The following is a 503,801-nucleotide window of genomic DNA, read 5'->3' as shown; positions in this document are numbered from 1 at the left end:
CTGCGGAACGACTATAAATAGCAGAGTCATGGAGGCTAGAGGCGGGGCTGTGAGGAACTGCTGCTGGTCTGAATTTTCACTAATTTCTGGAACGCTTAAGGTGTGGCATCTGCCCTCATTAGGAATGGCCGACTTGAAGATAGTTAGAGAGGTTTATTCACTCCTGTGTAGCGGAGTGGTTAGGAGGACTTAACCCAGGCTTTGAGATGGCCAATCCACGTCTGATTTTGGTGTCCTTCAAAAGTTTTTGGACAAACTTGGATGTATGCTTTGGGTCATTATCTTGCTGAAAGGCCCAGTGACAACCTAAACCCACACTGGCAGCAGATTTTTTTCATATTATCCTTAAAAATTTTAACAAAATTTTCTTTTAATTCTTTTCATTTATCCAAACTAGGTTGCCTCTGCCAGAATCAGCAAAACAACCCTAGAGCATTATGCTCACACCTCCTTTTTTAACTTTAGGAACTGTGTTTTTAGGACTGAAGGCCTCTCCCTTCCTTCGCAAAACAAATACAACATTCCTGTGCCCGAAAACCTCCAGTATCGTCTCATTAGACGAAAGGACAGACTTCCAAAACTCATTCCCATGTTTCAAATGGTCTTGGGCCAACATCAGTCTAGCTTGGAGGTATCCCTGTGTGACTAATCAAGTTTTTCTTGGGTGATGACCTAGGAGTCCATCATGGTGAAGAGACCACACAATGGTCTTCCATGTATCTTTAAGTCCAGAAGAGAGAAGTTCAAGGACAATTGTCTTCACATAGATCTGGGGGTTCTTGTTGTTCTCTCAACAAGAACATTGTGTTTGTTATGATGTCGCCACAATGTGACAATCTGAGTCAAAATAGCCTATCCAAGATTTTTATCATTCAGGTTATCTCTAAAATCTTTGATGAAATTATATGATCATTAATATTAGTAATTTTGATTATTAATTGAAGTTCCAAATTTATAGTTGGATAGTTTAGATAACTAATTTTTGATTTTGCGATTACACCGCTACGCTTACATAAGTGGTGCCCCATGTGAGAATATAGAAGTATATTCCCTACATAAGTGGTGAACCGTGTTAGGCTATGTAGATATTTCCCCGACAAAAGGAAACACTTAAGTAATTGAGGACTACCAAGTATATTGAAAGCAGGTGTTTCCGCACAGTTGCGGTTCCTCATTTAATTAATTAACATGTGATTATGCTCTTGGTTGTATACAAAAATGCTGGACAAGGAAAGTTTTCAGATAAATGGCTACCATGACTTGAAGAAGAGCAGTGGCTTAGGTGATGCTGGTAGTCAGGAGCGCATACTTCTTGACAGTGATGTCCATGCCCGATTAAAGGCAAACAGATCAGCAAAAAAATTGAATACAAATTTCAAGCTAGGTCAAGAGCAGGGAATTGCATTAAGAACAGTATGTTTGGCAGTACCTCTTTGTTCAGTTATGGCTGCTGAATATATACCAGAACCCCCAGATAACGCTTTGACAAGCCTTTGAAGTATCAAATACTCTCTTTGTTGCCACTTACAATCCATAATATCACTTTTGCTGGACTTTTCTACCGAAGAGTGTTTTATGCTGATATTACTGGTGAATACTGTGTTTCTAATAAGGGTCAGAAGTGGACAGATTTATCTGTGTGAACTGCATAGCTCAATCACTCTTGTGAACCTCAGTGAATCTCTGCTGGCTATGGAGGTGGCAGTAGAAAATAGTTGGATTTTATTTGCACTGTTTCTCGTAATTCCCAAATCAAGCGTATGTAGCAAGTGTTAATTTTATTCTCAGGAATCAAAATGAACCCTGTACACCCCTCCTATTGGATGGAGAATGGTTGGTGGATAAGCAATAAACAGCATCTGATTATGCTGTGTTTCTTTGAATCCCAGGGAGAAATCTTTGGGAGTCCCTTGCTAAAGTCATATTCACACGGCTTTTCAATCAAATGATTACTGAAAGAAAAAACCAAAAGCAGCAATGCCCTCCCAGCCCTGAAAAACACACATGATGATGATGTATATTGTTAGGCTGGCAGAGAACTTCAGCCATACCTCCCGCTCCACTCTGCAGTACCCAAAGGTGTATGACTGACTTTGCCTGCCTCCAGCATGTGCCCTCTGCAGGCAGACTTAACAACTGAGCAATGTACACAAAACACAAAAAACATAAGCACTCTGATTCATCAATCTTTTATTGGTGGTATGAAATCCCCAATGGTCTGTGGCTCCAGCTAAGTTAACATTAGGGGTAAAAATATGGTCCTCAGAGATATTTACATGTATATATGTTTTTCACTTTAAGGAATACACATTAGCAGAATAACATAACACATATTCTATGTACAATCATCCATCAATATTACTGAATCTGTGTGTGCTTCAGAGAGTTTGATGGCATTTTCCCCATCATGTACTTTTTGGTATTTTGCTCTGGCCGAAACAATATAATGAAACATTTAGGGACAAAAATGCAAACAATCAAGCTAAAGCTAGAAGCTAAAATTGCAAAGATCTCCACAGCTACAGTGAACTTTCCAGGTGAGCTGACATAAGCTGGTATAAAGGTGGTCCAGACTGCACAGAATATGAGCATGCTGAATGTGATGAATTTAGCTTCATTAAAGTTGTCAGGCAGCTTACGAGCCATAAAAGCTAAAACAAAGCACAATACAGAGAGGAGCCCAATATAACCCAGTACAGCCCAGAACCCCACTGCTGATCCTACATCACATTCTAGAATGATCTTTTCTTTGTAGTGCTTCATGTTCTTGTAGGGGAAAGGAGGGGATATTGTTAACCAAAGTACACAAATAAGGACCTGTATGAGAGTGAAAGCAAGAACACTCAGTCTCTGCTGCAGAGGCCCAAACCACTTCATGACATTACTGCCTGGAAGTGTAGCCCTGAAGGCCATTAACACCACTATTGTTTTTCCCAGAACACAGGAGATGCAGAGAACAAAGGTGATCCCAAACGCAGTGTGGCGCAGCATACAGGACCACACAGAGGGCCTGCCGATGAAGGTAAGAGAGCAAAGGAAACACAGTTTCAATGAAAAGAGCAGCAAGAAACTCATCTCAGAGTTGTTGGCTTTCACAATGGGAGTGTCCCTGTGTCTGTAAAACACGGCAGCCACCATGATGGCCAAACAGGCCCCAGTCACCGAAAAAGCTGCAAGGATGATCCCCAGAACCTCGTGGAAGGACAAGAACTCAATAGGTTTGGGTAAACATTCATCCTTCTCGGCATTCGACCAGTAATCAGCTGGACAAGTGATGCAGTTCAGGGAATCTGCACAAAAGAGAGAGAAAACCCTGTTCAGGAGTGAGCAGAAGAAAAACTGAGCCTGGGGGCTGTGGGATGAAACATGGGTTCCACACAAGTTTTCTGCTTCAAATCATTACACCTAAATTAAACTCATCGGCATTGTCTGGCATGAACACATATGGTGTTTCCCCAAATTTATGAGAGCCTGCAAAGTCCATTGATTAAGATAAACATATTCAGAGTTTACTTCAGCTAAATGCAGTATAATTAATGTGCTACATCGAGATAATTATCCCTGCTTCTGTGTACCTGTAGTATTGCTGATTTCTCCCTCAGCACAGGGCACACAGCTGTAGCAGCAGACAGGCCTTCCTTTCTGCATGGCCTTCCGAGTGCCTGGGAGACAGCTTTCACTGCACACTGACACAGGCACCTTCAAACAAACAAATATCACAGAATAGACATGGAGCTGACCCTGACATGCCACCATATCTGTCTAATAAAATTACATTTTACTGTGAAATTACCTGTGGTTGACTGCCTGCCCAGGTAATGTTCTTCTTAATGATGAAAACCTGTCCATCTGGGGCAGCTGCATCATAGTGGCCCACAGTCACAAACTCCATGCTCCCATCCCTCATCACCTGCCAATTCACCAACTCATAGGCGGCCACCGGATCCCCATGGGCATCAAATGAGACTTTGTACCCGTTCCTAGAGAAGTTCACTTTCCTCAGGTGCTCCATGACCTGATGTGAGGAAGCCAGAGGGCTGATAGTTCACCTGCTAGTAATCAGCTCAATTTTCACTGAACTTTCACGGTAACCATCCACTCTGTATTCCCCAGTAACCACATCCTCATAATCTCGGCAGTGTATATTTCTTTCCCATATTTTTACAGCCAGCATGAAAATTAGCAGGTCTTTCACATTCCAGTCAGGATTCTAGTGACTGAATGTTATATTTTGGTGTGGACTTTTAGCTAGTAGGTTGTGTGTTATATCTTAAACTGTGCTCACTCATTTACTATTTGTAATTTGCACTGCAACATTGAATGCTCTCTAAATCAGATAGGCTTAGGGCATCAACCTAATAATAATAATCATTATTATTATAATTATTATTATTACTATTATTATTAGTAGTAGTATTATTAGTATTATTATAGCAACAACAGAGTTTTTATCCTTATCTATTATAGTTGAAAGATTGTGTAATGGACTGCTTACCTGAGGTGGCTCAACTCGGATACTTGTGTTGCAGTGGAGTGGAGCGATAGGTTCGTCTGTGCAGATGATGCTGTGTATGGCATAGGCTATTGCATACATGGCCTTGTATACCATGTTGGAGATGCGCAGCTGGGATGTATCTGTGTAGGGGTTCTGCAGATCACGCAGATTCTGTTTTCCATCACATGTTTTCTGGTCTGCTGCAGTCTGACTTCCCCCCAGGCTGCAACCGAAAGCGCTCTCCCAGAACTCTGTGAGGAGTGGTGAGTTGGAAATCTGTGCCGGCCCCAGGTCCAACAGGAAGTCTCGCAGCCCTGGAATGACTGAGTGAGGGATGCCGAAGCCGATGGCACCGGTAAACAGAGGGAACCCCAACATCTTGCGGTCAGTGACCCATTCCTCACTCCCAATCCACTGTAGCGGGGCCAGCACCTTGCCTTCCAGCTCTGACAGCAAGACCAGCATATCGCCCGAGGAAATGAATGCCACAACAACGCGGGCCGTGGACCTGCTGATGACCTCTGCCACGTGTTGCACTTTTGCGCGAGGGTTGGTCCTGTAGAACGCTTCTGAGTACTCCACACAGATGCCCTCTGCCTGTGCTGCCTGCAGGAAGGCGACCATCCCGTTGTTCCCATAGTCTGAGTCGCTCCTCACCGCCCCGATCCAAGTCCAGCCAAAATGCTTGACTAGTCTAGCCAGGGCAGCTGCCTGGAAATAGTCACTGGGGATAGTCCTGGAGAAGGTGGGGTACTGCAGCTTGTCACTAAGACAGGCACAGGTGGCATAGTGGCTCACCTATAGCTCCATGAAAGGACAGATGCACATTTTAAACAGTGAATATAACTTCATTCTAACTAAGAATATTAGTGAATCAATATATCTCTCTACATACATAGCTTCTTATGTCTGTCTATTCAGCACTAATACACTAGCACTGTGCACAAATTTATGTAGCCATTCAGCAAATCCAAAGCCTCCTGTAGGATAAATCTAGACTGAAAGAAATATTTTGACTATAGGTGTTTATTCACAGAAACAAAAAGCAGGAGATATATTATTTAAAAAAAACACACTATCCTATATATGAATGGCTCATCTCTATATTTATTTCAAATACATTTTTTAATGCAAGGATGATTATATCATAATTCATATATCATTTTAGGTCATTTATTGGAACATGCAATGGGGGACTGGGCAGGAAGAGCTCACCTGGGGAATGCCGAAGGGTCCAAAAATTCTGGACATGGCGATGGAACGAGTGGAGCTAGACTCACCCACAACAGCATGCACAGTGGCAGAATTTGAGCAGGACTGGTTGGGAAAGAAAACTGGCTCAATGCCATTGGCCAGCTGGAATGCCACCTTCACTACCACTGGCACGGAGGCACAGGAGTCATGGATCTGGTAGCCCAGAGTTACACCTGGCAGGAGCTCTGAGCTGTTGTTGATCTCCTTGATGGCAAAAACCATGGTTCTAGCAAAGCGCATTTGCCGGAAATCCAACCTGTTGTGAACAACAATATGAAGAGTCACAAAAATTGACATGAACATAACTGAACATGAAACAAAGGAGTGAAATGAAAAAATTTAAAATTGACTTTTTTTATTTGATTCACATTTAGTTTGAAATAAGAAAGAAATATTATATGGGCTCACCATGAAAACAGATTATGGTAAAAGAAAATCTTGGTACTGGGGTTATAAATAGTCTCATTTATATATTTTTTATTTATTTGACTTCTAAAATTAAAGAACATTTATATTTCTAAAGTTGATAAATTTTGGAAAAGATGTCTTTCTTTTTTGTAACAGAACAGAACAACGACAGCATGTATGAAACAAAAAATTAACAGGCTTTTTTTCTAAGACGTAGGAGTAAACCTGTTGAAATTTAAATAACAGTATATTTAACCTAAGTAATAAATTTCACAACATATTTAGTTTATACTAATAAATATGCGTTCTCATAATCTGAACATATGACTGTCTCCACAGTGGCCACATTGTACAATGCTCTTCCTCCCTTCACTGACCTCCCCATACATTGCGGCGCTTTGGGTCGGCTGGTGTAGTTGTGCTCAGTGCTGATAAAATTGTAGTGGATGGTAAAAACGCCTCCAATCACAAAGTCCCCAGGCTGGGAGAATGAAGCAGGCCTGGGGGTCCCAAGCAGTGTGCACCCAGACCTTGACCCTCCCTTTGCCAGTGTGAGAGGTCCAGCCATCAATGCCAGAACCAGCGTGGTCCATATCATCTCCATGCTTTCATGACAGGATGTGGTGCTCTCTCATGTTTAAATACCCTCCTGGAGTCCTGCCCCCTGAGCTCATGGAGAGATTCCCTTTTTGGTTTAAAAACATGCAGAGGAGTGGCTATTTATTATTTACAAAATGACCAACTATTATGATCCCATTTTTTAAAATTGTTTTTCTCTTATCCTCATTGGAATCCTCTTCCCACCACGTAGGCGCAGTAAACATCCACATTAGGAAAGCTGAACTGAGGAGTGTGCTGTAATCTCACTGACACATGAACCAAAAACCTCCCTGACACCATGAAGTAGCAATAACTTGAATGTAAACTTTAGTTTTGTAGCTTCAGCAGTTGTTAGAGAGCAAGATAGAAAGTTATAGCATCAGCAAGTTAGAGAGCTGTAACATCTTAAATTCGTTCCAGTGTAATCTTATGACCATTATTGTAAGGGTTAATTTAGTTGGCAAGCATGGGTAAGTATGATAAATCAGGCAAAGGTTTATTATTATTAGGGGTCCAACCAGCAAAGCTGCTGGAATCCTACTGTACCTGTTAGGATTATTATTATTCCTATTTTTCTCTGTTAAAAGTGTCTGAGGCTCAGCAACCATAAGTCCTAGACCAACCAAATTCGGTAGGTGGGTTCCTATCGCCCCCCCACTACTAAGGCACTACAAATCACCTATGTTGGCCAGATGGTGGTGCTATAACAAAGAGTCATGCTTAAAAGGCCATAACTCCCACACCATAAATCAGATCAACACAAGACTTCATCGACCTATGCATCTGAATGTGCTCTACAACCTTGCTATTGGGACCACCTATGTCCGCCATATTGTTTGCCCGCCATTTTGACTTTTTTGTTGCGCCGCGGAAGCGCTGCAGCTCTACATATGCGCCAGACCATCTAAGTGTTACGACATGCCATCTAAGTGTTTTGACATAAGAAAGGCCTTTACGGCAAGCAGCTAGGAGACATTCATGGCGACGCAACTAAGTAATCTGACACCGTCGGGTCTAGTTTTTATCAGTGCCCCTCACTGATAAAAACTAGACCCGACGGTGTCAGATTACTTTTGAACTTTGAGTGGCATTTATCATTAGTCATTCAGGTGAATCTATGGTGCTTTAACAATGTCAATAAAACATGCCAAAATGTTCGCGTTGGGGAAGCAATGGAAGACAGTGCCAGAGTGCATGCTACTAAAAGTTTGTTAGTAAAAGCTTTTTGGGAGGATGAATAATTACTTTACTTTGGCATGGATCCATTTGAAGACAATATCGGGTGAGTTCGTTTAGTCTTTGAATCCGTCATTATGCTGGGAAATAGCTAAACCATTTTTATTGATAGTATTTTAGTTTCTCAGCAAACACGCGACAACATGCTGGTATAATAGAAGAATGATGGTAAATATATATATTAGGGCTGTAAATCGATTAAAATGATGATTGTCCATAGTTAATCGCAATTTATCGCAAATTTATGACACATTTTTTATCTGTTCAAAATGTACCTTAAAGGGATATTTTTCAAGTATTTAATACTCTTATCAACATGGGAGAAAACAAATATGCTTGCTTTATGCAAATGTATGTTTATTTATTATTGGAAATCAATTAACAACCCAAAACAATGACAAATATTGTCCAGAAACCATCAAAGGTACTGCATTTAGCATAAAGAATATGCTCAAATCATAACATGGCTAACTCAAGCCCAACAGGCAACAACAGATGGGCATATTGACCTGCTAAACTTAACATTATTTAGTAATATGAGTACTCACACAATGTAGCGTGTCCAACTTTACGCTTAAAAAAGGTTCACTAGAACATCCTGGGTTTTTTAAGCATTAACACAAAACGATGGACCTCAATGCATCACAACAAACGACACATTATACAACAGGTACATTGGTCAGCTAAATGTTCCATTACTCAAAGATCATTCTCTGGATCCCTTGCACTTCTAAAGAAAATCACACAATGTAATTGTGTCCAGCCTCACATGGGGAAAATAAAGGCTCACAAAAACATCCCCTTCTACTATGTGGGATCAAAACAGGATGATACAAAATAAAACAAACAATAAATAGGCTAAAGTAAGCAGGAAACAGTGGAAAGGGAGTATAATACAGAACTGGGACTCGAACTAGGATATTGCAGTTAGGCTATACTCCCATTTCTTTGGATACAAAAGTTAGGCTATACCATTGCTTTTGAACAGACAAGCCTGTTTACATTGTCGAACGACAGGGCAGCTCGCTTCCTCTGAAAAATATGCCCAGACAATGAAAAACTGCGTTCACGCTGTTTTACTTGGGAAATCATGGATTCCCACAGAAAACGCTGTTGTATTTTATTGTTAAGGAGTATATTAAATGAGTAAATAGAGTGAAACCGCGGAACTAGTTAGGCTATAGTAGTACTGAAATGTAAATATGGTATCACTGTCAGGTGTTTCGTTATATCATTCGTAGCATTTATTTCTGACCATAAAAATGTTTTCTAGCTAAGCTGGCTAGCGAAAAAAGTTGCTGATGGATATCGTAACTTTTAAATTTCACATATTGCTATTATGAATGGGAAACATAAACGATACTAACACATCACATAATCACACACCCAAATGAAAATGCATGAAAAGCCTAAATACACCATTTTCCTTTGTTACCACAAACTACAAATACCGCCATTTATCTTACTGTGACGTCACCAATCCGGAAGTCGGAAAAGTTGGAGCTCAGAAATGATGCTCGAATATCCGACCTATAATTCCGAGTTCGACAACTGTTCGACAACTGTTGCTTTTTTCGCAAGTCGGACCTCGTTTTTTTTACTAGTTCCGAGTTATCTTGAACGCAGCATAAGGGTCGGGAAAACGGTCATCATAACAGAACGTGCGTTAATGGAAGCGCTGCAGCTCTACATACGCGCCGGGCCATCTAAGTGTTACGACATGCCATCCAAGTGTTACGACATAGTAAAGGCCTTACGGCAAGAGGTTAGGAGACATCCATGGGGACACAAATAAGTAATCCGACACCGTCGGTTCTAGTTTGAAAAACAGGTTTTTCTACAGGGCTTTTTCAACTTTGGCCCAATCAGCACCAAATCAGATACAGAGCCTCAGGGGAACAACCTACATAAATGCAATATAAATGGGCCCAGTCGGATAAACGGTATGGCTGCTGTCAACCGACGAACTTCGCAAATGTTGGGTGAAGGTATATGATCATGAGGACAAAACCATTTTAAAATCGCTCCATAGGGGGCGCAATAGTGCCAATGCTTGGACCCCTCCCAATGCCACTTGCGGCTTTAATTATTATTATTATTATTATTAGTAGTAGTAGTAGTAGTAGTAGTAGAAGTAGTAATAGTAGTATTTCTTGTATTATTGGTTTGCTGTTATTATTACATCATTACTGATATATTATTATTCATCATACTTTTCTGTAATAATAATAATAATAACAAGTACTCACTTTGTGGTATATACGTTAGCTGTAAAATGCAGCTAAGACAGTGCATTCCCAAATGTTAGACTGCTATGGATTGAAAGATATTGTAGTGAGGTATGGAGTGGCGGCATTGGACTAAACTACACCCACAGCGTCACTGCCAACACGAACAAGGATTTTCCAAATGAGAAGCAATCAGTTTTGCCTGGCACTCTGTTTGGACTCCACAAGATCTTCAAACCCTACATGCCAGCCAGACCCCTCCGTTCTGCTTCCTCAGGACGCCTGGCACCTCCCCCTCTTCGCACCTGCGACTTCCCGAACACGTCTCCTGTCTGTTCTGGCCCCACGATGGTGGAATGACCTCCTCGTGGAGGTCCGAACAGCTGAGACACTGACCCACTTCAAACGACGACTGAAGACTCACCTCTTCAGGCTGCACCTCTCCCCATCCCTCCCTACCTCCATGTAATCTCTTAATTGACTGTAAGCTTTGTAACTAAGGGTTGTAACTAGGTAGCTGTTTCGTAGGTGACTTAGTTAATGCACTTGTCTTAACTACTGCTTGTATTTTTGCATAGACTGCGTTGTTGCTGTTCTCGTTTGTGTTAGTGTTAATCAGTTTAACCGTCAGGGTCCAAGTTGAACTATGCGGTTGTTCCCTGCACTTGGAACGGTACTTCTCTCTAGGGTTTTCGACATACTTGTTCCTGGTTATGGTTATACACTTTGTTGTACGTCACTCTGGATAAGAGCGTCTGCCAAATTCCTGTAATGAAATGTAATGGACTCTGCAGAAAGATGTTAATTTTATGATCAGAAATCAAAATAAGCCCAGTACACCCCTCCTGTTAGATGGAGAATGGCTGGTGGATAAGCAATCAACAGCATGTGATCATGCTGTGTTTCTTTGAATCTCAGGAAGAAATCTGCTGGACCTCATTGGAAGTCCCTTGCTAAAGTCATATTCACACGGCTTTTCAATTAAATGATTGCTGAAAGAAAGAACCAAAAACAGCTGTGCCCTCCCAGCCCTGAAAAACAAGTATGATGATGATGTATATTGTTAGGCTGGTAGAGAACTTCAGCCATACCTCCCGCTCCACTCTGCAGCACTCAAAGGAGTAGAACTGACTCTGCCTGCCTCCAGCACATGCCCTCTGCAGGCAGACTGAACAATTGAGAAATTTACACAAAACACAGAAAACACAAGTACTCTGATTCATCAATCTTTTATTGGTGGTATGAAATCCCCAATGGTCTATGGCTCCAGCTAAGTTAATATTAGAGGTAAAAATCTGGTCCTCAGAGATATTTACAGATATATGTTATTCACTTCAAGAAATACAGTATACAGTTGCAGAATAACATAACAAATATTCTAAATACAATCATCCATCAATACTACTGAATCTTTGTGTGCTTCAGAGAGATTTTGATGGCATTTTCCCCATCATGTGTTTTTTGTTATTTTGCTCCGGCCGAAACAATATAATGAAACATTTAGGGACAAAAATACAAACAATCAAGCTAAAGCTGGAAGCTAAAATTGCAAAGATCTCCACCGCTACAGTGAACTTCCCAGGTGAGCTGACATAAGCTGGTATAAAAGTGATCCAGACTGCACAGAATATGAGCATGCTAAATGTGATGAATTTGGCTTCATTGAAGTTATCAGGCAGCTTACGTGCTAGAAAAGCAAAACCAAAGCACAATATAGAGAGAAGTCCAATATAACCCAGTACAGCCCAGAACCCCACTGCTGATCCTACATCACATTCTAGAATGATCTTTTCTTTGTAGTGCTTCATGTTCTTGTTGGGGAATGGAGGGGATATTGTTAACCAAAGTACACAAATAAGGACCTGTATGAGAGTGAAAGCAAGAACACTCAGTCTCTGCTGCAGAGGCCCAAACCACTTCATGACATTACTGCCAGGAAGTGTAGCCCTGAAGGCCATTAACACCACTATTGTTTTTCCCAGAACACAGGAGATGCAGAGAACAAAGGTGATCCCAAACGCAGTGTGGCGCAGCATACAGGACCACTCAGACGGCCGACCAATGAAGGTAAGAGAGCAAAGGAAACACAGTTTCAATGAAAAGAGCAGCAGGAAACTCAGCTCTGAGTTGTTGGCTTTCACAATGGGAGTGTCCCTGTGTCTGTAAAACACGGCAGCCACCATGATGGCCAAACAGGCCCCAGTCACCGAACAAGCTGCCAGGATAATCCCCAGAACCTCGTGGAAGGACAAGAACTCAACAGGTTTGGGTACACATTCATCCTTCTTGGCATTCGACCAGTAATCAGCTGGACAGGTGATGCAGTTTAAGGAATCTGCACAAAAGAGAGAAAACCCTGTTCAGGAGTGAGCAGAAGAAAAACTGAGCCTGGGGGCTATGGGATGAAACATGGGTTCCACACAAGTTTTCTGCTTCAAGTCTTTATACCTAAATTAAACTCATCAGCATTGTCTGGCATGAACACATGGTGTTTTCCCCAATTTGTGAGAGCCTGCAAAGTCCATTGATTAACATAAACCTATTCAGAATTTACTTCAGCTAAATGCAGTATAATTAATGTGCTTCATAGAGACAAGTATCTTTGCTTCTCTGTACCTGTAGCATTGCTGATTTCTCCCTCAGCACAGGGCACACAATTATAGCAGCAGATAGGCCTTCCTCTCTGCACAGCCTTCCGAGTGCCTGGGGGACAGCTCTCACTGCACACTGACACAGGCACCTTGAAACCGATATCACAGCAATAGACATGAATCCAACTCTGACATGCCACCATATCTAAGGAAATTATATTTGAATGTGAAATTACCTGTGGTTGGCTGCCTGCCCAGGTAATGTTCTTCTTAATGATGAAAACCTGTCCATCTGGGGCAGAGGCATCATAGTGGCCCACAGTAACAAACTCCATGTGCCCATCCCTCATCACCTGCCAGTTCACCAACTCATAAGTAGCCACTGGATCCCCATGGGCATCAAAGGAGACTTTGTACCCATTCCTGGTGAAGTTAACTTTTCTCAGGTGCTCCATGACCTGATGAGAGGGAGCCAGAGGGTTGATAGTACACCTGTCGTTAACCAGCTCAACTTCCACTCAACCTTCACGTTATCCATCTACTCAGTATTCCCAAGTAACCACATCCACACAGTCTCGGCAGTGTATATTTCTTTCCAATATTTTTATGGCCAGCATGAAAATTAGCAGGTCTTTCACATTCCATTCAGGATCTAATTCACTGAATGCGATATATTGGTGTGGCCTTTTAGGTAGTAAATTGTGTTATATTTCTTAAACTGTACTCACTCAGTTATTATTTGTAATTTGCACTGTAACATTGAATGCTGTCCAGATTACACAGGATTAGGGCATCAGCCTAATAATAATAATAATAATAATAATAATAATAATAATAATAATTGTTTATACCCTTATGCATTATAGTTGAAAGGTAGTGTAATGGACTGTTTACCTGCCATGGCTCAAATTGGATACTTGTGTTGCAGTGCGGTGGAGCGTTAGGTTTGTCTGTGCAGATGATGCTGTGTATGGCATGGGCTATTGCATACACAGCCTTGTACACCATGTTGGAGATGCGCAGCTGGGATGTGTCTGTGTAGGGGTTCTGCAGATCTTGTAGATTCTGGTTTCCATCGCATGTTTTCTGGGCCGCTGAGGTCTGACTTCCCCCCAGGCTGCAGCCGAAAGCGCTCTCCCAGAACTCTGTGAGGAGTGGTGAGTGGGAAACCTGTGCCGGCCCCAGGTCCAACAGGAAGTCTCGCAGCCCTGGAATGACTGAGCGGGGGATGGCAAAGCCGATGGCACCGGCAAACAGACGGAACTGCAACATCTTGCGGTCAGTGACCCAGGCCTCACTCCCAATCCACTGTAGCGGGGCCATCAGCCTGCCTTCCAGCTCCGAAAGTAAGACCAGCATGTCGCCCGAGGTAATGAACGCCACAATGACACGGGCCGTGGACCTGCTGATGACCTCTGCCACACGTCGCACTTTTGCGCGAGGGTTGGTCCTATAGAGCGCCTCTGAGTACTCCACACAGATGCCCTCTGCCTGTGCAGCCTGCAGGAAGGCGGCCATCCCGTTGTTCCCATAGTCTGAGTCGCTCCTCACCGCGCCAATCCAAGTCCAGCCGAAATGCTTGACTAGTCTAGCCAGGGCAGCTGCCTGGTAGTAGTCACTTGGGATGGTCCTGGAGAAGGTGGGGAACTGCAGCTTGTCACTAAGACAGGCACAGGTGGCATAGTGGCTCACCTATAGCTCCGTGAAACGAAAAATGCACATTTTAAACAGTGAATGTAAGTTCATTCTAACTAAGAATATTAGTGAATCAATATATCCGTCTACATACCTAGCTACTTATGTCTGTATATTCAACACTAATACACTAGCACTGTGTACAAATTCATGCAGCCATTCAGCAAATTCAAAGTCTCCTGAAGGATAAATCTAGAGAGCAAGAAATATTTTGACTATAGGTGTCTACTCACAGAAACAAAAACAGCAGATATATTATTAAAAAATAACACAATATTCTATATAGTAAGGGCTAATCTAATAATATTTATTTCAAATACATTTTTGAATGCAAGGATGATTATATCATAATCATTTCAGGTAATTTATTGGAACATGCAATGTGGGACTGGGCAGGAGGAGCTCACCTGGGGGATGCCGAAGGGTCCGAAAATTCTGGACATGGCTATGGAAGGAGTGGAGCTAGTGTCACCCACTACAGCATGCACAGTGGCAGATTTTGAGCAGGACTGGTTGGGAAAGAAAACTGGCTCAATGCCATTGGCCAGCTGGAATGCCACCTTCACTACCACTGGCACAGAGGCACATGAGTCATGGATCTGGTAGCCCAGAGTTACACCTGGCAGGAGCTCTGAGCTGTTGTTGATCTCCTTGATGGCAAAAACCATGGTTCTAGCAAAGCGCATTTGCTGGAAATCCAACCTGTTGTGAACAACAATATGAAGAGTCACAAAAATTGACATAAACATAACAGAACATGCAACAAATGAGTGAAATGAAAGAATTTAAAATTAAGTTTTTTATTTGATTGGCCTTGGTTCATATATAGATTGAAATAAGAAAGAAGTATTGTATGGGCTCACCATGAAAACAAACAGATTATGATAAAAGAAAATATTGGTACTGGGGTTATAAATAGCCCAAGTTAATTTACATATTTTTAATATATTTGACTTCTATAATTACAGAACATGTATATTTCTAAAGTTGCTAAATTTTCTCTTTTAAACTAATTGTGACTACATCACTGTTGCAAGGACATACAATGCCTTATCTTGAGAATTATGGAAAATATATCTTTCTTTTTTGTAACATAATAAAACAACGACAGCATGTATGAAACAAAAAATTAAAAAGACGTATTAAAAATTTAAGACGCATGAATAAACCTGTTGAGATCATAATATTATAAATGTTGAGCAATTTAATTAACAGTATATTTAACCTATATTCTGCATTTAGTCCAAGTTATAAATTTCACAACACATTTTGTTTATACTAATAAATATGCATTCCCAGAATCTGAACATATGACTGTCTCCACAGTGGCCATATTGTACAATGCTCTGCCTCTCTTCACTGACCTCCCCGTACACTGCGGCGCTTTGGGTCGGCTGGTGTAGTTATGCTCAGTGGTGATAAAATTGTAGTGGATGGTAAAAACGCCTCCAATCACAAAGTCCCCAGGTTCTGAGAATGAAGCAGGCCTGGGGGTCCCAAGCAGTGTGCACCCTGACCCTGACCCTCCCTTTGCCAGAGTGAGAGGTCCAACCATTAATGCCAGAACCAGCGTGGTCCATATCATCTCCATGCTTTCATGACAGGATGTGGTGCTCTCTCATGTTTAAATACCCTCCTGGAGTCCTGCCCCCTGAGCTCATGGAGAGATTCCCCTTTTGGTTTAAACACATGCAGAGGAGTGGCTATTTATTATTTACAAAATGACCAGCTGATCCCATTTTTAGGGATTATTCTTATTTATTTTTCTCCCCTAAAAGTGTTTGTGCAGCAAAAACTGTAAGACCTATGAACATGAAACTTCACAAAATGGTCCCAAATGTCCCCCACTACTCAGGCCCCAAAACCTGAGGTACTGTGCCCATAGGTGGCGCTGTAATAATCAAGTTTGCATTTTGGCTCATATCTCAAGAACAGTGTGGCCTAAAGTCAAAATTCTTTCTTCATGTCTATCTCTCAAGTCATGTGCATCTTTGCTCCACTGGTCTTCTGCTCTAAAAATGTCAGATTTTGCGACTCTCAATTTTCTCAAAAACCTATTTTCAACATCTCGTCAGAAACCGTTGGCCCAATCATCCCAAAACACAGTCAGGATCATCTACAGCCTTCTCTGATCTTAAGTTGTTAAATAAATTTTGATACGTCAATCCATTTGCTATATACTTGACTTGACTTGAAACCTTTATTGCAGGGAAGTCCCACTGAGACCAATGTCTCTTTTACAGAGGTGCCCTGATTACAATATAAACATTTACAGTGACAGTTTTCAAAACATAAATTACAGTTTAGTTACAAGGAATTCACATACACCAAGCGCAAACCATACGAACCAATCAATTTTTATCAAAATGCCTAAGTACAGTAGATGTCTTAGATGTAGATGTATCTCGTGAACGCATTGTCTAGTTTTCACGAAACTTCACACGTACGATCTTTATGACAATCTGTGGACGATCCCCAAATTTCGTAAAAACAAACCACTAGGAGGTGTATTAACTAAAAATTGCTTTTTTTGTTCAGTGACAAATTTTCTGAAAAAGTTCAAATTTGGCACAGTGGCTCATGGTAACATTTTCTAACTTTTGTCAAAATATTGCTTTGATAACAATGTGGCTGCGAGCAGCCAATCAAAATTCAGCAGCTTTGAATTTCCATTGTGAACATCCAATCAACATGAAAATTGGTACAGACGTTTATGACATCATGAAGAAGGGGTGTACAAAACCTTGGAGCCAACGGCGAAAAGGTGGCGCTACAGAAAGGACGTTTACCTTTTAGCCTGTATCTCAGGAATTACTTGACCTAAATTCAAAATTCTTTCTTCTGTTTCCTACAATGGACTTTTATCAATTTGCATCATAAATTAGACTTTTTACAAGTTAGTCTTCCTGCCTGTTCACACTGTCTGAAATACCTACTTTTATCATCTCATCCGAGACCGTTTGTCAGATTCTTCTGAAATTCAGTGTGAAACATCTACAGACCATGCTTACCAAAAGTTATCAAAGAAAGTTGGATACGTCAAACCGTTTGATTTATTTTCTCAGATTAAATTTTGTCATGAGGCAATGAATTTTAAGTAGGCTAAATAAACCACTCTAAATGTGTAATCAACATGTTATTTAATATACAGGTGTATGACATCATAATTGTTAGATGTTTGTTAATAGTTATCATCCATTACCTTTATTATTCATATTTTTCTTAAGAAATGTTTACGTTACTTGGAGCCTCGACAATTCAACAGTTTGAGTGCGTGAATTCGGTAGGTCTGATCAAGGATGCTCCGTGGTGCTGGGGGTTAACCCCACATCATGACATGCCGGAGGTCCCCAGTTCGAATCCCGACAGTGGCTTGGCCTTCTGAACGACTGGTGAAAAGTAAACCATGCTGCTGCATCAGTGAGCTTACCGTAGCCAATTCTATTTTTTTTTTTTTTTTTAAAGCATGTGATTTTTTCAAATCTCGTCAATTACCAATGTGGTTGCTCCTTTTCCCATTTGACTCCAAGGACTGGAATGACCAGGGACTTTCAAATCTAAATCATCAATTTCCAGTGCCAAATCTCCAATCTCTAATTTGCATCAAATCGCACAAGAAGTACACCATGTAACCCAAATAACAAACAAGCATCCAAATGCTCCCAATCTGCTTGGACCCCGATCATTGCCGCTTGCGGCTATATTTTAAAATTGTTTCTCTCTTATCCTGATTGGAAGCCTCTTCTCACCACACAGGCACAGTAAAGCATCCACAGTAGTAAAACTGAGCTGAGGAATGTGCTGTAATCTCACTGACGCATGAACTAAAAACCTCTATGATACCCTGATACAGCGATAACTAGAAGGTGGACTTTAGTGTCGTAGCTTCAGCAGTTGTTAGAGAGCAAGTTAGAAAGCTATAGCATCAGTGAGTTAGAGAGCAGTAACATCTTAAAACCTTTCCAGTCTAATCTTATGACCATTATTGTAAGGGTTAATTTAATTGGGAAGCTTTAGCATGGGTAAGTTAAACTAAACTGCACTAAACGCCTGGCACTCTGTTTGGACTCTGCAGAAAGATTTTAATTTTATGCTCAGAAATCAAAATAAGCCCAGAACACCCCTCATGATGGAGAATGGCTGGTGGATAAGCAATAAAGTGCATGTGATCATGCTGTGTTTCTTTGAATCTCAGGGAGAGATCTGCTGGACATCTTTGGGAGCCCCTTTCTAAAGTCATATTCATATGGCTTTTCAATTAAATGACTGCTGAAAGAAAGAACCAAAAACAGTTAGCAATCAATCAAATGTTATTTGTATAGCGTATTTTACAGCAGTTGTCACAATACGCTTTACAGACAACCCTGGCCTAAACCCCCACAGGAACAAGCCTAAGGCAACAGTGGCAAGGAAAAACTCCCTGTGGCAGTTGGGAAAAAACCTTGGAAGGAACCAGGCTCAAGGGGGAAACCCATCCTCCTCTGGTCGGCTCAGGGTGCCGACTAGTGACCAACATGTCAGTCAGTTTTATAAGATTTATGATGTGGCTCAGATGATGGGTGGGGCCGGGTGGCGGTGATGGGGAACAGCAGGTGGCGACAGATGTGGGCAGGGTGGAGGCAATGACAAAAGAGGGGCTGGACCACAGAGGTGGGGGAGACCAGACGACTCTCAAAGCACTCTCGAGGGTTGGGGCAAGAGCACCACCAGCAGCGTGGGGAAGAGGGTAGAAACGGCAATTAGGGAATTTGCAATATAGCAGACAGTGGGTAAAGTGGCAGTAGTATGTATTGGGGGGACCCCGCCAGGAGCAGTATATGGCTGCATAGCTACTAGGACAGGGATGGAGAGCCCATGCAGTCATGAGGGGTAGACAACCATACCCGCCTATCAAGAGGCAGCCCATGTAATGTTGGGTCACAGCTGATTGACAAGTGACAGTAAGGAAAGGATTGCCACCTACAATGCTCTATGACTACAGGCTTCTCGCACCCTGTCTCCAGACTACAAGTGATTATAAGCCTGAGCCTGAGCGTTTTTAATCTAGATTGACCTTGTGGGCTTATAAGGTAGGAGCAGGTTAGATATGTACACAGGTGCACATCCATGCAGAGCTTTAAAAGTCAGGAGCAAAACCTTGAAATCTATCCTATGCTTAATGGGTAGCCAGTGAAGCGACGCTAGTACTGGTGTAATGTGCTCATATTTCTTAGTTCTGGTCAAGATATGAGCAGCTGCATTCTGCACAAGCTGGAGACTCTTTAACAAGTTATTAGGGCAGCTAGAAAGCAGGGCGTTACAGTAATCTAACCTAGACGTAACAAACGCATGGATCAATTTTTCAGCATCCCCAAATGACAGAAAAGGTCTAATTTTAGCTATGTTGCGTAGCTGAAAGAAGGCAATTCTGAATATGTTTTTTATATAGGTGTCAAAAGATAGATCAGGATCAATGGTGACACCAAAGTCTTCAACCCTCTGGGGTCTAAGGGTAAAATGAGGCACACTGGTGATTGTGCCATGCTCTGACATTTGTGTAAATTTCATCAACTTTATATGCAGTGATTCCAAAGTGTTTCATATCTCTGTTTTCAGCACAAACTCAGCTACAATAATATGGCAGCAGTAAGTAGGTCATAATCATATGTGGATTGCAAATTGCTCTAAAAACACACAAACTGTAAACAGTAGTTTTGAACATGCACAGGAATGTTGTACTAAAACACACTAAACAATTGTGACTAAGATTTTTGGTCACTGAAATGTGTTCATCAAGGTCTTGGGTATCAAAAGATGACAACATATTTTAGCAAATCCAATGAGAAATATAAAATAAATTGCTAAAGGTTAGTGTTGTGACTCCTATTTTTTAACACCAGGTGAGAATGGGACGACCTGCCAGCTAAGTAGGCTATTCACACCTGGCCGCATGCCTCCCCACCACTAAGACAAAGACTCAGTGAGCCATTTAGAAGACAGAAACAAAGACATCTTTTGATTTTCAGAACATTTATTGAAGCAAACTATACGCATGGAAGATGAGATGAGACTGGTGTACTCTTGCAACGCTTGCGTGGCCTCTTAGCTAGTGGTGAACTAGGTCATGTTTCCTGATCAGCATCTCTGTAAATATGATAAAAACAAAATTGTTAGGAAATGTGACATCAAATCAAACTTTATTTATATAGCACATTTCCTTCAACAGGTGAAAATGAAATGTGCTTTACAAAAAAGGGACAAACCACTAACTAATGAAAACAAAACTTAGGAAATGTGACATGGTTACATCATATACAAACAAAGAACCAAACAAACACAACCAGACGCAGTGAGGTAGCCTATAATTTTGAAAAGCAATGGTTAGAACCGTTCGTAGTGTGGGAATTTACAAGCCCGCATATTAGTGAATATTCCTACAAACACACAGAGAATGTAATACAGCACACATTTACAAATAATGCAAGCTATCAACGAAACAACATTAGCTAAACTAAATAAACATTGATATTCCAGCTCAACTACACGCAACTCATCAATAACAATGCCTCAATCTGAAGTAGGCTAGGTCTGTTTAGCTAAGTGGTTATTATATTGCTATTTCCCAAATTTACTTACAGTATGCTAATATCGATTGTGCGAGGACATCAGTTTTAGAATCCTAGCCACGCCACGGGCTATTTATTACCAATATGATCTAAAAAAATACAGTCTACCTGCTACTTCTAACACACAACCAGACGCAGAGAGCCTAGCCTATAATTCTGAGATGCAATAGTTTGAATCGTTCGTAGTGTGGGAATTTACAAATGCGCATATTGCTGGATATTCGTACAAACACAGAGATTGCAATCCAGTACACATATTTACCAATATGATCATAAGAAATATACTTACTCGTGAAGTTGATCCTCAGCTGGATCAGTTCGCTGTTCGAAATGACACCGCTCTTCATCAATGCCATTTTCCAAAATTAAACGAAATGTTTACCTCAAAAGAAGTGAATTAGGCTACACTTTGACATTCTATCCTGCTTTCGCAGGCTTGGCATTTCTCACATGGATCTCGCATCACCCCTCCACCTACTCTCCTTCTATGGAGAGTAGTTATAATGTCGTTAACATGTGAATGCGATTTGGGCGGACTTCCTGATGAGCGAAATTCACATAGTAATGAGTAAGGATTAACGAAGCATACATGGTTTAATTAATCAAATTTAGAACTTTTAAAACTATTCATATCATTTGTCAATGAGCACATTGGAAAGTCGCGATTCTAAGGCTTCTGTCAATGTTTTTGTTGCGTCTGTATGATAACAACTCGTGAAGTTAATCATCCAAATAGAAACGAAAGTTCATTTAATCTTGCCGAGCTCCGCCGGCGGAGCTCTCGACCCCAGAGGGTTAACGGCCATATTAGGTTCAGCCAAACAACCATCACAGTTTAAGGTGAGAGTAGACAATTTTTCCCTTAATATTTTGGGACCTAAAACCAACATTTCAGTCTTATCTGAATTTAGGAGCAGAAAATTTGAAAGCATCCAAACCTTGATATCTACAATACAGGCCTCTAACCATGAAAGCGGCAGTGCTTCGCCAGGTTTCATTGAAATATAAATCTGAGTATCGTCCACATAACAGTGGAACTCTACGCCATGTGCCCGAATAATATTGCCAAATGGTAGCATATATAGCGAGAAGAGTACTGGTCCTAGTACTGATCCTTGTGGAATACCGTATTTCATTATTGAGGAGCTGGACTCTTCTTTTTTAAATTTGACAAACTGTTTCCTGTCACATAGGTATGATCCAAACCATGCGAGTGCCTGTCCATGAAGTCCAACACAGGCCTGGAGTCTGTCCAGTAGAATTCCATGATCAATTGTGTCAAAAGCTGCACTCAGGTCGAGGAGTACAAGAACCGACACAGAGTTACGGTCGGCTGACAGTAGTAAATCATTTGTAACCTTGATAAGTGCGGTTTCTGTGCTGTGGTGGGGTCTAAACCCTGATTGGAATACTTAAAGGATACCATTAGAGCTAAGGTATGCACTTAGTTGCTTAGCAACAGTTTTCTCCAATAATTTTGATAGAAATGGAAGGTTTGTAATAGGTGTATAATTTTCAAATTTATCAGGTTCTAGGTTTGGTTTCTTCAATAATGGCTTAATAACTGCCACTTTTAGTGATTCAGGTACGTACCCTGTGACTAGGGATATGTTAATGATTTTTAGTATATACTGGCCTAGTACCGGAAATAGTTCTTTAATCCAATTTGAAGGAATAGGATCGAGTAGACAGGTCATCGGTTTTGAGGACATAACTAATTCGGACAACTCAACCATGCTAATGGGCGTAAAACAGTTTAGTACCGCTGTCTGTAAATTTTCCTGTTTTAACCAGGTGCGGGGCTGTTTATTAACATGAACAGGAATAGTGCATGATGGAGACAGTTTGGAAATCTGGTCTCTAATAGCCTCATTTTTCTGTTCGAAAAAGTTCATGAAGTCAATGCTGTTAAGATTGGAGGGATAAGTTGAAAACTCTGATGATTGTTTTTTAGTTAATTTATCCACAGTACTAAATAGACATTTTGGGTTATGTCTGTTTTGTTCAGTTAGAGAAAAAGGCAGATCTAGCAGAAGCAAGAGCTTGCTTACACTGAAGAAAGTTGTTTTTCCATGCAAGATGAAATACTTCTAGCTTTGTTGACCGCCATTTTCGCTCTAATTTTCTAGTAGACTGCTTCAGGGCCCGGGTTGTATCATTGTACCATGGAGTGTGGTTTTTCCGACTAGGGTTTCTTCTTTTAAGGGGGGCAACAACATCAAGAGTGTTCCTGAGGGTAAGGGTTAGCTGGTTATTCAATTGGTCCAGTGCAGCTTCATCAGCATTTTCATCAGCCTTTTCTTCTGTGGAGAGGAATGACTCCGGAAGCATATTTATAAACTTTGGAATAACCTCAGGGTTTACTGATCGGCTGTAGTAATGTCTAGGCTCTGATACAGGAGGATTGGATGCCTTAATATTCAACGTAATGAGGAAATGATCTGATAGTATAGGGTTATGAGGTGCAACGGTAAGATTTACCACACTAATACCATGGGACAGAACTAAGTCTAAGGTATGGCCACGGTAGTGAGTAGGCTCACAAACATTCTGTACAAAACCAATGGAATCAATAATAGAGGCAAAAGCTGTTCCTAGGGGGTGACCATTTTTATCCACATGTATGTTGAAATCACCAACAATTATGACCTTATCTGCTGAAATTGCAAGGTGTGATAAAAACTCTTTTATTAGCTAGATCGGGCTGTACACAGTTAGTAATAAGAACTTCAAAAGAGGAGAACATATATCCATGCTTAGGTGCTAGACTCAATAAGGACTGATAAATAGCTGCAACGCCTCCCCCTCTGCCTGATGGACGTGACACCTGAGTACCTATGAAACCCATAGGAGACGCTTTATTAATCGCAACATATTCATCAGGTCTTAGCCAAGTTTCAGTCAGACATAATACATTGAGATTATGGTCTATGATCAATTCGTTGACAAGATCTGATTTTGGAGCGAGTGATCTAACATTTAATAGTCCAATTTTTAAGGATGGTTCACTATGATTAGTAGCAACGTGCTGTGTTTTTATGACAATTATGTTATCCACATCAATACCAGGGGAGACATAGCTCAGGAGGTAAGACCGATTGTCTGGCAGTCGGAGGGTTGCCGATTCAAACCCCGCCCTGGGCATGTCGAAGTGTCCTTTAGCAAGACACCTAACCCCTAACCCCTAACTGCTCTGGCGAATGAGAGGCATCAATTGTAAAGCGCTTTGGATAAAAGCGCTATATAAATGCAGTCCATTTACCATTTACCATGGTTAGCTTTACGTTTGGCATAGATGCGTGGAACAGACACAGTCTCAATATAACAGATATTAGATTCTAGTTTAAAAGTATTAGTTAAAGGGCTTTTGAAATACTATTTCTGTTAGCTAGCTCTGAAACGCACCTTGCAGACAGAGGCATAGGGCCATGTGTCTGGGAGACAGGTATAAAGAAACGAGCAGGCAAACACGTAGGGTTAGAAGCCTGCGGCCTGGCCGGCGCCCGGATGGAGTGTCAGGATCTGGCCTTACTAAGACTAGCAGCTATGTTGTTCGATAGGACACGAGAACCTCTCCAGCTCGGGTGGAGTCCATCTCTCTTCAGTAGGCCAGGCCTTCCCCAGAAATCAGGCCAATTATTAATAAAGCCTATGTCACTAGATGAGCACCACTCCGACAGCCAGAGATTTAGCGAAGATAGCCTACTGTAGACCTCATCGCTCCTACGAGCTGGAAGCGGGCCAGAGCAAATTACTTCCTGACACATCTTTTTAGTCACTGCACACACAGATATGAAATTATTTTTGGTGACCTCCGATTGCCTCAATCAGATGTCGTTTGTGCCGATGTGGATAACAATCCTAGAGTATTTACGTTTACTTTAAGCCAGCACTTTTAAATTTGTCTCAATGTCGGTGGCTCTGGCACCAGGAATACACTGTACTATGGTCCCTGGTGTCTCTAATCTCACGTTTCTCAAAATACTATCCTCTATGATCAGGGCTTTCTCAGTAGGTGTGTTACTGAGTGGGGAATATCGGTTGGAAAAGCGAGTTGGGTGGTGCTCGGCGGCCCTGGGCCGGCAACTATGTTTCTTTGGTACCGTGATAAAATCGTCCTGCAGCGAGGACACTGGCGGTGGAGAAACACTCGCATCTAAACTAGCATCCGGCTCGGGTAAAAGGGAGTCTAAGAAAGTCTTACTCTCCTGAATCTGATATAAAGTCCGGATGCGCGTCTCTAACTATAGCTATTTTCTGTGCCAATTCTAAATTAAGCTGACACTTAACACAAGTACCATTAATCGTAAAATTGGCAGCAGAGTGTTACGACCCCATGGGTTTAGGGGTGCATGGGGTATGTAACTTGATGTTAATGGCCGGGAGATGTTAATGCTGTAGATATGGTAACAACAAAAAAAACACAGACAAAGCAGCAACTCAGTGCACGGGTGTTTACTGTGATAACAAACAAAAACGGTGCAACAAACTACCAGACATACAACATCCCAGACACACACTACCAGGGTCAACGGACGCTGGGTGTTGCCAGAAGAACAAAAACAAGCTAGCTAAACCAGAGAGTAAACTAATCTAGTGTATCAAGTACACAAACAAAAGGCCTATCTACTCTAACTAGCAGACTGAAAACACAATTGGTTGGCAATCACCCCTAAGGACTAGTGAATCTATACATAACATAGCCTACGGGCATATGTACAGGAGCCCCCAGTCTTACCTGTCCCAAGCCTTGGAAGTGTACATAAAACAAGACAAGTTCAAATGAGTGGTTAACATAGTCACATAAACAACACAGAGCAAACAGTCAGACATCCATTGTTACAAACAGGTGGGGTTTTTATAGTAGATGTGGCGAGTTCTGATTGGCTGTCCAGAATTGACACGGAGGGTGGGGCTTGGTGAAGGTGGGACTTGGTGGATGGTGACTCACAGGTGAAGGCAGGGAAGTCCACACAAAAGAAAAACATGGCACGTAACACAGAGCTAAGACTAAACATGCGACTAACTGTGCAGGGAATGGAAGCCATGATACCCTCTTACCGTATTTTCTTTAGTTGTTCGCTTCATTCGATTTACAATTAAGTTATGCCCTCCCAGGCCTGAAAATCAAGCATGATGATGATGTATATTGTTAGGCTGGCAGAGAATTTCAGCCATACCTCCCGCTCCAATCCGCAGCACCCAAAGGAGTAAGACTGAGTCTGCCTGCCTCCAGCACATGCCCTCTGCAGGCAGACTGAACAATTGAGCAATTTACAAAAAACACAGAAAACGCAAGCACTCTGATTCATCAATATTTTATTGGTGGTGTGAAATCCCCAATGGTCTGTGGCTTCAGCTAAGCTAATATTAGGGGGAAAATTATGGTCCTCAGAGATATTTACATGTATACATGTTTTTCACTTTAAGAAATATACAGTAGCAGAATAACATGACAAATATTCCAAATACAATCATCCATCAATACTACTGAATCTTTGTATGCTTCAGAGAGATTTTTATGGCATTTTCCCCATCATGTGCTTTTTGGTATTTTGCTCCGGCCGAAACAATATAATGAAACATTTAGGGACAAAAATGCAAACGATCAAGCTAAAGCTGGAAGCTAAAATTGCAAAGATCTCCACAGCTACAGTGAACTTTCCAGGTGAGCTGACATAAGCTGGTATAAAAGTGATCCAGACTGCACAGAATATGAGCATGCTGAATGTGATGAATTTGGCTTCATTGAAGTTGTCAGGGAGCTTACGTGCCAGAAAAGCAAGACCAAAGCACAATATAGAGAGGAGTCCAATATAACCCAGCACAGCCCAGAACCCCACTGCTGATCCTACATCACATTCTAGAATGATCTTTTCTTTGTAGTGCTTCATGTTCTTGTAGGGGAATGGAGGGGATATTGTTAGCCAAAGCACACAAATAAGGACCTGTATGAGAGTGAAAGCAAGAACACTCAGTCTCTGCTGGGAAGGCCCAAACCACTTCATGACATTACTGCCTGGAAGTGTAGCCCTGAAGGCCATTAACACCACTATTGTTTTTCCCAGAACACAGGAGATGCAGAGGACAAAGGTGATCCCAAACGCAGTGTGGCGCAGCATACAGGACCACTCAGAGGGCCGGCCGATGAAGGTAAGAGAGCAAAGGAAACACAGTTTCAATGAAAAGAGCAGCAGGAAACTCAGCTCTGAGTTGTTGGCTTTCACAATGGGAGTGTCCCTGTGTCTGTAAAACACAGCAGCCACCATGATGGCCAAACAGGCCCCAGTCACAGAACAAGCTGCCAGGATGATCCCCAGAACCTCGTGGAAGGACAAGAATTCAACAGGTTTGGGTACACATTCATCCTTCTCAGCATTCGACCAGGACTCAGCTGGACAAGTGATGCAGTTCAGGGAATCTGCACAAAAGAGAGAGAAAACCCTGCTCAGAAGTGAGCAGAAGAAAAACTGAGCCTAGGGGCTGTGGGATGAAACATGGGTTCCACACAAGTTTTCTGCTTCAAGTCTTTACACCTAAATTAAACTCATCAGCATTGTCTGGCATGAACACATAGTGTTTCCCCCAATTTGTGAGAGCTTGCAACATCATTGATTAACATAAACATATTCAGAATTTACTTCAGCTAAATGCAGTATAATTAATGTGCTACACAGAGATAATAATCCCCGCTTCTCTGTACCTGTAGCATTGCTGATTTCTCCCTCAGCACAAGGCACACAGTCGTAGCAGCAGACAGGCCTTCCTCTCTGCACAGCCTTCCGAGTGCCTGGGGGACAGCTCTCACTGCACACTGACACAGGCACCTTCACACAAATATCACAGCAATAGAAATGGAGCCAGCTCTGACATGCCACCATATCTGTCTAATGAAATTACATTTGAATGTGAAATTACCTGTGGTTGGCTGCCTGCCCAGGTAATGTTCTTCTTAATGATGAAAACCTGTCCATCTGGGGCAGATGCATCATACTGGCCCACAGTCACAAACTCCATGTTCCCATCCCTCATCACCTGCCAATTCACCAACTCATAGGCGGCCACTGGATCCCCATTGGCATCAAAGGAGACTTTGTACCCGTTCCTGGTGAAGTTTACATTTCTCAGGTGCTCCGTGACCTGATGGGAGGAAACCAGCGGACTGATAGTACACCTGCTGGTGACCAGCTCAACTTTCACTCAACCTTCACGTTATCCATCTACTCAGTATTCCCCAATAACCGCATCCTCACAGTCTAGGCAGTGTATATTTCTTTCCCATATTTTTATGGCCAGCATGAAAACGAGCAGGTCTTTCACATTCCAGTCAGGATTTAAGTCACTGAATGCTATATTTTGGTGTGGCCTTTTAGGTAGTAGGTTGTGTGTTCTGTCTTAAACTGTGCTAACTCAGTTATTATTTGTAATTTGCACTGTAAAATTGAATGCTCTCTAAATGACATAGGATTAGTTAGGGCATCAGCTTAATAATAATAATAATAATAATAATAATGTGTAATGGACCGTTTACCTGCCATGGCTCAACTTGGATACTTGTGTTGCAGTGTGGTGGAGCGTTAGGTTTGTCTGTGCAGATGATGCTGTGTATGGCATGGGCTATTGCATACACAGCCTTGTATACCATGTTGGAGATGCGCAGCTGGGATGTATCTGTGTAGGGGTTCTGCAGATCTTGCAGATTCTGGTTTCCATCGCATGTTTTCTGGGCCGCTGAAGTCTGACTTCCCCCCAGGCTGCAGCCGAAAGCGCTCTCCCAGAACTCTGTGAGGAGTGGTGAGTGGGAAACCTGTGCCGGCCCCAGGTCCAACAGGAAGTCCCGCAGCCCTGGAATGACTGAGCGAGGGATGCCAAAACCGATGGCACCGGCAAACAGACGGAACTGCAACATCTTACGGTCAGTGACCCAGTCCTCACTCCCAATCCACTGTAATGGGGCCAGCACCTTGCCTTCCAGCTCTGAAAGCAAGACCAGCATGTCACCCGAGGTAATGAACCCCACAACGACACGGGCCGTGGACCTGCTGATGACCTCTGCTACGTGTTGCACTTTTGCACGGGGGTTGGTCTTGTGGAGCGCCTCAGAGTACTCCACACAGATGCCCTCTGCCTGTGCAGTCTGCAGGAAGGCAGCCATCCCACTGTTCCCATAGTCTGAGTCACTCCTCACCGCCCCGATCCACGTCCAGCCAAAATGCTTGACTAGTCTAGCCAGGGCAGCTGCCTGGAAATAGTCACTTGGGATGGTCCTAGAGAAGGTGGGGAACTGCAGCTTGTCACTAAGACAGGCACAGGTGGAATAGTGGCTCACCTATAGCTCCGTGAAAGGAAAGATGCACATTTTAAACAGTGAATATGACTTAATTCTAACCAGGAATATTAGTGAATCAATATATCCGTCTACATGCCTAGCTACTTATGTCTGTATATTCAGCACTAATACACTAGCACTGTGCAAGAATTCATGTTGCCATTCAGCAAATTCAAAGTCTCTTGTAATATAAATCTAGAGAGTAAGAAATATATTGGCTATAGGTGTCTATTCACAGAAACAAAAATCAGCAGATATATTATTTAAAAATAACACAATATTCTTTATATTAATGGCTCATCTCTATATTTATTTCAAATACATTTTTGAATGCAAGGATGATTATATCATAAGAATTTCAAGTAATTTATCGGAACATGCAATGGGGGACTGGGGATGTGGAGCTCACCTGGGGGATGCCGAAGGGTCCAAAAATTCTGGACATGACGATGGAACGAGTGGAGCTAGACTCACCCACAACAGCATGCACAGTGGCAGACTTTGAGCAGGTCTGGTTGGGAAAGAAGGCTGGCTCAATGCCATTGGCCAGCTGGAATGCCACCTTCACTACCATTGGCACAGAGGCACAGGAGTCATGGATCTGGTATCCCAGAATTACACCTGGCAGGAGCTCGGAACTGTTGTTGATTTCCTTGATGGCAAAAACCATGGTTCTAGCAAAGCGCATTTGTCGGAAATCCAACCTGTTGTGAACAATAATATGGAGAGTCACAAATATTGACATAAACATAAGAGAACATGCAACAAAGGAGTGAATTGAAAGAATTTAAAATGTGCTTTTTTATTTGATTGGCCTTGGTTCATATATAGATTGAAATAAGAAAGAAGTATTATATGGCCTCACCATGAAAACAAACAGATTATGGTAAAAGGAAATCTGGGGTTAAAGTAAAAGGTGCTGGGGTTATGAATAGTCCAAGCTCATTTATATATATATTTTTTTTAATTTGACTTATAAAATTACAGAACATGTATATTTCTAAAGTTGCTAAATTTTCTCTTTTAACCTAATTGTGACTACATCACTCTGGCAAGGACATACAATGCCTTATCTTGAGAATTATGGAAAAGATATCTTTCTTTGTTGTAACAACAAAACAACAACAGCATGTATGAAACAAAAAATTTAACAGGCTTGTTTTTAAGACGTAGGAGTAAACATGTTGAGATCATAATATTATAAATGTTGAGCTATTTAAATAACAGTATATTTAACCTACATTCTGCAATTGGTTTAAGTAATAAATTTCACAACATATATTTTTTTTATACTAATAAATATGCATTTCCAGAATCTGACTGTCTCCACAGTGGTCACATTGTACAGTGCTCTTCCTCCCTTCACTGACCTCCCAGTACATTGCAGCGCTTTGGGTTGGCTAGTATAGTTGTGCTCAGTGCTGATAAAATTGTAGTAGATGGTAAAAACGCCTCCGATCACAAAGTCCCCAGGTTGCAATAAGGAAGCAGGCCTGGGAGTCCCAAGCAGTGTGCACCCTGACCTTGACCCTCCATTTGCCAGAGTGAGAGGTCTAGCCATCAATGCCAAAACCAGCGTGGTCCATATCATTTCCATGCTTTCATGACAGGATGTGGTGCTCTCTCATGTATAAATACCCTCCTGGAGTCCTGCCCCCTGAGCTCATGGAGAGATTCCCTTTTTGGTTTAAACACATGCAGAGGAGTGGCTAGTGTGCTGTAATCTCACTGACACATGAACCAAAAACCGCCCTGACACCCTGATGTAGCAATAACTAGAACGTAAACTTTAGTTTTGTTGCTTCAGCAGTTGTTAGAGAGCAAGTTAAAAAGTTATAGCATCAGCAAGTTAGAGAGCTGTAGCATCTTAAAATCGTTCCAGTGTAACCTTATGACCATTATTGTAAGGGTTAATTTAGTTTGCAAGCATGGATAAGTACGACAAATCAGGCAAAGGTTTATTATTATTAGGGGTCCAAGCAGCGAAGCTGCTGGAACCCTATTGTATCTGTATAATATTGTATCTGTATAAATTGGCCCAATCGGATAAACGGTATGGCCGCTGTCAACCGACAAACTTCTTGAACTTCGCCAAAGCGCATCTCTTAGCACAAAATTTGCCATAAGTCATCAATATTTTATACAATCATCATGACATTCGTAGATATGTTGGGCGAAGGTATTTGATCATGAGGACAAAACCATTTTAAAATAGCTCCATATGTGGTGCAATAGTCCCAATGCTTGGACCCCTCCCAATTCCGCTTGCGGCTTTAATTATTATTATTACTATTATTATTACTATTATTATTATTAGTAGTAGTAGTAGAAGTAGGAATAGTAGTATTTATTATATTATTGGTTTGCTGTTATTATTACATCATTACTGATACATTATTGTTCATCATACTTTTCTGTAATAATAATAATAAGCACTCACTTTGTGGTATATACGTTGGCTATAAAATGTAGCCAAGACAGCGCATTCCCAAATGATAGACTGCTATGGATTGAAAGGTATTGTAGTGAGGTATGGGGTGGCGGGATTGGACTAAACTGCACCCACAGCGTCACTGCCAACACCAACAAGGATTTTCCAATAAGAAGCTATCAGTTTTGCGTGGCGCTCTGTTTGGACTCTGCAGAAAGATATTAATTTTATTATCAGAAATCAAAATAAGCCCAGAACACCCCTCCTGTTGGATGGGAATGGCTGGTGGATAAGCAATTAACAGCACATGATCATGCTGTGTTTCTTTGAATCTCAGGGAAAGATCTGCTGGACATCATTGGGAGTCCCTTGCTAAAGTCATATTCACACGGCTTTTCAATTAAATGTTTGCTGAAAGAAAAAACCAAAAACAGCTATGCCCTCCCAGCCCTGAAAAACAAGCATGATGATGATGTATATTGTTAGGCTGGCAGAGATCTTCAGCCATACCTCTCGCTCCACTCTGCAGCACCCAAAGGAGTAGGACTGACTCTGCCTGCCTCCAGCACATGCCCTCTGCAGGCAGACTGAACAATTGAGCAATTTACACAAAACACAGAAAACACAAGCACTCTGATTCATCAATCTTTTATTGGTGGTATGAAATCCCCAATGGTCTGTGGCTCCAGCTAAGTTAATATTAGAGGTAAAAATCTGTTATATATATGCTATATGTTATTCACTTCAAGAAATACAGCATAAAGTAGCAGAATAACATAACAAATATTCTAAATACAATCATCCATCAATATTACTGAATCGTTGTGTGCTTCAGAGAGATTTTGATGGCATTTTCCCCATCATGTGCTTTTTGGTATTTTGCTCCGGCCGAAACAATATAATGAAACATTTAGGGACAAAAATGCAAACGATCAAGCTAAAGCTGGAAGCTAAAATTGCAAAGATCTCCACAGCTACAGTGAACTTTCCTGGTGAGCTGACATAAGCTGGTATAAAAGTGATCCAGACTGCACAGAATATGAGCATGCTGAATGTGATGAATTTGGCTTCATTGAAGTTGTCAGGCAGCTTACGTGCCAGAAAAGCAAAACCAAAGCACAGTATAGAGAGGAGCCCAATATAACCCAGTACAGCCCAGAACCCCACAGCTGATCCTACATCACATTCTAGAATGATCTTTTCTTTGTAGTGCATCATGTTCTTGTTGGGGAATGGAGGGGATATTGTTAACCAAAGTACACAAATAAGGACCTGTATGAGAGTGAAAGCAAGAACACTCAGTCTCTGCTGCAGAGGTCCAAACCACTTCATCACATTACTGCCTGGAAGTGTAGCCCTAAAGGCCATTAACACCACTATTGTTTTTCCCAGAACACAGGAGATGCAGAGGACAAAGGTGATCCCAAAAGCAGTGTGGCGCAGCATACAGGACCACACAGAGGGCCGGCCGATGAAGGTAAGAGAGCAAAGGAAACACAGTTTCAATGAAAAGAGCAGCAGGAAACTCAACTCAGAGTTGTTGGCTTTCACAATGGGAGTGTCCCTGTGTCTGTAAAACACGGCAGCCACCATGATGGCCAAACAGGCCCCAGTCACCGAACAAGCTGCAAGGATGATCCCCAGAACCTCGTGGAAGGACAAGAATTCAACAGGTTTGGGTGAACATTTATCCTTCTCGGCATTCGACCAGTAATCAGCTGGACAGGTGATGCAGTTCAGGGAATCTGCACAAAAGAGAGAAAACCCTGTTCAGGAGTGAGCAGAATGAAAACAGCCTGGGGGCTGTGGGATGAAACATGGGTTCCACACAAGTTTTCTGCTTCAAGTCTTTATACCTAAATTAAACTCATTTAGCATTGTCTGGCACAAAGACATGGTGTTACCCCGATTTGTGACAGCCTTCAAAGTCCATTGATTTTCATAAACATATTCAGAATTTGCTTCAGCTAAATGCAGTAAAGTTAATGTGCTACATAGAGATAGAGTCTTGCCTAAGCTCATTAAGTTGCAGGTGTGTCCCCCAACATGTTGTCATGAACATGCCTTCAAAGTACAATATACATATTCAGAATTTTTTAAGCTAAATGTAATATAGTTAATGTGCTACATAGAGTTAATTATTCCTGCTTCTCTGTACCTGTAGCATTGCTGATTTCACCCTCAGCACAGGGCACACAGTTGTAGCAGCAGACAGGCCTTCCTCTCTGCACAGCCTTCCGAGTGCCTGGGGGACAGCTCTCACTGCACACTGATACAGGCGCCTTCAAACAGATATCACAGCAATAGACATGGCATATAAAAATCCAACTCTGACATGCCACCATATATGTCTAATGACATTACATTTGAATGTGAAATTACCTGTGGTTGGCTGCCTGCCCAGGTAATGTTCTTCTTAATGATGAAAACCTGTCCATCTGGGGCAGATGCATCATAGTGGCCCACAGTCAGAAACTCCATGTGCCCATCCCTCGTCACTTGCCAGTTCACCAACTCATAAGTGGCCACTGGATCCCCATTAGCATCAAAGGAGACTTTGTACCCGTTCCTGGAGAAGTTCACTTTTCTCAGGTGCTCCATTACCTGATGAGAGTCAGACGGCTGATAGTACACCTGCTAGTAACCATTTCAACTTTCACTCAACCTCCATTTTAAGCATCTACTCAGCTTTCCATAATAAGCAGATCCTCATTGTCTCAGCAGTGGTATGTTCCTTACCCAGATTCTCATGACCAGTAGAGAAATGGGTAGGTCTTTCAGATTCTACCTCATTGTATTCACCAGGAAAATGCTATATTTTGTTGTGGCCTTTTAAGTGATAGGTTGTATGTTGTAGGTTTCACTATGCTTGATTTATTTATAATCTGCACTATATTACCAAATGCTCTGTAAATCACACCGAATTAGGGCATCAGCCAAACAACAACAACATCAACAATAAAAATAAAATAATAATAATAATAATAATAATAATATTGTCGATACCCTTATTAATTATAGTTGATAGACTGCATAATGGACTGTTTACCTGCCAGGGCTCAACTTGGATGCTTGTGTTGCAGTGCGGTGGAGCGTTAGGTTTTTCTGTGCAGATTATGCTGTGTATGGCATGGGCTATTGCATACACAGCCTTGTACACCATGTTGGAGATGCGCAGCTGGGATGTATCAGTGTAGGGGTTCTGCAGATCTCGCAGATTCTGGTTTCCATCGCATGCTTTCTGGCCTGCTGCAGTCTGACTTCCCCCCAGGCTGCAGTCGAAAGCGCTCTCCCAGAACTCTGTGAGGAGTGGTGAGTGGGAAACCTGTGCCGGCCCCAGGTCCAACAGGAAGTCCCGCAGCCCTGGAATGACTGAGCGGCGGATTCCAAAGCCGATAGCACCGGCGAACAGATGGAACTGCAACATCTTGCGGTCAGTGACCCAGGCCTCACTCCCAATCCACTGTAGCGGGGTCATCAGCCTGCCTTCCAGCTCTGAAAGCAAGACCAGCATGTCGCCCGAGGAAATGAACGCCACAACGACGCGGGCCGTGGACCTGCTGATGACCTCTGCCACGCGTCGCACTTTTGTACGGGGGTTGGTTTTGTAGAGCGCCTCTGAGTACTCCACGCAGATGCCCTCTGCCTGTGCTGCCTGCAGGAAGGCGGCCATCCCGTTGTTCCCATAGTCTGAGTCGCTCCTCACCGCCCCAATCCATGTCCAGCCGAAATGCTTGACTAGTCTAGCCAGGGCAGCTGCCTGGTAGTAGTCACTTGGGATGGTCCTGGAGAAGGTGGGGAACTGCAGCTTGTTGCTAAGACAGGCACAGGTAGCAAAATGGCTCACCTATAGCTCCGTGAAAGGAAAGATGCACATTTTAAAACAATTAATGTAACTTTATTTTAATCAGGAATATAAGTGAATCACAATATATCTGTCTACATACCTACCGACTTATGTCTGTCTATTCAGCACTAATACACTAGGACTGTGCACAAATTTTTGAAACCATTCAGTAAATTCAAAGTCTCTGTCTATTCACTGAAACAAAAGCCAGACCAAATTGCTGTGAAAGCATCAGGCTTATGATTGTGTTCTATGGATATGGATGTCTGTTGGATTCATAAAGACAGAATATGAACACAATATCCTATATATTAATGGCTCATCTCTATATTTATTTCAAATACATTTTTGAACGCAAGGATGATTATATCATAATTATTTCAGGTCATTTATCGGAACATGCAATGGGGACTGGGCCAGGTGGAGCTCACCAGGGGGATGCCGAAGGGGCCAAAAATTCTGGACATGGCGATGGAAGGAGTGGAGCTAGAGTCGCCCACAACAGCATGCACAGTGGCAGACTTTGAGCAAGACTGGTTGGGAAAAAAGGCTGGTTCAATGCCATTGGCCAGCTGGAACGCCACCTTCACAGCAACCGGCACGGAGGAGCAGGAGTCATGGATCCGGTAGCCCAGAGTTACACCTGGCAGGAGCTCTGAACTGTTGTTGATCTCCTTGATGGCAAACACCATGGTTCTAGCAAAGCGCACTTCTCGGAAATCCAAACTATTGAGAACAACAATATGGAGAGTCACAAATATTTACATAAACATAAGAGAACATGCAACAAATGAGTGAAATGAAAGAATTTAAAAATATGCTTTTTTATTTGATTGGCCATGATTCATATTTAGATTGAAATAAGAGAGACGCATTATATGGGCTCACTATGAAAACAAACAGATTATGGTAAAAGGAAATCTTGGTACTGGGGTTATAAATAGCCCAAGCTCATTTATATATTTTATATTTATTTGACTTCTAAAATTACAGAACATGTATATTTCTAAAGTTGCTAAATCTTCTCTTTTAACCCAATTGTGACTACATCACTGCTGCCAGGACATACAATTCCTTATCTTGAGAATTATGGAACAGATATCTTTTTTTATAACATAATAAAACGACAACAGCATGTAATACAAAAAACTTAACTGGCTTGTTTTTTAAGACATAGGAGTAAACCTGTGGAGATCATCATAAATGTTCTGCAACTTAAATAACAGTATATTTTACCTACATGCTGCAATTGGTCTAAGTAATACATTTCACAACATATTTTGTTTATACTAATAAATATGCATTCCGAAAATCTGAACATATGACTGTCTCCACAGTGGCCATATTGTACAATGCTCTGCCTCTCTTCACTGACCTCCCCGTACACTGCGGCGCTTTGGGTCGGCTGGTGTAGTTGTGCTCAGTGCTGATCAAATTGTAGTGGATGGTAAATACGCCTCCGATCACAAAGTCCCCAGGTTCGGAGAATGAAGCAGGCCTGGGGGTCCCCTGCAGTATGCACCCCGACCCTGACCCTCCCTTTGCCAGGGTGAGATCTTCAGCTACCAGTGCCAGAACCAGTGTGCTCCACATCACCTCCATGCCCTCAGGACAGTATGTGGTGCTCTCTCATGTTTAAATACCCTCCTGAAGCACAGCCCCCTGAGTGCATTTCCTTTCTTGGGGAAAATCATGCAGAGGAGTGGCTATGTATTATTTACAAGATGACCAACTGTCATGATTCCTTTTTTTTCTTATCTTGTTTCTGATCCTCAGATGAATTCTCTTCTCACCACGCACGCACAGTAAACCACACACAACAGCAAAACTGAGGAGTGTGCTGTAAACTCGATTTAAAAAGCTCCCTGAACCAGATGCAGAAATAATTACTGTCAGTGCCAATGCTGTCCTGTTTTAGAATGGCCATATTACATAATTAGACCCCAAATATAATGTCAAATATTATATTAAACATATTTGCAGTCCTACAACTAGTGTTTGTGCAGGGCCTACAGTAACCAAGCGAACTAGTTAAATATAAGAAGTAGGGCTGCAGGTCCTTACGGGTGGCCATGTTGTCCATAAGTTACAGCTTTTGACATCAGCCTCTTTCCATATCTAATGGGATATTACAAATATAAGATGCTGTGGTGTCACCTTGGTTCGAGGTTTGCTGGCGTCATTCATTGATGAAAGAGATAGCCGTTACAGCAATCTTCCCAAAAAAGCAGTTGTCTTGATGCTACACAACACAATCCTGAATCCTGTATACATGCTGTCATTGGTTGGAGTAATGTGAGCATAAGAAAAAGATTGTCTTAAAATCTGATTGGCTGGACTAGACAAAAAAAACTATTAGTGGACATTTTTCCTGATTGTAAGGATTGCAAGGATTGTCCAAAAAATCTACAAATAAATGCAAGTGACAGGCGATGCAGAAATGCGAACCAGCTACAATTATTTGTGGATCAGCTACATTTATTTCTTGAATCAGCTACCTTTATTTGTGGATCAGTTAAATTTACTTGTGGATCAGCTGCATTTAGCTGTGCATCAGCTACATTTATTTTTGGATCAACTGCATTTATTTGTGGATCTGTGTGTGTTACATGTATTTATTCATTTTTGAGATTATAATACTATTATTTATGCCATCAGTTAAACCAAACACTGTAACAAGCCTAGCTAAAGAAGCTGTGGAAAGGGCTGTATAGATTACTTCAGTGAATCAAGGTGGCGGTTGGGTAACCAACAGTGGATTTCAGGGTCTGCAGTACTCACTTTATTACTGGTAAAAATTTAAATTATGCAGTTAATCAATGCTCACAAATTAACTAGGTATAAAAATATAAAGGACATGGAGGCTGCAGCCGTGTGTGTTCTTTAAATGATATGAACGTATGTTAGCTAACTAGCTAGCTTACGTTGATGTTTAGTTATTGACAGTTTGCTATCAAACAGCTAACATTACTCATAGTCGTGTAAGTAAAGCACATTAGAAAGTACCCTCTTTATTAACCTAGTCATAAGTATCTAAATAACTGTATTGGGGAAGCTAATATAGCCAAATAAGCTACTAGTTACTCTTCATAAAAGCAACTTAACACTAAAAGCTACATAAGCCAATAGTACAAAGCTTTAGCTGCGATGAAGCGACTTCGGAACTGTTTTAATTATAAAAGGTCCCGTTTAATCACTAACTTGTCAAATTTAAAGAACCCCTTTATAAACCCACAAAAAGGAGCCATATCGATAGTGAACAGCTGATAACTAAACATCCACAGAAGCCAGCTATTTAGATAAAGTAATAATGTGGAATGTGTACAACGTTAATTGGACTGTTGTACTGAAGAGTGTTTCATGCTGACACAAGTGGTGAATGCTGTGTTTCTAATAAGGGTCAGACGTGGAGATATTTATTTGAACTGCATAGCTCAACCAGTCTCGTGAACCTTTGCTGGCTGAGGACATGAGAGTAGAAATGGTTTGATTTGATTTACACTGTTTCACATAATTCCAAAATCAATCATATGTGGCAGGGGTTACTTTTATGCTCAGAAATAAATAATAAGCCCTGTTAACCCCTTCTGTTATATGAGGAATGGCTGGTGGTTAAACAATAAACAGCATCTGATCATGCTGTGTTTTTTAGAATCCCAGGGAGAAATTTGCTGGATATTTTAGGGAGTCCCTTTATAAAGTCATATTCACACAGGCCATTTCAATCAAATGATTACCAGACAAAATCAAGGCTCCCCTCCTGATAGAATGAGCCAAAAACAGCTATGCCCTCCCAGCATGATGATGATGTATATCGTCAGGCAGGCAGCACATTTCAACCATAACTCCAGAGCAGGGTTCGAATTACGGGGGGATTGGGGGGGTCTGACCCCCCTAATTAAGACTTGGGCCACCCCAAAAAGAAGTAAAAACAACAGTTCGGGGGTGTCAAAATATTTATATATCCTTCTTACCCGTAATCATAAATATTACAATATATTTCCCATCAGTGGCATCACTAGGGTTGGTGTCTAGTGACGCCACTGATGGGAAATATATTGTAATATATTATTCGAACCCCGCTCCAGAGCCCCTCTGCAGCTCCCAAAGAAGTAAGACTGACTCTGCCTGCCCTCCAGTAACAGCATGCAGGCTTTGCTTCTTCTAAATCAAGTTCTAATCTTGTTACTTTGGTGAATTTTCAGTGAGCACTGAACAATTGCACAATGTACACGAAATGCAGAAAACCCAAACATTCTGATTCCTTTATTGGTGGTGTGAAATTCCAATAACATTTAACATACATTCTACATAAAATAATCCATCAATATTACTGATATTTCTTCATGTGCTTCAGAGAGATTTTGATGGCATTTTCCCCATCATGTGCTTTTTTGTATTTTGCTCAGGCCGAAACAATATTATGAAGCATTTAGGGACAAAAATGCAAACGATCAAACCAAAGCTGGAAGCCAAAATTGCAAAGATCTCCACAGCTACAGTGAACTTTCCAGGTGAGCTGACATATGCTGGTATAAAGGTGATCCAGACTGCACAGAATATGAGCATGCTGAATGTGATGAAATTGGCTTCATTGAAATTATCAGGCAGCTTGCGAGCCAAAAAAGCTAAACCAAAACACAATATAGAGAGGAGCCCAATATAACCCAATACAGCCCAGAACCCCACTGCTGATCCTACATCACATTCTAGAATGATCTTTTCTTTGTAGTGTTTCATGTTCTTGTTGGGAAAAGGAGGGGATATTGTTAACCAAAGCAGACAAATAAGGACCTGTATGAGAGTGAAAGCAAGAACACTCAGTCTCTGCTGGGGAGGCCCAAACCACTTCATAATATTCCTACCTGGAAGTGTAGCCCTGAAGGCCATTAACACTACTACTGTTTTTCCCAAAACACAGGAGATGCAGAGGACAAAGGTGATCCCAAATGCAGTGTGGCGCAGCATACAGGACCACTCAGAGGGTCGGCCGATGAAGGTAAGAGAGCAAAGGAAACACAGTTTCAATGAAAAGAGCAGCAGGAAACTCAACTCAGAGTTGTTGGCTTTCACAATGGGAGTGTCCCTGTGTCGGTAAAACACAGCAGCCACTGTGATGGCCATGCACGCCCCAGTCACCGAACAAGCTGCCAGGATGATCCCCAGAACCTCATGGAAGGACAAGAACTCAACAGGCTTGGGTACACATTTATCCTTCTCAGCATTCGTCCAGTAGTCGGTTGGACAGGTGATACAATCCAAGGAATCTGCACAATAGAGAAAACCTCATTGTTCAGGAGTGTGCAGAAGAGGTCAGGGCATGAAAAATAGGTCCTGAAGGCTGTGGGAATTAAACATGTGACTGTAGTTTTTTTGCATTGTCTTGCCTAAGCTCATTAAGTTGCAGGTGTGTCCCCCAACATGTTGTCATGAACATGCCTTCAAAGTACAATATACATATTCAGAATTTTTTAAGCTAAATGTAATATAGTTAATGTGCTACATAGAGTTAATTATTCCTGCTTCTCTGTACCTGTAGTATTGCTGATTTCTCCCTCAGCACAAGGCACACAGTCGTAGCAGCAGACAGGCCTTCCTCTCTGCACAGCCTTCCGAGTGCCTGGGGGACAGCTCTCACTGCACACTGACACAGGCACCTTCACACAAATATGAGAGCAATAGACATGGAGCCAACACTGACATACCACCATATCTGTCTAAAATCTGTCTAATGAAATCACATTTGAATGTGAAATTACCTGTAGCTGGTCACCTGCCCAGGTAATGTTCTTGTTCATGATCAACACCTGTCCATCTGGAGCAGATGCATCATAGTGACCCACAGTAACAAACTCCATGTGCCCATCCCTCATCACCTGCCAGTTCACCAACTCATAAGTAGCCACTGGATCCCCATTGGCATCGAAGGAGACTTTGTACCCATTCCTGGAGAAGTTCACTTTTCTCAGGTGCTCCATGACCTGATGAGAGGTAGTCACAGGGTTGATAGTACACCTGTCAGTAACCAGCTCAACTTCCACTCAACCTCCATGTTAACCATCCACAAAGTTCTCCCCAATAACCACATCCTCACAGTCTCAGCAGTGATATGTCCCTTCTTTAGGTTCTAATGGCTTGCATAAAAATGAGCAGGTCTTTCAGAGTCCACCTCAGTGCATTCACCATGTAAATATAACCAATTCTGCTGATTGATAGCGATTTAAGAAGTGACTGAAAGCTATATTATTATTGAAAGATTGTGTAATGGACTGTTTACCTGGTGTGGCCCAACTCTGAGATTTGTGTTGCAATACAGTGGAGTGTTAGGTTCGTCTGTGCAGATGATTCTGTGTATGGCATGGGCTATTGCATAAACAGCCTTGTATACCATGTTGGAGATGCGTAGCTCAGATGTGTCTGTGTAGGTATTCTCCAGATCTCGCAGATTCTGGTTTCCATCGCATGTTTTCTTGGCCGCTGAGGTCTGACTTCCCCCCAGGCTGCAGCCGAAAACGCTCTCCCAGAACTCTGTGAGGAGTGGTGAGTGGGAAACCTGTGCTGGCCCCAGGTCCAACAGGAAGTCTCGCAGCCCTGGAATGACTGAGCGAGGAATACCGAAGCCAATAGCACCGGCAAACAGACGGAACTGCAGCATCTTGCGGTCAGTGACCCAGGCCTCACTCCCAATCCACTGTAGCGGGACCATCAGCCTGCCTTCCAGCTCCGAAAGTAAGACCAGCATATCGCCCGAGGTAATGAACGCCACAATGATGCGGGCCGTGGACCTGCTGATGACCTCTGCCACACGTCGCACTTTTGCACGGGAGTTGGTCTTGTAGAGCGCCTCTGAGTACTCCACACAGATGCCCTCTGCCTGTGCGGCCTGCAGGAAGGCGGCCATCCCGTTGTTCCCATAGTCTGTGTTGCTTCGCACCGCCCCAATCCAAGTCCAGCCAAAATGCTTGACTAGTCTAGCCAGGGCAGCTGCCTGGAAATAGTCACTGGGGATGGTCCTGGAGAAGGTGGGGTACTGCAGCTTGTCACTAAGACAGGCACAGGTAGCAAAATGGCTCACCTACAGCTCCGTGAAAGGAAAGATGCACATTTTAAACAGTAAATGCAACTTTATTCTAACTAAGAATATTAGTCAATCAATATATCTGTCTACATACCTACTTACATATCTGTCTTGTCCGCACTAATACACTAGCACTGTGCACAAATTCATGTAGCCATTCAGCAAATTCAAAGTCTCTTGTAGGAGAAATCTTGAATGCAAGAAATATTAAGACTAAATTCTGTAAAGATGTCTATTTACAGAAACAGAAGTAAGACTGAATTGCCATGAAAGCAGCCAACTTATTATCCAGAAATATTTTCCATGTCTCTGTTGGATACTTAAAGATGTAATATAAACACAATAACCTCTATATTAATAGTTTATCTATATATTTATTCAAAATACATTTTTGAATGCAGGATTATTATATCATAATAATATCATGTAATTTGTCTGCAAAAAAATACAATGGGGGACTGGACAGGAGGAGCTTACCAGTGGGATGCCAAAGAGTCCGAGAATTCTGGACATGGCGATGGAAACAGTGGAGCTAGAGTCGCCCACAACAGCTTGCACAGTGGCAGACTTTGAGCAGGACTGGTTGGGAAAGAAGATGGGTTCAATGCCATTAGCCAGCTGTAACGCTACCTTCACAGCCACTGGCACAGAAGCACAGGAGTCATGGATCTGGTAGCCCAGAGTTACACCTGGCAGGAGCTCTGAACTGTTGTTGATTTCCGTAATGGCAAAAATCATGGTTCTAGCAAAGCGCAGTTCCCGGAAATCCAAACTGTTGTGAACAACAATATGAAGAGTCACAAAGATTGACATAAACATAACAGAATATGCAACATGGTGTGAAATGAATGACATGAATTTAAATGATAGATTGTTGTTTTATTTAATGAGACGTTTCAATTTTTGATTAAAATAATAGAGGAGAATTATGTGAGCTCATCATGAAGATCAACAGATAATTGTAGAAAGTAATCTTGGTATTGGGGTTATGATAAATATTCCAAGCTCATTTATATATTTTATTATTTATTTCACCTCTAGAATTTGTAGAATGTATTTCTAAAGTAGCATAATTATCTCTTTGTCAGTATATGGCAGCTATAAGACCATACAATACCTTAACTTGATGGTGAAAATGATGGAAAATATATATTTTGATAAAAATGAAACAACCAAAATTAAATGAAATGTGAAGTGTATCTTGTAAATTATTTTTCACATTATAAAACAATGAACATGCATTAAACAAAAAAAAAACAGGCCTGTCTTTTAGGATGTAAGAGTAATCATGATATAATAAATATTTAGCCATTTAAATTACATTACATTACTCTATATTTAGAAATTGATCTAAATAATAAACTTCACAACATTAGACAACATTAGACAACATCACACAGCTTATATTCATTTTTATGCATCTCCAGAATCTGAACATGACTATTGTGGCCTCCACATTGTACAATGCTCTTCCTCTCTTCACTGACCTCCCCGTACACTGCGGCGCTTTGGGTCGGCTGGTGTAGTTGTTCTCATTGGTGATGAATTTGTAGTGGATAATAAAAACGCCTCCGATCACAAAGTCCCCAGGTTCGGAGAATGAAGCAGGCCTGGGGGTCCCCTGCAATATGCACCCTGACTTTCCCTTTGCCAGGATGAGATCTCCAGCCATCAGTGCCAGAACCAGCATGGTCCACATCACCTCCATGCTTTCATGACAGGATGTGGTGCACTCTCTCATGTTTAAATACCCTCATGAAGCACAACCCCCTGAGCTCATGGAGACGAAGAGGCATTCCCTTCTTGGGGAAAAACATGTAGAGGTGTGGCGATGTATTATTTACAAGATGACCAACTGTCATGATTTAATTTTTAAAATCTTGTCTCCGATCCTCTGATGAATTCTCTTCTCACCACATAGGCACAGTATACCATGTACTATAGCAAAACTGTGTGTTGTAAACTCACAGACACATTTAAAAAGCTCCCTGAAATGCAGCAATAATTAGAGTAAACAGAGTCAACTTTGTCTTGTTTCACAAGCATTAAGGTGCCAGGTTCCGCCTCAGATGGTGGTTGCCTCAGCAGGAGTTCATTTGTAAATAAATGATAAAAATCAAACTATTGTAGTGACCTTTTATTTTTGGGGGTTTCAATTATGCAATGTTTAGTTTATACTCCAAAACCAAATGTTTAAATTTAGAATACAAACTAAGCACTTAGGTAACACTTTTTAAACACATGGACACATGGTTGAAGAAGAGAACTAGGGGGGTGCAGAGCGCACCGGGTGACACCAACAGAGGGGGGTGACACCAAAATGACTGGTAATAATTTTTTTGTACAGTGTTTTGTGCAGCGACAGGTTGATACAGCTATGCAGTTTGCAGTTTACTGCCAGTTGAGTTAATTAGCGGTATTAATGTGATGAGAAGCGATTTGTCATTTGAATGTATAACACGCAATTCCTTGTGCCCACTCTCACCAGCATTTTTTTTTTTTTTTGCTTCAGATTTGACATCAACCCATTTTTTTTACTTCATCAGTTGTGCAACCTTCTCCGGATACAGCGTTCACTGAACGAGCATCCCATGCATCTTTTTTGTGTTATTTTATATCCACTACTGACACTACTAAATATGACGGGTCGTTTGCTGTTCACTTTCTGCAGCAGTACCTCCACTTCAGAACTACTGAAGTTATTCTTATGTTTGGAGTCTGGTGCTCCACTGTCTTTAGATTTTCGTTTGGGCAATCTTGGCTTCTCTCTCAACTTTTCTTTTCAATTTCTGTGTGATTTCTGTGTGTGCACATGGCCCTGCAGTCTCATGTCCTTTTATGGGGATTGGTAGGGCGTTTACCTATGCTAATTAGGAGCAACTGGCACGCGCTTTCAGATTTTTATAAGAACACGGTTGTGAACAATTCTGCGGCTTAGAACACGTCATGAATCTGACGTAGACTTTTCTCAGGACCTTTCTCAAAAACAAATTTAAGAAAAAACTTAGGAAGATATTGGTGAATGAGGCCCAATGTTCTTGTTAGCTAAGGGACGATATAACCTAAATGCTGGGTTACAGAGAACAATGGGCATTCCATTAACCCAGATATTACCCACTAAATCTGATCTGAATGGGGCTTTAATTACATATATTAATAAACATTTAATGACACTGCATTGTCTCCTGTAGGCTACTCACAACTTGTGTCTCTATATCGTCCTTTAGCTAACAAGAACATTGTCGTTAGAAGGCATAGGAAGTGTATGGGTTTTGTATTCAAAGTGACCGATCATACCAGTGAAAACATTAGCATAAATCTCCACCTCATCCCCGCCCCCATACTGACAAAAATCAACGCTACTCTGCGTGAGGAGAAAGTGGCTCTTCGCGAGCGAGGAGAAATACTTTGCGAGCGTGTAGAACCAGCTCACGCGCGGCTCATTGTTTTACTCTCGGTGTTGAAATTTGCGTGCGTGAAAATGGTTTTGTGCTCGCGCAGTGAATATCTGCGCACGCGCGGCTGCTTGTTTTACTCTCGGTGTGGGAATTTTCACGCGTGAAAGGGGTTCTGATTATTGGCATTAAATTGACGCCATACCTCTGGGTATCCTAACCTGCAGCGAGCTGCTGAACGCATGTGGATATTGTGAGGGGGTGGCACCTCACACGCATTGGCTCTTTGAGTTAATTGTCCCTGATGAGGGTCAGGTGTGGGAGTCCTATATCTAGCCCCTCAGCTAGATATAGGACTCCAGGGTTCAGCGCAGACTCATTGTTTGTCATGCTCTAGGTGTGTAGGGGTGTAAGAATCCACAGAAGTTACCGCATCAGTCCTATCTGTGAGATTTGACCACCATTTAGTTTCTTCTATGAGCTGATTCACTTTTAGTGCTTTGGAGGACATTTTGCCCTCGTCTCTTTCATTTACCTTCTCCGACCTGCCGGGCTGCGAGTGTCATTTTCATTAGTAGGTTACTCCACTCTGTTTTCCTATTAGGTTTTTCCTATTTGCCGTGAATAATCTCCCCACGGCAGCACCTTCCTATCAGTGGAATTATCATGGAGTAATAGCAAATACAACCTCCCTGCGTTTTTAGATTCAGGTGCGGCTGATTTTTTTACCCTGCGTTTTTAGATTCAGGTGCGGCTGACTGCTTTATTGATTCGACCCTGGCCCGAAATCTGAACATGCCTATATCTCCCCTCCAATATCCACTTGACATCACGGCATTGGATGGTTGACCTTTGGGTTCAGGGAGGTTGAAAAAATCACTGGCCACATTAAAACTCGCACTGACAACCACTTTGAGAAGATGCAGTTTTTCCTTATTGATTCACCTGAGTTACCACTGGGACACCCATGGCTTTCGAAGCACAATCCTCGTATGAATTGGAGTTTGGGGTCGGTGTTGAATTGGGGTCCTAAGTGTGCTTCTCATTGTGTTGACCCCGACTCGGTTCAACTCAGTCCTTTGTCCCTCAAGTTCCCTGTCGCTATGAGCTCTTCATCTCTCGAGTTCCCCAGTCCCATTATGGATACCCCTCTTGTCTCTCCTGCTCCTGGAGTCTCCTTCCCTTCCGAACCCCGCAGGCTCTCGACTCCTGTGTCTCTTGAGTCCCCTGCCCCTTCTGATACTACCTCTCTCGAGTCTATGGGTTCTCCCGCTCTCATCAGGGTCCCTGTTGAGTACGCTGAACTTAGCAAAGTATTTAGTACACAGAAAGCCTCCGTCCTACCTCCCCATAGACCCTACGATTGTGCTATCGACCTCCTCCCGGGCACTACACCATATAGGGGCCGTTTGTTTTCTTTGTCGGGACCTGAAACTACCGCTATGAAAGTTATATTGACGAGGCTCTAGCCGCTGGTTTCATTCGGCCCTCTACATCTCTGGCGGGGGCTGGATTTTTATTTGCGGGGAAGAAAGACGGGGGACTTAGACGCAGCATCGGGCCTCAATAAAATCACGGTGCAGAACCGCTACCCCCTCCCCCTCATGTCCACAGCTTTTGAGTGCCTGCGGGGGGCGTCCATCTTCACCAAGCTGGATCTCAGAAACGCCTACAACTTGGTGAGCATACGTGAGGGGGATGCATGGAAGACTGCATTCAACACCCCTAGGGGGCACTATGAATATCTTGTCATGCCCTTCGGTCTTTCGAACTCTCCTTCAGTCTTCCAGGCGCTAGTAAACGGCATGCTCAGGGACATGCTCAAACTATTTGTTTATGTGTACCTGGATGACATCCTGATTTTTTCCAAAAACCTATCAGGAGCATGTGTCTCACGTCAAACTAGTACTGCAGAGGTTGTTAGAACACAATCTCTATGTCAAGGCAGAGAAATGCGTGTTCCATGCCTCCACGGTCAGCTTTTTGGGGTACATTGTGTCACAGGGCAGTGTGCAGATGGACCCCAGCAAGGTCAAGGCAGTACTGGAGTGGCCTCCGCCTGACTCCGTCAAACAGGTTCAGCGGTTTCTGGGCTTCGCAATTTTTTACCAGTGCTTCATTAGGGGGTTCAGCTCTGTTGGTGCCTCCCCTCGGTTCAGTTGGTCCCCGCAGGCTGAAAAGGCCTTCACAGAGCTGAAAGGGAGGTTTGCCACCACGCCCATCCTCATTCACCCGGACCCTTCTCTGCCCTTCATCGTCGAGGTCGATGCCTCTGACGTAGGGGTTGGGTTGAGGTCACCGTTTTGCAGTTTTGTCAATCACATGGATTCCCACAGATTGCGTCAAATCTGCAAAAGGGAAACCAGAACATGAAAAGAGACAAATCCAAATAATTTTTTTATGGTTATAAGACTTGTAATGGTTGTAACATCTGCGTATAGAATGTAAATATGATTATATGACATACATATAGAAGGGTATAGAAGATGTGAAACCTGGTTTCCACCTCACATATGATTAGTAACGGGCCAACAAATGAAGTTAAGCCTACAGAAAATCAAGATTGGCTGAAAAAGGTTTCTTTACTCTTCTCAATTGACATAACTAATAAACAAAATGACTTAATATTTAAAACATGATGAAACCACGACTCATCCAATCTAACTAATGCAAATTATTTCTACTTTTTTTTTTGAAAAGGCTTTAATCATGCATGCATTGCATGGGAAAGCCCCAAAATTAGCAATATGCTAGGCTACGATTTACACCGTAAACCTGGTCAGAGCAGGCGGGTGGCCAGGGTGCAAATTTCACACCAGACAGACCATAAAATAGCTATGAGCTGCACCAAAATTGCAGTCTGCTTCTCGATCTTGACTTGCACACCCCCAGCAGCAACTCTTCCCACTTCAGCTCACAGAGAGTCAGGAAATCACCAAACGGCTCAGTTGCCTCAAAATCCATGACGAAAATACTATTTCGCCAGTGCAACATCAACATGCTACACGCACAAAAATAGAGCCCTGAATGCAAACTTGCAGCTTGTATCTTAGCTATGTTTTAATACCTTGTGTGTCTTTGTGTTATTTCCATTCTGTGGGTTTTACTGCCCTTACTACTCGAAAGCAAATTGATGTAGGGTTAAGGTAATTCATCAAGGTTATTAGTGTGGTCAAATCATAACCACAAAATTCCCTACCTTTCACCCTTCAGAACATGCAAAAGTGGTCAGCTTATCAGGTCTTTTTAGCATGTTTTTATATCCACTGTAATGTGTGATAGAGAGGAAGTGGCATTTTTGGCACTGTTACGACACTCACCTGCATTACAATAACCAGTTGTATGCTATCAAACATAACACAAAGCCACATCAATAATAACCACAAGCTGAAAGAAGACACAGTTAAGCACAAAGTGATATATAAAAGGCAAGAAGGCATTTATTATACATCAAAGCAAAGATTAAGATCCATTTGTCCTAAAAATGTTCTAAGCATATATACAGGTTCAGCGCCGGTTGAAGGATCTCACTGGGCAGGTAGATGTAAACCATGTCAGAGTTGAAGATGGTCCTCTCTCTTACAATGTGTGCTCTTCTCTAAAATAACTTTCTAAAACTAAAAAGTAACACAAAGTCTACTATTAGTGGCTACTATTAACTCATCATAGAAAAGTTTGTTAGCCAAGATTGTGCTGTCAAGTTGTGCAGATTGCAGACAACAGACAACGTGTACTGTAGAAAGTAAGAAACTCTGAGCTGTAGACCAAGACCAACAAAAAAAAAATGCACATAATCAATATATAGTCTGGCACCTTTCTAATAACACTGAAGTAATTGAGGGATACAAAGTATATTGAAAGCAGGTGTTTTTGCACTCGTGTGATTTCTCAGCTAAGATCCCATTATGCTCATAATTGTATACAAAAATGCTAGACAGGACAAGTTTCCTGATATTCTGGCTACCATCACTTAAAGAAGAGCTTTGAATTAAGGGCAGCTGTTGGGGTATGTTTAGTGGGATCTTTTAAGCAATTTAGATTGCTGAACTTGCAGGTGTTTCACGAGGAACAGTGGCTTACGTGATGTTGGCTTTAAAAGTTTTAGAGACAGACATCATCGTATAGGTGCAACTGTGTTTAAAAGCGCATACTGCTTGACACTGATGTCTGTTCATTAGTTCAAGATGAGCAAATAAATTGAATACAGATATCAATTTGTCATGAGCAGGCAATTTAATTTTGAACAGTATTTTTGGCAGTGCCTCTCACTTCTATTATGGCTGCTGAATACATACCACAGCCCACCAAAAAAAGGGAATATGTACCTAACAACCAATTGAAGTACCACATCCTCTACTTGTTACCACTTACATTCCACGTGATCACTTTAACTGGACTGTTGTACTGAGGAGTGTTTCATGCTGACATAAGTGATTAATGCTGTGTTTCTAGTAAGTGTCAAATTTGTGTGTCAACTGCATAGCACAGCAGAGAATCTGACTACCTTCAAACGCAGATTAAAGACTCATCTCTTCAGGCTGCACCTCTCCCCACCCCTCCCTAGCCTATAGTTTAGCTCAATGTACCTAGTTAGGCTAATACGATCACGTTAGTTTTTATCTGGCAGGATTGTTTTTGTCTGATTCTGATTAGGCAAATGTGATTTCAGTGCTAGTTTGTACTTGGCAGGATTGTTTGTTTGTTTGTTTGCTGAACAGGTTACTCTACAGGGTTGGAGTCCTGATCTATGTGGTCACTTCTGGCACTACGATCTTTACTTAACTCTAGTATGTTTCTTCTGCACCTCTGCACCTTGAACTAATGTACTTGTTGTACGTCGCTCTGGATAAGAGCGTCTGCTAAATGCCTGTAATGTAATGTGATGCATAGCTCAATCAGCCTCATGGATCTCAATGAGCTTCTGCCTGGTGTAAAGGTGACTATAGAAACCGGTTTTATTTAACTTGCACTGTTTCACATAATTCATAAATAAATCATGTGGCAAGTGCTAATTTTATGCTCAGAAAATAAGCCTTGTACACCCCTTCTGTTAGATGGAGAAGGGCTGGTGGATAAACAATAAACAGCATCTGATCATGCTGTGTTTCTTTGAATCCCAGGGAGAAATCTGCTAGCTATCTGTGGGAGTCCCTTTCTGAAGTCAAATTCACACAGGGCTTTTCAATCAAATGAATACAAAACAAAAACAAGTCTCCCCTCCCAACAGAACAAGCCAAAAACAGCTATTCCCTCCCAGCCCTGAAAAACAAACACCCCCAGCATGATGATGATGTGTATCATTAGGCAGGCAGTAAACTTCAGCCATACCTCCTGCGCCCCTCTGCAGCTCCCAAAGGAGTAAGACTGACTCTGCCGCCCCTAGAGCAACAGCACTCTGCAGACAGGCTTTGCATCTTCTAAGTGTTCTAAAACTTCTAAATTAAGTTCCAGTTACTTTGGTGCATTTTCAGTGAGGACTGAACAACTGCATTATTTACACAAAAGCCAGAAAACACAAGCTCTCTGATTCATCAATACATTGGTGGTATTTCATCAATTGGTAGTATTTCAAATATTGGGGGTATGAAATCACCCAATGGTCTGTGGCTTCAGTTAAGTTAATATTAGAGGTAAAAATGTGGACCTCAGAGATATTTACAGACTTATGCTTTTTACTTTAAGAAATAAACAGCGGCAGAATAACATAACAGACATTCTAAATACAATCATCCATCAATATTACTGAAATTTCTTTCTGTTCTTCAGAGATTTTTATGCCATTTTCCCCATCTCATGCTTTTTGGTATTTTTCTCAGGCTGAAGCAATATTATGAAACATTTAGGAACAAATAATCAGACCAAAGCTGGAAGCTAAAATTACAAAGATCTTCACAGCTACAGTGAAGGCCATTAACACCACTATTGTTTTTCCCAGAACACTAGATATTGAGAGGACAAAGTTGATGTCAAACCCAGTGTGATGCAGCATACAGTCACCACTCAGAGGGCTGGTCGAGGAAGATAGGAGAGCTAAGGAAACAGTTTCAGTAAAAAGAGCAGCAGGAAACTCAGCTCTGAGTTGTTGGCTTTCACAATGGGTGTGTCCCTGTGACTGGATGGCCATGAAGGCCTGTGAACAAGCTGCCAGGATAATCCCCAGAACCTTGTGAAAGGACAAGAACTCAACAGGCTTGCATACATATTCGTCCTTCTCAGCATTCATCCAGTAGTCGGCTGGGCAGGTGACACAGACCAAGTAATCACAAAATTAGATGCACAAAAGAGAGAGAACCTCATTGTTTAGGAGTGTGCAGAAGAGGTCAGGGCAAGGAAAAGAGAGCCTGAGGGCGGTTGGATGAAACATGGGTCTGATGCAAGTTTTCTGCTTCAAGTCTTTACACCTAAATTAAACTCATCAGCATTGTCTGGAATTAACACATGGAGTGTCCCCCAATTTGTGAGAGCCTGCAAAGTCCATTGAAATATATTCAGAATTTACTTATGCTAAATGCAATATAGTTAGTAGAGTAAATTATTCCTGCTTCTCTGTACCTGTGACATTGCTGATTTCTCCCTCACCACACAGTCATAGCAGCAGACAGGCCTTCCCCTCTGCACGGCCCTCAGAGTGCATGGGGGACAGCTCTCACTGCACTCTGACACAGGCACCAAATATCACAGTGATTGACAATGGAAATAACATATTGTGCTGACTGAAAGGGATTTAAGTGACTGACTGCTTTGAATATTTTGTTGTTGCATTTTAGATAGCAGGTTGTGTATTGCAGGTTAAACTGTTTGAATTATTATTTGAAATTTACACTGCAGTATTCAATGCTCTGTAAATTAGGGCATTAGCCAAATATTATTATTATTATTATGCAGCTTGAATGCTTCAGTGTAGGGATTCTGCAGATCTTGCAGATTCAGGTGTCCATCGTATGTTTTCTGGCTCACTGTGGTCCTAATGGCTCACAATTTTGAATGAAAGAATTTATTGTTTAATTATTTTTGATAATTTATCGGAACATGCACTGCAGGACTGGGCAGGAGGAGCTCACCTGGGTGGATGCTGAACGGTCCAAAAATTCAGGACATGACAATGGAGAGTGTGTAACCAGTTTTGTCCAGAACAACCCTTATTTCTTAAATTCCACATCATCACTTCAATTGAACTATTGTACTGGAGAGTGTATCATGCTGACATATGTGTCAAATGCTGTATGTCTAATAAGTGCTGTCAGAAGTGGAGAGATTTTTCTGTAAACTGTATTGCTCAATGAGTCTGAACACTGCTGGCTGTGAAGGAGGTGACAATAGTAAACTTGTTGATTTTACTTGCAGAGCTTCACTTAATTCCCAAATGAATTATGTGCGGCAGGTGTTAATTTTATGCTCATAAATCAAAGGCCCTGTACACCCACCTGTTAGATGGAGAAGGGCTGGTGGATAAACAATAAACAGCATCTGATCATGCTGTGTTTCTTTGAATCCCAGGGAGAAATCTGCTGGATATTTGTGAGGGTTCCTTTCTAAACTTACATTCACACAGGGCTTTTCTCCTCCGCAGCTCCCAAAGGAGTAAGACTGCCACTGTCTGCCCTCCAGCAACAGCAGTCTGCAGGCAGGCTTTGATCTCCACGGCATCTGTCTGTAACCAATTACCATGTGCCAGTCAGTGTGCCCAGCTTTGCCATGAGGAATAATCACAGTGTCAGTCCCATCATTATAGTACACTGTTCAAAAACTGTTTTTATTTCATCACCCTTGTGTTCCCCAGGAGCATGTTCATACATGTATTTAATTAGAAACCTGGATGAAAACCAAAACCAATTATCTCACGTGTAAACAAGTGCACTCACAGTTTTAACAATCAAGATACTGTGGGTCTTTTTCAATTTTTTTACATTAAGGCTAAATAAATGTAAAATGTAGGACTAAAGAACTCTCATACATGAACTTCGGTGATTTGTTTCTATACATCTTGCATTTTTATTAGACCGGAAATGATCACTTGTATATCTCATAGGAATCCAACAGTTGGATGAAGGGTGGAAGTTTTAAGTACAGCTGATTTTTTAAGTACAACTGCTTTTATTTCAAATTAAGCAAGATTGGGGCTGCTTATTACACTGTGTATTACTGGTTAGAATACAATAAAAAAATCTAATAATTGGAAGGACCATAAGATTTGTGTTTGTGTTGTTTATTGTTTGAACACCATGCAATACTAAAATAAAAATGAAAAATGTGTACATTCTTGTATATTCCACGTTATATTATTTAATCTCAAGCATACCTTGCAGACATGGTTTTTATTGACAATAAAAAACTACATTTTTAATTATTTTAAATTGGTGACTATCTATCCTTTCCCATCAGATGCTGTTTGGTATTTTTTTGTGGTTTCAGTAAAATTATGTAACATTTTGGAGTAAATAAGCACAGCAGTAGGCCAAAACTAGATGCTAGAATTGCAAATATCTCCACAGCTACAGTGAACTTTCCTGGTGAGCTGACATAAGCTGGTACAAAGGCGAGCCACACTGCACAGAAGATCAGCATGCTGAAGGTGATGTATTTGGCCTCATTAAAATTGCCTGGCAGTTTTCTGGCCAGAAAGGCCAGAATAAAACACAGAGCAGCCAGGAGACCAATGTATCCCAGAACACACCAGAAGGCCTGTTCAGAACCCACACTACACTCCAGGATTATTCTGGACCGGTGGTACTGACTGTTTTTGTTTGGGAAAGGGGGAGCAGTGATTAGCCACACTGCACAGATTATCACTTGTATAAAGGTGCAGGCTGAGATGATGAGTCTCTGTTGTTTGGGTCCCAGCCATTTCATGAGGTTGTTTCCAGGCCTGGTGGCTGTAAAGGCAGCCAGCACCACCAGAGTCTTCCCCAGGATACAGGAGATGCAGAGTGAGAAAGTGATGCTGAAGGCAGTATGGCGCAGCATGCAGGACCATGATGTAGGCTCTCCAATGAACACCAGCGCACACAGGAAACACAGAGTCAGAGAGAGCAGGATGAAGAAGCTCAGCTCTGAGTTGTTGACTTTTACAATCGGAGTGTTCCTGTGGTAGAGGAATACTGCCAAAACAGCAACGGTGAGGCAGGCTCCCACTACAGCTATTACAGTCAGGGTCAGTCCCATTGCATCATGGGAGAGGTACTCCATCGCTTTGGGTATGCATTCAGTTCTGGCTGCATTGGACCAGTAATCTTCAGGACAAGATGTGCAATCTATTGAATCTGAAGACAAAAAGGCAGAGTAACATTTATTATTTAAAAAAGGAGAAAGATTTAGTGTGAAGAGTGGCCTTCTCACCTGTCGTATTACTAATCTTCCCGCTGTCACATGGTACACAGTCAAAGCAGCACAGAGGCTCCCCACGACGGACAGCCTTCCTGCTTCCTGGAGCACAGCTCTCACTGCACACAGACACCAACACCTGCATGAGGGATAACACAACCAGGTGTAGCTGGAGGTACATACATTTTTTTTTAGAATAATTAGAATAAAAGCAGATGCTTCATGGTTAGAAGGAAACTACTGGACACTGTCAAAGCAATTTCATTATTTTACCTATAAACATATTTCTGATGTACATTGCTTCAATTTTTTATATATAAGACACAGAATATAAGCTATTTAATTAGTAACATTGTAGCTTTCAAAGATATTGATCTTGTTGATTACCTGTTGATCAATGTAGAGTTGATGCTTTCACTTCAGATTTACACTTACCTCCACTTTACCCTACAGAACTTCAACAGATGGCATCGCATGAACTGAAATACACACTGTGTGCAGCTTGCCTCTCTCTGGTGGCCTGTCCACACAATCGCCTCCTCCTGGATGAATAGCTCCTTCCCAGGCTCCATTGCACCATCAAACCTTCCCACATTGACAAACTCAATATTTCCAGCTGAACCTCTTTGCCAGTTGATCACATCATATGATGGAATCGCATCCCCATTTGCATCAAAATTCACCTCCTCTCCAGAAATAGTAAAGGAGACCTCCTGAAGATAGTGCTGGAGCTTTGAAATGAGAATGGGAAAACTAATTTTAAAAGTGTGTAAAAGTGGATTGGTGCACAAATAAAAGTTTGTCCTATGAGCTTTTGTGTGGCTCATTCAGTTAAAGCACCACACTAGACTGTCTCTGCCAACTTTGGAAGCTCCTTAGGGTGATGCACAATTTCAGATTGCGTTACACATGGTATAGCAGGGCTCAGTTTAATAGGGATCCAGGATTCATCACTTTTTAGTGACCCCCGCTGGTCAAACGGGTGCCTGTGGACTGCATGTCAAAGGTGCATAAGAAAGGTCTTCCTCCAATTCCACTCTATGCAAGTTTAGTCGCAGTCTCCAAAGTTAAAAGAAGCAGCTGGCAATACCACATGTACCGGAGATCTCAACAGTCTTATTAGTGCATGACATTCCAAATTAGGGTGGGAATTGGACATGGTCAGCACCGCACTGAGCACCAAAAAATTCACATTAAAAGTTAATTTCCTATTGCATAAACACTGCCAATTATATTTTAATGTCATAATTGTTTGTCTCAAGGATATTTTTGCTCGCATTGTAAAATTCATAAATATATCATGTTACCTATAATATCAATCATGGCTATATTTGTCCAATAAACACAGTGAAATAAGCAGAGATACTGCCTTAAAGTGAACAATCTAATAACATGCTTGTGGTCATTTATATATAGTTACCTGCCATGGGTGAATGTTTGTAGCATCAGCACATGAGGAGTTGTGGAAGGGCCCTTTCCCAGGCTTACAGCTGATGAGGTTGTGCAGGGAGTGAGCGATGGCGTACACGGCTTTGTACACATTGTAGGAAATACGAGGGCTGGAGGTGTTCAGGTAGGCAGAGTGCTGCTCCTGCAGGGGCTCCAGCCCTGAACAGGGGGGCAGCTGGGAGGAGGCCTGGGTCCTGCTACTGGAGGGGTAGAGAGAGCAACCGTACAAAGCACCCCACAGCTCGTGCACCAAGGGGTTACTGGGGTACTTCCATGGGTTTACATTCATCAGGTAGTCTCTGAGACCTGGAATCTGCCCCTGCCGGATGGCAAACCCAATGGTACCTCCTAAAAATGGGTAGAACTCATTGCCTGTGAAAACTGATGCAGTTACCCAGGCTTCACTGGCAATCCACTGGATCCCTGTGATGTTTTGTTCCATGTAGTCTTTCAAAAAGGGGGTCATTTCTCCCTCAGCGGAAAAAACAACAACTACCCTTGCCGTGGAGTACTTCATTACATTGATGATTTCAAGTGCTTTGTTCCTATTGTAGAGTAAGGGGATCATTTGGTGGTAGGCTAAGCATACACTCGTATTTTTGATCTCCCTCAGGAGACCCTGCAGAGCAAATCTACCATATTCATGGTCACCGTTGATCACGCCAATCCATGTCCAGCCAAAACGCTGCAGAAGTTGAGCAATGGCTTTCACTTGGTAGTCATCATTAGGGATCACTCGGAAGAAAGTTGGGTACTCTCTCCTATTGCTCAGACAGGCACAGGATGAAAAATAGCTGATCTGGAAAAACAAAACCATTAGCTGAACATGATCATGATCATGATCATATTTTTCATTATTAATGGCAACAGACAAATATGATGAAGAGAGAAGGTGATAGCAAAGCAGCTGTATTTACTCAGTTTGTACAGATATAGAAATATATGTGTATCTGCTTGTATTTTTCATCTTTTTATTTAAAAAAAATGTATTTCTCATGTCAACTGTACTATCATCAAGAGTAAGAAAAGCAGAATAAATAAGATGGTTATATGTAATTGTGTAATGTGGGGTTCTATCATGATTTTAAATTTACTACACCTAGAACTCAAAACATCAAGCTTCATTTTAATATGAAATAATTTGTATATATTGTGAAACATGTTCATTTTAAGTCAAAGCTGCTTAACTAATAGAGTGAACAGCTATACAACCACTATATACCAATACACACACATCACAGATTAATTCACAGATTATAGAAATCTTAATACTCAAACTCAAAAAAGTGAAACAAACAAAGGCTCACAGATGACACACACCATTGGAATTCTGAAAGGCTGCAGAGTTCTGGAGACAACAATAGACTGTGCAGAACCAGATTCCCCAACCAGAGCCAACAGAGGAGATGCGCTGGAACAAACAGCAGCATGAACTTCACCTGGTCCATTGAGAACAGCTAGAGCTGCCCTTTGTCCTGTTAAAGGGTAGGCACAAGAGTCGTAGATCTTGTATCCCAGAGTGAAGTTAGGCAACAGGTCCTGACTCTGGTTGATCTCCTCAACAGCCAACCGCATGGTCTGTGCCCAACGGAAAGATCTAGGGTCAAATCTAGACAAACAACAATAGTCCTTTAAAATAAAAGTACAGTACAATGTCTATATATTTGTATTTGAAATTACTATTGAGCATGCATATATAGTGAGGGAAAATACAAGATAAGGGACAAATTATAAACTTACCCATTACATTGTACTGCACCAGGTTTGTAAGTCAAGTTCCTATCTGGCATCTCCATGTTGTATTGTAGGGGGAAAATCCCTCCAATTATGAAGTCTCCATCAGCCTGAAATCCTGGCTCATAGTAGCCCAACAGGGAACAGACTGGAGCAGCGACCAGGCTGGCAGGAATGACAGCAGAAAGGCAGACTAAGAGGGCCAATATCACGAGAGGAGTCATCTTCTGACAGACTGGCTCTTCACTCACAATGAGGAATGGCTTTTTATTTACATATTTATTTATGTTCTGCATCACATCAGCATCATCAGGAGAGCATGTGACATCAGTTTTCACTCCCAGTTGACAAAGGGCAGAGCACACAAAATACAGCAATGAAGTGAGTTTTCCATAATTTGTGAGTGTTTTGCTTGATTTATTTTAAAACCACATAAGGTAACCTTGGGGTTCCATTTGTAATTTTTTTTTTAACCCAAATCTCCTAGATTTGCATATGATCAAAATAAATATACTGTCTTTCTTTCATTCAATTTTTAATGCCTTAGCTGATTTATGAAGTGTTATATAAATCTTAATTCCTAAATAATGATTTCATAAGAAATGTAATATTTGAATTAAATATAAATGTTTTTAACAAAATAATATATTGTGTCAAAAATAAAATTGATCAAATATGTAATTTCTGATGTAATAATTTAGAGCAAATTAACACTAGAAAGGCCACAGCCAATGCCACTGGGCGTTTGAACTTTAAAATGACAATTACTCCTACACCGCAAATGCAATACCCTCCTTCTTCCACGACTTTTCCTAAATAGCTGGGCTTAAAATAACTGTGTTGTTCGAATAAAAAAGAATTGACTCAAAGAAATGCAGGCATTTTCAGAAAATCCCCCTGCCAGACAATAGGTAATGTGCTGATATCCAGGTGTGAATGGGTTGCTCTATCCTCCCACAAACAATTCAGCAACAGAATGACTGATGCTTTGATAAAAATTGCAGGGTCAAGCACTACCAACACTAATTTCGCACATATAATCATATATGTGCAAAAGCAATTATTCTCAATCACCATTGCCATAAATTGCTTTCCCCAGGTTAGTTTAAATGTCCAGGACAGAGAAATCTGAATTATTTGCTGTTGTGTTGTTTTAATACTTATTCTCATTCGCAAACTGCTCAGAAATATTAGAAAATGATTCTTGGGGGGGAAAACCCTGCATAAAAGCTTCTGCCAAAATTGGCTTGCTTTCCACCTTGACTAAATGGGAGGTTTTCAGTGGGCAGGCTTAACTGCGTGTTAGTTATGTAACAAAAATGCTAAGCCCAGTGAAATTCTTCCTACATGTAATATGTAAATGATGCTCTTGCCATTGGTTTGTGCAAGCAAGGCAGCTAAGCTGAAAATGCCTAAGCACTGCCTGTTCTCTGGATGCAGAGAAAGCTTTTCTTAAAAATGAAGAGACAAGAAATGAGTGTAATTTCTGGAGGCCACAGGCACTACAATATTGCAACAACCCATGCTGTTTTGCTGTATTTGCATTTCCCATTTTCGCCTGGAACAGAACAGACTCGCAGTGGATCGGTAAGTAGCTAGAGATAATTACATTGCTTTCAAGCTTAGACATGGAATCAAAGGCTTTCTTTATACACAGGCCTGGCAGGGATGTGAAGGCTTGTAGTTTCTGTGATATGGTTTTGGTGCTTTGGCCTCTTGCAAAACCTTCTTACCTTACTTATAATATGGGTTTTAAAAACTCAAACTAATAGCAAATACATACTTGAAGGCAAAATACAATCCTGTGGCAAACTCCACCAGACTCCCCCCCCCCTCTATCTCCACCACAAACAGGAAGTGTGCTTCAGACACAAGCAATTGAGCAAGAGCAGAAGAGCCACCAGAACATCTCAGACAAAGGCCAAAACAACTGGATAGACTTCCAGTAATTAATTTAATTGTAATTAATGCCAAAGGAGGCTATTCATAGGAAATTCATGTCTGGGATTATTTTTAAGTAAAACTAATTATTTTGTGTTATTTTAGGATAACATTGAAAAAAAAATGTTTGTACTTTGGTTTACTATTCAACAAATGTGAATATATTAATGGGATTCATCTCACTCGACCTAAAGTTTAAAAAAAATTAAAATAAAATACAAACAGCCTAATACTTTTAGCCTGTACTGTAGCTAACAACTATAACCTATGAATGTTGTTTATATTGCTAATAATGCACGTTTTAAACGTGTGTAAGAAATTAATTGGTACACAAATAAATGTTTGCCCTTTGGGCTGCTGCGTGGGTCATTCAGTTAAGGCCCACATTTTTAGCATGAATGCAGATTGCGCTGGTGCCGACTGCAGTTGGTAGCTCCATAGGGCGATGAGCAATTGCTGATTGCATCACGCAGCATATGGGGGGGGGGGGGGGCTCAGTTGGTTAGGAGACTGCATTTCATCGCTTTCTAGCGACCCCCACTGGTCAATTGGGTGCCCATGGACTTCATGCTGCATATGAAAGGTCTTCCTCCGACTCTACTCTATGCAAGCTTAGCTGCAGTCAGCAGTGTGAAAAGAAGCAGGCTGGTGATGCCATGTGTTTTGGAGGAGAACCACGATTGCCTAACCTATCCCAAATAGTTAATGAGGTTTGTGCATGGGGGTGCGATGGCTGCAGTTGCAGGTAACTGGACATTTCAAATTAGGGTGGGATTTAGACATGGTCAGGCCAGTGTTGATATGGAACCCCAAGAGTGCAATAATCATTTGATAAATTAATGAATGAATGCATACATAAATAAATAAACAAATAAATAAATAATCTAAAAACAAATACATAATCTGGAATTTAATGTAAAAACTAATAAATAAAATGCAATAAATAAGTATATATAAATCAATAAATGAAACTGGAAATTCATATAGAAATTCGTATTTATTTCTATTGTATATATCTATATATTTATTTTCATAAACTTTCCTTCATATTTATTTATTTACAGTACATGCCACCTGTACCAGGCCACCTGTAGATCTAAAAAAAAAAAACTTTAGGTGAAAAAGAATATAGCAAGAATATAGTAAGTTGCAAGGAAAAGTTTGCAAACTCTTTGAAATTATCAATGTTAGAAGTGAATTTCTGCATTAATTACTCATTACTGAAACTGTAATCTAATCTTCATATAAGTCACAATAATAGACTAATAGACTAATAATTGTACTTGTTCCTGTCATGTAGTCTTTCATGAAGGGGGTCATTTTTCCCTCAGCAGAAAAGAGAACTACCACCCTTGCAGTGGAGTACTTCATTACATTGAGGATTTCAAATACTTTCTTACGATTGTAAAGTGCGGGTATCATTTGGCAGTAGGCTAAGCATACACTGGTGTTTTTAATCTCCCTCAGGAGACCCTGCACAGCAGATCTCCCATAATCATTGTCACCGGTGACCACGCCGATCCATGTCCACCCAAAATACTGCAGAAGTTGAGCAATAGCTTTCACTTGGTAGTTATCACTAGGCATCACTCGGGAAAAAGTTGGGTACTCTCTTCTATTGCTGTTATATTAAAACGTCATTCATAAGCCTTTACAAGTGAGACAATTGATTCGCTTGGCATCGATTGATAAACTTTTCAGCACCACAGTGAAGGCCAGCTCCAACTTACAACGTACTTTTGGAAGTATCCCTTAAGGGAACTGTTAAGGTATAGTCTGGGAAACACTCGTAAAAAAGCAGTTTCCCTTTTAAAGGTATACATTAGAAACCTTTGTAAAACGTTAAGGTACATCGAAACTCGGAAACGCAGCCCAAATCTTTATCCTTGGCAATGTAACTATAATATAAAAACAGATTTATAAAAACAGATTTTCAGTTGCAAATCGTCATGCCATTGTATAAAAAAAACTGTATTTTGCGACCGCTGTACTCTGTCCTATATAAATGCTACATCAATACTTCCAAACTTAATAAATACCGCACCCTAACCACAAAAATGTTTTGCTATAAGTAACGTGTTCCAACTAAAATATTCACATATATAAAAAATATAATATATAAAAAAGCTTTTTAGCAACATATTTAAATTTTTAAAGCTATTTCATTGTGCAGGCCTCTAGTGCATGTTCTCTTGGCTCCCTCTTGGAGTAGTATATTTTTAAATTACAGTTAATGTGAGGCAAAATGCCTTCTAAAAAATAATTCAGCTATTTAATACTCATAATTTTCAGCAAATTACCTTATTACAGTTACATGCATGGTGAAACACAACTGGACTACCTAGACATGTAGCAGCCATTAAACAAATACATCTTCCAGTCTATATCTATATGTTTGTGAATGTGCTGTCTAGGCTAGTTATATCTAGTCTATATATCACAAAGTGAGTTATTATTATTATTATTATTACTACAGAAGAGTATGAAAAAGAATACCTAAATAATGATGTAATTATAACAACACATCCATAATACAATGAATACTACTACTACTACTACTACTACAACTAAATAATAATAATATTAAACCTTTGCCTGATTTGTTCTACTTTCCCGTGCTGGATCATAGTAGCTCTGCAGGGAACAGACCGGAGCAGTGGCCAGGCTGGCAGGAATGGCAGCAGAAAGGCAGGCCCGATATCATGAGAGGATGTAAATATGTTATTTACATATTTATTCATGTTCTACATCCCATCAGCATCATCAGGAGAGCATGTGACATCCGATTACACTCCCAGTTGATAAGACTAAGGCACAGGGAACACATATGTACAGCATGAAATTTACCATAATTTGAGTTATATTTGCTTTACTTTTAAAGAGGAGTCAAAAATATAATATGGGGGTTCCATTTGTAAAGTTTAAAAGGATTAAGGCTAAGGAGTGAAAAAGCAACATTAAAATGATCAGAATTTGGGGATCATTACCCAATACAGTAGGTATCTCCCCCAAGTGTCTTCTCAAGATGTTTGGGAATAATTATTCTCAATACTAATGTTCCAGCATTTTTTACAAAGATAAGAAAAGACAAAATTAAGGGAAAAAAATACACTTCTTTCTATAAATGCAGATATTAATTTAACATTTGTGTTGTTTGTTGATCATAATATTTACACAGCCATTGGTAGCATTACAAAGAGAAAGTGCTTAATTTGAATGAAAAGTGGAAAACGACATGTGCACGCTCTCTAGCTAGCTTTTTTAAAAAAAATAATGCATTTGATTTGTTTTCTGTGCGTTTTGTCATTGTCCTGTGGCAAATTAAACTATGGAACATAAAAAAGTTACTGTGCGTGGTAAAAAAAATAATATTACATTTTATTTATATAGCATTTTTCCCAAACCAAAGACACATACACAAAATTAAAACCAGATAACACAACAGAACAGAAAGTACAAATACAGAAATTAGATATACAACAGTAGAATATGATGAAGTAAAAGACAGAAATGCAAGATGGCAGGAAGAGAAAAATGTGTGGGTGTGTGAGAGTGTGCGGAGGGGGTGGCCAGGGAGATATGGGGGATTTTAATGATATACAGTTTTTTAATAGATGGGGTTTGAAATGAGAGGTGATGGGGAAGTAAGTTCCACAGTCTGGGACGCAATATGAAAGAATGCTCTATCACCAAAGCTACGATTAGATTATGGGGCAGTGAGGAGATTTGCAGTAGATGGGCTTTGGAAGCAGAGAGGTAGGTAGGAATGGAGAAGTTCAGAAAGGTAGGATGGAGCGAGATTATGTAGAGCTGCGAAGGTTAGCAAGGGGATTTTATAGTTGATACGTTGTTTAATTTTGAGCAAGTGGAGGTCACAGAGAACGGGGGGTGATGTGATTCCAGGACTAGGTGTTGGTGAGGAGATGGGCAGCAGAGTTTTGGACCATTTGCAGTTTGTGGAGGGATTTGGAACTGATGCCAGACAGGAGTGCATTGAAGTAGTCGAGGCTGTGGATAAATGAATGAATGGATGAAGGTTACGTTGGCGAAGAAATGATGTCTTGAAAATATTACTGATGATAAGGTCAAATGAGAGGGTAGGATCCAAAGTGACTCCAAGGTTTTGGATGAGAGGTGAGAGGGAGACCACTGTATCACTGACCACTTATGATAGGTCCCTTTGCAAGATTTTTTTTTTCATCTTGCCCTCATATTGTGTCCGTTTTAGACAGGAAGATTCATTGGGCTGCCCTTTTTGTTGACCTTTCTAAGGGCTTCAATACAGTGGACAGATAGTCACTTACTGGTTTAGACGCTGCTGCTTGCAATTAGTTCCATAAATACCACTTGTACAGATCTCAGTGTGGGAAAGAAGATGATGTACAGCCAGATTTTTTACAGTTGTCAAAGGGTGTTCTTCAACAGTCCATACTAGTTCCAGTGCTGTTCACCTTTTACATCAATGTCACCCCACTCACACCTCCTTCGTCCTCAACCCCACCCACAAATCCATTGAGGACACACCTTGAGCGCTACAAGCAAAATGTCAAGCTTGTATCACTCAGGGTGTATCCACCTGTCCAGGCAGGTTAGAATAACAAATACAGGTAAAAGAAGCATGAATTTGGCTAAAGTGCGTAAACCAGTGTATCATAGATATGCCTAAACAGTTATTTAATAATATTTTCAAAGAAAAAATCCTGCATAGTATGCCTTTAAGCAGAGTACAAGCTCTAGTGGAGCTACACTGAGGGGTTGCACCTGATTTGACTACAAGGGTTCACTCTGTGCTGCCCTGTTCAAAGAGTCATGTTATACAATGTAAGACAAAATGATGCTAGCCAATGTCTTTTTTTGCATACGGTACATGCTTCTTCAGAACACAATGGGTTGCATTGAAGTGCAGAAAAACAAAGATATTAAAAAAAATATTGACTGAGTAATTAGCCCTGTTGTGTAAACAAAGCCTTAGTCTGCCTGCTCCCACAACTTTTGCCTAATCCCATTGCTAATCCATTGCTAATTAGTGAACAGAACAGGAGGGTTAAAGATAATGGGCCCTATTTTACTAGTCAGTGTGTAGTTGTCAAAGGCTAGTAGTAACTCAGAGTGCTGGCAAATTATAGTGTGTCCAATCACAGCCTTTGTCAGCCTGCTCCCAGAACTTCTGCTGATCCCACAGCCTTCTCAGTTGTGTTTCTAACAGAATAAGTCCACAAGCTATTCTAAATTCATACAATAATTGAAAACATGCATTGTTCTATTTTGTAACAACTCTTCCCATTAGATGCTGCTTAGTATTTTTCTCAGGTTTCAGTAAAATTATGTAACATTTTGGAGCAAATAAGCACAGCAGCAGCCCAAAACTTGAGGCTAGAATAGCAAAGATCTCCACAGCTACAGTGAACTTTCCAGGTGAGCTGACATAAGCTGGTATAAAAGCAAGCCACACTGCACAGAAGATCAGCATGCTGAAGGTGATGTATTTGGCTTCATTAAAATTGCCTGGCAGCTTCCTGGCCAGAAAGGCAAGAATAAAACACAGAGCAGCCAGGAGACCAATGTATCCCAGAACACACCAGAAGGCCTGTTCAGAACCCACACTACACTCCAGGATTATTCTGGACCGGTGGTACTGACTGTTTTTATTTGGGAAAGGAGGAGCAGTGATTAGCCATACTGCACAGATTATCACTTGTATAAAGGTGCAGGCAGAGATGATGAATCTCTGCTGTTTGGGTCCCAGCCATTTCATGAGGTTGTTTCCAGGCCTGGTGGCTGTAAAGGCAGCCAGCACCACCAGAGTCTTCCCCAGGATACAGGAGATGCAGAGTGAGAAAGTGATGCTGAAGGCAGTATGGCGCAGCATGCAGGACCATGATGTAGGCTCTCCAATGAACACCAGCGCACACAGGAAACACAGAGTCAGAGAGAGCAAGATGAAGAAGCTCAGCTCTGAGTTGTTGACTTTGACAATCGGAGTGTTCCTGTAGTAGAGGAATACTGCCAGAACAGCGACGGTGAGGCAGGCTCCGACTACAGCTATCACAGTCAGGGTCAGTCCCATTGCATCATGGGAGAGGTACTCAATCGCTTTGGGTATGCATTCAGTTCTGGCTGCATTAGACCAGTAATCTTCAGTACAAGATGTGCAGTCTATTGAATCTAAAGAGAAAAGGGCACAATAACATACATACACATGGACTCAAATAAACAAAAAAACTTTAAAGAAAGATTTAGGCTTCCTTTATTTAATCCTTCTGAACACGTCACAGGGAAACATGAAAGTGAAGAAAAGGATATGAGGAAATGAGAACAGAGGGAATGTGAACGTCCTCCTTCACTCCAGTGTGTGTTTGTGGCAGCATCATTCAAGAGTAATGCTGAAACCCCCATGCACACATTACATGTAATCCTGTTACATTTTTGCCTGACCTAAATCATGAATAGCAATTAAATTATGTGTATATTTTTAAACGTGACATTCCAAATAAGATCTTAATGACATTTATCTTTTATGTCGCTACTTACTGCATTTGGTAATATCTTTCTGTCACTACAAGCTATTTGTTCATACTATTACACATCTCTTTGTGACCTTACAGTGTGCTTTACATGTATAAAAAAATGTATCCTTCCCATATCTTCTCTACTTAGTTTTACTTTTGTATCAGGTTTTCCTTGCTTGTTTGAAGAAAGTTTTGAAACATGCTGTCACAAATAACCTAAATTGCTTCCATGAAGGAGGCAAACAAGGATGGATCATATTTCCTTCCTTAGTTTTTGAGCAATTTGTTCCCTATCATGGTGGCCAGTTGGCCGCTTCTAGGTCGCAAAGAAATACAAGGACAAGGCAAAAAGGAAGGATGCATTTTTAAGGTAGATGAACATAGCTTCAGTGCGAAGAATGGAGTTTTTACCTGTCTTATTACTAATCTTGCCGTTGTCACATGGTACACAGTCAAAGCAGCACAGAGGCTCCCCACGACGGAAAGCCTTCCTGCTTCCTGGAGCACAGCTCTCACTGCACACAGACACCAACACCTGCATGGGAAAGAACACAGCCAGCTCTAGTTGCTAGCTAATTTAGCCTTCCTGTATAAAGTAAACCTGTACTTTTCCTTGATACTGAAACTGCACCTCTATCTGTCCATTTCCATGAAGCCAGGTGTCACTGCAAACACCTTTGCCTGCCAATGAGAACAATTCTGTACTTTTACCTGCTTGGGGATGATACAGTAAATTGTCACTACACACCTGTCCAATACAGTAAATGAAAGCAGGTTTATGGTATTAAGGCTTTATCCCTCCTCAATTTGCCCATGCATGTTGTAACACATCACATGCAAAATAACCTTTTAAAAAATTCTACAAAGTACAATAAACTTGGCTTATGCCATTATATATTTTTACTACATTGTAATATTAGTGTTCAAGTTGAGGTTATATATCCAGTACTCATAGAGGAGGCCTGTTTACGGCCTGCTGATCAATGTAGTTGATGCCTTCCTTTCAGAGTTGCACTTACCTCCAATTTACCCTACAGAACTTCAACAGATGACATCGCATGAACTGAAATACACACTGTGTGCAGCTTGCCTCTCTCTGGTGGCCTGTCCACACGATTGCCTCCTCCTGGATGAATAGCTCCTTCCCAGCCTCCTTTGCACCATCAAACCTTCCCACATTGACAAACTCAATATTTCCAGCTGCACCTCTTTGCCAGTTGATCACATCATATGATGGAATTGCATCACCTTGTGCATTAAAATTGACCTCCTCTCCTGATATGGTGAACCTGACTTCCTGAAGATAGTGCTGAAGCTTTGAAATGAAAAATATAATGTTGTGCAGAAAGAAGAAATCTTAACCAAATGTGTTTATTAAAATAATGAAATAAGGAACAAAACACTATTTATGAAAGGAGAAAATATTAAAGATGCTGGATCCCTGTTATTTTGTATTCTTTTATTTTTATTTTTTCAACCACTTTTAATAAATATGTGTGCACCATAATGGTTGGGACAAAGACATTTTTTCTTCAATCGGCTCTGTACTCCAATTTTAGATTTCTAATCAAACAATTCCCAGGTGGGTAAAGTGCACATTATCAGCTTTTATTAAAGGATATTTCAATATATATTGGTTTCACTATGTAGAAATTTCAGCACTTTTTATACATAGCCTGCCTCCCATTTCAAGGCACCATAATGTTTGTGACAAATGACTTCACAGGCGTTTCTGATCAGTCAGGTGTGTTCAGTTGCTCCCTTAGTGCAGGCATACGAGCGCTTTCAGTATCTAATCTTGATTCTCGGATTTTGGTTGCCTTTGAAGATTGTTATTGCCATTTTCAACATGAAGACCAGAGTTGTGCCAATGAAAGTCATTTGAGACTGAGAAATAAAAATAAAAAAACAGCCTGAAACATAGGCTAAAGCTTAGGCTTACCAAAATCAACTGCTTGGAACATCATTAAGAAGACAGTGCTAGTGATCTTAGTAGGCCAAGGAAGTCCTCTACAGTTGATGACCAAAGAATTCTTCCCATAATGAAGAAAACCAAACATCTGTCTGACAGATGAGAAACCATCAGGAGGCACATGTGGATGTGTCAGTGACTGCTCCCCGCAAAACACTTCACAAACAGAACTGCAGAGGCTACACTACAAACCATTGTTAGCCGCAAAAACTGAATGGTCAGGTTACAGTTTGCTAAGAAGTACCGAAAAGACCTTTCTGAAAAAAAAGGACAGATGAGAACAAGATTCACTTGTATCAGAGTGATGGCAAGAGCAAAGTTTGGAGGCAAAAAGGAACTGCCCAAGATCCAAAGCACTCTGTGAAACATGGTGGTGGGGGTGTTGTGGTTTGGACATGTGTGAATGCCACAGGTACTGGCTCGTTTGTCTTCACATATAATGTAACTGCTGATTGCAGCAGCAGAATTTATTCTGAAGTGTACAGAAGCAACTTATCTGCCCAAGTTCAAGCAAATGCCTTTCTGGACAGAACTTCATCCTACAGCATGACAATGACTAAGACATCCCCAGGTGCAGCGTATTGTCTCTGGTGATGCTCTGCCAGGCCTGTACTGCAGCCATCTTCAGCTCCTGCTTTTTTGGGGGTTAATTGCCTTGAGTTTTCTCTTCAGCATATGAAATGCATGTTCGGTTGGATTCAGATCGGGTGAATTATTCAGCCAGTCAAGAACTCATTTTTGGTTTTAGTAGTATGTTTGGGGTTATTGTCTTGCTGTAGGATAAGGTGCCGTCCAATGAGTTTGGAGACATTTGAACTTGAGCAATCAGCAGTTATGTCATCAATGAAGACAAGCAATGCCCGAATCATAACACCCCACCACTATGTTTTACAGATGCAGGGGAGTGTTTTGGATCTTGGGCAGTTCCTTTCGGACTTCACGTTATGCTCTTGCCGTCACTCTGTTAAAAGTGGATCTTAGTCTCAATAGCCCACAAGACATTTGAACTCTCAGGCTTTTAGATATTTCTCAGCAGGCTGTAACATGGCCATCCTGTTTTTGTGTTTAACTTGTGGTTTGCATCTTGCAGTGTAGCCTCAATAGTTCTGTTCGAGAAGTCTTCTGCTGACAGTAGTCACTGACACATCCCCGCCTGCCACCTGAAGAGCGTTTCTGATCTGTTTTTGGGGGTTTTTCATTTTCATTATAGTGAGAAATCTTTAGTCATCAACTGTAGAGGTCTTCCTTAGCCTAGCTGACCCTTTGTGATTTATGAGCTCACCAGTGCTCTCTTTTTTCTAAATGATGTCCCAAGCATTTGGTTTGGATAAACGTATGGTTTGGCCTACAAATGAGGCCAAAAGTTTACATACACCTAGGCTAAAGATATTCAAACTCAGTTTTTCACAACTCAACACATGTTACCATAAATTTATTTTGGCAAGTCAATTAGGGCATCTGCCATCGCAGGTCATTTTAAAATGATAGAGACGGATTTATTTCAACTATAATTCACTATATCAGAATTCCAGTGGGTCGAAAGTTTACATACACCAAGTTGACTTTCTCTTTAAACAGTCTGGAAGATTCCAGAAATTTATGTAATGACTTTTTAGAAGCTTCTGATTAGCCAATTGTCATAATTAGGAGTTAATTGGGAATTAATTGGCACCTGTGGCTGTATTTAAGGGCCTACCTTTAGAGCCACTGTCTTGATACCATGGGAAAATCCAAGCAACTCCGCCAAGACCTCAGAAAAAAAATTATGAACCTCCATAAGTCCGGTTCCTCCTTAGGAGCAATTTACAAACAACTGAACTTACCACAAGCATCTGTACAAACAATTGTATGCAATTATAAAAATCTTGAGACCACACAGACACTTCATTGTTCAGGAAGGAGGCACAAATTAACTCCCAGGGCTGAATGAATTTTGGCCGAGAAGTTCAACTGAACCCCAAGACAACAACAAAGGAACTGGTGAAGGAGTTGGAGGCATCAGGTACCAAAGTATCTACATCCACCATTAAGAGAATCCTACATCGCCATAGCCTGAAAGGCTGTCACGCAAGGAAGAATCCCCTACTCCAAGACCGCCATAAAAAAGCCAGAATGAAATATGCAGGTGATCAACAGGACGACGACCTAGCCTTTTGGAGGAGTGTTCTCTGGTCAGATGAAATTGAATGGTTTGGCCATAATTAACGCTATGTATGGAGGATAAAGGGTTAGGCTTTTAATCCAAAGAACACCATCCAAACTGTGAAGCATGGGGCTGGCAGTATCATGTTGTGGGGGTGTTTTGCTGGAAAATGGATTGGTGCACTTCAGAAAATATGCATCATGAGGAAGGAAGATTATCTCAAAATACTGAAGTAAAACCTCAAGACATCAGCTAGAAAGTTAAAACTTGGTCGCAACTGGGTCTTCCAGCAGGACAATGATCCTAAGTATTCCTCCAAAGTTGTTACAAAATGGCTTAAAGACAACAAAGTGAAAGTATTGGAGTGGCCATCACAAAGCCCTGACCTGAATCCCATGGAAAATGTGTGGACTGAACTGAAAAAGTGTGTCTGAGCAAGGAGGCCCACAAACCTGACTGAGTTACACCAGTTCTGTCAGGAGGAAAATTCCGGCAAAGTATTGTGAGAAGCTTGTGTAAGGCTACCCCAAGCATTTGATTCAAGTTAAGCAATTTAAAGGCAATGCCACCAAATACTAACAAAGCGTATGTAAACTTTTGACCTAATGAAAATCTGATACAGTACATAAAAGCTGAAATAAGTTGTCTCTTAGCTATGATTTTGAAATTACTTTGACATAACACATGAAATGCATGGTTACATGAAATTGGAAAAATTGAGTTTGAATGCCTTTAGCCTAGGTGTATGTAAAGATTTGGCCTCAACTGTATGTCTCTGACTGTTTGCTTCTCATTTCTCAACCTCATAACGGGTTCCTTGACTTTCATTGGCACAACTCTGGTCTTCATGATGACAAACCAAATAACAGACTCCAAAGGCAAACAGAAGCCTAAAATCAAGACGAGACACTGAAAGCGCTCTAATACCTGCAATTGAACACACCTGACTAATCATAACAACGTGTGAAGCCATGTGTCCCAAACATTGTGATGACCTGAAATGGGGGAACTATGTATAAAAAGTGCAGAAATTCCTACATTGTGAATCAAAAGTGTATAAAAATATCCTTTCATAAAAGCTGAGAATCTGCACTTTAACCACCTGTGCATTGTTTGAATGTAAAATTATAGAATATATATATATATACACACACACACACACACACATATATATATATATATATATATATATATATATATACACAAAACATTTTTACTAAATATATTTATACATTTTTACAAAAAATAAAAACCTACCTGCCAAGGTTGAATGTTTGTGGCATCAGCACATGAGGAGTTGTGGAAGGGCCCTTTCCCAGGCTCACAGCTGATGAGGTTGTGCAGGGAGTGAGCAATAGCGTACACGGCTTTGTACACATTGTAGGAAATACGAGGGCTGGAGGTATTCAGGTAGGCAGAGTGCTGCTTCAGCAGGGGCTCCAGCCCTGAACAGGGGGGCAGCTGGGAAGAGGCCTGGGTCCTGCTACTGGAGGGGTAGAGAGAGCAACCGTACAAGGCACCCCACAGCTCGTGTACCAGGGGGTTAGTGGGGTACCTCAATGGGTTTACACTCAGTAGATAGTCTCTAAGACCTGCAACCTTTCCCTGCCGAATGGCAAACCCAATGGTGCCACCTAGAAATGGGTAGAACTCACTGCCTGTGAATACTGATGCTGTTACCCAGGCTTCACTGGCAATCCACTGGATGCCAGTGATGTTCTGATCCATGTACTCTTTAAGGAAGGGGTTCAGCTCCCCTTCACCTGAAAAGGCCACCACAACCCTTGCAGAGGAGTGTTTCATTATGTTAAGGATCTCTTGTACTCTCTGTCGATTGTACACTTTTGGGATCATTTCATGGTATGCTAAACACATGCCAGTGTTTTTTATTTCCCTCATCAATCCCTGCAGAGCAAATCGACCGTAGTCATGGTCCTCAAGGATGACACCAACCCACATCCAGCCAAATCTCTGCAGGAGGCGAGCAATGGCTTTCACCTGGTAGTCATCATTTGGAACCACTCTGAAAAATGTTGGGAATTCTTTCCTATTGCTTAAGCAGGAACATGTTGAAAAATAACTGATCTGAAACAGAAAATCCAGAAATTTTTTTGTGAAGTACATAAACACAGCAATCCAAATACACTAGGTAACAGCCATTGTTTGGCACCATCTGATCCTGTTATGAACGTTCAGTGAACATCATTTAAAGGTTGTAAAGGTTGTGGTGTTGACTTAAGTCGAAAATGCAGAGCTAAAACATAACAACAGCTTGTCAGGATGCCATAAATGTGTAATTAAATGGTAATTTGTATTCACAAATGGTATTTAAATATATGAGTAGCTTCTTCAACTGATTTTCCTTGTAGCTTAGTAGTGTACTTATAGAGAATAAAAAGTGTCTTTCAAGATTTAGGCTACATTTGTCTACAAGACTTCAAAGATATATAGATTTTATCATTTCAAGAAGTATAAAATATTACATAGTAATTTGTATGCAATGATCAATGTTATCACTGTCAATCTAAAATACAACATACAGTAATTATTTGAAACACACAAACAAGTCCACTTTTATAATACAGAGCCATAATATTTGCAGATAAACAACTTTTCCATGTAGAAGTGATACATTCTGAAAATCAAAAATGACTGAAATTACTGAAAACATGCAATAGTGTATACAAGTGTTATATTGGGAAATGCATAGTATTTATAGTTTAATAGTTCATAAAATAGAAAGAAGTAAATTACTTTTAATGAAAGGCATTCTAATGAAACAAAACAGAAAAATACATCAGATGAATTTGCTAACAGGAACATGGGAAGTCTGAATCATATTGAAAGATGGATTCATTTAAACATGTAATTCAATAATCCAGTACGTATATTAATGCAAATTATAATAGCTATTACAGGACATACATACCATTGGAATTTGGAATGGCTGCAGAGTTCTGGAGACAACAATAGACTGTGCAGATCCAGATTCTCCAACCACAGCCAGAAGTTTAGATGCTCCAGAACACACTTCACTTTGGGTTTCATCTGGTCCATTCAGAACTGCCAGAGCTGCCTGCTGTGCTGTTATGGGGGTAGCGCAAGAATCATAGATCTTGCATCCCAGAGTGAAGTTAGGCAACAGCTGTTGGCTGTGGTTGATCTCCTCAACAGCCAGCCTCATAGTCTGGGCCCAGCGGAAAGATCTGGGGTCAAATCTGTACAAAGACCATTAGCAGAATGTGACATGATTCTTTGTTGGAAAACAGAACAGTTATCCACCATCACAAAAATTCCCAGAACCCACCCCTGACATTCTGCAGGAGCTGGTTTGAGATTGCTGTTCTCACTTGCTGGCTCAACCCTGTAATGCATGGGGAAAATCCCTCCGATGATAAAGTCTCCATCAGCCTGGAAATCTGGATCAAATTTGCCCTGTAGGGAACAGACTGTAGCAGGGTTCAGGCTGGTAGGAGAAATAGCTGAGAAGGGGTAAAATAGAGACCACATCACCACCAACAGAGGAGTCATCTTCAACCAGACTGATTCGACACACTGGAGTACAGAATGAGGAGCGCCGTTTTATTCACTAACCTCCCCACTGTGCCACATGATGTGACCACATGACATCACTATTTTTTGTTCCCCATAGACAAGATTGAGGCACACAGCTCTGGTGAAATCACACATGCAAATAAATTTCCCATAATGCCCAATTATTATTGTAAGTGCAATCATGTGATAGAGCCCTGTGAGTTTTTTTGCTGGTAAGATGTAGATCACACAAGTGGACACACCTACCATAGAGAAAGCAGTTCCTTTCTACCCTGATTATCTGTGAATGTTATAATACCACACTGGGGACCCTATTTATGGAGTCAAGGTGCAAGCTACATCTACGCTACTACTGACTGTACTGGACGCGAACACGTCAGACCGGTCTTTCGTTCATTTTGTTCAATTTGTTAATCTACAGACAGTTCAAAAGGAACAACGTGTACAAAATGTACTCATTGTACTGAAAAACTCAGTTAATAAAATGTACTGATTGTTCTGAATTTAGTGAAAGACTCAATGAAAGTAATGTACTGAAAGATTCAATTGGTACAAAAAGTGCTGAAAAAGGAACGGCTCGCTGAGTGTAAGTAATGCCTGCTGCAAACAGCAGCGATACAAACAGAAACAGGAAATGGTGTGTTCACTAAAAGAAGTGTTTAAGGTTTTTGAAAAATAATGTCACAGGGATATTTAGAATGATGTTAATTATCTTCAGTGTTGTTATTTGAACTTATTAAAGTGATATGAGGGTATATTCCCCTCTTTTGATAAGAAATAAATCATCATTGGACTATATTTGTATACAAATCACAAACGAGGCAGCATAGCAGGCTATTATTTTGCTTGTCCATAGAAACGGCATTATCCTTAATTATATTATACGAACAGACTATAGCAATTACATTTTGACTTATTTGCAAAATGAATGAACTTGATATCAAATAGGTTTCATTCTCGCTTGTTTTTTTATTTATTTTGGAGGGACATCACTGCATAAATAAAAGTAAGAGTATTGGTTTTTATTAGTCACTGCCATGAATTGTTTGAGGAAGCTTGATTGCAGCAGCAGTGTAGCAATGTGTCATTGTTCATATTGATCAGAACAGGCCAGTCAGCGCTATTGCCATTTTCCTTTCTGTTAACCGTGCAACTCGGGGTGATTGCTGCAGCAGCACAGTTAAAATGTTGCTGTTTGCATTGATCTGAACAGGCTAGCCAGCCTGCTTTAGTGCCTTTTTTCTGTTAAACATGACATTAATAACTAGTCTGTCACTTGCACCTCTGCAACAAACAGTACATGAACACAAACTTATTTGCAAATACCATAGCCTATATATTATGGTTATTACTAGCCTATACACACTGTTGTTGCCATGTCCTCCATCGCAGAACTATTGAATGGGGAACAAAAATTCTAAAATAGATACAATTTACATATCGAAGATCTAATCTGATTGGTTATCACAATGCAAAGTTGTGCTGCCTCGAGCTTTAAGATAAAGCTCTGGCTAGTGCTGTGCTACCTGCAATCATGGCAAAACCAACATGCCTTTGTGGATGCAACCCACCGCCTCTCATTGGAAATTAATTGAGGCGGTGTCACTGACTGATGACGTTGCTCTCAGTGTCTCCACCGAAAATGAACATGGGTAATGTTGGCGCCTCAGGAAAGCAAGGTTATTTTAATATCGGTGCTGTCAGAGTGCAGTGAACTAAAGAGGGCAAAAAAAAGGTGTGCGAACAAAAGAAAGGATGTAAATCTGTAAGGAGTAGATAATCATCTTTACATGCCTACAACAATTTCTATACAGAAAACAAACCTGTTGGGAGATAAAAATGGACAACAGGCCTATACACACAGCCAGCTACACATACACTTTGCTCACACCTGCTAATGATGCTACCAATCTACTGTTGGGCTGCAGTGCATTTGGCTCCTTGAAACAATGGTTGTGAAATTTTAAAGGTGAGACAAACGGTGTTGTAGCATGATGCAATTTGGAAATGTGGAGATGTTATATTAGGATATATGAAAATCAATGTTATCACTTGAACTATGATACCAAGAATCCCGAAAGTTTTCAGGCAAACACAGGGGCTTGGCAGTGACCCACTGCAAGAGTACGACACCATTTGGCCATATGAGGTGCTATATGAAGCTAATGGTTATAACTCTGGAACCATCTCATTAAACCATCTCATTAAACCATCTCATTAAAAGGGGAAACAATGAATACCAAATACGAGTGACAAAATGCATGTATATGAAATTACATAACGTTGACAGTCAAAATTGAAAGCCAATCATATTGTTAAACATGCAGATGCACATAAATTCAACACTGTTGGCCTGGCTGATTTGTACCCATATTTAACATAGACAAATATTATTAATTCATATTGAAGTGATATTACTTAGTATGCTATTACTCGATCATACAATATCTAAATCAACACATTTTCTAAAAACATCAAAGAACAACCCCCAAATATAAAAAAAAAAAAAATTCTTAAGTTTCATGAAGGTAAGCTTGCCTCACATTGAACACTATTGGCTTCTGGTTTAAATACAAATACCCCAACATTCTCATTCTCTGAATTAATCAATTTATTATTTCACTTTCCAGGACGGGACTTTCCACGTCCATTGGATGTGTATCCATGTCCAACTGATCTGACTAGAGTCACACTATTGAATCATATAGATGAGACATTCAAAATGTGTTATGGGAGTGTTTGTCCAACTCAGAATGTTGCATGGGATCAGGGCTATGCAGACTTTCAGATGGGAAGAGCCTCAAGCTGAAAAAGGGCACCCCACTGCACATTGAAGTCTCTTCAAATAGCATTTCACCATAGACCGCCTGCACGTGCACACTTTAATTCACAAAGACGCCTTAGTCTTCAATATATTTTACCATTATTCATGGAATGTACATTAAATATACATCAAACATGTAAAATATAGCATAAGTAAAAGTGATAATATCTCTGACGTCAACTTCCTCTTAAACTGATTATTGGTCTTGTCCTGTTTTCAGTCATTTTCCTCAACTGTCAATACAGCGATTAATTCACAAAATACGAAGTACTACCAGATACAGCCAGTTCTCCACAATTAGGCTATTAGGCATGTCTGTTTACCTGCCAATGAATTATTCAGATTGTTGGCACACGTGCTTATCAAGATAAATTAACCAAGTTAAGCCCAATGATCAGTTCAGAGGGAAGATTTCTGCTTTTTCAGTTTTCTCGGTTTTAGATGGCGAAATGATGCAAAAGTGAGTTTAATAAATCAAAACAGTTGATTTGTAGTGAGATATATGCTTATGGTGTGATTTACAGCAATTCACAATTTAGATATTTTGGATAGATATGGAGACACTAAGGGACACCAGGATACACTGCTTACTTTTTGCTACATAGATCTTTAGTAGTTCCGCATTATCACCCTGATTCATTTAATAATTGTTTTTTCAGTTTGAACACTGAACATTGGGAAATATTAACTCAGATATTATGAAGCAATAGATTCCTTCTGCTAATCTATGGAAACGTTTCTGATGCAATGAAATAATAGAATGTAGGCTCACTAGGCTGCCACAGTATAACTACAGTATATGAGGTAAATTAGTGCTCTATATGTTCAGACATCGGGAAAATCTAAATTCTGGAATTTCATGAAATTGTTATACTTGATAACTTTGATCTAGTGTTGCTGATTGCATGTTAACTAGAGTCTCGACATGAACCACAATGCCAGGTTCATGTTTGTACAGGCTACTGTTCATGCAACTACTTGTACTTGAAACTTACAAACTATTTTGCATCTTTAAACCCTTCACACAGATGCCAAATCTGGACAATCCTCATCCATTTAGGGGGTGTTAGGGTTAGGGTTATTGAAGGCTTTTTAACTCCAGATGTGAGCATCACAGAGACTTAGAAAAGGGTTTAAATGAAGCAAGATACCTGAACAATTTTGATATTAAGATTAGATTATACTCATGATTTCACAGGCTAGAGCACAAGCACTGCCTGGACAGTCAACTCTTCTAGCATTATTTCAGGCTGATTATGACCAGTTCAACCAGCTGCTTGCAGAGTGGGACCCCTCATTGCAAGGATGGACACAACATACCAGGAAGCCATCCCACAAGCCGAATGGTTTGCCATTTGTCTCTGGCGAGTATACATGTTTTTCTTTCAATAAGGCTAAATGGAACCTTGAGTTAACTTGTATGTGCAACCAGTAATGTTTAACACCAGATAAACACATGTACAAGTAAAATTGAGGACTGATAGGATAGTTTATTGGGATCCCCATCAGCTATTGCAAGCACTCTTCTTTCTGGGGTTCACAAAAAGTATCTGTGTGCCTTTATTGCCTTGAGCTGAAATAAAGCCAGGTGGAAAAATTATTCACCAAGTGGCATCATATCAGTAAGAAAACAAGGAAGCACTGAACTAGTTGTTGGCAGACAATACCCATGAAAAGTTCAGCCACCAACTTTTCCCTGGCAACGGAATAGTTCACCATGGCAGCATCAGCCCAGTTCCTAGGGTCACTCAGCTTCATAGAAAATGAATGGACTTTCGGCAACTGGTCCGAGTTGCTCATTGTGTAAACCCTCTATATATTCTCTGCCTTCATTGTATGGTTCCTCAGAGCATTGTGAAGGTTTATCGTTCAATCAAAGTTATTTTACTTCACTGTCATTTTCTAAAATGACTTAAAATGTAAACACACATGCAACAACCAGGGATCAAAGTGCTGTAATTCCCTAGAGGGGGTGAGTATAAGTCCCAGAGGGACAGCATGTGCAAGAACTCCTGTACTATACTGTACAGACAGTTTGTGGGCTATCCTACTGAAGATTAAGCTGTTATATGAGGTACATATAAACTACACATTTGCATGTTAATATCACAGAAACCCACTTCCTATTTATGTCACTGTTATTAAAATGTTTTGACTCTTCTCGCATGAGTTTGAATTTAGGTAATATATTTGAGGTTTTATTTCCTACTTTTGCAATATTTGCTTTGATAAAATGAAAAATTCATACAAGAAATCGAAAACATGCATTGTTTTATTTGGTAACAACTCTTCCCATCAAATGTTGTTTTGTGTTTTTCTCAGGGTTCAGTAAAATTATGTAACATTTTGGAGCAAATAAGCAAAGTAGTAGGCCAAAACTAGATGCTAGAATTGCAAATATCTCCACAGCTACAGTGAACTTTCCAGGTGAGCTGACATAAGCTGGCACAAAGGCGAGCCACACTGCACAGAAGATCAGCATGCTGAAGGTGATGTATTTGGCCTCATTAAAATTGCCTGGCAACTTCCTGGCCAGAAAGGCCAGAATAAAACACAGAGCAGCCAGGAGACCAATGTATCCCAGAACACACCAGAAGGCCTGTTCAGAACCCACACTGCACTCCAGGATTATTCTGGACCGGTGGTACTGGGTGTTTTTATTTGGGAAAGGAGGAGCAGTGATCAGCCACACTGCACAGATTATCACTTGTATAAAGGTGCAGGCAGAGATGATGAATCTCTGCTGTTTGGGTCCCAGCCATTTCATGATGTTGTTTCCAGGCCTGGTGGCTGTAAAAGCAGCCAGCACCACCAGAGTCTTCCCCAGGATACAGGAGATGCAGAGTGAGAAAGTGATGCTGAAGGCAGTATGGCGCAGCATACAGGACCATGATGTAGGCTCTCCAATGAAGACCAGCGCACACAGGAAACACAGAGTCAGAGAGAGCAGGATGAAGAAGCTCAGCTCTGAGTTGTTGACTTTGACAATCGGAGTGTTCCTGTGATAGAGGAATACTGCCAGAACAGCAATGGTGAGGCAGGCTCCGACTACAGCTATGACAGTCAGGGTCAGTCCCATTGCATCATGGGAGAGGTACTCAATCACTTTGGGTATGCATTCAGTTCTGGCTGTATTAGACCAGTAATCCTCAGGACAAGATATGCAATCTATTGAATCTAAAGAGGAAGACAGTAATAAACATTGCAGTTGTTATAAAAAGACTGCAGAGATATTTTGGGGTACATTACAGCTACGTTCACACCACTTGGAAAAAGTGAAACAATTCCCATTTTTTTCTCACATGTGGCAGGGATCAGATATGTATTATGAATGTGTAAACAGGAAAAAAGCACATGGAATTGGTTATTTTCAGATCAGTTTTGGGCCACATTCATATGTGAAAATAAATCCGATAGGAATCGGACATATGCTAATGGACCTGTTACTTAAATGCACAGATGTCATCCCGATTCACTTGTCATTTAAGACCCAATATTCTCATACTATTTTGAATTTTAATGATGTGTAACGTAAATATTAAAAGGAATAGATGGGAGACAAAGACTACGAACAGAGTATGAATACCAAGGTTAAGTGCCTTTTAAACCTGTGGGGCAAAGACCCGGTATAGTCCAAAATAGAAGGTATGTTCGTTGTGGACCTAAGATGCATCAAAAAGCAATAGCTTGAACTATTATTTGTGTCAAGATTTGTATCCATTCCAGATGGTGATATGGCTGTGGCGGCACGATTGTTTACTTTCATATCGGTAATCAAACCTTTGTGTGTGCATGTGGGCTGTATTAGATATAGAGACTTTTAAAAGTAAACATAAACAGGCAGTCAAAACACAAGGATATAGGTAAAAAATCGGAACTGCACATCAAGACAGCCAAAGTCTCACTCTAATGGGCTATATTTTCCAAAATCAATGGCGCACATGGGCGCAGGCAATGATGCAGCACATGGGCAAACTGGGTAAGGAGGCAAGGAGCACACAGAAAATGAGCTGGATTAGGCTGAGTATATTACCAGTGGGTGCGTTGCAGCTGGATTCAATAAAAGCCAATCAAATACCATCAGTGGGTGTGTTGCAGCTGGATTCAATCAAAGCCAATCAAATAACCTATTTTCATTCCCTTTAAGAAGAACTTTCTGGCCTGGCATACTGCCAATGTCTGTGGTCTACTACTGCAATTGAAGATCAGGATATACTCATCAGAAGTGAGATTTTATATCTTGTTACTGCAAGTAATTGTGGCTGTTCAACACAAATGGCATTTTTGTAATGCTGAATCTTATTTACAACTCAAAAAGTTGCTATAAATAAGATCTGGAAAAATGTCATATCAAAACTGATTTCTTTGGAGAGATTTTTCTTGGTTTATACATTGACTGATTTTGGTCAGACTTCAAAAGTTCTTGTTGTAATGACACACTAAAACACAATCAGTTCAGTGTTTAAAAATATATACAGCAGTGCAGCAGGTTAAATATTTGTAGTGAGAAAGCTCACGTATTTTCAGTTAAATGTCTCTGAGCAAGATAAAGCCAACTTCCAATGCGCTTGTTAAATATTATTACTGTAGCCACTAGCAGTCTGTTTGTTCAGTTATGTGAAGAGCACTCACCTGTCTTATTACTAATCTTCCCGCTGTCACATGGTACACAATCAAAGCAGCACAGAGGCTCCCCACGACGGACAGCCTTCCTGCTTCCTGGAGCACAGCTCTCACTGCACACAGACACCAACACCTGCATGAGAATGAACACAGCCAGGTGTAGATACATGAATATGTACCTGAAAATGAGAATTGTAGAACACTGTATCTCATGGCACCACACTTCTGTCTGTCTATTTCTATGGTGCAAGAGGCCAGGTGTTGCTGCAAAGACATTTACCTGTCAAAAAAGTAATTAACTTACAGGATAAAATACAGACATAATCTGTGTACATAAAATGAGCATGCATAGAAAATGCTTTCTATATTTCATACAATAAATGGCAATGCATAATAACATATATTTTTATTTCATTGTATATTTGAATACATTTCAATGACACACTGCAGGTTTGAGGTCCAGCTTTCAAAGATCATTGTTGACTACCCGCTGATCAATGTTGAGTTGATGCTTTCACTTCAGATTTACACTTACCTCCACTTTACCCTACAGAACTTCAACAGATGGCATCGCATGAACTGAAATACACACTGTGTGCAGCTTGCCTCTCTCTGGTGGCCTGTCCACACGATCGCCTCCTCCTGGATGACGAGATCCAGCCCAGCTTCCTTTGCACCATCAAACCTTCCCACATTGACAAACTCAATATTTCTGGCTGCACCTCTTTGCCAGTTGATCACATCATATGATGGAACTATATCCCCATTTGCATCAAAATTCACCTCCTCTCCAGAAATAGTGAAGGAGACCTCCTTAAGATAATGCTGGAGCTTCAAAATGAGAATGAGAGAGAATATTTGTTTTACATTTCTTTCTTTCATTGATAAATAAAAATAGAATGAATGCAAGATCATGCTGAAATAATGTAAATGTAAGTATGATTATTGATTTTAGTTTGTGTAACTGACTTTAAATATAACAAATAAAAATGTATTGGAAAAGGATAAATAGGGATTTTTATGTATATGCATACTACATATTAAGGAAAAAAGTCAATTAAACAGTAAGAAATTAAAATATTTGTGCATATTTGAAAATTATTTTTAAATGATTCCACAGCATTAAGGGCTTACACTGTAATGGTATATTTACCTAATTTCATAAATAATGTAATATAGTGCATTTCTGTGTGGGTGGATTGCCATGTTTTTGATAAATTAGTATGTTTTTGAATTCTGAATAACACTTGCAAATAATATTTGCAAAGAATTTGATGTTTTTTTTGAAGTTATGACATTGCAAATTCAAGCTGTAATTTGCAATTACATTTCTGTTCATACAAACTGAAGGTTTTTTCTAAACTGTCTTTAATGTCAACAACTCTTCCTAATCCTGTGCTGTTATAATACAGCAATCCAATTTACACATTCGGTTTCACTGGTTCTAATTACATGTACATTGAAAAAAAAGAAAATCCAAGGTGTAGCCTTTATGACAATAAAATCTATCTTTAACTGCAGTTTTAGCTAAACAAAGTGATGTTACCCATAGCTTTTATGAATCGATTATGCAGACATGTTATGCAAATAGAGAATGTAACCTTTTTCAAGTAATTCAAATTAATTTTACATAAACCAAGACATAGGAGGCACACTGCAAAATTTTGTCAGTCTTGCATACAGCTTTATTTTTTATTATTTATTTATACTTTTGATGTAATCACCTGCCATGGTTGAATGTTTGTGGCATCAGCACATGAGGAGTTGTGGAAGGGCCCTTTCCCAGGCTTACAGCTGATGAGGTTGTGCAGGGAGTGAGCGATGGCATACACGGCTTTGTACACATTGTAGGAAACACGAGGGCTGGAGGTGTTCAGGTAGGCAGAGTGCTGCTCCTGCAAGGGCTCCAGCCCTGAACAGGGGGGCAGCTGGGAGGATGCCTGGGTCCTGCTACTGGAGGGGTAGAGAGAGCAACTGTACAAGGCACCCCACAGCTCGTGCACCAGGGGGTTACTGGGGTACTTCAATGGGTTTACACTCATCAAGTAGTCTCTGAGACCTGGAATCTGCCCCTGCCGGATGGCAAACCCAATGGTACCTCCTAGAAATGGGTAGAACTCACTGCCTGTGAATACTGATGCTGTTACCCAGGCTTCACTGGCAATCCACTGGATCCCTGTGATGTTCTGATCCATGTACTCTTTCAATAAGGGGTAGAGCTCCCCCTCAACAGCAAAGACCACAACAACCCTTGCTGTGGAGTGTTTAATAATGTTAAGGACTTCCTGTATTCTTTCCCGATTGTACACTTTGGGGATCATTTCATGGTATGCCAAACACACACCAGTGTTTTTTATTTCTCTCATCAATCCCTGTAGAGCAAATCTTCCATAGTCATGGTCCTCAAGGACAACGCCAACCCACGTCCAACTAAATCTCTGCAGGAGGCGAGCAATGGCTTTCACCTGGTAGTCATCATTTGGAACAACTCTGAAAAATGTTGGGAATTCGTTCTTGTTGCTGAGACAGGAACATGTTGAAAAATAACTTATCTAAAAAAACAGAAAGTCCACATTATTTCTTATTATGAAGTAAACACAACAGTTCATTTATTTCATAAATAATTGTCCGGTGTAGCATGTTGCTATGATGCAAAGTCTTTGTTTGGCACCATCTGAACAATAAAGTAATGTCACTCAATGATTTTGTCATTGCAAATAAATGTTATTCTGAATAAGTATGTCTGAAAAATGAATCTGTCATGTCATAAATATTAAAGTGATACTTGATCTGATACTTGATCTGAATTTTAATGAAATTAATCAATACTGGTTTATCACGTGGAAGTATATGCTACAAAAATACTATACTATTTAATATAAATATTAAATTGACACATTTGGATCATTTTAATGGAATTAATTAATACAGGTTTCATGAGATAGTATATGCTTCAAAAATACTATCAACAAGAATTTTTGCACCAGTGAATTTAACTTTTGCTATCAAATGTGGTCGAAACCCACCACACCAAATCCATTTATGGGAAAAATTCTCTTCAACAACTGGGAAAAAAGCGATATTATATTGTACAGCTGCAATGTAAATAATAGCCATCAGCAAAACTTTTGGCTTATACTAATGCTTCCCACAACACATATTAGTTATTTAAAACAGCAGGACAATGTACATGACTGTGTACAAATGACGATGTGAATAGACTACTTTCACTTTCACACTTTCCTGCACTGTAAATGCAAGCAGAAACACATCCATTAATAATTAAAAAATGAAGAAACATAGTTTCACGAACAAATTTTCTGAAGACTGAAGATGAAGCCAGACAAGATCAAAACATTTAATATTTTATAACCATGGATTTAATTCAGCAGTATATTAATACATTTTAGTCTAGCAGGAAATACATACCATTGGAATTCTAAAGGGCTGCAGAGTTCTGGAGAGAACAATAGACTGTGCAGACCCAGATTCTCCAACCACAGCCAAAATATGAGATGTGGCAGAACACACGGCGCTGGAGGATTTCCTCGGTCCATTCAGAGCCGCCAGAACTGCTGCCTGAGCTGTCACAGGGGTTGTGCAGGAGTCATGGATCTTGTATCCCAGAGTGAAATTAGGCAACAGGTTCTGACTCTGGTTGATCTCCTCAACAGCCAGCCTCATGGTCTGGGCCCAGCGGAAAGATCTGGGGTCAAATCTGTGCAGAGACAAACAGCAGAATGTGACATGACTTTTGTTGGAAAAGACAACAGCTTTCCATGCTTATCAGAATAACCGTGACCTCACCCCCAACATTGTGGAGCAGCTGGTTTGTAAGTGAAATTCTTTTCAGGCGGCTGAACCCTGTAGTGCATCGGGAAAATCCCGCCGATGATGAAGTCTCCATCAACCTGAAAATCTGGTTCAAAGTTGCCCTGCAAAGAACAGACTGGAGCAGGGGTTGGGCTGACAGGAGTCATAGCTGAGAAGGGGTAAACTAGGGACCACATCATCACCTGCAAAGGAGTCATCTTCAAACGGGCTGATCCCACACACTGTGGTGATCAGTGAGATGCAGTATTTTATTTACCAACTTCTCCTCTATGCATCTCATTATTATCCTGTATCTCATTGGACTCCACCATTAGCAGGAAAGCATGTGACATCATAACATTGCATTCCCAAAAGACAAGGTTGAGACACAAAGCTCTAGTGAAATTATACACACTAGTGAATTTTCATTTGGTAACGTCTCCATGATTTTTCCTCCAACAATGTGCTTCAAATTTAGGCAAACATAGCTTTTTACCACTTGCAAGAGGTACAGGGTGGTTTTACTGACATGAAGTTCTGCCTAACTATAGCTGCTTTTGATAAATCTATAATGGTGTAATCTTCCATCATAGCCAGTTAATCATGCACTATATGGTCAAAAGTAGGTGGACACCTGTCATACAATATATCATCCAAAATGATCAATATAGCATTGGCCCACCCTTTGCTGCTATAACAACCTCTGCTCTTCTGGGAAGGCTTTATACTAGATGTTGGAGCATTGCTGCAGGGATTTGCTTCCATTCAGCCAGAAGAACATTAGTGAGGTTAAGCAATCATTGGGCAATTAGGCCTGGCTCACAGCTGGCTTTCCAGTTGATCCCAAAGGTGTTGGATGGGGTTGAGGTCATGGCTCTGTGCAGGCCAGTCAATTTTTTCCACACCGTTCTACACAAAACCATTTCTATATGGACCTCGCTGTGTGCCCGGGGGTATTTTCATGCAAATGTCAGGAGGTAGCCTGACGGCTGTGCCTGATTCACTGGGGGATTGGTTATTGGAGTCTGGGTGCACATTCAGATCGGGGCCTAAGCCGATTCGCCGGTCGCGGGAGTTGGGGGCGTGGCGCAGCTGTTTTGTGTTTGGTCCTAACAGCCTTGCAGGGATAAGAAGGCAGGTGAGAGGGAGAACACAAGAGACGCCGGGGAGGGTGTTTGGTTCCTCGGAAGAGGATTTTTCCTTTTTTCTTTTCTTTAAGTTAGTTTAAGTTTGTTGGGTTGGGTTTCCGTTTCTTTGGTTATTATTATTTCTGTTTCTCTTTGTTTGAGCTGTCTCCCGTCCTTGGTGGTGGGCTGGCGGTCCCGAACGCTGCACTAATGCCACGAGGAGCGAGCTGCGCCCAGACCAAGCGGAAAACGTGGTGGGATCCGGGGAGGAGCGGCGCTGTGCAGAGCCGGACTGGTCCTGTGGCAAGGACACTGCGCTACGTCAGCCAGGACCAACGCCGCGAGGGGAAACTCTGGACAAGCCCTGACGAGGGCGGAGGAACAGTGAGTCTCCCACTCCGAGACTGTAAAGCGCGGACCAGGACCGGAGCCGGCGCCGACTCACTCTCCAGCTACAGGGTGCAGCAGGGACTGCGTGGTAACCAGTGGAACTTCAAGAACCTACAGCGGACGGCAGAGTGGGCCGGGGCGCCACCCAGCAGCCTAGAGACTGACGTGGACAGTGGGAGACAGCAGACCTTTGGGGGTTTGATTTATTTTTCTTTTTTTTTTTTTTTTGGATGTAGAGTGGCCCAGCAGTGAGGTGTGGGCCAACTACATCCTTTCTTTGATTTGGATGATTGTTTGTGGTGTGCGTGTGGGAGTGAGAGGTGTGAGTGTGTGTGAGACCCCGCCTGTGTTAGTGGCTCCCCCCGTGAGACGGCAGGGTGAGGTCTCCCCCCTCCGGCAGCGGGGCTGAGGCGCAGGGGGGCCAGAGTGGGTACACTGTTTTTTTGCTGAGTGTGGGCACGTGTGAGGGGAACCCCAGCGGCATAAAAGTGTGTGGTGTGTGAGGGGTGTTGCTCTTACCTGCGTCGGGGGCTCCGTGGAAGGGAAGGGGAGGGCCAGAGTGGAAGTGTTAGAGGAAGCCGGGGGGAAGAAGGAAGGGCGGGGTTGGTGCGAGATTGTGGCGTGCTCTGTTATGAATTAAATGTTAAATAAAAGTTTCCCTTTTACCTGCCTTGTCCTGATCTCCTGGTGGTGGGTGGGTTCCTGAAAAAAAAGCATTGTTAGGTGGCCGGAGGCAGTGCGGGGCTGCTCCTGACTCCCGACACAAACAGTGAAGGTAGGGGGAACAAACTCAATGACTAAGTCATAGATTTGGCTGTGCCCTTCAGAGACTTGAATCAGCTCGATCACATTTTTAAACTATTTACTTTATCCAGATTTGTTTCCTTTTTCTCCCAAATTGCTAACCCCATATGTATTTGAAAGCTGGTAATCTCCTCTGCCAATTAGGCGTTCCTATGGTTCCAAAGCACTGCTTATATTCGTGTCACAGTTCCACCAGTAACTTGCACAGTCATTGCATTGGAGGAGTACACTTCATGTGCAGCACGTGTGAGTGTTTGGCTGCAGACCTCAGTCAAGAGGCTTAGCCTTACAATTAAAATTGTCTATTTGGTTTGGCAGTGTTACGTATTTCTCTTTGAGAAAAGGCATATTAACTTTGAGCTGTTCAAGATAATTAAAAGCTTGCCAGCTAGTCAGATTATCGCCCTTATTGCTAGCTACTTGAAAATATAAATATAAAATGTAAGGTAATATGCCTTTTTGTTTTCTTTAACCATATAAATATTGTGCTTGTGTAGCTGTGAAATAACCACACAGAACAGTACCTGCACATGGAGCTGTGAAGCAAGCAAGCAGTGGAGCATCCGTGCATTTATGTTTTTCACTCATATCGCTAACAATACAGGAGTTAGCCAACATTTGGTAGTAATGAAACACTGACTTGCATTAGCTAACAGTAACATCTAACTAATGTGCCGCCAAGCTAGCTAATGCTAGCTAGTCTTATTATTTTAAATAGCAATGCAGGCAGTTGACAGCACAATAAAACTATACTCCCTCCTTGTGAGCCTTGAGCTGAAGGGAATTGACACATTGCCAGCGTAACTTGCTTTCATTGCCCTCTGTACTCTACTGACTGTAAGCGCAGTAAGCCCACAATATTGTGGCAGTAAGTGATGCTGCTACAAGAAGCAGTTTTGAAGCCATCTACCTTCACCTTTTGTAGAAAAAGTGTTCATGTTTTCTCACTTATAAATCAACTTGAAGTAGTGGTACAACTATTATGGGAATAATATGTCGACAGCAGTGTACATATGGCATATTATAAAGCAGGGCACATCGCAAAGACCTGGAGCTCAGTCAAGAACAAAATGTCAATTTTTTTAAATCGTTAAGTTCACATCCATGTTAAAATTCAGTTATATAACATAGCATTCTAGATGTTATCATCTATTATGACATAAATGACTTGGTTACTTTTTGGTTTGCATTAATGTTTTTCCATCAAGCTTTCTCATTTTCCATTTTATGTATACTTTCCTTGTCCAGAATTCACTTGTGGACAGTCATTTTTCCTGTTTGGACGGTCCATACCTCGGCTTGCATAAATATAAAACTCACAAAATGCCAGTGCTACAACTATTATAAATATTTAATCATCATTAAAATTATTATTTTAATCATCCTCATCAAGCTGCCTCTGGCTAGACGTTTTGTCGCAAGAACAGGGTTTACTTCAGTTAACGTTAGCTAGCTAAGTTAACTCTGTTTCCGGCACAAACCTCGGTGGGCCACATTGTCATAAAATTTCTTCTTACTGTGAAGATTACCTGACTTGTTTACATTCTGAATAGATGTGACAGTGTGGTAAATCTATCGCTATTTCTGCCGCAGCACTTTCAACACAAGCAATATCGGAAGCACTGTTCTTCCGCGAAGAGTGCCTGACCTATCAGCATAGAAATGTGTTACCATGGCACAATTATATCAAGAAAAACCATCTTTGGAAAAAAGGCTATAAGGTTATCTCTTGTTATGTTAAAGTTACCATTTTCATTTTCCAATGTCTCATCCAAATTTTTTAGGGGGGGGGGGGCGGGGCAGAGTAGTTAGCTACGTGTGACACCATCTTGTCATCTTGATGAGCATTAGTTCATGCACAAGGAAGCTAGGTGATTCTAGGTGTTTCATTTGCATTTGGAGTCTGTCGCTGATGTCTCTCAACATGAGGACCAAAGAAGTGTCAATGCCAGTAAAGCAGACCATCGTGGGGTGGAAAAATAAAAATAAATTGGTCAGAGACATAGCTTAAACACTGGAGGCTCTATCTTACACCTGGCGCAAAGGGGCGCCAAGCGCAACGCAAGTGTCTTTGCAAGTTTCAGACCAACGCAGTTGTCATTTTACTGTCCAGCGCCCACGTTGTTTAAATAGAAAATGTACTTGCACTCATCTGACCGCCCATGCACGTGTTGGTCTTAAAATGAGGTGTGGTCAGGTGCATTGCTATCTTGAGGTAGCGGAAAGCAATTGCGCGATTGACCAACAAAAACCTGGTCTTAAGTCAATGGCGCAGTATTTTACAGTAATTTTAAGGGCGCATTATTAAGATAGTAATATGCGTCTACATAGGCGGGTGCACAACGGGCAATATATATATTTTTTTAATGTCATAATGGTTAGTCATTTATCAGAATTGGCTATAGAATAGAAGCGTTCTTTCCTACTACTTGGCAAATCCGCCTTTATAATAGCAATCCGCCAAGGTGCAAGCGCACCTGGCTTTTAAAGGGAATGGGAGATGACACTCTGATTGGTTTATTTCATGTTACGCCCAAAACACACCTATGATTAATTAAGTACAACCCCTTTGAACCATGCGCCTTACTTTGCGCTCAGATTATCCGCCGTTAAACTAGCAAAAGTGGATTTGGACATGCCCTAAATGCACCGTGCGCTTAGATCCTTAAAATATAGCCCTGGGTGTGTCAAAACTAACTGTTTGGTGCATTTTATTTTGGTTTCCTAAGTAAATGTAATAAAAATGATTACAAAAATATGAAACTTCAATATTTTATTTATTAGTTAACCTTCCCATCAAATGTTGCTTTGTGTTTTTCTCAGGTTTCAGTAAAATGATATAACATTTTGGAGCGAACAAGCATAGCAGTAGTCCAAAACTAGATGCTAGAATTGCAAAGATCTCCACAGCTACAGTGAACTTTCCTGGTGAGCTGACATAAGCGGGTACAAAGGCGAGCCACACTGCACAGAAGATCAGCATGCTGAAGGTGATGTATTTGGCCTCATTAAAATTGCCTGGCAGCTTCCTGGCCAGAAAGGCTAGAATAAAACACAGAGCAGCCAGGAGACCAATGTATCCCAGAACACACCAGAAGGCCTGTTCAGAACCCACACTACACTCCAGGATTATTCTGGACCGGTGGTACTGACTGTTTTTATTTGGGAAAGGAGGAGCAGTGATTAGCCACACTGCACAGATTATCACTTGTATAAAGGTGCAGGCAGAGATGATGAATCTCTGCTGTTTGGGTCCCAGCCATTTCATGAGGTTGTTTCCAGGCCTGGTGGCTGTAAAGGCAGCCAGCACCACCAGAGTCTTCCCCAGGATACAGGAGATGCAGAGTGAGAAAGTGATGCTGAAGGCAGTATGGCGCAGCATGCAGGACCATGATGTAGGCTCTCCAATGAACACCAGTGCACACAGGAAACACAGAGTCAGAGAGAGCAGGATGAAGAAGCTCAGCTCTGAGTTGTTGACTTTGACAATCGGAGTGTTCCTGTGGTAGAGGAATACTGCCAAAACAGCAACGGTGAGGCAGGCTCCCACTACAGCTATCGCAGTCAGGGTCAGTCCCATTGCATCATGGGAAAGGTACTCAATTGCTTTGGGTATGCATTCAGTTCTGGCTGAATTAGACCAGTAATCTTCAGGACAAGATGTGCAGTCTATTGAATCTAAAGAGAAAGAGGCATACAAACAAACATAATTTAGACAAAAAATACTAATAATGAATTGAAAAGTGAAGAGTGGATTTTTCACCTGTCTTATTACTAATCTTCCCGCTGTCACATGGTGAACAATCAAAGCAGCACAGAGGCTCCCCACGCCGGACAGCCTTCCTGCTTCCTGGAGCACAGCTCTCACTGCACACAGACACCAACACCTGCATGAGAACGAACACAGCCAGGTGGAGGTGCTGGCACAGATATTTTAATTGGATAATTACAGTAATAAAAGTAGATACCTAATAATTAAAAGGAAATTTCTGGGCACTGTCAAAAACATACCTCTAAACATAATACAGATGTACATGTTGCAGACATTACTTCAATTTTAGAAAATGTATAAAGTGAGAATTGGTCCTTGCTGACTACTTGCTGATCAATGTTGAGATTCTTTCACTTCAGATTTACACTTACCTCCACTTTACTCTACAGAACTTCAAAAGATGGCATCGCATGAACTGAAATACACACTGTGTGCAGCTTGCCTCTCTCTGGTGGCCTGTCCACACGATCGCCTCCTCTTGGATGAATAGCTCCTTCCCAGCCTCCTTTGCACCATCAAACCTTCCCACATTGACAAACTCAGTATTTCCAGATGCACCTCTTTGCCAGTTGATCACATCATATGATGGAACTACATCTCCATTTGCATCAAAATTCACCTCCTCTCCAGAAATACTAAAAGAGACCTCCTGAAGATAGTGCTGGAGCTTTACAATGGAAATAAAGAAATAGGCAAAACAAATTTTATGTCATTCAGGGGTCATACATGAAATAGAACTTACGACAATTGAAAAGATGAAACTATTCTTTATGGCCTCACAGGTAAGAAGGAAATTGAAATGTTATATGTTTATTTACTATTTATTAAATTATTTTAATGGTAAATACCCTAAGAATTAAATGGTTCTTTATCATCATCAAATAATGATGCACTTAAAGATTGAGACTCACAGACTTAATTGTGTATATCCAACATAAACAGAATGGAAGCGATCAACTATAGATTGAATACAATTATTACAAAAACATTTAAGCACATATTATGATAGACAAATGTTACTCATATTACATTACATATCAAGATATACTAAAATAAGAGCAGAATACAAACAAACCGCAAATAAAAACAGATACACACAAAATCTAATGTTTATGATCATATGTGAACTCTAACCTGCCATGGGTGAATGTTTGTGGCATCAGCACATGAGGAGTTGTGGAAGGGCCCTTTCCCAGGCCTACAGCTGATGAGGTTGTGCAGGGAGTAAGCGATGGCGTACACAGCTTTGTACACATTGTAGGAAACACGAGGACTGGAGGTGTTCATGTAGGCAGATTGGTGCTCCTGCAGGGGCTCCAGCCCTGAACAGGGGGGCAGCTGGGAGGAGACCTGGGTCCTGCTACTGGAGGGGTAGAGAGAGCAACCATACAAGGCACCCCACAGCTCGTTTACCAGGGGGTTACTGGGGTATTTCAATGGGTTTACATTCATCAGGTAGTCTCTGAGACCTGGAATCTGCCCCTGCCGGATGGCAAACCCAATGGTACCTCCTAGAAATGGGTAGAACTCACTGCCTGCGAATAATGAGGCTGTTACCCAGGCTTCACTGGCAATCCACTGGATGCCTGTGATGTTCTGATCCATGTACTCTTTCAATAAGGGATAGAGCTCCCCTTCACCAGTAAAAACCACAACAACTCTTGCTGTGGAGCGTTTCATAATGTTAAGGATTTCCTGTATTCTTTCCCGATTGTACACTTTGGGGATCATTTCATGGTATGCTAAACACACACCAGTGTTTTTTATTTCCCGCATCAATCCCTGCAGAGCAAATCGGCCGTAGTCATGGTCCTCAAGGATGACACCAATCCACATCCAGCCAAATCTCTGCAGGAGGCGAGCAATGGCTTTCACCTGATAGTCATCATTTGGAAGAACTCTGAAAAATGTTGGAAATTCTTTCCTGTTGCTCAAGCATGAACATGTTGAAAAATAACTGATCTGAAAAACAAGAAAAAAATGTACAGTATACTGTGTAAAAGAAAAGAACAGTGTACTGTATAATGCATCCCATCTCATGGACCGCACATCAGTAAAGCAATACTGCTTTTAGGTATTATACAAGACAATGTTGCTTTGGGTAATTATTTTGAACCTTATAGCCTAATCTCTGTACTGCAAATCTGAAATGCTTAGGCATGGAGTGACTATCTAAACTGCACTTCCTTTTTAAAAGATCAATTAAACCATATAAACCATGAAACATCTTTGTAGGAACATTATGGGAAAGGATAACTACAGCTTACTGACATTAACTCTGTAATATCTGTTTTTGTATGCTTACTGTATCATACTGTATTATGTCTGTCTACCAGGGTAGTGATGAGGTATTTACTCATCCTCAATTTGAAGACAAAAGATATATTCTCAGCAACTGTCCAGCTACTCTAAATGTTTCATGTCTGACCATACATGTAAATGTGAACGAACAAGAGATACAAATAATCCTTTCACTAAACCTACTTACATCATTAACTACCAAAGATTGGAAAGACAGAACTGCATTTGTGAACACTGCTGTGCACAGGTGCTTCAGTGGGTAAAGAGACACCTCAGAATGACGTTTGTGCATGTCAATGACTCCAAAAATATGCGTATCATAACTGCATTTGGCTTACATTTTACATAGATTTGCTAGTCATGCACATGTTATATCTAAACCTATGTCCCCTAATCAGTTTGCTTTCTAATAATTTTACAAATCGTGGCATCAATCTTTATATTGTATATTGATTACGACTATTGGTTGTGACCCGTACTTAGTAGCAGCATTGTCCATTGACTGTGCACTCATGTAAGTCGCTCTGGGTAAGAGTGCCTGCTAAATGCCTAAATGAAAATGGTTTAATTTAAACAGTCCTTTAAACAATTAGATTTAAATTTCAGTGAATGGTACAAAGTCTTGACAAGAAATTAGTTTACAGTAAGCTACTCTCATTCATATAAACTGTTCACTTGCTAGTTTGCTGTGAACTAGATATTAAGAAATGTTCCATGCATTAAAAATGTCCATGCATTTAAAAAGTCCTTTGACTTGAAGAAATTAGCTGATTTCTCTAACTCAATACATAATGTAGATACCAAACATATTCTGTTGTGTTACAATGTAGATACCTAAAACATTTAAAGAAATTGTTATTCCTAATAAATTAAGACATAATTGGGTAGAATATTGAATATAAATGAATGAAAAAACTTGTATTCATTCTAGAAGTTAAAACACTTCAACTTCTATATTTATTTTTTAAAAATCTGAATTTGTGACACCTATAACCTGTGCTGTGAACACAATGATTCCTGGAATTACAATTTGTTTTTTTAATGTTCACTGGGTAAACAAATGAACTTGTAATAACAAGATAATATTGCAAGCTATATATTTACTGTATCTTTTGTGCAAAGTACATTCGCAGCTATGCTTAAATAATGTGTATTCCCATTTAGCGGCATGCTTCAAGCTTCATATTAATTATTTTCCTAAGAATGTATATTAGAAAAATGTAGCGCATCTACAATTGATGACTCTATCAACAAGTAGGTGGAAAACTAACACTTGAGTATTAATGCAAGCTTAAACTGTAAGATAATGTCCTGACTCATCTTAACACTCATGTTTGTAATTCAGCAATCCTTCTAATCTGTCAATGAAAGATACAGCAGGTGTTACAGGAAATACATACCATTGGAATTCTGAAGGGCTGCAGTGTTCTGGAGAGCACAATAGACTGTGCAGAACCAGATTCTCCAACCACGGCCAAAGGAGGAGAGGTTCCAGAACAGTCTTTGCTGTGGGTTTCAACTGGTCCATTCAGAACTGTCAGAACTGCTGCCTGTGCTGTCACAGGGGTTGTGCAGGAGTCATGGATCTTGTATCCCAGAGTGAAGTTAGGCAACAGGTTCTGACTCTGGTTGATCTCCTCAACAGCCAGCCTCATGGCCTGGGCCCAGCGGAAAGATCTGGGGTCAAATCTGTACAGAGACCAACATCAAAATGTGACAAGGCTAGAGAAGAGAACTGTTTTCATTACACATCAGAATAACCATGAACTCACCCCCAACATTGTGGAGCAGATGGTTTGTTAGTGAAGTCCTGGTCTGGCGGCTGAACTCTGTAGTGCATGGGGAAAATCCCTCCGATGATGAAGTCTCCATCAGCCTGGAAATCCGGATCAATGCTGTTCATCAGAGAACAGGCTCCAGTAGAATTTAGCCTGGAAGGATAGACAGCAGAGAAGGGGTAAAATAGAGACCATATCATGGCCAACAGTGGAGTCATCTTCAACCAGGTTGATCCTACACACTGGGGTGCAGAGTGAGGAGAGTATTTTATTCATCGACCTCCTCTCTGCGTATCCAATTATTTTCTGTCTCTCAGTAGACTTTTATGTCAGCAGAATGCCCCCCCCCCCCCCCCCCCCCCCCCCGCAATCCCAGTAGACACGCCCATGGCTCAGAGGTCACATGAAACAACTTTCCATAATCTGAGTTTTATTCCATATAGTTAGTATGAACTATGCAGTAAGGGTGTCTCTGAACATGACAAAATAGAGAAAAATTATAACTCCACCTTCTGAAGATATATTGTACTTATGCACAGTCACAAATTACAATATGAATCCTCAGGGAACTTGGAAATCATCAACACATGGATACTGCCAATGGCACACAACATTTTTCTTTTCCCCTATTTATCCATTTTTATTGGATGGTATTGTATGTGAAATTATTATCATTGCCATTGAGGAGAGGCAGTAACAATGCTGAGTTAAGTTTAATATAATAAAAAATTAAACAAAATATAGAAACAAGCTGCAGTGAGCAGGTTTCAAACATTAAAGCAAGAGGATTACTTTATGGATTTCAAGGCAGAAGAGGTGTTGATGATAAAGGATGTTTTGATGGTAAATACGCAAACAGACAATTAAAAACGTCTGGCAGTGAATAAAAATCCAAATACCAAACATTAACAACACACTAAATTAATGCGTTCCAGCTCCTCCTCCTCAAAATTAAACATGGTGTGGAACCATTTGTGACAATTGTCAAAATTTCTCCATGACACTGTCTACCCAACAGCAGGGATGAACTGAACTTCTTTTTTTACAAATGGGAGAAATATACCAAATGCTGAAACAACTCATTTGTTTTGCTACATAATTAGAGAATGAATTAGTATTATTTTTGCATTATATTGGATTCTATCAAGAAAAATTTAGTTGGAATTTTCTTATTTGATGCAAATAACAGAATTTGCTCTCTTAACTTCTTCTGTTTGTTCACATCCTCCTTAGTCAGATTGGCCCACCAGCAAGTTATAATACACTACTTATAAGTCACAACACTGTTGTAGAACATTTGAAGCACAGAAATACAAAAATCAAAACATTTTTGCTTCTCTGGGAAATACAGAAACTGAACTTTCTTGAAATTATAGCTAGAATTTCCTTCCATTCAAATTTGTGGCAAATTATGATACCTAGATCTTTCATGTTACTCCTTCAATCAAAACCCATTTAATCACTGCTGGCCTAATAACCCCTGCTTTCCCTTTTTCTTAAAGTGAGTAAGTAAAAAAGTTCCAACTCAAAATTCAGAGCACAAAGGAGTCAATGGAACTGATTTGCCGATTCATTTTCCACTACATGCAGCAACTTAGAAGTTATTCAGCCACCATTCAGCCAATCTTTGATGAATTTGTATGATATATGTATATGATACATACATCGATTTGAATATAATTATATATCTCTATTGGGGGGACCCCCTTTAACATAGACACCAGATTCCATTATAATAGGACAACCCATTACACAGTTGGAACCAATTTTGTTGTAGGCCCCACTATATTTCATTGGTTAAGGTGGCCATGTTGTTGGGCTGACTGGGCTGGTTTAGAGTCCATTGGTCTATTTTGGCCAAAAAAAATAAGCACAGCAGTTTGGGTGCAGATTGGCCCACGAACAAAAAAAAAAAAAAAACATAACTGTTTTTAAAAAGAATTCTAAATGGCAGAAAATGTATCCAGACAAACTTTAGTCGTTTAATCAAGTTCATTCATGAAATTATGCTTCTGTGAATATTGGACATACAGTTACAAGGTTTTTATTGCTATTTAAATGTAAAAAAAAATTGGTTCTTTAATTATAGTACCATCTAGAGACCGATTTGGGTTTATATCACATGGGCATGTACCTTCCACCTGATGAGATTGCCAAAGCTAATGTTTCTGTCATTTACCATCGCACAGGAAACTTTTTAAATGTGGGATAGTAATAATAATAATAATAATAATAATAATTAATAAAAGGACTAGGAACGTGGGTACTACAGTGGGGAGCAATCCATGCCAGAAACTGAAGCGTATAATTTTCTGGCCTTAAATAGTATTGTAGTCTTGCTTTCCTGCAGGTTCCAGAAGACACTTCCTCCCCATTGAGAGTCAGTGAGACCTTCAGCGAAATTACGTGATCGATTCTGTCAGTTATGGCCCAAAAGTCTATCATGCCATATGTGCCTGTGCTTGCTGAGTTAGTTTTGCTGAGATTTGACGAGTTTTCTAAATATCTACTACAGCTCAGCCTGATTCACCCCTCAGCCACTGTACATTTCTTGCAATCCCTGAAAGACTCTATAAATGCAGTTCATTTAATGCAAACGTATCTAGATGCTGTTTTGTAGTGTTTATGTAGACAATTAGGCCATAAATACTTAATCCATTGCCACAAAGAAGACAATGAAAATATTACAACACAAATTTTAAAAAGCTATAGAATTAAAAAAATATTACACAAAATATGGAATGTAATTGTTTTATTTGTTAGTTAACCTTCCCATCAGATGTTGCTTGGTATTTTTCTGTGGTTTCAGCAAAATTATGTAGCATTTCGGAGCAAACAGACACAGCAGTAGCCCAAAACTAGATGCTAGAATTGCAAATATCTCCACGGCTACAGTGAATTTCCCTGGTGAGCTGACATAAGCTGGTACAAAGGTGAGCCACACTGCACAGAAGATCAGCATGCTGAAGGTGATGTATTTCGCCTCATTAAAATTGCCTGGCAACTTCCTGGCCAGAAAGGCCAGAATAAAACACAGTGAAGCCAGGAGACCAATGTATCCCAGAACACACCAGAAGGCCTGTTCAGAACCCACACTACACTCCAGGATTATTCTGGACCGGTGGTACTGGGTGTTTTTGTTTGGGAAAGGGGGAGCAGTGATCAGCCATACTGCACAGATTATCACTTGTATAAAGGTGCAGGCAGAGATGATAAATCTCTGCTGTTTGGGTCCCAGCCATTTCATGAGGTTGTTTCCAGGCCTGGTGGCTGTAAAGGCAGCCAGCACTACCAGAGTCTTCCCCAGGATACAGGAGATGCAGAGTGAGAAAGTGATGCTGAAGGCAGTATGGCGCAGCATGCAGGACCATGATGTAGGCTCTCCAATGAACACCAGCGCACACAGGAAACACAGAGTCAGAGAGAGCAGGATGAAGAAGCTCAGCTCTGAGTTGTTGACTTTGACAATCGGAGTGTTCCTGTGGTAGAGGAATACTGCCAGAACAGCGATGGTGAGGCAGGCTCCGACTACAGCTATCACAGTCAGGGTCAGTCCCATTGAATCATAGGAGAGGTACTCAATCACTTTGGGTATGCATTCAGTTCTGGCTGCATTGGACCAGTAATCTTCAGGACAAGATGTGCAATCTATTGAATCTGAAGAGAAAGAGGCAAAAACAAATATAATTTTGATGAAAAAATATAGATTTGCAATATTTTGAGTAAGAGAAGAGTATCAGCTACAAAAAATGTTGTGGAGATGAAAACTGCAAATAGTTGTACAGATCAAAACTACAGAGGGAGATTTAGTATGATCAGTGCAACTCTCACCTGTCTTATTACTGATCTTGCCATCGTCACATGGTACACAGTCAAAGCAGCACAGAGGCTCCCCACGACGGACAGCCTTCCGGCTTCCTGGAGTACAGCTCTCACTGCACACAGACACCAACACCTGCATGAGATAAAACACAGCCAGATATCACTGAAAATACATTAATCTTTCATGTGAATGTCCCTGCAGACCTGTACCTGTCTATTAGCTGATATATCCAGGTGTATCATACCATATTCTGACAAGGAAATGGACAGAGCAAGATTTACCAATAAAAAGAATGTTAGAAGAAAGCCACAATGTCTATTTGTTTAGTATACAAGAATGGCTCATTAAAGTCACTGCTTATATATGTGTCTGCCTGTGTGTGTGTGTGTGTGTGTGTGTGTGTGTGCCCTGCGAAAATATGGTAATTCTAGAGTGAATTGTGTTATTTTTACACATTTTTGTATGAATCAGATTTAAAACATCAAATAGCCTACACCAGTCAAATGGAAGAATTTGTCACATTAAAAACATGTTATTGAAATAAAGGCAAGAAATAAATCATATTTTGTGACAAAGGAGGAAGTGAGATACTGTCACACCTGAACATAATGACATCAAAAATGTGTCCAAGAAATACCTGTCCTCATAGTAACAGTAGGCAAAGAAACAGACACCACCCTTGTCACTTCTTTTGTCATAGAACATTTGTCAGCTGATCCATTTATTGCATTTAAGAGCTATGCAACCACATTTTAGACTTCATTACTTTGATTTATTTTAAATTTAATTTGTTAACTTAGTTGTGCACAACTGAAAAAGGGGGGACTCATAAACAGCCATTTTGTAAAATGGTGAAAGTGATCTCAAATCCAGATGCTTTAAGTCAATATCAAAAATAACAAATTTCACACTACCATTGCCATACCTTTGGAGGGCACTGTGTATTGCTGCGACCTGGTCTAGGGTCAGACCGTAACAGGATGAATGATGAGGGAAATGAGTGGGGAAAGGGTAAAGGAAACATACTGCAAACCGACCAGTAACTCCGTTCCATATTTGCCAGTACAAATCTAACTAAAATTTGGCTAGTCTTCAAAGGGTCCTGGGCACGGGTCAGCTTTTAATGCTGATATTCTGACAATTAGTCTGTATTCTGAAACCAAAAGTCCAAATAGCATACACCAAACTGAGTGTAAAATCTCCACCCAGAGTACTTAAAAAAATGAAGCAAAATAACAAAGTTGTGTCCTGATGGAGGGATTTGTAGTCCAGCTGGAAACACACAAACTAAGCAAGGCACTACACGGTGAGCAGAGGCAGCACGAGAGCTGAGGTTGAGAACGAATCAGTGGTCGTACACAAGATCTAATCAGCAAACAAACCAGAAGGGCTAGACAGGCATGGGAATCAAACAAAAATAGTCAAATACATGAAGTCAAACAAAGTAATCACTATACACAAAACACCAAGCACAAGTTTGAAGAGCTTGTCTCCCCTGTTGTGTTTTTTTTTTTTTTCAAACCGAGCAACCAGAGACGGACACAGCCAATCCGATGACAAACTTGAAACATGAAACACTTACGCAACAGAGACAAATGTCCACAAACTATAAGCAAGCTACACACATATAATGTTTGGGACTTGACAAGAAATATTTTTTCTTTATTTGTCTCTGTACTTTACAATTTCCTCAGCATACCAGGTCCTTTGCGATTACTGAGCTCACCAGTGCGATCTTTCCTCTTAATGATGTTCCAAACAATTGATTTTGGTAAGCCTTGGTAAGGTTTGGCCCATGCCTTTGTCTGGCTTTTTTCATATTTATCAGCCTCATAATGAAGCCTCCTTTACCTTCATTGGCACAATCCTGGTCCTTATGCTGACAAACACCAATAACAAACTCTCTCGTCATCAATCTGATAAAAGGAAATATTGGCAACCACACTAATGACTCTAAAGTCTGCAGAGTCTCCAGGACTCTGCAGACTCTTTTAGGTGCTTCTTAGAAAGCTGTAACCTTGCAATCCTATTTATGCAGTTCATCCTGTTCTTGCAATGTAGTTGTCATATTTCTGTTTGTGAAGTCTTCTGCGGACAGTAGTCACTGACAGATCCATGCCTTCCTTCTGAAGAGTGTTTCTAATGTGTTGGACAGCTGTTTGGGTTTTCTCTTCATCATGGTGAGAAATATTCAGTCATCATCTGTAGAGCTCTTCCTTGGCTTACCAGGCTCTTTGTGACTTCTGCTCACCAGTGCTCTTTTTCCTCTTAATGATGTTCCAGTTGATATTGGTTAGCCTAAGGTTTAGCCTATGTCTCTTTTTCTAATTTTCTAGTGTCATAATAACTTCCTTGACTATCATTGGCACAACTCTGCTCCCCATGTTGACAGACACCAATAACAGACTCTAAATGCAGTCAAATGCCTAGAATCAAGACTAAATACTGAAAGCTCTCTTGTACTTGCATAATTTACCTGAATTACAGAAGCAATTGAACACACCTGACTAATCAGAAACACCTATGTAGCCATGTGTCCCAAACATTATAGTGCCCTGAAATGGGGAGACTATGAATGAAAGATGCTGTAATTTCTACAAGGTAAAGCGAAGATGTATAAAATACCCTTCAATAAGAATCTGCACTTTAAGCACATGTGAATTGTTTAATTACAAATCTAAAACTGTCAAGTACAGACACAAATAAAATTAATAAAAAAATTAATAAAATTAATAAATTAAATTATGTGTGAGAGTGAAATATGTGTAGTTTTTTCATAGTTGTGATATACTGTACACACTGTTTGTGGCTTGCCTCGGTCTGATGGCCTGTCCATACGATTGCATCCTGGATGAAGAGCTCCTTCCCAGCATTCTGTGCTCCATCATACAGTCCAATGGTCTTAAACTCAATCTTCCCAGCTGTGCCTCTTTGCCAATTGATCAGATCATATGATGGAATTGAATCCCCCTTAACATCAAAGGCAACTTCTTCTCCAGAAATGGTGAAAGAAACCTCTTGAAGATACTGCTGGAGCTTTTACATGATGAAACAGTGATTAAAAATACATTTAATGGATAAAAGTAATAGTGTAATGCTCACTGTCATGTAGGAAGAGAGCCTCATCACCTTAGTGTACATATTAGGGGTGCACTGATCCTTCGGCCATAGATCGGAACACGCGATCGGTGACTAGCAGCTTTATTTTTATTGTGGCCAATCTGTATTCCGGTTTTATGATGTAAGAAATGAGACACATTCCATGTGCAAGCTGCATTGGAATGCTGCTGCTATGTCTTTTCCAAAATGTCAGCTGCCTGGAAACAATACAGTGTGTGAAGCAGACATTAAAAGCCTGTTTTTTCCAACCTGGGACATATTTTCGTAAATTTTTCAGCAATCCTGACGGTTCCGATAACATTTTACATAAGCGCTTCATTGTCAAATTTTGGCTTTTTAGACATTTTTTTCTCTATGCCAGTAGCTTCACCATGCTGTGTATGGGGCAAATCAAGATAGGCTACATGTACTTTCAAGCAAGTTCATTAAGCAAGTTCAGTTCATCTAAACCTGTTATTGGGAAGTGAAAATAAATGTGAATGTTGAAATTTATTTGTTGATATTAAAAATAATTCCATCTGGACAGAATTGACTGTAAGCTACACTAGGCGATGAGCACAAAATAAAATCTTGCTCTGTGTATTCCGTTTCTAATGAATAGTGTCGGCCATCAAAGTGAAAAGGCTCAACAACATCCTTGTTATGGTTTGATGAATAATTAGCTAGTGCAACACGTTCAGGATTTGGATTTTCAGCATTATCTTATAAAGGTAATCCAAGTTAAAGCTAAAACACAGTCACTCTGCTTGCACTTATTGACGAGCTTACTAGAGAATTTGATTCTTCCGCAGCAATTGTGGCAGATGTCATTCCATCCATCGTTGCACTGAAATGTCTCCTAAGATCGTAGTATGAGGCTATGAAAATGCACTCTTCTGGAAGCAGTTGAGAAAAGATTCAGCCACGTTGAATCAGATCTACTCCACTGTGTGGCTATGACAATATAACAATAATGCTGTTAATAATAATAATAATAATAATAATAATAATAATAAAAGTATCTGAATGTATTGGCAACCTATAGAGCAAATAAACAAGCCTGTGTTTTCTTTATTACCTGTTGCTTTGAAAAAATAATAATAATTCATGATCGGTGCACCCCTAGTACATATATCTCACCTCTGAAGCCAGCTTTCAGGCAGTTATACACAAGGAGGCTGGATGATGGATAAACACAAGATTGCACTTACTCTCACAGAAAAAGAAACTAAGGATTTACAACTGGAAATTAAACAGGCACATATCAGGAGTGACAAAATCTATCACAACACAATGAACCCAACAAAGCTTTTAAGAGGCTTTACAGATGTACTCTATTATTTAAATTTAGACAGCATTAAAGATTGCATGCTCAACCATTGAGGACGCCAGATGGAAGGCAACCCTGAACAATGATCTCTGGTCGAGGTTTTGCAACAATAATACATGTCATTTTTTGCAGTGAAGGGCATAAAATTATATTGTATTATTCTCTATAATTTATATGGTCAATAAAGGTCCGGCAAGCAAGGGAACAGTCACAGCCTTGTGGTGTGTTGAGTATGATAAAGTACAACACATCTGGAAGAAATGTCCCCTTATAATTACCCAAAAACTTAGTGTGGTTGCCTTAGGCAATCATTAGTGTGGTTGCCTTAGGCAATCATTAGTGTGGTTGCCTTAGGCAATCACACTACTATTATCTCACATATTATTATTCTTTCTTTCCACCCATTTTTTGGACCGCTACTCCTCCCAGAGTTTTCACACCACATACACGTACAATATGTCAAATTGAGCGGCTTCCTTGGGAATCGTGTGCTATCACTTTGTGGAAAGTTTCCCTGTACGGTTTTTGAGAAATATGACTTTTTATGGCCAATTTTTTCCCATAGAGAATGAATGGGGAATGTGACGTCATACATATGTGAGAGATGAAGTTACAGAATTGGTCGGCTTTGCACACGCGATGCAGTAGGTGTTGACCTGCTTTATCTACTGGGAATTCAGAATCCAGATGCGAATCCCGTTTCGTCGTAATTACAGAAAACACACACTCGTAAACTTCAAATGTTTCATACCACAATGCAGATAAAACCTTGATGAAGACGTACATGCACGGATTGTGTTGTTCAAATGAGGTTTCCTGGCGACTTAGCCACCAGAATGGATATAGCTGAATGCGGAAGTGAACGCGATAAAAACGGTATTCCAAATGAAAAATTACAAATGAAAACGCTGTCAGCTAGGTATATCAACAAACACATGGCTTAGGCATACCCAGATTTTCCTCAATAATAATAGTATTTCACAAGATATTACGCAAAATCGTTGACAACGTTTCGTCAGGTGCAGCGTCTTTGCTAGTGCTAACAAAGAGTGCATGCATTGAATGCGACAATGAAAAAACTTTCGGTTCACCTATAAAACGATATCCCAAAACCAAAATTAGACGTGCTATACATGGTTAGAAAGCTTATGCTCTCACCTACTGAATAAACAAATTCTCAAACAAGCCAGACTGTACTAAAAAGGGCAACAACGCCGTCAACAAAACGTGTGCAGCAGCTTCTGGTCCGGTCTTACTAGAGGAAAAAAACGTCAGATTGTAATACCACACATGTTGCTTTGGGTGTTCTCGAACTTTGTAGTACAAACTGGCTTGATCTACACTTCATCGATCCAACAGGTGATAGAATAAGCTTTCTAACTATGTATAATATGTCAAATTTTACTTTTGTAACACCGTTTAATATCCCAGTGTATTGGAAACTTTGGTCTCATTAGAGCTGCATTACGCATTCAGTCCACTTGCATGTTGTTGATGCACCCCTTGCTGCAACAGAAGCTAGTAGTACTGGCTAGCGGCCGATACTTATTCACAGAAGCTGTATTTAAAATGAGTTAAAATGCAACTATTTTAATACATATTTCTCGCCTCATTTTCGTTCTTGGAAATTTGGCTCGGCTAACACGTAATAGGCTACTCTGTCTATGAGTTGGTCTCAGAGATAACAGATTAGACTCTGAATTACAGCTCAATTAAATGTTTTTAGTTGTGTGGTTAAAATGAGCTGAAATTCGTGCAAAATCATGCATCAATCAAATTAATCTCCCTTGCCCTGTCTTGCTTTTTTAAAATGGTGCGATCGCGCAGTGTAAACGTAGGGTTTTTCCAAGACCGTCTGAACATGCCAGCTAGCTGTATGATTCGCCGTCACTCGTCACCGCATACCGCAAGTAAAACACTGAGATCTCAAGCTTTGATGAAAGGATAATTTAGCGCTGAATATATGTGTCGCAAATAAACTTGTTGCCGTGATGTTATATCATGTACACAATACTCTGTCTCTGCTTATACTACAGAAATTGTTCCCTCTGTTCAGCACAAAGTCGACTTTGCGTTGGCGGCAACCACACTTCACAATTTCTGCAGGAATTGTCTAGTTTATAATTAATATATATAATTAATTTTTTTTAAATTAATATAATTTTTTTTTTTTTAACTAAGCAGTGCTTTGAATTCTGTATCCAGCAGCACTGTAACCGATGATTATAGTAGATAAATGTAACTGTAAATGTCTTGAAAATCACGTCAAAGAAAAATTCATGCACAACTTCTCATGCAAATTAGTATAGGTAAATACATGGAGCATTAACAGTGTTGAAGGGCTACAGTACCTACAGTACCTAAATTTCTACAGAGAGTGGTCTCTCTCAAATAAAAATAAAATGCACAAGACGCTCAAAAAAACATATGACTGATTATCTGAAGCAGAATTCGCATTCTTTTTAATGTGAACTCTTACCTGCCATGGGTGAATGTTTGTGGCATCAGCACATGAGGAGTTATGGAAGAGCCGTTTCCCAGGCTTACAGCTGATGAGGTTGTGCAGGGAGTGAGCAATGGCGTACACAGCTTTGTACACATTGTAGGAAACACGAGGGCTGGAGGTGTTCAGGTAGGCAGAGTGCTGCTCCTGCAGGGGCTCCAGCCCTGAACAGGGGGGCAGCTGGGAGGAGGCCAAGGCCCTGCTGCTGGCAGAGTAGAGAGAGCAACCGTACAAGGCACCCCACAGCTCGTGTACCAGGGGGTTACTGGGGTATCTCAATGGGTCCACACTCATCAGGTAGTCTCTGAGACCTGCAACCTTTCCCTGCCGAATGGCAAACCCAATGGTGCCACCTAGAAATGGGTAGAACTCACTGCCTGTGAATAGTGAGGCTGTTACCCAGGCTTCACTGGCAATCCACTGGATCCCTGTGATATTCTGATCCATGTATTCTTGAAAGAAGGGATAGAGCTCCGCTTCACCAGCAAAGCTGATAACCACTCTTGCAGTGGAGCGATTCATTACATCAAGGATTTCAAGTACTCTTTTTTGATTGTACACTTTAGGTATTATTTCATGGTAGGCTAAGCACACACCTGTGTTTTTAAATTCTTTCAATAGTCCCTGCAAAGCAAATCTTGCATAGTCATCATCTTCAGTGACCAACCCAACCCACATCCAGCCAAATTTTTGCAGAAGATGAGCAATGGCTTTCACCTGATAGTCATCACTAGGAACAACTCTAAAAAATGTTGGGAATTCTCTTCGGTTACTGAAACAGGAACAGGTTGAAAAATAACTTATCTGAAAAATGAAGTAGAGCAAATTCACCATTTAACATACAAATATGACTTTCCGGAAAATAAAGCAATCAAACAAGTGTATTCATATCACCTAATTATAGTGAATGAATTCATAACCTCATCAGATAAACAGTAAGACTCCATTCCCCCTCCAGTTTTTTATAATATCTATTAACAAACATGGTTTAAATATGAGTGGCATGGCCCGGTCAGTTAACTGTTTCATAGTAATATTTGATTCAGCAATCCATTTATTTTAATGATGAAAACTAATTTCTTATTGCAAACATGATACGCACCATTGGGATACTGAAAGGCTGTAGAGTTCTCGAGACAACGATGGACTGAGATGACCCAGAATCTCCAACCACAGCCAGGAGAGGAGATGCACCAAAACAAAGAGCAGCATGAAATTCACTTGGTCCATTTAGAACAGCCAGCACTGCCCGCTGTGCTGCCACGTGGGTTGCACATGAGTCGTATATCTTGTATCCCAGAGTGACATTAGGCAGCAGGTCCTGACTCTGGTTGATCTCCTCAACAGCCAGCCTCATGGTCTGTGCCCAGCGGAAAGATCTGGGGTCAAATCTGTGCGAAGACCAACAGCACAGTGTAACTTGGCTCTGTTGGAAAAGCAACAGTTATGTACTATTGTAAAAAACACTGAACTCACCCCTGACATCGTGGAGCAGCTGGTTTGTAAGTGAAGTTCTGGTCTGGTGGCTCAACTCTGTAATGCATGGGGAAAAGTCCTCCAATGATGAAGTCTCCATCAGCGTGGAAATTGGGCTCAAAGTTGCCCAGCAGGGAACAGGCTGGGTCAGGGCTCGAGTTAACAGGAGTGGCAACAAATAAGGGGTAACATAGAAGCCACATCACCAGAGGAGTCATCTTCGGCCAGGCTAGTCTCACACACTGCAGTGCTGAATGAGGAGCAGCTTTTTATTCTCCCATTACATTATGTTCCGTATCTCCTCAGGATCATCAGGAGACTAGATGACATCATCTTTCTGCTCATCCCATTAAAACAAGGCTGAGGTCCCGTAATTTCAGTAATACAGCTCTGGGAAAAATTAAGAGACCACACCATATTTTCAGAATCATGGGTACTCCACAACATTGATTGCTGAACCCTTCCTAAGTAAAGACATTTTTTTTATTATTTATTAATGGTATAGACTTGTTTACTTTATATTATTCAATGTATAAGAACAATACAATACAACATAATGACAATATTGTTTGGAATTAAAATCAAATGCAGTTAAAATTTCATGAAAGAAAACCAACAGTTTCATTTTACACAGAGACAAAATCGTAAGCTGTGAACCTCTTAAATTGAAGTGATCGCTTAATTTTTCCAGAGCTGAACTGCAGAGGGTGCAATTTGCATCTTTCTGAAATGTTTGTTGAAAACCTTGTTTATATTTTTGCAAAGTAATTGGCTGCACACCACAGGTGTGCTGTGGGGATACACTGCATGCTGCAATGGGCGAGGGAGACATGCACAATGTGCAATAATAATAATGATATTAATAATAATTGCATGTTCCTTCTCCCCATATCCATGTGGGTTTCCTCCAGATAGTTTTCTCCTACAGTCCAAAGACATGCAAGGCGAATTGGAGACTTCAAATTGCCCATAGGTATGAGTGCATGAGTGAATGGGGCGTGTGTCCTGTGAGAGATTGGTGACCTTTTTTTTGTTTTTGTTTTTCTTGCATTTTTAAATTATTATTCAGTAGATAAATTTACAAATAATAAGGCACTCATTACAATTCTAATTTTTTTCCTTCTACAATGAACAGACGTCTCATGAGACAAAAACATACACAGACCAATTCAAAATGATATGTAAAAATAAAAAATAATAATAAATACTTGTTAGAACTCTTTTTATCAAGAAAATGAATTCTATTTATCAAAGGTGTGGGGGAGAGATTGGTGACCTGTCCATGGTGTATGTCTGCCTCTCGCCCACTGCATGCTGGGATAGGCTCCAGCACCGAAGCCCCTCACATGGCTATGACCAGGAATAAGTGGGTACAGATAGTAGATGGATGGAAAAATATAATAATAATAATAAAAAAAATAATAATAATAATGCATACAATGCTGATTGAAACTATCCTCTGTTCTCATTTAAAGTTAAATAATTTTAAAGAGTTCTTTACAGTTCTCTCCTCAACCACCGCAAGAACGTCAGTAGTTTCCTTAGTAGATACTTTTGATGGAGTGGTTTGGCAATAATCTACCTCATTGCATAATGCTCTTTGGAACCAAAGCAAAGTTGATGGGGTAAAATAATATATTAGACACAACTGGCCAAGCTCTGTCTAAGTTACGTGCTTCTTTTATGGCATTGTAAATTCTAACTTAATGACTCTTCAGAGATCTGCACTCAATGCAGATATTTTACAAGGCGGATTTTAAGTTGACCTGGCTATGCAGCCTGAAATGTACAATAACATGAAAATGGTCCAAATGGTTATGACATTTCTCCAAATGATTATTTGTTGGACTATTTTAAAGAGACAAGCAAAGATAACCTTAATGCCAATGCAATGACAGCATCTAATGCTCGAGACATGTGTATAGCCAGAGATAACTTTCTTCCCCAATCCTTTCTATAGGAAGGTCAAACATGTTTTGACGATTTTTCAGTAAACATATTTTGACAATTCACATTTCATGCACAATATCATAGATGCTACAGTATAATCAAATAACAACACATAAATCACTAATTTGCTTGAAAATAAGTTATTTGCTTTATTATGATGTCAAAAATTTGCCGCTTCCCTCACATCGTCAGTGCAACTTTTAGGGTGGGGTTATCTTTTTTCTTCAACAACATGAACCAATATTTAGTTGTATTCATACAGTAAGACAAATATACTATATTAATTTGCTTGCATATATTGTAATAAGATGCAATATTTAATCAAATATGTTTTCTCAAAATGCTATATGTTCCAAAATGTCTAGGTTTAAAATCTAGTGGCCCCGTGGCTTCAAAATTCCAAAATGCAAAATCCCTTCTGGGGTTATTTTGATAGCAAGTGTTGGTTTTTCTGGTACCATTTTCCTTCTGAAATAGCTCTAGAATTTAAAGTGTCACAGGATGTAAGCTGTCATTTGCTTCTTTTTTTTTGTTTGTTTTGTTGTTCACACAGCCACATACACACACAGGCACGCACATACACAGGCGCATATGTCCTGTTGTGTGATAAGGACCTTTTCACAATCTTTGTATCATATTGATTTAGTTTGTCTTTTGAAGGGTAAACATTATAATATCAGTTACCTCTGCTTTGCCTAACAAAATACAAAAATAAAAACATTTGTGAATGTTCAGATGCAATTTGGCTGCTGTTGCATGGTTGCAATATTGGTGTTAACTGAGGTTCTACGACCCCCGCCCCACCCCCCATCCCCGACCCTTAAGTACAGCTTTTGAGCTCCTTCAACAGCACTGTAAATGCTGACAGGAATCATCAAGGAACCTTGTTTCTGTGTTCAAAATTATAGTGCTCAGTAGGAAACAATTCCACAGCAATATCTCAATGTGTGTCACTAAATCCAAATATGGAATACAGGTTTATTTATTACATAAAACATCATTGTTCTATTTGGTAACAACTTTCCTCATCAGATGTTGTTTGGTATTTTTCTGTGGCTTCAGTAAAATGATGTAGCATTTTGGAGCAAATAAGCAAAGCAGTAGGCCAAAACTAGATGCTAGAATTGCAAATATCTCCACAGCTACAGTGAACTTTCCAGGTGAGGTGACATAAGCTGGTACAAAGGCGAGCCACACTGCACAGAAGATCAGCATGCTGAAGGTGATGTATTTGGCCTCATTAAAATTGCCTGGCAACTTCCTGGCCAGAAAGGCCAGAATAAAACACAGTGAAGCCAGGAGACCAATGTATCCCAGAACACACCAGAAGGCCTGTTCAGAACCCACACTACACTCCAGGATTATTCTGGACCGGTGGTACTGGGTGTTTTTGTTTGGGAAAGGGGGAGCAGTGATCAGCCATACTGCACAGATTATCACTTGTATAAAGGTGCAGGCAGAGATGATAAATCTCTGCTGTTTAGGTCCCAGCCATTTCATGAGGTTGTTTCCAGGCCTGGTGGCTGTAAAGGCAGCCAGCACTACCAGAGTCTTCCCCAGGATACAGGAGATGCAGAGTGAGAAAGTGATGCTGAAGGCAGTATGGCGCAGCATGCAGGACCATGATGTTGGCTCTCCAATGAACACCAGCGCACACAGGAAACACAGAGTCAGAGAGAGCAGGATGAAGAAGCTCAGCTCTGAGTTGTTGACTTTGACAATTGGAGTGTTCCTGTGGTAGAGGAATACTGCCAAAACAGCAACGGTGAGGCAGGCTCCCACTACAGCTATCGCAGTCAGGGTCAGTCCCATTGCATCATGGGAAAGGTACTCAATCGCTTTGGGTATGCATTCAGTTCTGGCTGCATTAGACCAGTAATCTTCAGGACAAGATGTGCAATCTATTGAATCTGAAGAGAAAGAGGCAAAAACAAATATAATTTTGATGAAAAAATATAGTTTTGCAATATTTTTAATCTAAAGTAAGAGAAGAGTATCAGCTACAAAAAATGTTGTGGAGATGAAAACTGCAAATAGTTGTACAGATCAAAACTACAGAGGGAGATTTAGTATGATCAGTGCAACTCTCACCTGTCTTATTACTGATCTTGCCATCGTCACATGGTACACAGTCAAAGCAGCACAGAGGCTCCCCACGACGGACAGCCTTCCGGCTTCCTGGAGTACAGCTCTCACTGCACACAGACACCAACACCTGCATGAGACAAAACACAGCCAGATATCACTGAAAATACATTAATTTTTCATGTGAATGTCCCTCCAGACCTGTACCTGTCTATTAGCTGATATACCCAGGTGTATCTTACCATATTCTGACAAGGAAATGGACAGAGTAAGATTTACCAATGAAAAGAATGTTAGAAGAAAGCCACAATGTCTATTTGTTTAGTATACAAGAATGGCTCAGTAAAGTCACTGCTTATATATGTGTCTGTTTGTGTGTGTGTGTGTGTGTGTGTGCCCTGTGAAAATATGGTAATTCTAGAGTGAATTGGGTTATTTTTACACATTTTTATAAGTGTATGAACCAGATTTAAAACATCAAATAACCTACACCAGTCAAATGGAAGAATTTGTCACATTAATTGGTTAGCCTAAGGTTTGGCCTATGTCTCTGACTATTTTTTTCCTAATTTCCTAGTGTCATAATAACTTCCTTGACTATCATTGGCACAACTCTGCCAATGTTGGCAGACATCAATAACAGACTCTAAATTCAGTCAAATGCCTAGAATCAAGACTAAATACTGAAAGCTCTCTTGTACTTGCATAATTTACCTGAATTACAGAAGCAATTGAACACACCTGACTAATCAGAAACACCTATGTAGCCATGTGTCCCAAACATTATAGTGCCCTGAAATGGGGGGACTATGAATGAAAGATGCTGTAATTTCTACAAGGTAAAGCGAAGATGTATAAAATACCCTTCAATAAAAACAGAGAATCTGCACTTTAAGCACATGTGAATTGTTTAATTACAAATCTAAAACTGTCAAGTACAGACCCAAATAAAATTTAAAAATGTTTTTCTTCCCAAACATTATGCAGCGCACTATATGCGTGAGAGTGAAATATGTGTAGTTTTTTCATAGTTGTGATATACTGTACACACTGTTTGTGGCTTGCCTCGGTCTGATGGCCTGTCCATACGATTGCATCCTGGATGAAGAGCTCCTTCCCAGCATTCTGTGCTCCATCATACAGTCCAATGGTCTTAAACTCAATCTTCCCAGCTGTGCCTCTTTGCCAATTGATCAGATCATATGATGGAATTGAATCCCCCTTAACATCAAAGGCAACTTCTTCTCCAGAAATGGTGAAAGAAACCTCTTGAAGATACTGCTGGAGCTTTTACATGATGAAACAGTGATTAAAAATACATTTAATGGATAAAAGTAATAGTGTAATGCTCACTGTCATGTAGGAAGAGAGCCTCATCACCTTAGTGTACATATTAGGGGTGCACTGATCCTTCGGCCATAGATCGGAACACGCGATCGGTGACTAGCAGCTTTATTTTTATTGTGGCCAATCTGTATTCCGGTTTTATGATGTAAGAAATGAGACACATTCCATGTGCAAGCTGCATTGGAATGCTGCTGCTATGTCTTTTCCAAAATGTCAGCTGCCTGGAAACAATACAGTGTGTGAAGCAGACATTAAAAGCCTGTTTTTTCCAACCTGGGACATATTTTCGTAAATTTTTCAGCAATCCTGACGGTTCCGATAACATTTTACATAAGCGCTTCATTGTCAAATTTTGGCTTTTTAGACATTTTTTTCTCTATGCCAGTAGCTTCACCATGCTGTGTATGGGGCAAATCAAGATAGGCTACTTTCAAGCAAGTTCATTAAGCAAGTTCAGTTCATCTAAACCTGTTATTGGGAAGTGAAAATAAATGTGAATGTTGAAATTTATTTGTTGATATTAAAAATAATTCCATCTGGACAGAATTGACTGTAAGCTACACTAGGCAATGAGCACAAAATGAAATTTTGCTCTGTGTATTCCGTTTCTAATGAATAGTGTCGGCCATCAAAGTGAAAAGGCTCAACAACATCCTTGTTATGGTTTGATGAATAATTAATGACCTATAAAACGATATCCCAAAACCAAAATTAGACCTGTTATACATGGTTAGAAAGCTTATGCTCTCACCTACTGAATAAACAAATTCTCAAACAAGCCAGACTGTACTAAAAAGGGCAACAACGCCGTCAACAAAACGTCTGCAGCAGCTTCTGGTCCGGTCTTACTCCAGAAAAAGACGTCAGCTTGTAATACCACACATGTTGCTTTGGGTGTTCTCGAACTTTGTAGTACAAACTGGCTTGATCTACACTTCATCGATCCAACAGGTGATAGAATAAGCTTTCTAACTATGTATAATATGTCAAATTTTACTTTTGTAACACCGTTTAATATCCCAGCGTATAGGAAACTTTGTTCTCATTAGAGCTGCATTACGCATTCAGTCTTGTAGCAGGGAAAACAAAGCTTTCTCACCCCAACGCGTTTGCTAAAGTACACAACTCCACTTGCATGTTGTTGATGCACACCTTGCTGCAACAGAAGCTAGTAGTACTGGCTACCAGCTGATACTTATTCACAGAAGCTGTATTTAAAATGAATTAAAATGCAACTATTTTAACACATATTTCTCGCCTCATTTTCGTTCTTGGAAATTTGGCTCGGCTAACACGTAATAGGCTACTCTGTCTATGAGTTGGTCTCAGAGATAACAGATTAGACTCTGAATTACAGCCCAATTAAATGTTTTTAGTTGTGTGGTTAAAATGAGCTCAAATTTGCGCTAAATCATACGTCAATCAAATTAATCTCCCTTGCCCTGTCTTGCTTTTTTAAAATTGTGCGATCACGCAGTGTAGACGTAGGATTTTTCCAAGACCGTCTGAATATGTCAGCTAGCTGTATGATTCGTCGTCACTCGTCACCGCATACCGCAAGTAAAACACTGAGATCTCAAATTTTGATGAAAGGATAATTTAGCTCTGAATATATGTGTCGCAAATAAACTTGTTGCCGTGATGTTATAGCATGTACACAATACTCTGTCTCTGCTATACTACAGAAACTGTTCGCTCTGTTCAGCACAAAGTCGACTTTGCGTTGGCAGCAACCACACTTCACAATTTCTGCAGGAATTGTCTAGTTTATAATTAATATATATAATTAATTTAAAAAAAAAATTAATATAATTTTTTTTTTTTTGACTAAACAGTGCTTTGAATTCTGTATCCAGCAGCACTGTAACCGATGATTATAGTAGAAAAATGTAACTGTAAATGTTGAAAATCACGACAAAGAAAAATTCATGCACGACTTCTCATGCAAATTAGTATAGGTAAATACATGGAGCATTAACAGTATTGACGGGCTACAGTACCTACAGTACCTACATTTCTACAGAGAGTGGTCTCTCTCAAATAAAAATAAAATGCACAAGACGCTCAAAAAAACATATGACTGATTATCTGAAGCAGAATTTGCATTCTTTTTAATGTGAACTCTTACGTGCCATGGGTGAATGTTTGTGGCATCAGCACATGAGGAGTTATGGAAGGGCCCTTTCCCAGGCTTACAGCTGATGAGGTTGTGCAGGGAGTGAGCAATGGCGTACACAGCTTTGTACACATTGTAGGAAACACGAGGGCTGGAGGTGTTCAGGTAGGCAGATTGGTGCTCCTTCAGGGGCTCCAGCCCTGAACAGGGGGGCAGCTGGGAGGAGGCCTGGGTCCTGCTTCTGGAGGGGTAGAGAGAGCAACCATACAAGGCACCCCACAGCTCGTGTACCAGGGGGTTACTGGGGTATCTCAATGGGTCCACACTCATCAGGTAGTCTCTGAGACCTGCAACCTTTCCCTGCCGAATGGCAAACCCAATGGTGCCACCTAGAAATGGGTAGAACTCACTGCCTGTGAATAGTGAGGCTGTTACCCAGGCTTCACTGGCAATCCACTGGATCCCTGTGATATTCTGATCCATGTATTCTTGAAAGAAGGGATAGAGCTCCCCTTCACCAGCAAAGCTGATAACCACTCTTGCAGTGGAGCGATTCATTACATCAAGGATTTCAAGTACTCTTTTTTGATTGTACACTTTAGGTATTATTTCATGGTATGCTAAGCACACACCTGTGTTTTTAAATTCCTTCAATAGTCCCTGCACAGCAAATCTTGCATAGTCATCATCTTCAGTGACCAACCCAACCCACATCCAGCCAAATTTTTGCAGAAGATGAGCAATGGCTTTCACCTGATAGTCATCACTAGGAACAACTCTAAAAAATGTTGGGAATTCTCTTCGGTTACTGAAACAGGAACAGGTTGAAAAATAACTTATCTGAAAAATGAAGTAGAGCAAATTCACCATTTAACATACAAATATGACTTTCCGGAAAATAAAGCAATTAAACAGGTGTATTCATATCACCTAATTATAGTGAATGAATTCATAACCTCATCAGATAAACAATAAGACTCCATTCCTCCTCCAGTTTTTTATAATATCTATTAACAAACATGGTTTAAATATGAGTGGCATGGCCCGGTCAGTTAACTATTTCATAGTAATATTTGATTCAGCAATCCATTTATTTTAATGATGAAATCTAATTTTTTATTGCAAACAAGATACGCACCATTGGGATACTGAAAGGCTGTAGAGTTCTCGAGACAACGATTGACTGAGATGACCCAGAATCTCCAACCACAGCCAGGAGAGGAGATGCACCAAAACAAAGAGCAGCATGAAATTCACTTGGTCCATTTAGAACAGCCAGCACTGCCCGCTGTGCTGCCACGTGGGTTGCACATGAGTCATATATCTTGTATCCCAGAGTGACATTAGGCAGCAGGTCCTGACTCTGGTTGATCTCCTCAACAGCCAGCCTCATGGTCTGTGCCCAGCGGAAAGATCTGGGGTCAAATCTGTGCGAAGACCAACAGCACAGTGTAACTTGGCTCTGTTGGAAAAGCAACAGTTATGTACTATTGTAAAAAAACACTGAACTCACCCCTGACATCGTGGAGCAGCTGGTTTGTAAGTGAAGTTCTGGTCTGGTGGCTCAACTCTATAATGCATGGGGAAAAGTCCTCCAATGATGAAGTCTCCATCAGCGTGGAAATTGGGCTCAAAGTTGCCCAGCAGGGAACAGGCTGGGTCAGGGCTCGAGTTAACAGGAGTGGCAACAGATAAGGGGTAACAAAGAAGCCACATCACCAGAGGAGTCATCTTTGGCCAGGCTAGCCTCACACACTGCAGTGCTGAATGAGGAGCAGCTTTTTATTCTCTCATCACATTATGTTCCGTACCTCCTCAGGATCATCAGGAGACTAGATGACATCATCTTTCTGCTCATCCCATTAAAACAAGGCTGAGGCGCAGAGCTCAAATGAAACACCTTGCACACAAATTTCCCGTAATTTCAGTAATACAGCTCTGGGAAAAATTAAGAGACCACACCATATTTTCAGAATCACGGGTACTCCACAACATTGATTGCTGAACCCTTCCTAAGTAAAGACATTTTTTTTATTATTTATTAATGGTATAGACTTGTTTACTTTATATTATTCAATGTATAAGAACAATACAATACAACATAATGACAATATTGTTTAGAATTAAAATCAAATGCAGTTAAAATTTCATGAAAGAAAACCAACAGTTTCATTTTACACAGACACATAATCGTAAACTGTGAATCTCTTAAATTGAAGTGATCTCTTAATTTTTCCAGAGCTGAACTGCAGAGCGTGCATTTTGAATCTTTCTGAAATGTTTGTTGAAAACCTTGTTTATATTTTTGCAAAGTAATTGGCTGCACACCACAGGTGTGCTGTGGGGATACACTGCATGCTGCAATGGGCGAGGGAGACATGCACAATGTGCAATAATAATAATGATATTAATAATAATTGCATGTTCTTTCTCCCCATATCCATGTGGGTTTCCTCCAGATAGTTTTCTCCTACAGTCCAAAGACACGCAAGGCTAATTGGAGACTTCAAATTGCCCATAGGTATGAGTGCATGAGTAAATGGGGCGTGTGTCCTGTGAGAGATCGGTGACCTTTTTTTTGTTTTTGTTTTTTTTTTGCATTTTAAAAATTATTATTCAGTAGATAAATTTACAAACAATAAGGCACTCATTACAATTATAATTTTTTTCCTTCTACAATGAACAGATGTCTCATGAGACAAAAACATACACAGACCAATTCATGATGATACATAAAAATAAAAAATAATAATAATTAAATAGAATAAAACATAAAATAATATAAATGTAATAATACAAAAAACCATAACATAAATAAATCATGAATAAAAATGATTGATTAAGTGATCAGATCATTTTCTAGTGATACATAGAGGTCTTTAGCACATTTGGATAATCATTAAATTCAGGGACTTAACATAGAGTTGAGTTTCATTATAGTAGCACGTGAAGATGGGTGGGGTCTTTATAAATCTAGCCTTATGAATAAAGAATTTAGCTAAAATTAGCAAAACATTGACCATTAGGTCCAATTTTCTACCTTCTAATAAGACACCAAAAATAATACTATTATGACCTATAACAGGCATTGCTGTGGTTTTGCTACTTAACCATTCCATTAATTGTTTCCAGAACAACTGAGTATGAGAACATGAAACAAAGACATGCTCTGTTGTTTCAATATCACCTTTACAGAAAACACATTTGTTGGTCTCAAAGCCAAAGCTTAAACTTAAAGATTGACTGGAAGGGTAAAAATCATTCGTCAATTTGTAGTGAATTTATTTTGCTTTGGGTGGAACTGGGTATTTGAAGAACTTCATTCTCAATTACGTTTTTGGTACTGTTCGTTGGTCAAAGATATTCAAAATATTATTTCTACAAGACTGAGCAGGGTATAAATTGTTTGTTAGAATAAACCTTGCGAACTTGTTAGAACTCTTTTTATCAAGAAAATGAATTCCATTTATCAAAGGTGTGGGGGAGAGATTGGTGACCTGTCCATGGTGTATGTCTGCCTCTCGCCCAATGCATGCTGGGATAGGCTCCAGCACCGAAGCCCCTCACATGGCCATGACCAGGAATAAGCGGGTACAGATAGTGGATGGATGGGAAAATATAATAATAATAATAATAATAATAATAATGCATACAATGCTGATTGAAACTATCCTCTGATCTCATTTAAAGTTAAATAATTTTAAAGAGTTCTTTACAGTTCCCTCACCACCGCAAGAACGTCAGTAGTTTCCTTAGTAGATACTTTTGATGGGGTGGTTTGGCAATAATCTACCTCATTGCATAATGCTCTTTGGAACCAAAGCAAAGTTGATGGGGTAAAATAATATATTAGACACAACTGGCCAATCTCTGTCTAAGTTACGTGCTTCTTTTATGGCATTGTAAATTCTAACTTAATGACTCTTCAGAGATCTGCACTCAATGCAGATATTTTACAAGGCGGATTTTAAGTTGACCTGGCTATGCAGCCTGAAATGTACAATAACATGAAAATGGTCCAAATGGTTATGACATTTCTCCAAATGATTATTTGTTGGACTATTTTAAAGAGACAAGCAAAGATAACCTTAATGCCAATGCAATGACAACATCTAATGCTCGAGACATGTGTATAGCCAGAGATAACTTTCTTCCCCAATCCTTTCTATAGGAAGGTCAAACATGTTTTGGCGATTTTTCAGTAAACATATTTTGACAATTCACATTATCATATATATATATATCATAGATGCTACAGTATAATCAAATAACAACACATAAATCACTAATTTGCTTGAAAATAAGTCAGTTGCTTTATTATGATGTCAAAAATTTGCCGCTTCCCTCACATCGTCAGTGCAACTTTTAGGGTGGGGTTATCTTTTTTCTTCAACAACATGAACCAATATGTAGTTGTATTCATACAGTAAGACAAATATACTATATTAATTTGCTTGTATATATTGTAATAAGATGCAATATTTAATCAAATGTTTTCTCAAAATGCTATATGTGCCAAAATGTCTAGGTTTAAAATCTAGTGGCCCCGTGGCTTCAAAATTCCAAAATGCAAAATCCCTGCTGGGGTTATTTTGATAGCAAGTGTTTTTCTGGTACCATTTTCCTTCTGAAATAGCTCTAGAATTTAAAGTGTCACAGGATGTAAGCTGTCATTTGCTTCTTTTTTTTTGTTTGTTTTGTTGTTCACACAGCCACATACACACACAGGCACGCACATACACAGGCGCATATGTCCTGTTGTGTGATAAGGACCTTTTCACAATCTTTGTATCATATTGATTTAGTTTGTCTTTTGAAGGGTAAGCATTATAATATCAGTTACCTCTGCTTTGCCTAACAAAATACAAAAATAAAAACATTTGTGAATGTTCAGGTGCAATTTGGCTGCTGTTGCATGGTTGCAATATTGGTGTTAACTGAGGTTCTACGACCCCCGCCCCACCCCCCATCCCCGACCCTTAAGTACAGCTTTTGAGCTCCTTCAACAGCACTGTAAATGCTGACAGGAATCATCAAGGAACCTTGTTGCTGTGTTCAAAATTATAGTGCTCAGTAGGAAACAATTCCACAGCAATATCTCAATATGTGTCACTAAATCCAAATATGGAATACAGGTTTATTTATTACATAAAACATCATTGTTCTATTTGGTAACAACTTTCCTCATCAGATGTTGTTTGGTATTTTTCTGTGGCTTCAGTAAAATGATGTAGCATTTTGGAGCAAATAAGCAAAGCAGTAGGCCAAAACTAGATGCTAGAATTGCAAATATCTCCACAGCTACAGTGAACTTTCCAGGTGAGGTGACATAAGCTGGTACAAAGGCGAGCCACACTGCACAGAAGATCAGCATGCTGAAGGTGATGTATTTGGCTTCATTAAAATTGCCTGGCAACTTCCTGGCTAGAAAGGCCAGAATAAAACACAGAGCAGCCAGGAGACCAATGTATCCCAGAACACCCCAGAAGGCCTGTTCAGAGCCCACGCTGCACTCCAGGATTATTCTGGACCGGTGGTACTGATTGTTTTTATTTGGGAAAGGAGGAGCAGTGATCAGCCACACTGCACAGATTATCACTTGTATAAAGGTGCAGGCAGAGATGATAAATCTCTGCTGTTTGGGTCCCAGCCATTTCATGAGGTTGTTTCCAGGCCTGGTGGCTGTAAAGGCAGCCAGCACCACCAGAGTCTTCCCCAGGATACAGGAGATGCAGAGTGAGAAAGTGATGCTGAAGGCAGTATGGCGCAGCATGCAGGACCATGATGTAGGCTCTCCAATGAACACCAGCGCACACAGGAAACACAGAGTCAGAGAGAGCAGGATGAAGAAGCTCAGCTCTGAGTTGTTGACTTTTACAATCGGAGTGTTCCTGTGGTAGAGGAATACTGCCAAAACAGCAACGGTGAGGCAGGCTCCCACTACAGCTATCACAGTCAGGGTCAGTCCCATTGCATCATGGGAGAGGTACTCAATCGCTTTGGGTATGCATTCAGTTCTGGCTGCATTGGACCAGTAATCTTCAGGACAAGATGCGCAGTCTATTGAATCTAAAGTGGAAGAGTAATAGACACCGAGGTTGCTACTTAACTTATGTTAAGTGTCACACATTAAACTATCCTAATCCCTAAAATAAAAATGCATGAATGAATACTAAATCACTGCACTAAGAAAAACTTGAAATTCAATTCAAGAAAACTGGACATGCTTATACAGGAGGTAGTACAGAGTTTAATCACAAACAAAAGTAATACTTGAAGTAATAAAATAATATACGAGACAAGAAAATGACGATGCAATCGCAAGACAGAAAGAAAATGATCCCCTGCTGGTTTCCATTAAAATACAACTCCCTATAAAACAGCGCCTACCCCTCACACATTGTAATGGCTTTGCTCCATCAAACAGTGGTTTCCATGCCACTGATGCCTCAGGTTTTACCGCGCAGAGATGGATGACAACTTTATCTTCATGTGACATAATCAGCTAACATTAAATAACAACCTCAACATAAGCATGGTTTTCAGTTAAAGTCAGCATTTTCAAGTCACTGAAAACTTGTACCACAATGACTAACATTAAAAATAAAAAATACAAAATAAAAGCTTGCAATATGATACAATTCATTTATATACGTTGAGTTATCGATGTGGATAATGAATGGATTATGTCCACCAGAAAGAGCAGGAAGCAACAAATACACACCCAATAAATGCATATGCATATAAACAATTGCACATGTGGTAAAAGCAAACTATGTCACTATTAGCAGATGATGGTTGATAGTTGTGATGTTCATCGCAAGTGCTTTAGAAATCTCATGTTATTCTTTTTTATATATTTGCACTCAATTTACTGTCACCAAAGATGTGCAATCTTTCAGTGTATATAGCACTTAGTAAAACGAGTGGAGCCCTCACCCCTCTCCTTGCTAATCTTGCCGTCGTCACATGGTACACAATCAAAGCAGCACAGAGGCTCCCCACGACGGACAGCCTTCCTGCTTCCTGGAGCACAGCTATCACTGCACACAGACACCAACACCTGCATGAGGGAAAACATAACCAGGTGTATCTGCATAATCATTTACTTTTTCACAAGAAGCTGCTCTGATATTATTGGAAATTACTGCTGATTGTTGTAAAACTAATATGTCTGTGATGTTGTCCTTAAAGTCATAGTCATGGTAGCTCACGCACATGCATTTACCTCAAGCTTTCGTTTTGGTTATTTGCAAACGTGTATTTTTCTGGAATTTTCAGGAAAATACAAATTTAAAAAACTAATACATTTAAAAAAAACACCCACATTGAACAAACCAGTTGCTTGAAACTTCTGAAATACACTATACCTTCTAAAAAATCTGAAATGCATGCATAATATATTTGAAGTATTGTTATATATTATAGAATAAATGTGTTGATAGTAATATGGGTAAACTATGCACAGTTCACGGCTTGCCTCAGTTTGATGGCCAGTCCACATGATCCCCTCCTCCTGGATAAATAGCTCCTTCCCAATGTCCTTTGCACCATCATACAGACCCACATTGACAAACTCAATATTTCCAGCTGCTCCTCTTTGCCAATTGATCAGATCATATGACGGAATTGAATCTCCATTTGCATCAAAATCCACATCTTCTCCAGAAATAGTGAAGACAACATCTTGAAGATACCGCTGAACCTTTTACAGAAAACAGTAATAGTACACATTTAGTGAAGCAAAACATTCCTTACAAAAAAGAAATAATTATCTACTTAAGTGAAACAAATTTGAAGTGAATTACATGTCGTGTTTAATACTTTAATATATAGTATTTCCCAGCATATACCATGTTGTGTCTAATTTGATTACCAATGTACATAGCATGCAATATTACTATAGTGCCATTCATAAAGATAAAATGTTCATTTGCAATTATCTGTACAGCAAAAATCAGTTACAGTGGCTTCACACCTTTACCCAGTACCATGGGTTCTACAGGGGGTCGGTCACATATAAAATCTGAACAATATACAGACACTCAGTCAGAATGTATTTAGAAATTCTATTAGGAATTTTTTGAAAAAGTAAACAAATTTACAATGGATATTTCAATGTGAAGTCTTACCTGCCATGGTTGAATGTATGTGGCATCAGCACATGAGGAGTTATGGAAGGGCCCTTTCCCAGGCTTACAGCTGATGAGGTTGTGCAGGGAGTGAGCGATGGCATACACAGCTTTGTACACATTGTAGGAAATACGAGGGCTGGAGGTGTTCAGGTAAGCAGAGTGCTGCTCCTGCAGGGGCTCCAGCCCTGAACAGGGGGGCAGCTGGGAGGAGGCCTGGGTCCTGCTGCTGGAGGGGTAGAGAGAGCAACCGTACAAGGCACTCCACAGCTTGTGTACCAGGGGGTTACTGGGGTACTTCAATGGGTTTACGTTCATCAGGTAGTCTCGAAGACCAGGAATCTGCCCCTGCCTGACGGCGAAACCAATGGTGCCACCTAGAAATGGGTAGAACTCACTGCCTGCGAATACTGATGCTGTTACCCAGGCTTCACTGGCAATCCACTGGATGCCAGTGATGTTCTGATCCATGTACTCTTTAAATAAGGGGTAGAGCTCACCCTCAACAGCAATGCTGATAACGACTCTTGCAGTGGAGTGCTTCATCACATCCAGGATTTCAAGGATTCCTTCACGACTGTACACTTTGGGAATCAGTTTCTGATAGGCCAAACACACACCAGTGTTCTTTACTTCCCTCAAAAGGCCCAGTAATGCAAATCTCCCATAATCATCATCTTGAGCGACAACACCAACCCAAGTCCATCCAAATCGGAGCAGGAGGCTTGCAATTGCTTTTATCTGGTAGTCGTCATTAGGAATGACTCTAAAAAATGTTGGGAATTCTTTCCTGTTGCTAAGACAGGAGCATGTTGAGAAATAACTTATCTGAAAAAGTTTTAAAAAGTATGTTATAATAAAAAAGCAATTTCAGTTATTTTTGTAACAATTTATTATTTTTCAGTTAATTTATTCCATTAGTACAAATGTAAAATGAAAATAAGAACAATTTTCTAACAGGTACTGTTCTCTTTAGTGAATCCTCTTCCTCCAGTACCACTGACTAAGCTATGTTCAAAACAAAAAGCTCATTCTGTATATGTGGTTCTAAAATCTAAAAAGGCTACATTTCAGAAAAAAAAATTCCAACAGAACCAGGAGGTGCTGGGATTTTTAGTCGATCTTCATAGAGGCAATGCATGTAACTAAACAATTTACGCAACCTATATCAGAATGAAAATTATATGAGATCTCATAGGATATATGTACCATTGGAATTCTGAAGGGCTGCAATGTTCTGGAGACAATAGTCCCAGAACTTCCAACAACAGCCAAAACAGGAGCAGTGCCAGAACACATGGCACTCTGGGCTAAACCAGGTCCATTCAGAACTGCCAGAGTTGCCCTTTGTGCTGCTACCTCTATTGAACAGGAGTCAAAGATCTTGTATCCCAGAGTGAAGTTAGGCAGCAGGTTCTGACTCTGGTTGATGTCCTCAACAGCCAGCCTCATAGTCTGTGCCCAGCGGAAAGATCTGGGGTGAAATCTGTGTGAAGACCAACAGCATAATGTGACTTGACTCTGATGGAAAAGCAATTAGTTATTTACTATTGTCAAAAACACTGGGAACTCACCCCTGACATTGTGGAGCAGCCGGTTTGTAAGTGAAGTTCTGGTCTGGTTGCTCAACTTTGTAATGCATGGGAAAAATTCCTCCAATGATGAAGTCTCCATCAGCGTGGAAATTGGGCTCAAAATTGCCCAGCAGGGAACAGGCTGGGTCAGGGCTCGAGTTAACAGGAGTGGCAACAGATAAGGGGTAACAAAGAAGCCACATCACCAGAGGAGTCATCTTTGGCCAGGCTAGCCTCACACACTGCGGTGCTGAATGAGGAGCAGCTTTTTATTCTCTCATCACATTATGTTCCGTATCTCCTTAGGATCATCAGGTGACTACATGACATCATCATTCTGCTCATCCCATTAAAACAAGGCTGAGGCACAGAGCTCAAATGAAATAGCTTGCACGCAAATATCCTGTAATTTCAGTAATACAGCTCTGGAAAAGAATATAGAGACCACACAATACTTTTTGAATCACGGGTACTCCACAATATTGATTGCTGAACCCTTCCTAAGTAAAGACATTATTTTTATTATTTAATAATGGGTATAGACTTGTTTACTTTATGTTATTCACTGGATAACAGCAATACAACACAACATAAAGACAATATTTCTGTTTGGAATTAAAATCAAATGTAGTTAAAATTTCATGAAATTAGATTTTACACAGACACATAACCATAAGCTGTGAATCTCTAAAGTTGATGTGATCTTTTAATTTTTCCAGAGCTTTTATAATAATAATGATAATAATCGTTACGTCCCCTGCCTCTGCTCGTCTGGGTAGTGCAGGTGAGGCTAATTGCTTCATTGCCTGATTGCCTCCACCTGCCTGTGGCCAACATAAGCCCTGCAGTAACAGGCTGGGGAGGATCTTCTGTGGGGCTGTCATTTTGGGATTTTTTGTGTGTGGTTTATGGTTTTTGTGTAGATCTTTTCTTGTTTTGTGAACTTTGTGGGTTTTTGTTTGTTTTGGTTTGTGTTTTAGTTTGTAACTTATATTAATAAATGTTTTTTTGATACACTTTGACTCAGTTGTTGCGGCTTTTCGAGCCGGCTGTAACAAAATGGGGGCTCATCTGGGATACGTGTCGGGGATCTACAGATTTCTTTTTTTTTTTGTGCAGACTTCTATGCGGCGTGTGTGCGCAGACTTCCCTGTGGCGTGCGTGCGTGTGCAGACTTCCCTGCAGCGTGCGTGCGCAGACTTCTCTGCGGCGTGCGTGCGTGTGCAGACTTCCCTGCAGCGTGCGTGCGTGTGCAGACTTCCCTGCGGTGTGCGTGCGTGTGCAGACTTCTCTGCGGCGTGTGTGCGCAGACTTCCCTGTGGCGTGCGTGCGTGTGCAGACTTCCCTGCAGCGTGCGTGCGCAGACTTCCCTGTGGCGTGCGTGCGTGTGCAGACTTCCCTGCAGCGTGCGTGCGCAGACTTCTCTGCGGCGTGCGTGCGTGTGCAGACTTCCCTGCAGCGTGCGTGCGCAGACTTCCCTGCGGCGTGCGTGCGCAGACTTCTCTGCGGCGTGCGTGCGTGTGCAGACTTCCCTGCAGCGTGCGTGCGTGTGCAGACTTCCCTGCGGTGTGCGTGCGTGTGCAGACTTCTCTGCGGCGTGTGTGCGCAGACTTCCCTGTGGCGTGCGTGCGTGTGCAGACTTCCCTGCAGCGTGCGTGCGCAGACTTCTCTGCGGCGTGCGTGCGTGTGCAGACTTCCGTGCAGCGTGCGTGCACAGACTTCCGTGCAGCGTGCGTGTGCAGACTTCCCTGCAGCGTGCGTGCGCAGACTTCCCTGCGGCGTGCGTGCGTGTGCAGACTTCCCTGCGGTGTGCGTGCGTGTGCAGACTTCTCTGCGGCGTGCGTGCGCAGACTTCCCTGCGGTGTGCGTGCGTGCGCAGACTTCCCTGCGGTGTGCGTGCGTGTGCAGACTTCTCTGCGGCGTGCGTGCGCAGACTTCCCTGTGGCGTGCGTGCGTGTGCAGACTTCCCTGCGGCGTGCGTGCGTGTGCAGACTTCTCTGCGGCGTGTGTGTGTGTGCAGACTTCCCTGCAGCGTGCGTGTGCAGACTTCCCTGCAGCGTGCGTGTGCAGACTTCCCTGCGGCGTGTGTGCGTGTGCAGGCTTCCCTGCAGCGTGCGTGTGCAGACTTCCCTGCAGCGTGCGTGTGCAGACTTCCCTGCGGCGTGTGTGCGTGTGCAGGCTTCCCTGCAGCGTGCGTGCACAGACTTCCCTGCGGTGTGCGCAGACTTCCCTGCGGTGTGCGCAGACTTCCCTGCGGCGTGTGTGCGTGTGCAGGCTTCCCTGCAGCGTGCGTGCATAGACTTCCCTGCGGCGTGCGCAGACTTCCCTGCGGCGTGTGTGCGTGCGCAGCCTTCCCTGCGGCGTGCGTGCGTGAGACTTCTCTGCGGCGTGTGTGCGTGTGCAGACTTCCCTGCAGTGTGCGTGTGCAGACTTCTCTGTGGCGTGCGTGCGCAGACTTCCCTGCAGTGTGCGTGTGCAGACTTCTCTGCGGCGTGCGTGTGCAGACTTCCCTGTGGCGTGTGTGCGTGCGTGCGCAGACTTCCCTGCGCCGACACACGCAGACTTTCCTACGACGTCAAATTCATGGACTTTGTTCGTCTGGTCATGCCGCCAGTCAATTTATTTATTTATTTTTTTGCGGTTTTGTGTGGTGGTTTTGGTCTTGTCGGTTTGTGTGGATAGAAAAAACAAAAGAAGACCAATGTACCTTATAGTTTTTTTGTCTTATGGGTGGGGTTGTTACGTCCCCTGCCTCAGCTTGTCTGGGTAGCGCAGAGGCGCTATAATCCATATCGTGTGGGTTTCCTCTGGGTACTTCAGTTTTCTCCCACAGTCCAAAGACATGCAAGGCTAATTGGAGACTCTAAATTGCCCATAGGCATGAGTGCGTCAGTGAATGGTGCGTGTGCCCAGCAATAGATTGGTGACCCGTCCATGGTGTATTCATGCCTCTTGCCCAATGCCAGCTGGGATAGGCTCCAAAAACCCACACACCTGACCCTGACCAGGAATAAGCGGATATAGATAATGGATGGATGGAATAACAATAATAATAATAATAATAATAATAATAATCATACATACATACATCTAATTGGTTATTGAAACATTCCTCTCGTCTCATTATTTTAAAGCTATTTACAGTTCAACCACCGCTAAAAAAAGTCAGTAGTTTCCTTAGTAGATACTTTTGATAGGGTTGTTTAGCCATAATCTACCTCATTGAATAATGCTCTTTGGAACCAAAAGAAAATGGATGGGGTAAAATAAGATATTAGACACAACTGCCAAATCTTTGTCTAAGTTATGTGCTTCTTTTCTGGAATTGTACATGTTGACTTAATGACTCTTCAGAGATCTGCACTCAATGCAGATATTTTACAAGGCTGATTTTAAGTTGACCTGGCTATGCAGCCTGAAATGTACAATAGCATGCACATGACTATGGTCCAAATGGTTATGACATTTCTCTGAATGATTATTTATTGGACTATTTGAAAAAGAGACGCAAAGATTAACATAACATAACATAACATAAGACAAGAACAGGCCATTCAGCCCAACACTGCTCGTCTATTCCTACCACCACGGTACTCAATGCTTAGTTTACCTAAGAGCTAGGTATCTAACACTGTATCAAGGCCTTGAATACCCCCAGAGTTTCTGCCTCCACTACATGCCCAGGCAAGCTATTCCACACATCAACCACTCTCTGTGTGAAAAAATATTTCCTAATGTCTGTGTGAAATTTACCCTTTGCCATTTTTGCTCCCTCGTTCTGCTAACCAAACTCAACTTGAATAATTTCCTCTAGTTCACTTTGAGGCTTTTAAATTTATTAAAGGGATTAACAATCAAATATCCCCTAAGTCTCCTTTAACTAAGCTTGCAAAGGCCAAGCATCTCAAGCCTTTCCTCATAACACTTATCTTTTATACCCGGAATCAATCTGGTTGCCCGTCTTTGGACCTTTTCCAGCGCCTATTTATCTTTCTTGTAGTACGGTCCCCAGAACTGCACACAATACTCTTAAGTGTGGTCTGACAAGGGTATTGCATAGGGTGAGTATGATCTCCTTAGATTTATACTCAATACTCCTGGTTATGTGTCCCAGCATCCTGTTGGCTTTTTTTTTTGACCAGACCCTGATAGGTTTGATCAACTATAACTCCCAAGTCTTTTTCTACATGTGCGCATTCTAATTTTATACCACCCATAAAGTAATCCTGCCCTGTTTTTATGTAGAACTTCACATTTAGTAATATTGAATTTCATTTGCCAGGTTTCTGCCCACTTCTGGATTGTGTTTAAATCTTCTTGGATTACTTTAGTAGATTCCAAACTGTTGGCTAAACCTCCCAGTTTTGTATCACCTGCAAATTTAACTAGTGTACTTTCAATGTTTGTGTCAAGGTCATTTATGTAAATGAGGAAGAGCAGTGGACCCAGCACCGATCCCTCTGGAACTCCACTTCCTACAATACCCTGCTCAGATAAGATCTCTCCTACTGCTACCCTGTGTTCTATCCCGTAACCAGTTCTGAACCCACTCTGAAATGCCTCCTGTAGGTTCCTACTGTCCTCATTTTGATAATGAGTTTGTCATGTGGTACCTAAGGACGGAGTGTGGCACAGTGGGTAAGGAACTGGGCTTGTAACCGAAAGGTCGCCGGTTCGATTCCCGGGTAAGGACACTGCCGTTGTACCCTTGAGCAAGGTACTTAACCTGCATTGCTTCAGTATATATATCCAGCTGTATAAATGGATACAATGTAAAATGCTATGTAAAAAGTTGTGTAAGTCGCTCTGGATAAGAGCGTCTGCTAAATGCCTGTAATGTAATGTAATGTAATCAAATGCTTTTTGGAAATCTAAGTATATAATATCATAGGCCCTGCTCCCATCCAGCCACTTGGTAGCTTCCTCAAAGAATGTCAAAAGGTTTGTCAGGCATGACCTTCCCTTGCAAAAACCATGTTGGCTATCCCTTAGGATGTTATTAATTTCAAGAAATAATTCTAGTTTACCTTAATGCCAATGCAATGACAGCATCTGATTCTCGATGCATATAACCAGGGATAATTTTAAACCCCAATCCCTTCTTAGGTCAAACCTATTTTGGCAATTTTTCAGAAAACATATTTTGACTGTTCACTTTTCATACGCAATGTCATAAATGCTATAGTGTAATCAAATAAGATATAAATCACTAATTTTCCAGAAAATAAGTTATTTGCTTTATTATGATGTCAGAAATTAGCCGCTTCCCTCACATTGTCTGTGCAACATTTAGGGTGGGGTTATCTTTTTTCTTCAACAACATGAACCAATATATAGTCGTATTCATACAATAAAATTTATATACTGTATGCATATACTCATATATTGTTATGGGATACTACATTTAATTAAATATGTTCTCTCAAAATGTCTCAGTTTCAAACCTCCCCATGGCTTCAAAATTCCACTGCATCACACCTGGGCAAATTGGAATTGAACAATAAGAATTTCAATACAGGGGTTGGCCACAATTTCAATAAAATTACATTTCACCAATATAAAATCCATTCTGGGGTTATTTCGAATAAGATAGCGAGCGTTGGTTTTTCTGGTGCCATTTTCCTTCTGAAATGGCTTTAGAATTGAAAGTATCTCAGGATGTAAGTTGTAATTATGTTGTTTTTTTTTTTTTTTGACAGCGTGAAGTATGGTGTGTACTTAAGAAATATTAATTCCTATATAAAAATGTCATTATTTCAAGCTCTGAGGCAACAAAATGTGAAATATATATACATTTTATTGTCAAATTATATATATATATATATATATATATATATTCCTGCATTCCATCTCCTGTTTTATTGCACGCTGTGGGACAACTTGAAGCCTCCATCTCCCGATCCTGTCACAATATATACATAGATTTTTTCACACTCCCACATACACACACAGAGACACACATACACAAGGACAAATGTCTTCTTGTGTGGAAAAAAATGACCTTTTCACAATCTTTGGTTTATATTGATTTAGTTTGTCTTTTGAAGGATAAGCATTATAATATCAGTTGTCTTTCCTTTGCCTAACAAAATAAATAAATAAATCAACATCTGTGGCGTATCCGGTGCAATTTTGCTGCTGCTGCATGGTTGCAAAATGGGTGTTAACTGTGGTTCTACAACCCCCGCCCCACCCCCCATCCCCGACCCGTACATACAGCGTTTGAGCTCCTTCAACGACACTGTAAATGCAGTTAGGAACCATCAAGGAACCTCATTGCTGTGTTCACATTTATAGTGCTCAGTAGGAAACAATATCTGAATGTGTGTCGCTAAATCCCAATATGAAATACAACTCAATGTATTACAAAAAACATCATTGTTTTATTTGGTAACAACTTTCACCATCAGATGTTGTTTGGTATTTTTCTGTGGCTTCAGTAAAATTATGTAGCATTTTGGAGCAAATAAGCAAAGCAGTAGGCCAAAACTAGATGCTAGAATTGCAAATATCTCCACAGCTACAGTGAACTTGCCTGGTGAACTGACATAAGCTGGTACAAAGGCGAGCCACACTGCACAGAAGATCAACATGCTGAAGGTGATGTATTTGGCTTCATTAAAATTGCCTGGCAGTTTCCTAGCCAGAAAGGCCAGAATAAAACACACTGAAGCCAGGAGACCAATGTATCCCAGAACACACCAAAAGGCCTGTTCAGAACCTACACTGCACTCCAGGATTATTCTGGACCGGTGGTACTGATTGTTTTTGTTTGGGAAAGGAGGAGCAGTGATCAGCCACACCGCACAGATTATCACTTGTATAAAGGTGCAGGCAGAGATGATGAATCTCTGCTGTTTGGGTCCCAGCCATTTCATGAGGTTGTTTCCAGGCCTGGTGGCTGTAAAGGCAGCCAGCACCACCAGAGTCTTCCCCAGGATACAGGAGATGCAGAGTGAGAAAGTGATGCTGAAGGCAGTGTGGCGCACCATGCAGGACCATGATGTAGGCTCTCCAATGAACACCAGCGCACACAGGAAACACAGAGTCAGAGAGAGCAGGATGAAGAAGCTCAGCTCTGAGTTGTTGACTTTGACAATCGGAGTGTTCCTGTGGTAGAGGAATACTGCCAGAACAGTGACGGTGAGGCAGGCTCCGACTACAGCTATCACAGTCAGGATCAGTCCCATTGCATCATGGGAGAGGTACTCAATCGCTTTGGGTATGCATTCAGTTCTGGCTGCATTGGACCAGTAATCTTCAGGACAAGATGCGCAATCTATTGAATCTAAAGAGGAAGAGTAATAGACACAGAGGTTGTTACATAAATTATGTTAAGTGTCAAACATTAGACTATCCTAAGCCCTAAAATAAAGATACATGAAAGAATACTACATCATTGCAAGAGAAACTTAAAATTCAATTCCAGAAAACTGGATTGCTTAAACAGGAGTAGTACCAAGGTATCTATCTACCTAGGGAAAGGAATCAAGTAAAGAGTTTATTCACAGACAAAATTTATACATTTGAGGTAATAAAATTATGTACGAGACAAGAAAAAGATGTAATCGCAAGACAGAAATAGAATTATGCTGGTTTCCATTAAAATACAATTCCCTATAAAACAGCGCCTACCCCTCACACCTTGAAGCACTGATGCCTCAGATTTTATCTGGCAGAGATGGATGACAGTCTATTCATTATCCACATCATTGACTTGATGTATATAAAAGAATTGTATCTTATAGCAAGCTTTTATTTTTCTATTTTTAATTTGTAAGTCATTGTGGCTTTCAGCAACTTAAAAATACTAACTTTAACAGAAAACCATCATGCTTTATGTTGTGGTTGTGATTTAATGTTAGCGGATTGTGTCACACAAAGATAAAGTTAAGTCCACCAGGAAGGGGAGGAAATAAATTCATATGCATATAAAAAATTGCACACGTGGCAAAAGCAAACTGTCACTATTAGCAGATGATGGTTGATAGTTATGACATTCATTGCAAGTGCTTTAGAAATCTCATGTTATTATTCATTTTTTGGATATTTGCAATCAATTTACTGTCACCAAAGAAGTGCAGTTTTTCAGTGAAAATAACACTTAGTAAAATGAGTGGAGCCCTCACCCCTCTCCTTGCTAATCTTGCCGTCGTCACATGGTACACAATCAAAGCAGCACAGAGGCTGCCCACGACGGACAGCCTTCCTGCTTCCTGGAGCACAGCTCTCACTGCACACAGACACAAACACCTGCAAGAGGGATAACACAACCAGGTGTAACTGCATAATCATTTACTTGTTCACAAGAAGGTGCTCTGATATCATTGGAAATTACTGCTAATTGTTGGAAAATTAATATGTCTATGTTGGGCTTAAAGTCATAGACATGGTAGCTCACCCACATGCATTTACCTCAAGATTTTGTTTTGGTTATTTGCAAATATATGTTTTGTTCTGGTATTTTCTGGAAAATACACATTTGACGTATTGTTGTATATCATAGAATAAATGTGTGGATAGTTATATTGGTAAACTATGCACTGTTTATGGCTTGCCTCAGTTTCATCGCCAGTCCACATGATCACCTCCTCCTGGATAAATAACTCCTTCCCAATATCCTTTGCACCGTCATAGAGACCCACATTGACAAACTCAATATTTCCAGCTGCTCCTCTTTGCCAATTGATCAGATCATATGAAGGAATTGAATCTCCATATGCATCAAAATCCACATCTTCTCCAGAAATAGTGAAGACAACATCTTGAAGATACTGCTGAAGCTTTTACAGAAAACAGTAATAGTACACATTTAGTGAAGCAAGAAATTCCTCACAAAAAAGAAATAATTATCTACTTAAGTGGTACAAATTTGAAGTGAATTACATTTCATATTGAATATAAAGTATTTCTCAGTATATACCATGTTATGTCTAATTTGATTACCGATGTAAATAGCATGCAATAAATAAAAATTTACAATAGATATTTCAATGTGAAGTCTTACGTGCCATGGTTGAATGTTTGTGGCATCAGCACATGAGGAGTTGTGGAAGGGCCCTTTCCCAGGCTTACAGCTGATGAGGTTGTGCAGGGAGTGAGCGATGGCGTACACGGCTTTGTACACATTGTAGGAAAAACGAAGGTGGGAGGTGTTCAGGTAGGCAGAGTGCTGCTCCTGCAGGGGCTCCAGCCCTGAACAGGGGGGCAGCTGGGAGGAGACCTGGGTCCTGCTGCTGGAGGGGTAGAGGGAGCAACCGTACAAGGCACCCCACAGCTTGTGTACCAGGGGGTTACTGGGGTACTTCAATGGGTTTACGTTCATCAGATAGTCTCTAAGACCAGGGATCTGCCCCTGCCTGACGGCGAAACCAATGGTGCCACCTAGAATTGGGTAGAACTCACTGCCTGCGAATACTGATGCTGTTACCCAGGCTTCACTGGCAATCCACTGGATGCCAGTCATGTTCTGATCCATGTACTCTTTAAATAAGGGGTAGAGTCCCCCTTCAGCAGCAAAGCTGATAACGACTCTTGCAGTGGAGTGTTTCATCACATCAAGGATTTCAAGGATTCCTTCATGACTGTACACTTTGGGAATCATTGTCTGGTAGGCCAAACACACACTAGTGCTTTTGAATTCCTTCAAAAGGCCCTGTAATGCAAATCTCCCATAATCATCATCTTCAGTGACAACACCAACCCAAGTCCAACCAAATCGGAGCAGGAGGCTTGCAATGGCTTTCACCTGGTAGTCGTCGTTAGGAATTACTCTAAAAAATGTTGGGAATTCGTTCCTGTTGCTAAGACAGGAACACGTTGAACAATAACTAATCTGAAAAAGTTTTAAAAAATGGGTTATAATAATAAAAAGTTATTTCAGTTATTTTTATTACTATTCATTCATTTTCAGTTATTTTCATTGAACATTTGTACTCAAAGAATAAATTAAAAATATTTTTTTAAAAGGTACTGTTTCTTTAGTGAGTCTTCTTCCTCCAGAACCACATATTTTGAAGTCTGACTGAGCTATGCTCAAAACTATATGCTTTTTTCTGTATGTGTGGTTCTAAAATCTAAAAACGCTGAATATCAGAAAGAATACACAATAAAACTATTTTCAACAGAACCAGGCGGAGCTGAGGTTATTAGTCAATCTTTATAGAGGCAATGCACGTAACTGAGTAATCCACGTAACCTATATCAGAATGAAAATTATATAAGATCTCATAGAATATACGCACCATTGGAATTCTGAAGGGCTGTAATGTTCTGGAGACAATAGAACCAGAATCTCCAACAACAGCCAAAACAGGAGCAGTGCCAGAACACATGGCACTCTGGGCTAAACCAGGTCCATTCAGAACTGCCAGAGCTGCCCTTTGTCCACCTGCAGCACAGGAGTCAAAGATCTTGTATCCCAGAGTGAAATTAGGCAACAGGTTCTGACTCTGGTTGATCTCCTCAACAGCCAGCCTCATTGTTTGGGCCCAGCGGAAAGATCTGGGATCAAATCTGTGCAGAGACAAACAGCAGAATGTGACATGACTCTGTTGGAAAAGCAAACAGTTATGTACTATTGTCAAAAACACTGTGAACTCACCCCTGACATTGTGGAGCAGCTGGTTTGTAAGTGAAGTTCTGGTCTGGTGGCTCAACACTGTAATGCATGGGGAAAAGTCCTCCAATGATGAAGTCTCCATCAGCCTGGAAATTGGGCTCAAAGTTGCCCAGCAGGGAACAGGCTGGGTCAGGGCTCGAGTTAACAGGAGAAACAGATAAGGGATAACATAGAAGCCACATCACCAGAGGAGTCATCTTTGGCCAGGCTAGTCTCACACACTGCGGTGCTGAATGAGGAGCAGCTTTTTATTCTCCCATCACATTATGTTCTACATCTCCTCAGGATCATCAGGAGACTAGATGACATAATCTCTCTGCTCATCCCATTAAAACAAGGCTGAGGCACAGAGCTCAAATGAAACAGCTTGCACACAAATTTCCCGTAATTTCAGTAATACAGCTCTGGAAAAGAATATAGAGAACACACCATATTTTCAGAATCACGGGTACTCCACAACATTGATTGCTGAACCCTTCATAAGTAAAGACATTATTTTTATTATTTATTTATGGTATAGACTTGTTAACTTTATATTATTCTATGTGTAAAAACAATACAATACAATAAAATGCCAATAATTTTGTTTGGAATTAAAATAAAGTGCAGTTAAAATTTCATGAAAGAAAACCAACAGTTTCATTTGAAAAAGACACATAATCGTGAGCTGTGAATCTCTTAAGTTGAAGTGATCTCTTAATTGTTCCAGAGCTGAACTGCAGAGAGTGCAATTTGCATATTTCCGAAATGTTTGCAAAAATATAAATATAAATATAAAGGTTTTCAACAAAATAATTGGCTGCACACCACAGGTGTGCTGTGGGGATACACTGCATGCTGCAATGGGTGAGGGAGACATGCACAGTGTGCAATAGTAATAATAATAATAATAATAACAATAATAATAATAATAACTAGACAATTCCTGCAGAAATTGTGAAGTGTGGTTGCCGCCAACGCAAAGTCGACTTTGTGCTGAACAGAGCGAACAGTTTCTGTAGTATAAGCAGAGACAGAGTATTGTGTACATGCTATAACATCACGGCAACGAGTTTATTTGCGACACATATATTCAGAGCTAAATTATCCTTTCATCAAGACTTGAGATCTCAGTGTTTTACTTGTGGTATGCGGTGACGAGTGACGGCGAATCATACAGCTAACTGGCATGTTCAGACGGTCTTGGAAAAACCCTACGTCTACACTGTGTGATCGCACTGTTTAAAAAAAGCAAGACAGGGCAAGGGAGATTCATTTGATTGACATATGATTTTGCGCAAATCAACAACATGCAAGTGGAGTTGTGTACTTTAGCAAACGCGTTGGGGTGAGAAAGCGTTGCTTTCCCTGCTACAAGACTGAATGCGTAATGTAGCTCTAATGAGACCAAAGTTTCCAATACGCTGGGATATTAAACGGTGTTACAAAAGTAAAATTTGACATATTATACATAGTTAGAAAGCTTATTCTATCACCTGTTGGATCGATGAAGTGTAGATCAAGCCAGTTTGTACTACAAAGTTCGAGAACAGCCAAAGCAACATGTGTGGTATTACAAGCTGACATTTTTTTCTGGAGTAAGACCGGACCAGAAGCTGCTGCAGACGTTTTGTTGACGGCGTTGTTGCCCTTTTTAGTACAGTCTGGCTTGTTTGAGAATTTGTTTATTCAGTAGGTGAGAGCATAAGCTTTCTAACCATGTATAGCACGTCTAATTTTGGTTTTGGGATATCGTTTTATAGGTCAACCGAAGGTTTTTTAATCGTCGCATTCAATGCATGCACTCTTTGTTAGCACTAGCAAAGACGCTGCACCTGACGAAACGTTGTCAACGAATTTGCGTAATATCTTGTGACATGCTATTATTATTGAGGACCTCTGGGTATGCCTAAGCCATGTGTTTGCTGATATACCTAGCTGACAGGGTTTTCATTTGTAATTTTGCATTTGGAATACCGTTTTATCACGTTCACTTCCGCATTCAGCTATATCCATTCTGGTGGCTAAGTAGCCAGGAAACCTCATTTGAACAACACAATCCGTGCATGTACGTCTTCGTCATGGTCTTATCTAAATTGTGGTGTAAAGCATTTGAGGTTTACGAATGTGTGTTTTCTGTAATTACGACAAAAGAGAGATATGCACCGTATCTGGGTTCTGAATACCCAGTAGATAAACCAGGTAAAAACGTAGAGCGGACTGCATCACGTGTGCAAAGCCGACCAATGCTTTAACTTAGCTCCATAACTCACATACGTCACATTACCCATTCATTTTCAATGGGAAAAATTAACCAAAAGTTATATTTCTCAAAAACCGTGCAGCGAAACTTTCCACAAAGTAATAGCACACGATTCCCAAAGAAGCTGGTCAATTTGACATATGGTACGTGTATGTGGTGCGAAAACTCTGGGAGGAGTAGCGGTCCAAAAAATGGGTGGAATAATAATAAATAATTAATATGTGCGATAATAATAGTGTGTTTGCCTAAGGCAACCACACTAATAATGCAATTTTATCCACGGAAACGGCTATACAAAAATGCTGGCTAACTAGCTGGCTAATCACTAAACCAGTGGCCACCAAGTGAGCTGGTAACTTAAAGAAACACGCAGCTTGCAAAACGTGCAAACTCAACTGTGAAACTATACAAGACTACTAATATAACTTATAAGAACCAGAGAAAATAATGAACAAGAATCAAAGGTACTAACAGTTTTAATGGGATTGCTGAGAGCAGCTAGCTACAAATAGGTTTTGTATTTCAATTAACCATGTCTGCTCGGCATGTGAAGAAGTGTCGTGGTTTGGCAATAATGTAATGGAGCAGCACTGACTAAGCACACCCACACCTTCAAAATGGCCAATAGGAAAGCAATGCATTTTTTGATGACCAATGACAAAATTACAGAAAACTATGAATGCTCAAAAAAATAACTATAACAGTGATTTTTTCAGAGTTTTTATTGGATGGTCAGATGATTCCTCTGGGTGGGAAAGGCTTATCTCTGGGTGAGCAATGCCCACTCCAGCCCACCTGTAGATGCCCCTGCATACAATGCTGATTGAAACTATCCTCTGATCTCATTTAAAGTTAAATATTTTAAAGAGTTCTTTACAGTTCCCTCCTCAACCACCGCAAGAACGTCAGTAGTTTCCTTAGTAGATACTTTTGATGGGGTGGTTTGGCTATAACCTACTTCATTGCATAATGCTCTTTGGAACCAAAGCAAAGTTGATGGGGTAAAATAATATATTAGACACAACTGGCCAATCTCTGTTTAAGTTGCGTGCTTCTTTTCTGGCATTGTAAATTCTAACTTAATGACTCTTCAGAGACTGATTTTAGGCTGATTTTAAGTTGACCTGGCTATGCAGCCTGAAATGTACAATAACATGAAAATGGTCCAAATGGTTATGACATTTCTCCAAATGATTATTTGTTGGACTATTTTAAAGAGACAAGCAAAGATAACCCTAATGCCAATGCAATGACAACATCTAATGCTCGAGACGTGTATAGCCAGAGATAACTTCTACCCCAATCCCTTCTGTAGGAAGGTCAAACATATTTTGGCGATTTTTCAGTAAACATATTTTGACAGTTCATATTTCATGCACAATATCATAAATGCAGTGTTGGGGAGTAGTGAACTACATGTAATTAAACTAGTAGTTTAACTACATTTTGCAATAGCTTGCTGGTAATTCAACTGCATTCATACTTGCATACTGATTCAAGTAGTTAAATTACTTTTTTTGCCATTTTTTGTGTAGTTAACTACTGTGACTACAAACAATTTTGGGCCATAATTTATTTTACCATTGCTTCTCTACTGTAATTGAACCCCCTTTGACCAGTCCCACCCACTTTTTCTTTTATCCTGACCGCTGTGAAGGCATGCCCAGGCAATGCATAGAAAGAAGAGAATGCAAAGGCAGAGTGCAGTAACTACATTTTTGGGGTCAAAGGTCAAATCAGCCATCATGGTTTTTGGGCATAAACATTACCTCATGAATACATGTACAATTAGTGCAATCTCACTGATATACCTATAACCCATTTGGCTGGCCAGTTAAAACATTTTAAGCCATTTCTCAGTTTTACCCTTTTCCGTAGTTACTGCAGTTAGGCTTTGTAGGGCAGTAATGTCAGGTTTACTGACATAAATCAAACATTAGGTAACGTTAGCTGACCTAGTCATACTATTCTCATAATGTGTTTTGCCGCCCATACAATATGTCGCAATGCATGGGACCGGTCTTTCATGATAATCACCTACTATTTGGTTACAATCATGTCACGGGTCGAAGTGAGGTGGACCCAAATGCAGACTCGAACAATAGTGTGGCAAAACTCCCATAGGAGATATTTAATGCGGAAGTACACAATACAGCAGGCAGTCTCGTAGTCAGTTCGTGCAAAGATCAAAACCAGAAAAAACCACCGGGGCAAAAGTACAAAATCAGAAGGCAAAATCAAAGTCGGCAGGCAAGATCTAAACACGAGTCAAACAAACTAGAGCGTAAACGCCGGAAAGGCACTGTAAACAGGAGGCACAATCTGGCAAAGAAGACCAGGGAGACAGAGAATATATACCAAGGAAACCAGGTGCGTGAAATGAGAGATAATGAACAGAGCGTGAACATGCAAACAGGGAACAGGTGATTGAAATGACTGATTAACCAGTGTGTGAGAATGCGGCCAGAACAGGTGAGAGTGATCAGCTGTGGGGAGAGAGAGTTAGAGGAAAAACCACGCCCACACAAAAACCAAAACAAAGATTGTGCAGGAGAAAAGCAGATAGTTAACTAAAAGGTGACAAAAAAACAGAAACATAGCAAATCACCTGTGTTTGCTGACCAAGGTGTCTGCAATCAATCCAATACTATGAATAGCTTAGCCAGAATCATTCAAATGAAGGTCTGGCTAGGTTGAGGTTGGCTTGCTGTTCTTTTGCCACCTAAGGTCAATATCGTAACAGAATACAATTTTATTTAAAGTTGATCTAGTGATATAGAGGGTAATTCTATGGATCATCTTCTATGGACCAAATGCCATACTATTCTATATTAGAAGTTACCTGGCTGAGTAATCGTGCTTGGTGCAATACTCCCACCTGGACTCTAGTTTCTGGAAGGCAGGTGTCTGACTGATGGACATTGTATACAAAACCAAAACTGACATTCCTTGCACATTCCCATGAATAGTGGGGTATTTTATTTTTTTGGTTTATGTATGACCTATGAACAAGTGGGCACTTTTTGCCATAAACTCAATTGAGTGGCATTTTTTGCTGGTATGTGACTTTTTTGTATTATATTTTGTTCTAATTTCGTATCACATATATATATTTTTTTTTTACGAAGTACTTTGAACTAAATTTTCTGAGTAGCTTTACTTAACCAAACTAGATTTCTCCCTAGGGTAGCTTTGCTGTAGTTCAACTTCTTCCAGTGTGAAGCAGTTGGTAGCTTGCAAAGTAGCTCCCCCAACACTGCATAAATGCTACAGTATAATCAAATAACAACACATAAATCACTAATTTGCCTGAAAATAAGTCAGTTGCTTTATTATGATGTCAAAAATTAGCCGCTTCCCTCACATCGTCAGTGCAGGGTGGGGTTATCTTTTTTCTTCAACAACATGTACCAATATTTAGTCATATTCATACAGTAAGACAAATATATTCATTTGCTTGTATATATTGCAATAAGATGCAACATTTCATCAAATATGTTCTCTCAAAATGCTGTATGTGCCAAAATGTCTCAGTTTCAAATCCAGTGGCCTCGTGGTTTTAAAATTCCAAACTACAAATTCCCTTCTAGGGTTAATTTTGAACATGATAGCAAGTGTTGGTTTTTCTGCTGCCATTTTGCTTCTGAAATGGCTCTAGAATTTAAAGTCCCACAGGATGTAAGCTGTCGTTATGCTTTTTTTGGCAGTGTGAAGTATGGTGTTTTTTTTGTGGTTTTTTTCACAGCCACATACACACAGAGGCACGCACATACACAGGGGCACAGGTCCTCTTGAGGACCTTTTCACAATCTTTGAATCATATTGATTTAGTTTGTATTTTGAAGGGTAAGTATTGTAATATCAGTTACCTCTGTTTTGCCTAACAAAATACATAAATAAAAACATCTGTGACTGTTCAGGTGCAATTTGGCTGCTGCTGCATGATTGGAACATTGGTGTAATCTGAGGTTCTGCCCCCACCCCCCTGTCCCAAACCTCACATACAGGTTTTGAGCTCCTTCAAAGGCACTGTAAATGCAGTTAAAAACCATCAAGGAACCTTGTTGCTGTGTTCATATTTATAGTGCTTAGTAGGAAACAATACCACAGCAATATCTGAATGTGTATCACTGAATCCAAGTATGGAATACAGCTAGATTTATTACAGAAAACATCATTGTTTTATTAGGTAAAAACTTTTCCCATCAGATGGTGTTTTGTGTTTTTCTGTGGCTTCAATAAAATGATGTAGCATTTTGGAGCAAATAAGCAAAGCAGTAAGCCAAAACTAGATGATAGAATTGCAAATATCTCCACAGCAACGGTGAACTTTCCAGGTGAGCTGACATAAGCTGGTACAAAGGCAAGCCACACTGCACAGAAGATCAGCATGCTGAAGGTGATGTATTTGGCTTCATTAAAATTGCCTGGCAGTTTCCTGGCCAGAAAGGCCAGAATAAAACACAGAGCAGCCAGGAGACCAACGTATCCCAGAACAAACCAGAAGGCCTGTTCCGAACCCACGCTACACTCCAGGATTATTCTGGCCCGGTGGTACTGATTGTTTTTATTTGGGAAAGGAGGAGCAGTGATCAACCACACTGCACAGATTATCACTTGTATAAAGGTGCAGGCAGAGATGATGAATCTCTGCTGTTTGGGTCCCAGCCATTTCATTAGGTTGTTTCCAGGCCTGGTGGCTGTAAAGGCAGCCAGCACCACCAGAGTCTTCCCCAGGATACAGGAGATGCAGAGTGAGAAAGTGATGCTGAAGGCAGTGTGGCGCAGCATGCAGGACCATGATGTTGGCTCTCCAATGAACACCAGCGCACACAGGAAACACAGAGTCAGAGAGAGCAAGATGAAGAAGCTCAGCTCTGAGTTGTTGACTTTGACAATCGGAGTGTTCCTGTGGTAGAGGAATACTGCCAGAACAGCGATGGTGAGGCAGGCTCCGACTACAGCTATGACAGTCAGGGTCAGTCCCATTGCATCATGGGAGAGGTACTCAATCGCTTTGGGTATGCATTCAGTTCTGGCTGCATTGGACCAGTAATCTTCAGGACAAGATGCGCAATCTATTGAATCTAAAGTGGAAGAGTAATAGACACCGAGGTTGTTACATAACTTATGTTAAGTGTCACACATTCCACTATCGTAATCCCTAAAATAAAAATGCATGAATGAATACTAAATCAATGCACTAAGAAAAACTTGAAATTCAATTCAAGAAAACTGGACGTGCTTATACAGGAGGTAGTACAGAGTTTAATCACAGACAAAATAATGTGCGAGACAAGAAAAAGACGATGCAATCACATGACAGGAAGAAAATAATCCCCTGCTGGTTTCCATTAAAATACAACTCCCTATAAAACAGTGCCTACCCCTCACGCATTGTAATGGCTTTGCTCCATCAAACAGTGGTTTCCATTCCACTGATGCCTCAGGTTTTACGTCGCAGAGATGGATGACAACTTTATCTTCATGTGACATAATCAGCTAACATTAAATAACAACCTCAACATAAGCATGGTTTTCAGTTAAAGTCAGCATTTTCAAGTCGCTGATAACTTTGTCCCACAATCACTAACATTAAAAATAAAAAATACAAAAATAAAAAGTTGCATTATGATACAATCCTTTTATATACGTTGAGTAATTGATGTGGATAATAAATAGATTATGTCCACCAGAAAGAGCAGGAAACAACAAATACACACCCAATAAATTCATATGCATATAAACAATTGTACATGTGGTAAAAGCAAACTATGTCACTACTAGCAGATGATGGTTGATAGTTGTGATGTTCATTGCAAGTGCTTTAGAAATCTCATGTTATTCTGTTTTTAATATTTGCACTCAATTTACTTTCACCAAAGATGTGCAATCTTTCAGTGAATATAGCACTTAGTAAAAAGAATGGAGCCCTCACCCCTCTCAATGCTAATCTTGCCGTCGTCACATGGTACACAATCAAAGCAGCACAGAGGCTCCCCATGACGGACAGCCTTCCTGCCTCCTGGAGCACAGCTCTCACTGCACACAGACAACAACACCTGCATGGGAAAGAACACAGCCAGGTGTATCTGCATAATCATTTACATCACTTGTTCACTAGAAGCTGCTCTGATATTATTGGAAATTACTGCTTATTGTTGTAAAACTAACATGTCTATGATGTTGTCCTTAAAGTCATAGACATGGTAGCTCATGCACACGCATTTACCTCAAGCTTTCGTTTTGGTTATTTGCAAATATGTGTATTTTTCTGGAATTTTCAGGGAAGTACAAATAAAAAAATTGAATAAATAAATAAATAAATAAATAAACACTCACCCTGAACAAAACAGTTGCTTGAAACATCTGAAATACATTATACCTTCTTAAAAATCTGAAATGCATGCACAAGATATTTGAAGGATTGTTGTATATTATAGAATACGTGTTGATAGTAATATTGATAAACTGTGCACTGCTCACAGCTTGCCTCAGTTTGATGGCCAGTCCATATGATCCCCTCCTCCTGGATAAATAGCTGTTTCCCAATGTCCTTTGCAACGTCATACAGACCAACATTGACAAACTCAATATTTCCAGCTGCTCCTCTTTGCCAATTGATCAGATCATATGAAGGAATTGAATCTCCATTTGCATCAAAATCAACACCTTCTCCAGAAATAGTGAAGACAACATCTTGAAGATACTGCTGAACCTTTTACAGAAAACAGTAATAGTACACATTTAGTAAAGCAAAACATTCCTCACAAAAAATAAATAATTACCTACTTAAGTGAAACAAATTTGAAGTGAATTACATTTTGTATTTAATACTTTAATATATATCGTATTTCCCAGCATATACCATGTTGTGTTTAATTTGTTTACCAATGTAAATAGCATGCAATATTACTTTAGTGCCTTTCATAAAGCGAAAATGTTCATTTCTAATTATCTGTACGGCAAAAAGCAGCTACAGTGGCTTCACCGCTTTACCTAGTACCATGGGTTCTGCGGGGGGGTCGGTGACATATAAAATCTGAACAATACACAGACACTCAGAACATATTTATAAATTCTATTAAAAACATTTTTTGAAAAAAAAAAAAAAAAAATTTACAATGGATATTTCAATGTGAAGTCTTACGTGCCATGGTTGAATGTTTGTGGCATCAGCACATGAGGAGTTGTGGAAGGGCCCTTTCTCAGGCTTACAACTGATGAGGTTGTGCAGGGAGTGAGCGATGGCGTACACAGCTTTGTACACGTTGTAGGAAATACGAGGGCTGGAGGTGTTCAGGTAGGCAGAGTGCTGCTCCTGCAGGGGCTCCAGCCCTGAACAGGGGGGCAGCTGGGAGGAGGCCTGGGTCCTGTTGCTGGAGGGGTAGAGAGAGCAACCATACAAGGCACCCCACAGCTCGTGCACCAGCTGGTTACTGGGGTACCTCAATGGGTTTACATTCATCAGGTAGTCTCTAAGACCAGGAATCTGCCCCTGCCTGACGGCGAAACCAATGGTGCCACCTAGAAATGGGTAGAACTCACTGCCTGTGAATACTGATGCTGTTACCCAGGCTTCACTGGCAATCCACTGGATGCCAGTGATGTTCTGATCCATGTACTCTTTAAACAAGGGGTAGAGCTCCCCTTCAGCGGCGAAGCTGATAACAATTCTTGCAGTGGAGTGCTTCATCACATCAAGGATTTCAAGGATTCCTTCACGACTGTACACTTTGGGAATTATTTTCTGGTAGGCCAAACACACACCAGTGTTTTTTATTTTCTTCAACAGGTCCTGTAAAGCAAATCTCCCATAATCATTATCTTCACTGACAACACCAACCCAAGTCCAACCAAATCGGAGCAGTAGGCTTGCAATGGCTTTTATCTGGTAGTCGTCGTTAGGAATTACTCTAAAAAATGTTGGGAATTCTTTCCTGTTGCTAAGACAGGAACACGTTGAAGAATAACTTATCTGAAAAAGTTTTAAAAAAGAAGTTTAAAAAAAAAGTTATTTCAGTTATTTTTATCACATTTTATTCATGTTCAGTTAATTTATTCCATTGGTACAAATGTTAAATGAAAATCATATTTTTTCTGGAAGATACTGTTTTTTTTAGTGAATATTCTTCCTCCAGAACCACATATTTTGAAGTCTGACTGAGCTATGTTCAAAACTAAAAGCTTATTCTGTATGTGTGGTTCTAAAATCTATGAAGGCAACATTTCAGAAAGAAAACACAAAAAAATGATTTCCATCAGAACCAGGAGGAGCTGAGATTATTAGTCAATCTTTATAGAGGCAATGCATGTAACTGAATAATCCACTTAACCTATATCAGAATGAAAATTATATTAGATCTCATAGAATATACGCACCATTGGAATTCTGAAGGGCTGCAAAGTTCTGGAGACATGAGTCCCAGCATTTCCAACAACAGCCAAAACAGGAGCAGTGCCAGAACACACAGCACTCTGGGCTAAACCAGGTCCATTCAGAACTGCCAGAGCTGCCCTTTGTGCTGCTACCTCTGTAACACAGGAGTCAAAGATCTTGTATCCCAGAGTGAAGTTAGGCAGCAGGTTCTGACTCTGGTTGATCTCCTCAACAGCCAGCCTCATGGTCTGGGCCCAGCGGAAAGATCTGGGGTTTAATCTGTGCGAAGATCAACAGCAGAATGTGACTTGACTCGGTTGGAAAAGCAAACAGTTATGTACTATTGTCAAAAACACAGTGAACTCACCCCTGACATTGTGGAGTAGCTGGTTTGTAAGTGAAGTTCTGGTTTGGTGGCTCAACTCTGTAATGCATGGGGAAAATTCCTCCAATGATGAAGTCTCCATCAGCGTAGAAATTGGGCTCAAAGTTGCCCAGCAGGGAACAGGCTGGGTCAGGGCTCGAGTTAACAGGAGTGGCAACGGATAAGGGGTAACATAAAAGCCACATCACCAGAGGAGTCATCTTTGGCCAGGCTAGTCTCACACACTGCGCTGCTGAATGAGGAGCAGCTTTTTATTCTCCCATCACATTATGTTCTACATCTCCTCAGGATCATCAGGAGACTACATGACATCATCATTCTGCTCATCCCATTAAAACAAGGTTGAGGTGCAGAGCTCAAATGAAACAGCTTGCACACAAATTTTCCGTAATTTCAGTAATACAGCTCTGGAAAAGAATATAGAGACCACACCATATTTTTAGAATCACAGGTACTCTACAATATTGATTGCTGAACCCTCCCAAAAAATGAAATTATTTTTATTATTTCTTAATGGGCATAGACTTGTTTACTTTATATTATTCAATGTATAAGAACTATACAATACAACATAATGACAATATTATTGTTTGGAATTAAAATCAAATGCAGTTAAAATGTCATGAAAGAAAACCAACAGACACATAACCGTAAGCTGTGAATCTCTAAAATTGAAGTGATCTCAATTTTTCCAGAGCTTTATAATAATAATAATAATAATAATAATAATATAGCTGCAAGTTCGATGTGGGGGGCCAGTGACCAAGGGTGAACTGCACAGTGCAATTCGCATCTTTCCGAAATGTCTACAAAACAAGGTTTTCAACAAAGTAATTAGCTGCACACCACAGGTGTGTTGTGGGGATACACTGCATGTTGCAATGGGAGTGGGAGACATGCACAGTGTGCAATAATAATAATAATGATATTAATGATAATTGCATGTTTTTTTCTCCCCATATCCATGTGGGTTTCCTCTGGGTATTCCAATTTTCTCCCACAGTCCAAAGACATGCAAGGCTAATTGGAGACGCTAAATTGCCTATATGTATGAGTGCGTGAGTGAATGGTGCATGTGCCCAGCAATAGATTGGTGACCCGTCCATGGTGTATTCCTGCCTCTCGGCCAATGCATGCTTGGATAGGCTCCAGCACCTTGCCGCCCGCCCCACCCAAAAACACCCTCCCACCCACACCTGACCCTGACCACGAATAAGCAGATGTAGATAAGGGATGGACGGAATAATAATAATAATAATAATAACAAAATCTGCAAGGGCCATTGGGAGGGGTACAAGCATTGGCACTATTGCGCCCCATATGAAGTGATTTTAAAATGGTTTTGTCCTAATGATCATATACCATCACCCAACATATCTACTGAATATAATGATGATTATATAAAATATTGATGACTTATGGCCAATTTTGTGCGAAGAGACGCGCTTCGTCAAAGTTCGAGAAGTTTGTCGGTTGACAGCGGCCATACCGTTTATCCGATTGGGCCCATTTATATTGCGTTTAAGTAGGGTGTTCTGCTGAGGCTCTGTATCCGATTTGGTGCTGATTGTGCCAAAATTGAGAAATCCCTGTAGAAAAACCTGTTTTTCAAAAAAGTCGAAATGGCGGGCAAACAATATGGCAGTCATGCGTGGTCCCAATAACAAAGGTGTAGAGTACATTCAAATGCATAGGTTGATGACTTTTTGTGTTGATCTGACTTATGGTGTGGGAGTTATGGCCTTTTAAGCATGACCCTTTGTTATAGCGCCACCATATGTGTGAAGAAATACAGGAATAAATATATACTGAAATAAATAGGGAAATTAATAAATAGGGAAATTAATAAAAACAGAAAAGAATAAATTGGGAAATAATTAAATATGAAAATAAATGAATACAAAAATAAGTAATTTGTCAAATAAATAAATACATTTTTTAATTTATTTTCATATTCACCTGCACATTTATTTGATCATTGAGCCATTTATTTATACATTTCTTTCTTTATTATTTGATTTATTTATTTATTGAGTCATTTATTGAGTTATTTATTTATTTATTTATTTATTTATTTATTTATTTATTATAATGGAAGCTTTAGTCCTCCACACTATACGTGCCAAAATGTCCAGAATTTGAATAACATTGCATTTCACCAATACAAAATCCCTTCTGGGGTTATATTTTGAAGAAGATAGTGAGCCTTGGTTTTTCTGGTGCCATTTTGCTTCTGAAATGGATTTACAATTTAAAGTCCCTCAGGATGTAATTTGTCATTATGCTTTTTTTTGCTTTGACAGTGTGAAGTATGGTTTGTAGTTAAGAAATAGTATTTCCTATATAAAAATGTCATTGTTTCTAGCTCTGAGACAACAAAACACACCCATATACACACACCACACAGACAAACACATACACAGTCTTCTTGTGTCATAAGGAACTTTTCACAATCTTTGGTTTATATTGATTTTGTTTGTCTTTTCAATGGTAAGCATTATAATATCAGTTACCTCTGCTTTGCCTAACAAAATACATAATTAAAAACATTTGTGACTGTTCAGGTGCAATTTGGCTGTTGCGGCATGGTTGCAACATTGGTGTTAACTGAGGTTCTAAACCCACCCACCCCCCATAACCGTACAGCTTCTGAGCTCCTTCAAAGGCACTGTAAATGCAGTTAAAAACCATCAAGGAATCTTGTTGCTGTGTTCATATTTATAGTGCTTAGTAGGAAACAATACCACAGCAATATCTGAATGTGTGTCACTGAATCCAGATATCGAATACAGCTCGATTTATTACAGAAAACATCATTGTTTTATTTGGTAACAACTTTTCCCATCAGATGTTGTTTTGTATTTTTCTGTGGCTTCAGTAAAATGATGTAGCATTTTGGAGCAAATAAGCAAAGCAGTAGGCCAAAACTAGATGCTAGAATTGCAAATATCTCCACAGCTACAGTGAACTTTCCAGGTGAGCTGACATAAGCTGGTACAAAGGCAAGCCACACTGCACAGAAGATCAGCATGCTGAAGGTGATGTATTTGGCTTCATTAAAATTGCCTGGCAGTTTCCTGGCCAGAAAGGCCAGAATAAAACACAGAGCAGCCAGGAGACCAATGTATCCCAGAACACACCAGAAGGCCTGTTCAGAACCCACTCTGCACTCCAGGATTATTCTGGACCGGTGGTACTGACTGTTTTTATTTGGGAAAGGGGGAGCAGTGATTAGCCATACTGCACAGATTATCACTTGTATAAAGGTGCAGGCAGTGATGATGAATCTCTGCTGTTTGGGTCTCAGCCATTTCATGAGGTTGTTTCCAGGCCTGGTGGCTGTAAAGGCAGCCAGCACCACCAGAGTCTTCCCCAGGATACAGGAGATGCAAAGTGAGAAAGTGATGCTGAAGGCAGTATGGCGCAGCATGCAGGACCATGATGTAGGCTCTCCAATGAACACCAGTGCACACAGAAAACACAGAGTCAGAGAGAGCAGGATGAAGAAGCTCACCTCTGAGTTGTTGACTTTGACAATCGGAGTGTTCCTGTGGTAGAGGAATACTGCCAGAACAGCGATGGTGAGGCAGGCTCCGACTACAGCTATCACAGTCAGGGTCAGTCCCATTGCATCATGGGAGAGGTACTCAATCACTTTGGGTATGCATTCAATTCTGGCTGCATTGGACCAGTAATCTTCAGGACAAGATGTGCAATCTACTGAATCTAAAGAGGAAGAGTAAGAGACACAGAGGTTGTTACGTGACTTAAGTTAAGTGTCACATATTCCACTATCATAATCCCTATAATAAAGATACATGAATGAATACTAAATACTTGCACTAAGAGAAACTTGAAATTCAATTAAAAAAAACTGGATGTGTTTATATAGGAGGCACAGTAGTACCAAGGTATTTATCTACCTGGAGAAAGGAATCGAGTAAATAGTTCAATCACAGACAAAATTAATACTTTGGAAGTAATAAAATTATGTATGAGACAAGAAAAAGAAGATGCAATCACAAGACAGAAAGAAAATTATCCCCTGCTGGTTTCCATTAAAATACAACTCCCTATAAAACAGTGCCTCCCCCTCAGACATTGCAATGGCTTTGCTCCATCAAACAGTGGTTTCCTTTACACTGATGCCTCAGATTTTATCTGGCAGAGATGGATGACAATCTATTTATTATCCACATCAAGGACTCAACATATTTAAAATAATTGTATCTTATAGCAAGCTTTTATTTTTGTATTTAAAATTTGTAAGTCGTTGTGGCTCAAAGTTTTCAGTGACTTGAAAATGCTGACTTTAACAGAAAATCATCATGCTTTATGTTGTGGTTGTGATTTAATGTTAGCTGATTATGTCACACAAAGATAAATAATAAATTAAATAAATAATAATAAAGAAATAAATTCATATGCATATAAACAATTGCACACGTGGCAAAAGCAAACAATGTCATTATTAACAGATGATGGTTGATAGTTGTGATGGTTGATAGTTGTGACATTCATGGTATGTGCTTTAGAAATCTCATTATTCATTTTTTGGATATTTGCACTCAATTTACTGTCACCAAAGATGTGCAATCTTTCAGTGAATATAGCACTTAGTAAAAAAGAGTGGAGCCCTCACCCCTCTCAATGCTAATCTTGCCGTCGTCACATGGTACACAGTCAAAGCAGCACAGAGGCTCCCCACGACGGACAGCCTTCCTGCTTCCTGGAGCACAGCTCTCACTGCACACAGACACCAACACCTGCATGAGGGAAAACACAACCAGGTGTATCTGCATAATCATTTACTTGTTCCCTAGAAGGTGCTCTGATATTATTGGAAATTACTGCTTATTGTTGGAAAATTAATATGTCTGCTATGTTGGGCTTAAAGTCATGGATATGGTACCTCAAACATATGCATTTACCTCAAGCTTTCGTTATGGTTATTTGCATATATCTGTAATTTTCTGGTATTCTCTGGAAAATACACATTAAAAAAAAAAACTCACACTGAACCCAATTTAATTTGTTCATATTATTTCAACATAGCTTTTCCTTATGAACACCAGATAATCTGCACCCACCTGCAACAAAGCAAAAACATTTTTCAGGAAAGAAGACTTATAAAACAGTTGCTTGAAAATTATGAAATACAGTATACCTTTTTTTTTTTTTCAAATCTGAATTGCAGCCATTATACATTTGAAGTAGTATTGTATATTATAGAATACATGTGGCGATAGTAATACTGATAAACTATGCACTGTTTACTGCTTGCCTCAGTTTTATGGCCAGTCCACATGATCACCTCCTCGTGGATAAATAGCTCCCTCCCAATGTCCTTGGCACCATCATACAGACCAACATTGACAAACTCAATATTTCCAGCTGCTCCTCTTTGCCAATTGATCAGATCATATGAAGGGATTGAATCTCCATTTGCATCAAAATCCACATCTTCTCCAGAAATAGCGAACACAACATCTTGGAGATACTGCTGAACCTTTTACAGGAAACAGTCCACATTTAGTGAAGTGAAATTCCTCACAAAAATGAAATAATTAACCACTTAAGTGAAACAAATTTGAAGTGAATTACATTTCATATTTAATACGTCAATATGAAGTATTACTCTGTAAATACGTTAGGTCTAATTTGATTACCAATGTAAATAACATGCAATAAGTGCTTCAGCTTACTTTAGTGCCATTCATTAAGAGAAAATGTTCATTTGCAATTATCTGAATTTTTACACAGTGTGAAAAAAAAGGGCTACATTGGCTTCACAGCTTTACCCAGTACCATGGTATCTGCAGGGTGTCATCGCATATAAAATCTGAACAACAGACAGACACTCCGTCAGCAAATATTTAGAAATTCTATAAAAACTTTGGAAAACATAAACAAAATTTACAATGGATATTTCAATGTGAAGTCTTACGTGCCATGGTTGAATGTTTGTGGCATCAGCACATGAGGAGTTGTGGAAGGGCCCTTTCCCAGGCTTACAGCTGATGAGGTTGTGGAGGGAGTGAGCGATGGCGTACACAGCTTTGTACACATTGTAGGAAATACGAGGGCGGGAGGTGTTCAGGTAGGCAGAGTGCTGCTCCTGCAGGGGCTCCAGCCCTGAACAGGGGGGCAGCTGGGAGGATGCCTGGGTCCTGCTGCTGGAGGGGTAGAGAGAGCAACCGTACAAGGCACCCCACAGCTCGTGCACCAGGGGGTTACCGGGGTAGCTCAATGGGCTTACATTCATCAGGTAGTCTCTGAGACCAGGGATCTGCCCTTGCCTGACGGCGAAACCAATGGTGCCACCTAGAAATGGGTAGAACTCGCTGCCGGCGAATACTGAAGCTGTTACCCAGGCTTCACTGGCAATCCACTGGATGCCAGTGATGTTCTGATCCATGTACTCTTTAAATAAGGGGTAGAGCTCCCCTTCAGCGGCAAAGCTGATAATGACTTTTGCAGTGGAGTGCTTAATCACATCAAGGATTTCAAGGATTCCTTCACGGCTGTACACTTTGGGAATCATTTTCTGGTAGGCCACACACACACCACTGTTTTTTACTTCCTTCAACAGGCCCTGTAAGGCAAATCTCCCATAATCACCATCTTCTGTGACAACACCAACCCAAGTCCAACCAAATCGGAGCAGGAGGCTTGCAATGGCTTTTACCTGGTAGTCGTCATTAGGAATTACTCTAAAAAATGTTGGGAATTCGTTCCTGTTGCTAAGACAGGAACACGTTGAAAAATAACTTATCTGAAAAAGATTTTTAGAAAGTTATAATAAAAAGTTATTTCAGTTATTTTTATCACGTTTTATTCATTTTTAGTAATTTAGTACAAATATAAAATGAAAAATCAGGGCTTTTTTCTAGAAGATACTCTTCTCTTTAGTGAATCTTCTTCATGCAGAACCACATATTTTGAAGGCTGACTGAGCTATGTTCAAAACTAAAAGCTTATTCTGTATGTGTGGTTTAATGAAACTGAACAATCCACTTAACCTATATCAGAATGACAATTATATAAGATCTCATAGAATATACACACCATTGGAATTTTGAAGGGCTGCAAAGTTCTGGAGACAAGAGTTCCAGCATTTCCAACAACAGCCAAAACAGGAGCAGTGCCAGAACACACAGCATTCTGGGCTACACCAGGTCCATTCAGAACTGCCAGAGTTGCCCTTTGTCTTGATGCTTGTGTAGCACAGGAGTCAAAGATCTTGTATCCCAGAGTGAAGTTAGGCAGCATGTTCTGGCTCTGGTTGATCTCCTCAACAGCCAGCCTCATGGTCTGAGCCCAGCGGAAAGATCTGGGGTCTAATCTGTGCGAAGATCAACAGCAGAATGTGACTTGACTTGGTTGGAAAAGCTAATAGTTATGTACTGTTGTCAAAAAAATTGTGAACTCACCCCTGACATTGTGGATCAGCTGGTTTGTAAGTGAAGTTCTGGTCTGGTGGCTCAACTCTGTAATGCATGGGGAAAATTCCTCCAATGATGAAGTCTCCATCAGCGTGGAAATCGGGCTCAAAGTTGCCCAGCAGGGAACAGGCTGGGTCAGGGCTCGAGTTAACAGGAGTGGCAACAGATAAGGGGTAACATAAAAGCCACATCACCAGAGGAGTCATCCTTGGCCAGGCTAGTCTCACACACTGCGGTGCTGAATGAGGAGCAGCTTTTTATTCTCCCATCACATTATGTTCCGTATCTCCTCAGGATCATCAGGAGACTACATGACATCATCATTCTGCTCAACCTATTAAAAAAAGGTTGAGACGCAGAGCTCAAATGAAACAGCTTGCACGCAAATTTTCCATAATTTCAGTAATACACCCCTCGAAAAGAATATAGAGACCACACCATATTTTTTGAATCGCAGGTATTCTACAATATTGATTGCTGAACCCTTCCTAAGTAATGACATTATTTTTATTATTTCTTAATGGGCATAGACTTATTTACTTCATATTATTTAATGTGTAAGAACAATACAATACAACATAATGACAATATTATTATTTGGAATTAAAATTAAATGCAGTTAAAATTTCATGAAAGAAAACCAACAGACACATAACCGTAAGCTGTGAATCTCTAAAGTTGAAGTGATCTCAATTTTTCAAGAGCTTTATTATTATTATTATTATCAGTATAATAATTCTAATAATAATAATATAGCTGCAAGTCGCGATGTGGGGGGCCAGTCACCAAGGGTGAACTGCAGAGAGTGCAATTCGCATCTTTCTGAAATGTCTGCAGAAATATAAAAAACGTTTTCAACAAACTAATTAGCTGCACACCACAGCTTTGCTGTGGGGATACGCTGCATGTTGCAATGGGAGTGGGAGACATGCACAGTGTGCAATAATAATAATAATGATAATAATTATATTAATAATAATTGCATGTTTTTTTCTCCCCATATCCATGTGGGTTTCCTCTGGGTACTCCAATTTTCTCCCACAATCCAAAGACATGCAAGGCTAATTGGAGACTCTAAATTGCCTATATGTATGAGTGCGTGAGTGAATGGTGCGTGTGCCCTGCAACAGATTGGTGACCCGTCCATGGTGTATTCCTGCCTCTCGGCCAATGCATGCTAGGATAGGCTCCAGCACCTTCCCACTCGCCCCACGCCCAACACACCTTCCCACCCACACCTGACCCTGACCAAGAATAAGCAGATGTAGATAACGGATGGATGGAATAATAATAATAATAATAATAATAATAATAATAATAATTAAAGCTACAAGTGGCATTGGGAGGGGTCCAAACATTGGCACTATTGCGCCCCCTATGGAGCTATTTTAAAATGGTTTTGTCCTCATGATCATATACCTTCACCAAACATATCTACTGAACATCCTGATGATTGTATAAACTATTGATGACTTATGGTCAATTCTGTGCTAAGAGACTCACTTTGTCAAAGTTCGAGAAGTTCGTCGGTTGACAGCGGCCATACCGTTTATCCGATTGGGCCCATTTATATTGCGTTTAAGTAGGGTGTTCCCCTGAGGCTCTGTATCCGATTTGGTGCTGATTGTGCCAAAATTGAAAAATCCCTATAGAAAAACCTGTTTTTCAAAAAAGCCAAAATGGCGGGCAAACAATATGGCAGTCATGCGTGGTCCCAATAACAAAGGTGTAGAGCACATTCAAATGCATAGGTCGAGGAAGTTTTGTGTTCATCTGACTTATGGTGTGGGAGATTATGGCCTTTTAAGCATGACCCTTTTTTATAGCACCACCACATGGGTGAAGAAATACAGGAATATATAAATACGAAAATAAATCAATAGGGAAATGAATAAATAGGGAAATAAATAAAAAACAGAAATAAATGTAAAGAGGAAATAATGAATTGGGAAATAATTAAATATGAAAATAAATGAATACAATAATAAGTAATTTGTCAAATAAATTAATACATTTTATTCATTTATTTTACTATTTCTGTGTGTATTTATTTATTTTCAAATTACATTTACAATTGCACATTTATTTGATCATTGAGCCTTTATTTCTACATTTCTTTCTTTATTATTTGATTTATTTATTTATAGAGTCATTTACTTATTTATTTATTTATTAATTTATTTATTTATTATAATGGCAGCTTTAGTCCTCCATACTATACGTGCCAAAATGTCTCAGTTTCAAACCTAGTGGCCCCGTAGCTTCAAAATTCCATTGCAGTTAGAGGCTTGTCCATAACTTGAGCGAATTGGTATTGGACAATAAGAATTATTTAAAGATGGGTAGGCCAGAATTTGAATAACATTGCAGTTCACCAATACAAAATCCCTTCTGGGGTTAATTTGAAGAGGATAGCGAGCCTTGGTTTTTCTGGTGCCATTTTGCTTCTGAAAAGGATATACAATTTAAAGTCCCTCAGGATGTAATCTGTCATTATGCTTTTTTTTTACTTTGACAGTGTGAAGTATGGTTTGTAGTTAAGAAATAGTATTTCCTATATAAAAATGTCATTGCTTCAGGCTCTGAGGCAATAAAATGTGAAATATATATATATATATATATATATATATATATATATATATATATATAAATGTTTTTTTTTCTTTTTTTTCAGACACCGACATACACACACAGAGAAAAACATACACAGGCACAAATGTCATCTTGTGAAAAAAAGGACCTTTTCACAATCTTTTGTTTATATTGATTTAGTTTGTCTTTTGAAGGGTAAGGATTATTAAATAAGCAAACCTCTCCGTTGCCTAACAAAATAAATAAATAAATCAACATCTGTGATGGTTCCGTTGTAATTTTGCTCCTTCTGCATGGTTGCAACATTGGTGTTAACTGAGGTTCTACCACCCCCGCCCCACCCCCCATCCCCGACCCTTACATACAGCTTTTGAGCTCCTTCAATGGCACTGTAAATGCAGTTAGGAACCATCAAGGAACCTCATTGTTGTGTTCATATGTATAGTGCTTAGTAGGAAACAATACCACAGCAATATCTGTGTGTCGCTAAATCCAAATGTGAAATACAGCTCAATGTATTACAAAAAAAATCATTGTTTTATTTGGTAACAACTTTCCCCATCAGATGTTGTTTGGTATTTTTCTGTGGCTTCAGTAAAATAATGTAGCATTTTGGAGCAAATAAGCAAAGCAGTAGGCCAAAACTAGATGCTAGAATTGCAAATATCTCCACAGCTACAGTGAACTTGCCTGGTGAGCTGATATAAGCTGGTACAAAGGCGAGCCACACTGCACAGAAGATCAGCATGCTGAAGGTGATGTATTTGGCTTCATTAAAATTGCCTGGCAGCTTCCTGGCCAGAAAGGCTAGAATAAAACACAGAGCAGCCAGGAGACCAATGTATCCCAGAACACACCAGAAGGCCTGTTCAGAACCCACACTACACTCCAGGATTATTCTGGACCAGTGGTACTGGGTGTTTTTGTTTGGGAAAGGAGGAGCAGTGATCAGCCATACTGCACAGATTATCACTTGTATGAAGGTGCAGGCAGAGATGATAAATCTCTGCTGTTTGGGTCCCAGCCATTTCATGAGGTTGTTTCCAGGCCTGGTGGCTGTAAAAGCAGCCAGCACCACCAGAGTCTTCCCCAGGATACAGGAGATGCAGAGTGAGAAAGTGATGCTGAAGGCAGTATGGCGCAGCATACAGGACCATGATGTAGGCTCTCCAATGAACACCAGCGCACACAGGAAACACAGAGTCAGAGAGAGCAGGATGAAGAAGCTCAGCTCTGAGTTGTTGACTTTGACAATCGGAGTGTTCCTGTGGTAGAGGAATACTGCCAGAACAGCGACGGTGAGGCAGGCTCCGACTACAGCTATCACAGTCAGGGTCAGTCCCATTGCATCATGGGAGAGGTACTCAATCGCTTTGGGTATGCATTCAGTTCTGGCTGCATTGGACCAGTAATCTTCAGGACAAGATGCGCAGTCTATTGAATCTAAAGAGGAAGAGTAATAGACACCGAGGTTGTTACATAAGTTATGTTAAGTGTCACACAATAGACTATCCTAAGCCCTAAAATAAAGATACATGAACGAATACTATATCATTGCAAGAGAAACATAAAATTCAATTCCAGAAAACTTGATTGCTTATACAGGAGTAGTACCAAGGTACTATCTACCTAGGGAAAGGAATCAAGTAAAGAGTTTATTCACAGACAAAATTAGTACTTTTGAGGTAATAAAATAATGTACGAGACAAGAAAAAGATGCAATCGCAAGACAGAAATAAAATTATCCCCTGCTGGTTTCCATTAAAATAAAACTCCCTATAAAACAGGGCCTTCCCCTCACACCTTGAGGCACTGATGCCTCAGATTTTATCTGGCAGAGATGGATGACAATCTATTCATTATCCACATCATTGACTTGATGTATATAAAATAATTGTATCTTATAGCAAGCTTTTATTTTTCTATTTTTAATTTGTAAGTCATTGTGGCTTTCAGCAACTTAAAAATACTAACTTTAACAGAAAACCATCATGCTTTATGTTGTGGTTGTGATTTAATGTTAGCGGATTGTGTCACACAAAGATAAAGTTAAGTCCACCAGGAAGGGGAGGAAATAAATTCACATGCATATAAAAAATTGCACACGTGGCAAATGCAAACTATGTCACTATTAGCAGATGATGGTTGATAGTTATGACATTCATTGCAAGTGCTTTAGAAATCTCATGTTATTATTCATTTGTTGGATATTTGCACTCAATTTACTGTCACCAAAGAAGTGCAGTTTTTCAGTGAATATAGCACTTAGTAAAATGAGCGGAGCCCCCACCCCTCTCCTTGCTAATCTTGCCGTCGTCACATGGTACACAATCAAAGCAGCACAGAGGCTCCCCACGACGGACAGCCTTCCTGCTTCCTGGAGCACAGCTCTCACTGCACACAGACACCAACACCTGCAAGAGGGATAACACAACCAGGTGTATCTGCATAATCATTTACTTGTTCACAAGGTGCTCTGATATCATTGGAAATTACTGCGAATTGTTGGAAAATTAATATGCCTGCTATGTTGGGCTTACAGTCATAGACATGGTAGCTCACCCACATGCATTTACCTTAAGATTTTGTTTTGGTTATTTGCAAATACATGTTTTGTTCTGATATTTTCTGGAAAATACACATTTGACGTATTGTTGTATATTATAGAATAAATGTGTGGATAGTTATATTGGTAAACTATGCACTGTTTATGGCTTGCCTCAGTTTCATGGCCAGTCCACATGATCACCTCCTCCTGGATAAACAACTCCTTCCCAATATCCTTTGCACCGTCATAGAGACCCACATTGACAAACTCAATATTTCCAGCTGCTCCTCTTTGCCAATTGATCAGATCATATGAAGGAATTGAATCTCCATTTGCATCAAAATCAACATCTTCTCCAGAAATAGTGAAGACAACATCTTGAAGATACTGCTGAACCTTTTACAGAAAATAGTATTAGTACACATTTAGTGAAGCAAAACATTCCCCACAAAAAATAAATAATTATCTACTTAAGTGGAACAAATTTGAAGTGAATTACACGTCATATTGAATATAAAGTATTTCTCAGTATATACCATGTTATGTCTAATTTGATTACTGATGTAAATAGCATGCAATAAATACAATTTTACAATAGATGTTTCAGTGTGTGAAGTCTTACGTGCCATGGTTGAATGTTTGTGGTATCAGCACATGAGGAGTTGTGGAAGGGCCCTTTCCCAGGCTTACAGCTGATGAGATTGTGCAGGGAGTGAGCGATGGCGTACACGGCTTTGTACACATTGTAGGAAAAACGAGGGCTGGAGGTGTTCAGGTAGGCAGAGTGCTGCTCCTGCAGGGGCTCCAGTCCTGAACAGGGGGACAGCGGGGAAGAGGCCTGGGTCCTGCTGCTGGAGGGGTAGAGGGAGCAACCATACAAGGCACCCCAAAGCTCGTGTACCAGGGGGTTACTGGGGTACTTCAATGGGTTTACATTTATCAGGTAGTCTCTAAAACCAGGAATCTGCCCCTGCCTGACGGCGAAACCAATGGTGCCACCCAGAAATGGGTAGAACTCACTGCCTGCGAATACCGATGCTGTTGCCCAGGCTTCACTGGCAATCCACTGGATGCCAGTGATGTTCTGATCCATGTACTCTTTAAATAAGGGGTAGAGCCCCCCTTCAGCAGCAAAGCTGATAACGACTCTTGCAGTGGAGTGCTTCATCACATCAAGGATTTCAAGGATTCCTTCATAACTGTACACTTTGGGAATCATTGTCTGGTAGGCCAAACACACACTAGTGTTTTTGAATTCCTTCAAAAGGCCCTGTAAAGCAAATCTCCCATAATCATCATCATCAGTGACAACACCAACCCAAGTCCAACCAAATCGGAGCAGGAGGCTTGCAATGGCTTTTACCTGGTAGTCGTCGTTAGGAATTACTCTAAAAAATGTTGGGAATTCGTTCCTGTTGCTAAGACAGGAACACGTTGAACAATAACTTATCTGAAAAAGTTTTAAAAAATGAGTTATAATAAAAAAGTTATTTCAGTTATTTTTTATTACTATTCATTCATTTTCAGTTATTTTCATTTAACATTTGTACTCATAGAATAAATTGAAAATATTTTTCTAAAATGTAATGTTTCTTTAGTGAGTCTTCTTCCTCCAGAACCACATATTTTGAAGTCTGACTGAGCTATGCTCAAAACTATATGCTTTTTCTGTATGTGTGGTTCTAAAATCTAAAAAGGCTGAATATCAGAAAGAATACACAATAAAACTATTTCCAACAGAACCAGGCGGAGCTGAGGTTATTAGTCAATCTTTATAGAGGCAATGCACGTAACTGAGCAATCCACGTAACCTATATCAGAATGAAAATTATATAAGATCTCATAGAATATACGCACCATTGGAATTCTGAAGGGCTGTAAAGTTCTGGAGACAAGAGACCCAGAATCTCCAACAACAGCCAAAACAGGAGCAGTGCCAGAACAAACGGCACTCTGGGCTAAACCAGGTCCATTCAGAACTGCCAGAGCTGCCCTTTGTCCATCTGCAGCACAGGAGTCAAAGATCTTGTATCCCAGAGTGAAATTAGGCAACAGGTTCTGACTCTGATTGATCTCCTCAACAGCCAGCCTCATTGTTTGGGCCCAGCGGAAAGATCTGGGATCAAATCTGTGCAGAGACAAACAGCAGAATGTGACATGACTTTTTTGGAAAAACAAACAGTTATGTACTATTGTGAAAAACACTGTGAACTCACCCCTGACATTGTGGAGCAGCTGGTTTGTAAGTGAAGTTCTGGTCTGGTGGCTCAACACTGTAATGCATGGGGAAAAGTCCTCCAATGATGAAGTCTCCATCAGCCTGGAAATTGGGCTCAAAGTTGCCCAGCAGGGAACAGGCTGGGTCAGGGCTCGAGTTAACAGGAGTGGCAACAGATAAGGGATAACATAGAAGCCACATCACCAGAGGAATCATCTTTGGCCAGACTAGTCTCACACACTGCAGTGCTGAATGAGGAGCAGCTTTTTATTCTCCCATCACATTATGTTCCACATCTCCTCAGGATCATCAGGAGACTAGATGACATCATCTTTCTGCTCATCCCATTAAAACAAGGCTGAGGCACAGAGCTCAAATGAAACACCTTGCACACAAATTTCCCGTAATTTCAGTAATACAGCTCTGGAAAAGAATATAGAGAATCACGGGTACTCCACAACATTGATTGCTGAACCCTTCCTAAGTAAAGACATTATTTTTATTATTTATTAATGGTATAGACTTGTTTACTTTATATTATTCTATGTGTAAAAACAATACAATACAATATAATGACAATAATTTTGTTTGGAATGAAAATAAAGTGCAGTTAAAATTTCATGAAATAAAACCAAGTTTCATTTGACACAGACACATCATAAGCTGTGAATCTCTTAAGTTGACCTCTTAATTGTTCTTGAGCTGAACTGCAGAGAGTGCAATTTGCACCTTTCTGAAATGTTTGCAAAAATATAAACAAGGTTTTCAACAAAGTAATTGGCTGCACACCACAGGTGTGCTGTGGGGATACACTCCATGCTGCAATGGGCGAGGGAGACATGCACAGTGTGCAATAGTAATACTAATTATAATAATAATAATGCATACAATCAAAGATGTTACTAGGATGTCATTTTTGGGTGGGAATATGGATTATTTTGGTGGGCAACAACAAAAATGTTGGTTTTCCTAAATAGGGTATGTAAAATGGAGCATCGCGTAGTTCTGGCAGGCCACGAGAGTCAAGCGCTTCGGCTGAATCAGCTGATGGCTCAGCTGAGTGATGTTCGCCTATCACAGTACATTCACTAACAGGGCGGTCTACTTAAACAGATTCCCTCTGCTCATTCGGCTGCTCCTCCTGCATGCGAGCGCTGCACGTTGCTTCGTAAATCGGCGCTTCGTCCTGCAATCCAGCTACGGCATGCTGCCAGTCTAAACCATGTCAGCTTGCTACATGTTAGCTGCTAGTCTAAGGCACTATGAGGAAGTCTTGCTATTTATTTGCATAGTTGCTCCTTACCTCTAAGCTCTTGCTGCAGCAGGCAGGCGATCCATTTCGGGGCCAGCCACGCAAAGCGTTGTTTAAGCGGCATATTCCAGATATTGAGGATATCGGTGCATTGTCTTCACTGCTAACTGGCCAGGGAGCTTCATTCAAGGAGCGCTGCTTTGCGGCGGCCGCCGCCCCTCCATGGAGGACACCATGTTCAAGGCTGGAAGCTGCTGCCACGTCCATATCTGCTAGCTGCAGATTCTTGCCGGGTAATGTCATCAACTTTATTTAAATTCTGCTGAGCTCTGAGTCTAGCGGTAAACGCACAATATACAGTGTTGCCAACTATTTCTACGGAAAGTAGCTATGGCCTCCTCTAAAAGTCGCTAAATTGACAACACTGAATATACACATTCGATTGCGGGGACGTCTCACAGAGGGGCTGGTTTCACGAATATCGCAAGTCTTTCGCTAAAAGCGGAAACGTTCCAACATATGCGGGCACAAGTTAATGGCATGCTTATTGTCACCACCAGAGTCAATGCTAGATGCTGTCACTGCTAAAGAATCCCTGGCGTGAATGCTTTCGGCTACCTTCCGGAACGCAGTAGAATTGGGTCGTGCGCTACATCCCCTACGTGATCATCCCCTACGGGGTCTTCCAATCAATCGTTTTTACGCGAATTTGGGATTCGTTCACGTAAATCTAAGCGGAAATGTCTGAATTGGGAAACACCAAAGTTCTCAGCTTGGCTGAGATGGAAAAGTAGGCGTAAAAGAGTCTTTGTTCATTGTGAACGGCTAATGGATTAAGGGCAGTCGCTACCACGCAGCTACTAGATAGCCCCCATGTCTCACACGGGCTATAGTTTGTGTATTTGTAGGCTAATGGCCTACTTCCTGGTGTAAACAGTTATTCCGGAAGGATTGGGCTGCGAGATAGCAGTTAAACTCTGGCTGTTATAGGTTGGCAGATTGAACATGGGCGGCAGGGCGTGTTGCAAAGAGCAGAGATGCAGAGTCGTCTAAATTGTTCAAAGCTGCATTCTACCCTTCGCTGAATCGCTACACTACAAGGAGTGTTAGACTGTTACCGGCAAGTAGGCTACAGCCAAGGTTGTAAAATGCAAACCAGCTTCGGCTTTCAACTTCAGAAACAGAAAGTTTTCTCCACTGACTCACGATTTGCGCTTAAAAAGCCGGTTCCCTATCGGGACCCAATCATCGCGACAGAAAAATGAAAACATTAAAATCATATTGGTGTTAAATCTGCGAGGATACAATTTGGTTGGCTATCTAATTTAGCTGTCAGATCACGATGCTGAATGTTTAGGGATTGCTAATGTCCATTTTAATGAGACAAATTAGGCTTAATGTTGTCTCGTCCAACTGGTTCTCTTAATATCGTGCTGTTGCAAGACGCAAATGCGTACATTCCGCATTCATAAGTGTATCGTTGTATTCCATGACACTTAAACGGGCGTTTAGGCTTATCATAGCAGAGAAGGGATTTGATGTAGCCTTCTCCACGTCACTGCTCTGACCTCTTCACCGTGCATGTGATCAGGCATGTGACCACACGACTGAGCACATATGTTGAGGAAAAAAAAATTATACCTCCTGCTACGGACATGCTCCGCATAGCCTAGGTATTGGCCTCGCCGTCTCTACAATTGCATTCTCACGTGAATGGCGTTGCGCGTCATCCATTGCATCTGCTCCCGGTTATGGCTGGTTCCAGGCAGATTTGTAGCATGTGCTTTCGCAACTTTGTCAGTTTCCTTGTGAACGGAGTTATGAGGCTGAAGAGTCTATGCATAGATGCATAGACTCTTCAGCCTCATAACTTCGTTCACAACTGGTCTCTCTTTTAAGGCAAGAGTTTCAACCCCAAAGTACCCACTGTTGAAACTGCATTTCCTGATGCTTCGTGGTTCTTTGTGATCTCACCATGGCAAATATGCTTAAATTAGCTATATTTTGTATACACCTCAAGCTTTTAATCTGAGAAAATGAAGGAACTCGTGTCATTATTGCTTACTAGCACTGTTTTCCATCCTCTCCTCCATGACCTGGTACCTGTGGTGGCGCCCCCATGCAAGCCCTGAGGAGCCTTCATTGGGAAATGCCATGACGAAATCTGGTTGCCGTCCGCCTCCGTCTCATTGGCAATGTGGTCCCCATTCCGGAATTCTACACCACCACTCCTGCTCCAGTGCAGCAACGGCAGCAGTGATGGTTCCCGGCATCCTCAGTGAAGCTACGGGGCTTTGGACATGTACTTCTTCCTCCATTGGCATTGACATAATTTCCGTTCAAAATCTATGAGCTTTGCAGTATAGGAGCACGGCTGCTACTGTCTACTGGCAAGTACCGGTGTCGCAGCCGCCAATGTTTCCTTTATAATCAGTTCCTGCTACTGCTAGTGCTGCTGCTACTGCTACTGCTGCTGCAGCTAGTGCTGCTGCTGGTACTGTTTCTGCTGCTGCTGTTACTGCTGCTGGGTGCTACTGCTGCTGCTGCATTACTGCTGCCACTACTGCTGATGATACTGCTACTGTGTTGCTGCTGCTGATGCTACTGCTCCTACTGCTCCTGCTGTTTATTGCTGCTGCTGCTACTACTACCGAACGAGGATTCATTACACTAATATGAGTAGTATATTTCCCTCTAATTGGTTTAAATCTCTGTGCTGGGGGGAAATACCAACAATCCGTTGGTACACATAGCCTAATAATATTTGGTGATTAGTTTGAATGGCCTTGGGCTTACGAGGTAGCTAAGCCACTGACTGACATGTTTGTCACAATCAACAACTTGAGCTGGCCAGAGGAGGATGGGTTTCCCCCTTGAGCCTGGTTCCTTCCGAGGTTTCTTCCTATCTGCCACAGGGAGTTTTCCTTGCCACTGTCGCCTTAGGCTTGCTCCTGTGGGGGTTCAGGCCAGGGTTGTGACAACTGCCGTAAAATACACTATACAAATAAATTTGATTGATAGAAGCCAAGGCCATACACGTAGGCATAGCCTTCAACATTACAAATAGTATTTTCCCCTGGTTTAATTTTACTCTTGCTTCAGGGGAAAGGTCAAAAAAAAAAAAAAAAAAAGCTTGGTACACATAGCCACTGACCCACAATGTTAGAACGGCCTCGAGCTGACCGGATGAAGGGCCCTTCCGTTAGCCGAATGGCGTTTCACATAGTCATCACTTTAGCCGGAGACTAAGTACTAACATGTCGGCGTATGGTTGTTTTGGGGGGTTTTTGCTGCTTCCCCCTCCCGTTCTTGTCCATGCATGCTTGTATGGATGGCAATGAGTGAGGATTCATTTACACTGATGCAGGTAGTAGTATATTTCCCCTGGTTTAGTTTAAATCTTGGCGCTCGAGGGGAAATACCGACAAGCTGTCGGTACACATAGCCTAATATTACATCTCACATAGTATGTTCCCCTGGTTTATTAATTAATAATTAATCTAACTATTGGCCTCAGGGGAACGTCCAACATGCTGTTGGTACACATAACCACTGATCCACGTAAAAAAATAGACGGCCTCAAGCAGAAGGGCTTGACTGGACGAAGGGCTTCCTCCAGGTGGTCGTACACATAGTCATCACATCATCGACGAACATGTGCTTCGCTGCTCATACTGCTGCTGCTAAGGCTCCTACGCTGCTGCGTTACTGCCACCGCGTTCCTGCTGCTGCTACTAACGGCTCCTCCGGTAGGCCTATGCAACGAGTGAGGATTCATTTACACTGACGTAGTCGATAGTATATTTCCCCCGGTTAGTTCAAATCTCGGCGCTCGAGGGGAAATACCGACAAGCTGTCGGTACACAGCATAATATCATACCACACATAGTATGTTCCTCTGGTTTATTAATTAATAATACATCTAAGTATTGGCCTCAGGGGAACGTCCAACATGCTGTTGGTACACATAACCACTGATCCACGTAAAAAATAGACGGCCTCAAGCCGAAAGGCTCGACTGGACGAAGGGCTTCCTCCAGGTGGTCGTACACATTGTCATCACATCAGCCGGAGACACTTATTAATAGCATGTCGGCATATGTGGAACGGAGTGTAGCACAGTGGGTAAGGAACTGGGCTTGTAACCGGAAGGTCGCAGGTTCGATTCCCGGGTAGGACACTGCCGTTGTACCCTTGAGCAAGGTACTTAACCGAAATTGCTTCAGTATATATCCAGCTGTATAAATGGATACAATGTAAAATGCTATGTAAAAGTTGTGTAAGTCGCTCTGGATAAGAGCGTCTGCTAAATGCCTGTAATGTAATATATATGGTTGTTTTGAGGTTTGGCTGCTGGCCCCCCGGCCTTATCCACGCGGGCTGCGTGGTTGGCGGGAGAGCTCCAGAACAGAGCCATACCGCCAAACATAACTGTATTGCCTTTATTGTCAATAAAGTTCTACTTTGATGACAGTGGTCCTGACAGAAATGGAGCATCGCGTAGTTCTGGCAGGCCACGAGAGTCAAGCGCTCCGGCTGAATCAGCTGATGGCTCAGCTGAGTGATGTTCGCCTATCACAGTACATTCACTAACAGGGTAGTCTACTTAAACAGCCTCCCTCTACTCATTCAGCTGCTCCTCCTGCATGCAAGCGCTGCACGTTGCTTCGTAAATCCCCTCCACCACCCCAGCTCCATCCCCATGCGTCAAGAATTTGCATTCTCCATTGCTATGTGTTAAGAATTTGTATTGCTCCATCCCCATGTGTTAAGAACTTGCTTTGCTGCTGGATCTGTTCTGTGTGTACCCCTCTAGGGGGGTTTGGCTGCTGGCCTCCCGGCCTTATCCACGCGGGCTGCGTGGTTGGCAGGAGAGCTCCAGAACAGAGCCATACCGCCAAACATAACTGTATTGCCTTTATTGTCAATAAAGTTCTACTTTGTCTTTCATGATGATCACCTTCTATTTGATTACAATCACCTGTGTTTTCTGACCAAGGTGTCTGAAATCAATCCAATACTATGAATATCTTAGCCAGAATCATTCAAATGAAGGTCTGGCTAGGCTGAGGTTGGTTTGCTGTTTTTTTGCCACCTAAGGTCAATATTGTAACAGAATAAAATTTTATTTAAAGTTGATCTAGTGATATAGAGGATAATTCTATGGACCATCTATGGACCGTCTTCTATGGACCAAATGTCATGCTATTCTATATTAGAAATTACCTGGCTGAGTAATCCTGCTTGGTGCAATACCCCCACCTGGACTCTAGCTTCTGGAAGGCAGGTGTCTGACTGATGGACATTGTAGACAAAACCAAAGCTGACATTCCTTGCACATTCCCATGAATAGTGGGGTATTTTATTTTTTTGGTTTATGTATGACCTATGAACAAGTGGGCACTTTTTGCAATAAACTCAATTGAGTGGCATTTTTTGCTGGCATGTGACTTTTTTGTATTATATTTTGTTATAATTTCTTATCACATGTACATTGTCAATTAGATTTTTTTTTTTTACGAAGTAGTTTGAACTACTTTTTCTGAGTAGCTTTAGTTAACCAAACTAGATTTGCTGTAGTTCAACTTCTTCCAGTGTGAAGTAGTTGGTAGCTCGCAAAGCTATTGTTTCAAAGTAGCTCCCCCAACACTGCATAAATGCTACAGTATAATCAAATAACAACACATAAATCACTAATTTGCCTAAAAATAAGTCCGTTGCTTTATTATGATGTCAAAAATTAGCCGCTTCCCTCACATCGTCAGGGCAACTTTTAGGGTGAGCTTATCTTTTTTCTTCAACAACATGAACCAATATTTAGTCGTATTCATACAGTAAGACAAATATACTATATTCATTTGCTTGTATATATTGTAATAAGATGCAACATTTAATCAAATATGTTCTCTCAAAATGCTGTGTGCCAAAATGTCTCGGTTTCAAATCCAGTGGCCTCGTGGCTTTAAAATTCCAAACTACAAAATCCCTTCTAGGGTTAAATTTGAATATCATAGCAAGTGTTGGTTTTTCTGGTGCCATTTTGCTTCTGAAATGGCTCTAGAATTTAATGTCCCACAGGATGTAAGCTGTCGTTATGCTTTTTTGGCAGTGTGAAGTATGGTGGTTTTTTTGTTTTTTTTTCACAGCCACATACATACAGGCACGCACATACACAGGCGCACATGTCCTCTTGAGCGATAAGGACCTTTTCACAATCTTTGTATCATATTCCTTTAGTTTGTCTTTTGAAGGATAAGCATTATAATATCAGTTACCTCTGTTTTGCCTAACAAAATACATAAATAAAAACATTTGTGACTGTTCAGGTGCAATTTGGCTGCTGCTGCATGATTGGAACATTAGTGTAATCTGAGGTTCTGCCCCCACCCCCGTCCCAAACCTTACATACAGGTTTTGATCTCCTTCAAAGGCACTGTGAATGCAGTTAAAAACCATCAAGGAACCTTGTTGCTGTGTTCATATTTATAGTGCTTAGTAGGAAACAATACCACAGCAATATCTGGATGTATATCACTGAATCCAAATATGGAATACAGCTTAATTTATTACAGAAAACATCATAGTTTTATTTGGTAACAACTTTTCCCATCAGATGTTGTTTTGTATTTTTCTGTGGCTTCAGTAAAATGATGTAGCATTTTGGAGCAAATAAGCAAAGCAGTAGGCCAAAACTAGAAGCTAGAATTGCAAATATCTCCACAGCTACAGTGAACTTTCCAGGTGAGCTGATATATGCTGGCACAAAGGCGAGCCACACTGCACAGAAGATCAGCATGCTGAAGGTGATGTATTTGGCTTCATTAAAATTGCCTGGCAGTTTCCTGGCCAGAAAGGCTAGAATAAAACATAGAGCAGCCAGGAGACCAATGTATCCCAGAACACACCAGAAGGCCTGTTCAGAACCAACACTACACTCCAGGATTATTCTGGACCGGTGGTACTGACTGTTTTTATTTGGGAAAGGAGGAGCAGTGATCAGCCATACTGCACAGATTATCACTTGTATAAAGGTGCAGGCAGATATGATGAATCTCTGCTGTTTGGGTCCCAGCAATTTCATGAGGTTGTTTCCAGGCCTGGTGGCTGTAAAGGCAGCCAGCACCACCAGAGTCTTCCCCAGGATACAGGAGATGCAGAGTGAGAAAGTGATGCTGAAGGCAGTATGGCGCAGCATGCAGGACCATGATGTAGGCTCTCCAATGAACACCAGCGCACACAGGAAACACAGAGTCAGAGAGAGCAGGATGAAGAAGCTCAGCTCTGAGTTGTTGACTTTGACAATCGGAGTGTTCCTGTGGTAGAGGAATACTGCCAGAACAGCGACGGTGAGGCAGGCTCCTACTACAGCTATCACAGTCAGGGTCAGTCCCATTGCATCATGGGAGAGGTACTCAATCGCTTTGGGTATGCATTCAGTTCGGGCTGCATTGGACCAGTAATCTTCAGGACAAGATGTGCAACCTATTGAATCTAAAGAGGAAGAGTAATAGACACAGAGGTTGTTATGTCACTTAAGTGTCACACAATACACTATCCTAATCCCTAAAATAAATATACATGAATGAATACTAAATCATTGCACTAAGAGAAACTTGAAATTCAATTCAAGAAAACTGGACGTGTTTATACAGGAGACACAGTAGTACCAAGGAATCTATCTACCTGGGGAAAGGAATCAAGTAAAGAGTTTAATCGCAGACAAAATTAATACTTTTGAGGTAATAAAATAATGTACGAGACAAGAAAAAGACGATGGTCTTTCTGGTTTCCGTGAAAATACTACTCCCTATAAAACAGTGCCTCCCCCTCACGCATTGTAATGGCTTTGCTCCATCAATCAGTGGTTTCCTTTGCACTGATGCCTCAGATTTTATCTGGCAGAGATGGATGATAATCTATTCATTATCCAAATCAATGACTTGATGTATATAGAAGAATTGTATCTTACAGCAAGCTTTTATTTTTGTATTGTTAATTTGTAAGTCTTTGTGGCTCAAAGTTTTCAGCGACTTGAAAATGCTAAATTTAGCTGAAAACCATCATGCTTTATGTTGTGGTTGTGATTTAATGTTAGCTGATTATGTCACACAAAGATAAAGCTAAGTCTACCAGGAAGGGGAGGAAATAAAATCATATGCATATAAACAATTGCACATGTGGCAAAAGCAAACTATGTCACTATTAGCAGATGCTGGTTGATAGTTATGACATTCATTGCAAGTGCTTTAGAAATCTCATGTTATTATTCATTTGTTGGATATTTGCACTCAATTTACTGTCACCAAAGAAGTGCAATTTTTCAGTGAAAATAACACTTAGTAAAAAGAGTGGAGCCCCCACCCCTCTCCTCGCTAATCTTGCCGTCGTCACATGGTACACAATCAAAGCAGCACAGAGGCTCCCCACTACGGACAGCCTTCCTGCTTCCTGGAGCACAGCTCTCACTGCACACAGACAACAACACCTGTATGAGGGAAAACACAACCTGTTGTAGCTGTATAATCATTTACTTGTTCCCTAGAAGGTGCTCTGATATTATTTGAAATTACTGCTTATTGTTGGAAAATTAATATGTCTGCTATGTCGGGCTTAAAGTCATAGACATGGTAGCTCACCCACATGCATTTACCTCAAGATTTTGTTTTGGATATTTGCAAATATGTGTATTGTTCTGGTGTTTTCTGGAAAATATACATTTAAAAAAACTCACAGTGAACCCAATTTAATTTGTTTATATTATTTTAATATAGCTTTTCCTGATGAACACTATATAATCTGCATGCAACTGCAACAAATCAAAAACCATTTTCAGGAAAGAAGTCTCACAAAACAGTTGCTTGAAACTTCTGAAATACATTATACCATCTAAAAAAAATTCTGAACTGCAAGCATTGCACATTTGAAGTATTGTTGTATATTATAGAATGAATGTGTGGATAGTTATACTGGTAAACTATGCACTGTTTATGGCTTGCCTCTGATTGATGGCCAGTCCACATGATCTCCTCCTCCTGGATAAACAACTCCTTCCCAATATTCTTTGCACCGTCATACAGACCCACATTGACAAACTCAATATTTCCAGCTGCTCCTCTTTGCCAATTGATCAGATCATATGAAGGAATTGAATCTCCATTTGCATCAAAATCCACATCTTCTCCAGAAATAGTGAAGACAACATCTTGAAGATACTGCTGAACCTTTTACAGAAAACAGCAATAGTACACATTTAGTGAAGCAAGGAATTCCTCACAAAAAAGAAATAGTTATCCACTTAAGTGAAACAATTTTGAAGTGAATTACATTTCATATTGAATATAAAGTATTTCTCAGTCAATACCATGTTACGTCTACTTTGATTAACAATGTAAATAGCATGCAATAAACAAAATTTACAATAGATATTTCAATGTGAAGTCTTACGTGCCATGGTTGAATGTTTGTGGCATCAGCACATGAGGAGTTGTGGAAGGGCCCTTTCCCAGGCTTACAGCTGATGAGGTTGTGTAGGGAGTGAGCGATGGCGTACATGGCTTTGTACACATTGTAGGAAATACGAGGGCTGGAGGTGTTCAGGTAGGCAGAGTGCTGCTCCTGCAGGGGCTCTAGCCCTGAACAGGTGGGCAGCTGGGAGGAGGCCTGGGTCCTGCTACTGGAGGGGTAGAGGGAGCAACCGTACAAGGCACCCCACAGCTCGTGCACCAGGGTGTTACTGGGGTACTTCAATGGGTTTACGTTAATCAGGTAGTCTCTAAGACCAGGGATCTGCCCCTGCCTGACGGCGAAACCAATGGTGCCACCTAGAAATGGGTAGAACTCCCTGCCTGTGAATACTGATGCTGTTACCCAGGCTTCACTGGCAATCCACTGGATGCCAGTGATGTTCTGATCCATGTACTCTTTAAATAAGGGGTAGAGTCCCCCTTCAGCAGCGAAGCTGATAACTACTCTTGCAGTGGAGTGCTTCATCACATCAAGGATTTCAAGGATTCCTTCACGACTGTACACTTTGGGAATCATTTTCTGGTAGGCCAAACACACACTAGTGTTTTTGAATTCCTTCAAAAGGCCCTGTAAAGCAAATCTCCCATAATCATCATCTTCAGTGACAACACCAACCCAAGTCCAACCAAATCGGAGCAGGAGGCTTGCAATGGCTTTTACCTGGTAGTCGTCATTAGGAATTACTCTAAAAAATGTTGGGAATTCGTTCCTGTTGCTAAGACAGGAACACGTTGAAAAATAACTTATCTGAAAAAGTTTTAGAAAATGAGTTATAATAAAAATTATTTCAGTTATTTGTATTACTATTAATTCGTTTTCAGTTATTTTCATTTAACATTTGTACTCATAGAATAAATTAAGAACATATTTCTAAAAGGTACTGTTTTCTCTAGTGAATCTTCTTCCACCAGAACCGCATATTTTGAAGTCTGACTGAGCTATGTTCAAAACTAAAAGCTTATTCTGTATGTGTGGTTCTAAAATCTAAAAAGGCTGCATGTCAGAAAGAGTACACAATAAAACTATTTCCAACAGAACCAGGAGGAGCTATGATTATTAGTCAATATTTATAGAGGCAATGCATGTAACTGAACAATCCACGTAACCTATATCACAATGAAAATTACATAGGATCTCATGGAATTTACACACCATTGGAATTCTGAAGGGCTGCAAAGTTCTGGAGACAAGAGTCCCAGAATTTCCAACAACAGCCAACACAGGAGCAGTGCCAGAACACACGGCACTCTGGGCTAAACCAGGTCCATTCAGAACTGCCAGAGCTGCCCTTTGTCCATCTGAAGCACAGGAGTCAAAGATCTTGTATCCCAGAGTGAAGTTAGGCAGCAGGTATTGACTCTGGTTGATCTCCTCAACAGCCAGCCTCATGGTCTGGGCCCAGCGGAAAGATCTGGGGTCAAATCTGTGCAGAGACAAACAGCAGAATGTGACGTGACTCTTTTTGGAAAAGTTAACAGTTATGTACTATTGTCAAAAACACTGTGAACTCACCCCTGACATTGTGGAGCAGCTGGTTTGTAAGTGAAGTCCTGGCCTAGTGGCTCAACACTGTAATGCATGGGGAAAAGTCCTCCAATGATGAAGTCTCCATCAGCCTGGAAATTGGGCTCAAAGTTGCCCAGCAGGGAAGAGCCTGGGTCAGGGCTCGAGTTAACAGGAGTGGCAACAGATAAGGGGTAACAAAGAAGCCACATCACCAGAGGAGTCATCTTTGGCCAGGCTAGTCTCACACGCTGCAGTGCTGAATGAGGAGCAGCTTTTTATTCTCCCATCACATTATGTTCCGTATCTCCTCAGGATCATCAGGAGACTACATGACATCATCTTTCTGCTCATCCCATTAAAACAAGGCTGAGGCGCAGAGCTAAAATGGAACACCTTGCATACACATGTCCCGTAATTTCAGTAATACAGCTCTGGAAAAGAATATAGAGACCACACCATATTTTCAGAATCGCGGGTACTCCACAACATTGATTGCTGAACCCTTCCTAAGTAAAGACATCATTTTCTTCATTTATTAATGGTATAGACTTGTTTACTTTATATTATTCTACGTGTAAAAACAATACAATACAATATAATGACAATAATTTTGTTCGTAAGTAAAATAAAGTGCAGTTAAAATTTCATGAAAGAAAACCAACAGTTTCATTGGACACAGACACATAATTGTAAGCTGTGAATCTCTTAAATTGACCTCTTAATTGTTCCTGAGCTTAACTGCAGGGAGTGCAATTTGCACCTTTCTGAAATGTTTGCAAAAATATAAACAAGGTTTTCAACAAAGTAATTGGCTGCACACCACAGGTGTGCTGTGGGGATACACTGCATGCTGCAATGGGCAAGGGAGACATGCACAGTGTGCAATAATAATAAAAATAATAATGTATACAATCAAAGATGTTACTAGGATGTCATTTTGGGGTGGGAATTTGGATTATTTTGGTAAAAACGACGAAAATGTTGCTTTTCCTAAATAGGGTATGTAAACAAGGACGTAGTTCAATTTTGAGAAGGGGGGGGGGGGAGTACAAAAGGAATACAATTGCAGCATCTGATTTTTGTAGGGGGGTCCGGGGCCATTACCCCATGAAAAAAATAAAAAAAATGATTCAACTTTGTAACAGTAAACAAATGTCTCATTCCTCTGGGTGGGAAAGGCTTATCTCTGGGTGGGCTTATCCCACCCGTAGACACGCCCCTGCATACAATGCTGATTGAAACTATCCTCTGATCTCATTTAAAGTTAAAGTATTTTTAAGTAAGTTTTTTACAGTTCCCTCCTCAACCACCACAAGAATGTCAGTAGTTTCCTTAGTATATACCTTTGATGGGGTGGTTTGGCTATAATCTACCTCATTTCATAGCCTAATGCTCTTTGGAACCAAAGCAAAGTTGAAGGGGTAAAATAATATATTAGACACAACTGGCCAATCTCTGTTTAAGTTACGTGCTTCTTTTCTGGCATTGTAAATTCTAACTTAATGACTCTTCAGAGATCTGCACTCAATGCAGATATTTTACAAGGCAGATTTTAAGTTGACCTGGCTATGCAGCCTGAAATGTACAATAACATGAATATGGTCCAAATGGTTATGACATTTCTCCAAATGATTATTTGTTGGACTATTTTAAAGAGACAAGCAAAGATAACCTTAATGCTAATGCAATGACAGCATCTAATGCTCGAGATATGTGTATAGCCAGAGATAACTTTCTACCCCAATCCTTTCTATAGGAAGGTCAAACATGTTTTGGCGATTTTTCAGTGAACATATTTTGACAGTTCACATTTCATGCACAATATCATAAATGCAGTGTTGGGGAGTAGTGAACTACATGTAATTAAACTAGTAGTTTAACTACATTTTGCAATAGCTTGCTGGTAATTCAACTACATTCATACCTGCATACTGATTCAAGTAGTTAAATTACTTTTTTGCAATTTTTTGTGTAGTTAACTACTGAAACTACAAACAATTTTGGGCCATAAAAGGAAAGGAATGTTTTTTTTATTTTTATTTTACCATTGCTTCTCTACTGTAATGGAACCCCCTTTGACCAGCCCCGCCTCTTTTTTCTTTCATCTTGACCGCTGTGAAGGCATGCCCAGGCAATGCATTCGTCAGGCAGCCACCACCACAAACTTGACCTTTGTGTAGTGCATGTGCAAAAGTGCGGGAGTTGCTCAGTGCTCACACAGCGACAGCGTCATCATGGATAAACCTCCCAAATCTCAGCCTGAGGAAGAATCACCATGGCCATACTTAAGCAAATACATGACACTGACTAGCTCCACAGACAAAACCTCCGTTTTTACTTGTGAGCTATGCAAGCCGAGAGTAATACACTCTCTACTTCAAAGACGTCATACACAAATCTAAGAACACATATAAAGGTGAGTGTATTAACATTGACTTTGCTAGCCAATTTTTGCAAAGTTTAGATATTAGCCACATTGTAATGTTACATACAGGCAAATTATTTAATTCAGTGAACGTTAGCGTTAGTTTAATTAAATAAAGTCTGTAGCGTTAATTTGTCTGACAACAATTATGTTTTATCAAAAACGAACATGTCGCTAACCAGCTAATGTCAGGTTTACTGACATAAATCAAACATTAGATAACGTTAGCTGACCTAGTCATACTATTCTCATAATGTGTTTTGCTGCCCATACAATATGTCGCAATGCATGGGACCGGTCTTTCATGATGATCACCTACTATTTGATTACAATCACCTGTGTTTGCTGACCAAGGTGTCTGCAATCAATCCAATACTATGAATATCTTAGCCAGAATCATTCAAATGAAGGTCTGGCTAGGCTGAGGTTGGCTTGCTGTTCTTTTGCCACCTAAGGTCAATATTGTAACAGAATAAAATTTTATTTAAAGTTGATCTAGTGATATAGAGGGTAATTCTATGGACCATCTATGGACTGTCTTCTATGGACCAAATGTCATGCTATTCTATATTAGAAATTACCTGGCTGAGTAATCCTGCTTGGTGCAATACCCCCACCTGGACTCTAGTTTCTGGAAGGCAGGTGTCTGACTGATGGACATTGTATACAAAACCAAAGCTGACATTCCTTGCGCATTCCCATGAATACTGGGGTATTTTATTTTTTTGGTTTATGTATGACCTATGAACAAGTGAGCACTTTTTGCAATGAACTCAATTGAGTGGCATTTTTTGCTGGCATGTGACTTTTTTGTATTATATTTTGTTATAATTTCGTATCACATGTACATTGTCAATTTGATAATTGTTTTTGTTTGTTTACGAAGTAGTTTGAACTACTTTCCCTGAGTAGCTTTAGTTAACCAAACTAGATTTGCTGCAGTTCAACTTCTTCCAGTGTGAAGTAGTTGGTAGCTTGCAAAGCTATTGTTTCAAAGTAGCTTTCCCAACACTGCATAAATGCTACAGTATAATCAAATAACAACACATAAATCACTAATTTGCCTGAAAATAAGTTAGTTGCTTTATTATGATGTCAAAAATTAGCTGCTTCCCTCACATCGTCAGTGCAACTTTTAGGGTGGGGTTATCTTTTTTCTTCAACAACATGAACCAATATTTAGTCGTATTCATACAGTAAGACAAATATACTATATTCATTTGCTTGCATATATTGTAATAAGATGCAACATTTCATCAAATATGTTCTCTCAAAATGCTGTGTGCCAAAATGTCTCAGTTTCAAATCCAGTGGCCTCGTGGCTTTAAAATTCCAAACTACAAAATCCCTTCTAGGGTTAATTTTGAATATCATAGCAAGTGTTGATTTTTCTGGTGACATTTTGCTTCTGAAATGGCTCTAGAATTTAAAGGCCCACAGGATGTAAGCTGTCGTTATGCTTTTTTTGGCAGTATGAACTATGGTGTTTTTTTTTTCACAGCCACATACACACAGGCACGCACATACACAGGCGCACATGTCCTCTTGAGCGATAAGGACCTTTTCACAATCTTTGTATCATATTGCTTTAGTTTGTCTTTTGAAGGGTAAGTATTATAATATCAGTTACCTCTGTTTTGCCCAACAAAATACATAAATAAAAACATCTGTGACTGTTCAGGTGCAATTTGGCTGCTGCTGCATGATTGGAACATGGGTGTAATCTGAGGTTCTGCCCCCACCCCCCTGTCCCAAACCTTACATACAGGTTTTGAGCTCCTTCAAAGGCACTGTAAATGCAGTTTAAAACCATCAAGGAACCTTGTTGCTTTGTTCATATTTATAGTGCTTAGTAGGAAACAATACGACAGCAATATCTGAATGTGTATCACTGAATCCAGATATGGAATTACAGCTTGATTTATTACAGAAAACATCATTGTTTTATTTGGTAACAACTTTTCCCATCAGATGTTGTTTTGTATTTTTCTGTGGCTTCAGTAAAATGATGTAGCATTTTGGAGCAAATAAGCAAAGCAGTAGGCCAAAACTAGATGCTAGAATTGCAAATATCTCCACAGCTACAGTGAACTTTCCAGGTGAGCTGATATAAGCTGGTACAAAGGCGAACCACACCGCACAGAAGATCAGCATGCTGAAGGTGATGTATTTGGCTTCATTAAAATTGCCTGGCAGTTTCCTGGCCAGAAAGGCCAGAATAAAACATAGAGCAGCTAGGAGACCAATGTATCCCAGAACACACCAGAAGGCCTGTTCAGAACCCACACTACACTCCAGGATTATTCTGGACCGGTGGTATTGATTGTTTTTGTTTGGGAAAGGAGGAGCAGTGATTAGCCACACTGCACAGATTATCACTTGTATAAAGGTGCAGGCAGAGATGATGAATCTCTGCTGTTTGGGTCCCAGCCATTTCATGAGGTTGTTTCCAGGCCTGGTGGCTGTAAAGGCAGCCAGCACCACCAGAGTCTTCCCCAGGATACAGGAGATGCAGAGTGAGAAAGTGATGCTGAAGGCAGTATGGCGCAGCATGCAGGACCATGATGTAGGCTCTCCAATGAACACCAGCGCACACAGGAAACACAGAGTCAGAGAGAGCAGGATGAGGAAGCTCAGCTCTGAGTTGTTGACTTTGACAATCGGAGTGTTCCTGTGGTAGAGGAATACTGCCAGAACAGCGATGGTGAGGCAGGCTCCGACTACAGCTATCACAGTCAGGGTCAGTCCCATTGCATCATGGGAGAGGTACTCAATCACTTTGGGTATGCATTCAGTTCTGGCTGCATTGGACCAGTAATCTTTAGGACAAGATGCGCAATCTATTGAATCTAAAGAGGAAGAGTAATAGACACCGAGGTTGTTACATAACTTATGTTAAGTGTCACACATCAGACTATCCTAAGCCCTAAAATAAAGATACATGAATGAATACTATATCATTGCAAGAGAAACTTAAAATTCAATTCCAGAAAACTTGATTGCTTATTTAGCAATAGTGCCAAGGTATCTATCTCTCTAGGGAAAGGAATCAAGTAAAGAGTTTATTCAGACAAAATTAATACTTTTGAGGTAATAAAATAATGTACGAGACAAGAAAAAGATGCAATCGCAAGACAGAAATAAAATTATCCCCTGCTGGTTTCCATTAAAATAAAACTCCCTATAAAACAGCCCTACCCCTCACATCTTGAGGCACTGATGCCTCAGATTTTATCTGGCAGAGATGGATGACAATCTATTCATTATCCACATCATTGACTTGATGTATATAAAAGAACTGTATCTTATAGCAAGCTTTTATTTTTCTATTTTTAATTTGTAAGTCATTGTGGCTCAAAGTTTTCAGCAACTTAAAAATTCTAACTTTAACAGAAAACCATCATGCTTTATGTTGTGGTTGTGATTTAATGTTAGCGGATTGTGTCACACAAAGATAAAGTTAAGTCCACCAGGAAGGGGAGGAAATAAATTCAAATGCATATAAAAAATTGCACACGTGGCAAAAGCAAACTATGTCACTATTAGCAGATGATGGTTGATAGTTATGACATTTATTGCAAGTGCTTTAGAAATCTCATGTTATTATTCATTTTTTTTGATATTTGCACTCAATTAATTTACTGTCACCAAAGAAGTGCAGTTTTTCAGTGAAAATAACACTTAGTAAAATGATTGGAGCCCCCACCCCTCTCCGTGCTAATCTTGCCGTCATCACATGGTACACAATCAAAGCAGCACAGAGGCTCCCCACGACGGACAGCCTTCCTGCTTCCTGGAGCACAGCTCTCACTGCACACAGACACAAACACCTGCAAGAGGGATAACACAACCAGGTGTAACTGCATAATCATTTACTTCTCCACAAGAAGGTGCTCTGATATCATTGGAAATTACTGATAATTGTTGGAAAATTAATATGCCTGCTATGTTGGGCTTAAAGTCATAGACATGGTAGCTCACCCACATGCATTTACCTCAAGATTTTGTTTTGGTTATTTGCAAATATATGTTTTTTTCTGGTATTTTCTGGAAAATACACATTTGACGTATTGTTGTATATTATAGAGTAAATGTGTGGATAGTTATATTGGTAAACTATGCACTGTTTATGGCTTGCCTCAGTTTGATGGCCAGTCCACATGATCACCTCCTCCTGGATAAACAACTCCTTCCCAACATCCTTTGCACCGTCATAGTAACCCACATTGACAAACTCAATATTTGCAGCTGCACCTCTTTGCCAATTGATCAGATCATATGAAGGAATTGAATCTCCATTTGCATCAAAATCCACATCTTCTCCAGAAATAGTGAAGACAACATCTTGAAGATACTGCTGAACCTTTTACAGAAAATAGTAATAGTACACATTTAGTGAAGCAAGAAATTCCTCACAAAAAAGAAATAATTATCTACTTAAGTCAGTGGTTCTTAACCTTGTTGGAGGCACCGAACCCCACCAGTTTCATATGCTCATTCACCGAACCCTTCTTTAGTAAAAAATAGTGTAATAATGCAGACTAGACTGAGGGGTGGACCTCTGCGGCGGAGGCTCCACCGAACCCCTGAGACCGACTCACCGAACCCCTAGGGTTCGACCGAACCCAGGTTAAGAACCACTGACTTAAGTGGAACAAATTTGAAGTTAATTACATTTCATATTGATTATAAAGTGTTTCTCAGTATATACAATGTTATGTCTAATTTGATTACCGATGTAAATAGCATCCAATAAATAAAAATGTACAATGGATATTTCAATGTGAAGTCTTACGTGCCATGGTTGAATGTTTGTGGCATCAGCACATGAGGAGTTGTGGAAGGGCCCTTTCCCAGGCTTACAGCTGATGAGGTTGTGCAGGGAGTGAGCAATAGCGTACATGGCTTTGTACACATTGTAGGAAAAACGAGGGCTGGAGGTGTTCAGGTAGGCAGAGTGCTGCTTCAGCAGGGGCTCTAGCCCTGAACAGGGGGGCAGCTGGGAGGAGGCCTCGGTCCTGCTGCTGGAGGGGTAGAGGGAGCAACCGTACAAGGCACCCCACAGCTCGTGCACCAGGGGGTTACTGGGGTACTTCAATGGGTTTACGTTCATCAGGTAGTCTCTAAAACCAGGGATCTGCCCCTGCCTGACGGCGAAACCAATGGTGCCACCTAGAAATGGGTAGAACTCACTGCCTGCAAATACTGATGCTGTTGCCCAGCCTTCACTGGCAATCCACTGGATGCCAGTGATGTTCTGATCCATGTACTCTTTAAATAAGGGGTAGAGTCCCCCTTCAGCAGCGAAGCTGATAACTACTCTTGCAGTGGAGTGCTTCATCACATCAAGGATTTCAAGGATTCCTTCACGACTGTACACTTTGGGAATCACTGTCTGGTAGGCCAAACACACACTAGTGTTTTTGAATTCCTTCAAAAGGCCCTGTAAAGCAAATCTCCCATAATCATCATCATCAGTGACAACACCAACCCAAGTCCAACCAAATCGGAGCAGGAGGCTTGCAATGGCTTTTACCTGGTAGTCGTCGTTAGGAATTACTCTAAAAAATGTTGGGAATTCGTTCCTGTTGCTAAGACAGGAACACGTTGAACAATAACTTATCTGAAAAAGTTTTAAAAAATGAGTTAAAATAAAAAAGTTATTTCAGTTATTTTTATTACTATTCATTCATTTTCAGTTATTTTCATTTAACATTTGTACTAATAGAATAAATTAAAAATATTTTTCTAAAAGGTACTGTTTCTATAGTGAGTCTTCATCCTCCAGAACCACATATTTTGAAGTCTGACTGAGCTATGCTCAAAACTATATGCTTTTTCTGTATGTGTGGTTCTAAAATCTAAAAAGGCTGTATATCAGAAAGAATACACAATAAAACTATTTCCAACAGAACCAGGCGGAGCTGAGGTTATTAGTCAATCTTTATAGAGGCAATGCACGTAACTGAGCAATCCACGTAACCTATATCAGAATGAAAATGATATAAGATCTCATAGAATATACGCACCATTGGAATTCTGAAGGGCTGTAAAGTTCTGGAGACAAGAGTCCCAGAATTTCCAACAACAGCCAAAACAGGAGCAGTGCCAGAACACACGGCACTCTGGGCTAAACCAGGTCCATTCAGAACTGCCAGAGCTGCCCTTTGTCCATCTGTAGCACAGGAGTCAAAGATCTTGTATCCCAGAGTGAAATTAGGCAACAGGTTCTGACTCTGATTGATCTCCTCAACAGCCAGCCTCATTGTCTGGGCCCAGCGGAAAGATCTGGGATCAAATCTGTGCAGAGACAAACAGCAGAATGTGACATGACTCTGGAAAAGCAAACAGTTATGTACTATTGTCAAAAACACTGTGAACTCACCCCTGACATTGTGGAGCAGCTGGTTTGTAAGTGAAGTTCTGGTCTGGTGGCTCAACACTGTAATGCATGGGGAAAAGTCCTCCAATGATGAAGTCTCCATCAGCCTGGAAATTGGGCTCAAAGTTGCCCAGCAGGGAAGAGGCTGGATCAGGGCTCGAGTTAACAGGAGTGGCAACAGATAAGGGGTAACATAGAAGCCACATCACCAGAGGAGTCATGTTTGGCCAGGCTAGTCTCACACACTGCAGTGCTGAATGAGGAGCAGCTTTTTATTCTCCCATCACATTATATTCCATATCTCCTCAGGATCATCAGGAGACTAGATGACATCATCTTTCTGCTCATCCCATTAAAACACGGCTGAGGCACAGAGCTCAAATGGAACACCTTGCACACAAATTTCTCGTAATTTCTGTAATACAGCTCTGGAAAAGAATATAGAGACCACACCATATTTTCAGAATCATGGGTACTCCACAACATTGATTGCTGAACCCTTCCTAAGTAAAGACATTATTTTTTATTATTTATTAATGGTATAGACTTGTTACTTTATATTATTCTATGTGTAAAAACAATACAATATAATGACAATAATTTTGTTTGTAAGTAAAATAAAGTGCAGTTAAAATTTCATGAAAGAAAACCAACAATTTCATTTGACACAGGCACATAATCGTAAATCTCTTAAGTGATCTCTTAATTGTTCCAGAGCTGAACTGCAGAGAGTGCAATTTGCATCTTTCTGAAATGTTTGCAAAAATATAAACAAGTTTTGTTTTCAACAAAGTAATTGGCTGCACACCACAGGTGTGCTGTGGGGATACACTCCATGCTGCAATGGGCGAGGGAGACATGCACAGTGTGCAATAGTAATAATAATAATAATAATAATGCATACAATCAAAGATGTTACTAGGACATCATTTTTGGGTGGGAATTCAGATTATTTTGGTGGGAAACAACGAAAATGTTGCTTTTCATAAATAGGGTATGTAAACAAGGGGGGGGGGGGGGGGGGGGGGGGTACAAAAGGAAAAAAATTGCAGCATGCAATTTTTGTAGGGGGGTCCGGGGCCATTACCCCGTGAAAAAGGGAAAAAAAATCATTCAACTTTGTAACACTAAACAAATGTCTCATTTGGTACCGTTACGCCGATTTTGATCCGGCCTGCAAAAACGATGCAATGACATGCTAAAACAGCTCTTGTGACGTGCTTGAAGTTTCGTTGCGGCGTCAGTTACTATGCCGACGCTGCCAACCTTGCTGCATTAATCTGCGGCGATAAAGATTCTAGACAACTCGGAAATTTCTCTGGTTAAATGGGTTATTTTCCAGCCTGTCTGAAACGGTGCAATGCTATTAGTAAACGGCTACACGTGTCAACTAACTTGCGAGTAGTTGGCTATCTCCCTGAATATGAATTAAATGTTTTTAACAGAAAATAACAATTATAAATGCGATTTTATCCACGGAAACGGCTGTACAAAAATGCTGGCTAAGTAGCTGGCTAATCACTAAACCAATGGCCAGCAAGTGAGCTGGTAACTTAAAGAAACACGCAGCTTGCAAAACGTGCAAACTCAACTGTGAAACTATACACGACTACTAGTATAACTTATAAGAACCAGAGAAAAGAATAAACAAGAATCAAAGGTATTACCAGTTTTAATTAGATTGCTGAGAGCAGATAGCTACAAATAGGTTTTGCAGTTCACTTAACCATGTCTGCACGGCATGTGAAGAAGTGCCGTGGTTTGGCCATAATGTAAAGGAGCAGCACTGACTAAGCACACCCACACCTTCAAAATTGCCAATAGGCAAGCAGTGCATTTTTTGATGACCAATGACAAAATTACAGAAAACTATGAACGCTCAAAAAATAGCTATAACGGTGATTTTTTCAGAGTTTTTTACAGTTCCCTCCTCAACCACCACAAGAATGTCAGTAGTTTCCTTAGTAGATACTTTTGATGGGGTGGTTTGACTATAATCTACCTCATTGCATAGCCTAATGCTCTTTGGAACCAAAGCAAAGTTGATGGGGTAAAATAATATATTAGACACAACTGGCCTGTCTAAATTACTCTGTCTAAGTTACGTGCTTCTTTTCTGGCATTGTAAATTCTAACTGACTCTTCCGAGATCTGCACTCAATGCAGATATTTTACAAGGCATATTTTAAGTTGACCTGTAGTGAACTACATGTAATTAAACTAGTAGTTTAACTACATTTTGCAATAGCTTGCTGGTAATTCAACTACATTCATACTTGCATACTGATTCAAGTAGTTAAATTACTTTTTTGCAATTTTTTTTTTTTTTGTATAGTTAACTACTGAAACTACAAACAATTTTGGGTCATAAAAGGAAAGGAATGTTTTTTTTATTTTTATTTTACCATTGCTCTACTGTAATTGAACCCCCTTTGACCAGCCCCACCCTCTTTGTCTTTCATCCTGACCACCGTGAAGGCATGCCCAGGCAATGCATTCGTCAGGCAGCCACCACCACACACCTGACCTTTGTGTAGTGCATGTGCAAAAGTGCGGGCGTTGCTCAGTGCTCACACAGCGACAGCGTCATCATGGATAAACCTCCCAAATCTCAGCCTGAGGAAGAATCACCATGGCCATACTTAAGCAAACACATGACACTGACTAGCTCCATCAACAAAACCTACGTTTTTACTTGTGAGCTATGCAAGCCGAGAGTAATACACTCTCTACTTCAAAGACGTCATACACAAATCTAAGAACACATATAAAGGTGAGTGTATTAACATTGACTTTGCTAGCCAATTTAGCAAAGTTTAGATAAGTTAGCCACATTATAGTGTTACATACAGGCAAGTGATTTAATTCAGTGAACGTTAGCGTTAGTTTAATTAAATAAAGTCGGTAGCATTAATTTGTCTGACAACAATTATGTTTTATCAAAAACGAACATGTCGCTAACCAGCTAATGTCAGGTTTACTGACATAAATCAAACATTAGGTAACGTTAGCTGACCTAGTCATACTATTCTCATAATGTGTTTTGCCGTCCATACAATATGTCGCAATGCATGGGACCGGTCATTCATGATAATCACCTACTATTTGATTACAATCACCTGTGTTTGCTGACCAAGGTGTCTGCAATCAATCCAATACTATGAATAGCTTAGCCAGAATCATTCAAATGAAGGTCTGGCTAGGCTGAGGTTGGCTTGCTGTTCTTTTGCCACCTAAGTTCAATATTGTAACAGAATAAAATTTTATTTAAAGTTGATCTAGTGATATAGAGGGTATTTTATTTTTTTGGTTTATGTATGACCTATGAACAAGTGGGCACTTTTTGTAATGAACTCAATTGAGTGGCATTTTTTGCTGGCATGTGACTTTTTTGTATTATATTTTGTTATAATTTCGTATCACATGTACATTGTCAATTTGATAATTTTTGTTTATGAAGTAGTTTGAACTACTTGTTCTGAGTAGCTTTAGTTAACCAAACTAGATTTGCTGTAGTTCAACTTCTTCCAGTGTGAAGTAGTTGGTAGCTTGCAAAGCTATTGTTTCAAAGTAGCTTTCCCAACACTGCATAAATGCTACAGTATAATCAAATAACAACACATAAATCACTAATTTGCCTGAAAATAAGTCCGTTGATTTATTATGATGTCAAAAATTAGCCGCTTCCCTCACATCGTCAGTGCAACTTTTAGGGTGAGCTTATCTTTTTTCTTCAACAACATGAACCAATATTTAGTCGTATTCATACAGTAAGACAAATATACTATATTCATTTGCTTGTATATATTGTAATAAGATGCAACATTTAATCAAATATGTTCTCTCAAAATGCTGTGTGCCAAAATGTCTCAGTTTCAAATCCAGTGGCCTCGTGGCTTTAAAATTCCAAACTACAAAATCCCTTCTAGGGTTAAATTTGAATATGATAACAAGTGTTGGTTTTTCTGGTGCCATTTTGCTTCTGAAATGGCTCTAGAATTTAAAGTCCCACAGGATGTAAGCTGTCGTTATGCTTTTTTCGGCAGTGTGAAGTATGGTGTTTTTTTTTTGTTTTTTTTTTCACAGCCACATACACACAGGCACGCACATACACAGGCGCACATGTCCTCTTGAGCGATAAGGACCTTTTCACAATCTTTGTATCATATTGATTTAGTTTGTCTTTTGAAGGGTGAGAATTATAATATCAGTTACCTCTGTTTTGCCTAACAAAATACATAAATAAAAACATCTGTGACTGTGCTATTTGGCTTCTGCTGCATGATTGGACCATTGGTGTAATCTGAGGTTCTGCCCCCACCCCCCTGTCCCAAACCTCACATACAGGTTTTGAGCTCTTCCAAAGGCATTGTAAATGCAGTTAAAAACCATCAAGGAACCTTGTTGCTGTGTTCATATTTATAGTGCTTAGTAGGAAACAATAACACAGCAATATGTGAATGTGTATCACTGAATCCAAATATGGAATACAGCTCAATTTCTTACAGAAAACATCATTGTTTTATTTGGTAACAACTTTTCCCATCAGATGTTGTTTTGTATTTTTCTGTGGCTTCAGTAAAATGATGTAACATTTTGGAGCAAATAAGCAAAGCAGTAGGCCAAAACTAGAAGCTAGAATTGCAAATATCTCCACAGCTACAGTGAACTTTCCAGGTGAGCTGACATAAGCTGGTACAAAGGCGAGCCACACTGCACAGAAGATCAGCATGCTGAAGGTGATGTATTTGGCTTCATTAAAATTGCCTGGCAGTTTCCTGGCCAGAAAGGCCAGAATAAAACACAGAGCAGCCAGGAGACCAATGTATCCCAGAACACACCAGAAGGCCTGTTCAGAACCAACACTACACTCAAGGATTATTCTGGACCGGTGGTATTGATTGTTTTTGTTTGGGAAAGGAGGAGCAGTGATTAGCCACACTGCACAGATTATCACTTGTATAAAGGTGCAGGCAGAGATGATGAATCTCTGCTGTTTAGGTCCCAGCCATTTCATGAGGTTGTTTCCAGGCCTGGTGGCTGTAAAGGCAGCCAGCACCACCAGAGTCTTCCCCAGGATACAGGATATGCAGAGTGAGAAAGTGATGCTGAAGGCAGTATGGCGCAGCATGCAGGACCATGATGTAGGCTCTCCAATGAACACCAGCGCACACAGGAAACACAGAGTCAGAGAGAGCAGGATGAAGAAGCTCAGCTCTGAGTTGTTGACTTTGACAATCGGAGTGTTCCTGTGGTAGAGGAATACTGCCAGAACAGCGATGGTGAGGCAGGCTCCGACTACAGCTAGCACAGTCAGGGTCAGTCCCATTGCATCATAGGAGAGGTACTCAATCGCTTTTGGTATGCATTCAGTTCTGGCTGCATTGGACCAGTAATCTTCAGGACAAGATGTGCAATCTATTGAATCTAAAGTGGAAGAGTAATAGACACCGAGGTTGTTACGCCACTTAAGTTAAGTGTCACACATTCCACCATCACAATCCCTAAAATAAAGATACATGAATGAATACTAAGTCACTGCACTATGGGAAACTTGAAATTCAATTCAAGAAAATTGGGCATGCTTATACAGGAGGTAGCACCAAGATATCCATCTACCTGGGGGAAAGGAATCAAGTAAAGAGTTAATCACAGACAAAGTTAATTCTTTGGAAGTAATAAAATAATGTATGAGACAAGAAAAAGATGATGCAATCGCAAGGCAGAAAGAAAATTATCCTCTGCTGGTTTCTGTTAAAATACAACTCCCTATAGACGCTTTCAACGGTAACAACATAAACAAACGTTACTGCGCATGCGCGTTGTTCTGGCCCTAACTTAACTTCCGGCAGAGTTCCGCAAACAATCAATAACAACAGAGTCCCTCTAGATTATTTATGATAACAAGCAAAATAAATAACAAGTAAATTACGTTAGCTAGCTAGTTAAATCTATGTCTAGCCAGTATTATTTGAGGTTACCGGTCGAAGAAAAGAACCGTTACTTGGCCAAAATCAAATGCGATAACGTTACACAACCAGAAAAACAAGTGACAGAAACAGGTACTGTTGACAGTATTGCACCTTGCTGAGCCTCATATATTCCTTGCATAATCCATAACTGTTCTGGGTTACATGCACATTCCTGTGTCAAAAGTGCACTCTTTCTATGATATTGCTTAAAAATGGTGATTAGAGACACAAACTGGAGCTAGTAGTGGGCAGCATGTGTAGCCAATGCAATTACTGTAGGTTATTTATTTGTATAGGATGCATTTCTGGAAAAAAAACATCATGGCTCTTAATAGTTTGGGTCATCTTGCTAGGTTACCACAACAAAAAATGATCAGGCAATGTAACACACTGAAGTCATTGGAAACAGGTATCATAATGTTAGTTCAAAACGTAGCTAAAGCGTATCAACTACTAGCATTGATCTAACATTACTGTGCATAATTTATACAATGTTAGCTACGTTTAGCTAGCTAGCTAGCTACAATCAATTTAGTTAGCTAATTCATAACTATTGCAGGCTTATTACTGGTCAGCTAGCTATCGCTTATCACGAGTTTGTTACCTGAAACGAAGTCAGTGCTAGAGTGAGAGCACCTATTCGACCACCTTTGTTCGACAGACAGGAAAGCGTAAACTGATTTACAACTATATATGAAATAGGCAAAATATCGGTAACAACCTGTTCCTAGTTATGTAGACAAAATGTCCTCGTTATCCTCCTGTGGTTATTTTTTCAGTACTTTCACGATTTTTTTTCTGTGCCAGCAAATAAGTCAGAGATGGTCCAGCGCTAGCTTTTGGTTGCTAAGGGGACATCGACCACCCCATATAAATGAATGGAACTTGCCATAAATTTTCTCGTATACTGTCGTCCGTATTTGAGGTTAATATGAGAAAGGGTGGTCTCTATCAGCACGTCTAGGAATTCGTACATATTCACTGTTGTAACCCAAGTCGCAGGACGCAAAATAGCCCTTTGGAAAGCAGTTTCAAATTATGAAGCAAAGTCTGCCCCACTGGCTTTAATGGGTCGCGATGAGATAATTACGAGCATGTTGCTTGTCTTATGTTGATATAGTAAATAAGGCTGTATTAGTATTACTAAATGTGTGAAGGCGATTTTTTAAATACAGATTATTATGTGTATTTTTACTGAACTTACATTTTAATAAGTAATGATGTCCAGTTATTTCTCAAAAATATGAAGTAACAACGGGCAAGCACCAGCTATAATAATCGCAGGGATTCAAGCAATTAGTTTCACAATTCCCTAGTGGGGTTACAAAGTTAAATTATATATTTTTACAAATTTTCGAAATGTAGTTTGTTCCTGAGTTCAGGTTGCACCCCACAGCACAACAACCTGAGCCCAACATCAGTCTGCTCATCGGTTTAACTTTCACTCCATTTGTAATCGGTGTCATATTAAACACAAACCCCAATAATAAACAAACACGGAAGTTAACTTAGGGCCAAGCGCATAACCTTGGCAACGCGCGTGCGTCCAATGAAAGCGTCTATAAAACAGTGCCTCTCCCACACACATTGTAATGGCTTTGCTCCATCAAACGGTGGTTTTCGAAGCACTGATGCCTCAGATTTTACCTTTCAGAGATGGATGACAACTTTATCTTTGTGTGACATAATCAGCTAACATTAAATCACAACCACAACATGAGGCATGATGGTTTTCAGTTGAAGTCAGCATTTTCAAGTCGCTGAAAACTTTGTACCAAAATGTACCACAATAACATTACAAACACAAAATACAAAAATAAAATCTTGCTATATGATACAGTCCTTTTATATACATTGAGTCATTGATGTGGATAATTAATATATTAAGTCCACCAGGATGAGCAGGAAACAACAAATAAACACCCAATAAATTCATATGCATATAAACAATTGCACGTGGCAAAAGCAAACTATGTCACTATTAGCAGATGATGGTTGGTAGTTATGACATTCATTGCATGTGCTTTAGAAATCTCATGTTATTCTTTTTTTTTATTTATATTTGCACTCAATTTACTGTCACCAAAGAAGTTCAATCTTTCAGTGAATATAGCACTTAGTAAAAAGAGTGCAGCCCTCACCCCTCTCATTGCTAATCTTGCCGTCGTCACATGGTACACAATCAAAGCAGCACAGAGGCTCCCCACGACGGACAGCCTTCCTGCTTCCTGGAGCACAGCTCTCACTGCACACAGACACCAACACCTGCATGAGGGAAAACACAACCTGTTGTAGCTGCATAATAATTTACTTGCTCACTAACAGCTGCTCTGATATTATTGGAAATTACTGCTTATTGTTGGAAAATAAATATGTCTGTGACGTTGTCCTTAAAGTCATAGATATGGTACCTCAAACACATGCATTTACCTCAAGCTTTCGTTTTGGTTAATTACAAATATCTGTATTTTACTGGAATTTTCTGGAAAAAAAAAAACTCACACTGAACCAAATTTAATTTGTTTATATTATTTTAATATAGCTTTTCCTGATGAACACTAGATAATCTGCACCCACCTGCAACAAAGGAAAAACCATTTTCAGGAAAGAAGTCTTATAAAACAGTTGCTTGAAAACTCTGGAATACATTATACCATCTTAAAAAATCTGAACTGCATGCATTATACATTTTAAGTATTGTTTATATTATATAATACATTTGTTCAGTTATATTGATAAATTGTGCTTTATGGCTTGCCTCAGTTTGATGGCCAGTCCACATGATCACCTCCTCCTGGATAAACAGCTCCTTCCCAATATCCTTTGCACCATCATACAGACCCACGTTGACAAACTCAATATTTCCAGTTGCTCCTTTTTGCCAATTTATCAGATCATATGAAGGAATTGAATCTCCATTTGCATCAAAATCAACATCCTCTCCAGAAATAGTAAAGACAACATCTTGAAGATATTGCTGAACCTTTTACAGAAAACAGTAATAGTACACATTTAGTGAAGCAATAGGTGCTTCAGCTTACTTTAGTGCCATTCCTAAAGGGAAAAATATTTGTGCAATTATCTGAATGTTCTCACAGTGTGAAAATTGTAAAAAATAAAAAGCAAAAAAAACAACTGGTGGCTTCACAGCTATACCCAGTAACATGGTTTCTACAGGGGGTCGGTCACATAAAATCTGAACAATACACAGACAGTCAGAATATATTTAGAAATTCTATAAACATTTCAGAAAACTTAAACAAAATTTACAATAGATATTTCAATGTGAAGTCTTACCTGCCATGGTTGAATGTTTGTGGCATCAGCACATGAGGAGTTGTGGAAGGGCCCTTTCTCAGGCTTACAGCTGATGAGGTTGTGGAGGGAGTGAGCGATGGCGTACACAGCTTTGTACACATTGTAGGAAATACGAGGGCGGGAGGTGTTCAGGTAGGCAGAGTGCTGCTCCTGCATGGGCTCCAGCCCTGAACAGGGGGGCAGCTGGGAGGAGGCCTGGGTCCTGCTACTGGAGGGGTAGAGAGAGCAACCGTACAAGGCACCCCACAGCTCGTGCACCAGGGGGTTACTGGGGTAGCTCAATGGGTTTACGTTCATCAGGTAGTCTCTGAGACCTGGAATCTGCCCTTGTCTGACAGCAAAACCAATGGTACCTCCTAGAAATGGGTAGAACTCGCTGTCTGCAAATAATGAGGCTGTTACCCAGGCTTCACTGGCAATCCACTGGATACCAGTGATGTTTTGATCCATGTACTCTTTAAATAAGGGGTAGAGATCCCCCTCAATAGCAAAGCTGATAACGACTCTTGCAGTGGAGTGCTTGATCACATCAAGGATTTCAAGGATTCCTTCACGACTGTACACTTTTGGAATCATTTTTTGGTAGGCCAAACACACACCAGTGTTTTTGGTTTCCTTCAAAAGGCCCTGTAAAGCAAATCTCCCATAATCATCATCTTTAATGACCACACCAATCCAAGTCCAACCAAATCGGAGCAGGAGGCTTGCAATGGCTTTTACCTGGTAGTCGTCATTAGGAATTACTCTAAAAAATGTTGGGAATTCTTTCCTGTTGCTAAGACAGGAACACGTTGAAAAATAACTTATCTGAAAAAGTTTTTAAAAATACATTATAATAAAAAAGTAATTACAGTTATTTTTATTAAAATTTCTTAATTTTCAGTTAATGTATTCCATTAGTACAAATGTTAAATGAAAATCAGAACATTTTTCTGGATGATACTGTTTTCTTTAGTGAATCATCATCCTCCAGAACCACATATTTTGAAGTCTGACTGACCTATGTTCAAAATGAAAAGCTTATTCTGTATACGTGGTTCTAAAATCTCAAAAGGCTACATATCAGAAAGAGAACACAAAAAAAACAATTTCCAACAGAACCAGGAGGAGTTGCAATTATTAGCCAATCTGAGGCAATGTATGTAACTGAACAATCGACTTAATCTATATCATTAGCTATATCAATTAAATTATATAAAATCCCATAGAATATACATACCATTGGAATTCTGAAGGGCTGCAAAGTTCTTGAGACAATAGTCCCAGAACTTCCAACAACAGCCAAAACAGGAGCAGTGCCAGAACACATGGCACTCTGGGCTAAACCAGGTCCATTCAGAACTGCAAGAGCTGCCCTTTGTGCTGCTACATTTGTAGAACAGGAGTCAAAGATATTATATCCCAGAGTGAAGTTAGGCATCAGGTTCTGACTCTGGTTGATCTCCTCAACAGCCAGCCTCATGGTCTGTGCCCAGCGGAAAGATCTGGGGTCAAATCTGTGTGAAGACCAACAGCAGAATGTGACTTGACTCTGTTGGAAAAGCAAACAGTTATGTACTATTGTCAAAAAAAACTGTAAACTCACCCCTGACATTGTGGAGTAGCTGGTTTGTAAGTGAAGTTCTGGTCTGGTGGCTCAATATTGTAATGCATGGGGAAAATTCCTCCAATGATGAAGTCTCCATCAGCCTGGAAATTGGGCTCAAAGTTGCCCAGCAGGGAACAGGCTGGGTCAGGGCTTGAGTTAACAGGAGTGACAACAGATAAGGGATAACATAGAAGCCACATCACCAGAGGAGTCATCTTTGGCCAGGCTAGTTTCACGCACTGCAGTGCTGAATGAGGATCAGCTTTTTATTCTCCCATCACATGTTTCGTACCTCCTCAGGATCATCAGGAGATTAGATGACATCATCTTTCTGCTCATCCCATTAAAACAAGGCTGAGGTGCAGAGCTAAAATGAAACAGCTTGCACACAAATTTCCCATAATTTCAGTAATACAGCTCTGGAAAAGAATTAAAAAGTATACCATATTTTTAGAATCATAGGTACTCCACAATATTGATTGCTGAACCCTTCCTAAGTAAAGACATTATTTTTTATTATTTATTAATGGTACAGACTTGTTTACTTTATATCATTCAACGTTTAACAACAATACAATGAAACATAATGAAAATATGTTTGTTTGGAATTAAAATCAAATGCAGTTAAAATTTCATGAAAGAAAACTAAGTTTCGTTTTACACAGACACATAACCATAAGCTGTGAATCTCTAAAGTTGAAGTGGTCTCTTAATTTTTCCAGAGCTTTACTATTATTATTATTATTATTATTAGGGGTCCAAGCAGCGAAGCTGGTGGAACCCTATTGTATCTGTTAGGATTATTAGGGGTCCAAGCAGCGAAGCTGGTGGAACCATATTGTTTTTGTTAGGATTATTCTTATTATTTTTCTCCGCTAAAAGTGTCTGAGGCTCAGCAACCATAAGTCATAGAGCAACCAAATTTGGCAGGTAGGTTCCTATGGCCCCCCACTACTCAGTCACTACAAATCACCTACGTCGGCCCGATGGTGGCGCTATAACAAAGGGTCATGCGTAAAAGGCCATAACTCCCACACCATAAGTTAGATCAACACAAAACTTCATCGACCTATGCATCTGAACATGCTCTACAACTTTACCATTGGCACCACCTATGTCCGCCATATTGTTTGCCCGCCATTTAGACTTTTTAGTTGGGGCGTGGAAGTTTTCTCCGCTAAAATGTCTGAGGCTCAGCAACCATAAGTTGCAGACCAACCAAATTTGGTAGGTGGGTTCCTATGGCCCCCCACTACTCAGTCACTACAAATCACCTATGTCAGCCAGATGGTGGCACTATAACAAAGGGTCATACTTTAAAAGGCCATAACCCCTACACCATAAGTTAGATCAACACAAAACTTCATTGACCGATGCATCTGAATGTGCTCTACAACTTTGCTTTTGGGAGCACCTATGTCCGCCATATTGTTTGCCCACCATTTGGACTTTTTTATTAGTTGGGGTGCGGAAGAGCTGGAGCTCCAAATCTAAGTGTTACGACATCTAGTAAACTTCTTTATGGCAAGCCACATCCATGGCGACGCAAGTAATCCGACACCGTAGGGTCTAGTTATTATCAGTTAGGGGAGGGTCTGAACGTCGGGGAAGCAATGGAAGACAGTGCCACCCAGAGTGCATGCTAGGCTACCAAAAGTTTGTTAGTAAAAGCTTTTTGAGAGGATGAATAATTACTTTTCTTTGGCATGGATCCATTTGAAGACAGTATCGGGTGAGTTTGTTTAGTCTTTGAATCTGTCATTATGCTGAGAAATAGCTAAACCATTTTATTGATAGGTTCTGAGTTTCTGTGCAAACGCGTGAAAACACGCTGGTATAATGAAACAATGACGGTAGCCTAATACATATATAGTCCGCTTCGTTCCGTTGCTACCATAACATAACGACCTACAGCTGCAGTTTCTCGCTGCAATTACTAATATTGAATATAAACAAAAGACGCAATGTATGCTGTAGTCTGCCAATGTCTAAATAAATAATACGGTCCATTTGAAGACAATATCGGGTGAGTTCGTTTAGTCTTTGAATCCGTCATTATGCTGAGAGTAATCGTATTCTCAATTTAATCTCTAAATTGACTATAAGCTTAGTGTTGTAACTAGGTAGCTGTTTCGTTGGTGACTTGCACTCGTCTTAACTATTGCTTGCATTTTTGCATAGGCTGCGTTGTTGCTGTTATTGTTTGTGTTAGCGTTAACCAGTTTAACCTACTGGGTCCAAGTTGAACTATGCGGTTGTTCCCTGCACTTGGAACGGTATTTCTCTCTGGGGTTTTCGACACACTTATTCCTGGTTATGGTTATACACTTTGTTGTACGTCGCTCTGGACAAAAGCATCTGCCAAATGCCTATAATGTAATGTAATACTCCGTAGCAACAAGATAAACCCGACGTTAGCCCTAAAATATGCTAATACAGCAGTGAAAACGCTGCTCACTGAAAAACGAAATAAACAAGACAAAATTTTTTTTAAATTATGCCATGTCATTCTACATTCAATATCTGGGACTAAACATTGAATAAATATACAGTCTTACCACTGGTTTTACGCGTAGAGATGTCCCTTTTGCGAATGAGTGGTCATATATTGTCTTGGACAATCCGTTTGTGAAATATAGGCTACGCGCATTTGTGACGCCTGGGCTATCTTCAAAAATAGCTGTGTACCATTTCAGTATTGAGTATCGTGATACTAAACCTGGTATCAGTATCAAAGTCAAAATTTTGGTATCGTGACAACACTAGTGTGATGGCTTTTTTAGTTGTGGCACAGAAACACTGCGGCTGTGCATACACGCCGGGCCATCTAAGTGTTACGACATGCTATCTAAGTGTTACGACATAGTAAAGGCCTTTACGGGAAGCGGCCAGGACACATCCATGGCGACGCAACTAAGTCATCCGACAGCGTCTCTTAGCACAAAATTGGCCATAAGTCATCAATATTTTATACGATCATCATGATATTCAGTAGATATGTTGGGTGAAGGCATATGATCATGAGGACAAAGCCATTTTAAAATCGCTCCATAGGGGGCGCGACGGTGCCAATGCTTGGACCCCTCCCAACGCCGCTTGCGGCTTTAATTATTATTATTATTATTATTATTATTATTATTATTAATAATAATAATAATAATAATAATAACAATAATAATATTTTTTAATAATGATACTAATAATGATAATAATAATAATAATAATATAGCTGCAAGTTGCAATGTGGGGGGCCAGTCAACAGAAAGAACTGCAGAGAGTGCAATTTTCATATTTCTGAAATGTCTGCAAAAATATGAACACAATTTTCAACAAGTAATTGTGGGGATACACTGCATGCTGCAATGGGATAGGGAGACATGCACAGTGTGCAGTAATAATAATAATAATAATTGCATGTTCTTTCTCCCATATCCGTGTAGGTTTCCTCTGGATACTCCAGATTTCTTCCACAGTCCAATGATATTCAAGGCTAATTGGAGACTCTAAATTGCCCATAGGTATGAGTGCGTGAGTGAATGGTGCATGTGCCATGTCCCCCCCCCCCCCACACATGACCCTGACCAGCAATAAGCAGATATATATAATGGATGTATGGAATAATAATAATAATTATTATAATGTAGCATTCAGTCCGCTGGAGAGGCGGATTGGTCTCGGTTGCGCCGGCTGGTGGAGAGAGCATACGCACGCCATCGTGACACCCCTGGGAGGGAGATGCGGCAGTGCCAGGGAACACTGTTGGTTGCCGCATGGAGAGAGAGAGAGCGCACCCACACAAACATGAAATCAAATAAATGACCCTCTTCACCCATCCCCCTCACGGGTTCCAGGCAAAAACAATAAACTAAAACAACAAGCTAAAATATCAAAGAAAAAAGAAAGTAAAACGACGCGACCACTTTTCCGTGTGTGCCCATAACTGACCCACCTTCCTGGCCAGGTCCAGCTCCTCCAGTATCCCAGCTGAGGATTTATTTCTTTTTCTTTTGTGCTCAAACAAATCTACAGAAATAAAGGAAACTAAAATCATAACAGCGCTCTCGGTGTTAGCTCCCGGTCTCGGCCCCGAACTGTGAAGAGCGCCACACCTTTAAGCACCTGGGCTGATTAGCCAACGCAGCCCAGGTGCGTGTGCTCTCTCCACCAGCCGGCACAGCCAGGACCAATCCGCCTCTCCGGCGGACCAAATGCTACAAATAAAAAATATATATTATTATTATTATTATTATTATTATTAATAATAATAATAATAATAATAATAATGCTTTTTGAAACATTCCTCTGATTTCAATATTTTAATTTTATTAACGGTTCAACCACTGCTAAAAAAAAGTCAGGAGTTTCCTTAGTAGATACTTTGATTGGGTGGTTTGGCCATGAGCTACCTCATTGCATAATGCTCTTTGAAACCAAACCAAAATGGATTGGTTAAAATAGTATATTAGACACAACTCTGCACTCAATGCAGATATATTACAAGGATGATTTTTAGTTGAGCTGGCTATGCATCCTGAAATGTACAATAATACAAACAGGAATATGGTCCAAACGGTTATGACATTTCTCCAAATGATTATTTATTAGACTATTTGAGAGACACGCAAAGATAACCTTAATGACAATGCAAGCACCTGATGCTCCAGATATATGTGTATAGCCAGAGAAAATTTTCAAACCCAATCCCTTCTGAGGTTAAACCTATTTTGGCAATTTTTCTGAAAACATATTTTGACAGTTCACTTTTCATACACAATATCATAAATGCTACAGTATAATCAAATAACAACATAAAAGAAAATAAGTTATTTGCTTTATTATGATGTCAAAAATTTGACACTTTGGCGAATTGGAATTGAATAATAGGAATTATTTAAAGACAGGGGTTGGCCACAATTTGAATAACATTGCATTTTACCAACACAAAATCTCTTCTGGGGTTATTTTGAATGAGATAGCATGCGTTGGTTTTTCTGGTGCCATTTTGCTTCTGAAAATGGCCTTAGAATTTGAAGTCCCTCAGGATGAAAGCTGTAATTATGGTTCTTTTTTTTTGCTTTGACAGTGTAAATTATAGTCTGTAGTTAACAAATATTTATTCCGTTATACATACATTTTTCACGCACCCAGACACACATACACAGGCACAATCTTTGGTTTATATTGATTTAGTTTGTCTTTTGAAGTGTACACTATAATATCAGTTACCTCTCCTTTTCCTTACAAAATAAATAAATCAAAAGTTCTGTGACAGTTCCGGTGCAATTTGGCTGCTGTTGCATGGTTGCAATATTGGTGTTAACTGAGGTTCTACGACCCCCGCCGCACCCCCTATCCCCGACCCTTAAGTACAGCTTTTGAACTCCTTCAACAGCACTGTAAATGCTGACAGGAATCATCAAGGAACCTTGTTGCTGTGTTCAAAATTATAGTGTTCAGTAGGAAACAGTTTCACAGCAATATCTCAATGTGTGTCACTGAATCCAAATATGGAATACAGGTTTATTTATTACATAAAACATGATTGTTCTATTTGGTAACAACTTTCCCCATCAGATGTTGTTTGGTATTTTTCTGTGGCTTCAGTAAAATGATGTAGCATTTTGGAGCAAATAAGCAAAGCAGTAGGCCAAAACTAGATGCTAGAATTGCAAATATCTCCACAGCTACAGTGAACTTTCCAGGTGAGCTGACATAAGCTGGTACAAAGGCGAGCCACACTGCACAGAAGATCAGCATGCTGAAGGTGATGTATTTGGCTTCATTAAAATTGCCTGGCAGTTTCCTGGCCAGAAAGGCCAGAATAAAACACAGAGCAGCCAGGAGACCAATGTATCCCAGAACACACCAGAAGGCCTGTTCAGAACCCACACTGCACTCCAGGATTATTCTGGACCGATGGTACTGATTGTTTTTATTTGGGAAAGGAGGAGCAGTGATTAGCCACACTGCACAGATTATCACTTGTATAAAGGTGCAGGCAGAAATTATGAATCTCTGCTGTTTAGGTCCCAGCCATTTCATGATGTTGTTTCCAGGCCTGGTGGCTGTAAAGGCAGCCAGCACCACCAGAGTCTTCCCCAGGATACAGGAGATGCAGAGTGAGAAAGTGATGCTGAAGGCAGTATGGCGCAGCATGCAGGACCATGATGTAGGCTCTCCAATGAACACCAGCGCACACAGGAAACACAGAGTCAGAGAGAGCAGGATGAAGAAGCTCAGCTCTGAGTTGTTGACTTTGACAATCGGTGTGTTCCTGTGGTAGAGGAATACTACCAGAACAGTGATGGTGAGGCAGGCTCCAACTACAGCTATCACAGTCAGGGTCAGTCCCATTGCATCATGGGAGAGGTACTCAATCACTTTGGGTATGCATTCAGTTCTGGCTGCATTGGACCAGTAATCTTCAGGACAAGATGCGCAATCTATTGAATCTAAAGTGGAAGAGTAATAAACACAGTGGTTGTTACGTCACTTAAGTTAAGTGTCACACATTACACTATCATAATCCCTAAAATAAAGATACATGAATGAATAATAAATCACAAGAAAAACTAAAATTTCAAGAAAACTGGACGTGTTTATACAGGAGGTAGCACCAAGATATCCATCTACATGGGGAAAGGAATCAAGTAAAGAGTTAATCACAGACAAAATAAATACTTTAGAAGTAATAAAATAATGTACAAGACAAGAAAAAGGCGATGCAATCACAAGACAGAAAGAAAATTATCCCCTGCTAGTTTCCATTAAAATACAACTCCCTATACAACAGTGCATCGCCCTCACACATTGTAATGGCTTTGCTCCATCAAACAATGATTTTCTAAGCACTGTTGCCTCAGTTTTTACCTGCAGAGATGGATGACAACTTCATCTTTACGTGACATAATCAGCTAACATTAAATAACAACCACAACATAAAGCATGATGGTTTTCAGTTAAAGTCAGCATTTTCAAGTTGATGTGGATAATGAATAGATTAAGTCCACCAGAAAGGGCAAGAAACAGCAAATAAACACCCAAAAATATTAATATGCATGTAAACAGTTGCACATGAAGCAAAAGCAAACTATGTCACTATTAGCAGATGATGGTTGATAGTTGTGACATTCATTGCATGTGCTTTAGAAATCTCATGTTATTATTCATTTTTGATATCTGCGCTCAATTAACTGTCACCAAAGATGTGCAATCTTTCAGTGAATATAGCACTTAGTAAAAAGAGTGGAGCCCTCACCCCTCTCATTGCTAATCTTGCCGTCGTCACACGGTACACAATCAAAGCAGCACAGAGGCTCCCCACGACGGACAGCCTTCCTGCTTCCTGGAGCACAGCTCTCACTGCACACAGACACCAACACCTGCATGGGAAAGAACACAGCCAGGTGTATCTGCATAATCATTTACTTGTTCACTAGAAGCTGATCTGATATTATTGGAAATTACTGCTTATTGTTGTAAAATTAATATGTCTGCTATGTTGGGCTTAAAGTCATAGATATGGTACCTCACCCACATGCATTTACCTCAAGCTTTCGTTATGGTTATTTGCAAATATTTGTATTGTCCTGGTATTTTCTGGAAAATACACATTTTTTAAAAAACCTCACGCTGAACCCAATTTAATTTGTTTTCATTATTTTAATATAGTATTTCCTGATGAACACTAGATAATCTGCACCCACCTGCAACAAAGTAAAAAACATTTTCATGAAAGGAGTCTTACAAAACAGATGCTTGAAACTTCTGAAATACAGTATAGCTTCTAAAAAAATCTGAACTGCATGCATTATACATTTTAAGTATTGTTTATATTATATAATACATTTGTTCAGTTATATTGATAAATTGTGCACTGTTTATGGCTTGCCTCAGTTTTATGGCCAGTCCACATGATCACCTCCTCCTGGATAAACAGCTCATTCCCTATATCCTTGGCACCATCATACAGACCCACATTTACAAACTCAATATTTCCAGCTGCTCCTCTTTGCCAATTGATCAGATCATATGAAGGAATTGAATCTCCATTTGCATCAAAATCAACATCTTCTCCAGAAATAGTGAAGACAACATCTTGAAGATACTGCTGAACCTTTTACAGAAAACCGTAATAGTACACATTTAGTGAAGCAAGAAATTCCTCACAAAAATGAGTGAAAGTGAAACAAATTTGAAATGAATTACATTTTGTATTGAATATACAGTATTTCTCAGTATATACCATGTTATGTCTAATTTGATTACCATTGTAAATAACATATAACAATAAGTGCTGCAGCTTACTTTATTGCCATTCATGAAGAGAAAATGTTCATTTGCAATAGTCTGGATGTTCCATAGTGTGTAAATTGTTAAAATAAATAAATAAATAAAACGGCAAAAACAGTTACAGTGACTTCATAACTTTACCCAGTACCACGTCGGTCATATATAAAATACACAGACACCCAGTCAGAATATATTCATTGACACCTTCAGTAATATTACTTATTTTCCCAAGAACCCCAATCAAAATTTTTGAAAAAGTAAACAAAATTTACAATAGATAATTAAATGTGAAGTCTTACCTGCCATGGTTGAATGTTTGTGGCATCAGCACATGAGGAATTGTGGAAGGGCCCTTTCCCAGGCTTACAGCTGATGAGGTTGTGCAGGGAGTGAGCGATGGCGTACACGGCTTTGTACACATTGTAGGAAATACGAGGGCGGGAGGTGTTCAGGTAGGCAGAGTGCTGCTCCTGCAGGGGCTCCAGCCCTGAACAGGGGGGCAGCTGGGAGGAGGCCTGGGTCCTGCTGCTGGAGGGGTAGAGAGAGCAACCGTACAAGGCACCCCACAGCTCGTGCACCAGGGGGTTACTGGGGTAGCTCAATGGGTTTACATTCATCAGGTAGTCTCTAAGACCAGGAATCTGCCCCCGCCTGACAGCGAAACCAATGGTGCCACCTAGAAATGGGTAGAACTCACTGCCTGTGAATACTGATGCTGTTACCCAGGCTTCACTGGCAATCCACTGGATGCCAGTGATGTTTTGATCCATGTACTCTTTAAATAAGGGGTAGAGCTCCCCTTCAGCGGCAAAACTGATAACGACTCTTGCAGTGGAGTGCTTCATCACATGCAGGATTTCAAGGATTCCTTCACGACTGTACACTTTGGGAATCATTTTCTGGTAGGCCAAACACACACCAGTGTTTTTGACTTCCTTCAACAGGCCCTGTACAGCAAATCTCCCATAATCATCATCTTCAGTGACAACACCAATCCAAGTCCAACCAAATCGGAGTAGGAGGCTTGCAATGGCTTTTACCTGGTAGTCGTCATTAGGAATTACTCTAAAAAATGTTGGGAATTCTTTCCTGTTGCTAAGACAGGAACATGTTGAAAAATAACTTATCTGAAAGAGATTTATAATAATATAAGAGAGTTATAATAACAAAGTTATTATTATTATTTTTTTTTTACAATTTATTTATTTTCAGATAATTTATTCCTTTAGTAAAAATGCTAAATGAAAATCAGAACATTTTTCTGGAAGATACTGTTTTCTTTAGGGAATCTTCTTCCTCCAGAACCACATATTTTGAAGTCTGACTGAGCTATGTTCAAAACTATACACTTATCCTGTGTGTGTGGTTCTAAAATTTAAAAAGGCTACATATCAGAAAGAGAACACAAAAAAACTATTTCCAACAGAACCAGGAGGAGCTGATATGATTAGTCAATCTTTATAGAGGCAACGCATATAAATGAACAATCCACCTAATCTATATCAGAATGAAAATTATAAGATCTCATAGAATATACGCACCATTGGAATTCTGAAGGGCTGCAAAGTTCTGGAGACAACAATGGATTGAGAAGTCCCAGAATCTCCAACAACAGCCAAAACAGGAGCAGTGCCAGAACACACGGCACTTTGGGCTAATCCAGGCCCATTCAGAACTGCCAGAGCTGCTCTTTGTCCTGCTACATGTGTAGCACAGGAGTCAAATATCTTGTATCCCAGAGTGAAGTTTGGCAACAGGTTCTGACTCTGGTTAATCTCCTCAACAGCCAGCCTCATGGTCTGGGCCCAGCGGAAAGATCTGGGGTCAAATCTGTGCGGAGACCAACAGCAGAATGTGACTTGGCTCTGTCGGAAAAAATAACAGTTTTCCATGCACATCAGAAACACCATGACCTCACCCCCAACATTGTGAAGCAGCTGGTTTGTAAGTGAAGTTCTGGTCTGGTGGCTCAACCCTGTAATGCATAGGGAAAAGCCCTGCAATGATGAAGTGCCCATCAGCCTGGAAATCTGGCTCAAAGTTGCCCTGCAAAAAACAGACTGCAGCAGTGGTCGAGCTGGCAGGAGTGACAGCAGAGATGGGGTAACATAGGAACCACATCACCACCAACAGAGGACTCATCTTCAGGCAGGCCGATCCCATGCACTGGACTGTCGTACAAGCAAGGGTGTTTTATTCACCAACATCACACACCTCATTATGTTCTGTGTCTCGTTGGATTTCAGCGTCATTGGGAGACCATGTGACCACACACCTCTGAACTCCCAACAGAAAAGTGCTTATGTGAAATTCCCTGAGCATGGTCATAATACACTCTTGTCTTTTTAACCAGTTAATAGTTTTGTTCAGTCTTAAGTCTACATTTATTTATTTATATTAAAAGTCTCTGAATTATTGTCTTCATACAGTGATTGGCTATCCATTGCGTAACACAGCCAGCATCACCAATAATATTCTTTCAAGCTTACACATATAAATTATGTGGCATATACAGTAGTATATTTTTATGGCTAAACTTTCATATTTGAATCTACACATGTGTAAGTGTTTAAGGGACTCATGGCCAAGGGAGGTGGGAAAAAACACTAAAATACAATGGTTTGGTGCTGATTGTGCCGTTCATATCCAGGCACAGGTGAAGGCAGAAAAAATGAGGTGGCACAGTACTTACAGTAATAAACAAAAAGAAATGAAGCAAAAATAACCACTAAATTCTAACTACTAAAAAAACAAACAAAAAGTGTATTTACACACCAAGAAATAACATTTAGCTGCTGGGAAATGATTTACTGCCTGTTTAAAAAAGTTGATCCTCTTTACGTTGAAGCGTTTCAGGAAATCCCATAGCCTAAGGAATACAGACATTTTCACATGCGTAATTCATAGAACATCTTATGCATGGCAAATCCCTTCATGTTTACTAAGGTTAAACTGCATCGAAAGTAAAAGCAAGTCAACTTATAGTTTTTGCAATGATCTGTTCACTTACTGCACATTATGCATGTTTTCCATGCAAAGTCAATTGAAAGTTAAATCAGACTACCGTTAGCTGCTGGGAATTCATTTAATGTCTTAGTAATGCCATTCTTTTTACATTTAACCCCTTAGCGCACATGCCAAATCTGGCCAATCCATGCCCATTTAGGGAGTACCCTATTTAAAGCTTTATAACTCCAGATGTGAACACCACAGAGACTTGAAAAATGGCTTAAATGAAGCAAGACATTTGTACCATTTAAAATACTAACTACTTAGATTAGTTTACATTCATAATTTTGGAAAAAAATAAAGTGCCACAACTGCAATTGTCTAGGCAAAAAATCATAAATGAATTTGCTCTTTTTTAGTTTGCGAGAGATTGCATATATACAGCAGGTTAAACTATACATGTCCTGGATCAAAAACTTCTTGACCACAGGACAATCTAAGGGTGGATATGTAGAACTACTATAGATATATGAAGCAAAAACTAAGCAGTGTACCCAGCATCTCCAAATCTATCCAAAATGTCTAAATTATGCATTGCTGTAAATCACAACATATTCACGTATTTCACTACAAATCAACTGTTTTAACTCAAGAAACTCACTGTTGCATCATTTTCAAGTGGGAATTACAAGCTTTCCATCAGTACAGAGGTTTAAAATATATAGGGTTCCAGAAACATATCCAAAAATGAATAAAATGCTTTTTGTCCATTATAAAGCATATAAATGAGCCCCTTATGAAGGTTTAAGATGAAACATTGATATCAGATTAAAGAATAATGCAAAAATATTATCACACAATGCGGTACAGTACCTAAATGTGTAATAATTAACTCTTGTATGTATTTCTATACTCTGTACTCTCGTATGTTTTCCTGTATGGAGATGGGACGACGTGAAAACAATTTTCAACTGTCCACCACGTTTTGGAAATGTTCTAACTCTCACATCATCACTGTTGCATGCATCACAAAAACTACTAAACCACCAACAAACGCTTGCATTACAGTGTGAAATAACCTCATTATAAAATACCACTAACCTATTTAAAGACATTCAATTTCAAACATAACGTATATAACCAAAATATTTTGAGCAGTAAAACTTACATAGCAATGATGAAATCTTATCTGTGTTCAGTAGATAGAGACAGAGACAGTAAAACAATGTTACAGTTCTATTTGCTTCTGTCTTACTCCTTACTCAGCTAGGCCTATCAGCAAACATATGGCTTAGCTATGCTCAGAAGTCCTCAATAATAATAGTATTTTCCAAGAAATTACGTAAATGCGATCAGTGTTGGCAAAAAAATCTCACCAGAAGTCGCTATAGGCTCTCTGAAATGTCGCTAAAAGTCGCTAGATTGCGTGATGAGGTGCAGTGGGGTCACTAGGATTGGTGTCACCCAGTGCGGCGGGTGCTACAGTAGCACGGTAGCAAAATCCCACCCACCCCCCCCATATCCCGCCCCCCCCGCTAACACGGTGACGTCAGACATGCCGTCATTCACAAACTTTTGCTCGACAAATAGAACGGAGTTTGCCAAAGTTGCGAGAAATCGCCAAATTTGTCGCTAGTTGCTAGATAAGGTTTTTAGTCGCTAGGAAGATAGCTAAATCTGCAACACTGAATGCGAAGATGAGAAAACTTTTGGTTACGCTGAGATATAAAGCGCTATTCCAAAAGCAAAATTAGACATTATTAGAAAGCTTGTACTCTCACCTACTGAATAAATGAATTGTCAATCAAGCCAGACTGTATTAAAAAGGGCGACAAGGCCGTAAACAACACGTGTGGTATGACGCAAAGCTATTTTGGAAGGAACCCAGGTGTCACGAATGCGCATATATTTCACAAACGGATTGTCCAAGACAATATATGACCACTCAGTCTCAAAAGGGACATCTCTACTTGTAAAACCAACGGTAAGGTTGTATATCTATTCAATATTTAGAAACATTCTGAAAACTTTGTTTTGTTTATTTCGCTATTCAGTGGGCAGCGTTTTCACTGCTGTATTGGCATATTTTAGAACTATTGTCGGGTTTATTTTGTTGCTATGACTACGATTTTTGAGTGGTGAAAGAATATTTTTATGAATGCCCAGATAGACAATATTGTCCATTATGTCATAGGTGGGGGGTGTAGTTGCAGATGAGACTGCAGGGAGGGGGTGCTTGTTAAATGAACGACCAGAGCGACAAGGGTGGCGCTGCAAAACTCCGTATTCAGCATAGTTGTCGTGTATCGTCTACTAATGAAACTAAAACAAAGATTTTCTATTTTTAGAAAACTTTGCTTTGCTTTGCTTACTTTACTTGCAGTAGCACTGAACGTCTGAGTTCAGCAATCTCGGCATGCTGGCGTGGCGACCACTAGGTGCTTTGCGCTAAGAGGTTAAGAGTTTTTTTTTTTTTTTGTCACAACTTAATGAATATAGAAATGTTATTATTTTTCTGGGTTGGGGATGTTTTGCCATAAAAATGCCCATTTTGTTCTTTATGAGAGACTCAGAGGGGCTTTTTAGGTCCTGCTATCAGCTACCCTCAGAGTGTGAATTTGGAGGAGGGGATGGTATGGAGCTATTTTTGTAGCAAAAGTCATGAATCTGTAGAATGGATTCATACATCTGTAAATGTGTTTCACAAATCTGTAGAATGGATTCACAAATCTGTAAATTAATGTGAGAATACACACAATAGCAGTTTCAAACTTGTACAAAGACAACTCAGTAATTACAACCTCTCAAATCAACTACAGCAAAGACAACTGAGAAATGACAACCTCTTGAATCAACCGCTTACAACTGCTGAACAATTGCATCAAATTTTGCAGCGTGCCAATTTGCAAACTTATAAAATCGGATTCATAGTTTTGCTAATGCTAATGTTCTGGTCAGGAGGGTCAATGCATGCTCTTCCAACCTATCAGACAAGCAGATTGGGAATGATGCTGTACTACCATTACTTTACTTTTAAGATGTGAAACTGTCTGAACTCCACCGTGGATAATTCCTAAACTGGTTTAAATGGTATACCTTGTCCTAGATTCCATTGCGCACTCTGATGTAGTTAGCGGCGAACCAATTCACAGCTACCATAACTCGACAAAGGGGTATGTGATTTGTAAATGTCTTTGGGTATTTTATGCAAGTCAATGGATCTCATAGAGTATAAAAATTATTTTAAAAAGACTTGTCATGCTATCATGCGGAGGAATTCAACTTTCATTCCAAATAAATGAATTATCACAAGGAACCGTTTTATATTTGCCTGATTGTACATTTTATATTATTATTTTTTGTTTAATATTTTGTTTTTTATGTATCTGATATTGGCTATGCTATGCACGAAAGTGAGATCCATCTGGAAGAACCATCCAAGAGTAGCAGTGATCTTTTATCTGTCTACATGTTTCAATATAATTATTTGGGTGAGATTTTATTTAAGATTGAACCTTTAATATAAAAATCACTTTACATTTTGGGTTTAGATATAGAGCATTAAAACTAAATGAATAGATTAGCTGGTTGGTGGATTTATTGAATAATACTGGTTGGACAGAGCAAAAGTTGGACTTTATCACAGGCCCTGGATTGCACACTGTACCAGCACAACTAGCAAAACATAATCATGTGATCATCTATCATCCATCCATTTTATAACCGCTTGATCCAGATCAGGGTTACAGTGGCAACAGGGCAAGCAGAGCAGCCCAGACATCCAGACATCAGCCAGAATTAAATGGCCCAAGGGGAAAATGAAGTCGTCACAACCTGACTCTGCCTCCTCATTCCTGTGGGTGTCTATATAATAGACATCTCAGTGCTCTCCAAGCCTCAAGTTGTGATGGCGTTCAGCACTACTGAGGTCCTCTGCATGTTGCTGTTCCTTCTGGCAGCTGCGAGCAGCAGAGTCACAGCTCAAACCAGGTGTATATTTCAGGGGGAAGAAGACTCTGATGGTTTCTATGAAGAAGGAGATGTTGTTTTGGGAGGTCTATTCCCACTGCATGCTAATCAAATATCGGCTTCACAATCCTATAAGAAGAGACCTCAGCCACCGAGTTACAAGTTGTAAGTAATACATTTCCGGTGTGTGTGTGCGTGTATATGTATGTGTATATATACTATTCTAATCATTTAATTATCTATCTTGTGTGGAACTGTGTGTTACCCTTAAAGCATATCAGATAATTTCACTTTAAATGCTGGTACTACTCTACTACTTTAATGTTCTTAGTTCATGAATTTGCCTCAGTTTTAGTGCAAGAGCCCTACAGTGGATGCAAACAATGTCTTTTGCTGTCTGGGAAATAAACCAACGCCAGGACCTACTTCCTTTTCTAAAACTGGGATACCATATTCGAGATAGTTGTGATGACATTCCAGCGTCATTGCGAAGTTCACTCATTCTTGTGAATGGGCAGCCTGAACATCACACAAACTACAGCTGTGCAGGGCTGCGTAGACCTGTGTCACCTGTTTTAATTGGAGATGCAGCTTCAGGAGTGACAATGTCCCTTCTCAGAACTTTAGGGTCTTTTCAAATTCCCATGGTGAGTTTTCTTCACACTGTTTACATGCTATCATTTACTCTAAGGGCCATTTTTGTTAAACTGTTGAATTTAAATTATTTTTCTTTCAGGTTAGCTACTTTGCCTCTTGCAATTGTCTTAGCAATCGAAAAGAGTTCCCTACATTCATGAGGACAATGCCAAGTGACTCCTTCCAGATAAAGGCTATTGCTAAGCTTATCAGGCACTTCAACTGGACGTGGGTGGGGGTGATAGGGGCAGATTCTGACTATGCTCGTTTTGCTGTACAACTTTTCCTGGAGGAATCTGCTAGGATTGGCGTGTGTGCAGCTTATGTTCACTTATATCCCCAATCCATGCCAAAGCAATCTGTCATAAAGCTGATACACACTATCAAAAGATCTTCAGCCAAAGTGATCCTGAGTTTTTCTGGGGAGCCAGAGTTGCACACAATTTTAAGCGAGTGGAAAAATCAAAATGTCTCAAGGGTGCAGTGGATTGCCAGTGAAGCTTGGTCAACAGGCAATTCTCTGTGGAATGATTTCCATGATCTGTTGATCGGAACGTTAGGGTTTGGGATACGCAGGGCTGAAATCCTGGGCCTGAAGTCTTTTCTGACCAGACTGAAATCCTCTGATGCCCTTGGGTCTGCACTCCTCGCAGAGTTCTGGGAGGAAACATTTGACTGTAAACTAAATGGGTCCCTAAACACACATGTACACAGCAATAAAAATACCACCCTCAGCAGAAAACCGTGCACTGGGCTGGAGAACCTGGAAGAGGTGCACTCAGTATATACTGATGTTTCCCAGCTCAGAGTGTCCTACAATGTGTACAAGGCTGTTTACCTTATTGCACATGCACTGCACAACATGAAAACCTGTGTGAAAGGAAACGGCCCCTTTGCCAATGGGGAATGCGCTGACCCTGAGCACTTCCTCCCGTGGCAGGTGCGTCTATGTGTTTCTTGTACTGCATGGGAGTACTCCTTTCCCATATAAAGACTGAAAAAATAGAACTTGGAACAAAACTACCAGTTTCAGACATAATAAACAAATATTGCTTTTTGTTATTTGCACAAAAAATAATTTGTTGTCATTATGATGATTGTCAGTAATTCTCACAAGACGTGCCAGTAACCTCTCTCCCCTTTGCTCAGTGTGTTCTCCTTGCTGTGTGCAGCTTTTTCACTACATGAAACAGACCCGGTTCACCATATTGGGAGAGGAGGTCAGCTTCAATGAAAACGGGGATCCTATTGCATCATATGATCTTGTCAACTGGCACCAGGGCCGTGATGGCTCACTACAGTTGGTGAAGGTGGGGTTCTATGATGCCTCTCTGGGCAGAGATGAGGACCTGCTCATAAATGAATCGGCTATTCAGTTTCAAGGACAGAAGGTTTGTCCCTTTCCCCTGCTGATGAGGTGCTCTGTCTTCTATCTGTTCCTCATCTGGCCCCTAATTCCTTGGATCACTGTATTTAGACATATTAATTTGGTCAACGTTTGCATACAGCAGGCTGTGCATTTTGCAGACATAAGAATGGCTATTTAGCATGCGCACATGCATGCAGACACACACACTCCTTAATTTCAGATGTGTAATGTTAGTTACATTTTTCTTTAAAAAAAACAGTGAATTTATTATTATTTTCACTACTTACAGATCCAACAGAAATCACGCCGAATAGTTGTTTTTCATCCCCTTGGCGAACTGCAGCTCAGTGCTCAAAGTACTTTCTGTGTATTAACTATTTTACATTGTGTATTTACAGTGTATATACAATCTCAGGACTGTATATTTTTTGTATATTAGTCACATTTCTGGTGTGTTTAACCAGTGTATATCTGCATTTTGTTGGTCTGTGTGTAAGCTTTCATGGGGGCCTTTAACACAGTGGTTGGTGCACTGGCTGCCCTATGCTTTTTCTGTTGCCTGCATGCTATAACCGTATATGTGTGGATGGCACTTCCCCTCAGGCAACCCTATCAATTTGCAGTGAAAGCTGCCAACCAGGTTCCAGGAAGGCCACTCGCAAGGGGCAGCCTGTTTGTTGCTATGACTGTATACCCTGTGCTGAAGGAGAGATCAGCAATGAAATAGGTAATTACATAACTGTCAACTGTGCAATTGCATCTTCTAAAATAATATTAATGTTTGCTTCTGATAAATGTGTTCAGAAAGGACTAAAATGAAAGCAGATTTAATTTTTTTTTAAATCCAAGGATATATTACCCCTGGATTCTTTTGCCATAAGGTGATGCACCTTATCTGACAAAACTCTACAAAGTGTCAATGTCTGTATATAATACAATGGTTAAGCACAAGCCTGACCACAATACTGAAAACCAGACTGCCAAGATCACTTTTGGGCATGCACTGGGGTTAGAGGTGGAATTCTGGCATGTGTTTGGTTACATACATTAAGATGCTTATGCTTTGCCATGGCATTTCTGTACAGAAAATTGCCTGACAATTTCAACAAAGCAAAGCTCACGTTTTTTTTCTGTTTGGATCACCTTTATCCCAGCATATGCCAGCACATCAGGAAAGTACATTGTAGCTGTCCAGACCTTTGACATCCACACCTCTGCTTTTGGTCTCTTGATCTGTATATTTGCTTCAAAGTGCTATATTGTCCTGTTGAAACCTGAGGAAAACACTAGAAAACAGATGATAATGAAAAAGTACAATTACAATTACTCAATAATGTACCAATACCTACATATTAATAGCACTTACAATGAAATACATTTTAAATACAAAACAACATTATAATCCTGTAAAAATCCATCAGTAAGGTGCATCTTATAGGACAAAAAATATTAGTAAATATTGGAAAACTGTACGATTTGCTTTTATCATTTTTTTTTTCTCCTGTCGACAGACTCTATAGAGTGCAGGAGATGCCCTGTGGAGACTTGGCCAAACCAAGGCAGAAATGAGTGCATTCCCAAAGTCATAGAGTTTCTGTCCTATCATGAATCAATGGGATTTGTTCTCTGTGTTGTCTCCGCTGTTGGAGCCTGTGCCACTACAGTGGTCTCTGGGGTGCTTGTTGCCCACAGAACAACTCCAGTAGTCCGTGGCAACAACATGGAACTGAGCTTTCTGTTGCTGTTTTTCTTGGGTATTTGCTTTTTGATTGGGCTGACCTTTATTGGGGAGCCCACAGACTGGTTCTGTATGATCCGATATACTGCCTTTGGAATCAGCTTTGCCCTCTGCATCTCCTGCATTCTTGCCAAGACTGTGGTGGTCTTGATGGCTTTCAGGGCCACACTGCCTGGCAGCAATGCCATGAGGTTGTTTGGGCCAACGCAGCAAAGGGCCAGTGTTCTCCTGTGCACTTCTGTGCAGGTTGTTATCTGCCTGGTCTGGCTAACCACCAAACCACCCTATGCTGCCCACAATACCAAATACCAGACTGCCAAGATCATTTTGGAGTGTGCTGTGGGGTCAGAGGTGGGATTCTGGTGTGTTCTTGGTTACATTGGGCTCTTAGCATGCTTATGTTTTGTTATGGCGTTTCTGGCCAGAAAGCTGCCTGACAATTTCAATGAAGCCAAGTTCATCACTTTCAGCATGCTCATATTTTTTGCTGTTTGGATCACCTTCATCCCTGTATATGCCAGCACATCAGGAAAGTACACTGTAGCTGTCCACATTTTTGCCATCCTTGCCTCTGCTTTTGGTCTCTTGATCTGTATATTTGCTCCAAAGTGCTATATTGTCCTGTTGAAGCCTGAGAAAAACACCAGAAGACAGATGATGATGATGAAAAAGTAAAATAATGTTTTAAGAAATATACTAAATAGAAAATGTGTTTGGTAATCATTTTTAAAGTATATTTATTAGTATCGTAGGTATTTCATGGCTGAAAATGTTGTATAAAGCACTAGAGGAGTTATGAAACTCAGCAAATCCTGGTTTTCATTGCAAGCATAATTGTCATTCCTGAAGTGAATTAACAAGTGGTTAATTATTCTTTATGGACACTTCAAATGTATAATGAGTGAATGAGTATTGGACCATATTATTTCATAAGAGACCAATCCTGGAATTGAAACAAATATTTGAAACCACTCGATTTATTTGTGAGTATTGCTGGTACTCGTGAATAAAATTATGTGACTGGTTGGATCTTGAAGGGCATAATTAAATAAATTGTCTGCAAGCAATGCAATGCTGTCTCTGTCTCTTGGTAAAAGAAGGGGTATGTGATATGTGAAAGGTATTGGGTACTTTATGATTTTCAAAGGATCTCACATTAAAGAGTCCTGCGCTATCCTGAGGGGGGGCTGGGGTTGGGTGGTGCGCTGTGGTTTGGGATTTGATTTCTGCTACACTGGCAGCTCCAGGAGAGGAAGCCCAGATACATTAAAGCAAAAAGAGAAGCTCACAGGACACATTCAAGAACTAGAGTTAACCCTGGAATTGCTTTTCCTTGGTGGTGTCAGCTGAAGTTCATCAAGGGGATGAAAAGCAACGCTGAGTTGACATGCTTTCTCTTGGACCTGTTAGTAATGTTACCTCTAGCTATCCAACTAGTGGCGACAGGTTAAAGCATAATGGGAAAAAAAGGACCATTAAAAAAAAAAAAAAAAAAGTAATATTGAAAATGTCATTTTTTAATATTTTTTGTTTCAAGGCCAAAAATGAAAAACAGTTGTTCATTCAATTTTTTGTTTTCATATATAAAACGAAAAAAAAACGAAATAACGACCAAGTTGCCATGAAGCATTTATTCCATTAGGAACCAATTACGGAATTAGAGGATAGTACCCTGACCCACTAAACTTACAACTTTTGTATGGTGCAAATCTTGTCTACTTGTATGAAGGGCAGCACGGTGGTGCAGTGGGTAGCACAGTCACCTCACAGCAAGAAGGTCCTGGGTTCAAATCATGGCCTGGGCCTTTCTTCTTGCATCTTCTCCCTATGTCCACGTGGGTTTCCTCCAGGTACTCCGGTTTCCTCCCGCAGTCCAAGGAAATGCCAGTAGGCTAATTGGACCTGTGACCCCGATCAAGAAAAAGTGAGTATCGATACCGGATGGATGGATGAACTATGGATCACCTAGATATTCAGTTTCAGTTCAGTTCAAAGCTGAATTTAAAATTTGCAAGCTCTATTCAACATTTGAACTCTCAAAAATTAATGATTTCAAATTTGACTCTCCAAAAATCGGATCTCGAAAGCTTTCAGTTTGTGAACATCCAAACACTTATGAAATGCAGAGGTCCTAGCGGTTTGCTGCTCAGTGTCAAACTCCACAACTCTGTAAGCTGTGTGATCCGCTTATGTAGTGTGCGATGTGAGATTGAACTGCAGTACCCATTGATAAACTTTTTGGACTGGGAAGGCGTCCGTAAGTGTAGAGAGAGGGGGTGGTGCAAAGTGTGAAGAGGAAGAAAGACAAAGGAAAAAAGGTGCAGGGACAGAGATGGAAGTTGGACAGATATTTTGAGCCGGATGGAAGATAGCTAGCTGTCAAAACAGTTTTTAAAAGTGATAGATAACCAATGCTGTACTGCAAATAGGAGTAAAAGCGTATCTTCCCAAGGAATAAACAAGTAAAAGGCTGAATCTTTGTGTTGGCCCACTTACCCACGGCTTTGCAGTAGTTTAACGTAATGAAACAAATCATTGCCATACTCATATGGGGTATTATTGTCTCAAAAATAAATAAATAAATGCCACTGATCCACAAATAAATGTAGCTCATGCAGAAATAAATGCAGCTGATCCACAAATAAATGTAGTCGATTAACAAATAAATGCAAAAATAAATGCAGCTGATCTACAAATAAATGTAGTCGATTGACAAATAAATGCAGTTGGTTCAAATTTATGCATGGGCTGTCGCTTTCATTTATTTGTGCGTTTATTTCACTGCAAGATTTGCAAAGAAATCCACAAATAGGTTTAAATTTTTTTTATAGTGTCTAGTATAGTATAGAGTCTAGTATAGCCAATCAGATTTCACTGTGCCCACAATACTCCGACCAATCACAGAACTTATACACTTCAGGACTGTGTTGTGTAGTACTAAAACAACCACTTGTTTGGGAAAACTGCTATAATGTATCTCTCTGATCAAGGAATGAAGCCTTCAAACCTTGAACCAAAGTAAAACCACATCATCTTATATTTGCACTTTACCATTTGATTTGGAGAGGGGGTGGCAAAGAAAGCTGTAATGTATGGTCAACATGGCCATCCATAAAGACTTGTAACACAGCTTTTATAATCTAGACAGTAGACTAGCTCGCTTACTGTAGGCCCTGCACAAACATTCATTTTAAAACATAACTATAGATGGTGCTAGTGTCATTATAGTACTGAAGGCACATTAGTGAACCACAGTTTGACAAACCTTGGAAAGATGAGATTGAATTGACTCCCCATCTGCACTGACGCACCAGTGCATGTTCATGTGCGGTAGTACTTCATTTACAATACCCTATCCATCATGTTTTTACTGTAAAACTTCCCCAATTAATTTTTAAAACCCCTACCCACATATGTACGCTAGGGGAAACTCCCCCACTCTGGCAACCCTGCTCTGCCTTAAAATGCAATGTCTCTGTTGGGAAATAACATACTGATGGCCTCTTTCATTCACGGTTACTGAACAAAATATAAACGCAACGCTTTTATTTTTGCAACCATTTTTAATGTGTTTAAATAATACCTCCAAGATTTGTTCTATTTGCACAAATTTCTTATTTCTCTCAAATTTTGCAGACAAAATCACTGTTGGCTAGCATTTCTCCTTTGTCAAGATAATCCATCTCCTACACAGGTGTGGTATATCAAGATGCTGATTAAAAGGCGCGATCACTACACAGGTGTTCCTTATGATAGGGTCAATTGAAGGCCACTCTAAAATGTTTTTTTTTAAATGCGTTTTTTGTTGTTCAGCACCATGTCACAGATGCCTCAAGAGTTAAGAGATCAAATGGTAAATGGTAAATGGACTGCATTTATATAGCGCTTTTATCAAAAGCGCTTTACAATTGATGCCTCTCATTCGCCAGAGCAGTTAGGGATGAGGTGTCCTGCTCAAGGACACTTCGACACGCCCAGGGCAGGGTTTGAACCGGCAACCCTCTGACTGCCAGACAATCGGTCTTACCTCCTGAGCTATGTCGCTCCAGATCATGCAATTAGCATGCTGACTGCAATGTCCTGTAGAGCTGTTGCCAGAGTAATGGGTGTTCATTTTTCCACCATAAGCCACCTCCAGCGTCATTTCAGAAATTTTGGAAGTCCATCCAACAGGCATCACAACCGCAGACCACGTGTAACCACGCCAGCCCAGGATGGCCACATCCGACTTCTTCACCTGCGGGATCGTCTGAGGCCAGCCACATGGACTGCTGATGAAACAGTTGGTTTACACAACTGTAGAATTTCTGCTCAAACTATCAGAAATCGCCTCAGGGAAGCTCATCTGCGTGCTCGACATCCTCACCGGGGTCTTGATTTATCTGTAGTTCGGCATCACAATCAACGTGAGTGGGCAAGAGCTCATCTTTGATGGCCACTGGCATGCTGGCCCATGGTGGTGGGGTGTTGGTATGGGCAGGCATATCCTATGGGCAGTGAACTCAAGTGCATTTTATCCATGGCAATTTGAATGCACAGAGATATTGTGATGAGATCCTGAGGCCCATTGCTGTGCCATTCATCCACCACCATCACCTCATATTTCAGAATGACAATGCACGGCCCCATGTTGCAAGGATCTGTACACAATTCCTCGAAGCTGAAAATGTCCCCACCTTCCACATACTCACCAGACATGTCACCCATTGAGCATGCTCTGGACTGGCGCATACGACAGCGTGTTTCAGTTCCCACCAATATCCAACAAATTCGTACAGCTATTGAAGAAGAGTGGGACAATATTCCACAGGCTACAATCAACAATTTGATCAATTCAATGCAAAGGAGATGTGTTGCGTTGCATGAGGCAAATGGTGGTCACACAAGATACTGATCGGTATTCTGTTCATTTCATGCTATCTTCTTTTTTGGGGAATCTGTGACTAACAAATGCATATCTGTATCCCCAATCACATGAAATCAATAGATATGTGCTTAATGAATCTATTTCAGTTGACTGATTTACGTTTATTACCTTTGAACTCAATAAAATCTTCAAAATTGATAAGTGTTTATATTTTTGTTCAGTGTACATCACGCAAATAAGAGAGTAGACAACTCGTAGCCTATAGCGTTTCTCTGATGTAACTGGACTAATTAGCTAGTGTAAGCCAATTGCTTTTAATTCTATAGGTCTACTCATTACTCAGGCAAGTTCATCATTGCAATACAAAGACATTAGGGGAGAAAGCCACGTAGAGCTGTGGTGACTATTCTTAAACTCGTTCCGGTTCCGGACCTGGTCCGATGAATCGGAGTGTGTTTCTCAATACTAAGAATGTTAAGTCCATACTTGCATTCTTGTGGGGAAACTGCACTTCCAAGAACAAAAGGACAGAGAACGCTCGTACAGTTACACTACCACTACAACTGGCAGCAACATAAGCAGCCTTTCCTGACAAGACTGAAGGCAAAAAGCCCCCGAAGCAGACACAGAAATGAAGATGGTTTCAGTACCTAACAAAACATCTCCAGGGATACCCCAGTATCTGGTCATGTCTATGGATTGCAGACGTCAGGCAGTCATCCAGTCATCGGGTTTGCAACCGAGTACTAAATATGACAACTTCATTTAAGATTATATTAATATATCTTACTTTTGGTCCCCGAAAATGAGGGACTGTTACATTACATTACATTCATTTGGCAGACGCTTTTATCCAAAGCGACGTACAAAAGAAGTGCATTTCATGGTCGTAGACAACTGCTGAACACGGGTTCAGTAAGGTACAATACTTATTTTGTACAGCTGTTTCTAGCCGAGAACAGTGAACACTATTCTGGCCTAACATCTGCAAAGCCAACTAGGCAGAAGAATAAGCTACAGTATTAGCTTGTGTATAAACAGACTGTGTATAAAAGTGCAGTAATTCCTACACAGTCTTCTTATTAACACAGTCTTATTATTCATTTCAAATCCAATGAAGAGTACAGAGCTGAAACAAATACTGTGTCACTGTGAAAATATTTATGGACTGCACTGTATAAATGATTGACGCTAAGTTAATGCTTCCTGTAGCTGTACCTATTGAATAGGACTGGCTGGACAGAGAAACAGTGTACATATTGACCCTTCGGACTCCATACTGCACCAACACAGCTCACAAAAATAAACATCTGATCTGACAGAATTAAATGACTCAAAGGGATAATGAACTCATCACAACCTGACTCTGCCTCCTCATCCCTGTGGGTGTCTATATAATAGACATCTCAGTGCTCTCCAAGCCTCAAGTTGTGATGGCGTTCAGCACTACTGAGGTCCTCTGCATGTTGCTGTTCATTCTGGCAGCTGCAAGCAGCAGATTCACAGCTCAAACCAGGTGTATATTTCAGGGGGAAGAAGACTCTGATGGTTTCTATGAAGAAGGAGATGTTGTTTTGGGAGGTCTGTTCCCACTGCATGCTAATCAAATATCGGCTTCACAATCCTATAAGAAGAGACCTCAGCCACCGAGTTACAAGTTGTAAGTAATACATTTCCGGTGTGTGTGTGTGTATGTGTGTGCATGCGCGTGTATGTGTGTACTGAAATGTATATTATTTAATTGTTTTACATATCTACTATATTATCCTGTCTCCTGTGCATTGCCCTTCAAAGCATATTATATTCAAAGCTTCGTTTTATTTTATCAATACATTTTTGAACAAATCGCTTTAAATATAATATATTATTTGTTGTAGTTTCATGGTGTGCTGTCATTGGTACTAATGTCCTAGCTTGTGTTCTTAAAAGATCATGAATTTGCCTCAGTTTTAGTGTTACAGCCCTGCAGTGGATACAAACAATGTCTTTTGCTGTCTGGGAAATAAACCAACGCCAGGACCTACTTCCTTTTCTAAAACTGGGATACCATATTCGGGACAGTTCCGATGACATTCCAGCATTGCGAAGTTCTCTCATTCTTGTGAATGGGCAGCCTGAACAGAACACAAACTACAGCTGTGCAGGGCAGCGTAGACCTGTGTCACCTGTTTTAATTGGAGATTCAGGTTCAGGAGTGACAATGTCCCTTCTCAGAACTTTAGGGCCCTTTCAAATTCCAATGGTGAGTTTTCTTCACACTACCGACATGCTATCATTTCCTCTGAAGGCCATTTTTGTTAAGATTTATTGAACTAAAATTAATTTCCTTTCAGGTGAGCTACTTTGCCTCTTGCAGTTGTCTTAGCAATCGAAAAGAGTTCCCTACATTCATGAGGACAATGCCAAGCGACTCTTTCCAGATAAAGGCTATTGCTAAGCTTATCAGACATTTCAACTGGACGTGGGTGGGGGTGATAGGGGCAGATTCTGACTATGCTCGTTTTGCTGTACAACTTTTCCTAGAGGAATCTGCCAGGATTGGTGTGTGTGCAGCTTATGTTCACTTCTATCCTCAATCCGTGTCAAAGGACTCTGTCATGAAGCTGATAAACACGATCAAAAGTTCTTCAGCCAAGGTGATCCTGAGTTTTTCTGCGGAGCTAGATTTGCATACAATTTTAAGAGAGTGGAAACATCAAAATGTCTCAAGGATGCAGTGGATTGCCAGTGAGGCGTGGTCAACAGGCAGTTCTCTGTGGAACGATTTCCATGATCTGTTGATCGGAACGTTGGGGTTTGGGATACGCAGGGCTGAAATCCCAGGCCTGAGGTCTTTCCTGACCAGGTTGAAATCCTCTGATGCCCTTGGGTCTGCTCTCCTCGCAGAGTTCTGGGAGGAAACATTTGACTGTAAACTAAATGGGTCCCTAAACACACATGTACACAGCAATAAAAATACCACCCTCAGCAGAAAACCGTGCACTGGGCTGGAGAACCTGGAAGAGGTGCACTCAGTATATACTGATGTTTCCCAGCTCAGAGTATCCTACAATGTATACAAGGCTGTTTACCTTATTGCACATGCACTGCACAACATGAAAACCTGTGTGAAAGGAAACGGCCCCTTTGCCAATGGGGAATGCGCTGACCCTGAGCACTTCCTCCCGTGGCAGGTGCGTCTATGTGTTTCTTGTACTGCATGGGAGTACTCCTTTCCCATATAAAGACTGAAAAAATAGAACTTGGAACAAAACTACCAGTTTCAGACATAATAAACAAATATTGCGTTTTGTTATTTGCACAAAAAATAATTTGTTGTCATTATGATGATTGTCAGTAATTCTCACAAGACGTGCCAGTAACATCTCTCCCCTTTGCTCAGTGTGTTCTCCTTGCTGTGTGCAGCTTTTTCACTACATGAAACAGACCCGGTTCACCATATTGGGAGAGGAGGTCAGCTTCAATGAAAACGGGGATCCTATTGCATCATATGATCTTGTCAACTGGCAACAGGGCCGTGATGGCTCACTACAGTTGGTGAAGGTGGGGTTCTATGATGCCTCTCTGGGCAGAGATGAGGACCTGCTCATAAATGAATCGGCTATTCAGTTTCAAGGACAGAAGGTTTGTCCCTTTCCCCTGCTGATGAGGTGCTCTGTCTTCTATCTGTTCCTCATCTGGCCCCTAATTCCTTGGATCACTGTATTTGGACATATTAATTTGGTCAATGTTTGCATACAGCAGGCTGTGCATTTTGCAGACATGAGAATGGCTATTTAGCATGCGCACATGCATGCAGACACACACACACACACTCCTTAATTTCAGATGTGTAATGTTAGTTACATTTTTCTTTTCAAAAAACAGTGAATTTATTATTATTTTTACTACTTACAGATCCAACAGCAATCAAGCCGAATAGTTGTTTTTCATCCCCTTGGCGAACTGCAGCTCAGTGCTCAATGTACTTTCTGTGTATTAACTATTTTACATTGTGTATTTACAGTGTATATACAATCTCAGGACTGTATATTTTTTGTATATTAGTCACATTTCTGGTGTGTTTAACCAGTGTATATCTGCATTTTATTGGACTGTGTGTAAGCCTTCATGGGGGCCTTTAGCACAGTGGTTGGTGCACTGGCTGCCCTGTGCTTTTTCTGTTGCCTGCATGCTATAACCGTATATGTGTGGATGGCACTTCCCCTCAGGCAACCCTATCAATTTGCAGTGAAAGCTGCCAACCAGGTTCCAGGAAGGCCACTCGCAAGGGGCAGCCTGTTTGTTGCTATGACTGTATACCCTGTGCTGAAGGAGAGATCAGCAATGAAATAGGTAATTACATAACTGTCAATTGTGCAATTGCATCTTCTAAAATAATATCAATGTTTGCTTCTGATAAATGTGTTCAGAAAGCAGATTAAATTTTTTTTTTAATCCAAGGATACATTACCCCTGATTCTTTTGCCATAAGGTGATGCACCTTATCTGACAAAACTCTACAAAGTGTCAATGTCTGTATATAATACAATGGTTAAGCACACGCCTGACCACAATACTGAAAACCAGACTGCCAAGATCACTTTTGGGCATGCACTGGGGTTAGAGGTGGAATTTTGGCATATGTTTGGTTACATACATTAAGATGCTTATGCTTTGCCATGGCATTTCTGTAGGAAATTGCCCGACGATTTCAACAAAGCAAAGCTCATGTTTTTTTTCTGTTTGAATCACCTTTATCCCAGCATATGCCAGCACATCAGGAAAGTACATTGTAGCTGTCCAGACCTTTGCCATCCACACCTCTGCTTTTGGTCTCTTGATCTGTATATTTGCTTCAAAGTGCTATATTGTCCTGTTGAAACCTGAGGAAAACACTAGAAAACAGATGATAATGAAAAAGTACAATTACAATTACTCAATAATATACCAATACCTACATATTAATAGCACTTACAATGAAATACATTTTAAATACAAAACAACATTATAATCCTGTAAAAATCCATCAGTAAGGTGCATCTTATAGGACAAAAAATATTAGTAAATATTGGAAAACTGTAAGATTTGCTTTTATCATTTTTTTTTTCTCCTGTCGACAGACTCTATAGAGTGCAGGAGATGCCCTGTGGAGACTTGGCCAAACCAAGGCAGAAATGAGTGCATTCCCAAAGTCATAGAGTTTCTGTCCTATCATGAATCAATGGGATTTGTTCTCTGTGTTGTCTCTGCTGTTGGAGCCTGTGCCACTACAGTGGTCTCTGGGGTGCTTGTTGCCCACAGAACAACTCCAGTAGTCCGTGGCAACAACATGGAACTGAGCTTTCTGTTGCTGTTTTTCTTGGGTATTTGCTTTTTGATTGGGCTGACCTTTATTGGGGAGCCCACAGACTGGTTCTGTATGATCCGATACGCTGCCTTTGGAATCAGCTTTGCCCTCTGCATCTCCTGCATTCTTGCCAAGACTGTAGTGGTCTTGATGGCTTTCAGGGCCACACTGCCTGGCAGCAATGTCATGAGGTTGTTTGGGCTAACCCAGCAAAGGGCCAGTGTTCTCCTGTGCACTTCTGTGCAGGTTGTTATCTGCCTGGTCTGGCTAACCACCAAACCACCCTATGCTGCCCACAATACCAAATACCAGACTGCCAAGATCATTTTAGAGTGTGCTGTGGGGTCAGAGGTGGGATTCTGGTGTGTTCTTGGTTACATTGGGCTCTTAGCATGCTTATGTTTTGTTATGGCGTTTCTGGCCAGAAAGCTGCCTGACAATTTCAATGAAGCCAAGTTCATCACTTTCAGCATGCTCATATTTTTTGCTGTTTGGATCACCTTCATCCCTGTATATGTGAGCACGTCAGGAAAGTACACTGTAGCTGTCCACATTTTTGCCATCCTTGCCTCTGCTTTTGGTCTCTTGATCTGTATATTTGCTCCAAAGTGCTATATTGTCCTGTTGAAGCCTGAGAAAAACACCAGAAGACAGATGATGATGATGAAAAAGTAAAATAATGTTTTAAGAAATATACTAAATAGAAAATGTGTTTGGTAATCATTTTTAAAGTATATTTATTAGTATCGTAGGTATTTCATGGCTGAAAATGTTGTATAAAGCACTAGAGGAGTTATTAAACTCACCAAATCCTGGTTTTCAAGCATAATTGTCATTCCTGAAGTGAATTAACAAGTGGTTAATTATTCTTTATGGACACTTCAAATGTATAATGAGTGAATGAGTATTGGACCATATTATTTCATAAAAGACCAATCCTGGAATTGAAACAAATATTTGAAACCACTCAATTTATTTGTGAGTATTGCTGGTACTCGTAAATAAAATTATGTGACTGGTTGGATCTTGAAGGGCATAATTAAATAAATTGTCTGCAAGCAATGCAATGCTGTCTCTGTCTCTTGGTAAAAGAAGGGGTATGTGATATGTGAAAGGTATTGGGTACTTTATGATTTTCAAAGGATCTCACATTAAAGAGTCCTGCGCTATCCTGAGGGAGGGTTGGGGTTGGGTGGTGTGCTGTGGTTTGGGATTTGATTTCTGCTACACTGGCAGCTCCAGGAGAGGAAGCCCAGATACATTAAAGAAAAAAGAGAAGCTCACAGAGTAATATTGAAAATGTCATTTTTTAATATTTTTGTTTCAAGGCCAAAAATGAAAAACAGTTGTTCATTCAATTTTTTGTTTTCATATATAAAACGAAAAAACAAAATAACGACCAAGTTGCCATGAAGCATTTATTCCATTAGGAACCAACTACGGAATTAAAGGATAGTACTCTGACCCACTAAACTTACAACTTTTGTATGGTGTAAATCTTGTCTACTTGTATGAAGGGCAGCACGGTGGTGCAGTGGGTAGCACAGTCACCTCACAGGAAGAAGGTCCTGGGTTCAAATCATGGCCTGGGCCTTTCTTCTTACATCTTCTCCCCATGTCCACGTGGGTTTCCTCCAGGTACTCCGGTTTCCTCCCGCAGTCCAAGGAAATGCCAGTAGGCTAATTGGACCTGTGACCCCGAATAAGAAAAAGTGGGTATCGATACCGGATGGATGGATGAACTATGAATCACCTAGATATTCAGTTTCAGTTCAGTTAAAAGCTGAATTTAAAATTTGCAAGCTCTATTCAACCTTTGAACTCTCAAAAATTCATGATTTCAAATTTGACTCTCCAAAAATCGGATGTCGAAAGCTTTCAGTTTGTGAACATCCAAACACTTATGAAATGCAGAGGTCCTAGCGGTTTGCTGCTCAGAGTGTCAAACTCCACAACTCTGTAAGCTGTGTGATCCGCTTGTGAGATGTGAGACTGAACTGCAGTACCCATTGATAAACTTTTTGGACTGGGAAGGCGTCCGTAAGTGTAGAGAGAGGGGGTGGTGCAAAGTGTGAAGAGAAAGAAAAACAAAGGAAAAAAGGTGCAGGGACAGAGATGGAAGTTGGACAGATATTTTGAGCCGGATGGAAGATAGCTAGCTGTCAAAACAGTTTTTAAAAGCAATAGATAGCCAATGCTGTACTGCAAATAGGAGTAAAAGCGTATCTTCCCAAGGAATAAACAAGTAAAAGGCTGAATCTTTGTGTTGGCCCACTTACCCACGGCTTTGCAGTAGTTTAACGTAATGAAACAAATCATTGCCATACTCATATGGGGTATTATTGTCTCTAAAATAAATAAATAAATGTCACTGATCCACAAATAAATGTAGCTTATGCAGAAATAAATGCAGCTGATCCACAAATAAATGTAGTCGATTAACAAATAAATGCAGTTGGTTCACATTTGTGCATGGGCTGTCGCTTTCATTTATTTGTGCATTTATTTCACTGCAAGATTTGCAAAGAAATCCACAAATAGGTTTAAATTTTTTTTATAGTGTCTAGTATAGTATAGAGTCTAGTATAGCCAATCAGATTTCACTGTGCCCACAATACTCCGACCAATCACAGAACTTATACACTTCAGGACTGTGTTGTGTAGTACTAAAACAACCACTTGTTTGGGAAAACTGCTATAATGTATCTCTCTGATCAAGGAATTAAGCCTTCAAATCTTGAACCAAAGTAAAACCACATCATCTTATTATTGCACTTTACCATTCGATTTGGAGAGGGGGTGACAAAGAAAGCTGTAATGTATGGTCAACATGGCCATCCATAAAGACTTGTAACACAGCTTTTATAATCTAGACAGTAGAATAGCTAGCTTACTGTAGGCCCTGCACAAACATTCATTTTAAAACATAACTATAGGTGGTGCTAGTGTCATTATAGTACTGAAGGCAGATTAGTGAACCACAGTTTGACAAACCTTGGAAAGATGAGGTTGAATTGACTCCCCATCTGCACTGACGCACCAGTGCATGTTCATGTGCGGTAGTACTTCATTTACAATACCCTATCCATCATGGACATGTGTTTTTACTGTAAAACTTCCCCAATTAATTTTTAAAACCCCTACCCACATATGTATGCTAGGGGAAACTCCCCCACTCTGGCAACCCTGCTCTGCCTTAAAATGCAATGTCTCTGTTGGGAAATAACATACTGATGGCCTCTTTCATTCACGGTTACTGAACAAAATATAAACGCAACGCTTTTATTTTTGCAGCCATTTTTAATGTGTTTAAATAATACCTCCAAGATTTGTTCTATTTGCACAAATTTCTTATTTCTCTCAAATTTTGCCGACAAAATCACTGTTGGCTAGCATTTCTCCTTTGTTGAGATAATCCATCTCCTACACAGGTGTGGTATATCAAGATGCTCATTAAAAGCCACGATCACTACACAGGTGTTCCTTATGATAGGGTCAATTGAAGGCCACCCTAAAAATTTTTTTTTTAATTAGTTTTTTGTTGTTCAACACCATGTCACAGATGCCTCAAGAGTTAAGAGATCACGCAATTAGCATGCTGACTGCAATGTCCTGTAGAGCTGTTGCCAGAGTAATGTGTGTTCATTTTTCCACCATAAGCCACCTCCAGCGTCTTTTCAGAAATTTTGGAAGTCCATCCAACAGGCATCACAACCGCAGACCACGTGTAACCACGCCAGCCCAGGATGGCCACGTCCGACTTCTTCACCTGCGGGATCGTCTGAGGCCAGCCACATGGACTGCTGATGAAACAGTTGGTTTACACAACTGTAGAATTTCTCAAATTGTTCAAACTATCAGAAATCGCCTCAGGGAAGCTCATCTGCGTGCTCGACATCCTCACCGGGGTCTTGATTTATCTGCAGTTCGGCATCACAATCAACGTGAGTGGGCAAGAGCTCATCTTTGATGGCCACTGGCATGCTGGCCCATGGTGGTGGGGTGTTGGTATGGGCAGGCATATCCTATGGGCAGTGAACTCAAGTGCATTTTATCCATGGCAATTTGAATGCACAGAGATATTGTGATGAGATCCTGAGGCCCATTGCTGTGCCATTCATCCACCACCATCACCTCATATTTCAGAATGACAATGCACGGCCCCATGTTGCAAGGATCTGTACACAATTCCTCGAAGCTGAAAATGTCCCCACCTTCCACATACTCACCAGACATGTCACCCATTGAGCATGCTCTGGACTGGCGCATACGACAGCGTGTTTCAGTTCCCACCAATATCCAACAAATTCGTACAGCTATTGAAGAAGAGTGGGACAATATTCCACAGGCTACAATCAACAATTTGATCAATTCAATGCAAAGGAGATGTGTTGCGTTGCATGAGGCAAATGGTGGTCACACAAGATACTGATCGGTAGTCTGTTCATTTCATGCTATCTTCTTTTTTGGGGAATCTGTGACTAACAAATGCATATCTGTATCCCCAATCACATGAAATCAATAGATATGTGCTTAATGAATCTATTTCAGTTGACTGATTTACGTTTATTACCTTTGAACTCAATAAAATCTTCAAAATTGATAAGTGTTTATATTTTTGTTCAGTGTACATCACGCAAATAAGAGAGTAGACAACTCGTAGCCTATAGCGTTTCTCTGATGTAACTGGACTAATTAGCTAGTGTAAGCCAATTGCTTTTAATTCTATAGGTCTACTCATTACTCAGGCAAGTTCATCATTGCAATACAAAGACATTAGGGGAGAAAGCCACGTAGAGCTGTGGTGACTATTCTTAAACTCGTTCCGGTTCCGGACCTGGTCCGATGAATCGGAGTGTGTTTCTCAATACTAAGAATGTTAAGTCCATACTTGCATTCTTGTGGGGAAACTGCACTTCCAAGAACAAAAGGACAGAGAACGCTCGTACAGTTACACTACCACTACAACTGGCAACAACATAAGCAGCCTTTCCTGACAAGACTGAAGGCAAAAAGCCCCCGAAGCAGACACAGAAATGAAGATGGTTGCAGTACCTAACAAAACATCTCCAGGGATACCCCAGTATCTGGTCATGTCTATGGATTGCAGACGTCAGGCAGTCATCCAGTCATCGGGTTTGTAACCGAGTACTAAATATGACAACTTCATTTAAGATTATATTAATATATCTTACTTTTGGTCCCCGAAAATGAGGGACTGTTACATTACATTACATTCATTTGGCAGACGCTTTTATCCAAAGCGACGTACAAAAGAAGTGCATTTCATGGTCGTAGACAACTGCTGAACACGGGTTCAGTAAGGTACAATACTTATTTTGTACAGCTGTTTCTAGCCGAGAACAGTGAACACTATTCTGGCCTAACATCTGCAAAGCCAACTAGGCAGAAGAATAAGCTACAGTATTAGCTTGTGTATAAACAGACTGTGTATAAAAGTGCAGTAATTCCTACACAGTCTTCTTATTAACACAGTCTTATTATTCATTTCAAATCCAATGAAGAGTACAGAGCTGAAACAAATACTGTGTCACTGTGAAAATATTTATGGACTGCACTGTATAAATGATTGACGCTAAGTTAATGCTTCCTGTAGCTGTACCTATTGAATAGGACTGGCTGGACAGAGAAACAGTGTACATATTGGCCCTTCGGACTCCATACTGTACCAACACAGCTCACAAAAATAAACATATGATCTGACAGAATTAAATGACCCAAAGGGATAATGAACTCATCACAACCTGACTCTGCCTCCTCATCCCTGTGGGTGTCTATATAATAGACATCTCAGTGCTCTCCAAGCCTCAAGTTGTGATGGCGTTCAGCACTACTGAGGTCCTCTGCATGTTGCTGTTCATTCTGGCAGCTGCAAGCAGCAGATTCACAGCTCAAACCAGGTGTATATTTCAGGGGGAAGAAGACTCTGATGGTTTCTATGAAGAAGGAGATGTTGTTTTGGGAGGTCTGTTCCCACTGCATGCTAATCAAATTTCGGCTTCACAATCCTATAAGAAGAGACCTCAGCCACCGAGTTACAAGTTGTAAGTAATACATTTCCGGTGTGTGTGTGTGTATGTGTGTGCATGCGCGTGTATGTGTGTACTGAAATGTATATTATTTAATTGTTTTACATATCTACTATATTATCCTGTCTCCTGTGCATTGCCCTTCAAAGCATATTATATTCAAAGCTTCGTTTTATTTTATCAATACATTTTTGAACAAATCGCTTTAAATATAATATATTATTTGTTGTAGTTTCATGGTGTGCTGTCATTGGTACTAATGTCCTAGCTTGTGTTCTTAAAAGATCATGAATTTGCCTCAGTTTTAGTGTTACAGCCCTACAGTGGATACAAACAATGTCTTTTGCTGTCTGGGAAATAAACCAACGCCAGGACCTACTTCCTTTTCTAAAACTGGGATACCATGTTCGAGACAGTTGTGATGACGTTCCAGCATCATTGCGAAGTTCTCTCATTCTTGTGAATGGGCAGCCTGAACAGAACACAAACTACAGCTGTGCAGGGCTGCGTAGACCTGTGTCACCTGTTTTAATTGGAGATGCAGGTTCAGGAGTGACAATGTCCCTTCTCAGAACTTTAGGGTCCTTTCAAATTCCAATGGTGAGTTTTCTTCACACTACCGACAAGCTATCATTTCCTCTGAAGTCCATTTTTGTTAAGATTTATTGAACTAAAATTAATTTCCTTTCAGGTGAGCTACTTTGCCTCTTGCAGTTGTCTTAGCAATCGAAAAGAGTTCCCTACATTCATGAGGACAATGCCAAGTGACTCCTTCCAGATAAAGGCTATTGCTAAGCTTATCAGAAATTTCAACTGGACGTGGGTGGGGGTGATAGGGGCAGATTCTGACTATGCTCGTTTTGCTGTACAACTTTTCCTAGAGGAATCTGCCAGGATTGGTGTGTGTGCAGCTTATGTTCACTTCTATCCTCAATCTGTGTCAAAGGACTCTGTCATAAAGCTGATAAACACAATCAAAAGTTCTTCAGCCAAGGTGATCCTGAGTTTTTCTGGGGAGCCAGATTTGCATACAATTTTAAGAGAGTGGAAACATCAAAATGTCTCAAGGGTGCAGTGGATTGCCAGTGAAGCTTGGTCAACAGGCAGTTCTCTGTGGAACGATTTCCATGATCTGTTGATCGGAACGTTGGGGTTTGGGATACGCAGGGCTGAAATCCCGGGCCTGAAGTCTTTTCTGACCAGACTGAAATCCTCTGATGTCCTTGGGTCTGCACTCCTTGCAGAGTTCTGGGAGGAAACATTTGACTGTAAACTAAATGGGTCCCTAAACACACATGTACACAGCAATAAAAATACCACCCTCAGCAGAAAACCGTGCACTGGGCTGGAGAACCTGGAAGAGGTGCACTCAGTATATACTGATGTTTCCCAGCTCAGAGTGTCCTACAATGTATACAAGGCTGTTTACCTTATTGCACATGCACTGCACAACATGAAAACCTGTGTGAAAGGAAACGGCCCCTTTGCCAATGGGGAATGCGCTGACCCTGAGCACTTCCTCCCGTGGCAGGTGCGTCTATGTGTTTCTTGTACTGCATGGTCGTACTCCTTTCCCACATAAAGACTGAAAAAATAGAACTTGGAACTGAATTATAGAAATAAAATTTTTAAAGTGTCATTAAACCTAAGTATATATTCTTTCATCATTATACTGTTTTCATGTGATTCTTTTTTACACAAAATCTGTCTTTAAAATTGGTATAGTTTTAGATTTTCAAAAGCATTTAATCGGCTGATCTTTATTGCATGGGAAACCCTTATCTTGCTTTCCCTAAATCACTCTCAAGTAGCCATCATCTTCTATCCAAATGAACAGATTAGTATTAAAGGGAGCTGTGTATATCACGTGTATATGGGATTTTAATGGTGTTTAAGCTAGGGTTCTCCGTTTGAGCTCTGAGAAACAAATACTGCATAACTGTTGGTTTTTTGCACAATTTGCAATCTGCTTTTGTAATTATGATTGAAATTTTAGTGGGTGGGTCATGCCAGTAACCTCTCTCCCCTTTGCTCAGTGTGTTCTCCTTGCTGTGTGCAGCTTTATCACTACATGAAACAGACCCGGTTCACCATATTGGGAGAGGAGGTCAGCTTCAATGAAAACGGGGATCCAGTTGCATCATATGATCTTGTCAACTGGCAACAGGGCCGTGATGGCTCACTACAGTTGGTGAAGGTGGGGTTCTATGATGCCTCTCTGGGCAGAGATGAGGACCTGTTCATAAATGAATCGGCTATTCAGTTTCAAGGAGGCCATCAGGTTTGTCCCTTTTCCCTGCTGATGAGGTGCTCTGTATTCTATCTCTTCCTTATCTGGTCCCTCATCCCTTGGATAACTGTATTTGGCAATATGAATTTGGTCAATGTTGCCATACAGCAGGCTGTCCATTTGGCAGACATAAGAACAGCAATTTAGCGTGCATCCACACACATACACAAACACACACCTTTCTAATTTCAAATGTTTAGACTATGTAACAATGTTTAATTTCTTGCACAAAACACTGAATCTATTATGGACCACATACATTAACAGGCTGTCATTTGTGATTTTTATCTGTGAAATAGTGACTTTTTTCAGGCTGTGTTAATTTAATTTATAGACATGCTGTTTAAGGCCAGTGTATTATCTTGCAGTGTTCAGTGTTCAGTGTACTTGCTGTGCATTGCCTATTTTAGGTTGTGTATTGTTGTGTATAAACACTCACTGGGCTTTGTGTTAACTGTATATCTGTAAGTGTATAGTCACTTCTCTGGGGTGTGTATGTAATGTATATCTGCATTTTGTTGGTCTGCGTGTGAACCAACATGGGGGACTTTAACACAGTGGTTGGTGCACTGGCTGCCCTATGCTTTTTCTGTTGCCTGCATGCTATAACCGTATATATGTGTGGATGGCACTTCCCCTCAGGCAACCCTATCAATGTGCAGTAAAAGCTGCCAACCAGGTTCCAGGAAGGCCACTCGCAAGGGGCAGCCTGTTTGTTGCTATGACTGTATTCCCTGTGCTGAAGGAGAGATCAGCAATGAAATAGGTAATTATGTAACTGACAACTGTGCAATTGCATCTTCAAAAATAATATAAATGTTTGGTTTCTGTTCACAAAGTACTTCTTTCTCCCTTCAACAGACTCTATAGACTGTAGCAGATGCTCTGTAGAGACATGGCCTAACCAAGGCAGAAATGAGTGCATTCCCAAAATCATAGAGTTTCTGTCCTATCATGAATCAATGGGATTTATTCTTTGTGTTGTCTCTGCTGTTGGAGCCTGCGCCACTACAGTGGTCTCAGGGGTGCTTGTTGCCCACAGAAAAACTCCAGTAGTCCGTGGCAACAACATGGAACTGAGCTTTCTATTGCTGCTATTCTTGGGTATTTGCTTCTTGATTGGATTGACCTTTATCGGGGAGCCCACAGACTGGTTCTGTATGATCCGATACACTGCCTTTGGAATCAGCTTTGCCCTCTGCATCTCCTGCATTCTTGCCAAGACTGTGGTGGTCTTGATGGCTTTCAGGGCCACACTGCCCGGCAGGAATGTCATGAGATTGTTTGGGCCAACCCAGCAAAGGGCCAGTGTTCTCCTGTGCACTTCTGTGCAGGTTGTTATCTGCCTGGTCTGGCTAACCACCAAACCACCCTATGCTGCCCACAATACCTAATACCAGACTGCCAAGATCATTTTGGAGTGTGCTGTGGGGTCAGAGGTGGGATTCTGGTGTGTTCTTGGTTACATTGGGCTCTTAGCATGCTTATGTTTTGTTATGGCGTTTCTGGCCAGAAAGCTGCCTGACAATTTCAATGAAGCCAAGTTCATCACTTTCAGCATGCTCATATTTTTTGCTGTTTGGATTACCTTCATCCCTGTATATGTGAGCACGTCAGGAAAGTACACTGTAGCTGTCCACATTTTTGCCATCCTTGCCTCTGCTTTTGGTCTCTTGATCTGTATATTTGCTCCAAAGTGCTATATTGTCCTGTTGAAGCCTGAGAAAAACACCAGGAGACAGATGATGATGATGAAAAAGTAAAATAATGTTTTAAGAAATATACTAAATAGAAAATGTGTTTGGTAATAATTTTATACTGCATTTATTACATTACATTATACTTCATTATTTCATGGCTGAAATAAAGCATAAAGCATTACATGAGCTATCAAACCCAGCAAATGCAAGTTTTCATTTAAACTATAATTTCCATTCCTGAAGTGGATTAACAAGCTGTTAATTATTCTTTATGGAAAATTTTAATGTTTAATGAGTGAAATATTATTTACTGTCTTCTTCATATTATTTTAGAAATTGGTATGCATGCTACATAGAATGTATAGAATTTGACATATGCGTTAATTTTCTGCCATGTTATGTTGGAAATGATTCCTCTTGAAAGAGGTCTTTCAAATAAATATTTTTTTTTCAATTCTGAAAATCTGGACCTGCAGATTGTCCATGAAAAATGAAATCATTCTAGATTAGGACCCCTTCCTCATTAGTATGATCCCACACTACTGAATTGGTTGATTTTCTGTATTTTCTACCTGACCTCACAATAAAAATACTCAATCCTTAATTTCAAAGTAAAATTCAACAAATGATTGCATATTCATTAAAAATGCAATTTAATCATTTACAGTTTATTGTAATGCAAAAAAATATATATCTATATTTTTGGTAGCAGACATGCCATCTGCCAAGTTATACCATGTTGGATAGAATACCTTCTGAGCATAAACAGAGAGTTTGGCACATTTCAGGGTTTACTACAGAAATGACACTCCTTACAGACATGAAGTTCTCCACCCTCTGACGTCATGTAAAGATATGGAACGCAGATACAACTTCACGGAAACACATAACAATGCCCCAAACATAGTTTTTTTTTTTTTTGTATTTCTTCCTTTTATTGTCATTAATTGTCCAGCTACCAGTGCAACAATTATTAATTCTTCCCACTGGTCCCTTCTGGTAAACTTCAACCAAAAACAACACACTTTAACCAATTACAAAATCTGTTCAATATCCACAGTTGCCAAATGAAGAATACATAGGTTACCTCACCAATATTACTATTGTTAGGATATACAGGCATATTTGTAGGCACACATTTCTACCTTTACTTTCCTATCCTTCCCTATTTCTCCTGTTTGAAGTCATGGGAAAAGGCCATTTTGTGAGCAGCCAGGTGACTAGGGAGAGAGTAAGAAGGCCCATTTTTCAGTGCCAAGCCCTCAAAAAAATCACCCAGTGACCCAGTTACCAATGTACCAACAAATAACCTTTCAATGAAATGAAGACTCAATGGCAACTTCAGGAATGTGGCAGACAGACTTTCTTCAGACTCAAATTCACTCAAAGTCTACCAAACCATTTTATCATTGTATCTGATCACTTTAAAATATTTTTTTAATTACTAGCCACTTAATTATTGCAGTACACTGCAATTCCACTGACTAGCACTTTTATCATTTACACTGCTGCTTTCACTATACATTAATCAATGCCACTTTCAACACCACTTTTATCAGGTCAAAGGCAGTTTGAGTTTCACCATTTGTCAATCAAATATTTTCTATGCACTTTATTATCAATGTGGTTTGGACAGTCCAGCAGGTTCTTGCACTCATCTGCTTTGTACATGGTGTTGGTTATTGTCCATTATAGAAAAAAAAAATCTTATTTTAGTAGAACCATATCTTCCCTTTCATAATATCTGTGTATTAATGCTAAAATCAGAATACAAATAGTTTTGAAGCTTTTAAACGTAAGATGACAAGCTAGCACTGGAGTTTAGCGTCATTTGGAAGCTAGCCAACTTGTCACCTGTCACACAATTACATCAGCTGCTTTCGTGGCTCCAGACTATTTGGTTTAATTTGACTTTACTCAAGAAATGCCTCGGCTTTCATAATCTGTACATTATATTTCATATATATAATATAATCTGTAATTATATTTGATTTTTCAGTAGTCACACAACTACATCAGCTGCTTTCATGGCTACAAGCTTGTATTCGGATTCATTTTGATTTTACTCAAAACATGGCTTTGCCACATTTGTGACCTGCTTTATCATAATCGGTCACATTGACCCCAAAACACATTTTGAGTTTTATATGCTACTAAATAGAGTAGAATGTAAACTTCCTAAAAATTCCACAATTATCTCTACTCCAAATATCAAGTGAGTTATGTCCCATTTCATTGTGAGTGCCACCAAACCATGTTTTTGAGAAAAAACATTTTCAAAGTTTAGTTGCGAGATTGCAGTCTATAGAATTTGTGTGAGCGAGACTAAAAAGATGGGTCTTGAGTTGATGTTTAAAAATCTATCGTTTGCCTGGTTTTAGACCTGGATTTAGGAATTAAAAGTAATAATTCGGTCAGTGAACTGCACTGACTACTCAAACTCTAGCCAGCCCCTTTCTTCCCTGTTTTGACATGCATACTGTACATTAAATACATGAACACTCTGGTAAAATGTTTTTAGAACTTTTCTATCTACATTTGAAGATAACAATACTGTACTGATGTTGAGAAGAGAGAAATGCAGCAGCACGCATAATAAACAAAAAATAAAATACTTGGGGACATTATATTTCAGGTTGTACCCATAGGAAATGGAAATATGAAAAAGAATCTCTAATAATGAAGCGATATAACATTCTTCTGACCTTCAGTTGCCAAAGGTCACAACAACAAATGAATGAAGGAAAGATCAAACCCTAACATGGGCATGTTAAATCCTCCTTTTTCTCATAATGTAAAGAAATGTCTTACATATTATTGGAAAGTAGTGCACAGGCTATTTTAAATAATTTGGATGCTTGTATGAGGATGGAACTTCTCTGGCATAGGCACTCTGTGTGTGTGTGTGTGTGTGTGTATGTGTGCGTGTGCGTGTGCGTGTGCGTGTGCGTGTGTGCATATGTTTGGTTGAGGTAGCATATTCCTGGGGGGCTTAGTAGCTCCTAAGGGAGAGACAGGTGATGTGCATTGTGTTATTGAGAGCTCAGGGGCCTCTCCCTAAATAGTTTTGACAGAGAAGATGATTCAAGCAATGTCAGCTCACTGGCAGGTTAGTGGAAAGGAGTAACTTCCTCTTGCACATTCATTGACATCTCATTGTCTGTCTCATTGTCACTTCACTCATCATGGTTGTGATGGCTTTCTTCATTTAAAGTCCCTGTGCAGCCTTTTCTTACATTTAAATTGTTCCTTTAGTTACTAAATTACAAAATATATGTATTTTTTCTACTTAGACTTTGAAAAGATAAAAACCTGCTTTGATGTAAAAACCTGAATTTCTTAATATAGCAGACTCAAGACTGGCTGGGCATGTCAGTTCTGTCCTAATTATTTATGCATTCACTTTTGATTGACAGCCTGGGCCGCTCACTCCCACTGACCTGGATCTGTGCTTACTCCACGTAATGTCAGTTGTCAGCTAACGTTAGCTAGTTATCATACGACCGTAATAATAGATAACGAGTACAGCAATAACAGCATTAGAAATACTGAGCCGTATATATGAGCACATCGCTTACAATATAGGACCCTAACGTTATAGGATAACCTATGTTAGCACATAACATTATCGATTGGTTATTGCAGCAGTAACGTTATAACAGTCTGGAGAATATAGTAACGTTACACTCGCGTTAACGTTAGCTATATTTACACAAGATAAGTACAGCTCATTGCTACATTAGCAAAATTATCGATAGCCAGACAGCAAGTAAATAGCCAGACAGCAAGTAAATTCGGGAGGTGAGGTTAACGGTAACGGTAGTTTGTAGGCTTGATTCGATTAATAGCAGAACGTCATCTAGCCCGAACGGATGCTTACTGGAACCGTTCCGTTCAACCAGCTTTGAACTTGGGAGTGCACACTACATAAATATTCATACTGGGTGAGTGTTTTGGCCACCGCACATTCGTCAATGCAAATTAGAAACATTCGCGACCTCACGAATTTGGTCTCAAAACCACCAATACCAAAACTCCGCCAGGCGGCAATGTCGAGCATTGTATAGTTTTTAGGAAAGAAATATCTAATTCATTACATATATGTATGGAATACTTTTAAAATCAGTGTGTAAGTAACCTTATAGTCTTTGGTTATAATATAAACATTTTAAAATCATGATTGACTGCACAGGGTCTTTAAATTTTACATTTTGTTATTTCGTGTAACAGAGCTTGTGTGTTCATTCATCTCCTACGTTCTCAGTGTTCTAGTGTGACTTTCACTACATTAACTGAAGCTCTGTGGGAGAAAGATGGAAATAAATGCACAGACATACTCAGTCAAGCATAAGGCAAATGAAAAGTATTTAATTATTTCTGGGAATATCACATACATGAGAATGTCTGGATGAAACGTAAAAACAGAAATTCATGACCGTTTTTTCACTAATTTCCCCATAACATTATTCCTTGTATTCTTTTCTGGTTTTATTAAAATGATATAGCATTTGGGAGCAAATATGCAAAACAGTAAACCAAATGTTGAAGACAGAATAGCAAATATTTCAACTGCAACAGTGTACTTTCCTGGTGAACTAACATATGCTGGTATGAATGTCAGCCATACAGCACAGAAAATGAGCATGCTGAAAGTAATTAACTTTGCCTCATTGAAATTGTCAGGCAATTTCCTGGCTAAAAAGGCCAACACTAAGCACACTGCTGAGAGAAGACCTATGTATCCAAGGACTGCATAAAATGCTGTTTCTGAGCCCGTGTTGCATTCTAGGATGATCTTTTTGTCATCCTGCTTAAATATTCTATCTGGGAAAGGAGGGTTGAGTGTGAGCCAGAGCACACAGATGCAGATTTGCACAGTGGTGCACGAGAAAACTATGATCCGCTGCTGCACTGGGCCAAACTTCCTGGCCATGTTATTGTTGGGAAGTGTTGCTCTGAAGGCAGTGACCACCACTATCGTTTTTCCCAGTACACAGGAGATGCAGAGTGCAAACGTGATACCGAAGGCTGTGTGGCGCAGCATACAGGACCAGATTGTGGGCTCCCCGATGAAGGTGAGTGGGCACAGGAAGCAAAGCAGCAGAGAGAAGAGCAACAGGAAGCTCAGCTCAGAGTTGTTAGCCTTCACAATGGGTGTGGTTTTAAAGTTAAAGAAGACCACTATAGTTGCAAATGCCAAACAAACCCCAGACAGGGATACCACTGTAAGTGCAATTCCCATGCTGTCATTGTAAGACAGAAACTCTATGTCTTTAGGTATACACTGGTCCTTTGCTTTGTTTGACCAGTACTCCAGTGGACATGGAACGCAGTCAGTTGCACCTGCACAAACAACAGGCAAGGTTTACTGTATCTTTACACCAGATCAGGGAAACCATAATCACAAGCCTTTTTCAAATACATTCTCATTTTGTTACTCCCATTAACCATTACCCAGATTTAAATAATTTAATATTCCAAATTATTACTAAGGATTCTTACTGTACCTGTTGTGTTGGCTATTGTTCCATCTGCACACGGAATGCAGTCGAAGCAGCAGGTGGGCTTGCCTTTCATTTGAGCTTTCCTGGAGCCTGTGGGGCAGATTTCTGTGCATACTGCTTTAGGAATCTGTCATAAGGAAATTAAACAGTTATTTTATTTAGGTACAATATTGTAGTAAATTCATGAATCATCATAATTACTACCATTATGAGCCTCCTTGAATTTTTTTTATCTGATAGTTTGCCAAAAGTTCAGTGCTTTTTTGATGGCATGACAAATATCGGCTTGTGTTGTGTTGCCAAAGCAGATGTTATGTAATTAAAACTATGCAATATGGATGATAGATTTTGGATTAGTTAAAAAAAGTCGAAAATGACAGTCGGTGATGTTAGCTGTTTGTGTGTTGTGTGTGTGCATGTATGTGTGCGCACGTGTGTATGACAGGGTCATTCATTGTCCCTTGGACTGTGGCAAGTGTACACAAATTGTGCTGCTAGTATGCAGCAATCTTTGTTTTCCCCTAATAAGAAGGGTACGTTATCTGCATCAGGCGTGCTGTTGAATTGGGGATCTGGGTTTTTTTTTGGGGGGGGGGGGGGGATGTCACATTTTTAGTTTTATTCAGTTTTATTGTCCGGGCTCAGGTCTGGCCTGTACTGGTCAAGGAGATTTAGGCTTTGCTGTAACCCCTGTTCAGTGAGAGACAGCAGAACTAGCTCATATGCCTAGAAGAGGCATTTCATTTCTGAATTTCTGAGTTTCAAAATTTGGATGCGAAGGGTGTAAATATGATTGGTTGTATGGTGATTTGATAAAAACCCAATCTGACTTCTACTCAAGACATTGTGTTTAGTAAATGTATACTACAAACAGCTTTCCTCAGATTACTGTTCACACAGATGCCTCAGTAATTGTTTGGGTCAAATTTATCTCAATTTCTGAATATTGCTTTTATAAATCAATGGTTTCAGATGTTGGGGAAGTAACCAACATTCAGAACCAATTTAAATAATTTTAAGATGGTGTCAGGTCCAAGTGCTTTTTTAGATTTCAGTGTTTTGATTTTACCTTTTAGCTCCTGCTCAGTAATTGAGAAGTCCAATATCCTTAATAGCCTATTCAAGTTGCTATAATTTTTAAATTTATATTTCTTATCTCAGGATTTGCACCTCATTCCACTTTTTAAAAGTGTTTTTAAACGGCATGTTCAGATATCCCCATCTTACTTTGCTAATTCTTCATGTTGTAATCTCCCTCTCTCCTCTCTTTCTTTTTATTTTATTTTTTGTGACACTACGTGTTGTACTGATATTCAATGTAATGTTGTCCTGTATGTATGTGTTCAATTTCAGTTAAGTGAAATTAGAATGTAGATATCCATACCACTTTCCCTGTACTCCAGATGATGTTTTCCTCTTCAATAACCAGCTCATATCCATGTGCTGATGTTATGAAATGTCCCACTGTCACATGCTGTACCTCCCCATCTCTCAACTGCCAGTTGATGATTTCATATGAAGGAGGAGGGTCTCCATTTTCATCAAAGAACACAGCCTCCCCAAAGCTGTTTACAAAATTCACTCTCTTTAGGTGATCACTGACCTGGACAGTGTGAAAATGTACACAAACATCCATTAATTTGCCAGGTCTCCTGTGAAAGGACTGTGTGGCTACTTTACTTGGATAAATAAATAAAGAAATAAAGACTTAGCTAAAGTGAAATTTTGAAAAACATTGTGTAGACTTACATGCCTGGGCTCAATTTGTGAAGTATTGATGCACACTTTCCTCTGATATTTTTCACTCTCATTCATGCAAAATATCAAATTATGAAGAGCATGTGCAATGGCATACACTGCCTTGTTTACATTATATGACACTCGTAGTTGTGTTATATTGAAGAAAGCATGTGCTGGATCCAATTTCTCATCTTCTGTGCATGGTTTGCTTCTGGGCAGTGTATGAGTAGATGTAGAGGACTCTCTTGTCAAACCTGAGTCACAGCCCACAATGGTTTTCCAGAAATCCCTCACAAAAGGATCCTGTTGAACAGCTAAGGGATTTATGTTCACAAGAAAGTCTTTTAGTTTAGGCATTGCCATTTTGCGGGTTGCAAATCCAATCGCACCACCAAACGAGTGGAAAATCTCAATGGTAGATGGTTTTGCTGCCGTTATCCAGGCTTCACTTGCTATCCACTGGATACCTGTGATGTTTTGCATTACAAGTTCTTGCATCAGAGGATACAGGTCACCTTCTGGAGTGAATGCAAGAATCACTCTCACTGTTGACTGTTTAATTGTCTGAACGACTTCTAGTATTTTACTCCTTGGATATGTTCTTAAAACTGTTCCGATAAATGCAATGCAAACTCCAAACTTTTTTACTTCCTCTGTGAATGACAGGATCCCATTTCGTCCATAATCATTGTCAGCTTGAATAGCTCCTATCCATGACCATCCAAAGCGTTTGACAAGAGATGCTAAAGCTTTGGCTTGATGGTAATCACTTGGAATTGTGCGGAAAAATGTAGGATACTTAAGTTTGTCGCTCAGACAAGCACATGTTGAGAAGTAACTGACCTAATAGAATATATAAACATCAATAAAATGATGTTTTAAATGTGACACATTTATTAATGTCTGATTTTTCAGTTTATCAAAGGCATAATTATATTGCCAAAATGATTGCCAGCAGAAATTGAATTTACTTGCATTGCTTGAATTTGTGTTGTAATAATTGGATACCATGAAGGCCAAATTCAAATTATTGCAATTCAAATTCAATTTCTGCTGACACAAATTTCTGCCCACACACAAATAAAACTGAAGACCTATTATAGAACTGCTTTCAGCTTTGACCTTTTTTCTTATCTAGGTTCTGTGATCACTGCACAATTAATTAAAATTAATTTGTCATTGAAACTATATAACTGGCAATGTCAGATGCTCCTGTTGACCATTGTCAGCATCACCATTCCTCCCAGCTGTCATGCTCCTAATTTACTTATTCATTTTCGGGACCTCACCAAAATGTATAGTTTTAAAACACAAACTATGAAGCAGGGCTGGATCTAGTGGGGCATTAATTAAGCTAGATACAAAAGCATGCAATGGATAACTTAGAAAAAATCTTTAGACTCTAACTTTTTATTGTGAATGCTGCTTAATTTCCTGCTGAAAACTGTCCTTAGGTCCAGTGTTGTAGCTTTCAATGACTGACAGCAAGGTATATCCAGTCCCACTGTGCCACTTGCATACACTCAGCCATGCTTTGGAGACTTTAAACAAATGGATAAATACTTGTAAATATTGAATTTTGCTTCTAGACATAGTCCCTTTTCCCATTTCAGGGGACCAAAAGTATCTGGACAATTGCCTGATCAACTGTTTTTTGGCCAACTGTGTGTTGTTGCATCATTACCGCACTGCATATAATACACACCGTAGCATACAACAAAAAAAAGACTGTATGGCGCAGACTGTGACCTGAATTAAAAAGTTTCCCCTCAAAATCTGTAACTGCTCCTAATCAGAGTAGTCTAAAACCAGGACTGGTCGGATTAGTAGAGGAAGATATTAGATCAATGCAGTATTCTTTTCTTAATTAAAGGTATCTGTTTTTTTGAGCTGATAAACCATGTTCAGGTTCAGGTTAGCTATAAATAGAGGAAATATTTTCTGACTGGCTGCTGTGCAGAAATACAGGAAGCCGTAGTTAGATTCATTTTAATGCACGCACCCATCTGAATTTGTTATCGCGTGCAAGGATGCATCACATAGTTAGAATAAAACTTTTTTGCAGGATCTTTTTAAGGCAATTAAACTTTGAAAAAATATCAGATATCAAAACAAACAGATATGTTTTGACCTTAGTGCTTCTTTTATGGATCTATTATCCTGTAGTTAGTTTATGCTTTAAAACTATTCATTTTGGCAAGATCCTGAAAATGAATTAGTGAACTGGGAGCCTGACAACCGGGAGGAACGGCAATGCTGACAGTGGTCTACAGGTGCATCTGATGTTGCTAGTATTCAGGCTATGCAAATACAATGGGGTCAGTTCCACAAAATTACTTATGTTTTAAAAGGGTGAAATATCACTTTATGGATCAAGACCATTGCCGTTAAATTCAATCTGGCTCTTACATGCAGCAGCAAGACTTTACCATTGGTACACTGAATGGTCCAAGGGTTCCGGCAGCCGCTACAGATCGAGATGATCCTGCTTCTCCAATAACTGCAGATATGGGAGGACGGCATTCAGCTGCTGATTTTGTCTCCTCTCGTCCGCTTACCAGAGAGAGAGCAGCTCGTAATGTGTTTGTTGGAGAGCCACAGGAGTCAAAAATCGCATATCCCAAGGTGATGTTTGGGAGCAAGCTCTGGTCCTCGTTGATTTCTTTTATCGTAAACATCATCACTTGTGCCCAACGATAGGCTCGCAAATCGAAACTGTTGAAAATGCACAGGACTTCATGAGAGATTTTACATGATCAAAGGGTTAAGAGAAAGCAGTTAAAGAAAAGGTGCTGATTCCTTTTGAGTTTAAATCTGGCTTACTGTTAATCAGGCTCTTACCTAGCACAGTTCCCTCCATGAGGTTCTTTTTGAAATGAGTTATTGCGATCCTCTTCTTTATTGAACACTGGAAAAATCCCTCCGAGCATGATATCACCCTGTTTGAATATGCTTTGCATTTCAAAATTCCCCCACCGCTTGCAGGCAAAATCACCCTCTACTTCTACCTTGAGGAACAAAAACATGCATAGTAAGCTTCCATGTAGCCTTGCCATTGTACTCTTGTACTTTTTGTAGAACTAAGGGTTTTGTCTCATTTTATAAGGCAGCTCAGTCCTCAGGATGCTTCTGTGGAATTATGGGTGAAGGTGTAGCTTCTGGAAAACAAGCTTGTAAAAAAAAATTGTATTTCCCTGAGGGGCTTAGCAGTGCTGTTGTGGCATAATCCAACAAAGTAAATAACAGATTCACTGGAGAGCATATAATAAAATTCATATACTGAACCCTGTTTAATGCCTCAATAACTAAAGAAAAATATACATAGGGTATATGATATATGCAAACTGATATATAATTTGTATTGTATCCTTTTTTTGTTTAAAACACAGTTTTAACCTCGCTAGAGTGGCTATTTTGAGAACTGTAGCAACCTCCTTAATTTTGTTTAAATAAATAATTTACCAGTTAGTGAATAGTTTATAATGGATATTTGGTAATAATTTGTCAATTTGTTTTCTTACCTTTGGTTTGAAAACTATGTATGCTGTATGTCATGCGAATCAACGGTTTTATGATTCTGTATCATTTTTATATTAATTTAGACAAAGTTTTTATCTCTGCCAGATTCTGAGTAGCCAGTTATAATATAGAAAAATACTTGCAAAATATAGAAACGGAATTCATTATGGGAAATGGGCAGTTTATGAGCTCACTTCTGTAGTGAGAAGTAGTACCAAACTGTTTGGTAGATAACTAATAATACTTCTCTGCAAGCACTATCACAATCACTACCATAAATTCTGACTAAAGTTTATTATTTTTATGTCTGCATACAAATGTGGTAATGCAAAGAACAGTGTCAATTGTAAATTAATCCAGTTGTTACAGTACAAGAGAGAAAATATATGCTTGGATTTTTTTTTTGCACCAATTTAGGCAGTGTCGGTATTGAGCTCCTTCTCATCACCAAATTCAACTTTTCATTAAAGTTTAATCTTGAAAATGGCAATAATAGCAAGCTTGCGACAACATCCTCATTCTCCTCATTAGTTGCTGCATCCGCTGTCATGGTGCAATTAGCTAGTACAGCTTTACTGTGGGAGCCAGGGAGTCAGCAAGTGTGATAAAGAGACGGTTATCAGTTGCAGAACACCTGATTGGATCAGAATTATGTAAATGTAGGTTGTTCATAATACAGTGTAATCATGTTTTGTATTGTTGGAAAGCCGATGTCATTAGGAACAAGTTTGTGTCTCAGCTACAATGGTTAACCCATTATGATATGCTTACAGAGATGCCGCAAGCAGGATCATTTTTGTACTGTTTTGTCATGATTATGTCTTTATTTGTGTCTTTATCTCCTTATATAGAAGGGGTTTTCCTTGTATATAAGGAGAGACGTGGTTTGGTTTGCGGACGTGAAACACGGTCTCCTGCGCATCACATGCATATAGCCATTTCCCCACTCAGATTTTGCACAATTGTATATTGTCATTATTACTGCAAACACTGAATGATAAACTGCATTCATTTTAACCTGACATTCCTTGTTGAAAATCAACATCGCACACCTAGCAGTTTAAGGTCCTAACATACACATAGAATTCAGGATTTCTGCATCCCGTAGTCACACATCTATACACTAGTGTTGTAGCAAGATACACAGTTGTATTTATGTATGCTACACAAGCCAAAGACACATCGGCATCTAATACCTAAAATAGATAGTGATTCCTATTGATCCACAGTACTGGCTCTTTCTATGAATAACTGTTGTTATTTGCGGAGGGGTTTCTTACAGTTGGTGACCACAACGTGACAAGACATAGTAGTGTTATTATAACAATAATTATCACCACTCATATCAAGGGCATCTTCAACCGTGAGAAGGTTAGTGTGATGTAACAGTCAAATTCTAGAACAGTTTGTGCACACGCAGAAAAAAATACACAATGCGGTTTTGGTATATCTCCTCTTTAGTAGGGGAGGTGTACCCTGCGCTCTGTTTGATAGGTTTGTGCATACTGGTGCGTACACAAGAAGTACATGAGTTGTCCTGACCGAATTGTGTTTATGGTTGTCTAAGCTTTGGTTAAAGTGTTAATCCTTAAAGGTGTGATGTCTTGTGGTCATAACAGTTAATTTTCATACTCCAAATCCCAGAATTCAATTGGAAATTAAGCTACACCCCCAAATAAAGGGGCATGCTTTGCTTAGGGTTGTATGCTAGGTGCGCACCGAGTGATTCATTTTCTTAGACGATAAACCAGTGGTAGCATATTTTGGAGAAAAAAGACTGCCTTAAGATCATCAACAATGTTGTCCGACATTAATACTGAACAACATATCAAATCAAAACACATTTTAAAGACAAAGTGTCTATGGAAGTGGTTGAATTTGACACATTTTGTCATACATCAGTCGATACGGGAGCTAACATTAGAAAACAATGTAAGACTGTAAGACTTCAGTAAAAATTAAATACTAGGGGCCATTATATTCCAGATTGCTCATACAGGGAAGAAAATATGAAAAATTCTCCAGTACTGAAGCAATATACTATTCTTGTGACCTTCAGCTGCCAAATGTCACAACAATGAATGAAGGAGAATAAACCCAACTTTTTATCACTATGTTAAATAATTTGGAGATTTGAATGAGGATGGAACTTCTCTGGTAAAGAATTAGACAGGTGTGATCATGCTTGTGTGTATGCACTTGTGTGTGCGTGCTTGTGTGTATTTTTGGTTGAGGTAGCACATTCCTGGGATCTTAGCTCCTGTGGCAGAAGGGAAGAGGTTATGTGAAGCTTTGTGAGAACAGATGATTCCAGCAGTGGCAGCTCACTGGCATGTCAGTGGAAAGGAGTTACTTCCTCTTGCACAGTCATTGACATCTCATTGTCTGTCATATTGTCACTTCACACATCATGTACCTGATGCTTTTTTCTTATTTGCATTACGTTATTTCTTGTAAAAGTTTGTGTCCATTGAATTGTCTCCTACCTTCACAGTGTTCTAGTGTGACTGTTATTATTTGGTTACATTAACTGAGGCTCAGTGGGAGAAAGATCGCACATACATACTAAGTCAGGGTCAATATTTTAATTCTTTCTGGGACAATCATGTACATGAGAATGTTTGGGCAAATTACAAAAACGATGTTTATAATCGTTTTGTCCTTAATTTCCCCATAACATTATTCCTTGTATTCTTTTCTGGTTTTATTAAAATTATATAGCATTTGGGAGCAAATATGCAAAACAGTAAACCAAATGTTGAGGACAGAATAGCAAATATTTCAACTGCAACAGTGTACTTTCCTGGTGAGCTAACATATGCTGGTATGAATGTTAGCCATACAGTACAGAAAATGAGCATGCTGAAAGTAATGAACTTTGCCTCATTGAAATTGTCAGGCAATTTCCTGGCTAAAAAGGCCAACACTAAGCACACTGCTGAGAGAAGACCTATGTATCCAAGGACTGCATAAAATGCTGTTTCTGAGCCCGTGTTGCATTCTAGGATGATCTTTTTGTCATCCTGTTTGAATGTTCTATCTGGGAAAGGGGGGTTGAGTGTGAGCCAGAGCACACAGATGCAGATTTGCACAGTGGTGCACGAGAAAACTATGATCCGCTGCTGCACTGGGCCAAACTTCCTGGCCATGTTATTGTTGGGAAGTGTTGCTCTGAAGGCAGTGACCACCACTATCGTTTTTCCCAATACACAGGAGATGCAGAGTGCAAACGTGATACCGAAGGCTGTGTGGCGCAGCATACAGGACCAGATTGTGGGCTCCCCGATGAAGGTGAGTGGGCACAGGAAGCAAAGCAGCAGAGAGAAGAGCAACAGGAAGCTCAGCTCAGAGTTGTTAGCCTTCACAATGGGTGTGGTTTTAAAGTTAAAGAAGACCACTATAGTTGCAAATGCCAAACAAACCCCAGACAGGGATACCACTGTAAGTGCAATTCCCATGCCGTCATTGTAAGACAGAAACTCTATGTTTTTAGGTATACACTGGTCCTTTGCTTTGTTTGACCAGTACTCCAGTGGACATGGAATGCAGTCAGTTGCACCTACGCAAACAACAGGCAAGGTTTACTGTAACTTTACACCAGATTAGGGAAACCATAATCACAAGCCTTTTTCAAATACATTCTAATTTTGTTACTCCCATAAAATAATCAGACCTATAATTTGATTTGATTTTTTTTTAGCAAAGTTGATGTCATTTCTCAAGTTCCCACCCACTTCTGCATTCTCTTTAAACCTCGTTTCATTACTTTAGTATACTCCAAATGGACAGCTAAACCCCCTAGCTGTGTATCACCTGCAAATTTAAGTAATATCCTACTAATAAAGCACTAACAATGTAAGTTAATGCAACCAGAGGAAACAAGAGATCCTTGTGAGACAACACTTTCCATAATGTATGGGACATACTGTGAATATCTTGGTCAGACAACATTTTTACTTAAAGTTTAAAAATATATAGTTTTTTACATGGCTGGTGTCACATTGTTTTCCCTACTGGCATTCGTTACTTTGAAGAAGAAAAATATCAACAGCATGCTGTAATATTTGGATTATTCTAAATTATTACTAAGGATTCTTACTGTACCTGTTGTGTTGGCTATTGTTCCATCTGCACACGGAATGCAGTCAAAGCAGCAGGTGGGCTTGCCTTTCATTTGAGCTTTCCTGGAGCCTGTGGGGCAGATTTCTGTGCATACTGCTTTAGGAATCTGTCATAAGGAAATTAAACACTTATTTCATTTAGATACAGTATTGCAGTAAATTCATGAATGTCATCATAAATCCCACCAATATGAAAGCCTCCTCTCATTATTTTAAGTGATAGTTTGCCCAAAGTTAATGTATCAGTTTTTCCCCTTTCAGTACAATATAATATGCATACAAAGAGGAGTTATTTTGTGAATTTGCTGTCTACACCAACAGCAAATCAACTAGTGGCCTTTCTCTCTCTCTCTCTCTCTCTCTCTCTCTCTCTCTCTCTCTATTATTATTATTATTATTATTATTATATATATATATATATATTTTTTTTTTTTTTTTTTTTTTTGTGATGCCATATGTTGTATTGATAAGCAATGTGCTGTGTTGGCTTGTGACTGTCTTCAAAGTTTTTTGCTGCTGTCTTGGCCAGGTCACACTTGCTAATAAGATTATGAATCTCAATGTATTTTTGCATTTAAATTAAAGTGTTAGCATTTAAACATCTGACATGTGGTAGTATGCTGAGGATTACTTTCTTCTAACCAAGTAAATCAGCCATCTGATTCATTTGGAAGTTTGCAATGATGATTTGATGTGATAATACTATTTTTCATGGTAGTTTCATAAACCGCATAAAATAAATTAAAGAAATCCACTTTTCTGCCTACTATTAAAATAGCATCAACATTATGTATGTGTTCAATTTCAGATGAGTGAAATTGGAATGTAGGTGTCTGTACCACTTTCCCTGTACTCCAGATGATGTTTTCCTCTTCAATAACCAGCTCATATCCATGTGCTGATGTTATGAAATGTCCCACTGTCACATGCTGTACCTCCCCATCTCTCAACTGCCAGTTGATGATTTCATATGAAGGAGGAGGGTCTCCATTTTCATCAAAGAACACAGCCTCCCCAAAGCTGTTTACAAAATTCACTGTCTTTAGGTGATCACTGACCTGAACAATTTGAAAATGTACACAAACATCCATTAATTAATTGGGTCTCCTGTGAAAAAGACAATTTTGTCTGTGTAGTTTCACTTGGATGGATAAATAAGTAAAACACACAAATAAATAAACACACACTTAGCTACTGATATTTTGAAAAACATTGTGTAGACTTACCTGCCTGGGCTTAATTTGTGAAGTATTGATGCACACTTTTCTCTGATTTTTTTCACTCTCATTCAAACAAAATATAAAATTATGAAGGGCATGTGCAATGGCATACACTGCTTTGTATACATTATATGACACTCGTAGTTGTGTTACATTGAAGAAAACATGTGCTGGATCCAGTTTCTCATCTCCTGTGCATAATTTGCTTTTGGCCAATATATGAGTCGATGTAGAGGACTCTCTTGTCAAACCTGAGTCACAGCCCACAATGGTTTTCCAGAAATCCCTCACAAAAGGATCCTGTTGAACAGCTAAGGGATTTATGTTCACAAGGAAGTCTTTTAGTTTAGGCATTGCCATTTTGCGGGTTGCAAATCCAATCGCACCACCAAACGAGTGGAAAATCTCAATGGTAGATGGTCTTGCTGCAGTTATCCAGGCTTCACTTGCTATCCACTGGATACCTGTGATGTTTTGCATTACAAGTTCTTGCATCAGAGGATACAAGTCACCTTCTGGGACAAATGCAAGAATCACTCTCACTGTCGACTGTTTAATTGTCTCCACCACTTCCAGTATTTTACTCCTTGGATATGTTCTTAAAACTGTTCCAATAAATGCGATGCAAACTCCAAACTTTTTTACTTCCTCTGTGAATGATAGGATCCCATTTCGTCCATAATCATTGTCAGCTTGAATAGCTCCTATCCATGACCATCCAAAGCGTTTGACAAGAGATGCTAAAGCTTTGGCTTGATGGTAATCACTTGGAATTGTGCGGAAAAATGTAGGATACTTAAGTTTGTCACTCAGACATGCACACGTTGAGAAGTAACTGACCTAATAGAATATATAAACATCAATAAAATGAAGTTTTAAATGTGAAACATTTATTAATGTCAGTTTATCAAAGGCACTATTACATTACCAGAAATTAGTGGCAGCAGAAATGGTAATATTTAAACTAATCTAATGTTATGTAATTGCTTAACTTGTATTTAGAATTGTATTTTGTTTTTGTTGTTTTTTTATATTAATTTTATTCAATTTCTTGAATTGCTACTTCACTATTAGACATTGAATGTAATTGTAATTTAATTTGGTCTTCAATATTTAAAATTTTCACTTAATTTCAAGTTCAGCACACTTCTAAATTCGGTTCTTGCAATTCAGTTTCAATTTTGTTTAACACACATCTGGGCAAAGTTTTTGTCAAACTGCCGACAGTAGTTAGAACCTTAAGTATCCCCAATATTTTTTCGATCCTCTTTTGGTATTACACTGGTATATGGAGGAAAATTGATGCCAGCAATTTTTAAGCATGGGTGACCACAGACTGAACGCACTGGTAGGCTACGTAAAGCTCAGTGATTCTAGCCACAATTAGACCTCTGGTTTTTGGCTGCTTGTTTGAATTTGCACATATTTTCTACCAATATGTGCTTAGCACTTGTTAATCAAAGCTGCTGCAGTCAATGAAAATGCCCTAGTTATTACAATTGTTTAAGAAAGATTTTTGGAACTTCATGAATATAATGAATTCATATATTATTTATATTTCTTTTTATAATGAACTATTATAAAATATTCAGAATGTACATTGTTTTAATGACAGGAACAAACCGGTACAGCCTGTGGTTATAATTCTTACAACAAATATATGTTTAATGGAGCTACAGTAGAATATCAGGTAATCACTAATAGTAAATTGTTAATGATACCCTTAAAATAAATATCGCTAAACTAAGTTAAAGAAAAATCTGCAATTATCTGGGTCAGACTTCAAATGGGTATGCTCAATATTCTAAATTTCTTAAACTATATTTTGGTAGATAAAGCTTTCAAATACAAACCAGAAGCTGAAAACCAGTAGTCTTATTGTGGCTAGCTTCGTGGAGCTTACCTGTGAGTGAGTTCTGTGGTCATCCATGGTTAAAGACTGTTGGTATCAAGATCCATTACATGCACTGTGTGCCATCACAATACTTAGAGAACAGAATAAATATTGTTGAGGTTTAAGGTACTCACCGCTGTTTGCAGTTTGATTAAATTTTTGCTTGTTTGTTTTCTTACCAGTAAATTTAAATTGAATTGTAAGAACTGAATTTGAAAATGTGTTTGAAGTTTGAATTTTTAACTTGAAATTTAAAGCAAAAATTGAATGCAATGAAGATCAAAATAAAATTAGTGTAATTCATATTTAAGTCCTGTTATATACCAAAACACTTAACACATTACAGAACAGATTTAAGCTTGTACATTTTTCCTTATCAAGGTTCTGTGGTCACTACACTTTCAAATAATTGTATATGAAATTGCAATGGTATCAGACTTGTTTAAATGTGTTATTTAATCTGAAGGATAAGAAACTATTACAGTAGAATTCAATCTGGTTCTCTCATGCAACACACGCGGCAGTAAGACTTTACCATTGGTACACCGAATGGTCCAAGTGTTCCAGCAGCTGCTGCAGATTGAGACGATCCTGATTCTGCAATAACTGCACATATGGGAGGACGGCATTCAGCTGCTGATTTAGTCCCCTCTTGTCCGCTTACCAGAGTAAGAGCAGCTCGTAATGTGTTTGTTGGGGAGGCACATGAGTCAAAAATTGCATATCCCAAGGTGATGTTTGGGAGCAAGCTCTGGTCCTCATTGATTTCTTTTATCGTAAACATCATCACTTGTGCCCAGCGATAGGCTCGCAAGTCAAATCTGTAGAAAATATACAGAACTTTATGGGAGATTTAACATGAACAAAGGGTTAAGCAGTGTTAAGCAGGCTCTTACCCAACACAATTCCCTCCATGTGGTTCTTTTTGAAATACGACATTGAGACTCTCTTCTTTGTTGAACAGTGGAAAAATTGCTCCGAGCATGATATCACCCTGTTTGAATATGCTTGGCATTCCAAAATTGCCCAACAGCTTGCAAGCAAAATCACCCTCTGCTTCTATCTTGAGGAATAAAATCATGCATAATAAGCTTTCATGTAACTTTGCCATTGTGCCCATCAGCTTTTTTGGAGAACTGAGTGGTTTTTCTCTCATTTATATGGCAGCTCAATCCTCAGGATGCTTGTGTGTAATTTTAGGTGAAGGTGTAGCTTCTGGAAAACAAGCTTAATGTATTTCCCTGATGGGCTTAGCAGTGCTGTTGCGGCATAATCTAACAAAGTAAACAACAGATTCGCTGGAGAGCATGTATTAAACAAAATTCATATCCTGAACCCGGTTTAATACCAACAATAACTGTAAAGAAGAAAATTATTTTGTATTATGCAAACTGATACGTAATTTGTTTTGTCTTCTTTTGTTTGTTTAGAAACACCTGTTTTAACCTTACTAGACTTGACTAGTTTGAGAATTGTAGCACCGTAATTATTTCATTTAAATCAGTAATTTCCCTGTTAGTGGTTAGTTTTGAAAGGGTATTTTGTATTGTTTTACCTGTTTGTTTTATCCAACTTGCTGTGGGTTTTCAGTGCCACCTGTAGTGTTGTTGTTCACGCTCAAAATTAAATTACGGTATGTTATGAGAAGGGTACAGTTTTCAGATTTTTAGGATCATTTTCTGATTCATTTAGACCTTTAAGTCTAGATATCACTATTTGATTCTGAGTAGCTAGTCATAATTTTTTAAAAATCTTGCAAAACATGGAAAGGGATCATAATCAGGATGGGATATTGGCAGCTTGTGAGTTGGCTAATAGTCAAAAATAATATTCAATGTATTTGTTTCACATAGTAATGTCTAAAATGTATGCTCCATTAATTGTTGTGTTGATTATATTTGTTTAAGTGTATTTAAGTGTATATTTAAGTCCAGTGATGGCTTGATGTGTTAATGTATTGATATTATACGCAAACATTTTGACTGAACAGACATTCAATCATGCATTTGGACAAATTCATGTGCGAAAAACCAAATGTTTTCTTTATTCATAAACACCTTTGATTGCTACAATACAATACAATTGATTGAACTGCAGAATATTGATAATCATAAACAGGATTGTACAAAGCACAGCCTAGCCTACTGTTTCATTTTGCAACCTACATTAGTCTACATCTTTTTTTTTGTGATGAAACAAGCTTCACTTTCCATTCATAGCTTACAAATAATTCAGAGCAAGCTAATAAATGATTCTCATTTTAACACTTGTTTTCAGCTAGATCTGAGAGTAAATATTTTGAAATAAGCCTCTGATTGGGATGGCAGATATGCCATCCGCTGAATTATGTCCTGGCAGGGCAGGCCCCATACCTATACAGCACCGAGAGTTTGGGACATTTCACGGCTTCCTACAGAAATAAGCACAATGACCACAGACTCCCAGCCCTTAAGAACATCAACTTCTGTACCCTCTGATCTCATGTAAACACACAGAACACATGTCCACACAATAAAGCCCCAAACCTGGGTTAATTGGCTTTTTTCCTACTTTTCCCTGCTGATTTTGCCATCACAAATGAATTAGTGCCACGGTGAATAATTTTCCGCAAGAGACATTCAGCTACGTCTGCCAATCAACATCTGATCAAAGTAGTCTGATGAAATTAGCCAACTGCAGATTACTCTGATACGCATATAAATGGACATATACAGAAGTGCACAAATGATGCTATTTCAGCAATAGAACATGTTTTTAAAAGTTTATTTTATTTTATTTTAAAAGCTTCATCTTTGTTTTGTGTGTAAGCTAGCTTGCTTAGAAACTAATGTGTCAAATAGTGCAAATAGTACTTACAAAGTACTACAAGTTTGAATGGGTGAAACTGAACACAAACCTGCCATGCTTCAACATTTGACATGAATGCCATTCTACACAATACGAGTTTTACCATGTTTTAGCAATGTTGATGTTAACTAAAATTATTTCAATCCAAAGTATCCAAAACCAAAATCTTCTGTAGCCTTCAGCAAACCGTTTGAGAAATATATTTTCTTTGTTTGGATTACTTTGCAAAAGTAATCCTTTTTTTATTATTTGCAAAACATTTTGAGCGGTGTATGCTTATTATGGAAAAATAAGAATATTGAAAAACATTGAAATATTTAAACTTTTGCTTTCATTGCTTTCAAAATTAGCTAAATGTGCAATATATAGGAGTTACAGGAACATATTTGACTTGCAGTCAGATTAACAGAGCTGCACCTGGCCAATTACGCTACATGGTTGACTTACAAGACATCAGAGAAAATGGGAGACAAAGGATTGGGGGGTAAAGGTGTTATAGGGTTTCAGGTCATTTAAAAGGAATTGTTTCCTGTCCTGGCAAGGAAAACTCAAGGTTTAAATAAGAATGTTCATTTACAAAAGAGGTGCATTACTCTGTAATAATTATGTGCTTTTTGTTGGCAGACGTTGCACCTGGCTGTGTGGACCAGATTGTTGATGCCACAAAAAGAACTCACTTCTGATCCAAATAGTAAGCAGTTTATTTTTTTTTTCTGGTTATGAAACATGTGAGGTTGGGAACTGTTGATCACAGCAACTACCAGTGCGTAGTCTCTAGTACCCAGTTCTCTCTTCTACTCTTTAGGCTAAAACTCCAAGTTCAATTGTGACTAAAGGAATCTTTCAATAATCGATAATTATGAATCTTACAAAATTACGATTTGCTCAATGCAATAACAAAACAAGTACTTTCAATATCTTCTCAACAAGAGAAAATATGATAGACAAATCATAGAAGACATCAGAGGAAATGGCAAACAAAAGATTTGGGGGGGGGGTTAGAGGTGTTATAGAGTTTCAGGTAATTGTAAAGGAACAGTACGGCACCTCATTTCCTGTTTTGTCAAAGAAAACTCAAGACAAAGGTTTAAATAATAATGTTCATAATATTATTATGTACTTTGTGTTAGTGGAAGGTACACCTGGCTGTGTGGATCAGATTGTTCACATTTCAAAAAAGAAGTCTCTTCCAGTTCAAATAATGAACATTTTGTTTATTTTTCTGGTCATGACAGGTCATGGTCTGGTCATGAGGTTGGGTACTGTTGATCACAGCAGCTAAGGGTGTGTTGTCTCTAGTTCCCTGTTATCTTATACACTCTTTAAGGTAAAAGTCCAAGTGCTATAGCTATTTGGAGTTATAAAATGCAGATAAGTCCAATTCAATAACAAAACAAACTACAAGTGCTTTGAACATCCTCTCACCAGGAGAAATATAATCACAAACAAATCATACATTGCTGTAGCATAAATTTTAAAATGCTAAAAATACCATAAAATGTTCTCTTACTGAGACAAACTAAATGATGATCGAAAACAAGGATTTCAGAGTACAAAACTGCTGTTATAGCTATTTGAATTTGAATTAAAATAGTGGACAATTTTATGGGCAAACATTTTGGCTCTGAAGCCTTATGACTCTTTTCAAAGGTAAAGCTTGAACTACACAACAATTTTACAAAATATGAATGGTGGATTCACACTGGAAATTAAATGAATAAAACATCACAAGCACAAAGTATAATTTTTGTAATGATTGTGTATATAACAATCATCTTTTGTAAGCTTTCAAAATATCCCAAATCTGTATTATGAGTAGAAATACATCATTTCTGATTTCATAGCCGTCCGTCACATGTAGTACCGGGATAAATATATGTAGAATACCTACGTAGTTGACATGTTGACAGTACTTTAAAGGTGTACTATGCAGGATTTTTACCTTCAAAATATTATAAAATAACCATGCTAATGCATATCTATGATGCACTGGCAATATCTTTACACACTTTTGTCAAATTCATTCACCTTTACCAGTATTTGTTATTCTAAAATGTGTTTGGGATGTTTCTGGCTGTGGCACTCTCCTGTGTGGGGAGGGGTGGGTGTGGCTGCAGAGCCTGTGGTTTGGGATCAGATCTCAGTGGAGTGTTTGTTGATAGCTAGCAAGCCAATGCAATGGCCTAGATACAGTGAAGCAAAAGGACAAGCCGACTGGGCTCGTTCAAGAACTAGAGTTAACCTTGGAATTGCTTTTCCTCAGTGGCATCACCTGAAGTTTGCCAAGAGGATGAAAAGTGATGCAGAGTTGGCTTGTTTTCTGTTGGACCTGTAGATAATGTTGCCTCTAGCTATCCAGCTAGGGTCATCAGACAAGCCAGAACATCCGTTTTCAAATTATTGGCACATATCCAGTTTGTGGTTTTACTGGTAGTTTCTAATGAATTTGTGTGTCATTGACTTGGTCAGGTAGCCAACTTGAGGTGGGTAGGTGGGGTTGGAGATGGAGGAGGAGACTTTGTTTGATTGTAAACAAGACCTCAGCAAAGCTTTTTTAAAAAATCCTGCATAGTGTGCCTTTAATGAGGCACAACAGATGTGGTTCCATGTAGCATAGCACAGTTGGTTTAGTGGATAGTACTGTCACCTCATATCTCCCTGTGTCCAAATGTTCTGTCCATCCCCAGTCCGATAACAGAATTTATAGAACATGCAACTGACCTACTTGTATACTAAAAAAGGCCTGCGCTCATTTGAAGCTAGAGAGCTTTAGAAGGCATCTTACCCATCAAATGCTTCCTTGAATTAAATTCAGGCTTGAATATAATAATATAACACTTGGGCACAAAAATACAAAACAGCAAGCCAAAGCTGGATGCTAAAATTGCAAATATTTCCACAGCTACAGTGAACTTTCCAGGGGAGCTGACATAAGCTGGTATAAAGGTGATCCAGACTGCACAGAATATGAGCATGCTGAATGTGATAAATTTGGCTTCATTGAAGTTATCAGGCAGCTTACGAGCCAGAAAAGCTAAAACAAAGCACAATATAGAGAGGAACCCAATATAACCCAGCACTGCCCAGAACCCCACTGCTGATCCTACATCACATTCTAGAATGATCTTTTCTTTGTAGTGCTTCATGTTTTTGTTGGGGAATGGAGGGGATATTGTCAACCAAAGCACACAAATAAGAACCTGTATGAGAGTGAAAGCAAGAACACTCAGTCTCTGCTGCAGAGGCCCAAACCACTTCATCACATTACTGCCTGGAAGTGTAGCCCTGAAGGCCATTAACACCACTATTGTTTTCCCCAGAACACAGGAGATGCAGAGAACAAAGGTGATCCCAAACGCAGTGTGGCGCAGCATACAGGACCACTCAGAGGGCCGACCGATGAAGGTAAGAGAGCAAAGGAAACACAGTTTCAATGAAAAGAGCAGCAGGAAACTCAGCTCTGAGTTGTTGGCTTTCACAATCGGCGTGTCTTTGAAAAGGAGAAACACAGTTGATGCAACAAATGCTAAAACAGCACCAAGACAAGCAAACCCAACAAGGAATATTCCCATGATTTCTTCATATGACAGGTACTCAATGGCTTTTAAAACACATTGGCTTCTGTTTTCATTGGACCAGTATTCTGGTGGACATTTCATGCAGTCAATGGAGTCTGGAAAGAGGAAAGTGACACATTAAAAAATTGTAAAGGCATACTGGAGTCTGCTGTTTGCCCTAGGCCCTGCTTCAGGTAAGTGGGAAATGTTAGAGAAGTTTTTTCGATTATTTATGGACATTTTAACATTCAATTTTATGGTGGACAATTGTGACAAATGAAAACAAGTAATCACTAAATACAAAAAAAAAATTGCGAAAGAACACACTCCTTAAACATTGCAATACATTAATTTCAGTTTTCAGCCTATCAGCTCACCTGTTTGGTTACTTATTTCTCCATCAGCACATTCTATGCAATCAAAGCAGCACACAGGTTTTCTTTTGTTTATGGCTTTTCGGCTTCCAGGTGGGCAGCTCTCTGTGCAGACTGACTGCGGTACCTTTCAGAGATACAACACTGATAGTGGTTATCCATAGACTGAAGCTATGTCAGAGCTATAGAATGGTTTAAAGTTGTCATTTCTCACTTCTCCATGGATTAATATCAATATAGAAAATTAAATGAAATGGTATGCTGTAATCGTTTGTTTATTGTCATTCTGAGTAACATGTAACATGGTGTTGATTACTGTTAAAACAAGCACCTTAATTGTAAATCACTGGTAGTCTGTGTGTTTTTAATATGCAGCCTTTCATCTTAGTGTGGCCCTTAAGTTAAATTTTCCTTCAGTTTAATCATTATTTCTGATAATTATACAAATGTAAATGAATGCTGTCAGTATGACACTATATCATTTTCATCTGGATTTTCTTTGGTCTTAGAGCAGGTAAGAGTTGGCTAAGCCAACTGAAACACAGAACAGTATATTGTTATTGTTTTTCCAGAGTGACTTTTATTACACCTATATATTTTTCATCAGAAAAATAATTCTAAGCTATATTGTATTACCTTGTCTTGCTGTCCAGTCCAAACAATGCCGACATTTTCTTTCATTTTAAACATCTGCCCATCTGACAATGATGCATCATATTTACCCACGTTAACAATGTTTAGGGACCCCTCAACACCTATCTGCCAATTCACTAAGTCATACATTGCCACTGAGTCACCATTTTCATTAAAATAAACCTTGTCTCCTGACTGGGTGGTAAAATTAACTGTCTTCAGTTGCTGGAGAACCTACGGAAGGACAGTATTGTTACATTTATCAGTGAAGCAACGTTTTGAGTATGATGCAAGTTAAGAAAATATTTCCTGATCCACAAAATCCATTAACTTATAAATTTCTGTGGTGTACATGCATTGCTTTGTAATTTTACTTTGAAAATACTTTGTATCTGACAGTATGCTTGTCTCACCTGCCAAGGCTGAACGTCACTCTTACTGAGACAGTTCTTTCCAGTGCTGGGATTTGTTCCATTGTGGCACTGTAGCAGATTGTGAATGGCATGTGCCACAGCATATACGGCCTTGTAAACGTTATTTACCGTTCTGGACTCTGACATGTCAGTGTAATCATTAGTGATGGTCCTTAAATCTTCAGAGCCACTGCACAACTTAAATTTGTCAGACCCGTCAGAGACAGAAAGGCTGCAGTCAAACATCGTCTCCCAGAAGGTTCTGAGGAATATGCTGTCAGGGGCGTCAGAGGGCCGCAGACTCAGTAAGAACTCTGTCAGGCCGGGGATGTGAGACTCAGTGATGGCAAATCCCATGGCTCCCTGCAGGAGCTCTGCTCTCCCCTCAGTTAATAGATCTCCACTTGTAATCCAGGCCTCGCTGCCGATCCACTGGATATTTGTGAGATTCATCCCCTCCATGCTCTCTAAGAAATGGCGAAAGTATGACTTAGACATGAAGGCTAAAACCACTGTGGAAGTGGAGCTTTTTATTGTCTGTGCAATTTCACAAATTTGATTCTTTGAGTAAGTTCTGCTGAATCGCTGAAGGTACTCCACACAGATGCCCTCCTTTTTTGCCTCCCTGATAAATGCAGCTGATCCCTCTTCAGAATATGTCCCCACACTGAAAACCACTCCCACCCAGGTCCATCCAAAGTGTTTCATGAGCTGCACCAGTGCAATGATCTGAAAGTAGTCACTGGGCACTGTTCTGAAAAAGGTGGAGTATACATTCTTGTTGCTCAGACATTCGCAGGTTGCAAGGTGGCTGATCTGTGCAAAAAAGGAAAAGTGAAAATAGCATGAAGGCCAGTGTTTATTTTCAAATTAAAAAAAACTAACAGTTGCTGTACAGAACTTGATTGAACTGAGTGTGACTTTAACCCTTTAACTGACACACCAAGAAAACTACAATATAAAAAAATAGTTCCTTCTTTTTATTTACTTATTTTTTATTATTATTGACCAGTCAATACATGGCATTTGAACTATGACCTACAACCAGTCAGTTGAGTTGCCCTTTGATGGTCATGAGAAGAGACATGACATTTTCAACAACATATGTGGGTCAAAATGGTGTGGTCTACTGCTTGGTTGAGTTTGTCCTACTAAAGAGTTTCTGCAGTTACTGTGTTCCACTTTGGAAATATATAAACATTCTCAGCATATTAACCACAGGGAATGAAAAAGAGGCAGAAAGAGACCAGAAGTAGAGTTACTGTACAGTGGTGCATAATTGGCGGTGTAGTTTTTCAGTGAATATTCAGTATGGTAGGTTGTGTATGAATCAGAACTAAACGTATACAGGAGTGAAATAGTTCCTCACCAGTGGTATGTTAAAGGGGTTGATGATCTTGCTGATTTCACCACTGGGCCCAGATGAGGAGTGTCCAATGAGGGCTTGCACTCTAGGAAAGGTGCAGCTCTTTTCTAGCTGATTTTCCTGCAGCCCTGTGAGAGCTGCCAGTGTTGCTCTTAGCAGGTTTAGGGTTCCACAGCCGTTATAGATCCTGTATCCCAGTGTGATTCCTGGGAGCAGCTCAGGGTTTCTGTTGATCTCCTCAATGGTGAAAATCACTGTCCGTGCAAACTTTAACTCTCTGTAATTACGTCTAGAAAAAAAAAAATCAGGTCTTATATATTAGACATAATGTTTTACACATGAATAAATAACATGATTTAAATTGTTTATATATTTATTTGTGCATAAAATATTGAAATTATTTGACTGTATATTGAAAATGAGTACCATACGAAAAGCAGAGCCCTGTAAAACGAACAATATTACTGTATGAACACAAATGCATGCATGGTTGTTTTATATCATTTTTACTTTATCTTACATATGTATTTTGTAAATGTAATAAGAGAACTTACATTTCATTTGTATATGCCAAAGACTTACCGTTTGCATCCTCCCTTTGTTGGTTTTATGGTAAAATCATCTGTTTCAATTATGTTTGAACTATCAAGTGAGAAAATGCCTCCTATTATGACATCTCCATGTTTTGATAGTTCTGGGTTTTGAATAGGACCCAACAACCTACAAAAGGGCTTTTGTGCCCTTGTCAAAAGAGCGAACAAAACAAGTCTGAGCAGTTTCATCTCCTTATCACAGAAGTCCTGGCAAATACTGACTGCTTTTATAGCTTCTTAATGAATATGTAAATATATCAGGATCCAGTTCATACCACTGACTAATTCTCAAAGGTATATTAACTGTTTCCACATGATCTGTGCGCGATGTCTGCACCTGCTCTGATTTAATTATCACAAGAAAATTATGTTGTATATTTTTTTTTAACCAATTCACAAAGGAAAACCTATTGTTCTTACAAGACCTATAGGAAGCCAATGGCTGCACATAAGGGAAAAACTTTGCTGTCGGGGGCCAAAACACTTCATTAGATACTGTAAATGTGGGTGACTAGACATCATTGTTTGAATCTAAGTTGGAGAACAGACTAGGTGAAACCTTGGACTGTTAGCATTTTCAGTGGGAAAAAATGGAACACTGAAGACATGCTACCTAATTTGTCATTTGGATATGCCAATAGCTGTGTCTGAAATCGCTCGCTTGTTTATTCATTTCCTGTTACCCTTACTGAACACACTCATTGAGCTGTATTTCGTAAACTCTACTATATCAAAAAAGACCACTGCAATTTTCTGCATGCACTGAAACCTGAGAATTACATAGCTGTGTCTGCCATTTGTACAGTTCTGAGATATAAAGCTTTGAAGTTCTTGTCAGTTCCTTGGTTTTATCACTTAGGACTACACAAAAATGTCAGTTAGAACTCTATAATTCCCACATTACAACACAGTAATTTCTCTGGCATCTCACTGAGCTGCCTTTGCCCGAACTCTACTATATCAAAAGCAGCCCCTGTGATTTCACTCACACACTGCATATCACTCGCCCTCTCTCTCTGTCACACACAAACATGTGTACACATAAACACAGAAGCATGCACAAACACCCACACACACACACAGTGGCCACTTTATTAGGTACACTTTTCCTGTACTGGGTAGGACCCCTTTCTGCCTCCAGAACAGCCTGAATTATTTGCAGCATGGACTCAGCACAGAGCTGGAAATTAGGGAATTGAGTGACGTGACAGCATCACAGTTTCTTCTGATTTGTCAGCCACACATTCATGCTACGAACATCCCATTCAACCTCATCCCAATGGTGCTGTATAGGATTGAGACCTGGGAACGTGGAGACCATTGGAGTAAACTGAATTCTCTGTCATGTTTATGGAACCAGCTTGAGATGATGAGTGCTTTGTGACATGGCACATTGTCATTCTGGATGTATCCATTTGAAAACGGACTGTAGCTATAAAGGGAAGCACATGGTCAGCAATAATGCTTTGGTATGCTGTGCCATTCAAATGGTATTAAGGCGCTTAATGTGTGCTCAGAAAACATTCCCCACACCATTACACCACCACCTGCATCTTGCACCATTAACAGGAAGCAAGTTGGATTCATGGATTCATGCTGTTTATGCCAAATTCACCCCACGATCTGCATGTCGCAGCTGAAATCAATATTCATCAGACCAGGCTACTTGTTTCCAATCTTCAATCATCCAGTTTTGGTGCTAATGTGCCAACTGTAGCCTCATATTCCTGTTCTTAGCTGAGAGAAGTGGAGCCCGGTGTGGTCTTCTGCTGTAGCCCATCCACTCCGGAGTTTGACGTGTTGTGCATTCAGAAATCCCTTCTAAATGCCACTATTGTAAACAGCTGTTATTTGAGCATTTGAGACCTTTCTATTAGTTTGAATGAGCCTGCCCATTCTCCTCTGACCTCTCTCATTAACAAGGTGTTTTGCACAGAGAACTACAACTCACTGCTGATGTTTTTATTTATTGCACTACTCTCTGTAAACTCGAGAACAGTGGTAACCAACACTGTTCCTGAAGATCTACCATCCTGTAGGTTTTCACTTCAACCATAACAAAGCACACCTCATTTAAAAGTTAACGATTTCATTGAGCTGTTAATTGGTAGAATCATGTGTGCCAAATTACAACTACTGTTGTCATTATTTAGTTATAGCATAGCGCGTTAAAGATACATTACATTACATTACATTCATTTGGCAGACGCTTTTATCCAAAGCGACGTACAAAAAGTGCATTTTCATGATCGTAGACAACTGCTGAACACGGGTTCAGTAAGGTACAATTACTTATTTTGTACAGCTATTTCTAGCCGAGAACAATGAACACTATCCTGGTCTAACATCTGCAAAGCCAAACTAGGCAGAAGAATAAGCTACAGTATTAGGACAAATACAATTTACCAAGAAGTGCAGGGATGGGGATATTCAGCAGCAGATTTGATGAGAAGTTAAAAGTATACTATATAGGATTTTGCAGCCCTTTTAGAGTCTGTGTTCATGAACCCCTCTCACACCTCCTTAGACCTCAACCGCACCCACACCTCTGTTGAGGACACACCCACGAGCACTACAAGCAAAATGTCAAGTGAAGAGGTGAGGTAGTATTGCAAAAAGCATTTTTACCAACATGAATGATTCCATATCTATGATAACAGTAATTATGCAGTGCAATGATCTCTACACTGAGTGCACAGCGTGGGGACATCGTACGGTAGCTGTAACTGACCCTTATTTTTGGCCTAGTATAGTCAACAAGGCAGCACTTTAATGTTTAGTTACTTTCAGTTTCTTCTCTCTTAAGAATGCTTTCGTATTCGTGACTTTTTTGGAATTGCATTATTAGGCCTTTAATTTGAAATTAACATCCCGGTAATCGGTGTAGATGCAAAAGTTGAGACTAACAGTAAATTAGGAAAAAACAGGGTGGGAAAACTATTTCCAAACAAAGCGCATTTCTTTTAATTGTTTTGCACCTGGCTGATATTTGCACAAGGCTTGTAATTGTTTCGTTTCATATTGTGATTAATATTGCATGACATTGTAGCTTTATTGTATAGTTTTGGTAGATTTGTAAGCAAGTGTTTGTTACCTAACAAGGCCACGATTTTAGCTCATTTGCATCGCCAACGTAGGTGCGCGTCGTTCACAAGTGATTAACATTCATTGTATTCATTCACTTCGCTAGCTCTGTGGGTTTGTTAAATGTTGAACTGTTAAAATCCGTATTGCAGTAAATAATTCTAAGCATGTGTAAAAGCTAACTTACATACGAGCATTACATGTAAGCTATAATTTCTAATGATATTTCTTGTATCATTATAAATATGATGTTTCTATGCTAACTGTGGTTTATTTAAAGAGTTTGCATGAGGTAAATAGGCTTACCTACATCAATCAGAGATTGTCATTGAGTTCAGACAAAAATAGTTGGAATTCAGGAGTGAAATGTAAACAGTGATTCATTCGCATTGTATGGTTTACACATGATTTTGGCTATCGAGAGCAGTTTTTAAAAGATATTTTCAAATGAGAAATCCTGCATAGTATGCCTTTAAAACTGGCCCATAACAAATATGTAGGCAATGTTTTTAATTCTGAAGAAAGAAAATAAAATAAAAATATTGGAACAACTTACTCTTATTGATGAGATTTGTTCAAACTCAATTTTTGAAAAAGTGATAGTCCAGCTCTGCACCTCCTGCAAAAGAGCATCTTGTGAGAAACATCTCCTTCTCCTGGTCTTCCATTGAAGTTGTAGAATGTATTGGCATCGTGGTTTGTTATGCATGTGGCTGTATGAACATGTCAAAATAACACTATGCTGGGTCAATATAAGTTGAGTGTCTCAATGGATTTTTGACAATCAGAATTTAGTAGAAAGATTGATGAAAATAAAGAGTAGGTAGCAATAGCATGCAAACCTGTTACGAGTTTCATGGAGAAGCATGCTTTCAAGGATCTCCAACACTGTATTTCAGAGCAGTGAACTGTGGGATAAAGTGAATTGTCTGCATCTGTGCAATCTAGTAGGTCATGTTGAATTGCCTGCATGCACCAATCATGGACATCTATATAGTGTATAGTGATATAAGGCATTGCATTGCTGCCCCATTGCATGCCATGAGATGTGATGAGTTAGCCATACAGTCTTCAGGTGCATGTATGACGTTTGAATCCATCATCAGTTTTACATCATGATAAATGTAAATAATAAACCAGGCCTCTTAAACTGCTACAGGCAACAACTGAAATAGGATTTTATCAATCAGATTTCATACCACTAATTTTTAATCTTTTTCAATTAAAACTGAAACATTTACTGAATACAGAAACATAACATACATTCTGTTCTAGTGAAGTAAAAAGTAAATAAATTTTGACATGAATAATTTAAAAAACATTTCCCCCTCCTCTTTTATTCATGAAACAAAATAACGTAGTATGGTAAGCTGACGCTACCCCTTTTGCTCTCTTGAGATAACCAGATGCTTAAGAGGAAAACTTAAATTTTACATACAATATTATTTTCCGGTTTGATTTAATGGTTAGATGTTGTAGAAGTTGTGACGATTTTTATGATTAATGTATACTTTGTTGGTGTTCTGACATACATTTGAATGAGTGCAACCCATACTGCATGACATATAAGCATACACAATAAAAGAAATGTGGATTCTCCAAAAGGCAGTTTACGTACCAGGAAAACCAAAACAAAGCACAAAATAGAGAGAAGTCCAATATAACCCAGCACAGCCCAGAACCCCACTGCTGATCCTAAATCACATTCTAGAATGATCTTTTCTTTGAAGTTCTTCATGTTCTTGGTGGAGAATGGAGGGGATATTGTTAACCAAAGCACACAAATAAGGACCTGTATGAGAGTGAAAGCAAGAACACTCAGTCTCTGCTGCAGAGGCCCAAACCACTTCATCACATTACTGCCTGGAAGTGTAGCCCTGAAGGCCATTAACACCACTATTGTTTTTCCCAGAACACAGGAGATGCAGAGGACAAAGGTGATCCCAAACGCAGTGTGGCGCAGGATACAGGACCACTCAGAGGGCCGGCCAATGAAGGTAAGAGAGCAAAGGAAACACAGTTTCAATGAAAAGAGCAGCAGGAAACTCAGCTCTGAGTTGTTTGCCCTTGTGATAGCATTGTGCCTGTACCAAAAGATAATGATTGCTACTGTTGTTGTAAAGCAAACTCCAAGAATGAAAAACACAGCAGGCAGGTATCCCAAAATCCTCTGAGAAAAGATGCTGTGATTGCCATCTTCAGTAAACCTGTTTTCCAATACGCATGAGCTATATCCACTTGTATCTAAAAAAAAAAAAAAAAAAAAATTAAATGAGGAATATTTAATATATTTCCATATATACTTAAATCAGTCACAATATTAGGTAACATAATTATTATATTTAAAATGTCATCTTTTTAACTGATGTAATATTTGTCTATTAAAATGATCTAAATTGTAAGATAAAATAAGCTTTCTCTGTTTCTAATAAGTGGCACTTTATCATTGCTTTAGTGAGGCTATATAATTATGCATGCATCCTGAGCTCAACCAGATAACATTTGACTTGATTAGGAATACAGATAAAATGCCTAATTACCAAAATGCATAACCTCACCTCTTTTCTTACTTATTTCTCCAAGAGGACATGTTATACAGTCAAAGCAGCTCCCAGGTTTTCGGTTGCTTATGGTCTGCTCTTTGCAAACTGACATTGGCACCTTTCAGGGATGTAATACTTTCATTATTACATACAGAAGTAGCACGTTGTAGTCTGTTACTTGTGTATGCAGTCTTCTTTTAACAGCATGTATGTATATAAAATAATGTGAATAGTTTTACTTTTGTAGATTTGTATACGTACTGCTTCTGCATACGTTATGTGACATAGCTCAGGAGGTAAGACCGATTGTCTGGCAGTCGGAGGGTTGCCGGTTCAAACCCCGCCCTGGGCGTGTCGAAGTGTCCTTGAGCAAGACACCTAACCCCTAACTGCTCTGGCGAATGAGAGGCATCAATTGTAAAGTGCTTTGGATAAAAGCGCTATATTAATGCAGTCCATTTACCATTTACCATGTATGAATGGCTATTATTGGTTGGGACCTTAATAACCAAAAGCACCAGATCTCAATTACCAAAATGTTTTGTAGGTACTTAAGGTGCTCTGAGTAAGATCACCTCATAATTGCCTCAAATGTTAATATGCTCTTTATTTTCTTATCGTCCCCAAACACGTTGTCCTTCATTTCAGGCATATAGGCCTAAACATTTACATTTATTATGCTGCAAGGGATCTACTTTTTTCTAAATGTGATGGCGTTGATTCTTGCTTTATGTGCATGAAACTATGAGTATATTAATTACTTGGATTGGCATGGGGGGTTGTAGAAGCCTGCGTACTGAAGGTTAATCTGATCATGCTAAAGCAGGCTGGAATATCGGCCCTACTGCTATACCCCCAAGTACTTAATTAAACCTCAGATCATGCTGCCAAAGAAAATAGATTACAGTGGACTGGTATTCAAGAATATAAATATGTATCTTTTGTGTTGACAGAATTCATAAACATTTTTTTGGGCATTCTTGTGATGCATAGATCAAGACAGAATACAAAGGCTGAAATTGGCTTAAGTAATGGCTTCATCTTAATTATTATGTAATTTGTAGGTATGTGTTTTTCACATTACTTTAATAAGGACACAAAACTCTTACCTGTGGCTGAAAGCCATTCTTGTTTTGACAGATATGTAAAGTATGAACACTCTGTCCACTGTGGATAAAAACCAGGGTGTGCACCACATGTGCCATGGCAAGCACTGCCCTAAAGACATTTTTCAGGGCCTGGCATGGAGGCAGTGGAACACAAGTACACTGCAAAGTGGGACCAATTCTCAGACAGACAGAAAGGCTGCAGTCAAACACCGTGTCCCAGAAGGTTCTGAGGAATATGCTGTCAGGGGCGTCAGAGGGCCGCAGACTCAGTAAGAACTCTGTCAGGCCGGGGATGTGAGACTCAGTGATGGCAAATCCCATGGCTCCCTGCAGGAGCTCTGCTCTCCCCTCAGTTAATAGATCTCCACTTGTTATCCAGACCTCACTGCTGATCCACTGGATATTTGTGAGATTCATCCCCTCCGTGCTCTCTAAGAAATGGTGAAAGTATGACTTAGACATGAAGGCTAAAGCACCTTTGGAAGTGGAGCTTTTTATTGTCTGTGCAATTGCACATGTTTTATTTTTTGAGCAAGTTCTGCTGAATCGTTGAAGGTATTCCATGCAGATGCCCTCCTTTTTTGCTTGTCTGATAAATGCAGCTGATCCATCTTCAGAATATGTCCCCACACTGCAAACCATTCCCACCCACGTCCATCCAAAGTGTTTCATGAGATGTACCAGTGCAACGATTTGAAAGTAGTCACTAGGCACTGTTCTGAGAATGGTTGCAAGGTGGCATATCTGTGTAAAAAAATCAAAGTGAAAATAACATTAATACCACAGTTTCTTTTCATGTTGAAAAGCGTGTGAATTGCCACATGTGTAGCAGTAGCATTGAATTTGACATATGCAAACATTCCGAATGTTTTCAAAAAGGGAACAAGCTGCCTAGCACCCACAGAATTAGAGTAGCAATATAATTGGTGGTGTACTTGAATGTTAGATACAATAGTTTGTACATAAATAACAAGTGAAATTTGCTGAGGCTGAAGTAAAATAGTTCCTCACCAGTGGTGTGTTAAAAGGGTTGATGATCTTGCTGATTTCTCCACTGGGCCCAGATGAGGAGTGTCCAATGAGGGCTTGCACTCTAGGAAAGGTGCAGCTCTTTTCTAGCTGATTTTCCTGCTGCCCTGTGAGAGCTGCCAGTGTTGCTCTTAGCAGGTTTATGGTTCCACAGCCGTTATAGATCCTGTATCCCAGTGTGATTCCTGGGAGCAGCTCAGGGTTTCTGTGGATGTCCTCTATGACAAACTTCAACTCTCTGTAATGAAAATACACAACAACAAAGAACTACTATTTTGTTTTCATATTTTGTTCAGTAGACAACTGCAAAAATCTTTTGTTATGACTGGATGAAGACATCATGATGTCTTTCTCTTGTATTATTCTTAGGATGATTATGAATGCATTCTGAAGATAATTGTTTGATATCCCTCATGTTTGATATAATGAATTTCAAATCTGATAAACTAAAAAAAAAACAAAAAAAAAACAACAACACACAATTAACACTGAATACACAGGACACCAATGAGAACCTGAAACTACATGACTGGTTTATGGATTATATTGCATCTTAGATTAGATTATTTTGTTTTTAACCTGTAAAGGAAATGTTCCTCGGTCCTACTCACCCTTTGTATTCCATCTTTGGAGGTTTCATTACACACTGACATAAAGCAGTTGGGTATGAACTGTCAGTGAAGATTCTTCCTTCTGTAGTCCTTCCATTCTTAGATGTGTCAGTGTGTCCTTGCGTTTCCAGTAAATTGAATGAAGGATACTGTGCCCTTGTCAGGAGAGCGAACAGAACAAGTCTGAGTAGTCTCATCTCAGAGTCTTGTCCCTTTCCGAAGCACGGTTCTGGAAAATTTTCTGCCTTTTATAGCCTCTCTTTTGCAGCACAGGTGTAAGGGCCATTTGATATTGTGAACACTGACCAATTCTCAGAGGTATTCTGGGTATTTCTCAGTGCCAGAAAAACAAACAACACCATTATCTTGTATACGTTTAGACCTGCTCAGGGAGGGTCACTTTCAAGATGCATTTGCTCATTATGATTTTCTCTGAATTCTGTGCATAATCCACATCATCTTTATGTGAACAGATGTCTTCATATTTCACAGAGTAATTTTTTTAGTGAAATTATTTATTAATCAAGAGTATTAGGAAATGCGGTGCTTTTTATTATATATTGGTCAAGCTTGTGTTTATTGGGAGAAACCTTAATTTTGTAATGGCTGTACCTCATTTTTCACAGTTTAGGTTTTTGTTATTACAACTATCAATTCTGCATGACCCCTTCAATGACTGCAGATATTTGATGCTTTTCAGAATACAGTAAATTTGAGAATGATATGGAAAGGAGCAGGCCTTGCTTCTGTCACATGGCTAGGAATGAGTGAGGGTGTCTGAGGACTGTACTGCAAACCAGTCTCAGTGGACTACCACATGATCTGGCCCCTGTTGAGCAGCAGGTTTAACAAAGCACCAGGGAATGGCAAACCCCGCTTTGCTCTCCACGATGATGAAAGACAACCTGAGTGTTACAGTGACAATTGATTTGCAATCAGGGAAAAGTATAAAAATATATGTGCATCACATTGCTGTGCTGCATATATTTAGTTAAATTGTCAGTATTTATTTTTTGTGAGAGAGAGTTGCAGAAATCATCACATCATTGCCATATACAGAGATTCAAGATGTGCAGACCACAAAAACATAAATAAAAATAATTCAGATGATTTGTGAATAGTCAAAAATAAGGTTGTAATGGTTCTGAACTCAAACCACAATTCCAATGGTCAGACTCAGTTTGGCATTCTTCTTACTTTTTTATTTTTTTATTTTTTTAGGGGGGTTTAACAAAGCCATGCATGTTCACAGTACAGCTGATGTACTAATTCAAATATTCAGCATGACTTTTGAAAAATAACTTGAAGCTTAAAGCATATTCACTATTGTGTGATTAGTAACTGAACACACCATCACAACAGGTTTTTTTTTTTTTTTGGTTATCCTTTGTGAAGATTATTTTTTTGGCCAATTCATACTTATATTTATATTTAAAACATTTATATGAAAATATAAGCAAAGCAGTTATTTTAGTATATCCTAAATAAAGTCAGTCTTTATATTCTAAATGGTTATTAGAACAGAATGATTTGATAAAGCTTGTCCATAAAGCAATACGTTAGTTTTTCCCCTTTTTTCTCTCCAGAAATAAAATATAGAGAGAGATGTGGGCCAAACCATGGCTCAAAATTCTAGGTTAAAACTAATCTGTAGGTCTGGAAAACCACAAATTTGTAGGACTATAGTCATTTTGCCCAGGGGAAACCTCTATCTACAGGCTTCTGATTAAGTATAGGATCATTTTAGGTATTTAAGTCTGTATATGGATCCTGATCATCTTATAAATAAGTCATGCTGAGGCTGCATCCATCATTGTCCTACGTACACGCTGAAATAGCTTATGCACCACCAGTGTCCGTGTTTCTGTAATGTTGGTCTTGTGGATACCTCTCCTGGACCGCCTGAAAAGAACTAAGTCTTTGGATTGGTGTGGATTCGGTCTACTTCAGAAACTTATTTAGATGGTGTACTGAACTCAGAAACAGAATAAGTTCTCCTGGTAATGTTCCCTTATCTCTTGTAGGCAGAAAAACAAAAATGAGCAATGGAAAAATCACACTTTTCTTTGCCATGAAAGCCCAAAAATTAAGCCTTAGACAGACAGCAACCTCATTTCAACTCCTATTACAGGCCAGAATACGAAATGCTTTCTTAACTGCCTGTCTGTTTTTCAGCATTGGAAGTGCTGCCATTTCTAATTTCTTACTTAAAAAAACCATAGGGGAATCTTAATAGGAGCAAACATCTCTGAATTTAAGTTAGGCATAAAAACTCTTCCACTCTGTAGTTCCTTTTGTAGATTTGTTTTAGCTCTTTTATTCGCATTACAGTGAAACTGTATTGGAAAAGAGCAGACCATGCTGTTTTGTGCCACAGATGTATATACATACATATAACATGCTGCCCAAAATTCATCATTAGCAGCCTGTCATTCAGATGTGTAGTCTTCTCCACACTGGAATTTCATAGAGGCAAATCATGTAAAAACCAGTTTGCTAATGGCAACTAATTTTTTGCCTGCAATAACTTTAATATAACAGTTTCAGAATGTCAGTTTTTCATTAAAAATATGATTGTGTATTTAGCAGGATCTATATCAAAAGTGAAATAGTGATAGCACACATTTGCACACACATACACCCACACCTGAATAGTTTTTATTTTTTTATTTTACTGATGTTCAGAGAATTATATTTGTTTGCTGTTATTTGGTAAATTTTATTCCTGTAAATGTTCATGTTTTGAAATAAAAGGTCTTGTACCATACAAGGATTTTTAATTGATGTGTCCCCGTGAAAAGAATCTCCTGTTTTGTTGACCTGTGGTGTTGGTATTGCAGCAGTCAGGCAATCTTTTAGTACCACGATCTCACAAATTGTAATGCACCTTCCCTCCACCAGATGGTGGCCTATCCCTTATTTTATTGTCTCGCAGAGAAATCAGTTTGCCGTGTTTGAACAGGATTCTTCTGTCTTGATATTCAACTCTTAGTAGTACAGGGTAGAAACTAGTAAATTAAACACAGTAACTAAAATCAGCTGTTATGTTTAATATGGCAGAAAGACCTTTTATTTATTGTCTGACAATGGGAGATATAGACATTTAAAATGGAAAGACAGGCTGAAAGTGAGAGGCCGGATGAAAAGCAGATGGGGTAAATATAAATGCAGTAAACACGTTTCCTATTTCTATTGCAGAGACTGAAAGGTAGTTTTTCCAAATAAATGTTTTTTGGTGTTTTGTTCTGGTTTGCATAGTATAATATAGCATTTTGGTATGAAAATGCAGAATAGTAAACCAGAACTTGAAGCTAAAATAGCAAAGATCTCCACAGCTACAGTGAACTTTCCAGGTGAGCTGACATAAGCTGGTATAAAGGTGATCCAGACTGCACAGAATATGAGCATGCTGAATGTGATGAATTTGGCTTCATTGAAGTTATCAGGCAGCTTACGAGCCAGAAAAGCTAAAACAAAGCATAATATAGAGAGGAGCCCAATATAACCCAGCACAGCCCAGAACCCCACTGCTGATCCTACATCACACTCTAGAATGATCTTTTCTTTGTAGTGCTTCATGTTCTTGTTGGGGAATGGAGGGGATATTGTTAACCAAAGCACACAAATAAGGACCTGTATGAGAGTGAAAGCAAGAACACTCAGTCTCTGCTGCAGAGGCCCAAACCACTTCATCACATTACTGCCTGGAAGTGTAGCCCTGAAGGCCATTAACACCACTATTGTTTTCCCCAGAACACAAGAGATGCAGAGGACAAAGGTGATCCCAAACGCAGTGTGGCGCAGCATACAGGACCACTCAGAGGGCCGACCGATGAAGGTAAGAGAGCAAAGGAAACACAGTTTCAATGAAAATAGCAGCAAGAAGCTCAGCTCTGAGTTGTTGGCTTTCACAATAGGTGTCTGTCTGTGATGAAATAAAACCACAGATACAATAATTGTTAGACATACTCCTAGTATGCAGAAGAAAACCAAAATAATCCCCATTATTTCTTTATATGTAAGAAATTCCATTTTTTTGATGACACATTTATCTCTTCTCTTGTTGGACCAGTAATCAGGTGGGCACTTCAAGCATTCAGTGGAGTCTGCATTTACATAAAGCAGAATTAGTATTTCAGTGAAACATTCAATTTTGGAATACTTGACCTACTACTTTTATTCCCATGATGTGTATTATACCTGTCATATTGCTAATTTCTCCCTCAGAACAGGGCACACAGTCATAGCAGCAGACAGGCCTTCCTCTCTGCACAGCCTTCCGAGTGCCTGGGGGACAGCTCTCACTGCACACTGACACAGGATTCTGACAAACATAGGGGGAGAGAGTCTCAGAGCTCATTAACTCTACAGAAGTATTGCATTAACAAACACCCTGCCGTGTGTTTCTACAATGATAATGGAAATAGCATGTCTCTTTGTAGTACTTTATTTTAAGTTATAGTTTAGGATGCACTCTCAAGAAAAAAAAGCATGAAAAAGGTACAGATGCTTGTCACTGGGTTGGTACCCTATAGGTACATACATTTGTAACCCTAACCAGCTATACATTTATAAATGTTTTGCTTGTAAAATGCACTTATTGGTACCCAAGTATAAAATGATTGTACTTTCAGGGTAAATGTGCTAAATTTGTTCCGTAAAAACCAAACTGTATCTCCACTGTACCATTATTTCTGAAAGTGTATCATACATGTACAATGTATTATTATTATTATTATTATTATTATTATTATTATTAATAACAACAACAACAACAACAACAACAACAACAACAACAACAACAACAACAACAACAACAACAACAACAACAACAACAACAACATTGTGTTTTGTGTAATGTGGTCTCATATTTTAAGCTGCTGTAGTTGTAGCCAAAGAGGCAATACTAGATGTATTACATTAAAAATATTTTATTGTAGATTGAAGGTTTATCCATTCTCAACAACCTAGGAAATGTGAATACAGTGCCCAGTTTTTCAGTTAAATAAATAGCAGGCAAATAAACTATTCAGTACGTCTGACTATTTGGAGACTTGGGAGGAAATGCAGGAGCTGACCTTTGTACTGGCTCCTCCCCAAACAATGCTGACATTGTTCATTGTGAACTGGTGCTTTTTAAGCAGTGATGAATCATAGTAGCCAATCGTGACAATTTCCATGGTCCTGTCATTGGCACTTTGTAAATTTATGAGCTCATATCTGGCTGGTGAATCTCCATTGCTGTCAAAATACACTGTCTCCCCTGAATTAGTTGTGAAATTCACTGTTTGCAGATAATGTAAAACCTGTCAATATGAAACATAGGATATGCATTGGAATGCATACTGGGTTGATCTTTCATCTTTAGCCATTTGTCCACCTCTTGGAAACATTCAGAACAGTGAAAATGTGGCTGGAAAAACGTGAGCCCTTGATTTTGTCAATTTGAATTTATCAAAAATCTAAAGAGGATAAATCCCGTAGTGATCAAGGTGACCGTTGTCATCTGTGGGTCTTATCAAGTTTAAGTATTTATGGTCGATGTAAATATGAAATGATTGAAATGTCTGCATACTGGAGATGTGCCTGTTCATGCACCTGCCTTACCTGCCACGGCTTTATGCTGTTGTCGTTTGCACAGCTGTTATTAGTGAAGGGGCCTTGGCTATGCTCACATGTGAGCAGGTTGTGCAGCGCGTGGGCCACTGCATACACAGCCTTGTACACATTGTTAGCGAACCTTAGTTCTGAAACATCTGCGAACTGGGTCTCCACATCTCTCAAATGCTCAGAGCCACTGCAGAGTCTCCTTCTGTCAGTCAAGCTATGTGGAGTCAAAGTGCAGTTGAACACATTTTCCCAGAATTCCCTGAGGAATGCGCTGTGAGGAAATTGAGAAGGATTAACCTCCTGTAGAAACTGCCCCAGCCCAGGGATCTGTGCCCTGCTGACCACAAAGCCCAAGGCTCCAATTAGAGCCGTGTAGCCCTCGCTGTCAGTGAGAGAATTGTCAGTGATCCAGGCATCACTGCCGATCCACTGCAGGCCTGTGATGTTCTGTTTCTGCAGCTCTTCCACCAGCACCTTGATCTCCCTGTGTGTCATAAAGGCCATGATCACCTTTGAGGTGGAATGTTTTATAACCTCAACGACTCTGAGCAGTGCATGGCGAGGCCCTGATTTCAGAAAGGCCACTGAGTACTCAACACATACTCCCACCTCCTGGGCTGCCTGCACAAAGGTTGCCATCCCATCGTTTCCATAGTCATTGTCACTGCTTATGGCCCCAACCCAAGTCCAGCCAAAGTGCTTCACCAGCTGCGCCAGTGCTCTGCTCTGGTGATAGTCACTGGGAATTGTTCTGAAGAATGAAGGGAACTCTTTTCTGTTGCTCAAGCATGCGCATGTTGCAAAGTGGCTGATCTGAGTTGACAAACAAGTATGTACATATGACCAAAGCAATATGTGAAGACAAATATATGTATAGCCTGAAATTGCATTATTTTTTTAAAACAAGTTTACAATTAAAATGTTTTACGTGCGTAAAAAAAACAGCAGGTTACAAAACAGGAAATCTTACCACTGGTATTTGAAACCTTCCAGTTATCATTGCGAATCCCATTGTTGGTGTGGATGCTGAGTGGCCTATTATGGCTTGGGCTGTATCTGTTTTAGAGCAGCTTTTGCTATGAATTACTTCCTCCTGGCCATTCACTAAAGCAATAGCAGATTTAAGTATGTTTGTATAGCCACAGGCATTGTAGATCTTATATCCCAGGGTAAAATTTGGGAGAATTTGAGGGTTTCGATTGATTTCTTCTATTGCAAAGATCATTGTGTGGGCAAATTGGAACTCCCTGAAATTTAAACTGAAAATACAGAATATGTTTTGATATCTTCAAATTGAGCAATTTTTTCATACAGGTGAGCCATGAGACATCAATGTAAATTTATAAAATGATCTAGGAGTAAAGGTTTATACTAGATTCCGTTTTTATCCAGAAGTGTATGCAGCTTATTCATGACAGCTGTAAATGTTCTCTGGCCCTAGAACTCCAGTCTTATGAGAGATTCATAAGAATGTGGGCGTTTAGGCAAGAACAGGCAATTAAAATCATGCAGCTTGTCATTTAGCCTATTAAAATATAGTTTAATGCCAGGAAGCGACCATTCCACTCTTGGATAGCATATTTCCAACTTGAAGCTTAATGGAAAGAACAGGTGAAAGAACTTGTCATGTTGCTACAGCATCTTGTACTAAGTCTAACTTGAACAACATTGAGGGTCTTTGCTGCCTCTAAGACTTCTGGCATGCCAACTACAAATTAACAACTAATAACAGAGTGGATAAGAACACTGGGGATTTGTATGGGTGTGCACTGCACTAAGGAAACTATTTTAAAACAATGCTTGTAATAATATTGTGATATTTTAATAGGCACACAATGCAAGTTTCATAGCTTTGATAATACATAAATCCTGGAAAGTAGTTGAAAGTTGTCAAAAATGCAATTTTTGTTAAAAATATGTATTTATCTTTTTAAGTAATCAGTTGTCTTATCAGGTCTGGAAATGTGAGTGTATAGTTTATAAATTAGTATTGTACAAAATGAACAGTGTCAGCACTTGGTAGAAAAGAGCATAAGCATGAACAAGCCATGTTTCGTTTTATTTTTGGTTCAGTTCCTTCTCCAGAGTGCCTCAATTTTAATTACACATTAACCTTTTAAATGTTACCTTAGGATTGAATTAATGGAAAATGAAAATCTCATTGAAGACAAATCCTCACAAAATACGGGTAATTTTTTAGATTCACTCACTTGCTACATTTTGGGCCTTCTGGTAGCCTCTTAAAGGTGTGTATTATTCCGCTGGGTCCAGTGACAAAAGTGAAGATTCCCCCAATGATGAGGTCTCCGTCTTTGGCTAACTCCGGCTGCTCTGCTCTGCCCAGCAGTTTGCACATGGGTTCCTCCATCTGCATCCACTGCATTTTCAGGGCCAGCTCCAATAGCAGCAGCAGCAGCATCGCAGAACCTGAGCACTGCACACTTAAGACAGCCCTGTTCTTGGCTGCTTTATATACATGGATCTGTGGAAGTCCTGCCTGCGCTTCTGTCAAATTGCTGATTCTCTGTGGTAATGGAAGCCAATTCCTCATGAGACGGGAAAGCATCACACATAACACATATTTGCCGGTGGTTGTTATTGCCTTGTTATGGAACCCCCCTACAGCCCCCTGTTTTTCCCTTATGGTCTCTTACAGTCGTAGTCATATGGAACCTGACACTGAAACATTTAGATATTCTTTGTTTCCAATATAAATCACATCTAATTTATGATAGTATTTAGGATAGTACAGTTCGCTAGTACATCTTCTTTATAAAGAACAGCACAGCAATGAGTGTAGTTACACAAGCTCTAAATAATGGATTATTTAGAGCTTGCGTATCCATAATTTCTTAATGATGCCATTATTAACTTTGCCCCAAATCCTAAATCACAAGAATGAAGTCATTAGAATCTGAAAGAAAATTAATTAAATTAAATTAAAATTATTGTTGAATTATAATTTTGTCCAGTTGTCATTTTACTGTGTATCTTTGCTAATATATCAATGAGATTAAAATATATCTTCTCAGTATCCAAAGATTCACTACCTGTAATATTGCTGATTTCTCCCTCAGAACAGGGCACACAGTCATAGCACCAGACAGGCCTTCCTCTTCATGGCCTTCCGAGTGCCTGGGGGACAGCTCTCACTGCACACTGACCTGGGTTTCTGAGTGAAAGAGAACAGTGCCTACAAGTAAATCTGTCATAAAGCAATAACAAGTACATGAAACTAGAGTGTTGTCCTCGATGTGTGGTTCCTAGATAGATTTGGTTGTTGCAACAAGATTAAATTCTTTGAGGAAGGTATCAGATTATTTATGCAGCACTTCATGATTCCAGATTTTCTGTTTTATTTCAACCTTTTAAATGCTAAACATATGACTTTCATCAGTTAGTTAGCCTCATTCTACGTTTAATCTATTCTACATGATATACATTTCTGTGGTTAGATTCCCATTATTATTCCATTATTATAATACATGTTTTGCTGTAAAAGGTGTTTGCCTGCATTGTTCTACCCCAAATCATGTTGACCTGGGTCATGATAAAGTGCCTGTCTGATGGCAGTCATAGAGCCCCACTTGTCTTAAACTGCACCAAGCTGCCAGTTCACTAGCTCATATCTTGCAGTACAGTATGCATTTGCATCAAAGGAGTTTTTGCTGTGAATTTCATGTTCTTCAGATACTCTAGCACCTATTAAGAAAGATGATATGGTTAATTTATGCAGATTATGCTGTGTCCACTGTTTCATGGAATGACTAACTGGCATTTACTTTACCTGCTCTGGTGCAAAGTGTTGTCCATAGCTGCTGTTGGTAGAGGAATAAATGCTTGAATGGTCCTTGAACAGGAGATGTAAAGAATGGGCAACAGCATAAACTTCTGTAGATACTTTGTTGGAGATTTTTAGCTCTGTTGTATCAATGTATTCATTTTTTACTTCATGTACGCTCTCAGATCCTATGCAAAGAGTTTTGCCTGTTGAATTATTGCTTTACTCAAAAGAAAATGTTTTCAAGAACGCCTCCAATACAGAATTGCCTGGAGCCTGAGATGGGTGAGCACTGATCAAGAACTCTTTCAGGACCTCCAGTTTTGCTTTACCAATAACAAACCCAATGGATCCTGTCAGAAACCTGTAATCCTGTCCACCAGCCTGCTGGCCGTGATCCACGACTCACTTCCCACCCACTGGAGCCATTACATCAACTCCACAGTAGAGTTGATGTCAGCTAAAGCCAGAAAGGCTTCTATGTCTTCTTTATCACTTCCACAGGCTGGAGGATTTTCTCTCTGGGGTATGTTCTGTAGGCAGCCTCAGAAAGCTCAATGCTGATCCTTTGCTGCTGAGCGGCTTCTATAAATATGGCCATCCTGTTGTTGCCATAGTCATTATCACTTCTCACTGCTTCTATACAGGTCCAGCCAAAGTACTTCACCAGCTGATTGGATCTATTTTTTTTTTACCCTTAAGTCCCTTAAGTGGGGCATGCATGTCTACTATGGCATTAAAAGTTGTGGAAAAATAGCTAAATGCTAATTAAGGATCGGGGATAATGCTCACCCTGTTAATATCACTTAAATGTAAGTCGTGTAAAAGTCCTTGCTCATTAAAATGCTCATTAAAATTTAAAATACGTTAATACCTATATCATGGCTTTTATTATTCAGTCTGAAAGACATGCCAAAATAAAGAAATATTTCTCATGAAAAGAATGTTCAAAAGTACAACTGCAGATGAAAGAGCAATAATAGGAGAAGATTTCTGGGGGAAGTGAGGATTAAGTTAATTGTGTTAACTTTCCTGAATCCAGCAGATTTAACAGCTGACACCATCGCTGAATGTCCGACACTGTCAATACCAAACACAAGTGCATCAATAGTTTAAAAATTTTTATTTAATTATAATAAAATTATTTGATTTAATTTGTTAATTATTATTAAAGATATGAATTCTTGATTAAATCACTGAATTCATTAATAGGCAGAGCAACCTGTTTGATAAACCTCTATTAAAACGTACAACTCACAATTAGATTAAAATGAAGAGATTTACTAAGTTACAACAAGTTTGCAACATCTCATTTAAAGATGACGGTTAACTATTTAAACAAACCAATTAATGTTACAGACATAAACAAGTAAGAGACACAGAATAAATGAATGAAAAAAGTCCCCAAACCACAGCTCTTTTTTATCTCTCAAAATAGAATGCCAAGACCAAAGTTCAAAAAGCAACAGACAGCAGAATATTCCAAAAGGCCAGGGGTGAAAATGTGAAAATGTCAGATGAGCTGCAGGAAAAAATGGCAGATCCTGTGCACACCAACCAAAAAATCATCTGGCCCGCATGCAAGGTTCAGATTCCCCAGACGGCAGAGTAGATCTCAACCCCCCAAATGTCCAGCACAACAAGTGTTAACTACCTGATGTTAAGCACCCAGAAATGTCTTTTTACTGAAAAAAGATCTGCATTTTATGTTGTGGAAGAGGGGAGGAGGAATGGTTGAGTGAGTTTGGGAGCATGCCTGCACTGATTGGGTAAGGTGTGTGAGGGTGGAGGTGTGGGACCAGGGTCAGACAGGAACAGTAGACGAGGTTGTGAATTATGAATTCACCTGTCTTTCATAACTGTTCCAACAAGACAAAATGAAGGTCACACAATAAAAGTGAAGTTCTTGATATTTTTAAGCAAGTGTACTGAACCATTGACAAACCTGAAGTTAAGGAAATTTACAGGCTCTTCTCCAGGGAAAAAAAAAAAAAAAGGCTTCTAAAACTCTGAAGGATTAATATTTTTATAGTGTTTTCATGAAACACTTGTATAAATGAGCTTTGTCCTCATCCCTGTCTTTCTATTTTTGGAATTGGAATTTGCTTCTGGATACGTTATATTGAATCTGAATTTCTTAATGTTTACAGAGCCTTCGGAAAGTATTCAGAACCCCCCTTCACTTTTCCCACATTTTGTTACGTTACAGCCTTATTTTAAAATTAAAAAATAAATCTACACACCATAATGACAAAGCGAAAACAGGTTTTTAGGCATTTTTGCAAATTTATTAAAAATAAAAAACTGAAATATCACATTTACGTAAGTATTCAGACCCTTTTCTATGAGCTCAATATTTCCATTGATCATACTTGATGTTTCTACAACTTAATTGGAGTCCACCTGTGGTTAATTCAATTGATTGGACATGATTTGGAAAGGCACACACCTGTCTATATAAGGTCCCATAGTGCATGTCAGAGCAAAAACCAAGCCATGAAGTCGAAGAAATCGTCCATAGATATCCGAGTCAGGATTGTGTCGAGGTACAGATCTGGGGAAGGGTACAAAAACATTCTGCAACATTGAAGGTCCCGAAGAACACAGTGGCCTCCTTCATTTTTAAATGTAAGAAGTTTGGAACCACCAGGACTTTTCCTAGAGCTGGCTGCCCGGCCAAACTGAGCAATCGAGGGAGAAGGGTCTTGGTCAAGTAAGTGACCAAGAACTAGATGGCCAGAGCTCCTCTGTGGAGATGGGAGAACCTTCCAGAAGGACAACCAACAATCTACCAATCAGGCCTTTATGTTAGAAGGGCCAGACGGAAGCTAATCCTCAGTAAAAAGCACATGACAGCTCACTTTGAGTTTGCCAAAAGGCACCTAAATGACTCTCAGACCATGAGAAACAAGATTTTCTGGTCTGATGAAACCAAGATTGAGCTCTTTGGCCACAATGCCAAGTGTCACGTCTGGAGGAAACCAGGCACCGCTCATCACCTGGCCAATACCATCCTTATGGTGAAGCATAGTGATGGCAGCATCATGCTGTGGGGATGTTTTTCTGTGGCAGGAACTGGGAGACTAATCAGGATCGAGGGAAAGATGAACGAAGCAAAGTACAGAGAGATCCTAGATGAAAACTTGCTCCAGAGCGCTCAGGACCTCAGACTGGGGAAGGTTCACCTTCCAACCGGACAACAACCCTAACCATGGAGCCAAGACAACACAGGAGTGGCTTCGGGACAAGTCTGTGAATGTCCTTGAGTGGCCCAGCCAGAGTGCATTTGGTGGAAGTCCTAAAGTTTTTAAATGTCGTTCCCTGCACCCAAACACACATGCACAGACACATTCGTGCACGCACAAACACACACACACACACACACACAAACACACTTGAATCATACTGTATGTAATCATACATATCACTAATCACAGTTATGTGGAATGGACCCACTCTCACACGTGAACACACACACGCATGCACACACTGTTTGTCTCTCAAGCCATATTCACCATGAGTCAGAGAGCAACTGCAACAGGTCTCCTCTGTGAATAGCTACCTGCAGCTCCATCAATTAGTCTCTGCACATCCCCATTCTACTGTTACACTGCACAAGTAAAGCAAGTGCTTAATGTATTTAATACTAATACTATACACGCATTTATACCAGCACAGTTGACAGTTTAAGTGATTATATCATAGAATTTTCACTATATCACTGCTTTCACTGTATCCCTATCACTATTCAGGTCGTTTACCTTTCTATGTGAATTTGACAGTAGACTGGTGAATTCTCCCAGTACTGGGAAATTTATTGCAACACATGGCTTTCTTTTCACAGTTTTATTCAGTGATAAAAACATTATTGAAATATAACATTAAACAATATTGAAAGTGTATGGATCATCAAGATAAGGACAACAGAAATCTGGTACTGAATAAATGTGAAATAATTTAAAATGATTTTTCATCATGTTTTGCCCATCATATTTCTTTTTGTGTTTTTTTCTGGTTTTAGTAAAATAATGTAACATTTTGGGACAAAAATACAAAACAGCATTCCATAACTGGAAGCTAAAATAGCAAATATTTCCACAGCTACAGTGAACTTTCCAGGTGAACTGACATAAGCTGGTATAAAGGTGATCCAGACTGCACAGAATATGAGCATGCTGAATGTGATGTACTTGGCTTCATTGAAGTTGTCAGGGAGCTTACGAGCCAGAAAAGCTAAAACGAAGCACAATATAGAGAGGAGCCCAATATAACCCAGTACTGCCCAGAACCCCACAGCTGATCCTACATCACATTCTAGAATGATCTTTTCTTTGTAGTGTTTCATGTTCTTGTTGGGGAATGGAGGGGATATTGTTAACCAAAGCACACAAATAAGGACCTGTATGAGAGTGAAAGCAAGAACACTCAGTCTCTGCTGCAGAGGCCCAAACCACTTCATGACATTACTGCCTGGAAGTGTAGCCCTGAAGGCCATTAACACCACTATTGTTTTCCCCAGAACACAAGAGATGCAGAGGACAAAGGTGATCCCAAACGCAGTGTGGCGCAGCATACAAGACCACTTAGAAGGCCGGCCGATGAAAGTAAGAGAGCAAAGGAAACACAGTTTCAATGAAAAGAGCAGCAGGAAGCTCAGCTCTGAGTTGTTGGCTTTCACAATGGGAGTGTCTTTATATACAAAGAATATTAGTGCTATTGTGATTGTAAGGCAGCCTCCAATTACAGAAAATGCCACTAACAGTATCCCCATCAGTTCATCATAGGTCAGGAATTCAATGCTTTTTAAATCACAATTGTTTCTTTCTTCATTGGACTTGTACTCCGGTGGGCATGGGGCACATGTCAGCGCATCTGTAAAAGATAAGGATATTTTTATTTGATTATTTTTTTCTGCTAATTATTTTGCATTTTATAATGCCTTAAGTAAAGCTTAAAGTGATACAAACTTTAGTCTACATTAAATAAATGGTAGTGGTGCCTCTTGGAAACAATGTCTGTATTGGTATATAGTAAGATATGCCAAAACTCAATTGTGGTGTTGCTGAATTCTCCTTCTGCACATGGAATACAGTCAAAGCAGCAGATAGGTTTTCCCTTCACGAAAGCCCTGCGTGTCCCAGGAAGGCAGCTCTCACTGCAGATTGACCTCGGCACCTACAAAACGGTCATTCTTAGCTGCAGTCAACCACATGCACAGCCAATTACAACACATCTATACAGGCATAGCATGTGAACACAGAATGGCGATCTTCATAAGGGTATAATTATTCATTAGTGCCATGGTTTGGCTCAACGCTGGAATGCTGGAATTTTTTTCAGTAGAAAATATTTCCCACAATGTTCATAGCTGATTAATTAAAACAGTTGCTGATGACGGTTTTTTTAGGTGAATTTAGGGCACTTTTCAAGGAATTATAAAAAGAATCACTGCTGCACTACAATGTTGGCCATTCGCTTTAGTTAGTTTAGTAATTTTGAATTTCCATCCTGTATTGCACATTTTATAAGATAACGTTTATCAGATGAACATTTTGAATAAGTTCTACGGCATATTTCTGCAGGTTTACTGCATTAGTTTAGCGTGCAGAATTATCTTTAATTGGGCTATACAATAATTCTAACTATAAAAATAGTCCAATTCCAATTTTTTTTCTGTGTGTTTGAGTGTTTTCTTTGAAAAAAAAAAGAACAACACTTGAATGGCATAATTTCTCTTGAACCCTGTCCATACTATAAAGTTATTTCCTTGCTTAATTTTACAACTCAGTATAATTAACTAGATAATATCACTGTTACACAGTTGAGCAGTCCACAAAGTTAACTGCACATTTATGATACAGATATTATTGGTTTTTATATTTTGATAATTGTGACAGTTGCCTATGCAAAATCATGTTATATGTTGGGCAGTACACATCAACCGTTTCCCATGGTCTGATTTTAGTGTTTTATCTGAGCACAGAAGCTCATCAGCTTACCTCTTGCTGACCGCCTGCCCAGACAGCTTGAACATCATCCTTCATCACAAACTGCTGCCCCTCTGGCAGAGATGCATCATATAGCCCTATGATCTCAAACACAACAGCACCATGGGAATTCAGCTGCCAGTTTACCAATGAGTATCTTGCTGCAGGGTCCCCCTGTTTATCAAAGTGAATCCTCTCACCATGTTTAGTGGTGAAGTTTACCTGGGTCAAATAATGAAGCACCTGGAAGGGAAATACAAGTTAATGAAAGAATCACAAGTTAGCGGTGATTCTAGAAAAAATGCCTTGTGAGCTCCATACTGTTTCATACTAAGACATTTTTTTTATTATTATTTGGCTCCGCACTCCACAATTATAGATTTGCAATCAAACTCAATTCACATGTGGTTAAATTATATTTTAAATTGTACCCACAAATGTATTTTTTTTAATGCATTTTTGGTTTCACCATGTAGAAATTACAACACGTAGATACATAGATCCCCCCCCCCCCCCTCCATTTCAGGGCACCATAATGGTCGGGACAAATGGCTTCATAGGCGTTTCAGATTTTTATGGTGTTTCTAATTGCTTCCTTAGTGCATGTATGAGAGAGCTTTCAGTATCTAGTCTTGATTCTGTGCTTTTGATTGCCTTTGGAGTCTGCAATTGGCATTTGTCAAAATTTTAAAACCAGAGTTGTGTCAGTGGAAGTCAAGGAAGCCATTATGAGGCTGTGAAATAAGAAAAAAAGGCAGAGACATAGTCCAAACCTTAGGCTTACCAAAATGAACTATTTGGAACATCATTAAGAAGAAAGAGAGCACTGGTGAGCTCAAAAATCGCGAAGGGCCTAGCAAGCCAATGAAGGCCTCCACAGTTGATGACTGAAGAATTCTCACCGTAATGAAGAAAAACCCCCAAACAGATCCAACAGACAGGTCCAACAGATCAGACAGATAAGACCGACATTCACATGTATCAGTGATGGCAAGGGCAAAGTGTTAAAGCCCAAAGGAATTGCCCAAGATCCAGAACACTCCCCTCGTCTGTAAAACATAGTGGTGTGAGTGTTATGGCTTAGGGGTTCGCTGCAATATGCAAACCTCAAGATCAGAATGGCAAGGTAGTTTGTTAAAAAGTACATTTTAAAAACTGAAGAGTTATGGAACAAACTCTTATGGACAGATGAGATGAATATTAATCTGTATCAAAGTGAGGGAAAGAAAAAGTGTGACGAAAGACAGGAACTGCTCATGATCCAAAGCACACTGACTCATCTTTGAAACATGGTGGAGGTGTCATGGTTTGGGCATGTATGCCCCAGGTACTGGCTCACTTGTCTTCATTGATGATGTAACTGCCGATGGCTGCAGGATGAATTCTGAAGGGCGCAGAAACATCATCTCAGATCCAGCCAAATCCCTCAAAACTGGATGGCACTTCCCCTTGCAGAAGGACAATGACCCCAAACAGACTACTAAAGTAACCAAGGAGTTTTCTGGGGAAAAAAGTAGAATGTTCAAGTCAGTCACTGGATCTGTACCTAATTAAACATGTGTTTCATATGCTGAAGAGAAAACATAAGGCAACTAGCCCACAAAACAAAGAGGAACTGAATATGTCTGCAGTAGAAGCCTAACTGAGCATCACCAGGGAAGCTACCCAGCATTTGGTGATGTCTGTGGGTAGCAGAGTTCCGGCAGTCATTGAATGCAACCAATTACAAGATACGATGACTTTAAGATTATGTTAATTTGTCCAATTATTTTTGGTCCCCTAAATGGGGGGGCTGGGGCTATGTATGAAAGGGGCTGTACACAGATTAACCAGTATGGATGTAAATACCCTCAAATGAATGCTCATACTCATCATTTCATTTAAGATTCTCAGTGCTGGAGTACAGAGCCAAAACAACAAAAACTGTGTCACTGTCTAAATACTTATGGACTGCCATGCATAGACAGTAAGCTCTATAATGTTTGGGACAAAGACATATTTTTCTCTTGATTTGGCTCTGTACTCCGCAATTTTAGATTTGTATTCGAACAATTCACATGTGGTTAAAGTGCATTTTAATATAAATTTCATTCATAAGGGTGTTTCTATACACTTTGGTTTCACCATGTAGAAATGAGTGCAGTTTTTGTACATACAAACCTTTCCCCCACCCCCAATTTCAGGGCACTATAAAGACATTTTGATGGTACATAAATTAAAGTAATGTTTTGTACTTTATCGCATATCCTTTGCATGCTATGAATGCGTGAAGCTGCAATGTATCTTCTGTGGTGATGCTCTGTCAGACCTATACTGCAGCCATCTTCAGCTCCTACTTGTTTCAGGGGCTAGTTGCCTTACATTTTTCGTTCAGCATATAGAGTGCATGTTTAGTTGTATTCGGATGGGGTGAATGAATTGGACTGCCAAGCATTTTCCAGTTTTTGTCTTTGAAAAATTAATATTGCTTTAGAAGTATGTTTGAGATCATTGTCTTGTTGTAGAATGAAGTATCATCCAATGAGTTTGGAGGCATTTGGTTGAAACTGAGCAAATAAGTTGGTTCTGTATACCTCAGAATTCCTTCTGCTGCTGCTATCAGCAGTTACATCATCACAGAAGAAAAGTCAGTCAGTATCTGTGCCAGCCATACATGTCCAAACAATGACATCCCCACTACATTTCACAGGTGAGCAGGGGTGCTTTGGTTCTTGGGCAGTTCCTATCGGTCTTTGCACTTTGCTCCTGCCATCACTCTGATACTAATGAATCTTGGTCTTATCTCTCCACAAGACCTGAGTAGAACTCTGCAGGCTCTTTTAGGTAATTCTTAGCAAACTGTAACATGACCATCCTGTTTTTGTGGTTTGCATCCTTGGCTTTCATTGGCACTCTGTTCCTCGTGTTGACCAATGCCAAGAACAGACTCAAAAGGCAATTAAAAGCACGGAATCAAGACCAGATACTAGATATTTTAACCTGCAGTAAGGAAGCAATTGAAAACACCTGGCTAATTAAACACCTGTGAGGCCATTTGTCCCGAACATTATGGTGGCCTGAAATTGGGGGTCTTTGTATAAAAAGTGCTGTAATTCCTACACGGTGGAACCAAAATGTACCCTTTTTTATGAATCTACATTTTGACCATATGTGAATTGCTTGATTACAAGTCTAAAATTGTGGAATATAGAGCCAAAAAAATGTCTTTGTTCTAAACATAATAGAGCTCACTGTGTATATATACAGCACATATAAACAACAGCATATCTGCAGTACAACCTGCCAAGTTTCTATTCTGGTTTTGTCTGCGCAGGTTTTGTTTGTGAAAGGTCCATGTCCGTCTTTGCACATGATGAGATTGTGCAGCGAATGGGCCACAGCATACACAGCCTTATATACATTGTTCAGCAAGCTGGTGTCTGATACATCTGTGTAGCGGCTGTGTGTTCCATACAAAGACTCTGATCCTGTGCAAGTTTTCATGTTGTCACCTTTGCGAGGTATTAGAATGCAGCTGAAAATACTCTCCCAGAGCTCTACCAAGCCCATGTTCCCAGGCCTGGTCGATGGGCGGGTGCTCATGATAAACTCCTTCAGTCCTGGTATTTGGATGTTAGGGACAGCAAAGCCAATGGCCCCTCCCACAACTGCGTAGTTCACCTGGGAGGCAATGTACCCGGATGTAATCCAGCCTTCACTGCCCACCCACTGAAAACCTGTCACATTCTGCAGGAATAGTTCTTTGATAAGTTTCTCTAAATCATTACCGTCTATGAAAGCAACAATCGCTTTAGAAGATGATTTTTTAATGACCTCCACAATCTCAAGATATTTTTGTCTAGAATCAGTTCTGTAGATGGGCACTGAGTACTCTATGCAGATCCCCTCATCCTTGGCTGCTTTTAAAAATGTAGCCATTCCGTTGTTGCCATAGTCATCGTTTGTTCTGATGGCACCAACCCAGGTCCAGCCAAAGTGCTTGACCAGCTTTGCCAGAGCTCTGCTTTGATAGTAGTCACTAGGAATGGTCCTGAAGAAATTTGGGTACTCCTGTCTGTTACTGAGACATGCACATGTGGCTGAATGACTGAGCTGTAACAAATAAGATAAGAAAGTATGAAGTAGATTTCAAAGTGCTACAGATGATTTTCTCTGTACAGAGGAAAAAATCACTATTTTAAAACATCCAGCAGATTCAACTCAAGTCGCTTTCACACACACTATATACATGCATGCTCACACTCACATATTGACAAGCCCTTAGACACATATACACTCTCTCCGACACATGGACACACATCCTCACAGACAGTCTCACTCCATCACGAATTCATAATTTTTTTCTTATCTGTATTTGTTCATGGCTGTTTCCTTATGCAAATCACATGAAAATGATTGTGCATAAAATTTACAAACATCATCTCATACACCTGGGATATGCACAAAAAGGTCTGCACGTGTGTCATGAATCTCATATTGTTTTTTCGTAGGAACATTTTTAAGAATAAAAGTAAGAATAATTTAAAAAAAGTTTTGTGAATGAGAACTTTATTTTGGTAATTAAAAACACATTTTCTTCTTAGGTTTAACTTCCACAGTTTACAATTACATAAAGGTCACTAACCACAGGTATGTGGAATGGTCCCACTGTTCTTGCGATCCCGATGGTTGAAGTGGAGTATGTCTCTCCAATTACTGCATGGACTGTTGAAGGTTTGAGGCAGGCCTTTGTGCCTTCCTCATACTCGTTCATTAGAGCCAAGGATGCCCTTACAGAGAGAGGAACACTTGGACAGGAGTCAAATATCTTGTAGCCCAAAGAAATTCCTGGGAGAATCTCAGAGCTGTTATTTATCTCTTCTATGGCAAAGATCATAGTTTGAGCAAACTGCAGTTCTCCTTGATCAAGCCTGCCAGAAGAAATGGACTGGTGTTGTTGATTTTTTAAAAGTATTATAACTACTGTTTGCATCATGATGGATGATGAGAAAGGAACTGACAAAGTGTTCTTTTCTCTTTGATGGAAAACCAAAAGCACAGTCCACAAAAGTACATACAAATGTAATGAAACATGCACTTTAACAACCAAAACATAAATACAAAAATAGAGACCTGTTCCCTAAATAAAATTTCAGAATATATAAATTGTAAAACATATATTTTGATCCCAAAAACACAGGGCTTTTACAAGGCCTTTATATGTACTCACTGTGTGATGAATCAAATATTTTAAGATGTATTTTAAGCATTATACTATATTTTGTTTGGTAAGATCACTATACTGTTCAGTGTTTCCTGCACATGAGAAGCCGATAACATTAGTATACATAAGTTCATGTAACATACAAGCTAATTACTGCAGTAAAATAATACTAAAAACATGTTCTGCAGTTGTATCATGACTGATATTATTTTCATTTTCGCTTACCCATGACATTGAATACTTCCAGGGTTGACTTGAAGTGTTGGATCTACACTTACTGGAATGTGATGAAATGAAAAAATGCCTCCAATTGTGACATTGCCTTCTCTTGAAAACTGTGAGAATTCTTCAGCTCCATATGGTCGACACACAGGTTTTCCAAGGCCAGCAAATGAGACGAGTAACACAATGTCTGTGAGCAGCAGCATCTCTGATAATGTGTGTGTCTTAACCTGGCAGTGTCCAGTGGTGCTGTATCATTGTCCAAGTCACTTATATAGGACTATGCTGATCACCTTCTTGACATGGGGAGTGTCTGTGTCTCCCAGTGGGGAGATGAATGTTCTGCAAAACCTATGGAAATTTTGCTGTTCTGGCACCAGCTGCAATACCGCAGCATGCCATTGGGAAGGGACGAGCTTCAGAATTTATTTTGAATGCTGGGGGCCTGCTTCCACCCCAAACACTCCAAGCTCTCACATCTTTCTTAATTCTGCTCCTGTGTATATTGGCGATGCAGGAGCGGATTGTTAATCTGCCATTGATTAAACTCTCCAAACATTTGTATCTAGCTATGTGCACAAATATGTGCATGCGCAAGGTCATTTGTTCACAACATGAACCGGCCTATTTCTTTGATTGATTTGTGTTGTGAACCACCGTGTTTTGAAAACAAGAATTTGGGCCAAATCGCTGGTAGTAGAATGCAGAATTTGTGGATATCAACACATGGTTCTGAATTTCTCTCGCAGCAGACTTTTCCATTATTGCTTCCAATTAAGCATGACTGTTCCCGATGGTTTTCTAGAAGTTACGGCTGCTTTGAGTAAAATAAGAATCATCTCTCACATGGAAGATGATGGAAACGTCAAATGGTAAATATCTCCACAGCTTCAGTAAGCTTTCCAGGTTAGCTGACATAAACTGGTAAAAAGGGTGATCCAGACTGTGTAGACTATGGACATGCTGAATGTGATGAATGTACTTCACTGGAGTTGTCAGCCAGCTTGCAAGCTGCATTATGACACATTTACTGAAGGGTGCATTTACAGAAAACAATTAGTGTTTCAGGAAAAATTAAAATCTCAGAATATTTCTCCTGCTATTTTTGTTCCCAACATGTGTACCTGTGGCATTGATAAATTCTCCATGAGCACAGGGCACACAGTCATAGCAACAGACAGGCCTTCCTTTCTGCATGACCTGGGGTGCCTGAGGGACAACTCTCATTGCACGTTGACACATATAAAAAAAGAAATTCAACATGTCCACACACAACTCATTTAATATTTGTAATATCTGTTACAATTGTAAGCAATAAAATTAACTGAGCTCACAAAAATTTTGAATTGATTTCAGAAAACACACAGATATGTAGTGTGTGCATGTTTATAATAAAACATATAAAACAACTCTCTAAAACAAATACTGATGTAGCACATACCCTGTATACTTACTCTAACAAATGAATGCATTACCATTGTGCTGCCATTAGGCATGAGGCATACTTGTTCATTGTGTACTCATGCCTTTTAGGCAGTGAAGAATCATAGTATTGTCATAAATGTGACAATCTCCATGGTCCAGTCTTTTTGCACTTTTTAAATTTATGAGCTTATATTTGGCTGGTGAATCTCTATTTCTGTCAAAATTTGCAGTCTCCGCTGAATTGGTTGCTAAATTCACTGTTCATGTAAAAAATTAATGTTACCGTTAATGTTAATACAGATAATGTAAAAGTTGAAATACATTACAGCATTTTGCGCACACATTCCTCCATCTGCATCCACTGCATGATCAGGGCCAGCTCCAATAGCAGCAGCAGCAGCATCGCAGAACCTGAGCACTGCACACTTAAGACAGCCCTGTTCTTGGCTGCTTTATATACATGGATCTGTGGAAGTCCTGCCTGCACTTATGTCAAATTGCTGATCCTCTGGGGTAATAGAAGCCAATTCCTCATGAGATTGTTTACAAAATAAATCAGGTCTAAATTATGTGCCATTTAGGATAAAGTTAGTTAGTAGTTTTTGATAGGTATGGATCAATATTGTTACAGATCATAATAGGATTATTACACTGGGCACAGTGAATCTAATTAGGTTAATAGTTGTGGTGTTTTAATGAAGTTGGATTGTATCTGATTTTAAAAAATTTTGGTGGTGGCTTTCACACCATATACATTTTTTTTCTATAGCTCTGTCTCTCGGTCGGTTGGTTGGTTGGTCCACAAAAAGTGTCAGAAGGCTGAAAATTGGCATGGACGTTGGTCATGACCAAAGGTCGAGCTGAGTAACTTTCAAGGCCGATTGACTAAGAGGGGGCGTGGCGATGGGCGTGACCTGTCACAAAAAGGCACATAACTCCCGAAAGGATTCACAGATTTGCAAGATTTTGTGGAAAGGTTGGTCATGAGCCAAAAAAGAGGTCACGTGTTTGTGTGACAGTGTGTGCGTGGATGCATGCACACATGGATGCATGCTTGTGTGCGGTCGCAGCTATTGCGGATTCACGCTTGTTCTTCTCTGGTGTCACCAAAACAAAAAAGGCCTCACAAAGCTGAAAGCTAAAATTGTGAATATTTCCAAAGCCAATGCAAAATTTCCAGGCAAGCTGACATGAGCTGATAATAAAGGTGATCCAGGCTGCACAGAATATGAGCATTTGAATTCATTGATGTTGTTAGGCAGCCGAAAATAGTAAAACAAAGAACAACATAGAGAGGAGCCCAATATAACCCAATACAGCCCAGAACCCCACTGCTGATCCTACAACAAATTCTAGAATTTTTTCAACAGGCATTGAAACACGGAATCAGCCCACATGACCTCTCTTACCTGACAAATTCAAGCTGATTGTGCCCAAGTATTTTTGACATGTCAAAAAACAATCGACAGCTCGTAAATCAGTCAGATTGGTTCAAAATGGTATCTCACCTTGAAAGTTGCGACATAAAGACCTGAAATTTTTCTTACGATTTGGTCCCGATCAGAAGAAAACTATAGGGAGACTGCAACTCGTATAATGTACGCCCGCCCTTGGTGGGAAGCCAAGGTTGCACTCATATGAGCAGCCTTGGGAAGTGCACCAAAGGAAACAGTTTGTATACCTAGTTGCACTGAGGAAGGAGACAGAGACATGACCTCAAGTTCAGAAAAGGTTCACTGATTTTATTTATTGACATAAGATATTGAAGAGTAAGATAAAAAGAGTCTCTGTACTGAATTTGTACTGATTCTTTCTGTAACTCAAACGCTAATTATTTCTACATTTTTATGTTTATTACATATTACATTTATTATGCCAAAAAGAGACTTTTGCAAAATATTGTATTGATCATCAAACGGTCTATAAATGCAGTCTATCCAGAATGTATGCTCATAGTTTAGCTATCATTTTAACTACAGCCAAATGAATACATAGAGCAATGTATTAAAATGAGTACATTGCTCAAGTTGCATTTATTGTCATTCTCATTACAGATGGGTGTATGGAAAAAGAATGTACCCCAGGGACCACAATGCATAAGAACAGCCATAAACAGTTGAAAATAAAAATAAATACATGCATTATAATTATAAAAAAGGAAGAAAATAATGAATGCATATGCATGTTTTCTCCTCTTGGGATTTATATAAAAGTCAGAATGGACAGCATATGATCCACGGAAACCACAGATTGGATGTTCAATACACATTACATATAATCATGTGAACATTACATGTGAAAGCCCCGAAATTAGCAATGAGTTGCACCAAAACTTCACTACGCTATTCGACATTGACTGACACACCCCCCACCCCACCCCCACCAGTGGTTCCCCTCCTACTTTGGCGCACGGCGAGTCACGAAATTACCAAATGACTCAGGGGTGTCAAAATCCATGACTAACATACCATTTCTCATAACACGTTGTGTGCCGGATGGAAAATAGAGCCCAAAGTATCAATCCAATCTCACATCCCTGCCTGAACTGAAACACACACACGCACACACAAGTTTGTCTCTCGGGCTATATTCACCAGGAGTCAGGGCGGAACTGCAGCAGGTCTCCTCTGAGTATAGCTACCTGAAAACTCCATCAGTTAGTCTCTGCACATTCTCATTTTCCTGTTACACTGCACATACTGACTGCAACAACTAAAGCAAGTGCTATTACTATATTTAATATTGATACAATACATACATATATAGTAGTGCGATTTCCATTTTACATGATTATATGAATATAATCTCTACATCACTACTTTCATTATATTACTATTATGGTGTACTTTTTACCTTTTTATCTTTGTGTGCATTGCACTGTAGACTTCTCCCAGTATTGGTACATTTATTGAAAAACATTTGACTCGCTTTTCTTAGTGTTATTCAGTGATGAGAACATGACTAATTTTCTGTGACCAGAAAGACAGCGACATAATTGACACTTAATGTATTTTCAAGGAAAATTTTTAAATAGTTTTTCATGATGTTTTGTCCATCATATTTCTTTTGGTGTTTTTCTCTGGTTTCAGTAAAATAATGTAACATTTTGGGACAAAAATACAGAAAAGCAAACCATAGCTGGAAGCTAAAATAGCAAATATTTCCACAGCTACAGTGAACTTTCCAGGTGAGCTGACATAAGCTGGTATAAAGGTGATCCAGACTGCACAGAATATGAGCATGCTGAATGTGATGAATTTGGCTTCATTGAAGTTGTCAGGCAGCTTACGAGCCAGAAAAGCTAAAACGAAGCACAATACAGAGAGGAGCCCAATATAACCCAGTACAGCCCAGAAACCCACTGCTGATCCTACATCGCATTCTAGAATGATCTTTTCTTTGTAGTGCTTCATGTTCTTGTTGGGGAAAGGGGGGGATATTGTTAACCAAAGCACACAAATAAGGACCTGTATGAGAGTGAAAGCAAGAACACTCAGTCTCTGCTGGGGAGGCCCAAACCACTTCATGACATTACTGCCTGGAAGTGTAGCCCTGAAGGCCATTAACACCACTAATGTTTTTCCCAGAACACATGAGATGCAGAGGACAAAGGTGATCCCAAACGCAGTGTGGCGCAGCATACAGGACCACTTAGAGGGCCGGCCGATGAAGGTAAGAGAGCAAAGGAAACACAGTTTCAATGAAAAGAGCAGCAGGAAGCTCAGCTCTGAGTTGTTGGCTTTCACAATGGGAGTGTCTTTATATACAAAGAATATTAGTGCTATTGTGATTGTAAGGCAGCCTCCAATTACTGAAAATGCTGCCAACAATATCCCCATCAGTTCATCAAAGGTCAAGAATTCAATTCTTTTTAATTCGCAGTTATTTCTTTCTTCATTGGAACTGTATTCCGGATGGCATGGGACACATGTCAGCGCATCTGTAAAAGATGAAAATATTTTTATCTCATTATTTTTTTTGCTAATAATTTTTCATTTTCATTCAGAGTAAAGCCTAAAATGATACTATTTTAGTCTACATCAAATAAATACTATTGTTGCTTCTTGGAAACAAGGTCTGTATTGGTATATTAGAAAGATATGCCAAAACTCAATTGTGGTGTTGCTGAATTCTCCATCTGCGCATGGAATACAGTCAAAGCAGCAGATAGGTTTCCCCTTCACGAAAGCCATGTGTGTCCCAGGAAGGCAGCTATCACTGCAGACTGACCTCGGCACCTACAAAACAGTCATACTTAATTGCAGTTAACCACATGAATAACCTTGTAAAACACATCTATACAGGCCTCACATGTGAACACACAAGGGCAGGGGGGCATTGGCCCCAAAATGTTTGAATACCCTTGCATTTGAGATGCTTGGTAATTATCCTTATTTCCTAAGTGACATCTGTTTTATATCACCATTTAATGTGCAAACTCATCTTGATCATGGTTAATATGCTTTAATTGCACAATAGTCTATGATCATGTCAAACTTAACCTATATGCCAATTCTACAGTAAACGTATTGTTTAAAGTATTCAATTGAATAATTTATGGTCATTTATTTGGTACAAGTGTTATTTTCTGATATGCATAGTTTGCTGGGAAATATTTCTGTATGCTTTTGTCCGATGTTAAGTGTCTATTTGTTGTGACTGTTAGCTAGCTACTTAGCTAGCCACATAGTTTGTATGGGTTTTTAAATTTTGGAAATTGGTGAGCCATTGCTCATTTTTTGTATACGCACAATCATTATGTGGAGGGCAGTACACATGATCTGATCTGTACCAAACTGTGTTTGATCTGAGCACAGAAGCTCATCAGCTTACCTCTTGCTGACCGCCAGCCCAGAGAGCCTGAACATCATCCGTCATCACAAACTGCTGCCCCTCTGGCTGAGATGCATCATATAGCCCTATGATCTCGAACACAACAGCACCATGGGAACTGAGTTGCCAGTTTACCAATGCGTACCTTGCTACAGGGTCCCCCTGTTTATCAAAGTAAATCCTCTCACCATGTTTAGTGGTGAAGTTTACCTGGGTCAAATAGTGAAGCACCTAGAGGGAAAAATGAGTCACAAGTTAGCAGGTTAGCACTGATTCAATTTTATTTAATAAGCTTATATGTGTATGGATGAATACACAGCACATATGAACAACAGCAAGTACAACCTGCCACGGTTCTATTCTGTCTTTGTCTGCGCAGGTTTTGTTCATGAAAGGTCCATGTCCATCTTTGCACATGATGATATTGTGCAGTGAATGGGCCACAGCATACACGGCATTGTACACATTGATCAGCAAGCTGGTGTCTGATACTTCTGTGTAGCGGCTGTGTGTTCCATACAAAGACTCTGATCCTGTGCAAGCTTTCATTGTGACATCCTTGCGAGGTATTAGAATGCAGCTGAAAATACTCTCCCAGAGCTCTACCAAACCCATGTTCCCAGGCCTGGTCGATGGGCGGGTGCTCATGATGAACTCCTTCAGTCCTGGTAAAGGAATGTTACGAACAGCAAGGCCAATAGCTCCTCCCACCACTGCGTAGCTCACCTGGGAGGCAATGGACCGGTAATTGATCCATCCTTCACTGCCCACCCACTGAAAACCTGTCACATTCTGCAGAAACAGTTCTTTGATGAGCATGTCCAAATCTGTACCATCTGCAAAAGCAACAATCACTTTAGAAGATGATTTTTTAATGACCTCCACAACCTCAAGAAATTTCTGTCTAGAGTCAGTCCTGTAGATGGGCACTGAGTACTCTATGCAGATGCCCTCATTCTGGGCTGCTTTTAAAAATGTAGCCATTCCGTTGTTGCCATAGTCATCATTTGATCTGATGGCACCAACCCAGGTCCACCCAAAGTGCTTGACCAGCTTTGCCAGAGCTCTGCTTTGATAGTAGTCACTAGGAATGGTCCTGAAGAAATTTGGGTACTCCTGTCTGTCACTGAGACATGCACATGTGGCTGAATGACTGAGCTGTAACAAACAAGATAAGCAAGTTTTAACATAGAAAATATCGGACAGGGAGAAAGATTAAAATTTTAAAACATCCATCAAATTCATCTCAAGCTGCTCTCACACACTATGCACATGCACACTCACAGTCACTGATACATTCACAAGCCTCAGACACATACACTGTCTCAAACACAGACACATCCTCGTAGAGAAAGTCTCTGCATGGCACACTGTGCATACACACACACGCTTGATTTGTACTCATACATAGACAGTAACTTTAAATTTTAATACATTATATTTAAAAACACATTTCCTTCAGAGATTCAACTTAGACAGTTCAAAATTACATAAAGGTCACTAACCACAGGTATGTTGAATGGTCTGACTGTTCTCACAATCCCAATGGTTGAAGTTGAGTATGACTCTCCTATTATTGCATGGACTGTTGAAGATTTTAAGCAGGTCTTTGTGCCTTCCTCATGCTCGTTCATTAGAGCCAGGGATGCCCTTACAGAGAGAGGAACACTTGGACAAGCGTCATGTATCCTGTAGCCCAAAGTAATTCCTGGGAGAATTGCAGAGCTGTTATTTATCTCTTCTATGGCGAAGATCATAGCTTGACCAAACTGCAGTTCTCCTTGATCCAGCCTGCGAGGAAAAATGAATGGGTGTTCTCTTACAACTTTTTTAAAAGTATTATAACTTGTGTAATATGTTGATGGATTATGAAAAAAGGAACTAACAGTGTTCTTTTCTCTCCCTCTGAAGTAATACCAAAAGCACAATCCACAAAAGTACATACAAATGTTATGAAATTTGCACTTTCACCACCAAAACAAAAATAGATATATTAGATGTTTTGCTAAATACAATTTTAAAATATATAGATCTTTCTTTTATATTCTGGTCGAAAAAATAAGCAAATACAATACATCAAAGGAAAAAAGGTATGCCATGTTCACTTTGTGTTGAAACCTATTTTAATATACCTTATACTGTATTCTACCTTATAACTGTATCTTACGTAAAATCACAATACCGTAAAGTGTTTCTTCCACACAAGAGGCCGATAGCATACCTTATGGGGCCACATTTTCCTCCACCTTATTTCAGCGCATGCAACATACAAGATAATTACTGCAGTGAATCATTAATAATGAAATGTTCTCCAGTTGTATCACAACTGATATTATTTTCATTTTGGCTTACCCATGACATTGAGTACTTCCAGGGTTGACTTGAAGTGTTGGATCTACACTTACTGGATTGTCATGAAATGAAAAAATGCCTCCAATTGTGATGTTGCCTTCTTTGGAAAACTGTGGGAATTCTTCAACTCCATATGGTCTGCAGACAGGTGTTCCAAGGCCAGCAAACAGGACTAGTAACAAGATGTCTGTGAGCAACTGCATTTCTGCGAATGTATGTGTCTTAACCTGGCAGTGTCCAGTGGTACTGCAGCATTGTCCAAGTCATTTATATAGGAATATGCTGATAACTTGCCTGACATGGGGAGTGTCTGAGTCTCCCAGTGGGGAGACAAATGTTCTGCTTGCATGTAGCTATGAGCTACACCACAGCCCCTATCACTTTTGGCATAACGTTGCTAACTGTTAGTGGATATGAGATTCAGTCCCTCGTTTCCCCTTTATTCCTCTGGAGGACTGAACCTGTTGTCCTGAAGATTTTCTTCTGTATGTCTAAATATTTTAATTTACTTCACTGGAGTTGTCAGGCATCTTACAAGTTGCATTATGACAAGTCTATTTTTGTTCTGTGATCATTTTGATCATGGTTATATAGTGTAGTTCTGTGAATTGAGTTGAGGCATTTGTCAGGGATAGTAATACCTTGTGAATGATAGTTGAGAGCTAAGTAGTTGTATGATTGTCCCACTGTCAGATGGCAATCATTGGCAATCAAACGATCGTAAATGTTGCCAGGTCTAGAACAATAGACGGGTCAAACTCAGTTTCTGTAATATTAGTTCTAGTTAATATGATAAATCAAATAGCCCATTTGAAATAGGTTAGCTTACCTATCTAGCCTAGGTAAACTACTTAACTTAAATTTCCTAGCTGCCAAATGAAGTAACGTCATCTAGCTATGTGTACAAATACAGTGCCATGAAAACATATTTGACTTCCTCTATTATTGCATATTAGTCACAGTGAATGGTTTCACATCTTTAGACAAAATGTAGTAGACATATAAGGTAAACTGAGTAAACGCAAAACATATATTTTACATTTTTTAAATCAAAATATATCAAACATCCATATCTTCCATGTGAAAAAGTAATTTCCCCCTTAGTTACTCAACCGACCAATTAACCAAAATTAATTGATAATTAGATTCAGCTAATTGAACACAGTCAGGCTTGATTCCTGCCAGCCCTGTTGAATCTAAACCTCCTTCATATTGAACTTTACAATGAGTCATGTAGTCACCAAAAAGTGTCTACAAGCACACTATGCCACGATCTAAGAAAATTCTGGAAGCGATGAGAAAGAAAGTTGTTGAAACAGCCTGGAAATGGTTACAAAGCCATTTATAAGGCTCCGGGACTCCACCAACCTACAGTGAGGGCCATTATTTCCAAATAGAGAACTTGAAAGAGTGAATCTTGCAGGAGTGGCTGGTGTGCCAAAATTTCTCCAAGGGCGCATCCACAACTCATCCAGGAAGTCACAAAAGACCCCAGAAGAACATCGAAACAACTGCAGACCTCTCTAGACTCAGCTAAGGTCAGTGTTCATGACTCCACAATAAGAAAGAGACTGGCCAAATATGCTAACTAAGAGAAACATCAGTGCTGGTCTCGCATTTTCGAAAAAATACCTGGATGATCCCCAAGCCTTTTGAGATAATGTTCTATGAACAGATGAATCAACTGGAACTTTTTGGATGATTATGTCTGGCATAATAACATCATACAAACAGTCAAACAGTAGTGGTAGTGTAATGGTCTCGGGATGCTTTGCTGCCACGGGACCTGGACTTTCCATTATTAAAGGAAACATGAATTCTGCTCTGTACCAGAAAATGCTTAAGGAGAATGTCTGGTCATCTGTGCATAAGCTGAATTTGAAGCACAATTGGGTAGCAAGACAATGATCCAAAACACAAAAGCAAGTCCACATCTGAATGGCTGAAAAGAAAAAAAAATTAAGTTTTTGGAGAGTCAAAATCCTAACTTGGACCAAACAGAGATGCTGTGGCAATCAGTGTATGCTCAAAAACCTACACGTTTCTGATTTAAAGCAGGTCTGAAAAGAAGAGTGGGCTAAAATTCCTTTACAGCGATGTGAAAGACTGATATCAAATTGATATCAGACTGATACCAGACTGCACAAAATATGAGCATGCTGTAGGGAAAATAACTCTAGCCTTACAGAAGGCACCTCTTATGTAGGAAGTATACCTCTGTATCCCATATTTGTTGGCATAGTGGTATAACCACACAATTAGAAGTCAGTCTTATAAGATTACTGTTGTCTATAATATCCAGCAATAAATCTGAAAGTTTAATTAATAATGAAAATGACAAATATTAATGATCAAATATAATCAAATCAACGATTTAATACATGATCTGCTGTTTGGTGGGTTTTGATATTTCTCCCATTTAGTAGGGCTCCCTGTTTGACAGGTTAGTGCATGCTGGTGCAGGTTCAAGTACCTAAAGCAGATCCATTCAATGCCAAACCAAAATAATTACATTGCATATTCATTAACTCCTTCGTGCACGCCCCTAGTGGCCAGGGCACGAGCATATGCATAATGCTGAACTCAGACATTCAGTGCTACTGCAACCAAACTATTAGTGGAAACAACAATCTCTGTGTCCTAGCTTTATTAGTAGACAATACACAACAACTATACAACTATACCAAATACGGAGTTTCTTTCTATAGTGCTATAGTGTCTATCTGGGAGTTCATAAAAATATATATTGCATCAACAAAAAATTTGTATTCCGTAATAGCAACAAGATATACGCAACAGTTGCCTGAATGCATGTTAATAGAGAGGTGAAAAACCCTGCTCACAATTGCGAAATAAACAAGGATTTTTGTGGAAGCATGCCATGTCATTCCATCATCAATATCTGTGGCTAAATATGGAATAAATACACAATCTGACATTGGTGTTGCACATAAAGATGTCCCTTTCATGGTTCTGTGGTCAGTTATTGCCTTGAATAATCCATTTGAGAAATAAACTCACAAATAGAAAGCGGGGGTAGTTATTTCCTACAACCATGCTCAAAACCCCACTTGCAATTCCAGTACAACTCAGTTTGTGTTCAGTTTGTTCTGGTTTGATTGATATGTCTTTTATCCAGCAGAGAGCAGTATAAGCTCTCCAACGGTGTATTGCATGTCTCATTTTAAATTTTTTAGAAGGGCTCAGACCCCCACATAACAGCTTGAGCTGTTGCTTCATCAAAGCATTGTGCAGTAAACCATAACATCACACAGTAATATACAAGCACTCATTGTGACGTAATTGTTTTTTTTCTTTAAGTTTTTGGAAGATTATACAGATTTTCCAACTCATTAGCATGGCTAAAGCAAATTCTCTGGGGAGCGGGTCAGAAGAGGAGGAAACATGTCCTCACTACTCTAGTCAGGATAGATATGCAGAAACGTACATATTACTACTTGGGACATGTCGATTATTCACATTGTGTTATATTTTTGATATTGTAGTATTTTCATTAGTCGTAAGAGGCAACTGTTAGACTTTGCTAACAATGCTCAGAACTTTTGTATTGGTAGCTAACTAACAGGCCTAGGTGTTTGTATAGCAGCATTGTTCATAGTGTAGTGGCTTGTTGTGGCCTACTTTGTTAGAATACATAACACTCGCAATAAAATTGGGTGTTTTTTAAAGAAGTTTTCACTATTCTCTAATGCGGGGATTTCACATACTGTAGTTTAAGCGTTTTTCAGCGTCTCAGTCATGTGTTATGTTTCATGCACCGATTTACCCTGAAGCCTGATTTCACCACCCACATTTTTTTGATGGTGGAATATTATTTTATTGTAATGTTATTGTACATAATGTGGGGTATTAGTATCTCAGTAAGCTATACTTGTCATTTAGGGCATTGGAAATATTCATTAAAATTTTTTGTGTGCTGATAGATATGTGCTAGATGAACATAAAATTTCCCTTGGATAGTAAAATTTGTAAAATCGTTTTTGCCCCACCCCCATACAACAAAAGATTATATACTGTACAGAAAAACACAATAGAGAATGATTACATATTTAGGTATGTGTACCACAATGTGTCACAATGCTTTGCATTCACTTTAAATCCGATGTGAATGTTTCATCTTAAACCATCATAAGCGGCACATTTATATGCTTTATAATGGCCAAAAAACATTTCTTTCATTTTTGGTTTCGGATAGGTTTGTGGATCCCTAGATATATTTGACCCCGACATGGATGAAAAGAATGTAATTCCCACTTGAAAATGATGCAAAAATGGAGCATTGTGTAGTTCAGGCAGGCCACGAAAGGCAACCCCACCTCCGGCTGAATCAGTTGATGGCTCGGCTGATTAGCTGACACTTGACTGAACAAGGGCATTCCATTTGCCTAATACACATTTTCTTGATTTTTCTGTCCTCGCATCCTTTCCTCAAGTCCTTTCTTTGCATCCTCTGTTGGGTGGAGCTAAGGAAAAAAGGAAAGGATGTGATGAAATAAAATAAGTGATTGGAAGGAGCCCAGAGAAATATAAATGAGAAAATGAGAAAAATATCTGAAATAAAAATTAGTTTCCCACAAAGATTATACAGATGTTAAAGCAATTTAAATTTAGCAGTTTTAATTTTTGTGGCAATTATTAGTTAGCAAGCAAGCTAGTTTCCACATTAAACACAGATGGTGACCACAAAGTTTTTAAAAACGGCTGAAATAGCATCACCATGCGCTTCCGTATATGTCCATTTTCCCTGTGTATCCGAGTATCCTGAAATTGTCTACTTTGATCAGACTACTTTGATCAGATGTTATTGTTGGCAGATGTAGCTAAATGTCCAATGGGGAGAATTATTGTTTGGGGGACTGGAATTGTGATGACAAAGTTGGAAAGGAAAAATGCTAAATAACCCAAGTTTGGGGTCTTATTGTGGCGACAGTAATACCCCAATTAAAAATAAGTTGTAACTGGATTCTGTCTGTTTACAAGGGCTGAGTGTCTGTGGAAAGTACAGAAGTTTATCTCGTTAATGGCTGAGAGTCTGTGGTCATTGTGGTTATTTCTGTAAGAAATCCCAAGTGCCAAACTGTGCTGTATAGATATGGGGCAAGCCATAGCCTGCAATCACTGTTTATATACATATAGTGTTTTATTCTGCTCTCATGCTCATGTCTCATGCTCTCATATGCATTTCTCATGCTCTTTGTCTTTTTATTTTTGGAATTAGAACTTGTTTCTGGACACATCATACAGAAGTTCAATTTCTTCATCCTAAATTCTGCTATACATTCATATGAGCTGTATGAACAAACCTTCAAATTCAGCAGTTTTCACAAACTGGTCAGCATTATTGGGTGTTTATGGATATGATCGAATCCCAACACAGGACAGGTGCAGTAGCATACAGTTCAAAGTTATGGTTTTCAAAGGATTTTACTAGGGTATTTTGTGGATGTCCTATGGTAATAAAAAGTGTCAGTTCACTCTCACATCCCTCCCTACACTGCAACTCACACAAGCACGCACATGTATGCACGCATGTACGATCAAACATGCACACACACACTGTTTGTCTCTTAAGTTGTATTCACTGTGCATCAGAGAGCAATGGTCTCCTCTGAGAATAGCTTCCTGGAGCTCCATCAGTTAGTCTCTGCTCATCCCCATTCTACTGTTACACTGCACACAGACTGACTGCTGTAGCTAAAGCAAATGCTTAAAATATTGAATATTGATACAATACACCCATTTCGACCAGTGCAATTGCCATTTTAAGTGATTATATTATGGAATTTTCACTGAATGACTACTTTTACGATCACTATCACCTTTTTTCTTTCTAATTGTGTGTGAATTGCCTGTACGCTGGAGAGTTCTCACAGTATTGGGAAATTTATTGCAAAAGAGATGGCTGGCTTTTCTCAGTTTTATTCAATGATAGAAACATGATTAAGCTTCTGTTACCAGAAAAACAGCTACTTTTTTTGACATTTTATGCACCTTCAAGGCAAGGACAACAGGAATCTGGTACTGAAAAAATCATTAGAATTGTAGAATGATTTCATGATGGTTTGTCCATCCTATTTATTTTGGTTCTTTTTTTCTGGTTTCAGTAAAATAATATAACATTTTGGGACAAAAATACAAAAAAAATAAATAAAAAAAAAACAGCATAACTGGAAGCTAAAATAGGAAATATTTTCACAGCTAGTGAACTTTCCAGGTGAGCTGACATAAGCTGGTATAAAGGTGATGCAGACTGCACATGAGCATGCTGAATTTGATGCATTTGGTTTCATTGAAGTTGTCAGGAAGCTTATGAGCCAGAAAACAAAATAATCAGCATTATTTCTTCATAGATAAGGAACTCCATTTGTTGATGACACATCCTTTCTCTTGTTGGACCAGTAATCAGGTGGGCACATCAAACATTAATTGGGGTCTGCCATTGCAGAAAGCAGACTTAGTATACCACTGTAAATTTAAATCTCAGAATATTTCCCTTATTTTATTCCAATCGTGTGTATTATACCTGTAATATTGCTGATTTCTTGCTCGGTGCAGGGCGCACGGTCATAGCAGCAGACAGGCCTTCCTCTCTGCATAGCCTTCCGAGTGCCTGGGGGACAACTCTCACTGCACACTGACACAGAAATCTAACAAACATAGGGGAAGAGAGTCTCAGAGCTCATTAACTCTGCATAAATATTGTTTTGAACACCCAGCCATGTGTTTATACAATGATACTGGAAATTGTATGTTGCTTTGTAGTATTTCATTTACAGTGATAGCATGCCATACAATGTATAATAAAAAATGTCTGCTGTAGAAGTATATTGTGACCCATGTGGCAAATCAGGGCCAAGTCAGTTGGCCAATAGATAGTACTTTTTTTGCCTGCACAATGTAATAATCATAGGTCGGTGTGTTAGGAGTTTTCATAATACTAGTTACTGCTCCAGTCTTATTGAATCATGGTGGCCATATTTTATGGCTTAGATACATTATTGAAAAAAATGGATATGGAGAACAATTAATGCATACAGAATTGTGATGAGATATTTGATGGAAAGAGGTTAAGGAGAAAAGTTCTTAACATTTTTGAATGTTAAATTGTGACCAATTGAAAATGGTGGTGAATTTTTGTGATTAGCCACACCTTTCACAAGTTCATTCGGTAATGATATTACAGAGAAACACAGAATTTCAATAAACCTTATACAGGAGTGTGCAATGAAAAATAGTGAAATTTGCACATTGTAAGTCAGCTACCCTTGGACGAGTAGGTCCAGGAAACTGGATTCAAATTGTGGTTATCTCCAAAAGTGACAATTTATTGCCTTCTAATATTTATTTCAAGTTTTTATCCTAATTATAACCATTAAATTGCAATACACTCTATTAGAATATTGTGACCTGTTCAGACCAGCCCTCCATGACCCATAAGTGCCCACTCTGACTCGACCATCTACGAATTGTAGAATAGTGAGAACAGATAATTAAAATGCATTTTATGAATCTTCACAAGTAGGCACCAAGGAATGCAGGAGATATAAATATATTACCTCATGCAGTGATTAAATGGTGCAAAAGTGTAATCAATCAATGTATTATTAAATCATGACTATAAATGTCAATATTAAATATTAAAATAATAACCAATAATGTAACAACATGCGGGAGTTCTTTAATGTGGTAAGCTCAATCATTTATCTGAATAATAATCAGACCGATAACAAAGTTTAATAAAATAGAATTTATTAAACAAACGAACAAACATCAAGACTATAATCATTAAAGGCTAAATAAGAGAGGATATGAAAGGGGGTAGCATGTTGCATGTGTGTGTCTAGCCACGTCTGTGTTAACCAGCACATGTGGTGCCTGAGAGAACAATGGCTCTTTTTTTGGAGTGAATTATGAATCCACTTTTAGCATGTGGTGTGAAATATGGCTGGAGATCAGGGGAATGGAATACTAGTGGCTACCGAAGTTAGCTACATCTAGCTAATCTCAGTGTACCGTTGCATTGTAAATATACAAGACCAAATATCAACTGAGTATATATTAGTGCAAGGGAGAACACATGCACAGATCTCGATTTAAAGGAAGGTGGGTTGTAAGGTACTGTTGGTAATAGAGTTAGCTGTGTGGGCTTGGCGGCTGTAGCTAACAAACAAGCAACATGATATAATCTGAACACAACATTACCTACAATTTTTTTGAAAACCAAGAACAAACAGCAGTTTCCTAAGCTAGTTAATGCCTTGATGTTTGACAGTCTTATTGCGGGAGCGCAGATGGTTCCGTGCTTTGGATCTCAGTTGCACTGTTTGTAGAAAAACCCGGGCTCTGTCCTGGTTTTTCCCACGGCACGCAAGAACTGCCGCCGTGGGCTATGCATGGCAAATTGTGGTCACGACGATCCGAGAGGGATGTTTAGTCGGATGCATGCGCCATGGGTCTGGACTGTTTCGTGCTTGTCTTCCATCCATGCTGGAGGTGGAAAGCTGTGCTTTGCTTGCCGTCGCAGGAAAGTACATAGACTACGTACATTTAACTTGTAATGTTGCAGAACGATAGCACGTGTAAAGTTAGTAAACAAATTGGTCCCATGATGGAACAGTTTCTTTTGCTTAGTATAGCTACAGGGGAGCTCGATGAGAGTTTTGTTAGGGAAGACATGTAAATATGTTGACTTTTCACATTGACTTCAATGGAGATCATTCAGATCAATTAAAAAAAAATGTGTCAATTAAAAAATGTGAGTTAGGCTATTATTCTGAAATTTGACTCAGTTATTTAGAGATACGTGCTTCTCCTGTCAGTGTTTTTTCATGATGATTGGACAATGCAGAAGTTAGATATTACTGTTTCTCCTAGCAGAACAGTATTCATTTTTCCATTTTCATTCAGAACTCCAAGAATTTCTAACCAAAAAAACATTATCTATCATTTGCAGAACGGTATGCTGTGATGCCTGTGAGCTATTTTGGTGTAGATTGGACCTATGATAAATTTGTTGTAGTATTAATTAGTGACACACTGTTTTTTAATTTTTTTTTTTTCCTTTTAAACTTTGAAGCACTCCGGTAGCACCACTATGGGTATGCATTTCACATTTGCTATATGCTGATGGTTGTTATTGTGTTGTTGTGGAACCCTCCTACAGCCCCCTGATTTCCCTTATGGTCTCTTACAGTCATAGTTGTATGTAACCTGACACTGAAACGTTTAGATATGGTTTGTTTCCTATGTAAATCACATGTAATTTATGTACCATTTAGGATAGTACAAATAGTATGGATTGGTATTGTTAAGGATCATATGATTATTACATTTAGCGGGTGCACAGTAAATCTAATTAGGTTCATAGTTGTGGTGGATTGATTGTTTTGGGTTTAGAGTTATTTTAGTGGTATCTTTCCCATCATGTGCCTTTTTGTATTCTTCTCTGGTGTCACCAAAATAATGTAACATTTTGGAGCAAAAATACAGAAAAGCATTCCATAGCTGGATGCTAAAATAGCAAAGATCTCCACAGCTACAGTGAACTTCCCAGGTGAGCTGACATAAGCTGGTATAAAGGTGATCCAGACTGCACAGAATATGAGCATGCTGAATGTGATGAATTTGGCTTCATTGAAGTTATCAGGCAGCTTACGAGCCAGAAAAGCTAAAACAAAACACAATATAGAGAGGAGCCCAATATAACCCAGCACAGCCCAGAATCCCACTGCTGATCCTACATCACATTCTAGAATGATCTTTTCTTTGAAGTGCTTCATGTTCTTGGTGGGGAAAGGAGGGGATATTGTTAACCAAAGCACACAAATAAGAACCTGTATGAGAGTGAAAGCAAGAACACTCAGTCTCTGCTGCAGAGGCCCAAACCACTTCATGATATTACTGCCTGGAAGTGTAGCCCTGAAGGCCATTAACACCACTATTGTTTTCCCTAGAACACAAGAGATGCAGAGGACAAAGGTGATCCCAAATGCAGTGTGGCGTAGCATACAGGACCACTCAGAGGGCCGACCAATGAAGGTAAGAGAGCAAAGGAAACACAGTTTCAATGAAAAGAGCAGCAGGAAGCTCAACTCTGAGTTGTTTGCTTTCACAATGGGAGTGTCTTTGTGCATAAAGAATATTAGTGCTACACCTACAGTTAAAGTAGCACCAAGTAATGAAAATATCAGCAACACTATCCCCATTATTTCTTCAAAATTCAGGAATTCTGTTATCTTCAAGATACATTGATTCCTTTGTTCATTTGACCAGAATTCCTCTGGACATGGGATGCAGTTGATCGAATCTGTACGGAAAGAAGTTGGCAACAATTGATGTTTTGCTTTCACAGCAATAGTTTCATGCTATGTGGACAAGTCAAAATATCATCACAAACTTACACAATATGTGGCTTTTGTTCATAACTTTGATGTAATGTATGTATGTCTTTTCATTCACAATGACTTTAATTGTTTGGTTTACTTTAACATTACACAGTTTTTAGAATGTATTATAGGATATAATAGCAATGGACCATACATCCACTGGATTTGAAATGAAGCAGTGAATACGAGGTAAAATGGATTGTTTTTAATTTGAGGGTATTTACATCCATATTGTGTAATCTGTCTAGGAATTGCCTTTTTTAGACATAGCCCCCCATTTTAGGGGACCAAAAGTAATTGGAAAATTGGCTGCTTGGCTGTTTCTTGGCCAGCTGTGTGTCGTTGCATCATTAGTTCATGCAGAAGAATGCTATGAAAAGATCTAGAGATGATTCTAGTTGTGGCAATTGCATTCAGAATGTTGCTGTGTCTCCATATGAGGACCAAATAAATGTCAGCACCAGTAAAGCAGGCCACCATGATGCTGAAAAATCATGATAAATTCATTCATAGCCAGAACTTTGGTTGTGTTAAAATAAGCAGTTTGGTACATTCTTAAGAAGCAAGAATGCATTGTTGAGCTGGTAGCCAGAAGACCACTGTAGTGAATGGCTAATGAATACTTTCAGTTGTGAAAAAAACTTTTTCAATGGGCAAACAGATCAACAACTCTTCCCAGGAACTAAGCATAGATGTTTCAAAGACTCATAAAGAGAAGACTACACCAGCATAAACTCAGCAGGTTATCCACAACATGCAAATCACTGGTGAGCCTCAAGAATAGAATGGCCAGGTTAGAGCTTGCTAAAAAAAGTACATTAAAAAACTTTAGAGTCTTATGGGTAGATGAGATGAGGATTAACCTGTATCTAAGTGATATATAGAGCAAAGTACGGAGAAAAAAAGGAACTTCCCCTGATGCAGAGCATACCACCTCATCTGTGAAATATGTTGGCGGTAGTGTTATGGCTTGTACATGTATGGCTGCCAGTGGAACTACCCTACTTGTCTTTATTGATGATGTAACTGCTGACAGCAGCAACAGGATTATTTCTGAAGTGTACAGAAACATCGGCCAATAATTAATCAAATACTGTAGACTGCAGGTATATAGTTTTAGTTTATAGTATATAGGTTTATAGTCCCAAAGTGCAGAACAAAGCGGTATAAAAATAGCTTTGTTCCAGCAGCCATCACTCAGATGAACAAGTCGTAGCAACATTGCACAGATGATATAGAAGCAAGGTTTTATCTATTTATTTTATCTTTAGTTTTAGTGGTTTTATTAATGATTGGAATCTTGAGTACTTTTATTTATTTTATTTATTTTATTATGTTTGCCTACTGTCTGTGTTGTTTCCAAATTGTGTCAAGATGGATGACTCTACTGCAAACCAAATCTACCTACGGATACAAATAAAGTAATCTGAACCTGAAGCTGACTCCTAAAGCACCCAAGGTTTAAAAACCTGAGTTTTTCAGTTCCAAAAAATTGAATGTAAAATGTTCTCGACAGGTCAATCACCCGACCTGAATCCAATCGAATATGGACAGAAGATGGCCGAGCATCACAAGGGAAAATATATCTGCTGATGTAAATAGGTCACATAATTTATCCACAAATCACTCGATGTGAATGTAAATACCCTGAAATTAAGCCTGATTATACCATCATGTTTGGCACAAACATATTATAAGGCTTATTTTTATTGATTTGGCTCTGTACTCCACAATTTTAGATTTGTAATCAAACAATTCTTATGTGGTTAAAGTGCACATTCTCTTTTATTTAAGAGTTTTTTTTACACATTTAGGTTTAATCATGTAAAAAATACTGCACTTCTTATAAATAGTCCCCCCAGTACATAATATTTGGGTCAAAACGCTTCACAGGTGTTTCTGATTAGTCAGATGTTTTCAATTGCTTCCAAAAATATAAGAGAGTTTTCTGTGTCAAGCTTTGATGCTAGGCTTTTGATTTCTTTCGGAGTCTGTTATTGCTGAGAACCAGAGGTATGCCAATGAAAATCAAGGAAGCCGTTATGAGGCAGAGGAATAAGAAAAAAATGGTCAGAGATGGCCAAACCTTAGGCTTTCCAAAACCAACTGTTTGGAACATCATTAAGAAGAAAGAGAGCCCTGGTGAGCTTAGAACTTACAAAGAGTCGGGTAAGCTAAGGAAGACTTTTGTGGTGAATACATTGAATCTGGAGGCATTTGGTTGAACTTGAGCCGACAAGGTGCTTCAGTACACTTCAGAATTCATTCTGCTGCTGCTATCAGCAGTTACATCATCAGTGAAGACAAGTGAGCCAGTATCTGTGGTTGCCATCCAACCACCCATATATCTATTTTCTAACCAATTAGTCCAGATCAGGGTTGTGGTGGCAACTGGGCAAGCAGAGCAGCCCAGACATCCCTCTCTCCAGCGAGTTCTGCTAACTCATCGTGATGGAACCCTAGCTGATCCCAGGACAGCCTGTGGATATAATCCCTTCAGTGCGTCCAATGTCTGCCCTGGGTCTCCTCCCCGGTAGCCATGCCCAGAACACCTCCAGAGGTAGGCACCCAGCAGGCATCCTTATGAAATGCCCGAACCACCTCAACTGACTAATTTCAATGCAGTGGAGCAGTGGCTCTACTTTGAGCTCCTCCGGGACAGCTGAGCTCCTCACCCTATCAAGAAAGGTTAGCCCTGCCACCCTACGGAGAAACCCCATCTGGCTGCTTAATCTTACTACCCATAGCTTGCGACCATAGGTGAGAGCAGAGACGAAGACCGACTGATAAATCGAAAGCTTTGCCTTTCGGCTCAGCTCCTTCTTCTCCACCACCATCTGATACATTGCCTGCATTACTGTGGCCGCTGCACCTAGACAGCGGTTGATCTCCAAATCCATTTTTCCCTCACACCTGAATAAGACCCATAAATAATAAGATAGTTGAACCCAGGGGAGAGGGCAGTTGCTCCCCATTACTTAAAGGGGACAAACCATCTTTTTCCAGGAGAGGACCATGGGCACAGACTTGGAGGTGCTGATCCTCATCCTGACCTTGTCACACTCAGCTGAAAACCGCTTTAGTGTGAATGGAAGATCACAGTACGATGAGGCTAAGAGACCAACATAATCTGCAAACAGCAGAGATGCCACTTCTATGTCCCCAAACTGGACACACTCCATACCTCAGCTACGCCTTAAGATCCTGTCAATGAATACCAAGAACAGGAGGGGAGACAAAGCACTCCCTTGGTAGATTTTGACACCCACATTGATCGAGCTCGACTTAATGGCTTGAATGCAAACACAGCTCTTTGCTCCGAGTATACAGGGACCGAATGGCATGCAACAGCGACCTTGGCACTCTATACTCCCACAGCACCTCCCCCAATCACCCCGCGGCTCATGGTCATATACCTTCTTCAAATCCGCAAAACACATGTAGACTGGATAGGCAAACTCCCATGCCCCCCTCAAATATCTGTGAGAGGGTAAAAAGCTGGTCTGCTGTTCCGCAGCCCAGACAAAACCCGCATTGTTCCTCCTGAATCTGACTATTGGTTGTAGTCTCCTTTCCAGCACCTTGGCATATACTTTCCCTGGGAGGCTGAGGAGTATGATTCCCTGATAATTGGAACACACCCTCCAGACCCCTGGTGCTCTGCCACTGAGGAGCTCTCCAACCACCCCAGTGACCTCTGCTACAGAAATGGACTCTGATCCTCCAGATTGCTCCAACTGTCAGATTTAGACATTCCTCAGAGTCTTCCTTCCAACACTAGCCTCAGTTGAGGTCGGAGTGTCATCCATGACAGCCATACATGCCAAGACCATTACACCCCCCACCTCTATATTTCACTGATGGGGGGGGGGTGCTTTGGATCTTGGACAGTTGCAATTGGTCTCCATAATTTGCTCTTGCCATCACTCTGATACAAGTGAATCTTGGTCTCATTTACACACAAGACCTCTTTCCAGAACTCTGCAGGCTTTCTTAGGTGCTTCTTAGCAGACTACAACCTGGCTGTCCCGTTTTTGCAGCAAACTAGTGGTTTGCATCTTGCTGTGTAATCACTGTATTTCTGGAAGTCATCTATGAACAGTAGTCACTGAATGATCCACACCTGCCTCCTCAGCAGTTTTTCGGATCTGTCTAACAGCTTTTCAGGAGTCTTTATTCATTAGGTGAGAATTCTTCTGTCATCATCTGTAGAGGTCTTCTGTAGCTTATCAGGCGATTTCTTGTGATTTCTGAGCTCACCAGTAATGATTTTCATTAACCTAAGGTTAGGTATATGTCTCTTTCTGTTTTGTTTTTCTTATTTCTCAGCCTCATGATGGCTTCCTTGCCGATAACAGACTCCAAAGGCAATATATAGGCTAGAATCAAAACTAGATACTGAACGCTCTCTTATAACTGGACTAAGGAAGCAATTGAATGCACCTGACTAATCAGAAACATCTCTGATACCATTTTTCCCAAACATTACGATGCCCTGAAATGAGGGGACTATTTATAAAAAAGTGCTGTCATTTCTGCAAGGTTGAAAACAAAATTTTTTAAAAATGCCCTTAAAACTGGGAATATGCACCTTAACCACATGTAAATTGTTTGAATACAAATCTAAACTTGCGGAGTACAGCGGCAAATCAGAAACATGTCTTTGTCCCAAACATTATGGTGCTCACTATATACACACACACACACACACACCTATATACACACACACACACACACACACAATAAGAAACTTGCTCTACCAGTTGTATTGCTGATTTCTCCCTCGGAACAGGGCACACAGTCATAGCAGCAGACAGGCCTTCCTCTCTGCACAGCTTTCCGAGTGCCTGGGGGACAGCTCTCACTGCACACTGACACAGGCACCTTAAAACAAAGAATTTTCACTTTCATAACAACGCAGGAGAGATAATATTTATTTTAACACTGTAAATCTACAGTTCTTGTGTGATCCTCACCAGTGAATTTATATGATGTTGCACTGATGTAGTACTGTGTTCATGCATGTCCAAATGTCATAAGAAATACACACACTGGCTATATGTCAGTGATTGTACTTTCACGCTACATTCCACCTCAAGTGTTTTCATTGTAAACATGGCATGTTCATATTCTCAACTCAACTTTCATCTCCTAAATTGTTTAATATCAATACAGCTCTTCACCGTGTTTGTGTCAGTCCAAAAGTGATAGAAATTACCTCTTGATTAAACAATAGTCTGATCTAATCTAACCATTTTGTACCTTTACCTTATTCTGCTGTCACTGGTTGTGCAGTACTTATTGTTCTTCCATGACACATTATATTAACCGGATAGTGTTTGCAAAGCATGAACCCATGTCATCGTAAGGTACCTGAAGTTGGCTCACTAAATCTTATGCATACATCTGAAAATGATTGGGCCTGGATTCCATCGACATTGATGCTTAACTTTGACTTATAATACAAAGAAAATGAGGATGGTTACATCCACAATGTAAATATTTTTTCTTCAAACCTTTGTTTCCCCTATTTTATTGATGAGAGTGACAGGACTGCACTTACCACATATTGTGCAAAATGGTGGTACTGTAAGTCTATCAGGACAACTATAATATTTAGTTCACATTAATTAGCAAAGCCATTGGAAAAGTAAGTGGATCTGTATTGCACTCCACAATTGAATTACATACTTTGATTCAAGGAGATGAAAAACTGCATGGGACTACATCCAAATATTATGTGTCTTAAATTTATAATATACAGTTTGTGAGTGTGTGTCTGTGTGTGACAGAGCGAGAGAGAGAAAGAAAAAGAGAGAGCAACCAAAAGTGGTTTAAGTGAAGGGTCTTAGGTTCATACCTTAACGTATGCCTGCATGCCTCCAAAAGGCATTCCTCATTCTCTCTCGGTTCACTGACTCGGTTCTCTCTACCTCAGTTGCAATGACCATACGGTCAGAAAAAAAAGACGAAAAATATGAAGCCAAGCGCAACATCGACACTTATGTCTCTCTAACCCCTGTCCTGTCATATTAGCTAGCTAGCTACCTTAGCTAGCGAACATTGGCTGAATTGAAGTATTGCTGAATTGTTAATAATTAGCTACCAACTGAATTAAACTTAGCTAGGAAACTTCCTGCCACATGTGAATTCAAAATTTCATATGTTTGGAGTAACTTTTAATTGGTCATTGAACATACCCCTTAAAAGCACTTCTCATTTTCCACATATCCTCGTTTACTGGAAAACTAGTCTATGAATTTTCAGGTTTTCTGGAATGTGTATTAACCCCAAGCTAGCAAACCACCTAGATAGATAACCAACAATCAAGCTAAATATATCTATAAAATATAATATTTTTAAGGGAGCCAAAAGATGATTGAATGCGTGTTTTTATTTTTTTTCAATTTTCGCACGTTTGCAGACATTGACTGGTCATACTCTCCACTCCAGCTTACCAACTGACTGGTGCACTCCCTCAACATGTGCTGCTTGTCCGGTACCAATAGATATGTTCTTATGCCATGATATTGCTATGTCCCTTCATTTCTATCTGGTGCTAATCTGCGTTGTGGGCCATTGTACAACCCTCTCCCACTGAGTTAATATCTTGCAACTGTTTTATTTTCTCAGACTCCTGAAGAACTAGCAACACAGGGAAAGTATGTTTTGTTCCATATTTATAAGAACTTTTGACTTGTGTAAAACAAAATCATGATGAATATTACTAACGACGGAGTCAAAATATACAGTATATATTTTTTTTTTATCTGAGAGAGGCCAAAAATCTTAAATTTGAGAGGCACGTGCCTTGTCAGGTTGAATGGGCATGACACCACTGAATTCAGTGAGCACTAACATGAACTAAACCTACTGCATATGGGGTAAAAATAAGAATACTTGCATTTACAAGTCAAAGTTAAGGACAAATATTGATTAAATCCAGGTCTGTTCATTCCCCTTTGGACCAATCTGACCATTTAAATTGTTGATTCAGTGCACTTTTAGGTAATGAGCAGGCAAATTTTACCATTACAATAATATCAAAATAAATTCTCACCATACCTGTTCCTGGTTTTTCCCCCAAACAATGGTGAAATTGTTCAGTGAAAGTTGATGGTGCAGTGGTAAAGATGCATCATAGACACCCACTGTCACAAACTCAGTCTTTCCCTCTTTACCATCCTGCCAGTTCAGCAACTCATACTTTGCTGCAGGGTCTCCATTCTCATCAAAGAAAACTTCTTCACCATGAAGAGTAGAGAAATGAACTTCCTTCATATAATTTAGAACCTAAAGTGAAATATAAAACTTGACAAGTATATAACCAAAACCGCATCAAAATTTCTCTTTTTGATCAGTGACTTACCTGCCATGGTTCAGTGCCTCCAGCCCCTTTCTTGCATGTATCATTGAGCTGACTGCAAACATACATGTCATGCAGGGCATGAGCTACAGCATACACTGCCTTGTAGACATTATTGGCAATTTGCAGTTCAGAGACATCAGTGTACTGGTTTTTTACAGCACTCAAACTTTCTGTGCCACTGCACAAATTAGCATTTTCTTTGTTGTTGGGCGTGGGCAGCATACATCCAAATATAGTCTCCCACAGTTTATTGTAAATGGGTATGCCTGCAGATGGGTGAATACTGAGCAAAAATTCCTTCAGGCCCCGGATTTTAGCTTTAGGGATAGCAAACCCCAGTGATCCTCTCAGAATATGTTGCCATTCACCAGTGGCGATGTTTGAGTCTGAAATCCAGGATTCGCTGCCTATCCACTGCAGTCCTGTGACATTCTGCAGGGACAATTCCTTCAGCAAAACCTCCATGTCAGAGTAGGAAACAAAAGCCACAATGACCTTTGAGCTGGATGTCCTTATGATTTCAGCTATTCTGACAATATCCTCCCTGGGATCAGTTCTGAAGAACGCCTCAGAGTACTCTACACAGATTCCCTCCTCTTGTGCAGCCCTCACAAAGGTAGCCATCCCATTGTTCCCATAATCATTGTCACTGCATAAAGCTCCAACCCAGGTCCAGCCAAAGTGCTTCACCAGCTGAGCCAGGGCTCTGCTCTGGTAATAATCGCTGGGAATGGTTCTAAGAAATGATGGATATTTGGTTTTGTCACTGAGGCATGCACACGTAGCAAAGTGGCTGATCTGTAAAGATGCACAAATAAACCAGTTGGAGAAGTGAAACAATGGAGTCAATATAAAGCAGACAATGTAAGTAGTTGCTATATTTACTGCATTTGTCTGCTCAGTTAAACCATGAAGTGATTTCTGTACCACTTCCTATCAGGAAATGTTTTTATAAATCTGTATCTCGCATTGTAGAAATTGGTGTAAACTTACCACTGGTATGTGTAAAGGTCCAATGGACGCTGAAATTGCTATAGTTGGTGTTGAGGAGGTTTCTGCTATGATGGCTCGTACTGTTGCTGGACTGGAGCAGTTTGTGTCACCAGTAGATCCTTCCTGCCCATTAATTAAAGACATTGCTGCTGTGATAGCAAGTGCAATGGAACCACAAGAATCATAAATCTTATAGCCCATGGATACACCAGGAAGTATGTCAGTGCTGTTGTTGATTTCTTCAATGGCAAAAACCATAGTTTGAGCATTTTGAAATTCCCTGAAGCTTAAACTAAAAGAAATACAATTGGTAAAAAAACAGACTATTTTCTCTCTTGCTCACTTAAACAAATTTTTCCATTAAAAAGTGACTAAAATACCCCACAAAATAACTTTCAAGTCTAAGTCATATAAGCTTCAAATCAAATCAGATCTCTGAAAAAAGATGGAAAAAACTATAAATACATGGAATAGATTTTTTCACCCAGAAGCAAAAAAAAAAAAAAAAAGACAACTAAAATCAACCCTCACCATAAAAAGGAGTTCTGTTACCCTCCACTTTCTAGTAATTCATAATTGTAGAAAATGATTATCCAAATTTTCACATCAAGTGACATTTTCTTTTATTGCCTGTCTGGATAATGAGTTCACTGGAATACCTTTGTGTAAATGGATAAACATACCTCTCACACTGCAGTTGTTCTGGCTCAGTAGAAAATGTGGGTTCGCTCTCAACCCAGGTGTTGTGGAAAGAGAAGATCCCTCCGATGATAACATCCCCATCCTTTTGGAGCTGTGGGGGTTCCGACTTCCCTCGCTGCCTGCATGGGATGTCATCTGCCTGTGCCAGGAGGGCCACCATCCACATCTGTAAGAGCCGCATGGCTTCCAGTCACCTGGTCTTTAGCAATTCTTTTATAGTGCGGTGGGTGGGACCTCAGAGACTAACTAACTGTGTCTAACTTTATTCCTTCACAACAATACAGCCCACATGAAAAAGTACAGTACAATTCTTATACGGTCAACATGTTAAGCTTTCATGCCTTCCTTATATAATTCTAGCATGACAACGTAAATGTTTCCTATATTTTGTTCACAAGGAGTTGTGCTGTATTTAACATGTCATGTATGTTTTCTTGTATGATTATGGCCATTTTCTTACTAAAGAGTGTACATTCTATTGGAGATATCTGTGCAAAAATGAACATTGTATGGCAGTCTTGTATAAGCAAATTTTATCTATATATTATAGCATATGTATTTAGAACCCAATGTATGTTTTTATTAACCTTGGCTGGTATTCAGAAATTAGGTCATTTAAGGTAAATTCATATACTATTCTGAAAAAGGCCATATGATTGTTCTACTTCATTTACAATATCCTTGTATTTTCTCATGGCAAATTTAATATTTTATGACTGTGTTGTAAATATGAAACTTGAATGTGTGCTTTTCTACATTATCCTTGTATTCTCTTAAGGACTTTTTTTTTTTACTGTACGAGTGTGTTATAAATATGAAAATTTGCTACGCCATTCTTGTTTGTTTTCAGGTAATTTTTTTTACATTACTCTGAATCAAAACATGCAATTTCAAAGACAGTTTGAAATAACATGTATTGCTCATGTATGGCAATTAGCAATACAAAAGATATACCAGTTGTAACATTTTATTTTCAAATATTTGTGGATATGGCTACATTTGGGTAAAGATGGCAAACATACGCACATCAAACCAGGTGCTAAACTGGGCAAGCAACATGAACAATTCAGTAAATCCCTCACACTGAAACTCAAATGTACACTTTTATTCAAGTTTTGATCCTTCATGGAGTACCACCTGGGAGTGGAAGCCAGTATCCTTTATTCACCTCACTGCAGTGTACAGGTGAAAAGAAATACATTGGTGAAAGTCATTTAAATTCAAATTGCAGCCAGCCACTCTTGTCATCATCCTGGTTGTTCAATTCCGATCAATCAAAGTTATGCCGCAAAGAACAATCTTGAACAAGATTTTTCCATGCATATCTTCGCCTACCAAGGTCTACCAACTGGCATTGGCCTAAAGCAATTTAGTTTTATAAATGGATGTTTGCTTAATTATGGTGAAAAGGGAGACGTGAGTCTGGTTGATTGGAGTCCCCAACTGCAATAGAATTTTGAAGCCTTGAGGCCACTAGGTTTAAAACTACGACATTTAGGCGCTTACAGTATTTTGAGAGTACATATTACATGAAATGTCGCATCCCATAGCCTAACAATACAAGTGAATGTGCATGTAGGGGAGAGTGGGGCCAAATGTAACACTGACTTTTAGGAACATGCATCAAGCTTGAATGACCAATGTCAGGTTCAACATGCAGAATTACCATCTCTTTGTCTCCAGCGAATGGCGGGAGAGTTCAATAAATATCTGGGGAGATATTGCCAAATGTTTGTTTTGGCTATATGTAAGTGAATATTTATACCAGAAGTGTTTTTTTGGCTACTGTATTGTGTGTGTATGTCAAGAAATTTTAATGTATATAATCATAAACAGTCAAACTGACAGGTCACATAGTTTTGATATGGCATGCTAGCTTGCTGTTATTGCTAGCCCTCCTGTGGGGTTAAACTGAACAGGGTTGTTAGCCTGTTGTCAGTAGACTATTAATTAACCAGCTGGTTGGATTTGTTCAACTCTGAATCTTTGTACATTTATTTAACTCAACTTAGGCAAAAATATATATATTTTCAGAAAGAAGAAAATGGTCACATACATCACAGAACATAATGAAAAAACAGGTTGTTCAGCTCATTTAGTCTTGGCATCTAACTATTAGAAAAAAGTGGAGCAGTAGCCTACAGTGGATTTACAGTGCTTATCAGATAGGGTGGTCGTGACATACGTACGCACATGCATAATCCAGTGTACCAGTGAAACATCTCCTTTATTTAAGTCGATTAAATTAAAGTTAACCTTTTTATTTTTTCTTATCGTACCAAATCACATAATGCAATTTTCATATTGTACCCTATCTCTTTAAATACCCCCAACTTGACAGATTTAATTAGATGTTTTTCCCATTACATGTTTTTTGGTGTTCTTTTCTGGTTTTAATAAGATAATATAACATTTTGGTATAAAGATACAGAAGAGCAGTCCAAAACTTGAAGCTAAAATAGCAAATATCTCCACAGCTACAGTGAACTTTCCAGGTGAGCTGACATAAGCTGGTATAAAGGTGATCCAGACTGCACAGAATATGAGCATGCTGAATGTAATGAATTTGGCTTCATTGAAGTTATCAGGCAGCTTACGAGCCAGAAAAGCTAAAACAAAGCACAGTAGAGAGAGGAGTCCAATATAACCCAGCACAGCCCAGAACCCCACTGCTGATCCTACATCACATTCTAGAATGATCTTTTCTTTGTAGTGTTTTGTATTCTTGTTGGGGAATGGAGGGGATATTGTTAACCAAAGCACACAAATAAGGACCTGTATGAGAGTGAAAGCAAGAACACTCAGTCTCTGCTGTAGAGGCCCAAACCACTTCATCACATTACTGCCTGGAAGTGTAGCCCTGAAGGCCATTAACACCACTATTGTTTTCCCCAGAACACATGAGATGCAGAGGACAAAGGTGATCCCAAACGCAGTGTGGCGCAGCATACAGGACCACTCAGAGGGCCGGCCGATGAAGGTAAGAGAGCAAAGGAAACACAGTTTCAATGAAAAGAGCAGCAGGAAGCTCAGCTCTGAGTTGTTGGCCCTAACAATGGGAGTTTTCCTGTTCGAGTAGAAAATCAGTGCTGTCATTGCAGTGAAAAGGACTCCAGTCAAAGAAAAGAAAACTAAGAGTATTCCCATGACTTCTCCAAAAGATAAAAATTCAATTTCTTTCAAAACACAGGCATCTCCTCTTTTGTTTGACCAGTATTCAAATGGGCACTTCACACAATCAATAGAATCTGCATAAAAACACAACAGCCTGTTAGAAAATGTACCTGCTAGCCATTGGTTATTTCTTTTTACAAAGGACATGTGGTCATTCTATACCAGTATAGATAATTTGCCAATACTAAGGCTCTAATTAAGGATCCCTTTTGGCCAGTTTATGGGAAATGATATGCATTTACATGTCCTGATTTTGAGTAACATTTTAGTAAAGGTTGCCAAATTCAGGGTTGATCACTGAATACCAAGTATTTATGAATTTGTATCATACAGACCTGAGACTGTGATGCTTCATCGTTTACATTATATAAAACAATCATTTCACAAAAAATGTTATCAATTCTAAAACAATATAAACTCTCATTAGCTATAGTGCTCATTTGAAGTTTTTGGAAAGCAAAGCAATTTATTTATTTTTTTGCTCTATAATCAAGCAGTTTGGTTTTGAAAGTTTGGTTGAATATTAGGAGCACGTATAGAATTTCCCATACTATTTCTGAACATTTATACTCTTATGAAATTTGGGTTATAACACGTATTGGGATAAATAAATTAAATTTTACATTTAAGCATCACATTCTATATTTGACCCCATAGTATTATTTTAATTAAAAACTCAGACAAATTCAGTATACAACAAGAATAACCCAACAAGAAGCCAAAAACTTCTTTGTCCCAAAACATATGGAATCTGCACATATATTAAATTAAAGCAATACTATGGTAAATTTAATTATTGGGATGAGCCCATATTGCCTTTAAATATGTGATGATATACCTGTAGTATTGCTGATTTCTCCCTCAGAACAGTGCACACAGTCGTAGCAGCAGACAGGCTTTCCTCTCTGCACAGCCTTCCGAGTGCCTGGGGGACAACTCTCACTGCACACTGACACAGCCACCTGTGAAACAACACAAGTTTATGTCAGCGCACAATATTAGTCACAATTGTAAGCAATATAACAAACTAAGCTTACACACATTTTTATTTGTGAAACCATGTATGTATTTGTGCATGTATGCATATGTATGCTTATAATACATATAAACAACTCTAAAACATCCACTTATGTAACGCATATATTAAATTTACCAAATGAACGCATTACCAGTTCGCTGCCTCCACCCCAGACAATGCTCACATTGTTCATTTTGAATTGTTGCCCTTCAGGCAGTGATGCATCGTAGTAACCTATTGTGGCAATCTCCATGATACTGTCTTTTGCATTTTGTAAATTTATGAGCTCATATCTGGCTGGTGAATCTCCATTGCTGTCAAAATACACTGTCTCCCCTGAATTAGTTGTGAAATTCACTGTTTGCAGATAATGTAAAACCTGTCAATATGAAACAGAGCTGCATTTGAATCTATCATCTTTAGCCATTTACCCATAGTTTACATGTTATACTGTGCCAACAAATATTCCTGTCTTACCTGCCACGGCTTTATGCTGTTGCCGTTTGCGCAGCTGTTATTAGTGAAGGGGCCTTGGCTATGCTCACATGTGAGCAGGTTGTGCAGCGCGTGGGCCACTGCATACACAGCCTTGTACACATTGTTAGCAAACCTCAGTTCTGAAACATCTGTGAACTGGGTCTCCACCTCTCTCAAATTCTCAGAGCCACTGCAGAGTCTCCTTCTGTCAGTCAAGCTATGTGGAGTCAAAGTGCAGTTGAACACATTTTCCCAGAATTCCCTGAGGAATGTGCTGTGAGGAAATTGAGAAGGATTAACCTCCTGTAGAAACTGCCCCAGCCCAGGGATCTGTGCCCTGCTGACCACAAAGCCCAAGGCTCCAATTAGAGCCGTGTAGCCCTCGCTGTCAGTGAGAGAATTGTCAGTGATCCAGGCATCACTGCCGATCCACTGCAGGCCTGTGATGTTCTGTTTCTGCAGCTCTTCCACCAGCACCTTGACCTCCCTGTGTGTCATAAAGGCCATGATCACCTTTGAGGTGGAATGTTTTATAACCTCGACGACTCTGAGCAGTGCATGGCGAGGCCCTGATATCAGAAAGGCCACCGAGTACTCAACACATACTCCCACCTCCTGGGCTGCCTGCACAAAGGTTGCCATCCCATCGTTTCCATAGTCATTGTCACTGCTTATGGCCCCAACCCAGGTCCAGCCAAAGTGCTTCACCAGCTGCGCCAGTGCTCTGCTCTGGTGATAGTCACTGGGAATTGTTCTGAAGAATGAAGGGAACTCTTTTCTGTTGCTCAAACATGCACATGTTGCAAAGTGGCTGATCTGATGTTGAAAAAAAAACATTATACAAAATAAATAAATATTAAGACAGACCAATCTGTGACTTTTACATCGCTTTATTTAATGTTTTTTTAATCTTACAATTTTTATTATTTGTAACTACATTTTTCATTTGCAAAATGTTATTTTATTTACATTATTCAACCACAATTTAGAAATAACTCAAGAAACAGTGCGTCTTACCACCGGTATTTTAAATCTTCCAATAATTCGTGCAAATCCCATAGTTGGTGTTGATCCAGAGTGTCCTAGGATAGCATGGACCGTGTTTGGCTTAGAGCAGCTGTTTGTGGTCACATTCTCTTGCCCATTAGCCAGAGCCATTGCAGCTCTCAGGATGTCCATGCTTCCACAATCATTGTAGATCTTGTATCCCAGGGAAATATTATGGAGGATTTCCCTGTTTTGGTTTATTTCCTCTATTGCAAACATCATTGTATGAGCAAATTGTAATTCTCTGGAATTCAAACTGAAAATTTTTTATTGCATTAATTCAGATAGCAAATGATCTAAATGGAACTTGTGAAAATGTTCTACGCTACAAAATCATTTTAGTACAATAAATATTCAATTTAGCTGCGCTGTACGTACTCTTTGCATGGCCGGGGTGTTGGTGCTGTTTGAAAGGTTTCTATAGCACCATCCTGCCCAGTTCGAAAGGAAAAGATTCCCCCGATGATGAGGTCCCCATCCTTGGCTAACTCTGGCTGCTGTGCTCTGCCTAGCAGTTTGCACACGGGTTCCTCCGTCTGCATCCACTGCATGTTCAGGACCAGCTCCAGTAGCAGCATAAGCAGCAACATTGCGGGTCTCCTCCATGTGCATTTGTAACATGCTGCCCTCCAGCTACCTTTATATATGTTATGCAGCATAACAGCTGTAAGGCCCCCTTCTGTGATTCTCCATGGGGGTCAGGCAGGGGGTGTGGCTGGCAGGAGTGACACCTCCGCAGAGAAAAAAAGAATAAACAACAGCCAGCTAAGGCTTGAGCCACACAGGAGGCACACTGATTTTAATTATACCTATAGAGGCACTCTCTCTCACTCTTTCTCTTTCAAATTTGCCTTTCAGGGGCTGACTGGTCAATTAAGGAGTCAGTTCTTTCAGAATAGTGCACTGGATATATGTGGATAAACAAAGATTAATCACACAATACATGCAGTCACATTAACTGACATTGTGAAATGCTTTAACTGAATCACTTTTTATTTCCATTAATTTATGTTGCGTCATGCTTTCCTGCACATGTTGAGGATGACACGTCTGGTGCTTATATACACTGTAATTTGATTTGTAATACTTTGAGTGAAAATTAGCTGCATGGATTTTGTGGCTTGCATTAGCTTGAAATAAATAGAAAACACACAAGACATGCATTATGGGTTGGATGAAAACATAGCGTTTGGGCATTTGTAATCTTCCCAGCTACAAACAGCTACCATAGTAAGAGCTTGGACATAAGTGCATTTCAGCTCTCTAGCTAAGTAGCTAATTAGCTATGCATGTGAAAGCTAGCCTCTAGTTTGCAATTAGATATGAAAACCTTAACATTCGGATAGTTCCTGCAAGGCCCTTGATTCTGGAACTGGTTCCTAGGCTGCGTGCCAATTCAGTTTTAGCTTCACCCTCAAACGCTTCACTTGCAAACCTTCAGTTGGGAGGTTATGATGCACATACCAGTAAACAGATTTGTGGCCTGACTAAATTATTTGCCTCCGTTGAAGCTAAAATCCAAGACACACAATGTGATACACATACCCAAATGTGTAATCATTAACTTGTATGTTTTTCTGTACTCTACAGTATGTAATGTTTTCTTCTATGGGGATGGGATGGCATTAAAACAATATTCAACTGTCCACCACATTTTGGTAGTGTTCCAGCTTCACGTCAGGTCCTTTGCATGAAACACAAACACAAGTGAGCTAATGACTGAGCTACCAACGAACGCTTATGTTACAGTATGAAATATCCTGATTATAAAATACCACCAACCTATTTAAAGACACTCAATTTAAAAAAAACGTATATAACCGTAATATTTTGAGTAGTAATACTTAAATATCGATGATGAAATCGTATCTGTGTTCAGTAGACAGAGAATCAATGCTGTCATTCTCCTCTTCTGACTCAGTCAAGAAAACAGCATCAGCTAGGTGTATCAGCAAACATATGCCTTAGCCATGCTCGGAAGTTCTCAGGAATAATAATATTTTCCAAAAAAGTGATGAAACTCATCGATAACATTTTGGCGGGTGCAGTGTCTTTTACTGCTATCGCAGAGTGAATGCATAAGGTGGCGATGATGAGACATTTTTGGTTATGCTGGGCTATAAGACGTTATTCCAAAAGTAAAATTAGACATGTTATACATTGTTAGAAAGCTTATACTATCTCCTATTGGATAAATTGATCATGAACCAAACCAAATTGTACTACAAAGGGCAACAACATCATAAACAGCAAGTGTGGTATTATGCAAAACTATTTTGGACGGTACCCAGGCATCACAAATGAACATATTTTTAACTAATGGATAGTCCAAGACAATATATAACCACACAGCCTCGAAAGGGACATCATTATGCGTGAAACCAATGGTAAGATTGTATATTTATTCCATATTTAGTCCCTGATATTGACAGTAGAATGACATGGTATAAGTTTTTAAAAACTTGTCTTGTTTATTTTGTTATTCAGTGAGCAGCCTTTTCACTGTATTGGTATTAGGGCTATTTTTGGGTTATTTTGTTGCTATGACGGAATACAAATCTTTAGTGGTGAAAGAATATTTTTTTGAACTCTCAGATGGATGCTATTGTTCAGTGCATCATACCTGGGGGGTATAGTTGCAGAAGAGACTGCAGGGAGGGGGTGCCTGCTAAATGGATGACGTACGAGACAATAGTGACACTCTCAAACTCCGTATTCGGCATAGTTGCTCGATGTCTGAGTTCAGCACATAGACATAAATATTTAACTAGACAGGAATGCACACCCTCAGCCAACCTAAGCTGTGAAGCCCTGGAAATAAATAAGCTTGTACTGGCATGTCTTTGTTGTTGAGGGCAAAACATTGAGATCCCCATTAAAGTGAATGGAGAATATCAGACTATTGCAGGCAAATTAATACTTCCCCGATGGCATTTTGAAAATTGATGACCGTCACATTTGATATGAAAAGCACATTGAAAAAATATGCATTATGTAATGAAATATGTACATTTTACTAAATATTTTCCCAAGACTTCTGAACCGAAACAACCATTGGTTCAGAAACTGCTGCACATAATGAAATTTATGATCACATAAAATGGACCGATGAGATTTTCTTTGGTTGTTAAATCACCTCGGATTTCAACAGCAAGCTGTTTTGCCCTCAACAGTGAACGTGCGCAGTAGAGGTCATTTCCCGATACTTCCTTGGCTTCACTGACTGGCCACTCCTACCCTCTCCAGTTCCTATGTACGCTCTAGTTCAGCCATCTCTTCATGCCGGTGTGCAGGCCACTAGGGGACTTGCACAAAGGGGTTAAAACTGTGCTGGCACCTGATTGGCTACATTGGTTTCGGCCCAATGTTCTTCAAACCGGAGAAACATGGTGGCCTGTTCATCAACTTTCTTATTCCACCTAAACCATCCACTAAATTATGTTTCTGAAAGATTTGAGGCTAGAAATAGAATACATATTTGATACTGTATGCAAATGAATGGACACGCCTACTCTAACCACCCCAGGATGCATTTTTAAAAATTGTGTTACAGGCGGAGCCAGGCTAAAACAGTGAATGTTTTCAGTCAAAAAATCATTTCATCATATCATTGGATCATCTTAAAGTGGGGTAGTCGTTTGACAACTGTGGAAAGTTTGCAAACAAGGATGCATCCTGCAGCTGTCAAACCATGCAAGAAGTTTTTGTTTGATGCAGAATAAAAAATAAAAAATCACAATAAAGGGCAAGTTCTTAAGACCGCATTGCAATATTTTTCTACAGGATGTGATGTTGAATTCTGCTTCAATATCTATAAAGCTATCCTGCTAAATATTTCATTCTGCTCTTCATGGTGTTAATATGACCTGCATGTAGCTAATGATTCACTTCAACTCCATCTTGATAAAGCATTCATGACACATTCATGGTTGTCATAAAAGCATTAAAATATAATTACATAGAGCATTATGAATGCATTATAATGTGTTTTACACATCATGTCATGATACTGTGATATGGATCATAGAGCATAATCATAAATATATTTATTGAGTTCTTCAGAATACATTCATTAAAACCATCAATATCTATGCACGCCATGAATTGCATGCTGCAGGTATCGCTTTTCAGTCTGCAGTCCATGAGTGCAATGAATAGACCTGCACAGCCCTATAACCACATGCAAAGCAGGAATTCCAAGCTGATCAGTCATTTAAGCATTTTTAACAATATTCTTCACAGCTCTGCAGCTCAGTTCTCAATAAAACTTGAGGGTTTCATCTGATGTACTGATGTGCATCCTCCTCCCTCCTAAAGCCAGTACTTGTGTGCAAACAACAGAGATTAATGCTTGGCAGTGCCTGGAAAATGTGCATACAGATTTGGACAAATTTATTTAAAATATGGCAATCAAGGCAGAAAACCAGCTATTGCTGAAAGATTGTTAATTAAAACATATGAAAGCCCTAGGTGCAATGATCTGTGAGAGACAGCTATACATATTTTGACAGTTTCACTGAGATAGCATTTTACCCATTAAGTTCTTTTTGTTGTTTTTCTCTGGTTTTAGTAAGATAATATAACACTTTGGTATGAAGATACAGAAGAGCATTCCAAAACTTGAAGCTAAAATAGCAAAGATCTCCACAGCTACTGTGAACTTTCCAGGTGAGCTGACATAAGCTGGTATAAAAGTGATCCAGACTGCACAGAATATGAGCATGCTGAATGTGATGTACTTGGCTTCATTGAAGTTGTCAGGGAGCTTACGAGCCAGAAAAGCTAAAACGAAGCACAATATAGAGAGGAGCCCAATATAACCCAGTACTGCCCAGAACCCCACGGCTGATCCTACATCACATTCTAGAATGATCTTTTCTTTGTAGTGCTTCATGTTCTTGTTGGGGAAAGGAGGGGATATTGTTAACCAAAGCACACAAATTAAGACTTGTATGAGAGTGAAAGCAAGAACACTCAGTCTCTGCTGCAGAGGCCCAAACCACTTCATGACATTACTGCCTGGAAGTGTAGCCCTGAAGGCCATTAACACCACTATTGTTTTCCCTAGAACACAAGAGATGCAGAGGACGAAGGTGATCCCAAACGCAGTGTGGCGCAGCATACAGGACCACTCAGAGGGCCGGCCGATGAAGGTAAGAGAGCAAAGGAAACACAGTTTCAATGAAAAGAGCAGCAGGAAGCTCAGCTCTGAGTTGTTGGCTTTCACAATGGGGGTGTGTCTGTATCTGAAGAAAATGATCACCACAATACTGGTTGTGCATGTCCCAAGTAAAGAGATTGATGCAAGCAATATTCCCATAATTTCATGATAGGATAAATATTCTGTTTCCTTCAAGAGGCATTCATCTCTCTTCTTGCTTGACCAATAGTCTGAATGGCACTGCACACACTCAATAGAATCTAAAAAGAAAATAAAGAATCTGAGCATTAGCAAGGAGCAATATGATGGTACTGATCATTATTGTGATGGATTTTGTGAAAACATCAATTTTAAAACTATAGAAAACATTGTGGAAAACAGAGGTTTTTATAAGTGAACTAAAAATGTTGATCAAATCCGGTGTCTGGATTTTTAAATCAGTTTCACCACATTTACAAGCTGTGCAATACATAATCACCTGTAACATTGCTCATTTCTCCCTCAGCACAGGGGACACAGTCATAGCAGCAGACAGGCCTTCCTCTCTGCATGGCCTTCCGGGTGCCTGGGGGACAGCTCTCACTGCACACTGACACAGGCACCTGCAGTACAGATGACAGTATATTGAAGTATGTATTTTAATGTCAATACTAATTTCCATGAAAATGAATCAACATTAATGTTAACATTTGGTGGATTTTTCAGGGGAGAGATTAAAAAAATGCACCATATTAAAACATTGTATTTCAAAACAGGGAAAAGGCTCATATTCTAAACCCATATTTAGTTAAAGTAATTTTTTTAATTAAACACCCATGAACTATTAATTTAAGCATTGGTAACCTGTATCAACAGCTTGTTTTGCAGCGAGATTCTGCAACAGTACATTTAGTAAGAAGAGTCAGTGCACAGGAAAATGGGCACTGTGAAGTTTCAGCTGCACACACTCCTGTTTGCTGAAATGAGCCAAACCAAATGCAGTCCGGACAGAACATCCCTACTGTAGAAATAGCGTAGCTCCTTTTCTAGCCATGGCCACAAATTCATACATGAGCCTTCTGTTCTGTGTCCAGTGGAGCAAACATTTTTCACATTTATTTCATCTAATGGCTGATTATTACATATTCCCATGGGCTTAGTTGTTTTAGGTGAGAGGTAGTAAGGTATTAAACTCCCGAAAGACATTAATAAAAATGTTGAGCTACATCATTGAAAAATGAAGTAGTATTACTGATATAGGGTATTTTTTATTCTGTTTGTTTTGACAAAACAATACATTTGTTTTACTATGCAAATTATAAAACCAATATTTTTTGGTTCAAATTTTTTAATTTATTCAACACACCTGTTTTGCATTTTGTGCCCACACAATTGACACATTGCTCAGCGTTAAATGTTTCTCCATAGGTAAAGATTCATCATAAAGTCCAATAGTCACTAATGCAATCTGGCCTTGGCTGTTCTCCTGCCAGTTAACCAACTCATACTTTGCAGGTGGATCTCCGTTCTCATCAAAATAAACCTCTTCACCCTCCTTGGTTTTAAAACGCACTTTTTTCAAATGCTGTAGAAACTGTAGATAAAGCACCCAGATTTAACTAATATGAATTATGAATGCTAAACATTCTCTCAAAAACAGGTAATCAAATCTAAAAAATAAGGTAAAATCAAAGGTATGCTGATTGTATGCATAATTTTAGGATCATGAAGACATTTTACATTAACATAATGAAATGAAGTTAACATAGTAAAATGAAATGTATTTTAATCAAATTATACATTTTTAACAGTACATACCTTCACTGGTGTCAGTTGTTCATTGTTGAGACATATATTTCTGTTGGACAGATGAGCATTATTGCTGCAGGTCAAAATATTTTGGAGTGTGTGGGCCACTGCATAGACTCCCTTGTAGACATTATTAAAAATTTGCATTAGGGATAAATCAGTGTATATATTATCTACTCCACTCAAGTCCTCTGTACCTGTGCACTCTTTGACATTTTTTGAAGTACTGCCACTGGGAAATTTGCAACTGAACAGGGTTTCCCAGAACTCAGTGAAAATAGCACTGCCAGATGAATTCAGTGGTCGAACATCCAAGAGGACATCCTTTAAACCTGTAACATTTGCTTTTGGAATTGAGACGCCTATTGCTCCACTGAGGACATAGTGACCCTCCACTTTGGCAATGTAGGAATCAGAGATCCAGGATTCGCTGCCAACCCACTGGTAGCCTGTGACATTGTGGAGGGCTAGTTCATGGAGCAGTACGTCCATGTCCATGTGAGAGAGGAATGCCACAATTACCTTAGAGCTGGACTGCTTTATAATCTCTATAACTCTCAAAAGTTTCTCTTTAGAATAGGTTCTGAAAACGGGCTCTGAATACTCAACGCAGACCCCCTGTTGTTGGGCAGCTTTGATAAATGCAGTCATGCCATTGAATCCATAGTCATCATCCGATCTAATTGCTCCAACCCAGGTCCAGCCAAAGTGCTTCACCAGCTGAGCCAGTGCTCTGCTCTGGTAATAATCACTGGGAATGGTTCTGAGAAATGATGGATATTTGGTTTTGTCACTGAGACATGCACATGTAGCAAAGTGGCTGATCTGTAAAGAGATTGATGAACCTTTAACTAACACTTTTTTGAAGCAGCTATGCCAATACAGTATCAGTATCAGTGATACAGTATCAGCGCTGATTAATATTTTACTTTTTATTAGTTTTAGATTTGTTTAATTCTTTTATTATTTGTGATGTTAAATGATTTTACTTGCCTACCAAAGGAATGTGAAATGGTCCAATGGATGTAGATATGGCGATTGTAGGTGAAGAGGAAGTCTCTCCAAGGATTGCCTGAACTGCAGCTCTTTCCGAGCAGGGAGCAGCTGAGGCTGAATCCTGATATCCATTTGTCAGTGCAAGTCCTGCCTTTCCAGCAGTTGCAGAAGAGCCACAGGAGTCATACATCTTGTAGCCAAGAGATATGCCGGGTAGCAAATCTGTACTGTTGTTGATCTCCTCAATGGCAAAGATCATTGTCTGGGCATACTGGAATTCTCTCAGATTTAAACTAGGTTAAACATGATAAACACAAGTTGTACATTAGTAAGTTTCATTTAATTGTAAACAAATTTTTTTGGTATTATCTAAGTTAAAATATAAATCTTCAATATTGTAATCTTATAGTTATTTCAGCTCCACACTGGAACTGTTTCATTTAATTGTAAACAAAACTTTTAGATATTATCTAAGATAAAATGAAAAAAAGTAAAATCTTATAATCTTTTAGTTCATTTCACCTCCACACTGGAACTGTTCATTACTTCATGAGTGTAACTTACCTGGTGCACTGGAGAGGTTGAGGTGCGTTTGTGTAGGAGAGATTCCTGTCTATCCAGCTGCTATGGAATGAGAAAATTGCTCCGATGATGATATCACCGTCCTTTGATAAGTGGGGATATTCTGGCTTCCCAAGTAGTTTACACAACGGGTCATTTGCTCCTGCTAAAGCAGCCACCAGCAGCATGAGCAACGTTGCCAACCAATTTTCTTTCTGTTCCATTACATGCGGCATGTCTGATCTTCTGTAGTTGATTTGAATTTGTATGTGCTCAATCTGGAATTCTGCATTATTGGTTCATATTTATGTAGTATGTGTTACCAGGACAACAATCCTCAGTGGTGCACTTGGATTACCGTCAGGCTTCAGATGAAGGAGGTGCCAATATCCCTTAACTGAGAACGTTAACAGGGTGAAATTTGTTGCATACGTTAGTGTATTACTCTCCAGCCTTCTCCATTTCATCGAATTATCTGATGAAATATTGCAGTCAGTGTTTTCAGAGCAGAGATGATACATCTTCCTGTCTAAAACAATCCCAGGGTGATTTCTTAGGTGTGGTATGAGGAATGCAACAAAACAAATGGAATGGAAAATGTTTTATTTTGGGTCGACTATAAAAATAAGACAAAGACCTGGACTCAATCATCATTTTTTTCTTATTTAAATGATTAATTGCATGCACTTGCAAAAATCATGGCATGGCATGAGAGATGGTGTGAACAGGAGTATGTTTCCAAAAATTCCCTGAAGAAGAGCTAGTTTCCCATGTATTCAGCTGATACAACATACATATCTCTTCTTTATACACACAAGAACCACCTACACTACTGTAGTTACTCTGAAATATTGATAGAAAAATTGTAGGAAACACTCTCAGATGTGTACACTATACATTTATTCATTACATGTATATTTTGCCTATGAATGCTTTAAAGTGTACATGTAACACACTGGCATCATTCTAAGTCCAAGTTATGGATGGATAGCTAGTCTGTTTTCATATATATATATATATATATATATATACAGTGCCTTCAGAAAGTATTCAGACCCCTTCACGTTTTTCACATTTTGTTACGTTAAAGCCTTTTTATAAAATTGATTAAATTAATTTTTATTTTCATCAATCTACACACAATACCCCATAATGAAAAAGTGAAAGCAGGTTTTTAGAAATTTTTGCAAATTGTTTAAAATAAAAAACTGAAATATCACATTTACATAAGTATTCAGACCCTTTATTTAGTACTTTGTTGAGGCACCTTTGACAGCGATTACTGCCATTATTGTCTTCTTGGGTATGACAGTACAAGCTTGGCACACCTGTATTTGGGGTATTTCTCCCATTCTTCTCTGCAGATCCTCTCAAGCTCTGTCAGGTTGGATGGAGAGGGTTGCTGCACAGCTATTTTCAGGTCTCTCTTGAGATGTTCGATCAGGTTCAAGTCCAGGCTCTGGCTGGGCCACTCAAGGACATTCACAGACTTGTCCTGAAGCCACTCCTGCATTGTCTTGGCTGTGTGCTTGGGGTCATTGTCCTGTTAAAAGGTGAACCTTCACCCCATTCTGAGGTCCTGAGCGCTCTGGTGCTGGTTTTCATCAAGGATCTCTCTGTACTTTGCTTCGTTCATCTTTCCCTCGATCCGGACTCGTCTCCCAGTTCCTGCCGCTGAAAAACATCCCCACAGCATTATGCTGCCACCACCATGCTTCACCGTAAGTGATGAACGGTGCCTGGTTACCTCTAGACGTGACTCTTGGCATTGTGATCAGAGAGCTCAAACTCTAAGTGGGCTGTCATGTGCCTTTTACTGTGGAGTGGCTTCCATCTGGCCACTCTACCATAAAGGCCTGATTGGTAGAGTGCTGCAGAGATGGTTGTCCTTCTGGAAGATTCTCCCTTCTCCACAGAGGAACTCTGGAGCTCTGCCAGAGTGACTATCAGGTTCTTGGTCACCTCCCTGACAAAGGCCCTTCTCCCCCAATTGCTCAGCTTGGCTGAGCGGCCAGCGCTAGGAAAAGTCCTGGTGGTTCCAATCTTCTTCCATTTAAGAATGATGGAGGCCACTGTGTTCTTCGGGACCTTCAATGCTGCAGAAATTTGACACAAAATTGACACAATCCTGTCTTGGAGGTCTAATGACATTTCCTTGGACTTCATAGCTTGGTTTTTGCTCTGACGCGCTATCAACTGTGGGACCTTATATAGACAAGTGTGTGCCTTTCCAAATCATGTCCAATCAATTGAATTTACCAATCAAGTTGTAGACACATCTGAAGTATGATCAATGGAACCAGGATGCACCTGAGCTCAGTTCTGAGTGTCATAGCAAAGAGTCTGAATTCTTATGTAAATGTGATATCTCAGTTTTTTATTTTTAATAAATTTGCAAAAAATTCTAAAAACCTGTTTTCACTTTGTCATTATGGGGTATTGTGAATAGATTGATGACATTAAAAATGAATTTATTACATCCATCCATTCTCTAAAACGCTTAGTTCAATTCAGGGTCGTGGTGGCAATGGGGCAAGCAGAGCAGCCCAGACATCCCTCTCCTCAGCGACTTCTGCTAACTCATCCTGGTGGATCCCCAGGCAGTACCCAGACTAACCTTTGGATATAATCCCTCCAGCGTGTCCTAGGTCTACCCTTGGGTCTCCTCCCCGGTGGCTGAGCCTGGAACACCTCCAGAGGGAGGCGCCCAGAAGGTATCCTTATCAGATGCCTGAACCATCTCAACTGACTCCTTTCAATGTGGAGGAGCAGCGGTTATACTTTGAGGTCCTTGCGGAGAGGCAGGGCTTACTCTCCTTGAGGTCAAGGAGAGTAAGCCCTGCCACCCTACAGAGAAACCCCATTTCAGCCGCTTGTATTCGCGATCTCATTCTTTCGGTCACTACCCATAGCTCATGACTATAGGTGAGAGTAGGGACGAAGGTCAACTGATAAATCGAGAGCTTTGCCTTTCGGCTCAGTTCCTTCTTCACCACCACTGTCCGATACAATTCCCACATTACTGCGGCCTCTGCACCTAGACGACAGTTGATCTCCGAATCCATTTTTCCTTCACTCGTGAATGAGACCCCGAGATACTTGAACTCCTCCACCTGGGGCAGTTCTCCCTTACTTGAAGAGGGCAAACCATATTTTTCTGGGAGAGGACCTTAGTCTCAGACTTGGAGGTGCTGATCCTCATCTCAACCGCATCACACTCAGCTGCAAACTGCTCTAGTGCGCATCGAAGGTCACAGTATGATGAGGCTAAGAGAACGATGTAAACTGCAAACAGCAGAGATGCCACTCCATTGTCCCAAACTGGACACACTCCATACCTCGACTGCACCTTGAAATCCTGTCCATGAATACCACAAACAGGAGGGGAGACAAAGCGCACCCTTGGCAAAGTCTACCACCCACTTTAAACGAGCTTGACTTAATGTCCAGAATGCGAACACAGCTTTCGCTCCAAGTATACAGGCACCAGATGGCATGCAACAGTGACTCTGGCACCCTATACTCCCGCAGCACCTCCCACAAGATACCCCGAGGCAAACGGTTATAGACCTTCTTCAAATCCACAAAACACATGTAGAGTGAATAAGCAAACTCCTATGCCCCCTCAAATATCTGTGAGAGGGTAAAAAGCTGGTTGTTCTTCTGCGACCTAGACAAAACCCGCATTGTTCCTCCTGAATCTGAGGTTCAACTGTTGGCTAAAGCCTTCTTTCCAGCACCTTGGCATAGACTTTCCCAGTGAGGCTGAGGAGTTTGATTCCCCAATAACGGGAACACACTCTCCGGTCCCCCTTCTTAAAAATGGGGTCTTCAACATTTCCAGACAAATCTCATCCACCCCTGGTGCTCTGCCACTGAGGAGCTCTCCAACCACCCCAGTGACTTCTGCCACAGAGATGGACTCTGATCCCCCTGATTGCTCCAGCTCTGCCTCCAAAAAGGAGGGCGTGTCTGTCGGATTCAGGAGGTCCTCAAAGTGTTCCTTTCAACAATATCCCCAGTTGAGGTCAGAGTTTCACCATTCCTGCTAACAACAACCTGAATGGTGTTCCGCTTTCCCCTCATGAGGTGCCGATAGGTTTTCCGGAAACACTTTAGGGCCGACCGAAAGTCCTTCTCTAAGACCTCTCCAAACTCCTCCCATGCCCTGACTGTTGCTTCTGCCACTGCCGCAGCTGCGACCTTTTTCGCATGCCGGTACCTGTCTGCTAAATCAGAGGTTCCCAGTGCCAACCAGACCTGGAATACCTCTTTCTTCAGCTTGACAGCCTCCCTCACTGCTGGAGTCCACTAACGGGTCCTTGGGTTTCCGCCTGGATATGCACCGACCAGCTTTTGACCACAACATCTAGCAGCAGCGTCGACAATAAAGGTTTTGAACAGGGTCCATTCAGACTCCATGTCCCCAACCTCCTCCGGGATACGGGAAAAGCTCTCTCGGAGGTAAGAGTTGAAATCATTCCAGACTGAGTCTTCTGCCAGGCGTTCCCAGCAGAACCTCACTACATGTTTAGGTCTACCTGGTCTGTCTGGCAGCTTCCCCCACCATCAGATCCAACTCACCACCAGTAGTGATCAGTTGACAGCTCTGCTCCTCTCTTCACCCAAGTGTCCAAAACAAATGGTCGCAGGTCTGATGAAATAACTACACATTTGATCATCGAACTCTGGCCCAAGGTGTTCTGGTACCATGTACACTTATGAACATCCTTGTGTTCGAACATAGTGTTCATTATGGACAAAGCATGACTAGCACAGAAGTGCAATAACGTGACACTGCTTGGGTTCAGATCAGAGAGGCCGTTCCTCCCAATCATACCACTCCAAGTTTCCCAGTCATTGCCAACGTGAGAATTGAAGTCTCCCAGTAGGACAATATTGTCAGTAGGTGGGGCCTCTTCCCGCACCCCTCCCACCTTCTCCAAGAAGGCGGAATACTCTGAACTGCTATTAGAGGCATAAGCGCAAATAACAGTCAGAGTTTTCCTTTCTGTCATACGCAGTCGCATCAAGGCGACCCTCTTGTCCACTGCAGTAAACACCAACTGAGTGGCCACCAGCTGGGGACTTGTGAGTATCCCCACTCCCGCCCGGTGCCTCTCACCCTGAACAACTCCCGAGTAGGAGAGAGACCACCCCCTATCCAGGAGTTTGATTCCACAGCTGACACTGTGTGTAGTGGTGAGTCCAACTATATCTAGTTGGTACTTCTCAGTCTCACACCAACTCCGGTTTTTTCACCACCAGAGAGGTAGCGTTCCACGTGCCATGAATCAGTTTTCATTGTCTGGGCAGATGATGCACTGATCTACCCTGTTCTTGACCCCTGTCCGACAGGCATTGCACCCGACCCCTACCCTAAATCTTGCGGGTGATGGGCCCGGCTGAGATACGTGGGCTGCCCGTCCACCAGGCATTCGTCTGCGGATACCACCCCCAGGCTTGGCTCCAGGGATGGGTCCTGGTAACCCTATTCCGGGCAGGGTAAACTTAGTTTTGTATTTGTTTACCATAGATGGGGGTCTATTGGATCATGTGTGTCTGGGTCCTCACCCCAGACCTGTTCACCTTGGGAGACCCTACCAAGGGGACATGTAAAACCCCTGACAACATAGCTCCAGGGACCATAAACATAAACATTACAAAATGTGTAAAAAGTGAAGGGGTCTGAATAATTTCCGAAGGCACGGTATATATATATATATATATATATATGCTATTTGAAAATACATATATTTGACAGACAACCTGTAATAGCATATCTTTAAAAGATAATAATAATAATCTATTAGCACTAGCACCGAATGAGAGATGAGGTTTTTTTTATTTTGTAGTAGGCCGACAGTACTGGAATCAGATCATTTCCCAATTACAGACAGTATGTAATCACGTGACAAAATGTTCCCGTTAATAAATTCAATGTGAAACTACCTTTATGTACACCAACTTGTACCCACATATGTTGTGAATAACAAGTATGTTTCAATGCTGTCTGATTATGGTTGTGGTACAAATGGTTATTTCTGCTCTTCATGGTGTTAATATGGCCTGCGTGTAGCTAACATTTTACATCAACTCCATTTTCATAATGCATTCATGACACATTCATGGTTGTCACAAAAATATTGCAATACAATTACATAGAGCATGAATGCATTATAATGTGTTTGAATCATGTCATGATACTGTGATATGGATCATAGAGCATAATCATAAATATATTTATTGAGTTCTTCAGAATACATTCATTAAAACCATGTAAAAACAATATCTATGCACGCCATGAATTGCATGCTGCAGCTATCACTTTTCAGTCTGCAGTCCATGAGTGCAATGAATAAACCTGCACAGCCCTATAACTGCAGGCAAAGCTAGAGTTCCAAGCTGATGAATCATTTAAGCATTTTTAACATTCTCCAACAATATTCTTCACTGCTCTGCAGCTCAGTTCTCAATAAAACTTGAGGGTTTCATCTGATGTGCTGATGTGCATCCTCCTCAGACAGATGAATGCTTAGCAGTGACTGAAAAATGTACATACAGATTTGAACAAATTAATTTAAAATATGGCAATCAAGGCAGGACACTAGCAATTGGTGAAAGATTGTTAATTAAAAAGTGAAAGCTCTAGTTGTCACTCATTGTCTTTGAGAGACAGCTATGAATATATTTGTTTCACAGAGATTTCGGTGGCCTGTTACCCATTAAGTTCTTTTTGTTATTTTTATCTGGTTTTAATAAGATAATATAACATTTTGGTATGAAAATACAGAAGAGCATCCCAAAACTGGAAGCTAAAATAGCAAATATTTCCACAGCTACTGTGAACTTTCCAGGTGAGCTGACATAAGCTGGTATAAAGGTGATCCAGACTGCACAGAATATGAGCATGCTGAATGTAATGAATTTGGCTTCATTGAAGTTGTCAGGCAGCTTACGAGCCAGAAAAGCTAAAACAAAGCACAATATCGAGAGGAGTCCAATATAACCCAGTACAGCCCAGAAGCCCAATGCTGATCCTACATCACATTCTAGAATGATCTTTTCTTTGTAGTGCTTCATGTTCTTGTTGGGGAATGGAGGGGATATTGTTAACCAAAGCACACAAATAAGGACCTGTATGAGAGTGAAAGCAAGAACACTCAGTCTCTGCTGCAGAGGCCCAAACCACTTCATGACATTACTGCCTGGAAGTGTAGCCCTGAAGGCCATTAACACCACTATTGTTTTTCCCAGAACACAGGAGATGCAGAGGACAAAGGTGATCCCAAACGCAGTGTGGCGCAGCATACAGGACCACTCAGAGGGCCGGCCGATGAAGGTAAGAGAGCAAAGGAAACACAGTTTCAATGAAAAGAGCAGCAGGAAGCTCAGCTCTGAGTTGTTGGCTTTCACAATGGGGGTGTGTCTGTATCTGAAGAAAATGGTTGCCACAACACTGGTTGTGCATGTCCCAAGTAAAGAGATTGATGCAAGCAATATTCCCATAATTTCCTGATAGGATAAATATTCTGTTTCCTTCAAGATGCATTCATCTCTCTTCTTGCTTGACCAATAGTCTAAATGGCACTGCACACACTCAATAGAATCTAAAAAGAAAATAAAGAATGTGAGCATTAGCAGGGAGAAATATGATAGTACTGATCGTTTTGTGATGGATTTTGTGAAAACATCAATTTTAATATTGTAGTGAACATTGTGGAAAACAGAGGTTTTTATAAGTTAACTAAAAATGTTGATCAAATCCAAGCCATTGTCTGGATTTTTAAATAAGTTTCACCACATTTACAAGCTGTGCAATACATAATCACCTGTGGCATTGCTGAATTCTCCCTCAGCACAGGGCACACAGTCATAGCAGCAGACAGGCTTTCCTTTTTGCACAGCCTTCCGAGTGCCTGGGGGACAGCTCTCGCTGCACACTGACACAGGGACCTGAAATATAGATGAAATATAAATTCAGTTGTATAATGTTGAAGTATATTTAATTTTCAGGAAGTATGTATTCTATTGTCAACACTAATTTCTTTGAAAATGAAATAACATTAATTTTTAACATTTTTGTGGATTTGTTAAAGAGAGATATAAAAAATGACACCATATTAATATGTTTTATGTCAAAACAGAAAAAGCTCATATTCTAAACTCATATTTAGTTTAGTTTCTCTAATTCTTTAAATACAGCAGCCATAAACTATTAATTTAAGCATTGGTAACCTTTATCAACAGCTTGTTTTGCAGCGAGATACTGCAACAGTGCATTTAGTAAGAAGAGTCAGTGCACAGGAAAATGGGCACTGTGAAGTTTCAGCTGCAGGCGCTACTGTTTGCTGCCTTCTGTTCTGTGTCCGGTGGAGCAAACATTTCTCACATATATTTAATCTAATGGCTGATTATTACATATTCGCAGGTGCTTAGTTGTTCCATGTGAGAGGTATTAAGCTATTAAAAGACCCAAAGTCATTAAGTAAAATGTTGAGCCACACCATTTAAAAAATTCAAGAGGCAAGTGTATTTTTTATTTTGTTTATCTTGGTCTTTTGTAATACAATTGTGAAAACCAACATTTTTCATTTTTATATATTTTTTTATTTATTCTTCAACGCACCTGTTTTGCATTTTGTGCCCACACAATTGACACATTTCTCAGGGTTAAGTGTTTCTCCATAGGTAAAGATTCATCATAAAGTCCAATAGTCACTAACGTAATCTGGCCTTGGCTGTTCTCCTGCCAGTTAACCAACTCATACTTTGCAGGTGGATCTCCATTCTCATCAAAATAAACCTCTTCACCCTCCTTGGTTTTAAAACGTACTTTTTTCAAATGCTGTAGAAACTGTAGATAATGTACCCAGGTTTAACAAATTTTAATTATGAATGATCAACATTCTCTCAAGAACAGACAGTCAAATTTTTAATAAATGAGGTAAAATTAAAAGTATGCTGATTGTATGCGTAATTTTAGGATTATGAAGACATTTTAAAATCATCATAAAATGCAGTTGATATAGTAAAATGACATGTAATGAGTGTAATTTAATCAAATTATACATTTTTAACAGTACATACCTTCACTGGTGTCAGTTGTTCATTATTAAGACATGTATTTCTGTTTGACAGATGAGAATTATTGCTGCAGGTCAAAATATTTTGGAGTGTGTGGGCCACTGCATAGACTCCCTTGTAGACATTATTAAAAATTTGCATTAGGGATAAGTCAGTGTATATATTATCTACTCCACTTAAGTCCTCTGTACCAGTGCACGCTTTGACATTTTTTGAAGTATTCCTGCTGGGAAATTTGCAACTGAACAGGGTTTCCCAGAACTCAGTGAAAATAGCACTGCCAGATGAATTCAGTGGTCGAACATCCAAGAGGACATCCTTTAATCCTGTAACATTTGCTTTTGGAATTGAGACGCCTATTGCTCCACTGAGGACATGGTGACCCTCCACTTTGGCAGAGTCAGAAATCCAGCCTTCACTGCCAATCCACTGGTAGCCTGTGACATTGTGGAGGGCTAGTTCACGGAGCAGTACCACCATGTCCATGTGAGAGAGGAATGCCACAATCACCTTAGAGCTGGACTGCTTTATAATCTCTATAACCCTCAAAAATTTCTCTTTAGAATATGTTCTGAAAACGGGCTCTGAATACTCAATGCAGACCCCCTGTTGTTGGGCAGCTTTAATAAATGCAGTTATGCCATTGAATCCATAGTCATCATCCGATCTAATTGCCCCAACCCAGGTCCAGCCAAAGTGCTTCACCAGCTGAGCCAGAGCTCTGCTCTGGTAATAATCACTGGGAATGGTTCTGAGAAATGATGGATATTTGGTTTTGTCACTGAGACATGCACAGGTAGCAAAGTGACTGATCTGTAAAGAGATTGATGAACGTTTAACTATAACCTTTTTGAAACAGCTATACCAGTACAGTATCAGTTATACAGTATCAGCGCTGATTACAATTGAACTTTTTCATAGTTTTAGATTTAATTATTTTATTATTTGTGATGTTGAATGATTGTACTTGCCTACCAAAGGAATGTGAAATGGTCCAATGGATGTAGATATGGCGATTGTGGGTGAAGAGGAAGTCTCTCCAAGGATTGCCTGAACTGCAGCCCTTTCCGAGCAGGGAGCAGCTGAGGCTGAATCCTGATATCCATTTGTCAGTGCGAGTCCTGCCTTTCCAGCAATTGCAGAAGAGCCACAGGAGTCATACATCTTGTAGCCAAGAGATATGCCGGGTAGCAAATCTGTACTATTGTTGATCTCCTCAACGGCAAAGATCATCGTCTGAGCATACTGGAATGATCTCAGATTTGTTCTAGATTAAACATGATAGACACAATTTGTACTTTAGTTAGTTTCATTTAATTGTAAACAAACATTTTAGGTATTATCTAAAATAAGATGGAAAAAAAATTAAATCTTGTAATCTTTTAGTTCATTTCAGTTCCACACTGGTACTGTTCATTACTTTATGAGTGTAACTTACCTGGTGCACTGGAGAGGCTGAGGTGCATGTGTGTAGGACAGATTCCTGTCTATCCAGCTGCTATGAAATGGGAAAATTGCTCCGATGATGATATCGCCATCCTTTGACAAGTGGGGATATTCTGGCTTCCCAAGTAGTTTACACAATGGGTCATTTGCTCCAGTTAAAGCAGCCACCAGCAGCATGAGCAACGTTGCCAACCAATTTTCTTTCTGTTCCATTACATGCAGCATGTCTGATCATCTGTAGTAGAACTGCATTTGCATGTGCTTAATCTGGAATTCTGCATTATTGGTTCATATTTATGTAGTATGTGTTACTAGGACAACAATCCTCAGTGGTGAACTTGGATCACTGTCAGGCTTCAAATGAAGGAGGTGCCAATGTACCTCAACTGAGAATGTGAACAGCGTGAAATCTGTTGCATACGTTAGTCTATTCCTCTCCAGCCATAAGAAAACCACCTGAAAAGAAAGGAAAAAGCATAAAAACACATTATAAATCCCATCCCCATTTTGTATAATTATCTGATGAAATATTGCAGTCTGTGTTTTCAGACCAGAGATGATACATGTTCATGTCTAAGAGCCCAGGAGCATTCTAAGCATGTCTAAGAGCCCAGGAGCATTTAGATGTGGTATGAGGAATGCAAAGATTCTTTTTACAAATAGAATGAAAAATGATTTCTTTTGGCTCGCTAGACTATACAAATAAGACAAAGACCTGGACTCAATCAGCATTTTTTTCCTCATTTTAATGATTAATTGCATGCTGTTACAAAAGTCATGGCATGGCATGAGAGGAGGTATATATATATATACTGTATATAGACGGGTGACAAATTTAACGAAAAGCTTGAACAAAGTAGAGTAGAGAAACATAATGAATGCAGATGCTTCCACATGTGTTCTGCATGATACAATTAAGCAATTAAAATCATATAATTATTGAACGTGTCACTTTTATGATGCGTTACATTTGTACCGACTCTCCCCTATATCCTAAGTGAAACTAACATGGATGATGTTAGCCTATAGACTGTGCTCAAAACAATCTGACCTTTGTTGAGTTTTATAATCTGACCACAAAGCTTTCTGAATAACATTAAAAAAACACTCAAAAATGTTATTGGTAACAAGCATGTCCCCATTTACAGCTTGTGGCTAAATTGTATTTTCCTCTCCTTTTCCGTTAAAATGAGAACAGTGGTAATTTGATCATAAGCCTTTGTTCCATTTTGTCTGTGAGTCCTGCGGTTGAGTTGTTAACTGTTAGATATGGTTTTGAGTGCTCTCATTTGGTACCTGGTGGTGGTTGTGCAAACAACAAGTTGTTCACAAAAAAAAAAAAAAAAATGCATATTTGCCTCTGCTGGGTAGATCTCTCGTTTTAGCAGCGGCAAATGATACCCTAAACCAGCGGTCCCCAACCTTTTTAGCGCCAAGGACCGGTTTAATGTCAGACAATATTTTCACGGACCGGCCTTTAAGGTGTGGCGGATAAATACAACAAAATAAAATGATACGACCGGCATAAAAACTGTGGTATATTGTAAATATAATAATAAATGTGAATCCACTGTGTACTCGTATGCAACTTTATTAGCAGCGTCCTCGTAACATCGCGCCAACAACATAACATGAGTAACATCCTCTCTGCCCCCTAACGCTCTCTGGTCGCTATGGTAACGCTTAAACATGCCTTAAAAATAAGATACAGATACACCACAAAAACGAATATAAAGTGCATGAAAATTTTAACTCACCATAACGCTAAATCAATGGGATCCCTGAGCTTGTTTCTCTGCAACGAGACGGTCCCATCTAGGGGTAATGGGAGACAATGACACCCGAAGTGTGTTGCTTATGTCCAGTCTACTCCGTAATTTTGTTTTGGTTGCTGTCACTGCAGAAAACCCCGCTTCACACAGATAAGATGTCGGAAATGGCAACAGGGTTTTCAGTGCTGTTGTGGCGATCTCAGGGTATTCTGCCATGACTTTAATCCAGAACTCCGGCAGAGTTGTTGTCTCAAATATACTTTTAAGGCCGCCGTCATTTGCGATCTCCAGCAGTTGATCTTCTTCTTGCACAGACATGCTGGATTCACCTGGTTTGTTGACAAATGGGTCGCGGATCCATTCCTTGGCAGTTCGTGGGTCTTTTGTGGTTGGGAAGTAGCGCTCGAACTCTTTTAAAAGCAAAGACAGGTGATCGTGCACCAGCTGGGAGAATGAAGGCTCGGGCTTAGTCTCACCCAAAATCCCAGCGAATGTTTGAAACATGTCCAATATGCCTCTGTTCACGCGCCGTCCCCACAAATCCAGTTCGGCTTTAAATGCAGCTACTTTATCTGCCAACTTGAAGACAGTTGTCATTTTCCCCTGAAGTGACAGATTGAGTTCATTGAGCAGGTTGAATATGTCGCACAAGTAAGCCAGTTTTGCGACCCATTCCTCGTCACTGAAATGTGCTGCCAGCGGTGACTTCTTTTCTGAGAGAAATCTCTGCAGCGGCTCTCGTAATTCAAACACTCTTTCCAGCGATTTCCCTCGGGATAACCATCTTATTTCTGTGTATAAGAGAAGGCGTCTGTGCTCCGTGTCCATCTCCTCACAAAGCTGCTCAAACAGGCGCGAGTTAAGGGCGTGTGCTTTGATGTGGTTAATAACTTTAACGACATCATTCAATACGCTGTTAAGTTCCGTTGGCACTTTTCGGCTAGCCAGCATTTCCCTGTGAATGACACAATGCGTAGATTCACATTCAGGTGCAACCTCCTTAATCCGAGCAGTTAAACCAGACAGCCGTCCGGTCATGGCAGCAGCTCCGTCTGTGCATATGCCGACACAAAAGGACCATTTCAGTTTTCCTGATATATAATCATCCAGCGACTTGAATAGTTCTGTGGCTGTGGTTTTGGTTGGCAACGATAGTCCACATAACATATCCTCATGCACATCCTCCTGATAAAGATATCGCACATAAACAAGTAGTATTGCCTTGTTGTCAACATCTGTAGACTCGTCAACCTGGAGTGCGTACCACGGTGATGTATTAATCCTCTCCAACAATTGTGTCTCAATGTCTTCTGCTATTTCCTCAATGCGCTGAGTGACGGTGCTAGCCGACAGAGGCACCTGTGCTATCTTTTTAACCGCAGCCTCTCCTAGAAGTTCACGGCAAATGTCTTTAGTGGCGGGCAGGATCAATTCTTCACCAATAGTGAATGGCTTCTTAGCCTTAGCAATACGGTTAGCCACCAAGTATGATGCTCTCAGTGCACTCGCATTTGTTGATGTGGTGGCCCTCAGTAATTGCTTCTGTCCTTCTTGTTCCCGTTTTTTTCTTTCAAAATACTCCGAGGGCTTGTCTTTTAATGCAGGGTGCTTGGTCTGCAAGTGGAAAAGCAGTTTTGAAGGCTTCATTGCCTCATTAGAGAGCCGGTCGCCGCATATTATGCAGAGCGGGCATGGTGCGTGGGAATCACCTGTCGCGATGAATCCATATTTTAAGTAGGACTCCTGGTATTGTCTGTTAAATGCAGCTTTCTTTTTCTTGGAAGTCGTAGGCTCTTCTTCTGTCTCCTCACTGGGCCTTTTCCCCTTCGCAAAGAAACTTTCCAAAGACGTCTGTTTTTTACTCATTTTGCTTGCTTGTGGGTTATATTTTAGCGTTAACGTATCACGTGACCGAGATGTAACGGAGAGAATCCGGACATTTTTCAAAATAAAACATCGTTCAGACTCAGATAATAAATAAAACGGAAATAATGTAAGTTATTTATTCTTTCTTGTGCGGCCCGGTACCAAATGACCCACGGATCGGTACCGGTCCGTGGCCCGGGGGTTGGGGACCGCTGCCCTAAACCACTGAATACACACACACACACACACATATATATATATATATATATATATACATATATATATAAACATATATATATATACAGTATATGTATATACATTTTAATTTCATCATGTAGAAATTACAATACTTTTTATACTTAGACCCCTCATTTCAGTGTACCATAATGTTTGGGACAAATGGCTTCACATGTGTTTGGAATTGGAATTAGTCAGATGTGTTCAGTTGCTTCCTTGGTGCAGGGAGGTATGCTATGAAGGAAGTTCAACATACCCAGGGTTTCTTTGTGTTACATGCCTCCATGTCTGGTCACAGCGGCGGACAAAGGCTCAAGTAGAGGGCACCTTACCTCCTTCTCCAGCTCGGGAAACAGGGGAGGCTAGAATCCAAACTGGCACTCGCGATAGCCTTGTGGATGAGCTCTGGAGGGTTCTACGGGCGTACTCGGCCCAGGTGAGTAGCTAACTCTAGGATGAAGAGCTGGCTGTGGCGTGGTACCTCAGGATGGTCTCCAGGATCTGGTTGATGTATTCCATCTGAACATTGGATTGAGGATGGAACCCGTAGGATAGGCTTGCGGAGGCTCCTATAAGAGATTGTCCCCCACAAGTTTGTCCGTTTACTTTTTCACTGCTGGCATCTGATTGGCTGGCTAAATTTAGTTATTTTTGCACTGTATTAGTGCCACATGTCAGATTTATTGATGAATAAGTTTGTTTAAAATGTGAAATTGGTTCAAATTAATATTTTCCTGCTATTATTTTTGAAAATACAGATATTTGACAGATAGTACAACCTGTAATAGCCTTTAATTTTTAAAATCTATTAGCACTAGCAGCGAACGAGAGATGAGGTTTTTTTGTCGTAGTAGGTCAACAGTACTGGAATCAGATCATTTCCCAATTACATACAGAATGTATTCACATGATAGAATGTTCCTTTTCATAAATTCAGTGTGAAACTACCTTTTGTGTACACCAACTTGTACCCAAATATTCCTGGGAAAAAATCACAAGCGGCGCACAGTTAGTGACATGTTTTCCATCACCCATCAGTGGTTAGTCCGCCAGAGAGTGTAGGCGGAGCTAACGCAACAGACTCGCTCTTCAACTCACTTGTGAGTGTCAGCGGCGTACTGTTTTTTTCCAGTGTCTGCTAGCGTTACAATAATAGAGAAGGGGGGGGGGGGGGTTGTTGTATGGAACCCTAAAAAGTTTTTGTGTAACATGAGAGGTCACATTTGTTGATCTAGATTTCGTATTACATTTGATGACAATATAAAGTTAATAATTTACATAGCTTTTTGCACAGCTAACGTTAGCTACCGGACCATGTCAAGAAAGGCAACGTTAGTTTAGACAACGTTGCGCACAGCAGCCATCTCTCATATCAGGCAACAAGTTAGCTAATGTAATTAACATAATCTAATGTCAGCTAACAATGAGAAAAAACGCTCTTGAATGCAACGCTACCTTGTTGCAGCGTTGCAATGTAGCTAACTAAAGGCCAGTTCAGATCAATGATTCGCAACGAGACTGGATGCAACTTGCAAAATTCCAAGACGTCTGATAGTAAACGTTCTAAAACTGCACTTGGCGATTTGACAAGTTGGGTCTTTTGAGACCCCAGGCTACGGCTTCAGACACTCTGCAACTAATCAGTTCAAACCGCTGCAATTTTCTCTGCAACATTCTAAAACCGTTTTGTCTCGTTGCGAATCATTGATCTGAACTGGCCTTAACGTTACCGTTATTTACATTGGCATCAAGTTCATCAATCTATTATAATGCCATCTTTACACAGAGCATTAACCCCAGGGTATAGGTGGAGCAGAGCCAGGTCTGATTTCTGTGTAAAGATGTCAAGCCGGAAAAAAATAAATAAAAAAATCCAGCAGTATGGTTTAGCGTTATTCTTTTATTACGCTTCCTCATATGTTCCTTCAGCCTTGATGCTCTTTTTTCATTAAATCTCCTTTGTTTTTGTTTTATTCTTCTTGCTCTGATTGCTAATTTAACACCCAGCTCAGCTTTATTCTCAAACAGTTTAGCTAGCAAAACTAGAAACACAAGGGGTAACCCTAGCAAGGCAGTTGTTTCAAAAATATCGCACAACAATCATTCACGAGAAAGACAATGTTTATTGTGCACGAGATACATAATTGCATGAGCCACAGCGAATCCCGCGGATTCTTCTCTGCAGTGTAAAGATGTTCATACCGAGCAAAAGGTGGATAAAGAACGTCTGTGGAAATTGATCATCACTAATTCTACCCCAGGTGTGCTACATCATTTTAACCCGGCTCGGCAGTGTAAAGACAGCTTAAGTTAGCCTAATGTTAGACAATGAATGAGTATGTACATAACATTACTTTTATAGCAACCATTTTTTATTCAGTAAATAGTAAGTATTATAGTTGGCGTGGCACAGGTCCCAACTGACTGACGTCACACAGGCGACGCTGGTTGGATCTGGTTGGATCTATGGGAAGTGAGGTCCAAAAACCTACCTGCAATTACCGCTTCTCACCATTGGTACCGCCAAAGAGAACGAAACGGAGATCTTCGAGATTGTAACTTTAACATTCTCCAAAATCATTCTTCACTGCTCTGCAGCTCAGTTCTCAGTTCTGCACTATTAGTTCATATTTATGGAGTGTGTGTTACCAGGACAACAATTCTCAGGGGTGAACTTAGTTCACCGTCAGGCTTCAAATGAAGAAGGTGCCAATTTCCCTCAACTGAGAACGTGAACAGCGTGAAATCTGTGCATACATTAGTGTATTACTATCCAGCCATACGAAAACCAACAGAGTGTTTCATCTGATGTGCATCCTCCTCCCTCCTAAAACCAGTACTAGAGGGCAATTGAACAGCTATTGGTGAAAGATTGTTAATTAAAACCTATGAAAGCTCTAGTTGTCAGACTCATGGCCTGTGAGATGCAGCTATGATTATTTTGACAGTTTTACTTAGATTTTGATGGCCCTTTACCCATTAAGTTCTTTTTGTTGTTTTTATCTGGTTTTAATAAAATAATATAACATTTTGGTATGAAAATACAGCAGAGCATTCCAAAACTGGAAGCTAAAATAGCAAATATTTCCACAGCTACTGTGAACTTTCCAGGTGAGCTGACATAAGCTGGTATAAAGGTGATCCAGACTGCACAGAATATGAGCATGCTGAATGTGATTAATTTGGCTTCATTGAAGTTGTCAGGCAGCTTACGAGCCAGAAAAGCTAAAATAAAGCACAATATAGAGAGAAGCCCAATATAACCCAGCACAGCCCAGAACCCAACTTCTGATCCTACATCACATTCTAGAATGATCTTTTCTTTGTAGTGCTTCATGTTCTTGTTGGGGAAAGGAGGGGATATTGTTAACCAAAGCACACAAATAAGGACCTGTATGAGGGTGAAAGCAAGAACACTCATTCTCTGCTGCAGAGGCCCAAACCACTTCATGGCATTACTGCCTGGAAGTGTAGCCCTGAAGGCCATTAACACCACTATTGTTTTTCCCAGAACACAAGAGATGCAGAGGACAAAGGTGATCCCAAACGCAGTGTGGCGCAGCATACAGGACCACTCAGAGGGCCGGCCGATGAAGGTAAGAGAGCAAAGGAAACACAGTTTCAATGAAACGAGCAGCAGGAAACTCAGCTCTGAGTTGTTGGCTTTCACAATGGGGGTGTGTCTGTATCTGAAGAAAATGATCACCACAATACTGGTTGTGCATGTCCCAAGTAAAGAGAGTGCTGCAAGCAATATTCCCATAATTTCCTGATAGGATAAATATTCTGTTTCCTTCAGGATGCATTCATTTCTCCTGTTATTCGACCAGTAGTCAGGATGACACGGCACACACGTGAGAGAATCTAACAAGACAATAATAATATTACAATTACTGCATTATTACAATATCAATGAGAAAGATATTTCATTTTTTATTTGTATATTAATTTTCTGTGTCATTTGACTGTTGCATCTGCCTCAAGGCATCTCAAAGGTATTTTACAGGAAATTGTCTGCAGAAATACATGCATACCTGTAGTATTGCTGATTTCTCCTTCAGCGCAGGGGACACAGTCATAGCAGCAGACAGGTTTTCCTCTCTGCACAGCCTTCCAGGTGCCTGGGGGACAGCTCTCACTGCACACTGACACAGGCACCTTTAGTCCAGCAGACATACACAGGGTAAATTTAATTCAGGGAATCTCAAAATGAAAGCATTTCATCTTGCTCAAATCAAGGACTTAATTAATGTTCGAATAACATTTTTGATTTTCATATTTAATAAAGATTTGCAATTTTGGGTTCCAAAATCTTGAATGATAGAGCATGAAATATAGAGAACACGGTTATAAGTATATTAGAGTTTAGAACACTGCAATAAGTTTTGCCTTTATTCTTTACAGTTGATTGGTCTCACCTGTTGTGTATTCTGTGCCCATATAATTGATACATTACTCAGGGTTAAGCGTTCTTCCACAGGAAAAGATGTATCATAAAATCCAACTGTGGCAAACTCAATCTCGCCTTTGCTGTTCTGCTGCCAGTTAACCAACTCATATTTTGCAGCTGGATCTCCATTCTCATCAAAATAAACCTCTTCACCCTCCTTTGTTTTGAAATGCACTTTTTTCAAATGCTGTAGAAGCTACACACAAACCAGATGCAAAAACCAATATTGTAAGACAGCAAAAATAAAGTTTGGTGAAATGCCTATGCTATAGTTAAAATGAAATGTCAAGTGATACAGCAACATTGAACACAGCAAGACATTTAAATGTGTATTTGAATATGTGCAAAATACCTTCCATGGTTCGGGTAGCACTTTTTTAAAACAAGTCTGTCTGTTTGACAGATGAGCATCATTGTTGCAAGTGAAAATCTCTTGAAATGCATGGGCCACTGCATACACTCCCTTGTAGACATTATTAAAAATTTGCATCAGAGATAAATCAGTGTATGTATTATCTATTTCACTCAAATCTTCTGTACCTGTGCACTCTTTGGCGTTTTCTGAAGTGCTCCCGCTGGGAAATTTGCACCCAAACAGGGTTTCCCAGAACTTTGTGAAAATAACACTGCCAGATGAATTCAGTGGTAGAACATTCAAGAGGAAATCCTGCAAGCCTGTAACCTTTGCTTTTGGAATTGAGACGCCTATTGCTCCACTGAGGACATGGTGACCCTCCACTTTAGCAATGTAGGAATCAGAGATCCAGGATTCGCTCCCAACCCACTGGTAGCCTGTGACATTGTGGAGGGCTAGTTCATGGAGCAGTACGTCCATGTCCAAGTGAGTAAGAAATGCCACAATCACCTTAGAGCTGCACTGCTTTATAATCTTTATAACTCTCAAAAGTTTCTCTTTAGAATAGGTTCTGAAAACGGGCTCTGAATACTCAACGCAGACCCCCTGTTGTTGGGCAGCTTTGATAAACGCAGTCATGCCATTGAATCCATAGTCATCATCCGATCTAATTGCCCCAACCCAGGTCCAGCCAAAGTGCTTCACCAGCTGAGCCAGTGCTCTGCTCTGGTAATAATCACTGGGAATGGTTCTGAGAAATGATGGATATTTGGTTTTGTCACTGAGACATGCACACGTAGAAAAGTGGCTGATCTGTAAAGAGATTGATGAACCTTTAACTAACACTTTTATGAAACAGCTATGCCAATACAGTATCAGTATCAGTGATACAGTATCAGCGCTGATTAATATTTTACTTTTTAATAAAAGAATTAAACAAATGTAAAACTATTATTTGTGATGCTGAATGATTGTACTTGCCTACCAAAGGAATGTGAAATGGTCCAATGGATGTAGATATGGCGATGGAGGATGAAGAGGTGGTCTCACCAATAATTGCCTGAACTGCAGCTGTTTTGGAGCAGGGAGCAGCTGAGGCTGAATCCTGATATCCATTTGCCAGTGCAAGTCCTGCCTTTCCAGCAGTTGCAGAAGAGCCACAGGAGTCATACATCTTGTAGCCAAGAGATATGCCGGGTAGCAAATCTGTACTGTTGTTGATCTCCTCAATGGCAAAGATCATTGTCTGGGCATACTGGAATGCTCTCATATTTATACTGGGTTAAACATGATAGACAGATCTTGTTCATTAGTTAGTTTCATTTAATTGTAAACAAAACGTTTAGGTATTATCTAAGATAAGATGAAAAACGTGTTCAATATTATAATCTTTTAGTTATTTCAGCTCCTCGGTGGTTCTGTTTGTTACTTTATGAGTGTAACTTACCTTGTGCACTGGAGAGGTTGAGGTGTGTGTGTGTAGGAGAGATTCCTGTCTATCCAGCTGCTATGGAATGAGAAAATTGCTCCAATGATGATATCGCCGTCTTTTGACAAGTGGGGATATTCTGGCTTCCCAAGTAGTTTACACAACGGGTCATTTGCTCCTGTTAAAGCAGCCACCAGCAGCATGAGCAACGTTGCCAACCAATTTTCTTTCTGTTCCATTACATGCGGCATGTCTGATCGTCTGTAGTAGAACTGCATTTGCATGTGCTCAATCTGGAATTCTGCATTATTGGTTCATATTTATGTAGTATGTGTTACCAGGACAACAATTCTCAATGGTGAACTTAAATCACCGTCAGGCTTCAAATGAAGGAGGTGCCAATTTCCCTCATCTGAGAGCGTGAACAGGGAGAAATCTGTTGCCTACATTAATGTATTCCTCTCCAGCCATAAGAAACCCAACAGAAAAGAAAGGAAAAGACTTAAAAACACACCTTAAAAACAAGTCCTTTCCCCTATTTATACCATTATCTGATGAAATATAATAGTCAGTGTTTCCAGGTGATACATCTTCCTGTCTGAATCAACCCCAGGAGCATATTTTAGATATGGTTTGAAGAATGTAAAGATTACTTACAAAGTAAGTAACAAAAACCACCTACACTTCAAATGAAGGAGGTGCCAATTTCCTTCAACTGAGAATGTTAACCGGGTGAAATATGTTGCATACATTAGTGTATTACTCTCCAGCCATAAGCAAACCAACATAAAAGAAAGGAAAATGCATAAATACACACTTTTAAGTCCCATCCCCATTTTGTATAATTATCTGATTAAATATTACAGTCAGTGTTTTCAGACCAGCGATGATACAAGTTAATATCTAAAATAATCCCAGGAGCATATTTTAGATGTGGTATGAGGAATGCAAAGATTCTTTATACAAATAGAATGAACAATTCTTTCTTTTGGCTAGACTATATAAATAAGACAAAGACCTGGACTCAATCAGCATTTTTTCCTCATTTTAATGATTAATTGCATGCACTTACAAAAATCATGGCATGGCATGAGAGGAGGTATGGACAGGAGTGTGTCCGAAAATCTCGTGAAGAAGACCTTGTTTCTCCTGTATTCACCAGAGACATAGTACATAACTCTTCTTTATACAGAGAAGAGCAACCTACACTATTGTAGTTACTCTGCAATATTGATAGAAAAACCCTCTCAGATGTGCTCACTATAGTTTTATTTCATGTATATTTTGACTATGAATGCTTTAAAGTTTACATTTATTTCAGTGGCATCATTCTAAGTCCAATGGTGAAGGATATATATATATATATATATATATATATATATATATGTGTGTGTGTGTGTGTGTATATAGGTACACATACAATGAGCTCCATAATGTTTGGGACAAAGGCATATTTTTTTTCTAATTTGGTTCTGTACTCCACAATTTCAAATTTGGAATGGAACAATTAACATGAGGTTCAAGTACACATTCTCAACTTTTATTTACGGGTGTCTTTATACATTTTAATTTCATCATGTAGAAATTACAACACTTTTTATACTTAGACCCCTCATTGCTGTGCACCATAACATTTGGGACAAATGGCTTCACAAGTGTTTGGAATTAGTCAGATGTGTTCAGTTACTTCCTTGGTGCAGGGAGGTATGCTATGAAGGACGTTTAACATACCCAGGGTTTCTTTGTGTTACATGCCTCCATGTCTGGTCACAGCGGTGGACAAAGGCTCAAATAGAGGGTACTTTACCACCTCCTCCAGCTCGGGAAACAGGGGAGGCTAGAATCCAAACTGGCACTCGCGATAGCCTTGTGGATGAGCTCTGGAGGGTTCTACGGGCGTACTCGGCCCAGGTGAGTAGCTAACTCTAGGATGAAGGGCTGGCTGTGGCGTGGTACCTCAGGATGGTCTCCAGGTTCTGGTTGATGTATTCCATCTGAACGTTGGACTGAGGATGGAACCCGTAGGATAGGCTTGCGGAGGCTCCTATAAGAGATTGTTCTCCATAAATTTGTCCGTTTACTTTTTAATGTGACGGACCACTGCTGGCACCTGATTGGCTACATTGGTTTCGACCCAATGTTCTTTAAACCTGAGAAACATGACGGCCTGTTCATAAACTCTCATATTCAACTTAAACAGTCCACTAAATTGTTTTTGAAAAATTTGAGACTAGAAATAGAATACATATATGATGCTTTATGCAAATGAATGGACACACCTACTCTACTCAGTATCACTACAGTTTATTTACCACACTGAACATGAGTTCATCAAATTTAAATCATTGTTTTATGTAAAGATGAAAAACATTGAAATGTAGCATTAAATAACTGCCTGGCTAAATTTAGTTATTTTTGCACTGTATTAGTGCCACATGTCAGATTTATTGATGAATAAGTTTGTTTAAAATGTGAAATTGGTTCAAATTAATATTTTCCTGCTATTATTTTTGAAAATACAGATATTTGACAGATAGTACAACCTGTAATAGCCTTTAATTTTTAAAATCTATTAGCACTAGCAGCGAACGAGAGATGAGGTTTTTTTGTCGTAGTAGGTCAACAGTACTGGAATCAGATCATTTCCCAATTACATACAGAATGTATTCGCATGACAGAACGTTCCTTTTCATAAATTCAGTGTGAAACTACCTTTTGTGTACACCAACTTGTACCCAAATATGTTGTGAATAACAAGTCAGTTCCAATGCTATCTGATTATGGTTATCGTACAAATGGTTATTTCTGCTCTTCATGGTGTTAATATGGCATGCGTGTAGCTAAAATTCTACATCAACTCCATCTTCATAAAGCATTCATGACACATTCATGGTTGTCACAAAAGCATTACAGTATAATTACATAGAACATTATGAATGCATTATAATGTGTTTTGTTCATCATGTCATGATAATGTGATATGGATCATTGAGCATAATTATAAATATATTTATTGAATTCTTCAGAATACATTCATTAAAACCATGTAAATCAATATCTATGCACGCCATGAATTGCATGCTGCAGGTATCACTTTTCAGTCTGCAGTCCATGAGTGCAATGAACCACATGCAAAGCTAGAATTCCAAGCTGATCAGTCATTTAACCATTTTTAAAGTAATAATCTCAAAGATTTTCATTAAAATAAATGATGTGGCTCAGATGATGGGTGGGGCTGGGTGGCGGTGATGGGGAGCAGCAGGTGGCGACAGATGTGGGCAGGGTGGAGGCAATGACGAAAGTGGAGTTGGACCGCAGAAGTGGGGGAGACCAGACGACACGGAATTTGCAATGTAGCAGACAGTGGGTAAAGTGGCAGTAGTATGCATTGGGGGGACCCTGCCAGGCCCCACTCAAACACAATGGTGATTGAGCCAATTGTTATATTAATTAATATTATTATTATTATTATTATTATTATTATTTATGATTAAAGAACTGGGTGTCTGTGGCGACATTCCTGGGAAAAAATCACAAGCGGCGCACAGTTAGTGACATGTCTTCCATCACCCATCAGTGGTTGGTCCGCCAGAGAGTGTAGGCGGAGCTAACGCAACAGGCTCGCTCTTCAACTCACTTGTGAGTGTGAGCGGCGTACTGTTTTTTTCCAGTGTCTGCTAGTGTTACAATAATAGAGAAGGGGGGGGGCGGGTTTATGGAACCCTAAAAAGTTTTTGTGTAACATGAGAGGTCACATTTGTTGATGTAGATTTCGTATTACATTTGATGACAATATAAAGTTACTAATTTACATAGCTTTTTGCACAGCTAACGTTAGCTACCGGACGATGCCAAGAAAAGCAACATTAGTTTAGACAACGTTGCGCACAGTACCCATCTCTCATATCAGGCAACATTGCGTTAGCTAATGTAATTAACATAATCTAATGTCAGCTAACAATGAGAAAAAAACGCTCTTGAATGCAACGCTACCTTGTTGCAGCGTTGCAATGTAGCTAAATAAAGGCCAGTTCAGATCAATGATTCGCAACGAGACTGGATGCAACTTGCAAAATTCCAGGACGTCTGATTGTAAGCGTTCTAAAACTGCACTTGGCGATTTGACAAGGTGGGTCTTTTGAGACCCCAGGCTACGGCTTCAGACACTCTGCAACTAACCAGTTCACACCGCTGTAATTTTCTCTGCAACATTCTAAAACCGTTTTGTCTCGTTGCGAATCATTGATCTGAACTGGCCTTAACGTTACCGTTATTTACATTGGCATCAAGTTCATCAATCTATTATAATGATCGAAATAAAGTAAATCTTTACACAGAGCATTAACCCCGGGGTATAGGTGGAGCAGAGCCAGGTCTGATTTCTGTGTAAAGATGTCAAGCCGGAAAAAAATAAAATAAAAAAATCCAGCAGTATGGTTTAGCGTTATTCATTTATTATGCTTCCTCATATGTTCCTTCAGCCTTGATGCTCTTTTTTCATTAAACCTCCTTTGATTTTGTTTTATTCTTCTTGCTCTGATTGCTAATTTAACACCAAGCTCAGTTTTATTCTCAAATAGTTTAGCTAGCAAAACTAGAAACACGAGGGGTAACATTTTGCAAGGCAGTTGTTTCAAAAATATCGCACAACAATCATTCACGAGAAAGACAATGTTTATTGTGCACGAGATACATAATTGCATGAGCTACAGCGAATCCCACGGATTCTTCTCTGCAGTGTAAAGATGTTCATACCGAGCAAAAGGTGGATAAAGAACGTCTGTGGAAATTGATCATCACTAATTCTACCCCAGGTGTGCTACATCATTTTAACCCGGCTCGGCAGTGTAAAGACAGCTTAAGTTAGCCTAATGTTAGACAATGAATGAGTATGTACATAACGTTACTTTTATAGCAACCATTTTTTATTCAGTAAATAGTAAGTATTATAGTTGGCGTGGCACAGGTCCCAACTGACTGACGTCACACAGGCGACGCTGGTTGGATCCGGTTGGATCTATGGGAAGTGAGGTCCAAAAACCTACCTGCAATTACCGCTTCTCACCATTGGTACCACCAAAGAGAACGAAATGGAGATCTTCGAGATTGTAACTTTAACATTCTCCAAAATCATTCTTCACTGCTCTGCAGCTCAGTTCTCAGTTCTGCACTATTAGTTCATATTTATGGAGTGTGTGTTACCGGGACAACAATTCTCAGGGGTGAACTTAGTTCACCGTCAGGCTTCAAATGAAGAAGGTGCCAATTTCCCTCAACTGAGAACGTGAACAGCGTGAAATCTGTGCATACATTAGTGTATTACTATCCAGCCATACGAAAACCAACAGAGTGTTTCATCTGATGTGCTGATGTGCATCCTCCTCCCTCCTAAAACCAGTACTAGAGGGCAATTGAACAGCTATTGGTGAAAGATTGTTAATTAAAACCTATGAAAGCTCTAGTTGTCAGACTCATGGCCTGTGAGATGCAGATACAGTTTTACTTAGATTTTGATGGCCCTTTACCCATTAAGTTCTTTTTGTTGTTTTTATCTGGTTTTAATAAAATAATATAACATTTTGGTATGAAAATACAGCAGAGCATTCCAAAACTGGAAGCTAAAATAGCAAATATTTCCACAGCTACTGTGAACTTTCCAGGTGAGCTGACATAAGCTGGTATAAAGGTGATCCAGACTGCACAGAATATGAGCATGCTGAATGTGATTAATTTGGCTTCATTGAAGTTATCAGGCAGCTTACGAGCCAGAAAAGCTAAAATAAAGCACAATATAGAGAGAAGCCCAATATAACCCAGCACAGCCCAGAACCCAACTGCTGATCCTACATCACATTCCAGAATGATCTTTTCTTTGTAGTGCTTCATGTTCTTGTTGGGGAAAGGAGGGGATATTGTTAACCAAAGCACACAAATAAGGACCTGTATGAGGGTGAAAGCAAGAACACTCATTCTCTGCTGCAGAGGCCCAAACCACTTCATCACATTACTGCCTGGAAGTGTAGCCCTGAAGGCCATTAACACCACTATTGTTTTCCCCAGAACACAAGAGATGCAGAGGACAAAGGTGATCCCAAACGCAGTGTGGCGCAGCATACAGGACCACTCAGAGGGCCGGCCGATGAAGGTAAGAGAGCAAAGGAAACACAGTTTCAATGAAAAGAGCAGCAGGAAGCTCAGCTCTGAGTTGTTGGCTTTTACAATGGGGGTGTGTCTGTATCTGAAGAAAATGGTCACCACAATACTGGTTGTGCATGTCCCAAGTAAAGAGATTGATGCAAGCAATATTCCCATAATTTCCTGATAGGATAAATATTCTGTTTCCTTCAAGATGCATTCATCTCTCTTCTTGCTTGACCAATAGTCTGAATGGCACTGCACACACTCAATAGAATCTAAAAAGAAAATAAAGAATGTGAGCATTAGCAGGGAGAAATATGATAGTACTGATCATTTTGTGATGGATTTTGTGAAAACATCAATTTTAATATTGTAGAGAACATTGTGGAAAACAGAGGTTTTTATAAGTTAACTAAAAATGTTGATCAAATCCATGCCATTGTCTGGATTTTTAAATCAGTTTCACCACATTAACAAGCTGTGCAATACATAATCACCTGTGGCATTGCTGAATTCTCCCTCAGCACAGGGCACACAGTCATAGCAGCAGACAGGCTTTCCTTTTTGCACAGCCTTCCGAGTGCCTGGGGGACAGCTCTCGCTGCACACTGACACAGGGACCTGCAGTACAGATGGAATGTAAATTCAGTTGTATTATTTTGAAGTATATTTAATTTTCAGGAAGTATGTGTTTTCATGTCAAAACTTATTTTCTTGAAAATGAATTTACATTCATTTTAACAATTTTTTGTATTTTTTAAAAAGAGATAAAAAATGACACCATATTAATATGTTTTATTTCAAAACAGGGAAAAAAGCTCATTATAAATTCATATTTAAAGTAATTCTTTAAATAAAGCATGTATAAACTATTATTTTAAGCATTGGTAACTTTTATCAACAGCTTGTTTTTCAGCGAGATTCTGCAACAGTGCATTTAGTAAGAAGAGTCAGTGCACAGGAAAATGGGCACTGTGAAGTTTCAGCTGCAGACACTACTGTTTGCTGAAATGAGCCAAACCAAATGCAGTCTGGACAGAACATCCCTACTGTAGGAATAGCGTAGCTCCTTTTCTAGCCATGGCCACAGATTCATACATGAGCCTTCTGTTCTGTGTCTAGTGGAGCAAACATTTTTCACATTTATTTCATCTAATGGCTGATTATTACATATTCTCAGGTGCTTAGTTGTTCCAGGTGAGAGGTAATTAGGTATTAAACTCCCCAAAGGCATTAAGAAAAATGTTGAGCCACACCATTAAAAAAAATCAATAGGCAAGGGTATTTTTTATTCTGTTTGTTTTGAAAATTCCTAGTATCTTGATCTTTTATAATACAAATGTGAAAACCAACATTTTTTATTTCTTTTATTATTTATTCTTCAACGCACCTGTTCTGCGTTTTGTGCCCACACAATTGACACATTGCTCAGCGTTAAGTGTTTCTCCATAGGTAAAGATTCATCGTAAAGTCCAATAGTCACTAACGTAATCTGGCCTTGGCTGTTCTCCTGCCAGTTAACCAACTCATACTTTGCAGGTGGATCTCCATTCTCATCAAAATAAACCTCTTCACCCTCCTTGGTTTTAAAACGCACTTTTTTCAAATGCTGTAGAAACTGTAGATACAGCACCCAGATTTAACAAATATTAATTATGAATGATCAACATTCTCTCAAAAAGTCAAATTTTTAAAATGAGGTCAAATCAAAGGTATGCTGATTGTATGTGCAATTTTAGGATCATGAAGACATTTTACATTAACATAATGAAATGCAGTTCGTATAGTAAAATAAAATGTAATGAGTGTAATTTAATAAAATTATATATTTTTAACAGTACATACCTTCACTGGTGTCAGTAGTTCATTGTTGAGACATATATTTCTGTTGGACAGATGAGCATTATTGCTGCAGGTCAAAATATTTTGGAGTGTGTGGGCCACTGCATACACTCCCTTGTAGACATTATTAAAAATTTGCATTAGGGATAAATCAGTGTATATATTATCTACCCCACTCAAATCCTCTGTACCTGTGCACTCTTTGACATTTTTTGAAGTATTCCTGCTGGGAAATTTGCAGCTAAACAGGGTTTCCCAGAACTCAGTGAAAATAGCACTGCCAGATGAATTCAGTGGTCGAACATCCAAGAGGACATCCTTTAAACCTGTAACATTTGCTTTTGGAATTGAGACTCCTATTGCTCCACTGAGGACATGGTGACCCTCCACTTTGGCAATGTAGGAATCAGAGATCCAGCCTTCACTGCCAATCCACTGGTAGCCTGTGACATTGTGGAGGGCTAGTTCATGGAGCAGTACGTCCATGTCCAAGTGAGTAAGAAATGCCACAATCACCTTAGAGCTGGACTGCTTTATAATCTCTATAACTCTCAAAAGTTTCTCTTTAGAATATGTTCTGAAAACGGGCTCTGAATACTCAACGCAGACCCCCTGTTGTTTGGCAGCTTTGATAAATGCAGTCATGCCATTGAATCCATAGTCATCATCCGATCTAATTGCCCCAACCCAGGTCCAGCCAAAGTGCTTCACCAGCTGAGCCAGAGCTCTGCTCTGGTAATGATCACTGGGAATGGTTCTGAGAAATGATGGATATTTGGTTTTGTCACTGAGACATGCACACGTAGCAAAGTGGCTGATCTGTAAAGAGATTGATGAACCTTTAACTAACACTTTTATGAAACAGCTATGCCAATACAGTATCAGTATCAGTGATACAGTATCAGCGCTGATTAATATTGTACTTTTTAATAAAAGAATTAAACAAATGTAAAACTATTATTTGTGATGCTGAATGATTGTACTTGCCTACCAAAGGAATGTGAAATGGTCCAATGGATGTAGATATGGCGATGGAGGATGAAGAGGTGGTCTCTCCAATAATTGCCTGAACTGCAGCTCTTTCCGAGCAGGGAGCAGCTGAGGCTGAATCCTGATATCCATTTGCCAGTGCAAGTCCTGCCTTTCCAGCAGTTGCAGAAGAGCCACAGGAGTCATACATCTTGTAGCCAAGAGATATGCCGGGTAGCAAATCTGTACTGTTGTTGATCTCCTCAATGGCAAAGATCATTGTCTGGGCATACTGGAATGCTCTCATATTTATACTGGGTTAAACATGATAGACAGATCTTGTTCATTAGTTAGTTTCATTTAATTGTAAACAAAACGTTTAGGTGTTATCTAAGATAAGATGAAAAACATGTTCAATATTATAATCTTTTAGTTATTTCAGCTCCACACTGGAACTGTTCATTACTTCATGAGTGTAACTTACCTTGTGCACTGGAGAGGCTGAGGTGTGTGTGTGTAGGAGAGATTCCTGTCTATCCAGCTGCTATGAAATGAGAAAATTGCTCCAATGATGATATCACCGTCCTTTGATAAGTGGGGATATTCTGGCTTCCCAAGTAGTTTACACAACGGGTCATTTGCTCCTGTTAAAGCAGCCACCAGCAGCATGAGCAACGTTGCCAACCAATTTTCTTTCTGTTCCATTACATGCGGCATGTCTGATCGTCTGTAGTAGAACTGCATTTGCATGTGCTCAATCTGGAATTCTGCATTATTGGTTCATATTTATGTAGTATGTGTTACCAGGACAACAATCCTCAATGGTGAACTTAGATCACCGCCAGGCTTCAAATGAAGGAGGTGCCAATTTCCTTCAACTGAGAATGTTAACAGGGTGAAATATGTTGCATACATTCGTGTATTACTCTCCAGCCTTAAGCAAACCAACATAAAAGAAAGGAAAATGCATAAATACACACTTTTAAGTCCCATCCCCATTTTGTATAATTATCTGATTAAATATTACAGTCAGTGTTTTCAGACCAGCGATGATACATGTTAATATCTAAAATAATCCCAGGAGCATATTTTAGATGTGGTATGAGGAATGCAAAGATTCTTTATACAAATAGAATGAACAATTCTTTCTTTTGGCTAGACTATATAAATAAGACAAAGACCTGGACTCAATCAGCATTTTTTCCTCATTTTAATGATTAATTGCATGCACTTACAAAAATCATGGCATGGCATGAGAGGAGGTATGGACAGGAGTGTGTCCGAAAATCTCATGAAGAAGACCTTGTTTCTCCTGTATTCACCAGAGACATAGTACGTAACTCTTCTTTATACAGAGAAGAGCAACCTACACTATTGTAGTTACCCTGCAATATTGATAGAAAAACCCTCTCAGATGTGCTCACTATAGTTTTATTTCATGTATATTTTGACTATGAATGCTTTAAAGTTTACATTTATTTCAGTGGCATCATTCTAAGTCCAATGGTGAAGGATATATATATATATGTGTGTGTGTGTGTGTGTGTGTGTGTGTGTGTGTGTGTGTAGGTACACATACAATGAGCTCCATAATGTTTGGGACAAAGGCATATTTTTTCTAATTTGGTTCTGTACTCCACAATTTCAAATTTGTAATGGAACAATTAACATGAGGTTCAAGTACACATTCTCAACTTTTATTTACGGGTGTCTTCATACATTTTAATTTCATCATGTAGAAATTACAACACTTTTTATACTTAGACCCCTCATTGCTGTGCACCATAACGTTTGGGACAAATGGCTTCACAAGCGTTTGGAATTAGTCAGATGTGTTCAGTTACTTCCTTGGTGCAGGGAGGTATGCTATGAAGGACGTTTAACATACCCAGGGTTTCTTTGTGTTACATGCCTCCATGTCTGGTCACAGCGGTGGACAAAGGCTCAAGTAGAGGGTACTTTACCACCTCCTCCAGCTCGGGAAACAGGGGAGGCTAGAATCCAAACTGGCACTCGCGATAGCCTTGTGGATGAGCTCTGGAGGGTTCTACGGGCGTACTCGGCCCAGGTGAGTAGCTAACTCTAGGATGAAGGGCTGGCTGTGGCGTGGTACCTCAGGATGGTCTCCAGGTTCTGGTTGATGTATTCCATCTGAACATTGGACTGAGGATGGAACCTGTAGGATAGGCTTGCGGAGGCTCCTATAAGAGATTGTTCTCCATAAATTTGTCCGTTTACTTTTTAATGTGACGGACCACTGCTGGCACCTGATTGGCTACATTGGTTTCGACCCAATGTTCTTCAAACCTGAGAAACATGATGGCCTGTTCATAAACTCTCATATTCAGCCTAAACAGTCCACTAAATTATGTTTTTTGAAAGATTTGAGGCTAGAAATAGAATACATATATGATGCTTTATGCAAATGAATGGACACACCTACTCTAACCACCCCAGGATGCATTTTTAAAAATTATGTTGTAGGCGAAGCTAGGCTACAACTGTGAACGCAATTATTCTTTAGTAGAGCTGGCTAGCTAGCATTAGTTTTCCATTTCTATCAACTTTACCACAGTTAAGGCATAACAGAGTGAAATGTGGTGTACAGAAACAGCACTACTGAGCACAGTATCACTACCGTTTATTTACCACACTGAACATGAGTTAATCAAATTTTAATCATTATTTTATATAAGGATGAAAGACATTGATATGTGGCATTTTAAGTAAACAACTGCCTGACTAAATTTAGTTATTTTTGGACTGTATTAGTGCCACACGTCAGATATATTCATGAATAAGTTTGTTTAAAATGTGAAATTGGTTCAAATTAATATTTTCCTGCCATGCTTTTTGAAAATACAGATATTTGACAGATAGTGCAACCTGTAATAGCATATTATTTTTAAAATCTATTAGCACTAGCTGTGAACGAGAGATGAGGTTTTTTTGTAGTAGTAGGCCGACAGATTGTTAATTGTGGGCGGACACGGTGGCATAGTGGTTAGCACTGTCGCCTCACAGCAAGAAGGTCGTGGGTGTGAATCTCGGCTTGGGGCCTTATGTGCGGAGTTTGCATGGTGTTCATGTGGGTTTACTCCGGGTACTTCGGTTTCCTCCCACACTAAAAGACATACATGTTAGGTGCGCTCCTGCAGTTGCTCTTGACCAAGGCACTGGCCTCAGAACTGGACTTGGTCCCCGGGCACTGGTCCCCGGGCGCTGTGGCGCTGTGGCTGCCCACTGCTCCTAAGTAACTAGGATGGGTCAAATGCAGAGGACAAATTACCCCACGGGGTTCAATAAAGTATATCTTATCTTATCTATCTAATTAAAACCTATGAAAGCTCTAGTTGTCAGACTCATGACCTGTGAGAGACAGCTGTGATTATATATATAGTTTCACTGAGATTTTGATGGCATTTTGCCCATTAAGTTCTTTTTGTTGTTTTTATCTGGTTTTAATAAAATAATGTAACATTTTGGTATGAAAATACAGAAGAGCATTCCAAAACTGGAAGCTAAAATAGCAAATATTTCCACAGCTACTGTGAACTTTCCAGGTGAGCTGACATAAGCTGGTATAAAGGTGATCCAGACTGCACAGAATATGAGCATGCTGAATGTGATTAATTTGGCTTCATTGAAGTTGTCAGGCAGCTTACGCGCCAAAAAAGCTAAAATAAAGCACAATATAGAGAGGAGCCCAATATAACCCAGTACAGCCCAGAACCCCACTGCTGATCCTACATCACATTCTAGAATGATCTTTTCTTTGTAGTGCTTCATGTTCTTGTTGGGGAATGGAGGGGATATTTTTAACCAAAGCACACAAATAAGGACCTGTATGAGAGTGAAAGCAAGAACACTCAGTCTCTGCTGCAGAGGCCCAAACCACTTCATCACATTACTGCCTGGAAGTGTAGCCCTGAAGGCCATTAACACCACTATTGTTTTTCCCAGAACACAGGAGATGCAGAGGACAAAGGTGATCCCAAACGCAGTGTGGCGCAGCATACAGGACCACTCAGAGGGCCGGCCGATGAAGGTAAGAGAGCAAAGGAAACACAGTTTCAATGAAAAGAGCAGCAGGAAACTCAGCTCTGAGTTGTTGGCTTTCACAATGGGGGTGTGTCTGTATATGAAGAAAATGGTCGCCACAATACTGGTTGTGCATGTCCCAAGTAAAGAGATTGATGCAAGCAATATTCCCATAATTTCCTGATAGGATAAATATTCTGTTTCCTTCAAGATGCACTCATCTCTCTTCTTACTTGACCAATAGTCTGAATGGCACTGCACACACTCAATAGAATCTAAAAAGATAATAAAGAGTGTGAGCATTAGCAGGGAAAAATATGATGGTACTAATCATTATTGTGATGGATTTTGTGAAAACATCAATTTTAATATTGTAGAGAACATTGTGGAAAACAGAGGATTTTATAAGTTAACTAAAAATGTTGATCAAATCCAAGCCATTGTCTGGATTTTTAAATCAGTTTCACCACATTTACAAGCTGTGCAATACATAATCACCTGTGGCATTGCTGAATTCTCCCTCAGCACAGGGCACACAGTCATAGCAGCAGACAGGCTTTCCTTTTTGCACAGCCTTCCGAGTGCCTGGGGGACAGCTCTCGCTGCACACTGACACAGGGACCTGCAGTACAGATGAGATGTAAATGCAATTGCATTTTGTTGAAGCACATTTAATTTTCAGGAACTATGTTTTAATGTCAAAACTAATTTCCTTGAAAATGAATTAACATTAATTTGAAAATTTCTTTGTATTTTTTCAGAAGAGATAAAAAATGACACCATATTAATATGTTTTATTTCAAAACAGGGAAAAAAGCTCATTCTAAATTCATTTTTAAAGTAATTCTTTAAATAAATCAGCCATAAACTGTTAATTTAAGTATTGGCAACCTCTATCAACAGCTTGTTTTGCAGTGAGATTCTGCAAAAGTGCATTTAGTAAGAAGAGTCAGTGCACAGGAAAAGGGGCACTGTGAAGTTTCAGCTGCAGACACTATTGTTTGCTGAAATGAGCCAAACCAAATGCAGTCTGGACAGAACATCCCTACTGTAGGAATAGCGTAGCTCCTTTTCTAGCCATGGCCACAGATTCATACGTGAGCCTTCTGTTCTGTGTCCAGTGGAGCAAACATTTTTCACCTTTATTTCATCTAATGGCCGATTATGATATATCCCCAGGGGCTTAGTTGTTCCAGGTGAGAGGTAATGAGGTATTAAACTCCCCAAAGACATTAAGAAAAATGTTGAGCCACACCATTAAAAAAATTCAATAGGCAAGGGTATTTTTTATTCTGTTTGTTTTGAAAATCCCTAGTATTTTGATCTTTTACAATACAAATGTGAAAAACAAAAATTAAATTTAAATTGAAATTAAAATTTATTTTATTTATTTTTCAACGCACCTGTTTCGTGTTTCGTGCCCACAAAATTGACACATTGCTCAGCGTTAAGTGTTTCTCCATAGGTAAAGATTCATCATAAAGTCCAATAGTCACTAACGCAATCTGGCCTTGGCTGTTCTGCTGCCAGTTAACCAACTCATATTTTGCAGGTGGATCTCCATTCTCATCAAAATAAACCTCTTCACCCTCCTTGGTTTTAAAACGCACTTTTTTCAAATGATGTAGAAACTGTAGATGCAGCACCCAGGTTTAACAAATATTAATTATGAACGATCAACATTCTCTCAAAAACAGACAGTCAAATTTTTTAAATGAGGTAAAATCCAAGGTATGCTGATTGCAGGATCATGAAGACATTTTACATTAATATAATGAAATGCAGTTAGTATAGTAATGAGTGTAATTTGATCAAATTATACATTTTTAACAGTACATACCTTCACTGGTGTCAGTTGTTCATTGTTGAGACATGTATTTCTGTTTGACAGATGAGCATTATTGCTGCAGGTCAAAATTTTTTGGAGTGTGTGGGCCACTGCATAGACTCCCTTGTAGACATTATTAAAAATTTGCATTGGGGATAAATCAGTGTATATATTATCTACTTCTCTCAAATCCTCTATACCTGTGCACTCTTTGACATTTTCTGAAGTATTCCTGCTTGGAAATTTGCAACTGAACAGGGTTTCCCAGAACTCAGTGAAAATAGCACTGCCAGATGAATTCAGTGGTCGAACATCCAAGAGGACATCCTTTAAACCTGTAACATTTGCTTTTGGAATCGAGACGCCTATTGCTCCACTGAGGACATGGTGACCCTCCACTTTGGCAGAGTCTGAGATCCAGCCTTCACTGCCAATCCACTGGTAGCCTGTGACATTGTGGAGGGCTAGTTCATGAAGCAGTACGTCCATGTCCATGTGAGTAAGGAATGCCACAATCACCTTAGAGCTGGACTGCTTTATAATCTCTATAACTCTCAAAAATTTATCTTTAGAATAGGTTCTGAAAACGGGCTCTGAATACTCAATGCAGACCCCCTGTTGTTGGGCAGCTTTGATAAATGCAGTCATGCCATTGAATCCATAGTCATCATCCGATCTAATTGCTCCAACCCAGGTCCAGCCAAAGTGCTTCACCAGCTGAGCCAGTGCTCTGCTCTGGTAATAATCACTGGGAATGGTTCTGAGAAATGATGGATATTTGGTTTTGTCACTGAGACATGCACACGTAGCAAAGTGGCTGATCTGTAAAGAGATTGATAAACCTTTAACTAACACTTTTATGAAACAGCTATGCCAATACAGTATCAGTATCAGTGGTACAGTATCAGCGCTGATTAATATTTTACTTTTTAATAAAAGAATTAAACAAATGTAAAACTATTATTTGCGATGCTTAATGATTGTACTTGCCTACCAAAGGAATGTGAAATGGTCCAATGGATGTAGATATGGCGATGGAGGATGAAGAGGTGGTCTCTCCAATAATTGCCTGAACTGCAGCTCTTTCCGAGCAGGGAGCAGCTGAGGCTGAATCCTGATATCCATTTGTAAGTGCGAGTCCTGCCTTTCCAGCAGTTGCAGAAGAGCCACAGGAGTCATACATCTTGTAGCCAAGAGATATGCCGGGTAGCAAATCTGTACTATTGTTGATCTCCTCAATGGCAAAGATCATCGACTGAGCATACTGGAATGATCTCAGATTTATACTGGGTTAAACATGATAAACACAAGTTAGACATTAGTTACTTTCATTTAATTGTAAACAAAACTTTTAGATATTATCTAAGATAAAATGAAAAAAAAAGTAAAATCTTATAATCTTTCAGTTCATTTCACCTCCACACTGGAACTGTTCATTACTTCTTGAGTGTAACTTACCTTGTGCACTGGAGAGGTTGAGGTGTGTGTGTGTAGGAGAGATTCCTGTCTATCCAGCTGCTATGGAATGAGAAAATTGCTCCAATGATGATATCGCCGTCCTTTGACAAGTGGGGATATTCTGGTTTCCCAAGTAGTTTACACAACGGGTCATTTGCTCCAGTTAAAGCAGCCACCAGCAGCATGAGCAACGTTGCCAACCAATTTTCTTTCTGTTCCATTACATGCAGCATGTCTGATCATCTGTAGTAGAACTGCATTTGCATGTGCTCAATCTGGAATTCTGCATTATTGGTTCGTATTTATGTAGTATGTGTTACCAGGACAACAATCCTCAATGGTGGACTTAAATCACCGTCAGGCTTCAAATGAAGGAGGTGCCAATTTCCCTCATCTGAGAGCGTGAACAGGGAGAAATCTGTTGCATACATTAATGTATTCCTCTCCAGCCATAAGAAACCCAACAGAAAAGAAAGGAAAAGACTTAAAAACACACCTTAAAAACAAGTCCTTTCCCCTATTTATACCATTATCTGATGAAATATAATAGTCAGTGTTTCCAGGTGATACATCTTCCTGTCTGAACCCCAGGAGCATATTTTAGATATGGTTTGAAGAATGTAAAGATTACTTACAAAGTAAGTAACAAGAACCACCTACACTGCTGTAGTTACTCTGCAATGTTAATAGAAAAACCCTCTCAGATGTGCACACTATATTTTTTATTTTAAAATATATTTTATTGCATGTATATTTTGTCTATCAATGCTTTAAAATCTACATTTAATCATCATTCTAATTCCACTGCTGATGGATGGATAGCTAGATTGTTTATATATATATATATATATATATAAAGAGAGAGAGAGAGAGAGTGACAAATTAAAGGAAAAGCTTGAACAAAGTAGAGTATTCTTCAAATGATTAAAATCAGTCCTGGAGATATTCTTTATACGTGTTTAAATGAGAGATATGAAAGTTTTAGCAGTTAGCTTTGTTTACCAAATAACATCTTTATATGGGTCTGATTTATTGGAGGCTGACAATCATCCCTGACAACAAAGATACTCTTAATAAACCAAGTGTTTATTTGCTTGCATAAATACATATCTTGTAAAAACAAAAACAAAAAAAGTTTGTTTTGTGTCAGATGTTTTTTAGGTTGTTAAAACAAATCCCCAAAATGTGTCACTTTAAAAAGCTAAATTTAGAAGGTTGGAGTATAGACAGCCTCAATCGGATAAAACCTGGGCAGCAAGATCTGTGTTTGATAGTAGGTTGCTGCTACTCGGCCTTGCCATTCCTTATGCACAATTATGCTTATGCTAAACTGTGGCCAGGATTCAAACAATTCCACTTTGTCACCTTAAACATTTAATTAATGGTTTATGCAAAATCTTCCTGGATTAATTTAGTCCTGTGTCAGTTAGTTTTTCCTCATTGTAGTGAGATATGGCTTAGGAAGAGGTAAAAGTGCTTTTTTCTTTCCTAATTGGCAACTGTTTTGTGCAAAACCTTTTCTATTCATTATTTTTTTATTTACATACTTATTTCTAATCTAACAGTCATGTGTATTGAATGAATCCATTAATACATAGGAAGACACATTTGGTTGAAGTCAAGCTCAGCGTTGCGCATATGAATACACTGAATATTTATGCCCAACTATGTACATATGGAGAGTATTACTATTTAGAGAGATTTTGATGCCATTTTGCCCATCAAGTTCTTTTTGGTGTTTTTCTCTGGTTTTAGTAAAATAATGTAGCATTTTGGCAAGAAGATACAGAAGAGCAAACCAAAACTTGAGGCTAGAATGGCAAATATTTCCACAGCTACAGTAAACTTTCCAGGTGAGCTGACATAAGCTGGTAAAAAAGTGATCCAGACTGCACAGAATATGAGCATGCTGAATGTGATGAATTTGGCTTCATTGAAGTTGTCAGGAAGCTTACGAGCCAGAAAAGCTAAAGCAAAGCACAGTAGAGAGAGGAGCCCAATATAACCCAGCACAGCCCAGAACCCCACTGCTGATCCTACATCACATTCTAGAATGATCTTTTCTTTGTAGTGCTTCATGTTCTTGTTGGGGAATGGAGGGGATATTGTTAACCAAAGCACACAAATAAGGACCTGTATGAGAGTGAACGCAAGAACACTCAGTCTCTGCTGCAGAGGCCCAAACCACTTCATGACATTACTGCCTGGAAGTGTAGCCCTGAAGGCCATTAACACCACTATTGTTTTTCCCAGAACACAAGAGATGCAGAGGACAAAGGTGATCCCAAACGCAGTGTGGCGCAGCATACAGGACCACTCAGAGGGCCGGCCGATGAAGGTAAGAGAGCAAAGGAAACACAGTTTCAATGAAAAGAGCAGCAGGAAACTCAGCTCTGAGTTGTTGGCTTTTACAATGGGGGTGTGTCTGTATCTGAAGAAAATGATCACCACAATACTGGTTGTGCATGTCCCAAGTAAAGAGAGTGCTGCAAGCAATATTCCCATAATTTCCTGATAGGATAAATATTCTGTTTCCTTCAGGATGCATTCATTTCTCCTTTTATTCGACCAGTTTTCAGGATGACACGGCACACACGTGATAGAATCTAACAAGAAAATAATAATACAATTACTGCATTATTACAATATCAATGAGAAAGATATTTCATTTTTTATTTTTATATTAATTTTCTGTGTCATCTGATTGTTGCATCTGCCTTAAGGCATCTCAAAGGAATTTTACAGGAAATTGTCAGCATACCTGTAGTATTGCTGATTTCTCCTTCAGCGCAGGGGACACAGTCATAGCAGCAGACAGGTCTTCCTCTCTGCACAGCCTTCCAGGTGCCTGGGGGACAGCTCTCACTGCACACTGACACAGGCACCTTTAGTCCAGCAGACATACACAGGGTAAATTTAATTCAGGGAATCTCAAAATGAAAGCATTTTATCTTGCTCAAATCAAGGACTTAATTAATGTTCGAATAACATTTTTGATTTTCATATTTAATAAAGATTTGCAATTTTGGGTTCCAAAATCTTGAATGATAGAGCATGAAATATAGAGAACACGGTTATAAGTATATTAGAGTTTAGAACACTGCAATAAGTTTTGCCTTTATTCTTTACAGTTGATTGGTCTCACCTGTTGTGTATTCTGTGCCCACATAATTGATACATTACTCAGGGTTAAGCGTTCTTCCACAGGAAAAGATGTATCATAAAATCCAACTGTGGCAAACTCAATCTCGCCTTTGCTGTTCTGCTGCCAGTTAACCAACTCATATTTTGCAGCTGGATCTCCATTCTCATCAAAATAAACCTCTTCACCCTCCTTTGTTTTGAAATGCACTTTTTTCAAATGCTGTAGAAGCTACACACAAACCAGATGCAAAAACCAATATTGTAAGACAGCAAAAATAAACTTTAGTGAAATGCCTATGCTATAGTTAAAATGAAATGTCAAGTGATACAGCAACATTGAACACAGCAAGACATTTAAATGTGTATTTGAATATGTGCAAAATACCTTCCATGGTTCGGGTAGCACTTTTTTAAAACAAGTCTGTCTGTTTGACAGATGAGCATCATTGTTGCAAGTGAAAATCTCTTGAAATGCATGGGCCACCGCATACACTCCCTTGTAGACATTATTAAAAATTTGCATCAGAGATAAATCAGTGTATGTATTATCTATTTCACTCAAATCTTCTGTACCTGTGCACTCTTTGGCATTTTCTGAAGTGCTCCCGCTGGGAAATTTGCACCCAAACAGGGTTTCCCAGAACTTTGTGAAAATAACACTGCCAGATGAATTCAGTGGTAGAACATTCAAGAGGAAATCCTGCAAGCCTGTAACCTTTGCTTTTGGAATTGAAAAGCCTATTGCTCCACTGAGGACATGGTGACCCTCCACTTTAGCAATGTAGGAATCAGAGATCCAGGATTCGCTCCCAATCCACTGGTAGCCTGTGACATTGTGGAGGGCTAGTTCATGGAGTAGTACGTCCATGTCCAAGTGAGAGAGGAATGCCACAATCACCTTAGAGCTGGACTGTTTTATAATCTTTACAACTCTCAAAAATTTCTCTTTTGAAAAGGTTCTGAAAATAGGCTCTGAATACTCAATACAGACCCCATGTTGTTTGGCAGCTTTAAGAAAGGCAGCCATGCCATTTATTCCATAGTCATTGTCACTGCATAAAGCTCCGACCCAGGTCCAGCCAAAGTGCTTCACCAGCTGAGCCAGAGCTCTGCTCTGGTAATAATCACTGGGAATGGTTCTGAGAAATGATGGGTGTTTGATTTTGTCGCTGAGACATGCACAGGTAGCAAAGTGACTGATCTGCAAAGAGAGTGGTACAACAATAATGGGTACCTGAATTAAAGCACTATATTCATCATTATGACAAAAAAACAACTTACAACTGTATTACATTTTGTTACTTATCTTTATTACTGAATATGTTGAATTATAACAGTAGCCTACCAAGGGAATGTGAAAAGGTCCAATGGATGTAGATATGGCGACCGTGGGTGAAGAGGAAGTTTCTCCAATAATTGCCTGAACTCCAGCTGTTTTGGAGCAGGGAGCAGCTGAGGCTGAATCCTGATAGCCATTTGTCAGTGCAAGTCCTGCCATCACTGCAGTTGCAGAGGAGCCACAGGAGTCATAGATCTTGTAGCCAAGAGATATGCCAGGTAGCAAGTCTGTACTGTTGTTGATCTCCTCAATGGCAAAGATCATCGCCTGTGCAAACTGGAATGCTCTCAGATTTAAACTAGTTTAAACATGAGACACACAAATTGTGGATTATTTAGTTTCATTTCATTATAAGAAAAGTATGTATCTTAAAATTGTCTTGTAGTTATTTGACCTCCACACAAGTACTATTCATTACTTCATGAATGCTAACTTACTTGGTGCACAGGAGAGGTTGAGGTGCGTGTGTGTAGGAGAGCTCCCTGTCCTTCCAGCTGCTATGGAAGGGTAAAATCCCCCCGATGATGATATCGCCTTCCTTCGACAACTGGGGATATTCAGGCTTCCCATATAGTTTACACAAAGGGTCATCTGCACCTGTTAAAGCAGCCACCAGCAGTAAGAACAAGGTCGGCAACCGTTTTTCTTGATTTTCCTTTATGTACTGCATGTCTCTCCGGATACAGCTGGAGTAAGTAAGTGATTTTTCACACACTATCTGGAGTACTGTATAACTGGCTTGCATTTACACAGTATATCTTTTCAAAGCAGCATTCCCCAATGGTAAACTGCAGTACGATTGGGTATCAGATGAAGGAGGTGCCAAATTGGATCCTGTTCTGGGCCATTGCATATATGAATGCAGTAATATTTGTTTTCACTGATTTTGTTTTTCCCTACAACCATACATAGACCTAGAATGAAAACATGAACTCCCTGATACAGATGTCTTTCCCGTCTTTTTTTAAGATTTATAAATTATCTCATATTATTTTGCTGTTATGTTATTTCTGTTACTTTAAGGCGTTTGTGATTTTAAGAGAGTGTCCAGAATATGGCTTTGTTTTTTAGATATTATTTTAATTTAATTAATGCATTACCAGCTTAGTTCCACTAAATTATTTACTTTACTGCAATGTACAGTATTGCTAATAAGTTGTAGTGTATTGTAGTTGGCAATTTACACTTTTGTAGATTTCTGTATATTAAAGGTTTCCTGCAGATAACCGTGAACCTTTATTTATTTATTTTTTTTGTGATTCAAATATTTATTGGTTTTAAGAGGCTTGGTACAGGACAGTGTATTACTCTCACATCATTTTGGGGTCATTTCATATGAGGAGGCATTATCAAGACACAAGCTGATCTATGGTAATACAGCATATAACCATAGTATAGCATAGGTGAAGAGGGAAGACAATAAAGAAACAATAAAAAGAACTGAAAAATATATAGCTTATTAACTGGGCTGATTTTGGAGTTTGATGTGAAGCCAGAAGAAGTACCCTGGCGACAGAATTTCATGCTTACCTTGCAGCACATTAATCATAGAGTCATACGATGCTGTTTAACTATTGTATTAACCCATTCCTTAACATGTGGAGCTTTCCAATGTCTTAGTATGATTCTGGCAGCTGTCACAGTACCCACAGTAATGCCTGAGAATGCTCCTTTTGATATACCTGGGAGTTGACTTATCTCCCCTATAAGGATAATTGAGGTTACAATGGTATTGTTGATTCATACCATCCACTAAATACTTCTAAATCCTTAACGCAGAATGCCCTAACTAGAGTGAACTCGCATATACAGTGTAAAAATGAACCAGTATCCTTGTGACACTTTCACCATAATTTGTTACTTATCAGACCTATTCTTTCAAGTAGTTTCAGTGTAAAATCTTAAATTTACCTTTAGCTTTGGTTATGTATTTACCATTTTTTGTTATTTGTTTTGATCAATTACTTCCCCCTGATGATTCTTTCATAATATTTTAACATTTTTATGATCATTATTTGCAGTCTGGTTGATTTGTAGAATACTGAGGCATGTAGTGAGTAATATAGTGAGCAAATTATTGTGCTTACATAGTTGCGCACGCTTAGCCTTGTATCCAATAAAACGGTTGATATGTACGAATGACATCCAAACCAGAAACTAAGTATTGCCGTCTGTGCAGCTCAATGGTAATGACACCGGCAACCAAGCAAGGAAACTCCCGTATACCCTGGGCAATTGGCCGCGTGAGGAACGAGACGCCTCAGAGGCTATGCGATTAGCGTTGGTCCAAGAAGTTCCATGGACAGCCACGCACCAAAATCAGATCCTACAGCTCCTGTAATCCCTATGAAGCAAGCAGTCTGCGACAACGATCAAGCGGCCTGACTGGGAACTAACGAAAAGGGTGGTCACTTTCCCATTTCCACACAACTTCTATGGATTTCACACTGGAAACCAGAACACATTCCGGGTAACAGAACCACTCCAAAGGACTCAAGTAATGCTGTAACTCTGGGCATATAGCATAATTTGGCAACAGTCTGAATGTAGAAACTTAATGACTGAATGTACATAACTGTAATGATTAATGTGTTTAATGGTTATTATAAATTGTTTTGTCGTTTTCCATTGGTTAGCCCATAGCCATCCACCGCGCTGTGTTAGTTTGAATATAGTTTTAATATACATCACGCATAGAAAAGTTCTTGCAAGTGATCTGTCTTAAATACTAGCTGGTCATAACATGGCATTCTGTTCTCGACGCATACCTATAACCATATGATTATCTTTCATCTGTTTGGCACACTTGCTAAAATGCACCGTTGCTTCAGCTAGTTTCAAACATCCCTCCATTTTCCTTTGTTCTCCCTGAATGCATGTCCGCGGTGCATGCTCACCACTGTGCGCAACCTCACACGAGAACATACAAGAGCCCTCTCATTCTTGGGCGTGCCCAGTGCTAACACACGCACGCACACACACAAAACGCATGCACATGCAAACATAGGCATGCACTCACACATAGTTTGTTGTACATTGTAGTAGTAAATTGTGCTTTGCCTACTTTGTGTTCAATAAACTATTTCAAAGGTTGTCTGTATTGATATTACTCTTGTCTTGACACTTACATTACATTGCAGGCGTTTAGCAGACTCTCTTATCCAGAACGACTTACATAACTTTTTCAAATAGCATTTACATTGCATCCATTCAAACAGCTGGATTTATACTGAAGCAGTGCAGGTTAAGGTTGCTTAACTAGCAAGCTACCCGGATAGCCAGCGACTCCAGGCAGGATCTGTGCCAGCACTGGCCCAGCAGTGCAGACTTTGTTTAGCTACAAAGTGTGACATTTCCACGATATTAATCTAACCAAATTGAACAGCTAGCTACTAACTTTCAAGATGATAAAGCCAGCTACCGAGCCTTGTTAGCTACTTTCATAGCTAAGAAAGTTACACACAGGGCTACTAAAGCTGGCCTGACGCAAGACAATATCTGTAGCGATTTCACAGTCTTAGGAGTCATAGTATTATCTTTCCAGGCTTACCTCAGTCAGTGCGTGTCCCCGTCATTACTCACAATTTGCGTGAGATTGTAAGACTGCTCCGACTGAGTTTGAGATGGTCTTTTCCCCTATCTTTACCGTTCCAACAAAATCAAACAGGTTTAATATTTATCGTAAGTCTTTAGTTTTGGCTCAAAAGTTCTGTGATGATCAATGACGTGATTTATAATTTTACACTGTGAACAGCCAATAGGTGCGCTGTCTTTAGCCTGGTCCAGATGGGATTAGTATTGTACGACAATGTCGGTAATGTACCTACATTTATCATTGCACATCAATATAAACATCCACAAGAATAGTTGGAATTAGCATGAAATATTGACACATTGGTCCATACGGTAATAGGTTTATCAGAGGACCTCGGAGGTCACTGAAAAACAATAGGTTTTTTCAGCCGGAATTATTACCTGCCTAGTAAAAATCACTGACATGGTCTTTCCGGACATGAATTACGATGGTAAAAATGGAAGTATCTGACGTCCCCTAGTGAAACGAATCCCCTCCAGAAAGGGCTTTTGTCTGACATCACCTCACTGGTAATGAGTTTCCTACAGGAAAAGGAGGGCTAAAATAAATTTTAAAAATCTCCAAAATAATTCTGTTGGAATCTTATAATGTGTGAAGCTGCATAATTCCTAGTCTTTTCAGAATATTGTGCACCTCTGGGACTAAAAACCCATGATTTAGGACAGATTGTTTTAGAAGTGAGTTTGTCAGACTTTAGTTATCTAGAAATCGTCTAGTGTATGGGAGGCATAAATTAACTAACGTACCAGTAACTTGTACATACGTATGCGTAAAACAATGTGGCAAAGTACACAATCATGTGATGGCCTTGTGTCAACAAGGGATCGACACATCCAAATGACACCAGAAACAGAATGACACAGGTTTTGCTGGCCTACCGTTTTTACAGTTACACCGACATCTTCCCGCTGATTCCTGCGCTTCACATTTACATAAGTAAACGTGATCATGCTTGCTTCCCTGTGCAGACCCTCCTTTCCACCTTCGCAGCAAGTGCAATATGTTTAGTTATGTCTCTTGCCATTAGTGGTAATTTTACTTGTTGTTAATGAATATCTAAGGGAAGCATTGTAGAAAAACCAGTGAAGTGAGACTCAGCCAACATTTGCTTCAGAGTGAGAGTACAGCAGCAGCAGAGTAGCTGGCTATTTCAAGTTTGTATGGACCCAAGGCGGAATGGCAGCCCTTGGTTGATACTGTGGTATACAATTAACGTTTTCCATAATGAATGGTGTTGTCAATAATGATGGCACTTTACCAAAGAGCATACAGGAAGTGCATTTGTCTATGTCAAATAGTATCAGTTGTTTTGGATATAATGTTTAAAATCAGCTAGCTAGAGATTAGGCTGGTGAGCTAACTTTAGTCACTGTCCATATACTAATCTAACTTGAATTAGTTAGTTTGTTTAAGAAACAATTTTCATGATTAATGAATTGATTAAAAATTTAGGGTGAAAACAAGATCTTTGGTTTTTAACGTTATCGAAATAAAACATCAGGCTGGAGAGATGGACGAAGTGGAAGGCCTACGGATATTATTAATGTGCAGAATAATTTTTTATGTTGATCCTTCTAAATTATCTGACTTAACGTTAGCCAACGTTTAGTTTAAGACTCCTTGTCGCACCAATGCAATACCCAGACCCCCCCTAGAGGGATGTACTTCTCAGCGTTTTCAGTTTTTTCTAACTCCATATGGCTTGTCAGCATAGAAGTCTGATTAGTTTAGCAACACCAGACTATTATTGTAGCAACACAGCTGAGATTCATAGTGCAATTTAAAGTGAGTTTCTAAGCAAAATGAGAGTGAAGTTATTAAACATTAAATACTATTACTAATTTTTCAACACTTGCAACATGCTCAACCCCAGGGAATTTTAAATTGGCACATACACCTGGGTTGCATTATGGATCAGTCCAGGACTTACACGTGTTTATTTTCACTGTAGTTGGCTGAGGCTGGGAAAGCAGTAAACCAAGTGAGAGTAAGCAAGAACAAGAAATACAAAACAAAAGTTACTGAAAGGTTCAGGTTTTGTTTATTTTGCCTTTTTATTTCTTAATTTCTACCTGGAACTCTTGAGGGCAAAAGATGTTGTCTTTATGTTGTTTAAATCTCGAATAATGAAATACCGGAATGCCCACAGCTCCCAGTGTTCAGCTCTTTTGTTCCTCCCAGAGGTGTTACACAGCCTGTGGCACCCTGTTTACAATATTGTTGGAGCCTCAAAGCATAATCTTATGTGAATAATAATCTAATATAAAATATTATTTATTTAACTTTTAAACATACTAGTTTTTGGTATTTCTCCACGTGTTGCTAGGTCTTATGAAGGGTAAATGGAAACGCTGAATGCCAGTTGACTATTAAAAGGAGCAACAAGCCTGTGGTTTTATGGGGGTTTCCTATAGAATCAGAAAAAAAGGGTTTGGGCACATTTGAGTCTTACCATTCACTGATAATGTCATTCAGTTTAATTACATTTTCAAAATCAAAGCAATGGCCAGACAATAGGGGTGTGTGATATCCTTTGTGAAATTTATCATCTGTAGTTAGATATATAAAATCATGGTTGTTCTTGAAAAGACAGTAGATAATGCACGTCCACAATATGCAGGCCAGGGGCAGGTGTGGGCCAGCGTATGTGGTCCTGAGCTTGCAGAAGTGGAAGCCCTCAGTAGGGCCTGTAGGAAAACAAACAGTGAATGTTTCACTGTGCTGTGCTGTGGGACAACATAAAATGCATTCAAACTGTGTTAATGAGTCATGGATTTATTTACAGACATGGTCATTATTGAAGTGTAGGCTTCCATCAACTTAAAGACATTCTTGTTCATGTTTAATACGAAGTGTAACATCACAAGTACTTCATCTTGTATAACAAAATTATTTTTATTTCAAAACATTTTATGCTGGTCATATTATTTTCAGAATATTGTATTGTGAAGAGAGTAGTACAATCAAATTATAGACATAATAACTTTACATCACCGATGACACATGTTCCACCGGTGGTGTAATCACCAAAGCTTTCCTACACTGTTTTAAATATCACCCTGCATTACAGTAAATGCATCTGAAAACGTTAAGTAAATTTCTTGCTTTCAGTACTGCTCGTAGAATAAAAAGCATGTAGGTGCTCCATTAATTTAAGAAAAATTAATTACTTTATCGCACAGAGAATGTTTAGAGAGCCTTTGATGGTGGCTTCCCCATCATGTTTTTCTTTGTGTTCTGCTCTGGCCTAAATAAAATAACATAGCATTTAGGGGCAAAAATACAAAATAGTAGCCCAAAACTAGAAGCTAAAATGGCAAATATTTCCACAGCTACAGTGAACTTTCCAGGTGAGCTGACATACGCTGGTATAAAGGTGATCCAGACTGCACAGAATATGAGCATGCTGAATGTGATGAATTTGGCTTCATTGAAGTTGTCAGGCAGCTTACGAGCCAGAAAAGCTAAAATAAAGCATAATACAGAGAGGAGCCCAATATAACCCAACACAGCCCAGAACCCCAGTGCTGATCCTACATCACATTCTAGAATGATCTTTTCTTTGTAGTGCTTCATGTTCTTGTTGGGGAATGGGGGGGATATTGTCAACCAAAGCACACAAATAAGGACCTGTATGAGAGTGAAAGCAAGAACACTCAGTCTCTGCTGCAGAGGCCCAAACCACTTCATGACATTACTGCCTGGAAGTGTAGCCCTGAAGGCCATTAACACCACTATTGTTTTCCCCAGAACGCATGAGATGCAGAGTACAAAAGTGATCCCAAACGCAGTGTGGCGCAGCATACAGGACCACTCAGAGGGCCGGCCGATGAAGGTAAGAGAGCAAAGGAAACACAGTTTCAATGAAAAGAGCAGCAGAAAACTCAGCTCTGAGTTGTTGGCTTTCACAATGGGGGTCTGTCTGTACATAAAGAACAGCACAGCCACAAGTATAGTTACACATGTTCCAAATAATGAAAAAATTACAAGCATTATTCCCATAATTTCTTCAAAAGAAAGGAATTCAACTATTTTAAATATACATCTGTCTCTTTTTTCATTTGACCAATATTCCAAATCACAAGGAATGCAGTCATTAGAATCTGAAAGAAAATTCAAATATCATTAGATTATTATTTTTTCTATTGTTCACACTATAAGTCATTTTTATTGTGTATCCTTAATAATATATAAATGAGATTGACACATTAAAATTATCATATATAAGATATGCTACCTGTAACATTGCTGATTTCTCCCTCAGCACAGGGCACACAGTCATAGCAGCAGACAGGCCTTCCTCTCTGCATGGCCTTCCGGGTGCCTAGGGGACAGCTCTCACTGCACACTGACCTGGGTTTCTGAGTGAAAGAAAATAGTGCCAGCAACTGAATCTGTCATAATAAAACAAAATCACGTACATAAAACTAGAGCATTGACCTAGATATTTTTTATTGGTACCTTTTAAATGGAAATAAACATTTTCAAATTACAATCATTTAGCTTTCATCATGTTTGATTTGTTCAAAATGCTGCACATTTCCCTGGTTAGATTACATTTCCTGCAAATACATTTTAGTCGGAAAAGGTGTTTGTCTGCATTACACTACCTGGAGTTGTCCCTCAGCCCAAACCATGTTGCCCTGGTTCATGATAAATCTCCTATCAGGTGGTAAGGAAGCATCATAGAGGCCCACTGTCTTAAACTGCAAAGTCCCTTTTTCAGCAAGCTGCCAGTTCACTAACTCATATCTTGCAACCGGGTCTCCATTTGCATCAAAGGAGACCTGCTCACCAGTTTTTGCTGTGAAGTTTATGTTTCTCAGATATTTTAGCACCTGTTCAGAAAGATGACATGGTTCATTTATGCAGGTTAGACAATGAAGTTGTGTCCACTGTTACAAACAAACAATTACAAAGTGATTCCAAAGTGACTTTACCTGCTCTGGTGCAAAGTGTTGTCCATAGCTGCTGTTCGTAGAGGAATAAATGCTTGAATGGCCATTGAATAGGAGGTGTAAAGAATGGGCAACAGCATAAACTGCTGTATATACTTTGTTGGTGATTCTTAGCTCTGTTATATCAGTGTATTCATTTTTCACTCCATTTAAGCTCTCAGATCCTATGCAAAGAGTTTTGCCTGCTGAATTATTGCTTTTCTCAAAAGAACATGTAAAGGCTGTTTCCCAGAACTCCTTCAATAGATCATTGCCTGGAGCCTGAAATGGGTGAACACTGATCAAAAACTCTTTCAGGCCCTCCAGTTTTGCTTTACCAATAGCAAACCCAATGGATCCTGTCAGAAACCCGTAGTCCTGATTGTCTGCCAGTCTGCTAGCCGTGATCCATGACTCACTGCCCACCCACTGGAACCCTGTTACATTCTGCAGGGCCATCTCCTGGAACAAAGGGATGATGTCCCCTAGAGCCAGAAAGGCTACTATGACTCTTGCAGTACCCTTCTTTATCACTTCAACAGACTGGAGGATTTTCTCTCTGGGGTATGTTCTGTAGACAGCCTCGGAATACTCAATGCAGATCCCTTCCTGCTGAGCGGCTTCTATAAATGTGGCCATCCCATTATTGCCATAGTCACTGTCACTTCTCACTGCTCCTACCCAGGTCCAGCCAAAGTACTTCACCAGCTGAGCCAGTGCTCTGCTCTGGTAATAGTCACTGGGAATGGTTCTGAAAAATGTGGGGAATCTATTCCTATTGCTCAGACATGCACATGTTGCAAAATGACTGATCTGTGTTGTAAGATTTGGAGAAAGAAAAAAATATAAAGATTTGCCACAATATACAAACCAGGCCTACTTGCTAATAAAGCTTTTCAACTTCTGTATACCTAAAATGGCTTTCATTATCCAGTCTGAAATAGACATGACAAAATAAAGAAGTATTACTCACCAAAGGAATGTGAAAAAGTCCAACTGCAGATGATAGAGCAATTGTGGGAGAGGATCCAGACTCTCCAATGATGGCCTGCACTGCTGCTGGTGTAGAACATGATGTGTCGGTCAGTGTTTCCTCATAACCGTTCATCAGAGCCATGGCTGACCGTATAGCCAAAGGTATAGAACCACAGGCATCATATATCTTATAGCCTAGAGATAAACCAGGGAGCAGGTCTGTCCGGTTGTTTATTTCCTTAATGGCGAAGATCATGGTCTGAGCAAACTGAAATTCTCTGTAGTTCAAACTTAGGAATAATAACATGGTAAACATCAAAATTATAAAATTTTAAACAAGCAGCCAGACAAAATGAAATATTTATGCTTTTAACACCAGTAAATACCTGAAATATGCATTTTATCGCTTAACTAATATGCAGAGGTAAACACAATTATATACTATGTAAGTTCTGTTTGTTAGGGCTTTTGAATTTTTTACATTGACATCTTATACAACATATTTTTGAAATGTTATGATTTTTTTTTTCTTGGAAAACAAACCTGATGCACGACGGAGAGTGAGGTTTGGAGGTGAATGAATGTATCGTCTCCCTTGTGGTTCTGTGGATGGAGAATACCCCTCCAATGATGACATCTCCCTCCTCAGAGAGCTGTGGTAGAGCTGCTTGACCATGCCGCCTGCATGCTGGCCCCATCATCACGGCATTGGTGCGCATCAACAGCAGCAATGTTGTCCACTGTGCCATCCTGGTGCACATCAGGGCTGCCGGCACTGAGCTGATGAATGGAAGAAACTGTTTTTATACTGTGCAGGATGTCTCTGAAGAAATGCAGTCTCTCCCAAGGCACTCCAGTCAACCAAGTATCTCAACGTTCTGAGTTTCTTAGTATATCTGACTATACGTCTGGGCCATTAGAAGGGGGGTACATTTTCATAGCAGAACATGCTGCCTGAGTGACACATTTTCAAAACTGCTGAAACAGGCTAAATGAAACGCAACTGGTGTCAGCCTAGTTTTTTATATTTTTATATAAGTGTACTGGATCATTGACAAAAATGGCTCTTCTCCATTAAAAAAGAAAGCGACTAAATCTATGATGGACCAGTATTTTTATATTGCTTTTATGGAACACTTGTATGAATGTGTTTTGTCCTCATGCTTTAACCTTTTTATTTTTTGAATAGGAAATTGTTTCTGCACACATTATATAGAAGTAGAATTTCTCCATGCAAAAGAGTGCTATATATTCCAATGAGATGTACGAACAAGCCTTCAAATCCAACACACACACACATTCTCTCTGGCCATATTCACCATGAGTCAGTGACCTGCAGCAGCAGCTGGGTCTCCTGAGTATGGCTACCTGCAGATCCATCCATTAGTCCTCCGCATCCGCATTCTGCTGTTACACTGCACAGATGGACGGCTATAACTAAAGAAAATGCTTAATATACTGTATTTAATATTACTATTTAAAATAATGGTAATATTGACATATTTATATCAGGAAAATTGTAATTTTAAGTGATTGTCAGCAGAGAACCCAGCGTCAGGCAATCAGGGTCTTGCTCCCCCACCTCCTTCCCGCTCAAATGCATTCATCCCTCAAAGTGACATGATTGTGTGATGCTATTTTTTCCCCTATAATACATATTTTGCAAATAAAAAGCCTATAAAACCAGTGTCACATTTTGCGGTTTGCTTCTGGCCGGATTGGTGGTGACGTAACGTCAGTTCTCCTCCACAACAAAATGGTCAGAATGCTATGTGATGCTTGTGATAGACAGACACACAAATTTACCCCAACAGAGATCATAGCGAGCTACACAAATTTAGGTACTAGCCAGCGACCTAGCTAGCTTTGTTTCAGCTCTTTCATTTAGATGCAAATAATCAAATTTCAATCAAACTTATGACATACCACATCACATGCAATACACGAATACAATCAAACAATGCACTTGATCTTTGTGTTTTATGTTATTTAGGTTTAATTCTGTTATGTCAGTCTGTCAGGTTAGCTAAAAGTGCCAGCACCATACCCCCACTCACGCCTGTTAGGCCTTCTTGTTATTGTAAAATACAAAATGTGTGTGGTGTCTGAATTTTAAAAAAGTAGCTAGTTGGCATGCTGTGTTGTTGTCTATCCTATTTCTGTTGATTTCTGTTAGTAGTGGAGCCCTGGCTACTAGGGTATCGGTAGCTAACTTATTGTTACTATGTTCATGTTTATCCCAGCAGCACTGCCATCTACTGTCAGTAGAGTGTAGTGCTGACTACTCTATATGCGTACTATGCTGCCGGCATGATTCTGCTGTTTGTAAAATGTATAGTATTGGTAGTGCTGCCTATCAGCACAAGATACTGACGCAGTTGTCTTGAGTGGCATAGTATCAATAACACAATGGGAAGCACATTTCATTCTGAGTGAGTTCTCCCAGTACAGAAACATTTAGTGAAAAATAGATGGCTGGCTTTTCTATTTTATTCTGCAATAAATTAAAAAAAAAACATTACATTTCTGTGACCAGAGAGACAGCTACATAGTTGAAAATGTACGTCATCAATGCAAGAACGACAGAAATCTGGGACTGAAAAAGGTACAATTTTAAAATAGCTTTTCATGATGTTTTACCCATCATATTTCTTTTGGTGTTTTTCTCTGGTTTTAGTAAAATAATGTAACATTTTGGGACAAAAATACAGAAAAGCATTCCATAGCTGGAAGCTAAAATAGCAAATATCTCCACAGCTACAGTGAACTTTCCAGGTGAACTGACATAAGCTGGTATAAAGGTGATCCAGACTGCACAGAATATGAGCATGCTGAATGTGATGAATTTGGCTTCATTGAAGTTATCAGGCAGCTTACGAGCCAGAAAAGCTAAAACAAAGCACAATATAGAGAGGAGCCCAATATAACCCAGCACAGCCCAGAACCCCACTGCTGACCCAACATCACATTCTAGAATGATCTTTTCTTTGTAGTGCTTCATGTTCTTGTTGGGGAATGGAGGGGATATTGTTAACCAAAGCACACAAATAAGGACCTGTATGAGAGTGAAAGCAAGAACACTCAGTCTCTGCTGCAGAGGCCCAAACCACTTCATCACATTACTGCCTGGAAGTGTAGCCCTGAATGCCATTAACACCACTATTGTTTTTCCCAGAACACACGAGATGCAGAGGACAAAGGTGATCCCAAACGCAGTGTGGCGCAGCATACAGGACCACTCAGAGGGCCGACCGATGAAGGTAAGAGAGCAAAGGAAACACAGTTTCAATGAAAAGAGCAGCAGGAAACTCAGTTCTGAATTGTTGGCTTTCACAATGGGAGTGTCTTTATATACAAAGAATATTAGTGCTATTGTGATTGTAAGGCAGCCTCCAATTACAGAAAATGCCACTAACAGTATCCCCATCAGTTCATCAAAGGTCAAGAATTCAATACTTTTTAAATCACAATTATTTCTTTCTTCATTGGACTTGTACTCCGGTGGGCATGGGACACACGTCAGCGCATCTGTAAAAGATAAGGATATTTTTATTTGATTATTTTTTCTGCTAATTATTTTACATTTTACGATGCCTTAAGTAAAGCTTAAAGTGATACAAATTTTAGTCTACATTAAATTAATGGTATTGTTGCTCCTTGGAAACAAGGTCTGTATTGGTATATAATAAGATATGCCAAAACTCAATTGTGATGTTGCTGAATTCTCCATCTGCACATGGAATACAGTCAAAGCAGCAGATAGGTTTCCCTTTCATGAAAGCCCTGCGTGTCCCAGGAAGGCAGCTCTCACTGCAGATTGACCTCGGCACCTACAAAACAGTCATACTTAGTTGCAATTAACCACATGCACAGCCAAGGCCAGGAAACCATTGGTCGGCCTCAGCAACTACATGTTCTCATACTTAAACAATCACATACACACGTCACTACATGTTCATATACTCAACCTATCACTTGCTCACATAACTAACGGAGCGCCTTTTTAAACCGACAGTCAGACCTCTCAGGTGCTTCTCGTTGCCTGCACTGCTTTATGTTGACGTCAGAACGCATCAATCGTTTCCCATGGTCTGATTTTACAAAACTGTTTGATCTGAATACAGAAACATCAGCTTACCTCTTGCTGACCGCCTGCCCAGACAGCTTGAACATCATCCTTCATCACAAACTGCTGCCCCTCTGGCAGAGATGCATCATATAGCCCTATGATCTCGAACACAATGGCACCATGGGAATTGAGTTGCCAGTTTACCAAAGAGTATCTTGCTGCAGGGTCCCCCTGTTTATCAAAGTGAATCATCTCACCATGTTTAGTGGTGAAGTTTACCTGGGTCAAATAGTGAAGCACCTAGAGGGGAAAAATTAATCACAAGTTAGCAGTGATTCACTTTTCTTTGATATGCATATGTATATAGATACCTACACAGCACATACAAAAACAGAATCTCTGCAGTACAACCTGCCACGGTTCTATTCTGGTTTTGTCTGCGCAGGTTTTGTTCATGAAAGGTCCATGTCCATCTTTACACATGATGAGATTGTGCAGTGAATGGGCCACAGCATACACAGCCTTATATACATTGTTTAGCAAGCTGGTGTCTGATACATCCGTGTAGCGGCTGTGCTTTCCATACAAAGACTCTGATCCCGTGCAAGCTTTCATTGTGACATCCTTGCGAGGTATTAGAATGCAGCTGAAAACACCCTCCCAGAGCTCTACCAAGCCCATGTTCCCAGGCCTGGTCGATGGGCGGGTGCTCATGATAAACTCCTTCAGTCCTGGTATTTGGATGTTAGGGACGGCAAAGCCAATGGCCCCTCCCACAACTGCATAGCTCACCTGGGAGGCAATGTACCGGTATGTGATCCAGCCTTCACTGCCCACCCATTGAAAACCTGTCACATTCTGCAGGAACAGTTCTTTGATGAGCATGTCCAAATCATTACCATCTGCAAAAGCAACAATCACTTTAGAAGATGATTTTTTAATAATCTCCACAACTTCAAGAAATTTCTGTCTAGAGTCAGTCCTGTAGATGGGCACCGAGTACTCTATGCAGACCCCCTCATCCTTGGCTGCTTTTAAAAACGTAGCCATTCCATTGTTGCCATAGTCATTGTTGGTTCTGATGGCACCAACCCAGCTCCAGCCGAAGTGCTTGACCAGTTTTGCCAAGGCTCTGCTTTGATAGTAGTCACTAGGAATGGTTCTGAAGAAAGTTGGGTACTCCTGTCTGTTACTGAGACATGCACATGTGGCTGAATGACTGAGCTGTAAAAAATAACATAAGCAAGTTTTTACTATTTTTGAACATGATGCAGAAAGTGTGTTCTGTAAAGAGCAAAATTCTAGAACACCCATCCGATTCAGATACTCACAAGCACTCAGACACATGTGCACTGTTTCTGACACAGACACAAACACACAACCTCACGGACAGTCTGCCTCCATCACACACTGTGCATATACAGACATGTCCACCGTATGTTCTCACACACAAAGACTATAATTTATATTTTGTACATTTGAAAAAAAAAAATTGCTCGATAGGTTGAACTTTCACTGTTTAGATTTCCAGAAAGGTCACTAACCACAGGTATGTGGAATGGTCCCACTGTTCTTGCGATCCCAATGGTTGAAGTTGATGTTGTCTCTCCTATTACTGCATGGACTGTTGATAATTGGAGGCAGGTTTTTGTGCCTTCCTCATGCTCATTCATTAGAGCCAGGGATGCCCTTACAGAGAGAGGAACACTTGGACAAGAGTCATATATCCTGTAGCCCAAAGAAATTCCTGGGAGAATCTTAGAGTTGTTGTTTATTTCATCAATGGCAAAGATCATAGTTTGAGCATACTGCAGTTCTCCTGGATCCAGCCTGTCAGAAGAAATGGACTGGTGTTTTCAGTTTTTTGAGTATTTATAATTAGTGTAAAATGATGATGGATGATGAAAAAGGAACCAACAAAGTACTGTTTTATCTCTCTCTGAAGGAAAACCAAAAGCACAGTACAGAAGAGTACATGTAAATGTAATTAAATATACACTTTAACAACCAAAACAAATACAACAAATAGATACTTGTTCCCTAAATACAATTTCTAAATATATAGATCTTTATTCTATATTATGATCCAAAAAACATTTCATCCATAAAAAGTGTCAAGTTCGCTGTGATGAAAAATATTTTAAGATACCATATACTGTATTTTATTTAAAATAAGATCATGCCATTTGGTGTTTCCTCCACATGAGAAGCCAATAACATAAATGGTAAGGCCACATTTGTTTCCACCTTGCTTAAATGCATGCAGAAATACAGGCTAATTACTGCAATAATAAATAGTAATTATATTATATGTTCTGCAGTTGCAGCAGAACTGATATTATTTTCATTTTAGCTTACCCCTGACATTGAATACTTCCAGGGTTGACTTGAAGTGTTGGATCCACACTTACTGGATTTTGATGAAATGAAAAAATGCCTCCAATTGTGATGTTGCCTTCTTTTGAAAACTGAGAGAATTCTTCAGCCCCATATGGTCGACAGACAGGTTTTCCAAGGCCAGCAAACAAGACAAGTAACACAATGTCTGTGAGCAGCAGCATCTCTGATAATGTATGTGTCTTAACCTGGCAGTGTCCAGTGTTCCTGCAGCATTGTCAAAGTCACTTATATAGGACTGTGCTGATAACCTACGTGAGGAGCCTGATGTAGGGAGTGTCTGAGTCTCCCAGTGGGGAGACAAATGTTCTGCTTGCATGTAGCTATGAGCTACGACACAGCCCCTATCACTTATGGCACAACCTTGCTAACTGTTAGTGGATATGAGATTCAGTCTCACCTGTTCCCTCTTTGTTTCTCTGGAGGACTGCACCTGTCTTTCCTGAAAATTTTGTTTGTGTTTCTGATTATTCCTGTTATTTTTGACCAACACAAATTTGATATATGGTGTAGTTTTGGTGCTTCCTTTTTTAAATAGGCATTTGTTAGAGAAAATAATACCTTGTGAATGATAGATGAAAGCTAAATAGTTTCCTAATTGTTATTTGATCAGATTAATTGGAGATTTCTTTCTGTATAACCTATGGAGTTTCACATAATTTCTGTGGTACTTAGTGTGACTTAAGTAAAATAAGAATCATCTCTCACTTGGAAGAGAATTTATTAATTTATTTGTTTGTTCAACATATGTCCAACATTTGTTCTAATGTCGACTGGTATATCAGTATGTACTTACAGCATATCTTACTGTTTTAACCCAGCATTTACTACAAATTATTATTATTTCCAACCATTTGATTTATTAATCTAAAGAGATTTTGAGAGCATCTTGCCCATCACATGTCTTCTTGAGTTTAATTCAGGTTTTAAAAGAATGATGTAACACTTAGGTGCAAAAATACAGAAAAGCAAACCAAAGCTGGAAGCTAAAATTGCAAAGATTTCCACAGCTACAGTGAACTTTCCAGGTGAGCTGACATACGCTGGTATAAAGGTGATCCAGACTGCACAGAATATAAGCATGCTGAATGTGATGAATTTGGCTTCGTTGAAGTTGTCAGGCAGCTTACGAGCCAGAAAAGCTAAAACAAAGCACAATATAGAGAGGAGTCCAATATAACCCAGCACAGCCCAGAACCCCAGTGCTGATCCTACATCACATTCTAGAATGATCTTTTCTTTGTAGTGCTTCATGTTCTTGTTGGGGAATGGAGGGGATATTGTTAACCAAAGCACACAAATAAGAACCTGTATGAGAGTGAAAGCAAGAACACTCATTCTCTGCTGGGGAGGCCCAAACCACTTCATCACATTACTGCCTGGAAGTGTAGCCCTGAATGCCATTAACACCACTATTGTTTTCCCCAGAACACAAGAGATGCAGAGGACAAAGGTGATCCCAAACGCAGTGTGGCGCAGCATACAGGACCAATCAAAGGGCCGGCCGATGAAGGTAAGAGAGCAAAGGAAACACAGTTTCAATGAAAAGAGCAGCAGGAAACTCAGCTCTGAGTTGTTGGCTTTCACAATGGGGGTGTCCTTCTTTATAAAGAACAGCACAGCCACAAGTACAGTTACACACACTCCAAGGAGTGAAAAAATGACGAGTATGATTCCCATGATTTCATGAAAAGACAAAAATTCAACTGCCTTTAAAACACACTGATCTCTTTTGGAATTGGACCAGAATGCTTCTGGACACTGAGTGCAGTCATTAGAATCTGTAAAAAAATATAATAAATACTTTGATTAGAAAAAATATGCAGAAATATTACTGGACATTATTAAAAATAAAAAGCACACAACTGATAGTTTCTGTGTAAAGCTTGATGGATTACTAAATTTTGAGTCTGCAACCACTGAATTCTGATGATTGGAAGGCTAGCCTCACCCACGAGATCCAAGCAAACTGATTGCGAGTTTTTGTCTTTACAATTATTTTTATTATACTCTTTGCTGCTACAAAAACAGTGATGGTACAGCGATTTGTATTTGACCTGAAACATATGGAGGACTAAACGTGCCAAAATGAAATAAATGATTAGATAAATAATTATGGAATTATATAAATAAAAAAATGAATGGGTCAATAATTAAATAAATACTTAATTTTATTTTGAGTTAATTAAATAATTGCCACCTCCTGATTGTACTTTTCATAATAGCATTATTATTTATTTTTGACAATAACATGTTGCATTTCCGAATTGCTTTTTCATTTCATTATGACATTTTCCGAATGACTTACTTCAGAATTTCGTTTTTATTTCTGAATGCCCTTTTTACTTTCATAATGGCACTTTTCAAAATGGTAATACCTACTCACTGGGTAATCTTTTGTGATTGATTGCTTAGTCTTGTTCAGAGCAGCGCCTGGTGTAATCCTTGGGATGATGTTAGCCAACTCTGGTAGTTATTTTCTACCTACTATATGCTCCTTTCAATGCTATGTAAGGAATAAACCATGACGAGCTGTCCTCTTATGGAAAATAATGTATGACAGGGGTGGTGATGCCGCCGAGGCAAAGGAAATAGCATGAAACCATAACTCAATCAAATTCATCTCCCTTGCTCTGTCTTTTTTTAATGGTGTGGGGTCGCAGTATAGACATGAAACCAAGTTTGAATGCCAGCTAGCTTTATGACAAGTTTTCCGTCACTTGTGACCTAACCAATATTAAAATTCAGCTGGGTTTTAGGTCAAAATGGTTTTCTAGCTTGCCAGCTAGGTAGCAAGCATTAAGTTCTTAATCAAATGTGTTCTTAATTAGCTAACGCCAGCTGAATAATGAATAAAAAGTTAAGCAAATGCTTAAGTGCTAGATCAAAATAACAGCACTGTAATGTGTTAAGTAGCTAGTTTTAACTGTGCTTGCTTAAGCAAGTAAGGAAGGCAGCCCTGCTGGCCAGGAACTGTGAAAGGGGTGGTTTGCGGCATTAGTCCAGCTAGCTGGCTAGCAGCATTAGTCCCCCTAGCTGGCTAGCAGCATTAGTCCCCCTAGTTGGCTAGCTGTGAAATAATAGGTTTCTATCAAAGACGTTCCTAGCTAGTGTTATATAGCTAGCGTACTAATTCGCTAATGTTGCAATCACCAGTTGGATAATGAAAAAACAATTAAGCAAACATTTCAGTGCTGGATTTAAATAACTGCACTTTCATTTGCTAATGCTAGTTAAAACTAGCTTCTGTTTGTGTTTGTGAGACAACCATGAAGACACTTCACCAATCCGGCTAGGCAGGAACTGTGGCCCTGTTCAGACCTGTACTTTGTATTCAGATATATCCAGATTGTGATTCGGTCGAGACGGATGTCAGTTCACACCTGGCATCAGAATACGTCTCCACATGTGTCTCGAGTGACCACTTGTGATTGGATCTCACTTCCCCGCTCAATATGCAAATAAACACGTACATCATTCCCGTTTGCAATGACCAAATGCGTTGTTGTTTTTAACCAGCAGGAGGTTAAAAACAACTGGTATATATGTTTTTAACCGGTATATTTTTATACAGTCTATATTTTTATACAGTCTATTTGCAGCAATGCACTACCTGTGCATCGTCTGCTGGAAATTAACAGACAAAAAAAAAAAATTGCAAAGACCTTGGAGCGCGGCAAAATCAAAACAAAAACAGACTGGGTCTATTCCTTAGCGTGTTCCAGGCAAACCAAATCGCCCAAGATGTTTGATGCACTCGTATGCGCTTTTCAAATTTTTCAAACGTCGTGGACAAAGTCAGCTTATGAGATTTGAGAACCAACCAAAATGACACAGTTCTATCCACTTCTGTTTTGCTCCAGAAAACAATGTCAGATAGGTCTATCAGCAAACATATGGTTTAGCTATGCCCAGAAGTCCTCAATAATAATAGTAATTTCCAAGAAATTACGAAAAATTGTTGACAACGTTTCTTTAGGTGTAGCGTCTTTTACTGCTACCACAGAGTGAATGCGTAAGTGAATGCGAAGATAAGACCTAGGGATGAGCGAGTACACTATTATCTGTATTTGTATCTGTATCTGTTCAACCAACAAAATTATCTGTATCCGTATCAGAGACTGTAAAAAATATGGACAAAGCTACTGTGACGTCAGCCATTGACTCTCTGTGGGTCTCTAAAACACGTTTTGAAGCTCAATGGCTCATGTTGTCGATTTGGAGCCAAAACCATAGAGTTAAGCGGTCTTGTGATTTTTACAATGTGATTGACAGTCCGGTGCGGAAAAGCCCATCAACCTGAACGAACAATTGCAGAACAAACTTGAGGCTAGCTGACTGTCTGCCGTTATGTTTTAAAATATATTATCAAATGTTTAATTTCCATCCGTGACTGTACTGTGTCATGTAATCACGTTATATGTATGACATTAATAATACAATTATGTTCAGTTATCTTCAATTTATGTTTCTCAGCAAAACAAATATGCTTAGCTAGCATATCAGCTTGCCAGTGAGCTAGGTAGGCTATCCGTGGTTAGCTCACGCATTAGCAATATGAACCACAGGGGAAGAACATCGACTACACTGATGGTCAATCAATCAGAGATGTGTAGGCTACTGGTGATTTGACTAGGCTAATTTTCATATAACTGTCTGGTAGACCTGCTGTTAACCGAGCAAGTTATCATCGTAGGTTTTCGCCACAGTCAGTTAATGAGCCAGTAACTGCTACTAGCTACTCCATCGCCGTTTGTGGTGTTCACTTGCTGGGTGTTGCTAGCTGACCGATCGTTCGCAAGTCACTTTCTACCGAATAAAAATTAACACTGTCAGCGGTGATGAACAAATCTACCAAGTATTTTAATAACTGATGCAGGCGTGTAAATATGACAACGCACTTTGTACAGCAAGTTTTCCACCTGGTGCATGAAGACAAAAATAATGTACATTGAATTTCTAATTATTATTAGGCTCTTATTATTTTTGTTCTTGTAAATTTATGGAGAACCATAAAACCAATGGAGAAAAGCAAGGAGCCCCCAGTCTTAAATGCTCTTGTCGGTCTCTTAAATGTTGAAAAACATGTTCCTTTCTAAATGCCAGTCTTACAAAGATGGTTAATTTCGTTAAATTTTGTGTGTGTGATTTCATTGTGTGTTGTATGTTATTCAGCAAATAAACCTTAAGACTCTTAATTCGCTTCGTGAAACTGAAAATTTTGAGGTGTTTATCCCAAAATCGGGATTATAGTAGCTTTGTCACATGCGTGAAGCATGGCCCAGGTAGACATTTACGGAATGTACACGACTGACAAGCCGTCAAACATGTTTGACAGATTGAATATTTGCCGGTTAGGGTTAGCTAGCTAGTCAAATAGCTTGGTAGCCGAAGTTGCAAAGTTTTAGCATAGGCTACTGGACTACCAAATATAGCAAGCTGATTACGCTTTCTGCCAACTAATTATTTGGTTAAGTAGGCTAAAGGAAATAGTAAAAATGACTCGCCTACTGAAAAACTTCAGAGGATGATTATTTTATGGGCGTCTACTGCAGCTGTAAATAGCACACGCCATAATGAAATCATTACAAAATGGGATGCCTGCATTTTCTGACTTCGCACAGGTGGACCATGGTCGGTGCCGCAATGTCAAGGCCAAGAGGCGCCACCTCCCACCCCAGTGACCATAGACTGTAGCCCCTGCTGTAGGTTAGTCCTCCGCAGTAATCAGGAAGTGACGCAAACTGTACCTCATTGGTCCACAACAAATATTATAACAGTGCCCAAATGACAGAATGAATCATGAAATCGACCCATGGACAGTCATAAGACAAATAAAATACACATATTGTGACTATTTGTACTCATGAGAAAAAATTATTGACTTTGTATTTTGACCGCATTTGTACCGTAGACTTACATGGAAACCGGATATGAAAACACCTATACTGGAGCCAACCGCAGTATCGCTAGTGAGCAACCAGGAACAACAAGACCAGGAAATGAGCTTCAAAAACTGGTTTTAGCCGTTTGATCCGTATCCGTACTCGGAATGGGCGGGGCTTAAACCGGAAATGGACGGGGTATAACCGGAAGTTGGTATTTTAACCTCTTGGCGCAAAGCCCTTAGTGGTCGGCATGCAGGCGTGCCAAGATTACTGAACTCAGACATTCAGTGCTACTACAACCAAAGTATGAGTTAAAAACAGAAACGCTTGGTTTAGGTTCATTAGTAGACCATACATGACAACTATGCCGAATATGGAGTTTCGCCGCGCCACCATTGTCGCTCTGGTCGTTCATTTAACATGCACCCCCTCCCTGCAGTCTCATCTGCAACTACACCCCCCACCCATGACATAATGAACAATATTGTCTATCTGGGCATTCATAAAAAATATTCTTTCACCACTCAAAAATCGTATTCTGTTATAGCAACAAGATATACACAACAATGGCCCTAAGATATACCAATACAGCAGTGAAAATGCTGCTCATTGAATAACGAAATAAACGAGACAAAGTTTTTAAAAATTATACTATGTCATTCTACAGTCAATATCTGGGACTAAATATTGAATAAATACACAACCTTACCATTGGTTTTACGCGTAGAGATGTCCCTTTTGAGACTGAGTGGTCATATATTGTCTTGGACAATCCGTTTGTGAAATATACACGCATTTATGATGCTTGGGTACCTTCCAAAATAGCTGTGCGTAATACCACACATGTCGTTTATGGCGTTGTCGCCCTTTTTAGTACAGACTGACTTGATTGACAATTAATTTATTACGTAGGTGACAGTATAAGCTTTCTAACGATGTATAACATGTCTAATTTTGCTTTTGGAATAGCGTTTAATAGGTCAGTGTAACCGAAAATTTTCTTATCGTAGTCGCTCTGTGGTAGCTGTAAAAGACGCCGTTATCGTTACTCTGGTTTTATTATTTTTTTAAATGAACTGACTGTGTGAAGACAGTAGTAGACAGAGCGTGCTAGGTTACAGTTGGCTAACCAGGATGTACTGTTTGTCTTGTGATTTCAGGTGAGCGATGACGTCTAAATGTACAAAAGTGATATTGCATTAGTACAGTGGATGTATAAAAATTCTAGGATGTCAATGATGCTAGTAGAGTGTGTGTATGAGATCACTAAATGTTAGGAAATACAAGTACATGCTTATACCATGTAGTCGCTAGCTAACTGGCTAGTTATCCCCACTGTAGCAGCTAGTTAACTGGCTAGTTAGCCCTATAGCCCCATAGACATATACGTCTATGGTTAGCCCCACTGTAGCAAGCTAGAAGCTAGAAATGTCCGTTTGTAATCAGTAATATGTGCTTAAGTGTGAATGTCCAGTAAATGTGTGTTTAGCTATGGTGATAATAATGTGTTGAGCTGAATCTGAGAATTGCAAACTTTATTTTATTGAGAATATATGAGAGAATATATGACATGACATGACAGATGTCTGTCCCTGTGGACAAAGTGGTTATGACGATGGCAAGATTGTGTTGTGTGGCGCAGCAGCAGTGAACTTTGTGTGTAGGAGCTCTGTGTGTGGTTGGCCTATCACAGAACGATGTGGACACTGGACACAGCTACCAAATGAGGATTTTCCTTCATCACCAGTACGGATATTGACACATTTAACTCGGATGGTACTCCTGCTCGTAAAAAGTACATTATCAGTACCGGATACTCGTTTCATCCGAGTATTTGGCTCAACCCTAATAAGAACATTTTGGTTACCCTGACCTATAAAACGCCATTCCAAAAGCAAAATTAGGCATGTTATACATCGTTAGAAAGCTTATACTCTCACCTACTGAATAAATGAATTGTCAATCAAGCCAGACTGTACTAAAAAGGGCGACAGCGCCATAAACGACACGTGTGGTATTACTCACAGCTATTTTGGAAGGTACCCAAGCATCACAAATGCGCGTATATTTCACAAACGGATTGTCCAAGACAATATATGACCGCTCAGTCTCAAAAGGGACATCTCTAAGTGTAAAACCAATTGTAAGGTTGTATATTTATTCAATATTTACTCTCAGATATTGACTCTAGAATGACATGGTATCATTTTATTAAACTTTGTCTCATTTATTTTGTTATTCAGTGTGGCTTCTTGTTGTTTTGCACTTTAATATGACGCCGTTGGCGTGCAAATGAGTATGTACTTCCGCTTACACAGAGGACGCAGAGGACGTCAGTTGACTAGGCGGTCCTTCAATGTGGCCCAGGATGCATTCCTGTTCACACTGCTAAAATAATGTGGCCATATGCAAGCCAGAACACCTACGAATGTGGTCTGAGTGATCGGATCTCAATGCGTCCTCAATGCGTCTTGGGTGCGTTCACACCTGTAGTTAGAGCTGCCCACTTGTGATCGGATCACCCAAGACGCTTTTTAATGCCAGGTGTGAACAAGGCCTGTGAGTGGAATGGCTAGCCACATTAACCCTATTGGCTACCTAGCTAGCAAGCAATGTTCTTAATCAGAGTAAGCCCCTGCAGTTTGACTGATGTAGCATTGTCATGATGAAACTTGTGTTTTGTGTTTTTGCAACTTGCTTTTATTCCTGTAAACTATTTGCACTCATTCAATATTTTTTTTCTGGATGTATAATTTATTTGACCTATTTGCAGTGTGCATTGGGGATGGATGTGTGTGGAGCGAATAGTAGCCTAATAGCTATTGCCCTAGGGTGAAACGTACTAGCAATAATTTTAACATGCAGATGGATATTTAAAAAAATACAATATGTTATTATGAAATAAAATATTATCATGTTATTGTGAAAAGGACAATCATGAGGTGGAAGTTATTAAATTATTTTGAAATAAATTTATTTATTTATTTATTTATTTATTTATTTATTTATTTATTTAATTTTGGCACGTTTAGTCCTCCATAGAAACAAAGCAAAACTGAAAGTTTGTATTCATGATATTTTTGTGCATTAAAGCAAGCTGATGCTGTTGTTTTATGATCAATGCCATTATGCCATTGGACAGCATGTGAGTATAATCGTTTGGGAGCTGTAGTCAAAACGGTCAGGCTTATTTCCAAGATAAAGCAATGCCTTTGGTTTAATTTCATTTGTAGAAATGGAAGACTTCTAAATGGCAGTAATGCAGTGATTGTGCATACATGTATTTTTTTTTAATGGCCTCTGGAGAATGTTATGAAAGGAACTATAAATCAGTTAGCCTCCCCTTGCATCTTAAATTGCCAAGTGTTAGCTCTAGATTACCTGTAATATTGCTTATTTCTCCCTCAGCGCAGGGCACACAGTCATAGCAGCAGACAGGCCTTCCTCTCTGCACGACCTTCCTTGTGCCTGGGGGACAGCTCTCACTGCACACTGACCTGGGTTTCTGTGTGAAAGGGAAAATAGGTTCTTGCCAAGCATTCATGGATAATATTGTGTTGAATTATGCTATAAAGATGCCAGTATAAAAGGTTACTATATTTACTGTACTATAAAAAGCAAGATGAAAATGCTGTATTGAGGCCAGAAGGAGTAATATTGCCATTAGTAGCCTATATGGTTTATAGAGATACTGGGCCTCTTTCACAAAACTTTTCTTAAATTATTCTTACTTTTGTTCTTAAAAATGTATCTAGTAGTAGTAGTAGTAGTAATAATTTATTTCGGTCCTTATTATTACAATTTTCCAAAAAGAATGCACATAGAAATAAACAATAAGGCATTAAATTAAAAGGAAAACAAAAAATATTGACCGAAAAGGTGTAGACTGAAGGTTTAGCTTATTATACCTACCCTTTTTACATAGCATATTCTAATAGGCAACCCTTTCACTACTAGGTTTAGGCTATACAAAAAAAAAGCAGAACAGAAACAAAAACAAAAGTTCCAAATGTTTCATACACAATAATGATCATAACTCCGTTTTATATTTGTTTACCACATTATTTTTAAACATTTTTTTTAATTTGCAAAGTGAACTACACATTCTTAATTCCTTGTCACAACTATTCCACAAATTAACCACTTTGACAGATATACATCTAATCTTTATATTTGTCCTTACCCTTTTTAAACATACCTATTCCCCTAATTTCATACTAGCTCTCTCTAATTTCAAACAACCTCTGAATATGGTTAGGAAGCAAATTATTTTGTGCTTTGTACATTATCTGTACAGTTTTAAGATCAGCTAGATCACAAAATTTTAAAGCGTGTAAATTATTAAAAGGTTGGTTTGTAATAATCTGTTCGATTTTTGTTAAATTCTTTAATAATTGTTAAATTCATTGGCAATTTCTTTTGTTTTATTTATAATTGTATTGTTATCTTTTACAAAGTAATTTGGTTTGTTACAAAGTAATTTGGTTTGAAAAATGTATCTATGTAAAAACAATATGTGATTCATGACATGTGCAGACCTTTGTTTTTGTGTATATCTCAGGTGTATTATATAATTAATTCTGGCTGTTTGTAAAGGTTATGCACAATCCTGTTCATATGATTTGCATAAGGAAACAGCCATGAACAAATACAGATAAGAAAAAATTATGAATGGAGATGTTCTTGGACACATTCTTACACGCGGTTTACAATCAAGTGTGATCATACACGTTTTGTGAATGAGGCCCATTATTTTTATGCTCTTAGAACTAAGTGCAAATATTAATGTTTCCTAGTCTACAAATTAATTTTAATTTAAACACGTACTGTCAATAGCCAAATTTAAACATTGCTTTTTATTAAAGGTACTGTGTGATACCAATTCAGTTCACATGTAATTTATAATATATGCCCCATTTACAAAATTTAAAAGTAAGTATTAAATGGTGTATTTGTTAACAAACCATTTACCTGTTTTTGCCCACCTGCCCATACCATACTAACAGGACTCATCACAAACTGCTGACCAGGTGGTAAAGAAGCATCATAGTCGCCGACCACTCTGAACTCTACTGCACCATCAGGGCCAAGCTGCCAGTTCACCACCTCATATCTGGCTACTGGGTCTCCATTACTGTCAAAATAGACTTTCTCTCCAGTTTCCAGAGTGAAATTTACATTTTTCAGAGTCGTAAGGACCTGTACAGGAACAAAGATTGAAGTTGAGAAAAATTATTGGTAGATTTTATTAACTATATAAGAAGGGCTTGTAGAGTTACCTGCCAGGGCTCTGTTTTCACATGGTTTGTGCAGCCTTGATGGGGTGTACATGCCAGCAGGTCATGTAGAGAATGAGCAACAGCGTATACTGCTTTATAAACATTGTTGGAGATTCTCAGCTCTGATACATCAGTGTATTGGTTTTTCAGTTCAATTAAGCTCTCGGATCCAGAACAGGGGGGTAAATTTACTCCATTGGTCAGAGAACATTGAAAAGCAGTTTCCCAAAAGTCTACAATATCACTGTTGTTTGGGTTTTGGGAGGGGTGAAGTTTCAGCACAAACTCTCTCAAGCCATTTATTTTGGCTTTGGGGACAGCAAAGCCAATAGACCCTCCCAGTATTCTGAAACTTGTTGGTGTCACTAGATTGCTTGCCGTTATCCAGGCCTCACTGCCTACCATTTGGAGACCTATGATATTCTGAAGCGTCAGCTGCTCCAGTAAGTGGTTCATCTCCCCCTGAGCAAGAAATGCTACAATAACCTTTGCAGTACCTCTTTTGATAACATCTACAACCTTCAGTAATTTTTCTGGTTCTGTTCTGTGAAATTTCTCAGAATACTCAATACAGATCCCTTCTTGTTGAGCAGCTTCAATAAATGTGGCCATCCCATTGTTGCCATAGTCACTGTCACTTCTCACTGCTCCTATCCAGGTCCAGCCAAACTGCTTCACCAGCTGAGCCAGTGCTCTGCTCTGGTAATAGTCACTGGGAATGGTTCTGAAGAATGTGGGGAATTCTTTTCTGTTGCTCAGACATGCACATGTAGCAAAGTGGCTGATCTGTAAAAATATGAATACAGAAAAAATGGTAACATAAATAGAACAATATAATGGAAATAATTGAAGAGGATTATACAACTCCAAGACAAAGTAAACAATAACAGGTAATAAAGATAATCGGTCAAAACATGTGCAACATATTTGCATGGAATACTTTTGGAGGTAGATGTTTCTGACAAGTGTTTTAGAGGAGCAGCATTTTTACTAGAATTTTCAAATGTTTATATTGGGTCAAGAACAAATATAGATTGAAAGGAATTAACTAAAGAGGCAGAGAACATCACAAGTTTAGTAGAAAGTTCAAGTCGGAATAAATGGGGACTTGTGTTAGATTTTTTTCTTGTGCTTCCAAATGCAAACATTTGTTCATTTAATGTTGTTGAATTTAAAATATATTCTGTTAAGACAAATGATATTTTTTATGTAATTTAAAAATGCAATTAAACCAGATTTATCTAAATAAGAAAAGGAAGCATTGGTAGATGGTTTGGTAAATACAGTAATATTGGTAAACACAATGATATATTACATTTCATACTGGCCATGAAAAATATATATGCAATTTCAAGCATTTGACTTGCACTACAACATAACAGCAATCATGACTGTTCAATTGTGCTGGTCGTAAGGTAATTGAAGAAATCAATCTGCTTTTATGAATTCCAAATGTAGTTGCCAGAATTATACTGCTTTCAAATTAACATGTCCCTGAATAATTCTCCATGTTTTTCTCCATGAAGAACAACCAAAAAACTTACCACTGGAATTTTAAGTAATCCAACTGTTGCAGCAATTGCAATTGTGTTAGTAGATCCAGATTCTCCAATGATGGCCTGCACTGCTGCTGGTGTGGAGCATGATGTGTCTGTCAGTATTTCCTCATAACCATTCATTAGAGCCATCGCTGACCGTATAGAGATTGTTGAAGAAGCACAGGTGTCATATATCTTATATCCAAGAGATACACCTGGGAGGAGGTCAGTTCTGTTATTTATTTCTTCAGTGGTGAAGATCATGGTCTGGGCCAGTCGATATTCTCTGAAATTAACTCTGTTGAAATTACACGCTATTATTTTGATCATATATTTTTACAATTAGAACATTTAATTCTTAAATCCATTGTTTGAATCTCAAATCCAATATCCAAATGAATTCCATAAGAATAGGTTGTTAAGATTTAGTGGATTCTGTTATCCATGAAGACTCATAATTGCCATATGTCGTTAGTATATATTGATGAAAACTCAAGCAGCTCATCTTAAGCCAGTTTTACATCTGGGATTTCTCGTGCCATCATCTGACTACAAGACCAGTTCCCTGCCCTATGCACACACTGCAGTACAAAATTCATTCTGTGTTTACCTTACCGTACACAGTCAACGGGCTCTGGTGCTCCTGTGAATTCCATGCTTGTTTCCCTGGGTTGGCTGTGCAAGGAGAAGACCCCGCCGATGTTGATGTCTCCATGTTGATAGAAGCTGGGCTTGGCTGCTCTCCCTAGTATTCTGCATGGTGGGGTCTGTGCTGCAGCCCAGAGGACTGTCTGTGTCAGCAGAATGGTCTGCAGTGCCATCCCACTGCACATCTCAGATCCAGCACTGCTGTGTACCAGGTTTAAATACATGAGTTTTAATTCTCCATCTATTTGTGATCCTCAAAGGCATAAAGTAGTCCCAGGATAAGCAAGATAAGGCGGAGCAACTTGCACTGGCAAAGAAACAACAAATGATGTATTTAATTCAGAGGAGTGATAACATGTAACCCTGTTTTTTTTAAAACAATATTTACCTTTGATTACCTTGCTGAAACTCTTGCTGAAACTCTATTGGCTTTGTTTATTTATTTATTTATTTATTTATTTATTTATTTATTTATTTATTTATTTATTTTTTATTATTATTATTATTATTATTATTATTATTATTATTATTATTATTATTATTATTCCCTAAAACGGAATGGGCAGCAAAAACTAGAAATCATACTATGATGCAGGTTTGTTCCTATGCCCCCCCCCCCCCCCCCCCCCCCCACTACTCAGGTTATTGCAATGACACCTGGTGGCCTGGTGAAACAGTTTACGCTTTGGCCCATAACTCTTCAATGGTTTGACCAATCAAACTGAGATTTTGTTAATGAGATATCTTAAAAACATGGCCGCCATCAGCCACTCAGCTCTCAACAGCCATTTGGCAGGCTTATCAATGGCTAATCATCATGAATCTTGGTGGGTATATTGACCTCTTGACTTGGTATTACCATGTAAGAGATCAGTCAGTCATTAGGGGGCGCTATAGCAAATATGCAGGCTTTCAAATAACATATCTTTGGCTATGGTTATGGGAAAATTGTATAAAGTGTAGTAGATCCTGCGCCTTTAGATGAACAACTTTGCCTCAACTAACATCAGCAACCATCTGGTTTTCCGCCAATTAGATTTTTTAGCAAAGCTTACTTTTGCGGACTAGTCTGGGGCCGTTTGGCCCATCGTAACCAAATTAGGCAAGAAAGAGTTTATGGAGTCTGGACCTCAATAATTGATTTTCAAAACAATATGACCGCCACACATCAATCAATTGTCATGGGCTTGGCCATGTTATACTTAGCCTACTCTTGAATGCTATGTCTAGTCCTCAAGAAATTTGGTATGTAAGTGCAGGACATGATTCTGAGGAAACATGCAGGCTTTGGCACATGCTTGCCAATAGGTGGCGTTATGAAAACCAAAAAACATTTAAATGCCTATAACTCTTAAACTGTTTGACCAATCAGGCTGATATTTTGTAAGTGACATCTCTGTGAAAGAACATTAAACAACATTGTCTCAAGAAACAACATTAGCAACCATTTTGTTTTTCTGCCATTTTGAATTTTTGACATAACTAACTTTTGTGAACTAGTCCTACACCATTAAGCTGAGTGTCACAAAATTAGGCTTGAAATAAGTCTAAAAGTCTAAAATTGAATCATTATCAAAAATCTGAACTTTCATAACAATATGGCCACCATATACAAATAAACTGTTGTGAGGCCATTTTTGCTAAAATAGCTGTAACTTGTGAGTGCTTGGCCCGATCATCCTGGAACTTGGCATACATGTACAATGGTTGACTCGGAGGCAGCATTTGGTGGTGCTTAGCCAATAGGTGGCACTATAAGAGAAAAATAAATGCCTTTAACTCCTAAATTGATTGAGCAGTCAAGTTGAATGTTGGCATGCTATGTTGTTGTGTCAGTCTGCCATTGAATGTACAATGATAAAGTCTGACTGAAATAACTGAAAAAATATGGCCACCATCCACCAAATAGTTGTCAGTGGGCATGTGACAGGCTTAGAAATGGCAGATCATCATGAAACATCATCATGAGGCAGTTAGTTGAATAAATTAATTCATGTATATTCACACACTGAAATAATGGTAGCTGCTATGCTTGTTTATGTTTAGAGTCATGCTCGTTTATCTAATATTCATGTACTAGCAAATAAACGCTTGCTCGTCTTGAATTACCAAATTTGTCTGTTAGATATGAGCCCCAAAAAAGAACTTGACATTTTAGTTTCTGTTGTAGGCTATCTAGCTTTCGGGAAGGATGCTATGTGATGCTATTCTGATGAGTAGGGCCATGACCCTGAAGCCTGTCTTCCCTGAAAATGTCATGGCAGAGAGAAGTGTAATGGTGTGGAGATGAATGTCTCATTGACTGAAGCATGAAAATGACAATTTTTTCCCCTTTGAAGCTAGAGAAGTTCCTATTTATTTGCTCTAATGTCCCTTATATTAATGTGCCGAAAGCTGAAGTGGTCCATATATGAGTGTTTCGAAAAGCCATTGAATTTATGTGTTTTTCTAAGCATTTATAAATTGCAACATATCAATTTTCACCCTGACACAAGCATTTAAGTTCTTATTGCAGAACTGTATATTGTCTCAGGGATCATGGTGCCCTATAACCAGAATCAAACAGAATGGAATATAATCTGGACAAATAGGTCGGGTATTGCTTGAATGGGTACTACCACAGTTGCTGTTGCTCACTTTTATTCACTTGCTGGGGGGAGAGTAATCTTCACACTGGTACTGTTTGACAAAGATTAAGAACGCTGCATGTCCAGATGACATAATCAGATGTGCTTCATGTTCCTAAAGAGACAGTCACTGTTTGTGTAAGGACTGACTGTTGGTCCCTTCAGATGAATGGACAATGCTCAATTTACAAAATAAATACTGGGTATTGCTAGAATCTGTGAAATTCTTTAATATTAGCAGGTACTCATTTCTCTGTGAATAATGAGGCTAATAATAATAGAATAACCACAAAAAGAAAAAGAAAGCCAACTGATTATTACATGCGTAATGCCACAAGCTAACTAATGTTTATAAATGAACACTAAACACAGATGTATGATCATCATTGTTTTAGTAATATATTAGTTATTATCCACTTCCTACATTTCTGCCTTAACACATAATCTGGCACCTGTTAATAATTGTAATACCAGTGTCCATCGTACATAACATATATTTGGTGACTAATAACTGTGGTGCCCTAAATGCGTAATCACAAGGTGCCACAGCTAGTCATTGAGATTTAGCATGTGTTTTACCCATTAAGTGTTTCCTTGTGTTTTGCTCAGGTCTGAACAACATTATATAACATTTTGGAATAAAAATACAGAACAACAAACCAAAACTGGAAGCTAAAATAGCAAATATTTCCACGGCTACAGTGAACTTTCCAGGTGAGCTGACATAAGCTGGTATAAAGGTGATCCAGACTGCACAGAATATGAGCATGCTGAACGTGATGAATTTGGCTTCATTGAAGTTGTCAGGCAACTTACGAGCCAGAAAAGCTAAAATAAAGCACAGTAGAGAGAGGAGCCCAATATAACCCAGTACAGCCCAGAACCCCACTGCTGATCCTACATCACATTCTAGAATTATCTTTTCTTTGTAGTGCTTCATGTTCTTGTTGGGGAAAGGAGGGGATATTGTTAACCAAAGCACACAAATAAGGACCTGTATGAGAGTGAAAGCAAGAACACTCAGTCTCTGCTGCAGAGGCCCAAACCACTTCATGACATTACTGCCTGGAAGTGTAGCCCTAAAGGCCATTAACACCACTATTGTTTTCCCCAGAACACAAGAGATGCAGAGGACAAAGGTGATCCCAAACGCAGTGTGGCGCAGCATACAGGACCACTCAGAGGGCCGACCGATGAAGGTAAGAGAGCAAAGGAAACACAGTTTCAATGAAAAGAGCAGCAGGAAGCTCAGCTCTGAGTTGTTGGCTTTTACAATGGGTGTGTCCTTTTGAATGAAGAACAACACAGCCACAAGTACAGTTAAAGATGTTCCAAGTAGTGAAAAAATGACGAGTATGATTCCCATAATTTCTTGAAAGGACAAAAATTCAACAGCCTTTAAAACACATTGATCTCTTTTAGCATTAGGCCAGTATTCGTCTGGGCACTGAATGCAGTCATTAGAATCTGCAAAAGAATGATGAATACCACGATTAGAAATCTGGACATGGGCGCAGCCAATAGCGCAGCACATGGGCACACTGGGCACGGTTACTGAATATTGGTACATACTTCTGTGACCAGAGGCATGCAGTACACAGCTCACAGCACACTGCACAGGTGTGAATAGGGCTGGATTGGGCTGAATATATAATCTGTAGGTGCAGGGCTTAACAGTAACTTTTTGGCTGTCCAGCCACTGTGGCTGGTGGTTTGGCTAGACAACCCCAACCAGTAGACAAATCAGTTTTAGCCACTATTAAATTATTGAACTGAGTATTTAACATGTTCAGCATTATATAAAGAGCACAATTTTGACTGGTTGTGGACTGGTTGACTCTGAATTACCTGTAACATTGCTGATTTCTCCTTCAGCGCAGGGCACACAGTCATAGCAGCAGACAGGCCTTCCTCTCTGCACAGCCTTCCGGGTGCCTGGGGGGCAGCTCTCACTGCATACTGATGTGGGTTTCTGTGCAACATGTTCATGAGAGTGGAGCTGAGGGTGAGTGTCTAGGTTACTAGGTTAGCAAAAATGCTAATGAATCAGGTTTGAATATGAGCATGTTGAGCTTAATTTGGGATCAATTTTAAGCTTGGTTCTCAGTGCTGAAAGCTATTTAGTCTAGTGATGTTATCAGGCCACCTTTTCATGTAGTACATAAACACTTACTTGTTTTTGCCCACCTGCCCAAACTATACTAGCAGGACTCATCACAAACTGCAGACCAGATGGTAAAGAAGCATCATAGTAGCCAACCACTCTGAACTGTACTGCACCATCAGGACCAACCTGCCAGTTCACCACCTCATATCTGGCTACCGGATCTCCATTACTGTCAAAAGAGACTTTCTCTCCAGTTCCCAAAGTAAAATTGACTTTTTTGAGAGCCTCAAGCACCTGTAGAGAAACAAAGATTTAAGCAGCCATAAATGCATAGTTGCCTCTGTTCATGATTGTGTTCAGTAACTATATGCAGGTTTTTTGAGTTACCTGCCAGGGCTCTGTTTTCACCCTATTTGTGCAGCCTTGATGGGGTGCACATGCCAGCAGGTCATGCAGAGAATGAGCAATAGCATATGCTGCTTTGTAAACATTGTTGGAAATTCTCAGCTCTGATACATCAGTGTATTCGTTTTCTAGTTCACTCAAACTCTCAGATCCAGTGCAGGGGGTAATGTGAGAAAGCTTGTTTTCATTCATTAGTGAACATTGAAAAGCATTTTCCCAAAAGTCTACAACAGCAAGGTTTCCTGGATGTTGTGAGGGATGAAGCTTTAATACAAATTCTTTTAAGCCATTTATTTTGCCTTTGGTGATAGCAACACCAATCGACCCCCCCAGTATTCTATAACTTGTAGGATTCATGAGAATACTTGCTGTTATCCAGGCCTCACTGCCTACCATTTGTAAACCAGTAATGTTCTGCTGGTTCAGCTGTTCTAGTAAACTCTTCATCTCAACCTGAGAAAAAAATGCAACAATTACCTTTGCAGTACCTCTTTTGATAACATCTACAACCTTCAGTAGTTTCTCTGTTTCTGTTATATGAAATTTCTCAGAATACTCAATGCAGATCCCTTCCTCTTGAGCAGCTTCTATAAATGTGGCCATCCCATTGTTGCCATATTCATTATCACTTCTCACTGCTCCTATCCAGGTCCAGCCAAAGTGCTTCACCAGCTGAGCCAGTGCTCTGCTCTGGTAATAGTCACTGGGAATGGTTCTGAAGAATGAGGGAAACTGTTGCCTGTTGCTCAGACATGCACATGTTGAAAAGTGACTGATCTGAAAAGCATAACAAAAAGTAAACCATGACAGCTTTTCAAATGTGAACAGCAAACAGAGTAAAGTTAAAGTATTATGGTTCAGCAAGGTGAGAGTCAACAAGCTTTTTGTATGTGGTGTGTATATAAAGTTTTACGTCACATATTGAGATAATAGAAAATACCTTCTTTGTCCTCCAGAAAACAAATTTGTTATTACAACATAGTCAGGGACTTTTTGGGACTTTTTGGTTGGGCTTTTTATTTTATTAAAATATCTATTAAAATATTATAATTAGAGGTTGAAATAGTCTGTGTAGATAAGAATTCTGAATTGAAATGACTGTTCTTTTAACTTTTAATTGTTTTCCATCATTTTTTTTTTTTTTTACCATGACATTTTTACAGGAGAAAACACCTACTGAGGAGACACAAACATACTTGAACTACACAAAAAAATACAGAAAATAATTATTTCTTGGAACTCTTACCACTGGAATCCGAAATAATCCAACAGTTGCTGCAATTGCCATCGAGTTAGTTGACACAGACTCCCCAATAATGGCCTGCACTACTGCCGGTGTGGAGCATGATGTGTCAGACAGTGTTTCCTCATAACCGTTCAGCAAAGCCATAGCCGCTCTTATAGAGAATATTGTGGAGATGCAGGAATCGTATATCTTATATCCAAGAGATACACCGGGGAGGAGGTCAGTTCTGTTGTTTATTTCTTCAATGGTGAAGATCATAGTTTGAGCCACCTGAAATTCTCTGAAATTAACTCTAGAAATTTCACATTATGTTATTATTTTTATTTTTTTTAATTTAATACTTAAATCTTTTAAAATGCAATTATGCATTCACAAGCAAACTTACTGCAGGTTAATCTATGTGGAGTATTCAGGAGTTTACTTTTTTAAATATTGTTGATATTACCTTTAATTAGGATTGAATCACTGAAATTCCTTATTGTCAAATAATAACCGATACAAACAGCAGCTAAATATAAGTTATAATTTAACCTCACCGAGAACACTTCTGCAACTCTGGTTTGATGTCAAATTTCATGGCAGTTTTCAAAGGCATTTGACGCAGAGCGAAGACCCCACCAAGGTTGATGTCTCCATGTTGATAGAAGTTAGGCTTGGCTGCTCTCCCCAGTATTCTGCATGGTGGAGTCTGTGCTGCAGCCCAGAAGACTGTCAGTGCCAACAGAATGGTCTGCAGTGCCATCCCACTGCTGCTCCTGCACTGCTGTGTACCAGGTTTAAATAAAGCAGTTGCAATTCTCAATCGATTTGTCATTCTCTAAGGCATGACTGAGTCCCAGGATATGCAGATTGAGGCGGAGCAAAATGCCGACACAACAGAGACAACAGCAAACGTGAACAATTCCAAGAAGCACTCTGATCTTAACTGTGCACTGTGATCTTATCAACTCTAATTTAATTAAATAATGTGGAGAATAAGATGGTGAAGCCTTTCAAAACTGTGTTTGGGTTTTGAGGCACTACGCATAGTCTACTACATCACTCTGGATACAACAGATTACTTACGCACGCAAATGATCAAGCACTGAGCCCATAATGTCATTTCGCTTTCTGTGAACTGTGAAACCAGGGATTTTTTTTTCTTAAAGGCACAGTATCAAAAGCCAAATGTTAAAGACATTTCTGCGGTGTTATCCCCAGAATATTTTATTATTATGCAGCTTCATAACATTTTGCCCCAGAGAAGAATCTGTAGTCAATGTTGATAAGTGAGGCATGGCTATTTAGCTCCTGTTTTACATACTTTATGCATACCATATAATCACTACCTGGTTGGTATATTGGTGAACATGGTGGGTGATGGTCACCAGCAGGGGGAACTCTACCACATAATTTGTAGTGCTACCACTCCATAAGCTGCAAGGGGTAGTTCAGCAATACTACATTTCCAAATGTTAGTTCACCAATCAACAGTCAGTTTGGGCATTCTGAAGACTCCAGTCAGATTCTCCCACCAGATTATTTATTTATGTACTTATTTTTTATTTTTCATGGTTTAAATATGGCATACTTATTGGATATGCAAACTAAAACCAACAGCTCTACATAAATTACTGTACAAAAATCTGGCACACATTTAAGGACCTGTATGAGAGTGAAATCTAGAAAACTCTGCTGGGGAGGCCCAAACCACTTCATGACATGGAAGAGTACTGCCTGGAAGAGTTGCCCTGAAGGCCCTTAATAGTTAACCCTGTGTTATCTTTCCTGGAACACAAGAGATGCAGAGGACAAAGATGATCCAAAACGATAGAAACTCATATCTTGCAACTTGTTACTCACAATTCAGTACTGAGAGGTTCCTTTAGAACTCAGAAACTCAATCTCGAGACTTGTTACCTTACTCACCATTTGGGGCTTCCTCGAGATCTGGAATCTATTTTATTGAAACTCAGTCATGAGACCTCGGGAATTGAAACCTACTTTTCTGGAACTTAATCCTGAGGCTTGCACCCAGCCTCGGGTGGGGAACCAGGACCTTATCTCTGAGACTTTGCACACATCTCCCAGTGCCCGGGACACTACAGCTCCGACTGCATGCACCAGCTTTTAGTGGGTTCTTACTGTATAAGCTGTGAACAAAGTATTTGTGAGGCTGGAAAATTGTTAGGAAGGAAGATGCAGTTGTGATGGAAATATAATTGTTTATTAATAAACATATTCACCAGTTAAATTGATGTCCGCAAATATAAACACATTCATTACCTATAGCTGAACACAGGATCACATGCTGGCCAAAGAAAATTAACATTAACATGTTCATTGACAAAATACACAACCAAATGATTCCATATGGTACCAGGAGAACTGTTAAACAGTTTTTCCCTGAATGTTTCTTTGAGCTTCCCTTGAATACAATCATGAGCAAGCCTTCCAAATCCGCAGATCCCTTTGATTGCCAAAATAAAGTCTGGACAGGAATAGGCACCAAAATCCCTTCTCCTACAGTTGCTACAGCAATGCGCTGTCAACTGCAACATTGCACAGTAATATAGAAGCACTTGTTGCTGTGATTTGTTCCTTCCCTGGTTTTTGGAAGATAATACTCATTTTTCTGAATCATCAGCATGGCTATTGCAAATTCTCTGGGGTGTGGGTCAGAAGAGGAAGAAGAAGCATGAAGTCTAGCCAGGATACATACTAAACTGGTGAAGATATAGGTATTACTGCCTGTAACATTTCAATTATTTAGTTGTCATAATTTTCAATATATTTTGTTATATTTGCATTGGTCATGTTAGTATAGAGCCATTGTCAGCATACCCTGGGCAGTGTTAGCATAGTTGTTCATAGTGGCATGCTTTGTTAGAATTCATACCACTCACAATGAAATTGTGTCTTTTCTTTGATGCAGGCATTTCACATACTGTAGTGTAAGCATTCATAGGTGGTTCAGTCATGTGTTGTTTGCTGTGCCAGTTTACCATGAAGCTAGAACATCCTCAACCTTCTTATGATGTTGGAATATTTATTGTAATCTTATTGTTAACAATGTGGGGCATTAGTATCTCCATGGGCTATACTTGTCACTTAGGGCATGGAAAATCCATCCAACCATTACCTATACCCGCTAATTCCTGGTCAGGGTCACAGGAAGTGCTGGAGCTTATCTCAGCTTGCATTGGGCAAGAGGCAGGAATACACCATGAATAGTTCGCCTGGTGAACCCTGGACAGCTTGCCAGTCCATTGCAGGTCAAACACACCATTCCCTAACACAGTCATACCTGGGGTATCATAACAAAACCATATCACTACAAATCACCTGTTTTGACCCATGAAACTCACTTTTGCATTACTTTCAAATGGGAATTACTATCTTTTCATCAGTATAGGCCTAAGATATCCCGGGCTCTAAAATTCTATCCAAAACCTATCCAACAATTCAGAAAATTATTTTCGTTCATTCTGAAGCATATAAATTTGCTTTATAATAAATGTTTTAAATTATGATGGTTTTAAATAAAACATTCACATCACATTGAAAAATAATGCAAAAACATTGTGACTCGCTGTGGTACACATATGTAAATATATAATAATTAATTCTTGTATTTTTTCGGTTCTCTACAATATGTAATCTTTTGTTACATGTGGTTGGGACGCCATTATGATAATGTTACTATTAAATAGTAAGGGACAGCAGGGTACACTGCTTCCTTTTTTTGCTACATAGATCTTTAGTAGTTTTGCATATCACCCTCAGATCTTCCACACTTGTGGTCAAGGAGTTCATGATCCAGGACATGTATAGTTAATATTTATATATTTATCTTTTGTCCAACACCATTTTGATAAACAGTATGTTGTAGTTATATTGCTGATTTATGATTTATATAAATATTTACCACAAAACATTGTTATATCAAATCATTTAATGCATTAATCTAGAGGGATTTTGAGGGCATCTTGCCCATCACATGTTTTCTTGAGTTTAATTCAGGTTTTAACAGAATGATATAACACTTGGGTGCAAAAATACAGAAAAGCAAACCAAAACTGGAAGCTAAAATGGCAAAGATCTCCACAGCTACAGTGAACTTTCCAGGTGAGCTGACATACGCTGGTAAAAAGGTAATCCAAACAGCACAGAATATGAGCATGCTGAATGTGATGAATTTGGCTTCATTGAAGTTGTCAGGCAGCTTACGAGCCAGAAAAGCTAAAACAAAGCACAGTAGAGAGAGGAGCCCAATATAACCCAGCACAGCCCAGAACCCCACTGCTGATCCTACATCACATTCTAGAATGATCTTTTCTTTGTAGTGCTTCATGTTCTTGTTGGGGAAAGGAGGGGATATTGTTAACCAAAGCACACAAATAAGGACCTGTATGAGAGTGAAAGCAAGAACACTCAGTCTCTGCTGCAGAGGCCCAAACCACTTCATGACATTACTGCCTGGAAGTGTAGCCCTGAAGGCCATTAACACCACTATTGTTTTCCCCAGAACACAAGAGATGCAGAGGACAAAGGTGATCCCAAATGCTATATGGCGCAGCATACAGGACCAATCAGAGGGCCGGCCGATGAAAGTAAGAGAGCAAAGGAAACACAGTTTCAATGAAAAGAGCAGCAGGAAGCTCAGCTCTGAGTTGTTGGCTTTCACAATGGGTGTATCCTTCTGAATGAAAAACAATACCGCCACAAGTACGGTTATGCATGTTCCAAATAATGAAAAAAGAACAAGCACTATTCCCATAATTTCTTTAAAAGACAGGAATTCAACAGTCTTTAAAACACATTGGTCTCTTTTTGCATTAGACCAGTATTCTTCAGGGCACTGAATACAGTCATTAGAATCTGCAATAGAACAATGAATACCGTGATTAGAAAACTCAAGTGGTAGTGTTGTGGAGACATTCTGAGTACACAGTTCTGATATGATTCATATGCAGTTGTAGAAAGGTGTAGAACATTAACACTGCTTAGGCTTGTCTGTTAAGAAGTTATATTGATTACCGGTGGCATTGCTGGTTTCTCCCTCAGCACAGGGCACACAGTCATAGCAGCAGACAGGCCTTCCACTCTGCACAGCTTTCCGAGTGCCGGGGGGACAGCTCTCACTGCACACTGACCTGGGTTTCTGTGCAACAGGTTTCAAAGCAAAGCACTTTATGGTGCATACATTCTTCATAAGAATTATGCCACATTTGGAAAAAAAACAGCCAGCCAAAAATCACTGCTTATCAATAATGCAATTCAGTTATTTCTGGCTTGGGCAAATTGCAGGCATCAATTAACAAGTTTTTTTAAAGCAATATTGAATGTTAATTTACAAAATATGCATCATAAAATATACTCTCATAAAATTAAGTGTGTGCGCAGCATGCACATGTGGATGTGAAGTTGTTCTGGAATGTATGGTAAAAATTTGAGCATTGATCAGTGTACATACATTTATATTAAATTAAAACACTGATGGGAAAGAATTTGTCTTGTTGGTGCCTTGCAAATGTTTGAAGTCAATGCTTAATGAAATATAGAAAATACTAAATCTGTGTTTTCATTGTTTAATTATTCTTGTTAATACATTTCTAGGTAATAAAAAGGCGATAAAATAACACTTAATGCTCAGTGCTGAAAGTTGGTGTACTGCATGAACACTCACCTCGTTTTGCCCACCTGCCCAAACCATAGTAACAGGATTCATCACAAACTGCTGCCCAGGTGGTAAAGAGGCATCATAGTTGCCAACCACTCTGAATTGTACTGCACCGTCAGGACCAAGCTGCCAGTTCACCACCTCATATCTGGCTACAGGATCCCCTTTATTATCAAAGGAGATGTGCTCCCTAGTTCCCAAAGTAAAATTGACTTTTTTCAGAGCCTCAAGAACCTGTAGAAAAGTAAATGTTTCATCACAGATATGTGCCACTGAACCGGTTTGTAGTGAAGGTTATATTAAATAAGTTGAAAGGAGAACATTGAATTACCTGCCAGGGCTCTGTTTTCACACGGTTTGTGCAGCCTTGATGGGGTGTACATGCCAGCAGGTCATGCAGAGAATGAGCAATAGCATATACTGCTTTGTACACATTGTTGGCGAATCTCAGTTCTGATACATCAGTGTATTCATTTTTCTGTTCAATCAAGCTCTCAAATCCAGTGCAGAGGTTAATGTAGGGTTTGTCATCTCCATTTCTTAGAGAGCACTGAAAAGCAGCTTCCCAAAAGTCTATAACAACAGTATTATTTGGGTACTGGGATGGGTGAAGTTTCAACAAAAACTCTTTAAATCCATTTATTTTGGCTTTGCTGATTGCAAAGCCAATTGACCCTCCCAGTATTCTGAAACTTGTGGGTGTCACTAGATTGCTTGCTGTTATCCAGCCTTCACTGCCAACCATTTGGAGACCTGTAATATTCTGAATGGTCAGTTGCGCTAATAAGCTGTTCATATCAAGCTGGTCAATAAAAGCTACAATTACCTTTGCAGTACTTCTTTTGATAACATCTACAACCTTCAGTAGTTTCTGTGGTTCTGTTCTTTGAAATTTCTCAGAATACTCAATGCAGATCCCTTCTTGTTGAGCAGCTTCTATGAATGTGGCCATTCCGTTGTTGCCATAGTCACTGTCACTCCTCACTGTTCCAACCCAGTTCCAACCAAAGTGCTTCACCAGCTGAGCCAGTGCTCTGCTCTGGTAATAGTCACTGGGAATGGTTCTGAAGAATGTAGGAAACTCTTTTCTGTTGCTCAGACATGCACATGTTGAAAAGTGGCTGACCTAAAATTAAAAAATTAAAATAGAAAATTCTTATGAACTTCAAATCTCAAGAGTAGCATAAGTTGAGGTTTTAATTAAAATATTGAGTTGTGCCTTTTTATGTATTAACCTTGGTTTAATCAATGTAGTGATTTTTGGACTACTGGAAATTACATTTTACTGGTTGAATTTATTGAATAAATTAATATTAGATAATTATAGACAATGATTTGTGAGTATGAGTGACATTGCAGTTTTTATGAAGCTTTAAATCACATTGTAGTCATATTAGGAATTTATTTTTGCATTCTATCATTCCTGCAATGATAAATAATTAATGCTTAATGCAAGTTGATTATTCAACTGAGAACATCACTTTCCTTGAATAACTCACAGTCTTTTGTGGAAAGGAATAAAATAATTATCACCAGTGGGATTTGAAACAATCCTACGGCTGCAGCAATTGCAATGGAGTTTGTAGACCGAGATTCCCCAATGATGGCCTTCACTGCTTCTGGTGTAGTGCATGATGTGTCAGTCAGAGTTTCCTCGTAACCATTCATCAGAGCCATGGCTGCCCGTATAGAGAATGTTGTGGAAGCACAGGTGTCATATATTTTATATCCAAGAGATACACCTGGGAGGAGGTCACTTCTGTTGTTTATTTCTTCAATACCAAAGATCATAGTCTGGGCCACCCGCAGTTCTCTGAAATTAATTCTAGAGATGCCACATTACTAGTTGTTATAGGTATTATAGGTTGGATTGAACAAATATATGTAAGGTCTCGCATTAATCTCAGATAGAAAAATCTGCCTTGTATTTCTTACAAAACATCCTTGCCAAAGATTGCAAACTTTACTTATTATCCTTTTAAATCACTGGTTAAATGATTCATTCAGCATTAATGGATATGTACACCATTACGCTCTGTGCTCCAGTTTGGATATAATCCTACTATCACCTTATTACAATACCAGTTCCATAGTCACTATCCAACACATGGGTGCTGAAAAATAATTGTAAGGTAACTTTACCTTGGACACTTTAGAGGCTCCGGTCTGGTTATGAATTGGTTGTTTATTTCCGTTGGATTGCTGTGCAGAGAGAAGACCCCACCGATGTTGATGTCTCCATGTTGATAGAAGCTGGGCTTGGCTGCTCTCCCCAGTATTCTGCATGGTGGGGTCTGTGCTGCAGCCCAGAGGACTGTCTGTGCCAGTAGAATGATCTGCAGTGCCATCCCACTGCACATCTCAGATCCAGCACTGCTGTGTACCAGGTTTAAATACAGCAGTTTTAATTCTCCATCGATCTGTGATTCTCAAGGGCATGACTGAGTCCCAGAATAAGCAGGTTAAGGTGGAGCAAACTGCTCTGGCAACAGAGGCAAATGTAAAGATCAACACAGTTTTGAAGAGCACTGATATCTTTCCTCATTGCTGTTTTTAGTTCATTTCATCTATTGTGTGTAGTTTCAGATCTTGCTTGATGGGTTCTGAGTTGGGCTCTGTCCTATTAATCTGAAAGTACTGGTACTTTTATATAGATGCTGACTGACCAAATCACATTGTATTTTCTGGTACATTTTGGTTCTGATGTCCAGACATGCTAAAATAGGCACTGGCATTGCCTACTCAGCTGAGGAAACAAATTATTCTGCCTGTTCCTTACCACAACTTTCTTATCATCAAACTGTTTAGAGAGCTGCCTGAAACTCACAGTTTACATTTAACATATAGCTTAGCTATGCATATACATTAGTAAATAGTACTAGTAAATAGTTACAGTTTCGGCACACTATAATTACATACATTTTAGATTTCATCTAATGATGCAGCCTATCAGTCTTTTACACATGTAGCTGATAGACAGTCATGCTTAATGTTTTGGATTTCTCTACAATAATTTCTGAACATATAAGTTAGATGTTATTCATTTTATTGGAACTTGAGTAAATGTTGATGTTCTACTTCTGTTAGGGGTCAATTACATAACGGTTCAGGCCTGAAAGCTTGACCCCTACAGTGAGGCGGTCCAGTAGCTCTGTTATGCTGTGGGGGGGGCATTTTCCTGGTTTGGGTCTACTTGTCCCCAAAGACTATTGGCTTGTTTACAGATTTCACCCCTTCATTAGAAATAGGTGTAAATTTATTTATTTTTTTTAAAAAGGAAGAAAAGATCTTGAGTAGGTGGCTGGATTACCTTGTAAAATATTGGTGCCCTTATGATGAACTTAAAACCAGGAATTATTTTCATAATAAAATTATATGGCATTTAGGTCTGCTTGAAACCACATAAGGTGACTATACTATGTGAATTTGTCAGCTTTCAAATAAAACAGCCCCTGCCTGATCTTGGTATTACACTTCTGCCCATCTACAGCTCAGCCAGTCAGCCATGTCACCCCCCCCCCCCTCCGCACTTTGTATAAAATCTTAAAAATGTGTGCTTTTATTTTTGCAAGATAGAGTGCTTGGGCATTTTGAAAGTCTGTTGTGGAGAGATTTGAGGGCCATTATCTACTTTTCCATTCAAGGAATCTGAACGTTGCATCTTGGCCTGCTGTTTCTTGGTGTTTGGTCTGCACATGGTGTGATGACATTTTTACATTTTCATCCCTGACTTTTTGGAATATTCGGGTGTCTTTTGGTTTTTGAACTTTGATGTTGGATTTCCTGGGAGAAACAATCTGTTGTGTGGTATTCCTTCATCCATTTATTTTGTGACTAACCTGTCCATGTCGGTTTGATATTTGATTAAAGGCAGATTATGGATTTTTTACTTGAAAATATTACAAAATAACCTAACAATGCTACAGCACATCTATGATGCACTGGAAATCTATGTCTTTACTTAGTTTCGCCAAATTCCTGAACCCTTTATCTCTATTTATTATTCTAAAATGTGTTTGGGACATTTCTGGGCATGGCAGTCTTTTCTGTGTGCAGAGAGGTGGGCGTGGCTACAGAGCCAGTGGTTTGGGATCAGATTTCAAAGGTCCTTGTTGCTTGTTAGCTGCTGCAATAACGGATCCTAAAAAGCCAAGGTACAGCAAAGCAAAAAGACAAGCTGACGGGGCTCATTCAATAACAAGAATCAACCTTGGAATTGCTTTTACACGGTGGTGTCAGCTGAATTTCGCCAAGGGGATGAAAAGTGACATGGAGTTGGCCTGTTTTCTGTTGGACCTGCAAATAACTTAATTTTAGCTAGCTATTATGTTAGGCAGCTAGATGCCGGAGGTTGGGGAGCTTCTGTATTGAATTCTGTTCTCCTATCAAGATGTCTTCTTCCCTGTGGGAACTGCTGTTACTGTTCATAGTTGCAATTTAGCTTGCTTGATAATTTACCAGCATTTTTTTTTCTATCAGGAACTGAATTGCATACAAAGTTGCAAACAAAGAATCCCCGTCCTCATCTGGGCACACTGATTATAAAACACAGCATAACTCGGACGCACAGTAACTGCATTCCGAAGGAAGTTAGAACAACTAAAGAACACAAGTCAGATAAGGTAGCTACAATTCACATAAAGTACCAGTTATCCATAACCATGGACATATACATATGTTGTATTTCAGAAAATAAAAGAGGCTAATGTTTGAATAGGATATGGATAACCTCGTGAAAAAGTAATTCACCTTCCAAGTGTATTAGCTAGCCTAATGTATCTATGGCCTGCTAATGTTACTTATTCCACACACGATTCAGGTATTTACTTCCTAGTTCTAACTAAATGTGCGGAATAGCTAAATACTGAACAAGGAAAAACAGAAAATAGCTGTACTATGGAGTTACCATGCGATGTTCTCACACTTTAAGGTTATGCTCAGTGAAAAAGATATATGTCGTTATAACACTGCCTAATTAATGCTAATGTTACCCAAATATGGAATCATTCATGCTGCTAAAATAGCAATTTTAGTTACATGCATAACATGTTTAACATATATATATTGATAAAGGTTGATCCAGGAGGTTGTTCTTCCTATCAAAAAATTTGGAGATGTAATTGATAATTACTAAATCTAATAATTATTACCAAATGAAATAAATATATTTTGTATGTTGGATAAGTGAGAAGTTTTAACTGTTGGCCGACTTGTGTTCAGAGCGCTGGACTTTAAAATGAGGGTGTTAACCGATTAAAACTGCTGGATTCAGAACATAAACATTTTACTCAGCCTTCACTGTTCCTACATCGCCATTCACGTATACCCATTGCTCACATTTTACAGTGCACCATAATATACTGCTAATATTGAACACGCTGTATAATATTTTGCATTTACCTTACATTACATTACAGGCATTTAGCAGACACTCTTATCCAGAGCGGCTTACATTGTATCCAATGATACAGCTGGATATATACTGGAGCAATGCAGGTTAAGTACCTTGCTCAAGGGTACAACGGCAGTGTCCTACCGGGGAATCGAACCTGCAAACTTTAGGTTACAAGAACAAATCCTTAGCCATTATACTACACTGCCACATTAACCTGGTACTCCTCTTTTGACTCTACACTACTACACACCTAGTGGTTTTAAGATCCTAATATGAACATAGAACTCAGGATACTTTCACCACAGAATCACTCACCTATACAGTAGTGACGTCACAAGGTATATAATTGTGTCGTTGTTGACTACACAAGCCAGAGGCACGTCCACGTCTACCAAGATTGATGAAAAGAGGCTTTAGGCGCTCATATACAGTCTCCTATGTATGACGGTTAGCACAGGGGAAAAGTCAAAACATTATTTTAGATGTGGTAGCACCAGATGAGACTACACACATTCCTTCACCACTCAGATCTAGTGTTTGGTTTATCTGAGGGAATTTTTACAAAACAATCTATGTCATTCCTCTCAGTATTGCTAAGTATTTTGTTTAACTTACAGACAAATGTTGTATTGCTAGATATATTCAGCTTCTATAGCAAAAAAGGGATTTGGTAGCCTCTTCCTCTGTGACTAACTGACAAGTCAATTTTTAACCATGATGATGGGTCACCACTTCATACCCAAGCATGTATACAACACTTGCACAGTTGAAGAAATGCACATGTCAAGAGGAACTTTTTAGAATAGTTTTATTTATTAAAATAAAAATTAATAAATAATTAAAGGGATTTTGAGGGCATCTTGCCCATCATATGCTTTCTTGAGTTTAATTCAGGTTTTAACAGAATGATGTAACACTTGGGTGCAAAAATACAGAAAAGCAAACCAAAACTGGAAGCTAAAATGGCAAATATTTCCACAGCTACAGTGAACTTTCCAGGTGAACTGACATAAGCTGGTAAAAAGGTGATCCAGACTGCACAGAATATAAGCATGCTGAATGTGATGAATTTGGCTTCATTGAAGTTGTCAGGCAGCTTACGAGCAAGAAAAGCTAAAACAAAGCACAATATAGAGAGGAGCCCAATATAACCCAGTACAGCCCAGAACCCCACTGCTGATCCTACATCACATTCTAGAATGATCTTTTCTTTGTAGTGCTTCATGTTCTTGTTGGGAAAAGGAGGGGATATTGTTAACCAAAGCACACAAATAAGGACCTGTATGAGAGTGAAAGCAAGAACACTCACTCTCTGCTGCAGAGGCCCAAACCACTTCATGACATTACTGCCTGGAAGTGTAGCCCTGAAGGCCATTAACACCACTATTGTTTTCCCCAGAACGCAAGAGATGCAGAGGACAAAGGTGATCCCAAATGCAGTGTGACGCAGCATACAGGACCACTCAGAGGGCCGGCCGATGAAGGTAAGAGAGCAAAGGAAACACAGTTTCAATGAAAAGAGCAGCAGGAAGCTCAGCTCTGAGTTGTTGGCTTTCACAATGGGTGTGTCCTTCTTTATAAAGAACAGCACAGCCACAAGTACAGTTACACATGCTCCAAATAATGAAAAAATAGCAAGTACTATTCCCATAATTTCTTTAAAAGACAGAAATTCAACAGCCTTTGGAACGCATTGATCTCTTTTTGTATTCGACCAGTATTCATTAGGACAGAGAATACAGTCATTAGAATCTGTAAAAAAAAAACAAAAAAAAATCAATGAATACCGTTATTAGAAAATGGTGATAATGTTCAGAGCAAAGAGCTCTGATTTAATATTGAACAATCGCAGCCTAATACTAAGACCAAAACTGAAAAACAGTTGGTTGCAACATGCCTTCAGTTTTCAGTCCACGGCTGTGTATTAACATGGGTTTTCAAAGTAGCATACTTACGCAGAATTTGCTGCGTATTAAGTTAAAGAAGTTTTTGAAAATTGCAGCATGCAAGTGGAGGTCTGTACCAGCTGATCCTCAGTAAATCTCCTGCTAGTCCAGGCCCATGACTGACACAGCTGCAGAGTAACTGTGTTCTTAAAATATGTACTGTCTACTGTACTAAACATATTGCCACCTGTTTAGTGTGTCCAACGGTATGTCATGAAGTCCTGCTTTTGTCATAAAAAGGCTTTGCCTCTTCTTCTCTGATTTATGAGACCCAACGATGGTTCCACCGTTTCCTGTTGAATCTCCTTAAAAGTATGTTTGACCTCCTGAAAAGCATGCTCCCGAATGCTGTCCGTGAAACCCCAGAAATAAGATTATCTGAAGTGTTTAGAGAAAATTTCACCTACTAAACAACTTTCTCTAAGATTGGTGGCCTGTCCAGGGTGTATTCCTGCCTCTCGCCCAATGCACACTGGGATATGCTCCAGCACCACCTGCAACCCTGCCCAGGATAAGCGGGTATAGATAATGGATGGATGGATGGAACAACTTTCTCATCCAGTGTACTCAACTTATATACTCAGCTGATATACCAAACTGTTTTGAACATGACCCTGAAGTAAACTGTTTATGTTTTCCCCGCCATTATGCACATACTCCTGAGTTGAGATACTCAAAGCTGTGGGCACAAGCTCTCTGGTATGCACAGTGAACGCGGAGTATGGAAAAGCTTTAATATTTAATAGTAATTTTTTTAATATCTGAAAAATCTGCAATTATAATGATTACAATGCAGATCCTATACTTCAAAAATAAATAAATTTGCTTCCTTCTTTCAAATAAATTGTAATAACTAACTCTCTTGCCTCTCTTGATTTGAATAGGATATTAAACTAATGAGTCCCGATAAAACGCCTGAATCCACACATCAATTGCTATATTTAATACTGGTGACTTATGACTGAATATATTCAATTATCGGTATACGCCAGGTACCTTCTTAATACCATCTGGACCCAACACAAGCATTGCAATGATGACAGGCTGATTAGAGAAATGATTCACAATTCAAAACAAGTCATTGATCATCAGAATAATTAATAAAAGCTTTTGAGTAAATTGAGATTTATGGTAAACTGAAATTCATTTGTAATTTCATCATTATTTACGTCTCTTAAATCGCAATGTTGTCCTTGCAAGTATACTTTGAGGTAGAGCAACTTTTCCTGGTTACAGATTCGTAATACATATCCGATCTGTGTCACATGAGCAAACAATCTGAATTGGGTCACTTTTACTAGGCAGCATGAACGTAGCCTTAGTCTCTTGGGTAACCTGGTCAGCAGCAGGCTAATCAAGTACGCTATTTTAGAATCCTATCGATGGCATTGAAAGCACGCTGCACTCAGGATTAGCACAAAACTATACTAACGAGTTTGAGGGCATGTTACAATCAGGACTAGGGCAATTTGGTCTTGATCTTTATCTACTTCTGGGAAACACAGAAAGTCTTGAGACAATCCTGTGCTACTCTCCAACTTGAAGGCATGCTGCAATCGGCCAAGAAATGTTTTTTGTAGACTTGTTTGTTGACGGAATCACCTGTAGCATTGCTGATTTCTCCCTCAGCACAGGGCACACAGTCATAGCAGCAGACAGGCCTCCCTCCTTGCACAGCTTTCCGGGTGCCTGGGGGACAGCTCTCACTGCATACTGACCTGGGTTTCTGTTCAACATTGATTAACAGGTTTATAAATGTACTTATTATGCTACACTGGATATCCATACTTTAAATGCAAATTATGACATTTATTTGAAAGGTCCACCACATTTTTTGGAGTATCTTAAAAGATAAAATTAGAACTCTGGTCAAGTTAATAAAATACACTTCATTTGAACGAAAAGATGTTCTCATATTTGATCATGTATGCACGAAAACAATATTAGTGTTGCACATGAACATTTACCTCTTTCTGTCCTCCTGCCCAAACCATGCTAATAGTACTCATCACAAATTGCTGCCCAGAGGGTAAAGAGGCATCATAATCGCCGACCGTCCTGAATTTTACTGCACCATCAGGGCCAAGCTGCCAGTTCACCACCTCATATCTGGCCACTGGGTCTCCATTGTTGTCGAAAAAGACATTCTCTCCAGTTCCCAAAGTGAAATTGACTTTTTTAAGAGCCTCAAGCACCTGTAAAGAAACAAACATTGAAGCCAAGATAAATTAGTGGTTTGGCATTATTCATAGTGGAAGTTTTATTACCCATGTAAGACGGACTGATTGAGTTACCTGCCAGGGCTCTGTTTTCACACTGTTTGTGCAGCCTTGATAGGGTGCACATGCCAGCAGGTCATGTAGAGAATGAGCAATAGCATATACTGCTTTGTAGACATTGTTGGAGATTCGCTGCTCTGAAACATCAGTATATTGGTTTTCTAGTCTACTCAAACTCTCAGATCCAGTACAGGGAGGTAAATTTACTCCATTGGTCAGAGAACATTGAAAAGCAGTTTCCCAAAAGTCTACAATATCACTGTTGTTTGGGTTTTGGGAGGGGTGAAGTTTCAGCACAAACTCCTTCAGGCCATTTATTTTGGCTTTGGGGACAGCAAAGCCAATAGACCCTCCCAGTATTCTGAAACTTGTAGGTGTCACTAGATTGCTTCCTGTTATCCAGCCTTCACTGCCAACCATTTGGAGACCAGTAATGTTATGCAGATTCAGCTGTTCCAATAAGCTGTTCATGTCTAGTAGTGCAACAAATGCTACCACTACCTTTGCAGTGCTTCTTCTGATGACATCTACAACCTTCAGTAATTTCTTTGGTTCTGTTCTGTGAAATTTCTCAGAATACTCAATGCAGATCCCTTCCTGTTGAGCAGCTTTTATAAATGTGGCCATCCCGTTGTTGCCATAGTCACTGTCACTTCTCACTGCTCCTATCCAGGTCCAGCCAAAGTGCTTCACCAGCTGAGCCAGTGCTCTGCTCTGGTAATAGTCACTGGGAATGGTTCTGAAGAATGTAGGGAATACTTTTCTGTTGCTCAGACATTCGCATGTTGCAAAATGACTGATCTGAAATGAAGATATGAAAATTTACAATGCATTTACAAATTTACTCAGCTCAGCCAGGCTTATTTCACCGGATAAGGTTCAGCTAATTTATTTAAGCTTAGAATAGCTTAAATATAATTAAAACAATATAAAATTATTTAAATAATCAAATGGTGTTATTTGAGTTTTAATTTGATTTCTATTAAATATACTACATTGGGACAACTCAATATGGACTGCTTTGAGGCAGCAATCCAGGTCGGACAGCAATTCTATTTTGAAGCAGTGTCACACAGAAAATAATTATATTTCATATATAGCTAGAAATTAACTCTGCACTCAGCACTATGCTGAAAGTATGCTGAACTCAGCATTGAAGTCATTCTCTTGACGGAATACTTTACCACAAAACAGGAAAAGAAAAATATTAATTGTTTGATAATCAGGTGAAATTTTTAATGTAACTATTAGTCAAATTTTTAGTAGGTATTACTAACCAAGTTTCAATGACTTTATCAACAGCAAAATATGTAGTTTTAAAAAAAATAAATATTTAACTTTTATAAAAGTATAAGCATTTCAAGCTGTATTTTGGTTTCTTAGAGTTTTCTTTATGACCATTGGCAGTGGTTATAGCTGAATAGTTTTTACTTTGTTTATGTCATTGTGCATTGCCAGAATTGGAGTGTTTTTTATTTTTATTTATTTGTTTTTTTTTTTACATTTTTTTAAATGTGATGTGTTGCAATTTTATTTATGTAAATAGTAACACAAGCTTATTTATTGATTGATTGATTGATTATGTTTTTGCTTGAGTAAATCCAGACAACATCCCTGACTTGACTTTACATGACTTTATCAGTGTAATTAATGTTGTCGCTGTGCTTTTCCCATTTTCTGATTCTGGCCAACCTAGCTGAGAAGATTACAGTACATGCTGTTACATATTTTTATTTTTAAATGTGACTCATCAACTTACCCAATAAAACAGTCTTAGAAAACTTTTTCTCATTTCATGTCATATGTTGATATGTATTCTGATGCTTTCTTTAAAGCGATTTTCAATATTTCTGGCACTGTAGTGAAAATATATTTCTTATTGAACAATCAGTTCTCATTTTCACATTTAACCATATTATAAAAACACTCAACTACTTTATAGAAAATGAACAGTGGCTAATCAGTAATTTTAATTAGCAAAATTATATATATATTTATGAGTAAGGTATAATAATAATAATAATAATAATAATAATAATAATATGTGCACATATTCCGAGCAGTATATTTTCTGTATCTGCATAATATTTAATTATATTAATTTAAAAATGCATTCTATAAATTTGTTTTAGCTCAATGAAGGACAGTAACTGCTTAGGAAACCTTGCAGGTCTAGGCCTCACATATGCTGTCCTTACACAGTATGAAGAAAAGAGTAAAATAACTCTTACCACTGGAATTTTAAATAATCCAACAGCGGTTGCAATTGCAATAGTGTTAGTAGATCCAGCTTCCCCAATGATGGCCTGCACTGCTGCAGGGGTGGAGCATGATGTGTCGGTTAGTATTTCCTCATAACCGTTCATCAGGGCCATGGCTGATCGTACAGAGAATGTAGTAGAAGCACAGGAGTCATATATCTTATATCCAAGAGATACAAACGGGAGGAGGTCAGATCTGTTGTTTATTTCTTCAATGGTGAAGATCATGGTCTGAGATAACCGGAAATCTCTGAAATTAATTCTAGAAATTATAAATTATTATTTTGATTGTTAGTTTCACTAATATCATTAGGCTGTATAATAATCCATAGCAAACATGCTTATGTGGTGGGACCTACAATGCATACATAAAACAGCTTGCTATTGAAAATATGTATTGGAAGTGCACTGTTAAGCCAGCGCTCTTACTTAAATTCAAATACACACTGCAGTTGAAAGTTAATTGTCATTTAACTTTACCTTGGACACTTTAGAGGTTCCGGTCTGGTTATGAATTGGTTGTTTATTTCCGTTGGATTGCTGTGCAGGAAGAAGACTCCGCCGATGTTGATGTCTCCATGTTGATAAAAGCTGGGCTTGACTGCTCTCCCCAGTATTCTGCATGGTGGAGTCTGTCCCTCAGCCCAGAGGACTGTCTGTGCCAGCAGAATGATCTGCAGTGCCATCCCACTGCACATCTCAGATCCAGCACTGCTGTGTACCAGGTTTAAATACAGCAGTTTTAATTCTCCATCGATCTGTGATTCTCAAAGGGCATGACTGAGTCCCAGAATAATCAGGTTAATGTGGAGTAAACTGCCCTGGCAAAAGAGGCAAATGTAATGATCAACACAGTTTTGAAGAGCATTGATATCTTTCCACATTGCTGTTTTTAGTTCATTTCATATACTGTGTGTAATTTCAGATCTTGCTTGATGAGTTCTGAGTTGGGCTCTGTCCTTTTGCCCTGAAAGTAATGGTACTTTTATACAGATGCTCACTGACCAAATCACATAGTATTTTCTGGTACATTTTGGTGCTGATGTCCAGACATGCTAAAATAGCCACTGACATTGCCTAGAGGAAACAAATAATTCTGTCTGTTCCTTCCTACAACTTTTTTATCATCAAACTGTTTAGAGAGCTGCCTGAAACTCACAGCTTACATTTAACATATAGCTTAGCTATGCATATGCACAAATAGGCAAAAAATGGGCCAAAAACTGAATTGCATGCTATGTAGTTATGTGTAGCCATCTTCACTATCAAAGCTAACAAATTTGCAAACAAAGACTGTAAAAAAAACAATTTAAAAAACAGACGTGCTACGGAGTACCATACAATATTCTCACATGTTAATGTTACACTCAGTGAAAAAGATCATTATAACACTGCATAATTAATACTAATGTTGCCAATATGGAATCATTCATGCTGCCAAAATTGCCATTTTCAATATCTCTCCATATTATACCTTTAAAATGAGGGTGTTAATCGGTTAAACCCGCTGGATTTCAGTGCACTATTATATACTTATAATATTGAACACGCTGTATAATATTTTGCATTTACATTTACCTGGCACTCCTCTTTGACTCTACACTACTACACACTTAGTGGTTTTAAGATCCTAATATAAACTTAGAACTCAGGACATTGGCACCACAGAATCACTCAGCTACACAGTAGTGACGTCATAAGGTATACAATTGTGTCTTTGTAGGCTGCACAAGGCAGAGGCACGTCCACGTCCATCAAGATTGATGGCGATCTGAATGGAGCCACACTACTGGTGAAAAGAGGCTTTAGCCGCTCATATACAGTCTCCTATGTATGACGGTTAGAACAGGGGAATAGTCAAAACATTATTTTAGACGTGGTAGCACCAGGTGAGACTACACGCATTCCTTCACCACTCAGATCCAGTGTTTGGTGTATCTGAGGGAATTTTTACAAAACAATCTATGTCATTCATCTCAGTATCACTAATTTATTTATTTTTTAATTGCAGACAAATGTTTTATTGCCATATATGCTCAGCTTCTATAGCAAAAAAAGGACTTGGTAGCCTCTACCTCTGTAACTAACTGACAAGTCAATTTTTAACCATGATGATGGGTCACCACTTCATATCCAAGCGTGTATACAACACTTGCACAGTTGAAGAAATGCACATGTCAAGAGGAACTTTTTAGAATAGTTTTATTAAAATAATTAAAGGGACTTTGAGGGCATCTTGCCCATCACATGTTTTCTTGAGTTTAATTCAGGTTTTAACAGAATGATGTAACACTTGGGTGCAAAAATACAGAAAAGCAAACCAAAACTAGAAGCTAAAATGGCAAATATTTCCACAGCTACAGTGAACTTCCCAGGTGAACTGACGTAAGCTGGTAAAAAGGTGATCCAGACTGCACAGAATATGAGCATGCTGAATGTGATGAATTTGGCTTCATTGAAGTTGTCAGGCAACTTACGAGCCAGAAAAGCTAAAACAAAGCACAATATAGAGAGGAGACCAATATAACCCAGTACAGCCCAGAACCCCACTGCTGATCCTACATCACATTCTAGAATGATCTTTTCTTTGTAGTGCTTCATGTTCTTGTTGGGGAAAGGAGGGGATAGTGTTAACCAAAGCACACAAATAAGGACCTGTATGAGGGTGAAAGCAAGAACACTCAGTCTCTGCTGGGAAGGCCCAAACCACTTCATGACATTACTGCCTGGAAGTGTAGCCCTGAAGGCCATTAACACCACTATTGTTTTCCCCAGAACACAAGAGATGCAGAGGACAAAGGTGATCCCAAATGCAGTGTGGCGCAGCATACAGGACCACTCAGAGGGCCGGCCGATGAAGGTAAGAGAGCAAAGGAAACACAGTTTCAATGAAAAGAGCAGCAGGAAGCTCAGCTCTGAGTTGTTGGCTTTCACAATGGGTGTATCCTTCTTTATAAAGAACAAAACAGCCACAAGTACAGTTACACATGCTCCAAATAATGAAAAAATAGCAAGTACTATTCCCATAACTTCTTTAAAGGACAGAAATTCAACAGCCTTTGGAACGCATTGATCTCTTTTTGTATTCGACCAGTATTCATTAGGACAGAGAATACAGTCATAAGAATCTGTAAACAAAAAAACAAAAAAAACCAATGAATACCGTTATTAGAAAACTCATGGTTATGATGTTCAGAGAAAAGAGCTCTGACTGAATATTGAACAATTGCAGCATAATATTAAGACCAAAACAACTTGTACTCAACTTATATACTCAGCTGATATACCAAACTGTTTTGAACATGGCCCTGAAGTAAACTGCTTATGTTTTCCCCGCCATTATGCACATGCTTGTGAGCAAAATTGAGATATTTAAAGCTGTAGGCACAAGTTCTCTGGTATGCACAGTGAAGGCGGAGTATGGAAAAGCTTTAATATTTCATGGTAATTTTTTTAATTTCTGAAAAATCTGCAATTGTAATAATTACAATGCAGAGCTTATATAAACAAAACCATACCTTGTCTTGTTTATACAGCATACTTCAAAAATAAATAAATATGCTTGCTTCTTTCAAATAAACTGTAACAAAATCAATATATCTTGGTTTTTCCTCCGAAATGTTGTGTTCGTAATATCAAGATTTGAGTCCTAATGTAATAACTAACTCTCTGGCCTCTGTTGACTTTTGAGTAGCATAAGAAACTGATGAATCCCGAAAAAACACCTGAATCCACACATCAATTGCTATTGTTAATACTGGTGACTTTTGACTGAATATATTCAATTATCGGTATATGCCATTTGCCTTCTTAATACCATCTGAACCCAACACAAGCACTGCAATGATGACAGGCCGATTAGAGAAATGATTCACAAGTCAAAAGTCATTGATCAACAGAATAATTAATAAAAGCTGTTGAGTAAATTTATATTCATGGTAAATGAATAGAATTTGTAATGTCATCAGCAGTTACGTCTCTTAAATCGCAATATTGTTCTTGCAAGTATACTTTGAGGTAGAGAAATGCAAATGTGTTTAACACACAGCCAGTCATTTAATATTGGGGTGAAATCTAAATTAAATATTTATTGTTTGAGCAAGAAGTAGTATAGTTTTTAAAATTTCAAATTTATTAAGAGTGGAAGGGAGTGGAATAACAGTTCCAACAGTTCCAAGGACGGCAACTGGATATAAATATGGCCCAAAACGGATCTGAAAATATCCAATTCCATGTGCTCTTTTCCTGTTTACACGTTTGTAATACATATCCGATCTGTGCCACATGAGCAAACAATCTGAATTAGGTCACTTTTACCAGGCAGCATGAACGTAGCCTTAGTTTCTGGTGTAACCTGGTCAACAGCAGGCTAATGAAGTACGCTATTTTAGTATCCTATCGATGGCATTGAAAGCACGCTGCACTCAGGATTAGCATAGAACTATACTAACAAGTTTGAGGGCATGTTACAATCAGGACTAAGGAAATTTGGTCTTGATCTTTATCTAGTTGTGTGAAATGCAGAAAGTCTCGAGAAAATCCTGTGCTACTCTCCAACTTGAAGGCATGCTGCAATCGGCCCAGAAATGTTTTTTTGTAGACTGGTCTGTTGATGGAATCACCTGTAGCATTGCTGATTTCTCCCTCAGCACAGGGCACACAGTCATAGCAGCAGACAGGCCTCCCTCCTTGCACAGCTTTCCGGGTGCCTGGGGGACAGCTCTCACTGCATACTGACCTGGGTTTCTGTTCAACATTGATTAACAGGTTTATAAATGTACTTATTATGCTACACTGGATGTCCATCCTTTAAATGCAAATTATGACATTTATTTGAAAGGTCCACCACATTTTTTGGATTATATTAAAAGATAATATTAGAAGTCTGGTAAAGTTAATAAAATACTCTCCATTTGAAAGAAAGATGTTCTCATATGTATTATTTGATCATGTATGCATGAAAACAATATCAGTGTTGCACATGAACATTTACCTCTTTCTGTCCACTTGCCCAAACCATGCTAATAGGACTCATCACAAACTGCTGCCCAAATGGAAAAGAGGCATCATAGTAGCCAACTTCTCTGAACTTTACACCACCATCAGGGCCAAGTTGCCAGTTCACCACCTCATATCTGGCTACTGGGTCTCCATTATTGTCGAAGGAGACATTCTCTCCAGTTCCCAAAGTGAAATTGACTTTTTTAAGAGCCTCAAGCACCTGTAAAGAAACAAACATTGAAGCCAAGATAAATCACTGGTTTGGCATTATTCATAATGAAAGTTTTATTACCCATGTAAGACGGACTGATAAAGTTACCTGCCAGGGCTCTGTTTTCACACTGTTTGCGCAGCCTTGATGGGGTGCACATGTCAGGAGGTCATGTAGAGAATGAGCAACAGCGTATACTGCTTTGTAAACATTGTTGGAGATTCTCAGCTCTGAAACATCAGTATATTGGTTTTCTAGTTTACTCAAACTCTCAGATCCAGTACAGGGGGGTAAATTTACTTTTTTGGTCAGAGAACATTGAAAAGCAGTTTCCCAAAAGTCTACAATATCGCTGTTGTTTTGGTATTGCGAATGGTGAAGTTTCAGCACAAACTCGTTCAAGCCATTTATTTTGGCTTTTATGACTGCGAAGCCAATTGACCCTCCCAGTATTCTGAAGCTCGTAGGTGTCGCTAGATCGCTTGCTGTTATCCAGCCTTCACTGCCAACCATTTGGAGACCAGTAATGTTATGCAGATTCAGCTGTTCCAATAAGCTGTTCATGTCTAGTTGTGATAGAAATGCTACCACTACCTTTGCAGTGCTTCTTCTGATAACATCTACAACCTTCAGTAATTTCTTTTGTTCTGTTCTGTGAAATTTCTCTGAATACTCAATGCAGATCCCTTCCTGCTGCGCAGCTTTTATAAATGTTGCCATCCCGTTGTTGCCATAGTCACTGTCACTTCTCACTGCTCCTATCCAGGTCCAGCCAAAGTTCTTCACCAGCTGAGCCAGTGCTCTGCTCTGGTAATAGTCACTGGGAATGGTTCTGAAGAATGTAGGGAATACTTTTCTGTTGCTCAGACATGCACATGTTGAAAAGTGACTGATCTGAAATGAAGATATGAAAATATACAATGCATTAGAACTCAGCTCAGCCAGGCTTATTTCACTGAATAAGGTTAAGATAATTTATTTAAGCTGAGATTAGCTTAATATATTTAAAATAATATTAATGGATTTAAATAATCAAATGGTGTTAATTTTGAGTGTTAATGAGATTACTTTTAAATATACTATATTGGGACAACCCAATATGGACTGCTTTGAGGCAGCAATCCAGTATGGAAGGTAATTCTATTTTGAAGCAGTGTCACTTCTGCAGAAAATACTTATAATTCTTACATAGCTATAAATTATCTCTCAACTCAACAGTATGCTAAAAGTATGCTGAACTCAGCATTGAAGTCATTTTCTTGACAGAATACTTTACCACAAGACAAGAAAAGAAAATGATCAATTGTTTGATAAACAGGTGAATTTTTTTTTAAACATATTTTTCAATTTTTTTTGTAATTATTACTAACCAAGTTTGGATGACTTGATCAACAGCAAAATATGTAGTTTTTTTTAATTTTTTTTTTTACTTTTGTAAAAGTATCAGCCTTTCAAGCTGTGTCAAGCTGGTTTTTTACATTTTTTCTTTAAGATCACTGGCAGTGGTTAGGGTAGAGAAGTTTTTACTTTATTTATGTCATTGTGCATTGTCAAAATAAAAGTTATGTTGAAATGTAACTGAGAGACCTCCAAAACCACTGGAGTGTTTGGGTTCTTTATTACATTTTTTTACATTTTTAAAAATGTGTTGCCATCTTATTCATGTACATATTAACAAAAGCTTATTTATTTATTCATTGAGTGATTGATTGGTTATATTTTTTGCTTGAGTAAATCCAGAAAACATCCCTAGCAAGACTGCTGCAGTCTAAACTGACTTTATCAGTGTATTTGATGTTGTCGCTGTGCTTTTCCCATTTTCTGATTCTGGCCAACCTAGCTGAGAAGATTACAGTACATGCTGTTACATATTTTTATTTTTAAATGTGACTCATCAACTTACGCAATGAAACAGTCTTAAAAAAACCTTTTCTCATTTCATGCCATGATACATTGATATGTATTATTTCTTCAAAGTGATTTCAATATTTCTGACACTGTAATGAAAATATATTCCTTATTGCAAAATAAGTTCTCATTTTCACATTTGACCATATTATAAAAACACTCAACTGCTTTATACAAAATGAACAGAGGCTAATCAGTAATTTTAACAAGCCAAAAAATATATTTATGATTAAGGTATTATAATAATAATAATAATAATAATAATAATAATAACAATAGGGGCATTGGTGGCCCAGTGGTAGAGCTCCTGCCTGCCACGCTGGCAGCCCGGAATCGTATCCCAGCCAATGCCCCAAAAACCCAGCCACTGGGGATGCGCATGCCAGTGCATTCGTAGTGCTGGTCCCAAGCCCGGATAAATGGGAGGGTTGCGTCAGGAAAGCCATCCGGCATAAAACATATGCCAAATCAAATATGTGGATCAGGATGATCCACTGTTGCAACCTCGAATGGGAACAGCCGAAAGAAGAAAATACTAATAATAATAATAATATTATGTGCATGCATTAATAGCAGTGTATTTTCTGTATCTACATAATCTTTAATTTTATTAATTTAAAAATACATTCGATTAATTTGTTTTAGCTTATTGCCATAAAGGACAGTAACTGCTTAGGAAACCTTGTAAGTACTAGGCCTCACATCCACTGTCCTTATATCACACAGTATGAAGAAGAGAATAAAATAACTCTTACCACTGGAATTTGAAATAATCCAACGGCGGCTGCAATTGCAATAGTGTTAGTAGATCCAGATTCTCCAATGATGGCCTGCACTGCTGCTGGTGTGGAGCATGATGTGTCTGTTAGTATTTCCTCATAACCGTTCATCAGAGCCATGGCTGATCGTACAGAGAACGTTGTAGAAGCACAGGTGTCATATATCTTATATCCAAGAGATACAAACGGGAGGAGGTCAGATCTGTTGTTTATTTCTTCAATGGTGAAGATCATGGTCTGAGCTAACCGGAATTCTCTGAAATTAATTCTGGAAATGATAAATTATTATTTTGATTGTTAGTTTCACTAATATCATTAGGCTGTATAATAATCCATAGCAAACATGCTTACCTGGTGGGACCTACAATGCATACATAAAATAACTTGCTGTTGAAAATATGTTTTGGAAGTGCACTGTTAAGCCAGCGCTCTTCCTTAAATTCAAATACACACTGCAGTTGAAAGTTAATTGTCATTTAACTTTACCTTGCACACTTTAGGGGCTCTGGTTTGGCTGCGAATTGGATGGTTGCTTCTGTTGGATTGCTGTGCAGGGAGAAGACCCCACCGATGTTGATGTCTCCATGTTGATAGAAGCTGGGCTTGGCTGCTCTCCCCAGTATTCTGCATGGTGGAGTCTGTCCCTCAGCCCAGAGGACTGTCTGTGCCAGCAGAATGATCTGCAGTGCCATCCCACTGCACATCTCAGATGCATCAATACAGTGTGCCAGGTTTAAATACTGCAGTTTTAATTCTCCATCGATCTGTGATTCTCAAGGGCATGACTGAGTCCCAGAATAATCAGGTTAATGTGGAGTAAACTGCCCTGGCAACAGAGGCAAATGTAATGATCAACACAGTTTTGAAGAGCATTGATATCTTTCCACATTGCTGTTTTTAGTTCATTTCATATACTGTGTGTAATTTCAGATCTTGCTTGATGAGTTTTGAGTTGGGCTCTGTCCTTTTGCTCTGAAAGTAATGGTACTTTAATACAGATGCTTACTGACCAAATCACATAGTATTTTCTGGTATATTTTGGAGCTGATGTCCAGATATGCAAAAATAGCCACTGACACTGCCTAGAGGAAATAAATAATGCTGTCTGTTCCTTCCTACAACTTTTTATCATCAAACTGTTTAGAGAGCTGCCTGAAACTCACAGCTTACATTTAACATATAGCTTAGCTATGCATATGCACAAATAGGCAAAAAATGGGCCAAAAACTGAATTGCATGCTATGTAGTTATGTGTAGCCATCTTCACTATCAAAGCTAACAAAGTTGCAAACTAAGACTGTAAAAAAAACAATTTAAAAAATAGACGTGCTACGGAGTACCATACAATATTCTCACATGTTAATGTTACACTCAGTGAAAAAGATCATTATAACACTGCATAATTAATACTAATGTTGCCAATATGGAATCCATGCTGCTAAAATTGCCATTTTCAATATCTCTGCATATTATACCTTTAAGGTAGCTGGCCTTGATCTTTAGATTAGACATTTTTTTTGTTTGTAATTTAATAAATGTATTAATTTTAATCTGGTTGTGAGTTGTACATTTTTATAAAGTTGGTTGCTCTTCCTTTCAACAAATTTGTAGATTGAATTTATTATAATATATATTTTTAATAATTATTACCTAATGAAATAAATATATTTTGGATAAGTGAGAAGTTTTAACTGTTGACCCACTTGTGTTCAGACTGCTGGACTTTAAAACGAGGGTGTTAATCGGTTAAACCCGCTGGATTCAGAACATAAACATTTTTTCCTCAGCCTTCACTGTTCCTACAGCGCCATTCGCGCACAGCCATTGTTCACATTTTTCAGTGCACTATTATATACTTATAATATTGAACACGCTGTATAATATTTAGCATTTACATTTACCTGGCACTCCTCTTTGACTCTACACTACTACACACTTAGCGGTTTTAAGATCCTAATAAAAACTTAGAACTCAGGACATTGGCACCACAGAATCACTCACCTACACAGTAGTGACGTCATAAGGTATACAATTGTGTCTTTGTAGGCTGCACAAGGCAGAGGCACGTCCACGTCTACCAAGATTGATGGCGATCTGAATGGAGCCACACTACTGGTGAAAAGAGGCTTTAGCCGCTCATATACAGTCTCCTATGTATGACGGTTTGAACAGGGGAATAGTCAAAACATTATTTTAGACGTGGTAGCACCAGGTGAGACTACACGCATTCCTTCACCACTCAGATCCAGTGTTTGGTGTATCTGAGGAAATTTTTACATTCATCTCAGTATCACTAATTTATTTATTTTTTAATTGCAGACAAATTTTTAACCATGATGATGGGTCACCACTTCATATCCAAGCGTGTATACAACACTTGCACAGTTGAAGAAATGCACATGTCAAGAGGAACTTTTTAGAATAGTTTTATTAAAATAATTAAAGGGACATTGAGGGCATCTTGCCCATCACATGTTTTTTTGAGTTTAATTCAGGTTTTAACAGAATGATGTAACACTTGGGTGCAAAAATACAGAAAAGCAAACCAAAACTAGAAGCTAAAATGGCAAATATTTCCACAGCTACAGTGAACTTCCCAGGTGAACTGACGTAAGCTGGTAAAAAGGTGATCCAGACTGCACAGAATATGAGCATGCTGAATGTGATGAATTTGGCTTCATTGAAGTTGTCAGGCAACTTACGAGCCAGAAAAGCTAAAACAAAGCACAATATAGAGAGGAGACCAATATAACCCAGTACAGCCCAGAACCCCACTGCTGATCCTACATCACATTCTAGAATGATCTTTTCTTTGTAGTGCTTCATGTTCTTGGTGGGGAAAGGAGGGGATAGTGTTAACCAAAGCACACAAATAAGAACCTGTATGAGGGTGAAAGCAAGAACACTCAGTCTCTGCTGGGAAGGCCCAAACCACTTCATGACATTACTGCCTGGAAGTGTAGCCCTGAAGGCCATTAACACCACTATTGTTTTTCCCAGAACACAAGAAATGCAGAGGACAAAGGTGATCCCAAACGCAGTGTGACGCAGCATACAGGACCACTCAGAGGGCCGGCCGATGAAGGTAAGAGAGCAAAGGAAACACAGTTTCAATGAAAAGAGCAGCAGGAAGCTCAGCTCTGAGTTGTTGGCTTTCACAATGGGTGTATCCTTCTTTATAAAGAACAACACATCCACAAGTACAGTTGCACATGCTCCAAATAATGAAAAAATAGCAAGTACTATTCCCATAACTTCTTTAAAGGACAGAAATTCAACAGCCTTTGGAACGCATTGATCTCTTTTTGTATTCGACCAGTATTCATTAGGACAGAGAATACAGTCATAAGAATCTGTAAACAAAAAAAAAACAAAAAACCAATGAATACCGTTATTAGAAAACTCATGGTGATGATGTTCAGAGAAATGAGCTCTGACTGAATATTGAACAATTGCAGCATAATATTAAGACCAAAACTCAACTTGTACTCAACTTATATACTCAGCTGATATACCAAACTGTTTAGAACATGGCCCTGAAGTAAACTACTTATGTTTTCCCTGCCATTATGCACATGCTTGTGAGCGAAATTGAGATATTTAAAGCTGTAGGCACAAGTTCTCTGGTATGCACAGTGAAGGCGGAGTATGGAAAAGCTTTAATATTTCATGGTAATTCTTTTAATTTCTGAAAAATCTGCAATTGTAATAATTACAATGCAGAGCTTATATAAACAAGACCATACCTTGTCTTGTTTATACAGCATACTTCAAAAATAAAAAATATGCTTGCTTCTTTCAAATAAACTGTTACAAAATGAATATATCTTGGCTTTTCCTCCGAAATGTTGTGTTCGTAATGTCAAGATTTGAGTCCTAATGTAATAACTAACTCTCTGGCCTCTGTTGACTTTTGAGTAGCATAAGAAACTGATGAATCCCGAAAAAACACCTGAATCCACACATCAATTGCTATTGTTAATACTGGTGACTTTTGACTGAATATATTCAATTATCGGTATATGCCATTTGCCTTCTTAATACCATCTGAACCCAACACAAGCACTGCAATGATGACAGGCCGATTAGAGAAATGATTCACAAGTCAAAAGTCATTGATCAACAGAATAATTAATAAAAGCTGTTGAGTAAATTTATATTCATGGTAAATGAATAGAATTTGTAATGTCATCAGGAGTTACGTCTCTTAAATCGCAATATTGTTCTTGCAAGTATACTTTGAGGTAGAGCAATGCAAATGTGTTTAACACACAGCCAGTCATTTAATATTGGGGTGAAATCTAAATTAAATATTTATTGTTTGAGCAAGAAGTAGTATAGTTTTTAAAATTTCAAATTTATTAAGAGTGGAAGGGAGTGGAATAACAGTTCCAACAGTTCCAAGGATGGCAACTGGATATGACTGTGGCCCAAAACGGATCTGAAAATATCCAATTCCATGTGCTCTTTTCCTGTTTACACGTTTGTAATACATATCCGATCTGTGCCACATGAGCAAACAATCTGAATTGGGTCACTTTTACCAGGCAGCATGAACGTAGCCTTAATTCCTGGTGTAACCTGGTCAGCAGCAGGCTAATGAAGTATGCTATTTTAGTATCCTATCGATGGCATTGAAAGCACGCTGCACTCAGGATTAGCATAGAACTATACTAACAAGTTTGAGGGCATGTTACAATCAGGACTAAGGAAATTTGGTCTTGATCTTTATCTAGTTGTGTGAAATGCAGAAAGTCTCGAGAAAATCCTGTGCTACTCTCCAACTTGAAGGCATGCTGCAATCGGCCCAGAAATGTTTTTTTGTAGACTGGTCTGTTGATGGAATCACCTGTAGCATTGCTGATTTCTCCCTCAGCACAGGGCACACAGTCATAGCAGCAGACAGGCCTCCCTCCTTGCACAGCTTTCCGGGTGCCTGGGGGACAGCTCTCACTGCATACTGACCTGGGTTTCTGTTCAACATTGATTAACAGGTTTATAAATGTACTTATTATGCTACACTGGATGTCCATCCTTTAAATGCAAATTATGACATTTATTTGAAAGGTCCACCACATTTTTTGGAATATATTAAAAGATAATATTAGAAGTCTGGTAAAGTTAATAATATACTCTCCATTTGAAAGAAATATGTTCTCATATGTATTATTTGATCATGTATGCATGAAAACAATATCAGTGTTGCACATGAACATTTACCTCTTTCTGTCCACCTGCCCAAACCATGCTAATAGGACTCATCGCAAACTGCTGCCCAAATGGAAAAGAGGCATCATAGTAGCCAACTTCTCTGAACTTTACACCACCATCAGGGCCAAGTTGCCAGTTCACCACCTCATATCTGGCTACTGGGTCTCCTTTATTGTCGAAGGAGACATTCTCTCCAGTTCCCAAAGTGAAATTGACTTTTTTAAGAGCCTCAAGCACCTGTAAAGAAACAAACATTGAAGCCAAGATAAATTAGTGGTTTGGCATTATTCATAATGAAAGTTTTATTACCCATGTAAGACAGACTGATTGAGTTACCTGCCAGGGCTCTGTTTTCACACTGTTTGTGCAGCCTTGATAGGGTGCACATGCCAGCAGGTCATGCAGAGAATGAGCAACAGCGTATACTGCTTTGTAAACATTGTTGGAGATTCTCAGCTCTGAAACATCAGCATATTGGTTTTCTAGTTTACTCAAACTCTCAGATCCAGTACAGGGGGGTAAATTTACTTTATTGGTCAGAGAACATTGAAAAGCAGTTTCCCAAAAGTCTACAATATCGCTGTTGTTTTGGTATTGTGAATGGTGAAGTTTCAGCACAAACTCGTTCAAGCCATTTATTTTGGCTTTTATGACTGCGAAACCAATTGACCCTCCCAGTATTCTGAAGCTCGTAGGTGTCGCTAGATCGCTTGCTGTTATCCAGCCTGCACTGCCAACCATTTGGAGACCAGTAATGTTATGCAGATTCAGCTGTTCCAATAAGCTGTTCATGTCTAGTTGTGATAGCAATGCTACCACTACCTTTGCAGTGCTTCTTCTGATAACATCTACAACCTTCAGTAATTTCTTTGGTTCTGTTCTGTGAAATTTCTCTGAATACTCAATGCAGATCCCTTCCTGCTGCGCAGCTTTTATAAATGTTGCCATCCCGTTGTTGCCATAGTCACTGTCACTTCTCACTGCTCCTATCCAGGTCCAGCCAAAGTTCTTCACCAGCTGAGCCAGTGCTCTGCTGTGGTAATAGTCACTGGGAACGGTTCTGAAGAATGTAGGGAATACTTTTCTGTTGCTCAGACATTCACATGCTGAAAAGTGACTGATCTGAAATGAAGATATGAAAATATACAATGCATTAGAACTCAGCTCAGCCAGGCTTATTTCACTGAATAAGGTTAAGATAATTTATTTAAGCTGAGATTAGCTTAAATATATTTAAAATAATATTAATGGATTTAAATAATCAAATGGTGTTATTTTTGAGTGTTAATGAGATTACTTTTAAATATACTATATTGGGACAACCCAATATGAACTGCTTTGAGGCAGCAATCCAGTATGGAAGGTAATTCTATTTTGAAGCAGTGTCACTTCTGCAGAAAATACTTATAATTCTTACATAGCTATAAATTATCTCTCAACTCAGCAGTATGCTAAAAGTATGCTGAACTCAGCATTGAAGTCATTTTCTTGACAGAATACTTCACCACAAGACAAGGAAAGAAAATGATCAATTGTTTGATAAACAGGTGAAATCTTTTTAACGTATTTGTCAATTTTTTTTGTAATTATTACTAATTACTAATCAAGTTTGGTTGACTTGATCAACAGCAAAATATGTAGTTTTTAAATTTTTTTGATCAGCCTTTCAAGCTGTGTCAAGCTGGTTTCTTACATTTTTCTTTAAGATCACTGGCAGTGGTTAGGGTAGAGGAGTTTTTACTTTATTCATGTCATTGTGCATTGTCAAAATAAAAGTTATGTTGAAATGTAACTGAGAGACCTCCAAAACCACTGGAGTGTTTGGGTTCTTTATTACATTTTTTTTTTTTTACATTTTTAAAAATGTGTTGCCATCTTATTCATGTACATATTAACAAAAGCTTATTTATTTATTCATTGAGTGATTGATTGGTTATATTTTTTGCTTGAATAAATCCAGAAAACATCCCTAGCAAGACTGCTGCAGTCTAAACTGACTTTATCAGTGTATTTGATGTTGTCGCTGTGCTTTTCCCATTTTCTGATTCTGGCCAACCTAGCTGAGAAGATTACAGTACATGCTGTTACATATTTTTATTTTTTAATGTGACTGATCAACTTACGCAATGAAACAGTCTTAAAAAAACCTTTTCTCATTTCATGCCATGATACATTGATATGTATTCTTTCTTCAAAGTGATTTTCAACATTTCTGACACTGTAGTGAAAATATATTCCTTATTGCAAAATAAGTTCTCATTTTCACATTTGACCATATTATAAAAACACTCAACTTCTTTATACAAAATGAACAGAGGCTAATCAGTAATTTTAACAAGCAAAAAAATATATTTATGATTAAGGTATAATAATAATAATAATAATAATAATAATAATAATAATAATAATAGGGGCATTGGTGGCCCAGTGGTAGAGCTCCTGCCTGCCATGCCGGCGGCCCGGATTCGTATCCCAGCCAATGCCCCAAAAACCCAGCTACTGGGGATGCGCATGCCAGTGCATTCGTAGTGCTGGTCCCAAGCCCGGATAAATGGGAGGGTTGCGTCCGGAAAGCCATCCAGCGTAAAACATATGCCAAATCAAATATGTGGATCAGGACGATCCGCTGTGGCGACCTCGAATGGGAACAGCCGAAAGAAGAAAATACTAATAATAATAATATTATGTGCATGTATTAATAGCAGTGTTATGTGCATCTATTAATAGCAGTGTATTTTCTGTATCTACATAATCTTTAAATGTATTAATTTAAAAATACATTCGATTAATTTGTTTTAGCTTATTGCCATAAAGGACAGTAACTGCTTAGGAAACCTTGTAAGTACTAGGCCTCACATACGCTGTCCTTATGTTACACAGTATGAAGAAAAGAATAAAATAACTCTTACCACTGGAATTTGAAATAATCCAACGGCGGCTGCAATTGCAATAGTGTTAGTAGATCCAGATTCTCCAATGATGGCCTGCACTGCTGCTGGTGTGGAGCATGATGTGTCTGTTAGTTTTTCCTCATAACCGTTCATCAGGGCCATGGCTGATCGTACAGAGAATGTAGTAGAAGCACAGGAGTCATATATCTTATATCCAAGAGATACAAACGGGAGGAGGTCAGATCTGTTGTTTATTTCTTCAATGGTGAAGATCATGGTCTGAGCTAGCCGGAATTCTCTGAAATTAATTCTGGAAATGATAAATTATTATTTTGATTGTTAGTTTCACTAATATCATTAGGCTGTATAATAATCCATAGCAAACATGCTTACCTGGTGGGACCTACAATGCATACATAAAATAGCTTGCTGTTGAAAATATGTTTTGGAAGTGCACTGTTAAGCCAGCGCTCTTCCTTAAATTCAAATACACACTGCAGTTGAAAGTTAATTGTCATTTAACTTTACCTTGCACACTTTAGGGGCTCTGGTTTGGCTGCGAATTGGATGGTTGCTTCTGTTGGATTGCTGTGCAGGGAGAAGACCCCACCGATGTTGATGTCTCCATGTTGATAGAAGCTTGGTTTGGCTGCCCTCCCCAGTATTCTGCATGGTGGGGTCTGTGCTGCAGCCCAGAGGACTGTCTGTGCCAGTAGAATGATCTGCAGTGCCATCCCACTGCACATCTCAGATGCATCACTACAGTGTGCCAGGTTTAAATACTGCAGTTTTAATTCTCCATCGATCTGTGATTCTCAAGGGCATGACTGAGACCCAGGAAATGCAGAATAAGGTGGATCAACTTGGACTTGTTTGCACAAGTAACTTAAAAGCTGAAAAATTCTGTAGAGCACTCATGGGTCTGCTCACTGCCCATGTTTATGCTGTGGTTGTTGCATACATGTTAAAAAAGCCAGCAGAGCATTTGCAGATTTTAATTTGTTTTTATTTGAATTAGTACATTTATTTATTGATTTATTCATTGAAACAGTTATTTGTAACATTTTTTCTTTGTCCTTTACAGGTCTCCTCATTAAGTTGAAAAGTCAGTTTAACCATGTCTGAGCCTCATAATGTACAGATGCTACATACATCATATTAAATTGAAACATAGATTTTCTTGTTCAGTAAAATTTAAGCTTTACATACAGACAGGACCAAGTTCATCTAGAAGTTTATACGTTTCAAAATCAATTTTTTTTAAATGAAAACTGAATGCATTCTATAAACTATAAGCAAATGACAATATTCCTTTCCTCCATGTAGAGATGTTGTTTGTCAGACAGTTTATTCCAACGTGGAGAGATATATTGCCTCTGCTAAAAGAAATAAACTTAGGGATTGCTATATGGGGAATTCTAACGGTATTCACCTGTACCTACCAGTGGGCAGATACAGTTTTGTTATTATATTATTTGTTTATTTTTCTGAATAATCTGACATCTAAAGTTGCATTGTCCCTCATGAGCAGTGATTTCATAATTCTTTGGTCGTGATTTATTACTCACAGTGTTTAAACCATATTACCAGAAAACAGAACAGCCAATCAAAGAGTTTTGGCATTGGTTTTACTCTTTCTATATTTCCTTGTATTTTGCTGGGGTTTGAACAATATAATGTAGCATTTTGGAACAAAAATACAGAACAGCAACCCAAAGCTGGAAGCCAGAATGGCAAATACTTCCACAGCTACAGTGAACTTTCCAGGTGAGCTGACATAAGCTGGTATAAAGGTGATCCAGACTGCACAGAATATGAGCATGCTGAATGTGATTAATTTGGCTTCATTGAAGTTGTCAGGCAGCTTACGAGCCAGAAAAGCTAAAACAAAGCACAATATAGAGAGGAGACCAATATAACCCAGCACAGCCCAGAACCCCACTGTTGATCCTACATCACATTCTAGAATGATCTTTTCTTTGTAGTGCTTCATGTTCTTGTTGGGGAATGGAGGGGATATTGTTAACCAAAGCACACAAATAAGGACCTGTATGAAGGCGAAAGCAAGAACACTCAGTCTCTGCTGGGGAGGCCCAAACCACTTCATCACATTACTGCCTGGAAGTGTAGCCCTGAAGGCCATTAACACCACTATTGTTTTTCCCAAAACACAGGAGATGCAGAGGACAAAGGTGATCCCAAACGCAGTGTGGCGCAGCATACAGGACCACTCAGAGGGCCGGCCGATGAAGGTAAGAGAGCAAAGGAAACACAGTTTCAATGAAAAGAGCAGCAGGAAGCTCAGCTCTGAGTTGTTGGCTTTCACAATGGGTGTATCCTTCTTTATGAAGAACAGCACAGCCACAAGTACAGTTACACATGCTCCAAGTAGTGAAAACATGACAAGAACGATTCCCATGATTTCATGAAAGGACAAAAATTCAACTGCCTTTAAAACACATTGATCTCTTTTGAAATTGGACCAATATGCTTCTTGACACTGAATGCAGTCAGAATCTGAAGAGAAAATTAATACTTTGATTAGAAAATGTATGCAGAAATATTACCAGACATTTGCAAACTAATAAGTATAAACTTACAGTTTATGTGTAAAGCTTGACTGATTTTTGAGACTGCTGCTAATAATACTGATGTTTGGGAGGTTAAGCTCACCTAAAAAAAAACAAACTGCAAAGCAACTGAAAGTTTTCCAAAAAATAGTTTTCATTGTAGTCATTGCTGCTGTAAATACAACGATCATACTGCGATTCATATTTGACGTGAAACAAAGCAAAACTTCTTCACCCTGTAAATTTGTAGTCATGATATTTTTGTGCATTAAAGCAAGCTGATATGCTGTTGTTTTATGAGTGATACCATGATGCCATTGGCCAGCAGAGTAATACAATGGATTGGGAGCTGGGCATGTAATCAAAAAGCTACAGGTTCAGTTCCAAGATAGGTCACTGTTTTTGATCTGAATTCAGTTCAGTCAGGACAACTCACATATTTAGATCACATATTTTAATGAATATGTAAGTACATTTTTTTATGTTTGGCATTGAATGGATCTATTTCAGGTACTGCAGTGCATGCACAAGCGTGCACTACTCTATCTAACAGGGGGCATGATACATCTCTCTTCCTAAGCAGGAGTAATACCAGAAACAACAGGCGGTAGCTGGGGTGGTGGATGCTGAGCACAATTTTGTGCAGTAGCAAGCGAAGCATGCAAAGAAGCACAGGCAACAAGCAAAACTGAAGAGATTGGACAGTTAGTTTAAACAGGCACTCCATTGGCTGTGTTTGCATGTGATTAGATGGGTATGAGAAAAGGGATTGTGTGTATGTGACTGGTTGGTTATGAAAATGCATGACGTTGTGACAGCTGAAGCCAACCATTGGTCGGCGTAGCAATTGTTCCTTGACTGAACTTGCTCTATGCACTCCATGCGCAATGCTCATTTGCAGAAACGGGAGACTGTTTTTTAATTGGTAGTGACGTAGTTATTGTGGATACCTGCATTTTTTAATGGCCTCTACTGGCTAGTAGCATCAATCAAACCATAAATCTGTTAGCCTCTCCTTTTATTATAAATTGTTAATGTTACCTCTGAATTACCTGTGGTATTGCTGATTTCTCCCTCAGCACAGGGCACACAGTCATAGCAGCAGACAGGCCTTCCTCTCTGGACAGCCTTCCGAGTGCCTGGGGGACAGCTCTCACTGCACACTGACCTGGGTTTCTGAGTGCAAGAGAAAGCAAGTTCTTGCCAAAAATGCAATCATTGGTACTCACAGCAAGAAGGTTGTGGGTTCAAATCTTGGCTTGGGGCTTTCTGCGTGGAGTTTGCATGTTCTCCCCGTGTGCACGTTTCCTCCAAGTACTCCGGTTTCCTCCCACCGGTAGGCTAATTGGAGACTAGGCTAATTGCCCATAGGTATGAGTGTGTGAGTGAATGGTGTTTGTGCCCTGTGATATATTGGCGGTCTGTCCAGGGTGTATTCCTGCCTCTCGCCCATTGTACGCTGGGATAGGCTCCAGTACCCCCGCGAACCTGCTCAGGATATGCGGGTATAGATAATAGATGGATGGATGGATGGATAACGATGCTAATATAAAATTACAAATAAAGGGAAAGGGACACTTTTACTGCACCTTAAAAAGCAAGATGAAAATGCTGTATGGAGACTAGGAGTAATTTTGCATTGTTTTAAGGTGTATAGAGATACAACTTAATTTTTACACTCTAATAAATGTTATGAAATTGTAATTAATTGCTATGCTATCTCATGGCAGAAATTTAATGATTTTACATTGTATAGATTTTTTTGTATATATCTGCATTGCTGTCGTGAAGATTCATAAAACAGTAGGAAGCAAATTGAATGTATAATGATACCACAGTTTTTGGACATTTAATTCTGATTGGTGGCCGATATTTCTGGAAATGACCTGTTTTACGCCTTATGATATTGGTCTGCACTCTACTTAGTAGACTGGTCAAAATGTGTTCTTTTGTGTTGTACCAATAAAGGATGAATAAGTGTTTCAGAGCCCAAGAAGTAATTTTGCTAATCAGGCATACAAGTTTAAAATGCATAGTTTCCTCTAAAGCATAATCCAAATTCATCTTTCTACTTTTAGTGCAAACATTGATGTGTCCTTGTCTATAAAGTAATTTTCATACATGCAATATTGTAAATAGTCTGTAAAAATCACTCATATATCAACATTGCTTTCAATCAAAGATACAGTGTGGTAGATACAATTCACAAAAAAATTATACAAATACATAAAAGTATTATGAGTTGTTGAAAGTATTATATGCAGTATTTGTCACCAAACTGTGTTATGCTATATTGATACTTACCTCTTTTTGCCCACCTGCCCAAACCATAGTAACAGGACTCATCACAAACTGCTGCCCAGGTGGTAAAGAAGCATCATAGTTGCCAACTGCCCTGAACTTTACTGCACCATCAGGACCAAGCTGCCAGTTCACCACCTCATATCTGGCTACTGGGTCTCCATTATTGTCAAAGGAGACCTGCTCCCCAGTTCCTAAAGTGAAATTGACTTTTTTCAGAGCCTCAAGCACCTGTAGAGAAACAAAGATTGTGATAAATTACTGGTTGGCTTTATTCATAATGAAGGTTTTATTAACCATGTAAGATGGGCTGATTGAGTTACCTGCCAGGGCTCTGTATTCACACTGTTTGTACAGCCTTGATGGGGTGCGCATGCCAGCAGGTCATGTAGAGAATGAGCAAAAGCGTATACTGCTTTGTAAACATTGTTGGAGATTCTCAGCTCTGAAACATCAGTATATTGGTTTTCTAGTTTACTCAAACTCTCAGATCCAGTACAGGGGGGTAAATTTACTCCATTGGTCAGAGAACATTGAAAAGCAGTTTCCCAAAAGTCTACAATATCATTGTTGTCTGGGTTTTGGGATGGATGAAGTTTCAACACAAACTCCTTCAAGCCGTTTATTTTGGCTTTGCTGACCGCAAAGCCAACTGACCCTCCCAGGATTTTGAAACTTGTTGGTGTTGCCAGATTGCGTGCAGTTATCCAGGCCTCACTGCCTACCATTTGGAGACCTGTGATATTCTGAAGGATCAGCTGCTCCAATAAGCTGTTCATGTCTAGCTGTGAAACAAATGCTACAATTACCTTTGCAGTACCTCTTTTGACAACATCTACAACCTTCAGTAATTTCTCTGTTTCTGCTAGGTGAATTTTCTTAGAATACTCAATGCAGATCCCTTCCTCTTGAGCAGCTTTTATAAACGTGGCCATCCCGTTGTTGCCATATTCATTATCACTTCTCACTGCTCCTATCCAGGTCCAGCCAAAGTGCTTCACCAGCTGAGCCAGTGCTCTGCTCTGGTAATAGTCACTGGGAATGGTTCTGAAGAATGTAGGGAATTCTTTTCTGTTACTCAGACATGCACATGTAGCAAAGTGGCTGATCTGTAAAGAAATTAATACAGGAGAAATAGTAAAATAAATAGAACAATGAAATGGAGATCAATGAAGGGGTTATTTGAGTAATGCATGTACTATTAATGAAAATGTATCTTCCTTCATAAATGTATTTCTATTTACAGCTCTTTTTACTTTTCAGCCTCCTAAACTATTATAGTTTATGTTTTGCAAAGTGGTAGTAAGAGTCAAAGTAAATATATTGGCTCATAAATATAGGTCTGAACACGTACAGCATATTTGCATGCAATAATATAGGTGGTAGACATTTGTAACAAATGTTTAGAGGAGCAGAATTTTTACTGTAATTTTAAGTTTTTATGTATTAGGTCAAAAACAAATTTAGATTGTGAACAGTTAACTAAAGTGGAGATCACAAGTGCAGTGTTGATCTGAAGTGGGAATAAATGCAAACTTATGTAAGATTTTTTTCTTGTGATTGCAAATGCAAACATCTGTTTAGATCATACATTTTTTAGTTGTTGAATTTGAAGAATCCTCTGTGAAGACAAATGCTATTCTCAAGTTAAGCTTGCATTTCAATTAATTGCAATTATTGTGTTTACCAATTGTTGTTTAATATTGGTAAACACGATAATATATAACATTTTGTATGAGATGGGAATTATATGTACAAAAACACCTTCTCAAAAATTTTCTTACACTACAAATAATAGCAATAGAGACTGTTCAGTTGTGCAGGATCTAAGGTTAAAATAAATTAAAATATACTTTTTAGGGGTCAGAATCTTTTTGAAAATTAAATAAATGGGATTGTGAATATTGGTAATGTAACATTCAATCATGTTCTGCACTTCTAAAGTAATCCAAACATAGTTGCCAGAATTATACTGTTCTCAAATAAACTTATCATTGAATAACCTCCCATGTTTTCCTCCAAACAGAGAACAGAGCCAACTAACTTACCACTGGAATATGAAATAATCCAACTGTTGCAGCGATTGCAATAGTGGTAGTAGATCCAGATTCTCCAATGATGGCCTGCACTGCTGCTGGTGTGGAGCATGATGTGCTGGTCAGTGTTTTCTCATAACCATTCATTAAAGCCATGGCTGACCGTATTGACATCGGTGAAGAAGCACATGGGTCGTATATCTTATATCCAAGCGATACACCTGGGAGGAGGTCAGTTCTGTTGTTTATTTCTTCAATTGTGAAGATCATGGTTTGGGCTAGTCGATATTCTCTGAAATTAACTCTATGGAAATCAAACACAATTATGTTGATCATTTATTGGTACAGTTTGACCACTGATTTCTCAATTCCATCGTTTGAATCTCAAATTCAATATTCAAAATAAATACCATCAGAATAGGCTGTTAAGATTTAGTAGATTCATTATCCATGGAGACTTTTAGTGCCGTATGTCATTAGTTTATACTGATGAAGACTCAATCAACTCATCTTAAGCCGGTTTTACACCTGGGATTTGCCATGCCATCTTCTGACTTTAAGACCAGTTCCCTGCCCTCTGCATACACTGCAGTTTAAAATTTTGATTTTGTTTACCTTACCGTACACAGTCCACGGGCTGTGGTGTTCCTGTGAATTGCATGCTTGTTTCCCTGGTTTGACCATGTAAGGAGAAGACTCCGCCGATGTTGATGTCTCCATGTTGATAGAAGCTGGGCTTGGCTGCTCTCCCCAGTATTCTGCATGGTGGAGCCTGTGCTGCAGCCCAGACGACTGTCTGTACCAGTAGAATGATCTGCAGTGCCATCCCACTGCACATCTCAGATCCAGCACTGCTGTGTACCAGGTTTAAATACAGCAGTTTTAATTCTCCATCGATCTGTGATTCTCAAGGGCACGACTGAGTCCCAGGATAAGCAGACTGAGGTGGATCAACTTGCAGTTGTTAGAAGAGACAACAGAAATGGTGTATATACTGTAGTTTATAAGTGTAATAATATGCTTTCCTCTGTTTTTTAAAACCAAGGTTTGCCCTGATTTTTTTTACAATTCCAATTGTATTATTGTTCAGTCTCATTGTGGAATGATTGTTATTGTATGTTGTATCCATCTGGAAGAGCTGTCCAAAGGTCAAGCTGCTGGCTGTTGCTTTTTTCACATTCCAAAAGCTGAGTTGTATAAGTTAGTATGTCAGGGGATCATACTAGTGCAGCACTTGCTGACAGACTGTAGGTACCTGGGTCATAGTGGAATTACTCTTGTGTGAGCACAGTTCCAATGACTCCCTCTGTACATGATGTTAAAGGTCAATTATGCCCAGCCCTATGACTGGCCAGAGCATGGGCATAGACAGAATTTGACATCAAACTGCATCCACATCCACATCCACGTGCTCAAACACGGTTGGTGTCTTAGCATTATAGACCACCCAGCAAGCTCAACAGCTAGATATTTTCAATTAATTTAACTAAAGTTTGAGGACTACGCTGTAAACCTCTTTAACCGTTTTTAAAGAATTTTTTATAGTCCACCTACTTGCTTTTTTATTGACCCAAAAAAGCCCTGTGTTTTTAAATTCACATGTTCTGTCACATTTTTCTACTCAAAATCAAGGTGCAATGTGTACTTATGTACATGCATTTTGTTTAAAAAGCAGTCAAATCTCCTGTAGTGCTTTTCAGTATTGTTCACTTTAAAACATTCTGTTCATACTTTGAGGACACGAGTACAGCATGGAAACTAAAAACTAAAAAATAACAGAAATGTGTACTAATATCAGAAATTGCTAATTATATTGCAAACTAGCTACAAGCTTCATTGTCTTTGATTCCACATTTGAAACAAACAGCCACTGGCAAACTTTAACTTACAGATAGTATCGTTTTATTGCTGCTGCAATATGCAATGATCGTATTACTACCACTATGCCATATGTACCGTACACACATATAGCTACCTGTATGGTACCGCCAACATATTACATGCATTAATAAATTGTTATAATTGCATTCAAAGTCAATCATTGTGTCTTCTGTGTTAAGTTAACTACACTATTTTCTCTAGTTGAAGTCATGTACCATTATTGATAATTCCAATTGAAATACTTCAGAATCTCACCCAGAGCCTGTAAGCCTACAGGAAAGGGAAATTTGGTTCCACGGTGCAGCACGGTAATTCAATTTCAGAAAATGTGTTTGTACACACCCATGCTTACAATAAACCTCGGGCTATTTATAGGCTTTGCTGTGATGGCTACTGAAGCACCAGAAGCATGTCTTTTAAAAAGAACAACACTGAGACCTGACAGACTGTTCACTGAAAACATTTAAGTCCAGGATTCCAATAGAATTACCGTTTGAATTAAGGTAATTGACCAAAACATTGTTGACAGTGTAACTACAAGTGACAAAAGAATCTACATTGAAAACATTTCATTTTTATCTGGCAGTTGAACTGGTAATACTGCAAATTGATTTCTCAAACCCACATTGGCTACTTGTTTTTATTGCACTAAGATGACAAGTCAAGCAGGTTGTGTCTGTTTCGCTGTTAATGTGTGGTTTAGGAAAGCAACCAAAAAACAGCAATAAATGAACAAGAGACAAACGCGATATTTTTGTCGGATAATTTATTGAAATGTATTCTCATAGGTACGGTGGCATTGCTCTTTAAAGGTTTTAGAGAAATGTTGAGAGAATTTGCTGGTGTAGGTGATGCATATGCTAAATTGATGACTTTGTATCCAGAAAATGTAAATGTGTATGTGTAAAAGGTTAAAGTTACTTTAATTAGGAAAACATCTGTTTTTGAAAAATAAAATGTTAGTTTTTTTGTTAATTGTTATTTGAATATGTGTGTGCTATGTACGCATATGTACGTATAGTATATATATGTGTGTGTGTGTGTGTGTGTGTGTGTGAAGAAAAACACCTTTTCAACATGCAAAAATGCCAAGTTACTCACACTAAAACACTATCATTAAGACTAGCAAAATCTAGGTTTGCCATTAAAAGTATTGATATCAAAATGAGGCCATGTTACAAGAAACAATATTGGCTATCTTAGCTAACACAAATGAAACATGCTGTATTTCAACACAATGCTGCTACCCAATGTTTCCTCAATTATTTCAAGGATTTTTTTTCATGTGTTGGTCATTGTTTCCTCATAACCGTTCATCAGAGTCATGCCCGCTCATACTTCAACTATCATGGGGTTCCATTATATTATATTCAAACAAGAAATGTATTCAGTGTAAAAAAAAAAGCAATGCAACTCTCATACTCAAAGCAAAAAAGTACTATATACAGCTAAAATTTTTAGAAATCTGTGTGTGCACCAAATTACCAATATCAAAATAATGCCAAGTTGCTACTGAACTTTAACCAATGGTTTCATGGAAACTAAACTATCCATATATCAAATTAATGGTACCATTACATGTTTGTTGTTAATCTGTGGCAACCAAGCTAATATTTATCTGTGTAGTTGAGGCTACAGAATTTTAGTCATATAACAATTTTTTTAAAAACCTGGTACCTATGATGATGACCTGTTTTACCTGGTGTTGTGCATCCAGTTTGAAAAATAAATTTGAATAGCATCAGTATTCATTGCAAAATATTTTCTGTATCACTGCAAATTATGAATGAAATAAATGAATTAATAGTTTTACCCACAACTGAACCAATTGTAATGGTAATAATAAATGAGTCAAGCCACAGATTGCTTGGTGATATTATTGGTGGTTTCCATCAAGAGAACGCACATTGGTGAACATAATTTATTTCAATTCGTTTATTAGTGGATCTTTTTTAAGAAAAGGTAAGTATTGCTGATGTAGATAATCACTGAGATTTGACTGGTGTTTTACTCATTATATGTTTTCTTGTATTTTGCTCAGGTCTGAATAACATGATATAACATTTTGGAAGAAATATACAGAACAACAAGCCAAAACTAGATGCTAAAATTGCAAAGATCTCCACAGCTACAGTGAACTTTCCAGGTGAGCTGACATAAGCTGGTATAAAGGTGATCCAGACTGCACAGAATATGAGCATGCTGAATGTGATGAATTTGGCTTCATTGAAGTTGTCAGGCAGCTTACGAGCCAGAAAAGCTAAAACAAAACACAACATAGAGAGGAGCCCAATATAACCCAGCACAGTCCAGAACCCCACTGCTGATCCTACATCACATTCTAGAATGATCTTTTCTTTGTAGTGTTTCATGTTCTTGTTGGGGAAAGGAGGGGATATTGTTAACCAAAGCACACAAATTAAGACTTGTATGAGAGTGAAAGCAAGAACACTCAGTCTCTGCTGCAGAGGCCCAAACCACTTCATGACATTACTACCTGGAAGTGTAGCCCTGAAGGCCATTAACACCACTATTGTTTTCCCCAGAACACATGAGATGCAGAGGACAAAGGTGATCCCAAACGCAGTGTGGCGTAACATACAGGACCATTCAGAGGGCCGGCCGATGAAGGTAAGAGAGCAAAGGAAACACAGTTTCAATGAAAAGAGCAGCAGGAAGCTCAGCTCTGAGTTGTTGGCTTTCACAATGGGTGTGTCCTTCTTTATAAAGAACAGCACAGCCACAAATACAGTTACACATGCTCCTAATATGGAAAACGTAACGAGTACTATTCCCATAATTTCTTGAAAGGACAGAAATTCAACAGCCTTTAAAACACAATGATCTCTTTTAGCATTAGTCCAGTATTCTTCCAGGCACTGAATGCATTCATTAGAATCTGTAAGAAAACAACAAATACCATGACTAGACAACTCAGAATGACAATGTGTTAATGTTCAGAGCAAACATGTATGTCTGTACAGTACAATGAGCATATACAAAATGAAACAAAAAGCATGACATAGAAATGTTCTGTGCAAACTGGTTTGTGTTTACCCTGAATTACCTGTGACATTGCTGATTTCACCCTCAGCACAGGGCACACAGTCATAGCAGCAGACAGGCCTTCCTCTCTGCACAGCCTTCCGAGTGCCTGGGGGACAGCTCTCACTGCACACTGATGTGGGTTTCTATGCAACATGTTTCATCTCTCAACTCAAAGCAGCCATGGACAATGTGACATGTAAGTATATAATAATTATTTGCAGTGCTTCATCATGTAGACAATTGAATGCTGGAAACAGTGATGAATGGTAATTCAGGAATTTATTCAGAATAGTCTTCCCTCATGCATGTGTGATCTGTTTTTGCTTTGTTTAAGTTTTCAGCTGGGATTTTACTGTCTGGTAAATCAGGAATTGTGAAAAATATATTTTGAAGGGCCAGATGCATATTGAGCTGCATCTATTTTGAGAGCTGGACTCTCAGCTATTAGCCACTTCTATCAGTGTAAACAGCATAATAGAGGTATCTGTGCTGTAATTAGACCACCTATTCATGTTGTGCATAAACACCTACCTGTGTTTGCCCACCTGCCCAAACCATACTAACAGGATTCATCACAAACTGATGCCCAGATGGTAAAGAAGCATCATAGTAGCCGACCACTCTGAACTGTACTGCACCATCAGGACCAAGCTGCCAGTTCACAACCTCATATCTGGCTACCGGATCTCCATTACTGTCAAAAGAGACTTTCTCTCCAGTTCCCAAAGTGAAATTTACTTTTTTGAGAGCCTCAAGCACCTGTAGAGAAACAAGGATTTAAGCAAACATAAATTATTGGTTGTTCTGATTATAATTGAGGATTTTAGTAACTATATGCAGGCTTTTTGAGTTACCTGCCAGGGCTCTGTATTCACACTGTTTGTGCAGCCTTGATGGGGTGTACATGCCAGCAGGTCATGTAGAGAATGAGCAACAGCGTATACTGCTTTGTAAACATTGTTGGAAATTCTCAGCTCTGATACATCAGTGTATTCATTTTCCAGTTCAGTTAAGCTCTCAGATCCAGTGCAGGGGTTAATGTTAGGTAGACTGTTTTCATTTATTAGGGAACACTGAAAGGCATTTTCCCAAAAGTCTATAACAGCAAGGTTTCCTGGGCTTTGTGAGGGATGAAGTTTTAATATAAATTCTTTGAAACCATTTATTTTGCCTTTGGTGACAGCAAAGCCAACAGACCCTCCCAGTATTCCATAACTTGTTGGTGTAGCTAGATTATATTCTGTTATCCAGGCCTCACTGCCAACCATTTGTAAACCAGTAATGTTCTGCACGGCCATATGCTCTAGTAAACTCTTCATCTCAACATGAGAAAAAAATGCTACAATTACTTTTGCAGTACCTCTTTTGATAACATCTACAACCTTAAGTAGTTTCTCTGTTTCTGTTATATGAAATTTCTCTGAATACTCAATGCAGATCCCTTCCTCTTGAGCAGCTTCTATGAACGTGGCCATCCCGTTGTTGCCATAGTCATTATCACTTCTCACTGCTCCTATCCAGGTCCAGCCAAAGTGCTTCACCATATGAGCCAGTGCTCTGCTCTGGTAATAGTCACTGGGAATGGTCCTGAAGAATGAGGGAAACTGTTGTCTGTTGCTCAGACATGCACATGTTGAAAAGTGACTGATCTGAAAAAGATGTTAAAACACAAGAACTTCACAAGTTTAAACAATTTTTAAATTTTACTTTGGGTTTATTTGCAGGTCAACAAGCTTTGTATATGAGGCGTGTATACAGATTTTTGTGTCACAGAAATGATAAAATGGAAATCATCTGCTTAACTCGAAAGTATCAAGCAAAATCATCATTACTATAAAGTAAATACCCAGTGTTAAATCAACTCTTACAGAGTACGTAAGGCTCTGCTCTGGTCCAGAGAAGAACATATGTACGCTGGTACAGTTGAATTAGGTGAATTTTTTAACATTTTAATTTTTAGCGGTTGAAATAATCTGTTTAAATCTGCAAATATGATTAATATTGCTTCTGTTTACACTAATCTGCCATTATAGACTTAAATCATAATGATTTTTTGCCATTTTATTTTCTCAATAGGAAGGATTTGCTAAGGAGTCCCAAACATACTTGAAATAATTTTTCTTATTTCAGTTAGGTGTCTCCCTGTTTGGGAGTATATACAATGGAGAGAAGGAACTCTTACCACTGGAATCTGAAATAATCCAACAGTTGCTGCAATTGCAATAGAGTTAGTCGACACGGACTCCCCAATAATGGCCTGCACTACTGTTGGTGTGGAGCATGATGTGTCAGACAATGTTTCCTCATAACCGTTCATCAGAGCCATGGCCGCTCTTAAAGAGAACATTGGAGAGATGCAGGAATCGTATATCTTATATCCAAGAGATACTCCTGGGAGGAGGTCAGTTCTGTTGTTTATTTCTTCAATGGTGAAGATCATTGTCAGAGCCACCTGGAATTCTCTGAAGTTAACTCTACAAATTTCACATGAAGATGATCATTATTTCATTTGAATTCTAAATTAATTTCATCTATGTTTGAACATGTAGTTATGCATTCGCTTCACAGACCAGCCTACTGTAGTGTAATTTACAAAGAGTATTCAGTTTTTTACATTTTGTAATGCTGTTGATTTTACCTTGAATTAAGATGAATTAGATTGAATTACTAAAGAACTGTAGCATTAAATAATCTCTAATACAAACAGCAGGTAAAAATTGATCATTTAACCTCACCCTGAACACTTCTGAGGCTTAGGTTTTATGTCAAATTTCATGGTAATTTCCAATGGAGTTTGATTCAGGGCGAAGACTCCACCAATGGTGATGTCTCCATGTTGATAGAAGCTGGGCTTGGCTGCTCTCCCCAGTATTCTGCATGGTGGAGTCTGTGCTGCAGCCCAGAGGACTGTCTGTGCCAGCAGAATGGTCTGCAGTGCCATCCCACTGCACATCTCAGATCCAGCACTGCTGTGTACCAGGTTTAAATACAGCAGTTTTAATTCTCCAATGTTTTGTCATTTCTCAAGGGCATGAATCCTGGGATAAACAGGTTGAGGTGGAGCAAATTGCAGAAGCATCAGTGCAACAGCAAAAGTGAACAGATTCAAGAATCACTGTGATGTGCACTCAACTCTTTAATTAAGTAATGTGAAGGAAAGTATGGTGTTGTCTTTCAAAATTGTTTAGGTTTTAAGGCACTACAGTCTAGCACATTTCTCTGGAAGCCACATATTACACAAATCATCAAGAACTGATCCCATAGTGTTTTTTTTATTCGGTGAACTTTTGGTTTTTAAAATTAACTTAAAGGCACAACAACAGCATGTCAGAGGCATATTCCTCCTAATTTACCCCCAGAATATTTTATTATCATGTGGTTTGTTTATGTTTTCCTCAGGGGCAGAATCTTAAGACAATCTTGATCAGCAAGGAATGGCTATTTATCTTATATTTTACATACTTATTTGTACCATGTAGATATGACCCGGTTTGTATACTGGTAAACATGGAGGGTGACCGTGACCAGCAGAGGGCAACTCTGGAAGAATTCACGAATTTTGATTTGTGAAAAGGGCAAGAACCCTCATGTGGGCCAACTGTGCAAGTGTAACCAACAGTACATTTAAATTCCATAACAGCACCTATAACAAACTGGTCGGTTTTACTCAGCAGAATATTATGTCTACCTCAAAGAGGTAGAGTAGTGTCAGTATTGCTAGTTATGTGTCTCATGAGGAACACTGAAAACAGCAGGCTGGTAACATTCATTTTCCAAAGAGAAAATCTCTTTTAGTGCAAATAGTGTATGTTGAGGGAGATAAATCATAAAGTCAATAAATAAAAACATGAAATATACACACTTTAATATCACATATATTTTAAAGACCAAAATTATGAGTCATTATTTCGTGGTACATTCATTTTCTAAAAGAAATATATATATATATATATATATATTTTAACTAAATCGAAAACCGTGATTAATTTCCAAAGCCGAATTGAAATTGAACCAAACTCAAAAAACACTAATCGCTCAGCACTAGTAATAGCTAACATTCTCATAAATGTGCACATACACCTATGATATCATGAGAAACTTTTGTACAGCTATATGACATGACGAAGAGAATATGTACTAGTAAGCAAGTTACTTAGGAAGGCTAAAATTCATATGGTGTGCATGGTCTGTTTGCTTTCTGATTTCTTAAATAATTTTTTTGTAGTAGTAAGAATCGTAGCACGGTGAATTTCCTTGCAGAGCCAGCTGACTTTTCAGTGCTTGATCAGGTAATGTTTTGTAATGTAATGTTTCACAAACATAAAAACGGAACCTTTGTGTAAATGTTACTATGTGTTCAACCAGCCAGTTGCCAGAGGAACCTTTCCAGAACTCTAGCTCTCATTTGACCCATACAGTTCTGGAACATTGCTGGATGAGGCTGCATGTGTGAAAAGGGCTTATAAGAATTATAAAGTCTGTAATGGGTTTTTCCTTTCAAATATTTTTTATTGTCACATAACAATTTATTGACAGTTTGTTCTTTGTATGTTCTTCCATAATCTTGTGTATTGCTAAATAACACCCAGCCCTGGAGATTCAGGGACCTGCTCACATGTCACATTCATGTTGGATTTATATACATGCATGGCCTGATTTACGAGTTTTATGCACCCAACTATGAAATAAATGCAGTTACAGTTAATAACATATTTGAATTATATCAGTACTGAGTACAAGAACATGTCATATCACTACATATAATGAATGCAATAAAATGTGTATTTTTTGGCCACAATTGAATAAACCAGTTGTAGGCCCTAATGGTAGTTCAAAATAGGGTCAGCCAACTAAGCGTGCCACAGAGTGCAAGAATTTTCATCAAGTGAGCGCAGGCTTATGAACATCATTTCTTCCATTTATATATCTTGGATACCTTGTAAGTTAATATGTAAGACATAAAATTCTTATTTCACATATTATGGATCTCTGGTCCAGTCAGATCTGGGTCAAATATGTATTTGTTTTGGATTTGAATACTTTTCTGTGCTCTATTGATCTTGCCTGGTGTAATTGAGCCTGCCAATATGACCAGAAGCCGGGGTTTGCACTTTTTGAGAGTATTTTATTGGTTCCAGTGCACCAGACAAGACCAGTGAAGCGTAGAAAAGTATTTTAAGCCAAAACAAGTTCTGGGTCCAGTTATATTGCGTAAAATATACATATATGTTGGGTATAAAATGGTGCAGTGAATCATTGAGATTTCACATCTGTTTTACCCATTATATGTTTTCTTGTATTTTGCTCAGGTCTGAATAATATTATATAACATTTTGGAAGAAAAATACAGAACAGTAAACCAAAACTAGATGCTAAAATGGCAAATATTTCTACAGCTACAGTGAACTTTCCAGGTGAGCTGAAATAAGCTGGTATAAAGGTGATCCAGACTGCACAGAATATGAGCATGCTGAATGTGATGAATTTGGCTTCATTGAAGTTGTCAGGCAACTTACGAGCCAGAAAAGCTAAAGCAAAGCACAATATAGAGAGGAGACCAATATAACCCAGTACAGCCCAGAACCCTACTGCTGATCCTACATCACATTCTAGAATGATCTTTTCTTTGTAGTGCTTCATGTTCTTTTTGGGGAAAGGAGGGGATATTGTTAACCAAAGCACACAAATAAGGACCTGTATGAGAGTGAAAGCAAGAACACTCAGTCTCTGCTGGGGCGGCCCAAACCACTTCATCACATTACTGCCTGGAAGTGTAGCCCTGAAAGCCATTAACACCACTATTGTTTTCCCCAGAACACAAGAGATGCAGAGGACAAAGGTGATCCCAAACGCAGTGTGGCGCAGCATACAAGACCACTCAGAGGGCCGGCCGATGAAGGTAAGAGAGCAAAAGAAACACAGTTCTAATGAAAAGAGCAGCAGGAAGCTGAGTTCTGAGTTGTTGGCTTTCACAATGGGCGTATCCTTCTTTATAAAGAACAGCACAGCCACAAATGCAGTAATACATGCTCCAAATATAGAAAAAATAACAAGCAGGATTCCCATAATTTCGTGAAATGACAGAAATTCGACAACCTTAGAAACACATTGATCTCTTTTAGCATTAGACCAATATTCTTCCATACACTGAATACAGTTATTCGAATCTGTAAAGAAATAATATCATTATTAGAACCATCTGACAGCGATGGCTGTACAGTAAAATGAGCATATACAACACAATAAAAAAGTGCAACTTAGACTGGTTAGAATTGACTACCTGTGGTATTGCTGATTTCTCCCTCAGCACAGGGCACACAGTCATAGCAGCAGACAGGCCTTCCTCTCTGCACAGCTTTCCGGGTGCCTGGGGGACAGCTCTCACTGCACGCTGACCTGGGTTTCTGTACAACATGCTTCAACTGTCAACTCAAAGCACCCATGTTCAATGTGATGTGTAAGTAGATCATAATAATTATTTGCACTACTTTATCATATAGATATGGAGCCCATAAAGTGGGCTTTTAAATACTTTTGTGAGATCTGTCATAGTGTCTTTGGCATTTGATCCCCCAGAGAAGCGGATTTGTCTTGTCTGCACTGGCTGGTGGAGAGAGCACACACTTGGGTTGCATTATCTAACCAGCTCAGGTGCTTAAATGTGTGTTCCTCTCCACGGTTCGGGGTCCAGACCAGGAGCATACGCAGAGAGCGAGTTTTGATTTTCGTTCATGTAGTTTCAGTTTTGTTTTTCCCAGCAAGAGCAGAAAGTTAAAACTGCCACTGAAAAGTTGGAGGAGATTGTCTGCTGAAAAGCGGGCCAGCTATGAGCGGTGAACTGAAATAGTTACTGCTCAGTTTGGCTTTCTTTTGTCTTTAGTATTTTAGTTTGTTGTTTTAGTTTATTGTTTTCGCCCGTAACCTGTGAGGGGGAAGGGTGAAGATGTTGGTTTATTTGATTTCATGTTTGTGTGGATGCGCTCACTCTCTCCTTGCGGCAACTAACGGTGCACTCCCGGAACTGCCACATATCCTTCTCAGGCGTGTTACACTTGCGTGTGACAGTGTCATTTCCTGGGGAACAGTAAACATGGAGGAGCAGATAATTGTGTTTTGTTTTGAAATCGACTTTGAATGTGAAGATCTTAGCTAGGCTATTGTGAATACATGCAGCCTACAATCAGTCATTCCTCTGTCACAGAGGAGTAAGCAAATGCCGTGTATGTATTAGCTAGCTAGCTCTGTCTTGCTTGCTAGCGATTGTTCTTTTTAGCTGGCAAGAGATAAATAGAGCTAGCTGTCGCTGGCCACCTATATCTTTTGCTGGCTAATATGTACACAATCATAAATAAATGGATTCCTAGCTTCTGTCAGGATTTACAGTACTCCTTGAGTACCCTTGGGTATATGCCATCAGGGCCTACTGCCTCGTTTGTCTTTAGTTTATGTAATTTATCCAGTACTTCTTATATCTCAATATCTGCTTAGACATTCTGACTACTGACTATGCCTTCCAGTGTATTAGTAACCTCTTTTCTAGTTAAACTCTCAACAAAGTAACTATTTAAGGCATTCTTATAAAGGAATGCCCCTTCTTCATTTCTGATACACATGACCTTTTCCTTCACTTTGCTATTCCTACTATAGTATTGAAAGAAACATTTAGGATTACTTTTTGCATCTTGGGCAATTTGCCTGTCAAAGAGCCCCTTATCTTCCTGTCGTTCTTTTTTAACCTCTGTTTTTAGCCTGCATTTCACAATGTTCAGTCTTTGTACTCTCAGTGCTTTCGTTTTTATATATCTGATACAGTTAATTTTCGTTTTCCCAAACTCACCGGTATAGCTTTATTCATCCACTGAGGAGAACCTGCCCCACTTTTCATTCTCGGTCTTGCAATCAACAAGTTGGGCCCAGACAATATTACTTAAATTTCCATGCATCATGTTAAAATGGACTCGTCTAAAATAAAACATTCTGGCTGTAGAGGTGGCCTTGTTAATTTTCCAAAATATATCAAAACTAACTCCAGAATGATTGCTAGTCCCAAGTGGCTTGATTACCTCTATGCTAAAAATTCTGTCAGGATCATTACATAGCACCAGAACCAGAATTAATATCCCTCTGACAGTAGGCTGACATACTGTCCCAAAAAGGTCATTTATAAAATCTAAAAGTTCTTCCTCACTTTTTACTTGTTCGGTTATCAATTCTTAATTAATAGCAGGGTAATTGACGTCACCCATAATAATAGTTTTGCCTTCCTGACAAGCTTGTTTTATGCTTTCAAAGAGCTGTGAATTTACATTGCTGTCGGAAGCTGGAGGCCGCTAACACGCCTACCGTAAGGCCCTTTTTGTTTTCCCCATGACCTTAATCTAAATATTTTCACTAGGCATGAGCGGGTCAATTCTGAAATTTCCTGTACATTAAACATTTCTTTTACATAGAGGTCTACACCCACCTCTCTTAATGGATCTATCCTTCCAAATGAATTTGTACCCCTTTATATTATATTCATCACCCTCCTTTTCCCCAAGCCATGTCTCTGTAATCCCAACTACATCATATTGATAGCAGCCTCATGTTCCAAAAATTTACTTCTAGCATTTAAACAAAGACATTTCAAATTATTACTACTACACATCCTCTCCCGTTACGCCACGTCCCGCCATCCCAAACCACCCTTACTAAAATTTTGCTTTAAGAAGATTTCATTTGTGTTCGCAATATTATTGGTAGTCTTGACAGCTTCCATCCAGACAGTCTGCACCCACCTACCCTTTTCTCTCTCTGACCTCCCTGCCTCCCAGGTCCCTAATTTAAATAATCCTGTGCTACCCTAAGGATACGCTGGCCCACTGCAGCTGTACCCCTCTGGTTCAGGTGCAACTCATCATGCATGTACAGGTCACTCCTGTCAGAAAAGGAGTTCCATTGCCCCATAAACCAGTACTCGTCTTTCCTACACCAGGTTTGTAGTCAGGTGCTAAACCTCTAAATAAAACTTTGCTTCCCTCTGCTGGCATGTGGCACCGGTAGTATTCCAGAAGAAACTACCGTGGAGGTTCTGCTCCTAATATTTTCTGCTAGCTCCACAAATTTGTCCTGCAGAACCTCAAACCTACCCTTACCTATGTCATTTGTTCCTAAGTGAAACATGACCATTGGATCCCTCCCAGCTCTGGCCAGGAGCTTGTCCACACGCTGCTGGAGATCTACCCTGGCACCAGGCAGGCAACACACCGTACAGGATTCCTTTTCATGCAAACAGACTATGCTGTCTAACCCCCTAATAACCGAGTCCCCCACTTTCACCAACCGCCTTAACTGGGAGGATGTGGCCATCTAGGTGCCCAGTGGCTCATCAGTCCTCCCACTCTCAGGTTCAAGAGCCTGGTTCAATTTCTGCAAGGGCTGGAATTGGTTGGACACCACCAATCTTTTGGACATGCTGCCCCTGTGTGGTGTACATGCCCTTTTCTATGCTTGTAACCTACTCTCACCCAACTATCTTTCCCTGCATGCTCTGGATGCTCCACCCTTCCCAGCTGTGGCATGCTCACCAGTTGCTTAAGGGACATGCTACCTAGTTGCTAGAACTCTACCAATTGCGAACTGTTGTATAGTCCAGCAAGCTGACCCTCAAGGTAGAGGATTTATCACACTGGGAGTATATTCATGATGAAGATCTGCAATGTCGATGAAATGTGCACAATTTTACAATGCAAATTAAACAATTGTATTACTGACCTATTTGCCTATGTGAGGGAACTGGTTATATCTGATGGTATTTAACCTCTTAAGGCACAAGCCAACTCTTGCCAATCCTTGCCCATTTAGGGGGTACCCTATTTAAAGCTTCATAACTCCAGATGTGAACACCACAAAGACTTGAAAAATGGCTTAAAAGAAGCAAGACATTTGTACAATTTACAATACTAACGCAGATTAGTTTATATTCATAATTTTGGAAGAAATAAAGTGCCACAAATGCAATTGTTTTGACAAAAAAACAAAAATAAATTTGCACTTTTTAAGTTTGCAGTGAAATACTGAGAGATTGCATATATACAGGAGGTTTGCAAACTATACATGTGCTAGGTCAAAAACTTCTTGACCACAAGTTCATAAAATCTAAGGGTGGATATGTAGAACTACTATAGATGTATGAAGCAAAAACTAAGCAGTGTACCCAGCATCTCCAAATCTATCCAAAATGTCTAAATTATGCATTGCTGTAAATCATAACATATCCACGTATTTCACTACAAATCAACTGTTTTGACTCAAGAAAATCACTGTTGCATAATTTTCAAATGGGAATTACAAGCTTTCAGTCAGTACAGTGGTCTAAAATAGCTAGGTGTCCAGAAACATATCCAAAATCTCTCCAAAATTGAATAAAATGCTTTTTGTCCATTATAAAGCATATAAATGAGCCCCTTATGAGGGTTTAAGATGAAACATTGCTATCAGATTAAAAAAATAATACAAAAATATTGTCACACAATGTGGTACAGTACCTAAATGTGTAATAATTAACTTGTGTGTATTTCTATACTCTGTACTCTCGTATGTTTTCTCGTATGGGGATGAGACAACATGAAAACAATTTTCACCCGTCCACCACGTTTTGGCAATGTTCCAGCTCTGACGTCATCACTGTTGCATGCTTCACAAAAACTATTACACTTCCATCTAACGCTTACATTACAGTGTGAAATATTTACATTATATAACACCACTAACCTATTTAAAGATACTCAATTTCAAAAATAACAAAAATAAGATATTCTCACGGGAAGTTTTTTAGGAACAAAATAAGGTGCACATGCATAGATGCAATGTTATTGCGTTGGTCTGCACTCCGACAGGTTCTGCGCCAGAACTTGATCCATTTATACCAAAAGATGCTGGCTAACTCTACCTATACAGGTATCAGCTGCTCCTCCATGTTAATTGTTCCCCAGTAAATGACACTGTGACAATGACCCGTAAGTACATGCTGTAATTTGTAGATATTATTAAGTATGTGCTGTAATTTGTAGATATTATTTTCTCAGGAGAATGCAAACTTTTTACAAGAGAACGGAAAGGTTTTGTGACATCTCACTAAAGTATTATTTTTTCCCTCCTCAACCATGTCCCTTCAGGGTAGTGGTAACCAACCCTGTTCCTGGATATCTACTGTCGTGTAGGTTTTCACTCCAACCCTAACAAAGCACAATTCATTCAACAGCTTAGTATCTGCATTGAGCTGCTAAGACAGGTTTGGCAAAAACATCAATTAGTGGATACAAATTATTGATACCATACCTTTGATAGCTCTGGACTTTCTACAGTAACATTATCGTCTTCCCTCACATGTTTGCCAGTTTTGTCCTGCTGCTTCTTTTATTTATATATGCCGCTGAACTGTTTGAACTGAACTGTCATATTTAATTATTTATCTCAATCAGTGCTAATAGCTGCACACAGGTATACAAGCGCATGCTGACATCAGGCCACCTTTTCATGCTGTGCATAAACACTTACCTGTTTTTGTCCACCAGCCCAAACCATAGTAACAGGGCTCATCACAAACTGCTGCCCAGCTGGTAAAGAAGCATCATAGTAGCCGACCACTCTGAACTTTACTGCACCATCAGGACCAAGCTGCCAGTTCACCACTTCATATCTGGCCACTGGGTCACCATTCCTGTCAAAAAAGACCTTCTCTCTAGTTCCCAAAGTTAAGTTAACTTCTTTCAGAGCCTCAAGTACCTGTAGAGAAACAAAAATTTAAGCTGAGATAAATACATGAGTGGATTTTTTCATATTGAGGATTTTATTAGCTTTGTAAGAAGTGTTTATTTATTTACCTGCCAGGGCTCTGTATTCACACTGTTTGTACAGCCTTGATGGGGTGTACATGCCAACAGGCCATGTAGAGAATGAGCAACAGCGTATACTGCTTTGTAAACATTGTTGGAGATTCTCAGCTCTGATACATCAGTGTATTCATTTTTCACTTCAGTTAAGCTCTCAAATCCCGAGCACGGATTCATGTGAGGTAGATTGTTTTCATTTGTGATGGAACATTGAAACACATTTTCCCAAAAGTCTATGACAACAGTATTATTTGGGTACTGGGATGGGTGAAGTTTCAACAAAAACTCTTTAAAGCCATTTATTTTGCCTTTGGGGACAGCAAAGCCAATAGACCCTCCCAGTATGCTGAAACTTGTAGGTGTTACTAGATTGCTTGCTGTTATCCAGCCTTCACTGCCAACCATTTGGAGACCTGTAATATTCTGAAGTGTGAGCTGCTCCAGTAACTTGATCATTTCACCCTGACCAAGAAATGCTACAACTACCTTTGCAGTACCTCTTTTGATGACATCTACCACCTTCAGTAATTTCTCTGATTCTGTCCTGTAAAATTTCTCTGAATACTCAATGCAGATCCCTTCTTGTTGAGCAGCTTTTATAAACGTGGCCATCCCGTTGTTGCCATAGTCACTGTCACTTCTCACTGCTCCTATCCAGGTCCAGCCAAAGTGCTTCACCAGCTGAGCCAGTGCTCTGCTCTGGTAATAGTCACTGGGAATGGTTCTGAAGAATGTGGGATATTCTTTTCTGTTGCTCAGACATGCACATGTAGCAAAGTGGCTGATCTGAATACAACACAAAAGGACAACTTCATCATAACTTTGTATAGACAATGATTCCATGTATACTATAGTCATTTTATAGATCATGATGCAAATACATTATGTGTGTGAGTATCTGCAATATGTCTGTGTGTGTATGTATCTGTGTGTGTGAGTGTGTGTGTGCGCGCGTGGGTGTGTGTGTTGTACATGTGTGTAAGTGTATGTGGTTGAACCAAAGAGCAACTCAGTCACATGCAAATATGAGTTACAGTTGTCTCCATCAGTATTAGTACATCCCATAATAGTACTTTCCCACAATGCCAAGTCAGTTTTTTTACATCTGTTTCATTTCTTCTCATAGGTATAATGTTCTTCAACCATCTTTTTCTCGCTGTTAAACAAAATAGGTGAATCTATGTTTACTATGCTTCTTTGGAATGTCTTTTGCCCATATATATCACAATCACCTCGCAAATGTTTTTATTCAGAGCAACTTACACAAGTGGAATATAAAAGAAAGAGTTCTCTTGGGCTCTGGTACATTGTCTAAGTTGCATGTCAGTTTGCAATATCCAATACATTTTAAGAATGTGAACATATTAGAAAAAAACCATTTCTGACACATATAATGTGAATAATATATTTTACATATGTAATCTGCAAATGTCTACAGAAACTCTGTTAAAAAAGTGGCAAAAGTTATTCAATTTTCATTTGCAACTTAAATGTTATGTAAATTAAAATTAGTACTAATACGTCCACATTGATGAATCTGGGGATTCTGTAAATTATGCTATTTCGTTCAATAAAGTTTAGTAAATTGTTTTCAACATTAATGTTTCTGTCACAATACATCATAATACACCTGTCAGAAGAATGAATAGTTTGCTAGGGACTCATTTGTGATTGTTGGAAACATATAATCACCAAAATAAATTTGTAATTTCAGAGGACTTTCCAAAAATGTTTTTTCCCAGAAACATATCATATAAATTTAATATTTTCTGTTATTGCTATTCACACAACATAGAAAATGCTTTCTCTTTTGCTACTTTAATGTTTAAATATCAATGAATGGCTACTTCTTTTGCTGTAACTGTAAAACTAAAACAACTTACCACTGGAATTTGAAATAATCCAACTGTTGCAGCAATTGCAATAGTGGTAGTAGAGCCTGAGTCTCCAATGATGGCCTGCACTACGGCTGGTGTGGAGCAAGATGTGTCGGTCAGTGTTTCCTCATAACCATTCATCAGAGCCATGGCTGCTTGTATAGAAAATGCTGCAGAGACACAGGTGTCATATATTTTATATCCAAGAGATACTCCTGGGAGGAGGTCAGTTCTGTTGTTTATTTCTTCAATGGCGAAGATCATAGTTTGGGCCACCCGGAATTCTCTGAAAATTACTCTAGAAATGACACATTATGTTGACTGTTTTAATGACCCTTTTAATACTAATAATAACTATTTTATCATATTTTACTCATTTCACTCTTTGAAAAGTCATTCATCACATATTTACCTAACAGGCAAACCTAATACAGGGTAACATATATAGAGTAAATTCAATAGCTTACATTTTTCACATTATTGATATTACTCTTAGGATTGTTGGAATTACAAAAAACATTATCATCAAATTACCACCAATACAAACAATTGTTGCAGGTTAACCTCACCGAGAGCATCTCAGCGGTTCTGGTTTGACGTCATATTTGATGGTTTTGTCAAAAGGAGTTTGGTGCAGGGAGAAGACTCCGCCGATGTTAATGTCTCCATGTTGATAGAAGCTGGGCTTGGCTGCTCTCCCCAGTATTCTGCATGGTGGGGTCTGTGCTGCAGCCCAGAGGACTGTCTGTGCCAGCAGAATGATCTTTAGTGCCATCCCACTGCACATCTCTGATCCAGCACTGTTGTGTACCAGGTTTAAATACAGCAGTTTTAATTCTCCTTTGATCCGTGATTCTCAAAGGTGGGGCAAATCGCAAAGCAACAGAGGCAACAGAAAAAGTAAATCACAATTTGAAGACACTGCAATCTTTGTCTGTTCTTTTCAGTTTAGTTATCTAATGTGCTTATTTGACATTACAAATGGACAAATAGTCTGAAATGCTTATGTCTAGACTGTGCTTGACACTTCGAATAAATCATGGGCTCCAGTTTTATTTGTTTCTTTAGGATCCCCTGCACTGAAAGACTAACTTGCTCCCATGATCTCTGGGCACAGCCACATACAGCGAATCAGCATTTCCGTTGCCTTCCCACATTTGATGCACAGAACTGGTATATAATTGTTATATTTATTCAGTTTTTCTGGGTGACATAAATATGCATAAGCAAATTACGTAGTTGTTTAACACGTATATTTTAACGTATATATTGTGTTTGTGTTTAGGCCTCCTTGCATGCTTCTGTCCATTCTTCAAAAGTAATTTCCTCTTGCCAGTCCACTCTTGACTCATTCAGCTTAGATTCAGATGACTTTGAGGTTTCAGATACCAGTAGATCATATATTTCAGATATAATGCCTTTTGTATGGCAGTCTATTGACATCATTTTCTTTAATGTGGACTGGGAAACAATTGTCAGCGATCGATTTAGCTACAATGAAACTTCTAATTTGTAAATTTAAAAAAAAACATTTTTGTCAGAAGTACACAAGCTCTTCACATGGCATTAGTATTCCCTGACTGGGCTTGGAAATATTTTTTTGAAAATGAAAATGTCTCATTTCTTTTTCAGCCCTAATTTTGAAGCCCCCATCCAATCTACCTGTTGTGAAATGTTCATTAGACCATATCAAACAGTTCACATGTGGTTAAAGTACAGATTCTCAGCTTGTATTTAATGGCGTTATAGGGTACACTGGTTTCAACAAGTAGAAATTACAGCAGCTTTCATACACAGCCCAGGGCACCATAATGTTTTGGACATATTAACATTATGTAAATGAAAGTAGTCATGTTAGTACTTTGTCACATACATCTTGCATACATAGACATCACCAGGTGCTGACTCTGTCTGGTGATGCTCTGCTGGGCCTGTGCTGCATCCATCTTTAGCTCCTGCTGGTTTGAGAGGCTAGTTGCCTTACGTTTATTCTTCAGCATATTAAACGCATGTTCATTTTGATTCAGATCAGGTGCCTGACTTCAAGAATTTTCCAGTTTTTGGACATCCATTTCATATACTGAAGAGAACCCCTAAGGCAAGCCGCCCCGAAACATGCAGGAGCTGAAGACGGCTGCGCACAGGCCTGGCAGAGCATCATCTGAGAAGATACTCCGCTCCTGGTCACAGAGTAGGTCACAGACTTGAAGCAGTCTTTGCAAGCAAAGGATATGTGAGAAAGTATTAAATATGACTACTTTCATTGACATAACATGAATCTGTCCCAAACTTTGTAGTGCCCTGAAATTGGGGGGCTAAGTATAAAAACTGTAGTAATTTCTACTTGGTAAAACCAAATTGTATAACAATATGCAAAATAAAAGCTGAGAATGTGCACTTCAACCATCTGAATTGTTTGATTACAAATTTAAAATTGTGGAGTACGAACTCCGAACCATGTTTTGCTAAAAAAAGAAAAAAAACATGGGTTGTACAGGATTTAAGTATAGCAGAGAGGAGAAAAATGTGTTCTCCTAGCTCACCACCATAACCAGAATTCATCTCTGCCTTTTTAAGATGTCTGAAAATAGGACTTTTGCTGCCTGTTAGTTCATAAGTAAGGAATTCTAAATCACTTTTTGCAAATGAGGAATTATATATCTATCTATCTTGCCAAATGTAAGCATACTAAAATTACTATGATTATTTTTACTTGATTAGTATTTTATTTCTTGAACATTTGTAATTTAATATTTATGGTAAGTAACGTAGCCATAGGTTACGCAGAATAAATCTCTCCAAGCTGTTCAGTGCTCACGATAAAGTTATAGTATGTTTCGAGGTGGGAACGGCACACTGTGTTGAGTCTTTTCCAGCACCACCACCCCACATGTGAGTAGATCCATAGCTGCTTTTGCACATGGAAAACGTTGCCATATTGTTATTTCCAGCAAGCAGGGTCACAAAACCAAAGACTCCATTATTTTACTAGTTGGATAGCATTCACACATGACGGTGCCAGTAATTATTGTTTCAACAAGCAGCAAACTAAATACTGCAAAAGAGCTAAGAAAGTCAGTCAAGAAAATAACCAAGACATAGGCTATATGTGCAGTCCTCCCGGCAAGGTATGATTTTGTTAATTCTGGCTTACTAGTAAGAGAAGCCAGCTCATGTTCTCAAATTAGCTTGAAAATGAAAAAGCGAATCATAACAGCTAACATAACAGCCACATATAAATGTGCATATAGACCTGTTATAACTTTAGAAATGTTTGTCTAACTGCCATGATGGACAGAATGTGTACTACCTCACTAGCTTATTAGGTAGCCTATCATTTATTTTGTATGTCTGCTTCATTTAATTTCTGATTTGTGGTAAGAAACAACACAGCTTGATGGCTTTGCGGAGCAGGGTGAGTTTTGCATGGTTGATCCAGTAATATGGCAGGTTTGTTCACAGTAACGTAAAACATGAACATTTGTGTAAATGTTACTACATTCTGAGCCAGAATGTTGCTAGAGCAACTTTTCCAGAATACTAACTCTGGCTCTCATTCATACCCATAAAAGCTAAAGGTCTGGTATAAGGCTGTATGTGTAGAACCACACAGTCTGTCATGGCTTATAGAATTCAAATAATTTGTATTGTCCTATAACAAGTCATTGCACAATTATTGCTTGTTTTTGTTTTATTCTTCAATTATCTTGCATATTGCTGAATAACGATCAGAAGTCAAGATGCAGGGCCCTGTTCACATATTACAATTTATTTCTGTTAGATTTATATGCATATGTGACTTTATTGTCCATTTTTTACGCATCCAGGTTTTTAAATGTATAATGTATAATATAATATACTGTAGCTTATTCTTCTGCCTAGTTGGCTTTGCAGAGGTTAGGTCAGAATAGTGTTCACTGTGTGAACTAAACTGTGTTCTTGGCTAGAAATAGCTGTACAAAATAAGTATTGTATCTTATTGAACCTGTGTTTAGTAGTTGTCTATGACCATGAAATGCACTTTGTGTATGTCGCTTTGGATAAAAACGTCTGCCAAATAAATGTAATGTAATGATACAGTTAAGAACATGTTGAATTATATCAGAATTTAGTACAAGAACATTTCATAGTATTCATGCAATATTGAGGAAGTATTTTGCTACAATAGAATGAACCAGTTGTATGGGTAGTTCAAAATGAGTCACAGAGACATTTGTGTTTATGAAGTTTATGAGGTTTGCTATTAAGGGAACACAGGTTAATGAACATAATTTCTTCCATTTGTATATTTTGTGAACCTTATGTAAGGGAAGACATCATTACGTTTTTATTTCACATACTATGGCTCTGCGGTCCCGTATCCTAAAAAAAAAATTATCTTATGGATAAAGCAATTAGGGCAATCACTGAGATTTCACTTATGTTTTAGCCATTACATGTTTTCTTGTATTTTGCTCTGGTCTGAATAATATTATATAACATTTTGGAAGAAAGATACAGAACAGCAAGCCAAAACTAGATGCTAAAATTGCAAATATCTCCACAGCTACAGTGAATTTTCCAGGTGAACTGACATAAGCTGGTATAAAGGTGATCCAGACTGCACAGAATATGAGCATACTGAATGTGATGAATTTGGCTTCATTGAAGTTGTCAGGCAACTTACGAGCCAGAAAAGCTAAAACAAAGCACAATATAGAGAGGAGACCAATATAACCCAGTACAGCCCAGAACCCCACTGCTGATCCTACATCACATTCTAGAATTATCTTTTCTTTGTAGTGCTTCATGTTCTTGGTGGGGAAAGGAGGGGATAGTGTTAACCAAAGCACACAAATAAGGACCTGTATGAGGGTGAAAGCAAGAACACTCAGTCTCTGCTGGGAAGGCCCAAACCACTTCATGACATTACTGCCTGGAAGTGTAGCCCTGAAGGCCATTAACACCACTATTGTTTTCCCCAGAACACATGAGATGCAGAGGACAAAGGTGATCCCAAACGCAGTGTGGCGCAGCATACAGGACCACTCAGAGGGCCGGCCGATGAAGGTAAGAGAGCAAAGGAAACACAGTTTCAATGAAAAGAGCAGCAGGAAGCTCAGCTCTGAGTTGTTGGCTTTCACAATGGGTGTGTCCTTCTTTATAAAGAACAGCACAGCCACAAATGCAGTAATACATGCTCCAAATATAGAAAAAATAGCAAGCACGATTCCCAAAATTTCGTGAAATGACAGAAATTCGACAGCTTTTGAAACACATTGATCTCTTTTAGCATTAGACCAGTATTCTTCTGTACACTGAATACAGTTGTTAGAATCTGTAAAGAAATAATATTGTTATTAGAACACTCTTACAGCTATGGCTGTACAGTAAACTGAGCACAATAAAACGTGCAACTAGGGAATGTTCTCCATAGACTGGTTAGAATTGACTCTACCTGTGGAATTGCTGATTTCTTGTTCAGCACAGGGAACACAGTCATAACAGCAGATCGGCCTTCCTCTCTGCACAGCCTTCCGGGTGCCTGGGGGACAGCTCTCACTGCACACTGACCTGGGTTTCTGTGCAACATGTTTCAACTCTCAAAGCACCCATGGACAATGTGATTTGTACGTAGATCGTGATAATTATTTGCACTACTTTATCATATAGATATGTGGCCCATAAAGGGGGCTTTTTAATACTTTTGTGAGAACTGTCATTGTGTCATTTCCTGGGGAACAGTAAACATGGAGGAGCAGTTACTTTTGTTTTGCTTTGAACTTAACTTTAAAAATGAATATTTTAGCTAGACTATTTTCAATATGTGTAGCCTACAATCATTCCTCTGTCACACACAGCAGTAAGTAAATGCTTTGTATGTATTAGCTAGCTAACTCTATGTTTTGCTTGCTAGCGATCGATCTCTTGCTAGCTAACAAGCTTTTGCAGGCTAATATGTACACAATTGTAAATAAATGGTTCCCTAGCTTCTGTCAGGATTTGCAGGGTAGATGAACTACCTTCGTGGCTATCTCCTGGAATGATGACAGAAGCTAGGAAGGAAGAGTTGTTATTTCAATCCAGCACTCAAAAATTTGCTATATGTTCTATTCATGATTCAGCTGATGATTGTGACACTTAGCCAACCTAAATGCATCACAGCACTCCTGTCAATGTACCAGTCGTCTATGAGGTGCCGATTCATTCAAAATTATGTTGAGAACAGCGCAGTGCCTGTAATTTGTCAACTGGTGCAGTGGATCACATTTAACTAGTGTAGTCTGTCGAGTTATTGGCGAGGGGCGTGTCAGGTTAACTGGCAGATTCTCTCTTGGAGTTGGTGCGCAGGGCATGTCGACAATTAACTGGCTCAGTGAATCGAGGATAACTGGCGCAGAGCCTGGCGGAGTGCTGATCAAACAGGGGACCGGGGCATTGCCATTCTCTGTGAAGCTTGCAAACTTTAGTGGTTACTCACGGTATTGCAGTTTAGTAAGCCCCTGGTGCCAAAAAGAAAATTTCCCCATTGAACTTCATTCAAAACTTGGAATTTATTCTGGCCAAAGTAAATTATTTTGGACAATACTTTGAAACTCTAAAATGTCTCCACACCGAACTAATTTCTCTCGAGGCACCAATTATTTTTTTGAGCGCCACACACAAAGATATAAGATTTATTTCATTCCAATTTGGTCCACGTGGTTTTACATCACAGTGCACGCACCTGCATACTTGGGCACACCCGTTCATGAACGTGTATGAGGCTACGATCGATGCTGAAAAAAGCTGAACGGAGAGAGTTGTCTGCATAGAACCGCTGTATCAGAATACATTAAGTATTAATCATGACCTAAGATTACATGAATCCACCGTCATTATTGTTTCATTATATTGAAATTTTAACACTATTACTAATTACTAATTAATATTACTAATAATAATGTACCTACCATAAAGTTATTGCATCCATTGTGTATGGTGATGAATCGTGATGAATAAATAACTAATAAATAAGTAACAAAGCTGGCTCTTAAATTAAGATGCTATTATGTTGATTCCAGTATATTATCATATTGACCACATTGTAATTTTGATATATCCACAAATAGCATACTATTATGAAAAAATTTTCATATTTGTAGCATTTCTGTCTTGACATGATGGTGCTGGTGATGACAAAGAGTAATCACATCTGAAAAATAAATAAGCCAGGATAAATAAATAATGAGAATAGCTTTATATTTTTTATTTGCTCTTAAATTGCTATGCTGCTGATTAAGGTAAAGCGATGATGAAGATGATAAACATGTCAATTACAAAGATGATGACTTCATGAATATAAAATAATGCATACGAATAATTTATCAACCGATTTCATGTCATTTTTGCTTTTTATTTATTTATTTATTATTTACAGGCTACCCTCACAGTTCTTTGCAGATATAGACAGTGTATTGGCATTCGACTTTTAATTGTAGGCTATATAGCTACTAACTGCTTTCAAATGTGAATGCTCCTTTTTTTTTGGTGAATTTGCAATTTCTTGTATTCCATGATAAAAAACACAGTCCCATAAAGATTAATTGACCAGCAGAGTTTTTCAGTGATGAGGTACATTTATCAAGGCTACGTAATGACATGTTGAGTAATTTACACCTTGTACTGCTTAGAAGAAAAACCAAAATGGAATTCATGACACATGCAGATTTTTTTTTGTGCATATTTCTGGTGTATGAGATGAGGAATGCTAACTGTAAGTGTTATGCACAATCCTGTTCCGGTGATAGCATAAGGAAACAGCCATGAACAAGTACTGATAAGAAAAAATGATGAATGTCAACATTTTCGTGAAAACATGCTTACATACAGTTTATGATCAAATGTGATCGTATACATGCTTCGTGAATGAGGCTCATTTCTTTTATACATGGCCAAAAATATAGTGTCTGCTGATATTCTACTGTCAATATCTGTTACTAAATATGGAATAAATATAAAACCTTACCATTGATTTTACTCATAAAGATGTCCCTTTCGAGACTGAGTGATCATATATGGCCTTGGACAATCCGTTTGTGTAATGTATGCTCATTTGTGATTCCTGCGTACCTTCCAAAATAGCTGTTCGTAATACCACACATGTTGTTTATGGTGTTGTTTTTAGTTCAATCTGGCTTGATTGACAATTAATTTATCCAGTAGGTGAGAGTATTATCTTTCTAACAATGTATAACATGTCTTATTTTACCAATGGAATAGTGTTCTATAGCCCCGCGTAACCTAAGGTTTTGTCCCATCATCACCTTACACATTCACTTTGTGGTAGCAGTAAAAGACACTGCACCCGGCAAAACGTTATTGATGAGTTTCGTCATTTGTTGGAAAATATTATTATTCTTGAGAACTTATGAGCATGTCTAATGCGGTTGGATATATGGCAGTGAGTAGCTGCTGGCAATGATTTCCACAGCCTACCACACCAAAACGTTTGGAAGCTACTAGCTTGCCCTTTTCAGTACTTAATGAGTTCGCTGTAAATTTGATAGATAAATTAGACATACTCAAACAACCCCTTTATAAAGTCACAAAAATGCATGCTCACTTCTATAGTGTACAGTTGATAACTAGATAAACATCAACACGAGTTGGTTGGATAACGTTAGATTGCTTTTGTGTCATTTTTATGAACATACACACGGATAGCTAGCTATCATCCGATTCATACAGAAGCAAGTTAGTTAATGGAAGATAATAATGTAAGATAGATAATGTAAGATCATTTGATTCTTACAACTAATTAAGTATCACTGCTGCTCAATTATGAGCAATATCTTACATTTTTTCATCTTAGGCTAACTTAGCAGATATTTAATAGTGTCATCTCACGGGAAGTTTATTAGGAACAAAATGAGGTGCGCTTATGCAGATGCTATGTTACTGCTTTGGTCTGCACTCCGACAGGCTCTGCGCCAGTTATCCTTGATCCACTGGTACCAAAGGTTCCTGGATAACTATACCTATACATGTATCAGCTGCTCCTCCATGTTAATTGTTCCCCAGTAAATGACACTGTGCCAATGACCCGGAAGAACAAATGTGCTGTTATTTATAGATATTATTTTCTTGGGTGAATGAAAAATTTTACAAGGGAACAGAAAGATTTGTGATATCACACAAAAGCATTTTTTTTCCCTCAACAACGTCTCTTTAGGGCAGTGGTAACCAACCCTATTCCTGGTGATCTACTGTTGTGTAGGTTTTCACTCCAAACTTAAAGTCATTCAATAGCTAAATATTTGCATTGAGTTGCTAATTAATAGAGTCACGTGTGCCAAATAGGGTTGAAATGAAAAACTACAGGATGGTAGATCTCCAGGAACGGGGTTGGTTGCCTCTGCTTTAGGGGCTTCATATATAGATTAAAGCCGCAAGCGGTGTTGGGAGGGGTCCAAGCATTGGCACAATTGCGCCCCCTATGGAGCAATTTTTAAATGGTTTTGTCCTCATGATCATATACCTTCACCCAGCATATCTACTGCATCGCCATGGATGTCTCCTAGCCGCTAGGCGTAAAGGCCTTTATCATAACACTAAAGGCTGTTTTATACTTCTGCATAGTACACGTAAAAATGGGTCTGTGTAGGGGTTGTGCGCAATGTGCGGCATGTGCGACGGTTGCAGACCACAGCCACGTTGAAGACGCATACCTCTTCAAGAAATTAAAAGCGTGTAGTTAGTAACCAGTGCCCGCATACACCGTAAAGAAGATGATTGGTTGACTGCTGACATGAGGTCACTGGAAACGTTAAATATGCGACTAAAAGCGCTTTTGTCAGGTGAATGTCTTCTTGCAACAAGTTACATCTGGCTGAGCATTTTTGTGGTCATTGTTGCAGTATTTAGTAGGTTTGTAAATATGAATGAAGGTGTTGTCTTTTGAACTATAACGGTCAGTAACAAAATCTAATTACGTTGCCTGCGCAACCTGTGCTATATGCTGCACATGTATAAATGATCTGGCCCTTCGCGAGTGCCGCACACAACGGAAATGCAGACTACACAAAAGTATAAAACAGCATTTAGATGGTCTGGCTTCCGCGCCGCAACTAAAATAGGCATCAGACACATATCCCAATCCATTGCTCATCTTAGCAGAGAATGCACATTTCAGAGCGCCTCAGAAACAGATAGAATAATAACACATACATACACGTTTCAAATAATAAATATGACATTGAGAAAAAACAAAACAAAAGACGAAATATCAACTCGCGACCTGCGTGCTGTGCGCAGAGTAGCCTAGAATTAATTTAGACATTGGCAGATAAGAAAATTTTTGGTTACGCTGACCTACAAAACGCTATTCCAAAAGCAAAATCAGACATGTTATACATCGTTAGAAAGCTTATACTCTCACCTACTGAATAAATGAATTGTCAATCAAGCCAAATTGTACTAAAAAGGGCGACAACGCCATAAACAACAGGTGTGGTATTACGCACAACTATATTTGAAGGTAGCCTACCCAGGCATCACAAATGCGCGTATATTTCACAAAAGGATTGTCCAAGACAATATATGACCACTCAGTCTCAAAAGGGACATCTCTCTGCGTAAAACCAATGGTAAAGTAGTATATTTATTCTATGGTTAGTTCCAGATATTGACTGTAGAATGCCATGGTATAATTGTTAAAAACTTTGTATCGTTTATTTTGTTATTCAGTGAGCAGCGTTTTCACTGTTGCATTGGCATATTTTAGGGCTAATGTCAGGTTTATCTTGTTGCTATGGAATACGATTTCTCTCAGCATAATGGCGGATTAAAAGACTAAACGAACTCACCCGATATTGTCTTCAAATGGATCCATGCCAAAGAAAAGTAATGATTCATCCTCTCAAAGCTTTTACTAACAAACTTTTAGTAGCAAAAAACGAAATATCAACTCGCGATCCCTGCTACCTGCTTCCTGCGCTCAGATTACCGTATTATTTATCTCATAAAAAACACGTTTTCAACATACAAAAATGCCAAGTTGCTCACACATACAAGACATACCCCGTCTATAACTCATTCATTCAGACTGCCAAAATCCAGGCCTGCGATTAAAAGTATTGATATCAAAATGATGCCAAGTTACGGTACTACAAACAATATAGGCTATCTTGCCTCACCGAAATTACATTAGATGTATTCCAAAGCAATGCTACCCAATATTTCCTCAATTCTTTCAAGCCACTTGGCCCTGTGTTTTGTAATCTTACCATTTTACAATGTCATGCAAACTTTGTGTCAGATCAAAGTGTCAAATATTTCGAATTGCCTCATGGAACACATTGAAATTCATGTAGAAAACTGCTGGTCAGTAACTACAGGAAGCATATTTCTCCGGAAAACATATGTTTACACTTGCTTCTGAACTGAATTTCAGTAAATGTACAAGTGATTGTATATTTGCTACGTACAATAAATACTGCATGTAAAATACATATTGTACATACATACATACATACATAGAGAACTTCTTTATCCCCATGGGGACATTTCCCTCGCAGCATGTTACATTCACATTTACGAACAGACATTTATACCAAGAAACATACAATCATTCACGCAACAGAAAGGCTGGGCAGCAAAATACATACATACCAATAGGACATATAGACGCCTATTCAATCAATCTTGACTTTGAGAAAGCCATCCACACATATGTTTGGCCTGTCCATGTACTGCATGCTTATACACACAGGGCCAAGTGACTTGAAAGAATTGAGGAAATATTGGGTAGCATTGCTTTGGAATACATCTTATGTAATTTTGGTGAGGCAAGATAGCCTATATTGTTTGTAGTACCGTAACTTGGCGTCATTTTGATATCAATACTTTTAATTGCAGGCTTGGATTTTGGCAGTCTGAATGAATGTGTTATAGACGGGGTATGTCTTGTATGTGTGAGTAACTTGGCATTTTTGTACGTTGAAAACGTGTTTTTTATGAGATATCATTTCTTTTTGCAAAGCGTCTTATTATGAGAGTGAGAAATGCGAAGTGACCCTGTAAGAAACGGTTGTGGATTATGGCTATCCTTGTGTGAAGTTGTACAGTCTGATGAGCATGTACCGTTTAGCAGTTTTGGTTTGCTATATATGTAAAACAGTGGCTGTGACAAAGGGTGCGGTGGCGTAAACGTAAACGCATGAGAAACGCAGGTGAAATATGGCCAGTGTATGTACTCATGGCCATCCAACAAGCCTTGATTGACAAAAGAATCAGCGAACTCGTAAAATTAGAGCTCCCTAGGTTGCAACTTGTGTAGCCTTCTGTCCTGCTCTGTTGTCTGTTATTTCGTGGAGATGCACTTTTAGTGTTTGTAAGGTTTATAAGGCATTTTGATAGGCTTATGTGCAGGTAGGAATCCTCTTCGCTGTTTTGCTAAGCTAGAACCGGAAAACGTGATAGTGGAGAATAGGAGCAGACGCATATGTCCCAGCAGGCTTTGCATATGAGAAAATAACAACAGTGTGAGATAAATTAGGAGAAATTATGAAATTGCGTAGTTGAAACAATACGTTTTTAGCAGAATGGGCATGTAGGTGAAGGTTGACATGATCACATGATCACAGACTACAGTGCAAAGTAAATGAAGTGACCATGAGCGAGCTTAGTTGCCTTATCGAACGGTATAGAAACATTAGTTGCTGAAGTGGAGGGTTAAGTAACGTGTAATCTATTGCACTGATGCGCTTTTGTCATATTTAGTAGTAGTTATAATTATGAGTGAGTCATGATTTTAAATGTAATGTTTTAATGCGGAGTTGAAGAACGTACATACGTAGTAATTGTTTGTATGTGGCTAGATAGAGAACAGGGCGAGGTAACATGAATGTAGAAACGTGGCGTTTGCTGATAAGTTTTGTACGGTAGCCAAGTGAAGAAATATAGTTAGTAGAAATGGCACAGTAGTGAACTGGTGTAACTTTTTAATAAAAGGAATACATTTGCCGCCGTGAAATGCATATGGGTGGCCGTGAGTGAGTTTTGGTAAAGCAAATATAAGCGTAAGAAAACGTTAGTGTAAACGAGGAAACTATCTGCCTGAGGGCGAGGCGGGATTCAATCCTTCAACCGGAGGTTTACCAGTCTGTGACTTTGTTAGTGCAGCACCGTGACATAGCTATGCAATGCGTGAAATATCATTAGCAAACCTGTTCGTGGTTTTAAAGAAGAACACAGGCCAGTAAGCACAGAAGAGCTCCCGTTGAATCCATATGGCTTTGCAATATTGTAGCCGGTTAATAACTGAACGTGCAGACGGTACGTGATAATGCAGTTCAGTTCGGTATACGTTCGGTGAACGGCGGGTAGATATGGTGCAAAAGCAATAATTGAGAAGTAGTAGACAATTATTAGTGAGGGTAAAAACAGGTTAAAGAAACGTTCCTAGCTGGGCTTGAACCTACGACCCCATGTTCCCAAGACTGTAACCTTGCCCACTAGGCCACAGGCAGGCAAGCTGTTTAAGCTGAAAATGTTTCAGAGTAAAAAGGTATGGGTATTTTGCGTGTGTAGGAGAGTTTTTGATTGGGTCGTGTAGGTGAAGATTTGGCTGGTGTCGGTAAAATGTCCAATGGGGAGACATGTTGTTCGTGGGATAGGCGGCAGGAAAAATAAGAATGAGAAGAAGAAGAAGAAGAAAGAGAAGAAGAAGAAGGAGAAAACGCAAAATCCCCTTAGTTTGGGGCTTTATTGTGTGGACATGTGAAGTTGTTTATGAAATCTGTCTGTTGAAATGGGGTCAGAATGTACAGAATTTAATGTTTTTAAGGGCTGAGTGTCTGTGGCTGTTGTGGTTGTTTCTGTGGGGAACCCTGAAAAGTGCCAAACTCTCGGTGCTGTATAGGTATGGGGCATGCCCTCGCCAAGGCGTAACTTGGCGGGATGGCATACCTGCCATCCCAATTTAGACATTGGCAGAGTACAGCATAAATTGTGTCTTTTGTTTATATTCAATATTAGTAATTGCAGCAAGAAACTGCAGCTGTAGACACAAGATAGTGTGTTATGTTATGGTAGCAACGGAACGAAGCGGACTATATATGTATTACCGTCATTGTTTTATTATACCAGCGTGTTTTCACGCATTTGCACAGAAACTCAAATACTATCAATAAAATGGTTTAGCCATTTCTCAGCATAATGACAGATTCAAAGACTAAACGAACTCACCCGAAACTGTCTTTAAATGGATCCATGCTCAAGAAAGGTAATTATTCATCCTCTCAAAAAGCTTTTACTAACAAACTTTTGGTAGCCTAGCATGCACTCTGGCTGACACTGTCTTCCAGTGCTTCCCCGACGTTCAGACCCTCCCCTGATAAAAACTAGACCCTACGGTGTCGGATTACTTGCGTCGCCATAGATGTCTTCTAGCCACTTGCCGTAAAGAAGTTTACTAGATGTCGTAACACTTTAGATGTGGAGCTACAGCTCTTCCGCACCCCAACTAATACAAAAGGTCCAAATGGCGGGCAGACAATATGGTGGACATATGTGGACCCAATAGCAAAGTTGTAGAGCATATTCAGATGCATTGGTCAATTAAGTTTTGTGTTAATCTGACTTACGGTGTGGGAGTTATGACCTTTTAAACATGACCCTTTGTTATAGTGCCACCATCTGGCCGACATGGGTTATTTGTAGTGCCTGAGTAGTGGGGGGACATAGGAACCCACCTACCAAATTTGGTTGGTCTACAACTTATGGTTGCTGAGCCTCAGACATTTTAGAGGAGAAAGGTTCCACGCCCCAACTAAAAAGTCAAAATGGCAGGCAAACAATATGGCGGCCATAGGTGGCCCCAATAGCAAAGTTGTAGTGCACGTTCAGATGCATAGGTCGATGAAGTTTTGTGTTGATCTGACTTACGGTGTGGGAGTTATGGCCTTTTACACACGACCCTTTGTTATAGCACCACCATCTGGCCGACATAGGTGATTTGTAGTTCCTGAGTAGTGGGGGCCCATAGGAACCCACCTACCAAATTTGGTTGCTCTAGGACTTATGGTTGCTGAGCCTCAGACACTTTTAGCGGAGAAAAATAATAATAATAATAATAATAATAATAATAATAATAATAATCCTAACAGATACAATAGGGTTCCACCAGCTTCGCTGCTTGGACCCCTAATAATCCTAACAGATACAATAGGGTTCCACCAGCTTCGCTGCTTGGACCCCTAATAATAATAATCCTAACAGATACAATAGGGTTCCACCAGCTTCGCTGCTTGGACCCCTAAATATCAAATGCTGGAAACAGATTACTGTCACACATGTTTGCTAATTCTGGACTTTCTACAGTAATATTAGTCTTCTCTCATACATTTTCCATTTTTGTCCTGATGCTAGTTCTATTTACATATGCCGCTGCACTATTTGAACTGAACTGTCTTATTTAATTATTTTTCTCAATCAGTGCTAATAGCTGCACACAGGTATACAGCTGCATACATGTGCTGTCATCAGACCACATTTTCATGTTGCACATAAACACTTACCTGTTTTTGCCCACCTGCCCAAACCATTGGAACAGGGCTCATCACAAACTGCTGCCCAGGTGGTAAAGAGGCATCATAGTTGCCGACCACTCTGAACTTTACTGCACCATCAGGACCAAGCTGCCAGTTCACCACCTCATATCTGGCTGCCGGATCTCCATTACTGTCAAAAGAGACTTCCTCTCCAGTTCCCAAAGTGAAATTAACTTCTTTCAGAGCCTTAAGTACCTGTTGGGGAACAAAGATTTAAGCTGAGATAAATACATGAGTGAATTTATTCATAATGAGGATTTGATTAGCTTTGTAAGAATGGTTCATTTATGTACCTGCCAGGGCTGTGTTTTCACACTGTTTGTACAGCCTTGATGGGGTGTACATGCCAACAGGCCATGTAGAGAGTAAGCAACAGCATAAACTGCTTTGTAAACGTTGATGGAGGTTCTCAGCTCTGATACATCAGTGTATTCGTTTCTCACTTCAGTTAAGCTCTCAAACCCTGTGCACGGATTTATGTGAAGTAGATTGTTTTCATTTGTGAAGGCACATTGAAACACATTTTCCCAAAAGTCTATGACAACAGTATTATTTGGGTACTGGGATGGGTGAAGTTTCAACAAAAACTCTTTAAAGCCGCTTATTTTGCCTTTGGGGACAGCAAAGCCAATAGACCCTCCCAGTATTCTGAAACTTGTTGGTGTTACTAGTTTGCTTCCTGTTATCCAGCCTTCACTGCCAACCATTTGGAGACCTGTAATATTCTGAAGCGTCAGCTGCTCCAGTAACTCGATCATTTCACCCTGACCAAGAAATGCTACAATTACCTTTGCAGTACCTCTTTTGATAACATCTACAACCTTCAGTAATTTCTCTGATTCTGTTCTGTAAAATTTCTCAGAATACTCAATGCAGATCCCTTCCTGTTGAGCAGCTTTTATAAATGTGGCCATCCCATTGTTGCCATAGTCACTGTCACTTCTCACTGCTCCAATCCAGGTCCAGCCAAAGTGCTTCACCAGCTGAGCCAGTGCTCTGCTCTGGTAATAGTCACTGGGAATGGTTCTGAAGAATGTGGGATATTCTTTTCTGTTGCTCAGACATGCACATGTAGCAAAGTGACTGATCTGCAAACAACACAAAAGGACAACTTCATCAGAACTTTGTATAGACAATGATTCAATAGTATAGCCATTTTGTAGATCATGAGGCAAATATATTGTGTGTGTGTGTGTGCACGTGTGTGTGTGCGTATGTGTGTACGTATGTGTGAGTGTATGTGGTTGAACCAAACAAAAACTTTGTCACATGCACAGAATGTTGCTTCTTTGAAAAAGTCAGATATTGACTTTTGAATATAACATTTGAGTATGGATTTACATGTCTAAATATGAGTTACGGTTGCCTCCATCAGTATGCTGTAATAGTACATCCCATAATATATAATCTCCGCAATGCCAAGTCCATTTTTTTGCATCTCAGTTTAATTTCTTCCTACGGATATAGTGGTTTTCAATCATTTTCTCACTATTAAGCAAAACAGGTGAATCTATGTTTGCTATACGTCTTTGGAATGTCTTTGTGCCAATATATTACAGCCAACTAGTAAATGTTTTTTTATCCAGAGCAACTTACACAAGTGGAATATATTCAAAAAGAAAGACAATATACCAAACAAAACTCTAAGTTGCATGTCAGTTAGCAATATCCACCATATTTTAAGAATGTAAACAATGCCATTTCTGACACATACAATGTCAGTAATCTATTTCACAAATATAATCACATGTCTGCAGAAACAGTATGTTAAAAAAGTGACAAATGCTATTTTCATTTTCAGGTTAAATGTTATGTAAATTACAATCACATTTTTATTGCAGATTTAATACTTCCACATTAATGAATCTGTGGTTTTTATAAATTATGCTATTGTTGTCAGTAAGGTTTAGTAAATTGTTTTGAACATTCATTTTTCAACCACAATACACTAAAATGCACCTATCAGAAACATGAATACTTTACTAGGGTCTATTCATTTGTGATTGCTGAAAACATTTATTTACCAAAATAAATTTGTAATTTTAGAGGGCTTTTAAAAAATGTTTTCCCCCAAACATTGAACATAAATATTTTCCATTATTGCTATTTTTTCCCTAACATTCACACAACAGAGGAGATATAGAAAATGTTTCTTTTTATGCTACTTCAGCTTTTAAATATCAACAAATGGCTACTTCTTTTGCAGTTATTGTAAGACTAAAATAACTTACCACTGGAATTTGAAATAATCCTACTGTTGCAGCAATTGCCATAGTGTTTGTAGATCCTGATTCTCCAATGATGGCATGCACTACGGCTGGTGTGGAGCAAGATGTGTCGGTCAGTGTTTCCTCATAACCGTTCATCAGAGCCATGGCTGATTGTATAGAAAATGCTGCAGAGAAACAGGTGTCATATATTTTATATCCAAGAGATACACCTGGGAGGATGTCAGTTCTGTTGTTTATTTCTTCAATGGCGAAGATCATAGTTTGGGCCACCCGGAATTCTCTGAAGATAACTCTAGAAATTACATATTGTATTGATAGTTTGTTTTAGTGAGCTTTTTAGTACTAATAACAACAATTTTAACATCATATTTTTCATTGTCATTTGACACTCTTTGAAAAGTCATTCATCATGTATTTACCCAGAAGGCAAACCTAATACAGGGTAACATGTCTAAAGTAAATTCTATAGCTTTCATTTTTCACGTTATTGATATTACTCTTATGATTGTTTAGTCACAAAAAACAATATCATCAGATTTTCACCAATACAAACACCTGTTGCAGGTTAACCTCACCGGGAGCATCTCAGCGGTTCTGGTTTGGCGTCAAATTTGATGGTTATGCCCAAAGGAAGTTGTAGCATGGCGAAGACTCCGCCGATGTTGATGTCTCCATGTTGATAGAAGCTGGGCTTGGCTGCCCTCCCCAGTATTCTGCATGGTGGGGTCTGTGCTGCAGCCCAGAGGACTGTTAGTGCCAGCAGAATGATCTGCAGTGCCATCCCACTGCACATCTCAGATCCAGCACTGCTGTGTACGAGGTTTAAATACAGCAGTTTTAATTCTCCATCGATCTGTGACTCTCAAAGGAATGTCTGAGTCCCAGGGTAAGCAGACTGAGGTGAAGCAATTTGTAAAAGCAACTGACGCAACATAAAAGTAATTCACACGTGAAGGCACTGCGATCAACAAGTGTAGTCTTTCAAAATTATGTTTGGGTTTTGAGGCTTATTTTGGATTACAAATGGACACATATTTAGATATGCTTGTGTCCGCAGAGACCAGGGTTCAATTCTCAGCAGCTGTACTTCCGGCTTGGTCAGACGTTCCTACACACACAATTGCCAGTGTTCGCAGGTGGGAAGCCGGTGAGGGTATGAGTCCTGATCATTGCATTAGTGACTCCTATTGGTTGGTCGGGCCGCCTGTTCAGCAGGGAGGGGATCTGGGGGAGATAGCGTGAACCTTCGCACATGTTACGCTCTCCCAGTGAAACTCCTCGCTGTCAGGTGAAAAGAAGCGGCTGGTGACTCCACATGTATCGGAGGAGGCATGTGGTAGTCTACACCCTCCCCAGACCAACGTCACCAGATGAATGTGTAAGCAGTAGTGATGCACAAATGGGTTAGTTGATAGTCTGCCTTTCATAGAAATCAAATCATATCTAGCTTGCATAAAGTTAGCCATTTCTCAATCGACAATAATCAGTTAAAATGGTTATCTTTATTGCAAATGACAAATCAAAGATGTTTAAGTTTGATCATTTATATTTGGCATGGATACAGTTTTAATTAAATATCATTTTTGTGTCTACCATGCTCCAGCTCGAGACCAGTTGCCTGCTGCATGGGATGCACATTCCAGCCATTCCTGAGGTACACTGTACTTGCAGATAACATTGCTGCTTACTGGTTATGAGCTACTTTCCCCCTTAGTGGCTGTAGGTACCTTAATTTTGGTTAGTGCATACTTATGTGGAGTGTTTTCCCTATTATGCATGGAAAATAGTGCCAACACCAACAAAGTGATTCATATTTTTGTCTGTCCACAGCTTGAGATTTGTAGTTTGCCATTTATAGTTTTGCTATATTTTGCTATTAACATAAGAAGTTATGTTTCTCCATGCTAACACCATATTTTAGCAAGCTATGCAATAACAGAAAGGCCCGTAATACATACATGGCATGGCCAAAAGTGTGTGGACACCTAACATCCAACATCTCATCCAACCATCCAGTTGGTCCACCCTTTGCTACTATAACAACCTCCACTTTTCAGGGAAGGCTTTATACTAGATGATGGGAGCATTGCTGCAGGGATTTGCTTCCATTCAGCCCAAAGAGCTTTAGTGATTTTGCACACTGATTTGGTGATTAGGCCTGGCTTGCAATTGACATTCTAATTGATCCCAAATGTGATGGATTGAGTTTAAGGTCAGGGCTCTGTGCAGGCCAGTCAATATCTTCCACACCACTCTTGACAAAAATATTTTATATAGACCTCGCTATGTGCCCACGGGCATTGTCATGCTGAAACAGGAAATTGTAATTAAGGTGCCTTGCGCAAAGCATGAAAAACAGCCCCAGTCAAAGGGGTGTCCAGATATTTAGCATAATTTTGTTCTTAATTTAGCAAGCTATGTAATACCATAAAGGCCTGTAAAATATAAAGTTTTCATTTATTTGTCTAGTGGCTGGTGTAAAAAAAGCATCTGCCTAGCTTGCTAACTGCCTTAGCTAATTCATTTGATATTTGGTAATAAATACAGGGCTGCCAACTCTCACAGTCAAAGCAAATGACCATGGTCTTATGCCAGTCCTCTGATTTCTCACAATGGAAAATCCATCTCCAAATTACAATTTTCCAGAGCCGTTGTACGAGACAATCCTGATAACGGTCCGCAGTCGCAAGGTCCGGCCATCTGTGATTGCAACCTCCTTACCCACCTGGTCCATGATCGCAAACGTCACCCCACACCCCCATTCTCCCCACCAGCAAGCCTGATAAATGGCTACTTGGTGCTGTTTAGTTTCACTATCTAGCTACCACAAGTATAATTAATCATCTACTGTTTGCCTCCTCAAATACAGTAAATACAGCCCCATTACCTCTGTAGTGAGCCTACACCTACCTAAACCTGCCTCTTGGTCAGGTTTGTTCTGAACAATGGAGTTCAACAACCAATCAGAATTATGTATGCCTACTGAGCTCAACTTAGTGAAATTTCATAAACACGACAATGGTTTGGAAATAAAAGATCTATATTTATTGGCTATGATAATGAATAAGCTAATTGAAAAAAAAAATCATTTGCATAATATGAGACAATAATATACAATTAGTAAGAAACCCTTCTGGTTCACCAAACGATAGGTCAAGGTCACCATCTGTAAGAAATCAAAACTTGTCACGTCAAGGTCACCAGCTGTAAGAAGCCCCTCCAAACCAAAAAACAGAAGAATCTGATGAAGGATAAAGAAGTGTAGTCTTACCCGGTGCTTTTGGTATGGGATTACATTAGTGTTTATCTAGATTTTAACCTTTCCTTTGTTCTAACAGTTATGCATAGACAAAGGAGACTGCTGTCCGCCAGTAGTTTTTCTCTCTATCTATCGCTATCTAACTTGGTAGACGCGGAGATGTCTTTGGCATGAGTAGCCTGCATAAATACAATTGTGTATCTTGCTACGACTCTTGTTTATACACCCTAAACAGTCCACCAATCAGTCGCAGGGCACACACACACAATTGACTCCCCATTCACTCGCAAACTCATACGTAGGGACAATTTAGAGTCTCCAGTTAGCCTACCTGTCTTTGGACTGTGGGAGAAAACCCAGCGGAAACCCGCACAGACATGGAGAGAACATGCCAACTCCACACTGAAAGTGAAATGTAATAGCTAATATTCTCAGAAATGTAAATATTCACCTATGATATCATGATAAAAATTTGTATAACTATATGACATGACAGAGAGAATGTGTACCAGTAAGCAAGTTACTTAGAAAGCCTAGCATTTGTATGGTGTGCATGCTCTGTTTACTTTCTGATTTTTTATTTATTTTTTTGTAGTTGTAAGAATCACAGCATGGTGAATGTCTTTGCAGAGCCAGCTGACTTTTCTGTACTTGATCCAGTAATGTTACTGTTTAGTTAACACAAACATAAAAATAGAACATTTGTGCAAATGTTACTATGTGTTCAACCAACATGTTGTCAGAGGATCCTTTCTGGAATGCTAACTCCAGCTCGCACTTAACCCATAAAGTTCTTGAACATTGCTAGATGAGGCTGCATGTGTGAAAAGAGCTCATAAGAACTATACAGTCCTTTCAAATTCCTTTAAAATATGTTTTATTGTCATATACCAATTTAAATTCACAGTTTGTTCTTCATATGTTCATCCATTATCATGTGTATTGCTAAATAACACCCAGCCCTGAAGATGCAGGGCCCTGTTCGCTTAACACAATTATGCGTACATTTATATGCATGCATGGCCTGATTTACAAGTTTTATGCACCCAACTTAAGAAATGAATACAGATACAGTTAAAAAAACATATTTGAATTATCAGTACTGAGTACAATAACTTTTTATATCACTGCATATTATGACTACAATAAAAAGGTGTATTTTTGGCCACAATAGAATAAGCCAGGTGTAGGTCCAAATAGTAGGTCAAAATAAACCACACAACTAAGCCACAGCATGCTTGGTAAAGTTCTTGAGGATTGCCATCAAGTGAACGCAGGTTTCTGAATTTTCAGTACTCAGTACAAGAACAAGTAGCATAAACCAGGTGTAGGCCCAAAGGGAAGGTCAACATAAGTCAGCCAACTAAACCACAGCGTGCCTTGTAAAGTTCTTGAGGATTGCCATCAAGTGAACACCGGTTTATGAACATCATTTCTTCTCCATCATTTATATACCTTGGCAACCTTGTAAGGTAAGACATATAAAATTCTTATTTCACAAATTATGACTCTCTGGTCCAGAAACCTACAAAATTATTTTGAGTATATCAGAGACTCAAATTTGTTTTACCCATTATATGTTTTTTTGTGTTTTGCTCAGGTCGGAATAATATTATGTAACATTTTGGAAGAAAGATACAGAATAGTAAGCCAAAACTAGATGCTAAAATTGCAAATATTTCCACAGCCACAGTGAACTTTCCAGGTGAGCTGACATAAGCTGGTATAAAAGTGATCCAGACTGCACAGAATATGAGCATGCTGAATGTGATGTACTTGGCTTCATTGAAGTTGTCAGGCAGCTTACGAGCTAGAAAAGCTAAAATAAAGCACAATACAGAGAGGAGCCCAATATAACCCAGCACAGCCCAGAACCCCACTGCTGATCCTACATCACATTCTAGAATGATCTTCTCTTTGTAGTGCTTCATGTTCTTGTTGGGGAAAGGAGGGGATATTGTTAACCAAAGCACACAAATAAGGACCTGTATGAGAGTGAAAGCAAGAACACTCAGTCTCTGCTGCAGAGGCCCAAACCACTTCATCACATTACTGCCTGGAAGTGTAGCCCTGAAGGCCATTAACACCACTATTGTTTTTCCCAGAACACAAGAGATGCAGAGGACAAAGGTGATCCCAAACGCAGTGTGGCGCAGCATACAGGACCACTCAGAGGGCCGGCCGATGAAGGTAAGAGAGCAAAGGAAACACAGTTTCAATGAAAAGAGCAGCAGGAAACTCAGCTCTGAGTTGTTGGCTTTCACAATGGGCGTGTCCTTCTTTATAAAGAACAGCACAGCCACAAATGCAGTAATGCATGCTCCAAATATAGAAAACATAACAAGCAGGATTCCCATAATTTCGTGAAATGACAGAAATTCGACAACCTTTGAAACACATTGATCTCTTTTAGCATTAGACCAATATTCTTCTGTACACTGAATACAGTTATTCGAATCTGTAAAGAAATAATATCATTATTAGAACCCTCTTACAGCTATGGCTGTACAGTACAATGCAACACAATACAAAGGACAACTTAGAAATGTTCTCTATAGACTCGTTAAAGTTAACTACCTGTGACATTGCTGATTTCTCCCTCAGCACAGGGCACACAGTCATAGCAGCAGACAGGCCTTCCTCTCTGCACAGCCTTCCGGGTGCCTGGGGGACAGCTCTCACTGCACACTGACCTGGGTTTCTGTACAGCGTTTCAACTCTCAACTCAAAGCACCCATGGACAATGTGACATGTAAGTAGATCATAATAATTATTTGCAATACTTTGTCATATAGATATGAAGCCCAAAAGGGGGCTTTTTAATACTTTGTGAGAGAGGGAGCGATAGATAGACCTTTTGCTGGCTAATATGTACACAATAGGGTTACTAGCATCTGTCAGGATTTGCAGGGTAGTTAAACTGCCTTCATGGCTGTCTCCTGGAATGATGACAGAAGCTAGGAAGGAAGTATTTTTATTTCGATCCAGCACACAAATATTTGCTTAACATTTTATTCTTTATTCAGCGAAGGATTGTGACATTAAAGTAGGCAGTATGCTTCGTAAGAAGTAGAACTTTTTGAGCAAAAATATGCAATGAGAACAACTGAAGAACAAAAAGACGTTGTGTTGTGTGTTCTCACGGTACAGTGTGCGACGGCCTCCAGGGAGAAATTTTAGAAAATGTCTTTCTAGTTCTCAGACCCCCCCCTCTCAGCTATTGGTCCAAATATCACATGGTTGGTTACGTCACGGTTGAGAGTTCAGGGGGCAGACTTCACATACTAATGTACGGAGAGTCAACGCCAATCTCTCTTCTGTAGAGATGGGAACTCTGTGAGTTCCCGCATGTTTGATGAATGGTGCTACTCGTTTCAGAAAGTCATCAAAACGCCTAGCACACATTCGGAAATAAGAAAAAGTGGATCCACTCATCTAAACTCCGCATTTGCGGAATGTACAGACAAAACTCTCCATTCTCCCTCCCACTCTGATTTAGAGGGTGAACGTACCATCTCCTTCCCCTTTTTTCTTCTTTTGCATAGCTAGATAAACTAAAGCCACTTTAAACTTTTTGTTTTGTGTTGTGATCTCATGTAGCCCTTCTCTTTATACATCCATGGTGTAGCTGTGAGACGGAGGTCTGGGGGAGATTTCAGCCCCGGTTAATAGCTGCCTCATAATTATTCATGCCCCAGCTGCGTGGAGTGACTTTAAACGGTGCAGTGTTCTCACTCAGTATACCGACAACAGTGTTCATGGACATGTTCGCCAGTGGTTCTCAATCCTGAAGTTCTTTCTTCTTACTGAGTATACTGCCAGCTTTAGTCAACCTAAATGTATCTCAGCACTACTGTCCTTTACCAGTAGTCTATGAGACAGTGATTCATTCAAAATTGAATGGGACTGTCATTTGTCAACTGGTGTAGTGGATCAAATATAACTGGCGTAGTCTGTCGAGGAGTTATTGGCAAGGGACGTGTCAGGTTAACTGGCAGATTCTCTCTTGGAGTTGGTGCGCCAGGCGTGTCGAGAATTAACTGGCTCAGTGGATCGAGGATAACTGGTGCAGAGCCAGGCGGAGTGCTGATCAAACAGGGGACCATTCTCTACGAAGCTTGCAAACTTTAGTGGTTACTCACGGTATTGCAGTTTAGCTGGCCTCCGGTGCCAAAAAGAAAATTTCACCATTGGAGTCCATTCAAAAAAAGGAATTTATGCTGGCCAAATTAAATTATTTCGGACAATACTTTGAAACTCTAAAATGTATTCACGCCTAACTAATTCCTCTCTAGGCACTGATTATTTTTCTGAGCCCCACAGACAAAGACATAAGACCAATTTGGTTTGCATGGTTTTAGATCACAGTGCACGCACTTACATACATGGGCACGCCCGTGCCTCCAAATGCCTATTTGAAGTAATAGGCAATTATTAGTTTGCAAATAAGCTTGTGTAACAAATTAGAAATTTAGGTGGGATTGGATCTCTGACCTTGTAGGTCCCATAGGCAAGCGTGTTACACATTTATTTGGTCAGAAATATGTATGTTCAGTTTGCGTGTGTATGGGATGTTTTGATTGGCTGGTGTAGCTAAATGTCCAATGGGGAGATGTATTGTTTGTGGGCCTGGAGTATGTGTGATGATGTAATGGGCAGAAAAAGAAGAAGAAGGAAAAAATGCAAGTTTGGGGCTTTATTGTGCGGACTTGTGAAGTTGTTTGTGAATTCTGTCTGTTGACATGAGGTCAGTGTAGAGAAATTAATGTTTTTAAGGTCTTAGAATCTGTGGTCATTGTGGTTATTTCTGTAGGAAACCCTGAATTGCCAAACCCTCTGTTTTTCGCTAATTGACTCGAATTCTAGCTTGTCAAACATAGCCTAATAGTTATTTAGTTAACTAGCGAACCACAACTTGCAGAAATGTTAGAATCCACATTAGGAATGTCCTTGTCACAATGAGTCACTTGTTTTCTTCCATAAAATCCTGTACCTACTCAGCTACTAGATGCAATGTCACAGTTTGTCAGATGACTTTAAAGCTCTCTCGGATCTCGCCCCAGTGGGTTCACTTCATTGTTCTGCGTTTACCAATTTACCCTGATTCTTCATGTTAAGGTACACAGTGTGCAACATCTTCTGCTCCTAATAAACTTCTGGCGAGGCAAAACTTTTAATAAATCTCCCTGCTAAGTTAGCACTATGCTAGACTTACATTTTTAAGTGTTCCCATTATTGAGCAGCAACAATTCTTAATTAGTGGTAAGTTTTAGATTATCCAGTTATCTTGCATTAACTAACTAGGTGCGATATAAATAGAATTATACCTGCCTATGTGTATGGTCTTAAAATGACACTAATGCAGTCTGTTATCCAACTAGCCAGCTCATGTTGACATTTAGCTAGTTATCAACTGTTCACTATAGAACTGCGATGCATTTTTGTGACTTTATGAAGGGTTTCTTTAAATTTGTCTAATAAGTCATGAATGGGGTAAGCCAGTATCTCCATAACATTTTGGTGTGATTGTCATATATCCAACCACATTAAGAAGTAGCTGGCTTCATTGCTGCTAGAAGTAAGGTGTAGGCTAGTGTAACTTCTGCCTTTATGAAGAGTAACTAGAGAAGCTAAGTTTTTAAAGTAGCATACACAGTATGCACAGTATCTTGGCTACTTATGACAAGGTTAAAAGTGTCATTTCTAATGTGCTTTCCATAGACGACTATGAGTAACATTACCCGTTCCATAATTGATAACTAAACATCAATGTGAGCATGCTAGGTAGCTAACTTGCATTCAGGTTGTTTAAAGAACATATACATGGCTATAGCTGTCATACCGTATTTGTACAGCTAGCTAGTTACTTAACATTGGACAATTTAAAACTTACCAGTAATGAAGACCGATCAACAACAGGAATGATCATAATAATGATGACAAACTGAGCACAGCTTAGATTGAATTCTTCATTGAGGCCATCTAGGTGCAGTGGTTTCAAATGAAAAATCAGTTTACACTGTGCTTGTGGCAGTTTCTGTTCAATAATGCCACATCTCTATGCTTTAATGTAAATCTGTGTGAATAGCAAAAAAGGAGAGGACTGAAACAGGATGATGGGCTTGATCTTAACATCTTGCAAGAAAAGAATGAATGTCCATCCCTACACATATCACTCTTAAGTGCAAAAATGCGTGTTTTGACTGCATGTCTTCCTTACATACTGTAATTTACAATGACAAGAAACCAAATAACTAACTGTTGAAGTACAGGTTATAAATTGTCTGAATTGTATTCCTTTGAGGTAGTTTAAATATGATCTCACCTAAACCTTTGTGTACCTTGGGTATGTGCCATGAGGGCCAACTACCTTATTTGTCTTTACTTTATGTAATTTATCCAATACTTCTTCATTCTCTATCTCAATATCTGCTAAGACATTAGGAGTACTGAATATGCATTCCAGTCTATTAGTAACCTCTTTTCTAGTTAAACTCAACAAAATAACTTTTGAAGGCATTCGTATGAAGCAATGTTCCTTCTTCATTGCAGATACGCCTGACATCCTCCTCCACCTTTCTTTTAGTACTACAGTATTGAAATAAACATTTATGATTACTTTTTGCATCTTGGGCAATTTGCCTTTCAAAGAGCAAAATAAGGTGTGCATGCGTAGATGCAATTTTATTGCTTTAGTCTGCACTCTAACAGGCTCTGCACCAGTTATCTTTGATCCACTGATACCTAAAGATGCTAGCTATCTCAACCTATAAATGCATAAGCTGCCCCTCCATGTTAATTGTTCTCCAGTTATAAATGACACTGTGACATTGACCCGGAAGTACATATGTGCTGTTATTTATCTATATTATTTTCTCAGGAGAATGCAAAACTTCTACTAGGGAAAGAAAAGGTTTCATGATATCTCGCAAAAGTGTTTTCTTTTTTTGTCTGCAACCATGTCCCTTTAGGGCAGTGGTAACCAACCCTGTTCCTGGAGATAAACTGTGTAGGTTTTCACTTCAACCCTAACAAAGCATACGTAATTCCACAGCTAAATGTCCACATTGAGCTGCTAATTAGTAGATTCAGGTGTGCCAAATTAGGGTTGAAATGAAAAACTCCTGAATGGCAGATATCCAGGAACAGAGCTGGTTACCACTGCATTAGGGGCTCTATATATAGCATCAAATACTGGATACATATTATGCTGGACTTTCTACAGTACCATTATAGCCTTCACTCATACATGTTCTCTTTTTGTCCTGCTGTAGTTTTTATGTGTGCTGCTGAACTGTTTGAACTGAACCGTCATACTTAATTATTTATCTCAATCAGTGCTAATAGCTGCATACAGGTATACAGCTGCATGCTGTCATCAGGCCACCTTTTCATGTTGTGCATAAACACTTACCTGTTTTTGCCCACCTGCCCAAACCATAGTAACAGGGCTCATCACAAACTGCTGCCCAGGTGGTAAAGAGGCATCATAGTAGCCGACCATTTTGAATTCTACTTCACTATCAGGGCCAAGCTGCCAGTTCACCACCTCATATCTGGCCACTGGGTCTCCATTACTGTCAAAGGAGACTTTCTCTCCTGTTCCCAAAGTAAAATTGACTTCTTTCAGAGCCTTAAGTACCTGTAGAAAAACAACCGACAAATACTTACTGAGATAAATACTGAAGTGGATTTTTTCATAATGAGGATTTTATTAGCTTTGAAGCTAAGAAGGATTCATTTATTTACCTGCCAGGGCTGTGTTTTCATCCTGTTTGCGCAGCCTTGTTGGGGAGTACATGCCAATAAACCATGTAGAGAATTAGCAACAGCGTATACTGCTTTGTAAACATTGCTGGAGATTCTCAGTTCTGATACATCGGTGTATTCGTTTCCCAGTTCAGTTAAGCTCTCAGATCCCTTGCAGGGATTCATTTGAGGTAGATTGTTTTCATTTGTGAGGGAACATTGAAACGCATTTTCCCAAAAGTCTATGACAACAATATTATTTGGGTATTTTGATGGGTGAAGTTTCAACAAAAACTCTTTAAAGCCATTTATTTTGCCTTTGGGAACAGCAAAGCCAATAGACCCTCCCAGTATTCTGAAACTTGTTGGTGTTACTGCACTGCTTGCTGTTATCCAGCCTTCACTGCCAACCATTTGGAGACCTGTAATATTCTGAAGCGTCAGCTGCTCCAGTAACTTGTTCATTTCACCCTGACCAAGAAATGCTACAATTACCTTTGCAGTACCTCTTCTGATAACATCTACAACCTTCAATAATTTATCTGATTCTGTTCTGTAAAATTTCTCTGAATACTCAATGCAGATTCCTTCTTGTTGAGCGGCTTTTATAAACGTGGCCATCCCATTGTTGCCGTAGTCACTGTCACTTCTCACTGCTCCTATCCAGGTCCAGCCAAAGTGCTTCACCAGCTGAGCCATTGCCCTGCTCTGGTAATAGTCACTGGGAATGGTTCTGAAGAATGTGGGAAATTCTTTTCTGTTGCTCAAGCATGCACAGGTAGCAAAGTGACTGATCTGAAAACAACACAAAAGGTAAAAGTTATAATAACTTTTTTTTATATATAAACTCTGAATATGAGTTACTGTTGTCTCCATCAGTATGCTATAATAGTACATCCCATAATAGTACATCACCACAAATGCCAATTCATTTTTTTTTACATCAGTTTAATTTCTCCCTAAGGTATAGCGTTTTTCAACCATCATTTTCACACTGTTAAACAAAAAAGGTTAATCTAAGTTAACTATGCTTCTTTGGAATGTCTTTGTGCCTATATATTACAATCACCTGGCAAATGTACTTCATCCAGAGCAACTTACACAAGTGGAATATATTCAAACAGAAAGAGTTCTATTGGGCATTGGCATGTCCGTTTGCAATATCCACCACATTTTAACAATGTAAACATATTAGAAAAAAGCCATTTGTGACAAATACAATGTCAGTAACCTATTTTACAAATGTAATCAACAAACTTTTATTATGTTAAAAAAAAGTAACAAGAGCTATTCAATTTTAATTTGCGAGTTAAATGTTATGTACGTTAAAATTATATTTTTATTGCTGATTTAATACTTCCACATTAATGAATCTGGGGATTTCCTGAGTTATGCTGTTTTGGTTAATAAAGTTTTGTAAATTGTTTTGAACATTAATTTTACCACCACAATACACCTATCAAATGCATGAAAACTTTGCTAGGGACTATTGATTCATGATTGCTGGAAGCATGCAGTCACCAAAATAAATTCGTAATATCAGAGAGTTTTTAAACAATGTTTTTTCCTCAAACATTTAACATAAATACGATATTTTTTATTATTGCTATTTTTACTATGCCGTTCACACAACAGAAAACCCCTGGACAGGAGACTTAGAGAATGTTTCTTCTTATGCTACTTTAACTTTTAAATGTCAATAAATTGTGACTTGTTTTCAGTAACTGTAAAACTAAAATAACTCACCACTGGAATTTGAAATAATCCTACTGTTGCAGCAATTGCCATAGTGTTTGTAGATACTGAGTCTCCAATGATGGCCTGAACTACTGCTGGTGTGGAGCAAGATGTGTCGGTCAGTGTTTCCTCATAACCGTTCATCAGAGCCATGGCTGATTGTATAGAAAATGCTGCAGAGATACAGGTGTCATATATTTTATATCCAAGAGATACTCCTGGGAGGAGGTCAGTTCTGTTGTTTATTTCTTCAATGGCGAAGATCATCGTCTGAGCCACCCGGAATTCTCTGAAGTTAACTCTAGAAATAACACATTATGTGGATTGTTTGTTTTAATTACCATTTTAATGTTAATAATACTTTTAACATCATATTTTACACTGTCATTTGGCACTATTTGAAAAGTCATTCATCATGTATTTACAAAGCAGGCAAACCTAATGTAGGGTAACATTGACTAAATTCAATAGCTTACGTGTTTCACGTTATTGATATTACCCTTAGGATTGTTAGTATCACACACAACATTATCATCAAAGTGCCACCAATATAAACAACTCTTACAGGTTAACCTTACCGAGAGCATCTCAGCGGTTCTGGTTTGGCTTCAAATTTGATAGTTGTGTCCAAAGGAATATGGTGCATGGAGAAGACCCCACCGATGTTGATGTCTCCATGTTGATAGAAGCTAGGCTTGGCTGCCCTCCCCAGTATTCTGCATGGTGGAGTCTGTGCTGCAGCCCAGAGGACTGTTAGTGCCAGCAGAATGATCTGCAGTGCCATCCCACTGCACATCTCAGATCCAGCACTGCTGTGTGCCAGGTTTAAATACAGCAGTTTTAATTCTCCATCGTTCTGTGATTCCCAAGGGCATGACTGAGTCCCAGAATAAGCAGGCTGAGGAAAATTGCAAAAGCAGCAGAGGTAACAGAAAAAGTAATTCACAATTTGAAGACACTGCAAACTTTGTCAACTCTTTTAAGTTTAGTTATCTAATGTGGAGGGAAGTGTAGTGTTGTCTACCAAAATAATGTTTGGGCGTTGTGGCTTATTTGGTATTACTTATTTGGACACATATTTTGAAATTCCTATGTCTAGCCTGTGCTTGACACAAAGAAATGGCTCAGAATCAGTGGGGCCTTTTATTTTTATTTGACGGCAGTATTATAACCCTGATGGAAAGGCAGCACTCAAATTTGCATTTAATCACTGAGCACTGTAGTATATTTATTTAGACATAGCTATTGATGGTATTTATTTCATTGCCAACCATGTTATTCACAGGAACAATGTTGTATGAATTATCAATATTAGAACTGTTTCTGTGTATTTATTTATTTTACACCTTCCCCTGTTGTCTTTTGTGGAAAATGTTATTATCCTGTAGTTTTATTTGCATTATTCCCAGAGAAAAATCTAAAGATAATGTTTAACAACAAGGGTCGCAGTGTCATATTTTGAATACTTTATGTTTTCAATTCTGCTACCACAGAGTGAATGCGTAAGGCGGCGATAATGAGACAAAGCTTTTGGTTACGCTGAGCTATAAAACGCTATTCCAAAAGTAAGATTAGATGTATTATACATCATTAGAAAGCTTATTCTGTCACCCATTGAATAAATTAATTGCCAATCAAGCCAGGTTGTATTATAAAGGGCGACAACACTGTAAACAGCATGTGTGGTATTACCCACAGCTATTTTGGGGGCGTCACAAATGAGTGTATATTTCACAAACGGATTGTCCAAGACTATATGACCACTAATTTTCGAAAGGGACATCTCTACGCGTAAAACCAATGGTAGGGTTGTATATTTTTCCATGTTTAATCCCAGATATTGACGGTAAAATGACATGGTATAATTTTAGAAAAATTCCTCTTGTCTATTTCAGTGTTCAGTGAGCAACGTTTTTCACAGCTGTACAGGCATACCTTTGGCTATTGTTGGCTTTATTTTGTTTCTAAGACGGAATATGACTTTTTTGTGGTAAAAGAATATTTTCATGTTTGCCCAAATGACACTATTGTCTAGTGTGTCATGCGTGGGGGGTGTAGTTACAGATGAGACTGCAGGGAGCGGGTGCTCGTTAAATGGACAACCAGCAACACGACAATGGTGGCTCTTTGAGTTTGTGTTTTCAACTCATAATATGGTTGCAGGAGCACAGAATGTCTGAATTGAGCAATCTAGGCAAGCCGGCGTGCCGACCACTAGGGGTATTGTGCAAAGGGGTTAACCAGGTGAGCCAGTGCCCTACTCTGTTTATAGTCACTGGGAATGGTTCTGAAGAATGTTGGGAATTATTTTCTGTTGCTACATTTGAAATATTGTGATATTACTTTTAGGCCATATAACCCACCACTAATTTGATGTGCCCTTCTCTACGTAGGATGCCACATTCAAAGATTTAATATAGATATTCCATTATGTAACAATAGGGGTCAATTAACTGGAATCAATGAGTCAACTCCAGTGACTCTCAACGATGGAATTGAAGTCGACTCGAGTCATACATCACTATCACTAATGGTAATGTAATGCTACAGATAATTTGTTTCTTGCAGAAACAACTACTGTCTGACTACTACAAACCAATGTCCATAGTCTGAGGACCATATTGCATGTTTTAGCTGAGTGTATACAGTGCTGAAATGAAAGCTAAAAGTAGGCTAGACACAAGCGAAGTCCCTCACCTGAGTCCCGTCTATAAATACCATTGCTCAAATTTCGAACTTGCAACTTGCCAGTTCTTCTCAAACACCTGTGTCTCATTCTCGGCACTTGTACTGAAAAGATTAAGGTGTGTTTACGCACACAGGGCTTGCCAAATGCAGGTATAATTCGACAGTGGCATGTAACTCCATCACTCTGAGCGAGAAACCACTCATCCTCCAACAAGCAGGGGCGTCGTAATTGCCTCCATGAATTTTAATGGGAGCTGAGTTTTCACGTCCACAAGGCATGCTGGGATCGCTGGTGATGCAAGGTAAGTGGGCGGGGAAACCAGATAGATAGGGAACATGTTGCCATAACCAATCAGATTGAAGATCCGACGTATAACTTGTCTCCGGTTTTTTTTTTTCCCTATTCCACATGCTTCTGTTAATGGGGACTGGTTAATTATCGCTGTGTAGGTATTTCCAAAATGTACGATCGATTTACATGCCAGAGGTGCCAGGCGATCTCATTGGAGGATGTGTGCTTCACCCTTCCTAGCCACTTTGGCAAGTGATCTTTTGGTAGCATTTTCTATGAAAAAAAAAAAACACAAAAAAACATTGTAGTTTACAAAAGGCATCTTAAATTACTACATTTGAGCTGATACTACACGATACTACAACTCCCATGAACTCTGGGTGCACACTTTGTGCTCATCGAATTGGCCTATCCACTTCGCCCTCTCACATCTTGTTTCCTCAGTGAAGCTTAGAGTAGGCTGATATGAAGGCGAATTCGGTCAAAATTGGACCACAACCATACATAGCGCTGCATTCAAACGTGTATATACTTATTGTCGCTTCGTATTGTGTGTTTAGTGACAGTTCACGCCAGTGGAGAGAACAGGTTCAGACTCCGCGATTGCGATCAGAAAACACGGAAGTTACAACGATTGCTGCACCAATCACAGAAAACAACAATGGCTTGGCAAAGAAGCATAAATGTGGACAGAAGTATGTCCATCATTTTAGTTGCTTTAGTTTATTTAGTGCTGCACAAAAACAAAAGAAGAAAGTCTGTCACAATGTTTGGTTTCAACCGGTGGCATACAGTGCGTGAGTCTACACAGGTGTATCACAGTATAGTATAGTATTATATTTCTACAACAACAAAACTGATATTTTGTAGCCTAATTGCAATTTAAAAATAAAGTAAAGAAATAGATGTGCATCTTCACAGCTTCAACGTTGACGTTACTGAATACACATAAGCAAATTATAATTATATGGTGAAAATGCTGAGTGGCAAGTGGAAAACCACTAGCCTCAGTGGCTGGTGAGCCAATAATTTAATGTCAAGACATGTCTATGCAGGAAAAACAATACTTGTCCTTTTATGCATGCTTAACAACGTTTACACTGTAAGAAACTTAACTTAATTGGCTAAAATTCTTCCCTGTCATCACAATAACAGTTTGCAATTGGCTGGCTGTGTACTGGGAAGAAGTTGTGGTGTCCATGTCCATGTTGAATTTGTGTTTGCGCAAGGCAGGTCCCATTGGCTATACTGAGGGACTGCTTGGCCAGTACTGGTCAGAGAACCTTGCTGGTGGACACATCTTTTTTCCAGAGAGTATGTAAGTATTTAACCATTTTACCCTGAGACCCCAGGGGGGTCTCAGGGTAAAATGAGGCACACTGGTGATTGTGCGATGCTCTGACATTTGTGTAAATTTCATCAACTTTATATACAGTGATTCCAAAATGTTTCATATCTTTGTTTTCAGCACAGACTCAGCTACAATAATATGGCAGCA

The 503,801-nt window shown here is 39.5% G+C and overlaps 36 protein-coding genes and 11 pseudogenes across 48 annotated transcripts; 3 read left to right on the top strand and 44 right to left on the bottom strand.

The window, feature by feature from the left end:
• Positions 1 to 2,557: 2,557 nt before the first annotated feature.
• On the bottom strand, positions 2,558 to 6,750 carry LOC118209478 (annotated as a pseudogene).
• A 5,078-nt stretch (positions 6,751 to 11,828) lies between these two features.
• On the bottom strand, positions 11,829 to 16,087 carry LOC118209477 (annotated as a pseudogene).
• Positions 16,088 to 26,793: 10,706 nt separating this feature from the next.
• LOC118209479 lies at positions 26,794 to 31,028 on the bottom strand (annotated as a pseudogene).
• A 1,483-nt stretch (positions 31,029 to 32,511) lies between these two features.
• Positions 32,512 to 37,314, bottom strand: LOC118209488 (extracellular calcium-sensing receptor-like). Its single transcript, XM_035384804.1, has 6 exons — positions 37,095 to 37,314; positions 36,151 to 36,445; positions 34,922 to 35,719; positions 34,255 to 34,476; positions 34,031 to 34,154; positions 32,512 to 33,617 (listed from the first exon to the last, which is right to left on the bottom strand). Exons 1-6 carry the CDS (start codon positions 37,310 to 37,312, stop codon positions 32,704 to 32,706), a joined length of 2,571 nt encoding a protein of 856 aa, XP_035240695.1. The 5' UTR covers positions 37,313 to 37,314; the 3' UTR covers positions 32,512 to 32,703.
• A 2,920-nt stretch (positions 37,315 to 40,234) lies between these two features.
• Positions 40,235 to 44,500, bottom strand: LOC118209474 (annotated as a pseudogene).
• A 9,416-nt stretch (positions 44,501 to 53,916) lies between these two features.
• Positions 53,917 to 58,932, bottom strand: LOC118209453 (extracellular calcium-sensing receptor). Of its 3 annotated transcripts, none has more exons than XM_035384766.1 (6): positions 58,703 to 58,932; positions 58,283 to 58,571; positions 56,934 to 57,761; positions 56,020 to 56,244; positions 55,529 to 55,652; positions 53,917 to 55,452 (listed from the first exon to the last, which is right to left on the bottom strand). In XM_035384766.1, the coding sequence occupies exons 1-6, from the start codon at positions 58,918 to 58,920 to the stop codon at positions 54,554 to 54,556; spliced, it is 2,583 nt and encodes an 860-aa protein (XP_035240657.1). In that variant the 5' UTR covers positions 58,921 to 58,932; the 3' UTR covers positions 53,917 to 54,553. The 3 variants fall into 3 exon arrangements, with proteins under 3 accessions (XP_035240657.1, XP_035240658.1, XP_035240659.1); XM_035384767.1 differs by having other exon boundaries at positions 58,283 to 58,540; positions 58,703 to 58,790; XM_035384768.1 differs by lacking the exon at positions 58,703 to 58,932 and having other exon boundaries at positions 53,918 to 55,452; positions 58,402 to 58,535.
• Positions 58,933 to 64,685: 5,753 nt separating this feature from the next.
• LOC118209484 (extracellular calcium-sensing receptor-like) lies at positions 64,686 to 74,803 on the bottom strand. Its single transcript, XM_035384801.1, has 6 exons — positions 74,569 to 74,803; positions 74,191 to 74,479; positions 72,519 to 73,346; positions 68,237 to 68,461; positions 67,558 to 67,681; positions 64,686 to 66,802 (listed from the first exon to the last, which is right to left on the bottom strand). Exons 1-6 carry the CDS (start codon positions 74,790 to 74,792, stop codon positions 65,898 to 65,900), a joined length of 2,595 nt encoding a protein of 864 aa, XP_035240692.1. The 5' UTR covers positions 74,793 to 74,803; the 3' UTR covers positions 64,686 to 65,897.
• Positions 74,804 to 79,911: 5,108 nt separating this feature from the next.
• Positions 79,912 to 96,530, bottom strand: LOC118209955 (extracellular calcium-sensing receptor-like). The gene is made up of 13 exons (XM_035385685.1): positions 96,243 to 96,530; positions 95,871 to 96,159; positions 93,304 to 94,131; positions 92,541 to 92,836; positions 91,186 to 92,284; positions 87,649 to 87,704; positions 87,064 to 87,193; positions 86,071 to 86,318; positions 85,693 to 85,981; positions 83,988 to 84,815; positions 82,870 to 83,094; positions 82,273 to 82,396; positions 79,912 to 80,817 (listed from the first exon to the last, which is right to left on the bottom strand). Exons 1-13 carry the CDS (start codon positions 96,464 to 96,466, stop codon positions 79,913 to 79,915), a joined length of 5,541 nt encoding a protein of 1,846 aa, XP_035241576.1. The 5' UTR covers positions 96,467 to 96,530; the 3' UTR covers position 79,912.
• A 2,418-nt stretch (positions 96,531 to 98,948) lies between these two features.
• LOC118209954 lies at positions 98,949 to 117,719 on the bottom strand. Its single transcript, XM_035385684.1, has 13 exons — positions 117,491 to 117,719; positions 117,116 to 117,404; positions 115,990 to 116,817; positions 113,566 to 113,801; positions 112,521 to 112,644; positions 112,261 to 112,309; positions 111,576 to 112,177; positions 108,480 to 108,748; positions 108,106 to 108,394; positions 106,980 to 107,807; positions 102,886 to 103,107; positions 100,080 to 100,203; positions 98,949 to 99,905 (listed from the first exon to the last, which is right to left on the bottom strand). Exons 1-13 carry the CDS (start codon positions 117,706 to 117,708, stop codon positions 99,001 to 99,003), a joined length of 4,983 nt encoding a protein of 1,660 aa, XP_035241575.1. The 5' UTR covers positions 117,709 to 117,719; the 3' UTR covers positions 98,949 to 99,000.
• A 2,555-nt stretch (positions 117,720 to 120,274) lies between these two features.
• On the bottom strand, positions 120,275 to 136,518 carry LOC118209953. The gene is made up of 12 exons (XM_035385683.1): positions 136,287 to 136,518; positions 135,928 to 136,198; positions 134,691 to 135,518; positions 134,242 to 134,466; positions 133,813 to 133,936; positions 132,068 to 132,971; positions 125,684 to 125,836; positions 125,319 to 125,595; positions 124,110 to 124,937; positions 123,458 to 123,682; positions 122,917 to 123,040; positions 120,275 to 122,046 (listed from the first exon to the last, which is right to left on the bottom strand). Exons 1-12 carry the CDS (start codon positions 136,499 to 136,501, stop codon positions 121,142 to 121,144), a joined length of 5,079 nt encoding a protein of 1,692 aa, XP_035241574.1. The 5' UTR covers positions 136,502 to 136,518; the 3' UTR covers positions 120,275 to 121,141.
• Positions 136,519 to 141,340: 4,822 nt separating this feature from the next.
• On the bottom strand, positions 141,341 to 147,528 carry LOC118209485 (extracellular calcium-sensing receptor-like). Its single transcript, XM_035384802.1, has 6 exons — positions 147,294 to 147,528; positions 146,929 to 147,205; positions 145,697 to 146,524; positions 145,040 to 145,264; positions 144,485 to 144,608; positions 141,341 to 143,633 (listed from the first exon to the last, which is right to left on the bottom strand). Exons 1-6 carry the CDS (start codon positions 147,509 to 147,511, stop codon positions 142,732 to 142,734), a joined length of 2,574 nt encoding a protein of 857 aa, XP_035240693.1. The 5' UTR covers positions 147,512 to 147,528; the 3' UTR covers positions 141,341 to 142,731.
• A 1,969-nt stretch (positions 147,529 to 149,497) lies between these two features.
• LOC118209458 (extracellular calcium-sensing receptor-like) lies at positions 149,498 to 154,973 on the bottom strand. The gene is made up of 6 exons (XM_035384775.1): positions 154,745 to 154,973; positions 154,380 to 154,656; positions 153,259 to 154,086; positions 152,596 to 152,820; positions 151,954 to 152,077; positions 149,498 to 151,037 (listed from the first exon to the last, which is right to left on the bottom strand). Exons 1-6 carry the CDS (start codon positions 154,960 to 154,962, stop codon positions 150,133 to 150,135), a joined length of 2,577 nt encoding a protein of 858 aa, XP_035240666.1. The 5' UTR covers positions 154,963 to 154,973; the 3' UTR covers positions 149,498 to 150,132.
• A 2,788-nt stretch (positions 154,974 to 157,761) lies between these two features.
• On the bottom strand, positions 157,762 to 162,341 carry LOC118209487 (extracellular calcium-sensing receptor-like). The gene is made up of 6 exons (XM_035384803.1): positions 162,113 to 162,341; positions 161,754 to 162,024; positions 160,519 to 161,346; positions 160,068 to 160,292; positions 159,639 to 159,762; positions 157,762 to 158,791 (listed from the first exon to the last, which is right to left on the bottom strand). Exons 1-6 carry the CDS (start codon positions 162,328 to 162,330, stop codon positions 157,887 to 157,889), a joined length of 2,571 nt encoding a protein of 856 aa, XP_035240694.1. The 5' UTR covers positions 162,331 to 162,341; the 3' UTR covers positions 157,762 to 157,886.
• A 6,722-nt stretch (positions 162,342 to 169,063) lies between these two features.
• LOC118209460 (extracellular calcium-sensing receptor-like) lies at positions 169,064 to 174,632 on the bottom strand. The gene is made up of 6 exons (XM_035384779.1): positions 174,404 to 174,632; positions 174,044 to 174,314; positions 172,811 to 173,638; positions 172,363 to 172,587; positions 171,728 to 171,851; positions 169,064 to 170,857 (listed from the first exon to the last, which is right to left on the bottom strand). The coding sequence occupies exons 1-6, from the start codon at positions 174,619 to 174,621 to the stop codon at positions 169,953 to 169,955; spliced, it is 2,571 nt and encodes an 856-aa protein (XP_035240670.1). The 5' UTR covers positions 174,622 to 174,632; the 3' UTR covers positions 169,064 to 169,952.
• A 4,121-nt stretch (positions 174,633 to 178,753) lies between these two features.
• LOC118209952 lies at positions 178,754 to 194,307 on the bottom strand. The gene is made up of 12 exons (XM_035385682.1): positions 194,080 to 194,307; positions 193,714 to 193,990; positions 192,474 to 193,301; positions 191,894 to 192,159; positions 191,318 to 191,421; positions 187,868 to 188,631; positions 183,208 to 183,476; positions 182,852 to 183,122; positions 181,618 to 182,445; positions 180,961 to 181,185; positions 180,529 to 180,652; positions 178,754 to 179,671 (listed from the first exon to the last, which is right to left on the bottom strand). The coding sequence occupies exons 1-12, from the start codon at positions 194,295 to 194,297 to the stop codon at positions 178,767 to 178,769; spliced, it is 5,079 nt and encodes a 1,692-aa protein (XP_035241573.1). The 5' UTR covers positions 194,298 to 194,307; the 3' UTR covers positions 178,754 to 178,766.
• LOC118209483 (extracellular calcium-sensing receptor-like) lies at positions 186,789 to 191,808 on the bottom strand. Its single transcript, XM_035384800.1, has 2 exons — positions 191,318 to 191,808; positions 186,789 to 188,631 (listed from the first exon to the last, which is right to left on the bottom strand). The coding sequence occupies exons 1-2, from the start codon at positions 191,475 to 191,477 to the stop codon at positions 187,727 to 187,729; spliced, it is 1,065 nt and encodes a 354-aa protein (XP_035240691.1). The 5' UTR covers positions 191,478 to 191,808; the 3' UTR covers positions 186,789 to 187,726.
• A 4,553-nt stretch (positions 194,308 to 198,860) lies between the features above and the next one.
• Positions 198,861 to 204,545, bottom strand: LOC118209447 (extracellular calcium-sensing receptor-like). The gene is made up of 6 exons (XM_035384759.1): positions 204,293 to 204,545; positions 203,916 to 204,204; positions 202,674 to 203,501; positions 201,974 to 202,198; positions 201,341 to 201,464; positions 198,861 to 200,534 (listed from the first exon to the last, which is right to left on the bottom strand). The coding sequence occupies exons 1-6, from the start codon at positions 204,535 to 204,537 to the stop codon at positions 199,630 to 199,632; spliced, it is 2,616 nt and encodes an 871-aa protein (XP_035240650.1). The 5' UTR covers positions 204,538 to 204,545; the 3' UTR covers positions 198,861 to 199,629.
• Positions 204,546 to 209,238: 4,693 nt separating this feature from the next.
• Positions 209,239 to 214,107, top strand: LOC118209457 (extracellular calcium-sensing receptor-like). Its single transcript, XM_035384774.1, has 6 exons — positions 209,239 to 209,457; positions 209,642 to 209,939; positions 210,029 to 210,868; positions 211,101 to 211,319; positions 211,901 to 212,024; positions 212,809 to 214,107. The coding sequence occupies exons 1-6, from the start codon at positions 209,261 to 209,263 to the stop codon at positions 213,708 to 213,710; spliced, it is 2,580 nt and encodes an 859-aa protein (XP_035240665.1). The 5' UTR covers positions 209,239 to 209,260; the 3' UTR covers positions 213,711 to 214,107.
• Positions 214,108 to 219,343: 5,236 nt separating this feature from the next.
• LOC118209459 (extracellular calcium-sensing receptor-like) lies at positions 219,344 to 224,298 on the top strand. Its single transcript, XM_035384776.1, has 6 exons — positions 219,344 to 219,562; positions 219,850 to 220,144; positions 220,236 to 221,075; positions 221,308 to 221,526; positions 222,114 to 222,237; positions 223,005 to 224,298. Exons 1-6 carry the CDS (start codon positions 219,366 to 219,368, stop codon positions 223,904 to 223,906), a joined length of 2,577 nt encoding a protein of 858 aa, XP_035240667.1. The 5' UTR covers positions 219,344 to 219,365; the 3' UTR covers positions 223,907 to 224,298.
• Positions 224,299 to 229,077: 4,779 nt separating this feature from the next.
• LOC118209454 lies at positions 229,078 to 233,376 on the top strand (annotated as a pseudogene).
• A 4,243-nt stretch (positions 233,377 to 237,619) lies between these two features.
• On the bottom strand, positions 237,620 to 252,382 carry LOC118209448 (extracellular calcium-sensing receptor). Of its 3 annotated transcripts, XM_035384761.1 has the most exons (7): positions 248,139 to 248,218; positions 243,357 to 243,523; positions 242,945 to 243,230; positions 240,525 to 241,358; positions 240,160 to 240,378; positions 238,779 to 238,902; positions 237,620 to 238,614 (listed from the first exon to the last, which is right to left on the bottom strand). In XM_035384761.1, exons 2-7 carry the CDS (start codon positions 243,473 to 243,475, stop codon positions 237,701 to 237,703), a joined length of 2,496 nt encoding a protein of 831 aa, XP_035240652.1. In that variant the 5' UTR covers positions 243,476 to 243,523; positions 248,139 to 248,218; the 3' UTR covers positions 237,620 to 237,700. The 3 variants fall into 3 exon arrangements, with proteins under 3 accessions (XP_035240652.1, XP_035240653.1, XP_035240651.1); XM_035384760.1 differs by lacking the exons at positions 237,620 to 238,614; positions 238,779 to 238,902; positions 240,160 to 240,378; ... (1 more) ...; positions 242,945 to 243,230; positions 243,357 to 243,523 and adding exons at positions 246,611 to 247,593; positions 248,995 to 249,213; positions 249,382 to 250,215; positions 251,805 to 252,090; positions 252,166 to 252,382 and having other exon boundaries at positions 248,139 to 248,262; XM_035384762.1 differs by lacking the exons at positions 243,357 to 243,523; positions 248,139 to 248,218 and having other exon boundaries at positions 242,925 to 243,169.
• A 2,813-nt stretch (positions 252,383 to 255,195) lies between these two features.
• Positions 255,196 to 261,241, bottom strand: LOC118209350 (extracellular calcium-sensing receptor-like). Its single transcript, XM_035384596.1, has 6 exons — positions 261,042 to 261,241; positions 260,463 to 260,748; positions 259,094 to 259,909; positions 258,684 to 258,914; positions 258,051 to 258,174; positions 255,196 to 257,789 (listed from the first exon to the last, which is right to left on the bottom strand). Exons 1-6 carry the CDS (start codon positions 261,239 to 261,241, stop codon positions 256,876 to 256,878), a joined length of 2,571 nt encoding a protein of 856 aa, XP_035240487.1. The 3' UTR covers positions 255,196 to 256,875.
• Positions 261,242 to 265,327: 4,086 nt separating this feature from the next.
• LOC118209370 (extracellular calcium-sensing receptor-like) lies at positions 265,328 to 269,633 on the bottom strand. The gene is made up of 5 exons (XM_035384626.1): positions 269,429 to 269,633; positions 268,800 to 269,055; positions 267,789 to 268,532; positions 266,695 to 266,797; positions 265,328 to 266,380 (listed from the first exon to the last, which is right to left on the bottom strand). The coding sequence occupies exons 1-5, from the start codon at positions 269,623 to 269,625 to the stop codon at positions 265,596 to 265,598; spliced, it is 2,085 nt and encodes a 694-aa protein (XP_035240517.1). The 5' UTR covers positions 269,626 to 269,633; the 3' UTR covers positions 265,328 to 265,595.
• Positions 269,634 to 272,470: 2,837 nt separating this feature from the next.
• On the bottom strand, positions 272,471 to 277,467 carry LOC118209346 (extracellular calcium-sensing receptor-like). The gene is made up of 6 exons (XM_035384591.1): positions 277,249 to 277,467; positions 276,009 to 276,297; positions 275,036 to 275,851; positions 274,507 to 274,734; positions 273,629 to 273,752; positions 272,471 to 273,534 (listed from the first exon to the last, which is right to left on the bottom strand). The coding sequence occupies exons 1-6, from the start codon at positions 277,455 to 277,457 to the stop codon at positions 272,618 to 272,620; spliced, it is 2,583 nt and encodes an 860-aa protein (XP_035240482.1). The 5' UTR covers positions 277,458 to 277,467; the 3' UTR covers positions 272,471 to 272,617.
• A 5,552-nt stretch (positions 277,468 to 283,019) lies between these two features.
• LOC118209951 lies at positions 283,020 to 283,695 on the bottom strand (annotated as a pseudogene).
• Positions 283,669 to 290,462, bottom strand: LOC118209372 (extracellular calcium-sensing receptor-like). The gene is made up of 5 exons (XM_035384628.1): positions 290,235 to 290,462; positions 289,431 to 289,716; positions 288,086 to 288,898; positions 284,819 to 285,049; positions 283,669 to 283,994 (listed from the first exon to the last, which is right to left on the bottom strand). Exons 1-5 carry the CDS (start codon positions 290,435 to 290,437, stop codon positions 283,788 to 283,790), a joined length of 1,740 nt encoding a protein of 579 aa, XP_035240519.1. The 5' UTR covers positions 290,438 to 290,462; the 3' UTR covers positions 283,669 to 283,787.
• Positions 290,463 to 293,392: 2,930 nt separating this feature from the next.
• On the bottom strand, positions 293,393 to 299,068 carry LOC118209354 (annotated as a pseudogene).
• Positions 299,069 to 306,639: 7,571 nt separating this feature from the next.
• On the bottom strand, positions 306,640 to 314,158 carry LOC118209373 (vomeronasal type-2 receptor 26-like). The gene is given in 4 exon segments (XM_035384629.1): positions 306,640 to 308,705; positions 308,707 to 308,755; positions 308,758 to 309,168; positions 314,008 to 314,158. Coding segments are annotated over 4 exon segments (1,056 nt in total). The 3' UTR covers positions 306,640 to 308,260.
• A 4,149-nt stretch (positions 314,159 to 318,307) lies between these two features.
• On the bottom strand, positions 318,308 to 324,624 carry LOC118209366 (extracellular calcium-sensing receptor-like). 3 transcript variants are annotated; one of them, XM_035384621.1, is made up of 6 exons: positions 324,406 to 324,624; positions 323,998 to 324,283; positions 322,981 to 323,796; positions 322,655 to 322,882; positions 322,324 to 322,447; positions 318,308 to 318,477 (listed from the first exon to the last, which is right to left on the bottom strand). In XM_035384621.1, exons 1-6 carry the CDS (start codon positions 324,615 to 324,617, stop codon positions 318,443 to 318,445), a joined length of 1,701 nt encoding a protein of 566 aa, XP_035240512.1. In that variant the 5' UTR covers positions 324,618 to 324,624; the 3' UTR covers positions 318,308 to 318,442. The 3 variants fall into 3 exon arrangements, with proteins under 3 accessions (XP_035240512.1, XP_035240511.1, XP_035240513.1); XM_035384620.1 differs by lacking the exon at positions 318,308 to 318,477 and adding an exon at positions 319,269 to 321,559 and having other exon boundaries at positions 322,688 to 322,882; XM_035384622.1 differs by lacking the exon at positions 318,308 to 318,477 and having other exon boundaries at positions 322,350 to 322,447; positions 322,639 to 322,882.
• A 3,418-nt stretch (positions 324,625 to 328,042) lies between these two features.
• On the bottom strand, positions 328,043 to 332,793 carry LOC118209344 (extracellular calcium-sensing receptor-like). Its single transcript, XM_035384584.1, has 6 exons — positions 332,537 to 332,793; positions 331,974 to 332,265; positions 330,986 to 331,801; positions 330,534 to 330,761; positions 329,667 to 329,790; positions 328,043 to 329,448 (listed from the first exon to the last, which is right to left on the bottom strand). The coding sequence occupies exons 1-6, from the start codon at positions 332,767 to 332,769 to the stop codon at positions 328,541 to 328,543; spliced, it is 2,601 nt and encodes an 866-aa protein (XP_035240475.1). The 5' UTR covers positions 332,770 to 332,793; the 3' UTR covers positions 328,043 to 328,540.
• Positions 332,794 to 338,376: 5,583 nt separating this feature from the next.
• Positions 338,377 to 343,317, bottom strand: LOC118209347 (extracellular calcium-sensing receptor-like). Its single transcript, XM_035384592.1, has 6 exons — positions 343,059 to 343,317; positions 342,596 to 342,887; positions 341,624 to 342,433; positions 341,163 to 341,390; positions 340,366 to 340,489; positions 338,377 to 340,143 (listed from the first exon to the last, which is right to left on the bottom strand). The coding sequence occupies exons 1-6, from the start codon at positions 343,289 to 343,291 to the stop codon at positions 339,230 to 339,232; spliced, it is 2,601 nt and encodes an 866-aa protein (XP_035240483.1). The 5' UTR covers positions 343,292 to 343,317; the 3' UTR covers positions 338,377 to 339,229.
• Positions 343,318 to 349,444: 6,127 nt separating this feature from the next.
• Positions 349,445 to 353,452, bottom strand: LOC118209342 (annotated as a pseudogene).
• Positions 353,453 to 358,232: 4,780 nt separating this feature from the next.
• LOC118209341 lies at positions 358,233 to 362,867 on the bottom strand (annotated as a pseudogene).
• A 2,886-nt stretch (positions 362,868 to 365,753) lies between these two features.
• Positions 365,754 to 369,968, bottom strand: LOC118209368 (annotated as a pseudogene).
• Positions 369,969 to 370,882: 914 nt separating this feature from the next.
• On the bottom strand, positions 370,883 to 374,772 carry LOC118209334 (extracellular calcium-sensing receptor-like). The gene is made up of 6 exons (XM_035384574.1): positions 374,372 to 374,772; positions 373,941 to 374,232; positions 372,981 to 373,796; positions 372,597 to 372,824; positions 372,213 to 372,336; positions 370,883 to 372,057 (listed from the first exon to the last, which is right to left on the bottom strand). The coding sequence occupies exons 1-6, from the start codon at positions 374,677 to 374,679 to the stop codon at positions 371,144 to 371,146; spliced, it is 2,682 nt and encodes an 893-aa protein (XP_035240465.1). The 5' UTR covers positions 374,680 to 374,772; the 3' UTR covers positions 370,883 to 371,143.
• A 4,779-nt stretch (positions 374,773 to 379,551) lies between these two features.
• On the bottom strand, positions 379,552 to 384,886 carry LOC118209333 (extracellular calcium-sensing receptor-like). Of its 4 annotated transcripts, none has more exons than XM_035384573.1 (7): positions 384,761 to 384,886; positions 383,985 to 384,221; positions 383,440 to 383,731; positions 382,470 to 383,279; positions 382,140 to 382,367; positions 381,767 to 381,890; positions 379,552 to 380,216 (listed from the first exon to the last, which is right to left on the bottom strand). In XM_035384573.1, the coding sequence occupies exons 1-7, from the start codon at positions 384,823 to 384,825 to the stop codon at positions 379,978 to 379,980; spliced, it is 1,995 nt and encodes a 664-aa protein (XP_035240464.1). In that variant the 5' UTR covers positions 384,826 to 384,886; the 3' UTR covers positions 379,552 to 379,977. The 4 variants fall into 4 exon arrangements, with proteins under 4 accessions (XP_035240464.1, XP_035240461.1, XP_035240462.1 ...); XM_035384570.1 differs by having other exon boundaries at positions 380,140 to 381,632; XM_035384571.1 differs by lacking the exon at positions 384,761 to 384,886 and having other exon boundaries at positions 380,140 to 381,632; positions 383,440 to 383,525; positions 383,985 to 384,193.
• Positions 384,887 to 386,054: 1,168 nt separating this feature from the next.
• On the bottom strand, positions 386,055 to 390,369 carry LOC118209351 (annotated as a pseudogene).
• A 162-nt stretch (positions 390,370 to 390,531) lies between these two features.
• Positions 390,532 to 410,253, bottom strand: LOC118209950. The gene is made up of 12 exons (XM_035385681.1): positions 410,182 to 410,253; positions 409,646 to 409,937; positions 408,382 to 409,176; positions 408,061 to 408,288; positions 407,736 to 407,886; positions 406,448 to 407,354; positions 403,228 to 403,461; positions 402,619 to 402,910; positions 401,075 to 401,860; positions 400,767 to 400,994; positions 399,177 to 399,300; positions 390,532 to 391,688 (listed from the first exon to the last, which is right to left on the bottom strand). The coding sequence occupies exons 1-12, from the start codon at positions 410,238 to 410,240 to the stop codon at positions 390,775 to 390,777; spliced, it is 5,010 nt and encodes a 1,669-aa protein (XP_035241572.1). The 5' UTR covers positions 410,241 to 410,253; the 3' UTR covers positions 390,532 to 390,774.
• Positions 410,254 to 413,220: 2,967 nt separating this feature from the next.
• Positions 413,221 to 417,664, bottom strand: LOC118209358 (extracellular calcium-sensing receptor-like). The gene is made up of 6 exons (XM_035384603.1): positions 417,450 to 417,664; positions 416,841 to 417,132; positions 415,639 to 416,433; positions 415,314 to 415,541; positions 414,665 to 414,788; positions 413,221 to 414,505 (listed from the first exon to the last, which is right to left on the bottom strand). Exons 1-6 carry the CDS (start codon positions 417,653 to 417,655, stop codon positions 413,592 to 413,594), a joined length of 2,559 nt encoding a protein of 852 aa, XP_035240494.1. The 5' UTR covers positions 417,656 to 417,664; the 3' UTR covers positions 413,221 to 413,591.
• Positions 417,665 to 421,540: 3,876 nt separating this feature from the next.
• On the bottom strand, positions 421,541 to 427,885 carry LOC118209362 (extracellular calcium-sensing receptor-like). Of its 3 annotated transcripts, none has more exons than XM_035384610.1 (6): positions 427,669 to 427,885; positions 427,159 to 427,450; positions 424,943 to 425,728; positions 424,616 to 424,843; positions 424,251 to 424,374; positions 421,541 to 422,454 (listed from the first exon to the last, which is right to left on the bottom strand). In XM_035384610.1, exons 1-6 carry the CDS (start codon positions 427,872 to 427,874, stop codon positions 421,541 to 421,543), a joined length of 2,550 nt encoding a protein of 849 aa, XP_035240501.1. In that variant the 5' UTR covers positions 427,875 to 427,885. The 3 variants fall into 3 exon arrangements, with proteins under 3 accessions (XP_035240501.1, XP_035240502.1, XP_035240503.1); XM_035384611.1 differs by having other exon boundaries at positions 427,159 to 427,438; XM_035384612.1 differs by having other exon boundaries at positions 427,159 to 427,304; positions 427,669 to 427,712.
• Positions 427,886 to 429,402: 1,517 nt separating this feature from the next.
• LOC118209363 (extracellular calcium-sensing receptor-like) lies at positions 429,403 to 435,788 on the bottom strand. Its single transcript, XM_035384613.1, has 6 exons — positions 435,574 to 435,788; positions 435,064 to 435,355; positions 432,509 to 433,294; positions 432,182 to 432,409; positions 431,811 to 431,934; positions 429,403 to 430,316 (listed from the first exon to the last, which is right to left on the bottom strand). Exons 1-6 carry the CDS (start codon positions 435,777 to 435,779, stop codon positions 429,403 to 429,405), a joined length of 2,550 nt encoding a protein of 849 aa, XP_035240504.1. The 5' UTR covers positions 435,780 to 435,788.
• Positions 435,789 to 437,526: 1,738 nt separating this feature from the next.
• Positions 437,527 to 443,998, bottom strand: LOC118209353 (extracellular calcium-sensing receptor-like). Its single transcript, XM_035384599.1, has 6 exons — positions 443,718 to 443,998; positions 443,208 to 443,499; positions 440,635 to 441,420; positions 440,308 to 440,535; positions 439,937 to 440,060; positions 437,527 to 438,440 (listed from the first exon to the last, which is right to left on the bottom strand). Exons 1-6 carry the CDS (start codon positions 443,933 to 443,935, stop codon positions 437,527 to 437,529), a joined length of 2,562 nt encoding a protein of 853 aa, XP_035240490.1. The 5' UTR covers positions 443,936 to 443,998.
• Positions 443,999 to 444,260: 262 nt separating this feature from the next.
• On the bottom strand, positions 444,261 to 450,939 carry LOC118209359 (extracellular calcium-sensing receptor-like). The gene is made up of 6 exons (XM_035384604.1): positions 450,717 to 450,939; positions 450,109 to 450,400; positions 448,384 to 449,169; positions 448,064 to 448,291; positions 446,812 to 446,935; positions 444,261 to 445,706 (listed from the first exon to the last, which is right to left on the bottom strand). The coding sequence occupies exons 1-6, from the start codon at positions 450,932 to 450,934 to the stop codon at positions 444,796 to 444,798; spliced, it is 2,559 nt and encodes an 852-aa protein (XP_035240495.1). The 5' UTR covers positions 450,935 to 450,939; the 3' UTR covers positions 444,261 to 444,795.
• A 2,282-nt stretch (positions 450,940 to 453,221) lies between these two features.
• LOC118209361 (extracellular calcium-sensing receptor-like) lies at positions 453,222 to 457,968 on the bottom strand. The gene is made up of 6 exons (XM_035384609.1): positions 457,761 to 457,968; positions 457,208 to 457,499; positions 455,880 to 456,674; positions 455,557 to 455,784; positions 455,045 to 455,168; positions 453,222 to 454,876 (listed from the first exon to the last, which is right to left on the bottom strand). Exons 1-6 carry the CDS (start codon positions 457,964 to 457,966, stop codon positions 453,963 to 453,965), a joined length of 2,559 nt encoding a protein of 852 aa, XP_035240500.1. The 5' UTR covers positions 457,967 to 457,968; the 3' UTR covers positions 453,222 to 453,962.
• A 1,522-nt stretch (positions 457,969 to 459,490) lies between these two features.
• On the bottom strand, positions 459,491 to 469,562 carry LOC118209949 (extracellular calcium-sensing receptor-like). Its single transcript, XM_035385679.1, has 6 exons — positions 469,345 to 469,562; positions 468,782 to 469,073; positions 466,890 to 467,684; positions 466,564 to 466,791; positions 461,306 to 461,429; positions 459,491 to 461,192 (listed from the first exon to the last, which is right to left on the bottom strand). Exons 1-6 carry the CDS (start codon positions 469,560 to 469,562, stop codon positions 460,279 to 460,281), a joined length of 2,571 nt encoding a protein of 856 aa, XP_035241570.1. The 3' UTR covers positions 459,491 to 460,278.
• Positions 469,563 to 472,995: 3,433 nt separating this feature from the next.
• On the bottom strand, positions 472,996 to 487,360 carry LOC118209364 (extracellular calcium-sensing receptor-like). 2 transcript variants are annotated; one of them, XM_035384614.1, is made up of 6 exons: positions 487,154 to 487,360; positions 486,579 to 486,870; positions 484,641 to 485,435; positions 484,315 to 484,542; positions 474,213 to 474,336; positions 472,996 to 474,092 (listed from the first exon to the last, which is right to left on the bottom strand). In XM_035384614.1, exons 1-6 carry the CDS (start codon positions 487,357 to 487,359, stop codon positions 473,194 to 473,196), a joined length of 2,544 nt encoding a protein of 847 aa, XP_035240505.1. In that variant the 5' UTR covers position 487,360; the 3' UTR covers positions 472,996 to 473,193. The 2 variants fall into 2 exon arrangements, with proteins under 2 accessions (XP_035240505.1, XP_035240506.1); XM_035384615.1 differs by having other exon boundaries at positions 486,579 to 486,742; positions 487,154 to 487,224.
• A 3,602-nt stretch (positions 487,361 to 490,962) lies between these two features.
• LOC118209369 (extracellular calcium-sensing receptor-like) lies at positions 490,963 to 500,235 on the bottom strand. Its single transcript, XM_035384625.1, has 6 exons — positions 499,902 to 500,235; positions 499,333 to 499,624; positions 497,587 to 498,381; positions 497,252 to 497,479; positions 492,415 to 492,538; positions 490,963 to 491,926 (listed from the first exon to the last, which is right to left on the bottom strand). The coding sequence occupies exons 1-6, from the start codon at positions 500,117 to 500,119 to the stop codon at positions 491,385 to 491,387; spliced, it is 2,199 nt and encodes a 732-aa protein (XP_035240516.1). The 5' UTR covers positions 500,120 to 500,235; the 3' UTR covers positions 490,963 to 491,384.
• Positions 500,236 to 503,801: the final 3,566 nt, after the last annotated feature.

This window comes from Anguilla anguilla, chromosome 12, assembly GCF_013347855.1.
Source record: "Anguilla anguilla isolate fAngAng1 chromosome 12, fAngAng1.pri, whole genome shotgun sequence".
NCBI lineage: Eukaryota > Metazoa > Chordata > Actinopteri > Anguilliformes > Anguillidae > Anguilla > Anguilla anguilla.
The sequence above is the reverse complement of the archived record's forward strand: the minus strand, read 5'-3'. Positions and strand labels throughout refer to the sequence as shown.

Bases quoted from the DNA above. Each gene is read 5' to 3' on its own strand.
- LOC118209488 (XM_035384804.1), bottom strand. From the start codon at position 37,312: ATGTGGAGCACACTGGTTCTGGCACTGGTAGCTGAAGATCTCACCCTG. The intron at 34,155-34,254 runs GTAATTTCACAT...ATCTGTTTGAAG, and splicing joins GGGCAGGCAGCCAACCACAG to GCGCCTGTATCAGTGTGCAG. The intron at 33,618-34,030 runs GTACAGAGAAGC...TCTTTTGTGCAG, and splicing joins TGAAATCAGCAATGCTACAG to ATTCCCTGAACTGCATCACC.
- LOC118209453 (XM_035384766.1), bottom strand. From the start codon at position 58,920: ATGACTCCTCTCGTGATATTGGCCCTCTTAGTCTGCCTTTCTGCTGTC. The intron at 58,572-58,702 runs GTAAGTTTATAA...TTGTTTGTCTAG, and splicing joins GGTGCAGTACAATGTAATGG to ATTTGACCCTAGATCTTTCC. The intron at 57,762-58,282 runs GTGTGTGTCATC...TTGTTTTTCCAG, and splicing joins AGCCTTTCAGAATTCCAATG to ATCAGCTATTTTTCATCCTG.
- LOC118209484 (XM_035384801.1), bottom strand. From the start codon at position 74,792: ATGACTCCTCTGTTGGTGGTGATGTGGTCTCTATTTTACCCCTTCTCA. The intron at 73,347-74,190 runs GTATGTATGTCC...TTTCTGTTTCAG, and splicing joins AGCCATTCCAAATTCCAATG to ATCAGTTATTTTTCAACATG. The intron at 67,682-68,236 runs GCAAGCTGCACA...TTTCCCATGCAG, and splicing joins GGACAGGCCACCAGAGAGAG to GTGTTGGTGTCTGTGTGCAG.
- LOC118209955 (XM_035385685.1), bottom strand. From the start codon at position 96,466: ATGACTCCACTGTTGGCCATGATATGGTCTCTATTTTACCCCTTCTCT. The intron at 85,982-86,070 runs GTGAGGTCACGG...GTCTCTGCACAG, and splicing joins GCTGCTCCACAATGTTGGGG to ATTTGACCCCAGATCTTTCC. The intron at 80,818-82,272 runs GTGAGTGCTCTT...CTTCCTCTTTAG, and splicing joins GAAGATTAGTAATAAGACAG to ATTCAATAGATTGCATATCT.
- LOC118209954 (XM_035385684.1), bottom strand. From the start codon at position 117,708: ATGACTCCTCTGGTGATGTGGCTTCTTTGTTACCCCTTATCTGTTGCC. The intron at 112,310-112,520 runs GTGAGAGTTGCA...CTTGTCCTGAAG, and splicing joins CAAGATCAGTAATAAGACAG to ATTACTGGTCTAATGCAGCC. The intron at 108,749-111,575 runs GTAGCTGTGGAG...ATGGGAGAATAA, and splicing joins CCTCACCTGGAAAGTTCACT to AAAGCTGCTCCTCATTCAGC.
- LOC118209953 (XM_035385683.1), bottom strand. From the start codon at position 136,501: ATGACTCCTCTGGTGATGTGGCTTCTATGTTATCCCTTATCTGTTTCT. The intron at 133,937-134,241 runs GCAAGCCATAAA...TCCCTCTTGCAG, and splicing joins GGACTGGCGATGAAACTGAG to GTGTTTGTGTCTGTGTGCAG. The intron at 123,683-124,109 runs GTAAGACTTCAC...TTTCTGTAAAAG, and splicing joins CATACATTCAACCATGGCAG to GTTCAGCGGTATCTTCAAGA.
- LOC118209485 (XM_035384802.1), bottom strand. From the start codon at position 147,511: ATGACTCCTCTGGTGATGTGGCTTTTATGTTACCCCTTATCCGTTGCC. The intron at 144,609-145,039 runs GCAAGCTGTGAG...TTTCCCATGCAG, and splicing joins GGACTGGCCATCAAACTGAG to GTGTTGTTGTCTGTGTGCAG. The intron at 143,634-144,484 runs GTGAGGGCTCCA...CTTCCACTTTAG, and splicing joins CAAGATTAGCATTGAGAGGG to ATTCAATAGATTGCGCATCT.
- LOC118209458 (XM_035384775.1), bottom strand. From the start codon at position 154,962: ATGACTCCTCTGGTGATGTGGCTTTTATGTTACCCCTTATCTGTTGCC. The intron at 154,087-154,379 runs GTGTGTATATTC...AATCTTTTTCAG, and splicing joins AGCCCTTCAAAATTCCAATG to ATAAGTTATTTTTCAACGTG. The intron at 152,078-152,595 runs GCAAGCAGTAAA...TCCCTCATGCAG, and splicing joins GGACTGGCCATAAAACTGAG to GTGTTGGTGTCTGTGTGCAG.
- LOC118209487 (XM_035384803.1), bottom strand. From the start codon at position 162,330: ATGATTCCTCTGGTGATGTGGCTTCTATGTTATCCCTTATCTGTTGCC. The intron at 161,347-161,753 runs GTGCGTATATTC...AAACTTTTTCAG, and splicing joins AGCCCTTCAGAATTCCAATG to ATAAGTTATTGTTCAACGTG. The intron at 160,293-160,518 runs GTAAGACTTCAC...TTTCTGTAAAAG, and splicing joins CAAACATTCAACCATGGCAC to GTTCAGCAGTATCTTCAAGA.
- LOC118209460 (XM_035384779.1), bottom strand. From the start codon at position 174,621: ATGACTCCTCTGGTGATGTGGCTTCTTTGTTACCCCTTATCTGTTGCC. The intron at 174,315-174,403 runs GTGAGTTCACAG...GTCTCTGCACAG, and splicing joins GCTGCTCCACAATGTCAGGG to ATTTGACCCCAGATCTTTCC. The intron at 170,858-171,727 runs GTGGGGGCTCCA...CTTCCTCTTTAG, and splicing joins CAAGATTAGCGAGGAGAGGG to ATTCAATAGGTTGCACATCT.
- LOC118209483 (XM_035384800.1), bottom strand. From the start codon at position 191,477: ATGCAGCTACAACAGGTTGTGTTTTCCCTCATGCAGGTGTTGGTGTCT. The intron at 188,632-191,317 runs GTGAGGGCTGCA...CTTCCACTTTAG, and splicing joins CAAGATTAGCAATGAGAGGG to ATTCAATAGATTGCACATCT.
- LOC118209952 (XM_035385682.1), bottom strand. From the start codon at position 194,297: ATGACTCCTCTGGTGATGTGGCTTCTATGTTATCCCTTATCTGTTGTC. The intron at 191,422-191,893 runs GTATTATATAAT...GTCTGTGTGCAG, and splicing joins ATCAATATAACTGAACAAAT to TGAGAGCTGTGCTCCAGGAA. The intron at 179,672-180,528 runs GTGGGGGCTCCA...CTTCCTCTTTAG, and splicing joins CAAGATTAGCACGGAGAGGG to ATTCAATAGATTGCGCATCT.
- LOC118209447 (XM_035384759.1), bottom strand. From the start codon at position 204,537: ATGGGATCGGCCTGCCTGAAGATGAGTCCTCTGTTGGTGGTGATGTGG. The intron at 203,502-203,915 runs GTGCGTATATTC...AATCTCTTTCAG, and splicing joins AGCCCTTCAGAATTCCAATG to ATAAGTTATTTTTCAACATG. The intron at 201,465-201,973 runs GCAAGCCATAAA...TTTCCCATGCAG, and splicing joins GGACTGGCCATAAAACTGAG to GTGTTGGTGTCTGTGTGCAG.
- LOC118209457 (XM_035384774.1), top strand. From the start codon at position 209,261: ATGTTGCTGTTCCTTCTGGCAGCTGCGAGCAGCAGAGTCACAGCTCAA. The intron at 211,320-211,900 runs GTTTGTCCCTTT...ACTTCCCCTCAG, and splicing joins TTCAGTTTCAAGGACAGAAG to GCAACCCTATCAATTTGCAG. The intron at 212,025-212,808 runs GTAATTACATAA...TCCTGTCGACAG, and splicing joins AGAGATCAGCAATGAAATAG to ACTCTATAGAGTGCAGGAGA.
- LOC118209459 (XM_035384776.1), top strand. From the start codon at position 219,366: ATGTTGCTGTTCATTCTGGCAGCTGCAAGCAGCAGATTCACAGCTCAA. The intron at 221,076-221,307 runs GTGCGTCTATGT...TGCTGTGTGCAG, and splicing joins AGCACTTCCTCCCGTGGCAG to CTTTTTCACTACATGAAACA. The intron at 221,527-222,113 runs GTTTGTCCCTTT...ACTTCCCCTCAG, and splicing joins TTCAGTTTCAAGGACAGAAG to GCAACCCTATCAATTTGCAG.
- LOC118209448 (XM_035384760.1), bottom strand. From the start codon at position 252,380: ATGGCAAAGTTACATGAAAGCTTATTATGCATGATTTTATTCCTCAAG. The intron at 249,214-249,381 runs GTAAGTCTACAC...CAAATTGTTCAG, and splicing joins CACAAATTAAGCCCAGGCAG to GTCAGTGATCACCTAAAGAC. The intron at 248,263-248,994 runs GTACAGACACCT...TCCTTATGACAG, and splicing joins TCTGGAGTACAGGGAAAGTG to ATTCCTAAAGCAGTATGCAC.
- LOC118209350 (XM_035384596.1), bottom strand. From the start codon at position 261,241: ATGAAACTGCTCAGACTTGTTTTGTTCGCTCTTTTGACAAGGGCACAA. The intron at 259,910-260,462 runs GTGAGGAACTAT...TTTTTTGCACAG, and splicing joins ACCCCTTTAACATACCACTG to ATCAGCCACCTTGCAACCTG. The intron at 257,790-258,050 runs GTGAGCTGATAG...TCCTCTTTCCAG, and splicing joins AGAAATAAGTAACCAAACAG to ACTCCATTGACTGCATGAAA.
- LOC118209370 (XM_035384626.1), bottom strand. From the start codon at position 269,625: ATGAGACTACTCAGACTTGTTCTGTTCGCTCTCCTGACAAGGGCACAG. The intron at 269,056-269,428 runs GTGAGTAGGACC...TTTTCATTACAG, and splicing joins CCAAAGATGGAATACAAAGG to AGAGTTGAAGTTTGTCATAG. The intron at 266,798-267,788 runs GTAAGAGTTTTG...CATCCCTGAAAG, and splicing joins AGAATGGCTTTCAGCCACAG to GTGCCAATGTCAGTTTGCAA.
- LOC118209346 (XM_035384591.1), bottom strand. From the start codon at position 277,457: ATGCTGCTGCTGCTGCTATTGGAGCTGGCCCTGAAAATGCAGTGGATG. The intron at 274,735-275,035 runs GTAAGGCAGGTG...TCATATTGACAG, and splicing joins ACAGCATAAAGCCGTGGCAG to GTTTTACATTATCTGCAAAC. The intron at 273,753-274,506 runs GTCAGCTCCTGC...TATGTTTGTCAG, and splicing joins GGGGAGGAGCCAGTACAAAG to AATCCTGTGTCAGTGTGCAG.
- LOC118209372 (XM_035384628.1), bottom strand. From the start codon at position 290,437: ATGCTGCTGCTCACAGACATTGTGTTACTCGTCTCATTTGCTGGCCTT. The intron at 289,717-290,234 runs GTAAGCGAAAAT...TTCTTCTGGCAG, and splicing joins GGAAGTATTCAATGTCATGG to GCTTGATCAAGGAGAACTGC. The intron at 283,995-284,818 runs GTAAGCTGATGA...ACCGTTTTGTAG, and splicing joins GGGCAGGCGGTCAGCAAGAG to GTGCCGAGGTCAATCTGCAG.
- LOC118209366 (XM_035384620.1), bottom strand. From the start codon at position 324,617: ATGTTGCTGCTTATGCTGCTACTGGAGCTGGTCCTGAACATGCAGTGG. The intron at 322,883-322,980 runs GTAAGACAGGAA...TCATATTGACAG, and splicing joins ACAGCATAAAGCCGTGGCAG to GTTTTACATTATCTGCAAAC. The intron at 321,560-322,323 runs GTATATCATCAC...GTTTTTATGCAG, and splicing joins AGAAATCAGCAATACTACAG to ATTCTATTGATTGTGTGAAG.
- LOC118209344 (XM_035384584.1), bottom strand. From the start codon at position 332,769: ATGCCGCATGTAATGGAACAGAAAGAAAATTGGTTGGCAACGTTGCTC. The intron at 331,802-331,973 runs GTAGGCAAGTAA...ATCTCTTTACAG, and splicing joins GACCATTTCACATTCCTTTG to ATCAGCCACTTTGCTACATG. The intron at 329,449-329,666 runs GTGATTATGTAT...TTTTCTTTTTAG, and splicing joins AGAAATGAGCAATGTTACAG to ATTCTATTGAGTGTGTGCAG.
- LOC118209347 (XM_035384592.1), bottom strand. From the start codon at position 343,291: ATGCTGCATGTAATGGAACAGAAAGAAAATTGGTTGGCAACGTTGCTC. The intron at 342,888-343,058 runs GTAAGTTACACT...TGTTTAATCTAG, and splicing joins CAGCCTCTCCAGTGCACCAG to AACAAATCTGAGATCATTCC. The intron at 340,144-340,365 runs GTGATTATGTAT...TTTTCTTTTTAG, and splicing joins AGAATTCAGCAATGCCACAG to ATTCTATTGAGTGTGTGCAG.
- LOC118209334 (XM_035384574.1), bottom strand. From the start codon at position 374,679: ATGCAAGCCAGTTATACAGTACTCCAGATAGTGTGTGAAAAATCACTT. The intron at 374,233-374,371 runs GTAAGTTAGCAT...TGTTTAAACTAG, and splicing joins CAACCTCTCCTGTGCACCAA to TTTAAATCTGAGAGCATTCC. The intron at 372,825-372,980 runs GTATTTTGCACA...GTTTGTGTGTAG, and splicing joins TGCTACCCGAACCATGGAAG to CTTCTACAGCATTTGAAAAA.
- LOC118209333 (XM_035384570.1), bottom strand. From the start codon at position 384,825: ATGGATGGATCTGCAGGTAGCCATACTCAGGAGACCCAGCTGCTGCTG. The intron at 383,732-383,984 runs GTTTGTTTTCCA...ATTATTCCTAAG, and splicing joins CACTCTCCGTCGTGCATCAG to TTTGAACTACAGAGAATTTC. The intron at 382,368-382,469 runs GTAAAGTCACTT...CTTTCTGAACAG, and splicing joins AACACTTTGCACCAGAGCAG to GTGCTAAAATATCTGAGAAA.
- LOC118209950 (XM_035385681.1), bottom strand. From the start codon at position 410,240: ATGCCTTTGAAAACTGCCATGAAATTTGACATCAAACCAGAGTTGCAG. The intron at 408,289-408,381 runs GTAACTCAAAAA...GTTTCTCTACAG, and splicing joins TGAAAACAGAGCCCTGGCAG to GTGCTTGAGGCTCTCAAAAA. The intron at 391,689-399,176 runs GTAATCTAGAGC...ATTTTTTTACAG, and splicing joins AGAAATAAGCAATATTACAG to ATTCTAATGACTGCACTCAG.
- LOC118209358 (XM_035384603.1), bottom strand. From the start codon at position 417,655: ATGGCACTGCAGATCATTCTACTGGCACAGACAGTCCTCTGGGCTGCA. The intron at 417,133-417,449 runs GTAAAGTTACCT...TGGCATCTCTAG, and splicing joins GAGCCTCTAAAGTGTCCAAG to AATTAATTTCAGAGAACTGC. The intron at 415,542-415,638 runs GTAATTCAATGT...ACTTTTCTACAG, and splicing joins TGAAAACAGAGCCCTGGCAG to GTTCTTGAGGCTCTGAAAAA.
- LOC118209362 (XM_035384610.1), bottom strand. From the start codon at position 427,874: ATGGCACTGCAGATCATTCTGCTGGCACAGACAGTCCTCTGGGCTGAG. The intron at 427,451-427,668 runs GTAAAGTTAAAT...TATAATTTCTAG, and splicing joins GAACCTCTAAAGTGTCCAAG to AATTAATTTCAGAGATTTCC. The intron at 424,844-424,942 runs GTAACTCAATCA...GTTTCTTTACAG, and splicing joins TGAAAACAGAGCCCTGGCAG to GTGCTTGAGGCTCTTAAAAA.
- LOC118209363 (XM_035384613.1), bottom strand. From the start codon at position 435,779: ATGGCACTGCAGATCATTCTGCTGGCACAGACAGTCCTCTGGGCTGAG. The intron at 433,295-435,063 runs GTAAGAGTTATT...TCTTCATTTCAG, and splicing joins GATTATTTCAAATTCCAGTG to ATCAGTCACTTTTCAACATG. The intron at 431,935-432,181 runs GTAAATGTTCAT...AATGTTGAACAG, and splicing joins GGGCAAGTGGACAGAAAGAG to AAACCCAGGTCAGTATGCAG.
- LOC118209353 (XM_035384599.1), bottom strand. From the start codon at position 443,935: ATGTGCAGTGGGATGGCACTGCAGATCATTCTACTGGCACAGACAGTC. The intron at 443,500-443,717 runs GTAAAGTTAAAT...TATCATTTCCAG, and splicing joins GAGCCCCTAAAGTGTGCAAG to AATTAATTTCAGAGAATTCC. The intron at 440,061-440,307 runs GTAAATGTTCAT...AATGTTGAACAG, and splicing joins GGGCAGGTGGACAGAAAGAG to AAACCCAGGTCAGTATGCAG.
- LOC118209359 (XM_035384604.1), bottom strand. From the start codon at position 450,934: ATGTGCAGTGGGATGGCACTGCAGATCATTCTACTGGTACAGACAGTC. The intron at 450,401-450,716 runs GTAAGGTAAACA...TGATTTCCATAG, and splicing joins CAGCCCGTGGACTGTGTACG to AGTTAATTTCAGAGAATATC. The intron at 445,707-446,811 runs GTAATTCAGAGG...TTTTCTCTTCAG, and splicing joins AGAAATCAGCAATACCACAG to ATTCTGACTGCATTCAGTGT.
- LOC118209361 (XM_035384609.1), bottom strand. From the start codon at position 457,966: ATGGCACTGCAGACCATTCTGCTGGCACAGACAGTCCTCTGGGCTGCA. The intron at 456,675-457,207 runs GTAAGAGTTCCT...CATCTTTTTCAG, and splicing joins GATTATTTCAGATTCCAGTG to ATCAGTCACTTTTCAACATG. The intron at 455,169-455,556 runs GTAGGTGTTTAT...CATGTTGCATAG, and splicing joins GGGCAGGTGGGCAAACACAG to AAACCCACATCAGTGTGCAG.
- LOC118209949 (XM_035385679.1), bottom strand. From the start codon at position 469,562: ATGTGCAGTGGGATGGCACTAAAGATCATTCTGCTGGCACAGACAGTC. The intron at 467,685-468,781 runs GTAAGTTGTTTT...TGTTGTATTCAG, and splicing joins GATTATTTCAAATTCCAGTG to ATCAGCCACTTTGCTACATG. The intron at 466,792-466,889 runs GTAAATAAATAA...GTTTCTCTACAG, and splicing joins TGAATACAGAGCCCTGGCAG to GTACTTGAGGCTCTGAAAGA.
- LOC118209364 (XM_035384614.1), bottom strand. From the start codon at position 487,359: ATGGCACTGCAGATCATTCTGCTGGCACTAACAGTCCTCTGGGCTGCA. The intron at 484,543-484,640 runs GTACATAAATGA...GTTCCCCAACAG, and splicing joins TGAAAACACAGCCCTGGCAG to GTACTTAAGGCTCTGAAAGA. The intron at 474,337-484,314 runs GTAAGTGTTTAT...CATGTTGCACAG, and splicing joins GGGCAGGTGGGCAAAAACAG to AAACCCAGGTCAGTGTGCAG.
- LOC118209369 (XM_035384625.1), bottom strand. From the start codon at position 500,119: ATGTGCAGTGGGATGGCACTGCAGATCATTCTGCTGGCACTAACAGTC. The intron at 497,480-497,586 runs GTAAATAAATGA...GTTTTTCTACAG, and splicing joins TGAAAACACAGCCCTGGCAG to GTACTTAAGGCTCTGAAAGA. The intron at 491,927-492,414 runs GTAGTTAACTTT...GAAAAACAATAG, and splicing joins AGAAATCAGCAATGTCACAG to TGGTGTTAATGGCCTTCAGG.